Source organism: Saccopteryx bilineata, chromosome 3 (assembly GCF_036850765.1).
Source record: "Saccopteryx bilineata isolate mSacBil1 chromosome 3, mSacBil1_pri_phased_curated, whole genome shotgun sequence".
Taxonomy (NCBI): Eukaryota; Metazoa; Chordata; class Mammalia; order Chiroptera; family Emballonuridae; genus Saccopteryx; species Saccopteryx bilineata.
This window is the reverse complement of record NC_089492.1, coordinates 117,348,124-117,924,839: the sequence shown is the minus strand read 5'-3', so window position 1 is coordinate 117,924,839 and position 576,716 is coordinate 117,348,124. Positions and strand designations below refer to the sequence as shown.

The following is a 576,716-nucleotide window of genomic DNA, read 5'->3' as shown; positions in this document are numbered from 1 at the left end:
GTTCCAGCAGGGGCCAACCTGCCAAATGGACGGCTATAGCCTTCCATCCGGCCACTGAGACTATTTGGATGGACACGGGTACAGGCCAAAGCAGCCAATGGGCAGAATTAAGAGCTGTTTGGCTAGTTGCCCATAATGAATCTTCACCTCTGGTGATCTGTACTGACTGCTGGGCTGTCTATCATGGACTGACCCTTTGGATTGCTACTTGGCACATTAACCAGTGGATGGTAATGTACCATCCACTATGGGGTCAGGCCATGTGGCAGGACTTATGGGAAATAGGACCTCAGAAGCAGGTGACAGTATATCATGTCATGGGGCATGCCCCTCTAGCCCATCCTGGGAATGATGAGGCAGATACGTTGGCAAGGGTGCGATGGTTGGAGACTGCACCTGCAGCTGATATGGCACAGTGGCTCCACCGGCGCCTGCTCCATGCAGGACAGAAAACTATGTGGGCTACAGTTAAGGCTTGGAACTTGCCTGTGTCCTATGCAGAGGTACTTGCAGCCTGTGAGCAATGTGCAGTGTGTTCCAAGGAGCTCCCTCGGAGACCACTGGTGTCACCTGGACAGATCCAGAGGGGTCATGTTCCACTGACACGATGGCAGATAGACATCATTGGACCCTTACCAAAGTCAGAAGGGTATCAGTATGCAGTCACCTATGTAGATACTGCCACTGGTCTTGTTGCTTACCCTGCTCGTAACCCTGACCAGAGGGCAGTCATACAGGCTCTGGACCGCCTGAGTGCTGCATACAGGCGATCACTGGTCCTTGAAAGTGACAATGGTACCCACTTCACTGGTTCAATGGTGAGGCAATGGGCTCAAGAACTGGGGGTGGACTGGAAGTACCATGTTCCCTACCACCCCCAGGCTACTGGTATCACTGAGCGATATAATGGACTCTTAAAGCAGAGACTGCAACAAGAGGGGGGCACTGGCTCCCTTACTGGATGGATACGCCGCTTATGGTAGTCCGGATTTTGAATGAGAGACCTGGACGGGGGAGCCCAGCTCCAGTGGAAGCCCTCCTGCATCGGGAAGCTGCCCCCATTCAGTTGCAGATACGCACCAAGGACATTTTACTTAAGCCAGGTTTCAGACAGCAGGGCAATGTGCTCTTGCCTGCCCCAACAGCCCTTCTTAAAGGCCAACAGCTTCGATGGACTTAGCTCTGGACTGTACAGGCCCCCCATCTGAGATGGGTGGCCTTGTTGGCACCATGGGGAAAGGGGCTAGAGGTGGACCTCCAGTTAACTCCTTGGGCAACCAGCACCTGGTCACCTAAGGTAGAAGTGTAGTATCCCTTGAGTGCTCAGGGGGACAGCATTATGAAGGGCACCTTTGTAATTTCTTTATGGCCAATAATGAGTTCTCCTATTTTACTACACATAGAACCAGCAGATGCTGGAGTATTGCCAATAAGGTTTGGTATGCCCGCTCAGGGCAGCCTCTGGTACCAGCTATGGCACTGTCTGCAGACAAAACTCTGGCCTGTATTCTGCCAGAGGGAAAAGATTTGCCTCTCTTTTTTTTTGTATTTTTCTGAAGCTAGAAACGGGGATAGACAGTCAGACAGACTCCCGCATGCGCCCGACCAGGATCCACCCGGCACGCCCACCAGAGGGCGACGCTCTGCCCACCAGGGGGCGATGCTCTTCCCATCTGGGGCATTGCTCTGTTGCAACCTGGGCCACTCTAGCGCCTGGGGCAGAGGCCAAGGAGCCATCCCCAGCGCCCGGGCCATCTTTGCTCCAATGGAGCCTTGCTGCGGGAGGGGAAGAGAGAGACAGAGAGGAAGGAGAGGGGGAGGGAGTGGAGAAGCAGATGGGCACCTCTCCTGTGTGCCCTGGCTGGGAATCGAACCCAGGACTTCTGCACGCCAGGCCGACGCTCTACCACTGAGCCAACCGGCCAGGGTGATTTGCATCTCTTGATGCCACTGACAGCTCTCTCATTTCACCTATAGCTTTTGATTTGTTAATCCTATTGCTGTAGTTGGTACTGTTTCTGTTTATGCAATGTATCCCACTCCTTGCACAGTGACCATCATGGAAGATACCTGTGGTTTAGACTGTGAAGCGAACAAAAGGGGTGGAATGTTGGTCAACTAAGTTTTTAAATATGATATATATGTTTGCTCGCTTATAGTTTGTATTAGGTGTGGGAACAAGCTGTAAGCAGGCCAGGTTGTTATAACCTAAGGCTTAGTTTGAAGACTAAACTTTTCCCCACACCCTTGACTGATTGCATGATGTGGGTGGTACATTCCCATGAGGAGTCCCATTATGCCACAGATAAGTGACTTTGTATCAAAGACTTCCTTGTTTGTATATTGGATTAAAGGTTTTGATTTCTATACTATAAAGTGGGGCAGCCCAGAGCTTGCTCTCTGGGTTCCTGCTATCACGATTGCAGGAGCCTCCCTGATCCCTTGCCCTTCATGAGAAAAGCTGGTTTTCTGCTTTTTCCTTGTCTTCTCTTGTGGTTTGCCTGTCTTGGTGAGACACCAATAAACAGAATGGCCCACCATCCTCTGACTCTGCCATTTCTTTACCGATTGTCCAAATCCAATGGGAACCTGCATGTGAATGGCCACGATGGCGACTCCTGGCCTTACAGGTACTTTACAACAATACCACATCTAAAGGAGATTGTCCCTGCTTGGTTCTATTCTGCTCACAAAAATTAGAGGATATTCATGACTTCCTATTCATTTTGAAATATCCTCTAATTTTTTTTTTTCAGGGACAGAGAGAGAGTCAGAGATAGGGACAGATACACAGAAATGGAGAGAGATGAGAAGCATCAATCATCAGTTTTTGTTGCAATACCTTAGTGTTCATTGATTGCTTTCTCATATGTGCCTTGACCGTGGGGCTACAGCAGAGCAAGTAACCCCTTGCTCGAGCCAGCAACCTTGGGTCTAAGGTGGTGAGCTTTTTTTGCTCAAGCCAGATGAGCCCGCGCTCAAGCTGGCAACCTCAGGGTCTCAAACCTGGGTCCTCCACATCCCAGTCCAATGCTCTATCCACTGTGCGACCACCTGGTCAGGCTCCTTTAATTTTTGTAAGCAATATATATCATAACCTGTTGGGCAGATAAAATATATTATGCTCACTTTGTTAAAGATGGCACTGCCCACATGGAAGCCATCGCCCAGGTGATATTAATGTGTGTTGGGGGCGGGCTGTGGGCAGGCAGGATCCTTGCAGCCTGGAGCTTGATTTTAGGACTAAGCTTTTCCCACCCTTTTTGATGTGGGGTGGTGCAATCCCATCATGCCTCAGATAAGTGATTTTGTATTAGAAACTTCCCTATTTTGTATATTGGATTAAAGGTTTTGGTTTCTACACTATAAAGTGGGGCAGACCAGGAGCTTACTCTCTAGGTTCCTGAGCATTAGAGAGGAGGCCAGGAGAAGCAGCCAAGATGGTGGAGTGCTGAAGGAAAAGCCAGTTTGTGTGGAGTTTGTGCAGGGAGAAGAAAGGAGATGGGAAACAAAGGTGTATAAGTCTGGTGAGCTAGAAACCTTTGATTCTAGGAAACTCGGATAAGTCAGTAGGTTTGTGAGCACCGAATGAGTGGGTTTTGGAGCCCAGTGTGTGTTTTTACTTGCCTGCCGGGTACAAGCTAGGATTAAAGATGATGGCTCACCAGTTTTTGGCTTCATTGTTTTATTACTGTCTGTCCAAATCCAATGCGAACCTGCATGGGCCTGGCGACTGTGATGGTGGCCATGGATACTGGCTTTACATAGATAAAATATATTATGCTCACTTTGTAAAAGATGGTGCTGCCCATGTGGAAGCCCTTTGCCCAGGTGATAATATTATTTGCCCTTCTTGCTTGGGATGGGTGTGATTATATTAATGTGTGATGGGGGAGGGCTTTCGCACCAAAAGTTTTTTGTTTTTTGTCTTTTTTTATAAAAATTTAAATTCTGCAGCCCAAGCCCGGGCATTCCGGACTGTGAGACACTCGTGGGTGGTACACGGGATGACGGGGCTGGGAGAAGTGACAGGCTGAGGGGCCGCGAACCCGGGAGAGATCCAGAAGACTGTGATTCCTCTTCTGTCTGCATGAAACAGTCCGAGGTGCAGCCACGCCTTCACTGAGAGGCTGAGGATTGTACCTCATTCAGAGAGTCCTTGGAGCCATGGAAGGTTGTGAACAGAGAGGGTCACCGCCTGCATTATGAAGGGTTTTTTTGTTTTTGTTTTTTGTATTTTTCTGAAGTTGGAAACAGGGAGGTAGTCAGACAGACTCCCGCATGCACCCAACCGGGATCCACCCGGCACACCCACCAGGGGACGATGCTCTACCCATCCGGGGCATCGCTCTGTTGTGACCAGAGCCATTCTAGCACCTGAGGCAGAGGCCACAGAGCCATCTTCAGAACCCGGGCCAACTTTGCTCCAATGGAACCTTGGCTGCATGAAGGGAAGAGAGAGACAGAGAGGAAGGAGAGGGGGAGGGGTGGAGAAGCAGATGGGTGCTTCTTCTGTGTGCCCTGGCCGGGAATTGAACCCAGGACTCCTGCACGCCAGGCCAATGCTCTACCAGTGAGCCAACTGGCCAGGGCCCCTAAAGGTTTTAAAAGGAAGAAAGATCACATTGTTCCAGAAGAACAGTGATTACATTCTAGGAAGAGCCCATGGAAGAAGAGCAAAGAAAGGCCACGTGGAAGAGGCCAGGAGAAGCAGCCAAGATGGTGGAGTGCTGAAGGAGAAGCCAGTTTGTGCAGAGTTTCTGCAGGGAGAAAGAGATGGGAAACAGAGGTGAATAAGGCTGGTGAGGTAGAACCTTTGATTCTAGGAAGCTTGGATAAGTCAGTGACTTGGGGAGCCCTGAATGGAAAGGGAAGTGTTTTCCCACTGTGTGTATTATTTGCCCGCTGGGTGCAAGCTAGGATGAAAGCTAATGGTCCACCAGTTCTTGGCTCCATTGTTTCATTACCATCTGTCCAAATCCAATGCAAACCTGCATGGGCCAGGCGGCTGTGATGGTGGCCATGGCTACTGGCTTTACACAACCCTTTGTTTCCTTCATCACAGGTATCACAATTCTTTAAGTTTTAAAAAAATTTTCCAGTGACGTCACGGAAATGGCGCTGTGAGCAGCGCGTCCGACAGATATCCCCAAAATCACAACAAATTTATCAACTAGAAACAGAAAAATTTATCCTCGGAGCATTCCGGAGTTCCACACAAACTGAAAGTGAAAAGACTGTTATCATTTGAATCTGAGAGATGAGGGTGTGGAGGAAGCTAACTACCGCAGGGATGTTCATTCAAGCCGCTGAGGGAGTGCGCCTGTGTGCTATCAACAAGACCACCCTCAGATGCCAATAAGAAAGAGGAAATCGAATATTATGGATACAAAAGAAAGAGAGGTAACACAAATAGATGTGGAAAAATCTATGGAGAAAAGACAACATATTGGAAGCCTTGGAGCTAAATGACAGAGAATTTAAAATAGAAATCTTAAAAATACTCAGAGATATACAAGAAAACACAGAAAGGCAATTTAGGGAGATCAGAAAACAACTCAATGAACACAAAGAATATATTACCAAGGAAATTGAAACTATAAAAACAAATCAAACAGAAATGAAAAACTCAATTCACGAGCTGAAAAAATGAGGTAACAAGCTTAGCTAACAGAACAGCCCAGATAGAAGATAGGATTAGTGAAATAGAAGACAAACAACTTGAGGCACAACAGAGAGAAGAAGAAAGAGACTCAAAAATAATAAAAAACGAGAAAGCCCTACAGGAATTGTCTGACTCCATCAGAAAGAATAACATAAGAATAATAGGTATATCAGAGGGAGAAGAGAAAGAAAATGGAATGGAGAATATACTCAAACAAATAATAGACGAGAACTTCCCAAGCCTGTGGAAAGAACTAAAGCCTCAAATTCAAGAAGCAAACAGAACACCAAGTTTTCTTAACCCCAACAAACCCACTCCAAGGCACATCATAATAAAGATGACACAAACCAATGACAAAGAAAAAATTCTCAAGGCAGCCAGGGAAAAGAAGAGTACAACATATAAAGGAAAGCCTATTAGATTATCATCAGATTTCTCAGCAGAAACTCTACAAGCTAGAAGAGAGTGGACCCCAATATTTAAAGCCCTGAAAGAGAGGAACTTTCAGCCAAGAATACTATACCCATCAAAGCTATCCTTCAAGTACGAAGGAGATATAAAAACATTCACAAATACAGAAAAGATGAGAGAATTTATCAGCAGAAAGCCCCCACTCCAGAAAATACTAAAGGGGGTTTTCCAACCAGATTCAAAGAACAAAAGAAAACAACACCACAAGTAACAGCTCCACCAAGAACACAATAAAACCAAACTTAAACTGTGACAACAAAGGAAAAAAAGGGGGGAGAAGATGGAGATTAACAGTAGCAAAGGACGATGAAGTGCAGAAATACTCATAAGATAGGGTACTACAATGAATATGGTAGGTACCCTTTTCATTACTTAATGGTAACCACCCTTGAAAAAACCACCACAAAAACACTTGACTTAAAAAAGGTAGCAACAGAGGAAAGAAGTATGGAACACAAACAAACAAAAACAAATGATAGAAAAACAAAAGAGAAGAATCAAACTAGATACAAAACTAACAGAAAGCAATTTATAAAATGGCAGTAGGGAACCCACAAGTGTCAATAATTACACTAAATGTAAATGGATTAAACTTACCAATAAAAAGACACAGAGTAGCAGAATGGATTAAAAAAGAAAATCCAACTATATGCTGCCTACAAGAAACACATCTAAGCAACAAGGATAAAAACAAATTCAAAGTGAAAGGCTGGAAAACAATACTCCAAGCAAACAACACCCAAAAAAAAGCAGGTGTAGCAATACTCATATCAAATAATGCTGACTACAAGACAGAAAAAGTACTCAGAGACAAAAATGGTCATTTCATAATGATTAAGGGGAAGTTGAATCAAGAAGACATAACAATCCTTAATATATATGCACCAAACCAAGGAGCACCAAAATATATAAGACAGCTACTTATTGACCTTAAAACAAAAACTAACAAAAATACAATCATACTTGGAGACCTCAATACACCGCTGACGGCTCTAGATCGGTCATCCAAACAGAGAATCAATAAAGATATAGTGGCCTTAAATGAAATACTGGAACACCTGGATATGATAGACATCTACAGGACACTTCATCCCAAAGCGACAGAGTATACATTTTTCTCTAGTGTACATGGAACATTCTCAAGAATTGACCATATGTTGGGCCACAAAGACAATATCAGCAAATTTAGAAAAATTGAAATTGTACCAAGCATATTTTCTGATCATAAAGCCTTGAAACTAGAATTCAACTGCAAAAAAGAGGGGGAAAAACCCACAAAAATGTGGAAACTAAACAACATACTTCTAAAAAATGAATGGGTCAAAGAAGAAATAAGCGCAGAGATCAGAAGATATATACAGACAAATGAAAATGAAAATACGACATATCAGAATCTCTGGGATGCAGCAAAAGCAGTAATAAGAGGAAAGTTCATATCACTTCAGGCCTATATGAACAAACAAGAGAGAGCCGAAGTAAACCACTTAACTTCACACCTTAAGGAACTAGAAAAAGAAGAACAAAGACAACCCAAACCAGCCGAAGAAAGGAGATAATAAAAATCAGAGCAGAAATAAATGAAATAGAGAACAGAAAAACTATAGAAAAAATCAATAAAACAAGGAGCTGGTTCTTTGAAAAGATCAACAAAATTGACAAACCCTTGGCAAGACTCACCAAGGAAAAAAGGCACAGGACTCAAATAAATAAAATCCAAAATGAAAGAGGAGAGATCACCACAGACATCATAGATATACAAAGAATTATTGTAGAATACTATGAAAAATTATATGCCACCAAATACAACAATCTAGAAGAAATGGATAAATTCCTAGAACAATACAACCTTCCTAGACTGAGTCATGAAGAAGCAGAAAGCCTAAACAGACCAATCAGCAGGGAGAAAATAGAAAAAACTATTAAAAACCTCCCCAAAAATAAAAGTCCAGGCCCAGACGGTTATACTAGTGAATTCTATCAAACATTCAAAGAAGACTTGGTTCCTATTCTACTCAAAGTCTTCCAAAACATTGAAGAAGAAGCAATACTTCCAAACACATTTTATGAGGCCAACATAACCCTCATACCAAAACCTGGCAAGGATGGCACAAAGAAAGAAAACTACAGACCAATATCTCTAATGAATACAGATGCTAAAATACTAAACAAAATACTGGCAAACCGAATACAACATATTAAAAAAATAATACATCATGATCAAGTGGGATTCATCCCAGAATCTCAAGGATGGTTCAACATACGCAAAACGGTTAACGTAATACACCATATCAACAAAACAAAGAACAAAAACCACATGATCTTATCAATAGACGCAGAAAAGGCTTTTGATAAAATACAACACAATTTTATGTTTAAGACTCTCAACAAAATGGGTATAGAAGAAAAATATCTCAACATGATAAAGGCCATATATGAAAAACCATCAGCCAACATCATATTAAATGGTATAAAACTGAGGACTTTCTACCTTAAATCAGGAACAAGACAGGGTTGTCCACTCTCTCCACTCTTATTTAACGTGGTGCTAGAAGTTCTGGCCAGAGCAATCAGACAAGACAAAGAAATAAAAGGCATCCATATCGGAAAAGAAGAAGTAAAGGTATCACTTTTTGCTGATGATATGATCCTATACATCGAAAACCCGAAGGACTCCACAAAAAGATTAATAGAAACAATAAACCAATACAGTAAGGTCGCAGGATACAAAATTAACATACAAAAGTCCATAGCCTTTCTATATGCCAACAATGAAATATTAGAAAACGAACTCAAGAAAATAATCCCCTTCACGAGTGCAACAAAAAAAATAAAATACCTAGGAATAAACATAACAAAGAATGTAAAGGACCTATATAACGAAAACTACAAGGCATTATTAAGAGAAATAGAGAAAGACACAATGAGATGGAAAAATATTCCTTGTTCTTGGATAGGAAGAATAAATATAATTAAAATGGCCATATTACCCAAAGCAATATATAAATTTAATGCAATTCCCATCAAAATTCCTATGAGATTTTTTAAAGAAATGGAACAAAAAATCATCAGATTTATATCGAACTATAAAAAACCCCGAATAGAAACAATCCTAAGGAAAAAGAATGAAGCTGGGGGCATTACAATACCTGACTTTAAACTATATTATAGGGCCACGATAATCAAAACAGCATGGTATTGGCAAAAAAATAGACACTCAGACCAATGGAACAGAATAGAAAGCCCAGAAATAAAACCACATATATATGGTCAAATAATCTTTGATAAAGGGGCCAACAACACACAATGGAGCAAAGAAAGCCTCTTCAACAAATGGTGTTGGGAAAACTGGAAAGCCACATGCAAAAGAATGAAACTTGACTACAGCCTGTCCCCATGTACTAAAATTAATTCAAAATGGATCAAAGACCTAAATATAAGACCTGAAACAATAAAGTACATAGAAGAAGACATAGGTACTAAAATCATGGACCTGGGTTTTAAAGAACATTTTATGAACTTGACTCCAATGGCAAGAGAAGTGAAGGCAAAGATAAATGAATGGGACTACATCAGAATAAAAAGTTTTTGCTCAGCAAGAGAAACTGATATCAAAATAAACAGACAGCCAACTAAATGGGAAATGATATTTTCAAACAACAGCTCAGATAAGGGCCTAATATCCAAAATTTACAAAGAACTCATAAAACTCAACAACAAACAAACAAACAATCCAATAAAAAAATGGGAAGAGGACATGAACAGACACTTCTCCCAGGAAGAGATACAAATGGCCAACAGATATATGAAAAGATGCTCAGCTTCATTAGTTATTAGAGAAATGCAAATCAAAACTACAATGAGATACCACCTCACCCCTGTTAGATTAGCTATTATCAACAAGACGGGTAATAGCAAATGTTGGAGAGGCTGCGTAGAAAAGGGAACTCTCATCCACTGTTGGTGGGACTGTAAAGTAGTACAACCATTATGGAGGAAAGTATGATGGTTCCTCAAAAAACTGCAAATAGAACTACCTTATGACCAGCAATCCCTCTACTGGGTATATACCCCAAAACCTCAGAAACATTGATACGTAAAGACACATGTAGCCCCATGTTCATTGCAGCACTGTTCACAGTGGCCAAGACATGGAAACAACCAAAAAGCCCTTCAATAGAAGACTGGATAAAGAAGATGTGGCACATATACACTATGGAATACTACTCAGCCATAAGAAATGATGACATCAGATCATTTACAGCAAAATGGTGGGATCTTGATAACATTATACGGAGTGAAATAAGTAAATCAGAAAAAAACAAGAACTACATGATTCCATACATTGGTGGAATATAAAAACGAGACTAAGAGACATGGACAAGAGTGTGGTGGCTACCAGGGGTGGGGGGAGGGAGGACATGGGAGGGAAGGAGGGAGAGAGTTAGGGGGAGGGGGAGGGGCACAGAGAACTAGATAGAGGGAGGCGGAGGACAATCTGACTTTGGGCGAGGGATATGCAACATAATTTAATGACAAAATAACCTAGACATGTTTTCTTTGAATATATGTACCCTGATTTATTAATGTCATCCCATTATCATTAATAAAAATTTATTTTTAAAAAAAATTTCCATTGATTTGAGAGAGAGAAAGGGAGGAGGGAAGGGTGAGAGAAGCATCAAGTCAATGTTCCACTTAGTTGTTTGATTTAGTTGTGCACTCATTGGTTGCTTCACTTATGTGCCCTGACCGGGATCAAACCCATGACTTCAGTGCCCCAGGACAACACTTTCTCCTCTGAGGCACCCTGTCATGGCTGGTATCATGATTCCTAATTATTATATCTGTTAGTCTTTCAACTTTTCTTTTCTTTGTATCTGCCTTAGCTTGGGAGCTTCACATGGGCAAGCCCTTTTGGTCTTGGTCACAACTGTATCCTCTTCTTCAAGCACCTGGACTCTCACACTGCCTAGCACATAATAGAGGTTTGTTGGTCAAATAAGTTTATAAATATGATATATAGGTGTGCTCGCTTATAGTTTACATTGGGTGTGGGGGACAGGCTGTAAGCAGGCAGGGTTGTTATACCCTAAGTCACTTTCCCACCCTAAGTGACTTTGTATCAGAGACTTCCTTGTTTGTATATTGGATTAAAGGTTTTGATTTCTACACTATGAAATGGGGTAGACTGGGAGCTTGCTCTCTCTTGCTTCCTGAGATTAGCATTAGAGAGGACAGCAGAGAAAGGCCATGTGGAGGAGAGGAGAAGCAGCCAGGATGGTGGAGTGCTGAAGGAGAAGCCAGTTTGTGCAGAGGGAAGAGATGGGGGGCAGAGGTGAATACTGCTGGTGAGGTAGAAACCTTTGATTCTAGGAAACTCGGATAAGTCAGTAGCTTTGGGAGCCCTGAATAGAAAGAAAAGTGTTTTCCCACTGTGTGTATCTCTTGCCCGCTGGGTGCAAGCTAGGATTAAAGCTAATGGCCCACCAGTTCTTGGCTTTGTTGTTTCATTGCTATCTGTCCAAATAAAATGCGAACCTGCATGGGCCAGGCGGCTGTGATGGTGGCCGTGGCTACTGGCTTTACAAGGTTCAATAAATAACCATTAAAAGAGTAAGTTCATAGACTCCCAAACAGGTCATGCATTTCCATTTCTTTTTATCTTTACTCAACCTCCTCTTTCCCCACTACCTCTTTTGTTGCCCAAATCCTACTTATCCTTCAAGGTCCAGTTCAAAGTACAGCTTCCCCAGGGCCCTTCCCTGATGACTTGTTTACTATACATTCCTGTTCCCACCTTCATGCTAGCTGAAAAACTTTCCACATACCTAGTCAGCAATTTTTTCCAGTCCCTGACACAACTATTCTTTTTTTTTTTTTTAAAGAGACAGAAAGAGAGTCAGAGAGAGGGATAGACAGGGACAGACAGACAGGAATGGAGAGATGAGAAGCATCAATCATTAGTTTTTCATTGCGCATTGAGACACCTTAGTTGTTCATTGATTGCTTTCTCATATGTGCCTTGACCGCGGGCCTTCAGCAGACCGAGTAACCCCTTGCTTAAGCCAGCGACCTTGGGTTTAAGCTGGTATGCTTTTGCTCAAACCAGATGAGCCTGCGCTCAAGCTGGCGACCTTGGGGTCTCGAACCTGGGTCCTCAGCATCCCAGTTCAACGCTCTATCCACTGTGCAACCGCCTGGTCAGGTGAGACAACTATTCTTACCTTTCACGAGTCCTTCAGGCTCACAACCCTATCCCCCAAGGGAAGGACTTCTCACCTCACTTAGAGATTAGAGGCCTTGCCTGACCTGTGGTGGCGCAGTGGATAAAGCGTCAACCTGGAATGCTGAGGTCGCCGGTTCGAAACCCTGGGCTTGCCCGGTCAAGGCACATATGGGAGTTGAATCGTCCTGCTCCTCCCCCCTTCTCTCTCTCTCTCTCTCTCTCTCTCTCTCCCCTCTAAAATAAATAAATAAATAAATAAATAAATAAATAAATAAAAATATTAGAGGCCTTAGGGCAAGGTCCTCTGAGTACAGCAGTTTCCTTCCAATATATAAATTTTTAAGTCTCTTCCATTATCAAGACATGCAGGCAAATGCATAAACAAATCCTCTTCCTCAATTCACTTTCCCCTTTTTCATGAGTTATTTACTGCTGTGTGTAAAGCCAGAAGCCAGGGCCAGGGCCACCATCAGAGCAGCCTGGCCCATGCAGGTTCACATTGGATTCGGACAGTCGGTAAAGAAACCATGGAGCCAAAAACTGGTGGGCCATAGCCTTTAATCCTAGCTTGCACCCGGCGGGCAAGTAAAAAATACACACTGGGCTCCAAAACCCAGTCACATTCAGTGCTCACAAAGCCACTGACTTATCCGAGTTTCCTAGAATCAAAGGTTTCTAGTTCACCAGCCTTATTCTCCTCAGTTCCCCATCTCCTTCCTTATCCCATATACAAACTCTGTACAAACTGGCATCTCACTCAGCTCTCCGCCATCTTGGCTGCTTTTCCTGGCCTCCTCCACATGGCCTCCTTCCGCTGCTGGCTCTACTCTCTCTGCTCTCTCATGCTAACCTCAGGAACCAAGAGCCCAAACTCTCGTTCCGCCCCCATTTTATATTGTAGCTTCACAACCTTTAATCCAATATACAAAATAGGGAAGTCTCTACTACAAAGTCACTTCTCTGAGGTATGATTGGATTGTACCGCCCCACAGCAAAAATCCCAAAACCAAGCCTCAGGCTACAATGATTCTCAACACACATTAATATCACCTTTGCAACGGCCTCCTTGTGTTATCTTTAACAAAGTGAGCATAATACATTTTATCTGCCCAACATGTGTAACAAACTACCCCAAATTTCCTTCACTTAAAAACAATTATTTATTTTGCTCACAACTCTGCAATTTATTTATTTATTTATTTATTTATTTTTCCTGAAGTTGGAAACAGGGAGGCAGTCAGACAGACTCCCGTATGCACCCGGCCAGGATCCACCTGGCATGCACAACCAGGGGGCGATGCTCTGCCCATCTGGGCCATTGCTCTGTTGCAACCTGGGCCATTCTAGCACCTGAGGCAGAGGCCATGGAGCCATCCTCAGCGCCCGGGCCAACTTTGCTCCAATGGAGCCTTGGCTGAGGGAGGGGAAGAGAGAGACAGAGAAGAAGGAGAGGGGGAGGGGTGGAGAAGCAAATGGGCACCTCTCCTGTGTGCCCTGGCTGGGAATCAAACCCAGGACTCCTGCACACCAGGCTGACGCTCTACCACTGAGCCAACCAGCCAGGGCTCACAACTCTGCAATTTAGACAGTTCAACAGGGAAGGTCCTTTCTGCTCCCTGTGGCATCAACTAGGCCAGCTCAGCTTGGGGACTGGAGGTTCCACTTCAGGTTGGCAAGTTAATTCTGGCTGTCAGCTGGGGCTAGGAGTTAGCTCAGTTCTCGCCACATAGGCCTCCCCACAGGCTGCTTGGACTTCTTCTCAACATTGTGGTTTCGTTCAAGAGTATCTGAGACAGAAAATAGAAGGTAGCAGTTTCTTAAGGTGTGAGCTCAGAAACTAGTACAACATCATTTCTACTATGTTCTAACAGTTTAAGATGTAAGGGAATGGAATTGTTATAAGGTACCAAAAAGCTGCAAAATTAATGTTGATATTCTAGGAGGAAAAGGTCAGGTTTCCTGTCTTTTCTTTGGAAAATAGAGGGAAAAGAATATAGAAATCTCCTTACAAGGTCGACTAGGGTCATTTGGTTTTAAGTTCTCTGAAAGGATTAAGGTTATCTGAGGAACTCCCTTTTGATTTCAATAAGAGACAAAATTTACATACTCCCCTACACTAATCTTGGCTCTCCCTCCCTTCCTGGAATCCTGAGATTAACATGTACCTCTAGGCAAAGGAGGAGAGATAGATACTAAAAGGATTTGTGAATGTCTTTGATTGTATTACCTTGAAAGTTTTAACGGTTTTTGTAAATCCCCTAGACAGATGTTATAATCTTGTAATAATTGTGTCATGCTGTCATGCCCCCTCAACCTGTATGTAGTCAAAGGGTATATAACCAGCCCCTGAAGTATACTTGGCGTGCATGATTTGGGCCTGCATATGCCCCGTGTCAGCCATATGTGGCCGGCATATTTAACAAATCTCCTCCTTCAATAAAACTCTTCAAACTTATCTGGACTTGGTGTCTCTATATAAACCCGATGAAGTGAGGTACAGTACTTTGCAGAATTTGGGGTGTAGTACTTTACAACAGAATATAATCCTACCTTTTGATGGGCTCTACCAATCAAGGCTCTGCAGGACTTCCAAGTACCTTAACCTTAGGTTTGTATGTCTGTTTCCGAGATCAGACGAAATTGGGCGCGTTCAGGGTGGTATGGCCGTAGACTGTATGTCTGTTAATAACACGAAAGCTAACCCAACAGTGTAACTAGACATCTATCTTATTGATATACAAAACTGTGGGAAAATATGTATCTTTAAGAATATTCATTGCACCTGACCAGGTGGTGACACAATAGATACAGCAGGGGTCAGAAACGTATGGCTCGTGAGCCAGATGTGGCTCTTTTGATGGCTGCATCTGGCTCGCAGACAAATCTTTAATTAAAAAAATAATAACGTTAAAAATATAAAACATTCTCATGTATTAAAATCTATTCATTTCCTACCGCTCATGTTCATGGTTGCAGGTGGCTGGAGCCAATTGCAGCTGTCCTCCAGGACAACAACAAATTTTTTTTTTTTTTAACAACAAATTTTTATTGGATAATATGTAACGTACACGGGTCATTGTGAGGTCAGGAAGTAAACTTCCCTTCTTTTAATCAAGTAGTCAGCTAGCTAATTGCAGAAACCCTTTTCGTTGTGGACCATAAATGGCAAAAAGCCTTTGTAGATTCGAGGCTTAGCAAAAGGCTGAGTTCTCCCCCTCCACCTCCATACTGGCTATGAAGCTGAGTATTTACACCTACTTCACTTGCTTCCTTAAATTGCTGAAAGGAATTTACATGCACTTCCGCTTACTCTTTCTTTGTTTAGATGTTGGTTGATTTCATTTATGTATGGTAGGGGGATTCCTGTTTATGCCTTGGGAGAGTTCCTGCTTTAGCGTCAGATGTGTAACTTTGTAACAAGGACTTCCTTGATTTGCATATGGCTATATAATAAAGCAAACTGGGGCTATGGGGCACTCGGATATTGCCATCAGCATTTGAAGAGTCCTCCTGGTCCCGTTTTTTCTTTTTTTTTTTTTAACTTTATGTTGGGCAGATAAAATATATTATGCTCACTTTGTTAAAGACGGCACTGCCCACGTGAGGCCATCGCCCAGGTGATATTAATGTGTGTTGAGAATCCTTGTAACCTGGGGCTTGGTTTTGGGATTAAGCCTTTCCCTCCCTTTTTGATGTGGGGTGGTACAATCCAATCATGCCTCAGAGAAGTGACTGTATTAGAGACTTCCCTGTTTTGTATATTGGATTAGAGATTGTGAAGCTACAATATAAAATGGGGATGGAACGAGAGTTTGGGCTCTTGGTTCCTGAGATTATCATTAGAAGAGAGAGCAGAGGAGAGCAGAGAAAGGCCACGTGGAGGAGGCCAGGAGAAGCAGCCAAGATGGTGGAGTGCTGAGTGAGATGCCAGTTTGTGTAGAGTTTGTATCTGGGATAAGGAAGGAGATGGGGAACAGAGATGAATAAGTCTGGTGAGCTAGAAACCTTTGATTCTAGGAAACTCAGATAAGTTAGTAGCTTTGTGAGCACTGAATGTGAGTGGGTTTTGGAGCCCAGTGTGTATTTTTACTTGCCCTCTGGGTGCAAGCTAGAATTAAAGACTATGGCCCATCAGTTTTTGGCTCCGCTGTTTCTTTACCGACTGTCCGAATCCAATGCGAACCTGCATGGGCTGGGCTGCTGTGATAGCTGCCCTGGCCGTGGCTTCTGGCTTTACACTTTAAAAAAAAAATTTTTTTTTTACTTTTATTAATTTTTAGAGAGGAGAGAGAGTGAAAGAGAGAGAGAGAGAGAGAGAAGGGGGAGGGAGGAGCAGGAAACATCAACTCCCATGTGTGCCTTGACCAGGCAAGCCCAGGGTTTTGAACCAGTGACCTCAACATTCCAGGTCGACATTTATCCACTGCGCCACCACAGGTCAGGCCCCGTTTTTTCTTAATAAGTGTGTTTCCTTAATTCCACACTGTTATTAGGAGCCATGCTGGTCCACGGCAATTTTGATGAAGAAGATGGCTAAAAGAAAAAAAGATGAGGAGTATCGTACCTTTCAGCAGGAATGAACAGAGAAATTTGCCTTTGTGAATAGAGCAGGTTCCGCAGTGTGTCTAATATGCAATGATAAAATTGCATCAATGAAACGGTCAAATATAAAGCGGCACTTCGACACACGCCATACTACATTTGCATCGAAATATCCAGCGGGGGACAGCAGGAAGAAAGCATGTCAAGAGCTACTGTGCAGAGTGCAAGCTAGTCAGCAGCAACTCCATGTTTGGACCCAACAAGGTGACTGGAATGCGGCTAGCTTTGCTGGTGCTTTAGCAATTGTGAGAAACGGAAAGCCATTCACAGATGGGGAGTATGCCAAAACATTCATGCTTGATGTTTCCGATGAACTTTTTTTTTTGTATTTTTCTGAAGCTGGAAATGGGGAGAGACAGTCAGACAGACTCCCGCTTGCACCCGACCGGGATCCACCAGGCACGCCCACCAGGGGCGACGCTCTGCCCACCAGGGGGCGATGCTCTGCCCCTCCAGGGCGTTGCTGTGTTGCAACCAGAGCCACTCTAGCGCCTGAGGCAGAGGCCAAGGAGCCATCCCCAGCGCCCGGGCCATCTTTGCTCCAATGGAGCCTTGGCTGCGGGAGGGGAAGAGAGAGACAGAGAGGAAGGAGGGGGTGGGGGTTGGAGAAGCAAATGGGCGCTTCTCCTATGTGCCCTGGCCGGGAATCGAACCCGGGTCCCCCGCACGCCAGGCCGACGCTCTACCGCTGAGCCAACCGGCCAGGGCTCGGATGAACTTTTTGACGACTTTTCAGATAAAGACAAGATAATCAAATGAATAAAAGACACGCCTCTGTCTGCAAGAACTGTTCATGATCATACCATCAAGATGGCAAATCAAATTGAGGCAACACAAGTGAAGGACATAAATGCAGCAGCATTCTTTTCTCTCGCTTTGGATGAGTCAACAGACATAAGTCATTTATTCCAGTTCAGCGTGATTGCAAGGTATGCTGTCAGTGACACATTATCACACTATGTGAGGAAAGTCTTGCTGTTTTGCCTATGAAAGAGACAACAAGAGGGGAGGATTTATTCAAGTCTTTCACTGAGTTCGCTAAAGAAAAAAATCTACCGATGGATAAACTTATTTCGGTGTGTACTGATGGTGGGGAAAAACAGAGGATTCCTAGCGCTTCTTCATGAACATGAAAAGAGACCCATCCTAAGTTTTCACTGCATCCTACATCAGGAGGCGCTTTGTGCTCAGTTATGTGGCGAGCAGCTTGGTGAGGTGATGTCGCTGGTCATTCGGGTGGTCAACTTTATTGTTGCCCGAGCTTTAAATGATTGCCAGTTTAAAACACTGCTGGATGAAGTTGGGAATAATTATCCTGGTCTGCTTCTGCACAGCAATGTGCGTTGGTTGTCAAGAGGGAAGGTGCTCAGCCATTTCGCAGCTTGTCTGAGCGAAATCCGGATTTTTTTTTTATTTATTTTTTTGTATTTACAGAGACAGAGAGAGAGTCAGAGAGAGGGACAGAGAGACAGGAATGAAGAGAGATGAGAAGCATCAATCATTAGTTTTTCATTGTGACATCTTAGTTGTTCATTGATTGCTTTCTCATATGCGCCTTGACCGTGGGGCTACAGCAGAGCAAGTAACCCCTTGCTTGAGCCAGCGACCTTGGGTCCAAGCTGGTGAGCTCAGCTCAAACCAGATGAGCCCGCACTCAAGCTGGTGACCTCGGGGTCTCGAACCTGGGTCCTCCACATCCCAGTCCAACACTCTATCCACTGTGCCACCGCCTAGTCAGGCGAAATCCGGACTTTTCTTGAAATGGAAAACATCGAGCATCCTGAGTTAGCTAACACTGAGTGGCTCCTGAAGTTCTACTATCTTGTGGACATGACTGAACATCTGAACCATCTCAATGTGAAAATGCAAGGCGTTGGAAATACAGTCTTATCCCTTCAACAAGCAGTGGTTGCTTTTGAAAACAAGCTGGAACTCTTCATCATGGACATTGAAACAGGTCATTTACCGCACTTGAAAAACTAGGAGAGTTTAAAGATTCATGCACCACAAGTGACCCTGTTTAACATCTCGATCTCCAGCAGCTAGCGTGCTTCACATCTAATCTCCTGCAGTCATTCAAAGTGCACTTTGGAGAATTTCATGAGCGCGCTCGTCTTTTTAAGCTCATCACCCATCCACACGAGTGTGCAGTGGACAGCACCGACCTGAGTTACATCTCCGGGGTCTCTGTCAGAGATTTTGAACTACAAGCTGCTGACCTGAAGGCCTCAGATATGTTGGTGAATGAGTTCAAGTCACTGAATGAAGATTTTGAAAGACTTGCACAACAGCAAGCAGAGTTGGCGAGCAAACACAAGTGGGGAGAAATGAAAAAACTTCAACCCACGGACCAGCTGATTGTCAAAACTTGAAATGTGCCTGACCTGTGGTGGCACAGTGGATAAAGCATCAACCTGGAAACGCTGAGGTTGCTGGTTCAAAACCCTGGGCTTGCCTGGTCAAGGCACATATGGGAGTTGATGCTTCCTGCTCATCCCCCCTTCTCTCTCTCTTTCTCTCTCTCTCCCCCCTCTCTATAATGAATAAATAAAATCTTTTTTAAAAAACAAACTAAAACTTGGAACGCGCTTCCCATCACATACCACACACTATAGCGTGTGAGTATTGCTGTACTGACAATGTTTGGCTCTACATATGCATGTGAGCAGTCTTTCTCACATCTAAAGAACATTAAGACCAACCTACAATCATGTTTAACAGATGGAAGTCTCAATGCCTGCATGAAGCTTAACCTCACCACGTATCAACCAGACTACAAAGCCATCAGCAAAACCGTGCAGCACCAGAAGTCGCATTATTGGTAAGAAGTACTTTATTCATCATTGGTTAGCAACAGCATAACAACGTTATTAAAAAGAATTCAGAGACTTATTGTACTTTAAAAGTGTTGGTCTTACAAAAAATGCACACATTTACTTGTATTTAGTGTTAAACATATTGTATGGCTCTCACAGAATTACATTTTAAAATATGTGGTGTTCATGGCTCTCTCAGCCAAAAATGTTCCTGACCCCTGAGATAGAGCATTGACCTAGAATGCTGAGAACCGAGGTTCAAAACCTCAAGGTCACTGGTTTGAACACAGGCTCACCAGCTTGAGTGCGGGGTTGCCAGGTAGAATGTGGGATCATAGACGTGACCTCATGGTCACTGGCTTAAGCCCAAAGATTGCTGGCTTGAGCCCAAGGGCTCTGGCTTAGCAAGGAGTCACTGGCTCAGCTGGAGTCCCCCGGTCAAGGCACATATGAGAAAGTAATCAATGAACAACTAAAGTGCAGCTTATCCAGCTTGAGTGTGGGCTCACCACTTGAACGTGGGGTCATGAGTTTAGAGCATGGGATCATAAACATGACCTCATGGTCAATGGCTTGAGCCCAAAGGTCGCTGTCTTGAGCAAGGGGCCACTGGCTCAGCTGGAGCCCCCTGGTCAAGGCATGTTTGAGAAAGCAATCAATCAACAATTAAAGTGTGCTGCAACTATGAGTTGAGAGTTTATGCTATTCATCTCTCTCCCTTTCTTTCTGTCTGTTCTTGCCTGCCACCCTAATATATATATATATGTATATATATTATATAAAATATTCATTGCGATATTATTTATATTAACAAAAGATTAGATGCATGTGTTCATCAGAGGGAAACCAGTGAAATAAATTATGTTCCATTATATAATGGAAAATCATGCAGCCTTGAAAAAGGAACAAGAGCCCTGGTCTGGTGGTTCAGTGGATAAAGTGTTGACCCAGCATGCCAGAGGTCATGGGTTGGACCCCAGGGTGGCATACACCAGAAGCAGTCAATAAGTACACAACTAAATGGAACAACTAAGTGAAACAAATTGATACTTCTATCTCTTCGCACCCCTTCCTCCCTCTCTTTCTCTCTCAATCAATGGAAAATTTAAAAAATATTTTTTTAAGTAAAACAAAGTAGTTTATCCTTCTAAGGAAGATTCATAATATATTATAAAGTGAAAAAGGCAAGCAATTTTAAAAACAGGTGGTGAGAGGTTAGGGGATAACAGGAAAGGAGAAGAAAATATATACCTGTTTATTTGTATACTAGTAGACTATCTCTGAAAAGCAACACAAGAAATTTTTAACGTTGGTTGCGTCTGAGATGGAGAACTGTTGGCTGGGGACAGGTGGTGAAGACTTTTATACATTTTGCATTTTGAAGTTTTGTGAACTTAGAAAATTTTAAAAATTAATTTTATTATATACTTATTTATTTATTCAGAGAATTGAGAACTAGTAGAGATCTCAAAAAATTTGGCACCAGATAAATCTGCAACCTTGATATAGTAGTACAATGCTCTAACCAACTGAGCTACCCAACCAGGGCCCTCAACGGCCCTAATTCTTAATCCCTACTCAAATACTAATTTAGTTACTATTCAACTATTGTGGCTTCTCTGTGCTATTCAAATTTTTCTTTAAATGCAGATTTCCAATTAGCTTATGATATTTTTCTTTCTTTCCTTATTTTTTTAATTTATTTTTTATTATTTTGGCTTATGCTATTTTAGGAAGGATCAAACCTATATGGAAGGATTATTGACCAGGTTTTCATATTCCCTTCCATTAACACTTTCCTATGTTAGCTTTTGAAAGAAAATACTCCTTTCTTTCCAGAGAGAGCATGGAATTGAGAAAAGAGAAGCAAGTTTCAAACCAGGAGACTTGACCTTTGAATTTCCACTTTTACCATTTACTGACTGAGTGGTCTTTCATATATTCATCTATTCAAAAAAATATTTGTTGCGCCTACTCTGTACCAGGCACTGTCCTTTGCACTGGGGATAGAATAGTGAGCAAAACAAAGCTCCTACTCTTATGGAGTTTATATTCTGGTTTTTTTGTTTGTTTGTTTTGTGACAGAGACAGAGAGACAGATAGCGACAGACACACAGGAAGAGAGAGAGATGAGAAGCATCAATTCTTTGTTGTGGCTCCTTAGTTGCTCGTTGATTGCTTTCTCATATTTGCCTTGACCAGGGGGATACAGCAGAGCGAGTGACACCTTGCTCAAGCCAGCAACCTTGGGCTTCAAGCCAGTGACTTTTGGGCTCAAGCCAGTGACCATGAAGTCATGTCTATGATCTCACACTCAAGCCAGTGACCCAGCTCTCAAGCTGGTGAGCCTGCACTCAAGCCAGATGAGCCTGTGCTCAAGTCGGCAACCTGGGGGTTTCGAACCTGGGTCCTCTGCATCCCAGTTTGATGCTCTATCCACTGTACCACCACCTGGTCAGGCATGGAGTTTATATTCGAATGGGGAGAGACCATCAATAAACAAAATGAATAAGTATTGTATATGTCATCTTAAATGGTCATAAGTGCTATGGAGAAAAACAAAGAAGGATATGGAGTATGGGAACAGGGGGTACAATTTTATTTTACTATTATTTTTTTATAACCCTACCTCTGCAGCACGCCCAGGTAGCATAATTTTAAATAGAATCAAGAACATCTCTCTTGACAAGGCCACATTGTAACGGTGACAGTTGAGGCAAGACTCTAAGGATATAAGTGAGTAGTTACATGAATTTCTGGGAAAGAGGAAACAGCAAGTGCAAATGCTCTGAGGTGATGAGTGGCCTTGATGAAGAGCAGCCAGGAGCTCGATGGGCTGAAGGGGAGTAAACAGGAGAGCAGAGCAGAGAGTTCAGAGAGGGGAGTAGGTCAGCCAGAGAGAAGGCTGGACAGTGACCTGTGACTGAGTGAATTGATTTCTGACAATTATAACACTAGGTTTAAATAATGTAACATAGATGGAAAGTGCCTGCCAAAAATTATGATCTGAACAGATGGAAGTAAGTTTAATTGTCTGCAAGTCTTTGTGGCTGTTTTTCAGTTAGGGGAATTATTTTTACCTAATGATTTACTCCCTATGATTAGAGAGATGTCTGTTCTGAATCATCTTTACAAAGACAAAAAAACATGTAGCTATTGTCAAGTAAGGTGTTGGCCCATATCCCAGAGTTGATTTTTTTATATCTAAAAGGTATCTGCAGCCTGTCCTGTGGTGGCGCAGTGGATAAAGCATTGACCTGGAATGCTGAGGTCGCTGGTTCGAAACCCTGGGCTTGCCCAGTCAAGGCACATATGGGAGTTGAAGCTTCCTGCTCCTCCCCCCTTCTCTCTCTCTCTCTCTCAATCTCTCTCTCTCTCCTCTAAAATGAATAAATAAATAAATAAAATAAAAATAAATAAAAGGCATCTGCAGATTATAAACTTAGACATCTGTGGCAGAGAGAAGCTGCTGGGACACTCCCCTGTAATAGAAGCTAAAGGTGAAGAGGTGAGAGGAACAGCGGCTGGAGGTCACTGGGGAGTGACACAGACTGATTTAGTTGATTCAGCAGAACATTTAATCAATTTGAACATCTGATAGATTAATTCTCTGCAGCATGGGCTGAACACCTTATCTAAGACCAAAGTTTCCAAACTATAGCATTGCATAGCCAAAACGGGTTTTTCTCTACCAGTCTTCCTATTTATTTACTGAGAGCTATCAGTTTTAGTTCAAGTAAAGGGACTGAGGCAACCTGACCCTTCAGAAGCCAATCAAGAGACATCTGTCTGAGAACAAAGGTGAAAGAAAACCAATGCAGAAGCCTGTTCCCAACTCCAGATTCTAAAGGTCACACCACTGCTTCCAGTTGCTTCCTCCAGAAGCCCTTTTTTCCTGGCTTACAGTAGAGCCTTGCTGTTTGTTCTAGCAACTGATAGAAACCCAGGTGGATTGAATTTATTTTGCTATCATCAATCCATCAATTTCAGGTCTGTTAAATATTAATGCCTCAGTCCAAGATGACCTAAGGTTCTCTAAGAAGTATCCAGGTAACACAATTCAACTACATCAGCAACTAGAACTAACCTAACACACACACACTCACACAGAGCTATACTGACAGAGGATAAACTAAAATTATAGTTGTGTTAGGGTTATGAGATTATTTTATCCTGTTTTTCAAAATATCGCTTTTAAAATTTAAGAAATTCATATGGGGTTTTAGCAAACATGGATTACCAAGAAGTACTGTGTGATTAATTTTTGTTTTCAAACTCCAAAAAACCTATTCTATAAAGGAGATTAATTTTTTTAAAAAATTCAGTGTGTCAACATAATGCAGCCATTAAGATATGTTATTGAAGGCCCTGGGATCAGTTAGTTCAGTTGGTTAGAGTGTCATCCAGAAACAACAAGGTTGCAGGTTCGATCCCGGTCAAGGCACATATGGGAAGTAACCAAAGAATGCACAACTGAGTAGAACATCAAATGAATGATTCCCCCTCTCTCTGTCTCTCTCCTTACCTCTCTGTTTCTATAAAAATCAATCAATTAAGCCTGACCAGGCAGTGGCGCAGTGGATAGAGCGTTGGACTGGGATGCAAAGGACCCAGGTTCGAGACCCTGAGGTCGCCAGCATAAGCGCAGGCTTATCTGGTTTGACCAAACCTCACCAGCTTGAGCCCAAGGTCGCTGGCTTGAGCAAGGGGTTACTTGGTCTGCTGTAGCCCCACGGTCAAGGCACATATGAGAAAGCAATCAATGAACAACTAAGGTGTCGCAATGAAAAACTGATGATTGATGCTTCTCATCTCTCTCCGTTCCTGTCTGTCTGTCCCTCTCTCTGTATCTGTAAAAAAAATAAATAAATAAAATCAATCAATTGAAAAAGAAGAAGAAAAAAAAGATAGGTTTTAGAAGACCAGTGAATAATTGAGAGAATGTTCACGATATAGTATGAAGTAATTTCATGATATAAATGTGAAGTAAAGCCCTGGCCAGATAGGTCGGTTGGTTAAAGCGTCATCCCAAAGCGCAGAAGTTGCCAGTTGAATCCCTAGTCAGGGATCTCTGTCTCTGTCTCTCTCACGCAAAAGAAAAAAAAGAAAAAGAATCAACCAATGAATGCATAAATAAGTGGAACAACAAATCATCAATGTTTCTCTCTCTCCCTTCTCTTCTTTCTAAAATCAGTAAGTAAATTTTAAAAAAATTTTAAATGAGTACTGTACAATGCCATTAAATAAATATTTTTATACATACCAAATATATATGAAAATGACTAACATAGTAACATTATTTATTCTTAGAAGATTAAATTATAGCTGGTTTTAATTTTCTTTGCACTGATTTACATTTACAAAAATTTTTATTTCAATTTTGTATTAATTAAAATTATTTTAATTTTGTATTAATTAAAATTCAGCTGCCTAATATTTCTAAAAATCAAATTAATTTTCCAATTATAAACACAAATAAAGCAAGTGAGCTATCTTCTTTCTCTCCTTCAGAAAATGGCTTGAGAAAAGCACACAACCATGAAGATTTTGTGCCACTGCAATTTAATAATGGTGAGCATTTCCTCTGTGCTATGTACTGTGTCAGTATTTTGCCTGTATCACCTCACCTAATCTGTACAACCCTCTGAGGAAGTTCCCATTAGGGGGCTCATGTTAGAGATGAGGAAACTGAGGAGCAGAGAAGGTAAGTAAACTGACCAAGACCACAAAGTTGGGAAGAGGCACAGACTTGGGCTGTGGGGTTCCAAAACCTGAGGTCTCACTACTATCGGATACCTCACTACTGGTCTCTATATCTGGGCAGCCCTGGTCACCTCCTCATCCATCGCCTTCAGTAGCTGTGGTAAGTTCTCGTTCTATCCTCAAAACTCACTCTTAGCAGCTGACCTGATTTCAGAGAAAAGGAGAACCCTTTCAGCTTCCTGCATCCTTCTTTGACTTATCCACTCTCTCTTAAAAGGAGGAGCCTTATATGATTGCAATATTTGGGATATACTTCTACTAACAAAGTTATTTTTTATCTAAAATTCAAATGTCCTATCTTGGGCATCCTTACTTAGAGAAGACTCTCAGTTATCTTTCATCCTAAGAAAACATACCAAAATAATCATGATTGCTCATCCCTTGCCAACAAGAAATCACCTTGCCGAAGATGCCTATTATGCCTACCTATACTCCCTCCCAAGGAAAACTGTGTGACAACAAGACCTCCATCTGCTGGCCTGGCCTGTGGGGGCGCAGTAAATACAGCACAGACCTTGAACACTGAGGTCACCAGTTTGCAAACCCTGGGCTTGTCTGGTCAAGGCACATAAGACAAAAAAATCAATGAACATCTAAAGTGAAGCAACTGTGAGCCTCTCACCTCCCCTCTCTCTGAAAAACCAATAAATAAAATCATTAGAAAAAATACATCTCCTATTGTCCTTGATTGTTTTTGAACCTGTCAGGATCTGGCCTCCATAGCTGATTGGAGACGGGTCTGTGCAATTACTATAACCTCCACTTCTGACCTCAGAACCTGTCCACAGCCTGACTAGTGATGGTGCAGTGGATAGAGCATCAACCTGGGATGCTAAGGTCCCAGGTATGAAACTCAGAGATTGCTGGCCTGAGAGTGGGCTTACCAACTTATGTGTAGGATCATAGGCATGATCCCGTGGTCACTGGCTTGAGCCCAAGGTGAATGGTTTGAGCAAGGGGTCACTGGCTCAACTGGAGTCCCTCCCCTACCCCCCAGTCAAGGCACCTATGAGAAGCAATCAATGAAAAATTAAAGTGATGCAACTACGAGTTGATGCTTCTCATCTCTCTCCCTCCCTGTCTCTCTCTCTTGCTTAAAAAAAAAAAGAAAAGAAGAAGAAGAAGAAAGAAATAAACTGTTCACTTCTGGAAAGAAACCCAAAACACTAATTCAAAAGAATATATGCTCCCTTATGTTCATTGCAGCATTATTTACAATAGCCAAAATTTGGAACCAGCCCAAGTGCCCATCAGTAGATGAGTGGATAAACAAAAATTGTGGTGAGCCCTGGCCGGTTGGCTCAGTGGTAGAGTGTCGGCCTGGTGTGCAGGAGTCCTGGGTTCAATTTCCGGCCAGGGCACACAGGAGAAGCGCCCATCTGCTTCTCCACCCCTCCCTCTCTCCTCCCTCTCTGTCTCTTTCTTCCCCTCCCATAGCCAAGGCTCCATTGGAGCAAAGCTGGTTTGGGCTCTGGGGATGGCTCTATGGCCTCTGCCTCAGGAGCTAGAATGGCTCTGGTTGCAACAGAGCTACGCCCCAGATGGGCAGAGCATCGCCCCCTGGTGGGCATGCCGGGTGGATCTGGTCAGGCGCATGCAGGAGTCTGTCTGACTGCCTCCCCATTTCCAACTTCAGAAAATACAAAAAAAAAAATTGTGGTGCATTTACCCAATAGAATATTACTCAGCTATCAAAAAGAAGGCATTCTTACCTTGACAGAATGGATGGATCTGAAGATTATTATGCTAAGTGAAATAAACCAGTCAGAGAAAGACAAGTACCATATGATTTCACTCATGTGTGGAATCTACTGAACAAAATAAACTAACAAACAAAATAGAAACACACTCATAGATATAGAGAATAGACTGACAGCTGTTAGGGGGGAGGGGGCTTGAGAGGCTAAATGAGAAAAAATGAAGGGAGTAAGGAAAAGAAAACACCTCAGACACATTCAACAGTATGGTGATTACCAGAGGAAAAAGGGGGGTAGGGGCAGGTAGAAGAGGGTAAAGGTGGATAAATGATGGGGTGGTGAACACACATTATGATACACAGAAAATATAGAATTATACACATAAAACATAATTTTTTTAACCACTATCACCCCAATAAATTCAATTTTTAAAAATTTAAAAAATATTTTAAATCTACAGGTCTCAGGATTTAAGCTCTTATTAAAATTGGCTCAAAAAATAAAATATTTTCCTTTTCAGAGGGCACTATTTTACTATTTGCTCTTATGATACTCATACAGCAATGTAACAGAAACAATATCTATTCAACAGAAAACAAAGGGACCATCTAGCCATGGCCTTGTTGGTTGGAACAATAAAGATGAGAAGCATGTATTTTTATTCCACCAGATAATCCCTCTTGTCTCTTTGCATTTTACATTTATTTATTTATTTAATTTTAGAGAGAGAGGAAGGGAGAGAGAGAAACATCAATTTGCTGTTCCACCCATTTATACATTTATTGGTTGATTCTTTGTATGTTCCCTGATTGGTGATCGAATCCACAACCTTAGCATTTCAGGACAACGCTCTAACCAACTGTGCTACCCAGCCAGGGTGCATTTTATATTTGAATTTAGACTGTACTTAAATGTTAGCCTGATTCAACAACTACAGTCTCATAGATCCATCTGAATCTCTCTCAAGAATATGTTTTTATCACAATCCTTCTTAAAGCTTTGGTGGCTTCTGGCTGCCTAATCCAAATTCCTCAACCCTATGGATTTATATAGCAGCTGATTCCAATCTGTTTTTCTGATTTTATCTTTCAGTAATCTCTTCTACTGTAACTGAATTTGCCTCTGGTATTTTATTCACAGAAATGCTTAATTCAAGCCCTACTTTCTTTGGCAAACTCCTCAGGTCTTTCCTATCAGAAAAGAGTTTTGGATCTCTCCTCCAAATTTCTTTGAATGACATTAACACTCTGCATCTTTCTTTGGCCCTTATCATTTTCTAGCTTGTATTATTAACACCCTTTATGTTTGTGTGCAGAATCAAACCCACAACCTTGGTTTATCTGGACACACTAACCAACTGAGCTACCCAGGTAGAGCCAATAGAGTTGTATCTTATTGGTCACACCACATAAGAAGGTTGTGTCTGATTGGTTAATTCTTGGTATCAGAACTCCTTATGTGCAAGTAGAGGCACCAGATTTTTAAAGAGTCACTTTGGAGTGCTCACTCGGGCCACACATATACTAAAATAGAAATGATACAGAGAAGATTACCATGGACCCGGAGCAAGGATGACATTCAAATCTGTGAAGTGGTCCTTATTTATTTACTTATTTATTTTGAAGCTGTTAGGCAGATAAAATATATTGTGCTCACTTTGTTAAAGATGGCGCTGCCCACGTGGAAGCCCAGGTGATATTAGTTGCCCTTCTTGCTTGAGATGGGCATGATTATATTAATGTGTGTTGGGGGAGGGCTTTCGCGCCAAAAGATTTTAAAAGGAGAGATCACGTTGTTCCGGGGGAAGTCGGATTACTTTCTAGAAGAAGAGCAGAGAGGAGAGCAGATAAAGGCCACGTGGAGGGGAAGAAAGGCAGCCAACATGGCAGAGTGCTGAGGGAGAAGCCAGTTTGTGCAGAGTTTGTGCAGGGAGAAGGAGATGGGGAACAGAGGTGAATAAGGCTGGTGAGCTAGAAACCTTTGATTCTAGGAAACTCGGATAAGTCAGTAGCTTTGTGAGCACTGCATGAGTAGGTTTTGGAGCCCAGTATGTGTTTTTACTTGCCCGCCAGGTGCAAGCTAGGATTAAAGGTAATGGCCCACCAGTTCCTGGCTCCGTTGTTTCATTACCATCTGTCCAAATCTAATGCTAACCTGCATCAGGTGGCTGTGATGGTGGCCATGGCTACTGGTTTTACAGAAGCATTCCATTTTTTTTTTTAAAAAGTCACTTTGGAGGAAAAACAGTAGCTAATTACTATTTTTATTATTGTTGATGTAAGTCTAAATTATACCAGCCTAGCCATATATTGATAGCTCAGTTTGTTAGGGCGTTGTCCGAGGCACAGAAGTTGCCAATTCTGTTCCCTGTCAGGGTACATGCAGGAACAGACCAGTGTTCCTTTGCTCTACCATTCTCTCTCTCTAAAATCAATAAATAAAAATAAAAAATTATAGCTATTTTTGTCAGATCAGCAAAAATTTTTTTTTGCTGTGCTGCAGAATTTTAATGATTAATTTATGTGTGCCATCAGATGAAAAAGGTTGAAAACTGCTGCTCCAAGGGACTGAAATCATGTTAACCAAAAGCTCCCAAGGATGATTTATTTCGCAGTGGGAGTGACCATAGTGTAGGCTGTTTTCCTTCTGATGAAAACTAAATTATGGATGAGAAATTTCTGTCAATGTAAGAAACTCTGAAACCTGTAGAGAATTTTATTAAGAGTTTATTTGAGCCAAACTGATGATATATGTGGGGAACAAGATCTCAAATGCTCCCAAGAATAACAGTTTTACATTTTTTTAAAATATATTTGAAATTAAAGAGCAAATATAAGGAAGATTACATGGAGATGGGAGGAAGTCAGGTGGAGATTGGATAACAGGATAGTTAACAAGATTATGTGCTCTCTTGAGGATGGCTTCTTTCATTCATTCATTTTTTGTTTCTTTATCTTAACTTGAATTTATGGGCTTATTTTACAAGTATGTTAACTTAGATGTCCAGTAACAATAGACAAGGCTTATTAAAAGCCAAAATAAATCTTTTACTAAAGAAGTTATATGTCACCTGACCAGGCAGTGGTGAAGTGGATAGAGCATTGCCCTGGGACACAGAGAACCCAGGCTCGAAACCCCGAGGTCGCCAGCTTGAGCCCTGGTCATCCAGCTTGAGCGTGGGCTCACCAGATTGAGCACGGAGTCGCTGGCTTGAGCATGTGATCATAAACATGATCCCAAGGTTGCTAGCTTGAGCCCAAGGTTGCTGGCTTGAACAAGGGGTCTCTGGCTCAGCTGCAGTCACCCAGTCAAGGCACATATGAGAAAGCAATCAATAAATAACTAAGGTGCCTCAAAGAAGAATTGATGCTTCTCATCTCTCTCCCTTCCTATCTGTCCCTCTCTCTGTCTCACTAAAAAAAAATTAAATTTAAATTTAAAAAAAAGGTCACCCTGTGAGGTTACTTTCCATAGAACCCGTTTTTTTTTTTTTTCATCCACAGTTCCTAGTAAGCAGAAACAAGGGGAAAAAGAGGAGGAAGGGGATGAACTCTATATCCATGTATTCATGTTCTATTGCTGTTATAACACATTACCACAAACTGTGATTAGCAGCAACACAGACTTACTATTTTATAATTCTATAGGTTAGAAATGTGACACAGGACTCACAGGAGGACTAAAACCAAGATGTTGGGTGCATGGTTCAGTAGCACATGTACATACAAAAGAAAGAAAAGAAAAGATGTCGGCAGGGCTCTATTCCCCTTTGGAGACTCTAGGGGAGAATCTGTCTGCCTTTGCTATCTTCTAGAGGTGACTATTTCTGGTGTCCTGGTCCCCTTCTTTCATCTTCAAAGCCAGAAATGTCAGGTTTAATCTCCCTCTCCCACTTTAAAAAATTCTTGTGATTATGTTGAACTCACCCAAATAAATTCAGGATAATCTTCACATCTTGAGGTTCTTAAACACATCTGCAAAGCATTTTTGCCATGTAAATGAACATATCTGCACATGTTGGGATTAGGACATAAAAGCTTTGGGAGGTCATTATTCTCCCTGTCACAATCAAATTTCTGAAAAGATAACATTTGAAACATATATTAGGTGTACATTTTAACATTTGTGTAAAATAGGTAATGGGTTTTTTATTCCCAAATTTTGACTCTCATCAGATTATAATATTGCAGGAATCGAAGGAGGACAAAAAAACACCCAGACAACTTAATGAAGGCAGTGGGACAGGGGTCGGGAAGCTTTTTGGCTGAGAGAGCCATGAACACCACATATTTTAAAATGCAATTCCCTGAGAGCCATACAACGACCTGTGTACCTTATGCATTATCCAATAAAAATTTGCTGTTGAACCAGAGGTCAACTGTGATTGGCTCCAGCCACCCGTAACCATGAACATGAGTGGTAGGAAATGAATGGATTGTGATATATGAGAATGTTTTATATTTTTAACGTTATTATTTTTTTTTAAAGATTTGTCTGTGAGCCTGATGCAGCCATCAAAAGAGCCACATCTGGCTCACGAGCCATAGGTTCCTGACCCCTGCAGTAGGATTTATTAAAGCCAACGGGGCATGTGGGACTTGTAGCTCCAAAACACGGGCTCCCCGAAATTGTTTTTCTTACAGGTTATATCTAAACAATGGGCATGTGATTTCTTTGCTTAAGGTTTCCCAGGACTCAAGGATAGGGGAGGGAAAGTTTCAGTGGAGTCAGCAAGGGGGGAGGAGTTTCTAGATCACTGGCCATAGTTACATACAGATCCTGCTATTCTTGCTTTGTACTGTAACTATGGGATATAGTTAATTTATTGCTGGCTGACTTGGTCACCCCTACTGGCTCCTTTCCCTTGTATTCTTTTTGTTTCTTCCTTCTCAAGTAAGAGGGGTCTGCCCCTCTTTCCTCAATAAAGTGATGGGAAACTAATTAACAATCATTGGTGGCCCTGGCCAGTTGGCTCAGTGGTAGAGCATTGGCCCGGCAGTGGAAGTCCCGGGTTCAATTCCCAGTCAGGGTACACAGGAGAAGTGCCCATCTGCTTCTCCATCTCTTACCCTTCTCTTTCTCACACTCTCTCTCTCTCTCTCTCTCTCTTCCCCTCCTGCTACCATGGCTCAATTTGAGCAAGTTGACCCCAAGCATTGAGGATGGCTTCATGGCCTTGCCTCAGGCACTGAAATAGCTTGGTTGCTGAGCAATGGAGCAGCAGCCCCAGATGGACAGTGCATCACCCTGTAGGGGGCTTGCCAGGTGGGTCCCAGTAGGGGAGCATGCGGGAGTCTATCGTTCTGCCTCCCGGCCTCTAAGTAAAAAAAAGAATAAAAAAAAAACCTTCATGAGGGCGCCTTCTGTGGTACCCATAATATCACAAAAATCTTGTTCTCGGGCCATGTGGCCTCTCCTAATGTACAATGACATTGTGCTCTGTTGGAGTTTGGGCATTTCTGCCCAGGCAGGTCACCTTGGGATCTAGTCACTCTAGATGGCCCAAAACACTCTGAGGTCTTGACCCCTCCCTGGGCTCCCAAATAATTAATAAAGTTCCTGGTACTCCAGAACTCTCCACTGTCTAGGAGTATCTCCACTGTTCCCCACCCTTACTCCATTACTCTCTCAGTCTTCTCTATCTTTCTTCCCTCCTCTAGACTGGGCTTACACTTTCCTCACTTTATTGAGGAAAGAGGGGCAGACCCCTCTTACTTGAGAAGGAAGAAACAAAAAGAATACAACGGAAAGGAGCCAGTAGGGGTGACCAAGTCAGCCAGCAATAAATTAACTATATCCCATAGTTACAGTACAAAGCAAGAATAACAGGATCTGTATGTAACTATGGCCAGTGATCTAGAAACTCCTCCCCCCTTGCTGACTCCACTGAAACTTTCCCTCCCCTATCCTTGAGTCCTGGGAAACCTTAAGCAAAGAGATCACATGCCCATTGTTTAGATATAACCTGAAGAGCATTTGGCTTTAAACTGCTTTTGGCTTTCTCTCTTGCAAAAAATCCCAAGAAAGGAATTACAAAAGACTTCGACACAAAAGACCTGTGTAGTGAACATACTCTCAAAATCACCTGGGCTCATGCTGTGAAATTTTTCCTCTACGAAGTCAAGAACTCTCACATTACCGACTGGCCCTAGGCAGACCAGAGGACCAGGTCCCCTGTCCAGTAACCCAAACATTATTACAATCTAGTTCTAGAACTTCCATCACCCCAAATGAAAGTCCTATAGCCATTATCTATAAAAAGAAGAGTTTATTTGAGCCAAATTGCTGACATGTGCCAGGGAGCAAGAGCTTAAATGCTCCATAAAACAACAGTTTTGCAGGTTTTTTTACACATTTGAAATTAAGGAGGAGAGGCCCTGGCCAGTCTGGGCACATACAGGAAGAGATTGATGTGTCTATCTCTCCCTTCCCCTCTCCCTAAAATCAATAAAATTTTTAAAAAGAAAATTATGGAGAAATAAGGAAGATTTTAGGAATGTAGAAGAAAGTAAGGTGGATTGCACAAAATAGATTATACAGAATAGTCAACAAGATTATGTGCTTTCTTAAAAGTGTCAATGCCTTCTGGGGAGGGGTGTTATTTTTGACATTTCAAAGGTGTTTTAACCTAGATGCAAAAGAACAATGGATAAAGCTGGCTTAAAACCTTTCACTAAAGAATTATAGGCCTGGGACATGACTACCCACCATGAGCTAACCAGTTAGGAATTTATGGTCAGATCACACTGAGAGGTTAATTTCCATAAAATCTTATTTTTTTATTCACATTATTTTTTTCTTTTTATAGTCCACATTATTAAACAGTCACTTTCTACTCCACCTCCCAATCCTTTATTTGTATAGTTTTTATATTAATTTTTTTACTAATATAATGTATTTATAAAAAATTGAAAATACATAAGCAATATAGAAAATATAAAGATAAAAATCTCTTTCCCACTTCATCTTATCTGTTTCTCTGAAGTATTCTTTCAGAATTTCTATACATATAAATAATTTTTTCCTCATTTTTACACAGAATGTACCATTCTATAAATAGTTCTGTCCCTGGCCTTTTTTTTTTATTTATTTTTTATTCATTTTAGAGAGAGAGAAGGGGGGGAGGAGCTGGAAGCATCAACTCCCATATGTGCCTTGACCAGGCAAGCCCAGGGTTTTGAACCAGCGACCTCAGCATTCCAGGTCGACACTTTATCCACTGCGCCACCACAGGTCAGGCCCCTGGCCTTTTTTTTTTAAGTTAAAAATATATCTTTATAAGTCATTGTAGAAACTAATATGTAGGACAGGGGTCCCCAAACTTTTTACACAGGGGGCCAGTTCACTGTCCCTCAGACCGTTGGAGGGCCGGACTATAAAAAAAAAAACTATGAACAAATCCCTATGCACACTGCACATATCTTATTTTAAAGTAAAAAAACAAAACGGGAACAAATACAATATTTAAAATAAAGAACAAGTAAATTTAAGTCAATAAACTGACCAGTATTTCAATGGGAACTATGGGCCTGCTTTTGGCTAATGAGATGGTCAATGTGCTCCTCTCACTGACCACCAATGAAAGAGATGCCCCTTCCTGAAGTGCAGCGGGGGCCGGATAAATGGCCTCAGGGGGCCGCATGCGGCCCACGGGCCGTAGTTTGGGGACCCCTGATGTAGGATAACCATAAATCCTGTTTTGTTTGGGACAGTCCCTGGTATGCCAGGTGTTGGAATGATAACTTGTATCTTCACTCTACTTATCTGGAGTCTATAGCCTATTTACTTATTTATTTATTTATTTACTTATTATTTTTATTTAGAGGAGGGAGTGAGATGAGAATCACCAACTCATAATGTGTCACTTTAGTTGTTCATTGATTGATTCTTTTTATACATACATTGACTTGGGGAGGGCCTCAGGCTGAGCCTGTGACCCCTTGCTCAAACCAGCAACCTTGTGCTTTAAGCCAGTGATTTGGGATCATGTTGATGACCCTGCGCTCATGACAGTGACCCCACACTCATGCCAACGACCTCGAGGTTTCACACCTGGGACCTCAGCATCCCAGGTTGACGCTCCTTCTGCTACACCACCATTGGTCAGGCTGTAGCCCCCTTTTTTTTTTTTTACACAGAGACAGAGAGAGAGGGATAGATAGGGACAGACAGACAGGAACAGAGAGAGATGAGAAGCATCAATCATCAGTTTTTCATGGCGACACCTTAGTTGTTCATTGATTGCTTTCTCATATGTGCCTTGGCCACGGGCCTTCAGCAGACCAAGTAACCTCTTGCTTGAGCCAGAGACCTCGGGTCCAAGCTGGTGAGCTTAAGCTTAAACCAGATGAGCCCACACTCAAGCTGGCAACCTCGGGATCTCGAATCTGGGTCCTCGGCATCCCAGTCCGATGCTCTATCCACTGCACCACCGCCTGGTCAGGTTGTAGCCCACTTTTTACCAAAAAACAAATTATAAACAATTTGAAAGCCAGGTCCACAATTGGCAAGTTAATATACATTTGTTGATTGGTTTACTATGGGTCCTGGGTGATTCCTTTTTTTTTTTTTTTTTTTTTTTTTTCCACTGACTGAATTTTAGAGAGATGGAGAGGGGAAGGGAGAAAAAGGGGAGGAGGAAGGGAAGCATTCATTTGCTGTTCCATTCAGCTGTGCATTGGTTGTTTCCCGTGTGTGCCCTGACTGGGGGGAGCAAACCCTCGACATTGCCGTTTCGTGATGACACTCTACCTGACTGAGCTAACTAGCCAGAGCCTTCGGTGATTCTTAAACAAAACTTTGAAAATGATATTCTTGTGATATATATAAGGTACAAATAAGTGATCTTTAATCTGCCATTAATCTTGAAAATTAACCTATTTATCTACCTCACAGAGGGGCTCAAAACACAACAAATAAATGTTCAATTATATTTGAAGATGCTACTTTGTTTTGGAAACTACACTGATTGTATGTATGACAATATTAAATGTACATACCCTCTAATATTGGAATTCCTCTTCTAGAAAGTTATTGCATATAAATATATATATGTGCAATAATTGAAAACCCTGACAACACCAAATGTTTACAGGGATATGGAGCAACAGGAATGAGAATTCATTGCTGATGGGAATGCAAAAAGGTACAGGTATGTTGGAAGACAATTTGGCAGCTTCTTACAAAAATAAATATAATCTTGCCATACATACCATATATATATACCCAGATATTCAAATACGGTTGTTAGGTAATATTTATTGTAACAGTTAACTGGAAACAATCTACATGCCCATTAAGAGGGAAATGGTTGAATAATTTAAGGTACTTAATGAAATGTTATGCAGCTATTAAAAACAGTGTGGCATCACCAGAGGAGGCAGTGGGGCAGTGGATAGAGAGTCAGCCTGGGACATAGAAGACCCAGGTTCAAAACCCTGAGGACTCTGACTTAAGTGCAGGCTCAACCAGTTTGAGCATGGGCTCACCAGCTGGAGAATGGGTTCACTGGCTTGAGCATGGAATTATGGACATGATTCCATGGTTGCTGGCTTGAGCCCAAGAGTCACTGGCTTGAAGCCCAAGGTTGCTGGTTTGAGTAAGGGATCACTGGCTTAGCTGGAGCCCCCTGGTCAAGGTGCCTCTGGGAAAGCAATCAGTGAACAGTTAGAGTGCCACAACAAAGAATTGATTTTTCTCATCTCTCTCCTTTCCTGTCTGTTTGTCCCTATCTGTCTCTCTCTCTGTGTCTCTCTTGCTAGGAAAAAAAGAAAGAAAGAAAGAAAAAGGGTGTGGCATTGGCCTGACCTGTGGTGGTGCAATGGTTAAGCATCGACCTGGAATGCTGAGATCACCGGTTCAAAGCCCTGGGCTTGCCTGGTCAAGGCACCTATGGGAGTTGATGCTTCCTGCCCCCCCCCATGCTTTCTCTCTCTCCTTTCTCTCTAAAAATGAATAAATAAAATCTAAAATAAAATTGAAAAGAGTGAATTTTTTAAAAAAAGAAAAAAGGGTGTGGCATCAAGGGAATGAGAAGAAAAGCCACAAACTAGGAGAAAATACTTGGCAAAAGTCACATCTAATAAAGGACTGTTATTCAGAATAGACATACATTTCTTAAAATTCAACAATATGAAAATGAACAACCCAATTTAAAAAATAGTCTAAAGACCTGAACAGATACCTAACCAAAGAAGATATATAAAGAAAGAACACACACACACACACACACACAAAGAAGATATACAAATGGCAGGTAAGCATATAAAAAGATAAAAGTGTCATTAGAAAGTTGCAACTAAAACAAAGAGATATCACTATACACCTATTAGAATGGCTGAAATTGAAAACACTGACAACACCAAATGTTTACAGGGATATGGAGCAACAGGAATGAGAATTCATTGCTGATGGGAATGCAAAAAGGTGCAGGCATGTTGGAAGACAATTTGGCAGCTTCTTACAAAAATAAATATACTCTTACCATACATACCATTCAGAAATCACATTGCTTGGTATTTATCCAAATGAGTTGAAAACTGATGTTCACACAAAAACCTGCACATGGATGTTTATAACAGCTTGATTCATAATTGTCAAAACTTGGAAGCAACCAAGATGTAGGTGAAAAGATAAACTGTGGTATATCCAGGCGATGCAATATTATTTAACACTAAAAAGAAATGAGCTATTGTTAGAGTTGCAGTTAAGCAAAGACTCGTGGAGACAAAATACCTCAGCAGGGCAACTTTAATAACTTTGCAGAAGGGTGTGCTGCCACTAGTGAAAGCCAGCCAGCAAGTGCATGGGCAGGGGATTGGGTTCTGTTTTTGTTCCTAACAGGCCCTAGGCTGGGTCTTGCCCCATTGACACTCTGGAAAAGGCAAAAGACAGTAAAAAAGATCTGTGGTAGCCAAAGGTTGGGAGAGGGGTGAGGGATGAATAGGCAGAACTCAGAGAACTTTTAGGGCCGTGAAACTGTTTTGTATTCTATAATTGTGAATACATGGCATTATACATTTGCCCAAACCCATAGAATGTACAACATCAAGAGTGAACCCTAATGTAAATTATTGACTTTGGGTGATAATGGTGTGTTGATACAAGTTCATTGTTTATAACAAATGTACTACCCTGGTTTGGATTTCCTGTGGGAGAGTGTCAGGCAGATAAGTTAGTTTATGCTCAGTCTTATTGTTAAAGATGGCCACTGCTTTCATGCAGTGATGCTCTCACATGATACAGCTAATTGCCCTTCTTGCTTGGGAAGGGGCTTGGTTATGCTGATGTGTACTGAAGGAGGGGTTTTCGCACCAAATGTTTTATTTTTTGTTTTTGTTTTTTTAAAAGACTTTATTCAATTTTCAGAGAGGAGAGAGAGGGAAAGAAGGAGAGAGAGAGAGAGAGAAGGGGGAGGAGCAGGAAGCATCAACTCCCATATGGGTCTTTTTTTTTTTTTTTTTTTTTTTTTTCTTTTTGTATTTTTCTGAAGCTGGAAACGGGGAGAGACAGTCAGACAGACTCCCGCATGCGCCCGACCGGGATCCACCCGGCACGCCCACCATGGGGCGATGCTCTGCCCACCAGGGGGCGATGCTCTGCCCATCCTGGGCGTCGCCATGCTGCGACCAGAGCCACTCTAGCGCCTGGGGCAGAGGCCAAGGAGCCATCCCCAGCGCCCGGGCCATCTTTGCTCCAATGGAGCCTTGGCTGCGGAAGGGGAAGAGAGAGACAGAGAGGAAGGAGGGGGTGGGGGTGGAGAAGCAAATGGGTGCTTCCCCTATGTGCCCTGGCCGGGAATCGAACCCGGGTCCCCCGCACGCCAGGCCGACGCTCTACCGCTGAGCCAACCGGCCAGGGCCCCATATGGGTCTTGACCAGGTAAGCCTGGGGTTTCAAACCAGTGACCTCAGTGTTCCAAATCTATGCTTTATCCACTGCGCCACCACAGGTCAGGCTCACACCAAATGTTTTAAAAAGAGGAACTAGGAGGCCATTTTGCAGAGTAGACCCGCTGTGGTAGGGATTAGGAGCCCATGTTGTAGCAGGGCAGGGAGGCCACATGGAGGAGGCAGCCAAAATACTGGAATGCTGAAGGAGAAGCCAGTTTGTGCAGGAGAAAGAGATGGGGAACAGAGGTGAATAATACTGAGTGAGGCTATTAGACCTTTGATTCTAGGAAAACTAGAAAGATTCTCCTGCTTCCGGAACTGGAGGAATATGTGAGTGGGTTTTGGTGCCCTGTGTGTTTGATTTTTACTTGTTGGCCGGTATAAGTCTAGAATAAAGAAAAATGTCCCACCAGTTTTTGGCTCCACTGTTTCTTTACGATCTGTCCAGATTAAATGTGAACCTGCGTTGGCCAGGCGGCGGTGATGGTGGCCACGGCTACTGGCTTTAAAGAGAGGCTGTGTGCGTATGGGAACAGGGAATATCTGAGACTCTCTGTACTTTCCACTCAATTTTGCTGTGAATCTAAAACTGCTCTATAAAAGAAAGTTTATTAATTTTTAAAAATTGAGTTTGGCATATTTCTAAGAGCTATTTTACTCAAGATATACATAGTTGAGTGACTAAAGGAAGTTCAGAAACATTTTATGATTCTATTTTGCATAGAAAAAAATACGGAGAAGCGGATATGTTTAAATATGCTCAGAACATTAATGGAAAGACATTAAAAAACTTGCTAATGGGTTTCTCTTGGGGAATGGGTTGGGGAATCAGGAATAAGGGACTTTTATTTCCTTCAGTACATAGATTAAAATTTTAATATGAGCATGTAGTTCTTCTGGTTTTTCTATTATTACTTACTTTATTTATGTAATAAGTGGATACGTTTCTCTGCAAAATATTCTAGCAATTCAGATATAATAAAAGTGTTCTTGACCTCCCTCCACACAGTCCCACCCCCTCCCAGGAGATATCCTCTGCTGGCAGTTTATTTGTATCCTTCTTTTATGATTTTAAAGAGTATACGTAAGTCTCTTTGAGCTGCTTGAATATCTTGTTTATTATTAGTTGTAAAAGTCCCCAGTGACCGCAGAAATACTCCTTACTGGGAAAGGGAAGTTTTAAAATAGGAGAGCAGCAGTATTTGTCATAAACTAGCCCAGCAGCAGGGAAAACCCCAGGCCTTTTTTAGATCTCTGAAGGATGGCTTAAGGTGACTGGCCAGAGGCTGGGAGTGGACACAGAAAGGAAGTGGAGAACAATAGGGTCACTCCACCTCTGCCTTTCTGGAGGTGGGGCAACTGCAGTAAGTGTGGAGTCGGCCTAATCTATGTAATTTAGGGATTAGAAAGTCATCAGAGTTAAAATTTTAAGCCATTCCTTTGAATCCTAAAATAGGGTATGGTGAGAAGAGTGGAAAAGTCTGTCGGCAGCTTCTTTGGATCTAAACACCGCACTAGAGTTAGAAAGGGATACAGAAGATGGGGCCACTTAAGTTATTTTGTTGCTTTAAAATTGTTACAGGGATTAAAAACACAAGAGTGTTATAGAATTTTTTTTATTAAAAAAGTTGCTTTCTGTGTCGTTTTGGGGTTAACAAGCTATTTTCCCCAGATAGTAATTCATTTTCCTGATCATTAAAATATGTATAATATATACTGAATTTTAGCCTGTTCAGTCCAGAAGATTTATCTGGAGTGCAGGGAAATTCCTAATCTGATTTAATTGGAAAAGCCCAGGACTGGGACTCAAGTCCTTACTAACTGGAGTCCTTGAGTCCTTACTGTGTGATCTCTCACTTAATTGCTTGGTGCTTCATTTGTTTCATCTGTAAAATGAGACTGTTGGTACAAACAATTTCTATATTCCTATGGCTCAAAAATCTTTTAGTTGAACTCGTCTAGTTAATGTAAGACTGTCAGACTGGATCATACATTTAAAATGAAGTAGAGAGCTGGATCAATTATATGGATCTTTCTGGGGGGAAAAGAAAAGAAACTGGACCTCAATTAGATCTATTTCAGGCCAAATTGTTTATTTTATTTTATTTTTCTGAGACTGTGAAACCAGAATTCTACCTGATGGACAAATGTAACTCACTGGTTCTCAACTCCATTTCACCTAGGTGGGTCCCACAGAGATTCAAATATTTACACTTAAAAATGCCACGCATAGTTTTACTCTATATGTGTTAGAAAAACAAAGAGGTTCTTTCAACCTCGGTGCAAACCGGATCTCACACATAGTGTCTACCATCATTTAGTTAACCAGCCCCTCTCAGACTTTATCTAGTGCCTGAAGTCTAAAGACCTGATCGTCTTTTAAGATGCAGATCCTGATCCAGCAGGGCTAAGTAAGGCTCCTGAATCTGCGTTTCTAACAAGCTCCCAGGCAATGCTGTGCTGCTTGTCTGTGTTCTACTCCTGAACTAGCCAGGAACTGAACCAGACGCCCCTCACTGTCTTTTGCAATCCTTTTCTTTCAAATGCAAGTTATTTTTGATGAAAAATAACTAACTACCTGAAAAAAACGAGTGCTTCTTTCAGATAGTATTTATGACGTAAAGCCAGAATTAAGGTCATTCCTAAAATAAATGAGTTGAGTCTGAATGCATAACACTGCTAATAGGTTAGGAAACTTACAAGTATGTTCCTTTTTCTTTCAATCTATAGATATCTTAGATAGCAGCAAAGACTTATTAACATATAGTATATAAATCCCTTGCTCCCTCCCCCCAAAAAATGATTCAAGGCAGTAGCTTATGTGGATAAATAAAATAATTTATGTGAAAACCATTAGCCTCAAGCATAGTACTTAGAAAATACCTTACCAAAAGATATATTACCAAGTAAGGCAAAAGATACGAAGGAGCATTTCATAGACGGGAAATCTTGAATGGTCAATAAACATTTGAAAAGATGTGCATCCTCATTAGTGATCAGAGAACTGAACATTCATACCACAGTGAGACACCACTTTTTAACCTCCAGAGTAGCAAAAAAGTAAAAAAAAAAAAAATCATATAATAGCACTTGCTGATGAGGATACATTATATGCTGCTTGTAGGATTTCATTTGGTGCAATTACTGGAAAACAATTAGGCATAATTCAAGAAAGTTGAAGGATATGAATATCCTACTACCTAGTAATTCAAATCATAGCAACAAACTCTAGATAAACTCTTGCACAATATACCAGTGAAAGTGCACAAAGAAGCTCATGATATTACTGTTTATAAGAACAAAAAAATGAAAACAATCCAAATGCTTATGCATAGTAGAATGGAAAAGTGGTTCATATGCATGTGATGGAATATTATATAACTAAAATGAATGTACTATAGTCATATCATCATAGATGAATCTTACAAATTTAATGTTGGGAGAAAGAAAAGGGAGAGAATAATACATGTAATATGAAAAATACAATGAAAACAAGATTTATTTAAGAACATATATGCATCAAAAAACTGAAAGAAAATAAGAGAATGACAAGTACAAAAATCAGCATAATTATTACTATGTTGGGTTAAGGTGGGAGACATAACTGAGGTTGGGCACCACAAGGAGTTTTAAATGTACTGACAGTGACAACAGATACAATAGTAAAATTATTATCTACATTCTTTCCTATTGTCCCAAGCTGGGACACATTATATCAGTTTCTTACTTGACCTCTCTTAAGAACGTCCTTAATTCTGTCACCCATATCAGAAATGTGAAGTCATCTTTGGTTTCCCATCTCTGTATCAATTATCAGTACTAATTATCAAGTTCTTTTATCTAACCATTTCTCAGATTTCTACCTTCATTTCCAACCCCATCTCCACTAATATATGTTAATTCTTAAATCTTGGACTATTAGAATCACTTTTAATTTTTCTTCCATCTCTAATCTCTCCCTCCAATCTTTCCCTCTATCCTCTTCTGCAGCCAATAATCTTTCTAAAATGAAATCTCATGTTGTTCCTTCCCTAGACATCTTGAACGGCACCCTGTTATTTTCACGATAAAAAGCACACTCTTTGTCATAGAAGAACCCATTTTAACGTTATAATTAATACCTTTTTTGTTTTTTAAAGAGACAAACAGACACAGGAAGGCAGAGAGATGAGAAGCATCAACTCGTAGTCATGGAACTTTTTCATTGTTTGTTAATTACTTTTCATACATGCCTTGTGTGGGGTGCTTCAGCCAAGCTAACAACCTTGGGCTTCAAGCCAGTGACTTTTGGGCTTAAACCAGCAACCATGGAATCATTTCGATGATCCCGCACTCAAGCCAACGACCTCATGCTCAAGCTGGTGAGCCTGTGCTCAAGCCAGCAACCTCGGGGTTTCAAACCTAGGACCTCAGCATTCTAGGTCAATGCTCTATCCACTGTGTCACCACCCACCAGTCAGGCAATAATTAATACTTTAAAGTAACATTTAGTCAGCACTTACTGCAGGTTAGGCATCATTCAAAATGCTTTACATTTATTAACTTGTCCTCACAACAACCCTATTAGCTGGTGTTATTGTTATGTGTGTGGCCCACAGTGAGTGATCAACAAATGCTGCTGAACAAATGCATTTCTCTTTTACAGATGAGGAAACAAGGCTTAGCATATTAAGTCACCAAGGTTTTCATAGCTAGTCAATGGTAAATTGTATACACAGGGCAGTCTGACTCCAGGGCCTATAAATGTGATCCATTATGCCTCACGTCCCTTTAAAAGTGGGCCCTACCCTACCCTATTTTTCTAGCCTCATTTCTGGATACTTCTTAGTGCTTTTTTCCACCTTATTGACTGTTCTCTGGATTTATGGAGCTGGTTCATACTTGCCCATCTTTATTTAGGCTCTTGGCTCTGGAATGCCTTCCTCTACTCCCCTCTTGGTCAAGGTAGATTCTCAACGTTCAGTATCCAACTTTCTTATGGCTAGGTCTGAGAAGCCCTTCTTTACCCTAAGGCTGAATTACTCTCTCCCTCTCCCTGTGCTCCCACAATACTGTATTCATGCCTTTAATTACAGACACTCTAACACTGTGTTATGATTTATTTATGTGTCAGCATCTTCCTAGGTTGTGTTCTCCTTCAGGGCAGGGATTGGGTTTCATTCATGTTTGTATCCTGGCATGTAATCAGGATTCAATAAATATTTGTTAAGTAAATGAATAAATGGATGTCTTTGATTTGACTTTGCAAAGGATATAGGGAATATTTCTTTGAAAGGACATTTCTTATAATCACCTTTCTATAGAAGCAAAGGGATAAGATTAAATCTTAATTTAGCAAAGGCCCTTGGCAGGAAACTATTTCAGTATCAACAAGGTATCTTGCTTTCTGACACTACTTAATACAAGGGTGTCAAGGAATAGTTTGTTACAAAGACAAATCATAAATGCACTTCAATGGAAGAGGCTGAACAAATAAATATGAAAGGTTTGCTGATACTCACTATCTGGGGAATGAAAACTAAAGAACTTAAAAACCAAAAAAGCCTCAAATATCTTCATTTATCTTTTAATTTTTTTAATTGATTGGTTTTGGAGAGAGAGAAACATTGATTTGTTGTTCCACTTATTTATGCATTCATTGGTTGACTTCTGTATGTGCCCTGACTGGGGATTGAACTTGCAACTTTGGTGTATTGGGACAATGTTCTAACCAACTGAGCTACCTGGCCAGGATGTATCTTTTAAATTTTAGATAGGGGAGTTGGGAATAGAGGGGGAAAAAATCCCAGGAACTCTGTGCTAAGACTGTTTTTATGACTTTTAATCCAAATGCCTTGTCAAAAACGTTAAGGACGTTAGGTCCCTTACTGTGTATTATGAGTCATCTCTTCTTTGTCTGTGAGATGCAGCTAGCAGAAGTTTGGTTTCTGAGACCAGTCATTGGTATGATATTTGGATCTTTGGATCTCTGAAAATTGTTAATTCCTGCCAACCTGTCTCAACAACTACCAGATTCTGAAGAGATGCGTCTGACTCACCAACAGATTCAGAAGTTGGGCCATCCTCTTTATTGTTATCCTGGTTTAATACTTGACAATTATTCCAATATTATTTCCAGTAATTTGGTCCTTTCCACCTTGTCCCTTTTTACCTTTTCCTGTGTAACCAAAAATATCAGTTGAAAAAATTAGGTAAGCTAGAGAAAACAAAATGTTATTAAGAAAACATAAGAGAAAATACATTTATAGTATTTATTGAAAAAAAATCTGCATTTAAGTGGACTTGCTCAGTTCAAAGCCAGGTTGTACAAGGGTCAAGTATATATGCATACAGATTTCATCTAGCTATTTGTCACTACTTCTTTGGAAAATTTAAGCTGCTTGCCAAAATAAGTCAGGATAACAAGAACATTTGGGGTCTATGGGCACAGGAGCATTGCAGAAGTGCCTATAAATAAACAGGAGGAGACTTCATGCTGATTCTATCAAATTGGTGAGTTATAACTGACCAAGTTAAAGACTAGGGAGCCAGAGAGATTCAAGATTCAGAGAAAGAGGATGATTAATAGTGCAGAGCTCTAGAGAACAGGGTGGTGTGTGTGATCCACAACATAGATGGAAAAAATAGACTAAATAGGTGGAAAGGAGGGGTGTTATTTTGGAGGCAGGAAGTCGGGGAGTTCCTTTTAAAGTCTCTATTCTCCTTAAAGAAAGAGGTGAGGTCATTCTTGGAGGGTGAGGTGGGAGGTCAGAGATTTGTGGAGGTTTAAAAAGGCTGTCGTGGCTAATAGTAAACACTTGTTCTAGTCTTGCAGTCCTGTGGGCCCCTTTGCAGGTAGAACTACAGAAAGGCAAAGGAATATGGGGTCAACATAAAGGACCAAGAGTTGCCGGCTACAGAAGGAAGAAATGAACACAGAAGGAACTCAGCCCAAAGTGAGAGAGAGAGAAGAGGTCATAGGACTTGGGTCTGAGGAGGGATTGAGGAAAGGACAGGGTGAGGTGGGGAAAGTGGTCAGAGAATGGGGTTGTCCAAATTATCAATTTAAATATAAAAAACAGTATCAGCTTGAAACAAAATGAAATACACTGCAATTTTGTAATCTTGCACTTGAGCATTGGTTTTATTTGTAGATTGTGATTTTTCAAACTTTTTAAGTGAAAATTTATGTAGACTATGTGGGGAAAGCCGCTGTGTCAGGCTTGCTCGCTGACTTGCTTGCTGCAAGCACTTTGCTTAATTAGTGCATGAGCACGTGGCAATGCCACATGTGAAGAGTCTATGTAAGGCTATTGGTGCTTGCACTCAGGGTGGATTGTGGATGGTGGGTTGTGGATTGCCCGCCTGCCCACCCGCCACTGTGAGGAATCATTTTGCTGTTTGTTTGCCTGCTGCCATGAGAAGAGGTTTTCCCCTGCCTGTTTGCTCATCCACCATTGCAAGAATCTATTAAAAGGTAATAGCTCAATGCTTCCTGACTCCGCAGTTTCTCTACTGTCTGCCAGAATCCAGTGTGGACCTGCCTGGTCTCAGCCACCAGCATTACAACCTACCTGGTTGGATCCAGAGTGGGTGATCCATCTGCCCTCTGCCAGCTTTACACCCCCACCGCAACCCCGGGGGCACTTCATTATACCCCAGGACTCTACAGAACACACATCACTGCTACTCAAGTTTTGAGACTGAAAACAGTTGTATATCCAGTGAACACACTTCTGGCCTTGTTTGATAAGATGCTGGATCACATATTTACTGTCAAAGTCATGATATCATCTCAAGAGCACATTTCTATATTTCCCACATTTTCCATGGTGGACATGGTATTACATTTACAATGTGTTCTAACTGGAGTCACAAATGAATGCAGTTGATCCTGGATTCAGTTTGATAATGCATCAAGAACCACCAAAGGAGCCAGCACTTGAGAAATCCTAAGGACAGATCTCCCCACCTGTAGAAAGAAGCAAGTTTTCTGTACTTTTAGGGCTAAGTTAGTTTTCTGTCCTGTTTGTTTGTTTAACATTTGGTAGAAAATAACATTAGAACTCTACCTCCTAGATTCCAAATGCTGAAATATATTCTGTATAGTGTAAAGATTTAGATATAAAAAGTTACAATATGTACTTAGAAGGAAAAACTCATATAAACTTGTAAAAGAAAGGCAACTTATAAACTTTTATCAGAGAGGGAAAGGCAACTTGGGAAACTCAGAAGCCCAAATTAAAAAGAGTAGACTTCTATGCATACACAAAAAGATAAACAATGGCAATGGAAAGGCATAAAAGCCATAATCAAAATCATGACTGCTAAAAATATCTGCAACACATATGACAGGCCAACAGTTAATATCGTTACAAACTGATGAGAAAAAGACAAGCAAACCAAAAGAGCAAGGAGCGTGAGGACCATGAACAGGCAATCCACAGGAGAAATCCAAGTTGCCAACAAACATATGAAAATAGTAGCCAGGAAAATAAAAATTATAATAATTATCAAATAGCATACTGTGCTGGAAAAAAACTGTACAAATGGGCACTCTCAAATTTATAGTGTATGTGTGTGTGTTACTACAACCTTTTTGAACAATAATGTAGCAACATCTATAGAATTTTTAAAATAAGATTAAAATTTAAGTAAACATGCACTTTACCTTCTAATTTTATATTTAAAAAATTTTCAAATCTATAGCAGAGTTACAAAAATAGTACAATGAACAACCATATATCTTTTACCTAGTCACCAATTGTTGATATTTTATTATATTTACTTTATCTCTTGATATAAAATATATAAATACTTTTTCTATTAAAGAATAAAAATTTTTAAATTATTTATTGATTTTAGAGAGCGGAAGGTGGGAGGAGCAGGAAGCATCAACTCCTAGTAGTAGTTGCTTCTCATATGTGCCTTGACCAGGCAAGCCCGGGGTTATCAACCAGCGACCTCAGCATTCCAGGTCACTGCTTTATCCACTGTGCCACCATAGGTCAGGCTAAAAAAAATTTATGTATTGATTTGAGAGAGAGAGAGAGGAGAAGGGATCCCTGCCCAGGGATCAAACTGGCAACCTCTGTGCATCAGGACAAATAAGTAAAATTTTTTTAAAAAGAGAAAAGTTTAAAAACAACTAAATAAATAAAATTGTAAAGATACAGAAAAAATTAGCATGGCCCCTGCTCAAAGATGACATGCAAATTCATGAAACATCCCATGCTTTTAAAAAAAATGGTAATTGTTCTAAGTTTGTTCATTTATCATTTATTTAGTCATCATTCATTCCCCAAACATTTACTGAGCACAGTTCCATTCCCAGCAAGATATCTGCTGTGCCTCTGAATTAGAACAACAAAGACACAGTAGTGAGGTGGGGAAACAAACAAGTAAACAACTAAAATATTCTGATGAATTTAACATAACTACAAGGTATTATGAACACACAGATGTTGAGAAATTAAACTAGCTTTATCAGTTAGGAAAGGCTACTTAAGGGAGGTAATATTTATGTTGCTCTTTAAGGATGAGTAGAAATTAGGTGAATGGCATTCCAGTAAGAGGAAGCAATAGTCATTCATTTATATTTATTCCAACATTACAGTGCTTCTGGGTGCCAGTCCATAGGCTTTGGAGAGGTAGCAGTGAACAAGATAGGAAAGTCTACGCCCTCCTGTGGGGAGAGATAATAAATACACAAGTAAACAACAACAACAAAAATATATAAATGACAAAAATGATAGAGAATAAGAGAGGGTCTGGGGTGGTGTGTGCCATTTTAGATAAGATAGTCACGGGAACAACCCACAAAGGAGATGATATTTGAGCAGAGACTTGTGTGAAGTAAGGGAGGCACTGTGGAAGGAAGAGTAATAAGTGCAAAGGCCCTGAGGTGGCTAGTAAAGCTAGAACTGAGGGAGTGAGTGAGAGAGCAATGCAGCAGGTTATAAAATCAGAGAGGGATGAGTGGGAGATCATGTAGAGCCTAGCGCTCAGCAGTTTTTGACTTTTGATGTGATCACCAAGGAAATAAAAGGGATTAGAAAAAAAGTCTTACAAGTGAGCTTGGAAATACCAATATTTAGAGGTCTGGAAAAAGATAAAGATCCAGGAAAGGAAATTAAAATAGAAGGAAAACCAGGCATAAACCATGTTCTAGAAGCCTATTGGGTAAATGTTTTAAGATAAAGAAGTTATTTACTATACCAAAATGTAGAGAAGAAAGCCTAGACCAGGGGTCCCCAAACGTTTTACACAGGGGGCCAGTTCACTGCCCCTCAGACAGTTGGAGGGCCAGACTATAAAAAAAAAAACTATAAACAAATCCTTCTGCACACTGCACATATCTTATTTTAAAGTAAAAAAACAAAACGGGAACAAATATAATATTTAAAATAAAGAACAAATAAATTTAAATCAACAAACTGACCAGTATTTCAATGGGAACTATAGGCCAGCTTTTGGCTAATGAGATGGTCAATGGGCTCCTCTCACTGACCACCAATGAAAGAGGTGCCCCTTCCTGAAGTGCAGCAGGGGCCAGATAAATGGCCTCAGGGGGCCTCATGCGGCCCACAGGCCATAATTTGGGGACCCCTGGCCTAGACTGTTATGTAGGGAATAGTAGGTTGATTCAGGATAGAAAGACAGACTCTGGGTAGAGTGATGGCAGGAGAGGATGGTCACAAAGAACTTTTTTAGTTATATAACTTGACAACAATATTGACATGAAGGCCTTAAACATAAAGAGAGGCAATTATAGAACACCTTATCTTTTAAAAATTACTTTCACATACACCAGCTCAGTTGACTCTCTAAGCTAGCAATTTTCAACTGGTGTGCCAGAAGAATTTTTTAAATTAATTAATTTATCTTTAATTGAATTTACTGAGATGACATTGGTTAATAAAATTATATGGCTTTCAAAAAAATCTTTTTAATTATATAGGTTTCAGGGTACCATTCTACTACAAGAATTTTTAAAGATTTTTATTTATTGATTTTAGAGAGAGAAAGGCAGGGGAGAAGAGCAGGAAGCACAAACTCGTAGAAGTTGCTTCTCGTGTGTGCCCTGACCGGGCAAGCCCAGGGTTTCAAACCAGCGACCTCAGCATCCTAAGGTGGACATTTTATCCACTGCACCATCACAGGACAGGCACTGCAAGAATTTTTAAAACATGCAATAATTGACAATTTGGTCATGGACACTGACCTCTTTTCCCTTAGACTGTCAAATAAAAGAAAAAATGACAACAGCCAACACAACAAAATCATCAGGTGTGAATGAATCAAAATTATACTTTTTTTTGGTCAGATCAGCAAAAAATAAATTTTTTGGAGTGCTGCAGAATTTTAGTAGTTTATGTGCACCATGAGATGAAAAAGTTTGAAAATTGCTGCTCTAATCCATCCAGCACAGGACAGCCTTAATTCATTGATAAGGAATCTGGAGCTCAAAGGTGAGGTCATGATTATTTAAAAGACACACACTGACCAATAACACAGTTAGGTCACCCTTTCTCTGACTGCACTTCAAGTGCTTTTTCTAGTACCTCTGCTGCTTTGTCTTCATGTGAGGACAGCTTTCAAACAGGCCTAAACCTGATGAAGAACTTATTATTTTGGGGTTTTTTTTTCTCATAAAAGTTTGCTTTAAAAAACTACAGTTAAGAAATCCAGGCCTGACCTGTGGTGGTGCAGTGGATAAAGTGTCGACCTGGAAATGCTGAGGTCGTCGGTTTGAAACCCTGGGCTTGCCTGGTCAAGGCACATACAGGAGTTGATGCTTCCGGCTCCTCCCCCTTCTCTCTCTCTGTCTCTCTCTCCTCTCTCTCCCTCACTCTCTCTCTCCTCTTTAAAAATGAATAAATAAAATAAAAATAAATAAAAAATAAATAAATAAAAATTAAAAAAAAGAAATCCACCCATAAACTTTCTGATATAGGTAAAAATGAAGGAGATGAATCTGTCACCTCGAGTCCATATTCATAGCAAATAACTAGGATCAAAACCTAACAGATTCAGCAGCTGGAGCTTTCTGTCTCTCTGATGTAATGGAGGTTCAGCATCTTTTTTCAATGGATCTTTTATCATTTACCTTTGCTGATTTATTGAATGTTTTGTCAGTTAGATACTGTTTTTAGAGACTTAAAAAACATGAATTTGATGTTCCTACATATTTCATTTATTAAAAATTCCATTCCACAACTGAATAAATGTTCTAAATATATTTTTTTATTTCAGATTTTAACTAATACCCAAACTCACGCCTGAGATATTTAACAAAACTATGAGTATATTACTGATAGGTTGGAGTTACTATTTCAGCTTTGTAAAATGACTTGCTACATATTCTTATGAGAAACAAGGAATGGCAGGGGTGTGTGATAAATATGTGTAGAAATTTAAAAAAATAAACCAAAATTGCTGATAGACTTTGTTTACTAAAATAGTTTTTATATATAGTTTACTTAAAGTCTAGGTTGACTAGCTTATTCCATTTTTCTTTTTTGACAAACTATTCAATTCTATCAGCTGAACAGCCTGCTGTTTTTAATAATTTTCATACACCTGAGAATTTATATGTACACTGGTCCAAATTATTTTAATTTGTAAGACTTATTTTGTTCATTTTTACTCAGAGTGAAAAGTAGGAGATTAATAATGAAGACAGATAGCATTTTTAAGGAAGGTAGACAGATCATTAATGCCTGAAATGGGAATGAGAAGAAAGAATAGATACTATATTATTTCTACTGGCTAAACAAAGTGAGAAGTAATTTATGCATAACAACACATTTTTAAAAATTAAAAATATCTTATTTGTTCAATTATAAAAGGATTTATAATTATAAAAGACTTCAAACCACACAGAAATGTAGAAAGCAAAGGAAAAGAATTACATGAGAGAGGTTTATGAGATTCTATAGTGGACTTTCAAATATGCATTATTATAGGATATTTGCCTATATTTTATTCTTTTCTTTTTACAAATTGGCAATTAGTTGTCCAAATTACAAATTATTAAGATCACAGGCTCTGGAGCCAAATTGCCTGGTTTTAAGGCCTGCCTGCCATTTTCCAGCTCTATGTATGACCTTAAACAAGTTACTAACACTCCTGTGGCTTAATTTCCTCATCAGTTAAGTAGCATCTATCTCATAGGATTGAAGAAAGGATTAATTAAATTGACATACATACATACATATACATTGCAATAAGTATTAGTTCTTAGTAGAACTATAATATTTTCCACAACTATGTTGTGTGCCTTTTGTTATTACATATCATCTTATTTGCAATTGGGTGTATATCTGCTCTACTGATTCATCTGTTTAATTTTGCATTCATACCATACCGTTTTAATATTATTGTTGCTTTATAATATATCTGAACATCTGTTAGAGTAAAATCTATCCTCATGATTCTCCTTTTTAGAATTAGAATATATGTATATGATTATATCCATGATTTTTTATTTTTATATGTAAACTTTCTCAAATTTAAATTATTTCATCTTGTTTTAATAGCATTAACTTATAAAATAATTTAATAAGTGACTTCTTTCAAATGTGTAATTTCCTAATCTAATAATCTAGACTTGAATAATGTTTTATATATATTTTTCATATAGGATTCTTTCCTTATCAAAATTACTTCTAGATACTTTTTCTATTTATTGTTTTAGAGAGAGAAAAAGGGAGAGAGACAGAGAGCAACATCGATCCATTGTTCCACTTATTATGCCATCACTGGTTGCTTCTTGCATGTCTCTTGACCAGGGATCAAACTGGCAACCTCAGCATTTTGGAACAGCACTCCAACCAACTGAACTACCGGCCTGGGCCTAGGTACTTGATATTTTTTGTAGTTATTATAAACAAAGTCTCATTTTTTTTTATTTTCTTATTCCTAGTATATAGAAGTGGTCTTAATGTGTGTATATTATTATCACATACCTTCTTGTTTGACTCAGCACTATTTTTCATTTCCTTTATCTGGAGGTATTCAATTAACTTTATTAATTTGAATCAATTTTTAAAGTTATCAAGCTATATAACCATGTTCAAATAATGATCATTTGTCTTTGTCTTTTGAATATTTTTATATCATATCTCATACATGTTTTGTTACACTGGCTAGAATTCTAACACAATATTATAGGAAAGGGGCTGCAATTTATATCATAAACAGATTTTACTCCCAAATCAATAAATAAAAACTAAAAAATGTTCAACCTGACTTGTAATGAGAAAAACGCTGTGGTGCTATTTTTCAACCCTTAGATTGGCAAATAACCAGAAGTTAACACCATGTGTTGAGAAGCTATGGGAAAATAGGTGTTCTCATTTACTGCTGGTGGGAATATAAATTGATTTAATCCCTATAGAGAGTGATTTAGCAGTATCTATCTAAATAACAAATGCATATGTCCTCTGATCTAGCAATGCCAATCCTAGGCATTTATTCTTTGGATATACTTGCACACGTGTTAATTGACCCATGTACAAGATTATTCATTGCAGCATTGTTTGTAATAGCAAAAAAGAAAAAGGAAACAATACAAATGTCTATCAATAAGGAACTGATTAAATAAATTGTAATATATCCATGAAATGGAATACTATGCTCTGAAGAAAGAATGATGAACTAATGATACAAAAATATCAAGATAATTATATCACTAACTGAAAAAAACAAGGTACAGAACAGTGCATGGTATAGGTATGCTACCATTTGTAGAGAAAAAAGGGGACAATTAGACATATTTTTACTTGCACATATTCATAAAGAAATTCTGGAATAATGCATAAAGTACTTATAACAGGGATTGCCTGTGGTAGTCCGGGTGTGAGCTAATGGGATATAAGAGTAGGAAAATTTAACAGAACCTGCTTATTTTTATATTTTCCATTTAAATTTTTTCTCATTTATTGATTTTAGAGGGAGAGAGGAAGGAGGAGAGAGAGAAACATTAATTTGTTGTTCCACATATTTATGCATTCATTGGTTGATTCTTAATTTTTTTTTTTTTATGTGCCTTGACCACGGGCCTTCAGCAGACCAAGTAACCCTTTGCTTGAGCCAGCGACGTTGGGCTCAAGCTGGTGAACTTTTTTGCTCAAACCAGGTGAGCCCTCGCTCAAGCTGGCGACCTCGGGGTCTCGAACCTGAGTCTTCCGCATCCCAGTCTGATGATCTATCCACTGCGCCACCGCCTGGTCAAGCTCATTGGTTGATTCTTTTTTTTTTTTTTTTAGAGGCAGAGATAGACAGGGACAGACAGACAGGAACAGAGAGAGATGAGAAGCATCAATCATCAGTTTCTCGTTGCGCCTTGCGACTTCTTAGTTGTTCATTGATTGCTTTCTCACACGTGCCTTGACCACGGGCCTTCAGCAGACCGAGTAACCCCCTGCTGGAGCCAGCGACCTTGGGTCCAAGCTGGCAAGCTCTTTGCTCAAGCCAGATGAGCCCGCGCGCGACCTCTGGGGTCTCGAACCTGGGTACTTCCGCATCCCAGTCCGACGCTCTATCCACTGCGCCACCGCCTGGTCAGGCTCATTGGTTGATTCTTATATGTGCCCTACGCGGGCAGGGATCGAACCCACAACCTTGGTGTATCCAGACTCTGCTCTAACCAAATGAGCTACCCAGTCAAGGCTTCCTGCTTATTTTTTAAATGTTTGAACTGTGAGAAAACAGACTGTGGTTGCAGAGGGAAGGGGCATTGGGAGGGGTGCTGGGTGAAAAAAGTGAAGAGATTAAGAATTATAAATGGGGCCCTGGCCAGTTGGCTCAGTGGTAGAGCGTTGGCCCAGCGTGTGGAAGTCCTAGGTTAGATTCCTGGTCAGGGCACACAGGAGAAGCACCCATCTGCTTCTCCACCCTTTCTGCTCTCCTTCCTCTCTGTCTCTCTCTTCCCCTCCCACAGCCGAGGCTCTGTTGGAGCAAAGTTGGCCTGGGCGCTGAGCATGGCTCCATAGCTTCTGCCTCAGGCGTTAGAATGGCTCTGGTTGCAACAGAACAATGACCCCGATGGGCAGAGCATCACTCCTCTAGTGGGTTTGCCGGATGGATCCTGGTTGGGCACATACAGGAGTTTGTCTCTCTGCCTCTCTGCTTCTCAATTCAGAATAATGCAAAAAAAAAGAAAAAAGAAAAAAAAAGAAAAAAAATTCTAAGTTGGTAGTTATAGAATAGTCATGGGGATGTAAAGTACAGCATAGGGAATATAGTCAATAATATTGTAAGCCCTGGCTGGGTAGTGCAGTTGGTTAGAGTATTGTCCTGATAACATCCTGCAGGTTCAACTGAACCAAAGAATGTATAAATGGAAAAACAAATCAATGTTTTCCTTTATCCTTTCCTCTTTCTCTCTAAAATCTACTTTTAAAAACTAAATTTAAAAAGTTAAAGAAAATTTTAAATAATAGAAAAGTAAGCATTTGGCCTGACCTATGGTGATGGCACAGTGAGTAAAACAGGGACCTGGAATGCTAAGGTTGCTTGTTTGAAACTCTGGGCTTGCCCCAGTCAAGGCACATAAGACAAGCAATCAATGAACAACTATAGTGAAGCAACTACAAGTTGATACTTCTTGTTCCCCCCACCTTTTTCTCTCTCCTCTCTCTGGAAAATCAATAAATAAAATCTTTAAAAAAGAAAGTAAATGTTTGAACTGTGAGAATGCAGTATCTGTTGAAAAAGAAATACAGGGAAAACATGTAAAGAGTTACACACTTAACATTTTAAAATTTTAAATCAATTTTTTTTTTTAATGAGAGGAAGGGAAGCAGAGACAGACTCCCACATGCGCCCAGACCAGGATCCACTGGCAAGTACTCTAGGGGCCAATGCTCTGCCCATCTCCAGCCATTGCTTTGTTGCTCAGCAATGGAGCTATTTTTTTTTATTATTTTTTTAGCGCCTGAGGCAGAGGTAGATTAAGGTCGGCTGAGGCCCTGGGTGCAGAAGAAAATATTGGGCCCCTTAAAAGAAAGAGAGACAGGGAAAATAAAAATACATGTTAATCATATTTTTAAATAAATAAAAAATATTATGTACTATTAATGTTAAAATTGCACATATGAAACCAAACTTGGGGTCATTAGAATAAAGTGTAAAGTTATGGTTTTGTGGAGTCCTTCAGAAGTCAGGGCCCAGGGCACACACCCAGTGCACACGCCATTAAAGCCACCTCTCGTCCAAGGTCATCTCACTCGAACCAATTGAGCCATGCTGTGGGAGGGAAAGAGAAAGAGAGAGGGGAGGGCAACAGGTGGAGAAGCAGATAGTTGCTCTCCTTTGTGCCCTGACCAGGAATCCAACACAGGTCATCCACACGCCAGGCCAATGCTCTCTCTACCAGTAAGCCAACCAGCCAGGGCCTAAAAATTTAAATCAATTTTTAAATTGGCTATTTTGGGCCCCTTTTAAATTGCTAACAGGGCATGGTGAAGTTCACAGGACTCATTGTCTTCAACTGTTGTGTGTACATATATATATGTAGCTTTCTGTTTGGAGCTAGAAGACCTAGACAGGCTAGATTTTGTAACAGGCTGTGGCCTTACCCAAGCTCCTTAACTATCACGTGGAGTGGTCATGTGGACTGAATGAAGGAGATAATGTATAGGTTTTAGTTCAGAGCCTGGCATGTACCAAGTAGAAAAGCTTGTTTTCCTATTTTGAGTGTTGATACTTGCTTCTCCCTCTTCCCAAAGCACATATACCCTCTTTCCTTCAAAGCTGTTATGCTCTGTGGTAGCAGTTTGTTTACAAGTTGGTCCCTTAAAGGCAGACACCATCTTACAGCTGTCTCCCTCATAATGCCCAACATATTGCCTGGCATGTAGACTGTAGTGGACACACAATAAACGTGTGTTCTTTCATTAAACAAAGATATGGAGCACCTACAATTCTGCGAGGTCCTGTGCTTGCTGCTGAGCATTAAAGAGACATGCGGTCCTGTTGACAGTTCCTGGGAAGATATTTGATTGCAGTGGGATAAGTGAGAAGAAGGAAAAGTATCTGAAATACAATGAGACCCTGTAGGGAGGGGCTAATCTGGGAGTCTCCTTTAGGAACTGACTTTCAGATAATTGAAAATAAATTGAATTTGGCCCTGGCTGGTTGACTCAGTGGTAGAGCATTGGCCTGGCGTGCAGAAGTCCTGGGTTCGATTCCCTGCCAGGGCACACAGGAGAAGTGCCCATCTGCTTCTCCACCCTTCCCCCTCTCCTTCCTCTCTGTCTCTCTCCCCCCCCCCCCCCCCCCCCCCCCGCAGCCAAGGCTCCATTGGAGCAAAGATGGCCCAGGAGCTGGGGATGGCTCCTTGGCTTCTGCCCCAGGCGCTAGAATGGCTCTGGTCGCAACAGAGCGACGCCCCGGAGGGGCAGAGCATCGCCCCCTGGTGGGCGTGCCGGGTGGATCCCGGTCGGGTGCATGCGGGAGTCTGTCTGACTGTCTCTCCCTGTTTCCAGCTTCAGAAAAAAAATAAAATAAATAAATAAAAAATAAATTGAATTTGCCAATATTATGAAGAAAACATTTCAGGCAGAAGAAACTGCCTCCCCAAAGAAAGGGTTTTATGCCCTTGGGGGAGCCAAAAGGCGAGCAGGCCTTTGGGGAGTGAGGAGGAGAGAAATCTCCACAGTGGCCCTGAAAGTATTCTTAATAAAACTTAACACTCCTGTGCTTGATACTTGTAAGGGGCTGGCTAAAAAAGGTAAAGGGATTAAGGAGTACAAATTGGCAGTTAGAGAAATAGTCATGGGGATATAAGGTACAGCATAAGGAATATAGTCAATAATATTATAATTATGTTCAAGAGACTCAAATACAAATTTACTTGGTCTGCATATTCCTTTATATTCAACTGAGACTGTATCCTCTTTATTTTTTTTTTGGTGATGGGCTCCTTTATTTATTTATTTACATTTTTATTTTTTGAGAGAGAGAGAGAGAGACAGAAGCATCAAGCTGCTCCAGTATGTGCCCTGACTCGGGAACTAAACCTGCAACCTCTGTGCTCCGGGATGACACTCCAACCAACTGAGCTATTCCTCTTTACTTTAGATCTAGGAATTCGCAGATCTCTTCAAGCTACAGTTTTTACTCATTTTTAGGATGGTTACCCCTACGGATAAGTCCTATGGCCTGCTGGTATAATTTTACTGTAGAGGGAAATAAAATCTTGAAACTATGAGGAGACCTCATCTGCCCCCACATGTGGTAGGCTACACAACCTTCATTCTACCATACCCAACTGCCCAATACCACTCCCTGCTGCCATGTCACACAGTTATTCTACGTAGGAGAAGCTTCAAAGAACTTTCTAAGAAAAATAAGCAAGTGCATAGTTCTGGCAGAGGAGCAAAAGCAAGTATGGAAACTAAAGAATATCAAACAAAGGAAAGCTAGTTTCTATCTAATTTGTGTGATTTTTACAGTAACTCTTTGGCTGCTTTAATCATCTAGAAATCAGTTTAGATAACAGTTCAGAAAGTGTTACTCTTAGAATTGTAGTGTCATTAGGGAGTTTCTAATAGCTATCTAATACAGTGGTCCCCAACCTTTTTTGGGCCACGGACCGGTTTAAGGTCAGAAAATATTTTCACAGACCGGCCTTTAAGGTGGGACGGATAAATGTATCACGTGACTGAGACTAGCGTCAAGAGTGAGTCTTAGACGGATGTAACAGAAGGAATCTGGTCATTTTTAAAAAATAAAACATTGTTCAGACTTAAATATAAATAAAACAGAAATAATGTAAGTTATTTATTCTTTCTCTGCGAACCAGTACCAAATGGCCCACGGACCGGTATGGGTCTGTGGCCCAGGGGTTGGGGATGGACCACTGATCTAGTAAACTTGGCCAAAGCTAATAGAATTCAAACAATGTACCGAAAGATTCTATTTGTCTTATCAAAATAAAAATAACAACATTAATAAACAATTTAAAACTCTAGAATTACCTTTATACTGTTCTTCATCTTGTAAAGAATTTGACATTATTGTTGATACAGGTGCTAAATAATAAAATTCTGAATGTCTGTTTAGAAGATTATGATTTTAGGGGAAAGTGTCTTTTTTTTCTCTTCCTGTGATATTCTACAAAAGTAGGGGGGAGGCACTGTTTGATAATATAATTAACACTGTAGATATCAAATGAGATGCTTCAAGCTGTATGAATCTGAATGAGTAAAAATTCTAAAGACAACAATCAAGATTTTAAATGTCTTATTGAACACATTTTCTCACCAGAGGGTAAGACTGTAAGTACCGTCTGAAAATGAATTTCAGCGCTGGAAAGAATGACTTGATGACTTTGGTAAGCACACTCTGTGACAAAATTATTCTTCGACTCTGAGGCGTAGCTATTTGGTAATTATATAGAAGTTATTATTTTTTTAACCTAGGGAAATACTTTATTTTGATGAAGTAACGAATATTACATCTCATTAATCTATAAAAGCCAATTTGTCATGGTTATAATTTATCAATTGAATAAAAGATGAGTCAAGAGAGCAAGTGTGTCTCTGGAATGCCTGAGAGTGCCTGGTACCATGGACTGAACATAGATTCATAAAACACCTGGTGAGTGATTAGTAATAATGATGATGATCATAATAATATGTATGGAGTGCTTATCATGTAGTAGGGACTTTGAAACGAGCTTTACAAGTATTACATGTATTACTACCAATTCTCACAATGACCCTACGAAATAGGTCCTGTTGTTATCTTCACTTTACAAAGGGGGAGGCTGGATCACAAAGAGGGTGGGGAACTGGAACAAAATCACAGAGCCAGGAAATAGTGGAGCTGGGATTTGAAATCAAAGATCTGCCCCTAGAGTCTTTAATCAATGTTGTTTCTTAAATATAGGATGATGAAAGTTGAGGTTTTCAAGCAACAGGTCATAGCCCATCACTTTAATGGCTCTTTAAAAAATTAAATGGAATAGAATGGAACAGAAAATATCAAAGTGCAGAGCAGTTTAAAAGGTAAATAAAGTTTCATAGAACTACTTTTATGTAGACACATAAACAGTCCATTGCACAGTATCAAATGAAAAAGTATGTTACACAGCCTGATTGTCACATATATAAAAACTAACAGAATAAGTTTTCCAAAAAAGGAAACTATTACAGCTATTTCTTTTTCCTGCATAATTAAACCTTTTTATTAATCAGTTCAACTTTTTTTTCTCTGATGTAAAACAGCACACATTTATCTTAAAGTTTATGTGGGTCAACAGATTAGTCACTTATGTATAGACAAACATATGAGAATTGGGTCACAATGTAATGTGTATTTTTTTAATTTTAGATTTTATTTATTCATTTTTAGAGAGAGAAAGAGGGGGAGAGGAAGCATCAACTCCCATATGTACCTTGACTAGGCAAGCCCAGGGGTTCAAACCAGTGACCTCAGCATTCCAGGTCAACATTTTATCCACTGTGCCACCACAGATCATGCCTGTATTTTTTTTTTTTAAGCTAGAGTAGGGGAGATACAGAGACAGACTCCTGCATGCACCCTACCGGGATCCATGCTGTAACCCCCATCTGGGGCCTCTCGCAATATTTAGAGCCTGAGGCAGAGGTTTGACAGAGCCATCCTTAGTGCCCAGGGCCCCAGAGCTTGAATCAATAGAGCCAAATCTGCAGGAGGGGAAGAAAGAGAAAGAGGAGGAGGAGGAGAAGGAGATGGTCACCTCTCCTGTGTGTCCTGATGGGAGACTTCCTCACACTGGTTGACACTGTACTACTGAGCTAACTGGCCAGGGCCTGAAATGTATTTTTTAAATTAATTTTGATATTGAAACAAATATTTTAAAATGTTTATTGATTTGAGAGAGAGAAAGGGAGAGAGGGAGAGAAAGACAAGAACATCAATCTGTTCCTGTATGTACCATGAGCAGGGATTGAACTGGCAACCTCTGTGCTTCAAAACAATGCTCTAGCCCTGGCCGGTTGGCTCAGCGGTAGAGCGTCGGCCTAGCGTGCCGAGGACCCGGGTTCGATTCCGGCCAGGGCACACAGGAGAAGCGCCCATTTGCTTCTCCACCCCTCCGCCGCGCTTTCCTCTCTGTCTCTCTCCTCCCCTCCCGCAGCCGAGGCTCCATTGGAGCAAAGATGGCCCGGGCGCTGGGGATGGCTCTGTGGCCTCTGCCTCAGGCGCTAGAGTGGCTCTGGTCGCAACATGGCGACGCCCAGGATGGGCAGAGCATCGCCCCCTGGTGGGCAGAGCGTCGCCCCTGGTGGGCGTGCCGGGTGGATCCCGGTCGGGCGCATGCGGGAGTCTGTCTGACTGTCTCTCCCTGTTTCCAGCTTCAGAAAAATGAAAAAAAAAAAAACACAAAACAAAAAAAAAAAACAAAAAAAAAAAACAATGCTCTAACCCAGTGGTACCCAATCTTTTTTGGGCCATGGACTGGTTTAATGTCAGAAAATATTTTCATGGACCGGCCTTTAGGGTGGGAGAGATAAATGTATCACGTGACCGAGACAAGCAGCAAGAGTGAGTCTTAGACAGATGTAACAGAGGGAATCTGGTCATTTTTTAAATGACCAGACTTAAATATAAATAAAACGGAAATAATGTAAGTTATTTATTCTTTCTCTGCGGACAGGTAACAAATGGCTCACGGACCGGTAGCGGTCCATGGCCTGGGGGTTGGGGACCACTGCTCTAACCAGTTGAGCTATCTGGTCAGGGCAAAATGTATTTTTTACTGAGTGAGGTTAAAAATAAGTCTTTGCCAGCCCACTAAGTGCAAATATGGTTGATATGTTTTTTTGTTTGTTTGTTTGTTGTTGTTTTTTGTGGCAGAGACAGAGAGAGTCAGAGAGAGGGACAGACAGACAGGAAGGGAGAGATGAGAAACATCAATTCTTCGTTGTGGCTCCTTAGTTGTTCATTGACTGATTTCTCATATGTGCCTTGACCCGGGGGTGGGGGTCTACAACAGACTGAGTGACCCCTTGCTCGAGCCAGCAACCTTCGGCTCAAGCTGGTGAGCCTTGCTCAAACCAGATGAGCCTGCTCTCAAGCTGGCGACCTCGTTGCCCAGGCACATGTAGTACTTCTCAATAGTGACGCTGGCTACCTTCTTCAAGGACATGGTGCTAACTGGCCCATCTTGGCAGGTCCCTAGTAAAAGAGCTGTTTTCATGTTTTAAAAAATAATCTCTGCATCCCATCCCAGTTTATTATAAAGAGTTATGCAAATAGAAAAGTTGAATCAGCCTTTGTGACACTGTTTTTTATTTGTGTGTATGAGTAATTATGACCTTGTATTAAAATATCTCAAACCTGGGTCTTCTGCGTCCCAATTTGACGCTCTATCCACTGCGCCACCGCCTGGTCAGGCGATATGGTTTTTTTAATTATCAAAAGCAACAACATTGAATTGATTAGTCCTTAAGTTCTCTTTACTAGATAACTATATTGTAAGAATTTTGAGAAAGAGCATTTAAATTTTATCTGTTGTTTAAAAAGTTGACCGACTAAAAGTTGAAGAAAAAAACCTTAGAATTTGAAGTAGACAAAAATTTAAGACCATAAAATTAATAATTTGAGATCACATACAATGAAACATTTATTTTTTCAATTAAAATTTTAACATCATAGTTCAAACTATTCCTGTCTTTGATCCTTTCTTTTTTTTCTTTGCTTTTCAATATTTTCAAGCAAGTAAAGTTGGACTGATGCATTTTAGGTTCAATTTTTCAGGTAAAATAAGATAGGTGTGATATTTTCCCTTTTTGGAAAACTGATCTATTAGTTTCATATCTGTGAATCAGGATTTGTAGTGTGCGGTTATTTTTTAATATTGTGTGGTAGATTGTTTTTTTTTTTAAAAGATTGTTTATGATTTATTGATAATATTACAGCACAGTAGAAAGATTAAAATGGCTCCATGGGGTGTTTTGAAATTCATCCCAATTGTAGGCTGAGTGACGTGCAGTTTGAACAGACTGCCAAAGTCCAACAACTTCAGCATTTCCTTAATGTCAGGATCAACCTCAATGATCTCCTGATGCAGGTCTGAGACCTTAGGAACCTAATTCTCTCTCCGCTCTCTCTCCTCTTCCAGAAGCCTGATAGCGACACCTCTCACAGGGCCTCTCTGAGTCTGCTTCATCAGAGGTGTGACTTAGCGCACTATCCTGTTTTGGAACTTCTTGCTGGGGATAATGGCAATCTCTTCACACACATGCTTGTTGGTGTGGAAGTCGTTGCCCAGGCACATGTAGTACTTCTCAATGGTGACCCTGGCTACCTTCTTCAAGGACGTGGTGCTAACTGGCCCATCTTGGCAGGTCCCTAGTAAAAGAGCTGTTTTCATGTTTTAAAAAAATAATCTCTGCATCCCAGTTTATCATCAAGAGTTATACAAATAGAAAAGTTGAATCAGCCTTTGTGACACTGTTTTTTATTTGTGTGTACGAGTAATTATGACCTTGTTTTAAAATGTCTTTGACAGGATACTGAACTTTGAAATTTAAAGTTTTGTCATCACTTCTTTGATTGTGGAAATAATTAAATAAAGGTTGAAGAATGATTCAAAGCCTTCACTATGTAGACTAAATGTGTTTATTATGTTAACTGTTAAGATTATTGCTGATTTCCAGTAATGGACTATTGATTAACTATAATGACCTTCTTCACCATCTCCACACATCTTTTTGTGGGTTGGTTTGCCTTGTAACTTCATGAATCATAATTCAATATTTTATGAGTTACAAGAAGATTTCCAAAGGGAATCTGACAAGTATACAGGATTTTTTTTTCTTTATGGAAAGCACAGAGAATATTGTTTTTGATATGTCCAGCATTTTACATGACAAGATTTCTCCCAACAGATGTAGCATATAATAGTATACGATATGCTTTTACATTGTTTTGAACAAGAGATCCCTATGTGATATCATTCTAAGTGGCTGGTTGCACAGACTTTTCTCATTGTATAGATTGTGTAAAATTAGATCCTTTTAAGCATTTGCTTTTAGAGTCTCCTTCATTCCAGTAAGAAATTTAAAAATATTTTTAAAATTTTTTTATTTTAGAAAGGAAGAGAAGACCTGGCCGCTTAGCTCAGTGGTAGAGCATCGGCCCAGCGTGTGGAAGTCCCAGGTTTGATTCCCAGTAAGAGCACACAGGAGAAGCACCCATCTGCTTCTCCACCCCTCCCCCTCTCACTTCTCTCTCTCTCTCTCTCTCTCTCTCTCTCCTCTCCTCTCCTCTCCTGCAGCCATGGCTTGATTGGAGCAAGTTGGCTCCAGGCGCTGAGGATGGCTCCCTGGCTTCTGCCTCAGGCACTAAAAAATGAGTCCAGGTGCAACAGAGCAAGAGCCCCAGATGAGCACAGCATCACCCCATAGTGGGCTGGCCGGGTGGATCCCAGTCAGAGCATATTCAGAAGTCTGTCTCTGCCTCCCCTTTTCTCACTAAAAAAAAAAAAAAAAAAAGGATGAAAGAGAGAAAAACATTGAATTGATTTGTTGCTCCACTTATTTATGCATTCATTGGTTGATTGTTATATGTGTCCTGATGGGGATCAAATCTGCGACCTTTGTGTATCAGGACAAAGCTCTAACCAACTGACCTACCCAGCTAGGTCTCTAGTAGGAAATTTTATAAATTGCTTATTTTTGCCTTTTTTGACAATAGGAGCATTCCACCAAGTTATCCTTGGTCTATCCTCTTTCAGACCTAATGTGACTACCTTAAAAAGAGTCTTTTGTGAGTTGAAATTGTGAGTTTGATGTTTGTTTTGTTTTTCTAAGTGAGAGGAGGGGACACAGAAAGACAGACTCCTGCATGCACTCCAATCAGGATCCACCCAGCAACCCCTGTCTAGGGCCGATGCTAGCATCAGCCAAGCTATCCTCAGTGCCCGGGCCACTGCAAGGGGGGAAGAGAAGCAGATGGTTACTTCTCCTGGGTGCCCTGACTGGGAATAGAACCCAGGATGTCCATATGCCAGGTTGATGCTCTATCTACTGAGCCACAGATCAGGGCCTGTATAAGTTCATTATAAATTTTGGATATTAACTCCTTATGAAATATATCATTGGCAAATATGTTCTCTCATTCATTGGGTTATATTTTCATTTTGTTGATGGTTGCCTTTGCTGTGCAAAAACTTTTTAGTTGATGTAGTCTCAGTTGTTTATTTTTTCTTTTGTTTCCCTTACCCAAAGAGATATATCAGAAAAAAATATTGCAATGAGCCTGGCCAGGCAGTGGCTTAGTGGATAGAGCATCAGCCTGGGATATAGAAGACCCAGGTTTGAAACCCTGAGGTCACCAGGTTGGAGAGCAGGCTCACCAGCTTGAGCTTGGGGTCACTGGCTTGAGCATGGGATCATAGACATGACCCTATGATCACTGGCTTGAGCCCAAAGGTCACTGGCTTGAAGCCCAAGGTCACTGACTTGAGCCCAAAGTTGATGGCTTGAGCAAGGAGTCACTGGCTCAGTTGTAACCCCTTGTGCCCTCATCAAGGCACATATGAGAAAGCAGTCAATGAACAACTAAGGTGCTGCAATGAAGAATTGATGCTTCTCATCTCTTTCCCTTCCTGTCTATCCCTCTATCTCTTGCTAAAAAAACAAAAAACAAACAAACAAACAAAAAAACAAAGCAATAAGAAATGTCCGAGATTTTACTGCCTGTGGTTTCAAGTCTAACATTTAAGTCTTTAATCCATTTTGAGTTTATTTTTATTTTATTTTATTTTTTTAATTTTTTTATTTTTTACAGAGACAGAGAGTGGGATAGATAGGGACAGACAGACAGGAACGGAGAGAGATGAGCATCAATCATCAGTTTTTTGTTGTGACACTTTATTTGTTCATTGATTGCTTTCTCATATGTGCCTTGACCATGGGCCTTCAGCAGACCGAGAAACCCCTTGCTGGAGCCAGCTACCTTGGGTCCAAGCTGGTGAGCTTTTTGCTCAAGCCAGATGAGCCCGCGCTCAAGCTGGCGACCTCAGGGTCTCGAACCTGGGTCCTCTGCATCCCAGTTCGATGCTCTATCCACTGCGCGACCGCCTGGTCAGGCAAGTTTATTTTTATATATGGTGTAAGAAGGTGGTCTAGTTTCTTTTCTTTTTTTTTTTTTTTTTTTTTTTGCATATATCTGCTCAATTTTCTGAATAGTCTATCTTTCCCCCATTGCATGTTTTTGCCTCCACTGTCAAGTATTAATTGACCATAAAGGCATGGGCTTATTTCTGGGCTCCCTATTCTGCTCCATTGATCCATATGTCTGTTTTTATGCCAGTACCATGCTGTTTTCATTACTATGGCCTTGTAGCATAATTTGAAATCAGAAAGTGTGCTTCCTCTAATTTTGTTCTTCTTTCTTAAGATTGCTGTGGTGGACCTGGCCGGTTGGCTCGGTGGTAGAGCATTGGCCTGACGTGCGGAAATCCCGGGTTCGATTCCCGACCAGGGCACACAGGAGAGGCGCCCATCTGCTTCTCCACCCCTCCCCCTCTCTTTCCTCTCTGTCTCTCTCTTCCCCTCCTGCTGCCAAGGCTCCACTGGAGCAAAAGATGGCCCAGGCGCTGGGGATGGCTCCTTGGCCTCTGCCCCAGGTGCTAGAGTGGCTCTGGTCGCGTCAGAGCGACGCCCCGGATGGGCAGAGCATCGCCCCCTGGTGGGCATGCCGGGTGGATCCCGGTCGGGTGCATGCGGGAGTCTGTCTGATTGCCTCCCCATTTCCAGCTTCAGAAAAATACAAAAAAAAAAAAAAAAGATTGCTGTGGCTATTTGCGGTCTTTTGTGGTTCCATATAAATTTTTGGAATATTTGTTTTGGTTCTGTGAAGTATGCCATTAGTATCTTGATAGGAATTGCATTGACTCTATAAATTGCTTTGGGTAGTATGGACATTTAAATGATGTTAATTCTTATTAATCATAAACATGGTATATGCTTATTTGTATCTTCTTTAATTTCTTTCTGCAGAATCTTAAAATTTTCTGAGTGCAGGTCATTTACATACTTGATTAAATTTATTTTTAGGTGTGTGTTTTTTAAGCAATTGTAAATGGAATTATTTCTTAGTTTTCTTTAAAATTTATTTTTTAGTTTTCTTTTCTTATAATTTATTACTGGTGTATAAAAATGCAACTGGCCTGATCGGTGGTGGCACAGTGTCTAGAGTGTCAGCCTGGCCTGACCTGTGGTGGCGTAGTGGATAAAGTATCGACCTGGAATCTGGCTGAGATTGCCGGATTTGAAAGCCTACACTTGTCTGGTCAAGGCATATATGGGAGTTGATGCTTCCTGCTCCTCCCTCCTTTCTCTCTCTCTTTCTCTCTCTCATTCTCTCTCCTCTCTAAACTGAATAAATAAATAAATAAAATAGACTGTCAGCCTGGGATGCTGGGGACCCAGGTTCAAAACCCTGAGGTTGCTGGCTTGAGCGTGGGCTCATTGGTCTTGAGCACATGCTTGCCAGCTTGAGTGTGGGATCATCAGAATAATCTCATGGTTGCTGGCTTGAGCCCAAAGGTCCCTGGCTTGAGCCAAAGGTCGCTGGCTTTAACCCAATGTTGCTGGCTTGAGCCTCACCCCTCCCCATGAAGGCACATATGAAAAGCAATCAATGAACAACAAAAGTGAGGCAACTACAAGTTGATGCTTCTCATCTCTCTCCTTTTCTGTCTGTCTGTCTGTCTCTCTCTCTGACACTAAAATAAATGCAACTGATTTATTGATATTTATTAGTATCTTGCTGCTTTGCTGAATTCATTTTATCAGTTCTAGTAGTTTTTTGATAAAATCTTTAGGGTTCTTTATATACAGTATCATGTCATCTGTGAATAATGACAGTTTTATTTCTTCTTTCTAATTCGGATGCCTTTTGCCTGACCTGTGGTGGCGCAGTGGATACAGCGTCGACCTGGAAATGCTGAGGTCGCCGGTTCGAAACCCTGAGCTTGCCCGGTCAAGGCACATATGGGAGTTGATGCTTCCAGCTCCTCCCCCGTCTCTCTCTCCTCTCTCTGTCTCTCTCTCTCCTCTCTAAAATGAATAAATAAAATAAAAATTAAATAATTCAGATGCCTTTTATTTTTCCTTTTTGCCCTATTGTTGTGGCCAGGACTTCTAGTACTATGTTGAATGAGAGTGAGGAAAGCAAACATCCCTGTCTTGTTCCTGATATTAAGGAAAATGCTTTTAGTTTTGCCCATAGAGTATGATGTTGACAGTGGGTTTGGCATTTATGGCCTTTATTACATTGAGGTATGTATCCTCTATCTTTTCTTTGCTGAGAATTTTTATCATAAATGGGTGCTGGATTCTATCAAATACTTTTTCTGAATCTATTGGTATGATTGTGTGATTTTTATTCTTTATTTTGTTTATGTGGTATATCACACTTATTGATTTGTGAATATTATGTCAACCTTGCATCTCTGGAATAAAAGCCACTTGATCATGTGTATGATCTTGTTAATTATTGCCAGATCTCATTTGCTAATATTTTGTTGAGGATTTGAGCATCTATGTTCATCAGGGATGTTGGTCTATAATTTTCTTTCTGTGTATTGTCTTTATTTGATTTTGCAATTAGGTTAATGCTGACTTTATAAAATGAGCTTTGGAGTCTTCCCTCCTCTTGAATTTTTTGGAATAGTTTGAGAAGGATAGGTGTTCATTCTTCTTTGAATGTTTGATACAATTCAACTGTGAAGCCATCTCGTCCAAGACTTGTGTGTTGGGAGTTTTTTTTATTACAGCCTCAAGTTCACTATTTGTAATATTTCAGTTCAGAGTTTCTGATTCTTTCTCATTTAGTTTTGAAAGAGTCTATGTTTCTAGGAATTTGTCCACTTTATCCAGTTTGTCCAATTTGTTGGCATATAGTTGTTCATACTATTTTCTTACAACCCTTTGTATTTCTTTGGTGTCAGTTGTTACTCCTCCTCTTTCATTTCTGATTTTATTTATTTGGGTCGTCTCTCTTTTTTTTTTCTTGATGAGTCTGGTTATAGGTTTATCAATCTTGTTTATCTTTTTTAGAGGACCAGCTCTTGGTTTCATTGATCTTTTATATTTTTTAACACCATATTTCACTTATTTCTGCTTTGATATTTATTTCCTTCCTTCTACTCACTTTGCGTTTGTTGATCTTTTTCTAGTTCCTTTAAGTGTAAAGTTAGATTGTTCATTTGAGATTTTTTCTTATTGCTTGATGTAGGCCTGTAATACTCTGAATTTCCCTCTTAGGACTGCTTTCTTTGTGTCCCATAGATTTGTGGGTTGTGTTCTCATTTTTATTTGTTTCAAAGTATCTTTTGATTTGTTCCTTGATCTCATTGTTAACCCATTTATTGTTTAATAATAATGTTATTTAGCCTCCATGTCTTTCTGTGTTTTTAAGTTTCTTTCTTGTGTTGATTTCTAGTTTCATACCATTATGGTCAGAGAAAATGCTTGATATAATTTCAAACCTCTTAAATTTATTGAGACTTGTTTTGTTTCCTAACATGTGGTCTATCCTAGAAAATGTTCTATGTGCACTTGAAAATAATGTATATTCTGCTGCTTTGGGGTGAAATGTTCTAAAGATAGCAATTAAATCCATGTGACCTAGTGTATCATTTAAGGCCACCATTTCCTTGTTGATTTTCTGTCAGTAAGATCTATCCAGCCTGACCAGTGGTGGTGCAGTGGATAGAGTGTAGGACTGGGATGTAGAGGACCTAGGTTTGAGACCTCAAGGTCGCCAGCTTAAGTGCAGGCTCATCTGGTTTGAGCAAAGCTCACGAGCTTGGACCCAAGGTCGCTGGTTCGAGCATGGGATTACTCGATCTGCTGAAGGCCCACGGTCAAGGCACATATGAGAAAGCAATCAATGAACAATTTAGGTGTTATAACACGCAACAAAAAACTAATGATTGATGCTTCTCATCTTTCTCCGTTCCTGTCTGTCTGTCCCTGTCTATCCCTCTCTCTGACTCTATCTCTGTCTCTGTAAAAAAAAGATCTATCCAATGATGTCAATGGGGTGTGAAAATTCCCTACTATAATTGTATTACTGTCAGCCTCCCCTTTATGTCCATCAAGACTTGCTTTATATATTTAGGTGCTCCTATGTTGGGTGCATAAATGTTTACAAGGGTTATATCCTCTTGTTGGGTTGCTTCCTTTATCATTATTTAGTGTCCTTCTTTGTCTCTTACTATAGTTTTATTTTAAAGTCTGTTTTGTCATATATAAGTATTGCTATCCCAGCTTTTCCTTCCTTTCCATTTGCATGAAATATCTTTTTCCATCCCTTTATTATTAGTCTACGTGTATCTTTTGTTAGGAGATGGATACTTGTAGACAGCATGTATCTTGGTCTTGTTTCCTTATCCATTCAGCTATCCTATGTCTTCTTTATTTTAAAAAAAAGACTATTTATTGATTTTTGCAGGAAAAAGAGAAAGAGGGAGGGAGGGGGAATGAGAAGTTTCAACTCATTGTTGCTTCATTTTAGTTGCTTATTGCTTGTTTTATGTGCCTTAACTGGGCAAGCCCATGGTTTTGAAACCGCAACCTCAGCATTCAGGTTGGCGCTTTATCCACTGTGCCACCACAAGCCAGGCATAAGCTATCCTATATCTTTTGATTGAATCATTTAAAGTGATTATTGATAGTTATGTATTTATTGCCATTTTATTAAGTATGTTCTTCTGTTTTCTTTTGCTTCTACTCTTCTTCTTAAAGAAGATTCTTTAAATTTTCTTGTAGTACTGGTTTGGTAGTAACAAACCTTTTTAGCTTTTTCTTGTCTGGGAAGGTCTTTATTCCTACTTTAATTTTAAATGATAATCTCCTTCAATTTTAAATGATAGGTGTGGGCCTCTTTTGTTTCATCTTGTTTGGGACTCTCTGCAATTCTGGGACTTGTGTGTCATTTCTCTCTTTTTTTTTCTTTTTTAATATGGAATGCTTTATGAATTTGTGTGCTATATTTGCACAGGGGCCATGCTAATCTTCTCTGCATCGTTCTAATTTTAGTTTATGTACTACCAAAGTGAGCAACATGTGTCTTTTTCTTTCACCAGATTAGAGAATTTATCCATCATTATTTCTTCAAATAGGTTCTTGATCCCTTGCTCTCTTTCTCTTGTTTCTGGCACCCTTATGATGTTGTTAAGCTTCATGTTATCTCAAAGGTTCCTTAAACTAACCTCATTCTTTAAAATTATTTTTTATTTTTGCTGCTCTGATTGGGTAATTTTTTCTACTTTGTCTTTCAAATCACCAATTTGATCCTCTGTTTCATCCAATCTACAGTTTATTTCTTCTAATGTATTCATCATTTCAGATATTGTATTCTTCATTTCTGATTCTTTTTTATGGTTTCTATATCCTTTTTCATTCTGTTGAACATCCTTATAACATTACTTTGAACTCTATATCTGATCAATTACTTGCCTCCATTTCATTTAGTTCTTTTTCTGAGGATTCCTCTTATTCTTTCATTTTGGGCATGTTTTTTTGTCTCCCCATTTTGGCTGCCTTTTTGTGTTTGTTTCTATGTATGAAGTAGATCTGCTAAGACTCCCAATCTTTGTGGGGTGACCTTGTATAATAGGTATCCTGTGGGGTTCAGTGGTGCAGTCTCCTTCATCACCTAAGTTGGGTGCTCCAAAAATGTCCCTTGTGCGGGTTATGTAGGCTCATCTCTTGATTGCTTATTGGCCCATTCATGAATGGGATCAACGCTCTGGCTGGCTGACTGTGAGGCTTGACCCTGACGATGACATGTGAGCTGCTGTGCAGGTAATGACCACAAGAAGTGGAATTTACCTCAGCAACTGAGCTACCCAACCAGGGCTTACTCCCTGGTATTTATTTATTTATAAGAGGACGTTTATTTAGAAAGTCCAGAGGTACAAGAAATGGGATTTAGGAAACAAGTTACAGAGGAAAAGAAGGACACTTGGAGCTTAGGAGAAAGAGAAAGGCAAGAAAAACAAGCTGAGTGCCTGACCGGGAGGTGGCGCAGTGGATAGAGCATCGGACTGGGATGCGGAAGACCCAGGTTCAAGACCCCGAAGTCTCCAGCTTGAGCGAGGGCTTATCTGGTTTGAACAAAAGCTCACCAGCTTGAGCCCAAGGTCGCTGTCTGAGCAAGGGGTTACTCCGTCTGCTGAAGGCCCGTGGTCAAGGCACGTATGAGAAGGCAATCAATGAACAATTAAGGTGTTGCAATGCACAACGAAAAACTAATGATTGATGCTTCTCATCTCTCCATCCCTGTCTATCCCTCTCTCTGACTCTCTCTCTGTCTCTGTAAAAAAATAAAATAAAATAAAAAATAAAATAAATTTTAAAAAAATAAAATAAAATAAAAAGAAAAGAAAAACAAGCTGAGTGTAGGGGGGAAGAAAAAGGGAAAGACAAGGAGGGAAAGGCAATGGCTTGCTTCAGGGAAGAACACCACTCCCTAGTATTTTTAAAAAGTCAATAATAGCCCTGGCCAGGTAGTTCAGTTAGTTAAAGCTTTGTCATGACATGCCAAGGTTACAAGTAAAATCCTTAGTCAGGGCACATAAAAGAAGCAACAAATGGATGCATGAATAAGTGGAACAACAAATCTGTTTCTCTCTCTCTTTCTTCTTCTCTCTAAATTTATTTTTTATTTAGTGAGAGAGACAGACAGAAAGGGAGAGAGTTAAGAAGCATCAATTCTTCGTTGCAGTACTTGCCTGACCAGGCGGTGGCACAGTGGATAGAGCATCGGACTGGGATGCGGAAGACCCAGGTTCGAGACCCCAAGGTCACCAGCTTGAGCGCGGGCTCATCTGGTTTGAGCAAAAGCCCACCAGCTTGAACCAAAAGTCGCTGGCTCCAGCAAGGGGTTGCTCAGTCTGCTGAGGGCCCACGGTCAAGGCACATATGAGAAAGCAATCAATGAACAACTAGGGTGTTGCAACGCGCAACGAAAAACTAATGATTGATGCTTCTCATCTCTCTCCGTTCCTGTCTGTCTGTCCCTGTCTATCCCTCTCTCTGTCCCTGTAAAAATAAATAAATAAATAAAATTTGAATTAAAAAAAAAAAGAGCATAAAATAAAAAAAATAAATAAATAATTCTTCATTGCAGTACTTTAGTTGTTCATTGATTGCTCTTCTCATACATGCCTTGACTGGAGAGGGGGGTGGCTCCAGCTGAGCCAGTGACCCCTTGCTCAAGCCAGCCACCTTTGGACTCAAGCCAGTGATCATGGGCTCATGTCTAGGATCCCACGCTCAAGCCAGCAACCCCGCACGTAAGCCGGCAACCTCGGGGCTTTGAACCTGGGTCCCCAGTGTCTCAGGTCGATGCTCTAGCCACTGCACCATGGCCTGGTTAGGCACTCTAAAATCAATTTTTAAATATTTGCTTTGTCCTGGCTTGTGGTGGCACAGTAGATAGCATGTTGACCTGGAATGCCGAGGTCAACAGTTCAAAACCCTGGGCTTGCCCAGTCAAGACACATACAACAAGCAATCAATAAACAACTAAAGTGAAACAAGTATGAGGAGTAACTGATACTTACTCCTTGTTCCCCTGCCCCTCTGTAAAATCAATTAATAAAAATTTTAAAAATTTGCTTTGGGTGGGTAGCTCAGTTGTTTAGAGCATTGTCTAGGTATGCCAAGGTTGCAGGTTCAATACCTGGTCAGGGCACATACAAGAAGCAACTAATGAATGCATAAATAGTGGAATGACAAATAAATGTTTTTCTCTGTCTCTTCCCTTTTCTCTCTCTCTCAAATCAGTAAATAAATAATAAAAAGAAATTAAAGTCAACAATGTAACTAAATTAACCCCCAATTGTTAAAGATAACATATTCAAGCCTGACCTGTGGTGGCACAGTGGATAGTATGTTGACTTGGGGTTTTTTTTGTTTTGTTTTATTTTTTGTATTTTTCTGAACCTGGAAACGGGGAGGCAGTCAGACAGACTCTCGCATGCGCCCGACCGGGATCCACCCGGCATGCCCACCAGGGGGCAATGCTCTGCCCATCTGGGGCATTGCTCTGTTGCAACCAGAGCCATTCTAGCGCCTGAGGCAGAGGCCACAGAGCCATCCTCAGTGCCCGGGCCAACTTTGCTCCAATGGAGCCTTGGCTGCGGCAGGGGAAGAGAGAGACAGAGAGGAAGGAGAGGGGGAGAGGTGGAGAAGCAGATGGGCGCTTCTCCTGTGTGCCCTGGCCGGGAATCAAACCTGGGACTCCTGCACGCCAGGTCGATGCTCTACCACTGAGCCATCCGGCCAGGGCCATATGTTGACTTGGAATGCTGGAGTTGCCAGTTCAACACCCTGGGCTTGCCCAGTCAAAGCACATATGACAAAAAATTAATGAACATCTAAAATTAAGCAACTGTGAGTTAATACTTTTTGTTCCCCCTTCTCTCCATGAAATCAATAAATAAAATCTTTTTAAAAAACATTCAAATTATGAATCTGTGTGATTACTCAGAAACTATTGTAGATCCAACTATAGGAAAAATCACCTCTGAAGAAAATATACTGCTTACAAAAATTAGGGAATATGAAACGATAAAATATCTTCTAATATTTGTGAGCAGTGTGTTTTTATCATTTGGTCTTTTTCTGTCAAGGGAAGTAAAAGATTTTTCTCATCATCGTATCCCCAGCCCAAGTACAGTACATGTCACATGGTGGGACTCAAAGTATTAAATAAATAAATATTTGAATAAATATAGAGGATGCTTTTTTTTTTTTTTTCATTTTTCTGAAGCTGGAAACGGGAAGAGACAGTCAGACAGACTCCCGCAGGCGCCCGACCGGGATCCACCCGGCACGCCCACCAGGGGGCGATGCTCTGCCCACCAGGGGGTGATGCTCTGCCCATCCTGGGCGTCGCCATATTGCGACCAGAGCCACTCTAGCGCCTGAGGCAGAGGCCACAGAGCCATCCCCAGCGCCCGGGCCATCTTTGCTCCAATGGAGCCTTGGCTGCGGGAGGGGAAGAGAGAGACAGAGAGGAAAGCGCGGCGGAGGGGTGGAGAAGCAAATGGGCGCTTCTCCTGTGTGCCCTGGCCGGGAATCGAACCCGGGTCCTCCGCACGCTAGGCCGACGCTCTACCACTGAGCCAACCGGCCAGGGCTTAGAGGATGCTTTCTTAAGGCAAATGTAATGACAAAATCTCTAATAAAAAAAATTTCTGTGCTTCTATTATCTACTCTAATCTTCAAGAACAAAGGAACACACTGAATACTGAAGTTCAGTATTGTCGGAAAGAATCTTAGGAACCCTTTTATTTTATTGATTGCTTTTAGAGAGACAGAGAGAGAAAGGGGGAGAGAGAGAGAAGCATTCATTTGTTGTTCCACTGAATTGTGCCTTAGTTGTGCATTCATTGTTCGCTTCCTGTCTGTGCTCTGACAGGAGATTGAATCCACAACATGGGTGTCCTGGGACAGTGCTCTAACTAACTGAACTGACAGGACGGGGCTTTATTTATATTTTGTTTTATGACTTTTTTTTTAAGGTTTAACTTTTAAGAAATTTATTTAGTGATTTTAGAGAGAGAAAGAAGGGTGGGAGGGTGGGAGGGGGAGAGAGAGAGAGCTTAGGAAGCTCTTTAACAGTTAATCACTTCATAGGTAAAAAAGATCTCTGCTTAAAGGCAAGAATAAGAGGAGGATCCAAATCTCCTGATTTCAGATATTTTTCACTGTCCCATTCTGCAACTTAATTTTTTTAAAAAAAGTAGCAACACTTATAAGAATATTATGTAATTCTATGAAACTCACTTTTTTTGTACAGCTCAAATTATCTCTCTCCACTGCAAAGTTACTACAGAGCCATATCTCCTGTAGAAGCAGAATTTGGAATATAGGTGTGGATTCATAAATGAAGGCGTTTTTGTCCTTCAAGTAAACCTTGTATGTTTTTCTGTATTCCAGTTATTTCCACAGTATAAGTTGTTTGGCAGCAGTCTTCAACAACCAATGAAGTGTATGTTGTACACTAGACCTTGGGGATTTCATGTTCGCTGGGGCCAATGAAAGCAAATTCTCTCATGCCCTCCTACCAAGAACCTCATTATGATATTCTGCCAGATGCCTTCTCAGATCTGCATGAGTTTCTACTTCCCTCTCTAAATTCCAGGACAGGCAAAGTTCATCTTTAAAGCCCCATTTACTTTGTCTTCCCTCACTGGTCCTTTTTCTGTTCTCATTAGGTCCCTTTTGTGGTCCTCTTTTCTTCCCTTAGCCACCCTGATCTCATAAGAAATATGCTGGAGAGTTCTTACTCCCACTAAAACAATAGTGCCTGAAACCATTCTCCCCAACCACCTTCTTCATCTGTGAGAAAAACCAAAAGGGATAAATAACACTTGCCCCTGTCTGCAGTTCTGGGTCTCTAAAAGTGGTGAGCAGGAGGCAATTCTAGGAGTGTCCCAATGGTCTTGGGACTGCCTCCAGTCTTTTGGGTTCTCTCTAAAGAGGCCTTACTAGAAAGGAAAAGGAAACACTGCTCTTCTCTTCTTTGTCCCAGGCTATGGAAGGGAACTCACATCTGCCTTGAGAGTTCAGAGGGTCCAGGTGGCCTGACTGAGCTCCTTAACAGGAGCATTTAAGAGGCTGGGAGCTAAACACACTGCAGCCTACATTCTCAACAAGGTGTGCAGGATAGATGAGCTCCTGATAGAAAGATGGTCAGATGCTGTGTGAACTTCCACCTGTACCCTGGCTTCTCTATTATAGGTTTACTTACTTTGAGAACTATGTTTTGTGGTTTTGTTTTTTTGTTTTGTTTTGTTGTTGTTTTTTTTTTTACAGAGGCAGAGATAGACAGGGACAGACAGACAGGAACAGAGAGAGATGAGAAGCATCAATCATCAGTTTCTCATTGCGCGTTGCGACTTCTTAGTTGTTCATTGATTGCTTTCTCACATGTGCCTTGACCATGGGCCTTCAGCAGACCGAGTAACCCCTTGCTGGAGCCAGCGACCTTGGGTCCAAGCTGGCGAGCTCTTTGCTCAAGCCAGATGAGCCCGCGTGTGACCTCGAAGTCTCGAACCTGGGTACTTCCGCATCCCAGTCCGACGCTCTATCCACTGCGCCACCGCCTGGTCAGGCTGTTTTGTGGTTTTGTATCTTCCTCTAGCACCAGAAATGATGCTACTAAAAGACAAGACTAGACAAATTCCTCTTTTATTATTATTTTTTTATTGTTGTTGATTTGAGGGAGCAAGAGAGGGAGATAGGAGGGAAAGAGAGAGAAACATCAACTTGTTGTTCTACTTAGTTGTTCCATTTAGTTGTGCACTCATTGGTTGCTTCTTATATATGCCCCGACCCAGGATAAACCCATAATCCTTGTGTGCCAGGACAATGCTCTGTTCACTGAGCAACCCTCCACGGAGTTACTCGGCCAGGGTCTGGACAAATTTTGACACAACTGAGTGATGAACTTTATTGACTTGCCTCCAGTCTCTTCTAGCTATGGCAGTGAAAGCATGAACTTAGAAAAACATAGGCCCTGGATTTTGAAAATGCTGTATATAATAGCCACAGGGTCTTGGGGGCTCTCCAAAACCCTTAACTAATCTGTGTGTAGCACAGATTTCTTAGTCTCCTAACCTACTCTCTTTCTAATTAGAAAACTGGAACCTTTGCACAAAATAGGGAGATTTGTATTCTGGTGAGGCAGCAAAAAACTGGAACTGTTTACACTCATCTCATTCACAAGCCCTCCTTTGTCCTTCTCCATACCTTCCTCGGGTTGAATTTATTGGTTTATCATAAAGATGATGCCTCTGTCTGGAAGGGGGTAAATTGCCACCTGGGTAATTATTACAAATCTGTGATTTTCACTATCTCCTACCTCACTGCCTTTGAAGGCCAACCTGACACTGTTTTCTAATTCCTTAGTCTGGCGAGTGGGTGGGCTTGTTTTGACACAGCCTCCTGGATAGCATATGGTTTCTGCTAAACCGGCACCTCCCAGCCTTACGATTACATACCCTAAGCCCCCCGACCAGCTGCTGCGGTGGCCGGTTGTCCAGTGCTGCCACTCTGTTGCAGCCTCAGTTTTGCTGACCCTTGCCCATTTTATTGGCTCACCCTGTGTTCTTCATCTCTTCCCAAATTCACTGCAAAACCCCTAATAGGGAATCCTTTTGTTACCTAGTAATGAAAGATGTTTTTCTTGTCATGATGTAAACACAATCTGGGAAGAAAAGTCTATGTAATGCATTAATGATGAGCACAGAAATTATGTTTAGGTTCTACACAAAACTTTTAGTGGAAGTATCAGGCAAATTACTTTCAGTGTGTCCTTTGGAACATAATTTGACTTATGTAGCAAAGACTTAAATATTTTCAAATACTTCAGCTTTCATAAACAGCAGAATAGGTTAAACTTAAAATGTTGAAACACATTAAAATACTTTTTACAGAGTATGTTCAAAAAGCTGAATATATGATATATTTTTTTAATTTTTAATTAATTTTTTTTTTTATGAGAGGAGGCAGACCCTGCATGTGCCCCAACTGGGATCTACTGGCAACCCTGTCTGGGGCCCATGCCCAAGTACTGAGCTATTTTTAGCTCCTGAGGTTGCCTTGTTCCTACCAACCAAGCTATCCTCAGTGCTCAGGGCCACACTCGGAACAATCGAGCTGCTGCTGTATGTCCTGACGGGGAATCGAACCAGAATATTCATACAACAGGCAGACACTCTATCCACTGAGCCACTGGCCAGGGCCAATAAGCTGAATCATTACAGGCAAAGAAAAGTATTGTGAAATAATTATCTGTATAAATCAGAAACAAAATCATTTTAGTTTGAATTTATATCATCATACATTTTCTGGGTTCATGGTGTTATTTCACTGTATGTAAGAATTTTTTAAATCTTGACTTTTATTTTCTTACACAATCAAAATTTAGAATCTTGAATCTGGTTTGGTTCATTTCTGATTTATTTATGCCTGTCTACATATACAAAACATCTAGCAAATACCCTGACCTGTGATAGTACAGTGAATAAAATGTCGACCTGGGCCCTGGCTAGTGGCTCAGTGGATAGAGCGTTGGCCTGACATCTGGATGTCCTGTGTTTGATTTCCAGTCAGGGAACATAGGAGAAGTGACCATCTGCTTCTCCCCACCCTGCCCCCTTCTCTTCTTCTTCCCCTCCCACAGCCAGTGGCTGGATTGGTTGGAGCATGGCCCTAGGTGCTGAGGATAGCTTGGTTGGTCCAAGCATGTCAGCCTCAGGTGCTAAAAGTAGCTTGGTACCCAGCATCAGCCCCAGACTGGATTGCCAGGTGGATCCCAGTCAGGGCATATGAGGGTGTCTGCCTTACTATCTCCCCTCCTCTCACCTAAAAAAAAAAAAAAAAAGTCAAACTGGAAAGATGAGATTTCTGGTTCAAAACCCTGGGCTTGCCTGGTGAAGGCACATAGGAATAGGAGTTGATGCTTCCCATTCTTCCCTGCCCCCTTTCTCTCTCTCTAAAATCAATAAAATCTTTTTTTTAATCTGGCAAATAGTACATACTGATAAATTTACCAGGCAATTTTCTTACAAACAAATCTACTATTTGATTTCCAGCAGATTAATCCAACTGGAGAAAATGAGTGTCCAAAATTCAGACCTTTGTAATAAAAACCCTTTGCAAATTCCAAGTGTACTAGGGAAATTTGCTTTCTTGTTTTTGTTTTTTAGAAAGTGTTGAATGAGAATTTTCTTTTTCTCTCTTTTTTTTAACTTTTTTTTTTCCTGAAATGAGGAGCGGGGAGGCAGAGAGACAGATTCCCGCATGTGCCCAACCGGGATCCATACGGCAAGCCCACCCAGGCAATGCTCTGCCCATCTGGGACCTGCTCCATTGCAACCAGAGCCATTCTAGCGCCTGAGGTGGAGGCCATGGAGCCATCCTCAGCACCTAGGCCAACCCTGCTCCAATAGAGCCTTGGCTGTGGGAGGGGAAGAGAGAGAGAGGAAGGAGAGAGGCAAGGGTGGAGAAACAGGTGGGCGCTTCTCCTGTGTACCCTGGCCGGGAATCAAAGCCTGCCGAGACTTCCACATATCAGGTAGACAGTCTACCACTGAGCCTGCTGGCCAGGGCCTCTTTTTTTTTTTTTTTTAACTTTTATTAGTATTTATTTTATGCTGAATTTACTCACAGGCCATAAGTTTTTGTTTCTTCAGTTTCTTCTGTGACATCGTTTTTTTCTTTCTGCACAACCTCTTTTTCTGGTTCAGGAACAATCTGCTGTTTTGTTTTGGGTTTTTTTATAAATAAATTTTTATTTTAATGGGGTGACATCAATAAATCAGGGTACATACATTCAAAGAAAACATTTCCAGGTTATCTTGTCATTTAGTTCTGTTGCATACCCATCACCTGAAGAGAGATCATCCTCCTCCACCCTCCATCCAGTTCTCTCTGTACCCCTCCCCCTCCCCCTCTCCCTCCTTCCCTCCCCCCACCCCCATAGCCACCACACTCCTGTCCATGTCTCTTAGTCTCGCTTTTATGTCCCATCAATGTATGGAATCCTGCAGTTCCTGTTTTTTTCTGATTTGCTTATTTCACCCCGCACAATGCTACCAAGACTCCACCATTCCTCTATAAGTGATCCGATGTCACCATTTCTCCTAGCTGAATAATATACCATGGTGTATATGTGCCCCATCTTCTTCATCCAGTCCTCTATTTTTTTTACAGTGATTAAAAGCCTTTAAGCAAACTCTTGGCCAATACAGCAAGAATCCCTAAAAGAGTAGTGTCCTTAACATGTTCCCCAAGTCCAAGTTGGCCAAATCCCTGAAAAATGCAACCCAACCACAGTTCAGTTTGTTAGGAGCTGTCACAGGGAGCAGGAGTCCAGGAAAGTTCCTCACAGGAAAAGTCCGCATGGCACTGGAATTGTTGTCACCATTCTATACTTTGCAGCTCATGTCCAAGTCCCAATGACCGCTGCTTCTAGCTGGTAATGATTCAGGTAGACTGGAAAAGCTCATCTGCAGCATGTATGGAGATGGAGCTTCTGTTCTCCTCTGCCTGGAGAGTTGAGACCAGGTTGCTTTTCCCTGGAGCTCTGCGACTGTGGCCTGGTAAAGAGAACCTTGGGATACACTAAGTTCCCGCCACGCGAGTCTCTCCCTGCTGCCGTTGGCTCCGAGAAGCTGGGCAGCCCTCTCCACGTTTCCGCGTTTCCACTTTTCCTACCAGTCTTTGTGTGGCTTCTTCAGCATTCCTTGATTGAAGAGTCCTTTTAGTTTAGTCCAAAGTTGGTTTTTCCAGCTGATAGTTCATAAAATTAGTTTGTAATCCACTTTGGTTCTGGGAGGTAGATGCTGGTACGTCCGCCTACTCCAGCACCATCTTGTCTGTCCCAATCTGCTGTTTTTGAGTAGAATCATCTCAATGAGATAGGGAGAGTTCTTATATAAGTTATTAATCTGCCAGTGAGACTAAATTCTGTACCACTTCTTGAGAGCTTTGTTCACATAGATGTGCTCAAAGACCAGAGAATCTACATCTAAACCCTTATGTTCAACATTATCCTCTGCAATTTTAAGCATGTGCAGGAAAAATTCAGCCACTGGCCCTATGCCTTGTCTGGCCAGGGCATATCTACCAACTCCACCATTAAGATGATGAAATGGCACACACTGCTTCTGTAAAGTGGTATTCTTCAGATATTTGGTGGGTTTTTGAATACGCATGCCCTTGATGGCCTGGGCAGTTTTATAAGAGTCCTCAAAATAAACACAAAAATTTGAATCTCTTATACTGATTGATTGATTGATTTTAGAGAGAGAGGAAGGGGGAGAGAAACATCAATTTGTTGTTCCACTTATTTATGCATTCATTGGTTAATGCTTAAATGTGCCCTGACCAGGGATTGAACCTGAAAACTTCGTGCATCAAGACGACCGACGCTCTATCCAATGGAGCTACCCCACCAGGACTGAATCTCTTAATTTTCATGATTTTTTTGGAATTTTCTGGGTCAAGTGAATAGTAAACCATTTTCAGAGGTCATCTCAGGCCACTTAAGTTAAGAAAAAGAAGAAATTTTTTATTGGACTTCTTCAATTCCATGAGCAAACCCCCCCTTTTTTTTTACTCCAAACAAAAATTTTAATACTTCTGTGCAATTGACAATTACTATAACAGGAATTTGTAGAAAAGGATTTATGATCTCATGCTTATACATATATATTGCTTTCCACATTTATTTCTTAGGTAAATGGTATAATGCCTCATCTATAAAGGATTAGAATTACTAAAATTATGAGTATAAAGGCCCATGTAATTATTATTATTATTTTTTTTTTTTTTTTGGAGAGAGAGGCAGGAAGGGAGAGAGATGAGAAGCATCAACTCATAGTTGTATCACTTATGTTGTTCATTGATTGTTTTTCATATATGCCTTGGGAGGGGGCAGCTCAAACTAGGCCAGTGACCCCCTTGCTCAAGCAGTGACCTTGGAATCATGTTAATAATCACGTTCTCAAGTCGATGACCCCACACTCGGGCTGGCAACCTCGGGGTTTCAAACCTGGGACCCTAGCATCTCCGGTCTATACTCTATCCACTATGCCATCATCAGTCAGGCTTAAAGGCCCATATAGTTATGTAATATTTACATTGCTTTTCATGTGAAAAATGATTTACATATTATTCACCTGAAAATCTTCAGAGTCTAGTTACATTATAAATAAAGAGTTTTACTGGTAAATCATGCTAGACTATTCCTTTTTTTAATTTTTATTTATTGATTTTAGTGTGAGAGAGAAAGAGAAAGAGAATCAGGAACATTGAACTGTCCCTGTATGTATCCTAACCAGAGATCAACCCAGCAATCTCTGCACTTCAAGCCGATGCTCTAACCCAGTGGTAGTCAACCTGGTCTCTACCACCCACTAGTGAGCATTCCAGCTTTCATGGTGGGCGGTAGCTGAGCAACCAAAGTATAAATAAAAAGATAGATTTAACTATAGTAAGTTGTTTTATAAAGATTTATTCTGCCTGACCAGGTGATGGCGCAGTGGATAGAGTGTCGGACTGGGATGCCGAGGACCCAGGTTCGAGACCCTGAGGTCACCAGCTTGAGCGCAGGCTCATCTAGTTTGAACAAAAGCTCACCAGCTTGGACCCAAGGTCGCTGGCTCCAGCAAGGGGTTACTCGGTCTGCTGAAGGCCCACGGTCAAGGCACATATGAGAAAGCAATCAATGAACAACTAAGGTGTCTCAATGCGCAACGAAAAACTAATGATTGATGCTTCTCATCTCTCCGTTCCTGTCTGTCTGTCCCTATCTATCCCTCTCTCTGACTCTCTCTCTGTCTCTGTAAAAACAAAACAAAACAAAAGATTTATTCTACCAAACTTAGCAAAAATCTGACATAAAGTATTTGGTAAGTAATTATTATTATATGCTTTAACTTGCTGTAACTCTGCTTTATAAATTTTATAAAGTAAAGTTACTTCCCTACTTTATAAATCACCATTACTGTGGAACCAGTGGGCGGTTAGAAAATTTTACTACTAACAGAGATACAAAAGGGGGCAGTAGGTATAAAAAAGTTTGACTACTCTTGCTCTAACCAACTGAATTATTCAGCCAGGGTCAGGCTTTTGTTTTCTTTTTCCTTTTCTTCTTCTTTTTCTTTTTCTTTTTTTAAGTAAGAGGAGTGGAGATAAAGAGACAGACTCCTGCATGCGTCCCTACCGGGATCTACCCGACAACCTCCATTTGGGGTTGATGCTCAAATCAACTGAGCTATCTTTGGTGCCTGGGGCTGATGCTCGGACCAATCGAGCCACTGGTTGTGAGAGTAAGGGGAGTGGGAGGGGAAGAGATAGTTGCTTCTCATGTGTGCCCTGATGGGGGATTGAACCCAGAGCTTCCACATGCCAGGCTGACGCTCCATCCACTGGGATAACTGGCCAGGGCTAACTGGCCAGGGCCTCATACTATTGTAGATCATTCTTAAGAAAATATTTGCTTGATTTGTGATGGCACAGTGGATAAAGCATCAACCTAGAATGATGAGATTGTGCATTGAAAACCTTGGGCTTGCCTGGTCAATCCACATATGAGCAGGAGTTTATGCTTCCCACTCTTCACCCCTTCTGTCTCTGTCTCTCTCTCTCCTCTCTAAAATCAATAAATAAAATCTTTTTTTAAAAGTCCATGAATTGTGGCAACTTTCAAAATGCCTGAGAAAATGTAACTGTTATTAAAATAAATCTTTTGATTTTGGAGTATTTCTCAGGGTAAAGATAATAACTCTTTTTCTTTGGGATTTTGCCTATAGCTCTAAAATACATTTCTTAAAAAGAATACATTTGGGCCTGACCAGGCGGTGGCGCAGTGGATAGAGCGTTGGACTGGGATGCGGAAGACCCAGGTTCGAGACCCGGAGGTCACCAGCTTGAGCGTGAGCTCATCTGGTTTGAGCAAAACTCACCAGCTTGGACCCAAGGTCGCTGGCTCCAGCAAGGGGTTACTCGGTCTGCTGAAGGCCCGCGGTCAAGGCACGTATGAGAAAGCAATCAATGAACAACTAAGGTGTTGCAATGCGCAATGAAAAACTAATGATTGATGCTTCTCATCTCTCCGTTCCTGTCTGTCTGTCTCTGTCTATCCCTCACTCTGACTCCCTCTCTGTCTCTGTAAAAAAATTAATAATAATAAAAAAAAAGAATACATTTGGAAGTTTCTAATTTAGTCAAATTAAAATAAAGCTCTTTTTTTTTTTTTTACAGTGACAGAGAGAAAGAGTCAGAGAGAGGGATAGATAGGGACAGACAGACAGGAATGGAGAGAGATGAGAAGCATCAATCATCAGTTTTTCGTTGTGACATCTTAGTTGTTCATTGATTGCTTTCTCATATGTGCCTTGACCATAGGCCCTCAGCAGACCAAGTAACCCTTTGCTCGAGCCAGCAACCTTGGGTCCAAGCTGGTGAGCTTTGCTCAAACCAGATGAGCCCGCGCTCAAGCTGGCGACCTCAGGGTCTCAAACCTGGGTCCTCCGCATCCCAGTCCAACGCTGTATCCGCTGTGCCACTGCCTGGTCAGGCGAATAAAGCTCTTTTTAAAAAACACTTCATTACCTCTACTTGTTCTAGTCCTTCCAGGTGATAGTATTTCTCTTTCTTTTCTATTACTCAATGTTTTTAAATTTACATCCAAACAGAAAGAAATAAACAACCAAAAAAGTATATTTTTTTCAGGAAATATCATACTTTGCTCATTCATTCACTCTTTCATTTTTTAATGAGGTATACGTGCATACTCTATGCTTATTTTCAAATACCTTAACTTTCTGTTTTCATTTCCCCATTTTAAAATGGCAATAGTAATAATTCCTACCTCATTGGGTTTTTGTGAACATTAAATGAATAAATATCATAAAGTGCTTAGAAAAGTTCCTAGAACATAGTAAATGCTCAACAAATGTTAGACATTATTAAACTTATTTTTATTATTACCTTCACCTTTTGATCTATCTAGGTTTATCATTATCTGCTGTTTCTGACATTCTTAGTAAGTATGTAAAAATCTGTTTGAAATTATTTAAACACAGTACCACTTGATGGCAGGGTGAGATACTTAAAATTTTCTTTTCTTTTTTCATTATTATTAGGTGGGAGGCAGAGAGACAGACTACCACATGCGCCCTGACCAGGATCCATCCTGGCAAGCCCCCTACTGGGTAATGCTCTGCCCATCTGGGGCCATTGCTCTGTTGCTTAACAACTGAGCTATTTTTATCACTTGAGGTAAGGCCATGGAGCCATCCTCAGCATCAGGTCCAACTTGCTCTGAACCAATCAAGCCATAGCTGCAGGAGGGGAAGAGAAAAAAAAAGAGGGGGAGGGGGGAGTGGAGAAGCAGATGGTTGCTTCTCCTGTGGACACTGACCAGGAGATAAACCCTGACTTCCATACGCTAGGTTGATGCTCTACCACCGAGCCAACTAGAAATTGGCTAGAATTTTCTACTAATGTATTTACGATGCTAATCTGATCGCTTTAGAGAAGAATGTTTTCTGCTCTAGAAATACATTTTAAAACTTTTCCTAGAAGGAAAAAAATTGCAAAATAAAGAGTACCTAAAAATAACATTTTTTTATGAGCTTGGTACAAACTTGTACATATCATGTCCCAAACATTATTTTTTGAGCCTTCTCAATACAAATTCTTAAGGAATCCTTGTACCCCAAGAGGCACCACAGTGACATAATCTAGGGCCTTATTACTCAAAGTGCGGCCCATCGACTATCAGATTCAGCATCTCTTAGGAGTTTGTTAGAAATACAGAATTTCAGGCTCTTCTCCAGACCTACTGAAGCAATCTGCAGTTCAATTGGCACCCCAGGTGATTCAAATGTACAGTAAAGTTTGAGAAACACTGGTCTTGTTGAGGTTCAGCTTTTTTTCCTAGTGAGCCTGGATGACTTCAAATATTTTTTAATAGATCAAGTTCCTCAACCTCCACATTATTGATATTTGGAGCTATAATTCTTTGTTGTGGGGGCCTGTCCTAAAAACTGAGAATGTTTAGTAACATCTCTGGCTGCTACCCACTGAATACTAGCTAGTATCCCCAGTTGTGACAACCAACTATGTTTTTGTTATTATTATATTTGTTTTTATTATTACCTTTACCTTCTGATCTACCTGGGCTTATACTGTGTTATGGGGAAAACAGCTGTGTTAGGCTTGCTCACTGGTTTACCAGCTGCAAGCACTTGCCTGAGGAGTGTGTCTGTGTAAGGCTTTCCCTCAGGGGTGATTCTCCCAGATCGTTCTCCTGCCACTGCTAGGTGAGGTTTTCCTGATCCCTTGGCCTTTCACTGCAAAAAGTAGGTTTTCCTTGGTTTATTCCCTGACCAGTCTTTCTGAGCCTCCAATAAACAGGTAATGACCTGCCGCAGTTCCTCTATCGCAGGGGTTGGGAACCTAGGGCTCGCGAGCCAGGTGTGGCTCTTTTGATGGCTGCATCTGGCTCGCAGACAAATCTTTAATAAAAAAAAATAATGTTAAAAATATAAAACATTCTCATGTATTACAATCCATTCATTTCCTACCACTCATGTTCATGGTTGTGGGTGGCTGGAGCCAATCATAGCTGTCCTCTGGGACAACACCAAATTTTTATTGGATAATGCTTAACATACAGGGGTTGTTGTGAGGTCAGGAAGTAAACTTCCCTCCTTTTAATCAAATTGTCAGCTAGCTAATTGCAGAAACCCTTTTGATGAAGAAGATGGCTAAAAGAAAAAAAATGAGGAGTATTGTACTTTTAAGCAGGAATGGACAGAGGAATTTGCCTTTGTGGAGAGAGCAGGTTCAGCAGTGTGTCTAATATGCAACGATAAAATTGCATCAATGAAACGGTCAAACACACGCCATACTACATTTGAATTGAAATATCCAGCGGGGGACAGCAGGAAGAAAGCATGTCAAGAGCTACTGTGCAGAGTGCAAGCTAGTCAGCAGAAACTCTGTGTTTGGACCAAACAAGGTGACTGGAATTTGGCTAGCTTTGCTGGTGCTTTAGCAATTGTGAGAAAGAGAAAGCCATTCACAGATGGGGAGTATAACAAAACATTCATGCTTGATGTTGCCAATGAACTTTTTGACGACTTTTCAGATAAAGACAAGATAATCAAATAAAAGACACGCCTCTGTCGGCAAGAACTGTTCACGATCGTACCATCATGATGGCAAATCAAATTGAGGCGACACAAGTGAAGGACATAAATGAGCACCATTCTTTTCTCTTGCTTTGGATGAGTCAACAGACTAAGCCATTTATCCCAGTTCAGCGTGATTGCAAGGTATGCTGTCAGTGACACATTAGGTGAGGAAAGTCTTGCTGTTTTGCCTATGAAAGAGACAAGAGGGAAGGATTTATTCAAGTCTTTCACTGAGTTCGCTAAAGAAAAAAATCTACCAATGGATAAACTTATATCAGTGTGTACTGATAGTGCTCCGTGCATGGTGGGTAAAAACAGAGGATTCATACGGCTTCTTCGTGAACATGAAAGAGACCCATCCTAAGTTTTCACTGCATTAGGAGGCGCTTTGTGCTCAGATGTGTGGCAAGCAGCTTGGTGAGGTGATATTGCTGGTCATTCGGGTGGTCAACTTTATTGTTGCCTGAGCTTTAAATGATCGCCAGTTTAAAACACTGCTGGATGAAGTTGGGAATAATTATCCTGGTCTGCTTCTGCACAGCAACATTGGTTGTCCAGAGGGAAGGTGCTCAGCCATTTCACGGCTTGTCTGAGCAAAATCCGAACTTTTCTTGAAATGAAAAACATTGAGCATCCTGAGTTAGCTAACACTGAGTGGCTCCTGAAGTTCTGCTATCTTGTGGACATGACTGAACATCTGAACCAGCTCAATGTGAAAATGCACGGCATTGGAAATACAGTCTTATCCCTTCAACAAGCAGTGTTTGCATTTGAAAACAAGCTGGAACTCTTCATCTCGGACATTGAAACGTCATTTACTACACTTTGAAAAACTGGGAGAGTTTAAAGATGCATGTACAGCAAGTGACCCTGCTCAACATCTTAATTTCCAGCAGCTAGCGGACTTCACATCTAATCTCCTGCACGCTTTGGAGAATTTCGTGAGCACACTCGTCTTTTTAAGCTCATCACCCATCCACACGAGTGTGCAGTGGACAGCGCTGATCTGAGTTACATCCCCGGTATCTCTGTCAGAGATTTTGAACTACAAGCTGCTGACCTAAAGGCCTCAGATATGTTGGTGAATAAGTTTAAGTCACTGAATGAAGATTTGGAAAGACTTGCACGACAGCAAGCAGAGTTGGCGAGCAAATACAGGTGGGGAGAAATAGAAAAACTTCAACCCGAGGACCAGCTGATTGTCAAAACTTGGAACACACTTCCCGTCACATACCACACACTGCAGCACGTGAATATTGCTGTACTGACAATGTTTGGCTCTACATATGCATGTGAGCAGTCTTTCTCACATCTAAAGAACCAACCTACGATCATGTTTAATGGATGGAAGTCTCAACGCCTGCATGAAGCTTAACCCCACCACGTACCAACCAGACTACAAAGCCATCAGCAAAACCATGCAGCACCAGAAATTGCATTAATGGTAAAAAGTACTTTATTCATCATTGGTTAGCAACAGCATAACAACGTTATTAAAAAGAATTCAGAGACTTATTGTACTTTAAAAGTGTTGGTCTTGGCCCTGGCCGGTTGGCTCAGCGGTAGAGCGTCGGCCTGGCGTGCAGGAGTCCGGGGTTCGATTCCCGGCCAGGGCACACAGGAGAGGCACCCATTTGCTTCTCCACCCCTCCCCCTCTCCTTCCTCTCTGTCTCTCTCTTCTCCTCCCGCAGCAAGGCTCCATTGGAGCAAAGATGGCCCGGGTGCTGGGGATGGCTCTGTGGCCTCTGCCTCAGGCGCTAGAATGGCTCTGGACGCAACAGAGCAACCCCCCAGATGGGCAAAGCATCGCCCCCTTGTGGGCATGCTGGGTGGATCCCGGTCGGGCTCATGCGGGAGTCTGTCTGACTGCCTCCCCGTTTCCAGCTTCGGAAAAATGAAAAAAAAAAAGTGTTGGTCTTACATAAAATGCACACATTTACTTGTATTTAGTGTTAAACATATTGTATGGCTCTCATAGAATTACATTTTAAAATATTTGGCATTCATGGCTCTCTCAGCCAAAAACGTTCCCGACCCCTGCTCTATCATGCCCAAATTCAATGCAAACTTGCATGGCCTCAAGCACCAACATTACATGTGTTCTGTTTAATTCTGACATTGCTAACAATGTTGTTTTGTGAGAAAATGTTTCATTGCTAAATATCTCCTTGGGTACAAAATTGCCCCTAGTTGAGAATCACTGAAATAGATCCACTAACTTTGCTAGGTTCTTCATTTCTTCTAAAGTAAAAGCATGTGATAAAACATATTTTACTGTTCTTAGAATTTATTTTGTCTAGGTTATTATAAGAGAATAAGGCTTTGAAATATAAATTTGATAAAGTACTTATTCTGTCTGCTTTTAAGTTTTTCGCTAATGGTGATAATACCTGAATCACTTCTTGTGATGAGACAACTAGAATACCAGGCAGGCAGAGCAAAGAGACAGACCTACTAAGGAGTAAAAATTGAAAGAAGTAAAATAGGCCTAGTTTGGAATGGCATATAGTTACTTTTCTCCTTTTGTTCAGAGTCATAGAGTCACAGAATTTCACGTCTTGTACCATCTTTTTATCAATATTGATTTTCAGGACTTCTTTGAATACAAAAGTCAAAAAAGATTAACTTTGTGAATCTAACAAATACTTGTTCTATCTGGCACACCTCTGTACCTCCACACCAACATGGTACTGCCTCAGAGCCTTTATTTTTCCATCTGCCTGGAGAGCTCTTCTCCCTAATAATTACAAAGACTTCTTCCTCCTCCTTCAGGTCTTTTCTTGAATGTTATCTTAGGTGACACTTTCCCTAGACACTCTTATCTAAAATTGTACCACCCCCAACTATTCCAACCTATTCCAATACCATTATTCACTTTTAACCTTAGCACTTATCAAAATACAAAACACCATTTTTTTCTGAGTTATTTACCAGTGTTATCTATTAAACTAAAAACTTAATTAAAGCAGGGATTTTTGTAGGATTTGTTCCTTTTTGAATCCTTAGCACTTAGAACAGTGACCAGCAAATAATAGGCTCTTAAAATAACATTTATTGAATGAATGGATTAGTGTCACCTTTTCACTTCCTTTTACTTTACTCCTTTTTCAATGATCCTTATGCCTAAAAGATAATGGTTTATGTGTGAAAGAAATGGCATATCTTTATAATCTACAGGTATAAATTTTAGCTTTCTTAGCTTGTTCTTTTTTTCTTAGTATGCAGGGTAGGGCAAAAGTAGGTTTACAGCTGTATGTGAAACACGAAGTTTATTCTTGTATTATTATTTAATTATTGTATCACTTTTCGTATGAACAACTGCAAACCTACTTTTGCCCCACTATGTATATGTAGACCTTAAGCCCCTGTTCATTATTTTTATTTTTGGCTTAGAACTACTTCAGCATAATCCTAGTTAGATGGTACTTCATTTCTCACTTCTCCATGAGTAAAAGACCCATTGTTGTAGTTCACCTAAGAGAACTGTATACATTTCTCAGACTGTCAAACTATAACTCCTAGACTTAGCAGCCTCATCAGATGCTTTTTCACTATGCTCTCAAAAAGGCAGTAACTCACTTTCAGATAATTGCTGATTCTAAGGTGACCAATTGTCCTCCTTTAGGGAGGACAGTTTTTCTTCTGTAATTTCCGTCCTCCCTCAAAAAGTGTCCTCCTACATGTCCTCCTTTTTGATATTGAAAGACTAATCTGGGCCCTGGCCAGTTGGCTCAGTGGTAGAGCGTCGACCTGGCGTGCGGGGGACCCGGGTTCGATTCCCGGCCAGGGCACATAGGAGAAGTGCCCATTTGCTTCTCCACCCCCACCCCCTTCTTCCTCTCTGTCTCTCTCTTCCCCTCCCGCAGCCAAGGCTCCATTGGAGCAAAGATGGCCCGGGCGCTGGGGATGGCTCCTTGGCCTCTGCCCCAGGCGCTAGAGTGGCTCTGGTCGCGGCAGAGCGATGCCCCGGAGGGGCAGAGCATCGCCCCCTGGTGGGCAGAGCGTCGCCCCTGGTGGGCGTGCCGGGTGGATCCCGGTCGGGCGCATGCGGGAGTCTGTCTGACTGTCTCTCCCCGTTTCCAGCTTCAGAAAAATACAAAAAAAAAAAAAAAAAAGACTAATCTGTAAATGTCTGTATTCGGTATTCGATCAATGCAGAGTCGATCCATTGTGTGTGATGTGACGTATTTGTATCTAAATGAGTACTTTTTTCTTACAATTATTATTAAAAATTAATAGGCATGTAAGCATAATTACAATATAAAATATTACAAATGTTTTTATTATGCATTTATCATATTATAGTGTATTATTGTTGCAATGAATAAAATGTTTCTTTTATTTACAATATTGTTTTCTTCAATTTATTTTTGTCCTCCTTTTCATTGTAAAAAAGTCACCCTAGCTGATTCTGCTCTTGACTGATGTGAGGTTTCATAGATTCCATATAGATTACTATATACTGAGGTCTTGGACACAGAGGAGTTTAGTTCCATAGATAGAATAGTCATAATTTTCTGTAAACATTCTCAACACTGTAATTCAGGTTGATAGAAATAAATTTGCAACCTGAACTACACATTCTTAGGTCAATTATTTCTTGAAAAGAGTATCTGTAGGGAGCATGCAGGAGTCTGTCACTTAATCTCCCCTCCTCTCACTTATAAAAAAAGTGTATCTGTTCTTTCCCACCTGCATGCCTCAGCATCATAACACAATGTTACTCTTGTCCATTTACACTGGTAATTTTTTTTTTTTTTTACAGAGACAGAGAGAGAGAGTCAGAGAGAGGGATAGACAGACAGGAATGGAGAGAGATGAGAAGCGTCAATCATCAGGTTTTTGTTGTGACACCTTAGTTGTTCATTGATTGCTTTCTCATATGTGCCTTGACCACGGGCCTTCAGCAGACCGAGTAACCCCTTGCTCGAGCCAGCGACCTTGGGCCCAAGCTGGCAAGCCTTTGCTCAAACCAAATGAGCATGCACTCAAGCTGGCGACCTCAGGGTCTCCAACCTGGGTCCTCCGCATCCCAGTCCGACGCTCTATCCACTGCGCCACCGCCTGGTCAGGCTACACCTGTAATATTTTTGAAATCTAAGGATGTGATGTGATGTGATGTAATATACTGTTTTATGGAGCTTTTTTAAAAAGCAAATAGAAAAATAACTTTGTATAAGATATGCACAAAGAAATTCTTCTCCCATTGCTTTCTTTCAAGATTTTCAAAGTCACAAACATGTCCTCAAGATTCACTGGAAGAAAAAGCCCATGGAATTGTGAATTTGTGCTAAATTCATGAATACACCCAGTGAGTCAGATTCATGATATGTTCAGTCCAAGTGCTCATTTTTTATGACTGGTAGGAAGAAGTGCATGTTGGAGGGTCACTGCTGTTGTATCTCTGAGAGCAAAGTGGTATCACTTTTCTCAAAAAAATTGAAATAGGTCCTGGCCGGTTGGCTCAGCGGTAGAGCATTGGCCTGGCGTGCGGGGGACCCGGGTTCAATTCCCGGCCAGGGCACATAGGAGAAGTGCCCATTTGCTTCTCCACCCCCCCCCTTCCTCTCTGTCTCTCTCTTCCCCTCCCGCAGCCAAGGCTCCATTGGAGCAAAGATGGCCCAGGCGCTGGGGATGGCTCCTTGGCCTCTGCCCCAGGCGCTAGAGTGGCTCTGGTCGCGGCAGAGCGACGCCCCTGAGGGGCAGAGCATCGCCCCCTGGTGGGCAGAGCGTCGCCCCTGGTGGGCGTGCCGGGTGGATCCCGGTCGGGCGCATGCAGGAGTCTGTCTGACTGTCTCTTCCCGTTTCCAGCTTCAGAAAAATACAAAAGAAAAAAAAATTGAAATAACCAATTTCATTATTAAAATAATAGATTTATTGTATATCCTTACTTTAAAAATATTTTTTACATTATATAGGCATTAATATTTCTTGAATACCTCAAAGTCAGGGAAGATTGTCTTCAGAGCCAAAAGCTCAAATTAAAATACAAATATTTCTCATTTGATTCTGGTGTGACCTTAATAGCAAATACATATAGCTTTGGTAAGGAACAAACAGGCACTTTTTACATCAGGGGTCCCCAAACGTTTTACACAGGGGGCCAGTTCACTGTCCCTCAGACCGTTGGAGGGCCAGACTATAAAAAAAACTATGAACAAATCCTTCTGCACACTGCACATATCTTATTTTAAAGTAAAAAAACGGGAACAAATACAATATTTAAAATAAAGAACAAGTAAATTTAAATCAACAAACTGACCAGTATTTCAATGGGAACTATGCTCCTCTCACTGACCACCAATGAAAGAGGTGCCCCTTCTGGAAGTGTGGCAGGGGTGGATAAATGGCCTCAGGGGGCCGCATGCAGCCCATGGGCCGTAGTTTGGGGACCCTTGGTTTACAGATTATGGTGGGTAAATTGACATAATCATTGTAGGGGACAGCTTAGCAAAACCTATCACAATAATATGTATGGCCTTTGATGAAGTAATTACAAATATTGATCGACTTACGACCTATGCAACTTACGACCATTCAACTTTCAACCACAATTGCTAGCCACAACTGCTCCACATCTGGTAGCGCAAGCGTTGCCCAGCTGGGCATACAACAGTGCGGACCAGCTTCCGGCAGCACTACCATCTCCGCGTGCATCATTTCAACCGTTATCCCAGACTCAGTACAGCAATTTGTATTCTGTGTCTTGGATATTTTTCATCAAACCCCTCCCAAGATGTCTACCAAGAGGAAATTGTCTTTGCAAATATTAAACCAGTTGTACTGGTAATGCAGTGTTTTACTTAAACCTGACGAATGTAAAAATAAGAAACAAAATGGTGTAGAGATGATACAAATGGCATAAAATGAACAAAGAAAATTATGATAAAATATGACTTAAAGATTTTTATAACATCATTTCACAGTACTGTACATATAGCCTACTCAACTTACAACCAAATTGTGTTACGACAGGTCTATCGGAACCAATCGTGGTCGTAAGTCAAGCACTAGCTGTACACATTTAGGGTGAAATTTAGCAGGCAGACAATAGTTTACTTATATTTCCTTATTCATACCCCACTCCAAGGTTTGAAATCTGATTCCAACAAATGTAGTTAATGAAAAAAGTATTAAGACACATGTCAGACCCGTGTTCTGAATTTGATTCTGATAATTCAGTGATCAAACATAATTATCTGCCCTGTTACTTCTTTTTGCACTTGTTAATAACAAGTTTATAATGAATACTCCATTTTGGCTAATCTAGGCAAGAAAAAGATGGGCTAAATATTTGCATTTGATTCACTATGGTCACACAGATGTGACCTCCTGAGGAATCTGATTTAAAGATGGAATGAAAGAAGTCAAAGAAAAGGACAGCAAACTGAGACTATTTGAATTTTAAAATCTATAAAGTGCTTTATGGATTCCAGCCCCTTCACAACCATTTGATCCTTACCCATATGAGACAGACATAGATGATATCAGCCTCGTTAGGTTATAGTCCTAGGGAAGCCAGGTCTCACTCCTAGTCAGTTTCTATTCCTATTGTCTGTCATCTAAAAAATCAGTGGCCTGGTCAAAGAGCTGAAAATGTGGAGGAAAAACCTTTTTAAAACACAAGACAGGCCTTAACCAGATAGCACAGTTGGTTAGAGCACTGTCCTGATATGCAAAGGTTGCTGGTTTGATCTCTGGTCAGAGCACATGCAGGAACAGATCAATGTTCCTGTCTCTCTCTCTCTCTCTCTCAAAAAAAAAAAAAAAATCAGTGAAATAAAAATAAAACACAGGACAGCCCTAGTTTTTCTGGTAATAGAATGTAAGTATTCCAAATGATCAGTATACAACATATACAACTGCTCACAAAAATTAGGGGATGTTTTGCCTGACCAGGTGATGGCAGTGGCTAAAGTATGGGACTGGGAAGCGGAGGACCCAGGTTCAAAACCCTGAGCTCGTGGGCTTGAGCGCGGGCTCATCTGGTTTGAGCAAGGCTCACCAGCTTGAGCCCAAGGTTGCTGGTTTGAACAAGGGGTCATTGGCTCTGCTGTAGCCCCCTGGTCAAGGCACATATGAGAAAGAAAACAATGGAAAACTAGGGTGCCGAAACAAAGAATAGATGCTTCTCATCTCCCTTCCTGTCTGTCTCTGACACACACACACACACACACACAATTAGGGGATATTTCAAAATGAGTATGAAGCTATAAAATATCCACTAATTTTTGAGCAGTATATTATATATTATGGTTTGTTATTATTTGGTTACGTAAACGAATTAAAATCTTAGGTCTGGAAATTATCCAATATAATTTTAGTAAATCTAGGCATTAATTAAGTTAATTAGGTTTTTCTTCATTGGAAGCTGAGAAAATTAGTTTTAAAAAAATACATATAGGCCCTGGCCAGTTGGCTCAGCGGTAGAGCGTCGGCCTGGCGTGCGGGGGACCCGGGTTCGATTCCCGGCCAGGGCACATAGGAGAAGCGCCCATTTGCTTCTCCACCCCCACCCCCTCCTTCCTCTCTGTCTTTCTCTTCCCCTCCCGCAGCCAAGGCTCCATTGGAGCAAAGATGGCCTGGGTGCTGGGGATGGCTTCTTGGCCTCTGCCCCAGGCGCTGGAGTGGCTCTAGTCGCGGCAGAGCGACGCCCCAGAGGGGCAGAGCATCGCCCCCTGGTGGGCAGAGCATCGCCCCTGGTGGGCGTGCTGGGTGGATCCCGGTGGGGCGCATGCGGGAGTCTGTCTGACTGTCTCTCCCCGTTTCCAGCTTCAGGAAAAAAAAAAAATACATATAGCCTGACCAGGCAGTGGCACAGTGGATAGAGCGTCGGACTGGGATGCAGAGGGCCCAGGTTCGAGACCCCAAGGTCACCAGCTTGAGCGCGGGCTCATCTGGTTTGAGCAAAAGCTCACCAGCTTGGACCCAAGGTCGCTAGCTCGAGCAAGGGGTTACTCGGTCTGCTGAAGGCCCGTGGTCAAGGCACATATGAGAAAGCAATCAATGAACAACTAAGGTGTCGCAACACTCAACAAAAAACTAATGATTGCTTTTCACCTCTCCGTTCCTGTCTGTCCCTGTCTATCCCTCTCTCTCACTGTCTCTGAAAAAATAAATAAAATAAAATACATATATTTAATTTTTAATTGCAATTTATTGGAATGACTGGTTAATAAAATATTTCAGGTGTACATTTTTATAATACATCATTTGTATATTGTATTATGTGTTCACACCAAGTCAAGTCTCCTTCCATCACCATTTATCCCTCTTTACCCACTTTTACCTGTCCCTACCTGAGGGAGTTATTAAGGGTGCTTTGGTGTTAGACATTGTTCCATTTGAGTGAAGATTTGCTGAAGAAAATAGTGATTTAATAAAGCACTTATCAACCTCTTGGTGGCACAATGGGCCCATAAAATTTGGGTGGGCTGCTTGCTGTTTCTTAAGCAAGTTAGTAAAGCCGATTTGGAGGACACTTGGGGACAAACTAGAGGCAACCATGTGAAAGGCCACGTGCGTGGAACTTTCAAAGAAAATACCATTTGGTGATGAAGTACATGGACAGCTATGCTGAAAAGAAAAACTCGGGCCAGATCATGGACACCTGGTGGGAAGCACTTGCTATGCATGCTTACCTAGCAAAAATACGTTATATTACACAGCGATTTCAGTGCTTTAGTTTTGGGGAACGGTTGGTTGTTGAAGTAGCTAAATTCCAGTCTGGGAAGACACTGAGTGAAAATTTTAAAATTTGCCCAAGAACTATTTTAGTATCTTTTCCAGGTATCCGAAACCACAAGACCCCAAGAACTAACGCCCCCTACACCTCACCGCAACTTCCTCCACGGTCACTCTCCCCCTCAACTCCCAGGCCCCAAATCCAGAGCTTTAAAACAGATTAGAGAGGTCTGGGGCCTACAGTTGGCTTAGGCATGTTCTTTTCGCTTTCCCACCTCCTCCCCGATAAAAAAAACAACTGGGTGTGCCCTCCCTTTTCGCAGAGCAGCCCCACTCGAGGGGCGGGTGTTCATCACCGCGGGCTCAGGCCCCGCAAGTTGGCGGGAGCTGCCGAGGGCGGGCCGCCGCGGGTCCGGGTAAGCCAAAAAGATGTTGCGCGCCGCACTCAAACTCGCGCCACCACCAGCTCACGAGCGGCTCCCCACCCTCTCCGTCACCAAAGGCGCCCAGCCAATGAGTGGGTCTGAAAGGCCAAGCCTGCAGGCTAAGCACTGGGAGGGGGAGAGGCGGGAGGGAAACGGGAAGTCGAGGGCGGGCTGTGTTTGATTGACAGCTGTTTGGACCAATCCTCCTTGCGGCTCCTCTTCGCTCTCTTCTCTGCTTGACTCAGCCCTTGTCCCTCCTCCTCCTCCTCCCCCCTCCCCCTTCTCGCTCTTTTTCGACCCGCCTCACTTCCCTTCCCCCACTCTGCGGGCAAATCGCTGCTAGAAAGAGGCGGGGGGCCGAAGCGGCGGGCTCGTGTGGAGACTTGAGGTAGGATTGACGGGCGAACTGGCCAATAAGGGGTTGGATGATGGCGCGGCTGTGGCTGCAACTGGCCAATAGGAGGCCGGGCTGGGGGCGGAGGCCCAGGTTCCAAACGCTCCGCGGCGCCATGGGCTGAAAACTCAACCGAGATGGAATCTCCCAGTCTGAACCGGTTTCAACCGGTTCCGAGTTTGAGGCACTAGGAGGAGGGGGAGAAGCGGCTGCAGCGGCCGCGGCAGGAGCAGCGGGAGCTACAGCATCAGCAAGAGCAACAGTAGCTACAGCCCCGGCGGTGGTGCCTGTTCCAGTCTTTGCTGCAGCAGTCCGTGCAACCATCCAGAGGGGGAGGGGGGAACCACCAGTCGCTGAGGAGCAGGAGAAGGGGGGAAAGTTTAGGCGAGCCGGGGTGGGGGGGGGCCAGCGCCGGAGCCGCGTGAGAGAGGGAGCCGTATTTTGGTAGGGGTAGTCGGACTGCAACTGGCAGCAGAGCGTCCCCCGACCGTGTGGACTCTACACCCCTACTCCTGCCGCTCCTGCTGCCGCCTGTAGCTGGAGGGTCCCCCTGGGGCTGAATCTTTGGGACTTGACCCCGTTCCCCTCCCCCCTTCCCTTACTCCCCAACCAGGCGGGAGCATTTATCCCTCATATTAATTCCCCTTTTTTTGGGGGGGGGCGGGTGTGTGTGTGTGTGTGTCGGGGTGAAGTGTCCGTGAATAGTAAATATTGTTGAGCTTTTTTTCCTTTTTTGCCCTTATCTTTTTTAAATTTCCTATTTTAAGGTGGGAAAACTGTGAAACCCACCTTGATTTCTCCCCCTTTTCCCCTTTCCCCACCTTCCCTTTCCCTAATCCCCCGACAAGGAAGAAAGAAGCAGTTGGTTTAATTTCTGGGTAAGTCGACTGTGTCTTCGGGGCCGGGGACCGGGAGGCGGCGCGGCCGGCCGGGCGGGAGGACGCCAGTGGGGCGCGGCGGGCTGCCGCGGGAAGCGAGCCGGGAGGCGGCGGCGGGCCCACAGCCGAGCCTGCGATTGAATGGAGCCGCTTCTGACACTGGGAGATGAAGGCGGGAGGCGACCGCGGGAGGAGAGCGCTTGCTAGGTCCTTCGCGTGTGCGGATGACGGTGGAGGAAAGCGAGGAGCGTGCTAGTGAAGCAGGGCCCCGGCCCAGGAGTGGAAAGGCTTCCCCAGACCCTTGGATTGGGGAGAAGTTGCGGCGATTTCAGGAACATCTCTGTAAATTATTAGGAGTGGAAGTTTCCAGAAATATTTAGTGCAGCAGCATTGAAACGTCCGCCTGCATCACGTGGTCGCTCGGTGGAGAGCTTGGGATCGGAGAAGGGAGGGGCTGCCGAGTCCCTGGTCCTACTGCAGGGAAATTCAAAAAAGATTTTTATTTTATTTTTTGCAGAGTAGGATTAGAAGTAGGAAAGGTTATTTAATTTTTCAAGGATCTGCAAATGGGGTTTCATGCTGTAGTTTTCCGCGGCTTGAGTGTGTTGTGATCTAATTTTTACTGCTGGTTTTGTATAGTGGATGATGCCCTGACTCTCCTTGATTCCGTTGCCTCTGAGTTTGGCTTGGGAGGGAGGAAGTGGTATAGTAGAGGAAGCTTTAAAGATTTGCCCACCGCGGACCTCCTCTGATCACGCAGAGGCCATGCTGCATTCAGAATGGGGCGGTGAACTTCGGCGTCTGGTTTTGCCTCCTCCGAGTATGGGCGGGGTGAGTGCGTGCTCCTGTATGCTATAGTTAGAAGTGCTGCACATCAGTTCGGGTGGGAAGCGAGGGGAGGGCGGGCCTTAGTGAGGTGTGTTTCGACTGAATGAAACGAGCACTTGCCCACACGCCTAATGTAGCAGTCTGTCGCCCTATAGCGACTTGTTTTTCATTTTTTATTTTCTAACCTACTATGTAGTTATCATTAACCAACGGTTATGCTTTTGTTGTTTTTGGATGGAAGCTGGCAGTAGGTAGCCTGCCTGTTGCGTTTGAAGTGGTGATGAAGGTATTTTCGTAGTTACTTGTAGAGGCACCACAGTGCTGGATAATTCCTTGTGCATGCTATCCAGTGAGTGGATTTTAGGATTGTTTCAAGGAAGAAAAAGCATTTTGTGGTTTCACCTCTCTGGCTATGGCTGTTATCTGCCTGGTGTGTATTGTAAGTGTGTGAAACTGCTGTTAGTGGAAAGAATGTTTTGGAAGCAATTTGATTTGGGGAACTAAGTGTGCTTGGCATTAACAGGAAAGCAGCCATTTCTGTACCATGTTCAAGAGTAGGTAAATTATTACTAGTTCTAAAGACGGCAAACTGAAATATTTAACAAAAGTGTCTATCAAGACCTGATATTTTGTAAGAATTTAGCTTAAAGAACTCAAGACAACGTATTTGACAATGAAAATTGTTAGTGTCACTTTTTTTGTTTTGGCTGTTAAATTATATTGTAATAGGTAGGGCTGAACAGGAAAGTTCATTCAATATTTAACCCCCTAAAAAGTCGAAAACTTGGTATGTGGCTCTTGGTACCTTGTGGACATTACTTAGCCTAAACTTTTGATTATTCTGATCTTTTAAAATTGGCGCTTGGAGGAAATTTACACATATATATGGAATATAATCCCTTTATATTAGTATTTAGGTGAAAGATCTTTTTTATTGTGTATGCCAAGTATTCTGTATTATAGACATTTTTGGTAACCACTATAAAAGATTTTGAAATCTCATCAGTTTTTTTGTCATTAATGGATCAAAAGACTTCCTAGGAATAAAGGAATAAAAATCCTTCAACTCAGTATCTTGATCTTTACATTATGTCTGACTTGACCAACTTATCTTTTGACACTTATTATATAAAACATTTTAGTTCATTGAAGTTGCTGCCATTAAGATCATCTTTAAATGCTACAAAATAGCCAGAAAAATATAACGCCTTTTTCGTATCAAGCTAGTTGTCCAAACATAAGTTGGCCACCTATTTCCTGATCCTGGAAGGTTTTTAAGAGGAGGAGAAGTGGAGATAACCATTGACCTTGTTGGGTCTAAGTAACAGTAAAACCAAGAGTTTCATGCCTGTCTTTCAAAGTGTCCTGAATCTTCAGTAATTGTATACAAACTTGTGAACTTCTTAATTTGGTAAGAGCTATCATGATCTCTCATTGTAAGGCATCTTGACCCAAAAATGTTAAGGAATACTGATAGAGCCAGTCAGACTTGAGTAGTACTAGCTTTGAAGAAGCAGCAGAGGGAAGATTTCTATAATACTAGGCAACAAAAATGGGGATGTGTGCCAGCATCTTGGAGGGGAATCCTCTTAAAAGGATAACATTGCATATGAACCAGTAGGTTTTAGCCAGCATTTTTGTGGTGAAGCACATTTTTCTGTTATGATAGCATTTGTTTTTATTTGGAAAATTGTTGGTAAGCTTTAAAGTTTTTACCTTGCTATTGAATACCTGGAAATTTGGAGGTGTAAAACAGGTTAGGAAAACTTTATGTAAATGTTAGTGGAGAACGTACAATTTTTATGGTGTCTAGAAAAGTTGAATGGACTCTAATAACTAATATGGTTATAGAGTAGCTAAATAACTTCAGCTTTTATTTGCTTTACTATTTCAGTTTTTAGGTGATATCTTTAAATACTCATTAAAATATTTATGTGAACATGGTTGAAGTAAAATAACTTGAGTAGAAAATTTTGACTGGAAATAACAAAGCTTCATAGGCACCTTAAATTTTTTTTCTTTACTTTCAGTAATCTATGCCAGCAATTATGACAATGTTAGCAGACCATGCAGCTCGTCAGCTGCTCGATTTCAGCCAAAAACTGGATATCAACCTTTTAGACAATGTGGTGAATTGCTTATACCATGGAGAAGGAACCCAGGTAAAGTAGTTGATCAAAACTTTTTAACATTATTGCAGTGTAACAGAGTTGTTGGATTTTTGAATAAAGTTTTAAATTACCACCTTTTTAAAAAGTATTCCATAGTTTTTATTACTTGATATGAGATATAAACTAACAAAATGTCTGGAGAAATACTAGATTATATTTTGACATAATATTTTTATACTTATTCTGTTATTCTTAAACATTAGCTCCATTTAATAAAAGAGTGCAATATATGTTTTGTAGATATTAAAGGTTGTATGTACCTTATATATATTTAAAACATTTGGAGTTAATATTCTTTTATCTGAAACATTTAAATGACAAGTACTTCACACATTGAAACTTGTTTTAAAACTTTAACAGTACTAAACATCTTTATGTTGTTTGAATTTTAGCACCTATAAAAGTGGTACTGTTAATGTAGGGAATTATCTTACATATAATCCGTTTTCCCCCCACATAATCTGTTTTTTATTTTTAACACCCAATAGAAAGATAGATGAGGCGAGTTTTTATGTGTGTGTTTCAAGAAACTGGACAATCTTGAAACTTCATCCTGTGAAAGTAATCTCAAGAGTTTTATATGAGTAAAAGTTTCTTTTCTGATGGATAAAAAAATCTTGTTAATACAAGAGAATTTTAAAGGAAAGGAGGTTGTGGAAGTTCTATGAGTGGACAGAAATATTTTGCAGTGATTTTGTAAGCTTGTTAGTCTAGTTTTATACTCCAAGGGGTTATTGATCAGAGTTCTTGTCTCCAAAAGTATCCCTGAAAAAGTTACTCCATCTGTATTTATCACACATGTCATGTAATTGTTTTTCTTGTGCCCTACATTCAACATGGGGCTTTAAGCTTCGTTTCACTTTAAAATATATGTATGTAAAGAAGCTGCTTTTGGGAGAAAGTATGAAAGTACGGTTGAAGTGCATGAAGTTAAAGTTGGGCTAACTTTAAATATATTAGAAGCACAGTCTGTAGCCATTAGGAAGATGAGCATTTAATTTTTTCATGTCATTCAGCTGCTACTGCTGTTTAATCTTTGTTGTTTTTTTAACTTGGTTTACAACATCAAAAAGTATTATGAATAAATGAATAGACCAGTGTTCTAGGCTTATAAGTAAGAATTAGTAATTTTTACCATGAAAAATATGTTGTAATACTGCTTTTAGTAATGTTTAACAGTAGTGAGTTTTAGTGATTTGTTTTAAATTTGACTTCTTAATAAACAATAGGTTTAGAAAAGTATAAATGTTTTCCATTTATAAGAGCAAAATTAACTTTCCCAAAAGTAAGGATTTTACATTTAGATCTCATGTGACAAATCAGTTGCGGAAAGATAATCAGTAAACTGATACTTGTTATACATAAGGAGGCTGAGGTTTAGAGCTTAAAGTCAGTAAAGAAACCCTTTTATTTATTTATTTATTATTCATTAGAGAGGGCGGGGGAGGAGCAAGAAGCATCAACTCCCATATGTGCCTTGACCAGGCAAACCCAGGGTTTTGAACCAGCAAGAAACCCTTTTCTAAAACCATGTCTAAACTTCTAGTTCACTCTATTTTACTTAACCACCTTTCTGGAGGACTTATATTCAGTGAAAGGGGAAAAGATGTAGTGGGAAACATGTTTTTTAGTGTTAGTTGTCCCTAATTTTATCCCAATAAATTTTCTAGTCATTGCTCTAAAGCAGTAGTAGTCAACCTGGTCCCTACTGCCCACTAGTGGGCATTCCAGCTTTCATGGTGGGCGGTAGCTGAGCAGCCAAAGTATAAATAAAAAGATAGATTTAACTATAGTAAGTTGTTTTATAAAGATTTATTCTGCCAAACAGCGAAAATCCGACATAAGGTACTTGGTAAGTAATTATTATACGCTTTAACTTGCTGTAACTCTGCTTTATAAATTTTATAAAGTAAAGTTACTTCCCTACTTTATAAACCACCATTACTGTAGAACCAGTGGGAAGTTAGAAAATTTTACTAACAGATACAAAAGTGGGCAGTAGGTATAAAAAGGTTGACTACCCCTGCTCTAGAGTCTTGTCTTCAAACTTGTTACCTACCTTGCAAGAGATAAGAGATTGGAGGATTTGTTATAATGAGGTTTGTAAAGCACCTGTTATACTGCCGAATACTTAGAAGGAACTCTGGTTAAAGAATACTTGGGAATATGAAGATTTAGCATATCTGATGTAAAGCCATTATTTGAAAATACGGTATATATTTTTTTTCTTAATCTCATAAAATATGTGCTAAAAATGGCAACTAGAAATAATGCTAATTAAACAAATTCAACTGTAGATAGTTTAACTCAGGGGTCCCCAAACTGCGGCCCCCTGAGGCCGTTTATCCGCCCGCACTTCCGGAAGGGCGCCTCTTTCATTGGTGATCAGTGGCGGGTGCATCCTGTGCTCCTGGAGTACTGTGTGTGGTGGCGTCGCTCATGTACAGCACTACTTCTGGTGACACGGGACGCACACGTCAGGGCTCCAGAAGCACGTTATATCACTTGTTACGGCTAGCAGTGACAAATATGGAACGGGACATTGACCATCTCAGCCAAAAGCAAGCCGATAGTTCCCATTGAAATACTGGTCAGTTTGTTGATTTAAATTTACTTGTTCTTTATTTTAAATATTGTATTTGGTCTCGTTTTTTTACTTTAAAATATGTGCAGTGTGCATAGGGATTTGTTCATAGTTTTTTTTATAGTCCAGCCCTCCAATGGTCTGAGGGACAGTAAACTAGCCCCCCTGTGTAAAAAGTTTGGGGACCCCTGGCTTAACTTTTAATAAGGGATGGCATAACTTTGGAGGAGAAGAAATTATTAGAAGGGTGGCTTTTTAAATCTTTAGAAAGAACTGTTCCCTAGATGGGTTGAGTATTATAGGATATTTAGCACTGTAACATTAGGACTACTTTTTATTAAAAAACATTTTTCTATTTTTAGCCAAGTAGGCAGCCAGGGGGAAAAGATATGGAAGAGTTGGGTATTTCCTTCAATATCGTGTTAAGTGTCTTGAGATCTCTTGATATTGCTTAGCAACTAGAATACTTTCACCATTCAGTTAGTAATAACAGGGAGATGCCAGGTTTTCATGTTCTTTAGCTCTTTTGTGTCTTTTTAACCTCTGGAATTTTAAGTTAATAAAAGATATATAAGTATAGTGGGATTAGGACACAAATACTAGAATTAACTTTGGAGAGTAAAATTACAACTATAAGAACAAATAAAGGGAAACATGTTATGCAGAGATTGAAATGAATGGTGACCTTACCCAGGTGGTGTTGTGGTGGATAAGAGTGTAGACCAGGGACACTGAGGACCCAGGTTTGAAACCCCGTGGTCACTGACCTGGAGCATGGGATGGATAATAGACATGACACCATGGTTTGCTGGCTTTAGTAAGGGGTCATTGGGTGAGCTGGAGGCCCTCCCCACCAAGGCAAATATGCGAAAGCCATCAGTGAACAGCTAAGGTGTCGCTACTCTGAGTTGATGCTTCTCATCTCTTTCCCTTCCAATCTGTCTGTCCCTCTTTATCCTTCCCTCTCTCTTGCTCAGGGGCGCTCTCTTGTATTCGCTTAAAAAAAGAAAGAAATGAATGGTGATAGTATGGGAAGTATTCACTTCTATGTAGAATGCTCATTACTTCAAAAGAGCTGACAGTAGTATCTTGACCAAATAACTTTTCCTAGACAGGTTTAAAAAAAGCACCAAGTTAAAGATTACAAGGCATCTGTATCAAGAGATGGTTAAAATAAGAAAGCTTCTCTTGCCTGGCCTGTGGTGGGTCATTGACCTGAAATGTTGAGGTCACCCGTTCCAGACCCCCAGCTTGCCTGGTCAAGACAGGTTAGAAGCAACTATGAGTTGATGCTTCCTGCAGTTCCCGCCTCCCTGCTTTTCTCTCTCTTTCCTGTCTCTAAAAGGTCAATAAATAAAATATTTTTTAAAATAAAAAAAACCTCCAAAAACAATGCTTTGGCCTGACCTGTGATGGCGCAGTGGATAAAGCGTCAACCTGGAACACTGAGGTTGCCAGTTCGAAACCCTGGGCTTCCTGGTCAAGGCACATAGGGGAGTTGATGCTTCCTGCTCCTCTCCCCTTCTCTCTCTCTCTCTCTCTCTCTCTCTTTCTCCTCTTTCTAGAAATGAATAAATAAAATCTAAAAAATATATATATATTAAAAAAAATTTAAAAAAAACTGCTTTGTTGTCCCCTCCCTACTTGTGACTCTTGTTTTCTAATCATAGATTGAAACCCTTGATCAAGTAAATTAGTCTTATAGAAGGATAATTGACAAATTTAAAAACCATCAAACTTTTGGCTGATAGCATTTGATAGAAATAGGTAAAATAATTTGGGAGGATCCAGCTGAGCTACAAACAGCCTTTAAAAGGTACAAAGATTAAACTGCTGGTTGGGAGGGCATTAATAGGATTAACAGACTTGGATCATATATGGAAAAATATAATGGTTTTAAAAAGTAGATAGTGTCAACATGGCTAGATCTTTAAAACTGTCCATTGCAATCATACCTCAGTAAAGCTGAGGGGGGGAGATTATTTCAGATGGAAAGATCAAATTGCAGAAGAATTTCTATATATTGTAATATACTATTTATATAAAATTTAGTAGCTATACAACTATTTTTTATGAAATTCATACACATGCTCTAAAAGTGTGGAAAGGCATGGACAAAATTCATGAAAGTGATTAAAGAAGGAATAAAGAATGGAAATGAGAAATTGATAAAAGGTGACTTCTGTAAGTTTTAGATCTTTTAGTTTATAAAAAAACATTCTAGATAATGGTTACATAGCTTTAATATTATTTCTTGGTTTGCAGTTTTAAAACTCTAAAAAGGAAAAAATTTTAAATAAGCTATACTTTAATATAAACTCAGAACATTCAGAGAATGGAAAAAAGTAAATTTAAGACCATAAAAGTTTTGCAGGTCTTACTGTTCTATATGTATAACTTAAACATAGTTTATACTTCCTGTGTATTACATTTTTATAGATTAATTTTGTTAGAGATATCTTGGTGACTCTTGTAAAGCAGAGTTTATATACTATTATACAATTTCTCAAAGTAGGTAAATTTTTCTATGTTGCTTTTGGTTGATTATAAATGCTGTGAACTTACTTATGTCAGAATAGACCTTTGTTAGCATTGGTTGACTGTAAGTTCAATTTTGAGAATACCAAATAAAGCAAATTACCCCAAAAAAGCTTTTTTGTTCCAAAGGAATAAATATTCCTATTTTTAAAGATTATATTTATTGATTTTACAAAGAGTGGGGTGGAGCGAGAAGTTATCAATTCGCAACTTCACTTCAGTTGTTCAAGGATTGCTTGTTGTAATGTTCCTTGACTGGGTTAGCCGTCCAGGGTTTTGAACCGGCAACTGCACTCAACATTCCAAGTTGTTGTTTTATCCACTGTGCCACCACAATAAGCCTGGCTATATTCCCATTTTTAATTGAAGTTTAAGAGTGATAATGAACATGTTTTTATATCTGTAAAGACTATTTCTTGAGTGTTTCTGAAAGTTGGTAGAATCAGTGTCTTACTAGGATTTATACCTTGCTTAATGCCATTTTAATATGATTTAAAAGAAAAAGTGAGTTTAAAGTTCTTTTGTAATATTTTAGCAAAGAATGGCTCAAGAAGTACTGACACATTTAAAGGAACATCCTGATGCATGGACAAGAGTCGACACAATTTTGGAATTTTCACAGAATATGAACACGAAAGTAAGCAAGTGGTGGTTTTAAAATCCATTTATTTCTTTTCTTCCAGTCATATACTTTGAGGAAGGTATCTCGTTTTTAGTATGGGCATTATCTCAAATCATTTAATATTGTTAACTTACTTCAAAATTTAGTAACATACAATTCTTGCACAGAGTCCTAAGAATTACGAAGCTTTGTGATTGGGACTAGTATGCAAGGTGGCGTTTTTTGTGTTTGTTTTTTGGGGGTGGGGTTTGTTTTGTTTTTCTTTTTAGAATATGTGTACAGATCGAAGTAGAATAAATTCTGAACTTTATTCAGAGATGAAACATCAGGAATTATTCTGGGCAAGTAATCAATATAATAAAGGTTAGGCACCTCCAAAACCAAGTTGTATGGACAGCGTAAAACCCTACTGTGTGTTACCAATGCTTTTAATGGGACAGCACTCAGTTTTTATTTGCAATTGAAAATGTTATAATTTGGGAACTTTTTTCTTAAGTTTGAACAGAAGAGTTGATCAAAATGTGTTTTGACTGTTTTAGGCTTAATGATTCACACTTCTCTTTAAACTGCCTTAACGTAGTAAAATACTGTGCATGGCATTCTGTTTAATATACACAAGGTTTCCATTTGGTATACATTGTGTTAAAACAGAAAATAGCCGTGTTCACATGTTTCTGAAATCAGACCGTGTTAATTAACAGTTTTAAAATATTAGTTTTGACATCTTGTAAATTTTAGGGCAAAAATACAGTTCAGAACTTCCTCAAAGTGCTAACCTTAAGTAACATAACAGTGTTTGCCTGTTTGCTTGCCTGGTAAATTTTGCTTTTTATACTGACAGACATTACTAATGTTTAAGTTGATTTATCAACAGTATTTTTAAAAACTCAAATTTGTCTTGTGAAAAATGAGATGATTAGAGGAACAGAAAGAAAGCAACAGGTAAAGAATTCTTCAATTTACATAAATTACAAATGATTTGGTGCCAAATTTATGCACTATGACATTTGGCTTTTATGCAGTCATTTTTTTTTTCTTTAAAGATGTTAACACTACCTGATATTAATCATAATGTTCCATTATGTTGATTGCTTGTAATAGGAAGAAAAGGGGTGTCTTCCTGTGCAACTGACACAGCTAGGCTTTGACGGCAGGCCTCCACAAGGTCTACCCTTTTGATTCCCTTTAACTGAATTCTGTTCATCAATTGTTTTTGTTTCATTGGGTGGTGGGAGGGGAAAGGGGAATTCAATGCATAAAATAAGTATTTCTAAGGGCTCAGAAATTTCTACCATAGGGATCATTCCATGCATTTATTATTTTCATTTAGTCTTTGCTGTTATCTGTCCCTCTTCTTAACTCAGCAGTGGATTTCTCAAATCCTGAGATGCAAAGCAGAAATGCAATTGTTTAGAATAATTGGATTATTTGTGGATATTTGCAAAGCGGTCATTTATCATGGCCTTCAGATTTGGCTGGTACTTAAGATTTTTGAATCGAAATACTCTTTTTCAGAGGTATGTGAGTTCTCTCCATGTATAGAGTCTTAATGTCTAGGAGAGATTGGGTTTTAGGATATTATGATGGTGATCTTTGTATTTCTTCAACATGACATGTGAAAAGCTTTTTGGGGGCTTCCTGCCTCAGTACCCTTGTCAGGAAATACATATACAAGTTGTATTTTCTGCAAACTTGTGCTACCTTTTTACAGTTAGAGAAATGACTAGAGGTTAGTAAATACGTAATTTAGGTAACAAAGTGTAAACATAAAGGAAGAGGTAAATGTAATAAGGGAAGGGGAGAAAAAGTTTAAGCTGAAAAAGCATTGGCCAGACATGGTAATATTAAAAATTATTACTATTTACTGGTGTATTTATGGTGGGTTTTGTTTCATAATTTTTTAAAGTTCTGTTTAATTAGTTGAAAATTAACAAGAGGATATATTCCACGTAGTAAAAAGTACATTGTTTTGACTTACTAAAACTTGTCAGTCTGATTTCATAGCTATAAAATTAAAGTTTTTAGAGTATTATGTTTTTTAAATTTAACAGCGTTTTGGTCAATCAGAAACTTCCTTTTTTGCTTTTATTTACATTTTCTGAGACCTAGACTGTAAAGAGGTGGAGGTATAAATGAACAGGATAGGAAGTTTCACTATTTACTGCTGATTATGAAACCCTTTACTGGCATCAAATTTATATTTTCAGAATTTTGTTTTGGCCTTGTTTTTATTTTGGAAGTCTTTTTAAGGAATGTTTTGCAAATGTAGGGTTTCAGTGGTAAATTTCCCTGAAAAGTTAAAATGAAAGAGAACAGCAAAAACATTTACTGTTAGAGCACAATGTAGTTTGGGACAGTCTATATTGTGCTTTGGATAAAATGAGCATTCACATGATCCCTTTGGTTGAAATACTAATGCTCCTATTTTATTGTGTGATGACTAACCATTTTAAAGATGAACTCTTATTCTCAGCCAAAACTTGCAATCTGAGGTTATATGTCTATATATGAGTGAGTTTACCTTTCAGGTATTATAGCTGATTCTTCCCTAATTCTACTAGTTCAAACATACCACAACAATTTTGTCCTTTTTCTTCCTCCTGTCTGTCCATACTAACTGGTCATGAAAATAATTTTGGGTATTTAATTCCTGTAGCATTATATATTGTTATGAGCATTCTTGACTATTTAGAGTGCGTAATCAGCAGGAGGAACAAAATGGCTTGAAAGTGGTATCCATTTATTAACTTTTACGTTTTTAGTTATAACTCTTGTTTTTAGGAAGGAATACCTGAAAGGTAGATGCAGATTGCAACATGCATTTGTGTATTATTTTTGACTGTGCACAAAAGTTTATCTTTAAATTAGTAGAAATAGCAACTATAAGGGAGGGTTAAAATTTAAAATTATACCCATGGGTTGTCTTGCTGCTCCTTAAATAACACACCAGTGATGTCTGTAAACACTTTTTATAGAAAATATCTGTGACAATACTTTAATCCTTGACCAAGAGCTTACAACTCCTAGAAGATGGTAGGAAGCTTGAGAGCATCCAAGCTGCTAAATTCTTAGGAGCCTGGTCGTGTTAAAATACGTGATTTTATGAGCAGTCATTTATGCTGTGAATTCATATCTGGCTGCTATTTTTCCTTCTACAGATAAGCCCATTTGGCTGCAAAAGGGCTTTTATTTGGTTCTTCTTCCTGGTGTGAGCATGTATAAACAGCAGGACATTAAATAGAGTAGTAAACAATAAAATGAGGAAAATGCATGAAAACTCAGTATATGGGTGAATAGATCCTTGTTTAATATATGTAATTAAACTTGGTAGCATTGTTTTTGAAACTTTAGATGTAAATGTGTAAATGTCTGTCTGTTTGTGAATCCTGCAAGTTGCTAGTCTTCAGCAATATGTTCACATGCTTCTGTTATCCAATTTTCAGTATTATGGACTACAAATTTTGGAAAATGTGATAAAAACAAGGTGGAAGATTCTTCCGCGGAACCAGTGTGAAGGTAGGAAAATGTTTTTACAAAATTGTAAATTCAGAGAAATTTTATTAATCCTGGCATTTTTATTTACAGTTAAGGATTTGGGTGTCAGGTGTATTGAATCTAGTTAATTATGGAGATAGTTCTGATTTAATCATGTGGCAATGCAGTTAGTTTATGAGGTTCTCTTTTAGGGAAAAGAGGAGACCAAACTGTTCGAACTTTCTGCAGTAGATATTGTGATGAAAAATATGTAACACCTCATAGTTACTCTGAAACTATGACTGAAGTAAATGAAATTTAAATACATGCTCTAATATGTCATTTTAAATTCACTAAATAGTAACTGACCAGTAATGAATATTACAATACATGGAATAATACACAAATTTAAAAGTAAAGGGAAAGGAGAGGAAGAGGGTGGGGGGAGGTAGAGAAGTTAAAGGTTCTCATTACTGAAAGACCATGTAAAGTGACTCCCAGAGAATGTCAGTGAACCATAGATTTAGATACGCAACTAAGCCTGACCTATGGTGGCGCAGTGGATAAAGCATCAACCTGGAATGCTGAGGTCACTGGTTTGAAACCTTGGGCTTGCCCAGTCAAGTTACAGACAGGAAGCAACTATTAGAAGTTGATAATTCCTGCTTCTCTGTCTCTCTCTCTCTCTCTCTTTCTCTCTCTCTCTCTTTCCTCCCCCCAACCCCTCTCTTCCTCTCCCCCTTCTACCTCTCTCTAAAAGTTAATTAAAAAAAAGATTCTCAACCACAACTTTGCATGATGAATTTAATGATTCACATTCTTGTTTAAGGTAATTGCTCTCATTTGTAAACACTGGAAAATAAATTCATATCATATTTATTTCATAATTCTTTTTTTAACAATGTCAGTTTTGGGAGGTTTCTCCAGGCTTAAGATTTTGTGGTTCACTAAATATGCTAACATTTCTGAACGTTAATTTTCCTTCATCTTTAAATAACTTTGGTATTGGGAATGGATGGGTATAACCCCCCAAATACTGTACATTACATTTTCCTTAGCATATATATTTATATATGTGGAGGTATATATATTATTGTATATCTGTTTCATTCAAAACACTGTTAGGAATTAAGATTATACAGTGTGTCCGTAAAGTCATGGTGCACTTTGACCAGTCACAGGAGAGCAACAAAAGATGATAGAAATGTGAAATCTGCACCAAGTAAAAGGAAAACTCTCCCAGTTTCATACCTATTCAGTGCAGTTTGATGTGGGCTCATGCACAGATATTTTAGGGCTCCTTGGGTAGCTATCCCGTATAGCCTCTACAGACTCATCACTGTCTGATGGCCTACCAGAATGGGGTTTCTCCACCAAACTGCTGGTTTTCTTCAACTGCTTATCCCACCAAATAATGTTATTCCTATGTGGTGGCGCTTTGTTATAAACTCGCCGATATTCACATTGCACTTTGGTCACGGATTCGAATTTAACAAGCCACAGAACACATTGAACTTTCCTCTGTACCATCCACATCTCGACTAGCATAGCCATGGGCTGCTTCGCTGTGTACGCGGTGTTACGTCATTGCATGCGCACATGCTGCCACCTCATCCTACGTAAACTGGGAGGGTTTTCCTTTTATGGTGCAGATTTCACATTTCTGTTGTCTTTTGTTGCTTTCCTGTGACCGGTCAAAAGTGCACCATGACTTTATACAGACACACTGTATAAGTATATACACTTACATCCAAGTACTGTGGGCCAGAAGATAAAATATGTATGTAAAAAATGAACACTATGTAGACATTAAGTTAGATACATGTAATGAGTTATAAATGTGCTAAAAGAAAGGAATAATGATTAGGTTAGGCCCTTTAGACAAGCTCATTTACACCAGTTGCAATGCTTCTTGTATTTTAAGGAAGAATAGGTTTAGCTATACAAAGAGCAAGCCAAAATAAATTTTGTACAATTTTTTTTTCAGTCTAGCAATTTTTAAAATCAGATTTTAGGTGATTGTTGTAAGCATGTGTTAATTTTCACATATTCTTTTAGGTAATAGCATTTTAAATTTAGGCCATTTGTCTAAAGCACGTGAAAATCTCTTAAATTCTAGTCTGGGTTAGATGTCTTTTGCTATGAGTTCCCTTCGTATATCCTGAATCAAGTTGATCGCAGAGGAGCAAAAGACACACAGGTAGTAATTACCCAAGTAAGAACATTTTAGAAAACATAGTTAGTCCTGGCCAGTTGCTTCAGTTGGTTGGAGCATTATCCCTATGCCCCAAGGTTGTGGGTTTGATTCCCAATTAGTACACATACAAAAGAAATAACCAATGAATGTACCACCAAGTGGAAGAACAAATCAATGTTTATCCCCGTCCAGTTGCCCAGTTGCCCCACTGCCCCATCAATAAGTAAAAATTTCTTTTTTTTTATTTTATTTTTCTGAAGCTGGAAACGGAGAGACAGTCAGACAGACTCCCGCCTGCGCCCGACCGGGATCTACCCGGCACGCCCACCAGGGGCGATGCTCTGCCCCTCGGGGTGTGGCTCTGCCGCAACCAGAGCCACTCTAGCGCCTGGGGCAGAGGCCAAGGAGCCATCCCCAGCGCCCGGGCCATCTTTGCTCCAATGGAGCCTTGGCTGCGGGAGGGGAAGAGAGAGACAGAGAGGAAGGAGAGGGGAGGGGTGGAGAAGCAGATGGGTGCTTCTCCTATGTGCCCTGGCCGGAAATTGAACCTGGGTCCCCTGCACGCCAGGCCGACGCTCTACCGCTGAGCCAACCGGCCAGGGCCTCAAAAAATTTTTAACAAAATTAAAACATTAGTCTGACCAGACAGTGGCGCAATGGATGGAGCGCCAGACATGGAGGACCCAGGTTCAAAACCCCGAGGTTGCTGGCTTGAGCGCAGCCTCATCTGGTTTGAGCAGGGGTCACAGAAAAGTGCCCATTTGCTTCTCCATCCTTTCCCCTCTCCGTCTCTCTCTTCCCCTCGCACAGCCAAGGCTTCATTGGAGCAAAGTTGGCCCAGGTGCTGAGGATGGCTCCAGTTGTAACGGAGTAAGGCCCCAGATGAGCAGAACATTGCCCCCTATTGGGCATGCCAGCTGTAGCGCCCTGGTCAAGGTACATATGAGAAAGCAATCAATGAATAAGGTGCTGCCACGAAGAAGTAATGTTTCTCATCTCTCTCCCTTCCTCTCTGTCACTGTCAGTCCTTCTGTCTTTCTCTGTCACAAAAAAAAATTTAATTAAAAGACATTTTAATTTTAAATGCTCAAGGAAAATACAATCGTAATAGAACATTTTAATTTAGATTTAGGTAATACAAAATATATTGCATTGATATGGATTTTATCACTTTTTATTTTGGCCAGGAAAAAAAAATACTATTTGTTGGAGGTCTTCTTCTCCCCCGCACACGATAACATCATTTATCACACTTGGCTGTCATTGTTTGTATCACTCATTCCCCAAAATGTTAGCTTAATGATGTCAGGGATTAGCAAATGTCTTGATTGTTTTCTTGCTTGGCATACAGGTGTCAGTATATAATTATTTAATTAACAAATTACATATTATTAAGTTTGTGTTCCCCGATTTACTTTATTCCTCTACTTTAAGTACTTAATAATAGCTTTCCCAGTATTTTTGCTCTTATAAATTATGTGTGTGTGTATAGTTGATGTCTTTGAGGTTAAATTTTGAAGTGAATATTTGCATAGATAAGTTATAAATCAGACTTTTTTTTTTAAGAGTATGTTTATTTTATTTTTTTTTATTTTATTTTATTATTTTTTTTTTTTTTTGGTATTTTTCTGAAGCTGGAAACGGGGAGAGACAGTCAGACTCCCGCATGTGCCCCACCGGGATCCACCCGGCACGCCCACCAGGGGCGATGCTCTGCCGCGACCAGAGCCACTCTAGGGCCTGGGGCAGAGGCCGAGGAGCCATTCCCAGCGCCCGGGCCATCTTTGCTCCAATGGAGCCTTGGCTGCGGGAGGGCAAGAGAGAGACAGAGAGGAAGGAGGGGGTGGGGGTGGAGAAGCAAATGGGCGCTTCTCCTATGTGCCCTGGCTGGGAATCGAACCCGGGTCCCCCGCACGCCAGGCCAACGCTCTACCGCTGAGCCAACCGGCCAAGGCCAAGAGTATGTTTATTAAAGTGAAACAAAGAACGCTAAGGACAGAAGAAGCAACAGGAGGGAGCTTAAGCAGTGGAGAGAGCTTAGGCAGTACTGCTTTTACTCACTGAGAAGTCACAGTGAAAGAAGTGAGCCAAGGCGGGCTACTATTAGTTCAGTAGACAGAGAAAAGGGGGCCTTGCAGACAGGTTCAGGGGTTAGGATGAGCAGCCACTGCCCATTGCTCCCCTGGCTACAAGTTTTGTGATATTCCTTAGAGTCGAGTGAGGTGATGCATGCTGTGGGGAAAGAACAAGGAGAGGGAAAGGTGCAGGTATTCTTCTAGGGAGGTAGAACACCAAAGACTTAAGTATTTTAGACTTACGAAAGGTGAAGGATAAATTTTAATATGTGAAGTACAATGGTTTCTAGATAGAGGGAGTGTTTGCTAGTCACTGATGTAATTAAAGCTAAACTAGGATTTTCAGGGATGTTGAATCTATTATCTTGGCTGCACATCAACTTTTCATTTTAAAAATAATTTTTTGCCTAATTAGTAATGATCTAGAGCTGGGATGCCGAGGACCCAGGTTCAAAACCCCAAGATTGCTGACTTGAACGTGGGATCATAGAGATACGATCCTATGGTTGCAGGCTTGTATTGTCTCTCTCTCAAAAAAAAAAAAAAAAAAATATGTATGGCCTGACCAGGCGGTGACCCAGTGAATAGAGCATCAGACTGGGATGCAGAGGACCCAGGTTTGAGACCCCGAGGTCGCCAGCTTGTGCGCAGGCTCATCTGGTTTGAGCAAAGCTCACCAGCTTGGACCCAAGGTCTCTGGCTCGAGCAAGGGGTTACTCAGTGTGCTGAGGGCCCACGGTCAAGGTACATATGAGAAAGCAATCAATGAACAACTAAGGTGTCGCAGTGAAAAACTAATGATTGATGCTGCTCCTCTCTCTTCATTCCTGTCTCTCTATCCCTGTCTATCCCTCTCCTTGACACACACACACACATTCTCTCTCTCTCTCTCTCTGTAAAAAGAACAAAACAATGTATGTACTGGTTTAGAAATTTTAAACTGTAAAGCAGGAGTCCCCAAACTTTTTACACAGGGGGCCAGTTCATTGTCCCTCGCACCGTTGGAGGGCCGGACTTTAAAAAAAAACTATGTACAAATCCCTATGCACACTGCACACATCTTATTTTAAAGTAAAAAAACAAAACAGAAACAAATACAATATTTAAAATGAAGAACAAGTAAATTTAAATCAACAAACTGACCAGTATTTCAATGGGAACTATGCTCCTCTCACTGACCACCAATGAAAGAGGTGCCCCTTCCGGAAGTGTAGCGGGGGCGAATAAATGGCCTCAGGGGGCCGCAGTTTGGGGACCCCTGCTGTAAAGGGTGGGGTGGGGGAAAGACACTAAAAGACTCCTTTATTCCTCCCTGAAATAATTATATGTATAAATGTATCTGCATTTTTATTTTTTGTATTTTTCTGAAGTGAGAAGCAGGGAGACAGAGACAGACCTTGGCATGAGCTTGACTGGGGTCCACTGGCACATCCACCAGGGGGCAATATTCTGCCCATCTGGGGCCTTACTCCGTTACAACGGGAGCCATTCTAGCACTTGAGGTGGAGGTTATGGAGCCATCCTCAGCACCTGGGCCAACTTTGCTCCAGTGGAGCCTTGGCTTTGGGAAGGGAAGAGAGAGATGGAGAGGGGGAAGGATGGAGAAGCAAATGGGCGCTTTTCCTGTGTACCCTGGCTGGGAATCCATCCCAGGGCTCCTACATGCTGCGCTGACACTACCGCTGAGCTAGCCATCCAGGGCTTGTATCTGCATTTTTTAAAATTTAAACCAAAGGCTTGTTTTTTCTTTTTTGAGAGGTGAGAGAAGTTGAGAGAGATGAGAAGTATTGACACTTAGTTGCATCACTGTAGTTGTGCTTTGATTCCTTCTCATACTTTGTGTGACTAGGGGATTCCAGCTGGGACAGGGACCCCTTGCTCAAGCCAGGAACTTTGGGGTTTCAAACCTATGCCCCCACTGATCAGGCTTTATCTATTGATTTTACAGAGAAGACTGGTGGGGAAGAGAAGTATCAACTCATAGTTACTTCACTTGTTCATTGATTGCTTTGTCCCTTGTGCCGTGACTGGGCAAGCTTAGGGTTTTGAACTGGCGTCTTCAGCTTTCCAGGTTGATGCTCTGTCCAGTGTGTCCCCATAGGCCAGGCTAAAGGCTCATGTTTTAATCTATGAAGGCATATGGATTATAAATGATGTGAAATAGACACAAGTTTGCTGGCATTGAAAGGAGTGATGAATTAATGAAATAAACAGTCCAAAAAAATAAGATCATAATTGGATGTTTTGGAGGTTTGGTCGCTTAAAGATAGTTGGGTAGTTACTGAGTTGTGCAGTTCTGTGTTATAATTCAGGAAGTTGACAGACCAAAGCTAATTACTCAAGGTGTACAATGCTTTCGTTTAGAATTAGGCACATGATAATATCTTTTTGAATCTTGATTATCTTGCAGGGTTATTGGGATATAAGAGGTGTAATGTATGTAAAGCCTTCTGTACTTCTAGGTGCTGATTATGAAAAACACAGCTTGTTTGTTGGGGTCTTTTCTTCCACAAAAATATCTTCATTTCTTTTAGTTTCACTAAATAACCATATAGTAGTCTCAAGTTAACCTTAAAAAAAGTTTCTGCAATAGCTTCCTAATGGGGCTCCTTAATACTCACTTTTGTGTGTTATAATCTAGTCACCACAAAGGATTTGGCATGATATTTTTAAAATAGAACTAATTGGGTCACTCTCATGCTTAAGACTTCCCATTGTGCCTGACCTGGAAAGCTGAGGTCACTGGTTCAAAACCCTTGGCTTGCCTGGTCAAGGCACATATGAGCGTTGATGCTTACTGCTCCTCCCCCTTCTCTCTCTCTCTCTCCCTCCCCCCTCCCCCCTTTCTAAAATGAATAAATTTTTTAAAAGAACTCCTATTGTACTGAAGTTCACAACTTCATTATGTTGCCTTAAGTGATACTGACTTTTAAAAATGATTTGCATTTGATTTTTTCTTTTGTTTTCTTGTGGTATAATTTGGCATACACAATAAACTGTACAATTTGATATGTTTTGATTTATGCCTATACCCGTGGAAGCACCACTCTTCATCTTGTGATTACCATCTTCCCCCCCCCAAATTGCTTTCTATCACCCACTTGATTAACTAGTAGTAGAATGGCTGCATCATATGGTGTTGTATGTTTAATGGCCTATCCAGCTGATTTTCCAAAATGGTTGTATCATTTTACTTTCTCACTAGCAGTATGTAAATATGCTTTACATCCTCACTGAAGCTTGGTATGATGTTTTTGTTCTAACCATTATAGTACATATAATAGCCTCTCCTGGTTTTAATTTGCATTTCCCTAAGGAATAATGCTGTTGAGCATTCATTCATATCATCTGTGTGTATGTGTGTCTGTTACTATAAGTTGATACTGTTATTCTCTGTTGAACACAGATGATGGTTGTTTTCCTTTGTGTGTAATTTGGAGAGAAAATTTAAGTTTTAGAGCTCTTAAGCTCTTGTGTATAAAGCAGATTCATGAGAAATCCCTTTATTTTTTTGTTTCACAGAATGTAATGTTTGAAACATCAGTCTAATCTCAAATTTGACAGATGCAGCTATTTGTTTCTTTTTACCAGTTTTCTACCATGCTGGTATAATAAGAAAATACTGATTAAATATATATATTATATCTTAAAAAACAAGGCAGTATTTTCAAAATGTCCTGTTATATTTCAATATCATATATATTTGACATAAAATAATTTCCTACCACTTCTGTTAAAGTAGCACTTTGTCCTTAAAGTTATGTGTACCTTCTATAAGAAATGTTTACTTCCTTAAGACCTAACAATACCTAATACTTCACTTGTATCCCCATAGCAATAGGAGACTTACACATAGACTTTATTAAAGGAAGATAGATATTAATAAATTTGATTTTTTGTTTTAGAAAAATTAAATCTTTAATAAAATATGTAATAAAATATATATAGCATTTACCATTTTATGTCTGTAATTTAGTGTTGGTAAATTCACAATACAATATTGTGATGTACATTGTCACTGTACATCTCCAGAATTTTTTCATCATCCCAATTTGAAATTACCCATTAATCTTTTTTTTTTTTTTTTGACTGACACTGGTGAACAGAATTATACAGGTTTCACTTGCACAATTTTTCAAATCATCTATATACTAAATTGTGTGTTACCCCGGCAATCACCATAAGTTGTTCATATCAATGAGTTGTTTTGGTTTTTACCCAATGAACGCTAACAATTTCCACTCTTACCTTAGTTTTCTAGTCCTTTTAACCACTATTACACTTTCTGTCTTTATGAGTTTGCCTATTTTAGTCATCAAATATATGTGCAATCATGCCATATTTGGAAAAGGGGGTTCCCTGCCTGAAAGTTGCTTATGGGACATGCTCTGTCACTATGCCAGCCTCTGGCCCCAAAGTCCATCCATGCCTGAAGCCCAGCTCTGGTGGTTGGTATGAGACCAGGGAGACCGATAAAGATGTGCATGGTAGTAAATCACATTACAAAAAGAATACTTAATTTATACATTTATGACTAGATACTCTAGTTTATTACCTTATTTATTTCACTTAGCACGTGTTTCCAAGGTTTCTCTGTGTTTTAACATGTATCAGAATTTTATTCCTTTTTAAGGCCAAATATTCCTGTGTGTGTGTGTGCATGCACACACCACACTGTTTATCCATTCATTTATGTGGATATTTGGGTGGTTTTCACCTTTTGGCTGTTAAAAATGATGTATGAAGCCTGACCTGTGATGGCGCAGTGGATAAAGCATCGACCTGGAAATGCTGAGGTCGCCGGTTTGAAACCCTGGGCTTGCCTGGTCAAGGCACATATGGGAGTTGATGCTTCCAGCTCCTCCCCCTTCTCTCTCTCTGTCTCTCCTCTCTCTCTCTCTGTCTCTCCTTTCTAAAATGAATAAAAATAAAAAAAATAAAAAAAAATGATGTATGAAGTCTATAAAATTTTAATTTCTGCATTATCTTTTAGAGTTCTTGTTCAGTATCTGTTTAAGGCCATAAACCAGTCTGGGGCTCTGATGGTCAAATCAACCAAGCTAACCTCAGTGCCTGAGGCCAACACTGGAACCAGGCAAGCTACTGGTTGCAAGAGTGGGAGAGGAGGGAAAGAGAAGCAGATGGTCAATTCTCATGAGTTCCCTGACTGGGGATCGAACCTGGGATGTCTGCACACTAGGCTGCTGCTGTATCCACTGAGCCAACTGGCCAGGGGTTACTGCATTTTTTCACTATCTTTATTTTATTTATTTATTCTAATTAAGTGATAGGCGGAGAGGCAGAGACAGACTCCTACATATGCGCCCTAACCAGGGTCTGGCCAGTCGGCTCCCTACCAGGCTCTGCTCTGCCCATCTGGGCAGCTACTCTGTTGCTCAGAGACTGAGCTATTTTAAGTACCTGGGACAGGGCTGGGGAGCCATTCTCGGCACCAGGGGCCTGCTTGGCTCAAACAATTTGAACCAAGACTGTGAGAGGGGTGAGGAAGCAGATGGTTGCTTCTCCTGTGTGTCCTGACCAGGAATTGAACCCGGGACTTGCACAGACTGGGCTGATGGGCAACACTCTACCACTGAGCCAGTCAGCCAGGGCAACTGCTTTTTTTAATAACCGTATCATTACCTAGTATTTAAAAGCTGCTATTGGGAAATAAGATTATTAATACGCTTTGTAAACAACTTGCAATATATACAGATTCTAGGTCAAAATGGAATTTACTTAAAACTCACTCTTTTGGGTAGCTGAAGTTGATACTTTCCACTTATTTATATTGACTCTTTGGCATTGCTGTTTTAATTGGAAATGAGACTGTCAATTATTTTTTTCTTGACATAGAGAAAATAGGGTATAGATGATATAGATTCATAAACTCTTAGATTTGGAAAAATTTACATCATATCTGCCTTCTAATGACTAGTTAGGCATTTTTAAAGTAGTCTTTTTGTTTGTTAAAAACCAGCACTTCAATAAATTGATTACTGGTAAGTTTAAAATTTTGGGAGGTTTTGTTTTTTTGTCGGGTTTTTGTTGTTGTTTTGACAGAGGAACTGACAGATAGGGAGAGAGATGAGAAGCATCAGTTCATTGCAGCACCTTAGTTGTTCACTGATTGCTATTTTTAATATGTGCTTTGACTGGGGAAGAGGGGGATGGAATACAGCTAAGCAGCTGACCCCTTGCTCAAGACAGCCACCATGGGGTCATGTCTATGATCCTATGCTCAAGTGGATGAGCCCACGCTTAAGATGGTGACCACGGGTTTTGAACCTGGGTCCTCTGCATCCCAGTCCAATGCTCTTTTCCACCGTGTCACCGCCTGGTCAGGCTCATTGGTTGATTCTTGTATGGGCCAAGACTGGAGATCGAATTTGCAACCTTGGCATATCAGGAAGAGACTCTAACCAACTGTGCTACTGACCAGGGCTAGAGTTGTCTTAATTGAGCTGCTTTTAAAAAATTGCTGGGTAAACTATAGGAAGGAATTTGGGAAGGAGTTAATGATACTTGAGCAAATAAGCTCTGGTATCTTACAGTAGGAGATTCTAGACAGACATTAAAAAGACCAAAATACTTAATCAAAACAATGTTATTTACATATAGTTCCAGTCTATTGAAGGAACAGAATTTCTGATCATGGTAGAGTCACATTAAATTGGGACTTAATTGTTGGTGAGAACTTTCTAGCTTTTTGGGCTATTTTCATCTTTTACCATTTTTTAACTCTACAGAAAATTTTGGAGGCCTCTGAAAAAAGGGAGAATTAATGATTATTCAGTAACAGAAGAGTGGCAGGATCTACTTTATATCCAATCCTGTTTTGTATTCTCTGAGGCTGAGAAAAGCCACAAAATCTTAAATACTCCCAACTAGAGGCAACACTAGTAGTTATGGACATTGTCTTGTTCTTTTTGACAGATTTAAAAGAAAACTACAGAATTTCTTATTTCATGCTATTATTGTCAGTCTTTTAATCAGAACAGGCTGTGTTTTTCTATTTTTAAACTTTTATAACCTGGATTAAGAGGTTTCAGAGAAATGCTTTTTATTTTATTTATTTTAATTGCTCTTTTTTATTTTGGAGGGATTTAATGATAGTAATTTATATGTAAATAGAAAGGTTGATGTCAGAATTATATTTTGACTAGCTCTAGTGGTTATCAAGATCATGTGAGATTGTTGTGTGATACATAAAGATTTTTATTTTAAAAATCATCTTATTAAAACTAGGCCTTATTTTGTTTGCCCACAAAGCCACTTAAGATTTGAAAATAATTTTAGACTGTACAGTGGTACCTTGAGATATGAGCAGACCAACATATGAATTTTTTAAGATACAAGCTGCGACTCGGTTCATATTTTTATTCGAGATCCAAGCGAAATTCCGAGATATGAGTCATGATTCAGGAAGCTGCTGCTAATTGGCGCACGGGTCCAGTATCAGCAGCACAACACCAGCATCTCGTTCTTTCTCACTTGTTACCTGCAGAATCAAGTCGAATCTTGTGCACTGTACTCATTCTTGCATCGTTTTTCACTTTTTACTAACTTTTTTTGTGTGCTAACATGGGGCCGAAGAAAGTGAGCGTAAAGGACAGTGGTGAGAAGAAGAGAATGATGTCCATAGAAGTAAAGCAAGAAATAATAGAAAAAGGTGAGCATGGTGTACAAATGATTGAACTGGCAAGGCTGTACGACTGCAATACATCTACAATAAACAAAAGGATGCCATCAAAAGTGCAAATTGAGCAAAAAGGAACTATAATTCTGTCCCAATTAAGGACAAATATCCATGGAGAAATGGAGAAGCTTCTGCTGGTGTGGGTGAAAAAAAGGCTGGCAGGAGATAACAGTGACGGAGACGGTAATATGCGAAAAGGCACGTATTATTTACAGCAACTTGAAGACAACCATCAACCTCAAAAGAAGCAGCAGAAGATACGTTTAAAGCAAGTCACAGCTGGTTTGAAAATTTCAAGAAGAGATCTGGCATCCACTTGCTGGTGAGCCATGGTAAAGCTGCAAGTGCTGACATTAAGTCAGCAGAGGAATACATCTCACGTTTTGCTGCGCTTATCTTAAAGGAAGGCTACATCCCTCAACAAGTGTTCAGCTATGACAAAACAGGATTGTTTTGGGAAAAAATGTCCCGGAGGACTTTCATCACCTCAGAGGAAGAGAAGCTGCCAGGCCATAAACCCATGAAGGATTGTCTGATCCTTGCATTGTGTGCAAATGCTAGTGGTGACTGTAAAGTAAAGCCACTGCTAGTGTATCATTCCGAAAATCCTTGAGCCTTTAAGACTCACAAGATTCTTAAAGAAAAACTGCAGGTTATGTGGCACCCCAATGCTAAGGCATGGGTTACGTGGCAGTTTTTTATTGAATGGGTAAATCTTGTCTTTGGTACTGCAGTGAAGAAATATCTTCAAGAAAAAGTCCCGATGAAAGCATTACTAATCCTTGATAAGGCTCCAGCCCACCCACCTGGTCTTGAAGATGACATTCTCCAACTTTAAAAAGCTTTACACAAAGCACTTGTTCCGCCCCTGCTTGAGGTGACTGAGAATACAATTCTAACCCTTTTGAGAGTTTTGGAAAAATCACTACAACATCATGATATGTTTACGCATTACTGACTTGGCACAGCAAGAGGTTACAAGAAGAACCTTGAACTTGGCATGGAAAAAGATATGGCATGGTGGTGTTGCAGACAGGGACTTCAAAGGATTTGAACTCTAGAGACCAAGGTAGAAGCGTTGGAGGAGATTGTGTCCCTCAGAAAGTCAATGGGTCTGGAGGTAGATGAGGGTGATGTAAACAAGCTCGTCGAGGAACATGAGGAGGAACTCTCAACTGAGGAGTTGAAGAAGCTACAGATGATGCAACATACGGAGCTTCTGCAAGAGATTAGTAGTGAGGAGGAGGTAGAGTCCGAGGAAGTGATTTCTACAAGTGAAATTAAATACATGCTGGCAATGTGGGAGAAGCTTTCAAGTTTCATTGAAAAGTTTCAGCTGGTCGAGCTTCAGCACTTTTTAATGACACTTGTTTGTCACATTTCCACAACATTTGAAAAGGCAGGCAAAAGCAAACCTCTTTGGATAGATTTTTATTCAAAAGTCCTGCAAGTGAAAGTGCAGCCAAAAAGGCAAAAACAGGTGATGATTAAATGAAAAATATGTAATGTTAGGCTTAGGTTAAGTTTAAAGTTAAGAAAGTGCATTTTTTTACAATTAAGTTTTTGTGGTTTCATTTTAAGTAAAGAAAGTGAAGTTTTAGTTTTCTTTAAAGAAAATGCAGTTTAGTTTATATTTAGTGTTAAGAAAGTGCAGTTTTAGTTTATGTGTCTACAGTGCCTGCATCCCTTCCTCCCTCCACCATTCACCTTCGTGAGCCGCATTCGTCTGTCTCCAAGGTAAGAATACAGTACTTAATAACACTTTTTCTTTTATTTCATATATTTTGTTATACATTTGGAAAGTAGTATACATGTGTGTTTCTTAATTAGAACATGTCTTTTTTTATATAATATAGGATGTTTTGGGGATGTTTCACAGGGCTAGAACGGATTAAATCTATTTCAGTTATTTTAAATGGGAGAAATTTGTTTGATACATGAGTTGACTGACTTACGAGCTCGGTTACAGAACAAATTAAACTCGTATCTCAAGGTACCACTGTATACAAAACAATGCATTCATGCCATATATTAGTTTGCCCTGATAGTAACTATTTATACAATCATAATAAAATGATCAAACCAAAAGTTAACATTGGTTCAGTAGTATTAACTGAGCTATAGACCTTAATTCAAATTTCACAAGTTTTCTCTTTAATGTCCTTTTTCTGGTTCTGTTTTTTGTGACCAAGAGACAGAGAGAAGGACAGACAGGCATGAAGGGAGAGAGATAAGCATCAATTCTTTGTTGGGGCACCTTAATTGTTAATTTGATTGCTTTCTTTGTTCCTTGACCAAAGGGCTATAGCAAAGCAGGTGACCCATTTGCTCAAGCCAGGGACCTATGCTCAAGCTAGGGACCTTGAGGTTTCAAGCCTGGGTCCTCTTGTGTCCCAGTCCAGTGCTCTGTTCACTGTGCCACTGCCTAGTCAGGCTCTTTCTGTTCAACAGTTCATTTGTGGCTGTGTGTCTTAGTCTCTTAATCTGTGACAGTTCTTAATTCTTGATTCTAGGCCTGACACTTGATGAATTCTGGTCAGTTATTTTGTATAGTGTATTTCTGTTTTAGGTTGTTTCAGGATTGTTTTTGTTTTTTGTTTTTAAGCTAGAGTAAGTATCACATGTGATGTCTCCTCTGTCCACCAATTCAGGGGGTACATAATGTCAATCAGTATGTCTAATTCACTAGTTACTAAAATTTATCAGTTGTTTACGGCAGTACCTGCTAGTTTTCTATTTATAAAATTAACAGTTTTTCACTTTGAAAGCAATAAATATCTTGGGAAGATAATTCGAGGCTGTGCAGATATTCCATTTCTCCTGAAGATTTGTGAATTCATTTTAGTGTTATTTGGTGGGTCTTGTCTGCAACGGTTACTATGGTGTCTTTGCATAATGAGGAACGGACTTTAAAATGTAAAGAACATAATTTCCATTACATTGCGTATGTGTGAACTGTTTAAGAAGTTTTCTTAAAAACAGGCAGTATTAGCCCTGGCCGGTTGGCTCAGCGGTAGAGCGTCGGCCTAGCGTGCGGAGGACCCGGGTTCGATTCCCGGCCAGGGCACACAGGAGAAGCGCCCATTTGCTTCTCCACCCCTCCGCTGCGCTTTCCTCTCTGTCTCTCTCTTCCCCTCTGTCTCTCTCTTCCCCTCCCGCAGCCAAGGCTCCACTGGAGCAAAGATGGCCCGGGCGCTGGGGATGGCTCTGTGGCCTCTGCCTCAGGCGCTAGAGTGGCTCTGGTCGCAACATGGCGACGCCCAGGATGGGCAGAGCGTCGCCCCTGGTGGGCGTGCCGGGTGGATCCCGGTCGGGCGCATGCGGGAGTCTGTCTGACTGTCTCTCCCTGTTTCCAGCTTCAGAAAAAAAAAAAAACAGGCAGTATTGGCCCTGGCCTGTTGGCTGAGTGGTAGAGCGTCAGCCTGGCGTGCAAGAGTCCCGGCTTTGGCCTGACCTGTGGTGGCGCAGTGGATAAAGCAAAGCACTGAGGTTGCCGGTTCAAGGCACATATGGGAGTTGATGCTTCCTGCTTCTCCCCCTTCTCTCTCTCTTTCTCTCTCTCTCTCTCTCCTCCCTCTCCTCTCTAAAAAAAATAAATTTAAAAAAAAAAAGTCCCGGCTTTGATTCCCAGCCAGGGCACACAGGAGAAGTGCCCATCTGCTTCACCCCTCCCCCTCTCCTTCCTCTCTGTCTCTCTCTCCCCCTCCCAAAGCCAAGGCTCCATTGGAGCAAAGTTGGCCCGGGTGCTGAGGATGGCTCTGTGGCCTCTGCCTCAGGCACTAGAATGGCTCTGATTGCAACAGAGCGACACCCCGGATGGGCAGAGCATCGCCCCCTGGTTGGCATGCCGGGTGGATCCCGGTCAGGCACATGTGGGAGTCTGTCTGCCTGCCTCCCGGTTTCCAGCTTCAGAAAAATACAAAACACACACACACACACACAAGCAGTATTTTTAAATGTTCTACCATAATGTTGACACTACTTAACATTTTCTGTTTATTCTGCGATATATTTTACTTTATTGTACTAATAAAATTTTCCAACAATTTGGAAAGTTATTTTTATATTCTTTTTTGAAAGTTTTTAATTGGGACGTTAAAGTAAATGGCTAGTTTTGCTATAATTGATAAAAATTATTTTCAGTAAAAGAAGGTATTTTCAAGTACCAATGAAAGGGAGCCATATATAAAACAGTGAATTTAATACTTAAGCTTATGAAGAGCTAGTTTCATAATCATGTAAGAATTTTGTTTTCACTTTGATTATATTTTCTGCTAATTATTATAGGTAAATTCTCAGCAAATTCTTAAAAGAAAATTAGAATCTAGTATTCTAATTTGTTAGATAAGGGTTTGGGCAAGCTGTTTCACCAACTCATCTGTAGTTCCAAAGTTCAGAGAGCTCTGAAATTTGAAAATCTTTGTAAGTAATTTGGCAAGCAAAAACTAAAATAATGTAGTCTTTACATAGTGGGGAAATGAAAATTTTTTCAATTGGGGTTCCTGCCTCAGACACTTCAGGTATGGTATGATAATGTAGTTGTAACACATTATTTTAAAATCTAAAGGAACCTATAGAGAATGCACTGTAAATTCTGAATGATGCAAATTAAAATCGAAAGTATGGAGTCATAACTATTTAAAGAATCTTGGTTTATAGTCTTTTCATTGATTTGAGAGACAGAAGAAGGGGTAAAGAGAGGGAGAGAGTAGTATCAACTTATTTCACTTAGTTCCATTTAGTTGTGCACTCAATGGTTGCTTCTCTTATGTGCCTCTTGAACTCTTTCTATACTGTAGTGGGGGGAAAGTTAAAACTACATTTCCGAGATGAATGTTATAATATGTTGAGAAAGAATAAAAATACCTGACCTTGATTTATGAATATTTTGCATAAACTTCTTTATTGCTTTTAATGATCTTCAGAGTTTTTGCAGTTTTAACCAACCAAAATAAGTTGATGTATTTATTTAAATGAACAATATATATTAATCGTGTATTTTTTTCATTCAAAATCTAAGATGTGGTTGGTGTATTTAACAAGTATATCATTAGAGAATATCTTAGAAGTTAATTGTTACTGTTTATATTTTGTAAAGGTTAACAATGAAACCTAAAAATGTAAAGAAGTGTACACTAAAATGCCAACATGGTGATGGTATTGGGCATGTTATCTGACAGTTCTGCCTTCTTCCTCTAATTTTTTCTTAAGATTTATTAGCGTGCTATAAAAGTATTGGGGTTCTTTCTCCCCGTAGGAATAAAAAAATACGTTGTTGGCCTCATTATCAAGACGTCATCTGACCCAACTTGTGTGGAGGTAAGAGTTTTTTGTTTTGTTTTGTTTTGTTTTAAGATTATTGTGGCAATGTAAAATTACTTAAATATTGAATCTTCAGCCTTAATCCTTCTGTGTCACAGATCTGCAGAGACATGCACAATCATTTTCAATAGTTACACAATTATTTTTCTCTCAGGTTTCCTTTGCTTATGTTCTTTCTATACCTATTTTAGACCCTCTTTTAATTTAAACATTTTTCTTTTTTTAGAAGGAAAAGGTATATATTGGGAAATTGAATATGATTCTTGTTCAGGTAAGCTTTTACTTGATTCACTGTTTTCTCAAGATAAATGCTTCAGTTAGGATGATTACTTGAACAAAATATTTGAACCTACTTTATTAAAAAATGGAACTATGAAACTAACATCTTGCAGAAGTAGTGATGTCTTTATAATGACTATCATTGTTAACCTACTGTCTAGTGTTTGAAATTATTAATTTGCTGTGGTAGAAAACACGCAATACTGTAAACCCATCACTTTTGTGGATCCAGTATGGATTGGACTTGTTTAAAATGTTGTCATTTGCTTTGTACTGTGCATGTTAACTTTTCGTGTCGTTTATGTCACTTAATTCATAAATCATTGCCCTTGAATTTAGCATCCCTTTAATTGATCTCGATATTTAGCTTTTTCAACTTTCTGTATCATCTAACTTTTGAGATTTTATATTTACCTATATTTTGTGTCAAAATTTTTTTCTGAGATTAATTGGTGTATGATAGAGATAAATTTTTCTATTTAATAAAATTTGGAAACTTGTTTTTTTAAAACATTTGTGTTTTCATTAAGTTAAACTGGCTTTTATACTAAGGACTTTTTGTTAGTAGCTTATCTCTGAATGAGGAGAAAGAACAGTGCAAAGAAGATGGTTACTTAACTCTTATAGGTGCTATAACAGAATACCTGGTTGGGAAATCTCTAGTATACAACAGTCTATTAGGCTTTTGTTCAAAGATAATTTCATCCCTAATTGTAATGCCTTCTTTGAAATTGATGTATCCAAACTCCACTATATAACAAGGGCTGATTCCAAGCAAAGTGATTTTCCCCTGCATATCACCTTTTTATTGCTTTGTCTCCTATAATTTGTACCTATCTGGCAAATACTGATATACATACACATTAGAGCCAGATTAGACCAGTTGAGATAATTAAGAAGAATCAATGGGCATTAGACACAGAGGACTTGATCTATATTGTACTTTCTATCCAGTATATTTGGGGGGGCACATTTTCTATTTTAATAAAAGTAGAAAATCGAAAGTGGTTTAATACTTTTAGTGTGACATTTCATTGACAGGTGAAGTGAAATTGGTATTTTTTTACTTATTTTAGATACTGAAACAAGAATGGCCAAAACATTGGCCAACTTTTATCAGTGATATTGTTGGAGCAAGTAGGACCAGTGAAAGTCTCTGTCAGAATAATATGGTGATTCTTAAACTCTTGAGTGAAGAAGTATTTGATTTCTCCAGTGGACAGATAACTCAAGTAAAAGCTAAGCATTTAAAAGACAGGCAAGTATTTTGTATTAGAAGTTTAAGTAATTTCTCAAACTATTTAAAGGAATTTGTAGGTAGATTATAATATGTTAGGTTACTTTTAATCGTTTTTGTGTGCAAACTTACTAATTTTAGAGAGACAGAAAGAAACATCGATTTATTATTTCACTTATGCATTAATTGGGGTGTTTTTTGTTTGTGTTTTGGCGAAAGACAGGAAGGAAGAGAGATGAGAAGTATCAATTCGTAGTTGTGTTGTTTTATTTCTTTAGTTCATTCATTGCTTCTCATATATGCCTTGCATAAGGGGCTCGAATCAGCAACCTCAGGTTTGAACCTGAAACCTCAGCATCACAGGTCACTGCTGTATCCCTTGCGCCACCATTGATCAGGCAGTTGGTTGATTCTTGCATATACCCTTAATAGGGATCGAACTCACAACCTTGGCATTTGGGGACAGTGCTCTAACAAACTGAGCTTACCTGACCAGAGATTTGATTACAAATATAAATAGTCCTACCATGGACCTAATATTCTACATCTAGAGGCTTAAAAAGTACTCGTGGTGTTAAAGATAGGCTATCACACATTCATTGTCACAGAAAGTAACGTCACACATCACATGGGAAAGGATTATAGGTTGAGAGTTCCCAGAAGCCCTTTTGGGGTGGCCAACTACTTATAGATTCCAAGGAAAATGACTTGTGTTCAAATGCCAATGAATGCTAAGCCTGTATCTCATCAGTTCCGTACTGTAAACACTTGGATCATGCCAGAGTTTTATTTTCTTCCTTCTTAGTAGTAAAAATTTATTATTATTAGGGCACAGCAGTATATTACTGCCTTTATAACTATGTAGTCAGACTAGTGTCAGATTTTATAATTCTCATTCTGGTTTGGTGTATAAGCACATTTTAGAATTTGTGACATACAGAAGGGCAAGAAAGTTTACAGTTTTTGGGGAAATAATACAATAATACCAGAATAATCTGACCTGACTAGGTATGTAGCACAGTGGATATATAGCATTGACCTGGGACACTGAGGACCTAGGATTGAAACCCTAAGGTTACTGGCTTGGCTGGAGGGACCTCCCCCCAAAAAAAAACCCCTGGTTCAGGCACATACGAGAAACAACCAAAGAACAACTAAAAGTGTCTCAACTACAACTTGATGCTTCTCATCTCTCCCTTCCTGTTTGTCTCTTGTCTTTCTCGCTTGCTAAAAAATAACAGGAATAATAATCTATTTCATGTACTTACAACTATAAATCTGATAAAAAAAAAAAAAGACTAAACTGATTGATATTAAAATAGAGTAAGGACCAGACCTGAAGAAACACATAGTTTTTAATAACTTTGTAGCTTTTGATGAACTTTTTTTGGTATGTGTTTAAATAGAAGTAATTCAAGTTTTTAATGACCAGATTGCTAAAATTTTTAATATTTGTTAGTATGTATTTACATAAAATAATCACTGTATTTGACTTCTAAATTCTATTTCTCTTCTAAACTGATCGCTTTTTTTTTAGCATGTGCAATGAGTTCTCACAAATCTTTCAGCTGTGTCAGTTTGTGATGGTAAGTGCTTTTGATTTCACTTTTAAAAATAAGTTATAAGAAGATAAAAATAATTTATAGGTATATTTTTGTTGCAGGAAAATTCCCAGAATGCTCCACTTGTACATGCAACATTGGAAACTTTGCTCAGATTTCTTAACTGGATTCCACTGGGATATATTTTTGAGACCAAGTTAATCAGCACATTAATTTATAAGGTAGAATGAATACATTTCAGTTTTTTACCTAATAGTTGAGTATATTATATTATTTTGTATTGCTCTTTCATATAGAACAATTGTTTTGCATTTATAGCCATAAACAACCTTTTTTTCTGAGATAAGGAAACTGCTCAAAAGAACTTTTGCGTAGTTTCGGTTAGTAATTCTTTGAAATATTGTCAAAACCTTACTGCTTTACCTATACCATGTAATTTCACGTTAACTGTAATGAAATTAAATTTGTTTTAAGTAATTATATAGGCCGCAATGAGCTAGGTTAAGGATGGAAAGTATCTTTTTCTGATAATTTAAATGCAGTTCTATATGGTGCATTTATGAGGTTCCATAATTGTTCAAGAGATAACCAGTTACCAGTTGGTTGTATTATATTTTCAAATATTTTTCTTGGTAGTTGTAATAAATAAATGATGTGCATAATTGTGACTTTTTAACAGCAGCCAGTTGTGATTTACATTTTGGGCTTTGTAGTTCAAGTTTTGAGGAGCTAATCTGATAGATGAATTTATAATATTGGAGATATTTATTAATAGATAATTTTCATATAAAGTTGTTTACTGTTGTAAACGGTACTTCTGGTAACATTTTTGATCAAGACATTTATGCTCTTGTCTGAATATTTATTTTGTATGAATTTATATGAGTATCAGGTCAGTAGCCAGGTCTTCTGATGCCTCTTGAATTACAGGCCACAAATGGCATACCATTTTTATACCTTCTCAGCGTAGAATATGAAAGAGCTAGTTTTCCCACACTGTTCATTAATCATAGGTGTGTTGCCCATTTCTTAAAATTCTGAGCAATTATAAAGATTTGGGTTCTTTTTAAACTAAACAGAAAACATGATATCTTTAAAAGTCACATAATAGGTCCTAGGCAGGTTACTAAACAACTTCTTGTTTTTTAGATGGCCAGGGACACATCATCAGAAAGCACAGTTAGCTCCTAAAATATTTATTTTCTATTGGGTGGATAATGAAATTTCCTCAAAATAACATTTGCAAAACAAAGTGTATCACCCATTTATCTCCCTTTTTTTATTTTTTTTATTTTTTTATTTTAAGTGTTGCAGACAATTTAATTTTATGCTTTTTTTTATGGCCGTAGTTCCTGAATGTTCCAATGTTTCGAAATGTCTCTCTGAAGTGCCTCACTGAGATTGCTGGTGTGAGTGTGAGCCAATATGAGGAACAGTTTGTAACACTATTTACACTGACAATGATGCAGTTAAAACAGGTAAATGAACGCCTTTAAGAACAGACTAAATTTCAATGCCATAGAAAAGGTTTGGTTGGCCTAGCCTGTAGTGGTTGAGTGGATAGAGCATCAGCCTGGAATGTTGAGATCTTGGGTTCAAAACTCTGGGCTACATGCAACAAGCAATCAATGAACAACATCTATGAGTTAATACTTCTTGTCCCGTAGCACCCCACCTCCAACCCACTCATAAAATCTTTAAAAGATTAAAATTAAAGAAAAATTTGGGTTGGATTTGAATGGTTCCACCACAGCTTATAATACACCAGCTAAAAATGTAACTGCATAGTTACTACATAAAATTAAGTAGACATATTAAAGAACATCCCCCCCTTTTTTTTCAGAGACAGAGAGACTCAGGGTTAGACAAGGACAGACAGACAGGAACGGAGAGAGATGAGACGCATCAGTCATCAGTTTTTCATTGTAACACCTTAGTTCATTGATTGCTCTCTCATATGTGCCCTGACTGCGGGCCTCAGCAGACCGAGTAACCCCTTGCTCAAACCAGATGAGCCCGCACTCAAGCTGGGCGACCTTGGGGTCTCGAACCTGGGTCTTCGACGCTCCATCCACTGCACCACCGCCTGGTCAGGCTTAAAGAACATTTTTAAAAGGCATTGAAAGCTTGTAAATATGTACTTTTTTTTTTTTTTTTCTTAAGAGCATGAGAGAGAGATGAGAAGCATCAACTCATAGTAGCAGATGCAGCACTTAGTTGTTCATTGATTGCTTTCTCATATGTACCTTGACTGAAGGGGCTCCAGCCAAGCCACTTACCCCTTGTTCAAGCTAGTGACCTTGGGCTTTAAGCCAGAGACCATGCAGGTCATGTCTAGGATCCCTCGTACAAGCCAGTGACCTTGGGGTTTAGAATAAGAAACCTCAGCATCCCAGACCAACGTTCTGTCAGCTGCGCCTCCACCTGATCAGGCAGCAAATCTGTGGTTTTTAATAATCAGTTCTGTTTCTGACCTTGTCTTTGAAATGAATAACTGCCATTCCTAGTTTGATTAAATATGTTATCTAGAAGGTTACTCATAATAATTCATTATTATATTTATGATCTAAATAGATTGATTATTTAACATAAAGAGGAAGACATTTGATACAGGGTAAATCCCAAGTATATTCTGAGGAAATCTTACTTGCAACATTAAAGGGGGGAAAATCGTCCAAGCCGAGGACATAAAGATACAAAAATAGGTGTAATAGACCAAGGAGTTGTGAAAATAAGCTATTTAATTCTCTGAGTAGTACGAATGTTCTTGTACGTCCTCATGCCTCCTGACCATCCAGAGTACGATCATTAAAAATTTTTCATTTTAAATATGTGTAAGGCAACATTTAAAAAAAGGCAAGGTCCTGGCTGGTTGGCTCAGTGGTACAGTGTTGGACCGACGTGTGGAAGTCCCAGGCTGGATTCCCCGCCAGGTCACACAGGAGAAGCACCCATCTGCTTCTCCACCTCTCCCCCTCTCCTTCCTCTCTGTCTCTTGCCCTCCTGCAGCCAAGGCTCCATTGGAGCAAAAAGTGTCCTGGGCACTGAGGCGCTAGAATGGCTCCAGTTGCAATGGAGCAATGGCCCAGATGGGCAGAGCATCACCCCCTAGTGGGCTTGCTAGGTGGATCCCGGTTGGGCACATGCAGGAGTCTGTCTCTCTGCCTCCATACCTCTCACTTAATAAAATTAATTAATTAAAATTTAAAAAGGCAAGTGTATGTTTTTGTTTCTATAAATTGGTTATCAAACAAACATGATTTTAAATAAATAAAAGTAACTGGAACTAATTTTATTTTGGTGGGGGAAGCACTCAATCCCAGGGGTCAATGAGCAAGAATAAAACTAATCAAAGAGTTAACTAATATTGGTATAAAAGGGAGTTGGAATCTTGGGGCTTAACTGTAGTGTCTTTAGTTGGTGGTTTTATATGCAGACTAACGGTCTATTTAAACTTGCAGATGCTTCCTTTAAATACCAATATTCGACTTGCATACTCAAATGGAAAAGATGATGAGCAGAACTTTATTCAAAATCTCAGTTTGTTTCTCTGCACCTTTCTTAAGGAACATGGTCAACTTATAGAAAAAAGACTCAATCTCAGGGAAACACTCATAGAGGTAGGCTTTGTGGAGTCATTGGCTTTTGAAATTCTTTACATAATAATTTTATGACTCTTAAATTACTACAGGGTATACAGACATAATTCCTAAGATGTAGTCTGACAACCTTAAAAATTTAGGTGTATCCAGTTTCAAGTGTACAGTTCATCAGTGCCAACAATATGATGCACCCATTGAAACAGTTAACTCATTCTTTTATTACCCCTATTCCTAACAGCCTTTTTATTTGCTCTTTCTGGAGTGACCTATTTTAAACCTTTTATATAAATGGAATCACAGTGTGTGGTCTTTTGTATTTGGTTGTTTTCACTTAACATGTTTTCAAGGTTTATCCATGTTATAGCATGTCGCAGTACTTGATTCTTTATTATGGTTGAATAATATTCCTTTGTGTGGCTATATCACAGTTGGCGTGCCCGTTCCTCAGTTGATGGACATTTGGATTGTTTACCTTTTTGCTTTTGTTACCAACGAACGCAAGGTTTTGAAGTATTCTAGGACATGTTAGAAGAAAGCAGAATTTGCTCCTAGAAAAAATTTAGTCTACTGCATGAATAAGAAATCCTCAGAGTTGTGTAAAATAAAACATAAATTTTTATTATTTTAATAGTTTTGATCATCTTTGTAGGCCCTTCATTATATGTTGTTGGTGTCAGAAGTGGAAGAGACGGAAATCTTTAAGATTTGTCTTGAGTACTGGAATCATTTGGTAGCTGAACTCTATAGAGAGAGCCCATTCTCTACATCTGCCTCTCCGATACTATCTCTAAGTCAACATTTTGATATTCCTCCTAGGAGACAGCTATATTTGCCCTTGTTATCCAAGGTACAGTAACAGTAAAGTAGGTGGTTAAGTGCTCTAACTGTGGCTTACTGTGATTTTGAGAACTAAGTGCAAGTATTGGTTTTTATTTTTGCCTAATTTATCCAAATAAATGAGGTACAAAAAGAATCCAACTTCTCCATGCATGTTGAAAACCAGAACATGCCTGACCTGTGGTGGCACAGTGGGTAAAGCATCGACCTGGAATGCTGAGGTCGCTGGTTCAAAACCCCGGGCTTGCCTGGTTAAGGCACATAGGGAGTTGATGCTTTCTGCTTCTCTTTCTCTCTCCCTCTCTCCTCTCTCTAAAATGAATAAATAAAATCTAAAGAAAAAGAAAACCAAAACATGAAATGGATTAGTATATAAAGCTGTTTCTGAAAAGTGTCCTTTACAATCAGTGCCAATAGCATCTGTGAGTTTATTACAAATGTGAATTAAGAATCCACCTATCTACTAAATCATCTCTGGATGAGACTGGAAATTTTACAGTAGATTTTTATTCATGAGAAAGTTTGAGAACAAGTTACAGAATTACATTTTAAACATGTCCATTCTTTTATTTATTTATTTTAAGTAAGAGGAAGGGAAATAGACTCCTGCATGCATGCTGACTGGGATCCACCCAGACTGGGCCATTGCTCCAATCAATTCTAATCAACAGAGCTATTTTTAGCAAGCCTGAGGCTGACAATGTTTGGATCATCTGAGTTATTCTCAGCATCCAAGCCAACACTTGAACCAATTAAGCCACTGGCTTCGGGGGGTGGGAGAGAAACACATGGTCACCTCCCATGTGTGCCCCGACCAGGGATTGAACCTGGGACCCCCATATACTGGGCCGATGCTCTGACCACTGTGCCAGCTGCTTTCTTTCTCTCTTCCCCGCTCACAGCCAGTGGCTCAGTTGGTTTGGTTATTGGTCCAGGGCACTGAGGCTAGCTTAGTTGATTCGAGCATTGGCCCCAGACTGGACTTATTTTTGGACCCTGGTCGGGGTGCATGTGGAAGTCTGTCTATCTCTTCTCACTTAAAAAAGTGCATGTACCTTAATTTTTTGTCACTGTATTTGATGTGGTTAATTTCAAAGATTTTTTTCTTACTGTTGAATAGGTTCGTTTATTGATGGTTAGTCGTATGGCTAAACCAGAAGAAGTATTGGTTGTAGAAAATGATCAGGGAGAAGTTGTAAGGGAATTCATGAAGGATACAGATTCCATAAATTTGTATAAAAATATGAGAGAAACATTAGGTAAGTTAATTAATAGCATTTAATTTTTATATTTGTGGTTCTCTATTCTGGGATGGAAATATTTTAGGAAATATACGCTTAGTTTCTGAATCTGTTATGTTAATAGGCAATTTATTATGTGTTGCTCTCTTAGTAAAAATTTTTTTGCCTTTAAGTTTTGCATTTGAAACTTCTGGAACTTTTTTCCTTTGTAGTTTATCTTACTCATCTGGATTATGTAGATACAGAAAGAATAATGACTGAGAAGCTTCACAATCAAGTGAATGGTACAGAGTGGTCGTGGAAAAATTTAAATACATTGTGTTGGGCAATAGGCTCCATTAGTGGAGCAATGCATGAAGAGGATGAAAAACGATTTCTTGTTACTGTTATAAAGGTATGCACGTGATATGTATGGGCTGGAGTCATTGGATACCTGTGTTTTATTGTAAGTTACTGAAATTTGTGTTATTTTACAGGATCTATTAGGATTATGTGAACAGAAAAGAGGCAAAGATAATAAAGCTATCATTGCATCAAATATCATGTACATAGTAGGTCAATATCCAAGATTTTTAAGGGCTCACTGGAAATTTTTGAAGACTGTAGTTAACAAGTTGTTTGAATTCATGCATGGTAAATCCTCTTTATTTAATAAAAATTGTTTATTGTTGTTGAACAAAAAAATTTCTTCAAACTTTAAAATTTTTTGTTTTGGTAGAGACCCATGATGGAGTTCAAGACATGGCTTGTGATACTTTCATTAAAATAGCTCAGAAATGCCGCAGGCATTTTGTTCAGGTTCAGGTTGGAGAAGTAATGCCATTTATTGATGAGATTTTGAACAACATTAACACTATAATTTGTGATCTTCAACCTCAACAGGTATGTGAGATCTCTGTTTTTTCACAAAGTAACTACTGTTTTAGTCAGACTTTATTAATAGGAATAGAAAGAATGCCACTATTACAGTAGTTTCAGTTCAAGTATCTGTGCTTAAGTTTTCATAGTGAAGCAGAAATTCAAACTAAGTTCCTATCTAAAATAAATTATTTTAGACAATAAAATTAGTTTTAGAACATTATGAATTAGTTGTGTGTGGTTTTCCTTATTATGATGCTTAAAAGTAGAATGTCTGCCTTTAACATAGGTCCATACATTTTATGAAGCTGTGGGATACATGATTGGTGCACAAACAGACCAGACAGTACAAGAACATTTGATAGAAAAATACATGCTGCTTCCCAATCAAGTTTGGGATAGCATAATCCAGCAGGCAACCAAAGTAAGTTATATTACTTTTTGTAAAAGTTCTAGTAGAATGTTAGAAGACTATGTTATTTATAAAAGTAGTGAATGACATACCTTTGACACATGTACCTGATTCTTGAGTGCTTTTATCTGTGCTTTTACGTTTGTATTTTTAACGTGAGTGGAGGGGAGATAGACTCCTGCATGCACCCAACCAGGATCTACCCAGCAATCCTGTTTTGGACCAGTGTTTTTTTTAAGTACTGAGCTATTTTTAGCACCTGAGGCTGATGCACTCCAATGGAGAAGCTATCCTCAGCACTCAGGGCTGAGGCTTGAACCAGTCAAGCCAGTGGCTGGGGGAGGGGGGTAGAATGAGAAGTAAATGGTTAAGTCTCCTATGTGCCCTGACCAGGAATTGAACCCAGGATGTCTGTATGCCAAGCTGACGCTCTATCCACTGAGCAACCAGCTAGGGCCAATACTTTTTAAAAATACAGTGTATTTGTATTTTGCTTTGCTGGGAAATTGGGAATATTTCACTCTAATCTTAGTCGTGAGTATTAGTAAGAGTCTTCTGTGTTAAACCATTTGGAAATATAAATGTGATTATGAATTTAGAATAAGGTACTAATGTTTTTTGCTTTAGAAGGATAATTCTCACGTGATAAATGAATGCATTTCCTCTTGCAGAATGTGGATATCCTTAAAGATCCTGAAACAGTCAAGCAGCTTGGTAGCATATTGAAAACAAATGTGAGAGCCTGCAAAGCTGTTGGACACCCCTTTGTAATTCAGCTTGGGAGAATTTACTTAGACATGCTTAATGTATACAAGTGCCTCAGTGAAAATATTTCTGCAGCTATCCAAGCTAATGGTAAGGGATTTTGAGTTCTTATTGAATGTTGTATAGGATCGGTTCCACATTCACTGCCTTAGTGTAAACATTCAGTAGTTCTCAAAGATTTTAAATAAACCTCCTTCCAGTTATCTCTAGACCATGTTTCAATCAGCTGCATGCCTCTTCTCTTATAAAATTAATCTTTTTTTCAATAAACTTAATCATTGGGCTTTTAATGGTAAATAATATTGGAAGCACATGTAATTACCAATATAGAATTTTAGTTGTCAAGTTGGATTCCACTTGATTGTATTTTTTAGGTGAGATGGTTACAAAGCAACCGTTGATTAGAAGTATGCGAACAGTAAAAAGGGAAACTTTAAAGTTAATATCTGGTTGGGTGAGCCGGTCCAATGATCCACAGATGGTAAGTGAGATGTGCTTTTTGTGCTGCATTCTTTGGAGTATGCTTTATTTATGATGTATGCCTTTGACTAACTTAAATGTAACAAGAGTAGAGAGGATTGGGTTATATTTATATTTTCATGTATAGATAGTGTTCAGATGGATTTTTTTTTTCATTTTTCTGAAGCTGGAAACAGGGAGAGACAGTCAGACAGACTCCCGCATGCGCCCGACCGGGATCCACCCGGCACGCCCACCATGGGGCAATGCTCTGCCCATCCTGGGCGTCGCCATATTGCGACCAGAGCCACTCTAGCGCCTGAGGCAGAGGCCACAGAGCCATCCCCAGCGCCCGAGCCATCTTTGCTCCAATGTAGCCTTGGCTGCGGGAGGGGAAGAGAGAGACAGAGAGGAAAGCGCGGCGGAGGGGTGGAGAAGCAAATGGGCGCTTCTCCTGTGTGCCCTGGCCGGGAATCGAACCCGGGTCCTCCGCACGCTAGGCCGACGCTCTACCACCGAGCCAACCGGCCAGGGCCAGATGGAATTTTTGTGTGTGCATCATGTGTTACCATGTTGCCAGTTTGCCTCTTCCGTAAAAGTGCTTTCCCAGTTGAATATTTGAAAGTCTCTTTTATTGCTTTTAGTTTTAAATTATTTCCAGAAAGGAACATAGTGTTCAGAAACTGGAACTTCGTGTATGTACCTCAACTGGCAAAAATGTGAATTATTTTTAGTTACTGTAATACTTTTCCATTATCTTGGTCCTTGGAACATCACAAAAAATCCTATCCTGTTAACATTCCTATGTGGAAATAATGGTTAACAAGTGTGCTTTTATAATTTTGAAATTTCAGTATTGTTCCTATTTGATAAGGAACTGTGTCTTCAGGAAATTTGTTTGGTAAACATTTGTGGAATTCTCAAGGTATAAGATTTAAACATGCATTGTGAGAGAGAACTGTATTTAAACTAGGAAGTATAAAAAGTAGGATGAATTGAAGGAATTGTGTAGGTTATAATTTACAATGGCTTGGGCAAATTTCAAGTGTATCAGTGGTGATAATAACAAAGGTGGCATCGTTTTGTTTTACAGCTAAGATTTAGAAAGATTTGGGGCCATAAATTCAGAGATGCTCTCAAACACTTCATTCAGATTCAGTTTGTAGGGAAATAATTATTTGAATCATTCTCCAGAGTAAAATTGAGAACCTGTTTTGTAGATACCAAGTGGGTAAAATTAGAAAAATAATTTTGTGCGTATCCTTCACATCTTACTAGACCTCTTTGCATAGTAGACGCTACCAACACCAGTAATCTTCAGTTAACAAAACAGATGTATTTATTGTACATGAGTTAATAGAGAACCTTTGAAAACATAGTAATCAAACCTTAATATGACTGTTTATTTAGAGTTAACAAAACACCCCCCACACAGTCTTTCTGGTGCAATTCTATTTCCCTTTATGAGAAGTGATGGCTCTTCTTTTTGTTCATTAAATTGAGTAGATTTCTACATTTGGTTAGGTATAAGTACCTTGGTTTTTCTAGGTGTTACTCATTAAAGAAACTGATACAATCTTGGTTAGGAGGACTTTTCTTTCCTGTAAAGTCACCCATTCTACATATACAGTACCTACAATCCTGATTGTGCCACAGTAACTTGGAGCCAGTCAACTGGTTTGGCACTTTCATTTCCTTAAAAATTTGGATTACACTATGTTCCTGGCCCTTTCCAGCTTATATTGCTTTTTTGTTTCTTTTGATAAATGTTTTAGTGTATAAGAAACCTTTTCAAAGCATTTGGATTTCAGTTTACAGTAGATCAACCTTAACGACAACAGTGCCCTAGCTTTTTTATAACAGTGGCCAAATGCATAGAGGAAAACTTTAAAAGTTTTTTTTTTTTTTCTAAACAGGTAGCTGAAAATTTTGTTCCTCCTCTGTTGGATGCAGTTCTCATTGACTATCAGAGAAATGTACCAGCTGCAAGAGAACCAGAAGTGCTTAGTACAATGGCTATTATTGTCAACAAGTTGGGAGGACATATAACAGCTGAAATACCTCAGATATTTGATGCTGTTTTTGAATGCACATTGAATATGATAAATAAGGTAATGCGATTTACATTTCATTTTTAAAATGGGAAAATCTGTAGGATACTTCTTATAACACTTAAAAGTATAAATCATGCCTGACCAGTTGATGGTGCAGTAGATAGAGCGTTGGACTGGGACACAGAGGACCTAGGTTTGAAACCCGGAGGTCGCTGGCTTGAGCATGGGGTCTCACACTGCTGTAGGGCCTCCCCACCAGTCAAGGCACATAAATAGAAAGCAATCAATGAATAACTGAGGTGCAGCAATGAATAATTGATGCCTCTTATGTCTCTCCCTTCCTGTCTGTCCCTCTCTCTGTCACAAAAAAAAAAAAAAGCATAAATCATCAATGAGTGCAGCATAATTTTTAGTTTCTGAAGTTAAGTGTTTGAACTTTTGGATCACAGAGATGCTTGTTTTTCTTTTTAAATTTCATACAGAAATATCTTAATATCCCTGGTCAGGTAGCTTGATTGAATCTACATCCCATTGCACCATGGTTGTGTGTTCAATCCCTGGTCAGGACACATAAAGAAATCAATCAACGAATTCACGATGAGTAGAACAAAAATTCTCTTTCCTTCCTTCCCTCTCCTTTCTTCTTTTTCTAATATCCATATAATATATATATATTTTTTAAATCTTGCCTGACCTGTGGTAGCACAATGGATGAAACTTGGACCTGGAATGCTGAGGTAACTGGTTCAGGCCCCAGGCTTGCCGGGTTAAGGCACATATGAAAGTTGGTGATTCCTGCGTCTACTCCAACCCCCATATCTATCTATCTAATTCTCTCCCCCCCCCCCTCTCTCTTTCTCTCCTGTTTGAAAAGAATAAATGAATCGAGAGACAAGGACAGACAGGAAGGGAGAGAGATAAACATCAGTTCTTTATTGCGGTGCCTTAGTTATTCATTGATTGCTTTTTCATTTGTGCCTTGACTGGGCTTCAGCTGAGTCAGCAGTGACCCCTTGCTCAAGCCAGTAACCCTGGGCTTCAAGCCAGTAACCATAGGATTATATCTGTGAGCCCACGCTTGCATGAGTGAAAACTTGCGGCTTTTTAGGTGTTAATGATTTAGTTGTATTAATTTGTTTAAATAAAAAGGCAGGTCTACATTTTTATTTATAAAATTATAATACATGCTTATAAAGCATGGGGAAATATGTACATTAATCAAGAAAAATTCTGGTTTAAGTGTACAAATTACATAGTAGCTAACAGTTTTTCTAATCTATATAATAGTCCTCTAAAGTCACTAAAGTGATAGTAATAGTCTCAGTTGCTAGAAAATGTGATGTTCTAGGCCAGGGGTCCCCAAACTACGGCCCGCGGGCTGCATGTGGCCCCCTGAGGCCATTTATCCGGCCCCTGCCGCACTTCTGGAAGGGGCACCTCTTTCATTGGTGGTCAGTGAGAGGAGCACATTGAACATCTCATTAGCCAAAAGCAGGCCCATAGTTCCCATTGAAATACAGGTCAGTTTGTTGATTTAAATTTACTTGTTCTTTATTTTAAATATTGTATTTGTTCCCGTTTTGTTTTTTTACTTTAAAATAAGATATGTGCAGTGTGCATAGGGATTTGTTCATAGTTTTTTTTATAGTCCAGCCCTCCAACAGTCTGAGGAACAGTGAACTGGCCCCCTGTGTAAAAAGTTTGGGGACCCCTATTCTAGGCCCTGGCCACCTGGCTCAGTGGATATAGAGCATTGGCTTGCCACTTGGATATTTCAGGTTTGATCCCCAGTCTGGTTGGGGCACACATGAGAAGTGACCATCTGCTTCTCTTCTCCCTCTCCCCCTTCTCTCTCTCTCTCTTCCCCTCTTGTAGCCAGTGTCTTGATTGGTTTGAGCATCGGCCCAGATGGGGGTTCCTGGGTGGATCCCGGTCAAGGGGCATGTGGGAGTTTGTCTCTATCTCCCCTCCTCTCACTTAAAAAGAAAGAAATAGAAAGATGGGCGTTTTGATGACTTCCTTTATAATGTGACCTTGGATTTCCTCATTTGTATAATTCATTTAATAGTTGTTAATTTTATATTTCATGAAAAGCAAAATTTATTGTCTTTGCATTTGCTTTTTAGGTGGCCATACATCTTATGTTCCATAATTGTATTATGTTCCACTAATACAATTTAAACTTTGTTTTGTTTCCAACATTTATTTTAAGGACTTTGAAGAATATCCTGAACACAGAACAAACTTTTTCTTACTACTTCAGGCTGTCAATTCTCATTGTTTCCCAGCATTTCTGGCTATTCCACCTGCACAATTTAAACTTGTTTTGGATTCCATTATTTGGGCTTTCAAACATACTATGAGGAATGTTGCAGATACAGGTAAATGCATAGAAATGATGTCTTTTATTTCCTTACCAATCTATAAACTGTATATACTTACAGGTTGATGTATAGTTTATAGTTGTGGACAGTTAAGTATTACTTCCCTTGTGTAACGGTATCAATTGCATATATACGTCTGAGGAAGTCCTAAAAGAAGTTGGACAGACATAGTCCATATGCAGGATTAGTTATGGGGAGATGGGAATAAAATTTAAGGTAGGGAGAGCATAACTGTTTATATTTCTGTGACTTGACTTTTTGCCATATGCATTTCCTCTTTGGCACTAAGGGTCCACTGAGGGTAAAACTAAAGAATATTTCTACCAGGAGGATTTTTGAATTGTTGTGTATTAAATAGTGATTGGTATAATAGAAAGATAACGTTGTGCTGTTTTTTGTGTGGCTTTGGAGAGAATAAACCCGTCTTTCTGATGTAGTGGAAATGCAATGGTTATTTTTAAGTATTTAAGAAAGCAAGCATTTCCCTGGCTGGTTGACTCAGTGGTAGAGCGTTGGCCCACCATGTGGAAGTTCTGGGTTCAGTTCCTGGTCAGGACACACAGGAGAAGTGACCATCTGCTTCTCCACTCTCTCTATGCATGCATGCGCTTGTGGCCATGGCTCAAATGGTTCCAACAAGTTGGTCCTGGGCACTGAGGATGGCTTCATGGCCTCGCTTCAGGCACCGAAATAGCTCAGTTGCTGAGCGTCCCAAACAGGGTTTGCCGGATGGATCCCAGTCAGGATGTATACAGGAGTCTGTCTCTGCCTCTGCCTCCCTGACTCTCACTCAGTGTAAAAAAAGGGGGGGGGGCAGGCATTGATTCTAGTTGAACTCCCATTACTGACACGTAATTTAAGCAAGTAGTCATTAGCTAAAAAGAGGGAGAATGGGTTTTGAATCAGAATAATTTATTGGTAAAATGCTATATGAATGCTGTCAGTCTGTAATTTGTCAGTTTTCTGTGTATTTCAGGCTTACAGATCCTTTTTACACTCTTACAAAATGTTGGGCAAGAAGAAGCTGCTGCTCAGAGTTTTTATCAAACATATTTTTGTGATATTCTTCAACATATCTTTTCTGTTGTGACAGACACCTCACATACTGCTGGTAAGAATTTAGAGTTATAAAGATGTTAAGTGTTCTAGTTCTTAAATCTTAGAGTTAATAATGTTCTTTTTATCCAACAGGTTTGACAATGCATGCATCAATACTTGCATATATGTTTAATTTGGTTGAAGAAGGAAAAATAAGTACACCATTAAATCCTGGGAATCCAGTTAACAACCAAATGTTTATTCAGGAATATGTGGCTAATCTCCTTAAGTCTGCATTCCCTCATCTACAAGAGTAAATATATATATACTTTTTAATAAACAAAGTTTTCATTTAAAAAATGTGATTACTAAGTCACTGTTTTGATTTGCAGTGCTCAAGTAAAGCTCTTTGTGACAGGGCTTTTCAGTTTAAATCAAGATATTCCTGCTTTCAAGGAACATCTTAGGGATTTCCTAGTACAAATAAAGGTATGTGTTTTATTTGCTTTTGAAGAAACATTAAAACTAAACATGATTTTTTAAGTGTTGTGCGATATATGTGATAGAATTAATTACTTTATTTGTATTGTAAAGTAAGTGGGCTTTAAAAATGTACATTCTTACTAATTTGATATAGATTACAGACTGAAAAACTAATGACTAGGAAGAGGATAGGTTTGAAATACTGGTTTTGGAAACTTGTTATTAAAGTAATTCATTTTAGATAATTTAATTGTCTATTACAGTAGTGTGATTGACTCCCACAGATATTTTTAAGGAATACAGTGAGGAGAAACATGCTGGCAATTTGTGTTAGGGTTCTATACCCATTTTGTTAAGAGAAGTTTTAGCAAGAACTGTAACTATTAATATAATCACTTCTGTTGCTGTTATACCTTTATTGAACTCTCAGGACAATTTTCCTTGTATCTTCTCATTTCAGAATTAATTAGCCCAAGCTGGTTGGCTCAGGGGTAGAGTGTTGGCCCATTATTTAGATCAGGGGTCCCCAAACTACAGCCCGGGGGCCATTTACCCAGCCCCCATCGCACTTCAGGAAGGGGCACCTCTTTCATTGGTGGTCAGTGAGAGGAGCACATTGAACATCTCATTAGCCAAAAGTAGGCCCATAGTTCCCATTGAAATATACTGGTCAGTTTGTTGATTTAAATTTACTTGTTCTTTATTTTAAATATTGTATTTGTTCCCGTTTCGTTTTTTTACTTTAAAATAAGATACGTGTAGTGTGCACAGGGATTTGTTCGTAGTTTTTTGTTTTGTTTTGTTTTGTTTTTTGTATTTTTCTGAAGCTGGAAACTGGGAGAGACAGTCAGACTGACTCCCGCATGCGCCCGACCAGGATCCACCCGGCACGCCCACCAGGGGGTGATGCTCTGCCATGACCAGAGCCACTCTAGTGCCTGGGGCAGAGGCCAAGGAGCCATCCTCAGCGCTCCGGCCATCTTTGCTCCAATGGAGCCTTGGCTGTGGGAGGGGAAGAGAGAGACAGAGAGGAAGGAGGGGGGGGTGGAGAAGCAAATGGGCGCTTCTCCTATGTTCCCTGGCCGGGAATCGAACCCGGGTCCCCCGCACGCCAGGCCGACGCTCTACCGCTGAGCCAACCGGCCAGGACATAGTTTTTTTTATAGTCCGGCCCTCCTAACGATCTGAGGAACAGCGAACTGGCCCCCTGTGTAAAAAGTTTGGGGACCCCTGATTTAGATGGTCTCGGGTCTGATTCCCGGTCAGGGCACATAGGAGAAGTGTCCATCTGCTTCTCTACCCTTTTCCCTCTCCTCTCTCTCTCTCTCTCTCTCTCTCTCTCTCTCTCTCTCCCTCTCTCTCCACACACGCACACCCCACTCCACCCACCTTCCCGTACCCATAGCTCAATTGAAGTGAGTTGGCCCTGGGCACAGAGGATGGCTCCAGTTGCAATGGAGCAAGGGCCCCATTTGGTCAGAGCATCTCCCCCCAATGGGCTTGTTGGGCTCACTCAGGGCATATGCAAGTGTTTCTCTGCCTCCCCTCCTCTCACTGGATTAAAAATTTTTTAAAGAATTCATTGATCATACCTTGGCTGGGATAGCTCAGTTGGTTAGAACATCATTCCGAGGTGCAAAGTTTGCTGTTTTAATCCCCTCAGGGCACATGCAGGAACAGATGTTCCTATCTCTCTACTTCTCTCTCTTCCTCGCTCTAAAAATAAAATAAACATTTTTTAAAAATAATTAATTGGTCATCAAATATTCAGGGGTTTTTGCCCTCCAAAATACAAGTTGTTTAGACAAAATACCAGCTAAGAGTAAAATGGCTTCATGCCTGCCCTGTGGTGGTACAGTAGATAAAGCATCAATCTTTGGTTTTTAATTCAGCCACATCATACTAAAATTTAAACCCAGTCAGTTGATGGAAACATTATATCCCTGTGTAAACAGGAGTGTTCTTACCTGCACTGTTTTCCTCAAAGACTACTCATTTTTCATAATATTACGTCTACCTTTCAACTATCTGTGTCCACAGGAGTTTGCAGGTGAAGATACATCTGACCTGTTTTTGGAAGAAAGAGAAACAGCCCTTCGACAGGCCCAGGAAGAGAAACATAAACTTCAAGTGTCTGTCCCTGGCATCCTTAATCCACATGAAATTCCAGAAGAAATGTGTGATTAAAATCAGAAGTCATGCTGGGTTTCTTTTCTCTCTCTCTGCAACTATTGTCAGAAGAAAACAGCATCTGGATATTTGTCGACCAAAATGATGCCAATTTGTAAATTAAAATGTCACCTAGTGGCCCTTTTTCTTATGTGTTTTTTGTATAAGAAATTTTCTGTGAAATACCTTCCATTGTTTAAGCTTTTGTTTTGGTCATCTATATTTAGTTTGCATGAAGTTGAAAATTAAGGCATTTTTTAAAAATTCTACTTCATGCCCATTTTGTGGCTGGGTTGGGGGGAGGAGGCAAATTTGATTTGAACATATACTTGTAAATTCTAATGCAAAATTAATACATTTTTTTTCCTGTAAACGATACCAATTTTTAATTAGTGGAGCATTTTCTTTCTAGCCTGTATTTCAGTCTAGAAGAAAAATAATGAGTAAAACAAATTGCATTGTTAAAAGGATTATAGTGCTGCATTGTCTAAAGTTAGCACCTCTTGGACTGAATCGTTTGTCTAGACTATACATGTATTACAAGTCTGTATGGCAAGTTTGCAGCAAGATCATGTGCATATCATCCCATTGTAAAGCGACTTCAAAAAATATGTGAACACAGTTAGTTATTTTTACACAGTTCTTTTTGTTTTTGTGTGTGTGTGCTGTCGCTTGTCGACAACAGCTTTTTGTTTTCCTCAATGAGGAGTGTTGCTCATTTGTGAGCCTTCATTAACTCGAAGTGAAATGGTTAAAAATATTTATCCTGTTAGAATAGACTGCATCTTTTTAACAACTCATTAAAAAACAAACAACAAAACTGGCTTTTGAGATGACTTATACTAATTTACATTGTTTACCAAGCTGTAGTGCTTTAAGAACACTACTTAAAAAAGCAAAATAAACTTGGTTTACATTTATTTTCTCTTTATTGGCTCAAAATTCTTATTAATGAAAGTGGTCATGTGTGTTAAGGTACTAACATTTTTAAATGACGTGAAATCTGTTGACATACAGATATTTCCAAAGTAGCCTGGTCAGGTGGTGGTGCAGTGGATGGAGTGTCTGACTTGATCCTGGCAGGACCCAGGTTCAAAACCCTGAGGTCTTCCGTGCCTCCCTCCCTTCTCTCTCTCTCTCTGTCTCCTCTCTAAAATTAATAAAATCTAAAAACAAAACCCTGATGCCTGACCTGTGGTGGCGCAGTGGATAAAGTGTTGACCTGGAATGCTGAGGTCGCCAGTTCAAAACCCTGGGCTTGCCTGGGCAAGGCATATATGGGAGTTGATACTTCCTGGTTCTCTATCTCTCCCTCTCTAATAAAAAAATAAAATCTTTAAAAAAATAAATAGATTAAAAAAAAATTAAAAAAAAATACCCTGAGGTCACTGGCTTCAGTGCTGTGTCATTGGCTTGAGCAAGGAGTCACTCGCTCTGCTGTAGCCCCCAAACCCCCGCCCCATCAAGACACATGAGAAAGCAGTCAGTGAACAACTAAGATGTTGCAATGAAGAATGAATGCTTCTCACCTCTCCATGTCTCCCTATCCCTCTCAGTCTCTATCACACATGTACTAACAAAAAACAAATTTTTCCAAAGTAACTCAAGTAAAAGCAGTTGGTATAAGCAGGCTTCCCCAAACTGCGGGCCACATGCGGCCCCCTGAGGCCATTTATCCGGCCCCCCACCACACTTCCAGAAGGGGCACCTTTTTCATTGGTGGTCAATGAGAGGAGCACTGCATGTGGCGGCCCTCCAATGGTCTGAGGGACAGTGAACTGGTCCCCTGTGTAAGAAGTTTGGGGACCCCTGGATATTCAGGCCCTGGCCAGTTAGCTAAGTGGTAGAGTGGCAGCCTGGTGTGCAAGAGTCCCAGGTTCGATTCCCAGCCAGGGCACACAGGAGAAGCGCCCATCTGCTTCACCTCTCCCCCTCTCCTTCCTCTCTGTCTCACTTCCCCTCCCGCAGCCAAGGCTCCATTGGAGCAAAGTTGTCCCGGGTGCTGAGGATGGCTCTGTAGCCTCTGCCTCAGGCGCTAGAATGGCCCTGGTTGCAACAGAGCAACACCCCCTGGTGGGTGCATGCGGGAGTCTGCCAGTTTCCAGCTTTGAAAAAATGCAAAAAAAAAAGGTATATTCAGATACATTCTGTTACCAAGAAACATCTTTTATTTGACACATTTTACCTTTTATTTGTGATTAAAGTGTCCTCTTGTTAAGGAGATCAGTGTAACTGATAATCCAGGTATAAGAAGCTACTGTAGATCTTGGTTGAGTTATAAAATGTAACCCTCAGAAAAGTTGGTAGAAGAACCTGACCAGGCGGTGGCGCAGTAGATACAGCGACGGACTGGAATGTGGAAGGACCCAGGTTCAAGACCTCGAGGTCACCAACTTGAGTGCAGGCTAATCTGGTTTGAGCTTGGACCCAAGGTCACCGGCTTGAGCAAGGGGTTACTAGGTCTGCTGTAGCTCCCTGGTCAAGGCACATGAGAAAGCAATCAACGAACAACTAAGCTGCCACAACGAAGAACTGATGCTTCTCATCTCCCTTTCTGTCTGTCCCTCTCTCTGTCAATATTATTTTTTAAAATTTTAAAGTGGTAGAAGAGATGAAATGTGTAGAGAGCTTATAAAACATTGAAAAGAGGTAGAGCAAAGGGAAGAGGAAAATGGAACCAGCTGGATTGGACCAATTTCCACAGGATAAATTAATCTAAAAAGTGGACTAAAGCCTAAGCATTCAAAAGTGCTTCATGATAGTGGAGATTGAGCAATTTTGGATAATTGCTGTATTTATTTCAACAGTGATTGTGGGTAATAATTCTTCCTACAGCAGCATTGGCTTTGATAAATTTGGGATGTTGCAAGAAAAAGAAACTAAGCTGTGGTTTGGGAATGGGGATAGTACACTTTAAATTAGAACTTATTGTCAACTGGGGGTTTGAGCACTGCCAGGAGTTACAACTTAAAACTAAATATAATTATAGCTATGAGCAAAAAGAATCGCTTCAATATTTAAAATGTGTAAATTTGACACATTAAGGCTAATTCATAGATTGAACTAGAAACATTGGATTTAAGTGGTTTTATTTAAAGTGGATCACATCAAAGGTGTATTCTATTCCATAGTTCAATCCCTTGTGTGAAGATTTTGTGGAAACACTGAGCAAAAAGATTTAACCAAAACTAGAGAAAATAGTGACAGCAACTTAGATGGGCAATTTCTTGCTTAATTGAATGTTAGAAGGATAACCATGATTCCTTATTTTATTTTCCAAGTGGCAAATATTGTAACCATATAAGGGAGCTGCTCATAAACTGAAAAAGGTACCAAATGCCAAGCAATGCCAGTTTTATTCATGAAAAATTGATATGTAGAATATTAATTGTATTTCAAACACACAACCAATTCATGCATTTGCAAGACAAGTATGTAGTTAGTTGGCAGTGTTCTCATTTTTAATTTTTACTAAATTTATTGAGGTGACTAGTTAATAAAATTATTCGTATATTGTATAGTGTGTTCACCACTCCAGTTTGGGTCTTCTTCCATCACCATTTATCTCTACTTTACCTTCTACTTACTCCTACCCCCTTTTCCCTCTGGTAATCACCACACTGTTGTCTGTCTGAGGTCTTTGTAAGTTTATTTTGTTCATTACATTCCACATACGAGTGAAATTATATTTTCTTTCTCTCACTGGCTTATTTCATAGCATAATACTCCAGGTCCATCTGTGCTGTTGCAAAAGGCAAGATTTTTCTTTTTTACAGTTTTTTTCATTGTGTAATGGTGCCACAGGTATTTTGGGGTTTGTTTTTTTCTGTTGGTGATAGAGACAAGCAGAGAGTGGGACAGATAAGGGACAGACAGAAAGAGAGAGAGATGAGGATCAATTCTTCATTACAGCACCTTAGTTGTTCATTGATTGCTTTCTCATGTGTGCCTTGACTGGAGGTCTGTAATGGGATCAGTGACACCTTGCTCAAGCAAGCAACCTTGGTTTCAAGCCTGTGACCTTGGGTTTTCAAACCTGGGTCCTCATCCCAGTCTGGTGCTCTATCCACTGCGCCACCTCCTGGTCAGGCTAAATATCAGATTATTAACCCCTTGTAAAATGTATTGGCAAATATATTTCCCATTCAGTGGGTTATCTTTTCATATTTATTGTTTAGTTGACTGTGCAAAACTTTTTTTTTAGATTTTATTTATTCAATTTTACAGAGAGGAGACAGACAAAAGGAGGAGCAGAAAGCACCAACTCCCATATGTGCCTTGACTAGGCAAGCTCAGGGTTTTGAACCAGCAACATCAGCATTCCAAGTCAATGCTTTACCCATTGTGCCACCAAAGGTCAGGCCATGCAAAACATGTTTAGTTTGATGTAGTTCCAGTTTATTTTTTCTTTTGTTTCCTTGTCCAGTGAGATATAATAGAAAAAATATCACTATGAGAAATGTCCAAGATTTTACTGCTTATATTTTCTTCTGGGATTTTTATTGTTTCGAGTCTAACATTTAAGTCTTTAATCAATATTGAGTTTATTGTTGCAATAGTGTATAAAAGTGGTCTAGTTTCATTTTTCAGCCTATATATGCCCAATATTCCCATCACCATTTATTGACCAAGTATGAATTCAGTCTTCACAGGCTGTTCCTTCCCCATTTGAATCTAATCTCTTATTGTAGCCTTACCTAAATGCAGGTATTCCATGGTTTGATGGCAACAGAGATAGGCAAGGCTGGAGTTTAAAAAAAAATACATTATTAAATGTAGAGAATAACTAATTGGTCTGATTTAGTCATTTATGTATTAGATTTTCCTCTCAAGTTAGCAGCAGAATTCATCTTGTAACAATGTAAAGACAAATCTTTATGGGAAAGAGTTTCACAAAAATTGGTTGCATAAGTCTGCACTGACTGCCTCACTCACTTGGTTGGAACATTGTACCAATATCCCAAGGTTGCGGTTTAATCCTTGGTCTGGGCACATACAGGAATCAATGAATGAATGCAGGAGTAAGTAGAACACATTGATGTTTCTCTCAAAAAGAAAAAAAAATTAAATGGTCACGTAAGCTAGTGAACTGGTTTTGGTGCTGGATTTAAGAAGCTCATAGATAAAAGGTCTGGATTATAATTATATAAAATATGTTTAATTCCTATTTATAAATCACTTAGTAATTAAATACTATGGTAAAGTTTCTCACTCTCTTGTGCTTTCCATCTTTGATGATACATTCTAGGTTAATTTGGAAAAATAATTCTGTAATATACCTCATCCATATTGCAGGTTTCCATTTTTGTTTGTTTGTTTGTTTGTTTTGCGACAGAGACAGAGAGTCAGATAGGGACAGACAGACAGGAAGGGAGAGAGATGAGAAGTATCAATTCTTTTTTTTTAATGTATCTTTTTAAAATTATTTTTATTTAGTTATTCATTTTAGAGGAGAGAGAGAGAGAGAAAGGGGGGAGGAGCAGGAAGCATCAACTCTCATATGTACCTTGACTGGGCAAGCCCTGGGTTTAGAACCAGCAACCTCAGCATTCCTGGTTGATGCTTTATCCACTGCGCCACCACAGGTCAGGCGAGAAGTATCAATTCTTCATTGCAGCTCCTTAGTCTCCTTAGTTCATTGATTACTTTCTCATATGTGCCCTTACTGGGGGGCTACAGCAAACTGAGTGACCGTTTGCTTGAGCCAGCGACCTTAGGCTCAAGCTGGTGAGCCTTGCTCAAACCAGATGAGCCTGCCATCAAGCTGGCGACCTCAGGGTCTCAAACCTGAGTCTTCTGCGTCCCAGTCCAACGCTCTATCCACTGCGCCACTGCCTGGTTCAGGCTCCCTAACAGTTTTGGGGGATTTTTTGTTGTTGTTGTTTTACACAGAAAGAGAGAGGGATAGATAGGGACAGACAGGAACGAAGAGATATGAGAAGCATCAATCATTAGTGTCTCGTTGCGACTTTAGTTGTTCATTGATTGCTTTCTCACATGTACCTTGACCGTGGGCCTTCAGCAGACGGAGTAACCCCTTGCTCGAGCCAGCGACTTTGGGTCCAAACTGGTAAGGTTTTTTGCTCAAACCAGATGAGCCCGCGCTCAAGCTGGAGCAGTCAGGGTCTCGAACCTGGGTCCTGCACATCCCAGTCTGACACTCTATCCACTGCACCACCACCTGGTCAAGCTCTCTACAGATTTTTTTTGTTTGTTTTGTTTGTATTTTTCTGAAGCTGGAAACAGGGAAGGGAGGCAGACAGACTCCCGCACACGCCTGACCGGGATCCACCCGGCACATCCACCAGGGGGCGATGCTCTGCCGCAACCAGAGCAACGCCCGGGATGGGCAGAGCATCGCCCCCTGGTGGGCATGCCGGGTGGATCCCGTTCGGGTGCATGCGGGAGTCTGTCTGGCTGCCTTCCTATTTCCAACTTCAGAAAAATACAAAAAAATTTTATTCTGAGCCCTGGCTAGGCTGGTTGGAGTGTCCATCCCAGTACACTAAGCTTGTGGTTTCAATTCCAGGTCAGGGCACATAAAAGGATCAACCCATGAATGCATAAATGAGTGGAACAACTCATGTTTCTCTCCCTCTCTTTCTTTCTCTCTCTCTCTCTCTCTCTCTCCCCCTTCCTCTTTCTTTCTCTGAAGATTCAATGAATTTAAAATGTTTTTATAAATTGGAATTTCATTCTGGGGGCTGCAGGGAATAATAGTATAATAGCTTACAATATGGTTTTATATTTAAGAGAACATTATCAGAAATGAATGTCTTAACATGGTTTTGGCTTCGACTTGGAACGCTGAGATCGCCAGTTTGAAACCCCGGGCTTGTCTGGTCAAGGCACATATGGTAGTTGATGCTTCCTGCTCCTCCCCCTTCTCTCTCTCTAAAATGAATAAATAAAGTCTTAAAAAAAAAAGATAATTTTGGCTTCATGTAACAAACGTAAGAACAGTGACACATATAGTTTATTTTGTGCTCGTTATCAGTGAAGTCAAGAGTTGACAGATACAGAACTTGCAACTTTATGATATCACCAGAGTTATGGCGGTTTAGGAACTTTTTCTATCCCTAGCACCTGGATTCCACTCCAAAGTCAAATATGGCTCCAGGAATTTCAGCCCTACATCTGCATTCTAGACAGCAGGGTGGAAGAAACCTTCCCTTTGTGAGATTTCAAAGTCCCGGAAACTCAGAGCACTGTACTACAGTATTTCTCCATAGCTCCACCCAAAAAGAGAAACTGAAATACAGTTTTAAGACTGGATGCATTACTGCTCTGAATAAAATTGGCGCTCTATTAGGCTGAGAGTGAATTGAAGAAACTGGTAGTCTCTACCTCAATTTCATCAAAAATATGAAGATAAAGGACGAAAGGTAGTTGATGCTAATGAAATTGCTGTGTTAGTGGCAGCAGCCTTTGTCACTGTTCGAGATTCAAAAAAAGAATCTATACAGGGTGACAGACAAGAAACATTTACTCCTGTCTGTGTCACTAATTTCTGTCTATATATAGTTACTTCCAGACAGTAGAACTGGAAATAAAATCTTTCATTTTCTCTTTTTTTAAATTTATTGACTGATTTAAAGAGGTAGTCAAAGAGGGAGGGAGGCTGGGAGGGAGAGAGAGACCGAAATGGATTGGGACGATGCTCTAACGGCCAGCTGAGCTATCTGGCCAGGGTTAATTGCTGTGTGTGTGTGTGTGTGTGTGTGTGTGTGTGTGTCCTTAAAAACTACTTAAATTAGGCCTGATCTGTGGTGGCACAGTGGATAAAGCCTCGACCTGGAAATGCTGAGGTCGTTGGTTTGAAACCCTAGGCTTGCCTGGTCAAGGCACATATGGGAGTTGATGCTTTCAGCTCCTCCCCACCTTCTCTCTCTCTCTCCCTTTCTCTCTCCTCTCTAAAATGAATAAATAAATTTTTTTTAAAAAAAAGGAGAACTGTTAAAAAAAAAACTACTTAAATTAATAACTTAGGGAAAAGTTACAGAGTTTGAGGGGAAAGAGCCAAGACTAATGGTTAGGAAAGTGTATATTTGAAATCTGTTATTTCCATTGTGGGACAAGTCTTGCAAAAATGCGGAATATAAAATCCCAGAGTCAACTGATCTATGTCAGTGCAGTGGATAAGGCATCGACCTGGAACACTGAGGTCGCTGGTTCGAAACCCTGGGCCTCACTGGCCAACACATATGGGGAGCAATTACTACAAGTTGATTCTTCCTGCTTCTCCCCTCTCTTTCTCTCTCTTTCTCTCCTCTCTCTAAAAATCAATAAATAAAGTCTAAAAAAATAAAATTATAAAAAAATTCCAGAGTTCTTTCCTTAATCCACTTTTTTTTTTTTTTTTTTCATTTTTCTGAAGCTGGAAACAGGGAGAGACAGTCAGACAGACTCCCGCATGCGCCCGACCGGGATCCACCCGGCACGCCCACCAGGGGCGGTGCTCTGCCCCCCAGGGGGCGATGCTCTGCCCATCCTGGGCGTCGCCATATTGCGACCAGAGCCACTCTAGCGCCTGAGGCAGAGGCCACAGAGCCATGCCCAGCGCCCGGGCCATCTTTGCTCCAATGGAGCCTTGGCTGCGGGAGGGGAAGAGAGAGACAGAGAGGAAAGCGCGGCGGAGGGGTGGAGAAGCAAATGGGCGCTTCTCCTATGTGCCCTGGCCGGGATCGAACCCGGGTCCTCCGCACGCTAGGCCGACGCTCTACCGCTGAGCCAACCGGCCAGGGCCAATCCACTTTTTTTAATGGGATGACACTAGTTAACATAATTGTAAAGTTTGTGTGTTCACACCCTCAAGCCTCTTGATCCACTTCTAATTGACCTAATACCCAGACAATACCACTGCTAACACTTCTCTGTTAAGACATCCAGAGTAATCCTATCTTTTCCTCAATGTTTGCTGACTAAACTAGGCCTTTTCTAACATATAAGTGTTTACTCCAATTTAAAAATTCTTGGCCTCAATCTGAACCTAATAAGTTGGTGTGTACTTAATTCATAGATATGTTTTACAACCTGGGATACACTATTTTTTATACAGCAAATAGGACATACGAAATCCAGTCTGAACATTAATGGCACTTGCTACCTGAACTGAAGTCCTTGACCCAGAATATCCTTTCCCTACAACAAAAACAGGAAAAGAACCTAGGCACCCGGACACTTTGGGCTCAATATACTAAATGAGGTCAGGCTTATTCAGTATGACCAATCAGTTAAGAGCAAACTTCTTCCATTTCACATTTAATAATTTACCTCACTCTTAGACACAGAAAAAAGAGATGTACTTCCCCACCTTGTTTTCCAGATACTGGTAAACATAAGAAACCCTTTCGTCCATGTAAACACAATAAATGAAAATTAATTTAAAAAGAAACCCTTTTGTTCCTGAGTTCATGTGAAGCCTGGGTCTTCAGCTACATCAGGAGACTTAATGTTCTGAGCTTTGAAGTGGGCTTACTTGCCCTTTCGGTTGCTGTAGTGTTTGTTTTTTTAAAAAAGACTTGTAGAGCCCTGGCCGGTTGGCTCAGCGGTAGAGCGTCGGCCTAGCGTGCGGAGGACCCAGGTTCGATTCCCGGCCAGGGCACACAGGAGAAGCGCCCATTTGCTTCTCCACCCCCCTCCCCTCCTTCCTCTCTGTCTCTCTCTTCCCCTCCCGCAGCCAAGGCTCCATTGGAGCAAAGATGGCCCGGGCGCTGGGGATGGCTCCTTGGCCTCTGCCCCAGGCACTAGAGTGGCTCTGGTCGCAATATGGCGACACCCAGGATGGGCAGAGCATCGCCCCCTGGTGGGCGGAGCGTAGCCCCCGGTGGGTGTGCCGGGTGTATCCCGGTCGGGCGCATGCGGGAGTCTGTCTGACTGTCTCTCCCTGTTTCCAGCTTCAGAAAAATGAAAAAAAATAAAAAAAAATAAAAAAGACTTGTAGAGCAGAAAATATTAGCCCATTATTAGTTCATAAGGAGAAAGTTTTCTGATAGAGTTTGCAACTACTCAGAGTTGTGAAGAAGCTACAATGTTAAAATAGAACAGACCATATAACAACTACTTTGGTTTTATTTTGTTTGTTTTGTTTTGTTTTTAGAGACAGAGAGAGGGATAGATAGAGACAGACAGACAGGAACGGAGAGAGATGAGAAGCATCAATCATTAGTTTTGCGTTGCGACACCTTAGTTCATTGATTGCTTTCTCATATGTGCCTTGACTGTGAGACTACAGCAGACTGAGTAACCCCTTTGCTTGAGCCAGAGACTTTGGTTCCAAACTGGTGAGCTTTGCTCAAACCAGATGAGTCCGCGCCCTAGCTGGTGAACTCGAGGTCTTGAACCTGGGTCCTCCGCATCCCAGTCCGACGCTCTATCCACTGCGCTACCGCCTGGTCAGGCATAACAACTACTTTGAATCATCCATGCATAGCCACCAGAAAATCACCCTGATGAGTTTTAGTAGCTACATTGCTCCTACAGGATACTCCTTTTGGGTTAGTGATTTTTGTTGAGGTTCTGTGCAATAAATTGCCTTTCCTCACAATATTTAGACATTTTGTACCCCATACAGCTTTAGCTAACAATAGTTACATTGCTTGTGGTGAACTGGTCTCTGCTTTGTCTCTTCAATTAAAAATCTTTGTGCTTCCTGACAGCTGAGGTAGAGAAAAAAGACCTCTTGCCTGATTGGTGGTGGCATAGTGTGATGCTGAAGAACCCAAATTTGAAACCCTGAGGATAATGGCTTGAGTGCGGGTTCAAGTGACTTGAGCACAGGGTCACCAGCTTGAGTATAGGATCATCAACATGATCCCATGGTCGCTGGCTTGAGCCCAAAGGTCACTGGCTCAGTTGGAACCCCTCTCCCACGTCCACTCCCAGTCAAAGGATTATGAAAAGAAATCAGTGAACAATTACACTTGATCTTAGCCAAAAGGCCGAGAAGCGATAATCAGTGAACAATTAAAAGTAATGCAGCTGCCTGAAATGTGGTGGCACAGTGGATAACATGTTGACCTGGAACACTGAGGTCTCCAGTTCCAAACCCTGGGCTTGCCTGGTCAAGGCACATATAGGAAGCAACTACTATCTATGAGTTGATGCTTCCTGCTTCTCCCTCCTCTCTCTAAAAAATAATAAATAAAAACAAATTAAAAATAAAGTGATGTGAATACTGAAACTAAGAGACATTGACAAGAGTGTGGTGGTTACGGGGGGGAGGGGGAATGGGAGAGGGATAGGGGGTGGGGAGGGGCACAAAGAAAACAAGATAGAAGGGGACAGAGGACAATCTGACTTTGGGTGGTGGGTATGCAACATAATTGAACGACAAGATAACCTGGACTTGTTATCTTTGAATATATGTATCCTGATTTATTGATGTCACCCCATTAAAAAAATAAAATTATAAAAAAAATAAATAAAAAATAAATAAATAAAGTGATGTGGCCCTGGCCAGTTGGCTCAGTGGTAGAGCATCGGCCTGGCATGTGAAAGTCCCGGGTTCGATTCCCGGCCAGGGCACACAGGAGAAGCGCCCATCTGCTTCTCCACCCCTCCCCCTCTCCTTCCTCTCTGTCTCTCTCTTTCCCTCCCGTAGCCGAGGCTCCATTGGAGCAAAGATTGGCCCGGGCGCTGGGGATGGCTCCTTGGCCTCTGCCCCAGGCGCTAGAGTGGCTCTAGTCGTAACACAGCAAAGCCCAGGAGGGGCAGAGCATCGCCCCCTGGTGGGCAGAGCATCGCCCCTGGTGGGCGTGCCGGGTGGATCCTGGTCGGGCGCATGCGGGAGTGTGTCTGACTGTCTCTCCCCGTTTCCAGCTTCAGAAAAATACAAAAAAATAAATAAATAAATAAATAAATGAAAACCAGAGGGTTCTCTTTTTTATAAGATTTTCTTTAAAAAAATTTTTTTAACTTTATTCATTTTAAGGAGGGGAAAGAGAGAGAGGATACTGGGGAGCAGAAGAGCAGGAAGCATCAGCTCCCATATGTGCTCTGACCAGGCAAGCCCAGGGTTTCAAACTGGTGACATCAGCATTCCAGGTCCATGCTTTATCCACTGCGCCACCACAGGTCAGGCCCACAGGGTTCATTTTTAACTCTTAGCAATGCAAGCTCTTACACCAAAACTTGTACTAGTTTAAAACACAGATTTTGTTTATATGATGGCATGAAATTATTATACATATTCAGGGTAGAAGTTGTATCTGTTAATAGTGACCTAAATTGTAAATTCACTAGTTTGTTTTGTTTACTTCTCTCCTTTTTTTTTAAAAAAAAAAAATTTATTGATTGATTTGAGAGAGAGAAGAGTGGGGAAAGAGCAGAGTGGGAAGTATCAACTCGTAGTAGTGTATGTTTCTTATATGTGCCTTGACCAGGCAAGCCTGGGGTTTTGAACCAGCGACTTCAGCATTCCAGATCGACACTTTATCCACCACACCACCACATGCCAGCCTACTTCTCTCCTTTATTAGTTCTTCAAAGCTAATATATTCAGGGTGACCTCTGATGCAGTTTAATTTTGTTTCCATGAAGTTTACATTAGTTAAAGGAACTTTAATTTCTCTAAATTCAGTCAACACAAAATAAGTGGATTAATAATGAATTTCCTGAACTTAATGGAATCATAACTTTTGAGTAGCTATACAGTTACTTAATAAATGTAAAGTCACAACTTCAGGCTGAATTCATAAATTCTGTTAAGTCTGAACTACCTTTTAAATTTCCCAGGCTGCCTTTGCTAACTACTTTTGAGAATGTGCTTGAATTGTCAGTCATCTGCTCAGTCAAGTTGACTCATTTCAGAAAATCCATGGAATGTTGGAGATAAGAATTTCAGAATGATTTTGAAAAATATGCATTTAAACAGAATAGTCCAGCTGTGGTTCTGTGAAAGCATATTATTTTTCATGAAATAGTTTCCTGATACACTATAGAGTCTTAATTTAGTCATGAGGCTAGTTTGAAAAGTTCTCCTATTGTGGTCCCTGGCCTTCTCACTTCATCTCTCAATCTACTCAGTAGGTCTCATCCATTTTGTTTTTAGAAACAATCTAAATATCTTTTCAAATTAAAAATTCCTGCTCAGACTTCTGTTTTGCATTGCAGACCCATATACCTTAGTATCTTAGGCTCAGACAGAAAATGAACTTTGCCCACCCTGCCCCTATAAAATTTAAAACAACCTTTAATTTAATTTTACTTTTTTACCTTTAATTTAATGTTACTTTTCTCAATGGCACCAAATACCACTTTCAGTTTTCCTGCAATAAATCTGGGAATCATATTTGCCCTCTCCCCTACTCTCACAAATCCAATTACCAAGTTTATTCAAGTCGACATTCAAATAGATCTCAAAAAAACCAAAAAAACAAAAAAATAAAAATAAAATAGATCTCAAATTCATCTATTTATCTCTTCTATTGCTATTAACATAGGCCTAAGCCACTGTCATCATTTCTGGACTTCTGAAATAGCCTTCTAATAAGTCTCATTTATAGCCATTCACATGTTTCCTCAAACCATTCTCTCCCTTGCTACTCCAAGTGTGGTCTGGGGACTACAGTATGCACATCACCTGGGAATTTCAGGCCTTGTCTTAGACCGACTGAATCAGAACCTGTATTTTAACAAATCTCTACATCATTCCTATACACATTTAAGAATTTTTTCTTTTTCCCTTTTTTTAGTGAGAGAGTGGGAGGGAAAGACAGGGACAGACAGACAGGGAGAGAGATGAGTAACATCAACTCATAGTTGCGGCACCTTAGTTGTTTATTGATTGCTTTCTCATATTTGCCTTGACTGGGGGGCTTCAGCTGAGCCAGTGACCCCTTGATCAAACTGGGGACCTCGGGATTTCGAGCCTCGGTCCCAGACCGACGCTGTATCCATTGCGCCACCACCTGGTCAGGCTCAAGAATCTTTTCACGTAGCCTGACCAGGTGGTGGCGCAGTGGATAGAGCGTGGGACTGGGATGCAGAAGATCTTTTCACATGCAAATCTGATTGTGTTACCTCCCTGCTTATAACCTTCTTAATTACACCTTTACACTTATGATAAATATCAAAATCCCTAATCCTCTGCAATAGTGATTTCCCAATGCTTTGCTCAAATTTCCTTGAATATTAAAAAAATTATATACACCTCCTGCAGATTTTAATTTTGTTATCTAACATTTTAACCATAATTTTAATGTAGTAGTTGCATTTTTTGTGTGTGTGTGTGAAAGGAGGGGAGATAGTGAGGCAGACTCCCACATGAACTCTGACCAGGATCCACCAGGCAACGTCCATCTTGGGCCAGCTCACAACTGAGCTATTTTTAGCGCGTGAGGTGAAGGCCATGGGGCCATCTTCAGTGTTCAAGGCCGATGTGCTTGAATCAATTGAACCCTGGTTGAGGGAGAGGGAGCGAGGACCAGGAATCAAAGAGACATTCACACACTGGGCTGATGCTCTACCACTGAGCCAAACGGCCAGGACTTAAGGATATATTTTTAAGCATAATGTATTTGTAGATGTGCTTTATATTTTTGACAAGACTTTGGAAAAGCTACTATATTTCCCCATGTATAAAATGCTCCCATGTATAAGATGCACCTTAATTTAGGGGCCCAAAATTTGAAAAAAAACTGTGTTACATAAAGTTATTGAACTCCTTTTAGTCATTATAAAATTCATACAACTCCTCAATAAGCACGAAAAAGTGGGAAATGCAAGTAAAATGCACCCAGTTTTTAGACCCCAAAATTTTCAAAAAGGTGCGTCTTATACATGGGGAAATACGGTAATTTAGTTCATTAATTTATGGGAAATGTCTACAATGTTACTTACTTACGCCCTGGCCAGGTGGGTCATCATCCCTACATGCCAAGGTTGTGGGTTCTGTCCTTGGTCAGGGCACAAAGAAATGAAATAAAAAGGAAGTTAGTCCTCATTAGCAAATCATTACTGACTCTTAGAAAAAAAATCTGTTTTTAATTTGGATAAAAACATTTCAAATAAACATGCATTCCTCTGACACCACTCTCACCTCTAAATTTGTGTGTGTGTGTGTGTGTGTGTGGCAGGGGTAGAGAGAGTCAGAGAGAGGGACAGATAGGGACAGACAGACAAGAAGGGAGAGAGATGAGAAACATCAATTCTTCGTTGCAGCTCCTTAGTTGTTCTCCAACTAAATCAGTGAGATCACTCTACTGTCTAGTGTGAAAACAAGACCCACTCATGGGCATATTCTTTCAGTTAATTTTTTATTTTTACATGTTAAATATGAATGACAACTATAGATTACAAGGCACCTGAGGGCAGCCTCAATATGAAAGATAAAACAAAGACAAACAGAAAAAGCAACTTTATGAAACGGACCATGCACAGGCAAGAAAACTATCACCAATACCATCAAAGAAGTTAGGAGAAGCTGTTGCAACCAAGAAATAAGAAGAGAATACTCAAGTAAAGATAAATTTAGAGAATCAAAGAGAACTTTTACAAATTAAAGAACAGCAGAAATAAAGAACTTAAGAGATGAAGGATACTTTGACGAAATCTCCCTGAAATAGAGTAAAAAGACAAAAAGATGAAAAGTTTTTAAAAAGTGTAACAAAAATTAAAAGACCACTTCAAAAGTTTTATGAATTCCAGGCCTGACCTGTGGTAGCGCAGTGGATAAAGCATCGACCTGGAAATGCTGAGGTCGCCGGTTCGAAACCCTGGGCTTGCCTGGTCAAGGTACATATGGGAGTTGATGCTTCCAGCTCCTCCCCCCTGTCTCTCTCTCCTCTCTAAAATGAATAAATAAAATAAAAATTAAAAAAAAAAGTTTATGAATTCCAAATAGCATGAACAGAGTACATGCAGGAAAGGGAAAAAAAAATCAAAGAAAGGATTCAAGAAAACTTTCTAGAATGAAAGGACATCAATTTGCTAATTAAAGGGCCCTACCAAATATCCCTCCATATGATGAAAATTACCCCCAACAGCCTGACCAGGTGGTGGTGCAGTGGATAGATTGTTGGCCTGGGATGCTGAGGACCCAGGTTCAAAAACTCAAGCTTGCCATTGTGTGTGGGATCACCAGCTTGAGTGTTTGGTCACAGGCTTGAGTGTAGGATCACAGACATGACCCCATGGTCACTACCTTGAGTCCAAGGTCGCTGGCTCGAGCAAGGTGTCACTGGCTTGGCTGGAGCCCCCTGGTCAAGGCACATATGAGAAAGCAATCAATGAACAACTAAGGTGCCACAACAAAAAACTGATGATTGATGCTTCTCATCTCTCTCCGTTCCTGTCTGTCTGTCCCTCTCTCTGACTCTCTCTGTCCCTGTAAAAAAAAAAAAAAAAAAGTGAGTCTTAGACGGATGTAACAGAGGGAATCTGGTCATTTTTAAAAAATAAAACATCACTCAGACTTAAATATAAATAAAACGGAAATAATGTAAGTTATTTATTCTTTCTCTGCGGACCAGTACCAAATGGCCCATGGACTGGTACTGGTTCTGGGATTTGGGGACCACTGCTCTAACCAACTGTGCTATCCTGTCAAGGATACATGCCTACTGAAGAATGAAAGAACATGTATTAAGATGATAGTACCTTTGATTGGGTATGGGAGAATGATCAGAATTTAGTTTCTTTTCATATTTTTCTGTTGTTTCTACAATAAGCAATATTCCTTTTATAAACAGAAAAGAGGTTACAATGATTGCAAAATACTGGAAGTTGGTAAAAAAGAAACAAAAGGATTGCACAAATATATAGTGACAGAGATTTGGCTTACCAGCAGGACATGTAAAAAAGACCTAAATATTTTAGTTAACTATAGGTGAGAATGGCTAAATATTATGTGGCTACATTAATTGAAGAATGTTGTTCAGAGCTAGAGATAACTGTATGATCTACTCTGTGGTGTCAGACTGTATCTCTAGATACCATATTTTATGAAAATATTCCTATTATCCAGGAAAGGCTTAGTTTCTCAATTAGGACCTGAGACCACATTAACATGAGGAAGAGAGGTAAATGAGCTTTAGATATTTTGGGACAAAGAAAAGTCAGTGACATGGAAACCAGACTTTCTGCTTTCAAATACAGGAAGGAGTATGTTGAAGAAATGAGATTAAATGTTTCTCATATGGTCAGATGAGAACCATCTCCATCAGAATTACCTGAAGTGCTTGTTAAAATAATTGATTTCTGGTCCCACCTCAGGCCTAAAGAATCAGAATCTGGGAAAAAGGTAAGGAATGTGCTTTCTTTTCTTAAAAATAAAACAAAAACTATTCTCATGAGAACCAAAGGTTAAAAATTACTGCAAATAATTTGAGAGTAACTCACCAGACAGCAGAAATTCTGAGGCAATAGTTTTTCTCTTTCAAATAATTCTTAAATTATTATTTTTAGCTAGAGACAGGCAGAAAGGGAGAGAAAAGCATCAATTCTTCATTGAGGCACCTTAGTTGTTCATTGAATTCTTTCTCAGGTGTCTTTTTTTTTTTTTTTTTAAACTGGATTCTTTTTTATTTTTTTATTTTTTATTCATTTTTAGAGAGGAGAGAGAGAGAGAGAAACAGAGAGAGAGAAGGGGGAGGAGCTGGAAGCATCAACTCCCATATGTGCCTTGACCAGGTAAGCCCAGGGTTTTGAACCGGCGACCTCAGCATTTCCAGGTTGACGCTTTATCCACTGCGCCACCACAGGTCAGGCTTTCTCAGGTGTCTTGACCGTGGGGCTCCAGCAGAGCAAGTGATCCCTTGCTCAAGCTAGTGACCTTGTTTTTAGAGAGAGGAGAGAGAAGGAAGAGGGGGAAGGAGTGAGAAGCATCAACTCATAGTAGTTGTTGTTTTATGTGCCGTGATTGGAGAAGCCCAGGGTTTTGAACCAGCAACTTCAGCATGCCAGGTTGACACTCTATTCACTGCACCACCACAGATCAGGCTAATTTCATGTTCCCCACCTTCTCTTTAAGAGTCCAAAGTCTAAAAATAGTTTTCTATTTTAATACTAGTTTCTTCTATAAGTGGTCTTTAGTCTACTGTAATGAGGCTTCAGCGTCCATAATTCCATCTCCCATGACCTCCATGTGCTAAAAAAATAATGTTGTAGATCTTGTTTTAGTTGACTTCCCTTTCCTCTGGCTTAAAATTGTACCAAAAATCCCTCCCCACTCCCTTAAATATTCTTTTTTTCTTCTTCTTCTTTATTCATTTTTAGAGAGGAGAGAGAGAGGGAGAGAGAGAGACAGAGAGAGAGAAGGGGGGAGGAGCTGGAAGCATCAACTCCCATATATGCCTTAACCAGGCAAGCCCAGGGTTTTGAACCGGCGACCTCAGCGTTCCAGGTCGATGCTTTATCCACTGCGCCACCACAGGTCAGGCCCCCTTAAATATTCTTTAAACTCTTTGGCATCTTCCTCTACCCTAAATCTAGATGTTAACAGTCTATCAAGGCTCAGTTTTAGGTCCTTTTCTCTTCATGACTTCATTAACCATTGTGGCAGATACTGTAAATAAACTGACTTAATACCCACTGCCAGCTACCTTTCCTTGATGCTTAACTGTGGTCATGTGATGGAGTTCTGGCAATTGAGATCAAAAGTAAAGTTAGCAGTAAGGCTTTCTGGAAAAGTTTATGCTCTCCTGATGAGAGGATAGTTGAGGGAAGAGGTTCTTTCCTCTTCCTTGTGTGAAACTTGTAATGCTGAATGTGTGGCAGTGATCTCCCCTCCACCCCTCAATACAGCAAAGGGCTAGCACACTAAGGATTGTCTTCATATTTACATTTCCATATGGAACTTTCTTCTGAGCTTTAGATTCAACAACTGCCAGCTCAACAACTCCTTTAGGTTATCTCACAGACACCTCAATTGAGCAAATAACAAATCTGGAGACAACCCCATCTCCCCATACACAAAAACCAAGTCTTATTCTTTTCACCTCTAAGATATTTTTAGATGAATTCTCTTTTTATCTGGACCAATATTAATAACCCTCTCTTGTCTCTACGTCCAACCTGTTCTCTACAGATTAGTCAGACATTTTAAAATACAAATATGATTGTGTTGTTTCCACTCTTTAATTGCTTTAATGATCTAAGCCAAATCTTAGCAAGGTTCATGGTGCTCTGCAAAGTCTGGCATGGGCCTTCTCCAACATGTCCTAGTTACGCTGGCTTTACTTCTGGTCCTAGAAGCAGCCAAGCAATTTTGTGTCTCAGGAATTTTGCATATGCTGTTACCTAGATCTGCATCCTATTCATATTAGTTTTCTATTGCTGCTCTAACAAATTACCACAAATTTAGTGGCTTGAAACTAAATTTCTTTTTGTGTGTGTGTATTTTTCTGAAGTTGGAAACGGGGAGGCAGTCAGACTCCCGCATGCGCCCAACCGGGATCCACCTGGCATGCCCACCAGGGGGCGATGCTCTGCCCATCGGGGGTGTTGCTCTGTTGCAACCAGAGCCATTCTAGCCCCTGAGGCAGAGGCCATAGAGCCATCCCCAGCGCCCGGGGCCAACTTTGCTCCAATGGAGCCTTGGCTGCGGGAGGGGAAGAGAGAGAGAGGAAGGAGAGGGAGAGGGGTGGAGAAGCAGATGGGCGCTTCTCCTGTGTGCCCTGGCTGGGAATCGAACCTGGAATTGATTCAGTAGTAATTGATTCTGTAATTCAGTAGTCTAATATGGCTGCCATGGGGCTAGAGCAAGGTTTTCAGCAGGGCTGGGTTCCTTTCCAGAGACTGAAGGGGAGAATGTTTCCTCATCTTTTATTTATTTATTTATTTATTTACTGATATTTATTTACTTATTTATTTATTTATTTTTTACAGGGGCAGAGAGAGAGTCAGAGAGAGGGATAGTTAGGGAGAGACAGACAGGAAGGGAGAGAGATGAGAAGCATCAATCATCAGTTTTTTGTTGTGACACTTTAGTTGTTCATTGATTGCTTTCTCATATGTTCCTTGACCGCGAGTAACCCCTTGCTGGAATCAGCGACCTTGGGTCCAAGCTGGTGAGCTTTTTGCTCAAGCCAGATGAGCCCTCGCTCAAGCTGGCGACCTCAGGGTCTCGAACCTGGGTCCTCTGCATCCCAGTCCAATGCTCTATCCATTGTGCCACCGCCTGGTCAGGCTATTTACTGATTTTTTTTTTTTACTTTTTTTATCAATTTTTGGAGAGGATAGAGTGAGAGAGAGAGAGAGAGAGAGAGAGAGAGAGAGAGAGAGAGAGAGAGAGAAGGGGGAGGAAGGAGCAGGAAGCATCAACTCCCATATGTGCATTGACCAGGCAAGCCCAGGGTTTTGAACCGGCGACCTCAGCATTCCAGGTTGATGCTTTATCTACTGCGCCACCACAGGTCAGGCCTTACTGATTTTTTTAGAGAGGAAGGGAGAGAGACAGGAACACTGGTCTGTTCCTGTATGTGGCCTGATTAGGGATTGAAATGGCAACCTCTGTGCTTTGGAGCAACACTAACCAACAGAGCTATCTAGCCAGGACTATCTTTTGCAGTTTCTTGAGGCCACCCACATTTCTTGGCTCATGGTCCACTTTCTGTCTTTGTCAGGAACATCGCATCTCTCCGATCATTCTTGTATAGTTTTAGCTCCCTTTTAACAAAGCTGGGAATTGGTTCTCTAATTCTAAAATAATCTCCCCATCTTAAGGTCCATACCTGCAAAGCTCCTTTTGCCATGTAAGGTACCATAGTCAGATTCTGGGTATTAGGACACAGACATCTTTGACGGTGTGGGGAGACATTCTGCCCACCATCTGTTTTCTTAAAAATTGATTTTATTTTTTTTATTTCTGTATTTTTCTGAAGTTGGAAACAGGGAGGCAGTCAGACAGACTCCCGCATGCGCCCAACCGGGATCCACCCAGCATGCCCACCAGGGCACGATGCTCCACCCATCTGGGCTGTTGCTCTGTTGCAACCAGAGCCATTCTAGCGCCTGGGCCAACTTTGCTCCAATGGAGCTTTGGCTGCGGGAGGGGAAGAGAGAGACAGAGAGGAAGGAGAGGGGGAAGGGTAGAGAAGCAGATAGGTGCTTCTCCTGTGTGCCCTGGCCGGGAATCGAACCCAGGACTCCTGCACGCTAGGCCGACACTCTACTACTGAGCCAACCGGCCAGGGCTTAAAAATTGATTTTAATTTATTGTATTTACATAGATTCAGGTGTATTTTTTTTTTTTCTTTAGAGACAAAGAGTCAGAGAGAGGGATATAGATAAGGACAGACAGACAGGAACAGAGAGAGATGAGAAGCATCAATCATCAGTTTTTCATTGCGACACCTTAGTTGTTCATTGATTGCTTTCTCATATGTGCCTTGACTGTGGGCCTTCAGCAGACTGAGTTACTCCTTGCTTGAGCCAGCAACCTTGGGTCCAAGCTGGTGAGCTTTGCCCAAACCAGATGAGCCCGCACTCAAGCTGGCGACCTCGGGGTCTCAAACCTGGGTCTTCCGCATCCCAGTCCGACACTCTATCCACCATGCCACCACCTGGTCAGGCCACCACACTATTTTTAATAACTGCATTGTGCTACAAAAACTCTAATAGTGACTTTAGGGTGTTTTGTTTTGTTTTGTTTTAGATAACCAAATGTCTTATACAACAAGTAGGCAGTTGCTAGCACTGATCTAGCTAGCTGCCTAACAATGCCACCAGGGACCTTAGCCTTTTCTCTTTCCATTCTGCCATCTTTAATACTTTTAACTTTGCCTTTTTTTAAAAAAAGATTTTTAAATTTTCTATTCTAGAGAGAAAAGAGAGAAAGAGAAAGCAGGGAGGGAGCAGGAAGAGAGAGACAGAGGGACAGATAGGGACAGACAAGGGAGAGAGATGAGAAGCATCAATTCCTCATTGCGGCACCTTAGTTGTTCACTGATTGCTTTATCATATGGGCCTAGACTGGGGGGCTACAGCAGAGCAAGTGACCCCTTGCTCAAGCCAGTGAATTTGGGCTCAAGCCAGTGATCTTGAGCTTCAAGCCAGCAACCATGGGGTTATGTCTATGATCCCATGCTCAAGCCAGCGACTCCTGCGCTAAACCGGATGAGCCCATGCTTAAGCCGGTGACCTTGGGGTTTTGAACCTGAGTCCTCTGCATCCCAGTTAGATGCTCTATCCACTGTACCACCACCTGGTCAGGCCATAGTTACTTCTAGGTGTCTTGATCTGGCAAGCCTAGGGTGTCAAACCAGTAACCTCAGCATTCCAGGTGGATGCTTTATCTCAGGGGTCCCCAAACTACGGCCCGCGGGCCGCATGCGGCCCCCTGAGGCCATTTATCCAGCCCCCACTGCACTTCTGGAAGGGGCACCTCTTTCATTGGTGGTCAGTGAGAGGAGCATAGTTCCCATTGAAATACTGGTCAGTTTGTTGATTTAAATTTACTTGTTCTTTATTTTAAATATTGTATTTGTTCCCGTTTTGTTTTTTTACTTTAAAATAAGATATGTGCAGTGTGCATAGGGATTTGTTCATAGTTTTTTTATAGTCTGGCCCTCCAACGGTCTGAGGGACAGTGAACTGGCCCCCTGTGTAAAAAGTTTGGGGGCCCTGGCCGGTTGGCTCAGCGGTAGAGTGTCGGCCTAGCATGCGGAGGACCTGGGTTCGATTCCCGGCCAGGGCACACAGGAGAAGCGCCCATTTGCTTCTCCACCCCTCCGCCGTGCTTTCCTCTCTCTCTCTTCCCCTCCTGCAGCCAAGGCTCCATTGGAGCAAAGATGGCCCGGGCGCTGGGGATGGCTCTGTGGCCTCTGCCTCAGGCGCTAGAATGGCTCTGGTCGCAACATGGCAACACCCAGGATGGGCAGAACATCGCCCCCTGGTGGGCAGAGCTTCGCCCCATGGTGGGCGTGCCGGGTGGATCCCGGTCGGGCGCATGCGGGAGTCTGTCTGACTGTCTCTCCCCGTTTCCAGCTTCAGAAAAATGAAAAAAAAAAAAAAAGGAAAAAAAAAAAAAAGTTTGGGAACCCCTGCTTTATCTAATGAACCACCACGGGTCAGGTTGTTTTTGCTTATAGGCTTATTGTGTCAGGATTGCTGCTACTTCTCCAGATGTAACATATGTTGTCCAAAGCATATAGAAAAGGGAGGGGTGATGTACCATATACCATCAGTGCTCTGCTCCTAGTTTATTATTTTTTTAAATTTTTTGTTTGGGTGAGAGGAGAGGAAATGGTGAGGAAGACCCCCACATGAGCCCCAACAGAGATACACCTGGCAACCCTGACTTTGGCTGATGCTCAAGTATTGAGCTATATTTAGTGCCTGAGGGCCACGATCTTGGACCAACCGAGACATCCTCAGTGTCCTGGGCCATGCTCAAACCAATCGAGTCACTAGCTGCAGGGGAGAAGAGAGAAGGGGGGAAGAAGCAGGTTGCTTCTCCTGTGTGCCCTGACTAGCAATCAAACCTGGGACGTTCATATGCCGGGCCAATGCCCTATACACTGAGCAACCAGCCAGGGTCACTGCTCCTAGTTCTTATCATTTCAGTGCAGTGGAAAGACTTCCAACTGTTAGCATTTCTTTTTTCTATGCCTGAGGGTCTTTTTCTAGCTGCCTGAGAAGCCAGCTTTGCACCTACAATTCCTCCTAGCAACACTCAATGACTAAAGAGAGATGTAAATACCCAGCTTTCTTGTCCCTTGGGTAGGGTGATTTTTTTTTTTTTTTTTTTTTTTTGTATTTTTCTGAAGCTGGAAACAGGGAGAGACAGTCAGACAGACTCCCGCATGCGCCCGACCGGGATCCACCCGGCACGCCCACCATGGGGCGACGCTCTGCCCACCAGGGGGCGATGCTCTGCCCATCCTGGGCGTCGCCATGTTGCGACCAGAGCCACTCCAGCGCCTGAGGCAGAGGCCACAGAGCCATCCCCAGCGCCCAGGCCATCTTTGCTCCAATGGAGCCTTGGCTGCGGGAGGGGAAGAGAGAGACAGAGGGGAAGGCGCGGCGGAGGGGTGGAGAAGCAAATAGGCGCTTCTCCTGTGTGCCCTGGCCGGGAATCGAACCCGGGTCCTCCGCACGCTAGGCCGACGCTCTACCGCTGAGCCAACCGGCCAGGGCCCTGGGTAGGGTGATTTTAAGGCACATGTTTTACAATAGTCTGTAGTTTCCCAGCGGGATTAGGTTCATTACCCTTAAGAATCAAGGGCTTAATAATGAATCATTCATTGGATACCGCTCCCCCCCAATTTCCTGTCTACACTATTCTATCAGTGTTTCTTGGGATAATATAAATAAACTATTTCAACCTGTGTCCTCATCTCTGGACCTGCTTTGGGGAGAAATCCTAACCAAGACAAGCCATCATCCTCTTTTTTCTTTCTTTTCGTCTTTAAAGCAGACAGTTGGTGCTGTAGTGGTTATTTTACAATTAGGAGGTGGCAAGCCAGTATGTGGAGAGTGGAATGGAAAGAAAACCACTAACGCTGGTCCATTTCCTTGGACCACTTGTACTGGCCCTAGACTGTCTACTTCCTGTTGGTCACAAGAGAAAAATAAGCCCTATATGTTTAAGCCACTCTTAATTGAAATTTTTTTTACCTGCAGTCCAATGTGTCACTGACACAAATAGACAAAGAAATAATTAGACTATAGTAAAAGCTATGAAGGAAATAAAGTATTGTGATACCTTTAGGATAAGAGTTTAGCCATTTCAAAATTAGAGAGCATATCCTAGGATGAAACAACATTCTCTAAGACCCAGAGCAGGAAGTTTTTATTTTAGAAATCAGATCAGTGTGGTTGGACTGCAACAAGAGTAATGTTAAAAACTGGAGAGAGGTTGAAGGAAGGCCCATATAAAAGTTTATTTGAAATAAAAAAGGAAATATTGAAGGGGTTTAAGCAGGGAAGTGATATTATTTAAAAAAATAATCACTGTCAATTTAAGATCCAAACAGCAATTTGCTGGGCTGGGTGCTGTGGATAGAAATAGAATAGCGTAACTGCCTTTCTAGTAATGACCCTAAAGTCCACAAAAGTGATGAGTATGGGTGTGAGGAAAAAGAGTAAATTTTGCAGTAATTCTGGCCTGTAATAGTAACACCAGACTTTAACCCCCAAATCCAGAGACAAAAATCCTATGTTCAATAGAAACCAGAATGCTAAAGATGACAAATAATTTCCATAGCAATATTAAATTTTTTTTTTTTGCTATTTTTCTGAAGTTGGAAACGGGGAGCCAGTCAGACAGACTCCCGCATGTGCCCGACTGGGATCCACCCGGCCTGCCCACCAGGGGGTGATGTTCTGCCCCTCTGGGGGGTCGCTCTGTTGCATCCAGAGCCATTCTAGCGCCTGAGGCAGAGGCCACAGAGCCATCCCCAGCGCCCGGGCTATCTTTGCTCCAGTGGAGCCTTGGCTGCGGGAGGGGAAGAGAGAGACAGAGAGGAAGGAGAGGGGGAGGGCTGGAGAAGCAGATGGGTGCTTCTCCTGTGTGCCCTGGCCGGGAATCGAACCCGGGACTCCTGCATGCCAGGTCGACGCTCTACCGCTGAGCCAACTGGCCAGGGCAGGGCAATATTAATTTTTTTGTGAGAGAGGGAAGAAGAGAGACAGAGATAGGAACATCAAGCTTCTGGATGGCACTCAGCAATATTAATTTTGCAAAGTTGTTTATGTTGGACTAGTTTCCAGGGAAGAACTTAGGAATACTACAAATATACTACAAACCTGAGAATTAGAAATTTCATAGATTGTATAATTTTACTCAAAGCAAAATTCTACCACTAGATGGTGACATGTATATAAAATATTTTTAATTATTCATTTTAGAGAGGAGTGAGAGAGAGAGAGAAAGGGGGGAGAAGCAGGAAGCATCAACTCCCATATGTGCCTTGACCGCAAGTGCAGGGTTTTGAACTGGCGACCACAGCGTTCCTGGTCGAAGCTTTATCCACTGCGCCACCACAGGTCAGGCCTATATAAAATATTGAAAACAGTCATCATCATCAATCTTCTTGCTATCAAAGTTGTTTGGTGATTGCTGATTACTGGTTTTAAAATACAGATTTACAAGAATTTAGGGGATATTTTATGAGATTCTGTTCCATTATTCTTTTAGAATGCACACCTTTTGAATACATTAAAAACTCTCTGTTGCCTGACCTATTGTGGTGCAGTGGATAAAGCATTGACTTGTAATGCTGAAGTTACTAGTTGGAAACCCTGGGCTTGCCTGGCCAAGGCATATATGGGAGTTGCTTCCTGTTCCTCCTTTTCTTTTTCTCTCCTCTTTAAAATGAATTAAGTATTAAAAACCCCCACAAAACCTCTCTCTTGACACATATACCAAATTAGCACAGAAGAGAGAAGAATCAGGAGGCTTTAACTACTTCAGTTGCTTGTTAAACTACAACCCATAAGCCAAATATGGCTAGTTAGAGGTTTTTGTGTGGTCTGTGGGCTGAGTAATTTTTAACTTTTTAAGTGGTTATTTTCATTTATAACAAAATACTGTTATAAAAACATATTTTGATATATGAAAATATAAATTTCAAACTTCAGAGTCCATAAATAGTTTTATTGGAGCACAGCCACACATATTCATTGTATATTGTCTATGGCTGCTTTCCTGCTTAGAGTCGAGTAGTTGTGATTAGAAATTTGGATTGAGGCCCTGGCCGGTTGGCTCAGCGGTAGAGCGTCGGCCTGGTGTGCGGGGGACCCGGGTTCGATTTCTGGCCAGGGCAAATAGGAGAAGCACCCATTTGCTTCTCCATCCCCCCACCCCCTCTTTCCTTTCTGTCTCTCTTTTCCCTTCCCGCAGCCAAGGCTCCAATGGAGCAAAGATGGCCCGGGCGCTGGGGATAGCTCCTTGGCCTCTGCCCCAGGCGCTAGAGTGGCTCTGGTCGTGGCAGAGCGACGCCCCGGAGGGGCAGAGCATCGCCCCCTGGTGAGCAGAGCGTTGCCCCTGGTGGGCGTGCCGGGTGGATCCTGGTGGGGCGCATGCGGGAGTCTGTCTGACTGTCTCTCCCCGTTTCCAGCTTTAGAAAAGAAAAAAAAAAAAAGAAAAAAAGAAGAAATTTGGATTGCCAATAAAGCCTAAAATATTTATTATCTGGCCTTTTACAGAAGTTTATTGAGCCCCAAAGAGACGATGGAAAAGCAGTTATCATATGAGAATAATTCTCTAGATTCTCAATTTTATTTTATTTTTTGTGTGGCTGAGACAGAGAGTCAGAGAGAGGGACAGATAGGGACAGACAGGAAGGGAGGGAGATGAGAAACACCAATTCTTCCTTGTGACTCTTTAGTTGTTCATTGATTTCTCATGTGCCTTGACCCCGGGGCTACAGCAGACCGAATGACCCCTTGCTCGCGCACGCGACCTTGGGCTCAAGATGGTGAACCTTGCTTAAACCACGAGTCTGTGCTCAAGCTGGTGACCTTGGGATCTTGAACCTGGGTCTTCCACATCCCAGTCCGACGCTCTATCCACTGCGCCACCGCCTGGTCAGGGTAGATTCTCGATTTTAAACCAAGCATCATTTCACATAAATTTTTTTTTTTTTTAGAGAGAGCAGGCAAGGAACAGACAGGGATAGGCAGACAGGAAGGGAGAGAGATGAAAAGCATCAACTCATAGTTGCAGCACTTTAGTTGTTCACTGATTGCTTTCTCATTGTGTGCCCTTGGGCTTAAAGTCAGTGACCTTTAGGCTCAAGCCAGCAACGATGGGGTAATGTTTATGATTCCATGCTTAAACTGGTGACCCCATGCCCAAGCTGGTGAGCCTGCGCTCAAGCCAGCGACTTTGGGGTTTCGAACTTGGGTCTTTAGTGTCTCAGGCCAATGCTCTATCCACTGTGCCACTTCCCACTCAGGCTTACATTTTTTTAAAGAAAATAAAAAAACCAGGAAGCAACTGATTGTTTAAAGGTCAATATATGTAGTAGTAGTTTTCTAGAACTGTTATGGGTCGTAAAAGCATAGTTGACAGATAAAAATGATCAGTTAGGAATGTGGCTGTAAGTAATGGAAATTAAGAGTGGATTAAGGAAAAGGGATTTTTTTTTTCACATTAGCAAGGGGTCTACAGCTGCTTAAGGATGCATCAGTGACTCACCTACACCTTATTATTCTGTATTATCAATTTCATGGTTGGCATTTATCTTGTGGTTTCCTTGTTAAAAAAATCAAAATGGATGCTACATTACTTTGTGTAGGAAGAGCATGTTTCAGTCAGAAAGAACTAAGGGTTAATTTCCCTTTTGTATTAGGAATGGACACTCTTTTCAAAAGACCCACTCTGCAGATTTGTGTTTACATTTTATGAGCAAGAAGTCAAATAAACGGCCCATACCATGATTGGCTTTAAATCAATAACAAATATTCCTAGGGGCCTTCTCTCCTGAGACCAAGGTCTCTCAGCTGCCACCTGAAAAACAAACAAAACCCATTTGGGTTTGGCAAGTTTCCCTGTTGACAGGGAAGAGTGGTGTTTGGAAATGGATGTTAGAAGGATATCTGCCATAGGACCCAATCCACAGAAACTCAAGTTTTGTGGGAAAGATGGGAGGGAAGATGTCAGAATAGCCCTACAGTTCCTAAGGAACGCCTGCTCGTATGGATTCACTCCAAACAGGATAGGCAGAAAATTTACGGTTATCAACTTCACATAGCAGGAAAAAAAAAAAAAAAAGAAAAAAAAAAGCCCTGCCGGATAGCTTGTTTGGTTGGAGTATTCCAGGGGCACAGAGGTTGCCGGTTCCATCCTCGGTCAGGGCACATACAAAAACAGATCTATGTTCCTCCCTCTCCCTTCCTTTCTCTCTAAAAAACAAACAAAACAAAAAACGGGATGGTGGTCTTGGCATGGCGAGGTTATGGTGTGGCATAACTTCGACAAGACCTATGAAAGAATTACTACTTACTAGCTGCCCGGGTAACAGTTCTAAAAATACTATGCACCCTACCTTTCGGACTTCTTAGTCATATCTCAATATAGTCATGTTGGACAGAAAAATCAGCGAGGAAGGTGTACATGCAGGTGTGATGGAAATTTCTCCAAAGTTAACTAGTTAACACCAAACTTCAGATGAGTGTGTCACCTGTTCTTCTGTCTCCGTTCCCCATCTTAATACATCCTTCATTTTGCTCTTCGCTGAGAAGCCTAATATGCCGTTTGGGGTGAAGAGTTTTAGATGGGCAATTCGTGAAGGGCCCTCTTGTGTAAAACTGGGATGCCAATGTCAGCCTTCACTCCGCCATTTCTAGTGACATCAGGTGTCTTGCTGATCGGAGACGATGAGCCTTACAGCGTTGAGGGTATCGAGGAACACGGACGCAGGTGAAGCCGACGGTGGGCTGTCCCACTCTCACAAAGCCGGGCGGGGAAAGGTCCGTGTGTCCCGCCCAGGGCTGCGGCGCCAGCACGCATCCCCAATAACCCCCCAAAACCCGAGCGCGGCGGAGGCAGACATGGGAGAAAGCCGCACCCGTGCCCATTCGTGGACGCAGAGGAAAAATGGCAAAGCTCAGGGGCGGGGGACGGGGCGGCGCGAGTGACCCGGCGTTCGCTGGGCCTCGGAGCCCGCCGAGTGGGCCACCGTGGGCGACGCCGCGCAATCGCGACCCGGCCCGTGCCTCCGCCATCTTCCTCGACTCACCCGGCCTCCCCCCGCGGCCGCGCTGGCTTCGCGTTTCCCTTCCGGCCGCTGACAGAGATCCGGGCTGGGCGGGGTGGGCGAGCGCGCAGAGGGGGTGGACCGAGGGCGGGGAGGCCGGACGGAAGAGGAAAGGGAGGGCAGCGAGCGGGCCGCGGCGGGGTGTGGAGCGTGTGGCGTGTGTGCGGAGGGAGAGGTGGGAGGGCGGGAGGCGAAGAGAGGGCGGGAGGCGGAGGAATGAGAGCGCGAGGCGCTTCTCTTCGGCTCCTTCGCCCGGACGGAAAGAGCCGAGCGCAGCCCGAACGCTCTATTAAAATGGCGGCGACGTCGGCGGTGGCCGCGGCGTCTGGTCGGTGAAGTGACTCGGCTGCTTCTCTCCCCACCCGCCCCCTCCCTCCCTTTCCCCTCCCCCCGTCCTTCCCCTCCTTCCCTGCCGCCGGCGCCTCCGCGCCCCTCCGGCCTGCGCACCTCCCCTCGCCCCCCTCCTCTCCCCCGCCCGCCCCGGGGACCGCCGGCCCCCTCCCCCATTCTCCTGCTCCCCGCCCCGTCCCCGCCGCCGCCCGCCCTAGTCGCCTCCCCTCCCCTCCCCGCCCCGCCGGCCGGCCGGCCCCCTCCTCCGCCTCTCTCCCCTCCCCCCCGCCGGTCGGGATCAGTCAGTGCGATCCGAAGCGGGGGAGGGGGGGGGCGGCGGCCGAACGATGTGCGAGAACTGCGCAGACCTGGTGGAGGTGTTAAATGAAAGTAAGTAGCCGCAGCGGCCGCCTGTCGGGGTGCGTGGTTTGGGGTCCCCGCGCTGTTTCCCGGCTTCCCCGGGCTGCCGCGGCCTGCGGGAGGCGAGGGCTGAACCGGGCGGCGTGCGGGCCTAGCGCCCGGGAAGGTGCGCGGTGGCGCGGCCGCCGCGCCGCCTCAGGCCCAGCTTGGCCGGGTTACCTGGGCGCCCGTGAGGGGCCGCCGCGGAGCTGTAGCCAGGCCCGGCCGGAGCGGTCCCAGCGCCTGAGAAAGTTTCCTCATTACAGGTGTCAATTAACGAAGGCACTAATGAGCCTTCGTTCCTTTTCCTTCTGGGAAGGTGAGGGGAGGTGGGGTCCGAGGATCAGGCTTTCCTCCGCAGCCCGGACCCTCCGGCCGCCCTCTTTGATTTTCAGCGAGGCTTTCTTACCTGCTAATTTTCATTAAACTCGCTGGGAGAAGGTTGGTCGTTTTCCCCTCCCTTGCGGGAATGTGTGGGTGTATTAAGCCCTTCTGTCAGCTCTTAAATACCTGAAAATGAACTGTGGTACTGATGATTGGAACCTTCATGCCTATTTTTAAAAAATTGATTAATGATGTTTTTTAGTGCACCATTCCTTGTTTTAATGGTAAATTCTGTTATACTAAGGAGAGGAGTGTAGCGCAGATTCCATCCCGGGATAGTCATGGCCTAGCTCCTGGAATAAAAGGCCATATTCCTTATGCTTTTGGTTATTAAGGAGCGTACGTACATATTGATCTTTTATAGCCAGGTAAAATTTTTGTTCCCGACCCTTGTAAGATGGTATTTCAGCCTAAAGAAACAAGATACAGTGCAAGTTAACTATTTCTGGGCCCAAAGGCCTAGTTGGACCAGGTGAATTAGATAAAAGGTTAATATACAGAAACTTGATTGTTAAGGAAATGCTCATTTACCAACAGCTTTGGTTGTGTGTGATATTTGAAAGACTTAAGACTTCCTGTTTTTAATATGATTCTTAAAACAGTTGATTTATAAAATTGATCATCATCTTGTTTGAATTTCACTTTAATGAGCAAACGCAATACTAATAAAAGTGGAAGGGTACTCAGTTTACTACCTGACAGGTGAAATTGGCGTTTTGCTCATATTTAAACTATACTTTTAAATACACTGCTCACAAAAATTATGGGATATTTTATAGCTTCGTATTCATTTTGAAATATCCCCTAATTTTTGTGAGCAGTATATTTGTGCCATTCTAAATTTTCCTGGACTTTTAAGTTTGTATTTATTTTGATGTACTTTTATTTTTGGTGCATATGGTTTGATATGCTGATAAACATAAGTATTTCAGTGAACTGTATTCATATATAAGTTGTGTGATTATGGCTTTGTTATTCTGAAATTGGAAAACGAAGAGCTTTTTTGCTTTTTGATGTATTAGGAAAATCTGCTTTTAATAATTTTGTTGGTGTTTTAAAAAATATTTTAAACTTAATGAGGCAAGTTAATTTTAAAGATAGTATCTAAAGAAACTGGTTAGTTCATCTTTATTATCTTTTGAAAAAAGACATAATGAAGGGTTCTATTGAAGATGAGTTGGGAACCCTCTAGAACTTTGTTTAGAAGCACTCAAAAATGCAAGGATTTATGGAGTTAGAAATAGTATGGAGAATTGAAGTAATACCTTTAAGTAAATATAGTAAGTTGAACCAGGTTCACAAAACCTGGCCATGCAGACCTTCTAAGAAACCTGTCTTAATGAACAAAAATAGAAGGATTTCCTATTTGTGTATAAGCCAATGATCTCTAAAAATACTTAGTTTCTTAGTATTTCCTTTAACTTGAGTTTAAAAATTTGCCTACTAAACACGATCTCACAATAATGCTTCCTTTTTTTTAAATTGCTTAAGCAGTTTTATTTGTAGGTTATACCGAGCTATGACATGTTGCTTTTTATCCCTTGTTGTTGTTTAAAATTTGTTTTTATTTTTCCTTTGTGTATTTCCTGTATCCCCCACTATACTAACATTTATCCATGACTGGGTAGGAGTGTGTAGTTGGAACTTGTTGAATTGAAGTAGGTCCTATATATGTCTTTCTTATAATCTGGTGCATAATAATTTTATTAAGACTACTTTTCCTCCATAGATTGTGCAAAGGTGAGCATCAGTTCATCCTTGATTAGACATTCAGAGTTAAAGTGCCAAAATAATGTACTCAGAATTCATCTCTCAACATAACTCCCCGTAACAGTTTAACCAAGAAAAAAAAATTATATTTTTGGGTGTTATGTTTCAAGTTGATGTTGCAAAGAATTATTATTATTTTTAAATGTTTATTTATTTATTTATTTTTCGTGAGAGAGACAGACCGACAGACAATAAGAGGGAGAGATGAGAGATGAGAAGCACCAACTTATAGTTGTGACAACTTAGGTTTCATTGATTGCTTTCTCATATGTGCCTTGACTGGGGCAGGGTTCCAGCTGAGCCAGTGATCCCTTGCTCAAGCCAGTGACCTTAGACTTCAAGCCAGAGAAGAGATCTTTGGGCTCAAGCCAGTGATCATGACGTCATGTCTACGATCCTATGCTCAAACCGTGAGCCACACTCAAGCTGGTGAGCCCATGCTCAAGCCGGCGACCTTGGGATTTGAACCTGGATCCTCAGCATCCCAGGTCTATGATCTATTCGCTGGGCCACCGCCTGGTAAGGGTGTTTGTTTATTTTTCCAATTGACTTTTATAAAGAGGAAGGGAAAGCCTGACCTGGTGTTGGCACAGTGGATAGAGTGTCAGACTGGGATGCGGAGGACCCAGGTTCGAGACTGCGAGGTCACCAGCTTGAGCTCGGGCTTATCTGGTTTGAGCAAGGCTCACCAGCTTGTACCAAGGTCGCTGGCTTGAGCAAGGGGTTACTTGGTCTGCTGTAGCCCCACGGTCAAGGCACATATGAGAAATCAATCAATGAACAACTAAGGTGCCACAACGAAAAACTGATGATTGATGCTTCTCATCTCTCTCCGTTCCTGTCTGTCCCTATCTATCCCACCCCTATCTCTCTCTGTAAAAAAAAAGAAAAAAAAGAAAAAAAAAAAGAGGAGGAGAGAGACAGGAACATTCCTGTTTGTGCCTGACTGGGAATAGAACCGGCAACTGGGCTTCAGAACAATGCTCTAAGCAACCTAGCTATCTGGCCAGGGTGAAAGAATTCTTTTTTAAAAAATACTAAAAGTCTATTTTTTTTCAAATATAGAATCATCAGACTTAAAGAAGTCTGCCTGGACACACCAGTAAATGTGTAAAACTTTTGTGTTTTTAATGAAAAGGTAGACATAATATGGATAGTATAGTTTTTTATCTGATGTGCAAAAAAAGCTGATAATATAGCCTTTTTTTTGGTAGGGACTTCATATGAATTATTTTAAAATCTGGTAGAATGTAATGTAGTTAAAATAAAAATTGGTAGCAAAAGAATGTAAATAGCTTCCTTTTGTCATCAGTCTTTGATGAGCGTATTAGTACGGTATTACCAGTTACCCCTCTATTCCTGCTGTGAATCTGAAACTGTAAATTCTAACCATGGAATATATACTTGTATATAGACACAATTTTGCCTGTGGTTAAGGAGCCATTAAAACCTGTCTTTGGAACCAGACTAAGGACCCCGTATTAAGGATCCTCTCATCCACTTTTTTAATGTGGTCTTGTTGACAGATATCCTAAAACTTGAAATTATATTTCAAAATAGCATTTGGTTTTAGTGTTAGAAAAAATCTCAAGAATACTAACATTTGAGTTTCCATTTTCTTTTCAGTGCTTTGTTTTTGATAAGGAAGACATTTTAAAAGCTTGAAATGTTTTTAGGTAATTTTGCTGCTATTATCAGTTTGTGGGGTTGCATATAGTTTTGGAGATAATTTTGAGTTTATATTCCTGTAACTTGTTCTGTCGAGTTTGTATGTTTGCTGCTTTTATAGCTATTTTTATGACCCAGTTCACTAAGTCCAGGACATTTCTGGATGTTAATGAAAAGTTGGAGGCCTCAAGTTATGGTTTGGGTCATAACCATAGCTAGCCCAACTAGTAAACTAAGGTCATTGTTTGCCCTCAAAAGGTAAATTTTTGAGGATAGAGTGAAAATAGCTTTAAATGTATATCAGTCTTTTAAACTATGGGTATGTTGTGGATTTTATTCATTGTGTGTATGTCGGGTGAATTATCGTTTACCAGTTGTTTAAAATAGACAATTCATTTGCTCTACCTAACTATCCTTTGAGATAGGTTGGAGCAAGTATTGATGTCTCAACTTTAAAGGTTAAGAAATTGAACCTCAGAAAGGCTGAAGTGGTTTGCTAAAGATCATTTGCTTAGTTAGTAGCCATATCTAAGCTAGAACTCCAGATACTCTCATATCAATATTTGCAGAACAATTGTTTGCATCTTATTTTTAAAGCAGAATATTTTCTTGAGCAGTCTGTGTTGGGTACTTTATTCTTTGAAGTAGGTACGCTATTATCCTTTTCAGATAAGAGAACCAAGAGTTTACGTAACTTGTTTAGATCGCAGGACTAATTCAGTGGAGCCAGGATTTGAACAAGACTTAATCCTAGGTCAGGCTGAAAGCCCACAGTTTTTAACATTTATCCCTTGCTGTATAACTTGATGATCTATTCAAGTGGAGTTTGGCAAAATAAAAAATTACTATTTTTTATGTATTAACAAATTCAGGTGTAATTTCATGGTAGTTATAGTGGCAATTTATGGTAATAAGTGCAGCTGAGTGAGAAGCTGTTAATACTGTTTGTCAGCAATGTTCCCTTTGAAAACTACACGTTTCTAGGGTTTTTATTTATTTTATTTATTAAAAAATTTTTTAAAGATTTTATTTATTTAGTTTAGAGAAGAGAGAGAGAGAAGTGGGGGAGGAGCAGGAAGCATCAACTCCCATATGTGCCTTGACCAGGCAAGCCCAGGGCTTTGAACCAGCGACCAGGCTTTATCCACTGCACTAGCACAGGTTAGGCAAGTTTTTATTTTTTAATTTTTAATTTTTTTTGACAGAAACAGAGAGAGAGAGTCAGAGAGAGGGACAGACAGACAGGAATGGAGAGAGATGAGAAGCATCAATCATTAATTTTTTGTTGCGCATTGCTACACCTTAGTTGTTCATTGATTGCTTTCTCATATGTGCCTTGACCGTGGGCCTTCAGCAGACTGAGTAACCTTTTGCTTGAGCCAGCGACCTTGGGTCCAAGCTGGTGAGTTTTGCTCAAATCAGTTGAGCCTGCGCTCAAGCTGGCGACCTTGGGGTCTCGAACCTGGGTCCTCCGGATCCCAGTCCAATGCTCTATCCACTGCACCACAGCCTGGTCAGGCAAGTTTTAATTTTTTTAAAGAATTTTATTTATTGAGTTTGGAGAGAGGAAGAGATGAGATGGGGGGTGGAGCAGGAAGCATCAACTCGTAGTAACTGCTTCTTGTATGTGCCTTGACCAGGCAAGCCTGGGGTTTGAACTGGCGACCTCAGCATTCCATCCATGTCAATACTTTATCCAGTGCACCACCATAGGTCAGGCTGTAGGGCAGGCGTCTCCAGACTACGGGCCCACAGGCCGCATGCGGCCCCCTGCCTGTACTTCGGGAAGGGGCACCTCTTTCATTGGTGGTCAGTGTATTGGAGTACTGTATGTGGTAGCCCTCCAACAGTCTGAGGGACAGTGAACTGGCCCCCTGTGTAAAAAATTTGGGGACCCTTGCTCTAGGGTCTTTTATTTTTTATTTATTTATTTATTTATTTTGTGACAGAAACAGAGACAGACAGGGACAGACAGGAAGGGAGAGAGATGAGGAATATCAATTAATTCTTTGTTGCAACACCTTAGTTGTTCATTGATTGCTTTCTCATATATGCCTTGACTGGGGGGCTACAGCAGAGCGATTGACCTGTTGCTCAAGCCAGCGACCTTGGGTACAGGCTGGTGAGCCTTGCTCAAACCAGATGAGTTTGTACTCAAGCCAGCGAGCTCGGGATTCAAACTTGGGTCCTCTGCATCTCAGTCCAATGCTTTATCCACTGCGCCACCTCCTGGTCAGGCTCTAGAGTTTTTTAGATAAGTACACAGGCACTAAGTAATCAAATTATTAGTAGTATAACACTTTTTGGTACACATTTAATTCTGAAATTTGAACTTATTCTTACAATTGGAAATTTGATTTCACTATAAAACAAATTTCCAAATTGTGGAACAAAAGTTTTTTTTACCATAGATCTGAGAGGGAGAAAGAGAGAGAAAGGGCAGGGAAAGGAGAGAGAGGGAGAGGGAGGGAACCATCAACTCGTTCCACTTAGTTGTTCCGTTATTAGTTGTGCACTCATTGATTGCTTCTAGGAAATGCCCCATCTGGGGATCTAACTCAGGACTTTTGTGTGCCAGGACAATGCTCTATCCACTGAGCCACTTTACCAGGGCCTAAATTATGGATTTTTTTGGGGTAAAATTAATCTTGCTAGATATATATCTTCTTAAACCAATTAATTCTTTTTAAATTTAATTTTGCTTTTTAGCGAGAGAGACAGACAGGAAGGGAGAGAGATGAGAAACATGAACTTGTAGTTGTGGCATTTTAGTTATTCGTTGATTGCTTTCTCATACTTGCCTTGACGGGGGAGCTCCTCCTGAGCCAGTGACCCCTTGCTCAAGCCAATGACCTTGGGCTTTAAGCCAGCTACCATGGAGTCATGTTTGTGATGTCATGCTCAAGCCGGTGACCCCGTGTTCAAGCCAGTGACCTTGGGGTTTCCAACCTGGGTCCTCAGTGTCCCAGGTTGACACTCTGTCCACTGTGCCACCACCTGGTCAGGCTAAATCAACTAATACTTGAAATAGTTTTTCAAAGACAATAGCATTCACAATTTCAACTCAAATATCTTTATGAAGTAACTTAAAAACCATAAAGCACTACAAACATAGGTTATTAATACTATCTGCATTGTTAGTGACCACTATTGGTGACTAGCTTTAGCACTGTATTCATGAGATGTGTTCATGTTTTTATGTTTAATGATAGTGTATGTAATTATTTTTAAAAATTTTTATTGATTTTTAGACAGAAAGGAAGGGAGGGAGAAGGAAGGAAAAGAACAGAGAAAGAGAAACAAACATTGATTTGTTGTTTTACTTATGTATGCATTACTTGGTTGATTCTATGTTGACTGAGGATCAAACTGGCAATCTTGGTGTATTGGGACGATGCTCTAACCAACTGAGCTACTTGGCCAGGGCATATACAGGTATTTTTTTTTCTTTTTCTGAAGTTGGAAACGGGCAGGCAGTCAGACAGACTCCCGCATGCGCCCAACCAGGATCCACCCGGCATGCCCACCAGGGGGTGATGCTCTGCCCATCTGGGGCTGTCGCTCTGTTGCAACCAGAGCCATTCTAGCGCCTGAGGCAGAGGCCATAGAGCCATTCTCAGCACCCGGGCCAACTTTGCTCCAATGGAGCCTTGGCTGCAGGAGGGGAAGAGAGAGACAGAGAGGAAGGAGAGGGGGAGGGGTGGAGGAAAAGATGGGCGCCTCTCCTGTGTGCCCTGGCCGGGAATTGAACCTGAGACTCCCGCACATTAGGCCGATGCTCTACCACTGAGCAAACCGGCCAGGGCCGTTTGAAATATTTTTTCACCTTACTTTTATTACACATTTACATCAAAATTTTTTTTAATGCTTATTGATTAGAGAGAGGAAGAAAGAGAGAGAGAGAGAGAGAGACAGGAACATTGATCTGTTCCTGTAGAGGCCCTGACTGGGGATCAAACTGACGTCTGCACAGTGGGACGAAGCTCTAACCAACTGAGGTATCAGGCTAGGGCCACATTTACATTTTTAAAGTTAAGAATAAGGTATATGTAGTAATACCTAGCTTATTTCACCTAACATTACATTTGATCATCTCCCTTACTAACTTTTTTCTCCCTCATTAACTTTTGAAAAGTTTTTGTATAGTATTTACATATTGTATACAATTAAATATTTCCCTATTATTGTATGTTTGTTTCCAGTTCTCTCATATTATAAATATGCTGCAAAAGATTATCCTTGGGCCCTGACCGGTTGGCTCAGTGGTAGAGCGTCGGCCTGGCATGCGGGAGTCCCAGGTTCAATTCCCGGCCGGGGCACACAGGAGAAGCACCCATCTGCTTCTCTAGCCCTCCCCCTCTCCTTCCTCTCTGTCTCTCTCTTCCCCTCCTGCAGCCAAGGCTCCATTGGAGCAAAGTTTGCCCGGGCACTGAGGATGGCTCTATGGCTTCTGTCTCAGGTGCTAGAATGGCTCTGATTGCAGCAGAGGGGCAGAGCATCCCCCCATGGTGGGCGTGTGAGTGGATCCCGGTCGGGTAGTCTGTCTGACTGCCTCCCCGTTTCCAACCTCAGAAAAGTACAAAAAAAAAATTATCCTTGTATATAAATTAAAAAAAAAATTCAATCTACTGATTTGAGAGGGAGAGAGATAGAGGAAGAGGAATGGAAACAGAGATCTGTTCTTGTATGTGCCCTGACCAAGGATCAAACCAGCAACCTCTGTGCTTTGGGATGATGCTTTAACCAATTGAGCTATCTAGCCAGGGCTATGTAAATCTTTTAGTGCATCACTATTTTTTGTTTAAGTGAGAGGAGGGGAGATAGATAGACACCTGCATGCACCTCGACCAGGGTCCACCTGGCAACCTGTCTGGGACTGATGCTCAAATCAAGGGAGCAATTTTTAGTGCCTAAGTCTGACACACTGGGACCAACCAAGCTATCCTCAGCGTTTGGGGCCAGAGCTCAAACTGGTGGAACCACTGGCTTTGGGAGGGAAAGAGAGAGAAGAGAGAGGGGGAGAGAAACAGATGGTTGCTTCTCTTGTGTGCCCTGACTGGGAATCGAACCTGGGCTGTCCATACACTAGCTGACTTTCTATCCAGTGAAGCAACTGGCCAGGGCCTGTTTTTTCTTCTTTGTAAACATTTTTGTTTCTTTTTTTTTTTTAATCCTCATCACTGGTTCTTTTAAGATAGATTCTTAGGGCTCCGGGCTGGTTGACTTAGTGGTAGAATGTCGGCCTAGTGTGTGGAAGTCCTGGGTTCGATTCTTGGTCAGGGCACACAGGAGAAGCGCCCATTTGCTTCTCCACCCTTCCCCCTCTCCTTCCTCTCTCTCTCTCTCTCTCTCTCTCTCTCTCTCTCTCTCTCTCTCTTCCCCTCCTGCCCTCCTGCAGCCATAGCTCGTTTAGAGTGAGTTGCCCCTGGGCACTGAGGATGGCTACATGGCCTCCACCTCAGATGCTAAAAAATGGCTTCGGTTGCAGTGGAACAAGGGCCCCACATGGGCAGATCATTGCCCTCTACTGGGCTTGCGGAGTGGATCCGGTCAGGGTGCATGTGGGTGTCTCTCTGCCTCCCATCCTTTCACCAGAAAAATAAAAAGAAAGAAAAAAGATAGATTCTTAGAAGTGATTACTGTGTCACAAATATGAACACATTTTTTATTTATATCTGCCAATTGCTTTCCAGAAAGGATATATTGATTTCCATTTATTCAGTAGTGTCATCATAACTTGGCCACTCTCACATGTGCAGAATATTATCCTTAAAAAAGTGTTATTTTGCCCTGGCCAGTTGCTCAGTGGATAGAGCGTCAGCCCAGTGTGCGGAAGCCCTGGGTTTGATCTCTGATCAGGGCACATATGACTGCTTCTCTTCCTTTCCTTTCTGCCTTCTCTTTTCTCCTCTCACAGTCAGTGGCTTTTTTGGTTTGAGTGTTGGCCACAGACGCTGAGAATAGCTCAGCTGATTCAAGCATCAGTCCCAGACAGTGTTGCTGGGTGGATCCTGATCAGGGTGCATGCAGGAGTCTGTCTCCCTCCTCTTGCTTAAAAAGAAAAATACGTTAATTTGGAAAAACATGTAATAACTAATTACTAGTGAGTTTAAGCACATATTTTTATTGGTATTTGCATTTAGTATTTTATGTATTGCCTGTGTTTTCCTACTTTTTGAGTTTTAATGTTTTGTATGAACTTATAAGAGCTGTTAAGTTATTAAGGATATCAACCGTTGGTCATATTAATCTTGTATTTTTTTTCCTGTTTTCTTTTTTCATTTTGGTATTTTTAATTATTGTTTTTTAAAACGTTTTACATTGTGCATCTCCATTTTTGCTTGTCTGAAACACAATTTATGATTATCATTACTTGCTAACACCATTATAACTTTTTTTTTTAAGATTTTATTTATTTATTATAGAGAAGGGGGGGAGGAGCAGGAAGCATCAACTCCCATATGTGCCTTGACCAGGCAAGCCCAGGGTTTTGAACCGGCAACCTCAGTATTTCCAGGTTGACGCTTTATCCACTGTGCCACCACAGGTCAGGCCATTATAACTCTTTATTGCCTGGAAAATAAAGTCCTAACTTCTTAGCCTGGCACATATATCGTATATAGCACAATTTGGACCAAACTTACCTCACTTTTTTGGTGTGTGTCGGGGGAGGATTTCTTAAATCTTTTTGGACCTATGTTAAAATGACTTATACCCTTTGGTTTAGAATACATACTTATGTAATACCCCATCATCTTTTTTTTTAAAAAGAAATTAATATCAGCTTCCCTTGTAGAATGATGAATTCCTTAAAGTCAGGAGCTATGGTATATTTCTTCTTACCCCAGTCCTAATACAATGCCTTGTAGAGAATAGATGCTTAGTAAACATTTTAGTTAATGAAAGATTGTGGTAGAAGAATGTGATTGTCTAGGTAAGTCATTGTTCTTGGAACTCTAGTCAGTCGTGATTTAGATATGAGAATTTCTGGATGAAGTATGCTGTAGCTGTAGATTATGGTATATCATCTATACTTTTTATTATTCATAAACCAGTAGGTTTTTTTTTTAAGCGAGAGACAAACACACACAGGAAGGGAGATGAGAAGCATCAACTTATAATCGTAGCACTTAAGTTGTTCATAGATTGCTTCTCATAGGTGCCTTGACTGGGGAGGGGGAGGGTCCAGCTGAGCCAGTGACCCCTTACTCAAGCCAGCGACCTTGGGCTCAAGCTGGCACATGTTTAAGCTGGCGACCCTGCACTGAGGCTGGTGAGCCCGAGCTCAAGCTGCATGAATTAGTGCTCAAGCTGGCAACCTTGGTGTTTCGAATGCTCTATCTACTGTGCCACCACTGGTCAGGCCCAGTCAGTATATACTTATAAAAAATAACGACCCTAACCTGGCCGCTGTCGACCTGGAATGCTGAGGTTGCTGGTTTGAAACTCTGGGCTTGACTGGTCAAGGCACTTAAAGAATCAGTGAACAACTAAAGTAAAGGAACTATTGAGTTGATACATTTTGCTCCACCCCCCCTTCTCTGTAAAATCAATAAATAAAATCTTGTAGAAAAGAAATCACTATCCTGACCATTTTAGTTAGTATACAACCAGGAGTTTTGATTTCAATATTTTTCCTTATGAGCTCTTTTCTGTTGGAGATTTGGTGTAATCTTTAGCCATTTTTCATTATAGTCTGGTTTAGGTTTCTAAAACATGTTGGGCATGTGTTGTCTATGGTATTTTGTGGCAGGAGAAAACATAAGAAACCCGTATCATTGGTTATTTACCTCTCTACCAGGGTGTTTAGTCTTTTTCAAAAATTGAAAGTGGCTTTGTTGTTTCTCATTTTTAAAAAGGATGATACCTTCTTTATTTTTTTTAAAAGAAAAACTCAAATAGTACAGGAAATGAAAATAAAATTAAGAGAATCTGAACTCTGTTTACCAAAGAAATAGTTTATGTTATGGTGAATATGTCTTAAGTCATTCTTTTCTCTTTACTCAGACACACCATTTAAAAATTATTTTATTGATTTGGGGGTTAGAGAGAGAGATAGAGAAGTGGGGAGGAGCAGGAAACATCAACTCGTAGTAGTTGCTTCTCATATGTGTCTTGACTGGGTAAGCCCAGGGTGTTGAACTGGCAATCAGCATTCCAAGTTGAATACTGACACTTGATTCTCTGAACCATCATGGGTCAAGTCTCATATACACTCTTTTATGTACATAAACTCATTACAGGTTACTCTATATCTTTTTATTTTTTTATTCATTTCAGTGAGAGAGGAAGGAGGAAGGGAGGGAGAGAGAGACAGAAATATTGAGCTGTTCCTGTATGTGCCTTGATCAGGGATTGAACTGACAACCTCCATGCTTCAGGACGGTTCTCCAACCAACCGAGTCATCTAGCCAGGGCTCTATATAATTTTTATTAATAAGATGTAGAGTCTGACCTGTGGTGGCGCAGTGGATAAAGCGGCGACCTGGAAATGCTGAGGTCGCCGGTTCGAAACCCTGGGCTTGCCTGATCAAGGCACATATGGGAGTTGATGCTTCCAGCTCCTCCCCCTTTCTCTCTCTCTGTCTCTCTCTCCCTTTCTCTCTCCTCTCTAAAAAAAATGAATAAAATAAAAAAATTAAAAAAAAAAAAGATGTAGGCACTTTTATGCTAATATACACTTACATTGTAATTTTTTTTTTTGTATTTTTACAAAGTTAGAAGGGGGGGGTAGGCAGACTCCCACATGTGCCCGACTGGGATCCACCCAGCATGCCCACCAGGGGGTGATGCTTGGCCGTTCTGGGGTGTTGCTTCACTGCAGTTGGAGCCATTCTAGCACCTGAGGCAGAGGCCATGGAGCCATCCTCAGCACTCAGGCCAACTTTGCTCCAATGGAGGTTGTGGGAAGGGAAGAGAGAGATAGAGAGAAAGGAGGAGGGGGAAGGGTGGAGAAGCAGATGGGTGCTTCTCCTATGTGCCCTGGCAGGGAATCGAAACCAGGACTTCCACGTGGCAGGTCGACACTCTACCGCTGAGCCAACCGGCCAGGGCCTACATAGTAATTTTTAATGCCTTGAATATAGTACAGTGGTACCTTGAGATACAAGTTTAATTTGTTCTGTAACCGAGCTCATAAGTCAGTCAACTCATATATCAAACAAATTTCTCCCATTTAAAATAACTGAAATAGATTTAATCTGTTCCAGCCCTGTGAAACATCCCCAAACCATCCTAAATTATGAAAAAAGACATGTTTTAATTAAACACACATGTATACTTTACCAGTGCATAACAAAATATATGAAATAAAAGAAAAAGTGTTATTTAGTACTGTATTCTTACCTTGGAGACAGACGAGTGCAGCTAATGGAGGTGAATGGCGGAGGAGGAGGGAGGGAGGAAGGGATGCAGGCACTGTAGACACGTAAACTAAAATTGCACTTTCTTAACACTAAATGTAAACTAAAACTGCATTTTCTTTAAACAAAACTAAAACTGCACTTTCTTTACTTAAAATGAAACCACAAAAACTTAATTGTAAAAAAAATGCACTTTCTTAACTTTAAACTTAACCTAAGCTGAACATTATGTATTTTTCATTTAATCATCACCTGTTTTTGCTTTTTTTGGCTGCTCTTTTGGCACTTTCACTTGCAGGACTTTTGAATAAAAATCTATCCAAAGAGGTTTGCTTTTGCCTGCCTTTTAAAATGTTACGGAAGTGTGACAAACAAATGTCATTAAAAAGTGCTGAAGCATGACCAGTTGAAACTTTTTCGGGTGTTTCTTTTTTTTTTTTTAATTATTTTTATTTATTCATTTTAGAGGGGAGAGAGAGAGGGAAAGAGAGAGAAAGAGAGAGAGAAGGGGGGGAGGAGCAGGAAGCATCAACTCCCATATGTGCCTTGACCGGCAAGCCCAAGGTTTTTTTTATTTTTTATTTTTTATTTTTATTTTTTTATTTTATTTATTCATTTTAGAGAGGAGAGGGAGAGACAGAGAGAGAGAAGGGGGGAGGAGCTGGAAGCATCAACTCCCATATGTGCCTTGACCAGGCAAGCCCAGGGTTTCGAACCGGCAACCTCAGCATTTCTAGGTTGACTCTATCCACTGCGCCACCACAGGTCAGGCAAGCCCAAGGTTTTGAACCACCGACCTCAGCGTTCCAGGTCGGTACTTGATCCACTGTGCCACCACAGGTCAGGCTCGGGTGTTTCTTTTCAATGAAACTTGAAAGCTTCTCCCACATTGCCAGCATGTCTTTTTTTTTGAAATTTTATTTATTTTTTACAGAGACAGAGAGTGAGTCAGAGAGGGATAGACAGGGACAGACAGACAGGAATGGAGAGAGACGAGAAGCATCAATCATTAGTTTTTCATTGCGCGTTGCAACACCTTAGCTGTTCATTGATTGCTTTCTCATATGTACCTTGACCACGGGCCTTCAGTAGACCGAGTAAACCCTTGCTTGAGCCAGCGACCTTGGGCTCCAGCTGGTGAGCTTTTTGCTCAAGCCAGATGAGCCCGCACTCAAACTGGCGACCTCGGGGTCCCGAACCCAGGTCCTCTGCGTCCCAGTCCAACGCTCTATCTACCACGCCACCGCCTGGTCAGGCCATTTTTGCATTTTTTACTAACTTTTTGCGTGCTATCACGGGGCCAAAGAAAGTGAGTGCAAAGGACAGTGGTGAGAAGAGAATGATGTCCATATAAGTAAAGCAAGAAATAATAGAAAAACATGAGCGTGGTGTACAAGTGATGGTGACCTCGGGGTCTCGAACCTAGGTCCTCTGCCTCCCAGTCCGACGCTCTATCCACTGCGCCACCGCCCAGTTAGGCGCCAGCATGTCTTTAATTTCACTTGTAGAAATCACTTCTTCCGACTCTACCTCCTCCTCACTACTAATCTCTTGCAGAAGCTCCATATGTTGCATCATCTGTAGCTCCTTCCACTCGTCAGTTGAGAGTTCCTCCTCATGTTCCTCGACGAGCTCGTTTACATCACCCTCATCTACCTCCAGACCCATCGACTTTCCAAGGGATACAATCTCCTCCAATGCTTCTACCTTGGTCTCGGTCTTTGGTTCGAATCCTTCGAAGTCTCTGTCTGCAACAACATCAGGCCATAACTTTTTCCATGCCGAATTCAAGGTTCTTCTTAAAACCTCTTGCCATGCCAAGTCAATAATGCGTAAACCTATCACGATGTTGTAGTGATCTTTCCAAAACTCTCGAAGGGTTAGATTTGTATTCTCAAGTCACCTCAGAGCAGCAGCAGAACAAGTGCTTTGTGTAAAGCTTTTTATTTTATTTTTTAATTTTTTGTATTTTTCTGAAGCTAGAAACTGGGAGAGACAGTCAGACTCCCACATGCGCCGACTGGGATCCACCCGGCACGCCCACCAGGGGGCGACGCTCTGCCCACCAGGGGGCGATGCTCTGCCGCCTGGGGCAGCGGCGAAGGAGCCATCCCCAGCGCCTGGGCCATCTTTGCTCCAATGGAGCCTGGGCTGCGGGAGGGGAAGAGAGAGACAGAGAGGAAGGAGAGGGGGAGGGGTGGAGAAGCAGATGGGCACTTCTCCTGTGTGCCCTGGCCGGGAATCGAACCTGGGACTTCTGCACGCCAGGCCGACGCTCTACCACTGAGCCAGCTGGCCAGGGCGTGTAAAGCTTTTTAAAGTTGGAAATGACTTGCTGATCCATAGGTTGCAAGATTGAGGTCATATTGGGTGGGAGGTAGAGGACTTTCACGAATTTGAACTCATCGAGAATGTCATCTTCAAGACCAGGTGGGTGGGCTGGAGCATTATCAAGGATTAGTAATGCTTTCATTGGGACTTTATTTTCTTGAAGATATTTCTTCACTGCAGGACCAAAGTCGAGATTTACCCATTCAATAAAAAACTGCCACATAACCCACACCCTAGCATTGGCGTGCCACATAACCTGCAGTTTTTCTTTAAGAATCTTGAGAGTCTTAAAGGCTCGAGGATTTTCGGAATGATACACTAGCAGTGGCTTTACTTTATAGTCACCGCTAGCATTTGCACACAATGCAAGGGTCAGACAGTCCCTAATGGGTTTATGGCCTGGCAGCTTCTTGTCCTCTGCAGTGATGAAAGTCCTCTGGGGCATTTTTTTCCCAAAACAATCCTGTTTTGTCACAGTTGAACACTTGTTGGGGGATGTAGCCTGCCTTTGCGATAAGCGGGGCAAAATGTGCAATGTACTCCTCAGCTGCCGCAGCACTCGCAGCTTCACCATGCCTCACTGCAGAGTGGATGTCAGATCTTTTCTTGAAAATTTCAAACCAGCCGTGACTTGCCTTAAACGTATCTTCTGCCTCTTTTTTTTTGTGGCAGACACACAGAGAGAGTCAAGTACAGACAGACAGGAAGGGAGGGAGATGAGAAAAATCATTTCTTCGTTGCGGTTCCTTAGTTGTTCATTGACTGATTTCTCATATGTGCCTTGATTGGGGGGGGGGGACTGCAGCAGACTGAGTGACCCCTTGCTCGAGCCAGCAATCTTGGGCTCAAGTGGTGAGCCTCGCTCAAACCAGATGAGCCCGCGCTCAAGCTGGTGACCTCGGGGTCTCGAACCTGGGTCCTCTACATCCCAGTCCAATGCTCTATCTACTGTGCCACCACCTGGTCAGGCACTGCTGCCTTTTTTGAGGTTGATGGTTATTTCTTCTTCAAGTCACCGAAAATAATACGTGCCTTTTCACATATTATAGTCTCCGTCACTGTATCTCCGTCATTGTATCTCCTGCCAGCTCTTTCTCTTCCACCCACACCAGCAGAAGCTTCTCCATTTCTTTATGGATATTTGTCCTTAATTGGGACAGAATTGTAGTTCCTTTTGCTGGATTTGTGCTTTTGATGGCATCCTTTTGTTTAAGGATGGTACAAATTGTAGATGTATTGTGGTGATACAGCCTTGCCAGTTAAATCACTTGTACACCACGCTCATGTTTTTCTATTATTTCTTGCTTTACTTATATGGACATCATTCTCTTCTCACCACTGTCCTTTGCACTCACTTTCTTTGACCCCGTGATAGCACGCAAAAAGTTAGTAAAAAATGCAAAAATGGCCTGACCAGGCGGTGGCGTGGTAGATAGAGCATTGGACTGGGATGCAGAGGACCTGGGTTCGGGACCCCGAGGTCGCCAGCTTGAGTGCGGGCTCATCTGGCTTGAGCAAAAAGCTCACCAGCTGGAGCCCAAGGTCGCTGGCTCAAGCAAGGGTTTACTCGGTCTACTGAAGGCCCGTGGTCAAGGCACATATGAGAAAGCAATCAATGAACAGCTAAGGTGTTGCAACGCGCAATGAAAAACTAATGATTGATGCTTCTCGTCTCTCTCCGTTCCTGTCTGTCTGTCCCTGTCTATCCCTCTTACTGACTCACTCTCTGTCTCTGTAAAAAAAAAAAAAATTAAAAAAACCAAAAATGATGCAAGAACGAGTACAGTGCATGAGATTCGACCTGATTCTGCAGTTAACACCTGAGAAAGAACGAGATGCTGGTGTTGTGCTGCCGATACTGGACCTGTGCACCAACGCGCCAACTAGTGGCAGCTTTCCGAATCATGACTCATATCTCGGAATTTTGCTCAGATCTCGAACAAAAATACGTACCGAGTCGCAGCTCGTATCTTAAAAATTCATATGTTGGTCTGCTCGTATCTCAAGGCACCACTGTATTCCATTATTTGGTAACTTAACCAGTCCTTGACTGTCAGGCAGTTCATTGGAGTATTATATATCTTTCTGTAATTGTCTGAGTATCAGCTTGAATATATTGAAATCAGATTGCTGAGTAGCTCATACAGCATATCTGGGAGGAAATCTGGCAATATGATAAAACTTAAAAAAATGTCTTCTAACATCAGCGTATATGCTTCATAGTCAAAGTGTTTATTTTTATTTTTTTTTAAATTTTATTTATTTTTAGAGAGGAGAGAGAGAGGGAGAGAGACAGAGAGAGAGGAGAGAGAGACAGTTGAGCTGAAAGCATCAACTCCCATATGTGCCTTGACCAGGCAAGCCCAGGGTTTCGAACCGGCGACCTCAGCATTTCTAGGTCGACGCTTTATCCACTGAGCCACCACAGGTCAGGCAAAGTGTTTATTTTGATTCTTAGCTTTGTGGGTCTGAATTAGCAATGTACTGATTCAAAACCACCATAAGACAAAATAGGAGGGTACTTTTTATTCTGGGTAACTTTGCTGCCAGACCAATGAACTGTATTTCGATTATTGAGAAAGGCTTAGTAACCCATGATGAATGTAGAAGTATATGAGTTGTATGTAGTAAGACTACTAGCTCAGAATAAAGTGAGCCTTAAGAAAATGCTTAAGACACTGGCCAGTTGGCTCAGTGGTAGAGCGTCAACCTGGTGTGTGAATGTCCTACATTCAATTCACAATTAGGGCACACAGGAGAAGTGGCCATCTGCTTCTCTACCCCTCTTGTTTCTCTCTTTCTCTCTCTTTTTTCCTCTCTTGCAGCCATGGCTCAATTGGAGCGAGTTGGCCCCGGGTCCTGAGGATGGCTCCATGGCCTCTGTCTCAGGCCCGAAGAGCTTGGTGGCTGAGCAACCAAGTGATGCCCTGTATGGGCTGAGCATAGCCCCTTTGTGGGCTTGCTGGGTGAATCCCAGTCAGAGCGCATGCGGGGGTCTGTCTCTGCTTCCCGTCCTTTCACTAAATAAAAACAAAACAAGGAATGCTTAAGACAATAGGGCTTTTAAAGTTGTGTTCAAAGTAAGAAAATAAGTAATAGGGACAGTGGACGGGAAAGTGGTATAATAGAGTGTGGTGGTCAGCAGAATGTTGTTTTACTCTAATAGTGCTTTGTTTCCTTTCCTATCTAAGGGGTGTCCCCAAACTGGCAAGATAAAACATATTAAGAGGGAATCTTGTCTGACCAGGTGGTGGTGCAGTGGATAGAGTGTCGGACTGGGATGAGGAGGACCCAGGTTCGAAACCCCTAGGTCGCCGGCTTGAGCGCAAGCTCATCTGTCTTGAGCGTGGGCTCACCAGCTTGAGCACGGGCTCACCAGCTTGAGCGCAGGGTTGCTGGTTTGAGCATGGGATCATAGACATGACCTCATGGTTACTGGCTTGAGCCCAAAGGTTGCTGGCTTGAAGCTCAAAGTCGCTGGCTTGAGCAACCAAGGGATCACTCGCTCTGCTGGAGACCTCCCTCCCTGTCAAGGCACATATTGAGAAAGCAATCAATGAACAACATAGGAGCTGAAACAAAGGCCTGATGTTTCTCATCTCTCTCCCTTCCTGTTTGTTCCTATCTGTCCCTTCCTCTGTTTCTCTTCCTGTCTCTGAGACATACACACACGGGAATCTAACTTCCAAATTGTTAGACTAATGAGGAATATTGAGAGCTTTGTTAGTAGTGTTAAGAGTTAAAATCGCCAGGTTTGGGCAGATCCCATCCAGTGAAGCTGATAGAGCTATAGTCTTCTGCTTGTGAAGTTTTAGTTCTTAAGTTTACAGAAGAGCAGAAATTGGCAAGTATTGTCTTAGGTTATTTTTTTCCCTCTCACTTTGAGAACTAGAAGAGAAACTTGTCATTATTAAATAATCGCTTAGTAAAGAGTGAAAGGGTAATAAAAAGTTGGCAAGGCACTAATTAGTAACATATTAAACCAATCTCATATTTTTTCTTTTATCTGGAAACCAGTATCGTAAAACATGGAAATGCCACTGTAGATACGACATATTTTGACTACATTAAGACCCTTGACAGAATCTGATGCTATCCTTGTGAGAAAGATAAGGTGTATTTTTTTGTCAACCTGGAGGGACATGACTGCTAGCAAGCCACAGGCTCTTGGCCTTAATTCTTTGCTCTTTAAGCTTTTCAGTAATGAGCCTTCGTTTATAAACTGGGCATTTGACTGGAATTGGTCCTGTTTCAAGGGAGTGAGGGAGACTTTGGAACCTTTTCCCTTGTTTTAAAATGAAAAGCTCATTTTGGTCTGTTATTAATTGTGGTATAAGGTATTTTTTAGGGAGAAAGGGTATAGCTGCTTTATAAATATGCTTGAAAACCAGAATATTTTGTGGGTGCTCAAAAAGCCAACACAACATGAAACACTCTTCAAGTATACATATAAGCATTATGCCCAGGTGATAGGAGATAGTGTACTGTGCTTGAACAGTTGGGATAGTACTGTGTTACATTATATACTATATATTGATGATAACCTACTTCTGAAGTGATTTGAACACCAGGTAGTTTTACTTTTTTCATTGAACCTCACAAAATTTGTGAGAAATACAATGATTTGGCCAAGGTTACAAAGCTAATAAGTAGTATAGCTAGGACTGGAATTTAGTTCTTATTTGTACTCATTATACTTTTCGTTAATGGTTTTTTGTTTTTTTTTTTTTTTTTTTGGTATTTTTCTGAAGCTGGAAACGGGGAGAGACAGTCAGACAGACTCCCACATGCACCCGACCGGGATCCACCCAGCACGCCCACCAGGGGCGATGCTCTGCCCCTCCGGGGCGTTGCTCTGTCGCTACCAGAGCCACTCTAGCACCTGGGGCAGAGGCCAAGGAGCCATCCCCAGTGCCCGGGCCATCTTTGCTCCAATGGAGCCTTGGCTGCGGGAGGGGAAGAGAGAGACAGAGAGGAAGGAGAGGGGGAAGGGTGGTGAAGCAGATGGGCGCTTCTCCTGTGTGCCCTGGCCGGGAATTGAACCCGGGACTTCTGCACGCCAGGCCGACGCTCTACCACTGAGCCAACTGGCCAGGGCCTGTTAATGATGTTTTATTTTTAATTTATTAATTTGAGAGAGATAAACATCTATTATTTATTTTTAGAGAGAGAGAGATGGACAGACAGGAAGGGAGATGAGACGCTATTTGACCAGGGTGTATTTTTCTTTTCTTTTTTAATGTGTTTTGTTTATTTTAATGTAAAAATAGTTTAACTCAACAAATCAGCTAAAATAAATGCACCCTTTTTTACTGGGGAGTTTCACAGATGGTATCATTTGCTTCCTGATTCTAAATGTTGGTCTCCAATTTTGTAAGAAATTCATTTCAAAGTGTCTCCTGTCATTATGATGAATGCTAAGCCTGGCTTCTCTGACTGAATAGTGTGGCATTTCTGCCCCTGCCACTCTCCTTTTCTGTTCTCCAGACAAAAATTCCACCATTACCTCTTTCAAACTGAAAGGCAAAAAGACCTTTCCCCAAGCTGCGAGGCTGTTACCAAGCGACAACTTGTCACCGTTAAAATGTTGATTAAAAAAAAAAATGATGTTCTTTTCTGCCACTGAACCTTTTATATATGCCTAGAACTTACCACCTTTCTGTGCCTTCAAGTCTTTTTACTTTTCAATTTTATTTGTGTATTGATTTTCGAGAGAGATTATAGAAACATTGATTTGTTTTTCCATTCAGTCGTGCACTATTTCCCATGTGTCCTCTGACTGTGTATCAAACCTGCAACCTTGTTGTTTCAGGACAATGCTTTCAACTGACTAACTGGCCAGGGTATGCAAGCCATATTTAATGTTGCATGTACTGAATTGATTTTTTTTGGTCTTCCTTAAATCTTTATGTTTAAATGTTTTTTTCCAGTGTATAATAAATATATTGAATGTTTGACATGTGTCAAGCATTGTGCAGGACACTGTGGTAGATGCAGTACATTTAGGTGGATATCTTCCACAAAGGAATGTTATAGTCCTATATATATATATATATATATATATATATATATATATAGTCCAATATATATATAGTGATCTCTGGAATCTGACTGACCTGAGTTCAAATCCTGTTCCTGTCATTTATTAGATCTTTGGCCTTGGTTAAGTTTCCTAACCTCTTAGTGCCTTCTTCCTTATTTGAAAATAAGGGTAATAATACCCAAAAGATACACCTGGTAGGGATTTTGTGAAGGATTAAATAAGATAATGCATACTAGCACTTAACAGCACCAGCATAAGAAATATACAAAAAGCTTGACCAGGCAGTGGTGCAGTAAATAGATTGTCAGCTTGGGATGCAGAGGACCCAAGTTCGAAACTCCCAAGATCGCTGGTTTGAGCGCAGGCCCACCAGCTTGAGTGCAGGGTTGCTGGCTTGAGTGTGGGATTATAGACATGACCCCGCATTGTTGCTGGCTTGAGCCCAGAGGTTGCTGGCTTGAAGCCCAAGGTCACTGGCTTGAGCAAGGGGTCACTTGCTCTGCTGGAGTCCCCCAGTCAAGGCACATATAAAAAAGCAATTAATGAAAAACTAAGGTGCCGCAACAAAGAATTGATGCTTCTCATTTCTTTCCCTTCCTGACTGTCCCTATCTGTCTCTGTCTCACTAAAACAAAACAGACACACACACATATTATCTTCTCAACAGCGTGAAAAGAGAATTTTCATAAAATACATGTAGCTGAAGCACATTGGAAGGAATTCAGATTTTGATAAGATTGGAGAAGTCTTCATTGAATTGATAGAATTTAAATTGATCTTTGAGCATTTAAAAAAATGATTGGAATTGGAGAAATGGCTATTTTAGTAAAAATTTTAAAGGAAAAGTAAACATAGTTTGTCTTCAAATTTCACAAAGACCTTTTTTCCCTTCCTCTGGTTTTATTTTCTTCTATTTTCTGTATGATTTTTGCTCTTCAACTCTTTCTTTTTTATTTCACTCCAGAGTTCTCGAGCTTTTGAAATCTGGCTTCTGCTTTTGATTAAGAACTATAGCCTGACCTGTGGTGGCGCATTGGATAAAGCGTCGCCCTGGAAATGCTGAGGTTGCTGGTTCGAAACCCTGGGCTTGCCTGGTCAAGGCACATATGGGAGTTGATGCTTCCAGCTCCTCCCCCCCTTCTCTCTCTCTGTCTCTCCTCTCTCTGTCTCTCCCTCTCCTCTCTAAAATGAATAAATTAAAAATTAAAAAAAAAACAAAACTATAGTATATTATCACAAGTCACCAGTGGCCTCCTGTTTACCAAAGCAAATGGATAGGTTTTCTGTGTAACTTTTCACATAGATGAGTGTTTTCTCTTTCTGTTACACTAAAATTTTTTTTTCATGCTCATGGATATAGTATATATATGTGTAAAAAGCTTTGAAAATACTGACATAAAACATTGGTAATTAATAACATTATTAAAATTTTACATAGTCCCCTTTATCTGCCATTTTGTTTTTTGCTATTTGAAGTACTGGTGGTCAACTGCAGTCCAAAAATATTGAGTGGAAGATTTAAAGAATAAAGAATTTGTAAGTTTTAAGTTGCGGGCTGTCTGAATAGTGTGATAAAATGTTGCACTTCACCTCTCTGTCCTGCTCAGAATGTGAATCTTGCCCAAAACACCAGAGTAATGATGCTGGCAATTTGGAATGTAAAATACAGGCTGTAAAGTGCGTGCATGTATAGGAAAAACATAGGTTCAGTACTGTCTACGGTTTTAGGTATTCTCTGGGGGTTTTAGAATCTATCTCCCACAGATAAGGGAGGACTATTGTATATTATTCTAATATTCAGTGAATATATATTAAAAAATTGAGTTCTTACATAATGTTTGCTTTTTAAATGAACATTTTCTCATATTGTTATTTGTATCTGAGAACAGAATTTAATGGCAGTCTGCTGTTCATTTTTTGTTACTGTTCATATTTGAATGTAACATTTAACTAGTGTTTTTCTGTTAAAAATATAGTTATGAGTCTGACCAGGTGGTGGCGCAGTGAATAGAGCGTTGGACTGGGATGCAGACGACCCAGGTTCGAGACCCTGAGGTTGTCATCTTGAGTGTGGGCTCATCTGGTTTGAGCAAAGCTCACCAGCTTGGACCCAAGATTTTTTTAATTTTTTTATTTTTTTACAGAGACAGAGCGTCAGAGTGAGGGATAGACAGGGACAGACAGACAGGAACAGAGAGATGAAAGCATCAATCATTAGTGTTTCGTTGCACATTGCGACACCTTAGTTGTTCATTGATTGCCCTCTCATATGTGCCTTGACCGTGGGCCTTCAGCAGACCGAGTAACCCTTTGCTTAAGCCAGCGACCTTGGGTCCAAGCTGGTAAATTTTTGCTCAAACCAGATGAGCCCATGCTTAAGCTGGTGACCTCAGGGTCTCGAACCTGGGTCTTCCGCATCCCAGTCCGACGCTCTATCCACTGTGCCACCGCCTGGTCAGGCTAAACATTTTATTGTTTAATTAATTATCTGGTTTTAATTTAGTTGCTCTATGATATATAAGGTCTACTGGAAAGTTCTGTCCGTTTCTATCACAAGTTTCGACACGTAAGCACATGTTTATTTGGCGCATGTGTGCCTTTCTATTTTTATCACTTAATGTATACATACTGACGTAGCAAATTAACTAAAAGTTGATTCATGTTAGTCTTATGTGTGAAGCGATAGTGTACCCATGGCTACTGATAAAGTTCATTTACGCCACTGTAATTTTTACGAATTTCAACAAGGAAGAAATGCTACAGAAGCATGTCTGTCGCATCTACCATATTCCCCGGGCTTAGCACCCTCCGACTATCACTTGTTTTTGTCCTTACAAAATTTTTTAAAAATATTTTTATTTATTTATTTATTTTAGAGAAGGGAGAGGGGGGGAGAAAGAGAGAGAGAGAGAGAGAGAGAGAAGAGAGGAGCAGAAAGCATCAACTCCCATATGTGCCTTGACTAGGCAAGCCCAGGGTTTTGAGTTGGCGACCTCAGTGTTTTCAGGTTGACACTTTATCCACTGCGCTACCACAGGTCAGGCCTTACAAAATTTTTTGAAGGGCAAAATATTCAAAAATGAAGAAGATATTAAACAAGCACTGGTTCAGTTTTTCGCATCAAAAGATAAAACATTTTTCAAAAATGGGATATACAAATTGCCCTCATGCTGGCAAGAAATCAATAATAATGGCAATTATATTATTTAATAAAGTTTATTGATGGTAAGAAAAATTTGTATTTTGTTTTATTCCAAAAACGGAAAGAACTTTCTGGTAGACCGTATATTTATTTTAGTACCTGGCAGTATTAAGTCAAATAGCTACTGAAAAGTTATTACTTGAGATGAAACTTAACTCTCTTGTTTGTTGCATTGCTCTTTTCCATTCTGTTGAAATTAAAATAATTTTTTCCCCATTGATTTGAGAGACAGAGAACGGAATGGAGAGAGATAGAATTGTTCATTTATTTATTTATTTTTTGTCAGAGGGATAGATAGGGACAGACAGACAGGAATGGAGAGAGATGAGAAGCATCAATCACCAGTTTTTCATTGCGACACCTTAGTTGTTCATTGATTGCTTTCTCATATGTGCCTTGACCGCGGGCCTTCAGCAGACCGAGTGAACCCTTGCTTGAGCCAGCAGCCTTGGGTCCAATCTGGTGAGCTTTTTGCTCAAGCCAGATGAGCCCACGCTCAAGCTGGCGACCTTGGGGTCTTGAACCTGGGTCCTTCACATCCCAGTCCGACACTATCCACTGTGCCACCGCCTGGTCAGGCAGAATTGTTCCATTTAGTTGTGCACTCATTGAGTGCTTCTGGTAGGTGCCCTGACTGGGAACTGATCCCGCGACCTCAGCGGGTCAGAACTATCCACTGAACCACACCTGTCCAGGGCTCTATTGGAATTTTTATTGAAATTGCATAATTCATAAGTAGAGTTAATGTCTTACAGTAAACAGCCTAACACTGCATCAAGCCTGGTCACTGGCTTGAGCAAGGTGTTACTCGCTCTGCTGTAGCCCCCTGGTCAAGGCACATATGAGAACGTAATCAGTCAACAGCTAAGGAGCTGCAACGAAGAATTGATGCTTCTCATCTCTCTCCCTTCCTGTCTGTCCCTATCTGTCCCTTTCTCTGACTCACTCTCTGTCATAAATAAATAAAAATCTTGAGAATATATTTAATAAGATGTATATATAATCTATTGAATGGAAAATGATTAAACCAAGAAAAGGAATGAGGTTCTGGTGCATGCTTCAAAATGAATTCTAAAAATGTGCCTCTTTTTTCTCTCTTTGTTTTTATTATGTGGTTTGTAGTCTTGTTTTTTGGTATGAGTGGTAGTTTTTAAACTTCATTATATATTCTTTTTAAGTGAGAGGAAGGATGATAGACTCTCGCAGGCACCCCAACCCACAACTGGTATAGGACCGATGCTCGAGTCAACCAATCTATTTTTAGTGCCTGAGGCTGATGCTTTTGGACCAACTGATCTGTCCTCAGTTCCCAGGGCCAGTATTTGAACCAATTGAGCCACTGGCTGCAGGAGAGGGAGAGGGAAAGAAGGGACAAATGGAGAGGAAGAGAAGCAGATGGTTGCTTCTCTTGTGTGCCCTGACTGGGAGTCAAACCTGGGATGTCCATTTGCTGGGCCAATGCTCTATCCACTGATCCTACCTGCCAGGGCCTATATTTTTAAATGTTTTTAAAGTAAAAGTTTTTTTATTAACTTTATCATAGAAAAATTAGTAAGTGGGAAGGTTCATGGCAGTAATAATTTGTATACTCGTCCGTCACCCAATCAACAAGTTATCAACTCATGGACAAATCTGTTTTATTTGAATCATACTCATTCCCTTTCTTCCACTTAATGGATGATTTTGAAGCAAGTCCAGGTATTGTATATTGCCTGTATTTATTTCAATATAGTTCTCTACAAACAACATTTTTTTTTTTTTTTTGAGTGAGAGACAGAGAGGGGAACAGATAGGGACAGACAGGAAGGGAGAGAGATGAGAAGCATCAGTTCTTTGTTGCAGCTCCTTAGTCTCCTTAGTTGTTCATTGATTTCTTTTCTCATATGTTTCTTTCTTTCTTTTTTTTTTAATTTTATTTATTTATTTATTTTTTACAGAGACAGAGAGTGAGTCAGAGAGAGGGATAGACAGGGAGAGACAGACAGTAACAGAGAGAGATGAGAAGCGTCAATCATTAGTTTTTCATTGCGCGTTGCAACACCTTAGTTGTTCATTGATTGCTTTCTCACATGTGCCTTGACCGCGGGCCTTCAGCAGGCTGAGCAACCCCTTGCTGGAGCCAGCGACCTTGGGTCCAAGCTGGTGAGCCTCGCTCAAACCAGATGAGCCCGCACTCAAGCTGGCGACCTCGGGGTCTCGAACCTGGGTCCTTCCGCATCCCAGTTCGACGCTCTATCCACTGCGCCACCACCAGGTCAGGCTCTCATATGTTTCTTGATCAGGGTGGGGGGGCTACAACATAGCGAGTGACCCCTTGCTTAAGCTAGTGAGTGGCCTTGGGCTCAAGCCAGCGACCTTGGGCTTCAAGCCAGCAACCTTTGGGCTCCAGCCAGCGACCCGGCACTCAAGCCGGTGAGCCCACACTCAAGCCGAATGAGCCTGCACTCAAGGTTTCGAACCTAGGCCCTCTGCGTCCCAGTCCAGCGCTCTATCCACTGAACCATCACCTGGTCAGGCTTACAAGAAACACTTTTGAAGTGCATAAATACAGTATCACCATAGCTAAAAATGAGCACTTTCAAAAAAATTTAATATATACAATTTTTTAACTTATTGATTTGAGAGAGAGAGAGAGAGAGAGAGAGAGGGGAACATATATTCCTGTATGTGCCCTGACCTGGGATCAAATCAGCAACCTCAACACTTCAGGAAGACAGATTCTGACCAACGAAGCCATCCAACCAGGGAATGGTAGAGCACTTTCTTTACTCTTAAAATTTTTACTTATTTATTTTAGGTGAGAGGAGGGTAAATAGTGAGACAGACTCCCGCATGTGCCCCGACCAGGATCCACATGGCAACCCCATCATAGGCCAATGCCTGAATAAACTGAGCTATCCTCAGCACCTGAGGCCGTTGCACTCCAAAGGAGTTATTCTCATTGCCCTGGCCATGTTTGAACCAATGGAGCCACTGGCTGTGCGAGGGAAAGAGGAAGAGGGAGGGAAGCAGATGGTCACTTACTCTGTGTGCCCTGACTGGGAATTGAACCCAGGAATTCCCATACACCGGGCCAACGCTCTTTCCACTGAGCTACTGCCCAGGTCCAAAGAGCTAGCTTGCTTGCTTGCTTTTTTTCTTGCTTGCTTTCTTGCTTTTTTTTTAAGACACAATATTTAAAAAAATATTTTTTTAGATTTTATTTATTCATTTTTAGAGAGAGAGAGAGAAGTGGGGCAGAGCAGGAAGCATCAACTTCCATATGTGCCTTAACTAGGCAAGCCCAAGGTGTCGAACCGACGACCTCAGCGTTCCAGGTGGATGCTTTATTCACTGCACCACCACAGGTCAGGCAAGAGCACTTTCTTTTTTTTCTTTTTTTTTTTTTTTTTGTATTTTTCTGAAGCTGGAAACGGAGAGACAGACAGACTCCTGCATGCACCCGACCGGGATCCACCTGGCACGCCCACCAGGGGGCGACGCTCTGCCCCTCCGGGGCGTCGCTCTGTCGCGACCAGAGCCACTCTAGCGCCTGGGGCAGAGGCCAAGGAGCCATCCCCAGCGCCCGGGCTATCTTTGAAGAGCACTTTCTTAATATAAAATATTTAGTGTCAAATTTCCCTTGCACTCTTAGTTTTAAATTCTATTTATTCTTTTCTTTAAATTTGAATCACCATTCAGATGACGAAGTCTCTCAGAGTTGCTGATTTGCTTCTTTTGAATCTACTTTATTGGTATAGAGTTTACATATAATGAATTGCATCTATTTTAAGTGTATAGTTCATTTTGACAAATATATACACCCCTGTAGCACCACCACAATTAATTATTTTCACCATCTCACTATTCTTATTAACTACTAATGTACTTTATTCATTCCCAGATTTGAGATATAATTGACATATAACATTGTATAAGTTGAAGGTGTACAGTATCATGATTTGATACATGTATGTATAGCAAAATGACTACCACAATAAGGTTATTTAAAACATCTATTCACATAATTACTGCATTTTTTGGAGGTGAGAACATTTAAGACCTTTTTTTTAGAATGTCCATGCATGCGCGCAAGAGAGCTAGAGACAGACAGGAAGGGAGATGAGAAGTATCAACTTGAGGTTGTGTCACTTTAGTTGTTCATTGATTGCTTCTCATACGTGTCTTGATGAGGGTTGGTGGGGGTCTCTAATCAAGCCCTTGACCCCTAACACAAGCCAGTGACCTTTGGGCTCAAGCCAGTGACCATCAGGTCATGTCCATAATCCAACTTTCAAGCTGGTGAGCTTGCGCTCAAGCTGGATGAGCCCACACTCAAGTTGGAGACCTTGGGGTTTTGAACCTGGGACCTCAGTGTCCCAGATCAGCCCTCTATCCACTGCACCACCACCAATCAGGCTTAAGACTTATTCTTGTAACAACTTTCAAGTATATAATCCAGTATTAACAATGGTCATCAAGCTGTACATTAGATCCCAGGAACTTACTCATTTCTTTACTGGGAGTTTGTGCCATTTGAGCAGCAATCTTCCCATTTCCTCCACCCCTCAGCTTCTAGAAACCATCATTCTACTTTTTTCATTAACTTAGTTTTTTTAGAGTGTACATGTATGTGAGATCATACAGTATTTTTCTCTATTTGACTTATTTCATTTGTATAATGCCATCAAGGTCCATCTGTGTTTTTCCAAATGGCAGGGTTTCTATTTTAATGGCTGAGTAATAGTCCATTGTGTGTATGTACATCTTCCTTATTCATTCATCCATCATTGGACACTTAGGTTGCTTCTATACAGTGTGTCCGTAAAGTCATGGTGCACTTTTGACCTGTCACAGGAAAGCAACAAAAAATGATAGAAATGTGAAATCTGCACCAAATAAAAGGAAAACTCTCCCAGTTTCATACCTATTCAGTGCAGTTCGGTGTGGGCTCACGCACAGATTTTTTAAGGCTCCTTAGGTAGCTATCCCGTATAGCCTCTACAGACTCGTCACTGACTGATGGCCTACCAGAACGGGGTTTCTCCACCAAACTGCTGGTTTCCTTCAACTGCTTATCCCACCCAGTAATGTTATTCATATGTGGTGGCGCTTCGTAATAAACGCGCCGATATTCACGTTGCACTTTGGTCACGGATTCAAATTTAGCGAGCCACAGAAACACTGAACTTTCCTCTGTACCGTCCACATCTTGACTGGCATGGCCGTGGGCTGCTCCCCTGTATACACGGTGTTATGTCATCATCTGCGCATGCGCACATGCTGCCACACCATCCTACAGAAACTGGGAGGGTTTTCCTTTTATTTGGTGCAGATTTCACATTTCACATTTCTCTTGTCTTTTGTTGCTTTCCTGTGACTGGTCAAAAGTGCACCATGACTTTACGGACACACTGTGTTTTATATTGTGGCTGTACCAATTTACATTCTTGGCATATAATGTACTAGGGTTCCCCTTTCTCTCTTTTCTCTACCTGCCAACACTTGTTATCACTTTTTTTGTGTGTGTGATAATGGTCATTGTAACAGAGATGAGGTCATATGTCATTATAATTTTTTGTGTGTGTTTGTGACAGAGACAGAAAGAGACAGAGGGACAGATAGGGACAGACAGAAAGGAAGGGAGAGAGAGAAGCATCAGTTCTTTGTTGTGGCACCTTAGTTATTCATTGATTGCTTTTTCATATGTACCTTGATTGGGGGGCTACAGCAGACCGAGTGACCCCTTGCTGAAGCCAGCAACCATGGGTTCAAGCAGGTAAACTTTGCTCAAACCAGATGAGCCAGCGCTCAAGCCGGTGACCTTGGTGTTTTTAACCTGAGTCCTCTGTGTCCCAATCTGATGCTCCATCTACTGCGCCACTGCCTGGTCAGGGTATGTCATTGTAATTTTAATTTATGTTTCTCATTTGATGATTAGCGATATTGAGCATTTTTCATGTATCTGTTGGTCATTTGTTTATTTATTTAAAGATTTTATTTATTCATTATGGGGGGGGGAGCAGGAAGCATCAACTCCCATATGTGCCTTGACCAGGCAAGCCCAGGGTTTTGAACCGGCAGTCTCAGCGTTTCCAAGTTGACGCTTTATCCACTGTGCCACCACAGATCAGGCCTGTTGGTCATTTTTATGTCTTCTTTGGAAGAATGTTTAGGTCCCTTAACCCCCTTTTTCTTGAGAGACAGATAGGAAAGGAGAGAGATGAGAAGCATCAACTTGTAGTTGGCAGCACTTTAATTCATTGATTGCTTCTCATACATGCCTTAATGGGGGTCTCAAGTTGAGCCAGCAACCTTTGGGCTTAAGCCAGTGACCAGGGGATCATGTTAATGATCCCACACTCAAGCTGGCAACCCCACACACCAGCTTGAGCACAAGCTCAAGCCAGATGAGCCTGCACTCAGGCTGGCAATCTTGGGGTTTTGAACCTGGGACCTCAGTGTCCCTGGTTGATGTTCTGTGCTCTATCCACTGCGCCATTACCAGTCAGGCCATTTGCCCATTTTTATATTGTATTATTTGTTTCCTTTCTGTTGAGTTGTATGAATTTCTTGTATTTTGAATATTAACCCTTTATAAGAAAAATGGTTTGCACATATTTTCTCCCATTCTTTTTGTATTTTTCTGAAGTTGGAAATGAGGAGGCAGTCAGACTCCCACATGCACCCAACCGGGATCCACCCAGCATGCCCACCAGGGAGGCGATGCTCTGCCCATCTGGGGCATTGCTCTCTTGCAAACAGAGCCATTCTAGCGCCTGAGGCAGAGGCCATAGAGCCATCCTCAGCGCCCGGGCCAACTTTGCTCCAATGTAGCCTTGGCTGTGGGAGGGGAAGAGAGAGACAAAGAGGAAGGAGAAGGGGAGGGGTGGAGAAGCAGATGGGTACTTCTCCTGTGTGCCCTGGCTGGGAATCGAACCCAGGACTCCTGCACACCAGGCTGATGCTCTACCACTGAGCCAACCGGCCAGGGTCTTTTCTCCCATTCTTTAGGTTGTTTTTTTAACTGCTTGTTTATTTTTGCATTTGTTGCTTATGCCTTTGGTGTCATATCTGAAAAATTGTTGCCAAGACAGGGAGTTCAGTTTCAAGTCTTACATTCAAATCTTTAATCCATTTTATTTATTTTAGATTTTATTCATTTTTACTAGAGAAAGAGATACAGATAGAGAGAGAGAGAGACAGAGAGAGAGAGAAAGAGATAGAACAGGGGGAGGAGCTGGAAGCATCAACTCTCATATATGCCTTGACCAGGCAAGCCTGGGGTTTCGAACCGGTGACCTCAGCATTCCAGGTCAACGCTTTATCCACTATACCACCACAGGTCAGGCTCCATTGTGATTTTTGTATATGGTGCAATAAGGGTCTAGCTTCATTCTTCTGCATGTGCATATCCAGTTTACCCTATACCACGTGTTGAAGACACTATCCTTTCACCACTGAATATATTTGGCTTCCTTGTCAAATAAATACTAGTTGGCCGAATATGCATGGGATTAGTTCTGGATTCTTCATTTTATTCCATTGGTTGGTGTAAAGCCAGTAGCCACGGCCACAATCACAGCCACCTTCCTGGCTTTTGCAGTTTCACATTTTATTCGGGCAGACAAGTAATGAAACTGCAGAGCCAAGAACTGGTGGGCTATTACCTTTATTACTAGCTCGCACTTGGCAAGCGAGTAAACACAAACACACTGGGCTCCAAAACCCACTCATTCAATGCTCACAAAGCTACTGACACATCCGAGTTTTCCTAGAATCAAAGGCCCCTACCAGTCTTATCTCCTCTGGTTCCCCATCTCCCTTCTACTCTCTGCACAAGCTGGCTTCTCCTTCAGCACCTGGCCATCTTGACTGCTCTCTCCAACCACCAAGTGGCCTCCCTCTGCTCTGATACAACATGGTCTCCTCCCCTCTCTGCAAGAACATGGTCTCTGCAAAATGGCCTCCTAGCTCCTCCTTTTAAAACCTATCAGCGTGAAAATCCCTCCTCTGCACACATTAGCATATCCAAGCTCCTTCCCAAGCATGAAAGGCGATTGGCTGTATCACGTGAGAGCATCATCACATTGAGCAGCGGCCATTTTTAACAATAAGAGTGAGCATAAAAGTCACATGAAACTTATTTGCCCAACAGTTGGTATGTCAGTTTTTATGCCAGGACTATACTGTTTTGATTGTTATAACTTTGTAATATGGTTTGAAATTAGGATGTGTGATGCCTCCAGCTTTGTGCTTTCTCAGGATTGGTTTGGCTGTTCAGGATCTTTTGTGGTTTCATGTGAATTTTAGAATTGTTTTTTTTTTTTTTTCTATTTCTGAAAAATGCCATTGGAATTTTGAGATATCACATTGAATTTATAAATGATCTTGAGTAGTATACTAGGTATCATTTCAGGCTTCTTTCACATTTGCTGAGATTTGTTTTGTGGCCCACCATGTGGTCTGTCCTGGAGAATGTTCTCTGTGTACTTGAGGGGAATGTGTGTTCTGCTGTTGTTGGATAGAATGTTTGGTATATGTCTGTTCTCTTTGATCTAAAGTATTGTTGTGGCCTGACCTGTGGTGGCGCAGTGGATAAAGCGTCAACCTGGAACACTGAGGTTGCTGGTTCAAAACACTGGGCTTGCCTGATCAAGGCACATATGGGGGTTGATGCTTCCTGCTCCTCTTGCCTTCTCTCTCTCTCTCTCTCTCTCTCTCTCTCTCTCTCTTTCTCTAAAATGAATAAATAAAAAAAGTTAAAAAAAAAAAAGTATTGTTGAAGTCCAATGTTTTCTTACTGATTTTCTGTGTGATCCGTTGCTGAAAGTGGGATATTAAAGTTTCCTCCTATAATTATAATGTTTGTTTTTCTCTATTCTGATGTATTTGCTTAGTATATTTAGAATCTGTGATGTTAGGCACAGATATATTTATTATTGTTGTATCCTCTTGATTAATTGACCCCTTTATTATTGTGTAATGACCTTATTGGTTTCCTGTTACAGTCTTTGGCCTAAAGTCTTCTTTTTTTCCCCTTGATATAAATGTAGACACACCTTGTTTTCTTTTGTGTTCATTTGCATGGAATATATTTTTCCATTCCTTACATTGAGCCTATATATGTCCTTAAAGTTGTAGTGAGTCTCTTGCAGACAACATCTAGTGGAATATTACTTTTTAAAAATCTGTGCAGTCAGATGATGCCTTTGATTGGATTTATTTCATTTACATATGTAGTAATTATAGGTAAGTACTTAATTACTGCCATGTTACTATTTTCTGGCTGTTTTTAGTTCCCCTTTTATCCTCTTTTTCTGTCTTCTTGTGTGAATTGATGAGTTCCTTAGTGGTATGCTTTGATTCTCTCCTATGTTTTTATTTTTTATTTATTAATTTTAGTGAGAGAGGAAGGAGAAGAGAGAGAACATTGATCTCTTTCTGCATGTGCCCTGATTGGGGATTGAACTGGCAATCTCTGTGTTTTAGGACGATGCTCTAACCAACCAAGGTATTTGGTCAGGGTCCTTCTCTGTCTTTTCTGTATCTACTGTAGGTTTTTGCTTTGTGGTTACCATGAGGCAAGCTTACATAAAACATAGGTAGGACAGTGCTGAAAGCCTATCCATTTAAGGCTGATAACAACTTTGATTACATACAAAAACTCGACCCTTTTACTCTCGTCCCTCCAATGTTTTGTTTTTGATAGAACGATTTACATCTTTTTATTTTGTGTATCTGTTAACAAATTATTACAGCTCTAGTTACTTTTAACAGTTTTGTCCTTTAACCTTTATGTTATGGTTAAGTGATTGACATCACCATACTGTTGAGTAATAGAATATAGTGGTCCCTAGTCTGTTACTGGGGTTAAGTTCCAGAATCCCCCACAATAGGCGAAAATCTGCGAAGTAGTGACCTTATATTTATTTTATTATTTACATATATATATTTAAGGCTTTATTTTGATTTGATGTTTTTAATATGTTTTAATATTTTTTATATTGTTATCAAATTTTTAGGCTAGAAAATGTTTATTTTTACTGCAAAAATAATTAAAATAATAAATATATAAAAATACCTATATGCTGCAAAATCCTGTGATACAGTGAAAAATCCATGATACAAAATTAGATGCATATAATTTAAGAATCTGCAATACAGTGAGACTACAAAAAGTGAACTGCAATATGGTGAGGGATGACTGTATTTGGAATTTGACTATGTACTTTTATCGATGTTTTATATTTCATATGGTAATTAGTGTTCAGCTTTAAATGTTTCTTTTAGCATTTCTTTTAAGACAGAGTTATTGTTGATGAACTCTTTCACCTTTTGTTTGTCTGGGAAGGTCTATTTCTTTTATTTCAGGACAACTTTGCCTGGTAAAATATTCTTGGCTGGAGGTTTTTTCTTTCAGCACTTAACTATATCATCTCATTTTTCTCTGGGCTTTTAAATTTCTGCTGAAAAATCCGCTGATAGCCTTACGGGGATGTCCTTGTATTGTGAGGATTTTGTTTTTCTCTTTTAAATAGTTTTATTATGTGTATTGGAGAGGATTTTTTGAATTGAAATTTTATGAAGTTGAGTATTCAAGTCTCCTGGATTTGGGAAGTTCTCAGCTCTTTCTTTCTTTCCTTCCCTCTCCCCCTCTCCCCCTCTCCCTCTCTTTCTTTCACAGAGACAGAGCAAGAGTCAGAGAGAGGGATAGATAGGGACGGACAGACAGGAACTGAGAGAGATGAGAAACATCAATCATTAGTTTTTCGTTGTAACACCTTAGTTGTTCATTGATTGCTTTCTCATGTGTGCCTTGACCATGGGCCTTCAGCAGACCGAGTAACCCTTTGCTCAAGTCAGTGACCTTGGGTCCAAGCTGGTGAGCTTTGCTCAAACCAGGTGAGCCTGCACTCCAGCTGGCAACCTCGGGGTCTCAAACCTGGGTCTTCTGCATCCCAGTCCGCCGCTCTATCCACTGTGCCACTGCCTGGTCAGGCTATTTTTCATTATTTTTTTATTTTTCATATAAACTGCATTTTCTCCATTATTCTTTCTCATTCTGGCACTCTAATAATGCATAGATTGATTTTCTTGATTGGATCCCCTCATTCCCATAACTTTGTTGACTCTTTTTTTTATTTTTCTTTTCTGACTAGATAACTTTCAGATGTCTTTTACTTCATAGATTCTTCTGTTTGATCAATATGCTGTTGATACTGTCTATTACATTTTCTCTTGTACTCTTCAGCTCTAGATATTTAGTTCTTTTTTATGATAAGTGTCTTTTTAAAAACTCATTTTGTTCATGTGTTGTTTTTTCTGATTTTGTTGAATTTTTTGTTTTTTAAATAGATTGTTGAGCTTCCTTAAAGGGACTATTTTTTAATTCTTTACTGGACAAATTTTAGATCTTTATTTCTTTGGGGCTGTTTACTGGAAAATTATTGTGTTCCTTTAGTGATTTAGTTGCTTTTTCTTTTTTTTTAATGTTTCTTGAGGTTGAGTGGCTGTTTCTCCAGTTGAAGAAGCGGTTACCTTACTGACTATCTTTGGGAGAGACATGCACTTTTCAGCTCTGTTAGGGATTGAGGCTTTCTCAGACTTTTCTATGGATATACCTGCTCCTCATTTCTTATACTCCCTTGGAGAGAATTCTTTTTTTTTTTTTTGAGAATTCTTAAATGTATACTTCCTGGCCTGTAGGTGTTTAGTAGATAGAGTGCCAGCCTGTAATGCTGAAGTTGCCAGTTTGAAACCCTGGCTTGCTCTCAAGGCACATATGACAAGTAACCAATGAACAGCTAGAGTGAAATGACTACTTCGTGCCCCCCCCCCCCCCCCCCCCCCCGCCTCTGTAAAATCAATAAATAAGCCAGAAAAGCCTGACCAGGCGGAGGCACAGTGGATAGAGCGTCAGACTGGGATGTGGAAGACCTAGGTTTGAGACCCCGAGGTCGCTAGCTTGAGTGCGGGCTCATCTGGTTTGAGCAAAAGCTCACCAGCTTGGACCCAAGGTCACTGGCTCGAGCAAGGGGTTACTCGGTCTGCTGAAGGCCCGTGGTCAAGGCACATATGAGAAAGCAGTCAATGAACAACTAAGGTGTTGCAGTGCTCAACAAAAAACTAATGATTGATGCTTCTTATCTCTCCGTTCCTGTCTGTCCGTCCCTATCTATCTCTCTCTCTCTCTCTCTCTCTCTCTCTCTCTCTCTCGCTGTCTCTGTAAAAAAACACACAAAAAGATAAAAAAAAAAAAAAAAACCAGAAAAAAAAGGTAAGCCTCTGGTTTGCTTTTCCTAAGGTGGTGCTTTCTTCCAATTCTGCAGACATGGAACTCCTTTCTGCACACGCTTACTAGCTGTCTGCAAAGGCTTACTCTTAGAGTGCACTCAGGTAGCCAGCCAGGGATGAGAGTTTCTGGGTGAGGTGTATGGAGAGTTAGGGTTACCTGTTTGCCAGTTGGGGGCATCCTCAGACAAAGTGGCTTGTCATTAGGCTTCCTGATGAAGTCTGTTTTGCATTTAGTGGGATCAATGTACCTTTCTGTTCCCCGAGAGTCTGCTCTTTACCCTGCCACTCGCTGCCCGCAGTCATGTAGTACACCTCTGTGTTTGGAAGGGTGAGAACAAAATGGGTTTCTTTGGCAATATCCTGCCCAACTGGGGAAGCTGGGCACTTGTTCACACATTCTCACTTCTAAGAGAAATCTCATTTTTAGGTGAAACCATAGACTAAGATCAGTCTTGGCACTGTTTTGTGCACTTTGGCGAAAGGTTATCACAGGTAATGTGAAACTGTTTCTCTTAACCCTCTTCAGTGTCCAGACTTGGTTTTTGTTGTTATTGTTGTTCCAGTGCTGTGCTGGAACTTCTCTACTAGACTCCCAGACTTCCACAAAGACACGGTTGTCCATATATGATTGTCAAAAATTAATGTTCTTTTGGAGGAAGGTAGTAGAACACTCCTATTTTGCTATTCTGATGTGATCATTCTTTTTTTTAATTTATTTATTCATTTTAGAGAGGAGAGGGAGAGACAGAGAGAGAAGGGGCTGGGGGAGGAGCTGGAAGCATCAACTCCCATATGTGCCTTGACCAGGCAAGCCCAGGGTTTCGAACTGGTGACCTCAGCATTTCCAGGTTGATGCTTTATCCACTGTGCCACCACAGGTCAGGCCGTGATCATTCTTTATTGACGTGCTTTATGTTACTCAAGCTTAGATTTGTCTATATATAATATTAAAATGGAAATAAACTTTACATACTGTTTGTATCTGGCATTTATTTTCACTTAGCATATGGTTATATTTTTTTCCATTCTAATTAATATATCAGTAGTCTGTGGCTTTTTAAAAAATCAACGAATATGCCTGACCAGGCGGTGGCGCAGTGGATGGAGCATCAGACTGGGATGCGGAGGATCCAGGTTCGAGACCTCGAGGTCGCCGGCTTGAGCGTAGGCTCATCTGGTTTGAGCAAAGCTCACCAGCTTGGACCCAAGGTCGCTGGCTTGAGCAATGGGTTACTAGGTCTGCTGGAGGCCCACAGTCAAGGCATATATGAGAAAGCAATCAGTGAACAACTAAGGTGACACAACGCAAAATTGATGATTTATGCTGTTCATCTCTCTTCGTTCCTGTCTGTCTGTCCCTCTCTCTGACTCGCTCTATATTTCTAAAAAAATAAAATAAATTTTTTTTTTTTTTTTTTTTATTTATTCATTTTAGAGAGGAGAGAAAGGGGGAGAGAGAGAGAGGAGAGAGAGATGGGGGGAGGAGCTGGAAGCATCAACTCCCATATGTGCCTTGACCAGGCAAGCCCAGGGTTTCGAACCGGCGACCTCAGCATTTCCAGGTCGAGGCTTTATCCACTGCGCCACCACAGGTCAGGCCCAATAAAAAATTTTTTTTAAAATAAGTCTATCACTTAAAAAAATTACCGAATAGAATTCTGTGTGTTATAATTTTAAAAAAATCAACCTACTCTTTGGACACTTGGCTGGACTTTAGTTTGAGGTTATTTTTTTTTAATCCAGAGAGAGATAGGGACAGATAGACAGGAAGGGAGAGAGATGAGAAGTATCAACTTGTGGTTGTGGCACTTTCGTGCTTTCATTGATTGCTTTCTCATATATGCCTTGACCACAGGGCTCTAGCTGAGACAGTGAACTGTTGCTCAAGCCAGCAGTTTTGGGCTCAAGCCAGCGACCATGGGGTTATGTCTTTGTTTCCTTGCTCAAGCTGGTGAGCCTGTACTCAATCTGGCAACCTCAGGGTTTTGAACCTGGGTCGTCAATATCTGAAATCGAGGCTCTATCCACTGTGCTACTGCCTGGTTAGGCTTTGAGATTCTTTCAGTAAGTTGTTTTTTTCATTTTGCTTTTTGTGTTTTGTTTGTTTGGGTGCCTGTCTGTACTTGTTCTGCAGATTCTGGCTTCCCTGTAGTTTGTGGTCACTGATGTGTTTATTCATTATTTTAAAGAATTAAATATTTAATTCTTTTTATTTGTAAAGATGTCTTTTTAGGGGTCATTAGTATAGCTTGGTGATTTGTTTCTTTCTTTCTTTTTTTTTTTTTCCATTTTTCTGAAGCTGGAAATGGGGAGGCAGTCAGACAGACTCCCGCATGCGCCTGACTGGGATCCACCTGGCATGCCCACCAGGGGGTGATGCTCTGCCCCTCCAGGGCATCGCTTTGTTGCATCCAGAGCCATTCTAGCGCCTGAGGCAGAGGCCACAGAGCCATCCCCAGCGCCCGGACCATCTTTGCTCCAATGGAGCCTCGGCTGCGGGAGGGGAAGAGAGAAACAGAGAGGAAGGAGAGGGGGAGGAGTGGAGAAGCAGATGGGTGCTTCTCCTGTGTGCCCCGGCCGGAAATTGAACCCGGGACTCTTGCACGCCAGGCCGACGCTCTACCGCTGAGCCAATCGGCCAGGGCCGGTTATTTGTTTCTTAAAACTAACTTATTCTTTTTTTTTTTTTTTCAGAGACAGAGACAAAGTCAGAGAGGGATAGATAGGGAAAGACAGACAGGAACGGAGAGAGATGAGAAGCATCAATCATCAGTTTTTTGTTGCGACACCTTAGTTGCTCATTGATTGCTTTCTCATATGTGCCTTGACCACGGGCATTCAGCAGACTGAGTAACCCCTTGCTTGAGCCAGTGACCTTGGGTCCAAGCTGGTGAGCTTTTTGCTCAAGCCAGATGAGCCCGCGCTCAAGCTGGTGACCTTGGGGTCTCAATCCTGGGTCCTCTGCATCCCAGTCCGATGCTCAGGCCAGATTAGATTTTTTGACAGGACTGTTTTATAGGATGTTTTTTCTTCCATCAGACGGCACATGGTGTTATGTTGGTGCCTTTTATATAATGTGGTAGCTATTGCCTAGGTCTTTTATTCTCAATCGCAAAATGGAGATATTCTGATCCTGTCATTTTTTCTTTCTCAGTTGAGCTATCTGGATTAGAAGTCATTTCTTTTTATTTACCTGTTTGTTATTTATTTTGAATTATAGTTAGTACAGGAAGGCAAGACAAGTGTCTGATTTCTTCATTTTATTTACCAGTTTCGAACTGTGACTTCTTTAATTTTAACATTTGACTAATGATCAATTGTTTTTATTTTATTTTGTGAATCATTATGAATTCATGTAATTAAAAATAATGCTTCTGCCATTATTCACTTTTTGTGGATTATTTCATACAAGGTTAAGCATCCTTTTTTTTTTTTTGTATTTTTCTGAAGTGGAAGCGGGGAGGCAGTTAGACCCCTGCATGCACCTAACTAGGATCCACCTGACAAGCCCACCAGGGGGCGATGCTCTGCCCAGCTGGAGCATTGCTCCACTGCAACCGGGGCCATTTTAGTGCCTGAGGTGGAAGCCATGGAGCCATCCTCAGCACCTGGGCCAACTTTGCTCCAATGGAGCCTTGGCTGTGGGAGGGGAAGAGAGACAGAGAGGAAGGAGAGGGGGAAGGGTGGAGAAGCAGATGAGTGCTTCTCCTGTGTGCCCTGGCTGGGAATTGAACTCGGGACTGCCACATGCCAGGCCGACGCTCTTACTACTGAGCCAACCAGCCAGGGCCATCTTTTTTTTTTTTAATGCATAGTTTTTATTGTCAGGATCTATTTAACTTATTTCTATTGAAAGACATTTAGATTATTTTCCATCTTTCATTATTATGAACAATGCTGGAAAGAAGAGGGAGAAATGGGATGCATCAACTTGTAGTAGTTGCTTCCTGTATGTGCCTTGACTAGGCAAGCCCAGTGCTTTGAACCTGCGACCTCAGCATTTCAGGTCACATTTTATCCACTGTGTCACCACAGGTCAGGCCTTTATTTTATTTTTTTAAATGCGAAGCAGGGAGATAATAAGATAGACTCCTGCATGTGCTCCTACCAGAATCCACCCAGCAACCCCTGTTTGAGGCCCCTACTCAAATCAACTGAGCTATCCTCAGTGCCTGAGGTCAACACTTGGACCAGCTGAGCCATCCTCAGAGCCAAGGGCCGACACTCAAACCATTCGAGCCACTGTCTGTGAGAGGGGAAGAGAGAGAGAGAGAGAGAGAAGGGGGAGAGAGCGGGGCAGAGAAGTACATGGTCACCTTTCATGTGTGCCCTGATGGGGGACCAAACTCGGGACATCCACACGGCCAACAGACGGTCTACTCATTAAGCCAACCAACCAGTGCCTAGATTTTTAACTTTGATAAATATTGTTAAGTTGTTTTCAGTGATATATGAAAGTACTTGCTTTTTTTCTATAGTTTAGCAGCAGAGGTGTTACTTAAATGTTTTGCAAACCTGGTAAGAGAAAAATAGCATTTCAGTGGTAGTTTGAAACTACGTATCATTTTTCATTTTTTGATCTTTTTTTCTCTTTTCTTTTACCCCCAATCTCTTTGAACTCAGAGATTACCTTGTTGGAAAGACTGCCTAGTTTTTAGTTTGTTTGAGGTTTACTTCTTTTGTTGTTTTTGTCTACAATTTAATGTTTACCAAACATATCAATTCAGAATACTTTAAGAATGCCAGTCTTGCCTGAACAGGTGGTAGCGTAATGGATAGAGCATTGGACTGAAACGTGGAGGACCCAGGTTCAAAATCCCTAGGTTGCTGGCTTGAGCATGAGCTGATCCGGCTTGAGCACAGGCTCACTAGCTTGAGCCTCAGGGTCACTGGCTTGAGTGTGTGATCATAGACATGACCCCATGGGTCGCTGGCTTGAGCCCAAAGGTCACTGGCTTGAAGCCCAAAGTTGTTGGCTTGAGTAAGGGTCACTCACTCTGCTCAAGCCCCCCAATCAAGGCACATATGAGAAAGCAATCAATGAACAACTAAGGAGACAGAAGAGCCGCAATGAAGAATTGATGCTTCTCATCACTCTCCCTTCCTGTTTGTCCCTGTCTGTCCCTCTCTCTGACTCCGTCTCTGTCAAAAAATTAAAAGAAAAAAAATGCCAGTCTTTATTTCAGCCATTTTCTGTTAATACTGTAGTATATTTTATTTGACTTTAAATGTTCCCAAACTAAGACAATTTTATTTTGTTATTTTTCCACCTATTTAGACTTATCCACATGTTTATTTCCTTCTTTACTATTTTTTATCTTGCTCTTTGCTCCTGGATTTCTCTTTCTTCCACCTCCACTTTTATTTAAGAGGCACCTTGTAGTTGCTCCTCACCCCCATTCCTGGCCTGTAATTGTAAACATATATATCTGTTCAAATTTTTTTTTACCCTTTCTTTTGAAGATTGCCTGGGTATAATATTGGCCATTTTAACGTTTAGAAGATTTTATTGTATTCTTTTAATCAGAAGTTTGCCTCGTAATCTTGATGATTGCTATCCTAGGTAATATCTTTTTTCTCTGAAACTTAGATTTGTTAAACGAAAATTTTTTTATTGATTTTAGAAAGAGAGAGAGGAAATGTGAGAGAAAGAAATATCAATTTGTCATTCCACATATCTATGCATTCATTGGTTGATCCTGTATGTGCCCTGACCCAGGGATTGAACTTGCAACCTTGGCACATAGGGATGATACTCTAACCAACTGAGCTACCTGGCCAGGGCTTGTTTCTTTTTCGGGGTAAGATAAAATGCAGAACTCTAGGCAGTGGGCTGAAACCCTAAGAAAAGGCCCTATATTAAAAAATTGTTACCTATGTATTAATAGCTTTTAAAATTAAGCATCATACATTTTCTATATATCCAAGGAACAGTTCACACCAGGAGTGCTGGCCATTACCTGAAGCTTTTTGTATTTTTTTAGTCATTTCACCCACCTGGGTTAGATGATGATGATGATGATGATGATTTTGCGAGAGAGAAAGGAGGGGAGAGAGATGAGAAGCATCAACTCACAGTTGGGTCACTTTAGGTCAGGGGTCTCAAACTCAACTCAGCATGTGGGCCGCAGAGCAAGATCACAGCCGTTCGGCGGGCCGCACTAGGTCTACAAAAGGCAACTGTTATGCAACACGTTTCTCACTGCAGTTGAAAACAAAAAAAAATCAGTACAACAAGCACAATCGTACATGCAGTTTACTCAGTGTCACAAAACGACCAGAAACTGTAGTTCGCATCACAACTGCTGTTAACTAAGCTAATATCTAGCTAGGATGCTAGAGAAATGAAAAATACAAGTAGGCCCCTAGGCTTACTTAATTTTATCCAAAATATTTTGAACTTCATGGATTAGTCTGCGGGCCGCACAAAATTGTTCGGCGGGCCGCGAGTTTGAGACCCCTGCTTTAGGTTATTCATTGATTGCATCTCACACATGGCTTTGACCAGGAGGCTCCAGCCGAGCCAGTGGATACAATTCTTTTAGTTACTGAATTTCTTTTTCTTCTTTTTGGGAAATGACTTCTCTCCACATATTGCCCAGCATTGATGTTTCCAATTCTACTTTGATTTCTCCTGTTGAACTACGTATTTTTTGGTATTCTTTAGATCAGTGTGACAATTCCCTCATCCTTGCTTAAGCCAGCAACCTTGGGACCACATCAGTGAACTTATACTCAAGTCTGCAGTCCCATGCTCAAGCTGGTGAGTGTGCACTCAAGCCAGATGTGCCTGTACTAAAGCTGGTGATCTCAGGATTTTGAACCTTGGATTTCAGCATTTCAGGTTGATGCTCTGTCCACAGACACAGTGGCTACTCTTGATGCTGGCAAGGCTGTTTTGGTTAGGATCCAGCTTCTTGAAGTTCCTGTTCTTTTGAGACTTTGCTATAAGTACCCTTCTGACTGACTTCTAAGAGTTTGAAGGCAGAAATTATCTGTACCTGAAATATAAGAGGTTATGTTCAGTATTGCTGGCCTGATCAGTGGTCATGCATTTTCTTCTGATGAGTTGTGAGATTGTATTTGAGAATGGTTATTGCTTGCTTGGAGTAAGATCTGAGTCATAGCTAACTAACATAGCTTTCTCACTAGACCTATGAGTTACACTTTCTATCTTTTTTAGGTTTTTTGTTAGGTTTGTGCTTTTTTCCATACTATTTGTTTCTGATCTGGATGTTTTTATGAGCACTTTCTTTGTTTAACCTTCTGGGTGAACCATTTTATTTTCACTTCATTCTTACTTTTCTATACTCATGCATTGTGTCAAGTGGATACAATTCTTTTAGTTACTGATTTTCCCTTTCTTCTTTTTGGGAAATGACTTCTCTGACACATCTCCACATATTGCCCAGCATTGATGTTTCCAATTCTACTTTGATTTCTCCTGTTGAACTACATATTTTTTGGTATTCTTTAGATCAGTGTGGCAATTCCCTCACCTTGTTTGTCCTCATCCCTGTAGAAGTGGTTGACCTTTTAGGATTGGAATACAGTTCTTGCCAGCCTGCTCTCCTTCCCTCTGTCCCTCTGTCCCTCCCTCCCATCTTCCCTTCATTTATTTATTATATTGTAGACTTCCATGTGTCTCTGATGATTTACAAAAATAAGTAGCTTATTTATATATATATTTATTTTTGTGATGGGGGACAGATAGGGACAGACAGACAGGAAGGGAGATGAGAAGCATCTTCTTTGTTGTAGCTCCTTAGTTGTTCATTGATTGCTTTCTCATATTATCTTAACCAGGGGGCTACAGCAGAGCGAGTGACCCCGTTGCTCAAGCCAGTGACGTTGGGCTCAAGCTGGTGAGCCTGAGGTCAAGCCAGTGATCTAGGGGTTTCGAACCTGGGTCCTCTGTGTCCTAGTCCAGTGCTTTATCCACTGTGCTACTGCCTGGTCAGGCTATTTTTTTTTTCTTTAAGATTTTATTTATTGATTGGAGAGAGAGAGAGAGAAAAGGAGGAGTGGAATGGGAAGCATCAGCTCGTAGTAGTTGTATCTTATATATGCCTTGACCAGTCAAGCCTGGGATTTTGAACCAGTGACCTCAGCATTCCAGGTTGTTGCTCTATCCACTGTGCCACCACAGGTCAGGCAAGATAAGTGGCTTTTTAAAAAAAATTGCAGTCATAGCTTCCCTATCTAGTTGGGTTTTTTTTTTTTTTTTTTTTTGTTTTTACAGAGAGAGAGACAGGAACGGAGAGAGATGAGAAGCATCAATCATTAGTTTTTTGTTGCGACACCTTAGTTGTTCATTGATTGCTTTCTCATATGTGCCTTGATCATGGGCCTTCAGCAGATGGAGTAACCCCTTGCTCTAGCCAGCGACTTTGGGTCCAAGCTGGTGAGCTTTGCTCAAACCAGATGAGCCCGCACTCAAGCTGGCGACCTCCGGGTCTTGAACCTGGGTCCTCTGCATCAAAGTCTGATGTTCTATCCACTGCGCCACCGCCTGGTCAAGCCCCTATCTAGTTTTATTTTTTAATTTAAAAGATTAATTGTAAAAAGCATATAAAATTTACCATCTTAACTATTTTAAATGTACAGTGTTAAGAATGTTCATATTGCTGAACAACAGATTTCCAGAACTTTTTCATCTTGAAAATGGAAACTATACTCACTAAACAAGCTCCCCATTTCTCTCCCACTCCAACCCTAACTTATCATTCTACTTTCTGTTCCTGTGAATTTGATTACTTGAGATAACTCATTTAAGTAGGGTCAGGCAGTATTTGTCTCCCCCGCCCCCTGAAGTGAGAAGCAGGGGGAGGCAGACAGACTCCCCAATGTGCCCAACTGAGATCTACCCAGCATGCCCACCAGGGGGCAATGCTCAGCCCCTCTGGGGCGTTGCTACACTGCAATCAGAGCCATTCTAGTGCCTGAGGCTGAGGCCATGGAGCCAACCTCAGCACCCTGGCCAGCTTTGCTCCAGTGGAGCCTTGGCTGCGGGAGGGGAAGAGAGAGAGAGAGTGAAAGGAGAGGGGGAAGGGTAGAGAAGCAGAAGGACGCTTCTCCTGTGTGCCCTGGCCAGGAATCGAACCTGGGACTTCCACACGCTGGGCTGACACTCTACCTCTGAGCTAACCGGCCAGGGCAGTGTTTGTCTTTTTTTTTTTTTTAATTTTTTATTTATTCATTTTAGAGAGGAGGGGGGGAGAGAGAGAGAGAGAGGAGAGAGAGGAGAGAGAGAGAAGGGGGGAGGAGCTGGAAGCATCAACTCCCATATGTGCCTTGACCAGGCAAGCCTAGGGTTTCGAACCGGCGACCTCAACATTTCCAGGTCGACACTTTACCCACTGCGCCACCACAGGTCAGGCAGTATTTGTCTTTTTGACTGGCTTATTTACCTAGCATAATGCCCTCAAAGTTTGACTGTGCCAAGATTTCCTTATTCTTTAAACCTGAATCATAATCTGTTGTATGTATGTATCACTTTTTGTTTGTCCATGGACATTTCGGTTGTTTTTGCCTCTTGCCTATCAAGAATAGTGCTGTTAGGAACATAGGTATACAAATACTTGTTTGAGATTCTGCTTTCAGTGTTTTTAATATATGTGCTTAAATGTAGGATTGCATGATCATTAAGTAATTCTGTTTTTAATTTTTTAAGGCACCTCTGTACTATTCTTCATAGCAGTTATACCATTTTATATTTCCAGCAGCAGGGCACAAGAGTTCCAATTCTCTGTATCATCACCTACACTTGTTATTTAAAATATATGTATGTTTTCAATAGTAGCCATACTGATTGGTGTTAAGTGGTATCTCATTGTGGTTAGTTTGGAAATTATCAAGTGTGAGTTCTTCAACTTTTTTTTTTTTTTTTTACAGAGACGGAGTCAGAGAGAGGGACAGATAGGGACAGAAAGGCAGGAACAAAGAGAGATGAGAAGCATCAATCATCAGTTTTTCGCTGCGACACCTTAGTTTGTTCATTGATTGCTTTCTCATATGTGCCTTGACTACGGGCCTTCAGCAGACTGAGTAACCCCTTGCTCAAGCCAGTGACCTTGAGTCCAAGCTGGTGAGCTTTGCTCAAACCAGATGAGCCCGTGCTCAAACTGGTGACCTCGGGGTCTCGAACCTGGGTCCTCCACATCCCAGTTCGACGCTCTATCCACTGCACCACCTCCCAGCCAGGCGAGTTCTTCAACTTTTGTTTTTTCCAAGGTCATTCAGGATCCTGTGAAATTTCATTAGAGTTTAAGAGTGAAATTTTATTTTTATGCCAAAGCATTGTTGGGATTTTGATAGGGATTGTATTGACTCTGGTAGGGCACTTTGGGTAATGTTGACTTTAACATTATTTTCCTGTTTGTGACTATGATATTTCTGTTTATTTATGTATGATTTCTTTCAGCAGTGTTTTGAAATTTTCAGTGTACAAGTCTTTCACCTTCTTAGTCAAGTTTATTTCTAAGTCTTTTATTCTTATTGATGCTCTTGTAAATGGGATCGTAGTCCTAATTTCTTTTTCAGGTTCATTGTTAATATATATTTATACAAATGCAATGGGTTTTCGTGTGTTGAGTTTGTGTCATGTTACTTTACTGAATTCATTTAATCTAAGTTCTTTTTTTAGGGGGTGGATTCTAGTGTTTTGTTTTGTTTTGTTTTTTTACATATAAGATCATGTCATCTGTGAACACAGGTAATTTACTTCTCCAATTTCTTCTTCTTGCCTAATTGCTCTGGCTAGAACTTCCAATATATGTTTAATTGAAGTTGTGAAAGTAGTTACCTACTTTGTCTTGGTCCTGATCTTTGGAGAAGCTTTCATATTTCTCCATTGAGTGTGGTGTTTGCTGTCTGGAGAGCTCTCTAGTTGTTTAGCCCTGTTAAGATGTCCTCTAACCTTTCTGGCTATGCGTTAGTTATATTTAAAAGAATGAGTTGGGCCCTGGCCGGTTGGCTCAGTGGTAGAGCATCGGCCTGGTGTGCAGGAGTCCCGGGTTTGATTCCCGGCCAGGGCACACAGGAGAAGCGCCCATCTGCTTCTCTACCCCTTCCCCTCTCCTTCCTCTCTGTCTCTCTCTTCCCCTCCCACAGCCAAGGCTCCATTGCAGCAAAAGATGGCCCGGGTGCTGAGGATGGCTCTGTGGCCTCTGCCTCAGGCGCTAGAATGGCTGTGGTTGCAACAGAGCGACGCCCCAGAGGGGCAGAGCATCGCCCCCTGATGGGCATGCCAGGTGGATCCCGGTCGGGCACATGCGGGAGTCTGTCTGACTGCCTCCCCGTTTCCAGCTTCGGAAAAATGCAAAAAAAAAAAAAATGAGTTGGAAAGCTTATGTTGGTGAGCTATTAGGCTGCCAGATTGACATTAGGTGGGGATAATTATCTGACCACACATGTGCTTTTCCCCCAAAAGTATGCCATTTGTGTCTTGTGTTAGAGAAGGATATAATTGTTGCAGCCACTCTGTTGGTCAAGTAAGTTTGTAAATATGATATATATATTTGCTCACTTATAGTTTGCATTGGGTGTGGGGATAGGCTGTAAGCAGGCAGGGTGGTTATTAGCCTAAGGCTTAGTTTTAAGACTAAGCTTTTCCCCACACCCTTGACTGATTGCATGATGGGAGTGGTGCACTCTCATGAGGAATCCCATTATGCCTCAGATATAAGTGACTTTGTATCAGAGACTTCCTTGTTTGTGTATTGGATTAAAGGTTTTGATCTCTATACTATAAAGTAGGGCAGACCGGGAGCTCGCTCTCTTGGTTCCTGAGATTAGCATTAGAGGAGAGAGCGGAAAACGGAGAGCAGAGAAAGGCCACGTGGAGGAGAGGAGAGGCAGCCAAGATGGCAGAATGCTAAAGGAGAAACCAGTTTGTGCAGAGAGAAGGAGATGGGGAACAGAGGTAAATAAGGCTAGTGAGCTAGAAACCTTTGATTCTAGGAACTCAGATAAGTCAGTAGCTTTGTGAGCACTGAATGAGTGGGTTTTGGAGCCCAGTGTGTTTTTACTTGCCTGCTGGATTAAAGGCGTTGGCTCACCAGTTTTTGGCTTCATTGTTTCATTACCCACTGTCCGAATCAAATGAGAATCTGCGTGGGCCAGGCGGCTGTGATGGTGGCCGCTGCTACTGGCCTTACACACTCTGTTCCTTGTGTTTTTTGACTAAGGAAGGAAAACTGTCATTGTGTACTACAGTCTCCTCTTGTAAAATCATATAAACCAAAAGCTTGTTTTTAGTAGCTGCCTTATCTCCTGCTTTATCTTACTTGGTCATGGTTGCTAGGTTTTGTTGTAAGGATCTTTCAGAAGGGCAGTAGTGTCTTTGACTTTTAGGGCCTAAGGTGCTACTATCTTGTTACCCATTTGTTTGGCATATACTTTTGCATAGGGGCAACCTTTGGGTTCAAGCCAGTGACCTTGGGATCATTTTGATGAGTCCATGCCCAAGCTGGCAAGACTGCACTCAAGGTCAGATAAGCTCGTGCTCAAGCCAGGGACCTTGGGAGTTTGAACCTGGGACCTCAACGTTTCAGGTTGATGTCCTACTCACTGAACCACCAGAGGTCAGGCAATCGTAGTTTCTTTTTAACTTAAAAAATTTTATTTATTGCCTGACCTGTGGTGGCGCAGTGGATAAAGCGTCGACCTGGAAATGCTGAGGTCGCCGGTTTGAAACCCTGGGCTTGCCTGGTCAAGGCACATATGGGAGTTGATGCTTCCAGCTCCCCCCCCCTTCTCTCTCTCTCTCTCCCCCTCTCTCTCTCCTTTCTAAAATGAATAAATAAAATTAAAAAAAATTTTTATTTATTTATTTTTAGAGAGAAGAAAGTGGAGAGAGAAAGAGGGAGAGAGACAGGAACATCAATCTGTTTCTGTTGCCCTGACCAGGGATTGAACTGGTAACCTTTGAGCTTTGAGATGACGCTCTAACCAACTGACTTGTCTGGCCAGGGCCATAGTTCTCCCTCCCTCCTTTTCCCCCTCCCCTCTTCCTCTCTCCTTCCCTCACAGAGACAGGGAGAGGGACATCTAGATAGGGACAGACAGACAGGAAAGAGAGAGATGAGAAGCATCAGTTCTTCGTTGTGGCACCTTGATTGCTTGTGTTTATTGATTGCTTTCTCATATGTGCCTTGACCTGGGGGCTACAGCAGAGAGAATGACCCCTTGCTCAAGTCAGCGACCATGGGGTCATGTCTATGATCTCATGCTCAAGCCAGCGACCCCCACGTTCAAGCTGCTGAGCTCCCGCTCCAGCTGGTGACCTTTGGGTTTTGAACCTGCATCCTCAGCATCTCAGGCCATTGCTCTATCCATGTGCGACCAGGCGAGGATTAGTTTCTTTACCCTTGCCGTGCCTTTTCATTTGTTTATGAATTATCATATTTCCCCATGTATAAGACTCTTTTCTGAAAAATTTGGCTTCTAAAAACTGGGTGCGTCTTATACAGTGATTGTAGATTTTTATTTTTTACTTACATTTCCCGCTTTTTCGCACGTTTTTGCGCTCATTGTTGAAGACAGTAATTCTTCATCAGACAGATGAGGACAAGCTAATGGATGGCAGTTTTGACAGTGATGAGAAGTTGTATGAATTTTATGATGAATAAAACTTGAGTTCAATAACTTCAATGCATTTTTTTTCAAATTTCGGGCCCCCAAATTAAGGTGTGTCTTATATATGGGAGTGTCTTATACATGGGGAAATATAGTAGTATTGTATATTTATGTTATTAGGACTATGCAAATATTGTTCACTGCCAAGCCAGGTAGTATACCATAGTTATATTTTTTGACTTGCATGATTTCTTTCATTCTTGTATTTAGTAATTGCAAAGTTTGTGTATGCATGTGTGTTAAGTTTCTGTCTGCATTTATTATAGTTTCTCTAAACGAGTAAAATGCTTTTTTATGTAACATAAATGTAAATATATGTTTAGTTTCCCCATCTCAAACCATCTTACCTAGCGTTCTCTTTTTCTGTTGCTTCTGTCTGAACTAAGTGCTCTTGGGGTCTGTGCACAGTGATCATTCTTGGATCTTTCTTCCCATCATCCTGGGGATTCTCTTTAAACATTAACTTCTTTACCTAGAAGCCTTTTCTTTTCTCTTTTTAATGTCTGAATTCCTAACATTCTAGTCTTTGCTTAACAGTCATCTCTTCAGAGAATTTCTTCTTGACTCCCCATTCTGAGATGGATTATAGTTACTTGGTACACAATTTCCTACTTGGTTTCTTCTTGGCATTTATCACAATATATATCAGTATTCTTTTTTTTTTTTTTTGTATTTTTCTGAAGCTGGAAACGGGGAGAGACAGTCAGACAGACTCCCGCATGCGCCTGACCGGGATCCACCCGGCACGCCCACCAGGGGCGATGCTCTGCCCCTCTGGGGCGTTGCTCTGTTGCGACCAGAGCCACTCTAGCGCCTGGGGCAGAGGCCAAGGAGCCATCCCCAGCGCCCGGGCCATCTTTGCTCCAATGGAGCCTCGGCTTTGGGAGGGGAAGAGAGAGACAGAGAGGAAGGAGAGGGGGAGGGGTGGAGAAGCAAATGGGCGCTTCTCCTGTGTGCCCTGGCCGGGAATCGAACCCGGGACTCTTGCATGCCAGGCCGACGCTCTACCGCTGAGCCAACCGGCCAGGGCTTATATAAGTATTCTTTATGTGTGTGTGTGTGTGTGTGTGTATCACTAGACTAAGTTCTGGAGATGGGGACTGTTGCTATTTTGTTCCCCATTGTCTGTAGCATATGCAGTGCTCAACAGGTATTAAATGATGACTTCTAGACATAGTGAATGAAGATTAAATGCCATGGGTTGTTATCTTGTTGGGCTTAGTCTAACATGAAGTTGGCAAACTATGGGCCAGTGTGCCAAACCTGGCCAGTTAGTCATTTTGTAACATGGCCATTCTCATTTGTTTACATATTGTCTATTACTGCTTTCAGGATACTAGTGGCAGAGCTGCATAGTGTGAAAGAGACTTTATGGCCTGCAGAGTCTATTTCATTATTGACCCTATATAGAAAATTTTGCTGATCCTTGATTTTGTATAGTCAGACATTTTACATTAAAAGACTTATTTCAACCATTAATCAATTATATTTATACAGTTTCTCTTTTGGATTTAACTTTAGGTTTCTTTCATAGTAGTAGTAGTAGTAGTATATATGTATATGAAATGCCAGTATGTTAATCAGGGTTCAGTCAGGGAATTGAGGGAATTTAATAAAGAGAAGTAACTACACAGATGTTGAAGGTTTAAAGTGCAAAGAGGGAACCCAGAGGGATACTCAGAAGATGATGATGACGATGACGATGATAACTGCAGGAAACATCCATTCTCCCCTAAGTCTGGTGAAACAATGGAAAGAGAGTTGTCAGAATATAATCACTTAGAAGCTAGAATTTCAAGGAAAGAATGCTGCCTGGCTAATCCTGGTACCTCTAAGAGAATGATACCATGAAATAGAGCCTGCAATTAGTGCTGCTGCTGAGTGATGCTTTCAGATTCAACAAACTAACAAGTCTTTGGTCTCCTCCTACCTTCCAATCTTTTTCTAGTGTTGTATAGGCACTGTAGGAAGATACTAACAGGAAACCAACTGGAAATAAATATATAGTTTGCAGAGTCCCAGCCCCAGCATTATAAAGCATAGAACAGAAGGGTGGATTTGAAGTTGAGAGACAATACCAGAATAACTGCGTAACGTCTTTTTTCTTTCTACTCAGACTTACATATACTAAAAATCTGTTCTTAAGTTCAGATTAGTCATTAACTAAATAAATCAAGATTTATTTTCTTTGGTGAAAGTGAAGAAAAATAATCACTTGAAACATTTGCATTTGTAAATCTAGGCATTTTTTTGAGGGGCTTAAGTATTGGCTTTAATAGTGGTTTAGCATTACTTATTCATAATTAAAAATTATTTTTTCTACTTTATTTTAGTATCAGATATAGAAGGTGGTGATGGACTGCAGCTCAGAAAGGAACATACTCTCAGAATATTTGCTTATATCAATTCCTGGACACACAGGTATGTATCCTTAAATATTTTGAAGTTACTTTGTGAGTTGTACTTTATTTATTTGTTTGTTTGTTTGTTTGTTTAGTGAGAGGCAGGCAGGCAGACAGATTCTTCTGCATGTGCCCTGACCAGGATCCACCCAACCAGGATCCACCCGGCAGGCCCTCTCTCTATAGGGAGATGCTCTGCCCATCTGAGGCCAGTGCTATGTTGCTTGGACAATTGAGCTATTTTAGCACCTGAGGTGAAGCCATGGAGCCATCCTCAGTTCTTGGGTCCAGCTTGCTTGAATCATTCAAGTCATGGCTGTGGGAGGAGAACTGAAAGAGAGAGACAGGAGGGAGGAGGGGTGGAGAATCAGATGATTGACTTCTCCTGTATGCCCTGACCAGGAATAAAACCCAGGACTTCCACTCACTGGGCTGACGCTCTACTGCTGAGCCAACTGGCCAGGGCCATGAGTTGTATTTTAAATTTGCTTTATCATCAGATTTTTTTTTTTAGGATGTTGGGTTGTATTCATTTAGTCATTAAATGACAGTTTATCAATATTTATTAAATCTCCCTTCTTCCTTACTTATGGGCTATTTATGGTTTTGTTTTTAAAACATAAGAATAAAAATGATTTCTTTAGGCTCTGGCCAGCTGCTCAGCAGTATAGTGTTGGCCCGGTGTGTGGTTGTCCCAGGTTTGATTCCTGGTCAAGGCACACAGGAGAGGCTACCATTTGCTTTTCCACCTCTTCCCCTCTCCCCCCTCTCTTTCTCTCCTGCAGCCATGGCTTCATTGATTTGAGTGCATTAGCCCTGGACACTGAGGATGGCTCTTTGGAACCTCCACCTCAGGTGTTAAAAATAGCTTGGTTGTGAGCATGTCCCCAGAGGGCAGAGCATCAGCCTAAGACAGGTTTGCTGAGTGGATTCTGGTTGCGGCGCATGTGGGAGTCTTATCTCCTATCCATTCACTTGGAAAAAGAAGAAAAAAATTAAAATGGTTTCTTTAGCCCCTTCATTATTGAGAAATATGGATGTGATCAAAATTCTAAAAAGTTATTTTGAGAGAGATGAAAAAATTGTTTTGGTAAAGCTAGAGACGTATAATAAATAAACTTAATCCTTTAAAAAAAAATCACTGTTGTGGTAGAGGACATTTTGACCCTTCTGGAAGCCACTTACTGTTTGTTCCTTTTCCATAACAATTATATATGGTAGATCTATTTAAAAATAATACATATATTGCTTTGGCTAGTTGGCTCAATGATAGAGCATTGGCCCAGCGTGTAGATATCCCGGATTCGATTACCAACCAGGGCACACAGGAGAAGTGCCCATCTGCTTCTCCACCCCCCTCCCCACTTCTCTCTCCTTTTTTCCCTCCCTCCCTCGCTCTCTTTTCCCCTCTCTCCCTCTCTTTCTCTTCTCCTCCCTTCCTGCAGCCAAGGCTCAATTGAAGGAGTTGGCCTGGGCTGCTGAGGATGGCTCCATGCCCTCTGCCTCAGGTGCTAAAAATATTGCTCTAGTTGCAATGGAGCAAGGGCCCCAGATGGGGAGAGCATCACCCCCTAGTGTGCTTGCCAGGTGGATCCCGGTTGGGGCACATGCAGGAGTCTGTCTCTGCCTCCCCTCCTCTCACTTAAAAAAAAGAAAAATACATATATTGAGAACAGAGAGAATAAAACTTTAGGAAATGCAATCATTAATATCACCAAAGTTTGTTTCAAGGTTTTGCAAATTCTTGTTTTTCAATGTGGTTTTAGTTGACATGGCTAAATATTCTTTTCTCTTGTGTGCCTATCTTGTTTTAAGTTATTTTTATCTTATTTATTCATTTTAGAGAGGTGAGGGGGTAAGAGAGAGATAGAGAAGGGCAGGAGGAGGAGCAGAAAGCATCAACTCTCATATGTGCCTTAATCAGGCAAGCCTGGGGTTTCAAACTGGTAACCTCAGTGTTCCAGGTTGACGCTTTATCTACTGTGCCACCATAGGTCAGGCCCATTTAAAGTTTTTAGTCCTTCTAAAATTTTTATGGGTAAAGAAAGTTGGAAGCATAGTGTGCAACAATTAATGAACATGTTAAATGCAGTGATAACATAAACGAACGGCTTGAGGCACACAAGTTGGCTGATGATAGTTTTTCAGAATAGTTTAACTTCAGAAAGCACTTCCTGTGCAATAACATCTCGTTTCCATATATTTCTTCTTTCTGTTTGTAAAGTTGGTACTTAAATTGTTCCAAAAATGATTGTAGATTTTAGTTATTTAAAACTTACGTGTCGTCATTATTGACATCTCTTTGGAGTCTCAATCTAAATTTCTTTTGACCAAGGTTAGTGGTGGCTGTTCCTTTTATTACCAGAAAATAAACAACTGTATATTTTATAATACTAATGTATTAATGATTTAAAATTCATATTAATAGCCTAAAGCAGTGGTCCCCAATGGTTTTTGGGCCATGGACCGGTTTAATATCAGAAAATATTTTCACGGCCTGGCCTTTAGGGTGGGACGGATAAATGTATCACGTGACCGAGACAAGTGTCAAGAGTGAGTCTTAGACGAATGTAACAGAGGGATCTGGTCATTTTTTAAAAATAAAACATCGTTTAGACTTAAATATAAATAAAACGGAAATAATGTAAGTTATTTATTCTCTCTTTGTGGACTGGTACCAAATGGTCCATGGCCCAGGGGTTGGGGACTACTGGCCTAAAGGATTTGCTAAGAAGTGTTAGATTTGAGTCAGAATTTTGAATTTATTGTAACTACAGTTAGATGGCAACATGCTATACTAGGATAAAGTCATACTTTTAATTTCAGGGTTTATAGGTGTGCTAGTAAAGAAAATGAAATTCAGAGAAATGATATTTTGCTAACATCTCACCACAGGTTATTGGTAGAGCTGGGTAGGTTACATTTTCCTATTTTTAGTCCACTTTTATCTTAGATGTACACCCTTATTATTTGTATCAATGTCTGTGGATAGGAATAAAATTATAAAGGAAACTTTGATATGCACAATTTTAGGCAGTAATTTATAGGTTTCATCAGAGTGTGAAAGTGTGTTTGCCCCCAGACTGTTAGAGACGGTCTGCCTTTTATCTCATTCTGTTCCAGGGTGTAGTGGTTAGGAGTATGGCCTTGGAGCCACATAGATGTGTGGATTTCGGTCCTGCTTTATCACTTATGTACTGGATGATTATGACAAATTACTAACTTCAGTAAGCTCTAAGCTCTTACTTCCTCATATGTGAAATGAGAATAATAAAGCTACTACTATCTCAGTGAGGTGGTGAAGAAACCAGGTGCTTAGCATAGTATCTGACAAAAAGAGCTTAATAAACACCTATTTTAATTAAAATTGTTAAAGTTTATTTTAGAAAATGAACTATCTATTCAAGGGTGCATAAGCTAAAGTGTGAAAAGCTGGACTGGAAACACAGTTTGTATCATTTGTAATTCTCATATGTTGATAAGGTATGAATAGTTTTTAGCTGGTAATAAAAAATACAAAAAGTAGACCATTACAGTCTAGCGTGCTGATAGAAGAAAGCTGTGACAATAAAATATCCAGTTGGATCACAGTGCTTGGAATTAAAAATTTTTGCTTGTTCTTCTTGTCCTTATTCCCACTTACATCTCCCATTTCCTTCATGGGCATCAGAAAATATTGTTGCCAATAAAGCATAATCTACAAAAGAGGGTCTTAACTTGGAGGCCCATGAGCATGGAAGTCCATAAATGTACCTAAGTGCACTAGTGAACCCTTGACATTTCATACAAAATGTTCTTTATAGGTTTTCTGGGAGAAAGTGGTAATAGCTTTCATAAAATTATTGATGGTCATGAATAATTTTTCTAATGTATTGACTAGAATATAGGTAAAGGAGAATGTTCACTGGAAAACAGTATGTTGATAAGAATTTAATAATTCAGCCTGACCTGTGGTGGCACAGGGGATAAAGCGTCCACCAGGAATGCTTAGGTTGCTGGTTCAAAACCCTGGCCTTGTCTGGTTAAGGCACATATGGGAGTTAATGCTTCCTGCTCCTCATCCCCTTCTCCCTCTCCCTCTTCTCTCCCTCTCTCTTTCTTTTGCTCTTCTCTCTAAAATGAATAAAATATTTTTAAAAATTTAATAATTCAAACATTCAAATATTTTAAAATTTTTCTTCTGTTTAAATGATACACTTGTAAAAATCTTTGAGAAAATGCAGAGAATCACAGTTTATTTTTTATTTATTTTTTTTTAATTTTTTATTTTTTTCTGAAGCTGGAAACAGGGAGAGACAGTCAGACAGACTCCCGCATGCACCCGACCGGGATCCACCCGGCACGCCCACCAGGGGCGACGCTCTGCCCACCAGGGGGCGATGCTCTGCCCATCCTGGGCGTCGCCATGTTGCGACCAGAGCCACTCTAGCGCCTGAGGCAGAGGCCACAGAGCCATCCCCAGCGCCCAGGCCATCTTTGCTCCAATGGAGCCTTGGCTGCGGGAGGGGAAGAGAGAGACAGAGAGGAAAGCGCGGCGGAGGGGTGGAGAAGCAAATGGGCGCTTCTCCTGTGTGCCCTGGCCGGGAATCGAACCCGGGTCCTCCGCACGCTAGGCCGACGCTCTACCGCTGAGCCAACCGGCCAGGGCCGAGAATCACAGTTTAAAAAACATGCCACCATCCAAAGTAAAAACTAACTTGTCAACCTATGTGTGAGTTGTGAAAGGTTTAAATTTTTACAATATGTGATTTTACTACATGTCTTATGGATAATCTGATTTTTCACATATAGTCTATTGTGATTCAGTTTCTCTCTGTCATCAAACATTATCATTTTAAATTGCTACACAGCAATCATATAATGGCTACTCTCTTGTCTATAAGATCAGGAAAGGTATGTCTGTTGGTTTAACAGATTATCATTTCATTTTATTAATACCATGATTAGGAGTAGAATGGGAGGAAAATCGAGGCAATGGGGAGAACAGGTTATGAGAATAAATTGAAGAATATACATTAGAAAAAGAGCATACAAGAGTCTGGAAGGAATACCATGTTTGTCAAGTGCATGATACCACAAGGAATAATCCTTCATGTTGGAAGTGTTACTAGTTGTTTTTTTAATTTACTTGTTCAAAATTTATTACAGAACAGGCTTAGGTTTATATACTGTAAATTTCATATTTCTTAGGCAGTCAAGGCTCTTTGTTGTCTCCTGCTTACCTACTTTTTTTCCCCTTAAGTAAGAAGTGGGGAGGCAGAGAAACATACTCCCGCATGTGCTCCGACCAGGACTCACCCGGAAAGCCCCCTATGGGGCGATGCTTTCCCCATCTGGGGCCATTGCTCCATTGCTTGGCAACCAAGCTATTTTAGTGTCTGAGGCAAGGCCATGGAGCCATCTTCATTGCCCAGGGCTATATTGCTTGAATCATTTGAGCCAAGGCTTCAGGAGGAGGGGGGATGACTTTCACACACCGGGCTGATGCTCTACTGCTTAGCCAACTGGCCAGGGACACTGGTTTGTTTTTCATTTGCTTAATTTTCTAGGCATGGATCACTAATTTTTCCCAAACTCTCTCCAACCATTCTTTGTTTGTTTGTTTGTTTGTTTGTTTTTTACAGAGACAGAGTCAGAGAAAGGGATAGATAGGGACAGGCAGACAGGAATGGAGAGAGATGAGAAGCATCAATCATTAGTTTTTCGTTGTGACACCTTAGTTGTTCATTGATTGCTTTCTCATATGTGCCTTGACTGGGCCTTCAGCCGACTGAGTAACCCCTTGCTGGAGCCAGAGACCTTGGGTCCAAGCTGGTGAGCTTTGCTCAAACCAGATGAGCCTGCGCTCAAGCTGGCGACCTCAGGGTCGTGAACCTGGGTCCTCCACATCCCAGTCCAATGCTCTATCCACAGCGCCACCTCCCAGTCAGGCTCTCCAACCATTCTTAGCTCTGATTTTTACCTTTTTTATACATCATTAAATTATTTTTATTTTCCTCTTTTCCCTCCTCTACCTAGTCTTCTTTGGCCTTTCTTATTTTGAACTGTATGATTTCTCAATAGGGTTACTAAACAGCTATCTTCAGATCATCATGAAATTGCTTTTGTTCTCTGTTGTGTTTGCTTGATCTCTGGTTTCCTGGATTTCATGTTGTGATCTTTATTGGTTTAACTTTGTTTTGTTAGGATGACGTTTTTTAAGACTTTTTTAAAGTCTAAAAATATCTATTCTACCCTTACTTTTATGAATAACTTGTTGGATATAGAATTCTAGGTGGAAAATTACTTTGTCAGAACTTTGAAAGTATTGCTGCATTGTATTCTTAACTTCCAAAACTGCTTTGCAGAAGAACTTGGCTATTTTTATTACTGAACTCTTTCTTATCATTATTTCACCTTCCCGAAAAGCTTTTAGGATCTTTGTCCCTCCTTGATTTCAGAAATTTTAGGGAGATATGTGTTTTGGTGGTTTTTTTAGTTATGAAATTAAAAAATATAATTTCCTCACCTTTATAGTTTCTACTTTGTCCTCTTGAAAATATTAGTCAGATATGGTACCTACTTTATTGGTGGTTTACTTTTCTTTTCTGTTACCTTTCTTTGTCTACTTACAAAGAGATTTCTTCAGTTTTACCTCCTGAGCCTTTTTTTTTTTTTTTAAAGTGAGCTGCTTTAAAAAAATTTTTTTTTGTGACAGGAGACAGAGGGACAGATAGGGACAGACAGACAGGAAGTGAGAGAGATAAGCACCAATTCTTTGTTGCAGCACCTTAGTTCACTGATTGCTTTCTCATATGTGCCTGACTGGGGGGCTCCACCAGAACGAGTGACCCCTTCCTTGCTCAAGCCAGCGACCTTGGGCTTCAAGCCAGCAACGTTTCAGTTTAAGCCAGCGACCATGGGGGTCATGTCTGTGATCCCACACTCAAGCCAGTGACCCCGTGCTCAAGCTGGTGAGCCTGCGTTCAAGCCAGATGAGCCCACACTCAAGCTGCGACTTGGGGTTTTGAACCTGGGTCCTCTGCATCCTAGTCTGACACTCTATTGACTGTGCTACCATCTAGTTAGGCCCTTCTGAATCTTATATTGAATTTTACAAAGTGCTATAAGTGCTATAATTTTTAAATTTAATTTTAGGTTTTTTTTTAAAAGATTGTATTTATTGATTTTTATTTATTGAAAGAGGAGAGAAAGGGAAAGGGGGGGACGAATGGGAAGCATCAACTCAGGTAGTACTAGTTGCTTCTTTTATGTGCTTTGACTGGGCAAGCCCAGGGTTTCAAACTGGCAGCCTCAGCATTCCAGGTTGACACTGTGCCACCACAGGTCAGACCACATTTGTTTTTAAATTGTGAATAATGTATATGCAAAAACTATATATTATATATTTGTACACATCAAAGGGCTTTATTTTGTAATTCGAATCTATTTGTTAATATTCTTTTGTTTTAGCAATCCATTATCTTTTATGAATCTGAGGATATAAATTAAACTCTTTTCACTTTTTTCTTCATGCATTTTATCTACTTCCTTTGAATTTCTTTTTGCAATTTGTCTTAGTCTTTCTTTGGTGATACAGCTTTTTCTGGAAAATCTTACTATCTTTGTCTATTTTTTCATGGTTAAGAGAGGACACCGAAAGATGGGTTAGAAGTTTTGTATGAAGGGGGCATTTCAGATGTTAGCCTATATTATATGATGGTAAAAATGGTGATTAGGCTTTATTAGTAGGCATAAATGTGCTTTTTTCTTTTTTTTTTTCTTTAAAGCTAGGGATCCTGTTGATCAAATAAGTTTTTATTTATTTATTTATTTTTACAGAGACAGAGTCAGAGAGAGGGACAGATAGGGACAGACAAACAGGAATGGAGAGAGAGAAGCATCAACCATTAGCTTTTCATTGCGACACCTTAGTTGTTCATTGATTGCTCCCCCATATATGCCTTGACCGTGGGGCTACAGTAGACCGAGTAACCCCTTGCTCGAGCCAGCGACCCTGGGTCCAGGCTGGTGAGCTTTGCTAAGTTGGTGATCTCGGGGTCTCGAACCTGGGTCCTCCGCATCCCAGTCCGACGCTCTATCCACTGTGCCACCACCTGGTCAGGCAGCTTTTTCTTAGATTGTTCACATTTTCTTTTATTTTTTTAAGTGAAAGGAGAGGAGATAGTGAGACAGACTCCTACATGCAACTCAACCAGGATCCACCTGGTAACCCCTTCTTGGGCCAATGCTCCAATCATTCTAGCTATTTTTAGTGCCTAAGGCTGATGCTTGGACCAACAGAGCTATCCTCAGTGCCCAGGGTGGATTCTGGAATCAGTCGAACCACTGGCTGTAGGAGGGGAAGTGGATGGGGGAGAAACAGATGGTCATTTCTCCTGTGTGCCCTGACATGGAATCAAACCTGGGACATCCATACATGGGGCTGACGCTCTATCCACTGAGTCAACAGGCCAGGGCCTGTTCACATTTTCTAAGAGAAATATCTTTTAAGTCTTTGGTCTTGATATATGTTAATCTGTTGGGCAGAAAGGGTACTTGGGGAGGGAGGTTCACCATTCATTCATTTCTTATAATTAATTCTCTTGCTACCTTACCTGTGGTGGTGCAGTGGATAAAGCATTGACTTGGAGTGCTGAGGTTGCTGGTTCAAACCTTGGGCTTGCCTGGGTAAGGTATATACGGGCTCTTTTGTCAAAGATAATTTGACCATATTTATATGGTTTTATTTTTGAGCTTTCAGTTCTGTTCCGTTGGTCTGTGTGTCTGTTTTTCTGCCAATATCATGCTGTTTTGATTATTGTAGCTCTGTAGTATAATTTGAAGTCAGGTATTGTAATGCCTCCAGCTTTGTTCTTTTTTCTCAGGATTGCTTTGGCTATTCAAGGTTTTTTATGGTTTCATACAAACCTGCTGATTTATTGTTCCATTTATTTAAAAAGTGATACTGGAATTTTGATGAGAATTGCATTAAATTTAAATTTATATATTGCTTTGGATAATATGGCCATTTTAACTATGTTTATTCTTCCAATCCATGACCATGGAATATTTTTTCCATTTCATTATGTTGTTACTTTATTTTTATTTTATTTTTTATATTTTATGACAGAAAGAGAGACAGAGAGGGAAAGATAGGGACAGACAGACAGGAAGGGAGAGAGATGAAAGAATCAATTCTTCATTGCGGCACCTTAGTTGTTCATTGTTTGCTTTCTCAGATGTGCCTTGACCTGGGGGCTACAGCATAGCAAGTGATCCCTTTCTCAAACCAGATGAGCCTGTGCTCAAGCTGGGACCTTGGGATTTCGAACCTGGGTACTCCGCGTCCCAGTTCGACGCACTGTCCACTGCGCCACCGCCTGGTCAGGCTTATGTTGTTTTCAATTTTCTTTAATAATTCTGTGTAGTTTTCAGTATTTAGGCCCTTTACATTCTTTGTTAAGTTTATTTTCAGGTATTTAATTATTTTTGTTGCAACTGTACAAGGGATTCTTTTATTTTAGTTCATTTTCTAAAGTTTTATTTTTTGCATATATGAAAGCAATAAACTTCTGTATAGTGATTTTGTATCCTGTGACCTTACTGTATTGATTTCTGTTAGTTTTTCTGTGGAGTCTTTGGGGTTTTCTACATATAGGATCATGTCATTCTCAAAAAATGAAACTTTTACTTCGTTTCTGATCTGAATGCCTTTTATTTTATTCTGTCTGATCATTTTGGTTAGAACTTCCAGCACTGTGATGAATGAGAATGGAGAGAGTAGGCAGCCTTGTCTTGTTCCTGATTTTAGAGGAAAGCTTTCAGGTTTTCACCATTTAGTATGATATTAGCTGATGGTTTGTCATATATGGCATTTATTATGTTGATATTTTCCTTCTATACTCATTTTATTGTTTTAAACATAAAAAGATATTGTATTTTATAGAATGCCTTCTCTGTGTCTATTGATAGGATCATATGATTTTTGTTCTTTGTTTTGTTGATATGGTATATAACAATCGATCTATGTATGTTGAACCATCCCTGTGCTCCTGGAATGAATCCTACTTGATCATGATGTATTTTTTTAATGTGTTGTTGTATTTGATTTGCTAATATTTTGTTTAGGATTTTTGCATCTGTATTCATTTGAGATACTATTGGTCTATAGCAGGGGTCCCCAAACTACGGCCCGCGGGCCACATGCGGCCCCCTAATGCCATTTATCTGGCCCCCGCTGCACCTCCGATAGGGGCACCTCTTTCATTGGTGGTCAGTGAGAGGAGCACAGGATCCATCCTCATCCTGTGTTTCTGGAGTACTGTATGTGGCGGTGCCAGAAAGCGCAGCATGGCTCAGGTACAGTACTACTTCCGGTGACGTGGGATGCACGCATCACGGCTCCGGAAGCGCATCATATCACCTGTTACGGCTAGCAGTGACAAATATGGAACCAGACATTGACCATCTCATTAGCCAAAAGCAGGCCCATAGTTCCCATTGAAATACTGGTCAGTTTGTTGATTTAAATTTACTTGTTCTTTATTTTAAATATTGTATTTGTTTGCTTTTTTTTTTTACTTTAAAATAAGATATGTGCAGTGTGCGTAGGGATTTGTTCATAGTTTTTTTTATAGTCCGGCCCTCCAACGGTCTGAGGGAGAGTGAACTGGCCCCCTGTGTAAAAAGTTTGGGGACCCCTGGTCTATAGTTTTCTTTTTTTGTAATGTTCTTGCCAGGTTTTGGTATGAGGGTTATGTTCGCCCCATAAAATGTGTTAGGGAGTATTGTTTCTTCTATTTTTTGGAAGATTTGAGAAGAATCGGAACCATCTCTTCTATGAATGTTTGGTAGAATTCACTAGTGTTGCCATCTGGCCCTGGACTTTTATTTATTTATTTATTATTATTATTATTATTATTATTTTGTATTTTTCTGAAGCTGGAAATGGGGAGAGACAGTCAGACAGACTCCCGCATGCGCCCGACCGGGATCCACCCAGCACGCCCACCAGGGGTGACGCTCTGCCCACCAGGGGGTGATGCTCTGCCCCTCAGGGGCGTCGCTCTGCCGCGACCAGAGCCACTCTAGCGCCTGGGGCAGAGGCCAAGGAGCCATCCCCAGCGCCTGGGCCATCTTTGCTCCAATGGAGCCTTGGCTGCGGGAGGGAAAGAGAGAGAGAGGAAGGAGGCTGAGTGGAGAAGCAAATGGGCGCTTCTCCTATGTGCCCTGGCCGGGAATCGAACCCGGGTCCCCCGCACGCCAGGCCGATGCTCTACCGCTGAGCCAACTAGCCAGGGCCTGGACTTTTATTTTTGATAGTAGTTTCTATTTCCTCCCTGCTTATGGGTCTATTTAGGCTTTCCATTTTTTCGTAACTCGTTCTAGGAAGATTGTATAGTTTTAAGAATTTATTCATTTCTTTTAAATTGTTAAATTTAGTGCCAGATAATTTTTCATAGTATTCTACAATGATCTTTTGTATATCTGGTATCCGTGGTAATTTCTCCTCTTTCATTTCGGATTGTATTTATATGAGTTCTTTCTCTTTTTTTCTTAGTGAGTGTAGCTAGCTGTTTATCAATTTTATTGATCTTTTCAAAGAACCAGCTCTTTGTTGTATTTTTTCTACAGTATTTCTATTCTCTGTTTCATTTATTTCTGCTCTAATTTTTACTATTTCCTCTCTTCTGCTGGTTTGGGTTGCCTTTGTTCTTCTTTGTCTATTTCCTTAAGATACTATGTTAAGCTGTTTATTTGTGATCTGTCTTGTTTCTTGATATAAGCCTGTAATGATATAAACTTTTCTCTTATTACTGGTTTTGCTGCATCCCAGAAATTTTGATTTGTCATATTGTCATTTTCATTAGTCTGTATACATCTTTTGATTTCTGCTTTTATTTTAATGATTTTTTTGTGTGTGTGACAGACAGAGTGGGACATTTAGGGAAAGAGACAGGAACGGAGAGAGATGAGAATCATCAATTCTTCGTTGCGGCACCTTAGTTGTTCATTCATTGCTTTCTCATATGTGCCTTGACTGGGGGGCTATAGCAGAGCAAGTGACCCCTTGTTCAAGCCAGCAGCCTTGGGCTCAAGCCAAAGATCATGGAGTCATGTTTATGATCCCACACTCAAGCAGGATGAGCCTGTGCTCAAGCTGGCGACCTCCGGTTGCAAACCTGGGTCCCCTGCATCCCAGTCTGACACTCTATCCATTGTGCCACCACCTGGTCATCAGGCTGATCTCTGCTTTTATTTCTTCTTTGACTCAGTAATTTTTTAGAAGTATCTTGTTTGGTTTCCACATTTTAATGAGTTTCTTTACTTCTTTTTTGCAATTAAATTCTAATTTTAAAGCCTTATAGTAAGAAAATATGTTTGGTATAATTTCAGTCTTTCTGAATTTGTTAATATTAGTTTTGTGACATAACATATGGTTTATTCTTTTTTTTGTGTGTGTGACAGAGACAGAGAGAAGGACAGATAAGGACAGACAGGGACAGACAGGAAGGGTGAGAGACGAGAAGCATTGATTCTTTGTTGCGGCACCTTAGTTGTTCATTGATTGCTTTCTCATATGGGCCTTGACTGGGGTGCTACAACAGACCAAGTGACCCCTTGCTCTAGCCAGATGAGCCCATGCTGAAGCCGGCAAGCTTGGTATTTTGAACCTGGGTCCTCCACGTCCCAGTCCAACACTATCCACTGCGCCAACGCCTGGTCAGGCCGTTTATTCTTGAGGATGTTTCATGTACACTGGAGAAAAATATGTAGTCTGAAGTCCTGGGATTAAATGCCCTGTAAATGTCTTTTATGTCCATTTGTGTCATTTAAAGCCAATATTTCTTTATTGATTTTCTGTTTGGATGATTGGTTTAGAGCTGTCAATGGTGTATTGAGATCTCCAAGTATAAATATGTTTTTGTCTTTAGATCAGTTAGTGTTGTATTGCTCCCTGATTCCAGTGCTTATATATTTAAGAAGTATTATGTCTTCTTGATACAATGTCCTCTTTATCATTATGAAATGACCATCTTTGTCACTGGTTACTTTTATTGTCTTGAAGTCAGCATTGTCAGATATGAGTATGGCTACACCTGCTTTTCTTTGGATATTATTTTCTTGGAGAATTGTTTTCCAACTTTTCACTTTGAGCCTACTTTTGTCCTTGTAGCTTATATATGTCTCTTGAAGGCAGCATATCATTGGGTTTTGCTTTTTGATCCAAACTGCTACTCTTTCTCTTTATTGGTGAGTTCAGTTCATTTACATTTAGAGTAATTATTGACTCTATAGCCATTCTTTTTTAAATTTTTAAAAAAAATTTAAATTTTTGTATTTTTGTGAAGTGAGAAGCTGGGAGGCAGAGACAGACTCCCGCAAGTGCCCAACTGGGATCCACCTGGCATGCCTACTAGGGGGCGATGCTCTGCCCATCTGGGGCATTGCTTCGTTGCAACTGGAGCCATTCTAGTGCCTGAGGCAGAGGCCATGGAGCCATCCTCAGCGCCCAGGCCAGCTTTGCTCCAATGGAGCCTTGGCTGCAGAGGGGAAGAGAGAGACAGAGAGAAAGGAGAGGGGGAGGGGTAGAGAAGCAGATGGGCACTTCTCCTCTGTGCCCTCACCAAGAATTGAACCTGGGACTTCCACATGCTGGGCTGATGCTCTACCACTGAGCAAACTGGCCAGGGCGTATAGCCATTTTATGTATTTATTTCTGATTGGTCTACATCTTGTTTGGTTTTTCTCTTTTTGTTTTTCTGTCAGTTTTTGTTTGGTGGCGTTCTATACATTATCCTCGTTTCTTTTCTTTTCTTTTTTTTTTATAGAGACGGTGGGATAGATAGGGATAGACAGACAGGAACGGAGAGAGATGAGAAGCATCAATCATCAGTTTTTCGTTGAGACACCTTAGTTGTTAATTGATTGCTTTCTCATATGTGCCTTGACCACGGGGCTACAGCAGACCGAGTAACCCCTTGCTCAAGCCAGTGACTTTTGGGTCCAAGCTGGTGAGCTTTTTGCTCAAACCAGATGAGCCCGTGCTCAAGCTGGCGACCTTGGAGTCTTGAACCTGGGTCCTCTGCATCCCAGTCCGACGCTCTATCCACTGTGCCACTGCCTGGTTAGGCTCTTTTTTTTTTTTTTTAAGGTACATGTTTTAGCCTGACCTGTGGTGGCGCTATGGATGAAAGCATCGACCTGGAATGCTGAGGTTGCCGGTTTGAAACACTGGGCTTGCTTGGTCAAGGCACATATGAGAGGCAACTACTACAAGTTGATGCTTCTCTCTCCTTCCCACTGCTCTCTCTCTCTCTCCTCTCTCTAAAATCAATAAATAAATTAAAAGATACATGTTTTAGTTGTTGCATTTTTGTGGGCGATCACCTTTAGGTTATTTATTTATTTAAAGATAGTTTCATGGTACATTTAAAAAAAATTTATTCATTTTTAGAGAGGAGAGGGAATGAGAGAGAGAAGAGAGAGAAAGTGGGGAGGAGGATCAGGAAGCATTAACTTCCATATGTGCCTTGACCTGGCAAGTGCAGGGTTTCGAACGGTCGATGCTTTATCCCCTGCGCCACCACAGGTCAGGCACTTTTAGGTTATTAAAAGGAAAATTGTCATATTTATAAGAGTTCATTATCATATGAGTGCTTCTGCACTTCATCCTCCTTTGTTACTGCCAGTCTTTATCTTCTCCCCTTTTATGTTATTGTAGTCACCAGTTATCCTTGTTTTTATTGTGATCTTGTTGGAGCTTTTACGTGTAGGTTTTTTGGTTTTTTTTTTGTTGTTGTTCTTTATATCTGGTCAGATAACCCCCTTTAGTTAGTATTTCCTGTAGTGATAAATTCTGTCAGCTTCTGTTTGTCTGCAAAAATTTTTATTTTGCCTTCATATTTGAAGGGTAGCTTTGATGGAAATAGTATTCTTGGCTGGTAATTTCTGTCTTAGTAATTTGAATGTTTGAGTCCACTCTCTTCTGGCTTGTAGAGTTTCTTCTAAGAAATATGATGATAACCTAATGGGCTTTCCCTTATATGTTATATTCTTCTTTCTCCTAGCTGCCTTGAGGATTCTTTCTTTGTTACTGATTTTTGACAATTTCATTATGATATCCCTTGGAATAGGTCTGTTTGGGTTGAGGTAACTCAGTGTTCTCGTTTGCTTTTTGGATTTGAGGCTGTCCACTGGCTTGGTAAGTTCTCATCAATGATTTGTTTAAATAGGTTTTCCATTTCCTTTTTCCTCTACTTCTTCTGATATACTTATTATATTTATAGTGCACTTTCTGATGGAGTCAGACAGTTCTTGTAGAGTGCTCTGAGTTTTGTTTTGTTTTTAACTTGTGAGTCTCTCTCTTCTCTCTGTAGTATCTTTTATTGGCCTTTCTTCAATGTCACTGATTCTCTCCTCTATCTGGCCTGTTCTATTAGTTAAACTTGTTACCTCATTTTTCAGTTCATGTATTGAGTTCTTCATCTCTGTTTGGTTCTTTTTTAAAGTTTCAATCTCCTTGAAGTATTTTTTTTGTTCATTAATTTGTGTTTTGAGCTTATTAAATTGCCTATTAGTGTTTTCTTGCATCTCATTGAGTTCTTTTAGAACTTCAATTTTGAATTCTCTGTCATTTAACTCCAAGGTTTCCATGTAATCGAGTTTTTTTCTGGAGATTTTTCATTATCTATCTGAACTATGTCTCTGTATTTCTGTGATGTATGATTTCTTCTTTCTTGATGGCGTTTGGGAGTGGTATTGTTAAGAACCCTAACAAGAAGCAATTTTTTTTCCATTAGCTGTTGCTATACTACAAGTTTTGGTTCTGAAATTCTTGGGCAGACTTCCGCTGTCCTAGTGATGTAGGCAGGGCTGCAATCGTCTTGGTGGGTGGGGTGTATTGTGGGGCTGCTTTGTGGCTGGTTTTATGGCTTTTAGCAGTGGCAGTTTCCAGTTTCCTGCCATTCTTCCCCAGTTTTAGCAGACCAGGGGGATCATATGTAGAGCACTTTTCACCTCTCAAGGGAGAGAGTAGCCTCAGAGAGTCAGTTGTGGGGTGCCACCACCTCCCCTCTTCATACTGCTTAGAGAGGGAGATGGGACCTGGGAGGCTGGGGCTGTGCACTTTGTTTTCCCTGACACTGCACATAGCATGGCCAGCTGATAGAGTGCCGGCTGTGGACAGTGTGCAGCTCTGTGTGGGCTGATCTTCATGGGTTAAGCACCCAACGATGGAGCTCGCGCCTTGTTGGGAGAGCTGGGCACTTTGGGCTCAGTGTGCATTGTTGGAGGGAGCGCCGCAAGCTGAGCACCGCCCGCACAGGTTGATAGCAAGCCAAGCAATGTGGGCAGTCCTCAGTAACCCTGTGTCTGATTGTGCTGGCCTTAGTTCCGCTCCTTCCCCTCTCACCCCAGCCTCTCTGCCTGTTTTGGCTCAGACTTAAACTCTCTTCCTGAGACTAACAAGGAGAGGGAAAAATTCAGTCCTCTGCTTTCTCTCCTCTCCAGAGCCGACTGCGGATGTTTTATCTTTTACCCTCCTTTTCACCCCTTCGCACCTTCAGTCCATTTCTTGCGCAGATCTTTCAGGCATGTTTGTGAGCCCAGCTCAGGGTTTCTTTGCTGTATTATAGTTCAACTTGTTGAAATTTTAAGGGGAGAGATCAGAAATGTCTCTCATGCCATCATTTCTCTGATGTCACCTCATATAAAAAGTACTAATTTTTTTGTGATGCTATCTGTATAAGTGATTATGATGTTACTTCATCAGGAAGGAGGAAATAAAAACTGGCGAAAATGTATTTTAGCATTTGCTTATTTTTTTTTTATATTACTTGTTAGATATAATTGTTACTTCTCTAGGAAGTATTAATTAATTTTTTTTTTCTTTTATAGGCAATGTCTATGCTGCTTCAAGGAATATAAGCATTTGGAGATTTTTAACCAAGTAGTGTGTGCTCTTATTAACTTAGTGATTGCCCAAGTTCAAGTGCTCCGGGACCAGCTTTGTAAACATTGTACTGCTATTAACGTAGATTCCACGTGGCAAGATGAGTGTAATCAAGTAGAAGAACCACTGAATATAGAAAGAGAGTGTAATGAAGGAACTACCGAAAGACAAAAATCAGTAGAAAAAAAATCGAACTCTACAAGAATCTGTAATCTGACTGAGGAGAGTTCTGATCCTTTTAGTTTATGGAGTACAGATGAGAAGGAAAAACTCTTATTATGTGTGGCAAAAATTTTTCAAATTCAGTTTCCCTTATATACTGCTTACAAGCATAATACTCATCCTACTATAGAGGTATGTAAAATAGGATTTACGAATTTTAAGTATTACCAAGTCATAGTTGGTAGTTTCTCACTTTTGAGTAAATATAGACGGTTTATATTGATGGAAAAATTTGTAAAAATCCTTTTTTCTCTAGCCTCTTCTTGTAGTAGCTTATGTTGAACATTTACTCAGCATAGTTCTATTAAGGAAGAATTTATAAATTGAATTCATAAAAATTGAACTGTCAGTGACCTCAACATTTGTTAATGTAGATCTGTGCCCTACTTATTGTTATTTCAAACAGTAATGACTGAGGAAAAAGAAGCATGTAGACTTTTGAATTTCATTCTTACAGACATGGGTAACAGAATTTGGAATTTTGTCAAAATACTTAAATTATTTGTAACTACTAGTTTAAATATTTCTTTTTGTGAGTCAAGGTGCTTGACTCATTCTATTAGTAATATTTTTTACAAGCCTTTCTAAGACCTTAGTAACCCACCTTAAGTTTATTTAGCCTAACAAATAATCTGTAACTACTAGTTTTTTTACTATTAATTCAAATAAGAGTATCTTTTTTTGTCAGTCAAGGTATTTAACTCATTCTATTAGTAATATTTTTTTGTATTAATGTATCCATTGCCACTAGTGAATAATATGGGAACCTGGAGCCTCTCCTCCCTTCCTTTCTCTCCAGTTTTTCTTTCTCTTCAGTTGCAGTTGATAATATTTTTAAAGATGTAGTAATTAGAAATAGTAATATTCAGATTATAAGTTATTTTGGGGGGAGGGGCAGTTGCAAACTTTAACTAATCCAAAATAATTATATGTAATTCTGTGAAATAAAGTATAAAGTATTGCCTTAGTGATTTCTAAGTAGAGTGAAAAAGAGTATAAAAAATGTAGGAAGAAACCACTGCATTTCTGTTAAATTCACCCTTTTTTAAACTAAAAAAGTTAAGTATTTTTAGTTTGTCCTTTTTTAAAGTATACAATTTAGTATTGCCAAATTTATACAACTATTTTATACTATTTTCTAATTCTAACACTATTAACTCCTCTTTTTTTTTTTTACAGGGACAGAGAGAGAGAGTCAGAGAGAGGGATAGACAGGGACAGACAGACAGGAATGGAGAGATGAGAAGCATCAAGTCATTAATTTTTCGTTGCAACACCTTAGTTGTTCATTGATTGCTTTCTCATACATGCCTTGACCGCGGGCCTTTAGCAGACCGTGTAATCCCTTGCTTGAGCTAAGCGACCTTGGGCTCAAACCGGTGAGCTTTTGCTCAAACCAGATGAGCCCGCGCTCAAGCTGGCGACCTCGGGGTCTCGAACCTGGGTCTTCCACATCCCAGTCTGATGCTCTATCCAGTGTGCCACCGCCTGGTCAGGCTATTGACTGCTTTTTTTTTTTTTTAACAGAGACAGAGAGAGGGATAGGCAGGGACAGACAGACAGGAACGGAGAGATGAGAAGCATCAGTCATTAGTTTTTTGTTGCACGTTGCAACTTCTTAGTTGTTCATTGATTGCTTTCTCATATGTGCCTTGACTGCGGGCTTTCAGCAGACCGAGTAACCCCTTGCTGGAGCCAGCGACCCTGGGTCCAAGCTGGTGAGCTTTTGCTCAAGCCAGATGAGCCCGCGCTCAAGCTGGCGACCTCGGGGTCTCGAACCTGGGTCCTTCCACATCCCAGTGCAACGCTCTATCCACTGTGCCACCACCTGGTCAGGCTATTGACTGCTTTTTAAGTATAAATTTTATTCCTAATCTACAGGTCTTTAATTCTTTATTGTTTGATCATGGAGTAGCTTTTTCTTAATTAAATAAAGAAGTTCTTTCTAGTTATTTATTTGTTTTTTCTTTTAAAGAAATAGGCAAATGCCTGTTTATTTCTAGAAATACAGTGGCATCATCTTATTCACTAAATACTAGATATTGGTATTGAGGAAAAAACAAAAACTTAATTCCTGATAGGTTTCATTTTTTATTATTTATTTATTTATTTTTTACAGAGACAGAGAGAGGGATAGATAGGGACAGACAGACAGGAATGGAGAGAGATAAGAAGAATCAATCATCAGTTTTTCATTGTAGCACTTTAGTTGTTCATTGATTGCTTTCTCATATGTTCCTTGACCAGGGGGCTATAGCAGACAGAGTAACCCCTTGCTCGAGCCAGCGACCTTGGGTCCAAGCTGGTGAGCTTTGCTCAAACCAGATGAGCCCGCGCTCAAGCAGGCAACAACCTCAGGGTCTTGAACCTGGGTCCTCCGCATCCCAGTCTGACACTCTGTCCACTGCACCACCACCTGGTCAGGCCTGATAGGTTTCTTAAGGCCTTTTAAGAGATCATCTAAATTTAGAATTTTTGAAAGAAAAGTTAGGTTGATTTCAGCTTTTAGTGAGACTCCCTAGTGTTGTTACCTATAAATATATGCTAACACTATCTACTAGTAAAATATTACAATAACACCGTAGGATTTTGTCTTCATGTATCCAGAATAGAAATATAAAATGATTAAAACAGTTCTTCTGACTAGCCAAAAATAGTAATCAAGTCCATGAGTAACATTTTGCACATCAGTCCTGTTAAGATTTTCTAGCTGTGTCCATGTTTGGCACTAGGAGTCTTGACTCCAATCTAATATTTCCAGCTTGGTTCGCATGGTTCATGAATCTTTTTAATAATAGCACAGGAGTTCTTATATTCTTGACTTTTTAAAGGTGGTTTGTTGAGAATAAGTTAAAGCTTTAGCTGTGGCTGTGGTAGTAAGAGTGTTGGGAATATAGTCAGGAGATTTATTGCACGTTGACAAGTGTTTTGAGCTCTCCTAGGACAGTTTTTGATTATTTTAAATTTTCAGAGTTTGATGTGATGCTCTCAGCTATTTTGAAACCGTTTCAGCAGGGCAACTTAAATACATAAAACAGGTAATAGCAACAAATGAATGGGTTTCTTTGGCAGCTAATGTTTTTCAGATGAGAACATCTCACTTTCTCTTTATAAAGGTAACATTTTCTGAATGACCAAGAAATATAGAATATAAAAAATAACAGACTTGAAAAAGCCTGAAATACCCTAGCCGGTTGCCTCAATGAATAGAGCATCAGCCCTGCATGCAGACGTTCCACATTTGATTCCCAGTCAGGGTACACATGAGAAGTAACCATCTGCTTCTCTACCCCACATGTTTCTCTTCCCCTCTCACAGCCAGTGAATGACTTTATTGGTTCAATTGTGGTCCTCAGTGTGAAGGATAGTTCAATTGGTCTGAGCATAGGCTTTTGGTACCGAAGATAGCTCAGTTGATTTGACCATCGGCCGCACACTGGTTTGCTGGGTGGATCCTGGTAGTGATGCATGTGGTAGTCTCTTACTATCTCCCATCCTCTCACTGAAAAAAAAAAAGGCATGAATCTCTCCTCTTTCTCCATCCTGTCCAAAAATAAAAAATCATTGTTACGAAATTAAGTTAGATATTTCTAGATGATTATAAAATTGTCATATTAATAAATTTATTTTTAACAAATGTACCATAATGCAAGATGTTATCTATGTATTATCTGTACATATGGATCCACTTTTTTTAAACAGATACTTAAATGTATAATTTAATCATTTTAGTAAATGTAGAGAATTGTGCATCCATTACCACATAGCAGTTATAGAATATTTTCATCATCCCCAAAAGATTGCTCATGCCATTTCACCTGTATTATTTTTAAAGAAGGCTTAAAATTCTGAATGATTACACCATTTATTTAGCTATCTATCCTATTGATATCTGTTTCTAATTTTGTGATGTTATGAATAATTTCAGTCAGCCTCATTATACATACATTTTCCAAAAACTCTTTTATTAGTTGTTTAGGATAAATAACCAGAAGATGAACTGCTGGGTCAAAGGGAATATACATTTTAAATGCTGATGGATTTTGCTAAATGCCCTCCAAAAGGGCCATACCAGCTTATACTCTCACCAGCAATGGGTGAGTGTGCATTTAGGTAGTTTAAATTTTATGTATAGAAACATATTGTGAAACTTCTGAGTATACCTCTAGAAAATTCCTAGTATTTTTATAAAAATTACAGGAAACATTTTATTTAAAAAGGCAAAATAATATGTATGTAATACATAAGTTTAGAGAGATTTCTTTGGAGAAGAGTTAACATATACTTCAGAACTGATTCATATTAGCTTCAGTTAGGAATAGCACATTTCATGATGAAAAGCTTTTGCAAAATCTCTTTTTATAAAATCAGTAGAAAATTGTATTTTTTAAAGGTTGTCATTAAGTAATCTGAACTAATGGTGTTTCCCTTGTTTTTCACTCAGGATATATCAACCCAAGAAAGCAACATATTAGGGGCATTCTGTGATATGAATGTAAGTATTTGCCTTTTTTCGTTGTCAACTTCGAGCAAAATTTTGTTTTCATGGTTCATATATATCTTTTAAGTTTCTTTTTATGTCTGATCAGTATCTTTCCATTATTGATAATAAAAAGTATTTCTGATTATGTTTTAAAATAATTTTTTTCCCCTCAGGATGTAGAAGTACCATTGCATTTGCTTCGTTATGTATGTTTGTTTTGTGGGAAAAATGGCCTTTCTCTCATGAAGGATTGCTTTGAATATGGAACTCCTGAAACTTTGCCATTTCTTATAGCACATGCATTTATTACAGTTGTATCTAATGTAAGTATTTTTTGGAATTTGTTTCAATCTTGAGAACAATGCCTAGTATTTTAATAACATGAATTTTATATACAGAAAAGGCAGGTTTGGTGATTTGCATGTACAATAATATTTTTTCTGGATTATATTTAGAAAAAATTGAGTACAGAATCCTCTTTAAAACCTTTATAATAAAATTGAATTTCTATAAATTAGTGAATTTAAGTTGAATAAGTAAATTTAGCCATTTACCTCTTGTCTGAAATTTAAGATAGGTAGCTATGCACAAAAGTTGATTTTAAATTTCTTTGCCTGAGATTTTTTTTTTTTACTGAAAAAAAATTTTTCCACTGGAAAAGTTTTGACTTATTAGAATTTTGTTTACTTAAATGATGGTTAGTCTGTGGTACTACTGCGGTGTACTTGACTTTTCTCTATATTGCAAGTAAAGACCTAACATTTTATTTGCCTTTATAAAGATAATTCTTTTATAAGTTGTGAATGTCAGTTACTGTCAAGCACAATAAGTATGGAAGCAGAGATAAATACTTTTTACTGCCAGTATATTAAAATTCAGCCCTTAAGAACCTGCTATTCTGATCATCATTTTAAAAAATGGTATAGGATAATCTTACATCTGACTTTACCAAAGCCTGAATTCTTGTGTTAATTGAATTATGTTGTTTTTGTTTGTTTGTTTTTTGAGACAGAGAGAGGGACAGATAGGGACAAACAGACAGGAAGGGAGAGAGATGAGAAGCATCAGTTCTTTATTGCGGCTCCTTAGTTGTTCAAAGATTGCTTTCTCATATATGCCTTGACCGAGAGACTGCAGCAAAACAAGTGATCCCTTGCCCAAGCCAGCAACCTTGGGCTCAAGCCAGTGACCATGCGGTCATGTCTATGGTCCCATGCCAAGCCAGCGACCCCTTGCTCAAGCTGGTGAGCCCGTGCTCAAGGCGGATGAGCTTGTGCTCAAGCCGGCAACCTCAGAATTGGAACCTAGGTCCTCTGCGTCACAGTTTGATGCTCTATCCACCGTGCCACTGCCTGATCAGGCATGTTAAATGTTAACTAATGTGAAATACTTAAAGTATATATATAAAATAAAAATACAGGATGAAAAAGGACTCATACTTTGTTGCACTGTTAATAATATTCTCTTTGCAGTAAAGTAGTACACAGGAAAAGGCACTATCTTTACTTTATTGAGTATCTGGACCTTCGGGTTTCCATATTTGAAATAAATGATTTGTATGAAGATCATTTTTAATCCCCAAATTCTGGTTTTTTGACAGGTTGAATATACTACATGAACTGGCTATATAGCATAGGTTAAGAATGTAGGCTTTGGAGTCAAGTTGCTTTTGAATTTTGAATCTGAGCTTTAATTTTTTAATTTTCGTAGAACGGGAATGCTAAAAGTGGCAGTCTAGCTTAGCAGATTGTTGTAAGGTTTTAAAAGAGATTTTAAACTTTTATTGTAGTACCTGATATATAGTAAGCACTTAGTGACTGGCACCTGCTAAGTTATTTTAGCTATATCATTAAATACTTAGTTGATACTGTTAATTCTAATGACCTTATATGTTTGATAGGAGGTTCTATTCAGTTTGGCTTTTTTGGGGAGAAAGAATAAAATAGAAGCTTCTCAATGAACTAGTAAATTTTATGTCATTGTAATTTTATAACCTGGTAAATTTGAGTAAGGAGTATAACTGAGTGTGAAATCCAAAATTCACAAAACAATTTATCAACGGCTTTCCTTGACTATAAGTACTAACTGAATTAAAATGTATTTCTTCATGATTAAAATTCTATTATATTATGGAAGATTTGTGTGTTTGTGTGTGTGTGTGTGTGTGTGTGTGTGAGACAGACAGAGAAGAAGGATAGATAGGGACAGACAGACAGGGAGGGGAGAGATGAGAAGCATCAAGTCTTCATTGCGGCACCTTAGTTGTTCATTGATTGCTTTCTCATATGTGCCTTGACTGGGGGGCTACAGCAGAGCGAGTGGCCCCTTGCTCAAGCCAGCGATCTTGGGCTCAAGCCGGTGAGCCTTGCTCAAACCAGATGAGCCCATACTCAAGCCAGTGACATTGGGGTTTTGAATCTGGGTCCTCCGCGTCCCAGTTCGACGCTTTATCCACTGTGCCACTGTCTGGTCAGGCTGGAAGATTTCTTAAAGGCTTTAATTTATTACTATATCTTAAAAATTTAGGCCCTGGCCAGTTGGCTCAGTGGTAGAGCGTCGGCCTGGCGTGCAGAAGTCCCAGGTTCAATTCCCGGCCAGGGCACACAGGAGAAGCGCCCATCTGCTTCTCCACCCCTCCCCCTCTCCTTCCTCTCTGTCTCTCTCTTCCCCTCCCACAGCCGAGGCTCCATTGGAGCAAAGATGGCCCGGGCGCTGGGGATGGCTCCTTGGCCTCTGCCCCAGGCGCTAGAGTGGCTCTGGTCGCAACAGAGCGACGCCCCGGATGGGCAGAGCATCGCCCCCTGGTGGGCGTGCCAGGTGGATCCCAGTCGGGCGCATGCGGAAGTCTGACTATCTCTCCCTATTTCCAGCTTCAGAAAAATACAACAACAAAAAAAAATCATCACTCAATATTCTTTCCATCTTTTTCTTTAGCCTTTTTATGATTGCTCATTTGTCAGCTGTTGTCAATTTGCATACTTTAATCTTGTAACTCACCTGAGACCATTAAACTAAAATTAGATTAAAATTAGACATATTACTTATAATGTGTGTTTTCTTCTTGCAAGTATAACATTTGTACTTTTTTTTGTATTTTTCTTAAGTGAGAAGCAGGGAGGCAGAGAGACAGACTCCCGCATGCGCCTGACCAGGATCCACCTGACATACCCACTAGGGGGCATTGCTTTGCCCATCTGGGACTGTTGCTCTGTTGTAATCAGAGCCATTTTAGCTTCTGAGGCGAGGCCATGGAGCCATCCTCAGTGCCTAGGTCAACTTGCTCCAATGGAGGCTTGGCTGTGGGAAGGGAAGAGAGAGAGAAGAGACCGGGGAAGGGTGGAGAAGCAGATGGTCGCTTCTGTGTGCCCTGGCTGGGAATTGAACCCGGGACTTCTGCATGCCAGGCCGACGCTCTACCACTGAGCCAACTGGCCAGGGTCAACATACGTAATCTTTAACTAAATGTTTTGTAACTTGATTGAGTAACTCAGCACCTTTTCTTGATAAAAACCATCTTTTGGCCCTTTTTTTTCTAATTAAAAAAAAAGAATTAATACTTTGGTGGAAATTAATTAGTTAAATTATAGTTTTTGCTGTAATCAAGGTTTCTGTGGTCCTGTAATTTATTTATTTTTTAGTTGTTCATTGATTGATTTCTTATATATGCCTTGACGGGGAGGGGGCGGGACCTTATAGCAGACCGAGTGACTCCTTGCCCAAGCCAGTGATCTTGGGCTCAAGCTGGTGAGCTTTGCTCAAACCAGATGAACACACGCTCAAGCTAGCGACCTTGGAGTCTCGAACCTGGGTCCTCCACATCCCGGTCCGACACTCTATCCACTGTGCCACTGCCTGGTTGGGCAGGAATGTTGTTTTTGAGTATCTGTTTCTCTCGCATTGATTATAGTAAATCACACCTTGAGAAGAAACTTGTTTATATCATTTCCTGGGAACCAAACCATTCTGCTTGTTATCCACGGTGGTTTCCTCACTCTTAATGAGGAAAAGTGACTTTATCAGATAGTGAGTGATAACTCCTAGAAACATGAGCCTACAATTTTGAGCTTACAACATGAGAGAACTTTCTTTGGCCTGGCTCTAAACTATCAGCAAAGACACATAACCTATTTTATCATTTCAAATGTGATAATATTCTCAACTGATACATTTATTTTACTTTCAAAAATTTGCTTCAACCGTTATTAACTGTCTGTTCAGCAGATTTTCTAGTTTTGCACAGATATTACTCTACCATTTTACGGCTCCATTCTTAGTAATAATAGCTTCAGTCATAGGAGAAAAACAACAAATTTCTTTATGTATGTAGTTTTATTACTTTTTGTTGATCTTTAGGTTTTCAGCAGAATCAGCTAGTCAGTATTTATCACAGGTTAGAGAAGTGGAATATAGAGTTCTCCTAAGAGTTTTATTAAAATATCAATGGCATATTTCACAGATCTAGAACAAATATTACAAAAATTTATAAGGAACAAGCCTGACCAAGTGATGGCACAGTGGATAGAGTGTCAGACTGGGACACAGAGCACAGAGGGCCCAGGTTTGAAACCCCAAGGGCCAGCTTGAGCATGGGCTCACCAACCTGAGTGCAGGGTCACTGGCATGAGTGTGGAATCATAGACATGACCCCATGGTTGCTGGCTTGGGTCCAAGGTCACTGGCTTAAGCAAGGGGTCATTCGCTCTGCTGTAGCCCCCTGTTCAAGGCACATGTGAGAAAGTAATCAATGAACAACTAAGGAGACGAAGGAGCCACAACGAAGAATTTATGCTTCTCATCTCTCGCTTCCTTTCTGTCCCTATCTGATCATCTCTCTTTCTGTCACCAAACAAAACAACAACAACCAAAATATATATATGACTATAAAAGACCCTGAATGTCCTCAACAATTTTAAGAAGAAAAAGGTGGCGGTATCACACTACTTGATACCAAACTATGCTGCAAGGCCATTGTAATCAAAATAGCCTGGTACTGGCATAAGAAAGCCCAGAAATAAACCTGTGCCTTTGTGGTCAATTAATATTTGACAAAGGAGGGAACAACGTGCAGTAGAGATAGTCTCTTCAGTAGATGGTATTGGGAAAATTGGACAGGTACATGCAAAAAATGAAGCCATACACAAGAATAAACTCAAAATTGATAAAGGAGTTAAATGTAAATTGTGAAACTAAGAAAATCGTAGGAGAAAACATAGGCAGTAAAATCACAGACATATCTCGGAGCAATATTTTGCCAGTACATCTCCATGGGCAAGGGAAATGGAAAAGAAAATAAATGAGACTACAGGTGGTCCTCGGGTTATGATACAGTTCTGTTCTTGTGACAATGATGTAACCCAAATTTTGGTGTAAGTTGAAACACTTCCTAGCCCAAGTCACTTACCTAACCTGACACAGTTATAAAGTCATTATCTAGAACATAAAAACACAACTAAGCCATGGAAAAAGGAAAAGGACATAAATATACTGTACTGTACACTGTAGTGTATAGTATCAGAAAAAATGACAAAAAAATGAGTGTAAAAAAATTCCTGCCCTGGCCGGTTGGCTCAGCGGTAGAGCGTCGGCCTAGCGTGCGGAGGACCCGGGTTCGATTCCCGGCCAGGGCACACAGGAGAAGCGCCCATTTGCTTCTCCACCCCTCCGCCGCGCTTTCCTCTCTGTCTCTCTCTTCCCCTCCCGCAGCCAAGGCTCCATTGGAGCAAAGATGGCCCGGGCGCTGGGGATGGCTCTGTGGCCTCTGCCCCAGGCGCTAGAGTGGCTCTGGTCGCAACATGGCGACGCCCAGGATGGGCAGAGCATCGCCCCCTGGTGGGCAGAGCGTCGCCCCTGGTGGGCGTGCCAGGTGGATCCCGGTCGGGCGCATGCGGGAGTCTGTCTGACTGTCTCTCCCTGTTTCCAGCTTCAGAAAAATGGAAAAAAAAAAAAAAAATTCTTACCTTTATTTCTAGGGTTGGCTTGCACACTGGAAGGGGCATTGCAAGGTGGGAGAGAATGACCTGTCGGGAGGAGGAAGCTAGAGAGGCAGGAGAACCTGCAGAAGGTGCTGGAGATACTGGGTTAGGTGAATCGGAATTGCCTAAGGAACATGCAGGAGACACTGAAGATGATTCTACCTCTACGACAAGTGTTTCATCTTGAGTAGGGGCTGATGTAGAGGGTACAGGATCTGTTACAGTCTTCTTTATTTTCTTAAAGAATTCTTTTCAGGCTAGTCTGGAAGGTTGATGGCTTGTTCTCTTCCAAAATTTGCCTATAACGTTGCAAGGCATTCGTAACAGCCCCGTAGACCTTACTGAATCTGTCATCGCTGGGGTCTTCATCCTGAAATTTTGCCTACCCATCATCCTTTACCATAGAACAACCTTCTGCCAAACCCTTGCTAGTACATCTCTTGGGTTCTGGGGTTTCTGTCTCTTTCTCTTCGATCAGCTGCTTCTCCAGCTGAATGAGGTCCTCAGCAGGCAGCTCCTCTCCATGTGATGCCAGTAGCTCTGTGACATCTTCAGCTTCCACCTCCAGATGAAGTTGTTAAAGCTGTTGATCTATGGCAAGAACCTTCCCTATTAGAGCCTTCCCTGACTCCTCAAAGCCATGAAAGTCATAAACTGGGGAAACAGTTTTTTTCCACACATCATTTAAGTTTGTTTGGCAGAAGCTGAAACACGCCTCAATTTTTTAAAGTTTTTATGGGAGTGAGCTTTGTAAACTGGAAATGTTGTATGTTGAGACTGTTATAACCTGAGGACCCCCTGTATATTGAACTATAAAGTTTTTGCACAGCAGGCTCATTTGGCTTGAGCATTGGCTCATCTGGCTTGAGTGTGGGCTCACCAGCTTGAGCATGAGGTTGCTGGCCTGAGTGTGGGATCATAAACATGACCCCATGGTCGGTGGCTTGAAGCCCCAGGTTGCTGGTTTGAGCTGGGGGTTGCTGGCTCAGCTGGAGCCCCCTGGTGAAGGCACATATGAGAAAACAATCAGTGAACAACTGAAGTGCTGCAGTAAGAAGTTGGTGCTTTTCATCTTTCTCCCTTCCTGTCTTTTTGTCCCTCTCTCTCAAAATAAATAAACAAACAAATAATTAAATAATGGGCTTGCATTTTGACTCAGCAGTCCCACTTTACGAAATATATCCTAAGAATCCTGAAACACTAATTGGAAAGAATACGTGCAAACCCCCTCCCCATGTTTATTGCAGCATTATTTACAATAGCCAAGATCTGGAAACAGCCCAAATGCCCATCAGTGGGTGAGTGGATAAAAAAGCTATGGCATATTTACAGAATGGAATACTACGTAGCCACAAAAAAGGGAAACCTTACCTTTTGTGACAGCATGCATAGACCTGGAGAGTATTAAGCTAAGTGAAATAAGCCATTCAGAGAAAGACAAATGTCATATAGTCTTCACTTATTTGTGGAATCTAATTATCCCAATAAACTGATGAACAAAATAGAAATAGAAGCAGGGACACAGTAACAAAATAGCTATCAGGGGAGGGATGTGAGGAGACTTGATGAAAGAAGGTGAAGGGATTAGCCAAAAAACATAATACAGAGACACAGATGTCAGTGTAGTGATAGAGGGGAAAAAGGGTAGGAGCTGGGTGGTAGTGGGCAAAATGGGATAATAGGGACAGAAAGACTTTGCTTGGGACAGAATTACATGATGCGGTGTGCATATGGTGTTTTATTTAGTTGTACCACTGAAACCTGTATGGTTTTGCAAACCAGTTATCCCAGTAAATTCAATTAAATGAAAAGAAGTGCAAATGAGGCATAATTAAGAGACATCATGAATATATGCTTTAGAAAACAAATATTACAAATTATTAAATAAGATATAATCAGAGATGTAAACTTACAGATATTACAGCAACATATCAGTGGACACGAGCATTTTTTTTTTTTAACTCTGGCCTAAGACTACTTGTACAAAAACATTAATAAAGACTATTTAATGTTAGAACAGGGATTGGGAACCTTTTTGGCTGAAGAGAGCCATGAACGCCACATATTTTAAAGTGTAATTTAAAATGAGAGCCATACAACGACCCGTGTACCTTATGCATTATCCAATAAAAATTTGGTGTTGTCCTGGAGGACAGCTGTGATTGGCTCCAGCCACCCGCAACCATGAACAGGAGTGGCAGGAAAGGAATGGATTGTAATACATGAGAATGTTTTATATTTTTAACATTTTTTTTTATTAAAGATTTGTCTGCAAGCCAGATGCAGCCATCAAAAGAGCCACATCTGACTCACGAGCCATAGGTTCCTGACCCCTGCGTTAGAACTTAAGCTAGGATTACACATTTTCATGTATCTCCACACTAGACAGAGAGGGTGGATTGACAGTTCTGTGAAGTTTTCATTTCTTCATTTTGTGATAACTAACTTTGTGATGTAGAATACTGTCTGCTGTTCTGACCTGTGGTGACGCAGTGGATAAAGCATCGACCTGGAATGCTGAGGTCGCTGGTTTGAAACCCTGGGCTTGCCTGGTCAAGGCACATGTGGGAGTTGATGGTTCCTGTTCCTCCCCCCTTCTCTTTCTCTCTCTCTCTCTCTCTCTTTCTCTCTCTCACTTTCTCTTTCTCTACCTCCTCTCTAAATTGAATAAATAAAATAAATAAAGTCTTAAAAAAAAGAAATCACATCCAAATTTAGAGAAAAAAAGAATACTATCTACTTTCTCTATTATAAAGGAGCAGTGAACATATGTATAATGTAGTTTTTGTGTGTTTGTGCACATATGTATGTATATTGATTTATTTGTATTAACTTTTTAAGCAGCAATCATGCTAAAATAGTTAATTCTAAAAACATTTATCTGAAATTTATTTTGTATTTTTTACTTACATTTTCATATCATCTCAAATCTTTTTTTTTTTTTAATGTATTTTTCTGAAGTTGGAAACGGGGAGGCAGTCAGACAGACTCCCGCATGCGCCTGACCGGGATCCACCCAGCACGCCCACCAGGGGACGATGCTCTGCCCATCTGGGACGTTACTCTGTTGCAACCAGAGCCATTCTAGTTCCTGAGGCAGAGGCCAGGGAGCCATCCTCAGCGCCCGGGCCAACTTTGCTCCAGTGGAGCCTTGGCATTGGGAGGGGAAGAGAGAGACAGAGAGGAAGGAGAAGGGGAGGAGTGGAGAAGCAGATGGGCGCTTCTCTTGTGTGCCCTGGCCAGGAATCGAACCCAGGACTCCTGCACGCCAGGCCAACACTCTACCACTGAGCCTACCGGCCAGGGCCTGAAATTAATCTTGATTTTAATTCTTCCTTTCTATTCCTGTGCCATATGTTCATTTTATTACCTGTTGCACTCAGTAGGCCTGTCAGATCAAGTTGGATTGCATTTATTAATTTATGTTTTGGTATGAGTCTCAGGGCAAAAAGTTTTTACATTTCACCATTAGTATAGTATTTGCTTTAGGACTTACTTAGATATCTTTAATTAGAGTGAAGCTGTACATTTTCTATTTGCAGATTTGTTTTTAATTTGTATTACTTGTCTGTCAAGGCTTAGTTAGTATCATAGTTTCTTTTTTTTTTAATAATTGAGAGGTGGGAGGCAGAGACAGACTCTAGCATGTACACTAACTCGAATCCATTGGGCAAGCCTCCTACCAGGTGATGCTCTGCACATCTGGGCTGCTGCTCTGTTGCTTGACAACTGAGCTATATTATTTTAGCGCCTGAGGTAAGGCCATGAAACCTTCCTCAGTGCCCAGGGCCAACTTCACTTGGAACTATTTGAGCCATGGCTGTGGGAGGGGGAGAGAGAGAGAGAAAGAGAGAGAGAGGGAATGGGAAGGAGAGGAGAAGCAGATGGATTCTTCATACAAGAATCAACCAATGAATGTGTCAGGGTCTTGACCAGGTATCAATCCCGTAACCTTGGCATATCAGGACAATACTCTAACCAACTAAGCACCTGGGCTGGGCAGTTGTTTATTATAATTTTGTGTGACTATGAAATATATCTGTCTTGCCTGACCAGGCGGTGGTGCAGTAGGATGCCAAGGACCCAGGTTCGAGACCCTGAGGTCGCCAGCTTGAGTGTGGGCTCATCTGGTTTGAGCAAAACCTCACCAGCTTGGACCCAAGGTTGCTGGCTTGAGCAAGGGGTTACTTGGTCTGCTGAAGGCCTGTGGTCAAGGCACATATAAGAAAGCAGTCAATGAACAACTAAGATGTCACAATGTGCAACAAAAAACTAATGATTGATGCTTCTCATCTCTTTGTTCCTGTCTGTCTGTCCCTGTCTATCCCTCTGACTCTCTCTCTGTTTCTGTAAAAAAAATAAAATAAAAAAAAATATTTGTCTTAAATGGATATTGAAGTGATTAGAAATCACAGGTAGGCCCTGGCCGGTTTCTCAGACTGGGATGTGGAGGACTCAGGTTCGAAACCCCAGGGTTGCCGGCTTGAGTGTGACTCATCCAGCTTGAGTGCAGGATCACCAGCTTGTGAGCGGAGTGGCTGGCTGACTGTGAGATCGTAGACATGACCCCATGGTTGCTGGGTTGAGCCCAAGGTGGTTGGCTTGAGTAAAGGGTCACTCGTTCTGCTGTAGCCCTCCCCAACCCCCGTCAAGGCACATATGAGAAAGCAATCAGTGAACAACTAAGGAGACTAAGGAGCCTCAATGAAGAATTGGTGCTTCTCATCTCTCTCACTTCCTGCCTGTCTGTCCCTATTTGTCCCTCTCTCTGTCTCTGACACAATAAAAATCAGAACTAAGATGACTTAGTAAAAAATTAAGGTCCTGGCCTTTTGGCTCGGTGTTAGAGCATCGACCTAGTGTGTGTATATCCTGGGTTTGATTTCTGGTCAGGGCACACAGGAGAAACAACCATCTGCTTTTCCACCCTTCTTGCTCCTCTCTATCTCCTCCCCTCCTGCAGCCATGGCTCCATTGGCCACAGCCCTGAGGATGATTCTGTAGCCCTCACCTCAGGTGCTAAAAAATGGCTCCAGTTGCAACAGAAAAAGCCGCAGATGGTCAGCGCATTGCCTCCTAGAGGGCTTGTCGAGTGGATCCTGTTCAAGGCATATGTGGGAATTTGTCTCTACCTCCTCATCAAAAATTAATTAATTCTCAGCCTTAGCTGTTTGGCTCAGTGGTAGAGCATTGGCCCAGCATGTGGATGTCCCAGGTTCAATTCCTGATCAGGGCACACAGGAGAAGCACCCATCTGCTTCAACCCCCCCCCCTCTTCTGTCTCTCTCTCTCTCTCTCTCTCTCTCTCTCTCTCTCTCTTTCTTCTTCTCTCTCTCTCCCTCCCTCTTCTCCCCATCTGGCAGCCATGGCTCAATTGGAGCGAGTTCACCCCAGACACTAAGGATGGCTCCATGGCCTCTACCTTAGGTGCTAAAAAGAGCTTGGTTGCTGAGCAATAAAGCAATGCCCCAGATGGGCATAGCATCGCCCCCTAGTGGGCTTGCCCGTACAGCCCCGTTCGGGCTCATGTGGAAGTATGTCTCTGCCTCCCCTCCTCTCACTGAATTTTAAAAAAAGGAAAGAAAAAAATATTCTCCCTTTTTAACAAGAAGTTAATATTCTTCAGATTGATTTTATGTTTGTGTGTATATATATAAATGTGGATAGGTATATAGGTTAAATTACTCTCAATATGTATATAATATTTCTTAATTATTCTTTTCAAAATAGATAAAATGTATGTAGTTTTAGAGGCAGCAAAATATTAAATGCTCTTGTATTTAAAGTGAAAGACACATGTATTCACATATTCATTATACCTTAATGTCATCTTTATGTTTTTTTATAGATTAGAATATGGCTACATATTCCTGCTGTCATGCAGCACATTATCCCTTTTAGGACCTATGTTATCAGGTATGTTTATAAAATCTTTTCTGCCTTATCATCAGTATACTATGTTAAACAGTTTATGACATAGTACAGAATTATATATATATATCTTTTAAGATCTTATTTTTTTATATCACAGAGAGAGAGAGACAGTGGGGAAGGAACAGGAAGCATCAACTCATAGTGGTTACTTCTCACAGGTACTTTGACCAGGCAAGCCTGGGGTTTTGAACTGGCCAGTGTTGAGCCAACGACCTCAGCATTCCAGGTCAATGCTTTATCCACTGCACCACCACATATCAGGCTTGAATTATATTGTTTTCAAGTCCGTTGTACTCACATTCTCTAGAGAAAATTGTCATCCATAGTTTGGTGTATAGTATTTTTTATGTATTTGTAAGTTTATATTTAATATTTGCTTTGAAGCCATTTATGTTGAACTTTTTTTTTACAGGACTATATAAAAAGAATTAAAGAGATTAACAATGTTTACATGGTATTTCAGTATATTCATTCAACAAATACATACTATGTATTATGTTCTAAGCCCTGGGGATATAGCAGAGAAAAAAAATTTCTCCTTTTTTGCAGTCTATATATAAAATAAATGAGTGAATGATACAATTCATCAGACAGTGATTAGAATTACAGAGAAAAATAGTAACAAAGGTGGATTGAGAGTTTTATTAGGTGGGTCACAATTTTAAATATAGAGAAGGTCTCATTGAGGAGGTGGTGGCAGTTTTATTTTGTCTCAGCCTAGGAAGGCAACCTATGAAGAGTATAGAGAATATTATTGTATTGATTAGATTTGGAGTATGAACTGTTAAGAGTTCTAAGATTGTATTTCTTGATAATACTTACATTTTTTTCCTTCTTTTTCCAAGTGAGAGGAGGGGAGATAGGATGCAACCTGAATAGGATCCACCCAGCAACCCCATTTGGGGCCAGTGCTCGGCCTATCTAGGGCCATGCTTGCCATCGAGCTATTTTTAGTGTCTGAGGCAGAGGCTCCAAGGAGCCATCTTCAGCACCCAGGGCCCATGTGCTCGATCCAATGGAGTCATAGCTACGGGGTGGGGAGAGAGAGAGAAAAAGTAAGATGGGGAGGGGGAAGGGTAGAGAAGCAAATGGTCACTTCTCCTGTGTGCCCTGATTGGGAATTGAACCTGGGACATTCACATGCCAAGCCGACGCTCTACTGTTGAGCTGACCCAACTGGCTAGGGCATAATTCTTTATTCTTTCTCTCATTTATTTGCAAACATTTGAATGCCTACTAATTTCCCATTACTGTTCGAATTGTTGCGGGAAGCATATGAAATAGAAACAGATAGTAATGAATGTTATGCAGTAAGGTAATAATATCGAGAGGGAATATGAGACGTTTCTTAAAGGTTACATTTTGAAGAATATAAATCAGCTAATCAGATGATAATTAGAAGTACATATTCCAGGTAGAAGGAACATAGATAGGGGCATAGGCTTTGAAGTTGGAAAGAATATGACATTTTAAACTAGAAGCAGACTGGAGTGGAGCATAGCATAAAGGGGGTGTAATTATGATACAACATTGGATAAGAAGGGGCAGATTATTTGGGACCTTCAAGCCATTATAAGGAGTTTGGATTTAATTTTAGCCATAGGAATCTATTGAAGGGTTTTAAACAGATGAGTCATGATGGCTTTTTTTTTTTTAACATTTTTATTTATTGATTTTACAGAGAGGAGGGCAGGGAATGAGAAATGTACTGCTCACAAAAATTATGAGATATTTCAAAATGAATATGAAGTGATAAAGCATTTGATTTTTTTTTTATTAAACATCAGAAAAGCCAACAAGTCAAAGAAAGTTTGATTATGCAAATGAATGCAAAACCAACTTTTATTTCATTGGTGGAAATGCACTATACAAAAGGCTGAAAGTACTGGAGTATTTGCATGTTCTGTGATTCTTTAATTTTTATGAGTAGTTGCTTCACTCTAGCTGTTCATTGCTTGCTTGTCGCATGTGCCTTGACCAGACAGGCCCAGGGTTTCAAACCCGCAGCCTCAGCATTCCAGGTCAGTACTCTATCCACTGCGCCACCAGAGTCCAGGCAGAGTCATGATGGCTTCTAAAAGATCACTTTGAACAAAGACGCCCACTCTCACTCCTCTTATCATCTTAGCATTGTAAATCCTAGCCAAAGAATCAAGCAAGAGAAAGAAATAAAAAGCACTCAGATTGGGAATGAAGATGTAAAAGTGTCACTTTTTGCAGATGACAGGATTCTTTATATAGAAAAACCCTAAAGACTCCAGCAAAAAACTATTAGAAACAAACAACTGTAGTAAAATTGTAGGATACAAAGTCAATGTATAAAAATATACAGTATTCGTTTTACTAACAATAAAATTTCAGAAAAAGAAGTGGAAATAAAAACATTACTTTGCAATTGCAACCAAAAGAATAAAATACCTGGCAATAAACTTAGAAAAGGGTGTGAAAGATCTATATACTGAAAACTACAAAGTGTTATTAAAAGAGATTGAAAAAGACACGATGAAATGGAACAATGTTCATGGATTAGAAGAACTAACATAGTTAACATGTCCATAATACCCAAAGCAATATACAGATTTAATGTGACCCCATCAAAGTCCCAGTGACATTTTAAAAATAGAATGAAAGATCATCAGATTTGTATGCAACCACAAAAGACCTTGAATAGTCAAAAAAGCACAAAGCCAGAAGTATCACACTACCTGACTTCAAATTAGACTACAGAGCAATAATTATCAAAAGAGCATGATATTTGCAGCACAGACACACAGACCAATGGGACAGAATTGAGAGCCCAGAATTAAAATCACATGTATATGGGCAAATAATTTTTAACAGTGGAACCAAAAACATGCAGTGAACAAAAGAAAGCCTCTTTAATAAATGGTGCTGGGAAAAATTGGAAAGCCACATGCAAAAGAATGAAACTAGACTGCAGTTTGTCCCCATGTACAAAAATTAAGTCAAACAAACAAAAACTCATAGACAACAGTATGGTGGACAGAGGAAAGGGGATGGGGGTGGGAAGGAGGGTATAGGGAGCTAAATATATAGTGATGAAAGATGATTTGACTTTAGGTGGTAGTCACACAATGTAATATACAGAGCATATAATAGAAACATACGCTTGAAACCTATTTAATCTTATTAACCAGTGTCACTCTAATAAGTTTAATTAAAAAATTTAAAAAGCTCACTTTGGCCTTTAATTGGATCATATATTAAAGGAAGGTTGAAATAGAAGGTAGGAGATCATTTGCTAGGTTAATGCAGTAGTCCTGGAAAGAAATGATGGTTACTTGTACAAGGATTATTTGTGATGATTTTGAAAATTGAATAGGATATAATTGAAAATGAAATCAACAAGATTGGTGGTTATGGAGTTTAAGGAAAAGGACAATATTATGGGTGACACTTAATAACCCTCAGTTTTTCTTGTGCTGTATTATTAACAGATATTAAAGACTGTAAGAATTTAAAGACTTACTCTCTTGATATGCTTTTGGGACATTTAAGTGTTGCTGGCAAACTGGGAGTATAAGCCAATAATTAAGAACAACATCATTAATTTAGGAGTTGTGAACATAAAGACAGTACTTAGATACCATGAGAGGAAGTGGGGTCATCTGAGGAGAGAATGTAGAAAGAGAATAGAACTGAGGCTAGGATAGAGCCCTGTGTCAATGTGCTTTTGCTGTGTAAGAAAACAGCCCCCAGCTTGACTGGTGGTGTAGTGAATAGAGCACTGACATGGAATGCCAAGGTCCCTGGTTTGAGGTCCCAAAGCCACCAGCTTGAGTGCGGGCTCATCAGCTTGAGCACTGGGTTGCCAGCCTTTAGTGCAGGGTCGCTGGCATGAGTGTGGATTGACATGAGCCCAAGGTTACTACAAGGCACATATGAGAAACATTTAATGAGCAACTAAAGTGAAGCAACTAGGAGTTGATACTTCTCATCTCTCTCCCTTCCTGTCTCTCTCTCTTCATCTATAAATAAATAAGCACCCCCCCCCCCAATTTAATATGTTGAAATAACAGTCACTTATTATTTGTCACAGTCCTCTGGTTAGCTAGTTCTTCTGATCTGAGCTGACTTGGCTGGAACTAAATGCTTTAGAATAGCCTCACTAATATGTTCTGTGGTTGTCTGGGTGATTGGTTTTGGTATGGGAGGGAGTTTCATATATGTCTTGCAGTTGGCTAGATGTCATTTGAGGCATCGATACCATGTTTCTTTCATCCAGCAGGCTAACCTGAGTTACTGTTCTTACTGGTGGAAGAGTTCCCAGGGAAAGAAGGCAAGCTCAGAGGCTTTTCAAGCTTCTGCTTATGTCACATCTCTTAATGCCCCATTGTCCAAAGGAAGTTTTATGGCAGAGCTCAGATTCAAGGGAGTTAGAGAAGTAGATTACACCTGTTGTTGGGAAGAGTGGCAGATTCACATTGTAAAGACATATATAAAGTGATGGGAAGACTTTGGGGCCTTCTGTAATACATTACAAGCTGGAGGATCTCTAATATTGAAAGGTTAGACAGAGGCCTGACGAGGCCGTGGCGCAGTGGATAGAGCATTGGCCTGGGACGCTGAGAACCCAGGTTCAAAACTCCGAAGTTGCTGGGTGAGCATGGGCTCATCCAGCTTGAGCGCAGCATCGCCAGCTTGAGTGTGGGATCATAGACATGACCCCATGGTCGCTGGCTTGAGCCCAAAGGTTGCTGGCTTGAAGCCCAAGGTTTCTGGCTTGAGCAAGGGGTCATTGGCTCTGCTGAAGCCCCCCAGTCAAGGCACATAAAGGAAAGCAATCAATGAACAACTAAGGTTTTGCAACAAATTGATGCTTCTCTTCTCCCTCCTTTCCTGTCTGTCTGTCTGTCTCTTTTCTTTCTCTCTCACACTAAAAAGAAAGAAAAAAAAGATTAGATAGAGAAACCAGCCAAATAGAACAACAGGTAGGGCCTGAAAGGGAAACCAGTACCTTGTGATTTTGGGAAGCCAGAAATCAATGATGTTTAAAATGTATACATTTAAAAGAAGTTTATTCATGTGGGGAAGTAGATATACTGCTTTAAGGCAGTGGTCCCCAATCCCCGGGCCGCGGACTGGTACCGGTCCGTGGGCTATTTGGTACTGGTCCGCAGGGAAAGAATAAATAACTTACATTATTTCTGTTTTATTTATATTTAAGTCTGAACGATGTTTTATTTTTAAAAAAAGACCAGATTCTCTCTGTTACATCCGTCTAAGACTCACTCTTGACACTTGTCTCAGTCACGTGATACATTTATCCGTCCCACCCTAAAGGCTGGTTCGTGAAAATATTTTCTGACATTAAACCGTTCCCTGGCCCAAAAAAGGTTGGGGACCTCTGCTTTAAGGCATCAGCTGAAATTTACTAAAACAGAAGCTGTATACATGACAGGTATTAAAAAATAGTAAGGCTTTACTGTAGGTGCAGAATACTGTGTTAAATGACTTGATTCTTTGGAGTTTCTGATTTAGGTTAACCTCTCAGCATAGGACACAATAGCCATAGGTCTTTATCTTTGAACAGTCACTTTGAAGTAGTTTAAATTGGGAATGTTAGTCCCAGGATGCCAGGTTCTGTTGTACTAAACATTTTGAAAGTATGGAGCAAAGAAATATTATTGAATTATTGAGTGGTCTTTAGAAATATTTTGCAACTTCTTTATATGTTTTATTTTTGAAACATTTCAGGTATTTATGCAAGCTCTCTGATCAGGAGTTAAGACAGAGTGCGGCTCGCAACATGGCTGACTTAATGTGGAGTACAGTGAAAGAACCTTTGGATACAGCATTATGCTTTGATAAAGAAAGTCTAGATCTTGCATTTAAGTATTTTATGTCACCTACTTTGACTATGAGATTGGCTGGACTAAGTCAGATAACGGTACGCTAAATTTGCTTTATTTTTTGGTCATTTTTTACTTACGTTTCAGACTATTATGACTACTGTAATCATACCTACTATTAATGGAGTGGAGCACTTATACTAGGCATTTTGGTGTTTTATATGCTTTACTTTGTATGGTCCTTACAAATAATTTTTGTACTTTCCTTATTTTAAATAAGAGGAGCCTGAGGTTTAGATTTAAAGGTATTTATACTTTAGGTCTTTTGGATTTCAGGCTCCATCTCCTTCACTTTTTTTTTTTTTTTTTTTTTTTTTGTATTTTTCTGAAGCTGGAAACGGGGAGAGACAGTCAGACAGACTCCCGCATGCACCTGACCGGGATCCACCCTGCACGCCCACCAGGGGCGACGCTCTGCCCACCATTAGGCGATGCTCTTCCCCTGCGGGGCACTCTGCCGCGACCAGAGCCACTCTAGCGCCTGGGGCAGAGGCCAAGAAGCCATCCCCAGCGCCCGGGCCATCTTTGCTCCAATGGAGCCTTGGCTGCGGGAGGGGAAGAGAGAGACAGAGAGGAAGGAGGGGGGGGTGGAGAAGCAAATGGGCGCCTCTCCTATGTGCCCTGGCCGGGAATCAAACCCGGGTCCCCCGCACGCCAGGCCGACGCTCTACCGCTGAGCCAACCGGCCAGGGCTGTTTTTCTTTTTAACTCATCAGTTTCTTACATTTAGAATCCGGTGTTTTCAGAGAGGAAAAGAATTAGAGAATATTAGTAAATTCATTAACCATGCAGAAACCACAAATTAATGGACCATAGGCCAAATTTGACTAGCAAAACTGTTTTGTTTGGTTTGCACAGTAGCAAATACCGTTTTAAATAGGGAGAAATCTATATTATTGATTCTCGTGGGATATAGGGTAAGGAGGAAGATCTGATATCCTTGAGTCTGGATTATTTCATGACAACAATTTGCGAGAGCTAAGTAGTTAGCTGCATTCTTTAGAACAGATATGCTTTTTCTGTTTTATTAAAGGTCTTCGTTAGCTTTGCTCCTTTATATTTTCTGCCTGTTTTTGTAATGTAGTTATTCTGAAGTAGCTATATTTTACTTGTGTATTGGACTTCATAAGTATAGAAAATACTTGTTGACATTTTCCTGAATTAAATATTAAATGTGTTTATTTAGCAGGCCTTTCTGAAATTCTATGTCTGTAGTGACACATTATTGCTGCCTTGCATTAGATTTTTGTGATTTTCTCTTATTCAATTTTTTTCCTGTAGGGTACTTAATGGAATAAAAATGCCTATGGAAGGAATTTATGTAATGTTATTTTATTTAATTGAGTGCAGACTTTTATTAATTCAAAAAATTTTTTAAATTTAATTTAATTTTTTAAAATTAAGAGACTGATTCCCACATGTACTCCAACCGGGATGTACCTACAAGCCCCCTATGGGGTGATGTTCTGCCTCTCTGGGGCGTTATTCCATTGCTCTGCATTCAAACTAATTTTAGTACCTGAGGCAGAAGCCATGGAGTGAATCATCTTCAGCACCTGGGGCCAACCTGCTTTACTCAATCGAGCCATGGCTGTGGGAGGAGGGAGAGAGAGAGAAAATGAGGGGAGGGGGTAGGGGGAAGGGTGGAAAAGCAGATAGTTGCTTCTTTTGTGTCCGCTGACCAGGAATTGAACCCAGGACGTCTGCAGACACCCAGCTGATGCTCTGCCACTGAGCAAACTGGCCAGGGCTATTTAATGTTTTAATATGATAAAAGATGTAGCCAGACTAATTGGGAAGTATATGCATTTTATTATCTATTTAAGTTTTACAATTTGTTCTGGTTATTAAAAATGATCTACAAATATCAAACCATGTTTTTTGACAATTGCTAATATACATAAGAATAATTTTGAAACACTTTTATTTTTCTAATTATAGAATCAACTTCACACCTTCAATGATGTGTGCAATAATGAATCATTGGTGTCAGACACAGAAACGTAAGTAGGAACCTTACTGATACATAAGTAATAGCATTTTAATGTGTGTGGTTTACATGGTAAATATAATTGTGTTTATTAGATTTGAAGTGTTTACTAGAAAGTCTATGCCTTTTGGCTTCTTTTGTGTAGTCTTCATTAGATTGCACAACAATATATTGAAACATTTCTCCATGTTTTTAAACAGCATGTATTAACATATAATGTTATTTGCACAACATGCAAAAGGATAGTATTTATATAGGAGAATTTAGTAGTAAAGAATATGGTAGGGATAGTTTTCAGAAAGCATCCTTGATGCAGAAAAGGGAAAGACCTCATTCAGCACCTTTTTATGGGGAAACCAAGTTAATGATGCTCATGGATAAAAAGTAGTTTTTATAGTTTAGGGCTTTTCAAGGTTTTAAAAATAATTTTTTATTTTAATATTTATTTCATTAAGTTGTCCTTCCCTTATAGAAATCAGTTTTTTAATCTTAGATGAAATTCTTAAGTATATGAACATGTCATATTTTTGCTTTACTGTAACTTATGTACATTAATCTTAGTTCTGCCCTAAGGAGTTGATGTTGGTTGAACTGAGACCTTCTTGAATTTGAAAACCAAGAACCATGTGTCTTTAATTTTTTTTTTTTTTGTGACAGAGACAGAGAGAGGGACAGATAGGGACAGACAGACAGGAAGGGAGAGAGATGAGAAGCATCAGTTCTTTCTTGTAGCTCTTTTGTCGCCTTAGTTGTTCATTGATTGTTTCCCCACATGTGCCTTGACGGGGGTGGGAGGCTACAGCAGAGTGAGTGACCCCTTGCTTAATAAGCCAGTGACCTTGGGCTTCAAGCCAGCAACCTTTGGGCTCAAGCCAGTGACCGTGGGGTCATGTGTAGGATCCCATGCTCAGGCCAGCGACCCTGTGCTTAAGCTGGTGAACCCGTGCTCAAGCCAGATGAGTCCTCGCTCAAGCTGATGACCTTGGGGTTTTGAACCTGGGTCCTCTGTGTCCCAGTTCAATGCTCTATCCTCTGTGCTACCACTTGGTCAGGCTCTTTTTTTTTTCTTTTTACAGAGACAGTCAGAGAGAGGATGGATAGGGACAGATAGACAGGAACGGAGAGAGATGAGAAGCATCAATCATCAGTTTTTCATTGCAACACATTAGTTGTTCATTGATTGCTTTCTCTTACGTGCCTTGACCACGGGCATTCAGCAGACCGAGTAACCCCTTGCTCGAGCCGGCAACCTTGGGTCCAAGCTGGTGAGCTTTTTGCTCAAGCCAGATAAGCCTGCGCTCAAGCAGACGACCTCGAGGTCTCAAACCTCGGCCCTTCCGCATCCCAGTCTGATGCTCTATCCACTGAGCCACCACCTGGTCAGGCTGGCACATTTTTTTATATAATAATTTTCCATTCTGTTTCATCTTTGGTGAATTGTTTGTTCACTCTTTTGCCCAGTTTTGGATAACTGGATTGTCTTCTTTTCTGAACCACTAGCCTATGATCTGTACTACAGAATGTTCATGTGTGCTTAAGAAGACTGTTTATTCTATTGCTGTTGTATGGAGTGTTATAGAAATGTCTGTTAGCTTTAATGAGTTTGTAGTACTGTTTGCCTTCTATATTCTTGTAGATTTTTTTACCTAGTTCAGTCCATTATTAAAAGTAGGGTATTGAAGTCTCCAACTACAGTGAGTCCTCACTTTGTGGATTCCGTATTTGTGAGTTTGCCTATTTGCTGCAGTTTATTCATAACCCAAAATTCAGTGCTTGTGGTGCTTTTATTTTCCCTTCAGTTCTGTTCGTTTCTGCTTCATGTATTTTGGGGCTTTTTGTTAGGTTTATTATGCTTATAGTTGTTACAGTTTTGATAATTTTACTTTTATCATTATGAAATATCCCTTTTTTTAATTTTTATTTTTTGAGAGAGAGAGAAAGAAAGAAAGATATGGAGGGACAGACAGGAAGGGAGAGAGATGAGAAGCATCAACTCGTAGTTGCGGCACCTTACTTGTTCATTGATTGCTTTCTTATTGCCTTGACTGGGGTGGGGACTACAGCCGAACCAGTGACCCCTTGCACAAGCCAGCAACCTTGGGCTTCAAGCCAGTGACCATGGCATCATGTCTATGAGCCCACACTCAAACTCCTAAGCTTGTGCTTAAGCTAGATGAGCTCACCCTCATGCCGGCAACCATAGTGTTTCGAACCTAGGTCCTCAGCATCCCAGGCTGACTCTCTAGTCACTTTGCCACCACCTGGTCAGGCCTCTTTGTTCCTGTTAAATAATTTTGGCTTAAGTTTATTTTGCCTGATGTTAGTATAGCCACTGTGACTTATGTTTACTATTTTCATGACATATCTTTTTCTACCCTCTTTCAACTTGTTTGCGTTTTTGGAGCTAAAGTAAGTATGTCTCATGGGGGCAGCATTTAATTGGATTTTTTAAAAATGGAGCCCTACATCCTGACCTGTGGTTGTGCAGTGGATAAAGCAACAACCTGGAATGCTGAGGTTGCTGGTTTGAAACTCCAAGCTTGCCTGATCAAGGCACATATGGGAGTTAAAGCTTCCTGCTTTTTCCCCACTTCTCTCTCTCTCTCCTTTCTCTTTCTCTCTCCTGTCTATCCTCTCTAAAATTAATAAATAAAAATTCTTAAAAACAAAATGAAGCCTTACATTCTCTGTCTTTTGATTGGATTATTCTTTCAGTCTTAATGCTGTTTGTATGATATATTTATGTCTACTGCTTTGCTGTTGGTTTTCTATATTCTCCTGTCTTTTAATTCCATTTAATTTCTTTATGCTTTAAAAATTATTTTCTTAGTCATTACTGAGTGGGCTACAATATGCACCTTAATTTGTTACTGTCTACTTCAGATTTATAACTTAATTTTCATAAAATTATGGGCACATTGCTCCAGTATAGCTCTATTCCTTTGTTTCTGATCAGAAGTCAGTTATTAATTAATCTTATTGTGGTTCCCTTGTGTATGCTTAGTTCTTTTTTTTTTTTTTCAGAGACAGAGAGAGTCGGAGAGAGGGATAGATAGGAACAGACAGACAGGAACGGAGAGAGATGAGAAGCATCAGTCATCAGTTTTTCATTGTAACACCTTAGTTCATTGATTGCTCTCTCATATGTGCCCTGACTGCGGGCCTCAGCAGACCGAGTAACCCCTTGCTCAAGCCAGTGACCTTGGGTCCAAGCTGGTGAGCTTTGCTCAAACCAGATGAGCCCACGCTCAAGCTGGCAACCTCAGGGTCTCAAAATCTGGGTCCTCCGCATCCCAGTTCGATGCTCCATCTGCTGCGCCACCGCCTGGTCAGGCTGCTTAGTTCATTTTCTCTTACTCCTTTTAAGATTTTTTTTTTTGTCTTTGGCTTTTAACAGTTTGAATATGATGTGTCTAGGTTTGGATCTCCTTGTGTTTTATCCTGTTGGATTTGTTGTTATTCTTGAACATATAGATGAATATTTTTAATCAAGTTTGGATGTTTTGCCTCTCATTTCTTCAAATTGTTTTCTCTTCCCCTATTCTTTCTGAGAGTCCTGTTGTATATATGTTTCCAGAGTCCTGAATGGTTGTTATTGATTATGTTGTCCAATTTTATGCTTGATCAGTTACAGTTACAGTTCTCAGATATTACAAAACTTTCTGGGTCACCTTTCACTGTCCTTCAAGTGATTGAAAGAATGAAGTGCATTGTTTAGAATACTTTTAGTTGTTGAGTTGTCATATAAATCAGAGAGTTTAATCATGGATGATGGCTCCTGTAGGTCTACCCAGAAATAGGCAAAATATATCATTAGTAGTTTTATTGTAAAGTTTTACCTTTCGAGGTCCATATACCTAATTTATAACTTAAAAAAAATTTTTTTTATTAAATGTAATTTTTCTATGGACATACAAGAAAAATTATTCAATCTTTGTGTTTTATTGTATAATTTATATAGATGAGGAAAATTTGGGATCTTTTACTGTGCATTTTATTTTGAAACCTATTTTATTCTACCTAAAATATACCTATCACCACTTTTTTTATTAAAATTTTTGTATATAGCCTGACCTGTGGTGGTGCAGTGGATAAAGCGTCGACCTGGAAATGCAGAGGTCGCCGGTTTGAAACCCTGGCCTTGCCTGGTCAAGGCATATATGAGAGTTGATGCTTCTAGCTCCTCCCCCCTTCTCTCTCTCTCTGTCTCTCTCTCCTCTCTCTCCCTCTCTTTCTCTCTCTCTCTCCTCCCTAGAAATGAATAAATAAAATTAAAAAAATTTTTTTGTATAATAGCCATCTAAACATGTTTTAAAGAAATAGAGAATCTGTGTTGGTCTATACATATTTTTTTAAAGAAGAAACAACAATTTATAACCTTCCAAAACAAAGCACCAGGCCCAGGTATGTTTACTTGTCAATTATACCAAATATTTAAAGAAGAAATTACCATCATATTTTCCCATGTATAAGACTCACCCTTTTTCAAAAAATTTGGGATCTAAAAACTAGGTGTGTCCTATACAGTGGTAATAGATTTTTTACTTGTAGTTCCTGCTTTTTTTTTTTTTTTTTTTTTTTTTTTTTTTTTTATTAATTCATTTTAGAGAGGAGAGAGAGTGAGACAGAGAGAAAGAGAGAGAGAGGAAGGGGGGAGGAGCTGGAAGCATCAACTCCCATATGTGCCTTGACCAGGCAAGCCCAGGGAGTTCCTGCTTTTTTGCACTCATTGTTAAGATTTTTTTACTTGAGTTCAATAACTTTACGTAATACCTTTTTTTCCCAAAATTTAAGCTCCAAAATTAAGGTGCATCTTATACATAAGAGCGTTTTATACATGGGGAAATACCTCTGCCTTATTTATTCTTTGAGGCCAGCGCTATTCCAATACTAAAACCTGACAAAGAGTATAAAAAAAGAAAAGTACATACCAGTATTTCTCATGAACATGGGTAGAAAAATCTTCACGAAATATTAGGAAATCAAATCTAACAATGTATAAAAAAGAATTATATACCATGACTAAGTGAGATTTATCTCAGGTATACAAGACTGGTTCAGCATTTCAAAATTAATGTAATTATATCAATAAGCTAAAGAAGAAAAATCACGTAGTCATATGAAGAGTCAGAAAAAACATTTGACAGAATCACTCATTTGTGATTAAAAATTCTTAGTAAACTAGAAATAGAGGGGAACTTCCTCAACTTGGTAAAAAACATCTACAAAACCTAGAGATAACATCATACTTGATGGTGAGAAGCTCAAAGCTCTTCCAGTAAGATAGGAACAAGAAAAGGGTGTCCCTTGTCCGTCTCACCACTGCTTTTCTACATTTTGCTGGTAGTCGTCCCTAATGCAGTGAGGCAAGAAAGGGAAATGAAAGGTACACAGATGAGAAGGAAAAACATAAAACTCTTTGATTGCAGAAAACATGATCATCTGTATTAAAAATTAGAAAGAAAAGGACAAACTCGAGAAGTTAGTGAGCAAGTTATAGTAAGATTGTAGGATATAAGGTTAATGTACACAGTGAATCCTATATAGCAGTTATTAACAAAAGGAATTTGAAATTTAAAATATAGTACAATACCATTTACATTAGTACCACAAAAATGAAATACTTAGGAGTCAATCTAACAAAATATGGACAAGTATTATATAAGTAGAAAATTCTAATGTAAGATACCAAAGAAGAACTAAATAAATGGAAAGATATTCCATGTCAGAAAATAAAAATTTAAAGATACCAGTTCTTTTCAACTTGACCTGTAGATTTAGTGTAACCGCAGTCATAATCCCAGAAAGTTATTTTGAGGACATTTATAAACTGATTCTAAAAAGATAGATTTAACTATAGTAAGTTGTTTTATAAAGATTTAGTCTGCCAAACTTAGCGAAAATCCGACATAAAGTACTTGGCAAGTAATTATTATATGCTTTAACTTGCTGTAACTCTGCTTTATAAATTTTATAAAGTAAAATTACTTCCCTACTTTATAAATCACCATTACTGTGGAACCGGTGAGCGTTTAGAAATTTTACTACTAACATAGATACAAAAGTGGACAGTAGGTATAAAAAGGTTGACTTATCCCTGGCATAGACAGATCAATGGGACGGGATAGAGAGGTCAAAAATAGAACCATTTATAGTCCACTGATCTTTGACAAAGGAGCAAAGGTGGTACAATGAAGCAAAGATAGTCTTTTCAACAAGTGGTACTAAAACAGTTGGCTAACCACAAGTAAAATAATCTAGACACAGACCTTACACTTTCCACAAAAATTAATGCAAGTGGATTACACATTTTTAAACATAAAATGCAGCCAGATCTATGGGGGATGCAGTGGGTAAACCATCAACTTGGAATGCTGAGGTCATCAGTTCAAAACCCTGGGCTTGCCTGGTCAAAGCACATAAAAAGCAACAACTATGAATCGATACTTTCCTCTCATTCTCCACCACTTTTCTCTGTCTTTCTCTGCTTTCTCTAAAATCAGTAAATAAAATAAAAAAAACCCCAAACACCAGAAACATAAAATGCAAAACTATAAAACTCCTAGAAGATAATATAGGAGAAAACCTAGATGGTCTTGGGTATGGTGATGATCTTTTGGAAACAAGACTATGATTCATAAAAGAAAGAATTGATAAGCTTGTCTTTATTAAAATTAAAAGTCCTGCTCTGCTAAAGACAGTGTCAAGAGTATAAGAAGACAAGTCACATACAGGGGAAAATATTTGCAAAAGACACATCTGATTAAGGACTGTTATCCAAAATATACAAAGAACTCTTAAAATTCAACAATTAGAAAACAAACAACCCTATTAAAAATATACCAAAGACTTTAGCAGATCAAAGAAGATGTACATTTGGCAAATAAATATATGTCAAGATATTCCACATCCTCTTCATCAGGGAAATGCAAATTAAAATAACAATGAGATTCCATTATATACCTATTAGAATGTACAAAATCCAGAATACTTATACCAATAAATGCTGACAGGATGTAGATCAACGGGAAATCTCATTCATTGCTGGTAGGAATACAAGAAGGCACAACTACTTTGGAAGACAGATTGGCAGTTTCATACAAAACTCAACATCTCATCATGTGATTAATCAATCATACTTTCTGAAATTTATCCAAAGGAGTGGAAAACTTACCACCACGGAAAAACCCTGTACATGAATATTTATAGCAGCTTTAGTCACAATTGCCAAAACCCTAGGAATCAATGGCTGTTGTAAATGCAAAATAATGGATAAATCTTACATTGAGTAAAAGAAGCCAGATTTAAAAGAGAATACATACTGTATTACTTATTTTCATAAAACTTTAGAAAATGAAAACCATAATAGAAAGCAGGTCACTATCTGGGGATTGGTGGTGTGGGGGCTGGAAAGGGGATGGATTACAAAGGGGGCATAGAGAAACTTTTGGGGTTATATGTTTGTTGTCTTGGTGGTGGTGATGGATTTATAGGTATATGCTTAAGGGTTTTTTTTTTACAGAGACAGAGCGAGAGTCAGAGAGGGATAGATAGGGACAGACAGACAGGAACAGAGAGAGATGAGAAACATCAATCATCAGTTTTTCGTTGTGGCACTTTAGTTCATTACTGCTTTCTCATATGTGCATTGACCGTGAGGCTACAGCAGACCGAGAAACCCATTGCTCAAGCCAGCAACCTTTGGGTCCAAGCTGGTGAGCTTTGCTCAAACCAGATGAGCCCATGCTCAAGCTGGCGACCTCAGGGTCTCGAACCTGGGTCCTCCGCATCGCAGTCCGACGCTCTAGCCACTGCGCCATTGCCCGGTCAGGCTATGCTTAAGTTTTAATTTATTAAACTGCAGTCTTCAAACTGTTCAGTTTATTAGATGTCATGTATATATCAAAGTTGTAAAAGACAACTGATAAACCCACACTACTTTACTGGTAGAACTAACGTAATAGGTTAACTTGTATGCCAGTGAGTTATTACTCTTAAATAGAATTGCTAGATCTAAAAATTAAAGGGTAATCTATCCTGGCTGGATGGTTAGAGCATCATCCCTATGCACACAGGTTGCCGGTTCGGTTCCTGCTCAGTACTCATACAGGAACAGATTGATGTTTCTGTCTCTCCCTCTTTCAAATAAATAAATAAATAAAATTTAAAACATGAAGGGTAAACCATTCTAAAATAGGAACTTTTTTTTTAGATGAATGATGAGATGTTGGTAAATGTAACTAACTTTTGAACGGTCAGTTGACATATTTGGACCATGTTAACGGCATATTCATTAGTATCATGCAGGAGATTTGCAGTTTGACATGGAGATAATTTTTTCACTCTGTTACCTCATCATTTTGGGAAACCTTCTCTGAACACTTTATTGCCTTCAATAGAATTGAAAAGTGGGAAGGCAGAGTTCTTGAGTAGGAAGATACATGGCTTATTAGGTTGTAACACTTTGTGTTCTCACCTGTGTACCTAGTGAGAGTAGTTACCTTAACTTTCCAGGATTTTACTTATTTTTTTGTTTCTTTATAAAATTAAGTAGTATTGCCTGGCCTGTGGTGGTGCAGTGAATAAAGCATCGACTTGGAACGCTGAGGTTGCCAGTTTGAAACCCTGGGCTTGCCTGGTCAAAGCACATGTGGGAGTTGATGCTTCCTGCTCCCCCCTTTCTGTCTTTCTTTCTCTCCTGTCTCTCTAAAAATGAATGAAAATCTTTAAAAAAACAAAGTTAAGTATAATTGTCATGTCTTATTTTGTTATTCTTTGGTTAGTAATCTAAACTGTTAAATGTGTATAATCACTTCTTTATAGTTTTTATGTGAACAAGTACAGTTTTTCAACTGTGTCTGTGTTATAGACATGTAAAAGTGATAGTAATATTTCTTAATGTATTAACTGTTTATCCTTTGATTTTAGATCCATTGCCAAAGAACTTGCAGACTGGCTTATAAGCAACAATGTAGTAGAGCATATATTTGGACCAAATTTACATATTGAGGTTTGTGAATGATTATATGACTTCTCTGCTCAATGAAGACAGAAGAATATTTTTTAAAATTAACTATAATAATTTTTCTTTTCCAGATTATCAAACAGTGCCAAGTGATTTTGAATTTTTTGGCAGCAGAAGGGCGACTGAGTACTCAGCATATTGATTGTATTTGGGCTGCAGCACAGGTAATATTAACAGCTTACATTTATTATGTTCTAAGTGTCTCACTTCTCTATGTGGTAAGTTCTGTTATCCCATTTTATAGCTAAAGAAACTGAGATGTGGGAAAAGTTGGGCATGCAACCTATGAAGTCTGGTTTCTAGAGTATATGTCGTACTACTATATTACTAGTAATATTAAAGGAAGTGAATTAATTAGTTCTTACTGAAGCTATGTTGGTGTATTAAGAAACATTTCCTATTATTTTCATTTGTATACTGAACCCTTTGTGGTATGTTTTTTCTATTGTTTTAGCCTTTTAATTTTTGAATATGCATATGTGCACATGGTTCAAAATCCAAAAACTAAATTTAATTTAAACATTTTCCTCCTTCTGCCCCTGTCTCCCTGGCATGCAGTTCTCTGGTGCCTTACCGGTTTTCTATACAAATAGCTAATTGTAAACATTTTTTTCCCTTGTCTTTCTCTTTTCCACAAATGTTGCATATCAAATGGAATTGGCTTTTTTCACTTAATTTATACCATATCAATACAGCAAGCACTATTTTTTTAAAGACTCCATAATATTTCTTATATATACATGCACTTTAATTTATTTAATCAGTTCTTATTCATAGGCATATTCCCCCCCAATCTTTTCTGTTATACACAATGATACAATAAAAGGTTTCTAACATAGTCAATTTGTCCATGTACATTTATTAAATAGGATTAGTTCCTATATAGAAATAGAATTGTTAGGTTAGAGTATATGTATGGTTTACTTGTGGTAGATATTGGTGTGATGATGGCACTGTTTCCTTATTCTCTTGAAAACATTGTGTTTGAAATTTCTTGATATTTGCTAAACTGCTGGTGATAAAAGGTGATCTTTGATGTTTTAAGTTTGCATTTATTTTATATGAAGCAGGTTGCAAATCTTGTGTTTAAGAGCCATTTTTAGCCCGTGCCAGGTAGCTTAGTGGTAGAGCATTATCCAGGCATGTGAATGTCCCAGGTTCGATTCCCTTTAGGGCACACAGGAGAAGCAACCATCTTCTTCTACACCCCTCCACTCCCCCCTGTTCTTCCTCTCTTTCCCACTTCTTGCTCTTTTCCCTCACCATCTACTGCTCCCATAGCCATGGCTCAATTGGTTTGAGCTCATTGGCCCTGGGCACTGAGTATGGCTCTGTGGAGCCTCCACATCAGGTGCTAAAAATAGCATGTTTGCCAGCATGGCCCCTGATGGGCAGAGCATTGATTGGCCTGACACAGGGATTGTGGGTGGATCCCTGTCGGTAAGCATACGGGAATCTGTTTCTCCATCTCCTCTCCTCTCACTTAGAAAATAAGAAAAACAATCTGTTTTTGTGCTCTTTTCTGGAAATACCTGTTTATAAAAGCTTTGCTGTTTACCAGTTGCTTAACTTGTTTTCTTTTCATAGGAGATCTTACGTACTAATAAAATTGGACTTTTGTTTGTGTTATGGCTCTATTATACTTTGATGTTGTCTTTTGCTTAGCTTAAGGTGTTTGTTTGCTGATCACTTTCAAGTTTGTGGTTTCAAATATGTGGTTGGATATTTTTAAGTCCTGTAGATTTATCCACATGAATTTTAGCATTGACTTAATTCTTTAAAAATTCTGTTTTTAATTTGAGGAGAATTGAAGTTCTGTCTTCCTCTATAAAATATGCTATTCCATTTCTTTGGTATCATTTAGCATTTCAAAATTATTTATATACTGATTTTAGTTCATACTAAGCTTATTCTTAGATTTTAATTTTATTTTTGCTATTATAATAGCCATTTCTCTCATGATACCCATGTTGTCTATTTTATTTCTTTTTGTATTTTTCTGAAGTGAGAAGTGGGGAGGCAGAGAGATAGACTCCCGCATGCGTCCATCCGGGACCCTGGCATGCCCACCAGGGGGCGATGCTCTGCCCATCTGGGTGTTGCTTTGTTGCAACCAGAGCCATTCTAGTGCCTGAGGCAGAGGCCATGGAGCCATACTCAGCACCCGGGCCAACTTTGCTCCAGTGGAGCCTTGGCTGCAGGAGGGAAAGAGAGAGAAAGGAGAGGGGGAAGGGTGGAGAAGCAGATGGGTGCTTCTCCTGTTGTGCTCTGGCCAGGAATTGAACCCAGGACATCCACACACCAGGCCAACACTCTAACGCTAAGCCAACTGGCCAGGACCAATGATAATCTCATTTTGTTAGGCATTCTTTTTCTGTCCTTTCTTTCTTTAGGTTTTTTGAACAAATTTTTAAATTTTTTTGTATTTTTCCTAAGTTAGAAGTGGGGAGACAGTTAGACAGACTCCCGCATGTACCCAACTGGGATCCACCTGGCATGCCCACCAGGTGGCGATGCTCTGCCCATCTGAGGCATTGCTCCATAACAGCTGGAGCCATTCTAGCACTTGAGGCAGAAGCCATGGAGTCACCCTGAGCACCCAGGCCAACTTTGTTCGAATGGAGCCTTGGCTGCGGGAATGGAAGAAAGAGATAAAGAGGAAGGAGAGGGAGGGAAGGGTGGAGAAGCAGACGGGCTCTTCTCCTGTGTGCCCTGACCAGGAATCGAATCCGGGATTCCACATGCCGGGCTGACGCTCTACCGCTGAGCCAACCAGCCAGGGCCCTTTTGAACAATTTTAAGGCAGGTGTTTTAAAATGTTAGTCTAGTACAGGGGTCGGGAACCTATGGCTCGCAAGCTAGATGTGGCTCTTTTGATGGCTGCATCTGGCTCGCAGACAAATCTTTAATAAAAAAAATGTTAAAAATATAAAACATTCTCAATGTATTACAATTTATTTATTTCCTACCACTCCTGTTCATGGTTGCGGTTGACTGGAGCCAATCACAGCTGTCCTCCAGGACAACACCAAATTTTTATTGGATAGTGCATAATGTACATGGGTCATTGTGAGGTCAGGAAGTAAATTTCCCTCCTTTTAATCAAGTAGTTAGCTAGCTAATTGCAGAAACCCTTTTGATGAAAAAGATGGCTAAAAGAAAAAAAAAAGATGAGGAGTATCATACTTTTCAGCAGGAATGGACAGAGGAATTTACCTTTGTGGAGAGAGCAGGTTCTGCAGTGTGTCTAATATGCAATGATAAAATTGCATTGATGAAATGGTCAAATATAAAGCGGCACTTCGACACACGCCATACTGCATTTGCATCGAAATATCCAGCGGGGGACAGCAGGAAGAAAGCATGTCAAGAGCTACTGTGCAGAGTGCAAGCTAGTCAGCAGCAACTCCGTGTTTGGACCCAACAGGTGACTGGAATTCAGCTAGCTTTGCTGGTGCTTTAGCAATTGTGAGAAAGAGAAAGCCATTCACAGATGGGGAGTATGCCAAAACATTCATGCTTGATGTTGCCAATGAACTTTTTGATGACTTTTCGGACAGGATAAGAATAATCAAATGAATAAAAGACATGCCTCTATCGGCAAGAACTGTTCACAATCGTACTATCATGATGGCAAATCAAATTGAGGCAACACAGTGAAGGACATAAATGCAGCACCATTCTTTTCTCTCGCTTTGGATGAGTCAACAGACGGAAGCTATTTATCCCAGTTCAGCGTGATTACAAGATATGCTGTTGATGACACACTACGTTAGGAAAGTCTTGCTGTTTTGCCTATGAAAGAGACAAGAGGGGAGGATTTATTCAAGTCTTTCACTGAGTTCACTAAAGAAAAATATCTACCGATGGATAAACTTATTTCGGTGTGTACTGATGGTGCTCCGTACATGGTGAGGAAAAACAGAGGATTCATAGCATTTCTTTGTGAACATGAAAAGAGACCCATCCTAGGTTTTCACTGCATCCTACATCAGGAGGTGCTTTGTGCTCAGATGTGTGGCGAGCAGCTTGGTGAGGTGATGTCGCTGGTCATTCGGGTGGTTAACAGTATTGTTGCCTGAGCTTTAAATGATCACCAGTTTAAAACACTGCTGGATGAAGTTGGGAATAATTATCCTGGTCTGCTTCTGCACAGCAATGTGCATTGGTTGTCAAGAGGGAAGGTGCTTAGCTGTTTCACCGCTTGTCTGAGCAAAATCCAGACTTTTCTTGAAATTTAAAACATGGAGCATCCTGAGTTAGCTAACACTGAGTGGCTCCTGAAGTTCTATCTCGTGGACATGACTGAACATCTGAACCAGCTCAATGTGAAAATGCACGGCATTGGAAATACAGTCTTATCCCTTCAACATGCAGTGTTTGCGTTTGAAAACAAGGTGGAATTCTTCATTGCCGACATTGAAACAGGTCGTTTACTACACTTTGAAAAACTGGGAGAGTTTAAAGATGCATGCACAGCAAGTGGCCCTGTTCAACATCTTGATCTCCAGCAGCTAGCGGGCTTCACATCTAATCTCCTGCAGTCATTCAAAGCGTGCTTTGGAGAATTTCGTGAGCACACTCGTCTTTTTAAGTTCACCACCCATCCACACGAGTGTGCAGTTACATCCCCGATATCTCTGTCAGAGATTTTGAGGTACAAGCTGCTGACCTGAGGGCCTCAGACATGTGGGTGAATAAGTTCAAGTCACTGAATGAAGATTTGGAAAGACTTGCACGACAGCAAGCAGAGTTGGCGAGCAAACACAGGTGGGAAGAAATGGAAAAACTTTAACCCGTGGACCAGCTGATTGTCAAGACTTGGAAAGTGCTTCCTGTCATATACCACACACTGCAGCGTGTGAATATTGCTGTACTAACAATGTTTGGCTCTACTTATTCATGTGAGCAGTCTTTCACATCTAAAGAACGTTAAGACCAACCTACGATCACGTTTAACGGATGGAAGTCTCAACACCTGCATGAAGCTTAACCTTACTATATATCAACCGGACTACAAAGCTATCAGCAAAACCATGCAGCACCAGAAGTCGCATTAATGGTAAGAAGTACTTTATTCATCATTGGTTAGCAAAAGCATAACAAAGTTATTAAAAAGAATTCAGAGACTTATTGTACTTTAAGAGTGTTGGTCTTACATAAAATGCACACATTTACTTGTATTTAGTGTTAAACATATTGTATGGCTCTCATGGAATTACATTTTAATATGGCATTCATGGCTCTCTCAGCCAAAAAGGTTCCCGACCCTTGGTCTAGTAAATACAGTGGATGGGCTTCCTTGGGTACATACTGTTGAATTATTCACTTAAATGGACCATGTATTCATGTATCTTTTTCTAAATTGTGGCTAGCTTTCTCTTTCTTTCTTTTGGTTGAAAACTGGACATTGGAATTTCGTAATGTGTTAGCTCAGAAATCTGATTGTCCTCTTTTCTCAAAGTGCGCTCTTGTTTTTATTGTTGTTAGAGCATTTTTGTTGTTTATGGTCTTCTCACGTTTTCTGAGCCTGTGTCTTGTCTTTAGAACGTGTAGTGCCTTTCTAAACTCCTACATACACAGTTCATATTGAATGTGCAATAAAACCTATGGCTCTTAAATTTCCTACTAGTCATTCTAACTTATTTTGGGTTGAAATGTTGCCAGCCCGGTTCTGTGCCTGCACCTCACCAATCAGATGTAGGAATCTATAGTCAGAACAGAAAATTGTTATTTGGAGTACAGTATCATTATTGCCTACAGTGACTTCAGCAAACTACATCACAATCATATATTGCTGTTCCCACAGCTGCCTGCCTGAATGGGTTACTGCCATCACACTGGAACTGGCCGATAGTAATTGCAGTTTACTGGCCAAACTTTCCTTTGGAAGCACAAGAGTTCATATTTACTCTAGAGTTTCAGAATAGTTATATCAGTTTCTGTAACTAAAATTGCTGTCTTGGTACAGAGATGGATTTCTGCCACTTCCTGCTCTGCCATTTTCCCTGACATTCTTCTCTCTTTTTTTTTTTTTTTTTGTATTTTTCCGAAGCTGGAAACGGGGAGAGACAGTCAGACAGACTCCCGCATGCCCCCGTCTGGGATCCACCCGGCACGCCCACCAGGGGCGATGCTCTGCCCACCAGGGGGCGATGCTCTGCCCCTCCAGGGCGTCGCTCTGCAGCGACCAGAGCCACTCTAGCGCCTGGGGCAGAGGCCAAGGAGCCATCCCCAGCGCCCGGACCATCTTTGCTCCAATGGAGCCTTGGCTGTGGGAGGGGAAGAGAGAGACAGAGAGGAAGGAGGGGAGGGGGGTGGAGAAGCAAATGGGCGCTTCTCTTATGTGCCCTGGCCGGGAATCGAACCCCGGTTCTCCGCGTGCCAGGCCGACGCTCTACCGCTGAGCCAACCGGCCAGGGCTCTTTTTTTTTTTTTGATAAGTGAAGAAGAGTCTAGCTTCACACTGTTCTTTTTTTTTTTTAATTGGTTTTAGAGAGAGGGAGAAAAGGGGGGGGAGGAGCAGTAAGTGTCAACTCATAGTATTTGCTTCTCAAATGTGCCTTGACTGGGCAAGCCTGGTGTTTTGAACCAACAAACTCAGCATTCCAGGTCAATGCTTTATCCACTGTGCCACCAAAGGTCAGGCTGTCGTCTTTTTTTTTTTTTTAAGATTTAATTATTGATTTTTACAGAGAGAGGAGAGTGGGAGCAAGAAGTATCAACTCATAGTTGCTTCAGTTGAATTGTTCATTGCTTGGCTTCTTGCTTGTTGTTACATGCTTTAACTGAGCAAGCCCAGGATCTTGAACCAGTGACCTCAGTATTATAGGTTAGTGCTCTATCCACTGTGCCACCACAGGTCAGACAACACTGTCATCTTTACTAGGACTCAAGCCATGCAGTCAATATTTTTCCCTGTAGTTTTTGAATTTTTTTTCATAATGTGCACCTACATAAAAGCCTCATGTGATTTTTTGTTTGTTTTGGGTTTTTTTGTCTCCGTGATCAGATTACATAATTATCTTTCAAGGGTCTTGTTACTTAAAGATAAGCAATAAAGTATTTGATCATAAAAACTAAGATTGTGGAAATCCCATTTTATTAATGATTAAATGGGCAGCAAGTCAGAAACTTATGTACTATGTTTTTATCACATTTTAATTACGAAACTTATAATCTAGTATTTACTTGTCAAAAAGCAAGTATAAACTATGTAGTCTATAATACTATATTAAATTGAACATTCTTTGGTAAGATCTATAAAAAGTGGCATGCTTAAAATTGATGATTTACTTCTAAAAAAAAAAATTGATGATTTACTTCTTATAAAATCAAGTGATGTTTTTAGTCTTGAAGTCCTGCAGGTTTTGTTTTTGTTTTTCTTTTTTTAGTGGATAGTCAGTAGTGTTGAATTAAATAGTAGTTATTAAAGTAATTAATGTAGTTTGTAAGAAGTTACCCTGACATAGAGGGATTTCTTCAATGTTACTAATTTCATCTTCTCTTTCAAAATTAAGTTGTGTGTACTTACCTTGAAAGGGGAAACAGAAGAGTTCATATGATTTATTCCTGAAGATAAATTCAAAGCTTTAGAATAGAGAAAGTTACATTTGTTACAGACTTTTTTTCTTAAAGATTTATTTTAGAGAGGAGAAAGAGAGAGAGAGAGAAGGGAACTTCTTTATTATAAGGAAGTTTCCTATTGTGTTGAGCAGGAAGCATCAACTCCCATATGTGTCTTGACTAGGCAAGCCCCAAGTTTGGAACCAGAGATTTCAGTGTTCCAGGTCGACCCTTTATTCACCGTGCCACCACAAGCCAGGCCTCTTACAGACTTTTTACGTATTGAAGATAAATAGCATATTTCAGCTTTTTACCTTTGGAGCCCTCAAATTGAGAATTACTCTTCTAGTCATATTTGTTGCTCTAACTTGATTTAGAAGTTAGCAGATTTGTGGCTATAAAAGATACTTATTTTGTAATATTTAATAGTCATATCTTTGTGACTATAGTTTTTCTCAGAATTACATAATTCTGTGTAATATAACAAAGAAGACTGTCTCCTGGTTTTTTATTATTGAGACTTTTATTATTGAGACCTTTATTATAAGGAAGTTTCTATTGGGTACTCCAATAAAATAAGCATGTTATATAAATACTTATAACCATTTAGTATGAAAAATAAAATGCACTTAAAATAATATTTAATTGGTTTGTCTCCTAATTATTATTTTAGTTGTAACCACCTACATTTTAATTTATTGCTTAAGTTTTTATATTAATGATATGTAAATAAATTTAATTGGAATTTTTTTTATACTTAGAGTCCAGAAACTTATTTATTTAGGGTTTTTCTCTTGTAATTAGAAAATTAAGCTTTGATTTGTTTGGATAAGATCAAGTTCTGCCTAAATGGTATTTTATTTTCACAGTTTTATGTGCTGTCCATTTATTATATTTGGTAATTAGCATTTTACCGGCATGTTAAAAAATATTTGTGTACCAGATGCTTTGGCTTTTAAAACTATATAACTTAACAAACAATAACAGTGTAACTTTTATGCTACCATATTATTTATTTATGTAGCAATTATTTTTCACTATTGTCTCTACGTTTATTTTGTAGTTGAAGCATTGTAGTCGGTATATACATGACTTATTTCCTTCACTCATCAAGAATTTGGATCCAGTACCACTTAGACATCTACTTAATCTGGTCTCTGCTCTTGAGCCAAGTGTTCATACTGAACAGGTAATTTATTCAAAACATGATCATAGTTTTTTTTTTAAGTAATTGAAAATTTGTGATTCAGATAATTTAACTTGTGGCTTGCTACTTTTAGCATTTCAGTTAGTCAAAAGGATATTACAGTTGTGATGTTGCCAAAAACTTCTAATTTTAATTTCTTTCTCTCTTTTTTAAGACATTGTACTTGGCATCGATGTTAATTAAAGCGTTATGGAATAATGCTCTAGCAGCTAAGGCTCAGCTATCTAAACAGAGTTCTTTTGCATCTTTATTAAATACTAATCTTCCCATTGGAAATAAGAAAGGTTAGTAAAGTGTAATTTACTTTATGAAGTAAGTTGTCCAAAGATTATAACACCAATTTGAAGTAGTTTCTGCTAAGTAGTTTCAGTTCAACCTTAATTTCAAAATGAGTTTCAGATGGGCAGTATAGTGTTTGTGAAAGAATGAATAAATTGAGTTTAGTTCATTTTTTTGGTTATCATTTCAGGTGTTTATATGTGCTTTTTTATGTATATAGCATTCTAACACTTTCTAAAACTATAACTTTTACCCCAATTTTTGTCTCCTGACATCATATACTACTATTTTCTTAGGCTTTTCTTTGTAGGTACCCACAACTACTACTGCAGGTGGTGGGGACTTACATTATTGCAGATTTCCCTACCTGTATCTTATTGATTATCTAATAAGAACAACTGATATGCTGTTCCAAAGAAGTTCAGTCATTTAGAATATTTCCCTCCTGTTTTTTCCTTTTCCTTCAGAGGAAGAAGAGCTGAGAAGAGCAGCTCCATCACCTTGTAAGTTGAGTCTTAGAAGTGCATGGCAAGATGACTTATACTTTTATATCGATGGTCATATGTAAATTGATTTTATATATTTGTATCAGAGTTGTAAAGTTCATTTTTAGCACAAGATGTACTGTATGTTTTGCTCCATAAGACGGACCTGACCATAAGACACACCTGGGGTTTTAAGGAGGAAAATAAGAAAAAAAATATTCTGAACCAAATGGTGTGTTAAAATATTTAATAAAATACTGTATTTTTCGCTTTATAAGACACATGGGCATTTTCCCCTCCACTTTTGGGGGGGAAAATGTGTCTTATGGAGTGAAAAATACAGTAAACCCTTAACTAGTTACGCAGCTCACTTACCTTTTTTGTTTAAACTATTAGTATCTTGACTTAATTGAAATAGTGTATATCCTCTTGGTAAATGTTAACATATTTGCAGATTAAATTTTTGACTACTTAGTATGAAGCTTTGATAAATCAAAGAATGAAAAGACAGTGTCATTCTGATAGAGCTATGTTAATATAAATTAGAAGTAAAACAAAAAATCTGTTTAATATAGGGTCACCTGCAGCTAGTCCTCAAAGCAGTGATAACAGTGATACTCATCAAAGTGGAGGCAGTGACATTGAAATGGATGAGCAACTTATTAATAGAACCAAACATGTGCAACAGCGTCTTTCAGACACAGAGGTATGAAAATAGTTCATGTCCCCCGCCCTCCCCTTTAAGTGATTTTTTATTTCTGCCATGTTTATCCTTTGAATTGGGAATATAAACATGATCTATGCTTGGTGTAATTTCTCTTTTAAATGGTATTATTGAGGTCTTTTTCTTTGAGTTTTTAATTCCATTTTGTATTTTTTAAAAGGAATGAGTCAAGACTGGCAGCCTTTTAACAAGTACAGTGTGTTAATGTCAGTTACTCTTTCTTATTAATGTAAATATTTATTTAAATCTATTTGTTTCTAACTATAGGAATCCATGCAGGGAAGTTCTGATGAAACTGCCAACAGCGGTGAAGATGGAAGCAGTGGTCCTGGTAGCAGTAGTGGGCATAGTGATGGATCTAGTAATGAGGTGAATTCTAGCCATGCAAGTCAGTCTGCTGGGAGCCCTGGCAGTGAAGTACAGTCAGAAGACATTGCAGATATTGAAGCCCTTAAAGAAGAAGATGAAGATGATGATCATGGTCAAAATCCTCCTAAAAGCAGTTGTGGTACAGATCTTCGTAACAGAAAGTTAGAAAGTCAAGCAGCCATTTGCTTAGGGGATTCCCAAGGCCCATCAGAAAGAAGTGGGACAAGCAATGGAACAGGAAAGGACCTGGGTTTTAACACTGAGTCACTGCCATCAGTAGATAATCGAATACGTATACTAGATGCCTGTTCACACTCAGAAGACCCAGAACATGATATTCCAGGGGAACTGAATGCTGCTCATATAGCACAAGCATCTCAGGAATCTTGTATTACACGCACTGGGGATTTTCTTGGGGAAACTATTGGGAATGAATTATTTAATTGCCGGCAGTTTATTGGTCCACAGCATCACCACCATCATCATCATCATCACCACCACCACCATGATGGGTAAGTCTACTTAAAGAAAAGAAAGAAAGCCTGAGTAGGCTGTGGCGCAGCGGATAGAGCATTGGACTGGGATGCGGATGACCCAGGTTTGAGACCCTGAGGTCACCAGCTTAAGCGCAGGCTCATCTGGTTTGAGCAAGGGGTTACTCTGTCTGCTGAAGGCCTACGGTCAAGGCACATATGAGAAAGCAATCAATGAACAACTAAGGTGTCGCAATGAAAAACCGATGATTGATGCTTCTCATCTCTCTCCATTCCTGTCTGCCTGTCTGTCCCTATCTATCCCTCTCTCTGACTCTAAAAAAAAAAAAGAGAGAGAAAAGGAAAATAAAAAACAGCTTTATTTCCATTAGGGAAGTAATTATAGCCTATATTTATTCAATTAAAATTGTTCTAGATCAGTGCTGTCCAATAAGTATATAATGTAAACTACAGATGTGTGCCACAAAAATATATTTTTAATTTTCTATTGAGCTGATTTTAAAAAGCAAAATGAGGCCCTTGCTGGCTGGCTCAGTGGTAAAGCATCAATCTGGCATATGGAACTCCTGGGTGTGATTCCTGGTCAGGACACAGAGAAGAAGCGACCATCTGCTTCTCATTTTCCCCCTTCTCTTTCTTTCTTTCATCTCCCACAGCCATAGCTCAATTGATTTGAGCACGTTGGCCTCAGGCTCTAAGTATGGCTCCGTGGAGCCTCTGCCCCAGGTGCTAAAAATAGCTTGATTGTGAGCATGAGCCTCAGGTGGGCAGAGCATTGACCCCAGATGAGGGTTGCTGGGTGGGTACCAGTCAGGGCACATGTGGGAGTCTAACTGCCCTCCTCTCACTTAACTTTAAAACAAAACAAAAGGCAAAATGATCCTGATTGGTGGTGGCACAATGGTTAGAAGAACATTACCATGGGTTGCTGAGGTCCCAGGTTCAATACCCCAGGGTTGCTGATTTGAGCACAGGTTCATCCAGCTGGAGCACGGGGTCCCTGGCTTGAGTGTGGAATCATCAATATGATCTCATGATTGCTGGCTTGAGCCCATAGGTCGCTGACTTGAAGCCCAAGATTTCTGGCTTGAGCCCTGGGTCACTGGCTTGGCTGGAGAACCCCTGGTCAAGTCACATATGAGAAGCAATTAATAAACAACTAGAGTGCCGCAACTACAAATTGATGCTTTTTATCTCTCTCCATTCCCCCCTCCCCCTGCTCTTAGAAAAGAAAGCAAAATGAAACAGGAGAGGTTAATTTTAATTACTGTTATAAATTTATTTTTCAGTAGTAATTTTTAAAATATCAACATGTAACCAGTATAAAAATTAAGATTTTTCTTTTACTTAGTTTTCAGTATTCTGTGTATAGATAGTATTATACTTAAACCTTATCACAGTTTAGACCAGACCCTTAAAATTTTTTAAAATTATGGTTGATATACAATATTAGTTTCAGGTGTACAACCCCATGATTAGATATTTATGTAACTTACAAAGTGATCACCCTGATAAATCTGAAACCCATCCGATACCATCTATAGTTAATACAATATTATTGACTTGATTCCCTATGTTCTACTTGACATCCCATGACTATTCTGTAACTACCAATTTGTACTTCTAAATTCCTTTACTTTTTTCACTCATTTCCCCCAACTCGTCTCCCATTTGGCAAATATCAGAACATTCTCTATATATATGATATATGAATCTGTTTCTGTTGTGCTTATTTGTTTATTTTGTTTTTTAGATTCCACATATAAGTGAAGTAAGCTGGCATTTGTCTTTCACTTCTTTCACTTATTTCACTTAGCATGGGTCCATCAATGTTGTGCAGATGGCAAGATTTCATTCTGTTTCATGGCTGAATTCATTTTATATATGCACCTCTTTCTCTTTATCCATTATCTATTGATGGACACTTAGGTTGCTTCCATATCTTGGCTATTGTAAATGCTGCAACAGACATATGGATGTATATGTCTTTTCAATTTAAGTGTTTTGGGTTTCTTCGGATAAACACCCTGAGAGGAGTTGCTATGTCCTTTGTCTCTTTGTTTTAAAGTTTATTTTGTCTGATTTAAGTATTGTTACTCCAGTTTTTTTGCTCGTTTGTTTCCATTTTCACAAAATCTTTTTTTCCATTTCTATACTTTGAATCTGTGTCTTTAAAACATGAAGTGAGTCTTTTATAGACAGCATATGTAAGGGTCTTGTTTTGTTATCCATTCAGTAATCCTATCTTTTGATTGGAGCATTTAATCCATTTGTATTGAAAGTAATTCTCAGCAGGTATATATTTATTGTCATTTTATTACTCTATTTATGTACAGTATTTATTTTCTGTTTTTTTAAAGAAGACCCTCTAACATTTCTTTTAGTACTGGTTTGGTGGTAATGAACTACTTCAGTTTTTTCTTTTCTGGGAAGATCTTTATCTGTCCAATCGTAAATGATGGCTTTGTTTGAGAGAGTAAGAGTAATCTTGGCTGTAGGTTCTTCTTGCTCTTTACCACTTTTACTGTCTCTTGCCAACACCTTCTGTTCCGCAAAGTTTCTTTGATTTTTTTTCTTTTTCTTTTTATTCAGTGAGAGGAGGGGAGGCAGTGAGACAGACTAGTGCATGTGCCCTGACTGGGATCCACCTGGCAAGCTCTCTAGGGGTCAGTGCTCTGCCCATCTGGAGCTGCTGCTCTGCTGCAGTCAGAGCCATATTTTAGCACCTGAGGCAGAGGCTGTGGAGCCACTGTCAGCACTCGGGGCCAATTCACTCTAGTTGAGCCATGGGTGCAGGAGGGGAAGAGGGAGAGAGAAAGAGAAGGGCAGGGGGATGGGTGGAAAAGCAGATGAGCACTTCTGTTTGCCCTGACCGGGAATCGAACCTAGGACAATGCACACGCGCTGGGCTGATTGATGCTCTACCACGGAGCCAGCCGGCCAGGGCCACAGAGTTTCTATTGACAAATCATCTGACAATCTTAGGAGAGCTCCCTTGTAGATAACTAACTGCCTTTCTCTTGCTGCTTTTAAAATTCTCTTTGTCTTTAACCTTTTGCATTTTAATTATGATGTGTTTTGATTTGGCTTCTTTGGGTTCATCTTTTTTGGGATTGTACTACCTGGATTGGTGTGTCTGTTTTCCTCAGGTTAGGGAAATTTTTCATGATTATGTTTTCAAATAGCTTTTCAATATCTTCCTTTCTCTCTTCTTTTGGCACCCTCATGATTCAAATGTTGGTATGCTTGAAGTTGTCCCAAAAGCTCCTTATACTATCTATCTTCCTTTTTTTTTTTGTCAGCCCTTTCCATAATCTTTACATATGGTGCTACTTGTTAGTCTGTAAATCAATCCTGAACTTTTCTTCTTCATGTTCTTTTTTCATTCTATTTTCCTTACATTCTTAGAGCATCCAGTATGGTATGTTTTAGGGTTTGATTTTTTTAATTCATTTTTAGGTTTTTAAAATTTTTTAATTCATTTTAGAGAGGGGAGGGAAAGAGAGAGAGAAGGGGGGAGGAGCAGGAAGCATCAACTCCCATGTATACCTTGACCAGGCAAGCCCGGGGTTTCAAACCAGCAACCTCAGCATTCCACATCAACGCTTTATCCACTACACCACCACAAGTCAGGCGTATGGTATGTTTTAGAAGTCCCCCAATTAATACTGATCACATTTAGATTGCAGCCTTAAATTGAAATATTTTCTGGTAGTTATCTTGTTTGATCCAGCATTTGTATGAGTAAATGTAAACAAATTTTAAGTTTCATGTTGTGATTTGAATTTCTAAAATAATTATGTAAAATTAAATTTACTGATTTCTGAAGTTATTCTCTTTGAAGTTGTTTTAGTGAAATGTGTTAATGGGGTAGATAACATGTAAGTGTACTGTAAAACATATATAGTTCTGACATTGTGGGCTTTTTAGTTTTTGTAAATCTCTGAACATACTATATTATTTTAAAAAATATAGCTTTGTTCTTGAATGTGTACTTGTTCCACATGTTTTGAGAGATACTTTGGTATTTACATACTGTGTTTCAATAGGTAATTAGTAACTTTTTGCCCTTCTCTGTGTTACAGGCATATGGTTGATGATATGTTAAGTGCAGATGATGTTAGTTGCAGTAGCTCCCAGGTCAGTGCAAAATCAGAAAAAAATATGGCTGATTTTGACGGTGAAGAATCTGGGTGTGAAGAGGAGCTAGTTCAGATTAATTCACATGCAGAGCTAACATCTCATCTCCAACAACATCTTCCCAATTTAGCATCTATTTACCATGAACATCTTAGTCAAGGTAAGATTCTATAGTAAGTAAAAAAGTACCTTGCTTTCTTTAAAATAGGCATAGTTTATATTAATTACATTGTTAAAATGAATCAACTGTTAAGGTTATGATGCTTAATTGTTTTTTACCAAATAAGTTTCATATGATAGTTTTCTTCCCAGGGAAATGAAGTTATTATTTATACTGTGTTATGGTATAGAGTCTTAAGTTCTATCAAGAGATATTTAACTAAAAAAAGAAATATAGAAAATATGTATAAAAAGTATAGCTTTGTATTTTAGAAAATAACTTTATTAGATTTTTATATTCAGTAATTGTAGGACTAAAAAGCAGGATCTTATACAGGATCACATATTATATGATTCCATTTATGTAAAATGTCTAACCTGGATCTAGGCAGGTTTGGGGCAGTAAGAAAAGGGGTAACTGCTTTCATCTGGGATGATAAAATCTTCAAAAATGATGGTTTTAATCAGTAAATTAATTTTAAAAAGTAATAGGACATAACAGATTTGGAGAGGTGGAGGTTAAAAAATAGAACTAAAAGAAGGAAAGAGAAAAATTAAGAGAGAAAAACGGTTTTAGAATTGGCGTTTAAAGGTCTCTATTCAGCTTTGGCCTGGTGCTCAGTGGATAAAGTGTTGCTCCAGTGTGTCAGAGGTCACAGATTTGACCTCCCAGTTAGGGCATGTATGAGAAACAGTCAGTGAATACACAACTAAGTGAAACAGCAATTTGATACTTCTCTCTCTCTCTCTCTCTCTCTCTCTGAAACCAGTTGACAAATAAAATAAGTAAAGATTCAGCACTTGCTAACCTAGGAAATGGGTTTTGAGATGACAGTACATTGCAAACTATATAAACCTGGTCAGTTAGATTTATTCTAAAAGATTATGATCAAAGTTGGAGATAGGACTTGTGGACTATGACTGATTTCAGATGTTACTTGTACATAATCTAGATGTGGTTACCTTTTTTATTGTTACATTATTGTGGTTGTTGAGAAATGAATAGGTTAAGATTCAGGTCATTTGATTTTGAACACTTTTTGAATTTTTACCTTCTATTATCCCATTTTCCTTTTTCTCAGTACTGTACATATTTTTTACTATATGAAGTTAGAATTTTAGCAAAATTATATAATGTATTAATAGTCTGAATCTACCTTGCATTACAATGTATTTAATACTGTAAAGAACTCTTCTAACAAATTAAGACAATTTAGTTTAGAAATGAGCAAAAGATTTGAACGGTTAACTCATAAAAGAAGATATAAAATGGTCAATAAATACACAAAAAGATGCTCAATATCTCTAGTCATCTAGAAAATGCAAATTAACACCAAATGCTACTGCACACCTACTGGAATGGGTAATATTGAGGCTAATGATAACAAATGATGCTAAGGATATAGAGCATCTAGAACTGTCAAATATTGTTGTCAAGAAGTATAAAATACTAGAGTAAAGCTAGTTTGGGAACTGTTTTTTCAGGTTTTTGTTTTTCTTTCTTTTACAGAGACAGAGAGAGAGTCAGAGAGAGGGATAGACAGGGACAGGCAGACAGGAACGGAGAGAGATGAGAAGCATCAATCATTAGTTTTTCATTGCGCATTGCAACACCTTAGTTGTTCATTGATTGCTTCCTCATATGTGCCTTGACCGCGGGCCTTCAGCAGACCAAGTAGTCCCTTGTTGGGGCCAGCGACCTTGGGTCCAAGCTGGTGGGCTTTTGCTCAAACCAGATGAGCCCATGCTCAAGCTGGCGACCTCGGGGTCTCGAACCTGGGTCCTCTGCATCCCAGTCCGACGCTCTTTCCACTGCGCCACCGCCTGGTCAGGCCAGGTTTTTATAGTTAACATGTACCTACCATATGACCTAGCAATTCCTATCCTAGGTATTTATCCAAGAGAGATGAAAACATATTTTCAAAAATATTTTTACATGAATATTCATTCCTGCTTCATTCATAGAGTCTCAGCTGGATTCAACTGGTAGATAACAAATTGTGGTATATTCAAATAGTGGAATACTATACTCATCAATGGAAAGGAAAATGATACAGTGCAACACAATGGATGACTATCAGAAAACATTCCAAGCAAACGATGGTAGAGGGAAGAATACATGCTATATATAATTTATATACATTTCTATAATATTGAAAGTCACAAGGGAACTTTTTGGGTTGATAGAAATGGTCTGTATCTTATATATTTTATAAAATTAATTTAAAAATAAATAAATAAAAAAGACAACCAGAAAGTTAATCCACAGAGTTGAGGAAATATCTCTAATATAAAGGGCTTGTATCCAGAATATAAAAAAATTTTTATAAGTCAGTAGTAAGATAACTTAATTAGAAAGTGAGAAATGATTTATTTCACCAAAGAAGGTATATAAATGGCTAATAAGCAACTCAGTATCACTGATTATTAGGAAAATTCTAATAAAAACCACAATGAGATTCTACTGCACGCCTACTAAAATACCTAAAAAAATTTTTTTTAAGTGAGAGGAGGAGAATAGACTCCCACATGAGCCTTGACTGGGATACACCCGGCATCCCTCATCTGGGGAAGATGCCTAATCAGCTGAGCTATCCTTTGCACCTAAGGCTGACACTTGAACCAACCAAGCTGTGAGGGGAAAAAGGAGAGAAAAGGGAGAGTGAGGGGAAGATAGGCAGATTGTCACTTCTCATGTGTGCCCTGACTGGGGATTGAACCTGGGATGTCCTCATGCCTGGCCAGTGCTCTATTCACTGAGCCAATCTGCCAGGGAAGAATAGCTAAAATTAAAAAGTGTGACCAGAGAGTATTGGAGATGATGTGGAGAAGCAGGAACTTGTACTCTAATATACTGCTGGTGGTAGTGTAAAATGATGGCACAGTCATGTTTGAAAACAGTTTAATAGTTTCTAGTTTCTTTCTGATAAACATACATTTTACATTTTGACCCATTAACTCCTAAGCATTTACACAAGAGAAAGGGAAAGTTAAATATCCATACAAAGACTTGTACACAAATATTTAAGACACTATTACTTATATTAGCCCCAAACTGGAAACTATTCAAATGTTAACTGGTAAATTTTTAACCAAAATGCACTATTTCCACATATAAAGTGTACTATTCTGTAGTTAAAAGGAACACACTCCTGATAAGTGCTTCAACATGTATGAACCTCAGAGAACAAAGTTAGACACAAGACTGTGCATACTATATCATTTCATTTACACAAATTTCTAGAAGAGGCTGATTTATCAGGATAGATTAACAATAGTGCTGGGAATGGGATCAGGGATTAATTGTAATTAGGTATGAGGGAATGAAAGTGTTCTAAATCTGTGGTGTAGTGATGGTTGTACAATCCTCATTTTAACAAAATCAATGTACGTGTACAATCCATTAGGGAAATTTTATGGTAACGCTTTATTTAAAAAGACAAAAACAAGGAAGCTTTTTGCTTAATTATAACAGAACTAGTAACAGTTTGTTTAACCTGGTACTCAGAGAGTCTGAATTATTATAATAGAATATTTGAATTTGAAGTTTTGGGTAAATCTCTAGTTAAAAAATATTTTTAATGTAGGAGTAGAAGACACTATACAGAAGGTCAGTTAGAGGAATGTCCCTTAGCTATATATAGACTTATTACACATGAATTGTCTTCTTTATGCTTAATTTGGGTTTCATGTATTTATGTACCATTCTCTTGACATGTGAAAAAATATCTAATAGTTACACTTATTAGAAATAGTGAAGAATCTATGAAAAGAAAACTCTTTTTTCACTTCAGTCTTATCAAACTTTAAATACTATTCTTTGCCATTCATAAAGCAACTATTATGATGATCTTGTATTTTTATTTTGTTATATAAAGTTATTTATTGTTAAACTTTTGATTTAACATGAATTTTATAGTACACTTCACAATTTTAGTCAGCTGTGTTTTCTCTATAGTATGTTATATTTTGCCCCCTCAGGACCTGCAGTTCATAAACATCAATTCAACAGTAATGCTGTGACAGACATTAATTTGGATAATGTTTGCAAGAAAGGAAACACCCTGTTGTGGGATATAGTTCAAGATGATGATGCAGTAAGTTATTCAATAGAACTAAAAGACTATAATAGTACAGTAAAATGCAATCAGGATTAACAGTAATTTTATGTATTTTTTGTAGGTTAATCTTTCTGAAGGATTAATAAATGAAGCAGAGAAACTTCTCTGTTCCTTAGTATGTTGGTTTACGGATAGACAGATTCGAATGAGATTCATAGAAGGTTGCCTTGAAAATTTAGGAAACAACAGGTAAAGAAGAATTAACATTTTCTATGTAGTAGTCGAAGTTCATTATGTGTATTATTGACTAGGTTTCGTGAATTCATAGCATTTAATGTGCCATTATCAACCTATATTTTTAGTAATTGTGTTCTTTATATTAGGTTTAAAGACTTCCTTTACAGGGTTCATATTTTATCAGCCAGTCTTGCCTTTCTCAGCATTTTTTTTTGACACTCTTGATTAGATTCCCTCCAAGAGAAACAAAGGAATAATAATAATACTTATTTTCTTCTTGACTCTGGGAACATAGTGGTGATTACTCTGTGTTCAAATTGCAGTTAAATAAATGTTCTTGAACTGTATCATATTATATACAAAGAAAGCTAAATAAGGTAAGTGAAGTAAAAAATAAACATTTTTATAATGGCATTGTTCTTTCATTTGGGTGGATCATTTGTGTCTTGTTCTCTGTGGTGTATAAAGAATTAGGTTAATATTTTTTTTCTAGTTTGAGTTCTGCCATATAGTTAGAGTCTTATCAGAGCTCAGATGATTACAAGTTCCTTGATTTCTTTTATTTTTTACTTCTGTTCTATTATATAATTTCATGTTTTCCTTGTCTAATACTGCTTTGACATTGTTTCATTTTCTGGTATAGTGAATTCAATTATTACTTGAATATGTTAATAATATTTCAGCTTACCTTCCCCAGGACTGCTATAAATGTCTAACTTTACTGAATATTTAAGTGCTTCATAATTTTTTTTACCTAATTGAATTAGGAAATGTATGCGCAATATTTTCTACTTTTGGTCTTCAGAGGCTATAATTTAAACAATCACAATAGAAAATTGCTTGTTTAAGTAGGTATGAGAAATTACTAATCTCTTTTAGTGGACAGTTCTCATTTGGCATATGTTGTGTAAAAGGAATGCTTTTAATGGTTGGATATATGTCATCATTTACATAGGTATTATAGCAGTTAATTTTAAAATGTTAATTTTTTAAAAAATTTTTATCCATTGATTTGAGAGGAAGGGGAATGAGAGTGCAAGGGGGAGAGAGCATAAACTTGCTGTTTCACTTATTTGTCCAATTTAGCTATGTACTCAGTGATTGCTTCTCGTATATGCACTGACCAGGAATTGAATCCATGGTGCCTTATCCATTGATCCACCCAGCCAGAGCCTTAATTGTCTTATAAAAGTCTTTGTGAAACCCCTGAACAGCTTTTTAAAATGATTCTATCAATTTTATATTCCTCATATGTGCATGTGTATACCTTGTGACTGTTTGCACTGCTAAGTATGTGCCCTGAGAAATTAATCTGATGGTTACCAAAAGATACATGCAAGAATGTTTATAGCAACTCTATTGAAAATAACTAAATATTTTTTATGTAGCTATCCAAATGCCAAAAAAGAATAAAAAGGAAAATCAAATTTTGGACTCTTGAGTGACATACTATACTATATAGCAGTAACAATCAATGAACTTCATTGTTGGATGATTCTCTCACAAACAGTGTTTAGTGAAAAACATAATGTTTTGTGAAAAAAGCCAGATCTGTCTCTTTACTCCAATTTTATAATGTTTAAAAACAAAAAAATTATATTTAATAGTCAGAATAATGGTTACTCTTGGGTTGTTGGTGACCGGAAAGGGGCACAATAAAAGCTTCTGCTATGCTGGTAATGATTTATTTCTTGTGACTTATTTCTTGGTGTTAGTGCTGGTTGAACAGGTATGTTCATTTCCTAATATTTGAACGGTCACTTAAGATTTATGTATATTTTTGCATGTATGTTATACTCCAGTAGAAGGGAAAAAACTATGTGAAAGATGAAATAGCATGTAGCCTTTCAGAGTCCTTTTTCAAAGACTATGTAATGACATAGGCATGTACTCATAGGCTAATCTGTTACAAAGATTGCAAGCAATATATGATGTAAAATGGTTATTTCCTGTTGGGATTGAGTTATTTTTTCTTTAGGTTTTTCTGTTTTCCATTTTTTCCACCATGAGCATTTATTTCTCTCATAAATAAAAGGGGCAAAAGGAAAAATCTGTATAAAACTAAAACTGTCAATCTGGATTTTTTATTACATTTGAATTTGACCATCTCCAAATTAACTGAGGGTGAAATATAGTATTTTACATTTGCTTGGGGCAATTTCTGTACTCCAGTCAGTTACATAATGATTTTTTGAATAGCTAGTAAACATAACCATTATGTTGAAGTTAATTTTGCCCTAAAACTTTCTGACTCAGAGTTGCTAAATACATCATGCTAGTTTTACTATAAAAGTCATTAGGCATATGTATATGTGACAATAGTTAGAGCATAGCGCCGTTCTTCAGTCTGTGATATATGCAGCAAATACTCTGTATACCACTTGAATTTGGATTGCCCAATAAATTAGTAGTTTTCAGTGGGGTTGATCCCCCCCCCCAGACAGTGTTAAAATCTGGAGGTAGTTTTGATTGTTAAACTAAATTTATGTAGCTTTCTTTGGAACAGTTATATTTGGACTCATTACTTCTCAGAAACAAATCTGAAAAAGAAAATTATAGTCTCCCATAAATCGCTTATAATTTTATTATTTATATGGAATTATTGTAAATACTTTTTAAAAAGTGCCTGACTAGCCTGACCAGGTGGTGGTGCAGCAGATAGAGCATTGACCTGGGACACCAAGGGCTTTGGTTTGAAACCTCAAGGTTGCTCATCTGATATGAGCATGGGCTCACCAACTTGAGTGTGGGGTTGGTGGCTTGAGCATGGGATCATAGACATTACCATATGGTCAATAGGTGAGCCCAAAGGTCGCTGGCTTGAAGCCTAAGTCATTGGCTTAAGCCCAAGGTCACTGACTCAAGCCAATGGTAAAGGCATGTATGAGAAAGCAACCAATGAAGAACTCAAGTGCTGCAACTAAGAATTGGTGCTTTTCATTCCTCTCTTTTCCTGTCTCTTTCTTTCTTGCTTTAAAAAAGATGCATGCATAATCTAACTCTGTGTTATGCAGTGTGTGCCTTGTGCACATTTATCCATTGGCTGATTGGTTTATAAGGCACAAAATAACATTTATGCAATGCATGAAATTTAGAATTACATGCAAAAATACATAGTAGAAGCTGTTTGCAGAATGTTATCATACTGTGAGAGCATGAGGCAGAAAAGTAGCTCCTACAATTAAAAAACTTATTACTTATCAGCTTAATGTTTATATCAAGGATAATTGAGATAAGACTGCTGTCCAGTGAGTAGGGTAGTAATGTTGGAGTTGGTAGTAGCCTCTTTGCTGTTGATGTTTACTAGAAAGGAGGTCTACATCTTGTACCTAGACACCCCTGACATTCTATGGCCTCCCAGAAATTGAATTTATTCCCTGTAGGTACTTGTACCCATGTGTTCAAATTTATTGTCTTTGTGTACAAATGATTTCTTGAGTAAAATGATTGCATATGTCAGGGATCTTGTTTATATGAATAAAGGTTCAGATAATTAAGAAATGGATGGTACTGTATACTTTTTTGGTTATGTTTTTCTGTTTATAATGACTGGATTATTTATAGGATTTTATGTCAACTCTTAGAATATAGAGTTGTTTGTATAGAAAGAGATATACTACAATAATAATTAATAATATAAGAATAAACTGTGTTTCACAATGGTAAAGCTGATTTTGCCCACCCCTATATTATAATTTATAATGACTGAGTAAATAGCACTTTGAAGAGCACATCAGTCTTCTTAAAATTCAGAGTCCAGGATTATGAAAAAATTGCCCAAACATGACTTTGTCAAGATCATCAGCAAATGTATCCATTCTACTAAGGCAACATATAGTTGGATTGGCGATTCTTAAAGGAACACCACACTATTGCCTAGTATAGCGATTTTCATCATTTTTCTTCTCATGGTACACATAAACTAATAACTGAAATTCTCTGGCACATCAAAAATATACTTTTTGCTGACCTGACAGAAAAAATAGGTAAAAATTTGAATCATTTCCACCAGATGGTTTTTGTTCTGTTGGTTGTTGTCAATTTTTATTTGACAATCTAAGAGAAAAGAGGTAAGTGCCCCTAACTAAATTGTCAGAAATTGCATGTTTAAAAATTCTTGAGGGACACAGGTTGAAAATCAGTGGCCCAAACTTCTGGTTACAACAAAAACTTTTAAGAATCAAGCAGAGAACTAGGGCAGTTTAGGGTAATAACTTTTTGTGTTGAGAATAAAATTAGTATCTTGTGACTCTGGATCATTGCCTTTTTGACTTAAACACATTGTCTAAGATTGTGTCTTGGTATTTGAAAGTTTCATGCTTAGAAGAATTTGTGAAATACAAGTTTGAATATGACAGTTCTTTTTATATATTGAGTTTTGGAAGCATTAAGCAATCAAAGCTTGAACATTGAAATACTAATTATTGTCACCAAATAGATAAATTATGTTCCTCATTTTGCATGTTACTGATTTTAATTTTATAACCAGTATGTACATGATATCATTTTTCCTGTTAAATTTACCAGTTTAAATGTTGCAATGGTGGCCCTGGCCGGTTGGCTCAGCGGTAGAGCATCGGCCTGGCGTGCGGGGTACCTGGGTTCGATTCCCGGCCAGGGCACATAGGAGAAGCGCCCATTTGCTTCTCCACCCCCCCCTCCTTCCTCTCTGTCTCTCTCTTCCCCTCCCGCAGCCAAGGCTCCATTGGAGCAAAGATGGCCCGGGTGCTGGGGATGGCTCCTTGGCCTCTGCCCCAGGCGCTAGAGTGGCTCTGGTCGCGTCAGAGCGACGCCCCGGAGGGGCAGAGCATCGTCCCCTGGTGGGGCAGAGCATCGTCCCCTGGTGGGGCAGAGCTTCGCCCCTGGTGGGCGTGCCAGGTGGATCCCGGTCGGGCGCATGCGGGAGTGTGTCTGTCTCTCCCCGTTTCCAGCTTCAGAAAAAATACAAAAAAAAAAAAAAAATGTTGCAATGGTCTGACCAGATGGTGGCGCAGTGGATAGAGCGTCGGACTGGGATGCGGAGGACCCGGATTTGAGACCCTGAGGTCTCCAGCTTGAGCCCAAGGTCACTGGCTCGAGCAAGGGGTCACTCAGTCTGCTATAGTTCCCTCCCTTCCCCGTCAAGGCACGAATGAGAAAGCAATCAATGAGCAACTAAGGTGCCACAACGAAGAACTGATGCTTCTCATCTCTCTCTCTTCCTGTCTGTCCCTATCTGACTCTCTCTTTCTCTGTCTAAAAAAAAAAAAAAGTTGCAATATTTGAAGATCACTTTGAATTTAGATTTAGTAATTTCTTATAAAGTGTTTTTAAATTTATAACACAATGTGTTATAAATGCATCTGTATTCTTGGAAATTTTTTAAAGAGAAAATTAAAATTTTTTTTTGATAATCTTGGGAAAAACATGTTTTAGTCATCTAATATGTAATCATAAACCAATTTAAAAATTGGTTTATTGGTTTTGGACAGAGAGAGAAAGAAGCACTAATTTATTCCATTTAGTTTTTCATTTAGTTGTGCACTCATTGGTTGCTTTTAGTATATGCCCTGACGGGAGATCAAACCTGCATCCTTGACGCACTGGGATGATGCTCTATACACTGAACCATCTGGAAAGGACCTGTCATCATTTCTTGATAATTCAGTGTTTGTATTATAAATTATGGAATAAAGCATTCCTATTAAGGTAGGAATAAAGGGAAGATAAGTCTCATTTCCACATTTCTATTTTGGTTCTGCTTTTACATGAACTACACTATTATCCACTCAGCCAATGTCCATTCAAAGCCCGGCTTCCTATTCTCTAATGTCAAGCATCATATGTTTGCTTCTACATTATATTATATAAAATGAAAAAATGTTTATTTAGAAAATTTGGAGAGTATGTTTAAACAATCTAGGACTGTAAAAGATAAAATAAGATTTTCAGAAAATATACAACTGTTGTATATTATAAGACTTGCCATAGTTTCTTAAAGAAAATAAGAAATGGCATCTCTTTCTAGTCTTTGTTTCTTTGTATTTTAAAACATTGTTGACCCTGACCTGTGGTGGTGCAGTGAATAAAGCATTGACCTGGAATGCTGAGGTTACTGGCTTTGCTGACAACCCCCCCCCCCCCACATATGTCTGTCAAGGCACATATGAGAAAGCAATCAATGAGCAACTAAGGTGCTGCAACGAAGAATTGATGCTTTTCGTCTCTCTCCCTTCCTGCCTTTCTATCCCTGTTTCTCTCTCAGTTTCTGTCTCTCTTGCTAAAAAAGGACAACAGCCATACAACAAAAGTGGTCCAGTGGGAATGAATAAAAATTATACCATTTCCCCCCCTCAGGTTGGCAAAAAATGTATTTTTTGATGTGCTGCAGAATTTTAGCAATTACTTTGTGTGTGCCGCGAGATGAAAAAGGTTGAAAATTGCCGCCTTAGGTCAAATTTATATATGTATGTGTGCAAATCATGTTAAATATATATTGTTCAAGTTTTAAAAGTTTTTAATATTAAGAAAAACTTCACAAATGTTTTTGAAATTTTGACAAAGGTTTTTAGATAAAGTATCTAAAATTCTTCTGATTCTTCATGGTCTGTTTTTCCAGTTACAGTGCAAACTTGTTACAGTGCAAGTTGCTGAATAATATTAAAATTTTTAATATTTAAAAGCATACTTTAAAATGTTAATCTTTTTAAATAATTGAGGAATATTTACTTTGCACTTACTGGATATCAGGCACTGTCTTCTTCACTGTGTACTTCTTAGTCTGTATCAATGTGATTTTGACGCTTTAACATTCTGCTAACATGCTAATTCTTTTGTCATTGGGTAGGTTTTTCTTTTTTTTTTTCATCCTTGTTCCTCATGAGTGTTATATAGCATTTAAATGAGTGTCATTTTCATTCCTTGAAAATCTTGCTTTTAAGGTTTTTGCTGGTTCGTTATTTGTTTAGTATATATTGAGCGTGCACATTTTGCTGAGATTTTTAATAAGATAGTCTTTGCTCTCATTGAGCACATATTAGTGGTAACAACATTAAATAAAAGAATATTCTTTACTTGCTATCCACACAAACATCGTAAGCCAAAGAGTAAGTTGGGATCATAGTACTGGTGTAGTGTTGTCTCATGGACATAATTTCCCAGTGGCCAGCCTCCAAATTCCCACACAGAAAAAAAAAAAAAAAGGAATATTCTTTAGAGGATGATGAAAAAAAATAAATCGGGAAGGAATTGAGGAATAAAGAGGTTCCTGGGGCAATGGAAGCATGTAATTTAATATAGAGTTGTCATGGTCATCTTTTCTGTTGACACTTGAGGAATTGTGAATAAAAATGAGAAGATGCCTGACCAGGCAGTGTTACAGTGGATAGAGCGTCGGACGGGGATGCAGAGGACCCAGGTTCGAGACCCCAAGGTCGCCAGCTTGAGCGTGGGCTCATCTGGTTTGAGCAAGGCTCACCAGCTTGGACCCAAAGTTGCTGGTTTGAGCAAGGGGTTACTCAGTCTGCTGAAGGCCCACGGTCAAGGCACATATAAGAGAGCAGTCGATGAACAACTAAGGTGTTGCAGCGAAAGACAGATGATTGATGCTTCTCATCTCTCTCTGTTCCTATCTGTCCCGCTCTCTGACTCTTTCTCTGTAAAAAAAAAAAAAAAAAAAGAAAAAGAAAAAGAAAAGAGTCCTGTAGATAGATATTTAGGTAAAGAGCATTTCCAAATAGAGGAATGAGCTTGTGTGTGTTGAAGGGATGGCAAAGAGATAGTTTGATGGAAATTAAGTTTGACTGCTGGGAGGAATAAGTACTCATCACAGAGAGTTTTATAGTCAAAATTTAAGTACTTTGGATTTCATTCATAAAGAGGAAGCTTTCTTTTCTAACTTCTACCACTCAGTATTCACCACTGTTGCTTTCCCACTCAACCTTGTATTCTGATATCTCTGATACTCTTTAAGAGTAGCCATTTTGGTGGGACTTACTTGTATACCAGACTTGTGGTAAGGGTGCCAACATTTCTCCTTTTAAAAATTCTTTCAAGAAGCTATATTGGCTTCTGAGCTTAAAAATAGAAATTCTCATTAGAGTTTGTCCTCCTTTCAAGGCTTAGAGCCAGCCTCCTTATCTACTACTACTTCTGGGATTTGTATATCAATAGCTTTCCTATACCCTTTCCTTTTTGGTAAGCGTACTCAGATATACTTGAACTAGAAAGCCCGGCGGTCATACGAAATGACCGCTGTTCTATCAATAGATATTATAAATTGTAATTAAAATGATTTGTGCAAAGGTGTCTGCTAATTCAAACTGAATTACCCAGGGCAGGTAGCGAGGACGCCCCTTTGCTTAGTGCCCCATGGGGTTTCCTGCTTCTACTTGCTTAATTGCTTAAAAGTAGAGTGCAATGAAGTAAACCACTGGCGGTACATTTCTTAAGAGCCACCGCTAGCTCAATAAATAAAGGTGATTTAAATAATAAAATGTTAATTCACATGTCAAAGATCTCTTTGTACACAACATTTCTTGTGTAGATCTTTCCATCATTTTTAAGCTCGTCTTGCAGAGGACCATCAATTATTTTTAATTTTACGTCCGTTCTTTCACGAACTCTTGAACAAGCAACATAAAGTTGACTGTGTCCAAATGCAGGCTCAGGTAAAAAAATGCCAACACGCTTAAGCGTTTGGCCCTGAGACTTATTGATGGTCATAGCAAAGGCAAGTTTTACAGGAAATTGTCTACGTCTCAATTGAAATGGCAACGGTCAAATCGATTAGTTTCTAACTTGAAGTTTAAGGACTGACAGTATTCACATTTAATATTCATGTCACCAGAGGAATGCTCAAAAATTAAAGTTTCTCCGTTTGAAACTGTTTTAATCCTTTTTGCATTTCAGTCAGCATTACTCTGTCGTTTTTTTGCATTTCTCTCCTGCCTTTGTTCAAGGGACTCATTTTGTCGAGACAGGCTTTTTTGTCTTGCATCTGAGGCAAGCCTTGTTTCTCTATGCTCATCAGTCTCATTTTGCCGAGAAAGACGCATTCGCTCTGCAACTGAAGCAAGCCTTGTCTTTCTCTGCTCAGTGGTTTCTTTTTGTCGAGAAAGCCGTTTTTGTGCAGCTTTAGCTCCTTTTCTCTCCTCTTCAGTGCTGTATTTTCTAGGAGGCATTCTTAAAAGAAATTACGTTAAGACATAGTTTTTATGTAAAACAGATGATTGCCAGTGCAAACAAATGTTCACCTTCCCTCTGACCCGCTCAATTTGCGTTCAGCCGTGGCAACTTCACCCCATTGGCTAGTACAGTTACGCAAGCAACCAATAAGCTATCGGCGACAAACAGACACTTAAGCTGCATATAATAAAGATGTGAGCAATTTCCAATCCCTTATTTGCTCCTTCATACTTGAAGTAAATGGTATGTCATTATTATTTATTTATTTATTTATTTATTTATTTTTGTATTTTTCCTAAGTTAGAAACGGGGAGGCAGTCAGACAGACTCCCACATGCACCCGACCGGGATCCACCTGGCACACCCACCAGGGAGTGATGCTCTGCCCGTCTGGGGCGTTGCTCTGTTGCAACCAGAGCCATTCTAGCACCTGAGGCAGAGACCACAGAGCCATCCTCAGCACCTGGGCCAACTTTGCTCCAATGGAGCCTTTGCTGCGGGAGGGGAAGAGAGAGAGAGAGAGAGAGAGGAAAGAGAGGGGGAGGGGTGGAGAAGCAGATGGGCACTTCTTCTGTGTGCCCTGGCTGGGAATCGAACCCGGAACTCTTGCACGCCAGGCTGACGCTCTACCACTGAGACAACCAGCCAGGGCTTGGTGTGTCTTATTATTAACATGGCTCCTGATACAGTGATTCTCAACTTGTATGCAAATCATATAAAATAAGAATTAGGGAGAAAGGGATAAATGGGATAGTTTGGAAAAAACAAAGTTTTCTACATTATTGCTTCTCAGAATGTGGTTCACAAACCAGCAGTTTATCACTGATGATCTCGGTATAAATGCAAAATTTCTGAACTACCTCAGACCTACTGAACCAGAATTTGCATTTTAACAAAATTCCTTTAGGTGAATCAGGTACATGGTAAACTTTTTTTTTTTTTCTTTTCCAGAGACGGAGAGTCAGAGAGAGGGATAGACAGGGACAGACAGACAGGAACGGAGAGATGAGAAGCATCAATCATTAGTTTTTCATTGTGCATTGCGACACCTTAGTTGTTCATTGATTGCTTTCTCATATGTGCCTTGACCGCGGGCTTTCAGCAGACCGAGTAACCCCTTGCTCGAACCAGTGACCTTGGGTCCAAGCTGGTGAGCTTTTGCTCAAACCAGATGAGCCCACACTCAAGCTGGCGACCTTGGAGTCTCGAACCTGGGTCCTCCGCATCCTAGTCCGACGCTCTATCCACTGCGCCACCCACCTGGTCAGGCAGTACACGTTAAACTTTGAGAAGCCCTGCTCTAGATAATTCACCTAAGCTGCTGCTTCCTATTTCTCTTGATTAAGATCTCAGAAGCCCCTATGACTTGTTCAAGAATATGTACTTTCATGAAAAAGAAAACATTTACCTTTAAATGTTCTTTACTTGCTTTTATACTCAGATATTTATAGTGTATTTTACTTTAAATGTCTTGGATTGGAATTTTAAAACTTGATTTCTTGTTCCAATGTATAAAATAAATTTATACTTTAGAAGAAAATTTTTTGTATGTTTTATAAGATATAAAGTTTTATTAAATTCTTTGTCATTTAAGATTTTAAATAGTTTAATTTTTTAAAAAGCCAGAATTACTGATATTATTTAAAATTACTTTGTTCTATGAATACCTGTTTTTGCTATTTCAGATCAGTAGTAATTTCACTTCGGCTTCTTCCAAAACTTTTTGGTACTTTTCAGCAGTTTGGGAGCAGTTATGACACACATTGGATTACAATGTAAGTAAATAAAAGAAATGTATTCAGCTTAAAGATTTTTTTCTAATTTATAGTTATCATACAAGGTTTAGAGTAATTTTGTTGCTGGCTTTTATTCCCTACCGGGAAAATTTGATTTTTGTGTGATTCAAATATTTTCTTAGATTTCTTAGAGTGGTGTATCTTCCACTTAGCTCCATGGAAATTATATCCCTATCAGTAGGAAAATTTGACTTTTGTATTCCTTGTAGTTTGAGAAAAATACTGTAGCAATTAATGCTCTAATTTTTTGGTGGAGATTTTTAGTATATCTGGCCATATTAAAGAACTCCTGAAGAAGATCCACGCTAAAGTAAACACTACAGGATGTCTTTTTTTTGTGTGTTATTAGCAGTTCATTCTAGACATTACATCATATTAGGGATAATCTTGACATCACCCTATTACTTTTTTACCTTTATAGAGAAATTATGATTAATGAAAAAATTCTTTAAGGATAAGTCCTTTGTGAAACTGATCCAGTTTTTAGTAATAGTCTAGAAAAAGTTAGATATCACAAGCACTTTATTAATTTATAAGAATGTGTTACTTTCTTTATTCAAAACAGAGTTTTGGAGAGATTTCAGAGACATTTAAATTTTAGGAAAAATTAGACCTTTTGAAGAATTTGTTTGTGAAGTCAAATAAGATGGCTTTTTATCTAATATCTTCTCAAATCTAAGATTAGATGGTAAGAGCACTTATACTTGCTTGCTTTCAAAATAAATATCATTTTAAAAATTCTTGGAACTCTGCATTGTAGTTTTAAAATAGGATGAAATTAGTTCTTCTGAATTATAGCCCCTGCTTATTTATTCCTCTTTTAAGAAGATTTACTTAATGTGAACCTCAATTATTCTTTTAAAAGCAACTTAGAGAGTCTCTCTTCATTAATATTACAATATGACTCTATCAGTCATACTATTTATGAATGCAGGGAAGGTCCTTGAGATGTTAAAACAGGAATGGAGGAAAATATTTAGCATCCTTAAAAGAATAGCATGAATCCTATTTCATTGACACTTCTCATAGTGTTTAAATGGCTGAATTAACAAAATTCTAAAGTATGAAAGGGATTTACATGGGCAAGTTGGTGACATCATTGTGACATTTCATGTTAAAGAGGAAGAAAGGGTAACACTTTTGTAGAAGAAGCAAACTCTGAATAGTCAGTTACTAATCAAGTACCTGAACCTAAGGATATTGATTTGGAACCCTTTGAGTTTGCTCTTTAAATTAAATGTAGCCTGGCCTGTGGTAACGCAGTGGATAGAGTATTGACCTGGAACACTGAAGTTGCTAGTTCAAAACCCTGTGCTTGCTGGGTCAAGGCACATAAGACAGGCAACAAGCAAACAATGAGCAACTAAAGTGAAGCAACTCTGAGTTGATAACTTCTTGCTAACCCCCTTCTCTCTGTAAAATCAATAAAAATAAAATCTTCAAAAAAAGTAAATAGGCTCAATTAATGACAAATCACAAAGTTTCTAACATGAGACTGATCCCCTAAATCTTATCTAACTCTTCACTTAAAAGAACTTGGAGCTTTTCATTGTTATAGTTGGCATCAGTAATAACAAGAACTTAAACTTACTGCAGATTTGTTAAGTGCAGCAGCACTCACCATTTGGTACATATTATCTCTTAAACTCTTTCATCCCATGTTTTAAAATCAGAATTTATTATTCTTTATTTTTACTATCCATTTAGTAAATTTTCAGGTAACCAGCAAACAGAATTCAAACGGTCAGATTACTTGCCCAAAGCTGTGGAGCAAGTGTGTTAGAACTGGTTTTATACCTAAGTCATGTTTTCTTTTTACCATTTGATCTTCCTTAAATGATTAACAAGGTAAGAGTAACTTATTTTGAAAAGAGAGCTGTAGCAAGAGCATGATGTAAATTACATTAGAAGTTTGGGGATTTTAACCCTTTTACATCTGGACATTTTAGCAGATACAATGTTAGCAAATATTGTGTAAGATAGTTGTGGAAGTTAAGGGCTCTGGAATTTCTGACTGTATTTGTCCTATCTTTTCTTATCCTAGTGTTTCTAAGTTACTTTGGAACTTATATAGCTTTGATATTTAAAAGGATTGAATAAGCAAGTTACATATTGACAGTAAAAAAATTTTGATTTATTAAGTTTATGTGTGCCAGGCACTTGACTGAATTCTGCTTAATAATGACCTATGCACACAAGCCATCCTTATATGAACTGTAGATACTATTTTAAATATTAAATATTCATTTATAATTATGAGTTTTTTTTATAATTAACATTCTACTAGATATTTTATCTCCCTCACAGGGATTGAATATTTTGAGATTAAAAAATGACATTGATACTTTAAATTCATAAAAATTAAGGTGCATTGTTTTGTATCTTTCCACAGTTCAAATATAAATACAACCTGTAAGTTTTAACAATTAAAAGATTTTATATTTAAAGATTTTATAGATACTTAGTTTTTTCATCCTATAATAGATTTAGTCTCTTACCTTATGGCTTTAAAAATTATTTTTTCTTTCAATTGGTTCAGGTGGGCAGAAAAAGAACTGAACATGATGAAGCTTTTCTTTGATAATTTGGTGTACTATATTCAATCTGTAAGAGAAGGAAGGCAAAAACATGCACTGTAAGTATCCCTTAATTAGGTTAGTTATGTTTAAGTGTTGATTGTCCTCTGAAAGAAACTTTTTCAGTGTTTCTACTTTTTTTTAATATAGTAAATCAATATAAAAACTTCTATTGTAAAAATTTAAAGGGAAAGGATTTTTTTAAGTTGAAGAATTTTATAAAAGTTATTTTTTGTAACTCTTAATCTTCTGGAAATGTAGGTTACATAGCTGGGGGTTGATTATTGAGATCTGTTCAAAGTCATTGTTTTTAGGAACTAAATGTAATTTTTTCCCCCAGAAATCATTGATGTTCTTGTCTTAATGTATTAAGGTGTTGACATTGAAATTTTTAAGTGTTTACTTCCAATATATTTAACATATAATGAAATAAGACATTTCTCTTTATTATTATACTTGTGTATTACTATTAAAACGTTTAGGACATGTGTGGAAAGTTTAAAAACAGAACATAACAGGTTAATATTTCACCAAAAATATTCTTTGAATAAGTTGAAGTGGCTTTAGATAAGAAATGGTAGAAATTAATCAGTGGTATAGCTGTGTTTAAAACTTCTTATAGGGAGATGCTTGCTTAGAAGTAACCATCAACTTCAGAAGGTTTCTTCTTGTGAGTCAGTTGGTGGGGACTGATGGCCAAATCAAGGGAACCAGCTCAGTGTCAGTATCAGCATGTTAGTGAATAAATAGCATCATATTTACTGAGAAAATTACAAACATAGACAACTTTCATGTAGATGGAAGTTGAATCAGCTGAAAAAGTGTTCAGAAAAGTCGTAGACCTTTAAGGCATACTTTATCTCCAAAAATGAGTTTACTTATTTTTTTTCCCCGCAAAGCAGTTTGTCTTCAGATTTTAATATGAGTACCATCGTCTTCCCAGTCACCTAAAGCTTGGAGATTTGGACCTTTCTTATATTCTTTTATTTCCAAACATGAATAATGATGATGTAGGTAGTCTCATTTTAATAATGATGAATTAGGTAGTCTCATTTTAAAAATGAGAACATTTAAGCTGTAAGATAAATAACTTGCCCAAGGTCACACAGTTTATAAATAGTGAAGCCCGATTTTTTTATTATTCAATTTATAAACATTTTATGAATAATGAAAGTTTGTTTTCTATAATTCATGTTCTTAAGTGTTACCTTGTACTGTCATCAACCACTAGTTACCTTAATGATAAAATATACCCCATGTCTTTTCACAAATTGACATTCCCAAACACTGTTCCAGTTCTTTTAACCAATTTGTGGGTCAGTCTTCTTGTCACAATCTGCCCTTATGATTGTTAATAATAAGACTAATTCTTTTTCTTTATTAAATTAGGAAGGGTAGTGTGGTTTGTTGGAAAGCACATGGACTTAAGAATGATCCAGACCTGGATTTAGATTATGAATCTATTTTTTGGACCTTATTTCAGTTGTTTACCTCTCTAATATATTTCATTTACTTATCTTATGAATTTTTGTAAGGAATAAATGAAATAATTTAGTGAGTTACATTTGGCACATATAGATTATAAATTATAGTTACTTCACTAAAACAAACTAGAGTATAAAGCAAACAAGAAATTTCCCCCTTTAGCCTGTTTAGATTCTTCACTGCATAAAAAATAACTTCCAGGTTTTTCAGCCTAATATTCTAGGCTCTCTAAAATCAAAACTCAACCAGCCTTTCTTGTTTTATTGTTTAGTGATTTCTTAAGGCATCCTATTCTACAAGCTTGTCTAATTAATTGAGTTATTTCCTTAAATTTATTCCATAGCTTTGCTTACAAAATTACTACTACACAAGATGTATTCTTTAAATTCTATTAAAATTCTGAGTGTTCTTCAGTCTGTGTTATTTAATTATTTTTCTTGATCTATAAAATCAATAAGATCAGCCTGACCAGGCGGTGGCGCAGTGGATAGAGTGTTGGACTGGGATGCAGAGGACCCAGGTTCGAGACCTCGAGGTCACCAGCTTGAGCAAGGGTTCATCTGGTTTGAGCAAAAGCCCACCAGCTTGGACCCAAGGTCACTGGCTCCAGCAAGGGGTCACTCCGTCTGCTGAAGGCCCGCAGTCAAGGCACATATGAGAAAGCAATCAATGAACAACTAAGGTGTTGCAACACGCAATGAAAAACTAACGATTGATGCTTCTCATCTCTCTCTGTTCCTGTCTGTCTGTCCCTGTCTATCCCTCTCTCTGACTCACTGTCTCTGTAAAAAATAAATAAAGTTAAAAATATATATAAAAAAAAATCAATAAGATCAAAAAGGAGCAGAAATTAAACCATAAATGACCCACATCTTCAACATTTTTAGGAAACAGAAAATTCAAGTTACTTGTCAAAAGAGAAATAAATCCTGTTATAAAAGGGCTTCTACCATAGCCACAAGCCTATGGACTTAAAGAGCAGAGATGTAATACTTAAGAGCAGAGATGGAAAACATAGGTGAATCATCCTCAAAAAGAGAAAGTTCCAACGTTAAATACCAAAATATGAACACAGGTCTGAAAGTTGATTGTTTACAGCATTGGCTACAGGGTTGTTCTTTACCTTGTTAATGGAACCAGAGTTAGAACCTCACAGAAGCATTGCTTCTGTGGTAAAAAGGATAAATAGAGTGGTTCTCTTTGGAGATGAGTTTTAAACTTTCCTAGAGTAGACCAGAATATCCTTCTAATCCTCCAATTAACCCTGTTGCCTGGCATCCTAGAAAATAAAACCTTAGAGCAGAGAGATGTTGTCTGATTGTTTTGGTATAACTCCCTTTTTCCTTGAGGCTGTAAAGCTGAGTTGTAAGGCATTCTGAGTTTGTGGCATATTATTTTCCATCTATTCAGTGAGGAACAACAGAGTCCTTCGAAGGGTGGAGCCAATGGTTCTACTGTGGAAGCTGAAGAAGGATGACAAAAGGGCTGGATCCATGCTTTCTAGGGTTATGGGACCCTTATCAGAGATGCAAGTATAGGGGAAGGAAGTTTTCAGGAAATACTGGAACTTTGTAAAGAACAAGATTTTTCCCCTTTTATGCTTGCAACCAGTGTCCTTCAGACTCCTGCTTAGAGAAGTATAGTAACTTACTTGAAATCAAATAACTGATAGATGCTAGAACTCATATTTGAACCTGTTCTCCAGGGCCTCTGCTATAAAATCTGTCCTATTAGAATAGGATGAGAAGTGATATCTGATCTTGAATTTTATCTAGATAGCATTTTAGTCTTTGAGTGGCTTATTATATTCCTCTTCCCTACCCCAGCCACTTTACTACATGTACTTTTCATTTTTTTTTAAGGGCACTGCAAGAGTAATGAGTTCATCTTTATTTTTTAATAAATATATATAATATTAATACAGTACAGTAAAGAGCAGTAAAGGTATGTTCAGCAAACTCAATCTTTAGAAAACCTTAACTTTAAACTTAAACAGTGGACTTAATGTAATGTTTTTGAAACTAATTCTGGGAAAATTAAAAATTTGCACTTATGGACCTGGCCGGTTGGCTCAGTGAATAGAGCATTGGCCCAGCGTATGGATGTCCCAGATTTGATTCTGGTCAGGACACACAGAAGTTACCATCTGCTTCTCTTCCCCTCCTTCTCCCCCTTTACTCCTTCTTTCCCTCCTGCAGCCAATGGCTTGGTTAGTCTGAGTGTAGGCCTCAGGCTCTGAGGATAGCTTGGCTGATTTCAGCATCAGCCCCAGATGGGTTGCTGGTTGGATCCTGGTCAGGGTGCATGCAGGAGTCTGTCTTGCTATCTGCCTTTCTCTCACTTAAAAACATTTTTTTTGCACTCACTTAGAGGTTATTGGAAGTTGAATTAAGAGGCTGTTTGACTTTCTATAACCTGGGTTATGGATCAGGGCTCAGGATGGCTGCTGCCTGTTGTGGGTCAAGTAATTTTGGCAATTTATCCACAACCACCAGCCATTTGATATTTGTAACATAGAGGTAAGAACTCATGATTGACTTAGTTTCATTGACTGTTTCCTAAGATTATTGTGGTATTAGAATATTGTGTTAATACACAATTTAGTATGCAGTTTACAGGGTCGCTAAAGGATCTCTGAAATGAAAACCCGCTCATTTGCTTCCTGTCCTCTCAGCATTGTTCAGTGACTTCCATCCAAGTCAATACTAAGTTCTTTTGACATTCAGGCTGGCCACAATCTGGCCCCTGTTTATAGCTTCAGACCTACCTCTTATATTTTCTCCCCAAACTTTTAAAAAATGCTATTTCTTTGCAAAATGCCTACAAATTGAATTCCCAGAGAACCATGAAAAGTCATCTACTCAACAACTTTAACATGAAACATTGAATTTTTGTGTACATGAATTATAGTTATTTAGATTTGAAAATAACATTAAAAACTTGTCAGTTATGGCCCTGGCTGGTTGGCTCAGCAGTAGAGCGTCGGCCTGGCATGCAGGAGTCCTGGGTTTGATTCCCGGACAGGGCACACAGGAGAGGCGCCCGTTTGCTTCTCCACCCCTCCCCCTCCCCTTCCTCTCTGTCTCTCTCTTCCCCTCCCGCAGCCAAGGCTCCATTGGAGCAAAGATGGCCCAGGCGCTGAGGATGGCTCTGTGGCCTCTGCCTCAGGCGCTAGAATGGCTCTGGACGCAATAGAGCGACGCCCCAGATGGGCAAAGCATCACCCCCTGGTGGGCATGCCGGGTGAATCCCGGTCGGGCGCATGCGGGATTCTGACTGACTGCTTCCCCGTTTCCAGCTTCGGAAAAATGAAAGAAAAAGAATAAAAACTTGTCAGTTGTGTACCAGCTGAATTCTTTATAAACTAGATTTATGGAAATGATATTTTAGTGTTTTTTGTTTAAGAAATAAGTTTATATCCCTGGAGGGATAGTGATCATGAAACATGCAATTTTTAGATAGAGTTTTAGTTTTTTTGTTAACTTATAATTAATGTGCATATTGCATAATTTCAAAGTTTTGTTTTGAAAATTTGTTCCATTGTTGAGTTCTTACGTACTTTCCTAGCATCTAATTTAAAACTGTTTTCTAAGAGTTTGCAGGTTATTTTTTTAAGTGAGAGGAAGGGAGATAGACTCCCACATGTGCCCCAACTAGGATCCATCTGGCAACCCCCATCTGGGGCCAGTGCTCAAATCATTTGAACTATTTTTAGCACCTGAAACGGTCGCAGACCTACCAGCATCCACCTGGCAGCGCCTGTCTGGGGTTGATGCTCCAGTCAACTGAGCTATCCTTAGTTCCCAGGACGGACACTCAAACCAGTTGAGACACTGGCTGCAGAAGGGAAAGAGGGAAAGAAGGGGGAGAGGGAGATGAAGAGAAGCAGGTGGTCACTTCTTTTGTGTGCCCTGACCAGGAATTGAACCTGGATCATCTATACACCAGGCCAACACTCTATCCACTGAGCCAACCGGTAGGGCCAGATTTTTATAATTTATTAAATAACATAAATCATAAACATAACATTTGGCTTTATGACCTTTTTGTGTAACCGAAGTTATATAATTTAATAATTATGAGTTTAGAAAATGGAATTTTACTGTTTTGTTATAATTTAAGATAAAGGACCATTAAGTCTTTAAAAATAATTAAGAAATAGGATCTTTTGCTCAATTATTTAATGACTTTTTATGTACAGGTACAGCCACAGTGTTGAAGTTCAAGTTCGACTTCAGTTCTTGACTTGTGTGTTTTCAACTCTGGGATCACCTGATCATTTCAGTAAGTTTTTTAATCAGTATTTTAATCAGTTTTAAGATCTGTATTGATTCTTGGAGAAGAGTCTAATGTAATATACTCATGTACTTAGATTTTCTTATTTTCTTTGTTCTGCATTTAGACTCTTTAATCATTAAATTATTCTCAGTAATGACTGTCTTCCCAGTGTACATGGCAGGCTGAACATGATCCTGATACATTCTTACTTCAGTCTCTGAAAATTCCACTTTCTCAATGAATAAGTGATTCATTTCAAGAACAGACTATTTGGAATAGAACATAGGTTAGGGCAGCAGTTCTCAACCCCCGCCGGGGTCGCAACCCACAGGTTGAGAACCACTGGGTTAGGGTGATTCCATCTTTTATTACCTTTGGTTATAAATCTTTCTGTCATGTCAGTTGGAAACAGCTACTGTCTACATATTATTATCAGGCTAATCATACCCAAAATTGCTTGGTTTCATAGGTGATAGAAACATTTAGGGACTCTAGTTTTGTTTTTTTTTTCCTCTTTTTTACAGAGACAGAGAGTGAGTCAGAGAGAGGGATAGACAGGGACAGACAGACAAGAATGGAGAGAGATGAGAAGCATCCATCATTAGTTTTTCATTGCATGTTGCAACACCGTAGTTGTTCATTGATTGCTCTCTCATATGTGCCTTGACCGCGGGCCCTCAGCAGACTGAGCAATCCCTTGCTGGAGCCAGCAATCTTGGGTTCAAGCTGGTGGGCTTTTGCTTAAACCAGATGAGCCCATGCTCAAGCTGGCGACCTCGGGGTCTCGAACCTGGGTCCTCTGCATCCCAGTCCGACGCTCCATCCACTGCGCCACCGCCTGGTCAGGCTAGTTTTATTTAATCTAAAACTCAATTTCATTAACAGTTAACCTTTAAAAAATGGAGATTTATCTGTTATATTCAGAATGTGGACCATGTCCAAACCTGCATGCTAAGTGTGTTCAAAAGAGAGTGGGAAGGTTTATTCTTTTGGCCAGAGCTCCTTTTCTCTTACTAGACTGATTGTGTTATCTCTCACTCTCCATACTGTGTGTGTGTTCATGTCAACAAACCTCATTTGTAAGGACATTCTCTTTCTTTAGCCTTGTTAATATAGTCAAACTGAGAGTCTTACTAGCTTGAGAAGTGTCATCACCGTACTAAGTCCATACCTGAGCCAAAGATGCACTATATGTTTATTTTACTGTTGAAGTCTATGATTTTTCCAAGTCATTTGTAACAAATGCCACTAACATTGTGATAACAACAGATTTTAAAATGAAGACACCTGTTTTTGATAGGATACTATTTAGTTTTATGTTACATGTCATTTATCATATCCATTATGATGGATACCATATAGGAAATAAATAAAATGTATAAATCCCCATCTTACTCATGGAGAAGTCAAACCAAAAGAAGTATTATCAGCATAAATAATTTCATATGTTCACTATGTTTCATGTAGACTCTCATTGAAAAATGTTAACCACTCTTCTAAGTATTTGAATAATGAATTGTTTATTTTGCTGCTCTCATCCCAGTAAGCACAGTATATATTCTTTGTGTATTATAGCTACTATCCTGATAGACTCAAGTTGAAAATTTACTTCTCCCAGATCATAATTGTATTACTTTTATTGGCACAGTTTCTGTCAGGTATAATATGGTTACTACAAAGTTATGTATTTGTTAAGTTAATGAATTAATGTTGATTTTTAATATAGCAACAAATATATATATATTTTTGAGAGAGAGCGATAGACAAAGAGAAAGAGATGAGAAGCATCATCTTGTAGTTGCAGCACCTTAGTTGTCCATCAATTGCTTTCTCATGTGCTTTGACCAGGGGGTTACAGCAGAGCGAGTAACCCTTTGCTCAAGCCATTGACCTTGGGATCATGTTAATGATCCTGTGCTCAAGCAGGCGACCTTGGGCTTTTGAACCTGGGACCTCAGCATCTCAGGTCGATGCTCTATTCCCTGTGCCACCACTGGTCAGGCTCAACAAATACATATTTTTTTAAAAACTTAAAATAATAAAGTGTATATGTTGCCTATTGAATATAAATTGATGACTCAGCCATTTATAATACACTTATTTTATCATATAGTTCACTATAATTAACCTGGAGACTTTTAAAATTATTATCTATTTTCTTCACTTATCTTAATTACTTAGTGTGTTTAAGTTATTATATACAGTAAAGGTTGTTTCTATTTTGGGGTTTTTTTGTTTTTTTTTTAAGTGAGAGGAGGGGAGATAGCCAGATGCCTGTATGCACCCCTACCGGCATCCACCTGGCAGCGCCTGTCTGGGGCTGATGCTCGAATCAGCTGAACTGTTTTTAGTGCTCAGTGCTCATGCTTGAACCAACCAAGCCACTGGTTGTAAGAGGAAAGAGAGAGAAAAGAGGGAGCAGGAGGGGAAAACAAATAGACACGCACTTCTCATGCATGCTCTGGCAGGAGATTGAATGCGGGACTTCCACACACTGGGCTGACACTGTATCCACTGAGGCAACCGGCAGGGCCTATTTTTAGTTTTATGTTGACTCCCAGAGGCACAAATTGCTCTGAAAAGTAATCTGTATATTAACTATTTCTTTAAGAAACAGATAGGATGCTATTTTTCTGCTCAAACTGTAGACTGGCATTGCTACTAGGTAAATATATTTTGAGGTGTTTTTCATATTCTGAATCTCATCAACTTTTCCAGAGCAAGAAGTTTCTTATGATTCTGCAATACCTTCACATCTTTTCTTATTCTGGGGAATAACTCTAGGCTTTGGAACTTTTTATAATGTATTTTGTAAATCTCAGTAATGCTTTTATTTCTACCCTTTTAGATCGTCTCATTTACTCATATTCAGACTTGTGATTGCCTTTAATACCTTTTCTTCTCTATAAATGATTCTCTGACTTCTTTTTGTTGCACTATGGAATCATTTGATAATTGGGTCAAAGTACCATTCTCATTACATTGGCTCCCCAGCTATTTGTGTTCCCTGATGTGTTGTTATTCTCTGTTTTAGGTAGTCAGTTTCATTTTGCTTGCTTTTATCACAAGGCCTTTTTTTTTTTACAGTTTATAGAAATAATGCTTATTAGCATATATTATTTACCTCTTGTGTGCATAGAATGAGCTTTGAACATGCATGGTATGATATTCACTCTGTACTTAACCCTTAAACTTTAGAATTGATTTCTCAACTTCTGGGATTACCTTCCCTTAATCATGTATACTGTAATACAATAATATGCTTATTTTTATTTTTATTTTTGGAAGAATGATTTTCCAGACTATATGACTCTTGTAGGATACTATAAGTTTATATATTCTTTGATGATCTATATATGGATTATAGTTAACTATATTTTAAAAGCATGAATTACTTTAAACCTTTTATAAAATAATTTTTATAAATTGCTATAAAATACCTCCTTTATATTTTTGGATATATTGGTGCTTCTAGTACATTAAATTAGAACCTAAACATTATATATACTATGATTCAAAATTTGTAATTTTTATACAGGGTTAAGTCTAGAGCAAGTCGACATTTTGTGGCATTGTTTAGTAGAAGATTCTGAATGTTATGATGATGCACTACATTGGTTTTTAAATCAAGTTCGAAGTAAAGATCAACATGCTATGGGAATGGAAACCTACAAACATCTTTTCCTGGAGAAGGTAATTTTATTTCTTGACAGTTTTATTGTTTATATTGTTTTTTCATATTTCCTTTCTATCACTTAAAATATAAACTCTATAATGTTCTTTTTTTCCTCTATTGACATCTTTTTATAAAAATAGATAAATTGCTGTTTTACTGAGGTCCTTATATAATTGTTGATGCTTAGATTTTGCTTTAATTTTTTTCTACAGCGTTTATATCAAAATGAATACTTAGTGTATATTTACAAACATATTCTGTCTTTTAGGTATAAATTACTTAAACTAACAGTAATTAGCATAACTCTTTAGGCAAACACTAATAAGAAATGTGGGGGATTTTGGCATTTATTTATTAAATAATGAATAACATTGTAGTTAAGTTTTCAGGAGTTCTGCCCATGCCCAATAATGTAGAGCTGTATCGTGTGACTCTTCCTTCTTCATTAAATGGTGTAGGTTCAGCCAGTCTCCTGGCAGATATAAGCCGTCTTCAGATTTTTTGTAGATTCCTGGGAAGATAGTTTTAGGAGTTGCTGTGATGATATTAAAGATACTCTTCTATACAGTTTTTGTTCTCCTTTATCAGATGCAACAATTGGTTCAGGTGTCAATTTTTTTTATAACAGCAGAATAGTAGACTTTTTATTATTTTAATGCTATTTTTGAGATTGTAAAGACTCTCTGCAGACTCTCACATTATCTCTGTGATATGTAAACTAAATCAGTTGAAAGATCCAGAGCCAAAAAAAAAATGATTCAAAGCAAAGTTACAAATAGACCTTCAGGTATTTTAATTTCAACCTGTTACTTCCAAACTATACCTGTAGCAGCTCATCTCATAAATGTGCATGGTCTAGGTATATGATAAATGATCATTTTAAAATTTATTTTCTCTGGGTGTATGTTTAGTATAAAAGTTGAAACATTTCAGTTATTTTAATTATGATCTTGAAAAATTTTTATTCAGTGTTTATTTTAACTTTTCAAATTATCACTGAAAATCTGAGCTGGTACATTTCTTTCTATAATGTTTTCAGTAAAATTAGGTTTAATTTAAATCTAAGTTAAATCCACTAAAATAAAATGTTAACTTAATTACCACACTAAACTAGCTTCAAATTTTGTTTTTTAAGATGCCCCAGCTAAAACCTGAAACTATTAGCATGACTGGCTTAAACCTGTTTCAGCATCTGTGTAACTTGGCTCGATTGGCTACCAGTGCTTATGATGGTGGTTCAAACTCTGAGGTATGGATTTAGACTTGTCATTTTATTAGCTCAGCTATGGAATTTCTGTTGTATTTCTCAAACTAGGTTACTGAATTATCTTATATAGTTTATTAATCATTGACTTTATTAACTATGGAGACTTTTAAAGCCTTTTATTCTTAGGTTTTAAAAAATTTTATAAAGCAAATTTGGTGACTTTTTGTTACAAATGTTAACTTTTATTGTGCTTAATGAACTAATTACACATTCCTTGATTAATAGATAAGAGGCCATCTGAGTGTTCTTTTAGTCCTGTAAAAGCTCCGAGATAGTATAATCAAGTAGTTTTGTCAAACAGAGGCTGATTTGTCTAAAATACGATTTTTTTGCCATTTGTTGAGGCCAAAACTTTTAGTTGCTCTTGAGCAACTCCAGTATTCCTGTTGGTAAGCTTTATTCTAGAATAAAATATAACCTAAATGATCTTTGACCATGAAGTATAGGATTAATTTATTAGCTGAAGACCCTCACAAATTGCGATAGTTTTGATTTATGTATTATTTGTTCACATTTTTCATTAATTTTCTTCAGAAGATGCAATTGTGTTATAATGACAGAAAACTAATGTTAATCTGTGTGGTAAAGAATAATTTTATTTATTTAATTTATTTATTTTACAGAGACAGAGAGTCAGAGAGGGATAAATAGGGACAGACAAAAATGGAGAGAGATGAGAAGCATCAATCATCAGTTTTTCGTTGTGGCACTTTAGTTGTTCATTGATTGCTTTTTCCTAAGTGCCTTGATTGGGAGGCTACAGCAGACTGAGTAACCCCTTGCTCAAACCAGCGACCTTGGGCTTAAGCTGGTGAGCCTTGCTCAAGCTGGCGACCCCGGGGTCTTGAACCTGTATCCTCTGCATCCCGGTCCAATGCTCTATTCACTGCGCCACCGCCTGGTCAGGTGGTAAAGAGTAATTTTCATTGTCTCTAGAATACTTTTTTTTTTTTTTGTATTTTTCTGAAGCTGGAAACGGGGAGAGACAGTCAGACAGACTCCCGCATGCGCCCGACCGGGATCCACCCAGCACGCCCACCAGGGGGCGATGCTCTGCCCCTTTGGGGCGTTGCTCTGCCGCGACCAGAGCCACTCTAGCGCCTGAGGCAGAGGCCAAGGAGCCATCCCCAGCGCCTGGGCCATCTTTGCTCCAATGGAGCCTTGGCTGCGGGAGGGGAAGAGAGAGACAGAGAGGAAGGAGGGGGGGGTGGAGAAGCAAATGGGCGCTTCTCCTATGTGCCCTGGCCGGGAATCGAACCCAGGTCCCCTGCACGCCAGGCCAATGCTCTACCGCTGAGCCAACCGGCCAGGGCCGTCTCTAGAATACTTTTATTTTTACCTAACTTCTTTCCTTGTTTGAATAGTGTTCTTTTGTTGTTTTTTTTAAATTTTTTGGTCCTAAATCTTACTTTGAAATTACTGTTAAAAATTTCAATTTGTAATCTCAGTCAGACATCTGATTTACCTAAGAAGTAGTTATACTCTAATTTTGAGATAACTGCTTTTTATGTATAGACAGGACAGCTGTTTGGTCATTTCAGAAGTGTATCTTGTTTTACCCCACTCAACTTTTAAGAACTTTAATTCTCAACTTTTTTTGTGGTTTTCAGTGAAAACTTTCATCTCATAATTAACATAAATTTAAGTGACAACTTAGTGTAACATAGTTTTTAAAATTTTCTGTGAATACCTGTAAAGCAGTGACTTTATCATAGTATGTTGGAGAAAAGCACTGAAATATTGTTATACTAATAATTATGTGTGTATTTCCATTCCTTTGTAGCATGTTTTGGGGATTTTTAACCACTGTGTAGTTAGAACTTTTTGAGTTATAGAATATTACACATATATTGTCAGCTGCTCTATAAATAAGTATTTTTAGAATTGATGCAGCCATATCTCAGTAATTGAGGAAATTTCCAAGGCTTTTATTTTTTTTATTATGCTCTAATAACTAAGTAATAGGAATTACCTTTTAAATATTTTATAGGATATTAAAACTTTTTGATATTGTATGATTTAAATTTGTTACTTCATACTTGTCATTTGCATTATGACAGATAATAAAATTTGTGGTTGTCACATTTTTTTTTTTAGCTTTGTGGTATGGACCAATTTTGGGGCATTGCTTTACGAGCACAATCTGGTGATGTCAGTCGAGCAGCTATCCAGTATATTAACTCCTATTATATTAATGGTGAGTGATTTGAAATACTGCCTAATAGGTAATTTTTTATGTGTACCTTTTTTGTTTAGCTACTATTCATTTTTTTTTTTACATACAAAATAAGAATATAGGATTGATTCACATGTTTAAACATCTGATTTTCAGGTAAAACTGGTTTGGAGAAGGAACAAGAATTTATTAGTAAATGTATGGAGAGTCTTATGATAGCTTCTAGCAGCCTTGAACAGGAATCACACTCAAGTCTCACTGTTATAGAAAGAGGACTTCTTATGCTGAAGACACATTTGGAAGCATTTAGGAGAAGGTAATTTTTTAATGCCACATTAGAATGAATTTTGGGTTTTTTTTATTGCTGACATGTATTTTAGAGGTTTTGGGGGGGTCAAGGAGAAAGCATAACTTAACAAAAATGAAGTGCTATTATTAGAAGTAATTTTTGTCCATAATATGTACCATTTAGCAGTCAATAGGCAATATAGGTTTATCGTAAATATTGCAGAGCTTTAAACATTGTTAGTCTCTCAGAAGATATGCATGAATAAGAATTTCTAGACAGAATTCCATCACTAAGAAAGTACTGGTATGATTGAAAGGCAGAATACCACTACCAAAATGAGTTTCACTAAAACCCTCATCAAGAACATCAAATATGCTCTCAGAACTGAACCACGTTGAGTTTATTTCATTTGCTTTTTTTTTTCTTCCTGGACTAGGAGACAGTATATTAATTTTGAATTTCCATTTACCATGGAAACATGATAAATTTTGTGTTAATGAATCTGTATAATTAATTTAGACATACTCTGTATAATACAGAAATAAAGCAAATTAACATTTATGAATGTATCGACTGAAGTTAAAGGTGAGTAGTTTTAATTAAGAAATTCTGTTCATTAAAAATCATGAGTAAATGTTCAAATACAAAGAACTGTGTTAAAAAAATTTAAATAACTTCTTTCAACATCAAAGCTTAGCTTGATAATGAAAATGTCATGTACTTCACATTTATTGACACTTTATTTAAAATATCAGGAAATATTGAATAATAAAGATATTCTAGCCTGACCAGGTGGTGGCGCAGTGGATAGAGCGACTGACTGTGGCACAATGGACTCAGGTTTGAAACCCGAGGTTGCCAGCTTGAGCACGGACTCACTGGCTTGATTGTGAGCTCACCAGCTTGAGCGTGGGGTTGCTGGCTTGAGCCCAAAAGTTGCTGGCTTGAAGCCCAACATTGCTGATTTGAGCCCAAGGTTGCTGGCTTGAGCAAGGGGTCAATTACTTTGCTGTAGCTCCCTGGTCAAGGCCTATATAAGAAAGCAATCAATGAACAACTAAGAATCGATGCTTCTCATCTCTCTCCCTTCATGTTTGTCTGCCCTGTCTGTCCCTCTCTCTGTCTCTGTCACAAAATAATAAAATAAAATAAATAAAGATATTCTAGACAATCTTTATAAATAACATGACTCCATGGTCAAAATTTTTTACTTTACGATTGCAAATTGTGAAAATTCTGCTTAATTTCTTCTGTTTTTAAAGAATGTATAAGGGAACTCTAGAGTTTTTTACACAGAAACTTTACACTGCCAGGTAACTTGTACCATTTAAAAAAATATATAAGCAGATATGATATATTCAAATTAATAAAAGATTAAATGCTTATAAAATTTAGATATCCCACTAAAATAATACTGTAGAAAATAAAAATTGATATAATCTATTTTCCTACTGGAAGTTATTAGTCTTTTTTTTTTTTTGTATTTTTCTGAAGCTGGAAACGGGGAGAGACAGTCAGACAGACTCCCGCAGGCGCCCGACCCGACCGGGATCCACCCGGCACACCCACCAGGGGGCGACGCTCTGCCCCTCCAGGGCGTCGCTTTGCTGCGACCAGAGCCACTCTAGCGCCTGGGGCAGAGTCCAAGGAGCCATCTCCAGCGCCCGGGCCATCTTTGCTCCAGTGGAGCCTGGGCTGTGGGAGGGGAAGAGAGAGACAGAGAAGAGAGGAAGGAGAGGGGGAGGGGTGAAGAAGCAGATGGGTGCTTCTCTTGTGTGCCCTGGCTGGGAATCGAACCCGGGACCTCTGCACGCCAGGCCGACGCTCTACCACCGAGCCAATCGGCCAGGGCCAGAAGTTAATAGTCTTAATGATACATACAAGGGTGGGCAAGGTAGATTTATAGTTGTCAGTGTGGAAAACAATAATACAATCATAAATTTTTGTGTATTCACAGCTGTAAACCTACTTTTGCTCATCCCTTCTGAAATTTTCTCTATGTTGCAGGTCTACAAACAACCGATCTAAAAGGGCCTGTGATGTTTGAAACCCTTAGTCCTTAAACAATGTTACCAATGTTTTAAAATAAGTATTCATTTAAAAATTACTTAAAAATAAATTGAGGTTCTTTTTTTAAGATTTTATTAATTCATTTTTAGAAAGAAAGGGGGAGGAGAGAGAGAGAGAAAGGGGGAGGAGCATCAACTCCCATATTTGCTTTGACCAGGCAAACCCAGTGATTCAAACTGGCAACCTCAGTGTTCCAGGTCAACACTTGATCTATTGCAAAATTGAGGTTCTTAGAATTACATGATGCTTTTATAAGTTTAATGACTTTCATTAAAAACAAAACAAAACAAAACAAAACCCAGCCTTTCCTAGATGTACAAATTTTTTTCTGACTCATGAAAAAGTCACCAGATTCTCAATAGAAATCTTTGTATTTTTTCATGTTTTACTCTAAAAGTTAATGTTGGTATTCTTGTGTGTGTGTGTTTTTTTTTTCAGGGACAGAGAGAGAGAGAGAGAGAGGAATAGACAGGGACAGACAGGAACAGAGAGAGATGAAAAGCATCAATCATCAGTTTTTTGTTGCGAGACCTTAGTTGTTCATTGATTGCTTTCTCATATGTGCCTTGTCCGTGAGCTTCAGCAGACCAAGTAACTCCTTGCTCGAGCCAGCGACCTCGGGTCCAAGCTGGTGAGCTTTTGCTCAAACCAGATAAGCTTGCGCTCAAGCTGGCGACCTCAGGGTCTCGAACCTGGGTCCTCTGCATCCCAGTCCGACGCTCTATCCACTGCGCCACTGCCTGGTCAGGCTAATGTTGGTATTAAACAATGTATATAAATACTGATTTTATAGGTGGCTAGTAGAGAAACTAGGAAACAATTGAATAGCTAAAAAACTAAGAGGTAGTTTAATAATTTATCACACAAATCTTTGCACTATTGTCCAGTTTCAAGTGATTAATGTGATTAGTGCTATTACTAATTTAAAATTGACTAACATTTATAAAATAAAAATACAAAGTAATTTTTGTGTATTCCTTATATTAAGAAAATAAATAAAAATGTTTATTAAAGGTTGGTGTATTTTTTGTTTGTTTGTTTGTTTTAAAGATTACTTTATAATCTCAAACAGTGGTTCTTAACCAGAAGCAATTATGTTTCCCAGGGGTCATTAGGTAACTTCTGGAAACATTTTTGATGATCACAACTTAAGGGAGAAGGCGTATTACTGGCATGTAGTGGGTAAAAACCAAGTATGTTGGTTAACATCTTACATGCATGAGATAGTCCTCCTCCCCCCATAACAAAGAACATTGGGCCCAAAATGTTGTCTAAGATCACTCTTTTGCTCAGTAATAGAAGCTGGGCATTGGGTCACTTCTTAGCATTCAAGTCTGTTGTATTCCCTTACTTACCCTCCTTCTGTTCCAGCATTGCTGATTAGCATAAGATACTGATATTTTTTTTCCCTTAACTGAGTTCGGGTACCCTGGATCCTATCTTCAACAACTAAAAATCACTTAGAAAATTGATGAAATTTAGTGTGTCATACTAGATGCCTGTGTCTTTTGAAATATTAGTCTTCATAATTCATTTTGTAATTTTAGCTATTGTGGAATCAGCTTTCAAAATTCTGTTAGAAAAAAAAAATTCTGTTAAACTGGTTTTATTTACCAGAATTTTGGGGGAGGACTGAGGTGGGACAGACAGATAGGAAGGGAGAGAGATGAGAAACATTAATTCTTTGTTGCGGCACCTTAGTTGTCCATTAGTTGCTTTCTCATACGTGTTTTAACTGAGGGGCTCTAGCTGAGCCAGTGACCTCTTGCTCAAGCCAGTGACCCCAATTGGGCTCAAGCCAGAAACCACGGGGTCATGTCTGTGATTCCACACTCAAACCAGTGACCCTGCACTCAAGCCGGATGAGCCTGCACTCAATTCGGCAACCTTGGGGTTTCAAACCTGGGTCCTCTGCATCCCAGGCTGATGCTATATCCACTGCACTACTGTCTGGTCAGGCCAGAAAAAATTTCATCTCTGAAAAATGATTTTCTTTTTTTTTTTTTTTTTTCATTTTTCTGAAGCTGGAAACAGGGAGAGACAGTCAGACAGACTCCCGCATGCACCCGACCGGGATCCACCCGGCACGCCCACCATGGGGCGACGCTCTGCCCACCAGAGCTGGGCGATGCTCTGCCCATCCTGGGCATCGCCATGTTGCGACCAGAGCCACTCTAGCGCCTGAGGCAGAGGCCACAGAGCCATCCCCAGCGCCCGGGCCATCTTTGCTCCCATGGAGCCTCGGCTGCGGGAGGGGAAGAGAGAGACAGAGAGGAAAGTGCGGCGGAGGGGTGGAGAAGCAAATGGGCGCTTCTCCTATGTGCCCTGGCCGGGAATCAAACCCGGTACTCCGCACGCTAGGCCGACGCTCTACCGCTGAGCCAACCGGCCAGGGCCGAAAAATGATTTTCTTATACCTTTTTTTTTCTTAATGTAAAAATGACAGCTTGACATTTCTCTTACTGGATTAGTTTGCTTTAATTCCTCCTGCATCTCTTACTACCACTACTCCTCTGCCCCTCATTAAAAAAATAGTAATGTTCTTAATAGGATTTTTTCTTAAGTAATTTTTTGAAAACTATTTTTTAGAAGTTTTTAGCTATCTTTATTTAGGCATTTAAGATTGATTCAGTGTGATGAATCTAAACTTAGTGCTTTTAATTTGAAAATAAACAGTGCTATAGATTGAGTAAATTGGAATATGTAGAACCTTTTGTGGGCATTTCATTTTATAAAATATAAAAACTTCAGTAACATTAAAATGGTTTAAAATTCTATACTTTCTGTGTGTGTGTGTGTTTGTGTTTGTGTTTTAGGTTTGCATATCATCTCAGACAGTGGCAAATTGAAGGCACTGGTATTAGTAGTCATTTGAAAGCACTGAGTGACAAACAGTCTCTGCCACTAAGGGTTGTATGCCAGCCAGCTGGACTTCCTGACAAGGTAATTACATAGTTGAGTTTCCAGATTGATAACATTTCCTGGTTTAAATATCTGTTCTTTTTGTATTTTTAAATTGGTTGCATCTCATATTTCAGATGACTATTGAAATGTATCCTAGTGACCAGGTTGCAGATCTTAGGGCTGAAGTAACTCATTGGTATGAAAATTTACAGAAAGAACAAATAAATCAACAAGCTCAGCTTCAGGAGTTTGGTCAAAGCAGTCGAAAGGGAGACTTTCCTGGTAAGTCCAGTGGTTACAATTTTCCTATTTTTTAGGTTGTGTTATAATATCAACTTCAAACCTTTAATTCTTTAGAGACTACCAATTATGTCCTATCCACCTTCCCCTACTCTAGGTATAATGCCATTTTTAAAATTTGATTTTGAGAGAGGGAGAGAAAAGAAGCATCAACTCGTATTTTTCACTTCAGTTGTTCATTGATTGCTTTTTGTATGTGCCTTCACTGCAGGGCTCAAGCTGAGCTAGTAACCGTTTGCTTAAGCCAATGACATTGGGATCATGTTGAAAATCCCCGTGCTCAGGCTGCTGAGCCTGCGGTTAAGCCAGCAACCTCAGGATTTTGAAACTGGAACCTCAGAATTCCAGGTTGAAGGTCTATCCACAGTACCACCACTGGTTAGCCAGTGCCATTGATTCTTAAGCAAGAGTTAAGATTTACTTTAGATGTTACTTTTAAACATTTTCCATCATTTTTTTTAACTTTTGGGGGTTATTTGATAAGCACTTTCGGAAATATTAATTTGTTCCTATGTACTACTTAGTATCCAACAAATTTTTTTTTTAATGCTTTTTTTTTTTTTTTTTTTACATTTTACATTTTATTTTTTCATTTATTTTTTATTTATATTTTAATTCATTTTAGAGAAGAGAGAGAAAGGGAGAGAGAGAGACAGAGAGGGAGAGAGAGGAGAGAGAGAGAGAGAGAAGGTGGGGAGGAGCTGGAAGCATCAACTCCCATATGTGCCTTGACCAGGCAAGCCCAGGGTTTCGAACCGGCGACCTCAGAATTTCCAGGTCGACGCTTTATCCACTGCGCCACCACAGGTCAGGCCTCCAACAAATTTTTTTGCCATTTTGATGTATTTTTGTTTTTTTTCCGGAACATACGAAAATAATCCACCCTTAAATTCCACCTATGCATCTCCACTTACCTCCAAAAAAGTATCAAATTAAGGAAGTTTTCATGTGGGACTGAAAGGTATATATGATTCCTGCCTTACTGTTACGACTAATACATTTTTAGTGTCCTTTTATAACACACAAAATATGAGCTAATTGGAGGAATGATCATAAAAGCTGTTACTTTTTCTCATAATATAAGGGTCTGAAACTGTAACAGACCAAATACAGATTTAGGAAAAAAAAAATCTTAAAGTTTTAAAAGCTTGTTATTAGGACTTTTAACCTGCCTGTGTGCAGTTGGAATTCTTTGGCATCTTTTAGTAATGAGCCAACAATTCTTATTACAGCATGCTTAAGGTGAAATCATCTCTTCTGAAGTAGCAGATCTTAAATTTTGTTCTTAAATAATTAATATATTTTCTTGGTAGAAAAGAATAGGTGTTGAGAAGCTGCCTTTCTACCCTAATTTTTAAACCACCCATTTCTCTTCTCGAAGCAAATGTTATTGGTTTCTTACATATCCTTTAAGATACTAAGATATAATGTAAGCATATTTATATAGATATAGATACACACATATATATATATACACACACTTTACCCTAATTTTTAAACCACCCATTTCTCTTCTCTTGAGGCAAATGTTATTGGTTTCTTACATATCCTTTAAGATACTAAGATATAATGTAAGCATATTTATATAGATATAGATACACACATACACACACACACACACACATATATATACACACTTAAAACACAAATGAAGCATTCTATTTATTTCTACCCTTATAGTGCTTAACATTCTTAGAGAACATATACATATAGAAGGTTACCTCATTCTCTTTAAAGTTCTACATAATTTATAAGGTGGTACCATGATATATTTTTACGTATTCTCTATTAATGGACATTTAAGTTGTTTCCATTGTTTTAAAAATAATGCTATTACATATTGGCTAGTTATGGAATTTTCAGGTCATAAGGTATCTGCTATTTTACATTGAAATGTACGTAAAAAGAGAATGTGAAATAAGTAATAATAAATAAAAACCACCCATCTTTCTACTACCAAGATTAAGAACCAGAACATTATTAATCATTACTACTGTATCCCTTTCTAATATCCTTTCCACTTCCCCTTAACACTATTAATTCCTTAATGTATTATTCTTTTGTTGGTGTTTACAGTTTTACCTCTGGTATATATATTCCTAAACAATGTATTAAGTTCTGTGAAACAGATAAGTAAGCACAAACTTGATGTATTAATGAAAAAGGAAGTATGGCTGCTATTAGATGAAGGATCACAGAAGGTCATACGCCTATGATAAATCAGTATAAATCAGGTTATATTAGAGTATAAGCTTATCTCTAGTTTGGGATTTGTCTTTTTTGAGGTCTTACTATCCACTTGAATAACTGGATGTATCTAACATGTCTCTCTAAAAAATATTTTAGAAGTGTCAAAGTAACTTATTTTGTAATATACTCCATCTAAAATCTTAATGAAATTGTTTTATAATTGATGAAATTTACTTCAAACAGTAAATAAACTGAATAAATAAAGCAGTATATGAAATTATGAGATGAAAACCCAACATGATAATAGAAAGGTGAATTTCAGTACTACCTATTAAATGTTTTAAAACTGGCAGTAATATGATTTTGGTGAAGAATTGTTAAGTGAATAATAGATAAAATAGTATTATATTAATATGTGATAGTTTGGGGGCAGAAAGGAAAACCCCATTTCACTATAATATTCAAGTGTTGTGTTTTTTTTTAAACTTTATTTACTCATTTTATAGAGTTTGTGAGAGAGAGAGAGAGAGAGAGAGAGAGAGAGAGAGAAGGGTGGGGGTGGGGGAGCAGGAAGCATCAACTCCCATATGTGCCTTGACCAGGCAAGTCCAGGGTTCGAACTGGCAACCTCTGCATTCCAGGTCGACGCTTTATCCACTGCACCACCACAGGTCAGGCTCTTCAAGTGTTCTTTTTTAAGTATATATATATGTATATATACATACACACACACACACACACACACACACAAAATAAACTACAGGAAAATCGAGAAGAAAGATGATTAAATATGAAACCATTGGGAGAACCATGATTTCTATGCTTAGAAATAATGATAAAGACTTACATATTTCACTTGATAACAATGACCAGTTTTGCTACATAACAGTTGTACTTAGAGAAAATTGCCAAAATGAATCTTGCTGGAGGAACCCATTTTCCTTCTCTGTGTTTGACATATTATCTGATAGATTTTTTTTTTTTTTTTTGTATTTTTCTGAAGCTGGAAACGGGGAGAGACAGTCAGACAGACTCCCACATGTGCCCGACCCGGATCCACCCGGCACGCCCCCAGGGGGTGATGCTCTGCCCACCTGGGGGCGAATCTCTGCCCCTCGGGGGGGGGGGGGGGCGGAGAGCCACTCTAGCGCCTGGGGCAGAGGCCAAGGAGCCATCCCCAGCGCCTGGGCCATCTTTGCTCCAATGGAGCCTTGGCTGCGGGAGGGGAAGACAGAGACAGAGAGGAAGGAGAGGGGGAGGGGTGGAGAAGCAGATGGGTGCTTCTCCTGTGTGCCCTGGCCGGGAATTGAACCCGGTACTTCTGCACGCCAGGCCAGTGAGAACCAGCCAGGGCCTCTGATAGAATTTTTTTATTTGTGTGAAGGGAAAAGGTAATTTAACTTTCTATGTTGTTATGAAAGCAGTAATCCTGTTTCATTCTTTTCTGAAAAATAGCTGTCTATTGTCAGACCAATGGAGTCTTTCTACATTAAGTTAATAAAATTTAACAATATTTATTTCATTTTTATTATTCAATTATTTTATTATTTTACTTAATTTCCCTATTTTTTCTTCTTTTAATTTTTCAATTACAGTTGACATACAATATTAGATTGGTTCCAGGTATTCAACTCAGTGATTAGACATTACATCATTTATTAAGTGATCATCTAATTTAGTTCCAGTCTGACACCATACATATTTATTACAATCTTGACTATATACTCTATGCTCTACTTCTTAAAGCCTTCACCTTTTTCACCCATTCTGCTATCCCCCACTCTCATCTGGCATCCATCAAGATGTTCTCCATATATATGAGTCTGTTCCTTTTCTGCTTGCTGGTTTATTTTATTTTTTTAGACCTATTTTGTCTTGTATAATTTTTTTATTTTTTATTTTTATTTTTTTTACAGAGACAGAGTCAGAGAGAGGGATAGACAGGGACAGACAGACAAGAATGGAGAGATGAGAAGCATCAATCATTAGTTTTTCGTTGCGCATTGTAACAACCTTAGTTGTTCATTGATTGCCTTCTCATACATGCCTTGACCATGGGCCTTCAGCAGACCAAGTAACCCCTTGCTCAAGCCAGTGACCTTGGGCTCAAGTTGGTGAGCTTTTGCTCAAACCAGATGAGCCCGCGCTCAAGCTGGCGACCTGGGGGCCTCGAACCTGGGTTCTCTGCATCCCAGTCCGACACTATCCACTGTGCCACCGCCCGGTCAGGCTGTCTTGTATAAATATTGCTATCCCAGCCTTTACTTTATTTTCATTTTAATGAGAAATATCTTTTTCCATCACTTTAAGTCTGTGAGGGTCTCTTTTTTGTGAAAGAGACAGAGGGAGGGACAGATAGGGACAGACAGAAAGGGAGAGTGATGAGAAGCATCAATTCTTCGTTTTGGCACCTTAGTTGTTCATTGATTTCTTTCTTATATGTGCTTTGACAGGGTGTGGGGGCTACAGCAGAGCGAGTGATCCCTTGCTTGATCCAGTGACCTTAGGCTAAAGCTGGTGAGCCTTGCTCAAACCAGATGAGCTCACCTGGTCAGGCTGTGAGTGTCTCTTGATCTGAAGTAAATCTCTTATAGATAGTATATGGCCTTTTATTTATTTATTTATTTTTATTTTTTACTTAGAGACAGACAGTCTCTTGCATGTGCCCCGATTAGGTTCCACCCAGCAAGCCACCCCCTATAGGGTGATGCTCTGTCCATCTAGGGCCATTGCTTAGTTGCTCAGCAACCAAGCTATTTCAGCACCTGAGGGGAGGCCATGGAGCCATCCTCAGAGCCCGGGGCCAACTTGCTCAAATCGAGCCATGGCTGAAGGAGGAGAGGAGAGAAGGGAGAGTGGTAGAGAAGCAGATGATCACTTCTCCTGTATGCCCTGACTGGTAATCGAACCGGGGACTTCTATACACTGGGCCAATGCTCTACTGCTGAGCCAGCCAGCCCAGGCCAGCATATGTCTTTTGATTAGAGCATTTAATCCATTTGTATTTAAAGTAATTGTTGATAGATGCATATTTATTGCCATTTTATTATTTATATTTTTAAAAGAAGGCCCTTTATCATTTCTTGTAGTACTGGTTGGCTATAATGAGCTTCTTCAGCTTTTTCTTGTCTGGGAAACCCTTTATCTCTCCTTCCATTCTAAAAGACAGCTTTGCTCTGTAGGATGTTCTTAGTTGTAGGTTCTTGCTTTTCGTCACTTTGAGTATTTCTTGCCAATCCCTTCTGGCCTACAAAGTTTCTTTTGGGAAATCAGCTGACAGTGTTACGGGAGCTCCCTTGTAGGTAGGTAACTGCTTTCTTCTTTGTGTTTAACCTTTTGCATTTTAATTATGATGTGTCTTGGTGTGGGTCTTTTGGGGTTCATCTTGTTTGGGACTGTCTTTGCTTCCTGGACTTTAGGTCTATTTTCTTTGCCAGGTTAGGGAAATTTTTCATTATTTTTTCACAAAAGTTTTTAGTTCCTTGCTCTCTCTCTTTACCTTCTGGTAACCCTGTGATGCAAATGTTAGTATGCTTGATGCCCCAGAAGGCTCATTATACTATCCTCATTTTTTTTTTTTTGGATTATTTTTTCTTTTTACTGTTCTGATTGGATGTTTTCTGACTATTTCTTTAAAATCTCTGATTCAATCCTCTGCTTTATCTACTCCACTGTTGATTCCCTATAAGGTATTTTTCATTTTAGTTAATGTATTCTCCTTTTTTTTGGATTTTTCTGAAGCTGGAAACGGGGAGAGATAGTCAGACATACTCCCGCATGCGCCCGACCGGGATCCACCCAGCACACCCACCAGGGGGCGATGCTCTGCCCCTCCGGGGCGTCACTCTGTTGCGACCAGAGCCACTCCAGTGCCTGGGGCAGAGGCCAAGGAGCCATCCCCAGCGCCCGGGCCATCTTTGCTCCAATGGAGCCTCGCTGCGGGAGGGGAAGCGAGAGACAGAGAGGAAGGAGAGGGGGAGGGGTGGAGAAGCAGATGGGTGCTTCTCCTGTGTGCCCTGGCCGGGAATCTAACCCGGGACTTTTATACGCCAGGCCGACGCTCTACCACTGAGCCAACCGGCCAGGGCTGTATTCTCCATTTTAACTGGGTTTTTTTTATGTTGTCTAGTTATATATTTTTTCCTATCTCTTTGTTGAAGTTATTAGTAAGGTCATCTGCTCTTCCCCTGAGTTCACAGAGCATCTTATAACCAGTGTTTTGAACTCTGCATCTAGTAGATTGTTTGTCTCCATTTTATTTAGTTCTTTTTTTGGAGGTTCATTTTATTCTTTCTCATTTGGGACATATTTGTTTTCTTATTTTGGCAATGTCCCCGTGTTTGTTTCTGTTTATTAGGTAGAGTTGCTACATCTACCTGAATTGGTAGTGTGGGCTTACATAGTAGGTGTCCTGTAGGACCCAGTGGCATAGCCTCCTGTATCACATGATCTGGGCACTCCAGGTTCACTACCCTAGAGGCTGTGTATACCCTTCTGTTGTAGTTGAGTCTAGATTGCTGTTGGCACCTCAATGGGAGAGGTTTACCCCAGGCTGATTAGCTGTGAGGAATGGCTGTGATCACTGGAGGACTGGCTGTTCAGGGGCTGACCCTGTGAAGCAGGGCTTACTTCAGTGGGGCTTTGGTGCCTGTTGAATCCATTTTTTGAGTGTGTCTTGTGGAGGATATTTGATGGTGCTTGGACATGGTATGAAGCTGTCCAGCAGGTATAATGGCTCTGGAGCCTCCTTGGAGGTGCAGAACAAGGTCAGCTTCCACCTGTGTCCTACCTGGAACTACCCGGAATGAGCTATGGAGCAATCTGTAAATGACTGCTACTTGTGCTGGGCTTGGAGGTGCCCAGGAAAGGCCAGGTTATGAACCAAGACTGGATGTTGCTAGTGCCAGGCTGGGCACCACTTAGCCAGGAGTATGGTGCATGCCAAAGCCAGATGCTGCTTAATTGAGTGATTTTAGGAAAGTCCAAAGCATTAGCCAAGATAGGCCAGTAGCATGGAAAAGCCACTATGGCTGGGCCCTTAAGTTGGAGAGATTGGGGTCTCAAGGTACCACCGGTGTGCAGCAAATTGTGTTAGCCAGATTGATGGAGAGTCAGATGTGGCACCTGCCTGCTGGCTCTGTGGGTAGGAGGGCTTAGCAAGAATAATGGCTTTTGCCAGCACTTTTGTCTGGGAGAATACTGCCTCTCCAGCTCTTGCTTTGATGCCCTACAATTCAGTTTCTCGTTTTCAAGCTGCAGTCCCAGTGCTGGTGCTCTGCGTGCCTGAGTTACAGTAAGTCCATGCATGGGTCCTTTAAGGTAGTTGTTTTCAACCTTTTTACACTTGGGGACCAGTGAAAATAGGAGAATTATTTCGAGGACCACCAAGGCAAAAATCATAAGTGAATTTTTTTTTTTTTTTTCATTTTTCTGAAGCTGGAAACAGGGAGAGACAGTCAGACAGACTCCCGCATGCGCCCGACCGGGATCCACCCGGCACGCCCACCAGGGGGCGATGCTCTGCCCATCCTGGGCGTCGCCATGTTGCGACCCTCCTGGGTGTCGCCATATTGCGACCAGAGCCACTCTAGCGCCTGGGGCAGAGGCCACAGAGCCATCCCCAGCGCCCGGGCCATCTTTTGCTCCAATGGAGCCTTGGCTGCGGGAGGGGAAGAGAGAGACAGAGAGGAAGGCGCGGCGGAGGGGTGGAGAAGCAAATGGGCGCTTCTCCTATGTGCCCTGGCCGGGAATCGAACCCAGGTCCTCTGCACGCTAGGCCGACGCTCTACCGCTGAGCCAACCGGCCAGGGCCTCATAAGTGAATTTGACTAATATCATTGGGTCTGTAATCTTGATACAACATCTGAGTCGTTTAACTTTTTCACGGACCAGCATGAAATTTCTGCCAGACCACTTGCCAATTTAAAGTCACTGTAAAAGAGGAATTCTTGGGACTCCAGCAACCCTCCTTCTCACTCAGCTACAGTCCTAACTGGTTTTTTACAGGCAGAAGTTATGGGGACTTCTCTATCTGACACTGGAACCTTCTGCCAAGGGGCTTGATCTGATGCTGGGACCTGCTCCTCAGGAGGACCTCTGCGGCTGAGATATCCCTCATGATTTTTATCTGATACACATGAGTGTGGGACCAGCCTGTTTAGCCTATCTCTTCTGCATCTTTATATTCATTGTTGTAGGCTTCCTCTTTATATCCTTAGTTATACGTACTACATTCAGCTAGGTTGCAGATGGTTCTGAATGACATTTGTTCTGTAGTTTAGTTGTAATTTTGATGTGGTTTTGGGAGGATTCGAATACTGCACTTACCTATGCCATCATCATGACTGAAACTCCTTAATTTTTCTATTTTATTTAGCGTCCTTTTTAGAAAACAAAACAAAACATGGAGACCCTGTCTGGGTGGCTAAGTAGATAAAGCGTCCACCCAGTGGGCCTGAGGTTGCAGGTTCAATCCCCAGTCAGGACACACTTGAGAGGCAATCAATGAGCACACACTAAATGGAACAACTAAATGAAAACAAGTTGATGCTTCTTTTTCTCTTCCTCTCTCACTCCCTCCTTCCATCCCTCACTGTCCTTTCCTCTCTCTCTCTCCTTCTAATTGATGGAAAATATTTTTTAAAAATCATGTATTAATGTCAATGCCTGTTATGTTCTCATGCTGGTAATATATCTGTGAACATAACATCTCTGCTTCTGTGGACCTGGGATTTTTTTTTAATGGAGAAACATAAATATATAATGTCAAATACAATTAAGTGCTTTAAAGAAAGGTAAATCAGAGTAAGGGATTAATAGAATTGAGGCTCTTTAGATTGAGTGGTTAAGAGAAAAGCCTTTTAGACCTTATGTTTTAGATATGTGAAGGAAGTAAGGGAATGAGCTGGGTAACTGAAGCATATGCAGGTAGTGATCTAGTGAGAAATGAAGTTGAGGGTGTGGGCAGCAAAAAGCACTTTATGCTTTCTAGAAATAAATTGGCTCAATCTATTAAGTTTGTTGAATTTATCATATTCTGGGATGTTGTAACTGATGTTTTCTTTTCATCTTGGAGCTTTGTTTTTTAATTTTTTTCTGTGTTATAGTTTTTTTTAACTTTGTTTTGTTGGATAATTAGAAGGAAAACTTGATCAATTATAAATAATTGGTGGTTACTTGTGTAATGCATTAATGAATTTGATTCATCTGCATACGTTACTGGGAAAAATGCTTTAGGTTCCTAGAAAGTTCCATAGTGTTTTTTACTTGTAAAATTTTTCATGTTGTTAAGCAGGCAGAAAATCATCTAGTTAAGCTGATGTTAAAAGAGAGTTTTCTTATTATTTTCTGCCTAATGCTAACCTCAGACAACAGAATATAATGTAGGAAACATGCTTAATAATGTCTCCACTTTGCTCGGTAATGATATTTAAGCTTAATGTCCAGTGGAGTTCATTGCTATAACCATATTTTTATGTCAGCAAATAAGTTAACTCTTCTAAAAATGTTCACCTATGTTTTCTCCTCTTTAATTAAAGGAGGGCTTATGGGACCTGTCAGGATGATTTCATCGGGACATGAATTAACAACAGATTATGATGAAAAAGCACTTCATGAGCTTGGTTTTAAAGATATGCAGGTACACATAAATGTGATTTGAGTTTTAATAAGCTGACTTATTGTCAATAGTGGAATATTCGAAGATATAGTTTTAAAAATTCTTACTGCTTTTGTTACATTAAAATCATTTTAAATGAAGTTATTTTATACTTAAGGGACTTACTAAACCAAAACCTTGTTATGCTAATTCTTTCTTTTTCCTATTGCTTCTGTTTTTACAGATGGTTTTTGTATCTTTGGGTGCACCAAGGAGAGAACGGAAAGGGGAAGGTGTTCAGCTGCCAGCATCTTGCCTACCACCCCCTCAGAAGGACAACATTCCAATGCTTTTGCTTTTGCAAGAACCTCATTTAACTACTCTTTTTGATTTGTTAGAGATGCTTGCATCATTTAAACCACCCTCAGGAAAAGTGACAGTGGAAGATAGTGAGGTGATTTTATCATTTCATTTTCACAAAGTTTTGATTTGGCTTTCTGTTGAAAGAAAAATAATATTCTTATTAATTTCTTAAAGAGCAGTGAAACCTAGGAAGCCATTTATTCACTAGAAAGCCCAGCAGTCATACAAAATGACCGCTGTTTTAGATATTATAAATTGTAATTAAAATGATTTGTGCAAAGGTGTCTGCTAATTCAAACTGAATTACCCAGGGAAGGCGGCGAGGATGCCCCTTTGCTTAGTGCCCCATGGGGTTTCCCCCTTCTACTTGCTTAATTGCTTAAAGTAGAGTGCAATGAAGGAAACCACTGGTGGTACATTTCTTAAGAGCCACCGCTAGCTCAATAAATAAAGATGATTTAAATAATAAAATGTTAATTCACATGTCAAAGATCTCTTTGTACACAACATTGAGAAAATCCTTTCTTGCCACAATCAAATCGATTAGTTTCTAACTTGAAGCTTAAGGACTGACAGTATTCACATTTAATATTCATGTCACCAGAGGAATGCTCAAAAATTAAAGTTTCTCCGTTTGAAACTGTTTTAATCCTTTTTGCATTTCAGTCAGCATTACTCTGTCGTTTTTTTGCATTTCTCTCCTGCCTTTGTTCAAGGGACTCATTTTGTCGAGACAGGCTTTTTTGTCTTGCATCTGAGGCAAGCCTTGTTTCTCTATGCTCATCAGTCTCATTTTGCCGAGAAAGACGCATTCGCTCTGCAACTGAAGCAAGCCTTGTCTTTCTCTGCTCAGTGGTTTCTTTTTGTCGAGAAAGCCGTTTTTGTGCAGCTTTAGCTCCTTTTCTCTCCTCTTCAGTGCTGTATTTTCTAGGAGGCATTCTTAAAAGAAATTACGTTAAGACGTAGTTTTTATGTAAAACAGATGATTGCCAATGCAAACAAATGTTCACCTTCCCCCTGACCCGCTCAATTTGCATTCAGCCGTGGCAACTTCACCCCATTGGCTAGTACAGTTACGCAAGCAACCAATAAGCTATTGGCAACAAACAGACACTTAAGCCGCATATAATAAAGATTAGTTGTAAGTATGTAATGTGATCCAAGCATAGTGTTTAAAGCATTGATTTACAAGGATTTAAATAAGTCAGGCTTCACCTTCATTGAATCCAATGGGGAAGACACATAATTGACATAATTTACATGTTGAACAGATAAGTAGTTTTAAATAGTTTTAGGTATACTAACATAAATAATTTAGGTAGAGGTAGGTGCTAAGACTGAGACATGATGTGCCATTATTGGGGCATGGTGAAAGAGATTTATTTATTAAATTTTATTTTTTTATTTTAAAGAGGAGGGAGGAAGGGGGCGGGAAGTATCAACTTATAGTTGCTTCTCATAAGTGCCTTGACCAGGCAAGGTAAGGGTTTCAAACCAGTGACCTCAGCTCTTCCAGGTTGACACTTTATCCACTGCACCACCAAATGGCAGGCAAAAAAGACCCCTTTATATATTATTTGTTCAGGGAAGATTTCTCTGAGGGAGACTCTATGTAATCTGAGGTAGAAGGATGAAAAGGAGCTAGCTAAGTGAAGAAAATGAGTAATTTGGGTAGAATAACCTGATTTCTGAAGCTCTTGATAAAAGGATGTAGGTCTAGGAATTGTTAGAGAACAAGTGAATAGAATGTGGAGGATGGTGGGAGAGTGAAATGAGAGGAATGAGATTGAGCTATCGCAGATGAGCCAAATGAGCTATCGCAAGCCATTTCTATTTTACTCTGAGTAAGGTGGACAGTATTAAAATATCTTAAGCTGAGAAAGACACATGGTCTGATTTTTGTTTTAAAGGTAATATAGGTTTGTTTGGCAAGAATAGAAAAGGTGTAAGAAACTAATATGACAATCCAAGAAAGCATTGATGGTGCCCTGAAATAAGTTGTTGCAGTGGACATAAATTAAGTGGACAGTATGTCAAAATAGCATAACTTGATCGTGAATTGGTTTAAGAGTGGAGTAAGACTTGGGTTCAGGAAGATGGAAAACAGAGATGGCAGCCAAGTTTCTTGCTTGAGTAACTAGATAGATTCCATTTGAGAAGAAGAATGGATGCATGTGGGACATCAGGTGTAGATATCTGCTAAGCCGTTGAATATGAATTTGGAGCTCAGAGAGGATGTTTGCTCTAGAGAACTAAGTTTGTGGGTTATCACTATAAAGATGGTGTTTAAATTCAGGAGTGTGTATGAGGTCACCTAAAGGAATCATTTTCAGTCCACTGACTTTGTTTTCTTAATGCCTTTAAATGGACTTATCATAAGATGTTGTTTATTGATATATCTCATCCAGTGAATCATTATTTTGAGGTTGAGTAGCAATTAATTAATAGTGGTACTTTGATGGCTTGCCTTTGATAGCTGCTTTTCTTTCTTTCCCAAGAATGTTAAGTGACTTTTTTCTGTTTCCAAAACATGTTTGGCCCTGGCCAGTTGGCTCAGTGGTAGAACATTGGCCCAGTGTGTGAATGTCCTGGGTTCGATTCCCAGTCAGGTACACAGGAGAAGTGACCATTTACTTCTCCACCTTCCCCCTCCTCTCTCTTCCTCTCTCTTCTCTCTTCTCTCTTCTCTCCTCCCCTCCTGCAGCCAGGGCTCAATTGGTTCAAGCGCATCAGCCCCAGGTGCTGAGGATGGCTCCATTGAGCCTCCACATCAGGCGCTAAAAATAGCTTGGTTGTAAGCTTGGCCCCAAATGGGCAGAGTATCAGTGCAAGATGGGGGTTGCCAGGTGAATCTCGGTTGGGGTACATGCTAGAGTTATCTATCTCCCTTCCTCTCACTTGGAAAAGTAGAAAAATAAATAAATAAAATACATATGTTTGATCATATAAACAGTGGTAGCCACTGAATTCTCTGTTTCCAGTAGTTTGGTTTCTTTTGTGGTAGCGCATTCCTAAATTCTCAAGAAATTCCCCTCTTGTTCAAGCAGAGTATTTAATAATGTATGCCCATGAACTTCCCATTGCCTTACCTTTTAAGTTTTATTCCATAAGTACGTACTTAATGACCTTTTATTTCATGTCAACACTGTATTGGCAGTTTAAAAGAGAAAGTTAATTACAAGAATTCCCAGGTTCTGGCTGGATAGCTTGGTTGGTTTGAACCTTTTCGTGATGTGCAAAGGTTGCGGGTTTGATCCCTGGTCAGGGCACATACAGGAACAGATTGATGTTTCTGTTTCTCCCTTCCTCTCTAAAATAAAAAAAAATAAAAAATAATTTGCCATTGTTCCAGGAGGGTGCTAGTGTTCTTTCTATGCAGTGTGTTATGGGAACATAAGGGAGGTAAAAAAAAAAAATTGGGGGAAGGATTTTGGAAAAGGGGAGTTTTTAATATTGGGTCCAACTGCTGAATGAAACTGAACAGAAACATTCTAGATTCACAGAAAAGTGAATGGCATGTTTGAAAAATTTAGAAGTGTGAATATAGTATGATACAAATACAAGGACAGAAAGGGAGATTGTAACCAATGCCACAAACAACCATATGAGATTTTTATTCTTTGTAAAATGTTTCCATCATCATGGAAGGTTTTATAGCAACAAAAGGAGATCATTTTCTGGGCTTTTAGAAGCAAAGTTTAGGTGTTAGTGTGGAGAAAACGAAAACCAGAGGTTTAGGATCAGTTAATAGGCCATTAGAATAGTCCACATAAAACCTAAACCAGGAGGGAAGCATTTATTTTTTAGCAGGGGTATTTTAATGAACTTCGTGGTTAAGTATGTCATTGTTGATGTAAAGTTTCTTTGTATAAGACTTGTTTGGCCTGGAAGATAGAAATAAAGGATCTTCATTGTACATGACCCATATTGTAGTGCCTTCTGATCATAACAGAACATAGTCATATGCAAATGAAAATTTTTAATTCCAAATACAATTTCTAAAATTTATTTATTGCGTTGTGGCTAGTTGGCTCAGTGGTAGAGCATTGGTGTGGTGTGTGGAAGTCCCAAGTTTGATTCCAGTCAGGGCACACAGGAGAAGTGCCCATCTGCTTCTCCACCCCTACCTCTCCCCCTTCTCTCTCTCTCTCTCTCTCTCTCTCTCTCTCTCTCTCTCTCTTCCTCTCTTGTAGCCATGGCTCAATTGGTTCGAGTGCATTAGCCCCAGACAGTGAGGATGGCACCCTGGAGCCTCTGCCTCAGGTGCTAAAAGTAGCTTGGTTGTGAGCATGGCTCCAGATAGGCAGAGCTTAGACTTCAGCCAGGAGTTGCTGGGTGGATCCTGGTTGGGCCACATGCAGGAGTCTGTCTCTCTATCCCCATTCCCCTCATTTGGAAAAAGAAGGGGAAAAATTTATTGATTGAATTTAGAGAGAGAGGAGAGTGGGGGAAAGAGTGTGAGAGAGAAGCAAGATTTGGTTTTCAACTTATTTATGCAGTCATTGCTTGATTCTTTTATGTGCCTTGACTGGGGATCCAACTCAACCATGGCACATAAGGATGATGCTCCCACCAACTGAGCTACTTGGCCAAGGCAGATTTTTTTCCTTCAAATCTTTTTTTGAAGTTTTGTCTTTTTTTTTTTTTTTTTAATTCGGTGTTTACAAAGGAATGAGTTTTATTTGACTGAAATACTTTCAATGTCATTTTCCCAACTAAAGCAAAATTATTACTTGGGTTGCTTTCTTTTTCTTTATTGGCATTGTAGAAAACAAAGTTTACCCTGAAACTGTTACCCCTAACATGCCCTTGTCTTCAATGTATACTAGCTTTATACCATTACACAAAAGAACCAAATTACTCTTTATAGATGCATAGAAAATTTCTTTGGCACTTCTTAGGCTTATTACACCCCTGCCCCCCAAAATATGACAGCAGCAATAGTAGAATAATAATATATAAATTCATACTCTGGAAAATTTCAAAACTATAAAGAAGCTTTTGCTGCTTGTTTAACTCTTGGAGTTGTGCTCTAATTAAAACGAAAAAATAAGGAAACTTGCCCACTTCTTATATACTTCCTGAACAATCTTCAACTTATCTATTATCTCAACACCTTGCAGAGTTCAAATTTAACAACTGATATAAATGGATTCTTTAGTAAAAATGATTTACTTTCCTCTTAACTCTGCTTGTCTTGATACTGAAAGATATAAGGTATGGATAGGCAAAGTAATAGGAACAGCTGTACTCTTTTTCCAAATATAAGGTTAAGAATTTAATTCACCACATTTTCATCATTCTTAGAGTACTAACCCTAATAAAAGAAATAGATGTTAGCTTTATTGAAATTTACTTGAATGTCTTTATGAAACATTCTATTCTTTTCACTTCTATTTGAAAAGTTTCCTGAGGAAAAGGGACAGAATTACAGGTCACTTTTCTTTCCAGAAAAATGTTTACAATAATAACAAGTTGAAAGACCATAATGTTGACATAACTCAATTTATTGAATAAATGTATTTATCATGTAAGAAACAGTTTATTTCCCCTGACCAGGCGGTGGCACAGTGGATAGAGCATCAGCCTGGAACACAAAGGACCCAGGTTCAAAACTCCCGCGGTCACCAGCTTGAGCACGGGTTCATCCAGCTTAAGCGTGGGCTTATCTGGCTTGAGCGTGGGATCATAGACATGACCCCATGGTTACTGGCTTGATCCCAAAGGTCATTGGGTTGAGCAAGGGGTCACTTGCTCTGCTGTAGCCCCCCAGTCAAGGCACATATGAAAAAGCAATCAGTGAACAACTAAAATGCAGTGAAGAACTGATGCTTCTCATCTCTCTCCCTTCCTGTCTTTGTCTTGTCTCTGTCTGTCCCTGTCTATCCCTCTCTCTGTCTCTCACTAAAGAAATAATTACTCACTGTTAAAGTAAGACTGTAAAATATTATCAAACTTGGTAATTAGTGATTTTATGCAAAAAAATACTTTAGTTTTTATTTTTAACCGATCCATCTTGATAAGCAAGTTTTCTTATTTAATATAGAGCTTAAGATGTGAAGAACTTCATCTTCATGCAGAAAATCTCTCTAGGCGTGTGTGGGAACTACTGATGCTTCTTCCTACATGTCCTAACATGTTGATGGCATTCCAGAATATCTCAGATGAACAGGTAAGCCCACAGAGTCTCTTTATTCTTCTGAAGGATGATACTAGTTTACATTTCTATTGGTTTTGACCTGTACTTTCAGTAAAATTTTGTTTATTTGATAGATAAAAAGTGTCAGTTCATTTTTTTGTTTATTTTATTGTATTTACATAGATTCAGGTGTCCCACTGAATACATCCCCCCCACCACATGTTCCCCTCAGCATCCCCCTTGCCTCCCTCGCCCCAACACACTCCCTCCTTTCCTCCAGGATTTGCTTTCCTGATCTCTATAACGCTGTGTTATGTGTATATAATTTTACCAATCTCTTTCCCTTCTCTGATCCCATCCTCTCATCCCCTTTCCCTCTGTCCAATTTCCCTCTGGTCCCTTTGATCCTGCCTATGTCTCTATTCCTCTCCTCAGTTCTCATTGTTCATTAGATTCCTCAAATGAGTGAGATCATATGATATTTTTCTTTTTATGCCTGGCTTATTTCACTTAGCATTATAGTTTCCAGGTCCATCCATGTTGTCAAAAAAGGTAAGATTTCCTTCTTTTTTATGACCCCGTAGTATTCCATTGTGTATATGTACCCCTGCTTTTTAATCCACTCGTCCACTGACGGACACTTGGGCTGTTTCCAGATCTTGGCTATTGTAAACAAAGCTGCAATAAACATGGGGGTGCATTTCTTCTTTTGAATCAGTGATTTGGTATTCTTAGGATATATTGCTAAAAGTGGGATAGCTGGGTCTAAAGGCAGTTCCATTTTTAATTTTTTGAGAAATCTCCGTACTGTTTTTCACAGTAGTTGCACCAGTCTGCATTCCCACCAGCAGTGCAGGAGGGTCCCCTTTTCTCCACACCCTCACCGGCACTTATTCTGTGTTGTTTTATTAATGAGTACCATTCTGACAGGTGTGAGGTGATATCTCATTGTGGTTTTAATTTGCATTTCTCTAATGATTATTGATGTTGAACTTTTTTTCATCTGCCTATTGGCCATCTGTATGTCCTCTTTGGAGAAGTGTCTATTCATTTTTTCTGCCCAGTTTTTGATTGGATTGTTTATCTTCCTGGAGTTGAGTTTTACAAGTTCTTTATAAATTTTGGTTATTAACCTCTTATTGGACATATTGTCGAATATATTCTCCCATTGCGAGGTTTGTCTTTTTATTCTGTTCTTATTGTCCTTAGCTGTGCAGAAGCTTTTTAGTTTGATATAGTCCCATTTGTTCATCCTGTCCTTTATTTCACTTGCTCATATAGATAAATCAGCAAATATATTGCTGCAAGAGATGTTGGAGAGCTTACTGCCTATGTTTTCTTCTAAGATGCTTTTGGTTTCACTACTTACATTTAAGTCTTTTATCCATTTTGAGTTTATTTTTGTGAATGGTGTAAGTTGGTGGTCTATTTTCATTTTTTACTGGTAGCTGTCCAATTTTCCTAAACACCATTTTTTAAAGAGACTGTCTTTACTCCATTGTATGCTCTTACCACCTTTGTCAAATATAAATTGTCCATAAAGGTGAGGGTTTATCTCTGGGTTCTCTGTTCTGTTCCATTGATCTGTATACCTGTTTTTATGCCAGTACCAAGCTGTTTTGAGTACAATGGCCTTATAGTATAACTTGATATCAGGAAGTGTGATAACACCCATTTTATTCTTTTTCAAGATTGCTGAGGCTATTCATGATCTTTTTGGTTCCATATGAATTTTGGGAATATTTATTCTATATCTTTGAAGTATGTCATTGGTATTTTAATAGGAATTGCATTGAATTTATAAATTGCGTTGGGTAATATAGACATTTTAATAATGTTTATTTTTTTTATCCATGAACACGGTGTATTCTTCCACTTGTTTGTATCTTCCTTGATTTCTTTTATCAATGTTTTATAATTTTCCAAGTACAAGTCTTTAATCTCCTTGGTAAAATTTACTCCTAGGCACGTTATTTTATTGTTGTTGCAATAGTGAAGGGGATTGATTTCTCAATTTCTCTTTCAGACAGAGAATTGTTGGTGAGTCTTTACAGTTTTCTATGTACAGTATCATATCATCAGCAAATAATGATAGTTTTACTTCTTTCCAATTTTGATGCCTTTTATTTCTTCTTCTTGTCTGACTGCTGTGGCTAGGACTTCCAGAATTATGTTGAATAAGAGTGGTGAAAGGGGGCACCCCTGCCTTGTTCCTGATCTTAAGGGGATTGCTTTTCATTTTTGCCCATTGAGTGTGATGTTGGCTGTGGGTTTGTCATAGATGGCCTTTATCATGTTGAGGTATGTTCCCTGTATTCCCACTTTGCTGAGAGTTTTGATCATGAACTGGTGCTGGATTTTATCAAATGCTTTTTCTGAATCTATTGATATTATCATGTGATTTTTATCCTGCCTTTTGTCTATGTGATAAACCACATTGATTGATTTGCGAATATTGTACCAGCCTTCCCACTTGATCATGATGTATGATTTTTTTCATGTATTGCCAGATCTTGTTTGCTAATATTTTGTTGAGGATTTTAGCATCTAAATTCATCAGGGATATTGGCGTATAATTTTCTTTCTTTGTATTGTCTTTGCCTGGTTTTGGAATCAGAATTATGGTCGCCTCATAAATGGAGTTTGGAAGTCTTCCCTCCTTGAATTTTTTGAAATAGCTTGAGAAGGATAGGAGTTAGTACTTTGAATATTTGGTAGAATTCACCTGTGAAGCCATCTGGCCCATGGCTTATGTTTGTTGGGAGTGTTTTGATAACTATTTCGATCTCGTTTGTTGTAAACTGTCTGTTTAGGTTTTCTGTTTCTTCCATATTGATTTTTTTGAAGATTATATGTTTCAAGGAATTTGTCCATTTCACCTAGGTTGTCTAATTTTTTGGCATACAGTTCTTCATAGTATTTGCTTAAAATCCTTTGTATTTCTACTGTGTCAGTTGTTACTTCTCCACTCTCATTTCTAATTTTATTTCAGTCCTCTCTCTGTTTTTCTTAGTGAGTCTGGTTAAAGGTTCATCAATCTTGTTTACCTTTTTAAAGAACCAGCACTTGGTTTTATTGATCTTCTGTATTGTTTATTTAGCCTCTATGTCATTTATTTCTACTCTGACCTTTATTATTTCCTTCCTTCTACTTACTCTGGGGTTTTACTTGTTATTCTTTTTCTAGTTCTTTCAGATACAGGGTTAAGTTGTATTTAAGTTTTTTCTTGCTTCCTAAGGTATGCCTGTGATGCTATGAACTTCTCTCTCAGGACTGCTTTTGCTGTGTCCCACAAATTTTGAGTTATGTTCATTTTCATTTGTTTCAAGGAAGTTTTTTATTTTTTCCTTGATCTCATTAACCCATTCGTTATTTAGTTTCCAAGTGTTTCAGTGTTTTTCAGTTTTCTATTGCAGTTGATTTCTAGTTTTCATGCCATGTGATCAGAGAATATGCTTGATATGATTTCAGTCTTCTTAAATTTATTGAGACTTGTTTTGTGTCCTAACATGTGGTCTATCCTAGAGAATGTACCATGAGCACTTGAAATGAATGTATATTCTGCTGCTTTAGGGTGAAAGGTTCTGAAGATATCTATTAAATCCAGTTGATCTAGTGTGACCCTTAATTCTGCTGTTTCTTTGTTAATTTTTTTTCTTGAGGATCTATCCAGTGATGTTAGTGGAGTATTGAAATCCCCTACTATTATAGTATTGCTGTTGATCTCGCCCTTTACATCTATCCAAATCTGCTTTATAGTGCTCGCTTCAGCAGCACATATACTAAAATTGGAACGATACAGAGAAGATTAGCATGGCCCCTGCGCAAGGATGACACGCAAATTCGTGAAGCGTTCCATATTTTGTACATTTGCCCAAAGGAGAAACTGAGGCAGAACACCGTGTGTTGCATTGAACTGCAAAACTGCAACTCTTTACTATAAAAAAAAAATCTGCTTTATATATTTGGGTGCACCTATATTAGGTGCATAGATATTTATAATGGTTATATCTTCTTGTTGGATTGCTCCCTTTATTATTATGTAGTGACCTTCTTTATCCCTTACTATAGTCTTTGTTTTAAAGTCTATTTTGTCAGATATGAGTACTGCTACCCCAGCTTTTTTTTCATTTCCATTTGCATTAAATATTTTTTTGCATCCCTTTACTTTCAGTCTATGATTATATTTTCTTTTGGGGTGGATCTCTTTTAGACAGCATATGTACGGGTCCCTTTTTTTTTTTGTGGGAGTGACAGAATCGGAGAGAGGGACAGATAGTGACAGCCAGGAAGGGGGAGAGATGAGAAACATCAGTTCATTTCAGTTCCTTAGTTGTTCATTGATTTCTCATATGTGCCTTGACTGGGGGGCTATAGCAGACTGAGTGACCACTTGTTCGAGCCAGCGACCTTGGGCTCAAGCTGGTGAGCCTTGCTCAAACCAGATGAGCACGCGCTCAAGCTGGCAACCTTGGGGTCTCAAAACCAGGTCCTCCATATCCCAGTCCGATGCTCTATCCACTGCGCCACCACCTTGTCAGGCTGTACGGGTCCTGTTTTATTATCTACGCAGCTTCCCTATGTCTTTTGATTGGGGCATTTAATCCATTTATATTTAAGGTTATTATTGATATGTAGTTGTTTATTGCCATTTTATTCTTTAAATCTACATTTCTCTTTTACTAGATTTTTTCCCTTCATTGTTCTGTTTACAACAGGCCCCTTAACATTTCTTGCAGTATTGATTTGGTTGTAATGAATTCCTTGAGTTTTTTTTGTCTGGAAAGCTTTTTATTTCTCCTATTTTAAATGATAGCCTTGCTCGATAAAGAAGTCTTGGTTGTAGGTTCTTGTTCTGCATTACTTTGAAACTTCTTGCCATTCCCTTCTGGCCTCAAGTGTTTCTGTTGAAAAGTCGGATGTCATCCTTATGGGGTTGCTTTGTGGGTTATTGCTTTTCTCTTGCAGCTTTTAGTATTCTTTCTTTATCTCTTAGCTTTGATAATTTAATTATGATGTGTTTTGGTGTAGGTCTCTTTGGGTTCCTCTTTAATGGGATTTTCTGTGCTGCTTGAACTTGTGTGACTTTCTTTCATCAATTTAGGGAAGTTTTCAGCTATAATTTCTTCAACCAGATTTTATATCCCTTGTTTTTATCTTCTTCAGGAACCCCTGTGATACGGATGTTGTTTCTCTTCATGTTGTCACAGAGCTCTCTTAGAGTTTTCTCATACTTTTTGATCCTCTTTTTTTTTTTTTTTTTTTGCTGTTCTGCTTTTGTGCTTTTGCTTATCTTGTCCTATAAGTTGCTGATTCAGTCCTCAGCTTCATCCAGCCTGCTTTCATTCCTTCTAGGGTAGTCTTCATTTCTTATATTATGTTTGTCATTTCTGTCTGGTTCTTTTTTATGATTTCAATGTCCTTTTTGATGCATACTATGTCTTTGTTTAGGTGCTCATTATGTCCATCTATTGTTGCCCTAAGATCCTTGAGTATCCTAACAATCATTATTCTAACCTCTGCATCTGGTATCTTAGCTATTTCCATCTCATTCAGTTTTTTTTCTGGGGATTTCTCTTGTTGATTCATTTGAATTGCATTCTATCTTCCCATCTTGTCTCTGTATAAACTGCTCCTTTGGATGTGTTGTTTGTGTAGTAGCAGAGTATAGGGTTGGTGTTGTCTACCTCCAGCTTTCAGTTGTGTTGTTTCTAGACCTTGGGTTGGCCTCAGCTGTTACTTGTAGTCAGTCCACTGTAGGCTACTTGTCTGCTGCTACTGCTCTTTTTGCTATTTGTGTCAGCATTTTCTGTGTCTTAGCTGGGTCAGGTGTGAGGAGCCTTTCCTTAAGATACTGCTCTAACTAGGGTTATTTCCTGAGCTGATGCTCTCTGTATCTGCCCACTGGATGTACCAGGCCTGGACCTCCCTGGCCAGAACCTGGTATAGACTAGTGGGGGTCTCTACTTATGACTGGCCCTTAATAACCTTCTTGGAGCTACAGGCGATCCAGAATTTGTGGCTGCCTCTGCTGGGCCCTGATGCCGTTGTAAATATCAGCTACACTCCTAGGCTGGCTTTTATCTATTCTTGGCCAGTGTGTGTGGCCTCTCTATTCCCAAGGTGTGGTCTTTCCATCGGTTCCCAGCTGCCACAGCCTCCTCAGGCACCAACACTGCCAGATGTGTGGCTTGCGGCTGCAGTTTGGGCTGCCCTGCATGTGCTGGGGACTCCTCGCCTTGCCAGGCTCTGCTACCTTGTGGGTGTGCGGGGGCTCCCCTCTGGGCTCTTCCCCTCACTGTCACCATGCGGGCCAGGCTGCCGGGCTCTCCCCCCCACCCCCCTACCCCCGTGGGTGCAAAAGACCCCTCTCCAGTCTCCGCCCCCTCACAGGTGCAGGGACGCCTCCCCCCCACCCGGTTCCACCCTCTGTGGAGCACAGGAGGCCTCTCCAGGTTCCGCTTTTCCCTACTGCTGCTCCCCACCACCACCACATGGTCTGCTTCACTGTGCTCTGCCCTCCACCACTGTGCCAGTTGAGCACCGCAGCCACTGCCGCAGCCAGGCTCTCCTGCCCTTTGGAGGGTACTCAGTAGTATGGGGGAGGGGGCGGGGTATCCCAGACCTCAGCACTCAAAGCCTATGTCCCTGATGTGCCCCCTGCTTCTAAGTGTCTTTTTGCACTGACTAGAGCAGGAGAGCCTCTTGTGGGCGAGGTAATTGTTTCCCTTTGCTGGCTTGGTTCTCCTAGGAAAAATGGGCACTTTAGGCTTTGGAGTAACTTAGTACATGGGTCAGGGTGGCTGTCCCCCACAATCTCTCCCTGTGCCGCCGAGACTACACCCTCCTCTCCTAACTCCAGTCCTCTTAGCGTTCTCCCGCTCCCGGATCACTGGATAAGTGGCTGTGAATTAGGTTTTCTCTGCGGTTCCTTCAAGACGGAGCCTTGGTCTGAGAATTTTGCCTCCCTCCCGCAAACAGAAACCCGATTCTTCTTTCAGCTAAATACTGTCCCTACGCCTCTTCTAGACTATGTGGCTCTAGGCTGGGGTTTTGGTCCTGGGGCTGAGAACCCACAACTCTCACGGCAACCCTCCCTGCTGCAAGAGACCTTCTGAGCTGCCTCTCACCCTTTCCGCGTCTCTGCCCTTCCTACCAGTCTCGGTGTGGCTTCTTCCGTGATGCTTGGTTATAGATTCCTCTTAGTTTAGTCCAGAGTTGGTTTTTTAAGATGGTTATTCCCAAATTAAGTAATCCACTTTGGTTCTGGGACATGGGAGTTGTAACTTCTACCTACTTTGTTGCCATTTTCCTGGCCTCCCTAGTTTGTTTTAATGTTTATTTAAATATTAGTGATGTTGAATGATATAGGCCAAATATAAAACCAAGAATGTTTTACTAAAGTTATCTTTAGAAAATATAGATTTGCCTTTATATTAGCAATTTTTCATATTATTATATGTTCTGAATAGTACTTAGTTTTGACAACAAAAATGTTTTAGAAAAGATACAGTATGATTTGATGACATGCAGCAGTGCTTGTTTTAAATGCTCGTACAGTCAACTGATAAAATTGGGGAGGGGGATGAGGCTAATAAAGCTAATATATATTGTTAATTTTCTACAGGGGCATGACCTCTCACATGTGTGTTAGGTATCATTATAAAGGCATGTGTTAAAATTAGAGATTACGGCCCTGGCTGGTTGGCTCAGCGGTAGAGCATCGGCCTGGCGTGCGGGGGACCCGGGTTCGATTCCCGGCCAGGGCACATAGGAGAGGCACCCATTTGCTTCTCCACCCCCCCCCTCCTTCCTCTTTGTCTCTCTCTTCCCCTCCTGCAGCCAAGGCTCCATTGGAGCAAGGATGGCCCGGGCGCTGGGGATGACTCCTTGGCCTCTGCCCCAGGCGCAAGAGTGGCTCTGGTCGCGGCAGAGCGACGCCCCAGAGGGGCAGAGCATCGCCCCCTGGTGGGCAGAGCGTCGCCCCTGGTGGGCGTGCAGGGTGGATCCCGGTCGGGCGCATGCGGGAGTCTGTCTGACTGTCTCTCTCTGTTTCCAGCTTCAGAAAAATACAAAAAAAAAATAAAATTAGAGATTACTTTTTTTACTTTAAGTGAGAGGATGCGAGATGGTGAGACAGACTCCCGAATGTACCCTGACCAGGATCCACCCAGCAATCCCCATCTGAGTCAGTGTTCAAATCAACAGAGCTATTTTTAGCGCCTGAGGCTAACATGCTTAAGCCAACGGAGCTATCCTCAGTAGCTGGGACTGGCACTTGAACCACTCGAGCCACTGACTGTGGAAAGGGAAGATGGAGAGAAGCAGATGGTTGTTTTTCTTGAGTTCCCTGACTGGGAATCAAACCTGTGATGTCTGTAAACCAGGCTAATGCTCTATCCACTGAGTCAACCTGCCAGAGCAAGATTACTTTTTTAAAGCAGTATAATGGGTTGCTTTCTGGAGATACGAATAGAATACCTAGAGGATGAATGGAAAAACAATGTTTTAATATCATACTAATAGTTACTTATGATTTGGGACTTTGTCATTTGATTTCAGAAGGGCCTATATCTTTAATGACTTAGAAGTGAAGAAGGTAGGCCTGGAAAATGGTGGTTCATGGCTCAGAGTAGCTCTAATAATATTGTTAAAGGTGTACACTAAGTGTGAGTAACAATTTCATAACTGGAGAATAGAAAAGAACAATATTTTTAAATGTATGTATGTGCATATGCTTTTTTTATTTTTTAAAGATTTATTTATTGATTTTTAGGTGAGTGGGTAGAGAGAGAGAGAGGAGGGGAAAGAGTAGGAAGCATCAGCCCACAGTAGTTGCTTGTCATTTGTGCCTTGACCAAGCAAGCTCAGAGTTTCAAACCGGTGACCTCAGCATTCCAGGTCAAGGCTTTATCCACTTTGCCACCACAGGTCAGGCTACCAACCTATTTAAAGGTCACATGCGGCCTTACCTGTGGTGGCGCAGTGAATAAAGTATCGGCCTGGAATGATGAGATCATTTGTTTGAAACCTCAGGCTTGTCCAGTCAGGGCACATATGAGAAGCAATCAGTGAAGAACTACAGTGAAGCTACTATGATCTCTGTAAATCAATTAAATATCTTTAAATGGGCTGGTGGTGGAACTTACAAATATTGAACATAGATTTTACTATGTCTGTATTCTTAAAATTTTACACATTTAGCTAGGCTGCAATGTTTTTTTATTGGTCAGTTGTTAAATATATTCAACTGTTGTGAAAGTTAACAAGATACAATTTTTTTCTATTCTGTTGGTGTATTAATTTTAACAAATTTATTGAATAATGGTGTTTTAAGCATAGCGTTAGTACCAGTTTGTCTTCATATGTTTGAATAAACATCAATATATATGTAATATTTGAGTTTTTATATAGTGTCAATTTTTTTAATTTTGGTGGGTTCCCTTAAGTTGGTGTGAAAAACTTAAAGGTTTCTTTTTATTATTAATTTAAGAATAATGATGGGCTTAATTGGAAAGAACTTCTGAAAATTAAGAGTGCTCACAAGCTATTATATGCCCTGGAAATTATTGAAGCACTGGGAAAACCTAACAGAAGAATAAGAAGAGAGTCAACGGTAATTGCATTTTCATTATTATCATTACGGTAACAAAGGTAACACAATTCTGGAACAAAATTCCAGAATTGTGTTACCTTTTAATGCCAGAATAATTTTTTCTCTTACTATTATTTTTGCCTTTCCCATAGGGAAGTTACAGTGATCTTTATCCAGATTCTGATGATTCAAGTGAGGATCAAGTGGAAAATAGTAAAAATTCCTGGAGTTGCAAGGTTTGATCATGTGTTTTGCAGTATATTGATAAAAATAATTTATTTCTAATTTCCCAAAATTAGGTGTCATAATTATTAATTGGTTTTAAATTAATTTACTCTTAAAGGTTAGCTTAAAAATTAGGTATTATTAGGTATTATTCTCAATCACTGATTATATCAACATTAGTGCCTTGGTTGCTTCTATTTTTAGCACTTAAATGTTTTCTTCATTGGAATACTGTGTTAGGACATTCCAGTATCTGGGATTAAATGGTCAGTGGAATATAAAGAGACAGTGTAGATTTTTGCAGGAATCTTCTTTAAAAATTCTTGAAAGTAGGCTATATGTTATTACTTTGTATATAAGTTATTTTGGTTAAGTGAAAGAAATTTCTTAAATGAAAGATACAATATTTTACTTACAGACATATACACATACCCAGTTACTGAATCAAAAAACAGGTCTTTTTTACATTATGTAGCTGATTTTCTCTTACCATTATGTTCTTAATTACTTACAGTTTGTTGCTGCTGGAGGGCTTCAACAGTTATTAGAAATTTTTAATTCTGGAATTCTGGAGCCTAAAGATCAGGAATCCTGGACTGTGGTAAGTAAAAAATTCACTGTTTTAGCCAATTAACAATAGTTTTTTGGGTTTTTTTGTTGTTGAGAGATGGATAGAGAGACAGACTCCTACATGTGCCCCAACTGGGATCCACCTGGCAAGCCTCAACTTGGGCCAATGCTTGAATTAACCAAGCTATTCTCAGTGCCTGAGGCCAATGTTTAGACCAGCCGAGCCACTGGCTGGGCGAGGGGAAGAGAGAGTGAAGGAGCCTGGGAGGGGAAGAGAAGCAGATGGTTGCTTCTCATATGTACCCTGACCAGAACTTCCACGATGGGCCAACAACACTCTATCTACTGAGCCAACCAGCCAGGGCAATAGTTATTCTATTTTAATTAAGCATTTTCATTTCCTATTAGCAAGTATAAATTTTGCTACATTACTGTAGCAAAGGAGACTATGTAGGATTGTAGAAATAGTTTATTATTTGAGAAGTAATTTAAAATATAGGGTCTGATAAAGTATGCAATGAGTTCTTCATGTCAACTCTGTTAAAAATTTTTCATTGCTAAAATTAATGACACTGAACTATATATCTAGTCATAAACATGTTTTCATTAGGTTGAAAAATTATGTATTGTTTATATAGTCAAACTTTGGATGATTTTTTAAAAACTCAGTGTTATTATGTATTTAAAATTTTTATTTATTGATTTGAGAGAGAGAATGCACACAGGAAAGAAAGAAACATTGTTTTGTTCTAGTAACATATGCATTAATTGGTTGATTCTTGTATGTGCCCTGATCTGGAATCAAACCCACAGCTTTTCATTTTGAGATGATGCACTAACCAGCTGAGCTACTTGGCTGGGGCTGAATTTGAAAACATTTTTTCATTTTGTTTTTACCCTTTTTTTCTTTATAGCAGTACTAAAAATGTCTTGTTGGACCATTTTTTGACTATTCTGCAGTGAAATGGGTATAGAAGTAGAAAGTAAGCCTTTGCAATTTTTATAGCAGTATGACGTTGCTGCTGTATTTTTTTTTTAAGTTTTTTTTTTATTATTATTATTTAGTTTTTCTTTACAGGGACAAAGAGAGAGAGAGGGATAGATAGGGACAGACAGGAACGGAGAGAGATGAGAAGCATCAATCATCAGTTTTTCATTGCGACACTAGTTGTTCATTGATTGCTTTCTCATATGTGCCTTGACCGCAGACCTTCAGCAGACCGAGTAACCAACCCCTTGCTTGAGCCAGCGACCTTGGGTCCAAGCTGGTGAGCATTTTTTATTTTGCTCAAGCCAGATGAGCCCGCGCTCCAGCTGGCGACCTCGGGGTCTCGAACCTGGGTCCTCGGCATCCCAGTCCAACGCTCTATCCACTGCGCCACCGCCTGGTCAGGTGCTGCTGTATTTTTTTTACAGCATTTTACAAGATTGTTGGTCCTGAACAAAATGAAAAATTTAAGAATAGTGCTTTACTACAATTAACTTGAAGAAGCACTGTTCTATATTAGGAAAATCCAATCACTTGTGGAATATTAAAAAATTCATAATGCTGTATTGCACAGTCTGGTTTTAAACCCAATGGAAATGATGCTCCGTCTCCTGACCAACAAAACAGAGTAACATTATCAGACATTCCTTTTCAACATTAATTTCTTAGTACTTGTTTTTTAGAATTACCTTGGAACCTAGGAGTCTGATGTTCTTGACTTGATATCAGTTGCTATTACCTCTAAAAGGTTAATGAGAAAAATACATTTAGAATACATTGTTTTCTTACCACTGGTTTTAATACTTTGCAAAATGCAAAAGTTGACAAGGAATCACATTAAATAATTTTTATGTTTCCTTTGAAATTTTGGATACTTTTATGACATACTCCTTATAAGAAAAATTTATTGCCATATCTCACACATAGCCAGCCTAGCAATGTCTGAAATGCCAACCATGTCTGAGACACAGATTACTTTGAGTCAGCTGATATAGCCTCTATTTATGCATCTCTGTTAATACATTACAAATATAATTAGAATCATTCTTATTTCTTAACCAGTTTTACTTTTTTCTTTAAAACATTTTCTTTTCTCATTGATTTAAGGGGTTAGGGGAAAGGAAAGAGAAAGAGAAGTATGAATTTGTTGTTCTACTTAGTTGTTCCATTTAGTTGTGTACTCATTGGTTGCTTTTCTTGTATGTGCCCTGATTAGGGATGCAACCTGTGACCTCAGCACTCTGGGACGATGCTCTATCCATTGAGTGGCCAGGGCCACTTTTTTCTTTTAAAATGAACCTAGTTGAGGTATACTTTTAAATATATCTTTAATATATTCACAGAGTTGTACAACCATTACCACTAATTCTAGAGCAATTTCATCCTTCCAAAAGAAACCCCATACTTGTTAGCAATCAATCCTCATTTTCCCCCAAATGTTTGTGTCCTGGGCAATCGCTAATATGATCTACTTTATATCTATGGGTTTGCCTGTTGTAGACGTGTTATATAATTGAAACCATTGGATATATATTTGGTTCTTTGTGACTGATTTTTTACATTTAAAATTACATTTTCAGGGTTCATCCTTGGAAGTAGTATGTTATCCAAGGGTCATGATTGATGACTGTGTTTTCTTTAAGAATTTTATAATTTTAGCTCTTAAATTTGATCTGTTTTAAGTTTTATGTCTTATGAAGTTGACGTATACTTTCCACACAGTAAATAATGCACTTATTTACAAATTATTGTTCCGGTTTTGAAAAATGTGTATGCTTGTGTTATCCTCAAACACATTTGAGAGAGAATATTTTTGTTACCTCAGAGGTTTTATCCTGCCCTTTTATAATCAGTTCTTCCCCTTCTCCCAGCCAATCACTGCTCTGCTTTCTGTTGCTATAGATTAGATTTGTATTTTATAGAATTTCATGTAAATAGAGTAATAATGGTATATTCTCTTTTGTATCTGGTTTATTTCACTCAGCATGTATTTTGAGTTTGATAAGCGTTGCATGTATTGGTAGTTTGATTTTTTGTTTTTTTTGTTTGTTTTTAAGTGAGAGGAGGGGAGATAGTGAGACAGACTCCAACATGTGCCCCCACCGTGATCCACCAGCAACTTTGGTCTGGGGCCTATGCTCAAATCAACTGAGCTATTTTTAGTGCCTGAGGCTGACATGCTGAGATCAATCAAGCTATCCTCAGTGTGCCCAGGGCTGATGCTAGAACCAGTTGAGCCACTGGCTGCAGGAGGGGAAGAAGGAGAGAAGGGGGAGAGGGAGAGGTAGAGAAGCGGATGGTTGCTTCTCTTGTGTGCCCTGACCAGGAATCAAACCCTGGGATGTCTGTATGCTGGGCCAATGCTTTACCACTGAGCCAACCCACTAGGGCCAGTATTTTGTGTTTTATTGCTGAGTAAGATGCTCATTGTATTATTTTTATTGCTGAGTAGATGCTACTACTTATTTTTGCATTCATCTATTGATGGACATTCGAGTTAACAATTTTGGGCTAATTTGAATAAAACTGATATATACAGTCATATACAAGTCTTTTTTGGGTATATGTGTTTTTGTTTTTCTTGAGTAAATACAAAGTAAAGAAATTGCAAGTAATATGGTAAGTATAAGATTAACTTTATAAGAAGCTGCCAAACTGTTTCCAGAGGAGTTGTACCGTGCTCCATATGAGATTTCCATTTGTTTCACATTCTCATTGTTACTTGGTATGGTTATTCTTTGTAATTTCAGCCATTCTATTGTGTATGTAGTATTATCTTGAAGTTTTATTTTGCCCTTTTCTAGTGAATAATGATGGTGAGCATCTTTTCATGCGCTTATTTACTGTATTGATTTTTTTTACTAACACACATGAAATTTATCATCTTGACTTTTTAAGTGTATATAGTGCAGTAGTATTAAATATATTCATATTGTTGTGCAACTATCACTAGTATCCATCCTTGAACTGCTTTCACCTTATAAAACTGAGATACTGTATCTATTAAATAGTAACTCCCCATTCCTCCTTCCCTCCAGCCATTTGCAATTCTGTCTCTATGATTTTAACTAGTCTAAGTACTTCATATAAGTGGAATTATACAGTATTTGTCTCTTTGTGTGTGGCATATTTCACTTAATAAAATGTCCTGAAGCATCATTTCTGTGGCACCTTGCGGAATTTCCTTCCATTTTAAGCCAAAGAGTATTCCTTTGTATCTGTGTACCACATTTTGCTTGTCCATTTATCTGTTGATGGACACTTGGGTTTCTTCTGTGTTTCAGCTGTTGTGAATAAAGGCACTAGGATAATGGGTGTACAGATATGTTTTAGATGATGCTTTAAATTTTGGGGGTTATATACCTTAAAGTGGAATTCCTGGGTTATATGGTAATACTATTTTCAATTTTTTGAGGAACTGCTTTTCTGTTTTTTTATAGTGACTGTACCATTTTACATTCCCAATATACATAAGGGTTTCAGTTTCTCCATATCTTAACCAACACTTTCATTTTCTGTTTTTTTAATAGAAGCTATCCTAATGGTTGTGAGATGGTATCTCATTGTAGTTTTTGTTTGCTTGTTTATTTAGAGAGAGGAAGAGAGAGAAGCTGACAGGAAGAGAGAGAAATCAGAAACATCAACTTATAACTGTGTCACTTCAGTTGTTCATTAATTGCTTCTCATATGTTCCTTGATGGCTCCAGCCAAGCCAGTGGCGCCCCCCCCCCCCCCTTGCTCAGGCCAGACCTTGGGCTTCAAGCCAGTAACCATGGGATCATAATGATCCCATGCTCAAGCCAGTGACCCTTTGCTCAAGCTAGTAACCCTGCGTTCAAGCTGGATGATGATCTCAGGGTTTCAAACTTAGTTGGGACTTCAGTGTCCCAGGTCAGTGCTCTCTCCGCTGTGCAATCACTAGTCAGGCTCATTGTAGTTGTAATTTGTGATTCCTTAATGACTAGTGAAGTTAATTATCTCTTAATGTGCTTATTGGCCATTTATATGTCATCATTGAAAAATATCTATTCAAGTCCTTTTCCTATTTTTGAAGGTGGCTGTTTGGTTTTTTTGTTGTTGTTGAGTTTTAGAAGTTCTTTATATATTATGGATAGTAATCCTTTATCAAATATATAATTTTCAAATATTTTCTCCCATTTTGTGCATTGCCTTTTTACTCTAAATAATCTTCTGATGTACAAAATTTTTAAATTTTCATGAACTCTAGTTTGTCTGTTTTTTCTTTTGTTATCTGTGCCTTTGATATTCTGAAAATATTGCCAAATTCAATGTCATAAAGCTTTTATCCTATATTTTCTTCCAGAGTTTTACCTGTTTAGATGTTATATTTAGGACCTTGATTCACTTTGAGTTAATTTTTGTGTATGTGTTAAGTAAGGGTCCCACTTCAATCTTTTTTCATGTTGACATTCAGGTTTCTCAGCATTTCCAGAAAAAGCTTTCCTCATTGAATGGTCTTGGCACCTTTGTCAGAAATCATTGACCATATATGTGAGGGATTATTTCTTTGCTCTCTATTCCATTTTATGAGTCTTTATACCAATAATGTGTTGTGTCGATTACTATAGCTTTGTATCAAGATTTGCTATTGGGAAGTGTAAGTCCTCCAGGTTTTTTCTTTTGTTCCTTTTGGCTATTTGGGATCCTTTAAGTTCTATTTGAATTTTAGGATTTTTTTTTTTTTTTGGTTTCTGCAAAAAACATCAATAGTATAGCCTGATCTGTAGTGGCACAATGAATCAAATGTTGACCTAGAATGCTGGGGTTGCCGGTTTGAAACCCCAGGCTTGCTCTGTCATGGCACATATGAGAAGCAAGTACTATGAATTCATGTTTCTCATTCCTCCCCCACCCCTTTCTCTTTCTCTTCTCTTCTCTTCAAAATCAATCAATAAAATCTTAAGGGGGGAAAAATCAGTACTATTGTTATGAATTGCAATGAATCTGTGGATTACTTTCGGTACTCTTGATTTTTTAATCATATTAATTTTTCCAATGTATGAACACGGAATGTATTTCCATATATTTATACTTTAATTTTTTTTATTTTTATTTTTTTTTTAGTGTGCAAGAGAGAGAGAGAGAGACAGACAGACAGGAAGAGAGAGCAATGAGAATCAATGAGAGCAATCAACTCATAGTTGAAGCATCTTTGTTGTTCATTGCTTTCTTTCTCATATGTGCCTTGACCTGGGAGGCTGCACCTGAGCCAGTGACCCTTTGCTCAAGCCAGCAGCCGTGGGGTCATGTTTATAATTCCACGCTCAAATCTGGCGACCCTGCACTCAAACTGGTGAGCCCTTGCTCAAGCCAGATGAGCCACACTCAAGGCAGCAACCTTGGGGTTTCAGACCTGGGTCTTCAGCATCCCAGGCTGGCACTCCATCCCCTGTGCCATTGCCTTTCATTTCTTTCAGCAATATTTTGTAGTTTTCATTAAAGTCTTTTTCCTCTTTGGTTAATTTCTAAGTATTTGATTCTTTTTTGATACTATTTTAAGTGGAATTGTTTTTATAATTTTTTTATATGTTGTTTATGTATAGAAATACAACTGAATTTTGTGTTGACTTTGTGCCAGCAACTTTGCTTATTCATTTATTAATTTTAAGAGCCTATTTGTGGAGTCTTTAGTGTTTTTTACATAGAAAGTCACATCATTTATAAACAGATTATTTTACTTCCTTTTTTTCCACTTTGGATGTTTTTTATTTCTATTTCTTGCTTAATTGGTTGGGCCAAAACTTTCAATTGGATTGTTAGAAGTGGAGAAAGCAGCCTTATTACTGATCGTAGAGGAAAAGTTTTCAGTCTTTTAACATTGAGTATGATTTACATAATGAGTTTTTCATATATGGCTTTTTTATGTTGAGGTAGTTTGCTTGTATTCCCTATTTTGTTGAGTGTTTTAGAACTAAAAGTTGTTGAATTTTGTCAGTTGTTTTTTCTGCATCAATTAAGATGCTCATGTGGTCTTTTTATTTTGTTGATGTGGTGTATTACATTGATTGGTTTTTGTATTTTGAGTCATTCCAAGAATAAATCCTACTTGATCATGGTGTATAATCCTTTTCATATGTTGCTGAATTCTGTTTGCTAATGTTTTGTTGATTTTTGCATTAATGTTTATAAGGGATTTTGGTCTGGAGTTTTCTCTTTTTGCAGTGTCTCTATGTGCCTTTAATATCAGGGTTATGCTGGACTCTGAATAAGTTAGGAAGCGTTTTCTATTTTTGGAGAAGTTTTGGATTGGTATTAGTTGTTTAATTGTTGGGTAGAATTTACTAGTGAAGCAGTCAGGTCTAGGACTTTTCTTTATTGGGAGATTTTTTTATTGCTGATTCAATCTCCTTACTAGTTATGGATCTGTTCAGTTTTTTATGAATGAGTGTTGGTAGGTTTTGTTTTTCTAGAAATTTGTCCATTTTTTCTAATTTATCCAATTTTTTTTTGAGATTCAGTTCTTCATAGTGCTCTCTTATAATCCTTTTTATTTCTGTAGAATTGATAAAAAATATTCCTACTTTTGTTTCTGAGGTTAGTAACTTTTCTCTTAGTACTTCCAGCAAAAAGTTTGTCAGTTTTGTTCTGTTTGAAGAATCAACTTTTGTTTTTATTGATTTTCTCTATGTTTTTTTCTGTTCTCCTGATTATTTCTGATCTGATCTTTATTTTTTCTGCTAGCTTTAAGTTTAGTTTATTTTTTTTCTAATACCTTAAGTTTTAGATTGTTGATTTGAGATTTCTTGCTTTTTTAGCACAAACATTTATAACTATGAATTTTCCTATTAACACTGCTTTCACTGTATCCCATAAGTTCTGCATTAACTATGCATTTTATCTTCCTTTGTAAAGTTTCTGTTCATATCTTGGACTCTTATTTATATATATATATTTTTTTGTATTTTTCTGAAGCTGGAAACGGGGAGAGACAGTCAGACAGACTCCCGCATGCGCCCCACCGGGATCCACCCGGCATGCCTACCAGGGGCTAGGCTCTGCCCCTCCGGGGCGTAGCTCTGCTGCGACCAGAGCCACTCTAGCACCTGGGACAGAGGCCAAGGAGCCATCCCCAGCGCCCGGGCCATCTCTGCTCCAATGGAGCCTCGGCTGCAGGAGGGGAAGAGAGAGACAGAGAGGAAGGAGGGGGGGGGTGGAGAAGCAGATGGGCGCTTCTCCTATGTGCCCTGGCCGGGAATCGAACCCGGGTCTCCCACACGCCAGGCCGACGCTCTACCGCTGAGCCAACTGGCCAGGGCCTTATTTATATTTTTTGCCCAGTGTATGTGTAATAGTTCCCCCTTATCCACAGGGATATGTTCCAAGATGCCAGAAGATGCTTGAAGCCATGGATAGTGCCAAACCCTATATATACTATGTTTTTTCTTATACATACATACTTACAACTTCTCTTTGGCATTTCTGAATTGGTAGCATTTCTTGCTCAGTGGGGGCTACTGTTAAGCAAAATAAGGGTTTTTGGAACACAAGCGCTGTAATACTGAGATAGTTACTTAGTGATTAATGTTGGGTAGTGTATACAGTATGAACACACTGGACAAAGGGATGATTCACGGACTAAGCCGGACTAAGCAGGATGGAAGGAGATTTTATCACACTATCAGAATGGCACACAATCTGAAACTTATTGTTTATCCTGGACTTTTATATTTAATGTTTTCAGACTTTTGTTGACTGTGGGTAATTGAAACCACTGAAAATGAAATCGTGGAAAAGTGGGAAAATGTTCACTCAGTCTGTGGCTTGCATATATTAACATTGATTGTCTTTTAAGGAGTTTTTAATTTTAAATTTGTATCCTCTATATGAAATCCCTGTTTCAAAATCACAAAGGTTTTCTCTTTTGTCTTTTTCTTTTGTTCCTGTAAGTTTTATAGTTACCTTTCACATTTAGGTTTGTGATAAATTTTGAATTAACTTTTGTATTTATATGTGGAGTGGGGTTGAGGTTGTGTTTCATGTTTTTTATGTGGCTACCCAATTTTTCTAACACTATTAGTTGAAAAGACTATTTTTTCCTTGCTAAAATTTCAGGGTACATTTCTTGAAAACCAGCTACATAGGATTGCTGTGTTCTTGGTATATTGGTATAGATATACCACTTGGCAGTGGGGTTAGGTAAATAGGAAGAAAAAGACTATTGAAGAGAAAGCTCTGGAACTCATCTTATACAAAAGTAATATTAATTTATTTAAAGGAAGTGTTTTGTTTTAAACTTTTTAAGGTAGAGCTTTAAGTCAACAGGAATATCGTACTATAAAATTAATATTTTACCAAAGAAATACTTCTTTTATACATATATAAATGCAATATTTTCAGTTGAATTATTTTCTAGAATTATTGAGAGTTGGTTTGGCCTCAAAATATTTGAGTATATGCATCTTATGTGGAGAAACATCTTGCAATATTTTGTGTCTCAATTCATCTTATTTGTGGGTAAATATCTTTGTTAGCATTTTAATAACTTTTTAGATTTTAGTACATTTTGTGCAGTGTATTTTTTTAAACCCTGTATCTCTTTCTTATATACATTTGTATGACACATTCATGATAGAAATGCAAGTGTCATTTCTATTTCATTCAATATTCTTAGTGTTAGATATAGATTCTTCAATTTTCTAAAATTGGTTTGTTACTAACCATAATAAATAAACAGCAAAATTCTATAGCACGTGGATTAAGTAACTAGCTATAATTATTTTTATTTTCTAGCTTTAATTTCAAGTGGTATAGTAGCCATAATAAATTAATTAAAATAGGGAAATGACATTTTCTTCTCATCCACAGTGGCAGCTAGATTGTCTTGCTTGCTTGCTGAAGTTAATATGCCAGTTTGCAGTAGATCCATCTGATTTGGATTTAGCTTATCATGATGTCTTTGCCTGGTCTGGTATAGCAGAAAGCCATAGGAAAAGAACCTGGCCTGGCAAGTCAAGAAAGGCTGCTGGTGATCATGCCAAGGGTCTTCATATACCACGATTAACAGAGGTAAAGTACAGAAAGTTACCATTAAATTGTAGTAATGAATTCTATTTATGTTTTAAGAGAGCTTGTGTATTTTTGTTTTGACAAAATGGTGAATTATGCTAATGCATAAGAAATGCTATTCTACAATATCACAGTATAACTTACTAACTCGAGTGATGCCTTCATTTCGAAGCAGAAAAACTTAAACAATAGTGCTTCTCAGTTATCCAAAATACAGAAATGAATTACATGCCATTTTAGTGTTATCTAGCTGTAGGATTGGCTTTATTACTCAGACTTCGTATATACTGATTATATTAGGGTCCATTCAGGAAAACAAACACATTAGATATTTCAACGGAGAAAATTTAAAATAGAGAATTAGTTTTACATGTATGTGTTGGAAGGCTGAAAATACAAAAAGGACATGGTAGGGTAACTAAACCTCTCCTAGGGTTTGCAGATCTTATGAAAGAATAGATTGGGGTTTTCAGAAATAAGAAGCTTTTAGGAGGAATACTGTTGAACTAGTGTTTAGTTCTCTGAAGAAAGGGTTCTTTTACTGCTTCTGAAACCAACTGCCTTTTTTGGTAAAATACTTCTATAGTATTACTAATAACAACAACAAAAAAGTAATTTCTAATGTCTCAGGATTGAAGAACCTAATAGGAAACCAGTTGCAAAGGAGACAGTTTATTTATTGTAACCAGTCTTAATTACAGAGCAAGTAAATAAAGTGGTAGATTTAGAGCTGAAGAAATGGCACAATAACCTGAAATAAAATTAAAATTATTTTGACTGGGTTCTGTTTTTCATGTGACCATATATTTGCCCATCCAGTGTCTCCATCAATGAACTCGGGGGGGTGGGGAGAGATGAAGATGAGTTTTTTAATGAAATCTCTTCAGTGGTGGGATTCAAATAATTTAACAACCGGTTCTCTGCCCTAATGACCGTTTTAGGTATAAAAATATATATATACTAAAAGATAGTTTATTATTTCATGCACTTACCATATTTCTCCATTTATAAGATACACTTTTTTTGAAAAATTTGGAGTCTAAAAACTGGGTGCATATTACACAGTGGTTGTAGCTTTTTTTTACTTGCATTTCCTGCTTTTTTGTGCTTGTTTTTACACTCATTGTTGAAGAGTGATTCATCATCAGACACAGATAAGTACAAGCGAATGGATGGGAGTTTTGACAGTGATGAGGAGTTTTATGAATTTTATGATGACTAAAACTTGAGTTTAATAACTTTATGTAATACATATTTTTTTCAAATTTGGGCCTCAAAATTAAGGTGCGTTTTTTTTTTTCTTTCTATTTTTTGTATTTTTCTGAAGCTGGAAACGGGGAGAGACAGTCAGACAGACTTCCGCATGCGCCTGACCGGGATCCACCCGGCACGCCCACCAGGGGCGAGGCTCTGCCCACCAGGGGGCGATGCTATGCCCCTCCGGGGCATCGCTCTGTTGCGACCAGAGCCACTCTAGCGCCTGGGGCAGAGGCCAAGGAGCCATCTCCAGCGTCCAGGCCATCTTTGCTCCAATGGAGCCTTGGCTGCGGGAGGGGAAGAGAGAGACAGAGAGGAAGGAGGGGAGGGGGGTGGAGAAGCAAATGGGCGCTTCTCCTATGTGCCCTGGCCAGGAATCGAACCCGACTCCCCCACATGCCAGGCTGACGCTCTACCACTGAGCCAACCAGCCAGGGCCTTTAAGGTGCGTTTTATACATGGGGAAATACAGTAATAAATAAGAACAATAAAAGAGGTATACAAAACTAGATTATTATAAGGAAGTTTTAAAATATTAATGAAAAATATTAAATAAATACCTGACAAAAAACAATAAAACTGTTATTTAAGATACTTCTGTATTGTTTCTTGATGGAAGTCCTTACTTGCAATTTTTTCACCAATTGACAGAACGAACATTACTACAGACACTTAGTAAAAGGCGAAACACTTATTTGATCTGAACAGAAACCAGAGTATACTACAGGCACTTAGAATACACTGTTGCCACCTTGGCTGGTTGGCTCAGTGGTAGAGAGTTGGCCCAGCATGTGGCTGTCCCGGGTTCCATTCTTAGTCATGGCACACAGCAGAATTGCCCATCTGCTTCTCTACCCCTCCCCCCTGCCCTTCTCTTTCTTTACCTCTCACAGCCATGGCTCAATTGGTTCAAGCACATTGGTCCTGGGCACTGAGGGTGACTCTTGAGCCTCTGCCTCAGGCATTAAAAAATAGGTTGGTTGCAAGCATGACCCCAGATGGGCAGAGCATCGCCCCCTAGTGGGCTTGCCAGAGAGAATCCCAGTTAGGACACTAATTAGGGCACATGTGGGAATTTGCCTCCCCTCCTCTTACTGAATTAAAAATATAAAAAAGAATACGCTGTTGCACAGATGAACGTTAGAAAAGAGTAAGGAATGTAAATTTGTGATTTCCACATTGGGCAGCTGCCCAGGCACCACCTTAGAGAGAACCCTGATTACAAGTGCCGTTTTAACAACTGGCTCACCAAACTCAACAAAAAATTAAGTATCAATTTGACTGAACTGGTGCGAACCAGCTGAATCTCACCACTGAATCTTTTCCTCATTTTGTAATCTTTTGAGAATGGCACCTCACCTCATCTGTGACCAAGAAACACCAGAGTAATGAATTGGTTACTGATAGAGAAATATTGTGGTGATGATTGGTTGAAACTACTGATATAAATGGAAACTCAAAGCAATTTTTTCTTTTGGAATGGTTAGGGCTAAATGGGAAAAATGGTCAATGTTAGTATTCCAGGGTTCAATGGGAAAAATGGTCTATGATAGCTAGCATTTTAGGTTATAATGTAAAAAGCTCAAATTAAATGTGCTCCTTTCCATCACCTCACTAAAGAATTTCAAAGCTTTTGACTCTTATTAGTGATTTCCTCTTCAGATAGTAATAATAAAAATATATGTAAGTGTTAAGTGTATATATAAATATAGATATACATGGAGTTTTAAAAAGATGACCATTACTAGCATTTTTTTTAGTTTTTTTTCCTGTGTATATGTCAGTGTTAAGTTTTTGTAGTTTACAAAAGGTACATACTATATGTATTTTACCACTCATTTATTTATCATAATAATTAGAGATTAGTATGTAAAAATCTGAGCTGTTTAGGAACAAAAATTCTTGTTACACTAATTTCTGGAGACATAGTTATCCAATTTTGGTGTTCTATAGATAGTAATTTAATAATTTACAGTCATTCATTATTTTGTTTTCCTTAATAGCCTTTAAGTAGGTTCAAATTCCAAATTTTCACATTACAGAGTAAACATAGTTTTTCTTGAAGCTTTCCTGATGTTGCCAGGGACAGGATTAGTTGCTTCTCCCTTGTTTTGCACATTTGGCACATTGTATATACTTGTGTTACAGTGCTCTCTAGATGTTATCTGATGTACTTGTCTAGCATCTCCAGGATGAGAACAGTGCCTTATAAAGTAAGTGCCCAGACTAGGTTCTGACCTACAGAAGGGATTTCAGTACTTTAAAAAAAATTAAATTAGCTAATTTTTTTATATGGATGAAGATCTATAATTTAGAAATTAGGTATTTATTAGAATCAGGCAGCTTGAAAATTAGCAAACTCAACATTGAACCTCAGGATTTTTAATCTAAAATTTATGCTTTATATCCCTGGTATACGATACTGCTTTTCTATATTTATATAAGGATGGTTGAAGAATCTGCCATTGTTTGACATGTTTTTTGTTGTTTTAAAAGTAGAAAATGTTTAATTCTTCACCTGTATTCCCCAAATCCATTAATGTGTGATACACAATATTTTTCTCCCTCAATTGGGTGACACGGAAATAGTTTTGCTTTTGTATTTCTGAATTTTGAATATTTTCTTATTAACGTTGCTGTTCCTAAGTTTGGTTACAAAATTCTGATTTTCTGATATTTTATATTTTTACAGTATTTTCAAATGGCCACTCTTAGGTTATTCCTTATTTTGTCATAGATAAAAAATGAAAGTAATTTGGAATCTTGGATTAAAAATGCAGTTTTGTGTTCTAGTGTATTTAAAGATTTTTTAAAAATGTTTTTTGTTTTAAAGGTATTTCTTGTTCTTGTGCAAGGAACCAGTTTGATTCAGCGACTTATGTCTGTTGCTTATACGTATGATAATCTGGCTCCTAGGTATGATGTTTTTTTAACATAATTTATATATATATTGGTGTTTTAAAACTTCATATTGAAAAATTTTAGTACTACACAGAAAAATTGTAGGTTGTTTTACTGAACTCCCTTGCTGCTTATCTAGATTTGCATATTATTAACATTGGCAATTTTATCACATGATCATGAGCATGTATTTTCTCTGTGTGTCTGTACAAACATATATTGTCCTCTTTGAGAGCAAGTCAAACAGTATGACCATTTACCGATAAATACTTTGATATGTATCTCCTAAAGCAAAGGACATTTTCTTAAACACTAGAGTAAAATATTTAAGTTTAGAAAATATTATCTAAGATATAATTGATCTTATTAATATTCTTATAACAGTTTTTTTTTTCTGGTCTAGCATCATGTGCTACTACTGGATTTAGTTGTCATACTTACTTCATTTCCTTTAATCAGAGATACTTTTTTAGCCTTTCTTTAATGATATTGACATTGCTAAATAGTACAGGCCAGTTCTTTCATAATGCACCTTTCCATTTAGGATTCCCTTGTTGTTCCTCATAATTAGATTCAGATTATACATTTTAGTCAGAAAACTACGTAAGTTATGTGTCTTTCCTAATATATCCTGGTGATGTCAGTTTGTCCCATTATTAGTGATACTAATTTTAATCCATTCATCTGGTTTCTCTTCAGTAAGGTTTCTGATTCTTCCTTTCTAATTAAAAGTAACTTGTGGGAAGATATTTTGCAACTGCTTAAATTTCCTGCTTCTAATAAAATTTCATTCATATATATATATATACATATATACATATATATATATATTAGCATTTAGTGATGATTCTTGCCTGAATTAAAAAATATTAGTATGTGTACAAACTGGTGATTTTCTAACTCATATCATTCCTTTTATGTTTATTAGTTGACATTCTGTTGTGAGGAAGTACTTTTTCTTTCTCCTTGTATTTTTTATCAGTTTGGATTGTTTTTATTCAACATGTTTTGATTCATTACTATTACTATTTACTTTGCTCAAATTATGGCCTTGTCAAGCTCGTTCATTTTTTCTTTTGACATATCTTGTTATTTTGTGTGGACGGGAGGAATCCTTTTTTTTCCCATTACTGCAAGATCTTTCAGGCTTGTAGTTTCCCTGCCTTAGTCCTAGAATCAGCCATTTTCTTTAAGTTAGTTCCTATTGGTATGGAACCTGAAAAATGTGGGTGCTTGGTGTACTCATGGTACCAGTGTTTCCTTGCTTCTAGGCCCTCAGTGGACAGAGATGGACATGTGTAAGAATTTAGTACATGATTCCATATATTTGAGCTATGTTGGCCAATTTTTTAAATAATGTATAAAATTTTAATAATATAGAAATTCAGATGTTTGAATTGCTAACTAATACATGGGGATCTGACTATATATATGCCTTAAGTAATCACATATAAAGTGTTTTAAGGAATCTGAAGTTTAGATTGAAGTGTTATAACCTTTCTCTTTGTAATCCACATCTCTTTAATAACTAAATCATGATCACTTTTTGAGGGTTTACTTATTTCAGTAAATATTGGCTTCACTCAGATTTTATTATAGCTGAACTTTCATTTGATGATTGTTATAAGATTTTACCAATGAATTTTAAAATAAAAATTACATAAAAGGTAAAGATCATAGGAAAAAATAAAAGTAGCTTCCTTAAAATCTAATCATTATTGGGGGAAAGTTGTATATACTTTAAAGCAGTGGTCTCCAACCTTTTTTGGCCACGGACCGGTTTAATGTCAGAAAATATTTTCAAAGACTGGCCTTTAGGGTGGGACGGATAAATGTATCACGTGACCTAGACAAGCGTCAAGAGTGAGTCTTAGACGGATGTAACAGAGGGAATCTGGTCATTTTTTTAAAAATAAAATATCATTCAGACTTAAATATAAATAAAACGAAAATAATGTAAGTTATTTATTCTTTCTCTGCGGACCGGTACCAGTCCGCGGCCTGGGGGTTGGGAACCACTGCTTTAAAGGATATGTAGTTATAAACTGAGTTATTTTTAATTCATTGCTGCATTTAATTTGTGGTGGTGATGTGTTTTTACTTTACAGAGTTTTGAAAGCTCAGTCTGATCACAGGTCTAGACATGAAGGTAAGGGTTCAAGAACGTTAATTTTTAATAGGTAAAGATTTGGATAACTAAATAAATTTCTATATAATATCTTTAATGAACATTGTTTTCTTTATAGTACAGTACAAGCTATTATAGTTGTATTTTTTCTAATTTTTCTTTAGTTTCACATTATTCAATGTGGCTCTTGGTGAGCTGGGCTCATTGCTGTTCTTTAGTGAAATCTAGCCTTGCTGATAGTGATCATTTACAAGATTGGCTAAAGAAGTTGACTCTCCTTATTCCTGAGGTAAGATAAAGATTGAAGATTAGTAGTTACTTCGTATTTTTTCTTTTTCTTTCTTTTTTTTCTTTTTTGTAACAGAGACAGAGACAGATAGGGACAGACAAGACAGAAAAGGAGATGAGAAGCATCAATTCTTCATTGTGGCACCTTAGTTTTTCATTGATTGCTTTCTCATATGTGCCTTGACTAGGGTCTACAGCAGACCGAGTGACCCCTTGCTCAAGCCAGTGACCTTGGGCTCAAGCTGGTGAGCCTTGGTCAAACCAGATGAGCCCACGCTCAAGCTGGCAATCTCAAGGTGTTAAACCTGGTTCCTCCTCATCCCAGTCAGATGCTCAATCCACTGTGCCACCACCTAGTCAGGCCATATTTTTTCATATTGATAATAAAAAGAGCTAATAGAAACAAATGGACTTGATTCCATAAATATATCACATTTAAGACCAAAAGTGGTTTTGAACTATATAGTACACTTAAGTGTGAATGTTAAATACTCTATAGCATTCCTATTTGTCTTTTTCTGAAATACTTATTTACAGAGTGGTTATTTTGCTTTTTGTTTTGTTTTAGTTGCTTTTTTCTGGGGCAAGGAGAATTGATCATTTATTTTAGTAATTTATGTTTCTGAGAAGTTCTTTTGGTTTGTTTTTTTCTTTTTATTTAAAGTGTATCCTTAGAAACTAAGTCAGATATAATTTCTTTTGATTCCAATATCAACACTGAGGAGGACAATATAATTTTCACTAACTGTATCTTAATATACCATATTTCTAAGTGAAATAACCGAAACATACTTTCATTTATCTCTTAGCCACAAAAATCACATCCTTTTTAGACAGCACTAAAACTTTAGCTTTGAATTGATGTATACCGGTTATTGTTCTGGCTCTGCCCCAGAGAACCATTGTGACATTTGTGCAAGTTCCTTCGAATATGAAAATGTTCTCATTTAAGCACTTTCTAAAATGCTATTAGTTATGAAAATATTTTATTATCTCAATCTCATAAATTAATTAATACCTTCCTTCAGTCCCTTTTCTTGTCTGTTATTGTGTTCATTAAGTTTTATGGCCATTTTGGGATTTCTAAAATATGATTTTATGTATTACTGTATACTTTGGGGTACTTCAGTTGATCATATATTATTTACATGCATGAGTATGTTGTCAGAATATTGCATTTTAAAATATATTGCTAAAGAAGCCACCTAATGTTATTTCTGTTGACATAATATTAACTTTTTTATACTAACTTAGTTTATGTTTGGAACTTGCTTTTTCATGTAGACTGCAGTCCGTCATGAGTCTTGCAATGGTCTTTATAAGTTATCTCTATCAGGGCTGGATGGAGGAGACTCAATCAATCGCTCTTTTCTTCTGTTGGCTGCTTCAACATTGTTGAAATTTCTTCCTGATGCTCAAGCACTCAGACCTCTCAGGGTAAGGGTTTAATGTGTTCAGGAGCATTCTATTTTTGCAGTTTCCTTTGCCCAATTTTATTTTTGTTATCCTCACATTCATTTTGAGCACTTGTTTATTTTATATAGTTTTAACCAAGATAATAATATTTACATCTTGGTTACATATTATCAGGATCTTGGTTACATATTATCAATAGTTAAATATTATCAAGATGATAATAGTTTAAAGTTATAGCATTGAGACATATTATAATCATTTTATACCTAGGAATGGAATCTGTTTGCTTTGGTTTCAGCTCTAGGGGATCTCTCATGGATATTCTGTTTTGAAAATAGCATTGGCTAGGTTCTGGGGCTTTGTGTTAGTGAGTTAAATGATAAAAACATCATAAATGTAGCTTTCTTCTAATTTTTTTTATTCTTTTTTTTTTGTGTATTTTTCTGAAGCTGGAAACGGGGAGAGACAGTCAGACTCCCGCATGCGCCCCATCGGGATCCACCCAGCACGCCCACCAGGGGCGATGCTCTGCCCACCAGGGGGCGATGCTCTGCCCCTCCGGGGCATCGCTCTGTTGCGACCAGAGCCACTCTAGCACCTGGGGCAGAGGCCAAGAAGCCATCCCCAGCGCTCAGGCCATCTTTGCTCCAATGGAGCCTCAGCTGCGGGAGGGGAAGAGAGAGACAGAGAGGAAGGAGGGGGGGTGGAGAAGCAAATGGGCGCCTCTCCTATGTGCCCTGGCCGGTAATCGAACCCGGGTCCCCCGCACGCCAGGCCAACGCTCTACCGCTGAGCCAACCGGCCAGGGCCTAATTTTTTTTATTCTTATGATATTCTGGTTTTTCAGTTTCCTTCTCTTTCCAATGTATATACTAGCCTACCACAAAATAAATCCAGAGCCCATTAGTAAGTAAATTTTACTAACCCCAGAAATATGTTGCATTGTACGATTTACTTTTCTCCTCCGTATTAACCTATCATCAACTATATAAGAAATATGCGTTATTTTTCATATTTCAAAACTATAATAGACCATTGCATGTGGGTAGATTTATATAGTCATGTTCTATACGTTTTTTTTGTTCCTACTTTTTCATTGAATTCTTAATTTATATCACATTATTTAGCATTATATATTATTCCTTTTTCAAGTAGGTTGTAAGTATACTCACAAATTTTAGGGGGTATTTCAAAAATGAATATGAAACGGTAAAATATTCTCTATTTTTTATGAGCGATATAATTTGATGGTTATGTTTTTCTGAGATTTCTTATATACTCATGTACGTAGTTATTCTAATTTTAAATAGGTGTGTTCTCTTCATTTTTTTGTTAAATTTTGATTACTGTTTAGTTTGTATTGGGGCATAATTTTTTCACAAAGCCTAGTTAAGTCATTTTCCTTTTTAAAATGTTTCACAAAGTTAATTCTTTTTATTAGATAGATGATTATGAAGAAGAACCGATGTTAAAACCTGGATGCAAAGAATATTTTTGGTTGTTGTGCAAATTAGTTGACAACATACATATAAAGGATGCTAGTCAGGTATGTTCAGGAAATGCTACATTATCATGTTAATAGAGATGTACCTGTGTTTTCCTAATATTATAGATACTTATTAAAGGCATTTTAATCAGTAATGAGTTGAAAACATCATAATTTTTACTGTATTTATACCTTTCTGTTCTGCTCTAATCTTTTTTTTCTTTTTACTTTGATATTTTTGAAATGTCTTTATCTGGTATCTATGTATAAGTAGTTTCCTGTCTCTTTAGAGTAAGATTTGTGGATGCAAAGTCTTATTTAGAATGTGAGAGTTCTGAATGTAAAATAAAATTGCAATTCAAACAAATTATTTTAAGCTAAAGAAACACTATCAGCCTGACCAGGCGGTGGCGCAGTGGATAGAGCATCGGACTGGGATGTAGAGGACCCAGGTTCGAGACCCCGAGGTCACCAGCTTGAGCTCAGGCTCATCTGGTTTGAGCAAAAGCCAACCAGCTCGAACCCAAGGTCGCTGGCTCCAGCAAGGGGTTACTCAGTCTGCTGAAGGCCCGCGGTCAAGGAACATATGAGAAAGCAATCAATGAACAACTAAGGTGTTGTAACGCGCAATGAAAAACTAATGATTGATGCTTCTCATCTCTCTCCGCTCCTGTCTATCTGTTCCTGTCTATCCCTCTCTCTGACTCACTCTCTGTCTCTGTAAAAAATAAATAAAAAAATTTAAAAAAACACTCAGTTTTTGACCTCTTAATTTTCTTAAACAAGACTAAAACGATATTTTCATATAAAAAAGGAAGTGTTTAAAACAAGTTGATTTCAAAAACAAACTTGCCACATAAAGTCTTTCTGATTTTTGTCCTTTATAAATTTAGTAAACTAAAATGCATTTAAGTGATCTCAGATAAAATGAACACTTGAAGATACATTTAAATATTTAGGGCCTGACCAGGCAGTGGCACAGTGGATAGAGTGTCGGACTGGGATGCGGAGGACCCAGGTTCGAGACCCTGAGGTCGCCAGCTTGAGCATGAGCTCATCTGGTTTGAGCAGAGCTCACCAGCTTGGACCCAGGGTCGCTGGCTCGAGCAAGGGGTTACTCGGTCTGCTGTGGCCCCACAGTCAAGGCACATGTGAGAAAGTCAATGAACAACTAAGGTGTCACAACGAAAAACTAATGATTGATGCTTCTCATCTCTCTCCGTTCCTGTCTGTCTGCCCCTGTCTATCCCTCTCTCTGACTCTCTCTCTTCTGTCTCTGTAAATTTAAAAAATAATAAATAAATATTTAGGAAACATTTTCTCTCATTTTTTTAAATGTATTCTATCAAAGTGCACTGTATATACTTTACATTTAAAATATTTGGTAGTGGCCTGACCTGTGGTGGCGCAGTGGATCAAATGTTGACCTGGAATGCTGAGGTTGCCGGTTCAAAACCCTGGGCTTGCCGGGTCAAGGCACATATGGGAGTTGACGCTTCCTGCTCCTCCCCTCCTTCTCTCTTTCTCTCTCTTTCTCTCTCTTTCAATCTTCTCTAAAATGAATAAATAAAAATAATTTAAAAAATAAAATATCTGGTAGTGTTTTAAGTTTCTACTATTAAGAAGCAGTTTACATCTGAATTCATAAAGTTTTCTACTTTTTATTTGAGGAATAATGATAAAATTAATATATAACATGTTTTAATTTACTTGATATTAATGCCAGATAAACACTGATTTATTTTAAACCTTGAGTCTGCTATTTTAAAGTAGAAATCTATTATTTCTTGTTTGCCAAAGTTATTTTCCTTCATAGAGACTGAGTTTTTTTCAGAAGCCTCTTAAATTAAGTTCTATTTTTTAAACTTTGTTTTAATTTTTTGCTGTTTTATTGAGAATGAAAGCCTTGAGGTTATTTAACTGTGTATTTGTTTAGTTTTGAAGCCTAGTTTAAAGATGGTATTAAAAATAAACCTTAATGGGTGAGTTGTGCAATATGTGATTACATCTTAGTAAAATTGTTAAAGAAAAAATAAAGCAACATCAAGCTTTAGTGTCTTCTCAGTAAATTACTGTGATGATCATAATTTATTACCAACATTCCATTGTGTCTGTTTTGAAGGGCTTTCAATGTGTGTTCGCAACTATATTTTATTAATTTGACATCACGTATAAGTAATGTTATTTATTATTTAGTAGATATAGTAATTAACTTAGGGGAACAAAATTCTTATTACTTGCAAGGAAAGATTTTTTTATTGTTTAATAATCTGAACTACCAAACATAAAAATTTATATTTGAATTTTGATTTTTTTTTTTTTTTTTGTATTAAGACAACGCTTCTCGACTTAGATGCTTTGGCACGACATTTGGCTGACTGTATTCGAAGGTAAAAGTTGATGTGAAATTGACAATTACATTGTTGAGGAAAGATAAAGGACATAATTATTAACCTAAACTATCTTGTTTTTTTTGTGGGGTTTTTGTTTGTTCGTTTGTTTTTTAGCAGGGAGATCCTTGATCATCAAGATGGTAACATAGAAGATGATGGACTTACAGGACTCCTCAGGCTTGCAACAAGTGTTATTAAACACAAACCACCCTTTAAATTTTCAAGGGAAGGACAGGTAAATATTAAGACATCCAAATGTCTATGTGAAGTGTGGTCAAAACTTTTTTTGTTGTTATGTTGTATGTGAATATGTGAAATTTCCTTAAACAGGCAAATGTCAAGTTTGCTAAAACTTTATGGCTGGCAGGAAAAGTGAACTTTGAATAAAATGAACCCTAAAAATATAAACCTTAGGCTTATTTTTAGAATGCAGAAACAAGACTTAATTTCTATGACTGTATATAGAGTGATAGCCTCTAATAGTATGGTTGTATGGGATTGAATATTTTGAATAGTAATTTATACATTGGAATTAATAACTAGTCATTAGAGTATATATTACTGGTTTTATATTTTACATTTGACATAAAATCTGTTATTGACTATTTAATATGCTTAATGACTTTATACTAACAAATGTCTAATTACTCTTTAGATTAAATTATTCACTCTTCCACTGGCACTCCCCCCCCCCATTTTTCCGAAGCTAGAAACGGGGAGGCAGTCAGACTCCCGCATGCGCCCGACCGGGATCCACCCGGCATGCCCACCAGGGGGCAATGCTCTGCCCCTCTGGGGCATCGCTCTGTTGCATCCAGAGCCATTCTAGCGCCTGAGGCAGAGGCCACAGAGCCATCCCCAGCGCCCGGGCCATCTTTGCTCCAATAGAGCCTTGGCTGTGGGAGGGGAAGAGAGAGACAGAGAGGAAGGAGGGGGGGAGGGGTGGAGGAGCAGATGGGCGCTTCTCCTGTGTGCCCTGGCCGGGACTCCTGCATACCAGGCTGACGCTCTACCGCTGAGCCAACTGGCCAGGGCCTCTTCCACTGGCACTTTTGTCATTGCTTGCATTGAATGAGTTAAGTTATAGTTTGAAGGGTTTTCTTGAGGTTACTGACTGTGTCGGGAAACATGGGATTAGCCAGAAGTATGGAACATTGTTTCTGTGGGCAAGGACTAAGGATTCTTGAGATAACTTTAAGTTGCCAGTCTTACCCCTATTCCATAAAGCTCCTTCTTGTGCTATGTCTTCTAGGTCTTTCATTTTTTTTGCATTATATGCAGTAGGAGTAATTTGATTGATATGTAATGTAATCTTGCTGGTTGAAATCTTATATACAGGGTGGGGCAAAAGTAGATTTACAGTTGTGAGTATGTGAAACAGTTTATTCTTGTATTATTATTTATTAATTATTGTATTTTCTATACAAACAACTGTATACCTACTCTGTTTGTGTATGACAGAGACAGAGAGAGGGACAGATAGGGACAGACAGATAGGAAAGGAGAGAGATGAGAAGCATCAGTTCTGCGTTGCAGCACCTTAGTTATTTATTGATTGCTTTCTCATATGTGCCTTGACATGAGGGCTACAGCAGACTGAGTGACTTTTTACTCAAGCCAAATGAGCCCAAGCTCAAGCCAGTGACCTCAGGATTTCGAACCTGGGTCCTCTGTGTCCCAGTCCGATGCTCTATTCACTGTACCACCACCTGGTCAGGCCTGTATACCTACTTTTGTTTGACCCTGTATAAACCAATCTGTAACTATTATTTTTAAATAGAAATATTGATTTTTCTGATAACATATCATTGTAAAGCAAAAATCATTATAAACAAAATAATTTTAGTACTAAGGGGAGATTCCTAAATATAGTTCAATTTCTTATGATGTTTTAGTGATGGCTTTCTAGGACTTTCTGTGTATAGAGTAAATACACAGGTATATAATTTGTTATGTAAACACTATTCTGTGATCTCCTTTGTTCATTTAAAAATTGAATACATTAAAAAAGAAAATACATTAAAATTTAAATACATAAATAAATAAGAGGGAAATAATGAGTCTTTATTGACATGTTACTAGTTTTAAAAAACAACTGTGCAAGGAATCTTTTTGCACGCCTGTTCTATTACATACTTCCATAAACTCTTAAATGCATTTGATTCATTTTAATCAAAATATATCACTTTACAAAAGGTTATATCATTTTATATTTCCAACCATACTTTATGACAGCTTTTCGACTGGTGTGCCGTAAGAATTATTAAAACATGCCATACCTAACACCAGGGGCACTGTGACCTCTTTTTTCTTAGATTGTCAAATAAAAAAATGACAATAGCCAACACAGCAGTAGTTGTCTGGTGTGAATGAATCAAAATTATACTTTTTTTTTTGTCAGATCAGCAAACAGTCTTGATGCGCCAAAGAATTTTAGTAGTTTATTTTTGCTATGAGATGAAAAAGGTTGAAAATCATTGCTATATGAGAATGTCAGTTTCTCAGACATCCCCACATTCCTTACATGACTTTTTTTTAAAAGATTTTATTTATTGATTTTAGAGAGAAGATAGAGAAAGGTGGGGGTGGTGGGGAGCTGGCAGCATCAACTCTTTTATATGCTTTGACTGGGCAAGCCCTGGGTTTCAAACCAGCATCCTCAGCATTCCAGGTTGACGCTTTATCCAGTGCGCCACCACAGGTCAGGCTCCTTGTATAACTTTTAAGTCTTTCAGTCTCAGTGTTGTTTTAGTTTTACCTACTTACTTATTTACTAGTTATTGTTGAAGATTAGAATCTTTTCATTTATGTATTGTCCATTTCTATTAACTTGTGAATTTTTATACTATATGTATTCTTTGGTCATTTTTCTTTTAAAAATTCTTTATTTTGAAAATATCAACTTTTTCTGTCATATGTACAGGAAATAGTTCTAAAAGTTTTATTGCTCTTTATTCATGCTTTTTAAAGACCACTTGTTTTTCATTCTCTCTTTTTTATTAGTTTATATAAATAATTATCTTAGGCAAAGTGTTTGCGCCTTTATAGTAGATATTGTTATTAGACCCCATTTTGACAGATGGTGAAGGTAAGACATTGAGGCAGCACCTTGCCTCACTGAGGTCACTCAAACTCTTGACTTGACCAAGCTTATAACCACTATTCAATACAATCTGCAGATGTTAAAACCTTAAGCACATTTTTTATAGTTTTTCTTTTCTCACTTACCTTAGAGAGTCTCCATATCAGTATATAGAGAGTTAATTCATTCTTAACAATTGAATAATATTCTTTTTCTGGATATATGTAATATATCTAACTCACTTTCTAAAGATAAACATTGTGTTAAGCTATTACAGCTGATGATTATACATTTATTATTTGGAAAATCTTTAGACCAAAATTCTTGAAGTAAAATTTGTGGTTCACAGATCCTGGCCAAGTAGCTCAGTTGGTTAGAGCATTGTCCCAATACACCAAGGTTATAGGTTCAATTCTGTGTCGGGGGGCTTACAGAAGTCAACCAATGAATGAATAAATAAGTGGAACAACAAAATTGGTATTTCTCTCTCTTCCTTCCTGTATCTTTCTAAAATCAATAAATTAAAAAAAATGTTTTTGCCTTGGCTGGTTGGCTCAGCAGTAGAGCATCAGCCCAGTATGTGGAAGTCCCAGGTTCGATTCCCGGCCAGGGCACACAGGAGAAGCACCTATCTGCTTCTCCACCCTTCCCCCTCTCCTCTTTCTTTCTTTCTCTCTCTCTCTCTCTCTCTCTCTCTCTCTCTCTCTCTCCTGCTCCTGCAGCCAAGGCTCCAGTGGAGCAAAGTTGGCCCAGGTGCTGAGGATGGCTCCATGGCCTCCTTTTCAGGTGCTAGAATGGCTCTGATTGCAGTGGAGCCAACACCTCAGATGGGCCAAGCATCACCCCCTGTATGGCATGCCAGGTGGATTCTGGTCAGGAATCTATCTGTGCCCCCCCCCCCCTTCTCGCTTTGGACAAATACAAAAAAAAGAAAAAGTTTTTAATTGCTGGTTCACAGAGTATGTGTACTTTTAAGATTTTGGTTGATATGTTACCATCTATGGAAGTTGAACCAGTTTATGATTCCACCTACAATGTCTGTTAGCAAGTGCCTAATTCCCCACATTTCTACCAGTCTGATGTATTATCAAATACTTAATTTATACCAGTCTGATAGGTGAAAAAGATTCTCTTAGTTTTATTTTTTGTAATTATGGATAACATTGAGCTTCTTTTCAGGTGTTTGAAAGCCATTTATCTGTGTTATCTTTTCTCTGACCTGTTCAATTTTTTTTCTCATGTTTCTATTATGTATATAATTGATTCTTTTCTTACTAATTTGTAGAATTTTTTATATAAAAGAAATTATCCTTTATAATGTGAGTTGCAGATACTTTTGTTTGTCTTTTGACTGTGGTTTATGGTTTGCATGTTTTTCTAAGCAAAATATTTTTCATTTTTATTTAATCAGATTTACTAGTCTTTTATAGCTTTTGGGTTTTGTGTTATACTTTAAGAACTCATATTGTTTCCTATTTTATTTTTTTACATTTAACTTTGTCTATTAGTAGCTTACTGAGATAAAAGAAATGAAATGGGGAGATTATTTTTAGATACTCAGTTCTAATAACTGGCTAGCTTTTTTTTTTTTTTTTTTGTATTTTTCTGAAGCTGGAAACCTGGAGAGACAGTCAGACAGACTCCCGCATGCGCCCCACCGGGATCCACCCAGCACACCCACCAGAGGGCGATGCTCTGCCCCTCCGGGGCATCACTCTGTTGCGACCAGAGCCACTCTAGCGCCTGGGGCAGAGGCCAAGGAGCCATCACCAGCGCCCGGACCATCTTTGCTCCAATGGAGCCTCGCTGTGGGAAGGGAAGAGAGAAACAGAGAGGAAGGAGAGGGGGAGGGATGGAGAAGCAGATGGGCGCCTCTCCTGTGTGCCCTGGTCGGGAATCAAACCCGGGACTTCTGAACGCCAGGCCGACGCTCTACCACTGAGCCAACTGGCCAGGGCCTGGCTAGCTTATTTTTAAATCACTGATTAGAAATGCCTTTTTTTAAATCATATTCTAAACTGTCATATGTATTTGTATTTATTTCTGGACTTTGTTTTATTTTACTCATCCATTCATTCATCAGTCTGTATACCCTTGTTGCATAGATTTACAGTTAATATCTTGTACAAATGGTTCATCTTCATTATTACTCCTCTGAACTTTTTTTTTTATAAATAAATTTTTATTTTAATGGGGTGACATCAATAAATCAGGGTACATATATTCAAAGAAAACATGTCCAGGTTATCTTGTCATTCAATTCTGTTGCATACCCATCACCCAAAGTCAGATTGTCCTCTGTCACCTTCTATCTAGTTTTCTTTGTGCCCCCCCCCTCCTCTGAACTTTTTAGGCTATTTATTTTTCCACATGAACATTAGAATCATTTTTTCTTGTTCTTTCAAAAATTTTAATTGTGTTCCTTTTTAAAGTTGAGGTTATATATTAAGTGTATGTATATATTGATGTAGAAAAATTGACATTGTATTGGGCCCTGGCTGGTTGGCTCAATGGATAGAGCATTGACCTGGCATGTGGACATCCTGGATTTGATCCCCGGTCAGGGCATAAATCAGAAGCGACCCTCTGCTTTTCTTCCCCTCCCTTTCCCCCTTCTTTCTCTATTCTCTCACAGCCAGTGCCTCAGTTAGTAGTTCAAGTGTTGGCCTCAGGCGCTGAGGATAGCTCAGTTGATTGGAGCATTACTCCCAAAATGAGGGTTGCCAGGTGGATCCCAGGCAGGGTGCTTGCAGAAGTCTGTCTATCTCCCCTCCTCCCACTTAAAAAAAAATTACATTGTATTGAATTTGTCTATACAAGAACAGGATCTGTCTCCTTATTTACACAAGACCAGTCCTTTTGTGTTCTCTAAAGTTTTCATTTAGAGGTGTTCAAGGCAGTTGGTTTTGGTGTAATTTTAAGAAAAGTCTTCTTTATCTTCAGAATATTTAAACTTCCTTTTCTATTTTAATGGTTTTTCTTTTTTAAGAATTTTTAGGAGGGTAGAAGGCAGGGTTAGGTGATGATGGAGGGAAACTTGACTTGGGGTGGTAGACACACAATGCAATCAATATACAGATAATATAGAATTGAACAACTGAAACCTGTATAATTTTATTAACCAGTGTCACTCCAATAAATTCAATTAAGAATTTAAAAGACTAAAAAAAATTAATTTAGGATTTACTTTAGAAGTCAGTCAATGTTTTCTGTAAACAGCCTTGTAATTTTAGGCTTTGAGGCCACACACATGTGGTCTCTTTCACCTTAATCACCACCATCATCATTAATTGCTACTGCTTTGTCTTCCTCTTCTCCTTTCTTCTTCCTTCCTATTCTGCCCCTCCTCCCTTCTAGTTTTCCTTTAAAAATATAAAACCCATTCATATCTCTACTACCCTGTGTGGTGTCTAGAAAATATATACTGAACAAATGGATGACTGACTCCTGATTCTTAAGAATTGACAATCTAATGGTTTTTTTGTTTAGCAGGTAATTATTGAGAAGCCTGCTTTATGTAAAATTTGTATGTATCCTAACAAATAATGGCTGCTCCGAATATTTGTAACTGATGGTAAAAATATAAGCTATTAAAGGGATATTATTAGCCCTGGCCAGCTTGCTCAGTGGATAGAGCATCAGCCCAGCGTAGGGATGTCCTGGGATCGATTCCTGGTCAGGGCACTCAAGGAAAGCAACCATCTGCTTCCTCCCTCCCTCTTATCCTTTTTCCCCCTCTTCTTCTCCTGTAGCTAGTGGCTCAAGTGGTTTGAGCGTTAGCCTCAGGCACTGAGGATAGCTTGGTTGATTCTAGGATCAGCCCCAGATGGGGTTTGCCAGGTGAATTCCAGTCAGGGTATATGCAGGAGTCTGTCTCCCTTCCCCGCACTTTGAAACAAAAGGGATATTATCAGGGATATATGGAAGACAGCATTGAGATGATTAGGAAAGGCTTTGAAGAAGATACAGCTTTTGTAATATAGGATAAAGTTTTCTTAAGTAGAAAAATAAAGAAAACATTTAAATCATAGAAAAGAATATGAGTAAAAATTAAGTCATTAAAAACAACTGCATATATACAGGAAATTCAGTTTATTTTGGCTTGAGTTTGAGGAAGTATAGGGGGTAACTTTGGGAAGCTAGGTGGTTATTATGGTCACAGGAAATTGTTTTTGTGTGTACAATAAAATAAAAACCTCACTTTTGTAATTTTAAAAAAGGGTTTTTGGACCCTGGTTGGTTGGCTCAGTGGATAGAGTGTCAACCCAGCTTATGGATGTCCTGGGTTCAGTTCCTGGTCGGGGCACACATGAGAAGTGACCATCTGCTTCTCTTCTTTAACACTCTCTCTTCTCTCTCACTTCCCCTCCTGTAGCCAGTGGCTCAATTAGTTTGAGTGTTTGGCCCCGGCCACTGATGATAGCTTGGTTGGTCCAAGTTTGTCAGCCTCAGGCACTAAAATAGCTCAGTTGATTCGAGCATTGGCCCAAGACTGAGTTGCTGGGTGGATCTCGGTTTGTCCGCATGCAGGAGTCTGTCTCACTATCCCCTCCTCTCACTTAAAATGAGGGAGGGGCTTTTGAAGTTTCTAATCAGTCAAATAACATAAGGGGTATGCTTTGGCAAAATAAATCTGGTAAGAGTTGAGCGCCAGTATAGTGCAGTGGTCTTTAAATATTTATTGCTCATGTATTCTTAAAAGAATTCTGGAAAATCTAGGTGTCCTCTCACAGATTTTTAAATTTAAAAAATTTTCTTGATTTTTGCCCTGGCCAGATAGCTCAGTTGGTTAGAGCATCATCCCAATACGCAAAGGTTGTGGATTCAATCCTGGGTCAAGAACAAATCGAATATGACCTCTGGTGATGCAATGGATAGACCATCAACCTGGAATGCTGAGGTCACTGGTTTGAAACCTAGGGCTTGCCCGGTCAAGGCACGTATAAGAAGTAACTACTGTAGGTTGATGCTTCCAGTTCTTCCCTGGTTTTCTCTCTGTCTCTTCTCTCTAAAATCAATAAATAACTTCTTTTTTTAATTTTAAAACTTTATTTTAAAGAATATAATTTCCAGGGAATTTTTGAAGTTGATAAAAATATTTATTTCTGTATCTACAGTGTATTCTTGTAAATCTCTTCTGTATTTAGTTATGATTATAGCTCTTTTGTATTTAATTACAATTATATTTATTTGAACATGGACAATCAAAGCAACAATACTTTAAATTTTGCCAAATAAATATGAAACATTAAAAATGAAATTATATGCATTAATAACAAGGATAGGGCTTTTAAATTAATTTGTATGATTTTAGATGAATATTGCTTATTAAGCTAGAATGATCCTGTGTTTATTATCTTTATGGATGTAAATTCTGAGAAATTTTGTTTACATAGTGGAACTGTAAAACCTTGTTCATATACAAAGTTTTGTTTAAATGTTATTTCTTTGAATTTCTTCTCAATTACACACTATGGTCTATCATCAGAAACTATTTTTAATACTCTCTCAGGTAGCAGTTTGAAATTCTTTATCTGGGAAGTATATCAAAATGACTTTATCTTAGAGATTTTAATATACAAATGTTACTATTTCACTTAGAGGAGATACCTTCTTTCCTGATACTCAAGAGTAAGGAAAATAAAAATACTGTATATTTTAGTGTGCTTTTACCAACTTGATATTTATGATAAAATGCTCTTTTATCACAGACTTTAAATACATTTTCTCAAAACTCTGGAGCTATAGATAGTTCATTCAATTTCTAGATCTAAACTGATTGGCAAAGATAATTCATTGTTAAGTTAGTTACTAGCAAATTCCCTTTTTGAGTGAGCTTTATTTTATTTATTTAAAAAAATGTTTATTTATTGACTTTATAAAGGGGGGGGTTGGAGCTAGAAGCATCAACTCATAGTTGCTTTAGTTGCTTCACTTGAGTTGTTCATTAATTGTTCGTCCTATGTACCTTGACTGGGCAAGCCCAGGGTTGGTTTTGAAATGACTTTAGCATTCCAAGTCTCTGCTCTATCCACTGTGCCACCACCTGCCAGGCTGAATGAGCTTGGTTTTATTTTTTAGTACAAGTAAATGTGATATTTTATGTCTAAGACAGTAATCTCACCTCTGAATTCTAAGACAAGATATAATCTGTCAACTAGATGAAATAAGACTTTGCTTACTTTTCACATTCCTTAGCCAAAATTAGGACCTATGTATTTTACTATACTTTCTTTGATAATACTGATATGGAAAAGGTGAGGCCATTAATGGGAAAATATTTAAAATTGTCCTTTATTTGCTACTTATGTCAGAGGTTCTGAAAACGACCCCAGCCTCAGTGATTCACCCCTCAGTCAAGGGGTTCAGCATGTAGTTGTACTCATAGCTAACTAAGCCTTATTACAGCAAAATGGTACAACATGAAAGCATCAAAACAAAAGCATTAAGCCAAGTCTGTTGAAAACCATTCCTGTGCTTCTAAGAGTCTTCTCCCTGTGGAGTTGCACAGAATGTGTTTAATTCCCCCAGCAATGAGTGTTACAACACATTTGTGATGTCTACTAGGGAAGCTCTCTTAAGCTTAGGGTCTAGGATTTTATTGGCATGGGTTGTGTAGGCACATATTACCTGCATAACTGATGAGTCACTGAAATTTCAGACTCCCAGATGGAAAGCAGTTACTTAACATAAACTAAACACAAAAAGGCACAGTGTCGCCTGACCAGGCGGTGGCGCAGTGGATAGAGCGTCGGAATGGGATGCAGAAGACCCAGGTTCGAGACCCCGAGGTCGCCAGCTTGAGCCTAAGGTCACTGGCTCGAGCAAGGGGTTACTCGGTCTGCTGAAGTCCCGCGGTCAAGGCACATATGAGAAAGTAGTCAATGAACATAAGGTGTTGCAGTGCACAACGAAAAACTAATGATTGATGCTTCTCATCTCGCCGTCCCTGTCTATCCCTCTCTCTGACTCTCTCTCTCTCTGTCTCTAAAAAAAAAAAGAAAAAAAGAAGATATATTAAATAGCCCAAAAGAAAAAAAAAAGGCACAGTGTCCCACTTTTATCACTAAGGAAAAGTTTGTATTATAGGAGAGTACTGTTTACTATACAAGTTTTCAAATGATAGCCAAGGGCCAATCATAACAATCCATACTTCTAAGGATAGTAGAGCCTCAGTCTTAACCATGTCACCTCTATTTTGTTTTTTTTAGGTGAGGCGGGGAGATAGTGAGCCAGACTCCTGCATGCGCCCTTACTAGGATCCACCTGGCAACCCTGTATGGGGCCAGTCCTCAAGTACTAAGCTATGTTTAGGGCCTGAGGTTGATGTGCTTGGACCATCTGAGCTATCCTTGAACCAAGTGAACCACTGGCTGAGGGAGGGAAAGAGGGGGAGAAGCGGGGAGAGAAGCAGATGGTCGCTTCTCCTGTGTGCCCTGACAGGGAATCTAACTGGGACATCCATACCCTGGGCCAGTGCTCTATCCTCTGAGTCACCGTCCAGGGCCCTTCTCACCTCATTTCTACGCAGTAACCCAGAAGGTTTTCTACCCCAGAACAATGTACCTTAGTAATATTTGAGATAGGTGAATGTATAATTGGTCCTTTCCTACTTTACCAAAAAAAAAATTAAGAAAAAACACATGGAAAAGGTAAACCTTTCTCAGGGAGATCAAATTTAGTAATAAATACATCTGGAATGTACTTTACATGGTAAAAACCTTGCACCTCAGTTTGAACTTCACTGGTATAGAAGTTAAGAGCTTGGTGGTGTCTTAATTCCTTACTCTGGCACCTGCCTTTTCACTCTAGGCCAAGTTCTTGATGTTTTTTGTTTTGGGGTCTTTGTTTTATTTTTTTATTTTTTTTGTATTTTTCCGAAGTTGGAAACGGGGAGGCAGTCAGACAGATCCTGCATGCGCCCGACGGGGATCCACCGGGCACACCCACCAGGGGCCGATGCTCTGCCCATCTGGGGCGTCGCTCTGTTGCAACCAGAGCCATTCTAGTGCCTGAGGCAGAGGCCACAGAGCCATCCTCAGTGCCCAGGCCAACTTTGCTCCAATGGAGCCTTGGCTGCGGGAGGGGAAGAGAGAGACAGAGAGGAAGGAGAGGGGGAGGGGTGGAGAAGCATATGGGCGCTTCTCCTGTGTGTCCTGGCCAGGAATCGAACCCGGGACTCCTGCACGCCAGGCCGACTCTCTACCACTGAGTCAACAGGCCGGGGCCAGTTGTTTTGGGGTCTTTGAATATCCTCTGACATTTAAAAGTTCTCATTATGAGTAAGTTGCTACTTTGGCTCCTACTGCTATTATTATTAAAATAAAATAAGGATAAACTTAAGCAAATGTAGAGTCAGTCAAGATAGGGAAAATAAGTCCTTAATAAAAACTTTGGTCATTTAATGGAGTGTACAATAATAGCACTGTAGATGGGGATCTGTAAGACTGAGCTGTATGTTAGGTGTCCAGCAGGAGGTAAGAGTGAAGGTGATCCTCACCCATTGTGTTTTCTCTAAGAGAAGTAAACATTGGGAAGACTCTCATATAATGGTATATGTTGGCGCTCTAAACTTTTATTTATTTATTTATTTATTTTTAAAGTTCACTCTTTTCTATTTTATTTTTTCATTTTTGGGGAAAAAGGAGAGAGAGGGTGTGTGTGAGAGAAGAGAGGAGGAGCAGGAAGCATCAACTCCCATATGTACCTTGACCAGGCAAGCCCAGGGCTTTGAACCAGCAACCTAGCGTTCCAGTTCAACACTTTATCCACTGTGCCACTATAGGCCAGGCAGTTCTTTAAGTTTTTAAACAGTGTTTTAGAAAATTGTAGATTGTCATATAATTTAGTTTATGTAAGATTCTCATTATATTTGGAATATAATTACATTTAAGTTTAGATAATGTACTTGGTCTTTCTCTGTTTTCCAGGAATTCTTAAAAGATATCTTCAATCTCCTGTTTTTGTTGCCTAGTCTAAAAGACAGACAACAGCCAAAGTGCAAGTCACATTCTTCAAGAGCTGCTGCTTATGATTTGTTAGTAGAAATGGTAAAGGGATCTGTTGAGAACTACAGACTAATACACAACTGGGTTATGGCACAACACATGCAATGTAAGCATTCTTCTTTTTCTTTAATCTTTCTAAATTTTATATGCAGAAATGAGATTTTTGGAAGGCACTTTTTAAAGTAATTCATTGTTCACACACTTTAACATTTATAAATGATAGTTACTAGGATGTTACTAAAGTTAAAAAGTAAAAGTTTTTTTAATGTAATGAAGGACATTTTATAGGTAGCTGAAGTACTTAAGCATTTTTTGGTTAAATATTATAATTTCGTTCTAAATAAAATAAAGTTGTGATACTCCTTTGAATTTTTTGAGAATGTGTTAGTTTAACTGTACTTCCTACTAATTTTAAAAATGTTCATATGTAGTGTTTTATATATATTAACTAAATACATAATGGAGGTAGGGGTTGTTAATAAAAACAGAATACATTTTGTTTAATAGTTTGTTTGGGGGACGTCTGTTCCTGCCTCTTTTTTCAGCAGCCCATGCACCTTATAAATGGGACTACTGGCCTCATGAGGATGTCCGTGCTGAGTGTAGATTTGTTGGCCTGACTAACCTTGGAGCTACTTGTTATTTGGCTTCCACTATTCAGCAACTTTATATGATACCTGAGGCAAGACAGGCTGTCTTCACTGCTAAGGTACAGTTTTCTCACTTTAAAAATTAAAACTATAAAACAAAATTTAAAAATTTTCTGGATAAAACTTGATTTTTTTAAATTTTCTAAAATATTGTTTGAGAAAGTAATTTATGAATTTTTTAAAATGACAACTTGATTACATAACTAGCTAACTGATGTATGTTTTAATTATTTTTACATTTCAGTAGATTACTACTAACATTGTAGTGTAATTTCTCAAAGGAAAGCACAGTTGTGGAATATACACATGCAGTGTATACAGTGAACCATGGTATTTTCAATAAAAATAAATATGAATTTTAAAATGGTGATGAACAGAGACTTGGGGGGTGAACACATAATATAGAAGATGTGTTGTAAAACCTGTATAACTTTGTTAACCAGTGTCACCCCAATAAATTCAATTAAAAAAGTGAGTAAAGTCTAAAAAAGAGTAGGTAGATATACCAGAATCATTGATCTTGTTTCTTCAATATTTATTTCAAAGTAAATTTGATTTTGGACCTTATTTGTTTCGGTAAGCTCTGCTTTGTTTTTAAACTTATTATTTCTAGTTTTTCTTTTTACTACAGACTATTGTTAGTTTTCATTCTGCACTGCTTTTAAATTTTCTTGGCAAACTTTTTTTATGTTTACTTTTTGATTTCCTCATCATGTCATCTTGATATCCTGGCTCCTCTTCTGCCTTACCCCCAAAGTATTGCAATTCTTTATATATCTTCGGTTTTTATATATCTTTAATATGTTTGTTATGTTTTAATGTCTCCAATTTACAGTATATTCATGTAGGTTTGTTTTTTGGCTTTATGTATATTGATGTGTTCAAGTTTTTCATGAAGCAGATTATGAGTAGACATAATGCTAAATGAATAATTGATTTTATTTAGCATAAGGAATTTTTTGTGACTAAATTTGGTGGCCCCATCTGCATAATTCTATAGAACCAGTTAATTAAAGAATCATGTTTTCAGTAATCTTTTTTCTAGCCGGTGACTTAGCCATATTTCTTGTTTTTTCTTCTTTATATTAATGATCACCTTTATTTAATCCATTAGCACTGTGTGGAATTAGTATGTAGCGACAGAAAGAACAATTAGCTGTGTTAATTGTGTGTCTCAAATATGGTAGTTTTAGAACTATATTTAGACTTGTCTCCACATTAAAAATAATCTTACATAACAATATCTGATATGACATTGGATAGTACTCTTTAGTCATATATGGGTAATTGATTATTTCCATGAAAATATTAGTGATTTTTTTATTCCTTTTTCTGATGTCCTCAAGATTATATAAAATTACCATACATGTATTTTAATTGTGGTAAAATATATACAACATAAAGTATATCATTAACTATAAGTGTACAGTTCTGTGGTATTAAGTATATTCATATTGCATTCATCACTACCATCAGTCTCCAGAATTTTTTCACCTTCCTCAACAGAAAATCTGTACCCATTAAATACTTAGCTTGCCATTCTGTCTTCCCCTAAGCTCTCCAACTACTACTCTACTTCAAGTCCCAGTGAACTTGAAGACTCTTGATACCTCATACAAGTGGAATTATTCAATATTAGTGCTTTTGTGACTGGCTTATTTCACTTAATGTCTTCAAGGTTCATCTACTTTGTAGCATATATTAGGATTTCATTCCCTGTAAAGGCTGAATAATATTTCATTGTATATATACACCACATTTGTTCATTCATCTGTCAGTGGACACTTTTAGGTTTATACCTTTGGATATTATGAATAATGCTATGAATATGAGTGTACAAATACCCACTTGAACTCTTCTTTCACAACTTTTATGTATATGCTCAGAAGTGTAATTGTTGGATCATATGGTAATTTTGTATTTATTTTTTTGAGAAATCACTGTGTTTATCCACAGTGGCTGTCCTATTTTATATTTCTACTGTCAATGCAAAAGGTGCCCAGTTTCTTTACATTCTTGCCAACAATTGTCTTTTTCTGTGTTGTTGTTGTTGTTGTTTTTAACAGTCTCCTAATGGGTGTGACATGCATTCTTTTAAGTAGTAAATACATATATATGTAGGGTATGTAGTCATTTAGAAATTGCACATTAAGTAAAATATCTTTGTTTTAACTTGATTTTAAAGAACTCACTCACTTCTGTTCTGCAACCAACTTAATCTTTATTCTCCAATAATGAAACTAGAAATCCAGGTCTTTCCTGGTCATTTTTGTATTCTGAGTTATTAACAATTTGCATGTATTAGATCTGATATATATTGGAAAATGTCATTTTATGTGAATGTTCTCATAATCCCATGGAATATTAAACCCCACATATCAGTAATGTACTGTTTATTTTCTGCTAATTTTGTTGATTGCTTTTATTTAATTCTTACTACAATTGATATAATTTTAAAGTAATTTGTATGCTGAAATGTTGAACAAATTTTTTTTTAAGCAAGTGAGAGAGAGAGACTGGCAGACAAGAAGGAAGAGAGATGAGAAGCATCAACTTGTAGCTGTGTCACTATTTTTTTGTTTGTTTTTAGTTCATTGATTGCTTCTCATAAGTCCCTTGACAGGGAGCTCAAGCTGAGGCAGTGGCTAGTGAGACTTTGCTCATGCCAACGACCTTGGGCTTCAAGCCAGTGACCATTAGGCTCAAGTCGGCGACCATGGGATCATATTCCACACTCAAGCTGGTGAATTTGGGGTTTGGAACCTGGGACCTCAGCATCCCAGGTCGACACTATCCACTGCGCCACCACCAGCCAGGCTATGTTGAACAGATTTTAATTTTAACATCTCTATCTTATGTCCTCAGTTGAATATAATCTCCTAGAAAACAACCTTATTGCACTTAACGCAAATAACTAGTGTATGCTCTGGCATGTGGAAGGCTTATTATTCTATGAGACTATCAGGTCTTCAGAATAATGACATAGTCATAATTCTGTAATTCTGCAATTTTATAATGAAGATAGTATTTCATAGGTTTATTTTAATATTTGAATGAGATAGAGTATATCTATACGTGCTTAGCATGAATGTGGGGCTGTCCTCTAAGGTTGATGTTGCACACCTAAGATGTTTTCTGTTAGAAAATCCCAATATATAAATCAGTATTGTACCAAATAAATGTTAATTTAGAAATTGACTTTTTAAAGTTGTCCTTATCCACTTTTCTTACATAACATTGATGGCTATATTTATATAATGTACAAAATACTCTTAATTGTTAAATGCTAGAATTGCTTAAGGAAGAATAAACTGTCTTTGTTTTTTTCTACAACTAGCTTTAAAGGATGAAAGTGGATAGCGTTAAACACATAATACTTTCTTTGCTAGACTGTCTATAATTTACTGCCATCCGTATATTTTAATGAAGTTTTATTTTAATTTTCAGTATTCAGAAGATATGAAGCACAAAACCACTCTTCTGGAGCTTCAAAAAATGTTTACATATTTAATGGTATGTTTGAGAATCATGTATAAATATGAATTAGATGCTCCCTCTGATCAAAGCTGAAAACATTAAAGTTCATTTGTATTGATTTTTGTTCTGACTATGTACTCTTAACTTTCAAATTTAATTTGTCACTTACTGATATTCTTTTTTTTTTTTTGTATTTTTCTGAAGCTGGAAACGGGGAGAGACAGACAGACTCCCGCATGCACCCGACAGGGATCCACCCGGCACACCCACCAGGGGCAATGCTCTGCCCACCAGGGGGTGATGCTCTGCCCCTCCAGGGCTTCGCTCGGTTGCGACCAGAGCCACTCCAGTGCCTGGGGCAGAGGCGAAGGAGCCATCCCCAGTGCCCGGGCCATCTTTGCTCCAATGGAGCCTTGCTGCGGGAGGGGAAGAGAGAGACAGAGAGGAAGGAGAGGGGGAGGGGTGGAGAAGCAGATGGGCCTTCTCCTGTGTGCCCTGGCTGGGAATCGAACCCGGGACTTTTGCACGCCAGGTCGACGCTCTACCACTGAGCCAACTGGCCAGGGCCCTTTTTTTTTTTTTAATACAGAGAGTCAGAGAGAGGGATAGACAGACCAGAACAGAGAGATGAGAAGCATCAATCATTAGTTTTTCGTTGCGTGTTGCAACACCTTAGTTGTTCATTGATTGCTTTCTCATATGTGCCTTGACCGCGGGCGTTCAGCAGACCGAGTAACCCCTTGCTCAAGCCAGTGACATTGGGTTGAAGCTGGTGAGCTTTTGCTCAAACCAGATGAGCCTGCGCTCAAGCTGGTGACCTCGGGGTCTCGAATCTGGGTCCTTGGCATCCCAGTCTGACGCTCTATCCACTGCGCCACCGCCTGGTCATGCCTTACTGCTATTCTTAATAGCCATATCTCAGTTATTTACATCTGTTACTTATTCTTTGAAAAATCCCTTTTCTAGGCCCTGGCCAGTTGGTAGAGTGTCAGCCTACCATGTGGATGTCCTGACTTTGCTTCCTGGGCAGGGCACACAGGAGAAGCAACAATCTGCTTTTCTACCCCTCCTTCCCCCCCTCCCCTTCTCTCTTTTTCTTTCTCTCCCCCTCTCTTCCCCTCTCTCCTCCTCTTTCCCTCTCTGGCAGCCATAACTCGATTGGTTTGAGCAAGTTGGCCTCAGTCACTGAGGATGGCTCTGTGACCTCCACCTCAGTCACTAAAAATAGCTCGGTTGCAAGCATGGCCCCAGATGCACAGAGCATTGCCCCTTAGTGGGCTTGCCTGGTGGATCCTGGTTGGTGTGCATGCAGGAGTCTATATGTTCACCTCCTCTCCTCTCACTAAAATAAAATTTAAAAAATTAAAGAATTCCTTTTCTTGTCACAGGGTTATCCCTAGGCTTAGAGTCTGCCCTCTTAATTCTTCCAAAATTATAAAAGTAATCAATCCTTTTATGCCTGACCAGGCAGTGGCACAATGGATAGAGTGTTGGACTGGGTTGCAGAGGACCTAGGTTCGAGACCCCAAGGTTGCCAGTTTGGGAGCGTGGGCTATCTGGTTTGAGCAAGACTCAACAGCTTGAGCCCAAGGTCGCTGGCTCGAGCAAGGGTTCACTCGGTCTGCTGTAGCCCCACGGTCAAGGCACATATGAGAAAGCAATCAATGAACAACTTAGGTGCCTCAATGAAGAACTGATGCTTCTCATCTCTCTTCCTTCCTGTCTGTTCCTCTCTCTGACTCTCTCTGTCACAAAATAAATAAATAAATAAAAATTTAAGTAATCAGTCCTTTTAAAAGTAGCAAAATTTACAATATTACTTCCCTTCTTAAAACAGTGGTTCTTTATAATGAACAGAGTAGTGTCTTGATTCATCAGCATAGCAAAGATCTTGTGTCATTTTGCTTCTTCCCTTCAATTTTCTCTCTTATCCCTTCCCATATTTAGCTTCACTATAATTATGTAAGCCCTTTGAAGTCCATCATCCTGTTGATTCATTACTTGTATAGTTATGCTATTCCTTCTGCCTTTTGCATTCTTCCTTTAGCACTCTTCTTCATATCCTTCAAGAATCAACATAATTTTCACTTCCTCTAATAGACCAAAGAGTCCACAAAGTATCGTTGAGTCACCAGTAACTCTGTTGTACCTACCACTTGTATTGAAAGTTACTTGAATCACCTGTTAGAATCTTGAGGACAGCAATTATATTATTTATTTTTGTATTTTTCAGCTTCTGATACTAATAAGGACTCAATAAGTGAGATTCTTCACAAAATTAAAAGATTTACTAGTCAATTCTTGATTTCATTTTTAATTTCCATTCAACAGAGCTGGAACATGCCATCTGAACTGACAAAAGAGAAAACTTTTAAATTAAAAAACAAAAGTTCAATCTGTATTAAAACTTATTCAGCCTGCAAAGACTTTGTATTTTCTGCTGTACAATTCAAATCTGTGTACCTGGAGTTTCAAAACACTTCCTAGAAATTCCTAGACTTAAAAATTACAGAATTTCTTGGCCCTGTCTGGTTGGCTCAGTGGTAGAGCTTTGGCCTGGCATGTAGAAGTACTGGGTTCAATTTCTGGCCAGGGCACACAGAAGCATCCATCTGCTTCTCCACCCCTCCCCCTCTCCTTCTCTCTTTCTCTCTCTTCTCCTCCAGCAGCCAGAGCTCCATTGGAGCAAAGCTGGCCCTGGGCACTGAGGATGGCTCCATGGCCTCTGCCTCAGGCACCAGTATGGCTCTCTTTGCAACAGAGCAACAACCCACATGGGTAGAGCATCGCGCCCTAGTGGACATGTTTGGCTGATCTTGGTTGGGCACATGTGGGAGACTGTCTCTCTTCCCCGCTTCTCACTTAGGAAAAATACAAAAACAAAACAACATAGAATTTCTTAATTTATGATAATTTAAGCATCTTCTGGCACCAAGACTATAAACTGAAAATGCTATGCAGAATTAAAAAAATGAAAAAAACATTTTAAACCTTTATGGATTTTACTACCTGTTTTGTTGTTGCTTTGATGTTTATTCATGAACCTTGTAATAATTTTATTTTTATTTGAGACTTATATTTGTGTTTTTGATTATATCATATTCTTTCCCCCACCACACCACCCCCACTTTTTCTTTAAAGGAGAGTGAATGCAAAGCATATAATCCTAGACCCTTCTGTAAAACATATACCATGGATAAGCAGCCTCTGAATACTGGGGAGCAGAAAGATATGACAGAGTTTTTTACTGATCTAATTACCAAAATTGAAGAGATGTCTCCAGAATTGGTTAGTACTGGAATACTAAAGTTTCTTTGAATTTGTAGAGATTTACACAACTTTAATTACTTACTTTTTTTTTGTATTTGTTTTAAAGAAAAATACTGTCAAAAGTCTGTTTGGAGGTGTAATTACAAATAATGTTGTGTCCTTGGTAAGTATTCTACCTATTCTTTGCTTTTTGGAAGTCTTAATGTATTATAGCTTACTATAATAAATTACTAATATTTTACTGTTGATTGACTAGGATTGTGAACATGTTAGTCAGACTGCTGAAGAGTTTTATACTGTGAGGTGCCAGGTGGCTGATATGAAGAACATTTATGTAAGTACAATATATATATATACACACACACACACACACACACACACACATATATATATATAGAGAGAGAGACTTGTTTCTGCTTTTAAATATTTGTATGTAGCAGGTTTATGTTTCTCATCTTGAAAGTTTCATATTTTCATCTCTTCATACTATGCTACTTAGATAAGAACTAAAGGTAGACAACAAAGCTGATTTTTCCCCCAAAGTGTAAATACTTCACTTTTGAAAAATTAGAAAGATTCAACGAGCATTTTTTTAATATGAGGAGAAAACAGTTTTTTTACTGAAATTAAAACTTCACTTTAAAAAATAAATTATTTTCCTCTATGTATTCTGTCAGAATTATAATGACTATTTTTTGTATTTTTGCATGCCATAAACAGTAATATGAAACTTTTATCTGTGGCTTTATACACAGGAATCTCTTGATGAAGTCACTATTAAAGATACTTTAGAAGGTGACAACATGTATACTTGTTCTCATTGTGGGAAGAAAGTACGAGCTGAAAAAAGGTACGTTTTTGAAATGTAATGTTTATCACATTGATAAATCATTAAGTGAAAGTAAAGCACAAACTTAGTATATAAATTAAAATTATCTGCTCTGGCCTATTTGCTGGGTGGATAGAGCATCAGCATGGCATATGGACATCCCGGGTTCAATTCCCAGTTAGGGCACAAAAGAGAAGCAGCCATCTGCTTCTTTTCTCCTTTTCCCCATCTCTGTCTTCCCCTCCCGCAGCCAGTGGCTCAATTGGTTCAAGTGTTGGCCCTGGGCGCTGAGGATAACTCTGTTGGTCTGGGGGCGGGGGAGATGACAGTGAGTAAGTAAAAAGCACTGCATTTTGTTTCAAAAAGGTGCATTGTATGTTTTGTCAGGTTGGAGCAATAAAAGCAGAGTTGTCAGGGAACATGATACCAAGTATAGAGCTTTCATTTTAGAAGTTTGACAGTGAAAAACAGCAAGGAAGATGGAATCTAGAAGAAGCTTTGGAATCAAACAGTAGTTTTCTAGATGAAACAGATCAGAGCATGTTTTTAGCAGAGAGTGAAAAGCCATTGCCTCAGATTGTTTAATAGAAGATATTTTTTTCCAGATTAATATGCATTTGAAAGGAATGATATTTTTTTCCTTAATCTCCAGAAAGTCAGTGGTTGCAAAAGAGAAAGGTTGTAAGTATACATATTTAAATGAATGCAGGCAGTTATAGGAAGAAAAACTCATCTGACAAGATTTGAACTGGGTAAGAGTAAAGGACTCACAGAATGGCTCACAGAATGGCATCAGTGTTTTACTGTGGAGGAATATAATGGAGTAAAAAGATAATTGAAAGAGGAAGTCATGTTGTTTGGAGAATCTTCTTTTAGTTAGAATAAACAAACTTGTTGAATATATCTGTCATTATTGATAATAAGCTTCTTGAAACATTTCCTTTTTTTGGCTAATACTATTGTATTGTTTGTATGGGTTTTTTTGTTGTTCTTTTATTTTATTTTTATTTATTCATTTTAGAGAGGAGAGGTAGAGACAGAGAGAGAGACCGGGGGGGGGGGGGGGGGGGAGACAGAGAGAGAGAGAAGGAGAAGAGGAGCTGGAAGCATCAACTCCCATATGTGCTTTGACCAGACAAGCCCAGGGTTTTGAACCGGCAACCTCAGCATTTCCAGGTCAACGCTTTATCCACTGTGCCACCACAGGTCAGGCTGTTTGTATGTTTTTGAAACACTATCTCATTTCTCCCAGGCAAAGTGTTATTCAGTCTTTTATACTTTTAACCATACTTTTAAATGTGTGTAATACAGTAAAATGGTCAACAGAAAGGGGCTGAGGATCATATTCTGCTCTGCTCTTTTTCTTTTCTTTTTTTCCAAGTGAGAGGAGGGGAGATAGGCTCCTGCTTGTGTTCCAATCAGTATCCACCCAGCAACCCCCATCTGGGTCGATGCTCTTCCCATCTTGGAACAAGTTTGCAAATGAACTATTTTTAGCATCTGAGGCAGAGGCTCCAAGGAAGCCATTCTCAGCACCCAGGGTTGACATGCTCGAACCAATCTAGCCAGAACTGTGGCAGAGGAAGAGAGAGAGAGAGAAGAGTGAGCGGAAAGGGTGGAGAAGAAGATGATTGCTTCTCTGGGCCCCAACCAGGAATTGAATCCAAGACATTCACATGCTGGGCTGACGCTCTACCACTGGGTCAACCGGCCAGGGCTTGCTCTGCTCTATTTTTAAATCTCTGGTTTACTCAGTTTATTCTTTCCTGAATAATTTTATCTATCACCATAACATTAATCTCTGCTGACATGCTAATGATTCTCAAATTATTTTACCTAATTCAGAATGCTATGCTGTGCTGTGCTCTTCCAACTGTCTTGTGTGTCTCACACATTTAATAGGTCTTTAACATAAGTTCTCATCTTTTCAGATGTTTGTCTTTTTTTGTTTTATTTTGTTTTTTGTTTTTTTTTCTTTTTGACAGAAAAAGGGACGAATAGGGACAGACAGGCAGGAAGAGAGAGAGATGAGAAGCATCAATTCTTCATTGTGGCTCCTTAGTCTCCTTCGTTGTTCAATGATTGCTTTCTCATATGTGCCTTGACCAGGGGGTGGGGGTGGGAGGGTGGGGGTACAGCAGAGTGAGTGACCTCTTGCTCAAGCCAGTGACCTTGGCATCAAGCCAGCAACCATGGGGTCATGTCTATAATCTCAAGCCAGCGACCCCACTCTCAAACTGGTGAGCTGTCGCTCAAGCCAGTGACCTTGGGGTTTCGAACTTGTGTCCTCTGTGTCCCAGTTCAATGTTCTCTGTCCACTGTGCCACCACCTGGTCAGGCCAGATGTTTATGTCTTTTATTCTCTAACCCAATGCATAGTTTATTGCCCATCACAAGTCATTTAGTGACTCTTAGCTTTCAGGATAAAGTTCATACTATAACATTATACACAAGGCCCTTTATCATATAACTTTTTTTTTTTTTTTTTTGGTGGCAGAGATAGAGTCAGAGAGAGGGACAGACAGAGAGGAAGGGAGAGAGATGAGAAACATCAATTCTTCATTGCGGTTCCGTAGTTGTTAATTGATTGATTTTTCATATGTGCCTTGACCCGGGGGGCTACAGCAGACCGAGTGACCCCTTGCTCGAGCCAGCTACCTTGGGCTCAAGCTTTTGATCTGTGCTCAAACCAGATAAGCCCGCGTTCAAGCTGGCGACCTCAGGGTCTCAAACCTGGGTCCTCTGTGTCCCAGTCCGACGCTCTATCCACTGCATTACTACCTGGTCAGGCTATCATTTAACTCTTTTAGACTTCTGTAACCTTATCATTTGCTAGTTCCAGATAATCAGTAATGATGAACTTTTAGACTTCTTATTCCCTTTGCTTGTGACATCTTTGCCAGCCTCCCTTATCTTCCTAAATTCCTTTAAAAAAGAAGCAACTAAGTTCTTTGTTTAAATAAATTCTCTTGAATCCTGTATACAGTGAAGTGTATTATTCCCTGAAATTCATAGACAGTATTTTATAAATCCAAATTTATATAAATATTTTGTTTAAACTGAAATTTTGGTGTTTTAAACTTAAACCAGTAATATGTCAACCATTAGATTTGACTTGCTTTTGCTGCTGCTACGATTGCTATAGTATCAGGCAACGCATATTGCAAATGGTATTTGCCAGGCAGCATTCTAAAAGTTGTACCAGGCATCCCCAAAGTACGGCCCGCAGGCTGAGGGCCTGCATGCAGCCCTCTGAGGCCATTAATCCGGCCCCTGCCGCATTTCCGGAAGGGGCACCTCTTTCATTGGTGGTCAATGAGAGGAGCACTGTATGTGGCGGCCCTCCAACGGTCTGAGGGACAGTGAACTGGCCCCCTGTGTAAAAAGTTTGGGGACCCTTGGTAGACACTTTTTTCTTTTCTTTTTTCTTTTTTTTTTTAGCAAGAGAAGACAGGGACAGACAGGAAGGGAGAAAGATGAGAAGCATCAATTCTTTTTGCAGCACCACCTTAGTTGTTCATTGATGACTTTCTCATGTGTGCCTTGAGCGGGGGGCTCCAGCAGAGCCAGGAGCCCCACACTCAAGCTGGTGACTTTAGGGTTTCAAACTTGGGTCCTCAACATTTCAGGACAGTATTCTATCTACTGCTCCATCACTTGGGCAGGCAGGAGTAGATACTTCAATCTCTATTTTACAAATCAGGATTTAAGCTCAGAGAGTTTAAGTAACTTGTTTAAGGTCATACATTTAGTAAATGATAGAGAGACTTTACAATTCTAGTGTACATGAACCCCTATTATTTAAGGTGGAAAAGAAACCTAAGACCTCTTTGCCTTTAAATTATGTGACTCTTTTCTACATTTCCATTGCATATTTACTACATATCTTCATCATGGTATTTACCACAGTCTACTGTAATGTTTTGTTTTTGTTTTTTTTTATCTAGACACAGGAAAGCCCTTTCAGAATGAAAAAAGGCATGTAAATAATTGAACTAATTTTGAAAGAAAATTTTAACAAAAGTTTTAAAATGGTTTTTTTCCTGTCTTTCAGAGCATGTTTTAAGAAATTGCCTCGCATTCTGAGTTTTAATACTATGAGGTATACATTTAATATGGTCACAATGATGAAAGAGAAAGTGAACACACACTTTTCCTTCCCATTACGTTTGGATATGACACCCTATACAGAAGATTTTCTTATGGGAAAGAGTGACAGGAAAGAAGGTAATATTTTATCTTTTTTCTTATTGTAAGTCTCTATAATAACATAGTCACAATTTTAAAGTTGTAGTCAGCTACATATTTAACAAAATTAAATTGAATCTTAGAAGAATGTTTTTAAAGACAATATGGCATGTTCAGTCAATTACCCTGTAAATACTTAATATCTACTAGGACTGGGTTCTAGGCACTTTTCTAGGAATTGAGAACATTGTAGTAAACAAGATCAGTGTGGTTTCTGCCCTTGTAGAACTTATGTCTAGTGCACAAGTACTAATATTGAATGAGAAATTATGAACATAGTGTGTTGTCAGATAGGATAGTGAATGTGTAACAGAGCTGGGGGAATCAGGGAGAGCTTTTATAAGAAGATGACATTTAAAGCAGAGCCTGAGTTAGAGCTAGATTGAGAAGAATGGATAAGCTCTTTGGTGGGCGGGCAGTGGGGTTGATGAGATGGACAAAAGGCTCTGATCAGATTATATTTTTGTAGGTTATGTTAATAATTTTGATCTTTATTCAGTGTGAAACCATTGGAAGATTTTAAGCAGAGAACTGAGATGGGAACCAGGTGGGATCTGGAAAAGGTTAACCTGACTACAGCAATTGAAATAGATTAGAAGATGATGAAATGGATGTGGGGAGTCCATTCTGGTAAACTATAGAGATGGTAACTTAGATGAGAGAGCATACCAGTAAGGTTAGAGAAGTGTATGGAGTTACAGTTAACAGAACTTGATGATTGAATGAATATATTCAACAAATTTATGGAACATGTTTCTACTATGTAATTTGCTATTCTTGTAGTAATAGGAATATAATGACAACAAAGGAAAAGGTATCTGCCCCCTTTTTTTTTTAATATGTTTTTTTTTGTTTGTTTTTAGTTTATTCATTTTAGAGAGGAGAGAGAGAGAGACAGAGAGAGAGAGGAGAGACAGAGAGAGAGAAGGGGGAGAGGAGCTGGAAGCATCAATTCCCATATGTGCCTTGACCAGGCAAGCCCAGGGTTTCAAACTGGCGACCTCAGCATTTCCAGGTCGACGCTTTACCCACTGCGCCACCACAGGTCAGGCATCTGCCCCCTTTGAAGCTTACATTTTAGTTTGTCTGCTACCAGAGTGAGGAGGAAAAGTCAGAATCAACTCAGGTTTCTGGTTGGATCAACTAGGTGAATAAGGAGGTCAGTATTTCAGGACTTCAAGAAAGAAGGAATGTGGTCAGAATTATTGAATGCTAAAGAAAAGGAATAGTTTCATTAAGAACATAATGGAACATAATCTGTCATGTAGAAGATTTTTGGTTATCTTTATCAGTGATTTCATTTGTGTGTTGCAAAAGGAAGGCAAATTGCAGTGAGTCAAAGATGGCTCTTGGTTCATAAGTAGTTACCTCCCAGTGATTTTCAAACTTCTGTTTATGTGCCTGAAGGACCACAGAGGTGAGGAATGGAAATAGGTAAGAGAAAAAAGCAGAACAGGTTTAGCACTTGCCTTTTCCATTCTTCTTTAGCCAGAGAAGTTCCATTTTACATAATAAGGATCCTGGCAAGTTTTCTTAGTTCTACTGATTTAAAATTTCAAGAAGTCTGAAGAAGCTACTATGAGATTTAGTGGGAAAAAAATGTTTTGATCTTTCTACTATGTTGCCTGGCACTTACTGAGCATTCAATAACTGTTTTACCCTCACTAAATGAGAGATGAGAGAGGTGTGAACAACAGGTTTAGGATATTCTTTCACAAGAAGAACATTCTCAAAAAAAATAAGTGAGCAGAACCTTTTCTTTAAAGAGGAGAGAGAAGATGGTGACTGTATCTCTGAAGGAATATGGAGTTACGGGGAGGGAATTTTTAAAGTTAGAATTTGAGTATGTTTAGCCTGACCAGGCGGTGGCGCAGTGGATAGAGCATCAGACTGGGACCCAGGTTCGAGACCCCGAGGTCGCCAGCTTGAGCGCAGGATCATCTGGTTTGACCAAAGCTCACCAGCTTGAACCCAAGGTCGCTGGCTCGAGCAAGGGGTTACTCGGTCTACTGAAGGCCCACAGTCAAGGCACATATGAGAAAGCAATCAATGAACAACTAAGGTGTCGCAATGCGCAACAAAAAACTAATGATTGATGCTTCTCATCTCTCCTTTCCTGTCTTTCTGTCTGTCTGTTCCTGTCTATCCTTCTCTCTGACTCTTCTCTGTCTCTCTAAACAAACAAACAAAAAAGACCCTGGCCGGTTGGCTCAGTGGTAAAGCATTGGCCTGGCGTGCAGGAGTCCCGGGTTCAATTTCCGGCCAGGGCACACAGGAGAAGCGCCCATCTGCTTCTCCACCCCCCTCCCTCTCCTTCCTCTTCCTCTTTGTCTCTCTCTCTCCTCCGGCAGCCAAGGCTCCATTGGAGCAAAGTTGGCCCCAGGCGCTGAGGATGGCTCTATGGCCTCTGCCTCAGGCGCTAGAATGGCTCTGGTTGCAACACAGCAACGCCCCGGATGGGCAGAGCATCGCCCCCTGGTGGGCATGCCGGGTGGATTCCGGTCGGGCGCATGCGGGAGTCTAGGAAATTAGCCAGTAGAGATGATAAATTAAAAATAAAAATACAGGTGAAGTTAAGTGGGCCTTTCATATATACATCCTACTTTTTAGAACTCTTTTCAAACCATTTATAATACGATAATAAGACTGCACAGAACTGTGCTTCATTGTATTTTTCATGATGCTTCCATGGATGGAAGTAGCAGAAATTTGTGTCAAGATAAAGGAACTTGTTAGGCCCCACATCATGCATTCAGAGTCAAACCCTAGCATATCCAACTTCTCAGCTACTGCTTTGACACTGTCAATCAGTTTTTTTCCTCTTGACATACTTGTCACTTCACTTTCCACTTTTAGACTGTACCCTCAAAACCAAATCTGCTCTCACTTACTTGCTTTTGATTATACTTTTGTAACTTTGGTATCATCACAGAATTGGTCCAAGAGCCCCATAGATACCAAAATCCATGGATGTTCCAAGTTCTTTAAAATGGCATAGAACAATGCATACAGTTGGCCCTTGACATCCACAGATTGCCAACTGCAGAGGCCCAACTGTGGATTCAAATTACTGTTTTCTATCTGCCTTTAATAGAATCTGTGAATGTAAAACCTGCAGATATAGAGGACCTACTTTACTTTTTCTTTTCTATATGATGATGGGAATACAGATCGTAAATCATATATCATCTTTAAACTTATTAGACTGTTCTGAAGGGTTTTTTTCCTTAGTATTTTTAATACCTTTCCATTTTAAATCTTTATAGGTGGGAAATATCTTTTATTTTGTTTCTGTCTACGTAAATTTCTAATACAGAGTGTTTCCTATTAACTGAAAGACACTTGGATGCTTGCTCCCAGTAGAGTGCTCCCATTTTGCTTAACATGAGACTAAAAGACATAAATATGTTAATACCCTTTCAGATCTTGTGTTTACCTGCTCATAATACAAAATGCTTTTTTCATGTTTATATATTTCAAAAGAAATAACTAGATTAAACAAAAAGAGCATATTTTATATTTATATATTATATTGAATTTGTCTATAGTTATATACTAATACATGGTAGTTTTTCTAATGGTCTGAATAAATGTTCCTTAAAATTTTAGGCTATGGATGGTGATTAACTAGTAAATACAGTTATTTTGTACCTATTTTAATATATAAAATATCTGTACCTATTTCTGTGCATAAAATATATAAAGCAATTCTAAGATGTTACTCTGCAGTTTTCAAAATTATTGCTATGATTTTATGTGAATAATTTCAGGTTTTAAGGAAGTCAGTGGTCATTCAAAAGATACGGAGAGCTATGAATATGACTTGATAGGAGTGACTGTGCACACAGGAACAGCAGATGGTGGTCACTATTATAGCTTCATCAGAGATATAGTCAATCCACATGCTTATAAAAACAATAAATGGTGAGTTTTAAATATTTTGTTGGGTTTTTTAAATCTTTTAAAAGTGTAAGCTATGAGAATTTTCAGATTATGTTTTCTGATTTTAGTTTTTCTAAAAACGATAAATATAAATGAAAGTGACTTTCAAAAGACAGTATAGCCTGACCTGTGGTGGCGCGGTGGATAAAGCATTGACTTGGAATGCTGAGGTTGCTGGTTCAAAGCCCTGGGCTTGCCCAGTCAAGGCACATACAACAAGCAATCAATGAACAACTAAAGTGAAGCACCTATGTCTTGTTCTCTCCCCTCCTCTCTCTGTAAAATCAATAAATAAAATTTTAAAAAAAAGACAGTATAAATGAATTATTCTTAAATTTTATGGATCTCCAGACTCTTAAGAATTTGATAAATACTTCTCAGTGAAAAATGAAAACAAAGTTTTACACACAACTTTATTTTCATAAGAAATACTGCACCCTCCAAGTCTTACCTAGCTGTGTCACTCATTCAAGAGCTATTTACTGAATGCCTTGTATACGGTGACCACAAAGTTCTTATTCGAGTTACAAGTTAACCTTCATGCTCCACTCTTTTCACCTTTTTCTCTTCAACACACACATTCTTTTTTATCAATCTTTTTATCAAATTAATGGTCAAAAATTATTAAATCAGTTCTTTAAATAACTTTTTTTTTTAGTCTTCACAGTCTTCAGATGTTGAGTCTCTTGTATAGAGAGACTATTATCTGTGTATTGTTCTAAGTGTTGCTGATTAGCAGGGGTCTCAAACTCAACTCAGCATGTGGGCCGCAGAGCAAGATCACAGCCGTTCGGCGGGCCGCACTAGGTCTATAAAAGGCAACTGTTACTCAACACTTTTCTCACTGCAGTTGAAAACAAAAAAAAATCAGTACAACAAGCACAATCGTACATGCAGTTTACTTAGTGTCACAAAACGACCAGAAACTGTAGTTCGCATCACAACTGCTGTTAACTAAGCTAATATCTAGCTAGGATGCTAGAGAAATGAAAAATACAAGTAGGCCCCTAGGCTTACTTAATTTTATCCAAAATATTTTGAACTTTGTGGATTAGTCTGCGGGCCGCATGCGGCCCGCGGGCCCCGAGTTTGAGACCCCTGGTGATTAGCTTTGAGCATTTACATTGGTACATTGATTGATCTGCAGTTAGCAGAATAGTTTTGTTCAACTGTTTTTTCATCTTTATGGCTTTAAATTTTTTGTGTATATTTGAATATATTTATGTAAAATATTTTGAATCTTTTTTATCATAAATTTTAAAATGGCATCTTTATCTTTGGAAGTTCTCCCATCTCTTAATTTTTTTTCTGTCTAGTAGCTTTACATGTTATTATAGTTAGGGAAAATTTTTATTATTTTTATGTACTCTTGTTGCTTCTAGGTTATAAATGGATCTGTCAAATTTTAAGGTAGTTATGACTGTTATAAAATTATATTCACAATTTCTAGTGGGTTACAGTTGTTGAAATAAGAACTTAGTTAAAATACACCTCATATTAATAATAGTTTGATACATATATATCAGTACATAACCTAATTATTTTTAAAATAGGCCTAATACACAAACACTCAATACTATGTGCTCTATTTTAGGTATCTTTTTAATGATGCTGAGGTAAAACCTTTTGATTCTGCTCAACTTGCCTCTGAATGTTTTGGTGGAGAAATGACAGTAAGTTTTATTCAGAAATTATAAATGGTCTGTGACTTTACAATGCTTTGCAGTATCATAAAATCCAATAGTACCAGAGTAACTTAATTCTTCATCGCTATAATTAAATCTTAATTTTATTCAGCTGGTATTTATTGGAAGTTTAGTATGTTTGGAATATATAATACATGCTAGGAAATATTTTTAAAATTACTATTTTGCCTTCAACTGATTAAAAAGATTAAGACTTGCATTTGAAAATTAAATAATTGTATAGGGAATTGAAATCTGTTGCCGTGACATTATTATTATTATTTTTTCTGAAGTTGGAAACAGTGAGGCAGTCAGACAGACTCCCGCATGCACCCTACCAGGATCCACTCGGCATGCCCACCAGGGGGCAATACTGTGCCCATCTGGGGCGTTGCTCTGTTGCAACCAGAGCCATTCTAGCACCTGAGGCAGAGGCCACAGAGCCATCCTCAGCACCCGGGCCAACTTTGCTCCAATGGAGCCTTGGCTGTGGAAGAGAAAGAGAGAGACAGAGAGGAAGGAGAGGGGGAGGGGTGGAGAAGCAGATGGGCGCTTCTCCTGTGTGCCCTGGCCGGGAATCGAACCCGGGACTCCTGCACGCCAGGCCGACTCTCTACCACTGAGCCAACCGGCCAGGGCTTGACATTATTTTTGAATAACTTGTTTTCTTGGATGTATTGGGATTAGAGCTGGAAGAAATTCACTTTATTGACTTAATTGGAACACTTTGACAAGGAAGGTGAATTGAGTTTAATTTTAAATAATTGTTTTTTTAATGCCTTTTATAAAGCAGCAGCAACCTGTTTATTACAAGTGACAGGATAGAAAAAGAAAAGCTTATCTGTTACATAATTAGCAATAAGACAATAAGAAAAGACAATTAGATTGGAGTAGTATTGTTATAATTTCACTCTTCATAGGCAGTTTATCCTAGTACTAATTTTAAAAAGAATTTTAAATACCTCATTGATTCTCACAAGTCAGGTATTTAATAGTCTTTTCTATTTCACAGATAAACCAATTTTTCACTTTAATAGCCATATTTATTGTGGATTTGCATTTTGAATTTTAGTGAAGGAATTTTTTGTTTCTTCATTGCTCTTTGGTGTTCTTATGTACTATTCTGAATAAAAAGGAGCAGTATGAATATTGCTTAACATTTTGGAAATGGGTAGAAGAAGGAAGTAAAAGTGAGTTACCACTGAAGCCATCATTAAACTGATTGCTTCTCTAGATAGTATTCCTAGGACATTTCCTCCAAAAAAAAAAAGTAAACTTTGTAAAGCTCTTCTCTTAAACTATAGTTTTTTAAATTGCAAGTCTATTTTATTTTCTTATGCTTTATATATTTTATGGTAAAGTGCCTTAAAATATGTTTTGGATCTTTACTTTTTTAGTATTCTTCACTAAAAACTTCTGTCAAGGATTTTTATGAGTATAATGCTATTTGAAAACTGTTTCTGAAGTTACTACACAGTATTAAGTAGCTTTCTGGGGGGAAATATTATATATGTAGATACAGCCAAGTATACCTGCTTTCTAAAGAAAGAAACTTATTTTTTAAAACAGACCAAGACCTATGATTCTGTTACAGACAAATTTATGGATTTCTCTTTTGAAAAGGTAACCATTTCTTTCATATATAATTTTATATCTTTTTTTGTTTTTTCATGTTACCTACTTTTATAGTTACATTTTGTCAAAATGAAAATACAGTTTTTTTTCCTCTTAAAAGACACACAGTGCATATATGCTGTTTTACAAACGCATGGAACCAGAAGAAGAAAATGGGAAAGAATACAAATTTGATGTTTCATCAGAATTGCTAGAGGTATGAGTTAATTTAACTTTAGTAGCAATTTGAAACTGTGTGTGTGTGATGGAGAAACAGAGAGAGGGACAGACAGACAGAAAGGGAGAGAGATGAGAAGCATCAATTCTTTGTGGCACCTTAGTTCATTGATGCTTTCTCATTTGTGCCTTGACCTGGGTGGCTACAGCAGTGCAAGTGCCCCCTTGCTCAAGCCAGCAACCTTGGGCTTCAAGCCATTGACCTTTGGCTCAGCCAGTGACCTCAGGGTTTCAAACCTGGCTCCTCTACATCCCAGTTCAATGTTCTATCCATTGCGCCACTGCCTGATCAGGCTTGAAAGCATATTTCAAGTAGTAATAGTACTATGCAAGTAGTAATAGTACTATGATATAAAAATAGGCTATGACAACATTAGGACCTATAATCCAAGGTAGACCGTAAAAGTATATACAAATACTGTTGGTAATACTGACATATAACAGGTGAATATTAAGTGAATGAGATTAAAGGGAGTAGAAAATTATTAGTAACACTGAAGAAAAATAAAGATAAAATGGCTGATGGGATTATGGCAGACTCACAAATAACTTGAATGGTTGGTAATGCTCTTATTGGTAATAGGATTGCAAGTGTTCTCTTTACTCTTCATGTTACACACAAGTGTATCATGTGTGTGTTTGAAATGCATTTTAAGTATGTATTTTTTATATTAAGTGTGTCTCATTTATAATAATGAGGCTTTCTTTATTTCACAATGTGGTAATAGTAATGTTACTTTAATATCTTAAGATTTATAAAAAGTACTTATCACTCAATTGTGTGTTGTCATTGTTATAAATTCAGTCATATAAAAGTACAAAAAGTAAATTCCCAGAAACGTATAACTGAAAAAAATTTCTTTCATCTAGACAATTCAGCTTTTACTATCTGATTGATTGGTTGATATTTGCACTTTGTGGACAAGCTTTAAAACTGAGTGAATTTTTTCCCCCCAAACTCTAAACTGGTATCATGCCTACCCATAATGTTACTGATAAAAAGCCAAGGATACTGTCTTTTTAAATATTTGGATTGGATTTATGATAAAAATTAGATACTTCACTAGATTTCAGGCCATTAAACTTACCTGCTTGCCTGACCAGATGGTGGCGCAGTGGATAGAGCATCGTACTGGGATGTAGAAGACCCAGGTTCGAGACCTCAAGGTTGCCAGCTTGAGCGTGGGCTCATCTGGTTTGAGGAAAAGCTCACCAGCTTGAGCCCAAGGTCGCTGGCTCGAGCAAGGGGTTACTCGATCTGCTAAAGGCCCGCGGTCAAGGCACATATGAGAAAGCAATCAATGAACAACTAAGGTGTTGCTACGCCCAACGAAAAACTAATGATTGATGCGTCTCATCTCTCTGTTCTTGTCTGTCCCTGTCTATCCCTCTCTCTAACTCTCTCTATGTCTCTGTAAAAAGATAAAAAATAAATAAATAAATAAATAAATAAACTCACCTGCTTATGCAATAAATTCAGTCACCATCATAATTAAAGTTAAATAGGTTAGAATTACCATTATGTGCAAGACTTGATGCTCACAAGGTATTCAGACAAATCTAGACCTTATTCTAGATGAGGACTTCATAGTTTTGTTTTTTTTACTTGATAGTATTCAATGACAGCCAGTCTACTTGCAAAATGAAATTTTAAATAAAACTTTAGTGATATATATGTATTTTATCAGTGGTCAAATGCCTTTATATTGTTAAAAATTATTGAGACCCTTAAGAGCTTTTTAAACTATTACTTTTAATGTAATTATATCAATATTTACCATATTAGAAATAAAATATTTTAACTTTTGTTTTTATTGATTCTTGAGCGAGAGAGAGAAAGAGACACACAGACACACACACATCAGTTTGTTTTCTACTTACTCATTTATTGATTAATTCTGTATGTGCCCTGACGAGGAATTGAATCCTCAACTTTAGTGTGTTGGGTTGACCCCCTAAACAACTGAGTGAGCTAGCCAGGGCTAAAACAGATTTTTAAATTTTGTATTCATTTTAAAAGAACAAAAATACCTGGCATGTTAATATAAATTAAATGAGATTAAAGTGGGAAAACATTATTAGTAATATTGAAGAAAAATAAAAGTGGTTGATGGAATTAGGGCAAGCTAATTTTTGTGAAAAAATATTTTTCAGAATCTATTGTTCATTGAGAAAAGTGGCCCTGTTTTACATTTTTGAAAATATCTTTAATATCTAATTTAATACAAGACAGCTCATAAGGGCTACTGTATTTTGTCTGTTGTGATCTTATCATTTTGCCTCTGGAAACACTCCATTGTATGTTTAGGAGAGAATGAGAGTAAATTGTTTTGACCTTATAGACACCCTAAAAATGTTATGGGAGCACTCATAGCTCTCTGACCATTCCTTGGGAAGCACTGATTTACATTGTGACAAAAGGGAATTTAGACCTTTGCTTTTTATAGTAATGTAGTAATAACAAGAACAAGAAAAACAAACTAAACTACGTTAGAATATTCTTGATTACAGACCTAAACTATGTTTCAGCTTATTAATTTAAAATGATTGCCTGCACATACATTTTATTAAAAAATTAAGTAAAAATAGAATAATATTAACATTAATATAGATTTTAGATATAAACTGGAATCTAGTCCTTTAGATTTGTACAGTTAAAATATAGCTAGTAGCAGGTTTTCCTAGAAGGTAAATAGAAAATTTTAGAACCATAAAATATATTAAGTAAACAAACATTATAAATTGTAGTAGACTGATATGGATAAAACAGAGTGCCTCAGATAGGGTAGTTGAATCAGGAATAATGGGGAAGGTGATCAGGAAATGTGACCTTCATCTTTGACTAGAAAGTTATTGAGGGGAAGAGTTCTACAGGCAAAGAGAACATTATGTACAGTCTCCTGAGGAAAGATGGAGCTTATTCGGCATGTTTTAGATGCTGAAAGGGAACCTCTGTGGCTTTGATGATTAATAATTGCTAGGAAGAGTGATCTAAAATGAAGTTGGATGACTATATAGAAAGCACTTAGGAAAGTTCTTATCAGTATAGTGCATTAGTTTCACACTTAGACACACTCATTTGACTCCACATACGTTGTATTGATAAAGGACAATCAAAAAACAAGATGAATATTTCTGTAGAACAGAAATAGAATGGAATTAAAAGCACTAAGTCTGGTGCAAATCATGGAACTTACTAGGCTTGAGGTCCAAAGCAGATAACCTTGGTGGCCAAAGGTTTAACTCTTGCAGGGTAAAGGAGACAGATAGTTCCTAGCTACAATCAAGAAGCTTAGAATAGGGTTTCATTGTTATGAAAAGGCGCTGAATTAGGATGGGTGAATGCTGTCAAACTCTACTTGTAGCTACAGCTTTATAGAAAGCTATATGCCTAGAAATGCTTAAAGGACCAAGAACTCTGAAGCAAGGCCATTCAATGACTAGGTCTGTGATTTTCTAAATATATTGTAGAGCAGGATCCCTAATATGTGATTGTAAAACCTGATTTTGGACTAGTAGGGGACTGGGAAGGTAAGTAGAGGTAGTTGAACATCTTTAGGGGATAAAGACAACCAGTAATATCTAAAATCAAAAAATAAATACAGTGTGTCCGTAAAGTCATGGTGCACTTTTGACTGGTCACAGGAAAGCAACAAAAGACGATAGAAATGTGAAATCTGCACCAAATAAAAGGAAAACCCTCAAAAAAAAAAAAAGGAAAACCCTCCCAGTTTCTGTAGGATGGTGTGGCAGCATGTGCGCATGCACAGATGATGATGTAACACCGTGTATGCAGCGGAGCAGCCCACAGCCATGTCAGTCAAGATGTGGCCGGTACAGAGGAAAGTTCAGTGTGTTCTGTGGCTCACTAAATTCGAATCTGTGACCAAAGTGTAACGTGAATATCGGCGCATTTATAACGAAGCGCCACCACATAGGAATAACATTACTCGATGGGATAAGCAGTTGAAGGAAACCGACAGTTTGGTGGAGAAACCCCGTTCTGGTAGGCCATCAGTCAGTGACGGGTCTGTAGAGGCTATACAGGATAGCTACCTAAGGAGCCCTAAAAAATCTGTGTGAGAGCCCACATCGAACTGCACTGAATAGGTATGAAACTGGGAGAGTTTTCCTTTTATTTGGTGCAGATTTCACATTTCTATTTTGTTGCTTTCCTGTGACCGGTCAAAAGTGCACCATGACTTTACGGACACACTGTATATTCCAGGCCTGATCTGTGGTGGCGCAGTGGGTAAAGCGTTGACCCGGAGTGCTGAGGTAGCCGGTTCAAAACCCCAGGCTTGCCTAGTCAAGGCACATATGGGAGTTGATGCTTTCTTCTCCTTCCCCCTTCTCTCTCTTTCTCTCTCTCTAAAATGAATAAAAATCTAAAAAAATAAAAAGTATATATATATTATATATATATTCCAGATAAAAATATGGAACTGTGTGACAGTGACTTACAGCATGTTTAGGGTATTCAAAGAGATGAAGGAACATAAAAGCTAAAGACAACAGAGCTATTCTACAGAACTAATGACAGAAATAATCATTTTTTATGATTTTTATAAACAGGGAAATCACCTTTCATAGGTCTGCCAACCTGAATTAAAATTTTTGTATTGATAGTTTTTAAACATAAATCTTTTTCTCAAAACCTAGTCTTATCAAAGAATAATATGACATAGTTTTATTCATTTATATATTTATTCTTCAAATGGGATTTCAGATTTTTTCAAAATGTTTATGAATACAGTTTTTAAAAATTTACAACCCCTTGAGGTAGCCAGATATTGGAGTGGGTTTAGTAACTTAAAGTACTTTCATGTTTTATATTTATATTCCTGGGAAAAAATCAACATGAATTTTAAGCACATGTATTTTTGGGGCTTTGTTTCTTTTAGAGCAAGTCTTTTTTGTCTAATAAAAATATTGATACAGTGTAATAAGCAAATGGTTTCTAATATCTAACATTACCTTTTTTTCCCCAGTGGATTTGGCATGATAACATGCAATTTCTTCAAGACAAAAACATTTTTGAACATACATATTTTGGGTAAGTTTGGTAAATTTAGTAATTTTTTTAAATTTTGTTGTATTTATTGAGGTAACATTGGTTGATAAAATTATATAGAATTCAGGTATACAATTCTGTAATACATCATCTGTATATTGTATTGTGTGTTCACCACCCAAAGTCAAGTTTCCTTTTGTCACCATTTATTCCCCCTTTACCCTCTTCTATCTATCCTAAGTAACAGATTTTGTTATATGTTTAATTTTTTTTTCTGTAAGAATTTCAATATATTACTTTTAAATTCTAGGTTTATGTGGCAGTTGTGTAGTTGTATTCCCAGTACATTACCAGATCCTAAAGCTGTATCCCTAATGACTGCAAAGGTAATATATAAGCCTTAGATAATTTTTTCAAAATTGACTTCTTTAAAAAAATTAAATATTTTTTGCTTAATTTCATCTTCTTTTACAGTTAAGCACTTCCTTTGTCCTAGAGACATTTATTCATTCAAAAGAAAAGGTATGTGTTTTATTTTGTGCATTTTTGAGATTTGATATCTTTTGGTTTTCATTATCTTTAGCTGAGAAGTCCTTATGCCTTCAGTGACTTCTTTCTTTTTCTTTTTTAGCCCACAATGCTTCAGTGGATTGAATTGTTGACCAAACAGTTTAATAATAGTCAAGCAGCTTGTGAGGTGAGGTGAATAGTTCAATCAACAATACATAACTTAAGATTCACTTTTCTGTTATGTTTTAACTTAGATGCTACAGCAAAATTGTTTTATCTGTCAAATCATAGGAAGCTCACTGTGAGTTGTTCCTAAAATCATTTGATAGCTGAAAGTTATAATTTATGTATCAATTCTATTCTAATCAATTCTGATTAAATAATTGATTTTTAAGTTATTTAAAAGTCCTTTGGTTTCCTACCATGTATTAGAAGGAAAATGTATAGAAAATTTAAAGGACTACTAGATATTTCTTAACTACTTTGAATATTATCAGAAAATACTTATCTTCCACCTACCCTGAAAAAAAAAATGCATGTATCCCACTAGATCAGTTTATGTCCAGTTTTATCTCCTTCTGTGAGGCAGCCCTAAGAATAATTGCTCACAGATAATGATCACTTAACCATATTGTCATCTTAATATATCATTTTTTACTAGCTTCCAAAGTGGTATAAACCTTCTTGGGAATGCAAGTCATAAATTTCTAAGAGTTGGGAAATAGGAGCATAATATGCAATACATTAAAGTAGTTGAGCCTTGCTTTGACCAGTGGTGGCAAAGTGGATAGAGTGTTGACCTAGGAACCTGAGGACCCAGGTTCAAAACCCTGAGGTTGCCAACTTGAGCGTGGGTTCACTGGCTTCAGCGTGGGATCATAGATATGATCCCATGGTTGCTGGCTTGAGCCTGAAGGTTCCTTGAAGCCTTGAGCAAGGGGTCACTGGCTCTACTGGAACCCCCTCCCAGTCAAAGTACATATGAGAAGTAATAAATGGACAACTGAAGTGAGGCAACTATGAGTTGATGCTTCTCATCTCTCTCCCTTCCTGTCTGTCTTGTCTGTCTTATCTGTCTCTCACAAAAAAAGGTTTTTTTGTATAGAAGGTCAATTACGCCTTATAGCAATGAAATAGGAAAATCTGATTATTTTAAATTTCAATCACAATGGCTTAATTTTTTGAACTTTATAATGAACATTTCAAAACATGTACAAAAGTAAAAAAGATGTTACCTATTACCCAACTTCAACAAAAGGTAACATTCTTTTATTTTCATTTATTTCTGCCCCCCCCCATGGCTTTTCTCAGCTGAAGTATCTTAAAGCAGACCAAGATATTATATATCATATCATAAATGCTCAGATGTAACATGATTGCATTCACTTCTAGTAAAATTAGAAGCAATTCCTTAACATCAGATACCTATTCCATGCTTAGTTTTCTCTAATTGTCTAAAAAATGTTCTTCATAGTTGGTTTGTTTAAATTAGTATTCAAACAAGGTTTACATTTGCTTTTGTCTCTTAAATCTTCTTTCATCTTTTAAAAGTTACTCTTTTTTCTCCTCGCCATTCTGTCATTTTTTGTGCAAGATTTTCTACATGTTAGCTTTGACTACATGTAGCATCCTTCTGGTTTCTCTATTCCCATTCCAGTTGACAATTTTTAAACTATTTCATAGATCTAGAGGGTTTGTTGATTATATCATAATTAGTTTTGTTATTATTTTTTAATAAAAGTTTTACTTTAGTTTTTCACTTGATTTACAAGTATTGGTTAAATGTTAAAATCAAACTATTTTCTTACAGTGGTTTTTGGACCGCATGGCTGATGATGACTGGTGGCCAATGCAGATATTAATTAAGTGCCCTAATCAAATTGTGAGACAGGTAAGAAAAAATTTATTTGAAAAAGAAATGGCTTTCAGGTTAATTCTAAATTTTCTTGAGAATATGTTTTAACCCAGATTGCATAGTACTTTGGAAAGATTGACCTCTTACTTTAAAAGTTATTTTCCTTTGCCTGACCAGGTGGTAACGCAGTGGATAGAACGTCAGACTGGGGCACAGACGACCCAGGTTCGAAACACCAAGGTCGCTGGCTTGAGCGCAGGCTCATCTGGTTTGAGCACAGCTCACCAGCTTGAACTTAAAGTCGCTGGCTTCAGCAAGGGGTCACTCAGTCTGCTGTAGTCCCTGGTCAAGGCACATATGAAAAAGCAATCAATGAACAACTAAGGTGCCTCAAGGAAGAGTTGATGCTTCTCATCTCTGTCCCTTCCTGTCTTTCCCTATCTGTCCCTCTCTGTCTCTGTCACACACACAAAATGTTGTTCTGCTTTTGTTTTCACCAGCCTTTTCTTTTCTATTTTTTTTTTTGCAAATTAAATATTTTATCAATTAAGTGATTTGAATCATTCACATGTCTGGTAATAGGAAGATAGCTATAACCACGTATTCTCTTAGATTCCACTCTGGCTGCTTTTTTAAGTAGTACTGAGTTTTTTTCAGAGCCTTAGATATTCTAACTATGAGGACTGAAATGACCTTGAGAGTTAAAATACTTCATAACTCTTTCTGATAAGTCCTGAGCTATCACATGAATATTTGTTTTTATAATTAGAAAATTTAGACAAGGAACATGTATATATTACTATATATTTATTTATTACACAAAGCCAAACATTTGATCTGATATATGTCACTTTTCAGTTATTATTGAGATGTAATTCTTTCAAATTGTAAACTTTAATGGTTTTTAATGTTTCTAAACTTGTGCTGCCATTGTCTAACTTTATAACACTCCTAAAAGAAACTTCATGCCTATTAGCATTCAATTCTTATTGTATCCTGTCTCTTCTCCCCAGCCCCAGATAACCACTACTCTACTTTCTGTCTCTATAGATTTGCCTATTCTGGCCATTTCATATAAATGGAATCATACAGTTTGTGGTCTTTTGTGATTGGCTTCTTTGTTTTAACAATGCTTTCAATATTTATTCATGTTGTATCATGTATCTTTACTTCATTTCTTTTTATTGCCAAATAATGTTCCATTATATGACTATTCCAGATTTTCTTTATTCATTCAGCAATTGATGAACATTTGGGACATTTCCATTTTTTAGCTATTTTGAATAATGTTATGAATATTTGTGTACAGATATTTGTTTGGACATAATGTTTTCAATATTTTTTGATATGTACCTAGGAGTGGAATTGTTGGGTCAAATGGTCACATTATGTTTTAGGAACTACCAAACTTTTTTATTCTCATCAATCTATGAGGGTTCCAGTTTCACTAGATCTTCTTCAGCATTTTTTTATTGTTGTTGAGAGAGAAAGATGAGACGCATCAAGTTGCATCACTTTTTTTTTTATTCAGTGAGAGGAGAGGCAGAGAGAAAGACTCCCACATGCACCCTGACCAGGATCTACCTGGCAAGCCCACTAGGGGTGATGCTCTGCCCATCTGGGGCACTGCTCCATTGCTCAGCAACTGAGCTCTTCCTAGCACCCGAGGCAGAGGCCATGAAGCTATCCTCAGTGCCCAGGCCAACTTGCTCCAATTAAGCCATGACTGCAGAAGGGGTGGGGGAGAGGTGGAGAAGCAGATGGGTGCTTCTCCTGTGTGCCCTGACAGGAAATGGAACCTGGGACACCCACACGTCAGGCCAACACTCTTATTACTGAGACAGCGGCCAGGGCCATAGTTGTATTACTTTATTTCACTAATTGCTACTATGTACCTTGACTGGAGGGGGCTCCAGCCAAGCCAGTGACCTTTGGGCTCAAGCCAGTGACTATGGGATCACATCGATGATTCCACGCTCGGGCCGGCAACCCAGAATTCAAGCTGGCAACCGTGGGGTTTCAAATCTGGGACCTCAGTGTCCCAGGTTGATGCTCTGTCTATTGCACTACCACTGGTCAGGTATTCTGCATTTTTGTTTTTTATTTTAGCCAGTTTAATGAGTATGAAGTAATGTCTCATTGTGGTTTTTGGTTTGTATTTCTCTAATTATTAATGATATTGAACATCTTTTATATGCTTATTGGCCATTAGTATATCTTATTTAGAGACTCCACTAATTGAGAGGTTTGTGAAGCTTTGTTTTTTGGTAATCGCTATTACCGAAACTTACCGTTTTTGTTCGTTTTTTCCTTACTTTAAAATTAAATATTGTTTTTGAAGCTAACTTTACCTTATATCTTCAGTCTGTAGTTTAGACTCTGGGAAGCTTTAGAATGTCAAAAAAATTAATCTTTAGGCAAAATACAAATGGATGGTGGAGAATTTGAGGGTATTTTAAATTTAAATTTAAATTTTTATCCATTTTATTTAATTAAGGTGACACTGGTTAACAAAATTATACAAGGTTCAGGTGCACAGTTCTATAACACGTATTCTGTACACTATATTGTATTTCACCACCCCAAGTCAAGTGCCCATCCATCACCATTTATTCCCCCACACCCTCCTTCACCTCCCCTCAGAGAATTTTGAATCATGTTAATTTTTCAGTATTTTTGTTACCTTATATGAGTTGGCTCTTGGGATCTTAATATCTTTTCTTTTATAGATGTTTCAGCGTCTGTGTATCCATGTGATTCAGAGACTTAGACCTGTACACGCTCATCTCTATCTACAGCCAGGAATGGAAGATGGGTAAGATTCTAGTATCTTTTGAACATTTTATTTTTATTTTATTATTATTATTTTTTTAGTGTCAAAGATTGAAAGACAGAAAAGGAGGGAGATGAGAAGCATTAACTCGGAGTTGCTCACTTTAGTTGTTCATTGATCGCTTCTTATACATGCCTTGACTGAGGGTCTCCAACTGCACCAGAGACCCTTCGCTCAAGCCAGTGACCATGGGGTCATGTCTGTGATCCTGTGCTCAAGCCAGATGAGCCCACACTCAAGCCAGCCACATAGGGGTTTTGAACCTGGGTCCTCAGCATTTCAGGTCAACGCTCTATCTACTGTACCACCACCTGGTCAGGCTAATTTTAAACTTTTTTATGATCAATCTACAAAATATTTTTAAATATCCACAGTAAAATATTTTAGGTTCTTCTATTTAAAAATAATCCATAATATAAATCAGGAAGATAAATTTTTTGTTTCATTTTCATTTTGATTAAGTGCATCTTCAAAATTCTCTACAAATAAATTTGTAACTTTGTCTTTTGTCTGAATTGATTTAGCCAGACACAATAACTGGAATCCAACTACTTATATTGTTATTAATGGTATTTATTATTACAAAAATGAAAGAGATAAATTCAGGTTTTTAAAAATACTTTCCTCCCAGAGTTTTTATCTCCAGACTTCATATTTTCTCTAAGATGTATCAAATTGTGTTTTCAGGTCAGATGATATGGATGCCTCAGTAGAAGATATTGGTGGTCGTTCATGCGTCACTCGATTTGTGAGGACTCTGTTATTAATTATGGAACACGGTGTAAAACCTCATAGTAAACATCTTACAGAGTATTTTGCCTTCCTTTATGAATTTGCCAAAATGGGTGAAGAAGAGGTGAGGCTATATTTTGTTTATCTCTGGTATTATGTGACTCTTTTCAGTATTTAAAACTTGTTTTTATATTCTATTTTAAAATTGATATTTTTATTTTTAGAGCCAATTTTTGCTTTCATTGCAAGCCATATCCACAATGGTACATTTTTACATGGGAACCAAAGGGCCTGAAAATGTAAGTACTGTTCTGTCTTATGTTGGGAATTTAGATGCTGTTTCTACAAATTTACATCATGGAAAGTCATTAGATACTAGAACCCTTTAAATTCCCTTCTGGCCCTCATATTAGAAAATTTTAAGGGTCTAAGTTTGATATTTTTAATGGATATAGCAAGAGAAGAAGTAATAAATTTCACTGCTAAGGCCCTGGAAAAAAGCAAATAAATTTCAAGAAAATAGCTACCACCTACTTTGGGGTTCTATCATTAGCATGTTGTTTTAGTGAACATTTTTGTTAGCCGTATTTTTTAAGTTCTTTGATAATAAGTTTGTCAGAGTTTTCCAAAAATTTAAGTAGCTATTCATATATTAAAGCATTATATGAATTTTGTGTTGTCTGAAATGACCACATTGGATTGAATATTCTATTTGCACTATCTTATTTAATCTTTTTTCTACCCTAAGAGGCAAGTACTTTTGTTATCTTCATTTCACAGATGAGGAACTTGAGACATAAAGACATTAACTTTTTAGATTACAGTGAATTGGGCTTTGATCCCTGGTCAAACTCCTGACCTAAACCATTAATGACTGCTATAATTAAAGCTTCTCAGAATTTGGACAGTTATTATATAATTCTACCCTATATGGCTACTTGTTTAGACTGCTTTTCTTTTGCTTTATTAGATCATTAACCTTTTTAGTCTCTTGAATTTCAAAGCCCAAGTGAGTATCTTTGAAATACCTATTTGGATTATTTGGCGACTTCAAATAAAGATGCCTTAATTTGTATAACTGGCAGTTTTATTAAGTAGGAACTACTGCTTTATCATTCTCGTAAATTTTGGTTCTGATTTATTTTCCAAGGGGCTTGCCTATAAGAACAAAAAAGTTATTAAAGGATTTATTCCTCTAGGTAAGGTTAAATATTTACAATATTGAGAATCACTGCTATTTACAGTTCTGCCTATTAGGTCTGAAACTGTCCTGAATGTGGTTTAGACTTTTACAGGTAGGGTTAGACCTTTGAGTAGTTGTTTTTCATGATCCATACTTCTGCCACTCTGCCACTGTCTACTCTGGATAGTTATAGAAAATGATCAAGTTATGTGCTCTCAATAAGATGTTGAAACTGTCTGACCAGGCATTGGTGCAGTGGGTAGAGCATTGGACTAGAATGTAGAGGACCCAGGTTCGAAACCCCGAGGTCGCCAGCTTGAGCACAGGCTCATCCGGCTTAAGCATGGGCTCACCACCTTGAGCAGGTTGCTAGCTTGAGCATGGGATTTTGACCCCATGGTCGCTGGCTTGAGCCCCAAGGTTGCTCGCTTGAAGCCCAAGGTCACTGGCTTGAGCGAGAGGTCACTCACTCTGCTGTAGCTCCCCAGTCAAAGCACAAATGAGAAAGCAATCAACAAACAGCTAAGGAGACAGAAGAGTCACAATGAAGAATTGATACTTCTCATCTTTCTCCCTTCCTGTCTGTCTGTCCCTATCTGTCCCTCTCTCTGTCTCTCTGTCACACACACAAAAAAATGTTGAAACTAATAGTATATTAAAATTGGATTTTTTTCTGCTGTAGCCTCAAGTAGAAGTGTTGTCAGAGGAAGAAGGAGAAGAAGAGGAGGAGGAAGAAGATATCCTCTCTCTGGCAGAAGAAAAATACAGGCCAGCTGCCCTTGAAAAAATGATAGCTTTAGTTGCTCTTTTGGTTGAACAGTCTCGCTCAGAAAGGTGAAACGTTTCAGCATTCAAAATGCTTAAAGCATGTTTGATTTTATTCTTTATATATGATTGTTTTACTGCTGTTAACTCAGTAGCTGTTGTTATTTAACTCCTTTTAAATAACATCACAGTTTACCAGCTCTTACAGTTGAAGTATTTCAGTCCTTTGTGTGAAACTCATACTTTACCTGAGTCGTGTTAGAAATATATATTAAAGCAATTATACAGTGAAATATATAGCAAAATTATATGTGCATTCATCCTTTAATTTAACAGCCCCACCTCTAAGAATCTGTTCCTCAAATATAAAAAGATGTATGTGCAGTACTATTTATTGCGGAACTGTTTGTAATGAAAAGACTGGAGGAGACTAGTTGAAAAAATGGCATCCACTCAGTAGAGTGCTCTGTAGTTGAAAAGAGAAAGAATGGAATACTGTGTATCTGTACTACCTTGAAGAAATCTTTAGGATAAGTATTACTATGTGAAAAAAGCAAGGTAGAGAAAAGTGTATATAAGTATGCTACTTTTTAAGATAAAAGAGGCTATGAGAAAGGGAGAGTGTGTGTATGTGTGTCCTCATAGATCTGTTTGTAAATTTGCCTACTTGCTAAAATTTTTTGTAGTCCCAAAATCAGTACTCCAGGAGCTTTTATAGTCATTTATAGACTACAGAAAGTACATGTGCAGAATGGCCACAAACAAAAATTTTTTTTAGTGACTATTGTCTACTTTCTCAGCTGAAGTCAAATATGGTGACACTACACCTTCAGTTTTCATATTGTAAACAAGTGTTTTTTTTATGGTATATGTCATATTTTTCATATTTCTGATTTCTGCTTTTTGCTGGTGAGTTGGCTGGTTAAAATGGCCCCCAAGCATAATGCTGAGTGCTGTCTACTATTCCTCAGTTCGAGAAGGCTGTAATATGCCTTAGGGAGAAAATACACATGTTAGGAAAGCTTCATTCAGGTATGAATTACAGTGCTGTTTGCTGTGAGTTCAGTGCTAATTAGTCAACAATATGTTTTAAATAAAGTATCTTTCAATAGAAACACACTATAAAAAAGGTAAAATATTTATTGATTGACAGAAATGTTGTGACCAGAGGCTCACAGGAACCTTAATCCTGTATTTTCCCTACATGCAATACTTGAATATTCACTGTTTTGGTGTTTGCAGCATTTTGTGGAACATAAGTATTACAGATAACAAGAATTGACTGTATTTTTTAAAATTAAAGACTGAAGATAAAAAGTATTTTCCTATGATTGGGGTAGGGAAAAACGGGCTGGAGGGGAGAGGAATGAAAGCTAGACTTCTTTGAATATACACTATTTTGTTTTTTTAATTTTAACTTTGGAATCATGTAAATGTTGAATATCATTATTAATTAATAAAGTGCAATCCCAAGAAATCAAAATCAGACTGAAATAAATAAACCTAACTATGTATTGAGCTAGTGGCATAGCCACAGAGAGGCGTTAATTAAAGTAACTTTAGAGCAATGTTTTTCAACTGCCAGTCTGAAAAATGGTGCCGGTCCACAAAAGAGTTAACCACCCTGATGTTGTATGAGGAGACCAGCACGAAATTTCTGGTGGACCAGTAGTTGAAAAACACTGCTTTAGAGCATATTAACTGTAAATTGCTAGTAGGAGGTACCTGGAGGACAAAAAAATTGTAAAGTTAACTTAAATTGTTTTGAAATTATCATTCTGAAACTTTTTATATTCTACAATAAAGCAAGTAATTGGTAATGTCATTAGAAACCAGTATTTTTAGCAAAAGAAAAAACAAATATAAAATAATAGAGATCTTACATAACTTTAAAAACTGAATTTAGACCTATCAATAGGATTCATGGTGTATTTTTGACCTAAGCAAACAAAAAATGCTGTGTACCTCCATTTTCTGAAAAAGTCTAGAAATCCTATTTAGCCTAGAATCAGTGAGTGCCTCTAGCATCTATGGTGTAGTTTCTAGATACCATTTTCCTCTGAAAAAATCATGGTTCCTCGAAAATATGGCTAATTCTAGGTCTTGGACAAGAAATGAATGGGAAGCTGGAAATGTTTTGTCACCTTGGAAAACAAAGAGGCTGTCAAAGCCTTCAGAGGTCATGTTAGAAGAATTCAAGAACCAACTTGAAAAGGTTTATGCTGGTGATAGATTGGATACCCTATGCATCAATAATAATAACTACAAGTGGACTAAAACATTATAGGTGTTTAAATCCATGAGTTCATAATGACACCTAAAAACAAAATTTTAAAAAACTTATTGACAACCTTTGGAGTATATTACGAAACCAAATCATAATTTTGGAAACTTAATAAAGGATATTATTAAGTATTTATCTTTATTTGAAAGAATTATACCTCATGGCACCCAAGTGGTAAGAGAAAGTTTGTCATCAATGATGTATTTGAGCCAATAAATAAGGAAGTTAGCTGAAATTAGAGTATCAATATTTTGCATCCCAAATGAAATACTGGGTCTACAAATGATCATTGTTGGCTGAAAACATTCCAAAAAAAGGACAACTTTTGCCCTGGCCAGTTGGCTCAGCAGTAGAGCATCAGCCTGGTGCATGGCAGTCCCAGGTTCAATTCCTGGTCAGGGCACACAGGAGAAGCAACCATCTGTTTCTCTACCCCTCCCTCCTCTTTATGTCCCCCCCCCTTCCCCGGTCAGCCATGGCTCAAATGGTTTGGGCAAAGTTGACCCTGGGCACTGAGGATGGCTTCATTGTCTGCCTCAGGCTCTAAAATAGCTTGGTTGCTAAGCAACAGAGCAGCAGCCCAGCCAGCCGGAGCATCATCTGGTAGGGGTCTTGCTGGGTGGATCCCAGTCAGGGCGCATGTGGGAGTCTATCTCTGCCTACCGCCTCTCACTTAAAAAAAAAAAAAGACAACTTTTAATTATGTGCCTCCTGATAAAAATCCATACCACCACTATAGTATTCTTGATAAAGAGTCAAACCTAGCCTGACCAGATGGTGGCACAGTGGATAAAATGTCAGCTTGGGACGCTGAAGACCCAGGTTAGAAACCCCGAGGTCACTGGCTTGAGCAAGGGCTCACCAGCTGGAACACAGGGTTGCCAGCTTCATCATGGGATCATAGACACGACCCCAAGGTCGCCTGCTCAGCTGGAGACCCCCAGTGAAGGCACTATGAGAAAGTAATCAATGAACAACTAAGATGCGGCAACTTAAATCGATGCTTCTCATCTCTCTTCTTTCCTGTCTCTGTCTCTTTCTTAAAAAACAAAAGTGAAACCTAGATTTGATCAAGTCTCCAGATCTAACTACCTCTTTACAGGAAATATGGGGAGAAGAGGAATGTGTTAAAACATCAGCACAGGGTGCAATCAGCAAAATGGAAATGTGGGAAACTATAAACAAACCACCTGCTTTCTTTAGCAGATAAATAGCAAGATAAAAGAAAAATCAGAGGAAAACTAGTAGTCTAAAAGAGATTTGAAAGACAGTTTCAACCAATTAAAACAGGATTTTACTATTTGGATCCTGATTCAAACAAATTAAGCATAAATTATTAATATTCTTTTTAGAAACTGGAGGAAATTGTACACTGGATATTGAATAATAAAAGGAATTGTTTATTTTGGGTATGAAGAATGGAAGTATGGTTATATATTTAAAATTTTTGTTATCAATATGCATTGAGATTTATGGATTAAATGATAAAACATCTAGAATTGCTTTGGAATACTCCATATTGAGTGAGTAGTAAGTAAAGATGCAACCAGACTGGCCATGTATTAGTAATTTGAAACTGAGTGATGGATAGTTATACTATTCTTTTTATTTTTTCTATAATGAGTTTAAAAGAAATGCAATAAATTTAAACTGGGAAGTGAAACTTTCTAGTATTATAAATTCATTTTATTTTGAAGATTCTCATTTCAGATAAAGCTACCTAAATTAGATCTATTCTAGTGTTATAATACAACAACTTATATAAATTAAATGGCCTGGCTTGTGGTGGTGCTGTGTATAAAGCATCGACCTGGAATGCTGAGATCGCTGGTTCAAAACCCTGGGCTTGCCCAGTCAAAGCACATAGAACAAACAATGTGTAACTGAAGTGAAGCAACTATGAGTCGATACTTCTCACTTTCTGTCCTTCCCTCTTTCTCCTCTCCATGTAAAATCAATCAATAAAATCTTTTTTAAAATTAAGTAAATGAAAATAAATTTGATTTGTGATTTTATATTCCAATTTTAGAATCTTAAAAAATTATCTACAATATATATATAGCAAGCTTGTCTAGCTAGCAGTAGTTCAGAATCATTTCATGGTGGTTGCCTGGTGTAGTTATCATTGATTTGGCAATTTTGATGGGTGTCATGATGCAAGTAACTATAAAGTAGTACAAAGGGAGAAAAAACTTATTTTTACTGTTTTCTTTCAGACATTTGACATTATCACAGACTGACATGGCAGCATTAACAGGAGGAAAGGTAATACCTGGTCTATATTAGACTCTAATAATCACAAAAGTAGTAGCAGCTCTTAACTAAACAACTTTTGTTTTTATCAGGGATTTCCTTTTTTGTTTCAACATATTCGTGATGGCATCAATATAAGACAGACTTGTAATCTGATTTTCAGCCTTTGTCGATACAATAATCGACTTGCAGAACATGTAAGTACTAAGAAAGAGTCTTAAAGTTTTTTGATAATTTTGAAAAGAATATCCTGAAATTCTCCTTTTTTTGTTTTAGATTGTATCTATGCTTTTCACATCAATAGCAAAATTGACTCCTGAGGTATGTGGGAATTTATTCGTGTTATTAAAACTACTACCAGTCTTCACAGTGCTTTCAAATGAGTCTTAGTAATTGTTCTTGAAAAAAATTTACGAGTTTCCCCATAACATCACTTAAGTATGCAACTTGAATAAACTGAGCTAGCTCTTCATGTCTTATCACAAATGTAATTTTCTCAATTAAATATAAATTTACATATAAGTTCAACATACCAGAATCCCACCTAGATATTAAACTTTAATGTTGTTTGGGTTTAAGCATATAATTGTGTGCAAGAAAAAAATAGACTAACCAGAATACTGAAAAGGTAGGAAGTACATAAAAAAAATAGAATACAGTATACAAAAATATTTTTATAAAAATGGAAATGTTATAGCTACTTTATAATACATGTCAAATATTAATACAAATTATATTTGAGATCAAAGGTTGCTACAGGAAACTTTTTTTTTCCTTTTTCCAAGTAAGAGGAGGGGAGATAGAGACACAGACTCCTGCATGAGCCCTGACCAGGATCCACCTGCAACCCCAATCAGGGGCTGATACTCTGCCCATTTCAGGCCATGCTTACAATCAAGCTACTTTTAGTGCCTCCACAGAGCCATCCTCAGCGCCTGGGGCCAGTGTGCTCAAACCAATGTAGCTATGGCTGCAGGAGGAAAGGGGGAGGAGGAGGGATGGAGAAGTAGATGGGTGCTTCTCCTGTGTGCCCTGACCAGGAATCAAACCTGGGACATCGACATGCAGGGCCAACATTCCACCACTGAGCCAACTGGCCAAGGGCCGCTACAGGAAACTTAATTTAAATTTTTCTTTAAATGTTATCTCATTAACAAGAGTATTGATTTTTTTTTTCTGGATGTTAACTTTGGGGGAAAAATATTTGTTTTCTGTTACATGTGGCTCCTATGCAATTGACTGTTATATTCCCATTGGATCCTGTTAGTTTTGACAGTTAAGTTCATAGCAGGAGTACCAAACTCTGCAAATATAACATGGCAGATTTAAATGTGATATATATAAGAATTTTATGTGTTTATTTTCTGCTGATAGAGATGGGTTGAAATAACTCTAAATACACAGTCTTGTATGGCTATTACAGGCAGCCAATCCTTTCTTTAAATTGTTGACTATGCTAATGGAGTTTGCTGGTGGACCTCCAGGAATGCCTCCCTTTGCATCTTACATTCTACAGAGGATATGGGAGGTAAGTCTTGCAGCAGATGTTTTAGTATTTATTTTTCCTAGGATTTTATTTGTCTAATACCGTCACTACCATATTAAGTACCAGTTTCCTTACTTTGAGTAACCCAAAATGGAAGAGATGCTTTAGTCAGAAGGTCGGGGGAGGGGGGTAGTTTTTTGGTTAGTCTCTCTGATGTTTAAAGATTTTTCTCCTAGAGTTCTGAGCAGCTGATCAGCCAATCCAAGGTTCTCATTCCTCTATCTTTAAAAAAAAAAAAAAGGAAAAGGGGAGGTGGGAGGGAGGAAGGAAGAGGGAAGGAAGGAAGATAGAAGCCCTAGAAATACAAACCAAGTGTTTTAGCAGTTGACAGAAATGGTAGAGGAATCACCACTTCCTTTCTTCAGTGTTACTGCTGAGGTCACACCATTTCTCCCTAGTGTTAGAAAAGTCTACTCTCTACACTAGGGGTCAACAAACTTTTTCTTTAACTGCCAGATAGTACTTTAGGCTCTGTTGAAACCATTCAGCTGCCGTTTTAGCAAAAACCAGTCATGGGCAATATATAAATGAGTAGGTATGTCTGCGTTCCAATTAAAACTTAACAAAAACAGGCAAACCACAGAATTTGGCTTATGAGTTTTCTAACTTCTACTCTAGATTTCTAAGGTTCCATTTTCCCATGACAAAAGTCTCCCCAGTGGAACAGTGAGCTAAATTTTATTCTCACTTATAGTTACAGATTGGGCGAACAATAAGAAAAGTAAAGATAAAAAACTTGAATTTTAAATTAATTGCAAACTTAAGACCTAAAAAGTCATTGGATTCTTTTACTGGTCTTATGTTAAAGTCCTTGGTTATTTTAATTTTATTTTGTAAACTAATGACAAAGTTTCTGAATATTTCCTATAGAAAAAAGGTAAATAACTTTAAAAGTGGGGAAAACATAGTTGAAAATCTTTTTAGGCTCTAGTTTTCAAAAAACTATTTTGGCTTTAAGTGTTTAATGGCATATACCAACAGTAAGTTAAAAAGTAATAGCTCATTCAGTTGGCCTTTATATTCTGTTCTTGTCTATTTTATTTGTAGGTAATTGAATACAATCCTTCTCAGTGTCTGGATTGGTTGGCAGTACAGACACCCCGAAATAAACTGGCACACAGCTGGGTTCTACAGAATATGGAAAACTGGGTCGAGCGGTTTCTTTTGGCTCACAATTATCCTAGAGTCAGGACTTGTAAGTCAAATATTCAGAATTAACAAACAATTTGTTGTTTAAGTTTTATTTCTGTTTTGTTTTTAAGGTTACTATAATATGCCTTTAGAGATATTGTTTTTAAAAGCCAAGTTATATTAGTATTTGGAAACCTGTAGCAATGTTTTATAAATACCTACATTCATTTTTGTTTCTTAGTCTTTCTTGGGTGACATCACCACCATTATCATTTTTGTTTCTTTGCTTGATAGAGTGACAAAGCATGATTAGCATTAAAAAAGAGAGTGCAGGAAATTCTATCTTAAAAGTAATTTGAGAAAACTAAAAGTAAAGTAGTAATAAAAACATAAAACAAGTTGAGAAAATATTCACTGAAATTAGCATAAATGAAAAATCTTTACTATACACATGGTGGAGGAAAATAAAGATCTTAGAAGATAAATGAACAAGTATAAAATACAGATATTTCACAGAATAGAAAATTTCTTGTAAATAAACAATATGTTCTCTCTTGATAGTATTCAAAAAAATAAAAAAGTATTTCATATTTAATTTTTTAATTATTAAATTCATATTTTCTATCTTTCTACTGAGAGGGTCCAGAATCATCAACAAGCACATCAAAAACCCAGATCTCTTTTTCTAAAGACCATTCTTCAATGAAATGAATCAACTCCTTGCAGAAATAGCTGATTCTAGGACTGTGGCAGGGAATATTTAAGATGAATCTGGAGCATCTTGTAGACCTAAAGTAAAGAAGTATTCAGAAACCAAAATGATAGGGGTATATTAAAGGGACATAGAACCAAACTGAAAGATCTCTCAGTGGTCAAATGTAGAACAATTTGAGTAAAAAAATAAATAACATAGCACTGGATTGTAACCCAAAGTATAAAATAAATCATGGGTCCATAGCAGTATACATAAATGGTTGAATAAATAGATGAAGAAGAGACACATCTCCCATATAGAAGAATTTCAATTCTTTTTTTTTTTTTTACAGAGACAGAGAAAGAGTCAGAGAGAGGGATAGACAGGGACAGACAGACAGACAGGAACGGAGAGAGATGAGAAGCATCAATATTAGTTTTTCATTGCGACACCTTAGTTGTTCATTGATTGCTTTCTCATATGTGCCTTGACCGTGGAGCTATAGCAGACCGAATAACCCCTTGCTCGAGCCAGCGACCTTGAGTCCAAGCTAGTGAGCTTGTGAGCTTTTGCTAGAACCAGATGAGCCCGCGCTCAAGCTGGCAACTTCGGGGTCTCGAACCTGGATCCTCGGCATCCCAGTCCAATGTTCTATCCACTGTGCCACCACCTGGTCAGGCAAGAGATAACTTTAATTGAAGAAAATTGGCAAACATTAACTGAGCCACGTGATTGAGGTTAACATCATCACTGAAGTCATATTTATATGGCGTGTATCTCTGATATAATGTGATGCAAAGTATACCTGTGTGTCTTCCTCCCAAAAACCCATAACCTGAGTCTAACTGGGATAAACATCGAACAAACCCAATTTGAGGGACATTCTACAAAAATACCTGACCTCAAAAATGCAAGGAAAGTTAGAGTAATTGTCACAGCCGCAAGGAGCTTAAAAGAGACGTGATTACTAAATGTAATGTGTCCTAGAACCATAAAAAAAGAAATTTAGGCCTGACCTGTGGTGGAACAGTGGATAAAGTGTCGATCTGGAACACCGAGGTTGCCGGTTCAAAACCCTGGGCTTGCCTGGTAAAGGCACATACAGAAGTTGATGCTTCCTGCTCCTCTCCCCTTCTCTCTCTCTGTCTTTCTTTCTCTCTCTCTTTCTCTCTCTCTCTCTTTCTCTCTATCTCTCTCTCCCCCTCCCCTCTAAAATAAAGTCTTTAAAAATTAAAAAAAAAATTAAGCTTGATGTTCAGTTAGGAAATAAATTTTTATAATAATGCATCACTTCTGAATTATAGTGGAAACTATAAAAATATCACAAAGTCTTTTTGATATAATGTAACTTGAAAAAAGAGCCCAAATTTTTAATAGATGCATAACTATATAGAATAAGAACATGTATAGAAGAAAAATTACAGAGAACTACTTTTAAATTAAGGAATGACTGAGAATGTTAAAAGAAAATTTGAGACATGATGAGTGTCTTAAAATAGTTGGAGTTGTCGTACAGAAATGGAAGGGGATTTGTTCTGAGTTCAACTGAGTAAGATTTTTAAAATCTTGAATGACTTTTCTCAATTGCAGTTTTTTACAAAAAGGATGATACTTACATGTCAACTTTTTATATTTGAAACTCTTATCAAATTGAGCCGTCCTGAAAATAGGCTACCAAAGCAAATATAGGTGAAGAAATAATGTAGAAATGGAGTATTGTACAGAAATAAAGTTTAATTTATAAATCTGTAAACTAGATTAAAGTTAACTGTAGAAACACTGACTTTATTTGCTTTGGTGATACAATGGAAATTATGGAATTATAGGTAGATTAATGGAAGACAGAATTAGTAGGTGTATTGGAGAGTTAAATTAAGTCATTAGAGGCCTTGAGGATGCTGTCTAGTGAGTGTAGGAATATTAGTTCATGAGCCTATCTGGGTTTGAATTCCAGTTGTGCCTCTAGCTGTGTGATATGGGGTGATCTTGCTGTTTTAAATCTGAGTGAAAGTGTGGATATAAAAGGTAGTGCCTACTATTTAAAATTATGATGCTAAATAGTAAAAACATTAATAAATGTTAGCAGTTTTTGTTGGTATTAATGATGTTATAGTTTTACTACTATCATCATTGTTGTCATCATCATCATTTCCCAAAGCTGAATATGGGCTCCAGCTGTTTATCTGTTTGACCTTGGTCTTTGCTTCTCCAAGATTCATATTTCCCAATGTAATTTATCACCCACCTCCAGGATGATTGTGAGGATGAAATGAGATAATATATATAAAGTATATATTTAGCTCAGTGTTTTGCTTATAGTGACTGCTTTTACAGATGGACTCAACTAATGAGTCATTAACCTCAGAATTATAGTACAGGCTTAATAAGATTTTTCAGGTGTGTTGAAAGAGAGATTCTTTGTGTGCAAGATTAGTTGAAATTTTAAAGATTTTCCAAAGTTAATGTTCTGTAATTGGCATATATATACTTACATATTGCAAAGGACTTTTAGCTAGATCTTATTCTATCTTAATAATGTAAGAAAAATTTACCATTATTTGTAAATTATAAATATTGTAGATTATATTGTAAAGAAGAAGAAAACTAAACCCATCAAACATTGAATAATTTGACATGTCCTTATATAGGTCTTCTGGCTCCAAATACTGTGTTCTTCCTGTGAAACCATATTGTTTCCTGAGAAGAAATGAAATAAAATAAGTGGGCAAATTCTATATCTTGGGAAAGCTAAACAAAAGAGGTTTAAAGCTGTTTGTTCTATGTAATTGTTGTTTCCACTTAAAAAGTAACAGTGACAGAATGGAAGATACTTGTTTTCATCATTTCTTGGGATCTTTTTGTAGAGCTAAAGGTAGAGCAAAGAGATATTAAAAGAGATGTTCAAATCCCTTAAATTTTATTCATCTTAATTTTTAAAGGGAAGAGTGGCTTTGTGTTTAATGACTGCTCTTCAGTCTAATTTATATCTTATGAGGATCTGACAGTTTTGTTTTACATTTTATAGCTGCAGCTTATCTTCTGGTGTCCCTTATACCAAGCAATTCATTCCGCCAGATGTTCCGGTCAACAAGGTCTTTGCACATCCCAACCCGTGACCTTCCACTCAGTCCAGACACAACAGTAGTCCTACATCAGGTCTACAACGTGCTCCTTGGTTTGCTCTCAAGAGCCAAACTTTATGTTGATGCTGCTGTTCATGGCACTACAAAGCTAGTGCCCTATTTTAGCTTTATGACTTACTGTTTAATTTCCAAAACCGAGAAGCTGATGTTTTCCACATATTTCATGGATTTGTGGAACCTTTTCCAGCCTAAACTTTCTGAGCCAGCAATAGCTACAAATCACAATAAACAAGCTTTGCTTTCATTTTGGTACAATGTATGTGCTGACTGTCCAGAGAATATCCGCCTTATTGTTCAGAACCCAGTGGTAACCAAGAACATTGCCTTCAATTACATCCTTGCTGACCATGACGATCAGGATGTGGTGCTTTTTAACCGCGGGATGCTGCCTGCCTACTACGGCATTCTGAGGCTCTGCTGTGAGCAGTCTCCTGCATTTACACGACAACTGGCTTCTCACCAGAACATCCAGTGGGCCTTTAAGAATCTCACACCACATGCCAGCCAATACCCTGGAGTGAGTAAAATTGATAATTCTTATATCTGTATCCTCAAATTGATTGGAAATACCTGTTTTTCCCCTTGTTGAGAAGTGGTGACAAAATATGAGTAGTATAGTCTATTTTTTCTTAAAGATTTAATGTGTACTTGTTTTCTTAAAAAAGCATAAAATGCTATATGGTTGTAAAATTAATAAGTATATGGATAGTTTTTCTTAGGTTGATGTTGAAATTTTCTTTCTAATGAAACTTAAATATTTTAATTTGTAGTTTTATAAATATGTCTTTCATATGTACATAATGAAAAAAGTCAACTCTGTGGTACAGTTTTAAGGAATTATTTACTATTTTGATATTTATTATCATGATCTATATGCTGTGCTAAGTTGTGACCTAGACAGTATTTTTATCTTTGCTGTGGTGTTGCGTAGTATTTTTTTCTCACACTGCATTCAAGTGAATGAAATGGTTAAGGCTGCTATCAGAATATAAATAATACATGCAGTCTATGTCTGATCCTTTTTTCTCTGCAGACTATTTGTAGGTTTTATATTAAATTCCCCCCAATATAAGGATATATAACCTTTTATCCATTCTTGGATAATTCTTTTCACTGTCATCTCTGCTGTCAATAGGAAATTATACCAAGAGGATGTAAATCTGGGAAGGAGATTGGAAGGAGAGTGCAGAACCCTTTTTAAAACTTGTGAACCCAAAGGCCATAAGAGACGTTGTTTGCCAAGAAGTAGGAGATGGTGAGAGTGGAGAGTAGGAAGAGCTTTTTCAAGACACTCAACATTTAAGAGTTTTGATTGCATTTTGATTGGAAAAGAATACAGTAAAGGGTGTTTTAAGGATTGGTATCCTTGAATTGTATATTGTATTTCCTTTTCCTGTTGAAATAAAGGACCTTCCTGTTCTTTAGATATAATGTAATAAATTGTTTAGATTTTCTCACCCTGAGAGAAGAACCTAATTTCCAGTGAAGAAATTTAGAACGTCTTTACTAAAGAAAAGAAAATGATTGTATTAAGTACCAAAATACATTTAAAAAACAAGGATATATAAGGAAAAGAATGAGAAAGTCTGATTTAGGAGTCAGAACAGGATTTATTAAGATTTAGTGGATTTGTTTCTATCACATTCACATAAATATTTTACTTACTTACTAAACATGTCCATAGTTAAATATACCTTTGAAGAGTGCTGATTGAGAAAAACCCCTAATGTTGTTTCTTTCTCTTGACATCAATGAAATGTAACAGCTTTTATTATAGACTTATCTATTAGAGATTTTAATTAAAATGGTGCTTGAGTCAATTTTTGCAAGGTAACTGGAACTGACTATTCATCAATAAAGAGTGTTCCAAATGTTGGCACCACCAATTTTATCAGAAACAGTCATAATTGAGGGTGTAAAATTTTTGTGACAAAGTAATGATTTCTCATTTATTAAAGAAAAGGTGGCAACAGATTGTTGTAGCATGACTCTGGATGCATATCTGAAGTTATAAAACTTAGTCTTTGAACAACATTAAGACTAAAAATGAACTGTATTAATTTGTATTTTTCATCTTCCTGAAATTCTATTTTGGGATTTTAATTAATTATATATGAAATTTTAAAAATAGAATTTATTGCTAATTTTCTAACTATACTTGAATGGTAAAAGCTAACTCGTGTCATTTTTAAAATGTTTATTTATTGGTTTTTAGAGAGAGGAGGAGGGAGAGAAAAAGAGGAAAGAAGCTTCGATTTATCATTCTACTTGTTTATGCATTCACTGGTTATTTCCTGTATGTGCCCTGACCTGGCAGTGAACCTACAGCTGCGGCATATCAGGACGACACTGTAGCCAACTGAGCAAGCTGGCCAGTCTGTTTGTGTAATTTAAAGAACTGGCTAATGAGTAAAACATTCAGAATGAGATGCAGATGTTTAAAATGTTGTAGGGTTAAAATATCACTGTATTACTTATTTGCCCTTTAGGCAGTGGAAGAACTATTTAACCTGATGCAGCTGTTTATAGCTCAGAGACCAGAAATGAGAGATGAAGAATTAGAAGATATTAAACAGTTTAAGAAAACAACCATAAGTTGTTATTTACGTTGCTTAGATGGCCGCTCTTGCTGGACTACTTTAATAAGGTAAAAAGGTATTTTGTGGTATTTTTTTAGTTTATTTTGTTTTTCCAAGTGAGAGGATGGGGACCATACTTTCATTACTTTATTTTCCTTTTTATTGAATTTATTGGGGAGGCCCTAGTTAACAAATTTCTATAGGCTTCAGGTGCCCAATTCTACAATATATCATCTGTACACTGTATTATATGTTCACCACCCCAAGTCAGGTCTCCATCCATCACCATTTATTCCCCCAAATACTCTCCTCCACCCCTCCCCAGCTCCTCTACCCATGGCAATCACCACACTCTTGTCATGTCCATGAGTTTTTTTTCTGCTTTTCCTTTTTGTTCAATCCCTCCAACACACCCAACCCCCAGCTATCAGCCTGCTCTCTATCCATGAGTCTGTCTCTGTTTTGCTTGTTAGTTCATTTTATCCATTAGGTTCCAATATGAGTGAAATTATATGGTACTTGTCTTTCTCTGACTGGCTTATTTCACTTAGCATAATTCTCTCCAGGTCCATTCATGCAGTCAAAAAGGGTAAGAATTTCTTCTTTTTTTTATAGCCGAGTAGTATTTCATCATGTAAGTGTCTCACAGTTCTTTTATCTACTCATCTACTGATGGACACTTGGGTGGCTTCCAGACTTGGCTATTGTAAAGAATGCTGCAGTGAACATAGGGTTGCATATATTCTTTGGAATTAGTTTTTCGTTTTGGTTTTTTTTGTTTGTTTGTTTTAATGAGAGAAGACAAACTCCCACATGCAACCTGACTGGGATCCTGGCAGCCCCTGTCTGGGGCCAGTGCTCAAATTAGTCAAGCTACTTTTAGCACCTGGTGCTGATGCAGAGTAACTGAACTATCCTCAGTGCCTGGGGCCAGTGCTAGAACCAATAGAGCCACTGGCTGCAGAACGGGAAAAGGGAAAGAAGCAGATGGTCACTTCTCATGTGTGCCCTGACCAGGAATAGAACCCAGGACGTCTATATGCTGGGTCAGCACTCTATCCACTGAGCCAGCTGGCTGGTCCCTTCAGGTTTCTTTACATAAAGTCCCAGAAATGGAATCACTGGCTCCGACATTTATAAAGAACACCAAATAAAAGAATCTAATTAACTGTGGGCAAAAAATTTGAATAAATACTTCACTAATTATCAGAGAAATGCAAATTAAAACTAATTATCAGAGAAATGCAAATTAAAACCAAAGTGAGATAGCACCTCACATCTGTAAGAATGGCTTTCATCAATAAATCAACAAACAACAAGTGCAAGTGCGAGTGAGAATGTGGAGGAAAGGGAATCCTCATGCACTATTGGTGGGAATGCATATTGCTACAGCCACTGTAGAAAGCAGTATTGGAGTTACCTCAAAAATTAAAAATTGACACTTGCCTGACCAGGCAGTGGCAGAGTGGATAGAGCCTCAAACTGGGACACAGAGGACCCAGGTTCGAAACCCCAAGGTCATCAGCTTGAGCGCGGGCTCATCTAGTTTGAGCACAGCTCACCAGCTTGAGCCCAAGGTTGCTGGCTTGAGCAAGGGATCACTTGGTTTGCTGTAGCCCCCCCCCCCACCAGTCAAGGCACATGTGAGAAATCAACCAATGAACAACTAAGGTGCCACAACGAGGAATTGATGCTTCTCATCTCTCCCTTCCTGTCTGTCTGTCCCTATCTGTCTCTGCTCTCTCTGCCTCTCTCTCTCTCTCTCTCTCTCACATACACACACACACACACACAAAATTGACACTCATTTTAAATTATTTATAACAAAGTTTAGCAATTCTGTATGGTTATTAGGGAAGCATTTATACGTTTAGTCACCTTGGAAGAATTTATATTTTGAAAGTAAATGAGTTACTTTGAACAGGTTTTATTTTTTTGGTTTTGGATTGTGTTAGAATTATAGACTTACGGTTGGAAGCAACCTTAATATATAATCATCTACCTAATAAAGCTTGTCACTTCTTTTTTCTATGACAGTCATCCAAATATATGCTTGAACAGTTCAGTCCTAGAGGCCTCCAAAAACAACTTTCTTCATCTTTGGATGAGTTTTTATGTTAATATGTTTTTCATTCTATTTAGCCCAGATCTGTCTATCTTCTTTAAGTATAGGAATTAAGCAAAGTAACAAATCATGATCTTTACATTTAATTGTTTAGAGCAAATTAAAATCCAGATTAATTTCTTAGAATATTTGTATATATTACATCTAAGACTAGGAGTTGATGTCCTTTAGTAGGCACGCATTTCTTGGCAGTACTTTCTTGAACTGTGTATTACAGTAACAAATATTTTTAATTAAATTTATTGGGGTAACTGGTTAATACATAAATTTCAGGTGTACAACTTTATAATACAACATATGTATACTTATTGTGTACTCATCACCCATTCCAGTCTCCTTCTGTTATCATGCATTCGACCCACTGTACCCTCTTCATCCTCCTCCTGTTCCTCTTATCTCTAGTAGCCACCACTCTGCTGTCTGTATCTGAGTTCGTTTTTTCATTTGTTCATGTAGTGTTGACTAGTATCTTAAGCTATTCAACCCCAAGATAAAAGTTATTTCAGATTATCTTCTTCATTCAGAAAACTTAATTTTGAATCTCTACCAGGGCTCTTTAAAGTAATTTAAAAAAATATTTGGCATTTTTAATATATTGCTTTCTCAAGATTTACTACTTAAAGTTTATTTTCAAAAAAAGGATTTGGAGTTTTTTTTAACTCTTTTTATTGAAAAACGAAAAAGGCCCTGGCCCATTGGCTCAGTGGATAGAGCCTTGGCCTGGCATGTGTATGTCCCAGGTTCAATTCCCAATCATGGCTCACAGCTTCTCTCACCCTCCCTATTCTCCTCCTCCTCCCACAGCCAGTGGCTCAATTGGTTTGAGCATTAACTCCAGGTGCTAAGGGTGATTCTTTGGTCTTAGTGTCAGCCTCAGGTACTAAAAATAGATGGGTTGATTACAGCATCAGGCCCAGGCGGGGGCTGCTGGGTAAAAACCAGTCGGGGCACATGTAGGAGTCTGTCACTTTATATCCATTCCTTTCACTTTAAAAAAAAAAGGGAAGAAAACATTTATTGAAGTGGAGGGATTTCCAGTCATACTATATATATCTTTTTTTTTCCTTTGCATTTTTCTGAAGCTGGAAACGGGGAGAGACAGTCAGACAGACTCCCGACCAGGATCCACCCGGCACGCCCACCAGGGGGCGACGCTCTGCCCACCAGGGGGCGATGCTCTGCCCATCCTGGGCATCGCTATGTTGTGACCAGAGCCACTCTAGCGCCTGAGACAGAGGCCACAGAGCCATCCCCAGCTCCCAGGCCATCTTTGCTCCAATGGAGCCTTAGCTGCGGGAGGGGAAGAGAGAGACAGAGAGGAAGGAGAAGGGGAGGGGTGGAGAAGCAGATGGGCGCCTCTCCTGTGTGCCCTGGCCGGAAATCGAACCCAGGACTTCTGCACGCCAGGCCGACGCTCCACCACTGAGCCAACCGGCCAGGGCCTCCAGTCATACTATATAATAGCAGTTTCTAGTACCTAATAAAGAAATGAGGTATATTGATAAGAATAACTATTTTTGATTATTGTAATCTATGTTATTTACAAGGCTACCATATGTATTTTTGTTTGAGTGAAAGAGAGATGCATCAAGTCATTGTGCCATTGACTGCTTCTCATATGTGCCCTGACCAGGGCTTGAACCAGTGATCCCAGCACTCCAGGGTGACCCACCAGGGTGCCACCATATGTTTTTAATGTTTTCCCCTCATGTTCCTCTTTCTTTCTCCAGTAACCACCTATTGAATGCTTTGATAATACAACTATATTTTATTAATACCCAGACCTTAGCATAATTAAAAGATAAACCTATTATAAAAATAAACATAATTTATCCTGAAACTTTCAAGATATTCCTATTATACCTCCCTTCCATTGCATGGATAATTAAGAGTTGACTAGATACTATTAGACATAAGTTTTCTTTAAGTTACTTAGGGAGTTTCTTATTTAATACTCTCTCCCTTTACTAAGAAATAGATGTAGTAGTCTCTTCTCAGAAGCTAGAGAAGTAGAGTGCCTAAATGACAATATACTTCTGGTTTTATTTGTTTGCTTGCTTGTTTGTTTTTATCAGCAAAGTGTTCTGTTCTGATTCAGATATCTCAAATTATGATTTATGTATTCTTCTAGTGCCTTCAGAATACTGTTAGAATCTGATGAAGACAGACTGCTTGTTGTGTTTAATCGAGGGTTGATTCTGATGACTGAGGTAAGTATTTTGTTGTAGGTTTATTTTAATTTTCTCACCAAGACTACTGATTTTGTGGATATTTAGAGTTTATTGTAGGCTATTTTACAGGTATCTGGATTTTAATTATACAGATCAGTAAATGCTAATTTATATTTGAAGACTAATTAGGTCAGTTTTTAGGGTGCTGTTTCCTTTCACATAGTAATGCCTTACTTTCCCCTTATTTTGTATTTAGAACAACTACTTGAAATAAACTGGTTTTATTTTGTTTGTAAGGATAGAAACAGAAGAAATTCATATGATTTAATCAAGGACACAGTCTCTCAAGAGTTCACTTTGATAGAGTTATATATACTAAGGTTATACCTAACTCTCTCAAAAAAACCCTGAAAAGTTAAAGTAGTTACCTATACTCCTTAATTTTCCTTTTGTGGCCCACTGCTTTATAATCTGTAAGGCTTTGCAGTCTTAGAGCAAACACTAACAAAAAGAAGAAAAATCTGATTAAATTATTCCTTTAGACTAAAATGTATACACAAAATATCAGAGCTCTGAAATGTGAGGACTGTTCAGTATTTTAAAAGAGCTGAATGAGAGGATAGTCTCTCTGGAAATGTGTCTGGAGGATGAGCCCTACAATTTCATGGCTAGATAAATTAAAAATGAAATGAAGTTTTTCATTTTTTAAAATCACTTACAGTCTTTCAACACACTGCACATGATGTATCACGAAGCCACAGCTTGCCATGTGACTGGAGACTTAGTAGAACTTCTGTCAATATTCCTTTCTGTATTGAAGTCTACGCGCCCATATCTTCAGAGAAAAGGTTTGGTCATTTTTTATTTTTGTTAATTCAACTATTAAGAGCAAAATAAGGTGTTTAAACTTCATGCTTCAGAGAATTTGTTTTTATCTCCAGTTTATATATAGGAGGAGATGGGGCTGATGCTAATCATGAGGAAATGTTTCTCATAATTTCCTGATATAAGACTGGAATTTTCTTATTTGTTTTTAATGCCTAACCAAAACACAGTCAAGCATGCTACAAGTGTCAAGATTTAGGAGACTGGAAAACATTTCCAGCCCAGTAACACTGGTTATTTTGTGAAGGTTCTCCAACTGGAAACTTCATGGCTTAGATTAGATCATTTTTCGTTTCAAGAGAAATAACTACAAACATATCTCTTTTGTGTCCCTGTAAGATAGTGTGAACTCTGAACTTCATATAAATTACTAAAAAATAAGATATAGTCATCACTAAAATAGGTACTTTAAGAAATCTAGCAGGTTTATGTTCGAAGTAAGCTATTGTTAACCACCAACAGATTTCCTGGCTGGGTTTGCAAATGGTTTTGTTTTTTTTTCGTTGTTAATTGGGATGTCCTGTGCATGAGAAGCACTATACCCAAGATTAATAGTGTTCCATGCACAATGAAGCACCTAAACACTGCTTGATATTATAAATTTAAAACAGGTGGTTTTGTGCGGCACTACAGTTATGTCAATCAAGTTTATTTAGAGCACAATATATCCTAAAGTATCACATAGTAAAATTATTCAGTCAATGAGGACTTGGGAGGGAATGTCAGTGAACTGGCTTGAATGTTCTGTGGCAAGCCACAGGCCAGCCAAATATTGAAATAGAAATTTAGGTTATAATTTGCCTTGTGATGTTTGGAAATCATTGTTTATACTTTAAAGGTTATATTAGGCTATTTGGGATTTGCTGTTGGAAGGATCACTAGACTTATGGAGGAATTAGTCACAGATGACTTGTAGAAAATACTGTCATATATAGTTCATTTCATCATTTTCTGTTGCAGGAAGCCACTCCACCACAGAATGCTAATATGCCAGTGGTACCCAGTACCTCTTGTATATAGGTTATTGCAAATAATGTTCTGAAATGCTTAACTTCAGAATTACATTTTTTTAAAGTAAATAATTGTTTTAAATCTATTTTGTAAAGATATAAAGTACAATAGAATTTCTGGAGTACAGATTAAACTATTTGCACTAACACACGTGATGTGCATGATTTAATAAAATAACTTTACTCTCCCTAAAAAAAAAAAAATCTAGCAGGTTTAACAGTAGTAGCCATCTCATGAAAACAGACACAGCTTTTGCCCAAGATGTTTACGTAATTAATTTGAATTAAGTTAGTATTCTGTAGTTTACAGTAGAAAGTAATTGTGATGAGGTTTGATCTCAAATGGCATTTTTATGTATGCTTTTGTATTTGCAGATGTGAAACAAGCACTAATCCAGTGGCAAGAGCGAATTGAATTTGCCCATAAACTGTTAACTCTTCTTAATTCCTATAGCCCTCCAGAACTTAGAAATGCCTGTATTGGTAAGTTACTAAGAAAATATACCTGTGTAAAAAAACTAGTGAAAGAACATTTTGGGGGATTATTTTTTTGTGAGGTGTGATTAGTTCTGAGGGTCTGGACAACATTTGTACTTTTTATGTGTAATTTTCATTGGTCAGTAGGTCCTTAAAGATCAAATTTCATTTCTTAACAATGCAGTAATTACCCATGTGATCATGGGCCAGTCACTTACTATATCTGGGCTCTTGGACCTTAGGTCATCTCTAGATGTCTTGCTCTAAAATCTTCTGAACCTATATAAACAAGGTAGAATCATACAAATGTTTTCAAAGTAGAATTGAAGTTGTAAAGGATTGTAGTGATTATTTCACTGTGAGTTCTTTTGCTTAAAGATATTTCTTAGCCCTGGCTGGTTGGCTCAGTGGTAGAGCATCGGCCTGGTGTGCAGGAGTCCCAGGTTCAATTCCCGGCCAGGGCACGCAGGAGAAGCGCCCATCTGCTTCTCCACCCCTCCCCCTCTCCTTCCTCTCTGTCTCTCTCTTCCCCTCCAGCAGCCAAGGCTCCATTGGAGCAAAGTTGGCCCGGGCGCTGGGGATGACTCCTTGGCCTCTGCCCCAGGCGCTAGAGTGGCTCTGGTCACAACAGAGCGACACCCCGGAGGGGCAGAGCATCGCCCCCTGGTGGGCATGCCGGTTGGATCCCAGTTGGGTGCATGAGGGGGTCTGACTGCCTCCCTGTTTCCAGCTTCAGAAAAATACAAGATATTTCTTAGTAGATTTTCATAGACACCTAGGTATTTTACCTTTTTATTGATTGCATATTTATAATAAAATGACCATTCATGCCTGTTAAAGGACCCCCTTATTTTAAATTTATATTGCATTTTTTACTACCTTAGAAACCACTTTAAAATCATATTTAGAGACTCTTAACTGCTTATTTACAGTTTCTTAAGATGACATGAAAAAAAAAGATGACATGAATGACTGGCTGTCATGTGTAAGCAGTCAGTCTTGGCAGGCATTGGCCTGATATTCTGTGGAATTACTGGCCTAGGCTTCTCCAGCAAGAGGGGAGAGGTGCAAGGTGGTAATCTCTGATTGCTAGACTCTCTGCCAGTTGCCTGTCACCATGAGCTTTACACTTGTGTGATTAGAGGATGAGAATTAGTCCAGCTAATATCAGGAAACATTAAAAGTAGATTAAGGATTATCCCTTTGATCTGAAGAACTTTGAACCTTAGATTTCTTTATATGCTGTTTCAGGTGATTTTATGAAGACACATAATATGCACTATTTCCCTTGGTGTACTTCTCCATGATTCTTTTCTTGGATAAATAATATACAAATAGTTTTAAACTTTAGTTTCAGAATGATAGCTCTGTTGTCCCGTTAGTAACTCAGCTGAATTCAGATTGATTGTCATCAGACAAAATTTCTCCCAGTGTCAGGAGCTAAAACAGTTTTAGACTCATTTTAACTTTTCTAGCTGCCATACTGCAACTATTCACTCCATAAGGGTTTGTGAGTTTGAAAGTGACAGGTAGATAAACTCCAATTTTTTAATACCTAAATTGTGCTTTTATTTTCAGATGTACTCAAGGAACTTGTGCTTTTGAGTCCCCATGACTTTCTTCATACTCTGGTTCCATTTCTGCAACACAACCATTGTACCTACCATCACAGTAATATACCAAGTATGTATTCATCTAGCCCAGTACTTGAGTGTGGTTGGCATTTAATCTTTCTGCACACTGAAACATGGAGATTTATTTTTTCCCGTTTATTCTTATTGTACACTTTTAATGTCTTAGTGTCTCTTGGACCTTATTTCCCTTGTCGAGAAAATATCAAGCTAATAGGAGGGAAAAGCAATATTCGGCCTCCGCGCCCTGAACTCAATATGTGCCTCTTGCCCACAATGGTGGAAACCAGTAAGGTATGTTGGGATGCTAGGAAAGCCATGTTTCTGTAGTACACAGTAATTTGAAATTTTCCCTCTGGCAGTTATGAGTAGATTAGACATAAATAACCATTTTGTGGATCCTAAAACGATTAGACTCATTTGGACTTTTTCCTTTTAGTGCTCTGAAATGTTGGTTTAATATTTGCAAAATCAACAATAAGCACAAGTAGTAAGTTCTTTCCCCTCAAAAAATACCCTTATAGAAAGCCTTATCAGTATATGTTACTAGGCTAAATTATAACTGGGTCATATATCTAAACCTGAAAAATCAAGTTAGGTAGGTACTTAATGATTGTTTAAATTTGGCCATATTAATTACTTTTTTTACTGCCTTTTAATTATAATCCTTTATATATATCACAATTGATAAATTTATCATCATTTGTCTGATTTTTGTCCTCTAACATTTTATTCTAAAATAATACTAATTCTAAATTACAGAGAGAAGGTACAGGATAATTTATTTTAGTCTCAACATTTTTTAAACAATTTTTCCCCTTTATCTTTCTTCACCCCACTTCATTCGCACTCTCCCTTGCCCACAATCTTTGTATCTTAAATATTCTTAAGTTTTTACAAGATAAACAATTAAAAATAATTAACACTGTAGTAACCATTACAGAAATAATTTAGTCTATTTCAAAAATCAAATTTAATTTATTCTTCTTGATTATATGTCTGTAGAGCTGAAATGTCACATTTTAAACTCTTAATAGTAATTTTTATTAAAGTATGTAGAAATAATGGGTAATTTTAATTGACAGCATTTGCACACTGAGAATAAACTTGTGACAATTAAGAGCTTAATAACATTACCAGATACTTGGAAATTAAAATTAATTTCTTATGGAATTTAAATATTTAATCAGCTTTTTAGTTAAACTTATTACATTTGCACAAAATATGCTCTTTAATTTATTATACAATTTAAGTGCAACCATTTTATCATCTTTAACCTTCAGGGCAAAGATGACGTTTATGATCGTATGCTGCTAGACTACTTCTTTTCTTATCATCAATTCATCCATCTATTATGCCGAGTTGCAATCAACTGTGAAAAATTTACTGAAACATTAGTTAAGCTGAGTAAGTATAAAAGATGAGCAGTAAATTCCACTGAATTATTTTAAGTCCCTAGCCATTCAGGAAGGGGAGGAAAAAAATGAGACAATCCTTTTATTATTTTTTAAAGTAAATGTTAAAAAATAGTAATTACTCTTGGGAACATTTTTATTTTTATTAAGAAAACACCAACTTACTGGTTTCCATTGGCTAGTTCTGCCCAGAGTTTCAGCTGGCCTATAAAGGAGTGTGGAGTGGGGCTGGTCACTTTTGTACATAGAAGCCCAAGTCCTCCTCCATCTGCCCAGCAGAATTTAAAAACAAAAACTGCTCTGCTTAGGGAGACAGGCTTAGATGGACTTTCCGAGCCCTGATCTTGAGGGTAAGTTGAGATCTATAATGCCAGCTGTGCTTTGGAGCTGGTAACACCAAGAGCAAGCTGAGTGGGCTTAGCTAGGGTGAAGCAGAGGTGCATATATGAGTAAATTAGGAGGTAAGTCCAACAAAATAGAGAGGTGAGTAAGAAGGGAAATTTGAAAAGGAGTATTCGAGAAATAGAATTATACAGGGGAAAGAAAACTCGAATTACTTAATAAGTATTATGTCCCTCCAAGGAGGTGCCTGAGAGCTGTTAGAGTATACTCCCTTTGGGTGATTTTCTTTTTTAAGCTGATAAGTATTTGGAAGACATATAGCCCTCCTGCAGATGTCCCCCATCTCAGGACCTCCAGAGTTCCCAGGCTCTGTCTGTCTTGCTTCTTGAGGAATGGCCGAGGATTCTCTCCAATGTTCTGTAGCTTTATTTCAGAGTATGAAAGTAAAGTACTCATGGAATTACCACCCAGGTCAAGAAATAGAATATTACCGTAACACTGTAGATCAGTGGTCCCCATCCATTATTGGGCCACGGACTGGTTTAATGTCAGAAAATATTTTCACGGACCGGCCTTTAGGGTGGGACGGATAAATGTATCACGTGACCGAGACAAGCGTCAAGAGTGAGTCTTAGAAGGACGTAACAGAGGAAATCTGGTCATTTTTTAAAAATAAAACATTGTTCAGACTTAAATATAAATAAAACAAATAATGTAAGTTATTTATTCTTTCTCTGTGGACCGGTGCCAAATGGTCCACGGACCAGTACCAGTCCGCGGCCCGGGAGTTGGGGACCACTGCTCTAGATGACCCCTTTTGCTCCTTCTCAGTCACAGCCGCTTCCTTCCCATGGAAAAGGTTTTGAGCCATTATTGATAGGGCAAAAGATGTGAACCTACCTTAGGTTTCATTATCCAAAAAGAAGAAAGTGGTAACTGCTGTCAGGGATAATTTCTCTTCAGAAAAACCATCTTCTTGGCAAGTGATTAGAGCATCTTCAAATTTGAAAGGTTGTTCCTTTCACCTGTTATCATTAGCTGGTTATATACATATGTGTGGCTGAAGTGCCAGTATTGGTCGTGGGAGTGGTGAGGATATGTTCAGATTGGCCATTTTATAATTACACAGTTGGGTTGTAGCACTTGATAGAAGCTAAAACCTAGCAGTGGCAATGATCAAATGTGAGAGAATATGCAGGAGTTCTAGTAACATATCCTTGCTCCTGAATAAGAAGGGGAACTTAGAAAGATGCTGACCTTAACGAGTTGTTTTTGGTAATTAGATTCATATGATTTTTGCCAAAAATTATTTGAGAAACTATTTTAGCTACTTGAACAGCTCTTACCAAAATAATGAATGTTCTGCCCTGTTTGGAACTGTCTTCCTTATCAACACAAATACACAATTTCAGGGAAGTTAAACATGGAGGGAGGAGGAGGGAGGAAAAGGACAACACACTTAAGTCACATCAGCTGAATTAACTTTCATATATTTTATACTCTCATCACTCTTATCTATGAAACACTGTTGATGCTGCCTCATGGTGTTCAGTTCTCTACATAAGAACTGGACTGTTCTATAGAACATTCTAGAAGGATGAAAATATTCTCCAATTGCATCACCATCCATAATATAATAGCCACTAACCATATGTGAATGTTGAGAACTTGAAGTTTGAGTAAGAAACTGAATTTTTATTTTCTTTTAACCACATTAAATTTGAAGAGCTAGATGTGATGTTGGCTACTGTAATAAGTAGCACAACACTATATAGAAACCAAAACCTTTACAAATAGAGCAGGACAGAAATTTTTTATGGTTTATCTCAGTTAATGCAGAAAATGAGATATAAATATTGCAAAGACATAAAAACCTTGCTTTCCTTTTGTTTCTTATAAATGAAGAGATTATGCCTCAGTATTTAAAGTTAACTCCTCCTTCCAGCTGAAATGATTACTTCTAGGGAGAGGCACCTAAGAAAGGGATTGAGCCAAGCCAAGCCCACTTTAATGACTATAATGGGAAGCAGAGAGTTGATAGGGAGTTTTAATTTGTATAATTTCTTCAGGAAATTATCTTTGGCAACAAAGAAAGGAAAGGGTAAATTTAAATTGTTTATGTTCTTAATCATTTGAGTCTTGAGGTTAGATGGTCCAAGGGCCAAAATACCAACCATAGATGAGATTGTCTCAAGACCTGTATCAGATTGCAAATCATTTTCAGTTTTGAAGAAAAGTCTTTGTGGTAATTCTTATATGGGTAGATTTTAAGATTGTTAGGGAGGCCTGACCTGTGGTGGCACAGTGGATAAAGCATCGAACTGGAACGCTGAGGTTGCTGGTTCGAAACCCTGGGCTTGCCTGGTCAAGTCACATATGGGAGTTGATGTTTCCTGCTCCTCCCTTTCTCTCTCTCTCTCGCTCTCTTTCTCTCTAAAATGAATTAAATAAAAATTAAAAAAAGATTTTAGGGAATAAAAAAGAAGTATATAATGGTTGTAGATTAGAATTGCAGGGGATCGAGTTCCAAGCACTAAATAGTAAACAAAGGGAGAGAGGAAGTGTTTTTGAGGTGATGTCAGGCATGGGGTTAGTAGGGAAGACAGAAGTGGGAAGAGAATTCAGGAAGGGTGAACAAAGCTATTGACTACCATGTGAAATAACAGTGTGTCTGAAACCACAGTATTTTGGTATTTTAAAATAGTTTAGCCAGAAAAGTTCTGAAAAAGAATAATAAGAGGAACTGACACTGTTAGTTTCTAAAATCCTTACTAAAGATTCAGTAATTTTTGTGGGTTTTTTTAGTATTTAATATACAGGTAGTCCATATGTTGCAAACAAGATAGGTTGTATAGGTTTAAAATGTTTAAGTATTTATATGTACAGAAAGGTAAAAATAATTACTATGTTGAGACAAACATCTAAGTTGCATTTGATAGGTAAATGTACCTGTTCCAACTTTACATACAAATTCAGCTTAAAAACAAACCTACAGCCCTGGCCGGTTGGCTCAGTGGTAGAGCGTCGGCCTGGCATGCAGAAGTCCCAGGTTCGATTCCCGCCAGGGCACACAGGAGAAGCGCCCATCTGCTTCTCCACCCCTCCCCCTCTCCTTCCTCTTTGTCTCTCTCTTCCCCTCCCGCATCCGAGGCTCCATTGGAGCAAAGATGGCCCAGGCGCTGGGGATGGCTCTTTGGCCTCTGCCCCAGGCGCTAGAGTGGCTCTGGTCGTGACAGAGCGACACCCCAGAGGGGCAGAGCATTGCCCCCTGGTGAGCAGAGCGTTGCCCCCTGGTGGGCGTGCCGGGTGGATCCCGGTCGGGTGCATGCGGGAGTCTGTCTTACTGTTTCTCCCCGTTTCCAGCTTCAGAGAAATACTAAAAAAAAAAACAAAAAAAAAAACCTACAGAACCTATCTCATTTGTTCCTGGGACTGCCTGTATATATAGTTCACAATTTAAAACAATATCAAAAAGGTACACAAAATGTCACTCACAGACTCACTCCCTACCACTTTTATTTTTTTGTTTACCTTTATTTGCAAAAATACAAATACAGGTGTATTTTCCCCCCTTTTTTACATAAAAGTACACTTATAATTAAAAACCATGTGATGCAGATACAGAAATGCATAGGCAGAACGGTAGACAAAGCGCCACAAACATGTAAGGCTATGCGAGGACACATCAGATCCGTGGTGAATGGGTGGTGTTGAGATCATTGGTTAGCTATCTGGGGAGAGGGAGGAACCTTTAATACCTGCTCCAAATACCAAATACATACCAGGAGAATAAAGATTTACTTTGTGAAAAGTAAAATCGTAGAAATATTCGAGAAAAACATAGGATTATATGGCTACAATCTTGAGATTTGAAAGACCATGGTAAGCAGGAAACAAAACCTAGAAACAATAAGAAATTGTCTATGCTGAAGTTGAAATGTTTGTCTACATAAAGATTTAAAATACTTTGTTTAAAAATGCTATAAATTGAATGAAAATACAAACAACTAGTGAAAAAAATATTTGCATTCTTAGCCAATAAATGTCTAGTATTACCAAATAACAAAGAATTTTTAGGATTCAGTATGATGGTCAAGAATATAAAGTAGCCTGACCAGGCGGTGGCGCAGTGGATAGAGCATTGGACCAGGATATGGAGGACCCAGGTTCGAGACCCCAAGCTCACCAGCTTGGACCCAAGGTCGCTGGCTTGAGTAAGGGGTTACTCGGTCTGCTGAAGCCCCGCAGTCAAGGCACATATGAGAAAGCAATCAATGAACAACTAAGGTGTCGTAACGAAAAACTGATGATTGATGCTTCTCATCTCTCTTCGTTCCTGTCTGTCTGTCCCTATCTATCCCTCTCTCTGACTCTCACTCTGTCTCTGTAAAAAAAAAAAGAAAAAGAAAAAAATATAAAGTAAAATAAGCACAGGCCATGAACAGGCAGTACTCATGTGCCCACGTTTACATAGACGAATACAGTTGGTAACCGTATGGAAAGTTGCCCAACTTTACTAAATAAAGCAAATGACAGTTTCTCTTTTTTAAACTATGAGTTAAAGTTTAGATGCATGTTTGAAAAAAGAAGAGATCTTATACTGGAGTCAATTTGGGGAGAAAATATGGCATTATCAACTTAGATTGTTATACCCTTTGATCCAGCAATACTAGATCTAGAAATCAACCCTACTCTACTCATAAGCAGTATACTTAGGATGTTTATTTTCACTTGGTTTGTATTTTGGAAACACCCAGTATCCAGTAACAGAAGCTTAGTTAAGTAAACCAAAGTTTATCTAGTCTTTTACATAATAAGGTGGGAATTGACTGTGGATAATGTGGGTGGAAAATGGAAAACTGATGAGTATGATTGCACGTTTTTTTAAAGGAGACACTCAGCATATGCAAAAAATAATTATAGGGTGCTTTGATTTTTCTAGGTTAGATAGCTGTAAGGTTTAAATTACTTGTAGTGGTCATATATAGGTACTACATTTGGGAAACGAAGTAAAGTACTACAGAAAACTGGTAGTACAAATTCTAATACCATGTACTATGTAGGTCATGCAGAATTAAGAATATGCTGAAGTAAAATTAACTTAATAACAAATCCCTAGATTTTATCTTTTAGTTAAGTTTCATTTTCAGAGGCAAACAAGGATCTCTATCACCTTTATTATTTAACATTGTTTTTGAAAGTTTCCTTAAAGCATTAATAACCGAAAGTGAAAAGAAATAGGTTTTTTTGCAAGGAACATTATGGATTTGCATAGAAAAACCACAATCTTCAAATCTCTAGAGGTTAAAAAATTAGTATAGTTGGTAAGAGTAAACATAGAAGTTTCAAGTTATAAAAAGCACAGTTCTGGGCCTGACCTGTGGTGGTGCAGTGGATAAACCGTCGACCTGGAAATGCTGAGGTCGCCGGTTCGAAACCCTGGGCTTGCCTGGTCAAGGCACATATGGGAGTTGGTGCTTCCAGCTCCTCCCCCTGTCTTTCTCTCGTCTCTGTCTCTCTCTCTCTCTCTCTCTCTCTCTCTCTCTCTAAAATGAATAAATAAAAATTAAAAAAAAAAAACAAAAAACACAGTTCTGGTTCATGCTTTACCTTTTTGTGATGTCAAGGTGGTACTGATTGGAGAAACAGCTGACTAGCTGTTTCCATAAAGGCTTCTTCAGGTGAATATACTTCAGACCAGGGCCAGTCCTTTAGTGCAGATCAGAAGTCAGCTTTTACCAGTCTACAAAGGCAAATCCATTTAACCTAGGTTAATACGTGGTAATTATGTTTAATAGACATATTTATTCTATTATTATGCCAGTTTGTTAATTTACATCAAAAAAGAACTGGCACAGGAATCTGAATATTCTATGGTAGGACCAGCAAATTTTTTTCCAGTTACCTAAGTGGGCAGCTGAATAGCTTTCTTGGTATGAAGTCAAAACAAAGGGGACTAGGAAGCATCAAATGTGTGATAGTCTTAGGCTAATATATCTTGATGATTCAGTCTCATCGTGGAGCATTAGTAGTGGGCCTTTCATCCATTGGCTAAAGCGATCACTTTCTGTGGATAATGCTTGGATTATGATACACACTCCTGTAGAAAGCTAGACAAAGAATCATAACACAATTCAGATAGGAGAAACCCTAACTAGTCAATATACATATAAAATATTTCATCCTCACAGCATTCATTTGAACAACCATTTTACCTACAAAAGCTGTTTTTAAAAGATTTTTCTTTTAATAACACACCCAGCAGCTTCTATGACATAAGGTATTACTAATAAAGAAAAGATGTTGCCTGACCTGTGGTGGCGCTGTGGATAAAGCATCAACCTGGAAATGCTGAGGTCCCCAGTTCAAAACCCTGGGCTTGCCTGGTCAAGGCACATATGGGAGTTGATGCTTCCAGCTCCTCCCCCCTTTCTCTCTCTGTCTCCTCTCTCTCTCTCTCTCTCTCTCTGTCTCTCCCTCTCCTCTCTAAAATGAATAAATAAATAAATTTTTTTTTAAAAAAAGAAAAGATGTTTATAACAGTTTTTGATTATCATATATTAATTTCTTCGTGAGTGGTTATGAAGAAAAGTTTAAGTCTGCCCGTCCTGTTTAACTGAGACAAGACTTGGATGTGTGCCTGAGAACTTTGTTGATTGCATCTGCCTGTGCTGTCCACCCAGTACAGTGAGACTCCACAAAAGGTGTTGGAGGAGGAGTGTGTGAAATACGATAGCACTTGAGTCCTAGAGCTAAGATTTGCGTGATCCTCAATGTTCTGTGGATTTGTAGAAAGAAACAAACTGTGCTTTGCATGGATGCTTTCCTTCCAAAAGAGGTGCTGCTTGAAGAGAGAATAGGTAGAACTTTGTATAAAAGAGATCTCTTTAGTTTACCGTGGGTGTGTTTTCCAGAGTGTGGTGTACAAGATGTTCCGGGGAAAAAAATTTTATATTAATATGTATGGATCTTACTGTATTATAAAAATACATAACTACTACATCACACCCATGATGTATAATCAGATAAATCTAGGGTAATTGCAGGTATACCGCTCACTGGCTTTTGAGATGAACCTGAGATTACATAACCTCTCTAAGCATAATTTTCTCATCCAAAAAGGCCAAAATGAGGATAACGCCTACCAAATTGATGAGAAAAGTAAATGTGATGATCTGACATACCTAGTACAATAGATGCCAATACATGTTTATTTCCCTCTTCACTTGTAAAGATATTTGTATCAGAATACCACTTGAAAGTGATCTAGGTTATAGAAAGCCTCCATGGGATTTCTTTGTTTATTGTGGTAGTGCTGCTTTTTGGTAGTTATTAAAAGTAAAAAATTACTTTGAGGAATAGTTGGAGAAAAAAGAATAAAGACTGGACAAATATAAATTGCGGTATACAGTCTGCTTTCCATAAGAGGGTTCATGTCAGAGCAGCCTTTAGTTCAGGACTTGGCAAACTTTCTGCAAACTGCTGGATATTAAATACTTTAGATTTGTGGGCCTTATATAGTCTCTGTCACTTATTCTTTGGCTGTTTGTTTTTTACAATCCTTTAAAAACATGGAAACTCATTTTAGCTGAAATGGCCATACAAAAACAGGTGTAGGCCAGAGTTTGCCAGCCCCTGCTCTACTTTTACAGGTAATTATGATGCAGGGACATGGGGGTATAGAATACTCTATTCTTAGTAACCAACAGTTTTGATGACATGCCCTTGTTTGCTTATGTATATAGGATAAAGAGGGATGATAGTGTTCCCTTGGATCTTTTGGGGTTTTTTATTATTATTGATTTTAGAGACAGAAGAAGGGGGGGAGAGAGGGAGTTCCACTTATTAATGCATTCACTGGTTAATTCTTCCATGTGCCCTGTGCAGGAATCAAACCCATAATCTTGGCATATCAGGACGATTCTCTAACTAATTGAACTACCTAGGCAGGCTTCTCCTTAGATCTTTACAAAGAGATTAATCGTGACAGGAAAATAAATAAATAGGCTTTCCCACAAAAGGGAGTCCAGGCATCATTGGATGACTAAATTGGGGGGCTGATTTAATTTCCCTTTGGAAGATTTTGATATTCTCAAATCCTTGGTTTAACCCAAGAGGTTGGCAAACAGGAACCTGCATGCTCTTGTTTTTGTATAATCAGTGAGCTACCCACAAGTTTAGAAGGGTTTTTACTTTTTAGGTGGGTAAAAAAGAACTAGATTATTTTAAGTACTTTGTGACACATGAAAATCACATGAGATTTAAATTTCAGGGGTTCTTAAAGTTTTATTGAAATACAGCCACACGCATTAATTTAATGTTGTCTGTGACTGCTTTCACACTGCTTCTGCAGTGGTGAGTAGTTATAGCAGATCATGCAGGCTGCAGAGACTAAAATAGTTACTGTTTGGTTCTTTACAGAAGAGTTTGCTGACTCCAGGTCTAATTAAAAGTGGAGATGGCTTTTCTTGTATTTCTCCTTCTCTATGATTATACTTTCCCTGGGATTAGGAGTGTGGAGGATGGGAAATTGACTGGTATCGCAATTTCTGTGCTTTGAGAGGTGGGAGGGCAGAAGGAACAAATGCCTTGAAGACATATGACATCTGGAACCATCAAGAAGAGGAAAGGTTAAAGCAGTAGAGGTTCCATATAGGTCTCTGACATAAGGCTAAGTATGATCTACTCAAAAGATCCTGGGGACAAGGCCAGAAGCTATTAGACTCAAGCATTGCTTACCTAAATCTAACATGAAGATAATTCTCCCTATCTTTAGAGAAATAAAGTAATAAAGAAAGTAATGATATGTTATTTAATTCTCCACATCCTCTTTTTAACCTTAGGAAAGTGTGTACACGCACACACCCCACCTTACAGTTTAGCTATTGCACGAAAATTCTCTAGTAGACAGAGTGGTACCTTAATCCATGAAAGCTTTGGAACCTCTCAGCAGTAACCTTTATTGTCCCAAATAAAGTTCCAGTACTCAAAGAGCAAAATTGGTTTAAATTGCCTCCGATCCTTCTGGGAATGAGGTGTGGGATATAAATAAATTCAAAGTTTACTGCATTCTAAATTTAAATAACTGGGTAAAACATTGGAGTGAATTCTTCCTTTTAAGTATTTTACGTATTTTTGAAATATGTAGAAAATATGCATAGTTATGACTAGAAATAACTACTTTATTGTACCTGCGGTTTAATAACTCGGTAGTGCAACCTATAACCTATTCTGATTTCTTTTCAAATACTAGGTATCCTAGTTGCCTATGAAGGTTTGCCACTTCATCTTGCACTGTTCCCCAAACTTTGGACTGAGCTATGCCAGACTCAGGTAAAGAAAATGAGTTTTAGATAATTTGGTCTTTAATCTCATCTGACCCATGTGGTCATTAATTTTAGGAACAATGGGTTGGAAACGGGATATTTTAGAATCTTGGTAGGTAAAATAGGATTAATGGAAATAATAACTATTAAGCATTGGGTAACTAGTTGCCCTTCGAAGGTTTTTACTTTCATAGATTTGTATCAAAGGATATTTCAGATGATCTGTTTATACTTGAAGTCAATATTAATAGCTGTGGTAAAAATCCAAAGCAGGAAGATATTAAGGGAAGAAGACATATGCCACTTCTTTCTCTTCTTGCCCTGCTCCTGTCTCGGGCTCCCCTCCTCCAGTCCTCCTCTCCCCACACCTGCTCCCCTCCCACTATTCCAAAAGCTCTAGTATAAACTATTTCAGCAGTCCTTTTACTTCTTATCTATTACCTCCGACTATTTTTTTCAAGTCTGATGCACTTGTTTTCTTACCAACAATATCATTGAGAACAGGCAACACTGTACCCCTCCAAACTTAAGTATCTAAAAGCCAGCTCCTTAAAGTAAAGGGGGCACCTAAATATCATAATGCTTAAATTCTGGAGGGAAAGGAGGGAGAAACTAGATTGGTTGGACTCATTTCTTAGATCAGGCATAAAGGATCCCCACTCTCTTTAGATCCTAAAAAAAGTATTGCTTACCTGCCTGGTTATATCTGCTCATGTCCAGAGAAAGAGACAAGTTTGTTAACTTTTCTTTGGCATAAACCTTTACCCACATAGGATTTGAATTACTTTGGGTCTGGTTCAGCCTCCTGCCGGTAGTACTCTGTATGTTTTCCTAATGGATGTGTGTCACTTGGTACTGCAATACTTGTTTCTCTATCTCCTTGTCCCAAACTAAGCTCCTCAAGCATAGAGGCTTTGTCTGAGTCATCTGTTCCCTGAAGAAATGTTGTTCTGTTCTCTACAGTAGGAATCTTTGAAAGGCTAGATACATTGATGAGATGGTTTAGTACTTAGTAGACATTCAGAAAATGACTTACTGGTTACTTTTTTTTAAAAGCTGAATGGTCTTGCCCTGCCCAGTTGGCTCAGCGGTAGAGCGTCGGCCTGGCGTGCGGGGGACCCGGGTTCGATTCCCGGCCAGGGCACATAGGAGAAGCGCCCATTTGCTTCTCCACCCCGCCCCCCTCCTTCCTCTCTGTCTCTCTCTTCCCCTCTCGCAGCCGAGGCTCCATTGGCCCGGGCGCTGGGGATGGCTCCTTGGCCTCTGCCCCAGGCGCTGGAGTGGCTCTGGTCGCAAAAGAGCGACGCCCCAGAGGGGCAGAGCATCGCCCCTGGTGGGCGTGCCGGGTGGATCCTGGTCGGGCACATGCGGGAGTCTGTCTGACTCTCTCCGTTTCCAGCTTCAGAAAAATACAAAAAAAAAAAAGCTGAATGGTCTATTCAGTAAATAGAAGCAGACCCTGCTTTTTCCTTGTCTGTTGTCGCTCTTGATTTGGGTAGTTGCTTTATTTGGGGGGGAGGGCTCTATACTCTGCCACCAGCTACTGCTTTCCCTATTGCTCTGAACTACACAGAATTTACCATCCCCCTAACTTCCCTTAAAACAAAGCCAAGCTGGCCCTGGCCGGTTGGCTCAGCGGTAGAGCATCGGCCTAGCGTGCGGAGGACCCGGGTTCGATTCCCGGCCAGGGCACACAGGAGAAGCGCCCATTTGCTTCTCCACCACTCCGCCGCGCTTTCCTCTCTCTTTCTTCCCCTCCCGCAGCCAAGGCTCCATTGGAGCAAAGATGGCCCTGGCGCTGGGGATGGCTCTGTGGCCTCTGCCTCAGGCACTAGAGTGGCTCTGGTCGCAACATGGCGACGCCCAGGATGAGCAGAGCGTGGCCCCTGGTGGGCGTGCCGGGTGGATCCCTGTCGGGCGCATGCGGGAGTCTGTCTGACTGTCTCTCCCTGTTTCCAGCTTCAGAAAAATGAAAAATGAAAAAAAAAAAAAAAAAAAAGCCAAGCCAACCCAACTAAGGCTTCCCAAGGCCCTGCCTGCAATCCTGCCCAAGAACATAGGCAGTAGCCAGAGGCTGTGACTGGTAGAATAGGCAGTATATTCTACCAGTATGTAATGTACATATCATCAATACTTTTATCCTACTTTTAAGTCTGTTTTGTCTCCCATGTAAATGATCTATTATTAAAACATATAATCTAGGTAATATATCTACTTAAAGACATACTACTTGTGTTTAAGAGCCATGACCATTTGAAAACAGGAAAACCAAATGCTAGTAAAATTTCCATATATTGGGACCCACTAATTCTCTGTGTGAGCCAATTAGGAAGAGGTTTGCTGTTTACTTCTGCAATATTTATAGTGGAGGGGTTAACAGATTACTGCTGCTAATGAGATTATACAGGAAAAATTTTAATTCATTTTAGAGGATTCTTAAAATTTTTTGTGTGCTTTGGTTACCTATTAACTATCCATTAAGTGGGCCCCTAAAAGCATTCTATTTGTCCAGTCCCTTAATTCTCTTAATGCTAGATAATAAAGCTGTATATTTTTTAAAGGAAATATTTGTTCAGTTTGGCCATTCAGACTTTATAAGTCTCTTCCTCTAGCACTCACCCATATAGTCCAATTAATACTTTAATTGATGGGGAGGACAGTTGCTATAACTACAGGTTTAATAGACTGAATTAGAAGTGGGATTCGCAGACTGGATATGCATCATAAGCAGTATGGCTAAGGTTTGTGGTGATCAGTACTTCCTTCTTCCCACTTTAGTCCGCTCTGTCAAAAAATTGCATCAAGCTTTTGTGTGAAGATCCTGTTTTTGCAGAATATATAAAGTGTATCCTAATGGATGAAAGAACTTTCCTAAACAACAACATTGTCTACACATTCATGACTCACTTTCTTCTGAAGGTATGTTGTACTTTGAAACTCAGTGTATTACTCCCAGTTAATTAATGGTTGTATTTTCGTTATGTTGGTCTTTTGGAGATTGTTTTTTAATCTTTTTTCCAGGTTCAAGGTCAAGTGTTTTCTGAAGCAAACTGTGCCAATTTGATTAGCACACTTATTACAAACTTGATAAATCAGTATCAGAACTTGCAGTCTGATTTCACCAACCGAATTGAAATGTCCAAAGCAAGTGCTTCATTAAATGGGGTAAGAACTGTGGAAGGGAATAGTCATGTACTGCAAAGTTTTTCTTAAATCTACTCTTTAAGTTCGGTCTTAGTATGATTTTATCATCATAGCAATAACGTATTCAAACTCAGTAAGTCAAATATGAAACCACTTAATTTTTAAAAATCTGTCCACTGTGCCTTTTATGTATATAGCATACACTTTCTATTACCTTAGAAGACGAGCTAATATCATTACCCTGGGAGAAGACATTCCCTTTACATTTTTTGAAACAATTACTCGTGATGTTACTGTTATTACCTATGGCTCGTAAGTAACTAAACTATCAGATTAATGATCTGCCTATTATAAAGCCAGTTAAGACTAGGGAATTAGTAAATTGCCTTGTACCAACTCTCAAATAGCTATATCATAGAATAACAAACACTTGTATACATGCGCTCACAGATGTTCAGCAGCAGCCTCCCAAGTAACAATGCTTAGATGCCAGGACAGATTACAGAGATACGTGAGGAAGACCTTATTGATTTCCACATCCACCCAAAGTTAGCATACTTGAGAAATTGATTTCTAGATTAATAAGGCCTACCTTTCTCATGGATCATTCTGGGTTTTTTAAATTCCTGTTTAAGGTCTGTTACTGATTCTTTTTTTCCATTTTCAGAAAACACTATTTGAGTCTTTAGTCTGACATTTTTTTAATGGTGTGGTACATAAAATAATGTTATTAGTGACTTAGAACCAATGAGATATAGTATCATAGCATTGGCTTTCTAGTTTCAGCATTCTTTTAAAAATGCTGAGGTAGAGGAGCCAAGGTAGAGTCCTGGGAAAGTAACTACGTGCATTGAACTATTAACAAAGTGTGTCAGATGTTGACTGTAGAATTTGAAATATTCATATCTGGGTTTTTGTAGGACCTACGGGCACTTGCTTTGCTCCTGTCGGTACACACTCCCAAACAGTTAAACCCAGCTCTAATTCCAACTCTGCAAGAGCTTTTAAGCAAATGCAGGACTTGTCTGCAGCAGAGAAACTCACTCCAAGAGCAAGAAGCCAAAGAAAGAAAAACTAAAGGTTAGCTTTACGGATGAGTATTACCTTTAGGGTGGGAGAAGGGAATGCACTTGGTGTAACTGACTGTATAATAGCTGTGAAGGAAATTTTCCACAAACATCCCCTCCCCGTTTCACAGAAGTTTGTCTTGATATCTTCACAGATGATGAAGGGGCGACTCCTGTTAAAAGAAGGCGTGTTAGCAGTGATGAGGAGCACACCGCAGACAGCTGCATCAGTGACATGAAAACAGAAACCAGGGAGGTCATGACCCCAACTAGCACTTCAGATAATGAGACAAGAGACTCCTCAATTATTGATCCAGGAACTGAGCAAGATCTTCCTTCCCCTGAAAATAGTTCTGTAAAAGAATACCGAATGGAAGTTCCATCTTCGTTTTCAGAAGACATGTCAAATATCAGGTCACAGCATTCAGAAGAACAGTCCAACAGTGGTAGATTTGAAGATTGTAAAGAATTTAAAGACCTCCACTGTTCCAAGGATTCTAACCTAGCTGAGGAAGAATCCGAGTTCCCTTCTACTTCTATCTCTGCAGTTCTGTCTGACTTAGCTGACTTGAGAAGCTGTGATGGTCAAGCGTTGCCCTCCCAGGACCCTGAGGCTGCTTTATCACTCAGTTGTGGCCATTCCAGAGGACTCTTCAGTCACATGCAGCAACACGACATTTTAGATACCCTGTGCAGAACCATTGAATCTACAATCCATGTGGTCACAAGGATATCTGGCAAAGGAAACCAAGCTGCTTCTTGACATTAGATGTAGCATGTCTACTTTGAAGGCCTCCCTTCCCCCCAATGCTGTTTGTATAAGTTTTGCTTATTTCTGTTTTTGTGCTTCAGTTTGTCCAGTGCTCTCTGCTTGAATGGCAAGATAGATTTATAGGCTTAATTCTCGGTCAGGCAGAACTCCAGATGAAAAAAATTTGCATCTTCAGTATACTTTCTAAAGGGCAATCAGATAATGGGTATGTTTTATGTAATTAAGAGTTCACTGTAGTGGCTTTCATTTAATATGGCTGTCTGGGAGGAGCAGGGTTCCCTGGCCCTGTACAATGTAATTTAAACTTAACGCATTTTTACTGTGTATAATACGGTGTCCTCTGTGCCAGTTTTGTACCTTATAATAGAGGCAGATTGCCTCCAATCGCTGTGGTTCTTATTATCAAAATTAAGTTTACTTGTACACGGAACAACCACAAGAAATTTGATTCTGTAAAGAATCCTCTTTAGCTGTGGCCTGGCAGTATATAAATGGTGCTTTATTTAACAGAATACCTGTGGAGGAAATAAAGCACACTTGATGTAAAAATGATTGTTTTATTTTTATTGACATGACTGATTGCTATTCTGTGCACTTAATTAAACTGATTGTGATGACTTTTCATTTGTTTACATACGTTGCTTCAGTCTTCTCAGGTGAAAGCAATGAGAAAACTGAATAGGGAGCACAGTTACCCATTATACTCTATTTCATTAGAAGTGTTGGTGGCAGTCCAAAAATTAACTTATTCCCATAGGCTTCAATCCTTTCCATCCCAAAATGCTTAACTGATACAGGGAGAAGCATAACAACACAACCAGCTCGCCCTCACTTCAGCATGCTTGAGTGCATCATGCCACTGTTGCACTAAGAGCTACCCACCTTGAAAACCCTGACTAAATAAAGGAATGATACCAGCATGCCACTTATTTTTGTCTTCCTGACCTAAAACTACAGTTGAAAGGAAGCTTGCCACAAGGACAAACTTCAACTATCTGTACTCAGGGATTCGATCTGTTCCCAGAAGAGTATCTAGGAGAGGTAAGGTTAAATACATCATTTCAGGTTGCTTGCTACTTCTAATTCAATGCAGATGTCTAATTGTAGTGAAGAGTCAAATGCTTTAAGTCTGTAAAAGTTCATGGATTTCATCCAGTATAAATTAAGAGCTTTGTTTTCTTTTGTAAAAGAAATAATAAGGAAGACATAAACATTTTTTCTGCTTACAAAAAGTAATACCCTTATAAAATCCAGTTCAGCCATTTAGAGTGATTAGCTGCAGTAAAACTTTTATTTCTTCAAAATGTTGCTTCTGCCAACAGTATTTCATGTTCTCTTCTTTACAGATTGGAACTCCTTTACCATCCAATTGTAATTCAGTTTGCCCTGGAGTAGGCACAAAATTCAGTACGACTGTTGTGGAAGTGTTCTGGAAGAAAAATAAACATCATGAAGAGAAAAATTTGTAAGTACTAGCACCTGCTTCTCATAGGAGGAAAAACAGCTTGAATGTTTTTGGACTCTTGTAACAAAAGGTACAAATAGCCTGACCTGTGGTGGCGCAGTGGATAAAGCGTCGACCTGGAAATGCTGAGGTCGCCGGTTCAAAACCCTGGGCTTGCCTGGTCAAGGCACATATGGGAGTTGATGCTTCCAGCTCCTCCCCTCTTCTCTCTCTCTGTCTCTCCCTCTCCTCTCTAAAATGAATAAATAAATAAAAATTTAAAAAGGTACGAATAACATACCTTCTGGCCAGTTCCTACATCTCCATTTCATGACGATCTTTTGTTAACTGAAAACAAAGAGGAAACTCTGAGAACATCTTTAAAATGTTCCTACTGTACTATACAGAAAGCCATCAAAGCCTTTTATTAAGACTCCTATGTACTAAAAGTAATCAGTGCACAACATATAGTCCCATCTTACAGCTTGCATACCAGCACCACTGAGAAGTCATTGTCCCTAGCGCCATCAAGAACAGAAGTACAGTGACATGGGAACCAGAACAGAGCTGGTGTCAAGGGTGAGGCAGCTCTGGCCTTGCAGACCCTAGTGATTTAGGTGGCAGGAGGCTGAACGTTCTACACCAAGAGTTGGGAGAATTATACTTGTTTCTTCTAAAGTCAAGCATTTGCACAAATACTGTGAAACCAAGGCTTAAACTTTTCTCATTATATATAATATTTTTATTTGCTCTATATCCAACTATATTGCTCAAGTTTCTGTGAGCTTAGAAGAAAACCCAAAACAAGTTAAAAACATTATTAATTTAAAAAGCAGTATTAGAGAGAAGAGTTGGGCCCCAGCTTGCTTTTCTTTAGTCAAAATGTTGCTTACCAGTTCTACGTATTCACCAGTGATGTTCCCATCAAACATTTGGAACTTCCCACAATTTTCAGCTTCTAATATAGCAAGAGTTTTAGAAAATTTTTGTATCAACTAACCAAGAAAAACATAGCACAACATATCATACTATCAACTTTTTAATGTAAAATATTAACAACAATTACTGTGGTTTGAGGGGTTTTTTTTGTGTCCTGACTACATAACTTGTAAGCTTTTTCTTTCTCATTCTCTTTTGCAGAGGGAGAAAACTAAATTAATGTATCCCCTAATTCAGGGGTCTCAAACTCGCGGCCCGCTGAACAATTTTGTGCGGCCTGCAGACTAATCCACGAAGTTCAAAATATTTTGGATAAAATTAAGTAAGCCTAGGGGCCTACTTGTAGTTTTCATTTCTCTAGCATCCTAGCTAGATATTAGCTTAGTTAACAGCAGTTGTGATGCAAACTACAGTTTCTGGTCGTTTTGTGACACTGAGTAAACTGCATGTACGATTGTGCTTGTTGTACTGATTTTTTTTTGTTTTCAACTGCATGAGAAAAGTGTTGCGTAACAGTTGCCTTTTGTAGACCTAGTGCGGCCCGCCGAACGGCTGTGATCTTGCTCTGCGGCCCACATGCTGAGTTGAGTTTGAGACCCCTGTTTTAGAGTGAAGATACTGTACAGCTGCTCTACAGCTGTGTCAAACAGTTCCGTCATATGCAGCGCCACCATGGGAATCCTCACACCCAGTGGCGCCTGAGTCTTGAGAAGAGGTTCCCAAGGATAATTAGCATGCCAAGAAATAAAACTGCTTATATCTAAAACACCAGTCTTAATAAAACACCAGAATGTCCCAAATTCCATGCTACCCATTTCAGAAACATGAAAATAGCATGAAAAGGCTTTTTAGCACCACCAGTCCTAGCCTTTATTTTGGAAAAGAGTGCTCTTTAGTGCTGTTCTACTCCCCAAATCCTACCTGGACATGTATATATGGCCCCAAAGGTCACAAAAATAAGCAGATGAAGGAGATATAACAGCACATGAGGACAAAGTATCAATTCTCCACCATTAGACTCTTAAGAACAGGATCTAAAACATCCCAATCCAAAAATTTAAAGAGAAGGTTGCTCCATTGTGGTAGGTGAACTTCAAAGTCACCTGGTTTTGTAATCTGTTGTCTACCAAAGACCAGTGCCTTTAGAAGAGTCTGGAATGAAATTCAACATTTATCCCACAGAAAGGTGTTTATACATTTCCTTCCATCTGGGATGAAAGTCTCAACATTTCCCCCCAAAAATGGCAAAGGATGTAAGTGGGGATTTACTGACCCTTCTCACTAGCCTTTACAGTCCATCGTTAAAAGGCTGTTGAGAGTTCTGAAGAATTCCCCCTAAGCACTTCCTTTCCCCTTCCCTACATATTGGCCACCAGAGCTCATACCTGCAAGGTTTGAGCTGTTTCCCTTTAAAAGTCAATTCCTGGGTTGGTGTAGCTTTCGTTGGTAAGATCATTCCCACTGTAAATTCTACAAAGTGACATGGGACATAGTTCTAATAAGGAACATTTTCTTTTCAGCACAAAGAGGCAGAAAACCCAAAACAGCATATAAGAAAATAAAAACTGATACTTACAAAAAATACTAAATCATTTTGTGAATTTCAAGACCATTCCACATTTTTATAAATAAAACTAAACATGAGTTACACAGCAACAGATGCCTTTTATTTTTTTCAAATGCCTCACTTTTTATCTAGTTCTTGATAAAATTGCAAAAATTTTACATATTCTTTTCCAAAAAGCTCAGTTTTATACAACTACTAGCTTTATGGCCTTCAATCCACTGTCAAAACCAGACATTTTCCCATTGCTTCACCACAGCCTCACACAGCTTGGCCTCATGGTATTCAAGCCTGTGGGCCAGCCACATGTGTGTGGTCTCATGGGAAAAGTGACAATCTCAAACCCACATGCCAAGACCATAGACACAGCAGAATCCAAAGATGATGTGCAGATGTACAGGCCCTGTTGGCCGTTTTGCCTGTCAAGTAACTTGTCTAATTTAGGGAGAAAACAATAACCTCATTTCCACAAGACATAGGGGTTCTCTAGGTAAATCTCAACTATATCTGTACTACTTACAGTCACATTCATTCATTCACTCATCAGAGATTTATTAAGCACCTACTATGTGCCAGGCATTGTGCTAGATGGAGATACAGCAGTGAACAAGACACACCTTCCATCCCCCCATGAAGCTTATGCACTAGCAGGAAAGACAGTAAGTAATTATACAAATAACTGATTAAATCATCATTTCAGAATACTAACAATTCTGTAGGCAAACTGGTTCACACTGCACAATACTGATATTCACTAATTATGACTTTACTCATAACCAGCTCTCATAACCAGACTACAATTTATCCTGCAGCATAAAGAGTTGTTTCTGGAGCCTTAGCAGCCTAACCTGGGAATGCAAACCACAATGCAGAGCATAACTTGGGTAAATAGAAAAGGGACCCCCAACTTCACAAGGGATGCCTTCTTTACCCGTCTTAAGTGCCTTCAGGTAGTCTCCAAGGGCCTCCCTGACCTTGGCGGTGCCTGCAGTTTTCATAAGGTCCTTCAATATATCCCCATCTCCTTTCTTTTTACTCACGTTCACCTACAAATCAGAAAAATACAAACCTAAGAAAACTCTGGTTTGATGTATTCTTACAACATTGGGACATGTGGGTGAGAGAACTGACTCGGAGGGAAGGGGAAGAAGTGGCTATAAAAGAAATGTGGCGCAGTGGATAAAGCGTCGGACTGGGATGCGGAGGACCCAGGTTCAAGACCCCGAGGTCACCAGCTTGAGCATGGGTTCATCTGGTTTGAGCAAGGCTCACCAGCTTGAACCCAAGGTTGCTGGCTCAAGTAAGGGGTCACTCGGTCTGCTGTAGGCCCCCCCCCCCCCCCGTCAAGGCACATGAGAAATCAATCAATGAACAACTAAGGAACAGCAATGAAGAACTGATGTTTCTCATCTCTCTCCCTTCCTGTCTGTCCCTCTCTCTGACTATCTCTGCCACACACACACACACACAAAGAAATGTGACTGGATTCTTACTATAGTTGGAGAAGATAAGGGTTTTTTTAATCAAGGCTCCATTGACTGGGTGGGCCAAATCTTTACTGGCCTACTTAAAATGTGAGCCCCTTAATTTGCATACAAGATGTTATATGTATTACATTGTTGATAGAGCCCATGGCTTTTATCGGTCTAGAGATGTGCTGTCCAAGTAGGGTAGCCACTAGCTGCATGTGGCTATTGAGCACTCGAAATATGGCTGGTCTGATTTGAGATGTGTATAAGTTTAAAGTAATACAGACTTGGAAGACTTAGCACAAAAATATATAAAAACAATCTAATAATTTTGATATTAATATGTTAAAATGGTACCTATTATATACTGGGTTAAATAAAAATATTAAAGTTAATTTCACCTGTTTCTTTTAACTTTTTTAACATGCTACTAGAAAATCTTAAATTCTATATGTGGCTTGCATCATGTTTCTCCTGAACAGCGCTGGTCTAGAACCCCAAAGCCAGTATAATTAGGAGAAATAAGTTCCCACATAACGTGGCCTTTAAGCACAGTTTTGGCAGGGAAGAGAGCTGGAAAGGGAGAGGAAAAAGAAAAGGGACGGAAGGTGAGGGGAGACAGAGAGGAGCCGTCAAAATGCTCTGGGGATGCCTCTGTAGTAGTCTCAGAATGAAGAGGTGTTGGTTAAAAATCATTTAATGTCCCTGTGCTTCAGTTGACCTGGACCTGTCTCAGGTCCCACCTAAAGAGTTGGTTCTATAATGTTCCAAGGACAATCTAAAAAGGCCAGTTTAACATGCTGATGACAAAACTTCTCAGCTGATGAGACTGCCTATAGGAAAGTGAAATCACAGACCCTGAGTACAGCAACTGCATGTCTGAATGCCACTTTTCTGGCATTTTATAACCTTTAATAAAAGCAAGTCGTAGACATGCTGCTTACTATGATTTAGGTTTTATATCTTTGAAAGCCTTCACACTGAATAATTTCACAAATCAAAAAAGACCTTCTGTGAACTATTTGGTTTGGAAAATATAGCTGCTCTACAAATGGTTGCTCCCCCAGACCAAACTTTCAGCTTACAGAAGGCACTGAGTGAACACCAAGGTCAGGAGTCACACAGGCTCCATCTCCCAGAAGACCTAGGAGAGCCAATCAAAAGCAATACATACTAACTAGTTTATGAAAAAACATACGATTTAACCAAGGGAGGTCACAGCTAAAAGCTGAGAATAGTCACCATTAAAGAGAAACAGCAAAGATGCAGGGGAAGAGAAACAAAATCCTCACGAAACTGCATGCTGCCTGAGAAAACTACAGCATATCCACTGTCACATTCATCTGATAACATCCCTGAAAGATGAATAACCCCACTGCACAGATGAGGAGGCCACAAAGGGTGCGGCCGTCTGTCCAGGCCCCACACCTGGTCCGTGGGATAATCTAGGGCTTCTCGGCATACTCTTCCCTGTACCACTGCACTGCAGTCCTCGTGCTGCCCCCAGAGTGGGCAGTCCTCAGCGAACGAGCCCTCCACAATTCAAAACTACAGCACAGGAATCAGTCTGATGAACAGTTTTCCAAATCCTCAACATCCATAGCAGAAGCTTGATTAAAAGAAAAAAATCCGATACTTCACCTCAGTGTCATCTACTTCATTTTCTTCAGAAAGGTGGAGTATTTCGATCAATCCCTTGTGCTTCGCACCAGATTCTTTAATTATACCTAAAATGACCAAAATGGGTTCTTCCATTATAAAGTTAACAACTGGTTTATGCAAAACTCCCCTGTGTAACTGAGTAGTCCACCCTCCTCAGATGGTGCCACTACAGCTGGTGACAAGGCAGGCTCAAGATTTATCACCACACAGGTACCAAAATTGACCCTGTTCTCCTGGCCCACATTACAGGTAAGCAGCCAAGAACAGTGCGGGCAGAACCTGGCCAGTGAATGTGCACACAGAATGAGGGGCAGGGGGAAACATGGGGTTGGAGTAAATGATTCTGTAACCAATGTTTCTTTTCAAAGCAGGATGAAGGGGCACCTTGAGGAGGAGTCACAGAAGAGATCGAAGAACAGACAATGAGTTTTGATCATGGAGTGAGGGGAGGGAGGTTATGGCTCAGGGAAGGTCTATGTGGAGTCCATGCAGCTGGGTTTTTCCAACACCAGAATGTTGATTTCATTGACAACATCAAGATGGCAAAATAGGTTTATTCCTGAGTCCAGAGCCCCTCACAAATAACTAACTACCAGCTATCCATAGACAATACGCCACTGTGAAAACCCCAGAGTGTGGCTGAAACACCCTCCTGGATGGCGGAGAAGGACGGCACTAGGCTAAGAGGAGTCGTAACATTCTGTCCAACTCTCTCCCCCAGGCCAGCATAGAGCCGCACTGAGAGGGTCCCACTGTGGTTTTCCTAGTGGGAAAAAAGAGCACAAGGTGGACGTCCAGGTCTCCCAGAATCGTGGAATGTTTCCTGGGAGGCTGCTGCGTGGGACTTGCCTCATGGGGACCACTGGGAATCTGAGGAGCAGGGAGCTGGGCTTTCAGCAACCAGTGCTAAAATCTTTTTTGGCCCTGGCCAGTTGGTTCAGTGGTAGAGCATCTGCCTGGTGTGTAGATGTCCTGGGTTCAATTCCCAGTCAGGGCACACAGGAGAAGCACCCATCTGCTTCTCCACCCCTCCAATTTTTGCTTCTCTCTCTCTCTCTCTCTTCTCCTGCAGTCATGGCTTGATTGGAGCAAGTTTTGCCCCTGTTGCTGAGAAGGGCTCCATGGCCTCCACCTGAGGCACTAAGAAGAACTCAGTTGCTGAGCAATGGAGCAAAGCCCTAGCGGGCTTGCTGGCTGCATCCCTGTCAGGGCACATGTGGGAGTATTTCTCTACCTCCCCTCCTCTCACTGAAAAAAAAGGTTTTTTTTTAAATTTTCCAATTACAGTTTATATTCAATATTGTTTTGTATTAGTTTCAGGTGTGCAGCAGAGTGGTTAGACAACTATATACTTTTCAGCACTCCAATCCTGGTGGACCACATTCCTGCCTGCAGTAGTGCATGAGTAGAGACCCCAGTCACTGACAGCCCACCTGACCTGTCCAGGGACCTTGTTGAGCAATTCCGCCTGATTTGGGTCCCCAGTCAATGAGTCAAAGCCAGCTGTGGAGCTCATTCTACTGCCCCGCCCATGCAGGGAAGCAAATGTGCAGCCCTCCTCAACTACTGAGCATAGTTTCTAATCCCAACCATCCAGGAAGTCTGCCCAGGGAACCTGGGAAGCCATGGAACCTATCCTACAGCCCCACTCAGGCAAGGAGCCAAACCAGCAGCCCTGTCCAACTGTTTAGCATAGTCTCTGGCCCCGCATAACTAGAGAGCTGGGACAGGGACCTTAAGCAGCCTCAGAGCCCAGCCTACAGCCTAATCCCAATGCAAAACAGAGTTTGAGGCCTCATCCAGACAGGAAGCCCAGACAGTGACCCCACCCAACTGCAGAGCAGGGTCTCTAGCCCCACCCAACTGCTGGAGGCACCTCCTGATTGAGAGCCCAGCTAGTAACTTTGCTCAATAGTGGAGCATAGCCTAACCCTACCTCATCACAAAAGCAAGCCAGCAGACCTGGGAGGCATAATCTGTGTGCCCACCGGATTACAGAGCACAGCCTGAGGCCAGGTCCAACCGCAAAGCCCTGTCTGCATAAGAATTTAGCCAATGGCACCATCTGGTCAGGGAACACAATGAGACCCCGCCCACTCAGGAGCAATTGTGGAGCCCAGCCCACAGACCTCCCCAAACACAGAGTCCAACCAGTGGCACAGTAACACAGCCAGTGACCCCACCTTACTAGAAGTAACTGGAGAGCCTAGCTAGTGGTCAACATGACCATAGAACACAGCTAGCAGCTCTGCCAAGTCAAGGTGCCCATCTGGTGGCCCTGCCTGAACTTGGAGCTCAGCTATCAGCAACCAACTCCCTAAACGAAAAGCCCATGCAATAGCCTCACCCAACAAAAGACCCTAACAAACCCCACCAGACCATGGACACCACTGACTCGCTGGCCCAGTACCCATGCTGAGCAGAATGATGATGGTCTTCTGCTGAAACCTGAGTCTGGAAGAGGAGACCACTTATTTATAAGTGTAGCTGCCAATGCAAGGAATCGAGGCTCGTAAGAATCAAGTAATCATGACAACACCAAAGGAAATGACTTTGGAGAAATGGAGATCTATAAACTATGTGACCAGGAATTCAGAGTAAACTTCTTTAAGAAGCTTAGTGAACTACAAGAACACACAGGGAACTAACTCGTTAGGAAAACAATGCATGAAGAAAATGAGAAGTTGACCAAGAAAAGAGAAACCATTAAGAATAGCCTAACTTGTGGTGGTGCAGTGGATAAAGCATCAACCTGGAATGCTGAGGTCACCGGTTCAAAACCCTGGGCTTGCCTGGTCAAGGCACATTTGGGAGTTGATGCTTCCTGCTCCTCTCTTTTCTCTCTCTCTCTTTCTCGCTCTCCCTCTGTCTCTTCTCTCTCTCTCTCTCTCTCTCTCTCTAAAAATGAATAAATAAAATCTAAAACAATAAGTTTAAAAAAATAAATAATAAATGTAAAAAAACCAGAAATCCTAAAGCTGTAGAATACAATGACTGAACCCAATATTTAAAATAGAATTTCAACAGCTAACTTAAGCAAGTATAAGAATTAGTGAACTAGGAAATAAGTTATTTAAAATTATCTAAAGGAACAAAAAGAAAAAAGATGAATAGGTAAAGAAAGCCTACAGGACTTGTGGGATGCTATCAAAAGAAACAATGGGAATTTCAGAGGAGAAGAGACTTACTTAAAGCAATAATAGTCAAAAACTTCCCAAACCTGGTAAGAGAAATGAACATCCAGATTCATGAGGCCCAAAAGACCCCCCAAATAGGTTGAACCTAAAAAGGGCTATACCAAGACACATTTAATTAAGTTGTCAAAAGTCATACAAGGGTAATGCAACAAAAAGCTGACAGACCAGGAGTCAGACTAAATATTCAAAATACTGAAAGAAAAGACTGTTGGGGCTTCTGGTCAAGATGGCAGCGTAGCCAAACGCAGTATTCAAATCCTCCCACAACCACATCAAAATTACCACTAAACTACAGAACACCCCATCCAGAACCACCAGAAAACTAGTGGAATGGAAGTCCCACAACTAGGGAATTAAAGAAGAGGGACATTGAGACTGGTAGGAGGGAGACAGACTCGGAACAGACTGGCCCCACACCCATGTGTGGCAGATAAAAATCAGGAGGAATCTCTCGGCTTTGGAGGCCCCTCCCCCTGCCCTTGAGGAGCAAAGAGCCCCAGCTCAGGCCCCCCAGCCCAGGGTTCCAGTGCCAGGAAAATAAGTCCCCATAACTTCTGACAGTAGAAGCCAAGAGGGACTGTGGCTGAGTGACACAGAGGGCTGCTGGAGCTCCAGACAGGGCCAGCACTCAGACTCAACTTGCTTTGAGCTCCAGTGCTGGAGCAGCAGCTCAAAAGACACCAGGGACATATGGGGAGGAGGTAAATTCTCCAACATCCAGGTGAGAGTTGGAGGGGCGGCTTTCTATAAGACAGAAGTGATGGCAGAGGTCACCCCCCAACAGAGCTGGCGGCACCATATCAAAGTCTCCATCAACCCAGCTCATATAGTTACAGAAAAGTCATGGAAATGTAAAGTATAGCATAGGGAATCTAGTCAATAATATTCTAATTACTTTGTATGGTGTCTGATGGGTACGAGATTTATCAGAATGATCACTTGGTAACTTATATAATGTTTAATCACTGGATTGTACACCTGAAACTATTGTATGTCAACTAAGTAATTGAAAGATAAAAACTTATTTAAAGTCCAAAAATGAATACTGTCAAGCAGGAATACCAAAGCCAGCAGAGCTGTCCTTCAGAAATGAGGGCAAGACAAACAGAAGCTTGAAATGTTCACCACCACTGAACCTGCCTATAAGAAATGCTAAAGGGCCTTCTTCAAGCTGAAATAAAAGGATGTTAATTAGCATCATAAATACATACAAATATGTAAAACTCACTCATAATTATAAATATATAGTCAAAGTCAGATTATCTAATATTGCAATGGTGGTGAATAATTCACTTACAACTCTAATAGTTAAATATCAAATGTATTTAAAATAACCGTAACCGGCCCTGGCCAGTTGGCTCATTGGTAAGAGCATTGGCCTGGCATGTGGATATCCCAGGTTCAATTCCAGGTCAGGGGACATAGGAGAAGCGACCATCTGCTTCTCTACCCCGCCCCCTTCATACCTTTTCTCTCTCTCTTTCTTTCTCTTTGCCTCCCACAGCCATGACTCAAATGGTTCAAGCAAAGCTGGCCCCAGGCGCTGAGGATGGCTCCATGGCCTCACCTCAGGCGCTAAAATAGCTTGGTTGCCAAGCAATGGAGCAGTGACAGCAAAAGGGCAGAACATTGCCTGTTAAGAGGCTTGCTGGGTGGATCTTGGTAGGGCACATGTGGGAATCTGTCTCTGCCTCCCCACCTCTCACTTAATAAATAAATAAATTAATTAATTAATTTTTAAAAACTCCATAACTTATATGCATACTAACCTATGGTTATTTCTTTTTCTTTTTTGTATTTTTTCTGAAGCTGGAAACGGGGAGGCAGTCAGACAGACTCCCGCATATGCCCGGCTGGGATCAACTCGGCACGCCCACCAGGGGGCGATGCTCTGCCCATCCGGGGCGTTGCTCTGTCGCGACCAGAGCCACTCCAGCGCCTGGGGCAGAGGCCAAGGAGCCATCCCCAGCGCCCGGACCATCTTTTGCTCCAATGGAGCCTCGGCTGCAGGAGGGGAAGAGAGAGACAGAGAGGAAGGAGAGGGGAAGGAGTGGAGAAGCAGATGGGCGCTTCTCCTGTGTGCCCTGGCCGGGAATCGAACCCGGGACTTCCGCACGCCAGGTTAACGCTCTACCACTGAGCTAACCGGCCAGGGCCCCTAAGGGTTTTTTTTTCCCCTTTTGTATTTTTCTGAAGCTGGAAACGGGGAGAGACAGTCAGACAGACTCCCGCATGCGCCCGACTGGGATCCACCCGGCACGCCCACCAGGGAGCGATGCTCTGCCCCTCCAGGCGTCGCTCCGCCACGACCAGAGCCACTCCAGCGCCTGGGGTAGAGGCCAAGGAGCCATCCCCAGTGCCCGGGCCATCTTTGCTCCAATGGAGCATCGGCTGCGGGAGGGGAAGAGAGAGACAGAGAGGAAGGAGAGGGGGCGGGGTGGAGAAGCAGATGGGCGCTTCTCCTGTGTGCCCTGGCCGGGAATCGAACCCAGGACTTCTGTATGCCAGGCCAACGCTCTACCACTGAGCCAACCGGCCAGGGCTATGGTTATTTTTAATACTGTTTTTTTAGGTGGGAGGAGGGGAGAGAGTGAGGCAGACCCCTCATGTGCCCCAACCAGGATCCACACAGCAACCTCGTCTGGGGCCAATACTCAAGTACTGAACTATTTTTAGCACCTGAGGCTGCCATACTCCAATGGAGCTATCCTTAGTGCCCAGGACTATGCTTGAACCAATTGAGAGCCACTGGCTGTGAGAGAGGGAAGAGGGAGAGAAGGAGTGGGGAAGAAGCAGATGGTTGCTTCTCCTGTGTGCCCTGACTGGAGATAGAACTTGGGATGTCTATATGCCAGGCTGATGCTCTAACCACTGTACTACCAGCCTGGGCCTATTTTTAACATTTTAAAAGATTTAAAGTAAATTATAAGCCTGACCACGTGGTGGCACAGTGGATAGAGCAACCAACTGGGACATAGAGGACCCAGGTTCAAAATCCCAAGGTTTCCAGCTTGGGTGTGGGCTCATCCGGCTTGAGGATGGGCTCACCAGCTTGAGGGGTTGCTGGCTTGAGCATGGGATCATAGACATGACCCCATGGCCACTGGCTTGAGCCCAAAGGTTGCTGGCTTGAAGCCCAAGGTTTCTGGCTTGAGCAAGAGGTTACTCACTCTGCTTAGGCACCCCCACCACCTCCATCAAGGCACATATGAGAAAGCAATCACTGAACAACTAAGGAGCTGCAATGAAGAATTGATGCTTCTCATCTCTTTCCCTTCCTGTCTGTCTATCCCTATCTGTCCCTCTCTCTGACTCACTCTCTGTCAAAAAAAAAAAAAAATTATAACATAAATTATATCTGTTAAAATACACTAAAGTGAATTCTAACATTTAAAGTAAGTTGTGCCCTGGCTGGTTGGCTCAGTGGTAGAGCATCTTCCCAGCGTGTAGATGTCCTGGGTTTGATTCCCAGTCAGGGCACACAGGAGAAGCACATCTGCTTCTCTACCCCTCCCCCTCTCACTTCTATCTCTCTCTCTCTCTTCTACTCTCCTCCTGCAGCCATAGCTCAATTAGAGCGAGTTGGCCCTGGGCACTGAGGATGGCTCCATAGCCTCTACCTCAGGCACTAAAAAATGGCTTTGTTTGCAAGCCCAAGATGGGCAAAGCATCGCCCCCTAGTGTGCTTGCCGGGAGGATCCCAGTTGGGGTGCATGCAGGAATCTGTCTCTGCCTTCCCTCCTCTCACTAAAAAGTAAAATAAAAATTAAATAAAGTAAGTTGTAACATCAATAAACTAAAATATGAGAAAGAAAAGTATAATTTTTTTTAAAGAGAGACACAAAATGGGAGAGAGAGGGAGGAGAGAGATGAGAAGCATCAACTCATAGTTGCTTCACTTTAATTGTTTATTGATTGCTTTCTCATATGTGCCTTGACTGGGAGGCTCAAGCTGAGCCAGTGGCCCTTGTTCAAGCCAGTGACCTTGGGCTCAAGCCAGCGACCTTGGACTTCAGGCCGGTGACCTTTGGGCTCTAGCCAGAAACTATGAGATCATGTTGATGATCCGGCACTCAAATCAGCAACCCTATTCTCAAGCCAATGAGCCTGCACTCTAGTCAATGACCTCAGGATTAAATTCTCCAACAAAAGACATATCATGGCTGAATGGATTAAAAAATACCAAGATCCAACAATATGTTGTCTGTAAGAGGCTCACTTTAGCTTTAAGGACATACTTGAACTAAGAATGAAAGGATAGAAAAGATATTTCAAACAAATATTAACAAAACTAAAAGGAGAAATAAATATCAATACAATAATAATTAGGGACTTTACTACCCAACTCTTAACAAAGGATTTGAGCAACACTGTATAATAAATGGATCCAACAGACATATAAAGTACGGTCTATCAAATAGCAACAGAATACACATTCTTTTTTTTTTTTTTTTTTCTGAAGCTGGAAACAGGGAGGCAGTCAGACAGACTCCCGCATGTGCCCGACCGGGATCCACCCGGCACGCCCACCAGGGGGCGATGCTCTGCCCATCCGGGGCGTCGCTCTGTCGCGACCAGAGCCACTCTAGCGCCTGGGGCAGAGGCCAAGGAGCCATCCCCAGTGCCCGGGCCATCTTTTGCTCCAATGGAGCCTCGGCTGTGGGAGGGGAAGAGAGAGAAGAGAGGAAGGAAAAGGGGAGGGGTGGAGAAGCAGATGGGCGCCTCTCCTGTGTGCCCTGGCCGGGAATTGAACCCAGAACTTCCGCACGCCAGGCCAACACTCTACCACTGAGCAAACCGGCCAGGGCAGAATACACATTCTTATCAAGCACCCATGGAATATTTTCTAGGATAAATCATGTTAGGCCACAAAACAAGTCTCAACAAGTTAAAAAAGATAGAGATAATAACTATCTTTCCAACCACAATGGTATGAAACTAGAAATCAACAATAGGAGGAAAGCTGGAAAATTCACCAACGGCTCAAAGAAATCAAAAGGAAATTTTTATTTTTTGTATTTTTCTGAAGTGAGAAGCTGAGAGGCAGTGAGACAGACTGCCGCACATGCCCAACCAGGATCCACCCAGCATGCCCAGCAGGGGGCGATGCTCTGCCCATCTGGGGTGTGGTTGGTTGAAACCAGAGCCATTTTTTAGCACCTGAGGCAGAGGCCATGGAGCCATCCTCAGAGCCCAGGACAACTTTGCTCCAATGGAGCCTTGGCTGCGGGAGGGGAAGAGAGAGACAGAGAGGAAGGAGAGGGGGAGAGGTGGAAAAGCAGATGGGCACTTCTCCTGTGTGCCCTGGCCGGGAATCGAACCCGGGACTCCCACACGCTGTCTGACGCTCTACCATTGAGCCAACCGGCTAGGGCTTAAAAGGAAATTTAAAAAAAAATACCTCGGCCCTGGCACACAGGAGAGGCACCCATCTGCTTCTCCACCCCTCCCCCTCTCCTTCCTCTCTGTCTCTCTCTTCCCCTCCCGCAGCCAAGGCTCCATTGGAGCAAAGTTTGCCCGGGCGCTGAGGATGGCTCCATGGCCTCTGCCTCAGGCGCTAGAATGGCTCTGGTTGCAATAGAGCAGCGCCCCAGATTGGCAGAGCATCACCCCCTGGTGGGCATGCCGGGTGGATCCCGGTCGGGTGCATGCAGGAGTCTGTCTGACTGCCTCCCGATTCCAACTTCAGAAAAATACAAAAACAAACAAACAAAAAAACCTCAAGACAAATGAAAATGGAAACACAATACAGTAAAACTTAGAGAATGCAGCAAAAGCAATTCTAAGAGGGAAGTTTGTAGCAATGAATGCATACATCAAGAAAAAAATGAAGGCCCCGGCTGGCTCAGCAGTAGAGCATTGGCCTGGTGTGTGGATGTCTCAGGTTCAATTCTCAGTCAGGGCACACAGGAGAAGTGCCCATCTGCTTCTCCACCTCTCCTCCTCTCAATTCTCTCTCTCTCTCTTTCTCTCTCTCTCTCTCCTTCTCTCTCTCCTCCCCTCCTGCAGCCAAGGCTTGATTAGAGCAAGTTAGTCCTAGATGCTGAGGATGGTTCAAAGGCCTCTGCCTCAGCGCTAAAAAATGGCTCTGGTTTCAACCGACAACGCTCCAGATGGGCAGAGCATCGCCCCCTAGTGGGCTTGCCAGGATCTCAGGGCGCATGAGGAGTCTCTCTCTGCCGACCCTCCTCTCACTAAAAAAAAAAAAAATTAAAAGAAAAAAGGAAGATTTCAAATAAAAAACCTAACTTTATTCCTCAAGGAACTAGAAATATAAGAACAAGCAAGCCCACAGTTTGCACAGAAAAAGAAAATAAAAAGCAATTTACAGAGATTCAATGCAATCCCTATCAAAATTCAAATGAGATTTTTTACAGAAGTAGCACAAACAATCATAAAATATGTATGGAACTTCAAAAGACCCCAAAGAGCCAAAGAAGTCTTGAGAAAGACCAAAGCTGGAGACATCACACTTCCTGATGTTAAACTACCATATTTTTTGCTCCATAAGACTCACCTGACCATAAGACACACCTAGGGTTTTAAAGAGGAAAATAAGAAAAAAAATATTCTGAACCAAATGATGTGTTAAAATATTTAATAAAATACCGTATTTTTTGCTCCATAAGACGCACAGGCATTTCCCCCTCCACTTGTGGGGGGGAGTGCATCTTATGGAGCAAAAAATACGGTATATTACAAGCTATAGTAATAAAAACAGTACAGTATTGCCTGGCCTGTGGTGGCGCAGTGGATAGAGCACCAACCTGGAACACTGAGTTCGCCCGTTCGAAACTGGGCTTGCCTGGTCAAGGCACATATGACAAGCAACCAACAAACAGCTAGAGTAAAACAACTACCTCTTGTTTGCCACCCCCTCCTCTCTCTCTGTAAAATCAATAAATAAAGTCTTAAATAAACACAGTATGTTATTGGTCTAAAAACAGACAGACCGGTCAGTGGAATAGAGAGCCCAGAAATAAAACCATGCACATAAGGCCAATTATCCTACAACAGAAGAGTATATAGTAGGGAGAGTTTCTTCAATAATAGGGACAACTGAGCAATGAAAACAAAAGAAACTGGATCACTATCTTCTACCATATACAAAAGTTAACTGAACATGAAATAAAGATATGAAGATAAGACCTGAAACCACAAAACTCCTAGAAGAAAACACAGGCAATAAATTCATTTATTTTGACAGGGGGCAATGGGGAGAGAGAAGCATCATTCATTGTTCCACTCAGTTGTGTACCCATCGATTGCTTCTCATACATGCTCTGAGGCTTGAACCAGTGCCGACAGGATCTAGCCAGCAACCCCAGATGGAGTCAGTGACCGTGGCACTCTGGGACAATGCTCTATCCACTGCGCCACTGGCCAGGGCAGCAATGAGCTCTTTGACATGGGGCTTGGCAGTTATTTTGGAATTTGACATCAAAAGCAAAGGCAACAAAAGCAAAACTAAACAAGTGGGAACACAGCAAACTAAAAAGCTTCTGCCAGCAAAAGAAACCATCAACAAAATGAAAGGACAACCCAACCTACAGAATAGGAAAAAATATCTGTAAGTCTTATCTGATAAGAAGTTCATGTCCAAAAATACATAAGAAACTCTTACAATAGCAAAAAAAAAAAAAAAAAAAAGCCTGTTTAAAAATGGTCAAAAAAACCTAAACAGACATTTACTGTATTTTTCACTCCACAAGATGCACTTCCCCCCCCAAAAAAAATAGAGGGGAAAATGCCTGTGCATCTTACGGAGTGAAAAAGACGGTATTTTATTAAATATTTTAACACACCATTTGGTTCAGAATATTTTTTTTTCTTATTTTCCTCCTTAAAACCCTGGGTGCGTCTTATGATCAGATGTGTCTTATGGAGCAAAAAATATGGTAGGTAAAGAAGATATTCAAATGATAGCCAACAGGTACATGTTTTAACATCACTAATCCTCAGGCAAAGTAAATCAAAACCACAATGAGATATCACCTCATACCTGTTAGAATGGCTGCTGTCAAAAAAAGAACAAGTGTTAGCAAGGATGTGGACAAAAGGGAACCCTTGTGCACTGCTGGTGGGAATGCAGACTGGTGCACCACAGTAAAAAATAAAATGAAGTTTCCTCAAAATATTAAAAATAGAACTACCATATAACCCAGCAGTTCCACTTCTGGGTTTATATCCAAAGGATATGAAATCACTATCTTAAAGAGATAGCTGCACCCCAGGTTTACTGAAGCATTATATACAATAGCCAAGACATGGAAACAACATTAAGGGTCCATCGATGGATGAATGGATAAAGAAAATGAGATGCGCGTGCACACACACACACACTGAAACATTATTTAGCCATAAAAAAGGAAGTCCTGCTATTTGCATCAACAGAGATGAACCTTAAGGGCATTATGCTACATGAAATAAGTCAGAGAAGAACAAATACTGTATGACCTCATTTATACATGTAATGTAGAAAAATCAAACTCAGAAAGAGGGAGAGAGTGGACTGGTGGTTGTCAGGGGGTGGGGAATGAAGATGGTCAAAGGACACAAAGGTACAAACTTCCAGAATAAGTTCTGGGGATGTAATGTACAGCAGGGTGACCAAAGTTAACAATAATGTACTACAGTGTGTCCGTAAAGTCATGGTGCACTTTTGACTGGTCACAGGAAAGCAACAAAAGACAATAGAAATGTGAAATCTGGGCCCTGACCGGTTGGCTCAGTGGTAGAGCATCGGCCTGGTGTGCAGGAGCCCCGGTTTGATTCCTGGCCAGGGCACACAGGGGAAGCGCCCATCTGCTTCTCCACCCTTCCCCCTCTCCTTCCTCTCTGTCTCTCTCTTCCCCTCCTGCAGCCAAGGCTCCATTGGAGCAAAGTTGGCCTGGGTGCTGAGGATGGCTCCATGGCCTCTGCCTCAGGCTCTAGAATGGCCCTGGTTGCAATAGAGCAACGCCCCAGATGGGCAGAGCATCGCCCCCTGGTGGGCATGCCGGGTGGATCCCGGTCGGGCACATGCAGGAGTCTGTCTGCCTCCCCGTTTCCAACTTCAGAAAAATACAAAAAAAAAAAAAAAAAAAGGAAAGAAAGAAATGTGAAATCTGCACCAAATAAAAGGAAAACCCTCCCAGTTTCTGTAGGATGATGTGGCAGCATGTGCGCATGCGCAGATGATGAGGTAACACTGTGTATACAGTGGAGCAGCCCACGGCCATGCCAGTCGAGATGTGGACGGTACAGAGGAAAGTTCAGTGTGTTCTATGGCTCGCTAAATTCGAATCCGTGACCAAAGTGCAACGTGAATATCAGCGCATTTATAATGAAGCGCCATGACATTAATCACTTAATACAGAGAATGATAGACGTTATTCACTCTGTTACACCAGACGTCCTTACCCGCGTGTGGCAAGAACTTCACTATCATTTGGATGTATGTAGGGCAACAAATGGAGCCCACATCGAACTGCACTGAATAGGTATGAAACTGGGAGAGTTTTCCTTTTATTTGGTGCAGATTTCACATTTCTATTGTCTTTTGTTGCTTTCCTGTGACTGGTCAAAAGTGCACCATGACTTTACGAACACACTGTATATATTTGAAAGCTGCTAAGACAGTAAAACTTAAAAGTTCTCAACATACATATAAAAAGTGTATAACCTTGTGAAGTGATGGATGTGTTTAACCCTATGTGGTAATCATTTCACAGTTTATACATAAATCAAAGCATCCCATCGTACACCTTAAACTCATACACTGTTGCAAGTCAATTATACTTCAGTAAAGCTGGGTGGGGATTAGATTAAAAACTTAATTAAAAAAAAAGAAAACACAAGACCAGAGTGTTGCCTCCTCCACAGCAGGCCTCACTTGCCACCTCTGGGACTCACTGCTAGAGGGGATGCACCAGGGTCAGGGCAAGCCCTGTTCAGCCTGCCCTCTGGCTGCTGCCTGGGAGTGGCTGGGTCTTATTCTGCAAAGAAGCTGGTTGTTACCTTGAGCTAAGGCAGATGGAAAGAACACAGGCCATGAGAGCTTCCTGTGGACCCTCAGAGCCCTGTCTTGGCAAAGAGGGGGTGGGAGGACCACCTGGTGTAAGGAGCCACGCCTTGCTGTGCTCTACCCAGCAGCAGCCACTGAAGGAGTAGCTGACAGAAACAGAAGGTTCCCAGGCAGGAGTGGGACTACTTCTGATGCTGACTGACAGTCTCTCTGGGCTCAGGCCTGGCTTGAGCTAACGAGGTGGTCACCAGGGCAGAGGCTCAAGGACAGTTTACTGGGTGGCTCTCTAACCCAAACTCTCAAGAAAGAAGCTGACTGTGGGAAGATGGAATAGATGAAACATATTGACAAAATATGGATAATAGAAAGCAGAAGAGTTGAAATGGCTTAACGGAGAGGAGAAAGCTGAAACCTAGTGCCTTAAAGTGATCCCACCAATAAAAATAAAACACTTGCAAATCAGAAGTCCTGGACAGTCTCAGAACTTGGAGGCATCCCTCAAGGTACGGAGTGGACTGCAATCAGGAAGACTGCCTGCGAGCGAGATCCCCATATCATTTTCCCCAAAAGAAAGGTTTATAAGTTGGGCACCAGCCAAAGTTTTTTGAAATCATGGGAAGAGTAAAGGTGGGCACACTGAATGGTGAGAATTCCCTTAGCCCCTTCTGGTCACATTCCTCACACTGGCAACCCAACTCACATCTTCCGGCAGAAGGTCTGACACTGGCTGGCCTCAAGGCAACAGCTACAGGTGCAGATATTGAAATGACCTTCTAATCAAATTTACAAGGGTTGGAACAGGGGAAGTGTGTGAGTACCATGGGGCAGAAGTGATTTTAACAGAATTATATCATCTTCTTCCAAAGTAAAAAGTCAGTAGTCTCTTTAAAAAGAAAAGAGAAAAATAGAGCAGTTCAAGTGTGTTATTTACAAATATGGATATCTTGAGTACTATCAAAGACAATAGAAAGAAAGAGAAAAAAAAAGAAAGAGGCTGACTCCAACCTGACCTGTGGGGGCTCAGTGAACAGAGCACCGACCTGGAATGCTGAGGTTGCTGGTTCAAAACCCCGGACTTGCCCTGTCAAGGCACATACAAGGAACAACTACTATAAATTGATGCTTCCTGCTCCTTCCGTTCCCCCTTTGAAGAAGAAGAAGCTGACTCCCAGGCTAAGGCTAAGCTTTAACACAGTACAATCTTCTCAGATCAGATTTCTCCCTCTCTCCCCCTCCCCTCTTCCTTTCCCCTTGGTCTTCACATCCATGGTGATTTCAACAAGTATTTACTGAGCACAGACTGTCTACCCAGCCAGGAGCTAGGCACCACAGGAGAAATTTCTTCATTCAACAAACACAACATTCCTGACAATGATCTGGGCCTGAAATAAAACCAATCAATTCCTGATCAAAAGACCCCAAACAACCAAATGACCAGTAACTCGTGAGCAGATGAACAAAACATGCTATACCTATACAAAAGAATATCATTCAACCATAAAAAAGAAGGAGCCATGCTACATACAACAGGAATAAACTTTGATAACACTACATTAGATGAAAAACAATCACAAAGACCACATACAGCCTGACCTGTGGTGGCACAGTGGATGAAGCATCGACCTGGAACGCTGAGGTCACCAGTTCTAAACCTCCAGGCTTGCTTGGTCAAGATACACATGAGGCCTGACCGGGCGGTGGCGCAGTGGATAGAGAGTCGGACTGGGATGTGAAAGACCCAGGTTCGAGACCGCGAGGTCACCAGCTTGAGCGCAGGCTCATCTGGTTTGAGCAAAAGCTCACCAGCTTGGACCCAAGGTCGCTGGCTTGAGCAAGGGGTTACTGGGTCTGCTGAAGACCTGCAGTCAAGGCACAAAGCAATCAATGAACAACTAAGGTGTTGCAACATGCAAAGAAAAACTCATAATTGATGCTTCTCATCTCTCCATTCCTGTCTGTCTGTCCCTGTCTGTCCCTCTCTCTGACTCTCTCTCTCTGTAAAAAAAAAACAAAAAACAAAAAACAAAAAAAGATACACAAGAAGCAACTATGAGTTAATGCTTTCTGCTTGTCCCCTCCCCTTCCCCTCCCTCTCTCTCACTCTCCTCTCTCAAATCAGTAAATAAAATCGTAAAACATACACACACATTCTGTATGATTCCATTAATATGAAATGTCTACAAGAGGCAAATCCAGAGATGGAAAATAGATTAGTGGTTGCAGAGTGGTTGGAGCAATGACTGCTAATGGGGACAGGGTTTCGGGGGAGTGATGGAAATTTTCTAAACTGATTGTAGTGATAGCTGCACAACTCTGAATGTACGGAACACCACTGGATGGTACGCAGGTGGGAGAACTATAGGGTATGTGAATTATATCTCAATAAAGCTGACACTTTTTTTAATCCCTGCCTTGAATTGGGAGAGGGGGTGGTGGGAACCAGAACAACCAACAAAATATTTCAGTAACCATATAGAGTACACCAAGTATCAACACTTTGGGGTAAGAAGAGCAGGGAAGGGGGGCAGTACAAGGATGACATCTGCCATTTTTACAGGATGAAGACCGGAAGGGCCCGCCCACCAGCAGACAGCTATCTTGGGGAAGAGTGCCCCAGGCAGCAGCTTCAGGAAATTCTAGCACTCCCAGGGGCCTGGCAGACAGGGGTCCAGCTGAAAGCAAAGACTATAAGCAGCTCTGAGTGCTGAGAGAAAGGAAAGCCCCCAGTTTGTCAGACAAGGACCTCCATGTGTGGGAAGCTGTATCTGGAACTACAAACACCAATTCAGGGGCCAGTCAGTGCAGGCTCCACAGCAGTTCTAAAAATATCTGCCAAATGGCTCAGTGGTAGAGCGTCGGCCTGGCGTGCAGAAGTCCTGGGTTCGATTCCCGGCCAGGGCACACAGGAGAAGCACCCATCTGCTTCTCCACCCCTCCCCCTCTCCTTCCTCTCTGTCTCTCTCTTCCCCTCCCGCAGCCGCAGCCGAGGCTCCATTGGAGCAAAGATGGCCCGGGGGCTGGGGATGGCTCCTTGGCCTCTGCCCCAGGCACTAGAGTGGCTCTGGTCACGACAGAGTGAAGCCCCGGAGGGGCAGAGCATCACCCCCTGGTGGGCAGAGCATCACCCCTGGTGGGCGTGCCGGTGGATCCCGGTCAGGCGCATGCGGGAGTCTGTCTGTCTCTCCCTGTTTCCAGCTTCAGAAAAATACAAAAAAAAAAAAAAAATCTGCCAAATGAGTGAATAATGAATAAACAGAGTCTGCCCCCAGGCTGCCCCAAGCCCTGCCTGATCTCTGAGCCCGTTACCTTTCCAGCCCAGTTTGATGTTCCACTCATAGAAGAAAATCAGCTTCCCTTTGCAGCTGCTGCAGGAAGCCTCGCCTCCACCTGCTTCAGCTCACTGATCTGGCAGCGACCGGCCTCATTCTCCACGATGACGCCCACCAGGAACTTATGGAAGGTGGACCAGTTGGTGGCATCCCGCTCTGTCCTGCCAAGGAACAGAAAAAGAAAGCCAAGACTGGAAGGCCCAGGTGGTATCACCTGCTTAGCCAAGATTCCTCTCAAGAAGTCTTGAGAGAACTGCTACTCTCAGACTTACAAACATGCCTCTCAAACCAACTCTATTAAACGGGAATGGCCCTACACTTTCTGGCTCCGCAGTGCCTCTACTGTCTGCCCAAATCCAATGTAGACCCGCCTCGGCCACCAGCATGACATCCGGCATAGTGGGCAGGATTCGGATCAGATTGGTATAGAGCCACCAACCCCCTTGAAGGTTGGGCTAGACTTTCCACCATGAAGGTATCACCCTTCCCAGTGGCTCTCCTGTTAGGGGCCATGGGCTGGGTGTCTTTTACAGCCCTGCGAGCAGAAACTGAAAGCTCTCTGCGAGAGGATGCACGAGGTCAAAAGCTCCAGGATGAACACTGACAGCAGCAGAAACTGTAACAGTTGCTGGAGAAGGAGCCCAACCATTTTTGAGAGCTGCAGTGTGAGATGCAGGCTGAACACTAACAGCACCTGGAACTGGAATGGCTGCTGGAGAAGGAATCACAGATTCAAAAGCTTTCATTTACCCTAGAAGCTGAACATTGGCAGCAATAGTTGTTAGAGAAACAACCGAGGGTTAAAGAGCTCGAGCCTCAGCTGCAGGCTGAGAGCCAGCAGCCACAAGAGCTGAAGAGGTTGCTGAAGAAGGAGCTGGATCCGTGCCGGCAAGGTGGCTCTGAGTTGGTGGTAATAGTCATCTCCAACTCTTCTGAGAAGGGGGAGGTTTGGGATGAAACTGCTGTCTGCAACTCAGACCCCAGCCAGTGGTTGCCCAGAAGGTAAAAACCCAACAGCCAAGAGCACCTCAGGGGCAGGTACAACCCCCTCTGCAGGTGGTGGAGCACCCTGGGGTCTGACCCTACACCCAGACAGAGCTGATGGAGTTGGGGGCAAAATTCAGGCAGAAACCCACTGAGCCCCTGGCAGCCTGGTTGATGAGGTTGTGGGACATAGGGGATGGATGGCATCATGCTCTCTGGAACAGAGATGGGAAGATTAGCCATCATTACCACTCACTCCTCCTTGAGGCAGCATCTTCAGAACTGCCATGACAACTCAGGAAACTATAGCCTATTATAATGGGTGATGGCTGCCATACGGGCAGTCTGGCAGAATGCTGGGGACACTGAGTCAATGGCAGTCATATACTGAGCTGCAGCAGGTCCTCCAGGAACTGGGTATGAAGAATGCTGCTTTCAACCTGAGGTCTAGGGGCCAGATAAGGAAGTGTTTACAGAAAGGATGAGGGACCTTATTCTCTGTAGCACCCCATTAGCCCTTTCTGGGTCACTAGTGGCCATCTTGAGCTCCTATGTGGGGCAGCCCATCAACACGGTTACAGTAGCAGATTTGGGGTGGGGGGTGGTGGAAGCAGCATGAAATGTGCAGGCTGCTGCCCATGCTGCCCCCCCCCCCCAATTAACAAGAGAAACAGGCCTGTAAAGATTACCTGAACAGAGATGTAGGTAGATTTGATTGTGGCTGGTGCAGATAGGGAGAAATTAGATGGCAGGTCCTGTTAGAGTTGGCAGTAGCTTAAGTGGGAGCAGAGGTTCCAGCCACTGCAAAAGTGGGAGAAGCAGGCGGCCCCAGCAACTGCCAAGAAAATGGCTGGTGTTTGGGTTGCATGGTTGCAGGATTACTTGTTGGAGACAACTTGTGGAGAGGAGGATCCCCAAGACCTGCTGTTCCAGTTTGAATAGGGGGAAGGCCTAGAGGCCCATCTAATGAAGACAAGTGGGGGGCCAGAAGCCCCATGTGAAATTGGCAATCCACTGGTCTCCTAATGTGCAGCAGTTGTTGGCATTAGAAGATACCAGGTGCTTCTTTGCTACAACAGCAGCTGAGAGAACGGGCAAGGCGGCACAGGTTTTGAAGGTGTTGGACCCCACCAAGCCCTGTGAGCTTGCTGATGGGTTTGGATGGAGCTTGTGGCAATAGACAGAATGCTTATGAAAAGGTGCTGAGGTCTGATATCAAAGGGCTGGGTGGCTAATTGCCTATAGTGGACCTTTACCTTGGTAATTTGTACAGATAGCTGAGCTGTCATTTATCATGAACTGATCACTGGGCGGTGTAACAGACTCTTGGACTGTGACCAGAGGGGGGCACCAGCTCCCTTGCTTGATGGACACACTGCTTGTGGACAGTACTACAACACACCTTGATGGGGGGGGGGGCTGTGGCACCTGTGGAGGCCCTCTTGCACCGGGAAGCTGCTCCCATCCAGTTGCAGAGACACACGAAGGATACTTTATGGTTTCAATGGGCATAGCCCTGGATTATACAGGGCCACCCATCTACTGTGGGGTAGAGGGCTAGAGGTGGGCCTCCAGTTAACTCCCTAGTCAGAGTGCCCAGGGAGACATTATGAAGGATACCTCTGTAATTGCCATTTTTGGTATAGCTTACGCCTTTGTAATTTGGTTGCTGAAATCTGTACTGTTTCTGATTATGTAATGTCCTCACTCCTTGCACAGGGACCATTGCATAGATTGTGAGGTGAGCAACCCTAAAGGGGTGGATTGTTGGGAAAACAGCTATATTTGGCTTGCTCACTTGTACTTTGCCTGATTAGTGCATGAGCACATGGCAGCACCACATGTGTATAGTCTGTGTAAGGATACAGGTGCTTGCCCTCCAGGTGGATTGCAGATTGTCTGCCTGCCACTGAGAGGGGCCACCTGCTGCTGTGAGAAACAGTCTCCCCCTGCTGGTTTGCTTGTCCACCATTGCAAGACTCTAATAAGTGGGAATGGCTCAAAGCTTTCTAGCTCTGCAGTTCCTTTACCCTCTGCCCGAATCCAATGTGGACCAGCCTGGCCTTGATAGCATCATAGTGATAACAACTGAAATAATTCTAATCATAACAACACAAATTACCAAGTGTGTTCACATGTATTATTTCATGCAATCTCCCTGAATAAGGTTCCCATTTTAGGGAGCAGACATGAGCTGCGAGAAGTTCACGATGTGTCCATGGTGACAGGGCTAGGGAAGGAGAGGTCAGCTCCTCCCAGTCCCCAGCCAGAGCTCCCCCAGGAAATGTTCCCGTCTCAGACAGAGGACTTTGCTCGGCTCTGGACCTGCCTCAGCGTCACCTTGATGGCCTTGAGGTACCATAGCACTCACAGGAGCCCCACAGAGAGCATCACTTCCTGAAGCTCTGGAGGAGAGAGGGAGGCAGAAGTAAAACAGTGTTCCAGGTAAGGTACAAAAAAGATGGGTAACTTGTTCAAACTCCTGGAAGGCAGGGCTCACACCAGAGGCCCACCAAGTTAGATGCAGAGTTGAGATTCAAATTCCTGTTCTTTCCACTAAGCCGCCAATTGTCAACCAGTGTGCCGAAACATGCATCATCTGAGTTTTAGTCAGGGACACTGACCTCTTTTCCCTTAGATTGTCAAATTAAAAAAAAAAAAAAAAAAAAAAAAGATAATAGCCAACACACTAGTCATGGTGTGGATGAATAAAAATTATACCTATATTTTTTGTCATATCAGCAAAAATACACTTTTTTGGTGTGCCGCAGAATTTTAGAAATTAGTTTATGTGTGCCATGAGATGAAAAAGGTTGAAAATCCCTGCCTTTGCACAAACCAAAACACACCCATGTTCCCCCACATACACTTTCTAGCTTCATTTTAAGTTCCAGAAACATCAAGAGGCTCAGGTGCGGGAGGGGTAAAGAAAAGGAAGCACTTAATTAAGAGTACAGACTGTCAAAGTTGAAGAGGTAAAACAAAAGCTATTCTGGGAGCTCAACCCAACTTTCAAAAGGAGGAAACGAGTCCCAGAAGCAGCGCACTTAGGACTCAGGTCCCCAGACTCAGAGGGCTCTCCCAGCCCAGAGGCTACAGACAGCTAGAGAGCCGCCCTTGAAGCGCTGGGGGAGGGGACAGGAACCCTCTGCACCTGTGCAAGCCCCGGCCCCTCGGAGGCGCCCTGAGACCCTGCGTCCCCCCCCCCTCCACCGCCCCAGTGCTCGCAGAGGGGCCCCACCGGCCCGCCCGGGGCTCCGAAGGAAGGAGGCCCGGCCGCCGCAGCCCCGCCCCCCGCCTGGCCGCACCAGTGCCAGTTGTTCACGTTGGTCCCGTCCTCCCGCTCCTCCACGATCCAGCGCGGGTCCCCCTGGCCCCACTCAGCCATGTCTGCGCTGGCGGCGCGCCCTCGGCGAAGAACAAGGCAGGCCGGCGGCGCAGCGGCGGCGGCTCGGTCGCTGACGTTCCGGCCGCCTCGGGCACCGGAGCAGAGCGTTCGCGGCGCCCACGAAGTACCAGAGACCCCGCCCCTGCGCCGCGCCGCCCCGCCCACCGCCCGCCGGCGCGCGGGGCCGCGGAGCGAGGGGAGAGCCGGCCGGTCGGGCCTGCGGGACCCGGGTCCCGGGGTGCTGTGGGGGGCGTCTGGGCCCGGGAGGCCGCGAGTGAGGGCCCAGGAGAGGTCCGGCCCAAGAGTGGATGGCGGGGGAGGTGCGGGGAAGGTCGAGGGGGATGTCGGGGCCCAGGGGGCGCACGGAGGTAGGGGTGATGGGGAGAGGGGAGGTGTCCCAGTACTCGGGGCCAGTGGGGGCGATCCAGCAGACGCCGGCGCGGTCCTGGAGGCTGGGTTGTAGGGGGTTGGGAAGACCCGGGGCCCGCGGGCGGGCTCTCAAGTGCAGGGCCAGGAAGGGGGAACCTGGGCCGTCTCCTCTAAAGGCCGAGACAGCTCCCCTGAAGGGCTCATTATTACTGCAGTGATTAGTTTCAGTACTAGCAAGGGGGCGGTGAGTAAAGGGCGCCTGAATGCTGTATTGGGGATACAGATCAGAAGCTATCCAAGCACTTCATCACCCTGTTTGCGGCACGACCAACTTCTTACGGCGAGCGCACCCACGGTGTGAGTACCCCCCACTGTGCACCTGCTCTTCACACCATATTCATGTTTTGTCTGAAAGTTCCAGCAGAGTTGATGTCCTATGGTTCTCCCCTGGTGTCTTTCCAACACCTGTCCAGTAGCACAAACTACCAAGTTCCCAGTGACTTCAGGAATGTTTACATTTTATGCATGTAATAATCCTTTACAGATGACAAAAGAACATGATTGCAAGAGCTTATTATTGCAGCTTGATGCAATTTTTTTTTTTTTTTTCATTTTTCTGAAGCTGGAAACAGGGAGAGACAGTCAGACAGACTCCCGCATGCGCCCGACCGGGATCCACCCGGCACGCCCACCAGGGGCGACGCTCTGCCCACCAGGGGGCGATGCTCTGCCCATCCTGGGCGTCGCCATGTTGCGACCAGAGCCACTCTAGCGCCTGGGGCAGAGGCCACAGAGCCATTCCCAGTGCCCGGGCCATCTTTGCTCCAATGGAGCCTTGGCTGCGGGAGGGGAAGAGAGAGACAGAGAGGAAAGCGCAGCAGAGGGGTGGAGAAGCAAATGTGCGCTTCTCCTGTGTGCCCTGGCCGGGAATCGAACCCGGGTCCTCCGCATGCTAGGCCGACGCTCTACCGCTGAGCCAACCGGCCAGGGCGCTTGATGCAATTTTACAATAATTAAGTGAATATTCATGATTCCTTTAAGCCAGGGGTCGGGAACCTTTTTGGCTGAGAGAGCCATGAATGCCACATATTTTAAAATGTAATTCCGTAAGAGCCATACGATATGTTTAACACTAAATACAAGTAAATGTGTGCATTTTATGTAAGACCAACACTCTTAAAGTACAATAAGTCTCTGAATTCTTCTTAATAACGTTATGCTGTTGCTAACCAATGATGAATAAAGTACTTCTTACCATTAATGCGACTTCTGGTGCTGCATGGTTTTGCTGATGGCTTTGTAGTCTGGTTGATACGTGGTGAGGTTAAGCTTCATGCAGGCGTTGAGACTTCCATCCGTTAAACGTGATCATAGGTTGGTCTTAACGTCCTTTAGATGTGAGAAAGACCGCTCACATGCATACGTAGAGCCAAACATTGTCAGTACAGCAATACTCACGTGCTGCAGTGTGTGGTATGTAATGGGAAGAGCATTCCAAGTTTTGACAATCAGCTGGTCTGCGGGTTGAAGTTTTTTCATTTCTCCCCACTTGCATTTGCTTGCCAATTCTGCTTGCTGTTGTGCAAGTCTTTCCAAATCTACATTCAGTGACTTGAACTTATTCACCCACATGTCTGAGGCCTTCAGGTCAGCAGCTTGTAGCTCAAAATATCTGATGGAGACACCGGGGATGTAACTCAGGTCGGCACTGTCCACTGCACACTCTTGTGGATGGGTGATGAACTTGAAAAGATGACTGCGCTCACAAAATTCTCCAAAGCACGCTTTGAATGACTGCAGGAGATTAGATGTGAAGCCCGCTAGCTGCTGGAGATCCAGATGTTGAGCAGGGGCCCTGGCTGGTTGGCTCAGCGGTAGAGCGTCGGCCTAGCGTGCGGAGGACCCGGGTTCGATTCCCGGCCAGGGCACACAGGAGAAGTGCCCATTTGCTTCTCCACCCCTCCGCCGCACTTTCCCTCTCTGTCTCTCTCTTCCCCTCCCGCAGCCAAGGCTCCATTGGAGCAAAGATGGCCCGGGCACTGGGGATGGCTCTGTGGCCTCTGCCCCAGGCGCTAGAGTGGCTCTGGTCGCAACATGGCGACGCCCAGGATGGGCAGAGCATCACCCCCTGGTGGGCAGAGCGTCGCCCCTGGTGGGCGTGCCGGGTGGATCCCGGTCGGGCGCATGCGGGAGTCTGTCTGACTGTCTCTCCCTGTTTCCAGCTTCAGAAAAATGGAAAAAAAAAAAAAAAAAAAGATGTTGAGCAGGGTCACTTGCTGTGCATGCATCTTTAAAGTCTCCCAGTTTTCAAAGTGTAGTAAACGACCTGTTTCAATGTCAGCGATGAAGAGTTCCAGCTTGTTCTCAAATGCAAACACTGCTCGTTGAGGGGATAAGACTGTATTTCCAATGCCTTGCATTTTCACATTGAGCTGGTTCAAATGTTCAGTCATGTCCATGAGATAGTAGAACTTCAGGAGCCTCTCAGTGTTAGCTAAATCAGGATGCTTGATGTTTTTCATTTCAAGAAAAGTCCAGGTTTCACTCAGACAAGCCGCTAAACGGCTAAGCACCTTTCTTCTTGACAACCAACGCACATTGCTGTGCAGAAGCAGACCAGGATAATTATTCCCAACTTTATGCAGCAGTGTTTTAAACTGGTGATCATTTAAAGCTCAGGCAACAATAAAGTTGACCACCCGAATGACCAGCGACATCACCTCACCAAGCTGCTCGCCACACATCTGAGCACAAAGCGCCTCCTGATGTAGGATGCAGTGAAAACTTAGGATGGGTCTCTTTTCATGTTCACGAAGAAGCACTACGAATCCTGTTTTTCCCCCACCATGCATGGAGCAGCATCAGTACACACTGAAATAAGTTTATCCATTGGTAGATTTTTTTTCTTTAGAGAACTCAGTGAAAGACTTGAATAAATCCTCCCCTCTTGTTGTCTCTTTCATAGGCAAAACAGCAAGACTTTCCTCACATAGTATGTCACTGACAGCATATCTTGCAATCACGCTGAACTGGGATAAATGGCTTACGTCTGTTGACTCATCCAAAGTGAGAGAAAAGAATGGTGCTGCATTTATGTCCTTCACTTGTGTTGCCTCAATTTGATTTGCCATCATGATGGTATGATCAGTGAACAGTTCTTGTCGACAGAGGCATGTCTTTTATTTGTTTGATTATTTTGTCTTTATCTGAAAAGTCATCAAAATTTCACTGGCAACATCAAGCATGAATGTTTTGGCATACTCTCCATCTGTGAATGGCTTTCTGTTTCTCACAATTGCTAAAGCACCAGCAAAGCTAGCTGAATTCCAGTCACCTTGTTGGGTCCGAACACGGAGTTGCTGCTGACTATCTTGCACTCTGCACAGTAGCTCTTGACATGCTTTCTTCCTGCTGTCCCCTGCTGCATATTTCGATGCAAATATAGTATGGCATGTGTCGAAGTGCGCTTTATATTTGACCATTTCATCAATGCAATTTTATCATTGCATATTAGACACACTGCAGAACCTGCTTTCTCCACAAAGGCGAATTCCTCTGTCCATTCCTGCTAAAAAGTATGATTCTCCTCATCTTTTTTTCTTTTAGCCATCTTCTTCATCAAAAGGATTTCTGCAATTTGCTAGCTGACTACTTGATTAAAAGAAGGAAAGTTTACTTCCTGACCTCACAACGACCCCTGTATGTTAAGCATTATCCAATAAAAATTTGGTGTTGTCCTGGAGGACAGCTGTGATTGGCTCCAGCCACCCACAACCATGAACATGAGCGGTAGGAAATGAATGGATTGTAATGCATGAGAATGTTTTATATTTTTAACATTTTTTTATTAAAGATTTGTCTGCAAGTCCGATGCAGCCATCAAAAGAGCCACATCTGGCTTGCGAGCCATAGGTTCTCGACCCCTGCATTAAGCAATCTTCACCTTCCAGCAAAAACTTTGTACCAATTATTTGGAAGATGTTACTAAGGGTCTGTGAATATTTATTTAGTATGGAAAATGGGTATGACAATGGAAGGATGAAGTACCTGACTGTTCCATACTGGTGGTTGGCCTGTGGTCTGTGTTTATCAATGAGATAAACTAACTGGTGGGTAACATTTTTCTCCTTACTGGAGCTACTACATTCCGATATCATTTTCCAAAAAGCTACAACAGTTATATAAACAGATTGCTTCAAAGTGTTTTGGCCCCGGAACATTTAGATTTCACCTTTTACACTTTACTTCACCAAAGGCATGAACAGCTAACATAGGCTGTCACCTATAAAATTTCAATGGTAATGCTAGTGGACACAGTTTTCTTGTGCATTAGCTGTACATCTTTTATTCAATTCATAAAGGATATGGATGATAGACCATTTACATGGTGAAATTTAGCTATGGATAATTAAAACCTGGGGGAGGGGGGGGGTAAGACTTACCAGAAAACTTATGAAAGCAGAAGCTATAATCACTAAAATTTATGTGGACAAAAAAATTATATAAAAATATCTATACATTCGATTCCCGGCCAGGGCATACAGGAGAAGCACCCATTTGCTTCTCCACCCCTCCGCCACGCCTTCCTCTCTGTCTCTCTCTTCCCCTCCCGCAGCCAAGGCTCCATTGGAGCAAGGATGGCCCGGGCGCTGGGGATGGCTCTGTGGCCTCTGCCCCAGGCGCTAGAGTGGCTCTGGTCGCAACATGGCGACGCCCAGGATGGGCAGAGTGTCGCCCCTGGTGGGCGTGCCGGGTGGATCCCGGTCGGGCGCATGCGGGAGTCTGTCTGACTGTCTCTCCCTGTTTCCAGCTTCAGAAAAATGAAAAAAAAAAAATCTATACAAAAAGAACTTGTCCAATGGAAAATAATTAATTAAAATGTAAACAGAAAAGGCATTCTACTGATCAAGAATTAAATTGGCCTAAAATAATTTGCTTCAAAAAGTAATTCACAAAGAAATTCTGCAGAATTTATATGAAAATATTTGTTTTTTAAAAACTAAGTCAAAAGTCTCAAAGAGATATTTGTATACCCATGACCATAGCAGCATTATTCACAACATGGAAGCCACCCAAGTGTCCATTGATGGGTGAATGAATAAGCAAAATGTGGTGCATACACACAATGGAATATTATTTATCCTTTAAAGGAAGGAAATTCTGACACACGCTACAACATGGATGAACCTCGAGGTTCGCATTATGCTATTAATGTGAACTTAACATACAAGCATTAAGTGAAATACGACAAATACTGCATGATTTCATTTATATGAAGTATTTAGACTAGTAAAATTATATAGAGAGAAGAATGGTGGCTGCTGGGGTGAGGAGAGGATGATGGGGAGGTACTGTTTCTAGGTAGAGAGTTCCAGTTTCACACGATGAAGAGTGCTCTGGAGATGGACAGTGGGGATGGATGCACAACACTGTGGTTGTATTTAATGCCACTGAACTGTACACTTAATGAGTAAGATGGTAAATTTTATTTTTACCACGATAAAAAAATGGTGGGAAAACCTAAATTAGTGAGTAAAAGATTGTTGGGCAAGAGGACATTTATGCAGTATGCAGATATATCACACACACACACACACCTACCCGTTTACTTACTAATTACGAAAGGGAAAAGTGATCTTTACAAGGGCAACTGACTACCTTTAACCAAATGATTAAACTTGCACCCAAATGATGAATGTTCCATCACCACAAATGGAACAAACTTACATAGATACACCATCCCCTACGTAGTGTTCCTGTCAAAAAATGCTTAATCTGAATCTAATAATGAAGAAACCATGAGAAGGCCAAATTAAAGGAAATTCTGCAAAATGTATTTAGCTTAGATCCTTCAAAAATAAAAATTTCATGAACATCAAAAGAAAACTAAAGAGATGTGGCAACTAAATGCAATGCATGATCCTAAATTAATACCTGAGTCCCAAACAGTTTTGTAAGGCCAGGAGCCGCCATCGTGACCATTCACATGCAGGTTCCCATTGGATTCGGGCAGACGATAAAGAAATGGCGGAGTCAAAGGATGGGGGGCCATCCTATTTATTGGTGTCTCACCAAGACAGGCAAACCACAAAAGAAGACAAGGGAAAAGCAGAAAACCAGCTCTTCCCATGAAGGGCAAGGGATCAGGGGAGCCCCTGCAATTGTGATAGCAGGAACTGTGTGTCCGAGCTCCTGGTCTGTCCCACTTTATAGTGTAGAAAACCAAAATCCCTTAATCCAATATACAAGCAAGGAAGTCTCTGATACAAAGTCACTTATCCAAGGCATAATTGGATTCCTCATGAGAGTGCACCACCCAGATCATACAATCAGTCAAGGGTGTGGGGAAAAGCTTAGTCCCAAAACCAAACCTCAGGCTACAACAACCTGACCTGCTTATAGCCTGTCCCCCACACCCATTATAAGTCACAAGCGAGCAAACATATATATCATGTTTACAAACTTATTTGACCAACATTCCACCCCTTTTGCTCGCTTTACAATCTAAACCACAGGCATCTTCCATGATGGTCACTGTGCAAGGAGTAGGATACATTGCATAAACAGAAATAGTACCAACTACAGCAATAGGATTAACAGATCAAAAACTATGGGCAAAATGAGAGAGCTGTCAGTGGCACCAAGAGAGGCAAATCCTTTCCCTCTGGCAGAATACAGGCCAAAGTTTTGTCTGCAGACAGCACTGTAGCTGGCACCAGAGGCCGCCCTGAGCGGGCATACCAAACCTTATTGGCCAATACACCAGCATCTGCTGGTTCTATGTGTAGTAAAATAGGGGAACTCATTATTGGCCATAAAGAAATTACAAAGGTGCCCTTCAAAATGCTGTCCCCTTGAGCACTCAAGGGATAATACACTTCTACCTTAGGTGGCCAGGTGCTGGTTGCCCAAGGAGTTAACTGGAGGTCCACCTCTAACCCCTTTCCCCATGGTGCCAACAAGGCCACCCGTCTCAGATGGGGGGCCTGTACAGTCCAGGGCCAAGTCCATTGAAGCCATTGTCCTTTAAGAAGGGCTGTTGGAGCAGGCAAGAGCACGTTGCCCTGCTGTCCGAAACCTGGCTTGAGTAAAATGTCCTTGGTGCATATCTGCAACTGAATAGGGGCAGCTGTCCGATGCAGGAGGGTCTCTACTGGAGCTGGGCTTCCCCGTCGAGGTCGCTCATTCAAAATCCGAAGTACTGTCCATAAGCGGCGTGTCCATCCAGTAAGAGAGCCGGTGCCCCCCTCCTGTTGTAGTCCCTGCTTTAAGAGTCCATTATAACGCTCAATGATGCCAGCAGCCTGGGGGTGGTAGGGAACATGGTACTTCCAGTCCTCCCCCAGCTTTTGAGCCCATTGCCTCACCGTTGAACCAGTGAAGTGGGTACCATTGTCACTTTCAAGGACCAGCGGTCGCCCGTATGCAGCACTCAGGCGGTCCAGAGCCTGTATGACTGCCCTCTGGTCAGGGTTACGAGTGGGGTAAGCAGCAAGCAGTCCGGTGGCAGTATCTACACAAGTGACTGCATACTGGTACCCTTCTGACTTTGGTAAGGGTCCAATGATGTCTATCTGCCATCGTGTCAGTGGGACATGACCCCTCTGGATCTGTCCAGGTGACACCAATGGTCTCCGAGGGTGTTCCTTGGAACATACTGCACATTGCTCACAGGCTGCAAGTACCTCTGCATAGGACACAGGCAAGTTCCAAGCCTTAACCGTAGCCCACATAGTTTTCTGTCCTGCATGGAGCAGGCGCCGGTGGAGCCACTGTGCCACATCACCTGCAGGTGCAGTCTCCAACCATCGCACTCTTGCCAACGTATCTGCCTCATCATTCCCAGGATGGGCTAGAGGGGCATGCCCTGTGACATGATATACTGTCACCTGCTTCTGGTGTCCTATTTCCCATAAGTCCTGCCACATGGCCTGACCCCATAATGGACGGTGCATTACCATCCACTGGTTAATGTGCCAAGTAGCAATCCAAAGGGTCAATCCACGATAGACAGCCCAACTGTCAGTACAGATCACCAGAGGTGAAGGTTCATTATGGGCAACTAGCCAAACAGCTCTTAATTCTGCCCATTGGCTGCTTTGGCCTGTACCCGTGTCCATCCAAATAGTCTCAGTGGCCGGATGGAAGGCGATAGCCGTCCATTTGGCAGGTTGGCCCCTGCTGGAACCATCAGTATACCAGGCATCTTCGGGGATGGGCACCTGCCCCTCCTGGTAGGGACTGACCTCAGGTTCTGCCTCCTGAGCCCCAGTTGCACCTGACTCTAAGGTCGCATAGGTGACTGGACCCAAGACTTCCTGCAGTTCTGCCCTCAATGGGCTGGTGCTAAGAGCACAGCGTTGTTGCAGATAGGCACCCCACTTGGCCAGGGTAGACATTTGGGCCATACCACTACGTGGTTTAGTTGCCCAATCTCTCACCCATCCAGCTATAGGATATGTTGTTTTGACTGTAACTGGTGTTGTGGTTGTAATACTCTCAGTTGCCAGGAGGGCAGCATACACAGCTGCCAGCTGCTTCTCTACTAATGAGTAACGAACTTCAGCACCTTTCCACAATTGGGACCAAAATCCAATAGGTTGCCGTAGGCGCTCTGTCCGCTGCCACAAGCCCCATCCAAACCCCTCTGAGGTTACATGAACATCCAGCTCACAGGGCCTGGCAGGATCAAACACATTCAAGGCCTGTGCCACCTTGACAGCTCTCTTAGCAGCTGCAAATGAACCTTGCGCCTGCTCAGTCCAATCCCAGCGAACCCCTTTTCAAATAAGGTTGTACAAGGGGCGTAGTAACTGAGCCAAATGCGGTATAAATGCTCGCCAATACCCCAACAAATCTAAGAATTCCTGTAACTGTTTTACCGTAGTGGGCACGGGGTATGCTTGAATCTTATCTATAACTGCGTCAGGGATAACTTTTGTCTTACCCGACCAGACAACTCCCAAGAATTTAACAGATAACCCAGGTCCTTGTAATTTGTTCTCGTTAACTGCCCAGCCACATGCTTTCAAATGGGATAGCAGGGTAGGTACTGCTTGCTCCAATTCTGAAAGAGAATCACTAGTTAGCATAATATCATCAATATAATGGTACATGCGGACTACCTCTGGCTGTTTCCATTTAGCCAGGTCAGCAGCCACCAGCCCATGGCACAAGGTGGGGCTATGCAAATAGCCCTGGGGTAACACTGTAAAGGTCCATTGTCTCCCTTCCCAACTGAAGGCAAATTAGTCTTGACTCTCTGCAGCTATATCAATAGAGAAAAAAGCATTGGCCAAGTCTGCCACAAAGTGGTATGTCCCCAACTCATGGCTTAGCCGATCCATCATGTTAGCTATCGAGGGAACAGCAACGTGCAAAGGGGGAACAACTTTATTAAGTTCCCTGTAATCTACTGTCATTCTCCAGGTTCCATCTGCTTTGCACACAGGCCATACTGGGGAGTTGTAAGGACTGTGTGCTGGCCGGATGATCCCCACCTTTTCTAGTTCAAGGATTGTCCCTGTGACTTCTTCATAACCACCTGGCAGGCGGTACTGCTTGGTGTTAGTCACACGCCGAGGGATGGGTAATTGCAAAGGGGAATGTGATGCATGTCCCCACAATACTGCCTTCACAACCCTGATCCGCAGCCGGAACTCCCCAGCTGTAGTTTCCAACCACAGTCCTTGCAAGACATCTACCCCCAAAATATATTCAGGAATAGGAGATACATACACCTTATATGGCTTAGGAGGCAGTCTCCCTATCCCCAATGGAATAGTTTCATTCTGGCTTCACTTGAACAGTTTGGCCCCCATAACCGTCAATGGCCACTGGGGTCCCAGCAAACCGCTCTGGGTTTCCATAGAGAAGGGAACATTCTGCACCTGTATCCACCAAGGCCAACACCTGTTGTACGTTGGAAGGGGACCAGTGGATAGCCAGTTCCACATGTGGCCTCCGGTCCCCGCCCATCCCCGTTAGACGGTCCCTTGGCCTTTTTCCTATTCAAACTGGTACAATGGGTCTTGGGAGTTCCCCTCTCCCTCGGCTGTCTCTATCATATAATCTTGTAACCGAGCTGTGCGCGCACCAAACGTTTTATTGGTAGCTGCTGGGGCCTTTCGTCTCAGTGGCTGGAACTTCTGTTCTGGTTTAAGCTGCCGCCAAAGCTCCAAAAGAATTTTATTAGACTGGCCATCCAATTTCCCCTTATCTGCTCCAGCCGCAATCAAGTCTACCCACATCTGCGTTCGGGTAACCTTTACAGGCCCGTTTCCCTTGTTAGTTGGGGGGGGAAACATAGGCAGCAGCCCTCACGGCTTTATGATCCCGAGCGGCCTCCAGCTCTCCCAAATCTGCTACCATCTGTGTAACTGCATTGATGGGCTGCCCCACATAGGGGCCCAAGATAGCCACAAGTGACCCAAAAAGGGCTGACGGGGCGCTAGCAAGGACAAATTCCCTCATTTTGGCCGTAAACACTTCCTCGTCTGGCCCACGAGACCCAGGGTTGAAAACAGCATTCTTCATACCTAGTTCTCGAAGGACCTTTACTAACTCACTGTAGCACTGCCACCGACTCATTGCCCCCGGCAGTTCTCCAGCATTCTGCCAGACCATACGAATGGCAGCCATCACCCATTCTAATAGGGTATGGTCTCCTGGGTTGCCATGGCAGTTCTGAAGACGCTGCCTCAAGGAAGAGTGTGTGGTAATGGCGGCCAATTTATCCATCTCTGTTCCGGAGAGCATGATGCCATCCACCCCTATATCCCATAATCGTAGTAACCAGGCTACCAGGGATTCAGTAGGTTTCTGCCTAAATTGTGCCCCCAACTCCATCAGCTCTGCCTGGGTATAGGGCCGGACCACAGAGTGTTCCATTACCTGGGCAGGAGGCTGTGGCTGCCCCTGAGGGACTCTTTGTTGCTGGGTTTTTACCTTCTTGGCAACAACTGGTCGGGCTCTCAGTGTGCGTATGGCAGCTTCAGCCTGAGCCTTCTCATCCTCAGAAGAGGAGTTGCAAGCGCCTGCTCCCGCTGACTCAAAGCCAATCCACCGGCACGGATGCTGCTGCTCCTTTGGTGACCGTTTAGGCTCCTGTGGCTGCTGGCTTTTGGCCAGAAGCTGAGACTCGAGCTCTTGAATCCGCAGTTGTTTCTCCAACAACTGCCAGTGAAGACGTTCAGCTTCCAGGGTAAACTGCAACTCTCGAACCCGTAATTCCTTCTCCAGTGCTCGCTCCAATTCCAGCCTTTTCTGCCGTTCTGTTTGCAATTCATGCTGAAGCTTTTGATCTCGGGCAGTTTCCTCTTGAGTAAAAAACATGTAGCCCATGGCCCCTAAAAGGACAGCCATGGGGAGCCAGAGCAGCAACCAGTACTCTATCCCACCCATCAAGGGTGGTGGCTCCATACCAATCTCTGAATCCTGCCGGAAACTACACCAGTTGTAAGGCCAGGAGCCGCCATCGTGACCATTCACATGCAGGTTCCCATTGGATTCGGGCAGACGATAAAGAAATGGCGGAGTCAGAGGATGGGGGCCATCCTATTTATTGGTGTCTCACCAAGACAGGCAAACCACAAAAGAAGACAAGGGAAAAGCAGAAAACCAGCTCTTCCCATGAAGGGCAAGGGATCAGGGGAGCCCCTGCAATTGTGATAGCAGGAACTGTGTGTCCGAGCTCCTGGTCTGTCCCACTTTATAGTGTAGAAAACCAAAATCCCTTAATCCAATATACAAGCAAGGAAGTCTCTGATACAAAGTCACTTATCCAAGGCATAATTGGATTCCTCATGAGAGTGCACCACCCAGATCATACAATCAGTCAAGGGTGTGGGGAAAAGCTTAGTCCCAAAACCAAACCTCAGGCTACAACAACCTGACCTGCTTATAGCCTGTCCCCCACACCCATTATAAGTCACAAGCGAGCAAACATATATATCATGTTTACAAACTTATTTGACCAACAAGTTTAAAGTGACATAATTGGGGAGATTTAGAATGCATTTCAGACTCCATGTGTATTAGAAAATGTTGGGAGAAGGAAGATGGCAGCGGAGTAGGCGGACGCACAGACGCCCAGCTCTCACCACCAAACTGGAATACAAATCAATTTAGGAAAAATCAGCATGAAAAACCAACTCTGAACTGCAAGAACAGCTCTCAAGAACCAAGGAGCAAAGAAGTTACAATCCTGGTAGGGAGCGCCTGAATCTCCTCTACTTACAGGAACGGAGGGGGGGGGTGAGGCTGAGAGCCCAGAGAGGACCTCACATAGGGAAAAGAGCAGAAACTACTGCTCACAGCCAACTACCTGGTGACCAGGGAGCGAGGTGTGTTGAAAAGACCAGCTTATCTCCCAAGTGGAAAGGACAGGGAGAGGGACAGACTGTGAGGGGCTAAGGAATGCAGGAAACGAACTAAAAAAGCTGACTCATTCGTGCTGGAGGCGGCCATAGCTGGGGGAGGGACTGAACCTTTCACAAAACAGAGCTAAATTGCTTCCAGATCAGAGATCTCCGGACATCTATCCAGCTCCAATCAACGCAACAAGACACAGCTGAAAACAAGAAGTGGGGAGGAGGGGCAGTAACTCAGGTCTCCATGGAGATCTGAGATACACCTCCCCCTACTGAAGCTGAGAAAACACCCTGCCCCCAGTGAGATTAGCTGGCTAAAGAGGCCTTCAGAGTCTCAGGTTACACCCATTGCATTCCTGGATACAGTTTCAAGGAAGCCCCCTGCTGAGATCAGTAAACAAGACTATCACCTATTAAGAAAACAAACAAATCAAGACTTCAAAGCTGCCCAAATCCAAAAGTGGATTACAGATAACAGCTGATACCAACCCAAAAAGACCTAGAAATAACACAACTGAAAACTGGAGGCAGACAACACCAAGCCTAGACTCAACCAACTCTACAAATAAAACACCCAAACACCATGAGAAGACAAAAAAGTGCAATCCAAATGAAACCACAAGTGACACCTTCAGGAGATGAACTGAGTGATATGGAAATAATCAAACTTCCAGATGTGGAGTTCAAAATGATGATTGTAAGGATGCTTAGGGATCTTAGAACAACAATGGATGGTCACTATGAACACCTAAATAAAGAAATAGCAAGTATAAAAATGAATCAGTCGGAGATGACAAATACAATATCAGAAATAAAGACCACAATGGAAGGAATTAAAAACAGGATAGATAGAGCAGAGGATCGAATCAGCGAATTAGAGGACAACTGGAATGAAGGCATGAAAACAGAGAAGAAAAGAGAAAAGAGACTCAAAAAGTCAGAGGAAACTCTTAGAGAGCTCTGTGACAACATGAAGAGAAATAACATCTGCATCATAGGGGTTCCTGAAGAAGAAGAAAAAGAACAAGGAATAGAGATGTTGTTCAATCATATCATAGCTGAAAACTTCCCTAAATTAATGCAAGAGAAACTCTCATAAGTCCAAGAAGCACAGAGGACTCCACTAAAGAGAAACCCAAAGAAACCTACACCAAGACACATCGTAATTAAAATACCAAAGCTAAGCGATAAAGAGAAAATATTAAAAGCTGCAAGAGAAAAAAAAAGTTATCACCTACATAGGAGCCCCCATAAGGATGACATCTGACTTCTCAACAGAAACACTTGAGGCCAGAAGGGAATGGCAAGAAATATTCAAAGTAATGCAGAACAAGAACCTACAACCAAGACTACTTTATCCAGCAAGGCTATCGCTTAAAATCGAAGGAGAAATAAAAAGCTTCCCAGACAAAAAACAACTCAAGGAATTCATTACAACCAAACCAATGCTGCAGGAAATGTTAAGGGGCCTGTTGTAAACAGATCAAAGTGGGAAAAGAATATAGCAAAAAAGGAATACACCTTTAAAGAAGAAAATGGCAATAAACAATTACATATCAATAATAACCTTATATGTAAATGGATGAAATGATCCAATCAAAAGACATAGGGTAGCTGCATGGATAAGAAAACAGGACCCATACATATGTTGTCTACAAGAGACACACCTTAGAACAAAAGACACACATAGATTGAAGGTAAAAGGATGGAAAAAAACATTTCATGCAAACAGAAATGAAAAAAAAGCTGGGGTAGCAATACTTATATCAGACAAATTGGACTTTAAAACAAAGGATATAGTAAGAGATAAAGAAGGCCACTACATAATGATAAAGGGAGTAATCCAACAGGAAGATATAACTATTATAAATATCTATGCACCTAATATAGGAGCACCCAAATATATAAAGCAGACTTTGATGGATTTAAAGGGCGAGATCAACAGCAATACTATAATAGTAGGGGATTTCAATACCCCACTAACATCACTTGATAGATCCTCAAGAAAGAAAATTAACAAAGAAACAGCAGACTTATTGGAAACACTAGATCAACTCAATTTAATAGATATCTTCAGAACCTTTCACCCTAAAGCAGCAGAATATACATTCTTTTCAAGTGCTCATGGTACATTCTCTAGGATAGACCACATGTTAGGGCACAAAAGTGCTCTCAACAAATTTAAGAAGACTGAAATCATATCAAGCACTTTCTCCGATCACAACGGCATGAAACTAGAAATGAATCACAACAGAAAAGCTCAAAAATTCTCAAACACATGGAAACTAAATAGCAGGGTGTTAAATAATGAATGGATTAAGAGTGAGATCAAAGAAGAAATAAAAAAATTCCTAGAAATGAATGAAAATGAGCATACAACAACTCAAAATTTATGGGACACGGCAAAAGCAGTGCTGAGAGGGAAGTTCATAGCACTACAGGCACACTTTCAGAAGCTAGAAAAAGCTCAAATAAACAACTTAACCCTGCATCTAAAAGAATTAGAAAAAGAACAGCAAGTAAAGCCCAAATGTAGTAGAAGAAAAGAAATAATAAAGATCAGAGCAGAAATAAATGACATAGAGGCTAAAGAAACAATACAGAGGATCAATGAAACTAGGAGCTGGTTCTTTGAAAAGGTAAACAAGATTGATGAACCTTTAAGTAGACTCACCAAGAAAAAGAGAGAGAGGACTCAAATAAATAAAATTAGAAATGAGAGAGGAGAAATAACAACTGACACAACAGAAATACAAAATATTGTAAGAAAATACTATGAAGAACTGTATACCAAAAAACTAGACAACCTAGATGAAATGGACAAATTCCTTGAAGCATACAATCTTCCAAAAATCAATCTGGAAGAATCAGAAAACCTAAACAGACCAATTACAACAAATGAGATCGAAACAGTTATCAAAAAACTCCCAACAAAGAAAAGTCTGGGGCCCGATGGCTTCACAATGGAATTCTACCAAATATTCAAAGAAGAACTAACTCCTATCCTTCTCAAACTATTTCAAAAAATTCAAGAGGAAGGAAGACTCCCAAGCTCCTTTTATGAGGCGAGCATAATTCTGATTCCAAAACCAGGCAAAGACAACACAAAGAAAGAAAATTATAGGCCAATATCTCTGATGAATATAGATGCAAAAATCCTCAACAAAATATTAGCAAACCGGATCCAACAATAGATGGAAAAAATCATACACCATGATCAAGTGGGATTTATTCTGGGGAGGCAAGGCTGGTACAATATTCATAAATCAATCAATGTGATTCATCACATAAACAAAAAGAAGGAGAAAAACCATATGATAATTTCAATAGATGCAGAAAAAGCATTTGATAAAGTCCAGCACCCATTCATGATCAAAACTCTCAGCAAAGTGGGAATACAGGGAACATACCTCAACATGATAAAACCCATCTATGAGAAACCCACAGCCAACATCATACTCAATGGGCAAAAATTAAAAGCAATCCCCTTAAGATCAGGAACAAGGCAGGGGTGCCCCCTTTCACCACTCTTATTTAACATGGTCCTGGAAGTCCTAGCAACAGCAATCAGACAAGAAGAAGAAATAAAAGGCATTCAAGTTGGAAAAGAAGAAGTAAAACTATCATTATTTGCAGATGATATGATATTGTATATAGAAAACCCTAAAGTCTCAGTCAAAAAGCTACTGGACCTGATAAATGAATTCAGCAAAGTGGCAGGATATAAAATCAATAGTCAGAAATCAGAGGCATTTTTATACACCAACAATGAACAGTCAGAAATAGAAATTAAGGAAACAATCCCCTTCACAATTACAACCAAAAAAATAGAGTACCTAGGAATAAACTTAACCAAGGAGACTAAAAATTTGTACTCGGAAAATTAAAAGCATTGATAAAAGAAATCAAGGAAGATACAAACAAGTGGAAGCATATACCGTGCTCATGTTTAGAAAGAAGAAACATCATTAAAATGTCTATATTACCCAAAGCAACCTATAAATTCAATGCAATACCAATTAAAATACCAATGACATACTTCAAAGATATAGACCACATATTCCAAAAATTTATATGGAACCAAAAGAGGACACGAATAGCCTCAGCAATCCTAAAAAAGAAGAATACAGTGGGAGGTATCACACTTCCTGATATCAAGTTATACTACAAGGCCGTTGTACTCAAAACAGCCTGGTACTGGCATAAGAACAGGCATATAGATCAATGGAACAGAACAGAGAACCCAGAAATAAACCCACAGTTTTATGGACAACTGATATTTGACAAAGGAGGTAAGGAAATACAATGGAGTAAAGACAGCCTCTTTAACAAATGGTGTTGGGAAAATTGGACAGCTACCTGCAAAAAAATGAAACTAGATCACCAGCGTACACCACTCACAAAAATAAACTCAAAATGGATAAAAGACTTAAATGTAGGCCGTGAAACCATAAGCATCTTAGAAGAAAACATAGGCAGTAAGCTCTCGGACATCTCTCGGAGCAATATATTTGCTGATTTATCTCCACGGGGAAGTGAAATAAAAGACAGGATAAACAAATGGGACTATATCAAACTAAAAAGCTTTTGCACAGCTAAAGACAACAAGAACAGAATAAAAAGACAAACTGCATAATGGGAGAACATATTTGACAATACGTCTGATAAGGGGTTAATAACCAAAATTTATAAAGAACTTGTAAAACTCAACACCAGGAAGACAAACAACCCAATCCAAAAATGGGCAAAAGAGATAAATAGACACTTCTCCAAAGAGGACATACAGATGGCCAATAGGCATATGAAAAAATGCTCAACATCACTAATCATTAGAAAAATGCAAATTAAAACCACAATGAGATATCACCTCACACCAGTCAGAATGGCGCTTATCAACAAAACAACACAGAGTAAGTGCTGGCGAGGATGTGGAGGAAAGGGAACCCTCCTGCACTGCTGGTGGGAATGCAGACTGGTGCAGCCACTGTGGAAAACAGTATGGAGATTCCTCAAAAAACTAAAAATCGAACTGCCTTTTGACCCAGCTATCCCATTTTTAGGAATATACCCCAAGGACACCATAGAACGGCTCCAAAAGGAGAAATGCACCCCCATGTTTGTGGCAGCATTGTTCACAATAGCAAAGATCTGGAAACAGCCCAAGTGTCCATCAGAGGACGAGTGGATTAAAAAGCTTTGGTACATATATACTATGGAATACTACTCAGCCATAAGAAATGATGACATCGGATCATTTACAATAACATGGATGGACCTTGATAACATTATACGGAGTGAAATAAGTAAATCAGAAAAAAAACTAAGAACTATATGAATCCATACATAGAAGGGACATAAAAATGAGACTCAGAGACATGAACAAGAATGTGATGGCAACAGGGGTGGGGGGTGGGGGGAGGGGGGAGGGGGTGAAGAAGGAGACAGGGGTTGGGGGAGGGGAGGGGCACAAAGAAAACCAGATAGAAGGTGACAGAAGACAATTTAACTTTGGGGGAAAGGTATACAGCACAATCAAATGTCAAAATAATCAAGAGATGTTTTCTCTCAACATATGTACCCTGATTTATAAATGTCACTGCATTAAATTTAATAAATAAATAAAAAAAGAAAATGTTGCACAAGTGTTAAATTTTCTGAATATTTAATTTTTAAAATTCTTTCTTTCCTTTTTTTATAAATTTTATTTTATTTTATTTTATTTTATTTTATTTTATTTTTTACAGAGACAGAGAGTGACTCAGAGAGAGGGATAGATAGGGACAGACAGACAGGAATGGAGAGAGATGAGAAGCATCAATCATTAGTTTTTCACTGCGCATTGCAACACCTTAGTTGTTCATTGATTGCTTCCTCATATGTGCCTTGACCATGGGCGGGCCTTCAGCAGACCGAGTAGCCCCTTGCTGGAGCTAGCGATGTTGGGTTCAAGCTGGTGGGCTTTTGCTCAAACCAGATGAGCCCACGCTCAAGCTGGTGAGCTCGGAGTCTCGAACCTGGGTCCTCTGCATACCAGTCTGACGTTCTATCCACTGCGCCACTGCCTGGTCAGGCTAAAATTCTTTCTTAAAAGAGATTTTTAGAGTGGGGAGAGAGAGGAACATCAATTTGTTGGTTCACCTATACATTCATTGGTTGATTCCTGTCTGTGCCCTGACCGGGGACCAAACCTGCAACCTTGGCCTATCGGGACTATACTTTAACCAGCTGACTACCCAGCCAAAGCTGAGCATTGAATTTTGGTTACAAAGAAGAACATTTTGTATTTTGGAGAGACATGCTGAAATATTTATGTGTAAATATGGTGTCTGCAATTAACACAATTAGAAGGAAAAATAGATAAAAGCAAACGGCAAAATGTTGACAACCTGTGTAACTCTAGTTGAAGAGTATCTTGAAGATACCTTGTACTATTCTTGCAACTCCTCTGTAAATTTGAAGTTATTTCAAAATTAAAATTGGGTGGAAAAATTGAGTCAAAGCATCTTCAGAGTCAAAGCCTGAATTCAGTCCTTTGTAACCATCAATTACTGTGGTGTGTCCAGGATTCAAAAACAGCCAAAGTAAAGCCATGAATCACTGAAGCAGTACTTGGTAAAATTGTATTGTGCACACACCAAAAAGACAGTTTGCAAACTAGAGACACTCAAACTAAAGCCTGGAATGATGCTCAGAGATATATGTTACAGAGCAGGTTCTGTGGTGAGAAAGCAGCTTCGTCACAGTGATGGGTAATTATGCTAAATTAATGATTTAGCTGTTTTTTTCTGCTCAGGGAAACTGGTCTGTTTGCTTTTGATTTTCACAGGTGAGAAAACATTACATTATGACTTGACTGAGCACCTACTGCTTGTCTAAGTCCGCTCTGTGCTGGAGTGACTCTAGAAATGAGTAGACACAGGGCTGAGGTGCTAGTGGAGGACACCAGTGGGAATTCATCGTCAGGACTCACATAGTATTTTTTCTTGGAGGAGGTCTGAAGAGTGAGTAGGACTCTTGTCTTTGACAGAGGAAAGAAAGGGGACACCAGGCAGAGAAAGCAGCAGGTGCCCAGGCATGGAGGAGCACAGTGCACCAAAGTGGCTGTAATGAGGTGTAAGGGTGCCACAGGAGATGAGGCTGCAAGGAGGCAAACTGACCCACTGTGAAGACCCTGGTTTACCTGCTGAGGAGCTTGGACTTGGTTCTGTAGACAATGGGAAACCACTGAGGTGATCTAAATCAGTGGTTCTCAACCACCAGCCCATGGACCGGTGCCAGTCTGCCAGAAATTTTTGTGCTGGTCCGCAAAAGAGTGAACCACTATGATGTGGTATGAAGATTATAGGCCCAATGATTACAGACTCCGTAATCTTCACACCACATCGCGGTGGTTCACTCTTTTGTGAACCAGCCCGATTTTTCCGGCAGATCTGCATGGCTCACGGACCAGTGGTTGAAAATCATTAATCTAAATGGAGAAAGGAGGTGGGCTGGCTTGTGTTTTAGGAAAACCACCCATAAAAATTTGAACAAGGGACAGGAGTGGGATAAATAGTGGAAGGAAGGAGATTTGTCAATGTAGACAGGAAGCGACAGATATGAGAGGTATTTGGAAGCAGAATGGTGAGCAGATCAGACACTGAGGTATAGTAGAGGAAGTGTTTTTCAGCGATGGAGACTTTCAGTGTGATTAGTCAACATCACCAGAGAGACTAGAATGAAAAGAGACTGAGAGGGCTTAGGCTATAATTCTGGAGGTCAGCATTTAAGGGGTGGGCAGAAAAGATGGAACCTGAAAAGGAAGGCCTAAGAAAGGGGAGAAAATGAAGAAGGCGCTTCAGCACGGAAGCCAAGGTCCACGATGGAGAGAATGGTCAGTGGTGTTGGGTATAGAAAAGTGCAAGAAGGATAATAAATTGTTCTCTGGATTTTACAACAAGAGGGCCATTGGGCCTTTGGCAAAGAGCAGTTTCAGTAAACACTGTGGACAGAAGCCATGCCACAGTCAACAGAAGAATGAATGGGAGGTAAGAAGGTGAAGATCGTGCTTTTAAATTGTTTGATAAGGATGAGTAAGAGAAATGGACAGTAGCTAGATGCGGATATGGGATGGAAGTAGACTTCACCATTTCCCTTTGATATTTTCATATGCTATTTGGAACTAGTTGGTGAAAAGAGGGATGGACAGGTGGTAGAACAAGGCCCTAGAAGTAATGGGAAGAGATGAGACCAAAGGCAGGTAGGCATAGGACAACCCAAGGAGGAAGGATAAGGATGGATGTTTCCATACCAAGCTTGGTTTCCATCGGTTTGAAACACAGCTACATCACACTTCATGGCTAGAGAAAGAAGTTGAAAAGTATATATACAGAATGGACTCTTATTAGCAATGCACTAGAGAATCAAGACTCTGATTCAAGTTTAATATCACAATAGATCTGCAAGCTACTAAGATTTTGCTTTTGAGGAACTCACTATTTATTCTATTTTTATAATTCTGATGCCTATACTTCAATTTGATTTAATTCCATTAATATTTATTGAGATACAAAAATGCACAGCTGCCCCAAGTCTACTATAACTCGTAGCACACAGTGTGCAAATTCTGTTATCTTTCCTGGCTTGCTGGCCTTGTAGAAAGAGCTCTTCCTCCTCTCTGTCCCTGTGTCTGAGCTGTGCCCAGAGCACAGGAGGCTCCAGGAAACGTGTACTTGGATAACAGAATGAAAAAGGAATGAATATTTCTCGAACCTGTATGCACCAACCTATTAATAGGCTGTAAAATCAATTTAATAGGCAGCATCCACCATTATTTTTATCTTAATGATATAGAATGAAGTTTAAGTAATCAGAGTAATTACATGTGGTAAAGGTAAACATTGTTTCTTAAGTCATTGTGTGTGTGGTATGTTATGATTATGGTTACTTTTTTTTTTTTTTTAAGTTGAAAGCCACTGCTGAAGCAAACACAAAGTACAATAGCTCGCAGGGAACTGTTGATCAGTTTTGCACATAGTAGAATTCCCAGTGCCTATCACACATATCTCAGTAAATATCAGTGAAATGAATCAATTCATAGGAGTGAAACAAGACACTGGTTGAAGAGATATTGAAAGGAAAGAACTGGGCTTTGAGGACAGATGATGGTAGAGATGGGAGCAAAGAAGAAAAGCATTTAGCAAAGCTGTGAAAGTCAGGAGAGTAATGGGGGGCGGAGGGGTGGCAAGATGGGCACAGAGTGGAATTGGCAACAAGACTATAATGAGCACATTTTGAGGAAAGCCAGTGTGAAGAGTCTTCTTACACCAACAGTAAAAGAAATGTATGCTGAGTTGTGTCTCCACAGCAGTGTCTGACTGTGAAGGCCGGCTCTGAAGCCCGCTGACTGGATCCAGGTCTCGGCTCGGCTACGTACTATTGTAGCTGCGTGACCTTAATCGAATTCCCTGGGATCTTTGTACTTCATCATCTGTAAACTGGGGGTCATATCACAACCTTCTAGACTGCAATTAGATGCAACTGCGAGTAACAAAGTCGCATTAACAGAAGGCTAAACCAGACAACCTGAGCGGGAGGTGCTCCTCCTCGGTGACTCCGTCCCAGCCTCACCTTCCCAGCTCCCAGCTGCGCAGCTCAAGGGCGCGGTCCGCACTGTAGTCCCCATTTCCCACCGTGGGTAAGGCAGCCTCGTCTGTCAAATCCATCTTCTTGAATCATTTTTCTTCATTCTCACCCGTCCTGTTTTGCTCTGGGTCTTCACCTTTTTGCTTGAATCTTTACAAGGACTCCCCTAATGGCCCCCCTTAATCCCCCCAGTCTCTTCTTTCCAATCCATCCTCTACAGCCCCCACAGCAATTTTTCTAACAAAGCCATTACATAATTGCGCTACTTTATATTCTTGAATGGCTCCCCACATCCACCCGCTAAGCAAGGCTCGCTCCAGGTCTGGCCTGGCCCGCCGCTCCTGCCTCTCACCTTGAGTTGTCCTGTCACCTGCACGGCAGCCAAACTGCAGTGCTCCCCAGCACGTCCATGTCGGGACTCTGCCTGGTGGGCCCTTTCCACCCTCGCCTCCTTCACCAAGACTTCGCACTAATGTTTTTTCATCTGCAAAACTTCCCTTGGTGTCTCCTTCACTTCTCAGACAGTCACATGCTACTCTGCCGGTACATTATATCATAGCATCAGCACATAGCATACATTTTCATAGCTCTGAAACCAGAGGGTGTCTGCAATCGGCAGTGTCTTACTACCGCTCTGGACCTCTACTGGAATCAAGCCCTCCCAGAGAGGATTTATTTTTGCTTTCTCCAGGCAGTACTGTGGGGTAGGCAGCCTCTATGACCCCCAGTGATCTCTGCCTCTTGGTATTCCTGTCCTTGTGTATCCCCTCCCCTTGAGCATGGGCTGGGCCTAGTGTCTTGCTTCCAATGAACAGAATACAGCAAATATGACAGGATGTCAGGTCCGGGATTAGGCTGCCACAAGACTGCCCATCTCCCTGGTCACTCTCCCCCTCTCTCAGAACTCACTCCAAAGGAAGCAACTGTATACATTAGTCAAGATATATATATATATGTGTGTGTGTGTGTGTGTGTGTGTGTATCATAAATTCAAGGCAGTAGGTAGCTGTGCTAGGTCAAAAGGACTTGTACACTTTTAATTTTTATAAAAACTGTGCAATTATCTTGCAGAAAACTTTGCCACCTTATATCTCTACCTATGATTTTGTCCCATCTCTTTCCCAGTATCATCGATCAAGTACTTGACTATCTGACCGATTTAAAAAGTCATATATTACATTTTAATTTGAATTTCTTTAATTATGAAGTTGGGGGAGCACATAATTTTTTGGCCATTAATTTTTTGCCTGTACTACATACTGTCTTTGCCCATTTCAAAACTAAGTAATTCATAATTAGTATTCCTATTTGTAAAATAACTCACGAAGTATTTGGATGATCTTAATAATTTCTTTATTGAAAAGAAATCATCCTTTTGTCATGTGTTTTCAAAAAAATAGATGTTTTTCCAAACTTACTCATCTTTAATAAAGAAAATGCAACCAGATCTGTTTTTTCAAACTTATTCATTTTTTTTTATTTATTCATTTTTAGAGAGGAGAGAGAGAGAGAGAGAGAGACAGAAAGGGAGAGAGAGGAGAGAGAGAAGGGAGGAGGAGCTGGAAGCATCAACTCCCATATGTGCCTTGACCAGGCAAGCCCAGGGTTTCGAACCGGTGACCTCAGCATTTCCAGGTCAACGCTTTATCCACTGCGCCACCACAGGTCAGGCTTATTCATTTTTAATGAAAGAAAAATGAAGTAAAAAAACAGGCTTTCTCATCATCTGAAATCGGTGGTGCCAGAGAGAGGGGCACCTGGCCTTGTGTTTGTGGAATCGGGTTTCAGGGAACTGAGCAAACACGGGAATGTCTTTCAGTTAAACACCATGGAAACCAGGTTTCTCACTACTGGCAAAGGGAGTTGTGGGGCTAGCAGAGCTCGAATAAACCCTTTGGGATTGGAATTGCAAGTATTGATATGAGCCCATGGTCTTTTATAAGGATATAGCTATAGAAATGGACACTGTGGTGGTTTTAAGGTAGGCTCACAGTTGTTCTTTTTGTTTGTTTTTGTCTTCTATACATTCTCCTTCAAAAGAGGTAGAGTATAATCCTCCTTGTCCTTGAATATGGGTTGGACTTAGTGACTATGTGACTTTCAAAAGGCAGGACCATAAAAGGATACAGCATCCACCTTGTTCTCTTCCCCTTTCCCCCCTCCCACTTGCCGTGGAACCCAGCCACCAATGTGTGAGGAAGCCCAGGCCACAAGGGCAGGCCATGTGTTCCAGTGACAGCTCCTAAGCTGACAGCCCACAGCAACCACCACGTATGTGAGTGAACATGACTCTGGATGGTTCCAGCCCAGCGTTTTAGTCTTCCAGCCTTGAGGACCCAAGCATAATGGGAGTAGACATGAGGCATCTGCACTGTACAGAGTGTGAATTCCTGGCCCACATAAACTACGTGAGATAATATAGCATTATTAATTATTTAAGTCACTAAGTTTGGGACTATTTGTTATGTAGCAATAGATAATACATATATATGTCTGCATATATATAAGTATTATGTGTTCATACATACATTTCCTACCTCTGTTCACCGAGTCTAGAAACAATGAGAACCCAAGAGTAATGAACACACCTAGGATGCAGGTCTTGGTTTCAGAATACCAGACTCTCCTAAAGAGGGGTGGGGCAGAAACAGTGCAAGATGAGCTTGGAGCACCTTGTATAGAAAAGGAAGAAAATGCTCAAGGAACACTGGACGTGTGTCTAAAAGGACGAAAGAGTCGACTTAAGGAGGCCATATCTGGGATCAATTGAACATCCAAATAAATAATGATTGTAAAGAATTATAACCCACTGCATGAAACAGGCATCTAAGTGTCCATATTCAGATATTAAATGAATGAATGAATGAATAAGACAGAAGAGAAAGCCCCTCAGTAGCATGTCAGCTACCATTGCTTATTCATCAAGAAAGACTACTTATTAACTACACAGTGAAGAAATTGGATCGATGCCATTTAACCAAGTGATAGCAATTAAAATTACATCAATGTTTTTTTTATTTTTATTTTTTTATTTTTTTTCATTTTTCTAAAGCTGGAAACAGGGAGAGACAGTCAGACAGACTCCCGCATGCGCCCGACCGGGATCCACCCGGCACGCCCACCAGGGGCGACGCTCTGCCCACCAGGGGGCGATGCTCTGCCCATCCTGGGCGACGCCATGTTGCGACCAGAGCCACTCTAGTGCCTGAGGCAGAGGCCACAGAGCCATCCCCAGCGCCCGGGCCATCTTTGCTCCAATGGAGCCTTGGCTGCGGGAGGGGAAGAGAGAGACAGAGAGGAAGGCGCGGCGGAGGGGTGAAGAAGCAAATGTGCGCTTCTCCTGTGTGCCCTGGCCGGGAATCGAACCCGGGTCCTCCGCACGCTAGGCCAATGCTCTACCGCTGAGCCAACTGGCCAGGGCTACATCAATGTTTATGGGACAAATTGACAGCACATAATTCCTAATATGATGCAATGAGATCACAGGATCACTTCTGGAATATTCCTGCCAAAGACACATGACCTTAACTTAATCATGAAGAAACACCAGGCAAACACAACAGTGAGAGACATGCTTCACAGTGACTGGTCTGTATTCTTCAAAAGTGTCAAGGTCAGAAAAGGCAAAGAGAATCTGAAAAACTGGTCCAAATTGAAGGAGACTAGAGAGACATGACAACTAAATGTAAAGCATTATCCTGAAGTGGATCCTGGACTTCTATATAAAGAATTAAATTGGGACAACTTCAAATATTGGATGAGGTCCATGGGTCAGATGGCAATAATGGACCAATGCTAATGGATGGGTGACCTGTGGTTATGTGGGAGAATGTCCCAGTTTTAAGGAAATCTGTGCTGGAGTACTAAAGTTGAATGGTAGAGCATGGTTGCATCTTACTCTCAAATGCTTAAACAATATGAATATGTATATATGGAGGGAGAACAAGAGAACAAATGTGGCAAACTGTTAGCTGGGGAATCAAAAAGGCACCCAGTTTGGCAACTTTTCTGTAAATTTGAAATTATTTTGGTATAAAACATTAAAAAACAACAACAGGCCTTCCCAGTTTGTTGATGTTCGACGTTATGTTTTTTTTTTTTGCTAAAGAGAAGTTTTTAAAAGAGAGTCCAGTTTATCATGCTTGTCCCTTTTGGCTTTTGGGTGATGTGTCCTGCTTGAGGTAATCATTTGAAGAACATCCCCGGGTCAACAGCTAATTAAAGAGGAAAAGTGGCAAGTTGTATCTCACGTTTGCAAGAGAAACACCAATGGCCACTGAGAAAGACTGGCTCAATTTTTCACTGGGTCCGTAACTTAGATCCTGCAGCTCGACTGCTCACTGAGTATCTTCATTTGAATTTCTGGCAAACACCTCAAATTTAACAGAACTAAAACCCAGACAATCTTTTTCCTCAAATGAGTCACAACTCTGGGCTCTCCCATTTCTAACAGGCTCAAGTATCCAAACTCAAGGGTTATATTTGCATCCTCCTCTCATTCCTCCCATATCTAACCCAGAAATTGACATTTTCTTACTTTCTTCATATTCTGTGTTCTGTCACCTCCCTATTCCAGATCCTCATCCCTCAAATCCGAACTGTGACTGTAGCCATCTCCATTTATCTTCTGGCTACTACTTTTCAATAACCTAATCCTAGAAGAAGGTTCTCACAGATCCCTCCCCTACTATTATTACCTTAAATTCTCTATTATATATGTGTTCCTTAAAAATACGTATAAACATAAAACTAGATATTAACTCAATATCCTTAGAACTCACGTTTGACTCTAAAACCAAAACAAATGTACAAATCAAATACAAACAAAAGTGTGAAACCAATAAAATTATGTTACCCTTCAGTGTTGGACGCCGCTCTGTTGACTGTTCTGCTGCTCGCCCATCACTGTGGCACCAGGGGCCTCTGGAATCCCGCGTGCCTGCAGCATCGTGAGCACTGATGGCCAGTTTTCTACTCTTGGAACTTCTGTGAAATCTTGGTTAATATAATCAGTCACCAGGAATCCTGGCCTTCACTTTGACATAGATGCATCGTGTACGTATTCGTTCTTCCTCTACTCTTTTCTACTCAGCTTGTGACAAAGGAACTTGGTTCCATATACAGGTGCAGACATGGGCAATGAAACCATGACATCATATGGGAATACACATGTATAATCTAGACACCTAGATAGTCTGAGCTTTCTTAGATTAACATATTATCATAGCAGCATTATTCACAAAACAGAGAAGGTAAGAAACAAACCAAGGCTCATCAGCAGATGAATGGATAAACAAAATGTGGAATATACATACAAATGGAATATTATTCAGGCTAAAAAGGAAGAAATTCTTGACACGTGGATAAACCTTGAGAACATTATGCTAAGTGAAAGAAGCCAGTTACAAAAGGACAAGTACTGTGATTCCACTTATGTGAGTTACTTAAAGCAAATTCAGAGACAGAAACAGAGTGGTGGTTACTAAGGGCAGGGGTGGGTGGGTGGGGGGAGTTTGTATTTAATCAATAGAGTTATAGTCTTACAAGATGAAAAGACTTTTGAGGGTGGATGTGATGTTTATACAATGTGAATATACTTACTACTAAATTATGCACTTACAAATGGGCAAGATGGTGTTATATGGATTTTACCACAATTAAAAAAATTTTTAGCCCTGGCCGGTTGGCTCAGCGGTAGAGCGTCGGCCTGGCGTGTGGGGGACCTGGGTTCGATTCCCGGCCAGGGCACATAGGAGAAGCGCCTATTTGCTTCTCCACCCCCTCCCCCTCCTTCCTCTCTGTCTCTCTCTTCCCCTCCCGCAGCCAAGGCTCCATTGGAGCAAAGATGGCCCGGGCGCTGGGGATGGCTCCTTGGCCTCTGCCCCAGGCGCTAGAGTGGCTCTGGTCTCGGCAGAGCGACGTCCCGGAGGGGCAGAGCATCGCCCCCTGGTGGGCGTGCCGGGTGAATCCCAGTCGGGCGCATGTGGGAGTCTGTCTGAATGTCTCTCCCCGTTTCCAGCTTCAGAAAAATACAAAAAAAAAAAATTTATATTCTTATCAAATGAAAGACCAAACTTTTTAAATGCTTATAGAGAGCTCATGGACTCTGAGTGAATGTTTTTGTAGACACCCCCCCACACACACACACACACCCTGAAGTCTACACTGCTTTAATCCAGTCTCCACCCTCAAGCTCTAGCCTGGGATCCTAAGAGTGACCTTACTCTGACACAGTCACCTCTCAGCTCTACTCAACACCGACCTGCAGCTGCAGCAAACTGGTTGTCCACCATACTCAGCTTATATTCTCAGAACCTCTTTGCCTTGGCTTGTACCTTTTCCTGTCTGAAATACACACTTTCCTCTGCCTGTATTAGCCAATCCTCCCATTTGATGAAGTCCCTTCTTCTCACCATGGGATGGTCCCAGGCCACAGGGACTTCTCCCAATCAAAGTGTGTCAATATTCTCCCTTTAGAATTAGATATTTTTTTTATCACTTATGCTTTCGATCACTCAACACTCATTTATTGAGCATATGCCGTATTAATGACAATGTGTGAGACCCTTGAATCAAATGCTATGTTTTCTGCTTTTTCTCTCTCTCATAGCCCTTGGCACACATCACAAATTTTACTGCAGTGGTTTGTATGATGTTGTACTAGTCAGTACTGTCATGTCCCATATATGGGCAGCAAATTTTAAACTGCTGAAATAAGGACTTGCCTAACATGACAGGATATTTTGTTGGTAATGGGAGTTCTTTTGTGTCAATCTTAGAAAGCAGTTGTCAGTACAAGAAAAGTTCCAGGACCAAGTTCAACAGGGATTGTGTGGTAGGGGCCCTAGTCCTGGTTATTGGCAGTTTCCATGAAGATAGTAGTCATGGTATTTGGTCCTGGATGCCTGTGATCAGACCACCAGGGACACATGTTGCCTCCACAGTTCACTCGGATATCACTACCTAACAGACATCTGCACAAACACAAACAACTTTATTCACATGTTGGACAGTGTTTAAGTAGACTGAGTTTCAAGGACACAATACAATCAATTTCTTGAACTCAGATTTGAGTTTAAATAAAACTATATTCAAGCTCTGGGCATTTTACTTACAGAATTTTGTGTGTAGCCCACTTCTTTCTGCACACAGATAAAATACTATTTGTATTTGCTTAATTACCCATTATTTTGCTGTTTCAACATGATTTTGCACCCCCAGTCATCTCATTGTCAGTCTAAAGTTACATTTCTTTCAAACTCAGCCTTTTCTGAGCTTCATTTTCTCTCTCTACGTTCATGGATATGGCTTTGACGGGTAGGGTATTCTTTTCCAATATCCACAACAATGACTTCCCTAGAAAATGTCACTCCTTTTAAAGGTTTTTTGCTGTTATCCATAACTGAAGGGGTTCCAGTGACAGGTATGTGTGGTTTCTGCAGATCATCATTCTGCAAGAGAATTGGACAAACAGTGTCAATGATCAGTTTATGAATACAACAAGCCCTGCTGTTAGAAATATAGATTATGTCAATATATATATGGGTTACATGTGCATTGTTAGTGAGAAACAGGAAAAGTATTACTGAGTGATATAGAAAAGTACTGACAACCCATCATTTTCATGTCTGCGTTTATAAAGGTATACACTGACACGGTCAAATAGCATGTGGTAGTGTGTTATTCTCTCTAGGTAGCAGTCAAACCCAAGGACAACCCGGGTTTGTCTCCAGCTGGGCAGGGGTCTTATGTTGGGAAGGCATGTGAGTTGTTCTTATTAGGGAGCCCTGAACACGGAGCTCAAGAAGGCCCTGGCAATGTTTGTGTGCTGTTGTAGAAGGAGCCTAGAACTTGAGATGGGGCACAGGGCCGGGCCCTGAGCTCAGCCACTGTCATCTCCTTTGCTGGATCCCTAGATGATCTCCAAGCCCCCCTCCACTCTGAGACTCTAGAATTCTGAGAAAGCAGCAAAATAAAGGGAAATTGTTAAGAAAAACACAAATATAGGAATGAAGAATAGATGTCTAGGCTTGGCATATGTAAACGGTTTAATAGCATGAACCAACAAAGCAAAGAAGAATGGTTGAAATGATTGTGGACATTGCACCCTTTCCACGTACAAGCCTCAGTTACAGGCAAGGCCACCCCGTATGATACCTCGCCAAGGAATCTACCTCCTTTCATTCAAACAAATTCTAAACTGCCCTAGAGAAGTGAAAAGCTCACCACCTCTTGATGATTTTCTTGAGCCTTCTCAGGATCTTCCTTCTCTTCTGTTTTGTCCTCCACTTTGTCCTCTATGTCCTCTTCGTTGTTTAAGGGTGTGGCCACCATTTCTTTACTCTGTCTATGGACAAGAATGCCAGGCCTTATGATTTGCCTCATGGGAGTCCTGAAAAAAATCAGTGAGCAGGGATTTTTAAATTTGTGCATATTAGCCACTGTTATCACACACAAAAATAGATTTCTACGACATACTATCAGACTTACCTTTCTTGGTCTTCTAAATTGCTTGTCTCCATATTTGCACCTAAACAATCTTCACAGAGATCTTTTTCTGTCTCATCACTTTCCTTGTTTTGGAAACTGAAAACAAATGAGCAAGAAAAAAATCAGAAAAAGGAAGAATGGTCTTGATTTTAAGACTGGCATGGAATGTCACTTTTAAAGAGGAGGACAGCATTTCTAGGTTCTCTCGAGGCCGAATGGCCCATATTCTTCTAATCCCACATCAATGGACAAATAGCTACAGTATTATTACTATTTGCTCTAGGTTAGATTATTTTATATTATTTCTAGATACATTTTCTAGTGTGACTAAATCTGATTCCAGGATATCAGCATGGATTTATACCATTTATGTACGACCACCATCAGTAAAAGGAAGATACAAATGAAGCAAATGATTAGGACGAAGAAAGGAACTGCTGCGGTCGCAAAGCTCATAGGCTTAGTTAGGAGACTCATCCACTCTCGCAATCACAGTTGGTCCAAGTATTTTTTCCAGCTCAGTTGGAATATAGATCTCTTGTTCTTTAAGTTTTCTAGAAACAAGAATAAAAGGCTGTTTTCATCGTCATTCTTTTGATCAGCTTTGTAAAAGATGCTTTGCTTCTTTCGGCAGAGTGGACTCACACAGGCTAATTTTTCTCCATAAATGTGGGTGGGGCTGAGATGGCGAGAGGGGAGACTGAGCTGGGACACTTGCGGTCACTCAGCTCACCTCCCCTCATCCCAAAAACTATCAGAACCCGAAGGAGAGAGGAAGTGGAGCGTCTGGACCTGAGCCCAGCTCCCCATTCTTCTCACTTCAGTGACATCATAGAATCATGGAACCACTGAGATAGAGGGGCTAGAGTGCCAGCCCAACCCCACCCGTCTCCTGGAATCAGCTAAGCCATGAAACTCTCCTCTGGACTGTTGTCTGTCTGTCCTCTCCTGTGAGACAGTGTGGTAGAGGTCACATGGCACCACCTTGGCCACATTTTGGACAAGGATTTTCTTCCTACTCTCAGAACACCAGCCTTCCTTTTTTAACCTGAGCCTGCTTAATGTGCTGCTTTTTTCACAGACCACTTCCTTCTTATTATAAAATCCTTCTCTATACCCCTGAGGCCTGTCATCAACTCACCTCCTAACGGTGTTCTCTCCAGGCCTAGTAGCCCATACTCTTCTAATCCCACATCAATCGACCCACTTCCTGGACACACAAACAAGAAAGCTGGCAGCTCTAGAGGCCATGGCTGAGGAAGCTGGAGCAGAACAAGATGATCAAAGATGACCCTAGCCCACTCGAACTGCAGGTGAGTGCGTGATGCCCAAGACAGGGTGAGGTAAGGCAGAGCTAGCATTTTCTAAGAAAGGAGGGTACAAAGCAGTATGGCAGCTGCTGCCAATCACATTTAGCAAAGCCATAAGGTCAGCTGTGGCATTCTTTGGGCTGCAGCAGTACAGGCTCCCTTCCAGAAAGTCAGGGACTATGCTTTCTTTATCTTTGGATATGCCACCAAGTCAGGAGCTGAAAATTCCATAATGTTGAATTAATGCGTGTGCGCACGCACAAGTAGAGTTTGCTGGAGGGCTCAGGCCAAGGCTAATTTTGCAAAATATGTGAACTTCTGAGCTGCTCCTGACAGTCAGCAGAATTCCTGTGTGAAGCTTTCTCCAGATGAACTCTCAGATATACTGCTGTCAGACAGAGCCTTTAAGAGTCCAAATCTTCTCATGTCTCATGTACACAGAGAATTTTCTGGGAGATCGAGATATTTTATATCTATCCTCTGTGGTTAAACAGGTTTAGATATATGTGAACACCTATTTAACTTTGTACTCAATTTTTTCCAGTTTCTCAGCCATTATATATAATATATATATATATATATATATATATATATATATATATATATATATATAAATATATAAAAAAAATTTTTTAAAGAGAGAAAGGGAGGAAGGAGCAGGAAGCATCAACTCATAGTAGTTGCTTCTCATATGTGCCTTGACCCAGCAAGCCTGGGGTTTTGAGCTGGCGACCTCAGCATTCCAGGTTGACTTGTGTACTTAATATTAGCACCCTTCATGCCCCCACTGGGTGGATATCATACCTAAATAAAAAAGGAAGAAAGGGCCCCATCTTCATACCTGAATTTAAGTGTGTCCGATGCAAAGAGGAATGCCGGACAAGAGGGCGCTACTGCTAGTTGGTCCTGCTCCAGGATTGTGCGCCACACACACTCTGAGGCCAGAGACCGTTAGCAAGGACACAGTAGTCGCAGCAAGTGAGGGCTGAATACAACGGTATCTAAGGGCTTTCTTTCACTGAATGTGGCTTGGGAATCAATATCTTATATTTATATATATTTACTGTTAATATAATACAATATAGTGGAGGGTTATTCAACTTTGGTCTAAATCACATTTATTTATTTATTTATTTATTTATTTTTATTGATTGATTTTAGTGAGAGAGGAATGGCGGGAGTCAGAAAGATGAGAACATTGATCTGTTCCTGTTTGTGCCCTGGTTGGGGATTGAAGTGGCAGCCTGTGGGCTTCAAAACAATGCTCTAACCCAGTGGTAGTCAACCTGGTCCCTACCGCCCACTAGTGGGCGTTCCAGCTTTCTTGGTGGGCGGCAGTGGAGCAACCAAAGTATAAATAAAAAGATAGATTTAACTATAGTAAGTTGTTTTATAAAGATTTATTCTGCCAAATTTAGTGAAAATCCGACATAAAGTACTTGGTAAGCAATTATTATTATACGCTTTAACTTGCTGTAAGTTACTTCCCTACTTTATAAATCACCATTACTGTGGAACCGGTGGGTGGTTAGAAAATTTTACTACTAACAGAGATACAAAAGTGGGCGGTAGGTATAAAAAGGTTGAATACCCCTATAACCAATTGAGCTATCTGGCCAGGAATCTAAATCACGTTTTAAATGCACTGTAACTTTATGATGCTATGGGGTTTTACTTGTAGATGAGTCTCTTGGGGCCTAACACTATGTGCCTGGCACACAGAAGGTATGTATTCAAAAATTATTTGTGATGGGACATTACTATCAATTCTACAGAAATAAAAAATATTCTGCAAGTACCATGAACAATTGTATTCTAACAAACTGGATAACCTAAATGAACGAAAAAATTGCTAGAACCTGATCAGCGGTGGCACAGTGGACAGAGTGTTGACCTGGGATGCTGAGGACCCAGTTCAAAATCCCTAGCTCGACAGCTTGAGTGCAGGTTCATCAGCTTGAGCATGGAGTTGCTGACTTGAGTGGGGGACCCCAAGGTCGCTGGCTCTGCTTGTGCCTCACCCCGCCCCGTCAAGGCACGCATGAAAAGCAATCAATGAACAAGGCAAGCGAGGCAACTATGAGTTGATGTTTCTCATGTCTCTCCCTTCCTGTCTCCTTTTCTCTCTAAGAAAAAAAATTAAGTTAAATAAAGAAAAAATGCTGGAAACACAAAAACAACCAAGACTAAGTCACCAATAAGTAGAAAATTTGAGCAAAACTATAATGAGACTTAATCAATAGTCAAATAAGCAGTGCAGTAGGCAGACATACAAACTGCCACCTCACGGGGCCAAACTGGATTACAAATTAATTTAAGAACAATCATCGTGAAAAACCAAGTTTGGACTAAAAGAATAGAACTTGAAAACCAAGGAACACAATAGTCAAATATCTCCCAACAAAGAAAAGTCCTGGACCAGATGGTCTCACTGGGGAATTCAAACATTTAAAGAGCTAATACCGACTGTTCTCAAATGCTTCCCCAAAACTTGCCAATATCTTTTATGAATATTGAAGCAAACATCCTCAAGAAAGTACTAGCAAACTGATCTTAGTAGCATATTAAAAGGAATGTTATTTAGCCTTAAAAAAAGAACAAAATCTTATTAATGTGAACCTTGAAGGCATTATGCTAGGTGAAGTAAGGCAGACACAAAGGGACACATACTATATGATTCCACTTATATCAGAGACCCGGAACAGTCAAATTCATCAACTCAGAAAGCAGAACAGAGGATAGCAGGTTCTGGGTTGAGGGAAAAATGAAGAAGTGCTGGAGATGGATGGGGTGCTGGTTGCACAACAGCATGAATGTACTTAACGACACTAAAATGTATACTTAGAAATGGTTAAAATGGTCGATTTGGTGTTGTATGTGTTTTATCACAATTAAAAAACAATATTTATGGCAGAAAGGAAAGGGAACCCATCTATAAAGTGGCCTGATAGATGGCGGACACTGGAAAAATAAAACCAGCACAAAGAGATTTTGTTTCAATCTCCATCCATTTGCTCATTTTGTTTCCCCGCTGTGAATGTCTCGCCCCTCCCCCATCCCTTCACCTGTCCCTGCCTCTAAATCCTCCAAGGCTTGGTCCTGGACTGCTCTTCCATGATGCTGTCACTGCCAATTGGGCTTCCTTTCTTCCTTGCTTTCTCTACGCTGTCACTGCAGCTCAGTGACACAACATATCACCTGCCTGCTTCCCAAACCCTTGCCTTGTCCAGGCCCAGCTGTAGGCATGCTGGGAAGTGGAAGAGTCTTTCACATTCTTTGTCACTGCTCTCCTCCCACCGCATTTATTCCTTGACCTTGGCCTCCCAGAACCCTGCAAATTTCATTGTTATCAAAACCAGTTTTCCAGTTCTTCACCCTAAGAATTCCTGAATTTAAAGTGTTCACACTCTCAAGGACATTTGTACTTTAAACAAGGGTTTAGCCTGATTAGGTGGTGGCACAGTGGATATAACATCAGCCTGGGATGCAGAGGACCCAGGTTCAAAACTTCGAGGTCACCGGCTTGAGCGCGGGCTCATCTGGCTTGAGCCCAAAGGTTGCTCGCTTGAGCAAGGGGGTCACTCCATCTGCCATAGCCCCCCAGTCAAGGCACATGTGAGAGAGCAATCAATGAACAACTAAAATGCTGCAACAAGAATTGATGCTTCTCATCTCTCTGCCCCTTCCTGTCTCTCTGTTTGTCTCTCTCTCACAATGAATGAATGAATGAATGAATGAATGAATGAATGAATGAATGAAACAAGGGTTTAAAGCAGAAGCAAGGCAGTTAGGGTAGAATTTAGGCATCAGACAGCAGATAGGGAGTTCTCTTTGGAGCCTGGAGGACTTTTTTGGTGCTCAAGGCATCTGCCACAATGAGGTCAGACACGGACTCCTCCTAGGTGGCGAGTTCTGCCCTGCTCCCCCTCCTGCCTTCAGGCTCCTTTGGGGTATTTGCCAGATGATGTAGACTCCTGGTGACAGGGTCTGCAGCATCTTTTGCTCCAGGCAGGTCCAGGGTGCATGTGACTCCCCAATGATGCCATGTGGGGGAAATGGCTGTGTTAGGCTTGCTCACGGATTTACTGGCCGCATGCACTTTGCCAGATTGGTGCGTGGGGGCGTGGCAGCAGCACCTGTGTGTGGTTTGTGTGAAGCTCCGGGTGCTTTCCCTGGGCGGCAGTTCTCCCAGATCGCTCTCCCGCCACCGTGAGGTGTGGTTTTCCCTGCTCCCTTGCCCTTACTGTGAATAGCAGATTTTCCTTTTATTGTTTATTCGCTCGCCTTTCTTTGCCAGCTTCCAATAAACAGGAATGGCCCATTGTTTTCCGACTCCACAGTTACTCGACCGTCTGCCTGAATTCACTGGGAACCTGCCTGGCCTCAATCACCAGCATTATACACCCTAAACCCTTAATCCATGTGATCTGGTGAGATCCTTAGACAAAAGCATAATCCCTGAATTTCAGGATTGAAATGAGGACACTGAGAGGGCCTCACAGGTCACAGCTGCCTCAACTTGAAAAACAAGGTTGATTGAGCACAGCAGTCCTGACCAATCAGAACATTCTGCAGTTCAGAAGTAAACGTGTGATCTGAATCATCGCAGTTGGTCTCAGTGTCAAGATATTTGCAGAAACTACCAGCACAGAAGAGAGCAGGTGTAGACTGGAAGCTGAACTTTCAGTTGTGTGAGCCAAAGCCTCTCCTTTCTTGCATTAAGTGATTTTGAGTGAGGTTAATATCTCTTGCAATTTAAGATTTCTGATCAACACAAGTTGTAACCAACGTCATACTGCCTCCCTTTCTGAGCCCCTGCTTCCCAACGTGAGAGTCCTGCATGCCTCACATGAGAGCCGTTGAGCCAGTTCACTACCTCGCTGGACATCGCCCAGGCTCACTCTAGCCTCCCATGACAAGTGAAATGAAATGATTGCCTTTCTCTTTGATCAGATTAGCGCAGCCGTTTTCCCAACCAGAGCTACTGGGGTTGCTTGGAGGTCTCTTAGATTTTAGAAGGCTAAATGGAAGTTACTGAAACTCATCAACATCAAATGATGATATTTAACAGGGCACTGTACTGAAGTAGTTCTTCTACATTAATGGCCACAACCTGTCAGTTTTTATTAGAGGAAAAAAGGAAAAAAAAAATGACAGCAAATGCCAAGATAAATGCCTAATATTTCAGTAGATATAATTTCCACACAAGAGGAAGGATGTTCCATTGAAAAGCCTTCGTTATTTATGATTCATGGTTAACCTTTTCATGCAGAAGCCATTTAAAACCTCAGAAAGTCATTACAGCTTGATAAGGTTGTTGGCAACACATTCATCACCCAGTGGTTTCTCATGGAACAAGTGACACTGACCTACAACAGGAAACACAGCGGGGTATGACTTCAAGACAGCACTTCTCTCAGTAAGAAAAAGAGCCTCCATCCCCAAATGCCACATCTGGGGAAACAGATGTTCAATGGGAGGAAGATATTTGGAAAGCAGTAGGTGCTGAAGGTGACCTGGGAAATACTGAACTGCAAATCAGATATGGGTTTAATTGTGTCAGGCTAACAGAAATTGGTAAGGAAATCATACACTCTATGTTCCACAGTCCCAAATGAGAGAAGAAAGCCTTTTGCTAACCAAGAAAAAGTCTGCTTACCCTACACCAAACCCCAAATGCCACAGTTCAGCAGAAGAGCCTGCACATTCACTGCAAAAGATGTGGCAAGCCTTTAGAGCTAATATCTATTCATCTGGAATCGAACCATTCTTGAGAAAGAAAGTGTCAGGAGCAGCATACTATTCATAGTACATTATAACCACCCATAAGTGGATAAGTACATCCCTGACTTCAACCACAACGGCCACAACACCTGTGCACTCCTCCATCCCAGGGTACACTGAAAAGTCCCTCTGTCTTATGCTCCACTACAGACTTCACGGGGATGGGAAGATATGGAGCTGAGGATTCCACCACGACTTACTGAGCCAACATTCCACTGGTCCCGTTCCACCCTGCTGGTTTGTGAAAGGCATATGGAAACTGTAAGCAGAGAATGTTCTTGCCACATATTTGAGCATCTCTGCCTCGCTCCACACATGTTGAGGATCAAATTCCAAGGACTTTGAAAGACAGAGCAGTCTCTGACTCCACAGCTTCCCGAGATGTCTTGGAAATGTATTAAATAAAGCTGACCTGATTCATCCACTCCTGGGAGACTTCCTGACCTTGTGATTCCAACACAAGGAAGAGGTGATACCACATTCAGCTCCGCTGTCCCAGCTAACTAACTCATAATGGCTCTCACGTAGCGTTAAGGTCAAGAAGGCACCTTTGAGAACTAGGGTTCTCACGAACAGGAGTTTATGTAGTAATGTCAGCTATGCTCTTCTTGGAGGTGCTGTCAATATGTTCGGAACCACAATGGGTAACTAAAACCCCTCCGGAATCTAAAAGAAAATACAAGCCTCATGTATTTCCATCTCAAGGGTCGTGGCTCTCTCGGAGCACAGAACTTTGTCAGAAGAATGTGGCTAAGTCTTAGTGGTTTTTCACTCCTGGCCATACCCTAAAGGCAGAACTAAGAAGATCGCAAAGGACACCTTCCTCAGCCTCAGCATGATCTGCGATTTGCTGTAGTGTCCTTCCGCCAGCCACCCTGGGATCCTCGTGGATTGTACAGTCCAACCTCATCTCCTACCTACGCCCCAAAGCATGTCTCCTCCAGTTCTGGCCCAAGGAAGGGTAGACTCGAAGCCTCTTCACCCACCGACGTATCCGCCTTTGTGAAAATTAACCTAGAGTCCCCGCCCCCCGTTTTGGGCTGCCCCATTGAAAAGCCTCAGCCCTGGAGAGCGGACTTGCCTTGAAAGACCACAGGCCTCTACCACCAGGAACCAGTGGCACGTGTTTACTTTGGACCAGGGAAGCCTCTCCGGTGCTGAGGTACCTGGACTAGAATTTGATTTTTCTTTTTCTAGCTCTGGAGGAACCCCCGGAGTCATACTTTCATAGAAACCCCAGGCAGCTGCGGGATTATGTCACAAGCAATGGGCCATGGGAGGCATTACTACAGCACCCAGGACCATGGGCCTAGGACGGGATCCAGCTGTGGCCCAGAGACACCCACCTTCCTACATGTTGGTTAAGTTCCTTCCTACCCCAGAGAGAACCACAGTCATCCCTCCACGAACCTTGTCTTTTCTTTACTTCTAGATTTTATTTATTCTTTTTTTTTTTTTTTTCTGAAGCTGGAAACGGGGAGAGACAGTCAGACAGACTCCCGCATGCGCCCGACCGGGATCCACCCGGCACGCCCAACAGGGGCACCGCTCTGCCCACCAGGGTGCGATGCTCTGCCCCTCCGGGGCGTCGCTCTGCCGTGACCAGAGCCACTCTAGCACCTGGGGCAGAGGCCAAGGAGCCATCCCCAGCGCCCGGGCCATCTTTGCTCCAATGGAGCCTTGCTGCGGGAGGGGAAGAGAGAGACAGAGAGGAAGGAGAGGGGGAGGGGTGGAGAAGCAGATGGGCGCTTCTCCTGTGTGCCCTGGCCGGGAATCGAACCCGGGTCCCCCGCACGCCAGGCCGACGCTCTACTGCTGAGCCACCTGGCCAGGGCCTATTTATTCATTTTTGAGACAGGAGAGAGAGAGAGAGAAAGGGGGAGGAGCAGGAAGCACCAATTCTCATATGTGCCTTGACCAGGCAAGCCCAGGGTTTTGGACCGGTGACCTCAGTGTTCCACTGTGCCACCACAGGTCAGGCTCGTGCCATTTTTACAGAATCAGAGAGAGAGATAGATAGGGACAGACAGGAACGGAGAGAGATGAGAAGCATGAATTATCAGTTTTTTGTTGCGACACCTTGTTCATTGATTGCTTTCTCATATGTGCCTTGACTGTGGGCCTTCAGCAGACCGAGTAACCCCTTGCTCGAGCCAGCGACCTTGGGTCCAAGTTGGTGAGCTTTGCTCAAACCAGATGAGCCCACGCTCAAGCTGGCGACCTCGGGGTCTTGAACCTGGGTCCTCCGCAGCCCAGTCCGACACTCTATCCACTGCGCCACTGCCTGGTCAGGCTGTGTCATTTTTTTTTTCCTGTATTTTTCTGAAGCCGGAAATGGGAAGAGACAGTCAGACAGACTCCCGCATGCGTCCGACTGGGATCCACCCGGCACGCCCACCAGGGGGCGACACTCTGCCCACCAGGGGGCGATGCTCTGCCCCTCCAGGCGTCACTCTGATGCGACCAGAGCCACTCTAGCACCTGGGGCAGAGGCCGAGGAGCCATCCCCAGCGCCCGGGCCATCTTTGCTCCAATGGAGCCTTTGCTGCGGGAGGGGAAGAGAGAGACAGAGAGGAAGGAGGGGGGGTGGAGAAGCAAATGGGCGCTTCTCCTATGTGCCCTGGCCGGGAATCAAACCCGGGACTTCTGCACGCCAGGCCGATGCTCTACCACTGAGCCAACCGGCCAGGGCTTGTGTCATTTTTAAATACAGATCCAGGTGCTTGTCTAAAAATTGAAGGGAGGACATTTTTTGTTTGTTTGTTTTACACAGGGGTGCCCAATAGAACAAGGGTTTTGGTTAGAGACATATCTGAGGCAATGTTTGCCAGTCACACCTGCTCTTAAAGCCCATTTGTGCTCGAGTCAGCCCCAGGAGGCTGGGGGCTGAAAAAAAGCAAGACTGACTTTGGGAGACTTTTTTTTTTTGGAAGGGGGTGGACTTCTTTCTGAATTAAAAAAAAACTTGGATGAAATATATATTAATTATTAAAAATACATATTTTATAAAGGTAAAAAAGTTGCCCTTAATTCCATCACCTAGAAATAGCTGCTGTTGGTACAGTTATCTGTCCTGATGTTTTACACCTGTGTAAGGAGAGAGCTCGGTGCTGACACGCAGAGGCTTGACCTCACCAGAGGGAGAATGAGTCTGTCCACTGGCCTCCTCCTTACAGAGGAGGGGGTGGGAGAGGAAGTCCTGCAGGAGAGAAGTGCACGCTCAGGATCAGGATGTGAGCTCTGCTCGCCCCTGACCACCTGTGTGACCTTCAACAAATTACCTCAGTGCCTTATTGTCCTCATATCACAGTGGGGATAACATCTACTCCTGCGGGACTGCTATGAGTTTTAACGTATCTGTTTAGGGTAGTGTCTGGCACATGGCAAGTGCTCGATCATGTTATTGCTATTAAGAACTTAATCCGGCCTGACCTGTGGTGGCGCAGTGGATAAAGCGTCGACCTGGAAATGCTGAGGTCACCAGTTCGAAACCCTGGGCTTGCCTGGTCAAGGCACATATGGGAGTTGATGCTTCCAGCTCCTCCCCCCTTCTCTTTCCCTGTCTCTCCTCTCTCTCTCCTTCTCTGTCTCTCCCTCTCCTCTCTAAAAAATGAATAAACAAAAAAAACAAAAACAAAAAAAAGAACTTAATCTGGCCTGACCATGCAGTGGCGCAGTGGATAGAGCATCAGACTGGGACACGGAGGACCAAGGTTCGAGACCCTGAGGTCGCCAGCTTGAGCGCGGGCTCATCTGGTTTGAGCAAGGCTTACCAGCTTGAGCCCAAGGTTGCTGGCTTGAACAAGGGGTCACTTGGTCCGCTGTAGCCCGCTGGTCAAGGCATATATGAGAAAGCAATCAATGAACAACTAAGGAATCACAATGAAGAATTGATGTTTCTCGAGGAGAGACAAGATGGCGCTGGAGTAGGCGGACGTACCAGCATCTACATCCCAGAACCAAAGTGGATTACAAACTAATTTTATGAACTATCATCTGGAAAAACCAACTTTGGACTAAACTAAGAGGACTCTTCAACCAAGGAACACTGAAGAAGCCACACAGAGACTGGTAGGAAAAGCGGAAACGGGGAAATGCGGAGAGGGCTGCCCAGCTCCCCAGAGCGAACAGCAGCAGGGAGAGACTTGCGTGGCGGGAAGTGAGTTTAGCAGAGGGGGAAGGGTCCTGAGCCCCAGGAACAAAGCCCCAGCCTGCAGCCCCAGAGCCCAGAAGAGGCGCAAGGACAGTATTTAGCTGGAAACAAGTCAGGATACTGTTTGTGAGAGAGTCTGATTTCTCAGACCCAGGATCCTTCTTAAAGGGACCGCGCAGAACATCTCTCTCAAAAACAATCACCTGGGGCTCCTGGGGACGGGGGGGGGGGGGGAGAAGAGAGGACCACAGTAACAGGAAGAGAGTGTAATCTAGGAGGCATAGGGAGAAACATTTTGGGAGATAGCCACCCTAACCCCCGGGACGAGTCACTCCCCAAAGCTGAAGTGAATATTTCCCCCGGAAACATCAATACCAGCAAAGGGAAGCAGGAGAGCAGCCAAACAAGCTACCCCGCGGCATTCAGAGCAGAGTCGCATAGAAGGAGGGAGCTTTCGGGTCTACAGTAGTGAGTCTTAGGGTCCAAGCTCCAACGCCCCCACCCACGCAGCTGAGGGCGCACTGGAGAGCGGGCGGCAGAGGGAGACAAAAGCGCAGTTCTACTGGCAGGGGCGGAAGCCAGCTGGCCACCACTGGGCTCAGGTGTGAGCTCAATCTTGCCCAGCTGAGGAGAAGGGGGCGTGCAAAAGCAGTCAAGCTCAGCTGCTGGCAGCCTGTAATCCAGCCTCCGGGAGAAGGGTGGGAACCCCGGAAAGGGTGGAGACCAGCCCCGGAGCAAGGGCAGAGGAGCACAGCCCTGCCCCGCCCGTGCAACCCAGGCTTGTGGTCTGCCTTGGTAGCTGGCTCCTCCCACGGGGGTGGAGCCAAAAGACCAGAAGAGGCGGAGTTCCGCTACGGAGCTGAGCTTGGGCACACAGCCCTGCCCGGCAGTAAAGCCAAGGCTAGCAGCTGTTCCTTGAGTGGGATCCTCCTGCAAGGGCAGGGCGAAAGCTCGGAAACAGGCGGAGACCTGCAGCGGAGCAAAGGTGCTTGCCAGTGCCCTCAGGACTGAGCATAACATCACACACAGGGGCGGGGCAAAGGCCAAGGCCACCAACCCTTGTGCACCCGAGCACGTGATCACAGCCACTCCCATGAAGAGAAAATGCGGAGGCAGAGAAATACAACACAAATAAACCAAGAGAAATCCCCAGAAAAGGACCTAAGTGAATCAGATATAACCAAATTACCAGATGCAGAGTTTAAAATAACGATTGTTAGGATGCTCAAAGATATTAGAACAACCATAGATGGCCATTACGAAAACCTAAATAAAGAGATAACAAATATAAAAAAAGGACATTAAAATAATAAAAAAGAATCAGTCAGAAATGACAAATACAATATCTGAAATAAAGAATACAATGGAAGGAATTAAAAGCAGGATGGATGAAGCAGAGAATCGAATCAGTGAGTTAGAGGACACAATAAATAAAGGCACGGAAGCAGAGCAGAAAAAAGAAAAGAGACTCAAAAAGTCTGAGGAAACTCTAAGAGAGCTCTGCGACAACATGAAGAGAAATAACATCCGCATCATAGGGGTTCCTGAAGAAGAAGAGAAAGAACAAGGGATAGAGATTTTGTTCAAACATATTATAGCGGAAAACTTCCCCCAATTAAGGCAGTAAAACATTTCACATGTTCAGGAAGCACAGAGAACTCCATTAAGGGGAAACCCAAAGAAACCAACACCAAGACACATCATAATTAAAATACCAAAGCTAAATGATAAAGAGAAAATATTAAAAGCTGCTAGTGAAAAAAAGACTATCACCTACAAAGGAGCCCCCATAAGGATGACTTCTGACTTCTCAACAGAAACACTTGAGGCCAGAAGGGAATGGCAAGAAATATTCAAAGTAATGCAGAACAAGAACCTACAACCAAGACTACTTTATCCAGCAAGGCTATCATTTAAAATTGAAGGAGAAATAAAAAGCTTTACAGACAAAAAAAAACTCAAGGATTTCACTGCAATCAAACCAAGGCTGCAAGAAATGCTAAGGAACCTGTTGTAAACAGATCAAAGGAAAAAAAGAATATAGCAAAAGAGAAATACAGTTTTAAAGAAAAAAATGGCAATAAACAATTACATATCAATAATAACCTTAAATGTTAATGGATTAAATGATCCAATCAAGAGACATAGGGTAGCTGCATGGATAAGAAAACAGGACCCATACATATGCTGTCTACAAGAGACACACCTTAAATCAAAAGATGCACACAGACTGAAGATAAAAGGATGGAAAAAAAATATTTCATGCAAATGGAAATGAAAAAAAAGCTGGGGTAGCAATACTTATATCAGACAAAATGGACTTTAAAACAAAGACCATAGTTAGAGATAAAGAAGGTCACTACATAATGATGAAGGGAGCAATCCAAAAGGAAGATATAACCATTATAAATATCTACACACCTAATATAGGAGCACCTAAATATATAAAGCAGACTTTGATGGACTTAAAGGGTGAGATCAACAGCAATACTATAATAGTAGGGGATTTCAATACCCCATTAACATCATTAGATAGATCCTCGAGAAAGGAAATTAACAAAGAAACAGCAGACTTAAAGGACATATTAGATCAACTCGATTTAATAGATATCTTCAGAACCTTTCACCCTAAAACAGCAGAATATACATTCTTTTCAAGTGCTCATGGTACATTCTCTAGAATAGACCACATGTTAGGGCACAAAAGCGGGCTCAACAAATTTAAGAAGATTGAAATCATATCGAGCACTTTCTCTGATCACAATGGCATTAAACTAGAAATCAACCACAATAGAAAAATGGAAAAACATTCAAACACTTGGAAACTAAATAGCACATTATTAAACAATGAATGGGTTAACATTGAGATCAAAGAAGAAATTTAAAAATTCCTAGAAACAAATGATAATGAGCATACCTCAACTCAAAATTTATGGGACACAGCAAAAGCAGTCCTGAGAGGGAAGTTTATAGCATTACAGGAATACCTCAAGAAGCTAGAAAAAGCTCAAATAAACAACTTAACCCTGCATCTAAAAGAACTAGAAAAAGAACAGCAAGTAAAGCCCAGAGCTAGTAGAAGGAAGGAAATAATAAAGATCAGAGCAGAAATAAATGACATAGAGGCTAAAGAAACAATACAGAAGATCAATGAAACCAGAAGCTGGTTCTTTGAAAAGATAAACAAGATTGATGAACCTTTAACCAGACTCACCAAGAAAAAAAGAGAGAGGACTCAAATAAATAAAATTAGAAATGAGAGTGGAGAAATAACAACTGGCACAACAGAAATACAAAATATTGTAAGAAAATACTATGAAGAACTGTATGTCAAAAAACTAGACAATCTAGATGAAATGGACAAATTCCTTGAATCATATAATCTTCCAAAAATCAATCTGGAAGAATCAGAAAACTTAAACAGACCAATTACAACAAATGAGATTGAAACAGCTATCAAAAAACTCCCAAAAAAGAAAAGTCCTGGGCCTAATGGCTTCACAAGTGAATTCTACCAAATATTCAAAGAAGAACTAACTCCTATCCTTCTCAAGCTATTTCAAAAAATTCAAGAGGAAGGAAGACTTCCAAACTCCTTTTATGAGGCGAGCATAATTCTGATTCCAAAACCAGGCAAAGACAACACAAAAAAAGAAAATTATAGGCCAATATCCCTGATGAACTTAGATGCAAAAATCCTCAACAAAATATTAGCAAACCGGATCCAGCAATATATGGAAAAAATCATACACCATGATCAAGTAGGATTTATTCTTGGGAGGCAAGGCCGGTACAATATTCGCAAATCAATCAATGTGATTCATCACATAAACAAAAGAAAGGAGAAAAACCACATGATAATTTCAATAGGTGCAGAAAAAGCATTTGATAAAGTCCAGCACCCATTCATGATCAAAACTCTCAGCAAAGTGGGAATACAGGGAACATACCTCAACATGATAAAGGCCATCTATGACAAACCCACAGCTAACATCATACTCAATGGGCAAAAATTAAAAGCAATCCCCCTAAGATCAGGAACAAGGCAGGGGTGCCCCCTTTCACCACTCTTATTCAACATAGTTCTGGAAGTCCTAGCCACAGCAATCAGACAAGAAAAAGAAATAAAAGGCATCCAAATTGGAAAAGAAGAAGTAAAACTATCACTATTTGCAGATGACATGATATTGTATATAGAAAACCCTAAAGTCTCAGTCAAAAAACTACTAGACCTGATAAATGAATTTTTCAAGGTGGCAGGATATAAAATCAATACTCAGAAATCAGAGGCATTTTTATACACTAATAATGAACTGTCAGAAAGAGAAATCAAGGAATCAATCCCCTCTACCATTGCAACCAAAAAAATAAAGTACCTAGGAATAAATCTAACCAAGGAGATTAAAGACTTGTACTCAGAAAATTATAAAACATTGATAAAAGAAATCAGAGAAGATACAAATAAGTAGAGGCATATACCGTGCTCGTGGTTAGGAAGAATAAACATCATTAAAATGTCTATATTACCCAAAGCAATTTATAAATTCAATGCAATACCGATTAAAATACCAATGACATACTTCAAAGACATAGAACACATATTCCAAAAATTTATATGGAACCAAAAAAGAACACGAATAGCCTCAGCAATCTTGAAAAGGAAGAAAAAAGCGGGAGGTATCACACTTCCAGATATCAAGTTATATTATAAGGCCATTGTACTCAAAACAGCATGGTACTGGCATAAGAACAGGCACAGAGATCAATGGAACAGAACAGAGAACCCAGAAATAAACCCACAGCTCTATGGACAACTGATATTTGACAAAGGAGGTAAGACAATACAATGGAGTAAAGACAGCCTCTTCAACAAATGGTGTTGGGAAAACTGGACAGCTACCTGCAAAAAAATGAAACTAGACCACCAACTTACACCACTCACAAAAATAAACTCAAAATGGATAAAAGACTTGAATGTAAGCCATGAAACCATAAGCATCTTAGAAGGAAACATAGGCAGTAAGCTCTCTGACATCTCTCGCAGCAATATATTGGCTGATTTGTCTCCACAGGCAAGTGAAATAACAGACAGGATAAACAAATGGGACTTTATCAAACTAAAAAGCTTCTGCACAGCTAAAGACAATAAGAACAGAATAAAAAGACAAACTACACAATGGGAGAACATATTTGACAATACATCTGATAAGGGGTTAATAACCAAAATTTATAAAGAACTTGTAAAACTCAACACCAGGAAGACAAACAATCCAATCCAAAAATGGGCAAAAGAAATGAATAGACACTTCTCCAAAGAGGACACACAGATGGCCAACAGGCACATGAAAAAATGTTCAACATCACTAATGATTAGAGAAATGCAAATTAAAACCACAATGAGATATCACCTCACCCTAGTCAGAATGGCGCTCATCAATAAAACAACACAGAACTCCCTCCTGCACTGCTGGTGGGAATGCAGACTGGTGCAGCCACTGTGGAAAACAGTATGGAGATTCCTCAAGAAATTAAATATCGAACTGCCTTTTGACCCAGCTATACCACTGTTAGGAATATACCCCAAGAACACCATAGCACTATTTGAAAAGAAGAAATGCACCCCCATGTTTATGGCAGCATTGTTCACAATAGCAAAGATCTGGAAACAGCCCAAGTGTCCATCAGAGGACAAGTGGATTAAAAAGCTTTGGTACATATATACTATAGAATACTACTCAGCCATAAGAAATGATGACATAGGATCTTTTACAACAACATGGATGGGCCTTGATAACATTATACTGAGTGAAAGAAGTAAATCAGAAAAAACTAAGAAGTATATGATTCCATACATAGGTGGGACATAAAGATGAGACTCAGAGACATGAACAACAGTGTTGGGGTTACAGGGTGGGGGGGGAGAGGAAGGGGGTTGGGGGACGGGAGGGGCACAAAGATCATGGCTTTTCGGCATTTGCCATATTCCCCCCTTAATCTATAGACAGACAGCAAATATTTACGTATGGTGTTCCCACTATAAAGACTGCTGTCTTAGGGACAAATGCTGATAAACTATTTCAGCAGTTCCTCCTTCTTCAAAGACTTATATGTCAACATAGAGCTCCATGTTTCATAGGACATACTCAAGCTCACTCCATGCTCCCTGGAGCTTTAGCACAAGGGAATGCCCCCCCCTTTTTTTTGTAGTATTTTTTCTTTTATTTATTTATTTTTTGTATTTTTCTGAGGATGGAGATGGGGAGGCAGTCAGACAGACTCCTGCATGCGCCTGACTGGGATCCACCTGGCATGCCTACTAGGGGGGAATGCTCTGCCCATCTGGGGTGTTGCTCTGTTACAACCAGAGCCATTATAGCGACTGGGGCGGAGGCCATGGGGCCATCCTTAGTGCCCGGGGTGGCTTTGCTCCAGTGGAGCCTTGGCTGCGGGCAGGAGGAGAGAGACAAAGAGGAAGGAGAGGGGGAGGGGTGGAGAGGTAGATGGGCGCTTCTCCTGTATGCTCTGGCCAGGAATCGAACCCGGGAATCCTGCACACCAGGCCAATGACTCCGACGGGTCTACCATATCACGCTTTTTACTTAAAAAAAAAAAATTTACATTTCTTTTGAATGCTGATGAACAGGAGACACCAAATCTTTTTCACCTGCAAACTACTACCTTCTTTATTAGATCTAGCTAATAACACTGTTTTGTCTTTTTCCAAATAGCTACAGATATATGGAAAAGATTTATATAGGTGAATGGGGATCCTCAAACCCCTCAGCGAGGTCTTCTGAGAATGGCTTTTAAGATACCTAGAGGCAGAAAAAGCCCAATAGAGATCAGGGGAACTACCAGCTTTTAGGATACACCCTTAAAGGCTCCAATGCCCCAAAGGGGTCTCATAGGATGCCATCTGGGGCCTGCTTCAATAGTGGAAAGGAAGGTCATTGAGCTAAAGCCTGCCAGGCTTACACACCTCTGCTGTGAGGAAACAGGGACACTGGAAGGTGGGCTTCCCCCTCGCTCCTCTAAGGAAGGGTTCAGTCTCTTCCAGCCCTGCTCCAGTCACCTATGACCTAACCTTGCCCAGAATGCTAGGGTTTGCCACTGAAGGCTGAAGGTGCCCAGGGCCGTCGGCCCCATCTACGACACTGTGGACGAGCCTAGGGTATTTCTTCCAAGAAGCAGGTAAACTGATCTCATTTGCACAAAGGCCACTTAACTATGTTTTGCCTGAATAGTCAGGTTTTTTATTCTTCCCTCAAAGATCTCTGTTGTGGGTGTTGATAGTCCTATTTTCTGCTGCTTTGCTTAATATATAGTGTTTCGTTTATCCCTCCTACTTCAATGCCCCACTCATATTTCAGGCTGGGACCTACTCCTAATTTAGAGCTCTCTTTCCTCCTTTTGCCAACTTGTATTATGAATTTACCTTTGCCACGCAGCTTAGTGTATCCTAAGGTTCTCTTTACCATGCTACAGTCACAGAGCTCCAGGGAAAAGCAATCTGGTCTCAACTCTCCAGGCAGAGGAGAACAGAAGCTCCATATCCACGCATGCTGCAAATGGCTTTTTCCAGTCTACCTGAATTATCACCAGCTAGAAGCAGTGGCCATTGGGACTTGGACATGAGCTGCAAAGTATAGAATTGTGACAACAATTCCAGTGCCATGCGGACTTTTCCTGTGGGGAACTTTCCTAGACTCCTGCTCCCTGTGACAGCTCCTAACAGACTGAACTGTGGTTGGGTTGCATTTTTCAGGGATTTGGCATGGTGATGGGGCCAACTTGGACTTGGTGAACATGTTAAGGACACTACTCTTTTATGGATTCTGGCTGTATTGGCCAAGAGTTTGCTTAAAGGCTTTTAATCACTGTAAAAAAAAATAGAGGCCTGGATGAAGAAGATGGGGCACATATACACCATGGTATACTATTCAGCTAGGAGAAATGATGACATCGGATCACGTACAGTGGAATGGTGGAGTCTTGGTAGCATTGTGCGGGGTGAAATAAGCGAATCAGAAAAAAACAGGAACTGCAGGATTCCATACATTGGTGGGACATAAAAACGAGACTAAGAGGCATGGACAGGAGTGTGGTGGTTACGGGGGGGTGGGGGGAGGGTAGGAGGGAGAGGGGGAGGGGGAGGGGTACAGAGAGAACTGGATGGAGGGTGGTGGAGGACGATCTCTCTTCGGGTGATGGTTATGCAACAGAACTAAATGACAAGATAACCTGGAAATGTTTTCTTTGAATGTATGTACCCTGATTTATTGATGTCACCCCATTAAAATAAAAATTTATTTATAAAAAAAAAAAGAATTGATGTTTCTCATTCTCTCCTTTCCTGTCTGTCTGTCCCTACCTGTCCCTCTCTCTCTGACTCTGTCTCTCCTTCAAAAAAACAAAAACAACCCCCCCCCATAAAAAAACACCACTTGGCCTGACCTGTGGTGGTGCAGTGGATAAAGTGTTGACCTGGAATACTGAGGTCGCCGGTTCAAAACCCTGGGCTTGCCCAGTCAAGGCACATATGGGAGTTGATGCTTGCTGCTCCTCCCCCCTTCTCTCTCTGTCTGTTTCTCTCTCAGTCTCTCTTCTCTAAAAAATGAATAAATAAATAAAAATAATTCAAAAAAAACAACACACCACTTAATCTGGCCTAAAATGGTAAAAGAAGATGTAGGCAGGCATCTGGGCACATGTGTGCATGGATGCATGTGCGTGTGCGTGTGCGTGCGTGTGTGAAGATGTGCACTGGGAAAGACTAAAGGAGGAGTGCTTTCGTTGAAGAGAGGGAGTGAAGGGTGGATTTCAAGACAAGAAAGCAGGACTAGGACTCCCGTAGAGTAGTTGTGTTTTTTCCTTTCCATGGTTATTTGAAACCAATCACATTTAGTATCCAGTTGTAGGGTCCCCCCGTGTATTCCCTCTAGTTGTCCCCCAGCCTTCAGAAAAACCTTTCACAAGTTCTCTGTTAGAGGAACTGAAGGTGGGCAGCAGGGCCCGCTCCCGCGCTCCCTGCCCCGAGCCTCCGACGTGGGGGAGGGCAGCGTCACCGACCAGGCAACCAGTTCTTTGAGCCAAGTCGGCAGTTTGTGCAAGATTCAATCTAGCTGGTTAAAAAACACACCAGGCCTGATAGAAAAGAATTTCAGATTGCCATGGCAACAGCAACAGTGTTTGCTATCATGGGGTTCATCGGCCTTTTTGTGTGAAATTGATCCATATCCCTATTAATAAACATCGTTATTGGTGGCTGAATACTTTTTGGAGGAGGGTTTTTTATCTTGAGGTTTGGTGAAGAACTGAGGATCTGAGAAACTCATGGAGTAAAAAAAATCTGCCTACATGTTTTTTGTTTGTTTTAGCAAGTGACAGACAGGAAGGGAGAGATGGGAAGCATCAACTTGTAGTTGATGCTAAAATGATAAAAGAAGATGTAGGCACCTGAGTTGTTCATTGATTGCTTTTCATATATGCCTTGCCTGGGGGCGGGGGGCTCCAGCCAAGCCAGTGACCACGGGGTCATGTCTATGATCCCACGCTCAAGCCAGCGACTCCACGCTCAAATTGGTGAGCCCGTGCTCAAGCTGGTGACCTCGGGGTTTTGAATCTGGGTCCTCAGCATCCCAGGTTGATGCCATCACTGGTCAGACTGCTTTGTGTTCTTTAATTTTTTCCCCCAAGATGTTTTCTATTTCTAAATTAAAATAATATTTTAAAAACGGTTGGGATAGCCTGACCAGGCAGTGGAGCAGTGGATAGAGCGTCGGACTGGGATGCTGAGGACCCAGGTTCGAGACCTCAAGGTCCCCAGCTTGAGCACGGGCTCATCTGGTTTGAGCAAAGCTCACCAGCTTGAACCCAAGGTCGCTGGCTCCAGCAAGGGGTTACTCGGTCTGCTGAAGGCCGGTGGTCAAGGCACATATGAGAAAGCAATCAATGAACAACTAAGGTGTCACAATGCGCAATGAGAAACTGATTATTGACTGCTTCTCATCTCTCCATTCCTGTCTGTCTGTCCCTGTCTATCCCTCTCTCTGACTCTCTCCCTGTCTCTGTAAACAAACAAACAAACAAAACAAAAAAACCCAAAAACGGTTGGGATAGGAAAGGGGCACATATGCAGCTTCCTGGACTCCCATCCTCCCTTCCCATGTTTCTGCCATGCTCCTGGGAAGGCTCCCTCCCTATGGTCTTATGACAACACACCAAGAACATCTGCCAGACTTTGAACTCCATTCTCTATGCTTCAAGGGAAACAACATTGCTAAATCTTTCTTTCTGAAACTCTAGCTCTCCCTCCCTTCTTTCTCCAACTTCCTTTCTCTTAAGCATAAAATTCTTTAAAAATGACTTCTAACCTTTTTACCCTTATTGTTACCAAGGTTGGTTTGTTTCTTAAATGGCATTTTGTTCATCTTTTTAAAATTTTTATTTTATTTTATTCATTTTTAGAGAGGAGAGGGAGAGACAGAGAGAGAGAGAGAGAGAGAGAGGAGAGACAGAGAGAGAGAAGAGGGGGAAAGCAAATATTTGCCATGGGGATAAAGTACAGCATAGGGAATATAGGCAATAATATTATAACTATGTGCAGAGCCAGGTGGGCACTGGAAACAAAGTTTTTGAAGTTGGGGCGCATTTAAAATCCTACAAATAATTGTAGGCACACTATAAACAAGTTTCTCAGAAATATAAGTCAAATATTAAAGAAAAAAATAAATATAAAGTTCAAGCTTGCTTTTATGGTAATTAAACAAAATAAACACGACAAAATTAAATTTATTCTGACATTAAAAAACATTTTTTTTTTTTTTACATAGAGAGAGTCAGAGAGAGGGATATACAGGGACAGACAGACAGGAATGGAGAGATGAGAAGCACCAATCATTAGTTTTTCGTTGCGCGTTGCAACACCTTAGTTGTTCATTGATTGCTTTCTTATATGTGCCTTGACCGCGGACCTTCAGCAGACCCCTTCCTTGAGCCAGCAACCTTGGGTCCAAGCTGGTGAGCTTTGCTCAAACCAGATGAGCCCAGGCTCAAGCTGGCGACCTCAGGGTCTCAAACCTGGGTCCTCTGCATCCCAGTTCGATGCTCTATCCACTGCGCCACCGCCTGGTCAGGCTAAAAAACATTTTTATGTAAAATTTTTGAGTTATGCTTTTTAGAATTCATAAAAAGATGGGTTAAGAAATAGAAAAATGACTAAAAAGTTATATATATATATACATATATATATATATGTATATATATATATATATAGAGAGAGAGAGAGAGAGATACATTCTTAGTAAGATTTAGTAAATTTGCAAGTCCCGGCGCGAATGTGTTTTTTCATTCTTGTGTTTATGAGAAACATGAGCCTGATGTGTCCTAGCGATTTCTTCAATGTTTGGGCATATATTTGAAAGGCAAACTCTCATTTCCTCATCAATACATTGAAGAATTACTCTCTTTACTCTCAATTGTTTTGAGGGTAGAAAATCCTAATACACATTAAATAGGATATTCAAAATTGTAGTAAAATGTTTAAAGCTTTTTTAGATATTGCCACATATTCTTCTTTTATAGAAATCCAAAAGGCTTCAAGAGACAATTCCTTATGTTTAATCATCAATCCACGATCAGTGGATATAGCTGCCAGTTCTTCTTCCTCTGTTAATGTTAAACCAAAATCACTTGAAGCTTCCATAAATGGGTTTTCAATTCAATCGTATTGTTCAGTGTTAAGTGATGGAAAATGCTATAAATTAAATTCTGCCTGTCAGTATTCAAGTCCTATTTTATTTACACTTAACTTCTGCTCACTTCCAGAATCGGATTCTTTAATATCACACTTCTTTTTGAGAAATCTATCCATTTTATTTGGGTATATTTGTCTAAAAATAATATAATGATGTGTTAATAATAAATATAATAATGATGTTTTAACAAAAAGAGTGTTATTTCCATAGTGAAATGGTATAATAGAGTAACTATATTTATTTTTATATCTGGGCACATGCCATAAACCGGTGCAGCTAGTAATTCCAGGTCCCAAGTGGGAGTAGTGCAGAATTAAGAAAATATGCAAAATCAAGAAAATATGGGGTCCGGAGGTCCCTGTAATTGCTGCTGGCAAGAACAGAGCGTGCCCAAAAACCGCATCTTGCTTTATTTATAGGGCAAAGTGAGGCCATTAGCAAATCAATGGTCTCTGATCACATTTCCAAGGCAACCCAAGAATTTTACCAAGTGCAGAAAACCCCCACCATACATATCATCTTAACTTTACACCAAACAAAGGATAGAAGAAACTTGTCTCCAGTCTTTCTGGGGAACAGGGGGGTAGTGTAAACAATCCAGCACCACAGCTTAACAGCCTTTTGCGACCTAATCAGGCAAGTGAGGTGGGGGGTTGGGCAGACTGTCAGCTTACAGCCAATTCCCCACACCTCTGTCTCTCAAAAATCTGAACTCCAAAAACCCTGTTGGTTTTTTGGTCCCCAACAGGCACATATTTCTCTGGAATACCATAGGACACCTAGAAATCTTCTAGGGTGCACCAGTGCACCCTGGTGCACACTTTGAGAACCACTGCCTAAAACTAATACAAACTATTACTGAATGTAAACTCTAATTGAAAATAAAATTTAAAAATATGAGCTATGGGATCAGCCAGGGAAAAAAGAAGTTGTATCCCCTACTCTTCTCCCTGTGGTAGAGTATGTGCAAGGATGACCACCAACAATCGCTCCCATCCCTGTGCTCGCATGCCCTGCCTCCTATCAGAAGGGGAAGTCATTCCTCCTGCCCTTGAATCTGAGCTGGCTCATGACTTGCTTTGACCAGTAGAACCTAACAGAAGAAATGCTGTGCTAATTCAGTCCTAGCCCTTAACAGGCCTCGCAGCCTCAGGGAGCCTTTAGGTATCAGGTAAGAAGTCTGACCTTGCAGCCAGTGAGAGAGCTATGAGGCACCAAACTGGAAAATAAGTTATCCTGGAAATTCCAGCCCCAAATGAGTGGGCTGCTACAACAGAAGTACCATAGACTGGATGGCTTAAAAACAACACTCATTCCTAACAGTTCTGGAGGCTAGGAAGTCCAAGATCATGCACTGGCAGATTTGCTTGTCCTAAAGTTGTCTACAACTGGGTACGAGCGCTTTGACCAAGACAAGTTCTGTCTGCAGAAGAGTCATTTATCACGAAGAATAAAAAGGTTTTGTAGTCAATTTGGTTCTAATCTAGCTAATTCTATTTATTATCAAGGACAATGGGACAAATTCAGTCAGCCCTAGCAGAGTTGCCTGACCGGTGGTGGTACAGTGGATTGAGCATTGGCCAGGGACGTTGAAGACCCGGGTTAAAAACCCTGAAGTCACCTGCTTGAGCATGTAGTTGCCAGCTTGAGCACTGGGTTATTGCCATGACCCCAAGGTAGCTGGCTTGAGTACAAGATTGTTGGCTTGAGTCTGGGGTCATTGGCTCAGCTTCAGCCCCCTGGTCAAGGCACATATGAGAAAGCAATCAATTAAAAAAAAACAACTAAAGTAAAGCAACTACAAGTTGATGTCTCTCATCTCCCCCCACTTCCTAGCTCGCTCTCTCTACAACACAAAACAAAACAACAACAAAAAACAGTACTTGCAGAGTATCCAAACCAGATTAGGTGAGACATATAATATTTCCTATTAATATATCCATTAATAATTTGACATTTGAATATACTTTTTTTTAGACTATTTGAGCTTTCTTTCTTTCTTTCTTTCTTTCTTTCTTTCTTTTTCTTTTTGAGACAGACAGAGAAAGGGACAGACAGACAGACAGGAAGGGAGAGAGATGAGAAGCATCAATTCTTCATGTAGCACCTTAGTTGTTCATTGATTGCTTCCTCATATGTGCCTTGACTGGGGTGGGGGCCAGCAACCTAGGCCACAGTGGTTGGCAAACTCATTGGTCAACAGAGCCAAACATCGACAGTTTGAAATTTCTTTTGAGAGCTAAATTTTTTAAACTTAAACTATATAGGTAGGTACATTCCTTATTGAGATAGCGCCTGCACGTAGTATTTTGTGGAAGAGCCACACTCAAGGGGCCAAAGAGCCACATGTGGCTAGTGAGTCATGGTTTGCCGACCACTGACCTTGGGCTTCAAGTCAGTGACCTTTGGGCTCAAATCAGTGACCATGGGGTCATGTCTATGATCCCACACTCAAACTGGTGACCTTGGGGTTTTGAACCTGGGTCCTCTGTGTCCCAGTCCAACACTCTATCCACTGTGCCACTGCCTGGTCAGGCTATTTGAGCTTTCAATGGTTAAAACTTTTAGTAAACATTCAAATAAAAAATATCAGTTTTCCCAATAATAGTTCCATATGTCATATTTCATGACTGTCAGGAAAAAGAAGAAAAGGTTGGAAAACCAACAATACATGCCTGTGTGATAGATCTATTTGGAAATAGGATTCTACTAGATAACCAATTTTTAAAAAATAAAGATATATTCAATTGAATAAAGTTCAATTTTTTTAATATAGAAAGATTTTTCTCATCACAGGGAAAATATTAGTAACTGTGTGGTGATGGATACTAACTAGACTTACTGTGATGATGATTTTACAATATATACAAATACTGGATCCTTATGTTGTACACCTGAAAGTAATATTCTGTGGAACGAGCTGGATTCTACAGGTACAAATAGAAAACAGCTTTCCTCTTTCCTGTCTCTCCCAGATAAACTCCCTCTGTTGATTAGTGTTTTCTCAACCCCTGCCTCTTAGATAAAAGTGGATAAATAGATGCTGCCTTTGTTCTGATTTTAAAAAATCCTAGCCCAGTGAAATGAACAGACCTTCAAACGTCTTTTAATTTAAACTCACTCCCTTCTCCAGCCTGGTCTGACAAAGGCTTGACCAGTAAGTGAATCACTGCTCTCCCTTCCCACTCCACACTTCCGTTCTTTCACTTCACACTCCATGTTGGGTGGCATCAGAATGGTTTCAGCGATTTTAAAATCTGGGGCAGCTGAACTGGGGATATATTCAGTTTGAGTTCAATGGGATACATTTATATGATTTCCAGTGACCTCCGTGCATGGTGAAATCATTGCTAGCTGTCCTGGCATAGGAATGGCTTCCAGGAATACTCTCCCTGCCACTCACAGGGCTAACTCACCCTGTATCATGAAACAAAGGTGCATGGCCAGAGGTGGATAACAATATGGAAGTGTTCTATAGCACCTGGTGCTGAATGAGAAACAGGCTTGAAAGGTACAGAGCTAGCACTTGTCTACAGTCTGAATTATCTTCATTTCTAAATGGATTAATTTGCTCTGAGATTGACAGTGCTCCTAGCTATCTGTAAGAAGCAAACATGCATTCTCTCTGGAGAAAAAGAGCATTATTTTAGGTTTCAAGTTACCACTATACTTTTTCATATACAATGCCCACTTTTCAAAAGAAAATAGGCATGCAAGGAGACAAATTGATGTATTTAAAAATCCAGGGGGGAAAGAAACCAACTCAACAGGCCCCCAAATAAATCAGCTAGTGGAATTGTTTAAAATGGCAATTCTTGGCCCTGGTCAGCTAACTCATTTGGTAGATCATCAGCCTGATACACCAAGGTTGTGGGTTTGACCCCCAGTCAGGGCACATATAAGAACCAACCAATGAATGCATAAGTGGAACAACAAATATTAATGTTTCTCTCTCCCCCCTTCCTCTCTCTATGAAATAAAAAAATAATTTTAAAAATAGCAATTCTTAATATAAATATATTCAAGAAAAAAAGACAACTTTAGCAAAGCATTGGAAACTATAATAAAGAAATAAAGGGGCCTGGCCTGAGATGATGCAGTGGATAGAGTGTTGACCTGGAACACTAAGTCACAGGTTCAAAATCCTGGGCTTGCTGGGTCAAGGCACATACAAAAGCAATCAATGAACAACTACAGTGAAAGCAACTCTGAGTTGACATTTCTTGCTCTCTCTCCCCTCTCACTCTTCTCTCTCTGTAAAATCAATAAATAAAATCTTAACAAAAAAGAAAAATGGAAATTCTAGCATTGGAAAATACAGTAACACAAATTAAGAACTCGATAAATAGATATAACAAGCCCTGGCCGGTTGGCTCAGCGGTAGAGCATCGGCCTGGCGTGCAGGGGACCCGGGTTCGATTCCCGGCCAGGGCACATAGGAGAAGTGCCCATTTGCTGCTCCAACCCCCTCCCCTTCCTCTCTGTCTCTCTCTTCCCCTCCCACAGCCAAAGCTCCATTGGAGCAAAGATGGCCTGGGCGCTGGGGATGGCTCCTTGGCCTCTGCCCCAGGTGCTAGAGTGGCTTTGGTCACAGCAGAGCGATGACCGGAAGGGCAGAGCATCGCCCCCTGGTGGGCAGAGCGTCGCCCCTGGTGGGCGTGCCGGGTGGATCCCGGTCGGGCGCATGCGGGAGTCTGTCTGACTGTCTCTCCCCGTTTCCAGCTTCAGAAAAATACAAAAAAAAAAAAAAAAAAGATTTAACAAGGACCAGAGAAAAAGCACTAGCCATTAAAAACCTTAATAATTCGACCACATTGAAATATAGGTCTTCTGTTTATCAAAACATATTATTAAAGTGAAAACCCAGGCCCTGGCCGGTTGGCTCAGTGGTACAGCTTTGGCTTGGCGTGTGGGAGTCCTGGGTTCAATTCCCGGCCAGGGCATACAGGAGAAGCGCCCATCTGCTTCTCCACCCCTTCCCCTCTCCTTCCTCTCTGTCTCTCTCTTCCCCTCCTGCGGCCAAGGCTCCATTGGAGCAAAGTTGGCCCGGGCACTGAGGATGGCTCTATGGTCTCTGCCTCAGGCGCTAGAATGGCTCTGGTTGCAACAGAGCAACACCCCAGGTGGGCAGAGCATCGCCCCCTGGTGGGCATGCTGGGTGGATCCCGGTCGGGCACATGCGGGAGTCTGTCTGACTGCTTCCCTGTTTCCAACTTTAGAAAAATACAAAAAAAAAAAAAAGTGAAAACCCACGCCAAAGAGTATTTGTATACAAAGGACATATATTAAGAATTTATAAAGAACTGCTGTAAATCAATAAGTAAAAGACAACCCAATAGGAAATGGACAAAAGACTAGAATGGGCACTTCACACAAGGAATATCCAAATGACTAATACATGTAAGTGGCAAATAAATTTTAAAATATAATATCAACAGACCTAGTGCTTTTGGTTTGAAAAGAAAGCTTTTCTCTATATTTCTGAAACATTTGAATAACAAACATCCTAATTAAATATTTCAAAATACTCCCAATATGAAAGCAAGTAAAATGTTGTAAGAACATATACTTAATTGCTATTCATTTTTATTGCACATTTCTGAATTTTAAAAAGTTACTGTAGTTTTATTTATATTTCTTTCTTTCTTTTTTTTTTTTTAGAGAGGAGAGAGAGAGACAGAGAGAGAGAAGGGGGGAGGAGCTGGAAGTCTCAACTCTCATATGTGCCTTGACCAGGCAAGCCCAGGGTTTCGAACCGGCGACCTCAGCATTTCCAGGTCGACACTTTATCCACTGTGCCACCACAGGTCAGGCCTATATTTCTTTTTGACAGATAACATTCACATGGTTCAAAAAGCAATAGATTATAATGTATATGTTGAGAAATATCCCATTTATGTCTACCCCTCCATCCATAGAAAATCATGATTATTAGTTTCTTGTGTATGTTCTCCCAGTTTACATGGAAACAAGAAAGAGTCATACAATCTTATTCTCCTTTTCTAACACAAAAGGAGTATCTTTTTTCTTTTTTTTCTTTCTTTCTTTTTCTGAAGTTGGAAACGAGGAGGTAGTCAGACAGACTCCCGCATGCGCCCAACCAGGATCCACCCGGCAGGCCCACCAGGGGGCGATGCTCTGCCCATCCGGGGCGTCGCTCTGTTGCGACCAGAGCCACTCTAGCGCCTGAAGCAGAGGCCATGAAGCCATCCTCAGCGCCTGGGCCATCTTTGCTCTAATGGAGCCTCAGCTGCAGGAGGGGAAGAGAGAGACAGAGAGGAAGGAGAGGGGGAGGGGTAGAGAAGCAGATGGGTGCCTCTCCTGTGTGCCCTGGCCGGGAATCGAACCCGGGACTCCCGCACGCCAGGCCGATGCTCTACCACTGAGCCAACTGGCCAGGGTCCAAAAGGAGTATCTTATTCATTGTTCTGCACCAGGGCTTTTTTCACTTAGCAAGATACTCTGGAGAAAGCCCTGGCCCGTTGGCTCAGTGGTAGAGCGTCGGCCTGGCGTGCAGAAGTCCCGGGTTCGATTCCCGGCCAGGGCACACAGGAGAGGCACCCATCTGCTTCTCCACCCCTTCCCCTCTCCTTCCTCTCTGTCTCTCTCTTCCCCTCCTGCAGCTGAGGCTCCATTGGAGCAAAGATGGCCCGGGTGCTGGGGATGGCTCCTTGGCCTCTGCCCCAGGCGCTAGAGTGGCTCTGGTCGCAACAGAGCGACACCCCGGAGGGGCAGAGCATCGCCCCCTGGTGGGCAGAGCTGGCGACCTCGGGGTCTCGAACCTGGGTCTTCCACATCCCAGTCCGATGCTCTATCCACTGCGTCATGGCATAATATTTTTGTGATTCATTCCAATTATTAAATGTTCAAGACATTTTAAATTTATTTTTAATGCAAATAGTCTTTTTATACTGGATCATTTTTTATTACCACCATTCAAATATTAAGGTTAAATAACTAATGTCTTGATTTTACATAGAATCTGTTTATTAGCAAAGAAAAGGGTCCTATGCTATTTGTTTTTAGAATCAATTGATTTTACAAGTGAGAACATAATGGCCAATTTATTGTAAAAATACTATCAGAGCAAGGCAGTAGGAATAACTCCATTGCAGCAGGTAATGGCAACTTACTGTGAGGACAGCATTGGACAGGGTGGCAGGGGAAGCCTGGTGGGGTCAGAAGACTGAGTCATAAAGAGGATTCAACAAACAAGTAAATATGTTTCAGATAATGGTAGCCAGATCTATCAATGACTGAGAAGGAAGATACAAAAATAAACAGGGACAAAATTAGAACAAAACCTTCAGTATTCAACTGGATCTGAAATTATCAATGTGAATTAATAGTTCACAAAATAGATGGATAGTTACAGAAGTAAATACAGAAATAAAGGTATATATTTATACTTCCTAGCTTGTCCTTTGAGTGGGAAGCAGACTCATCCCAGTAGAATTGAGCATATCTAGCACCCAGATGTTGGTTTCTAAATACCAATCTTCACTGAAAAGAACCAGTGTTCCTTGACTACATAGCCAACTCCAGAGGGGAACAGGGAAAATACTAGTTGAGTTTGGAATATCTCTTTGTGCCAGGAAGTATGGAAATGCTCAAAGAAAGTGACAGAAACATGTCAAAAGGACAATAAGCTCTAGCTTGTAGGAATTCCCACTGGTCAAGTCTGGTGTCAGGGTCCTGGAGCCCCTTGGGAGGTGAGGCACTGAGGTCAAAGAATGCACGTGGACTCAACATAGGGGAGAGAAGATTACAGAAGCTGTTACGCACTTTATTTTCCAAGGCCAGTTTTATACAGTGCAGAAGGATTCGCGAATGCGCCTCCTCCTCCTGCTAGTAGACAACAGCTTATATAACTGTGGGAGCAAAGTGCATGCACTCCCACTTCTGGATCATGTCCTTTGGCATAGCTACTGCACAAGCACCCCGGGCTCTAGCTCACAGCTGGGCCCTCACATCTGGGATAATTTGAACATCAAAATAATTATATTTGCCTGACCAGGTAGTGGCACAGTGGGTAGAGCACTGACCTGGGACTCTGAGGATCTGGGCTTGAAACTCCGAGTTCACCGGCTTGAGCATGGGCTCTTCAGGCTTGGGTGCAGGTTCACCACCTTGAGTTTAGGGCTGCCAGCTTGAGCGTGGGATCATAGACATGACCCATTGTCACTGGCTTCAGCCCAAGATCTCTGTCTTGAACAAGGGGTTACTGGCTCAGCTGGAGCCTTCTGGTCAAGGCACATATTAGAAAGCAATCAATGAATAACTAAGGTGCCACAACTAGGAGTTGATGCTTCTCATCTCTCTCCCTGTCTAACTGTCCCTCTCTCTCACTCTCTTGCTAATAATAATAATTATTATTATATTTATACATTATAACTGAATTACATAGAATCCATGATATAGACAAATAAATAAAATATGGGTGAAGGACAGTTTCTTCATATGGAAGAGCAAAATTAGAAAAACACCATTTGGCAACTATTATATATATATAGTAGTATAGTAGTTCCCCTCATCTGTGGGGGATACATCATTCCAAAACCCCCAGGAAATGTCTAACATCACAGATAGTACCAAACCCTATACACTGTATATACTATTTTTTCCCTATACATAAATACCTGTGATAAAGTTTAATTTATAAATCAGGCAGTCAAGATAAGTGACAATAACTAGTAATAAAATAGAAGTTATAACAATATACTGTAATAAAAGTTAAATGGTTTTTCTCTCTCAAAATATTGTGCTGGCCCTGGCTGGCTGGCTCAGTGGTAGAGTGTCAGCCTGGCGTGTGGAAGTCCCAGGTTCAATTCCAGGCCAGGACACACAGGAGAAGCGCCCATCTGCTTCTTCATCTTTCCCCCTCTCCTTCCTCTTTGTCTTTCCTCCCCTCCCGCAGCCAAGGCTCCATTGGAGTGAAATTGGCCTGGGCACTGAGGATGGCTCCATGGCCTCTGCCTCAGGCTTAAAATGGCTCCAGTTGCAACGGAGCAACGCCACACATGGGCAGAGCATTGCCCCCTGGTGGGCATGCCAGATGGATCCCAGTTGGGTGCATGCAGGAGTCTGTCTCTCTGCCTCCCAGCTTCTCACTTTAGAAAAATACAAAAAAAAAAAAAAAAACCCAAAATGTATATATTGTGCTGTACTCATCCTCCTTCTTGTGATGATGTGGGATGATACAATGCCTACGTGATGAGATGAAGTGGTGTACTCAGAATGGTGTGCAACTTAAAACTTATGCACTGTTTATTTCTGGAATTTTTCCATTTATATTTCCAGATCATGGTTGTCGGCAGGTAACAAATCACAGAAAGCAAAATGTAAATAATGGGTATTCCTGTAATTGATTTAAGAAAGACTACCAGTGAATAACTAGACATTTGTATAATTTCAAAGTATCTCCACATAAAATATTAATTTCAAAGAAGAAAAGTAAATTCACCATGAATGAAATTAGAAGACATCATCCACCCTGGCCAGATAGTTTGATTGGTTAGAGCATCACCCTGAAGCTCAGAGGTTGCTGGTTCAACCCTTGGTCAGGGCACATACAGGAATAGATCTTCCTGTCTCCTTCCTGCTGTCTCCCTTACCTTCTCTAAAAATCAATAAAATCAACATTTTAAAAAAATTTAGAGAGAGAGAGAGATGGCAGCAGAGTAGGCAGATTCACAGACTCCCAGGTCCACCATCAAACTAGATTACAAATTAATTTAGGAACAATCATCATGAAAAAAACCAACTTTGGACTAAAAGAACAGGTCTCAGAAACCAAGAAGGGCTCTCATTACAAGAAGAGAGACCCTGAGAGACAGGGGCCGTCAGTCTCAGAACCGGAGACCCAGCCTAGAAATCCAGGGACTGGAGGAGACAGAAGGAAAGCATTGAGAGGGGAGAAGAGCAAAATTTTGTGTATGGGAAGTGGTGAGGGTGCCTTAAAGGGAGAGAGAAGAAAATATCACTCACAACTACTTGCCTGGGGCCCTGGAGCAAGGAGGGCTGAGAGGACTGGCTTGTCTTCCAAAGAAAAAGTGGGGAGAGCAAGACAGACAGTGATGGGCAGAGGAATGCCTGGGATGACCTGAGAAGCTGACTCATCCAGTGTGGAGGCGGTCATAGCTGGGGGAAGGGTTGATCCTTCCACCCAGCACAAGCCTAAGTGGTTCCAGGTGACCCACCTCCAGAAAGCACTCCAGCTCCAATCAGCACAAAAGACACAGTTGAAAGCAGGAAGTGGGGTGGAGGGGCAGTAACTCAGGTCTCCAGGGAGATCTGAGATACACCTCCCCCTACTGAAGCTGAGAAAGTGCCCCACCCCCAGAGAGCAGCTGGCAGAACCTGCCTTCAGATTCTCAGAGGTCATACCCATGGCATTCCTGGATATAGTTTCTAATAAACCCCCTGCTGAGATCAGTAAACAAGCCTACCACTGTGTTAAGTAAACTGAAAACAAACAAATCAAGACTTCAAAGTGGCTCTACTAGGTAAGGAGACCACAACTGGAACAAGCCTGCAAGCTACACAAAGAAATAATGGGAAGACAGAGAAACAAGTCCTATGCTTCAACAAGACAAATCCTCAGAAAAAGACCTGGGTGAAACAGAAGAAATCAAATTACTGGATGCAGAGTATAAAATAATGATTGTTAGGATGCTTAAGGACCTCAAAGCAACAATGGATGGACTTAATGAACACCTCAATAAAGAAACTGTAAGCATCAAAAAGGACACAGAAATCATAGAGAAGAACCAGACAGAAATGACAAACACAATATCAGAAATGAAGACTAGAAGGAATTAAAAGCAGGCTGGATGAAGCAGAGGATCAAATCAACAACTTAGAGGACAAGATAAGTGAAAGCATGGAAGCAGAACACCAAAAAGAAAAGAGGATCAAAAAGTCTGAGGAAACGCTAAGAGAGCTCTGACAATAAGAAGAAAAACAATATCTGCATAATAGGGGTCCCTGAAGGAGAAGAGAAAGAAAAAAAAATAGAGAATCTGTTTGAAGAAATTATAGCTGAAAATTTCTCTAAATTGATGCAGGAAAGAATCACATAGGTTCAAGAAGCAGAAAGAACCCCATTAAAAAAGAACCCAAAGAGACCGACACTAAGACACATCATAATCAAAATACCAAAGCTAAGAGATAAAGAAAGAATACTAAAAACTGTAAGAGAAAAACAGTCAATCACCTACAAAGGAACCCCCATAAAGATGACATCTGACTTTTCAACAGAAACACTTGAAGCCAGAAGGGAATGGCAAGAAATATTCAAAGTAATGCAGAACAAGAACCTACAATCAAGACTTCTTTATCCAGCAAGACTATCATTTAAAATTGAGGGAGAAATAAAAAGCTTCCCAGACAAAAAACAACAACAACAACAAAAAAAAAAACACAAAAAACCCTAAAAAAAAAACCTCAAGGAATTCATCACAACCAAAGCAATGAAGAAATGTTAAGAGGCCTGCTGTAGACAGAACAAAGTGGGGGAAAGAAATCTAGTAAAAGAGGAATGTAGATTTAAAGAAAAAAATGGCAATAAACAACTACATATCAATAATAATCTTAAATGTAAATGGATTAAATGCTCCAATAAAAAGACATAGGGTGGCCTGACCTGTGGTGGCGCAATGGATAATGTCAACCTGGAAATGCTGAGGTTGCTGGTTCGAAACCCTGGGCTTGCCTGGTCAAGGGAGTTGATGCTTCCAGCTCCTCCCCCTTCTCTCTCTGTCTCTCTCTCCTCTGTCTCTCTCCTCTCTAAAAATAAATAAATAAAATTAAAAAAATTAAAAAAAAGACATAGGATAGCTGAATGGATAAGAAAACAGGACCCATACATATGCTGTCTACAAGAGACCAACCTCAAAACAAAAGATACATATAGACTGAAAGTAAAAGAATGGAAAAAAGTATTTCATGGAAATAAAAAAAAAAGCTAGGGTAGCAATACTTATATCTGACAAAATAGACTTTAAAACAAAGACTATTGTAAAGAATAAAGAAGGTCACTACATAATGACAAAGGGAGCAATTCAACAGGAAGAGATAACCATTATAAATATCTATGCACCTAATATAGAAGCACCTAAATATATAAAGCAGACATTGATGGACATAAAGGGCGAGATCAACAGCAATACTATAATAGTAGGGGATTTCAATGCCCCACTAACATCACTGGATAGAAAGAAAATTAACAAAGAAAACACACTTTAAGGACACATCAGATAAACTGGATTTAATAGATATCTTCAGAACCTTTCAATCTAAAGCAGAAATATATACATTCTTTTCAAGTGCTCATGGTACATTCTCTAGGATAGACCACATATTGGGGCATAAAACAAGTCTTAACAAATTTAAGAAGATTAAAATCATATCAAGCATCTTCTCTGACAACAATGGCAAGAAACTAGAAATCAACTACAATAGAAAAACTGAAAAACACTCAAACACTTGGAAACTAAACAGCATGTTATTAAATAACAAATGGGTCAACAATGAGATCAAGGAAAAAATAAAAAATTTCCTTGAAACAAATGAAAATTAGCATACAACAACTCAAAATCTATGGGACACAGCAAAAGCAGTCCTGATAGGGAAGTTCATAAAATTACAGGCATACCTTAAGAAGCTAGAAAAAGCTCAAATAAACAACTTAACCCTGCATCTAAAAGAACTAGAAAAAGAACAGCAAGTGAAGCCTGGAGGAAGTAGAAGGAAGGAAATAATAAAGATCAGAGTGGAAATAAATGACACAGAGACTAAAAAACAATACAGAGGATCAATGAAACTAAGAGCTGGTTCTTTGAAAAGGTAAACAAGATCAATGAACCCTTAGCCAGACTCACCAAGAAAAAAAGAAAGAGGACTCAAATAAATAAAATTAGAAATGAGAGTGGAGAAATAACAACTGGCACAACAGAAATACAAAGGATTGTAAGAAAATACTATGAAGAACTGTATGCCAAAAAATTAGACAACCTATGAAACGGACAAATTCCTTGAAAAATATAATCTTTCAAAAATCAATCAGGAAGAATCAGAAAAGCTAAATAGACCGATTACAACAAATAAGATCAAAACAGTTATCAAAAAACTCCCAACAAACAAAAGCCCTCAGCCAGATGGCTTCACAGGCTAATTCTACCAAACATTCAAAGAAGAACTCCTATCCTTCTCAAGCTATTAGCAAACTGGATCCAACAATATATGAAAAAAAATCATACATCATGATCAAGTGGGATTTATTCTGGGGAGGCAAGGCTGGTACAACATTTGCAAATCAATCAATGTGATTCATCACATAAACAAAAGGAAGGACAAAAACCACATGTAATATCAACAGATGCAGAAAAAGCATTTCATAAAATCCAGCACCCATTTATGATCAAAACTCTCAGCAGAGTGGGAATCCAGGGCACATACCTCAACATGATAAAGGCCATCTATGACAGACCTACAGTCAACATCATACTCAATGGTAAAAAATTAAAAGCAATCCCCTTAAGATCAGGAACAAGGCAGGGGTGCCCCTTTTCATCACTCTTATGCAACATAGTTCTGAAAGTTCTAGCCACAGCAATCAGACAAGAAGAAGAAATAGAAGGCATCCAAACTGGAAAAAAAGAAGTAAAACTATCATTTGCTGATGATATGATACTGTACATAGAAAACCCTGAAGTTGCAGTAAAAAAACTACTGGACTTGTGCCTGACCAGGCGGTGGCGCAGTGGATAGAGCATCGGACTGGGATGCCAAGGACCCGGGTTCAAGACCCCGAGGTCGCCAGCTTGAGTGCGGGCTCATCTGGTTTGAGGAAAAAGCCCATCAGCTTGAACCCAAGGTTGCTGGCTCCAGCAAGGGGTTACTTGGTCTGCTGAAGGCCCGCGGTCAAGGCACATATGAGAAAGCAATCAATGAACAACTAAGGTGTTGCAATGCGCAATGAAAATCTAATGATTGATGCTTCTCATCTCTCCATTCCTGTCTGTCTGTCCCTGTCTATCCCTCTCTCTGACTCGCTCTCTGTCTCTGTAAAAAATAAATAAATAAAAAAAAAAAAAAAAAAAAAAAAAACTACTGGACTTGTTAAATGAATTCAACAAGGTGGCAGAATATAAAATTAATACTCAGAAATCAGAGGCATTTTTATACAACAACAATGATCTGTCTAAAAGAGAAATTAAGAAAACAATCCTCTTCATTATTGCAACAACAAAAAAATAAAGTACCTAGGAGTAAATTTAAACAAGGAGGTTAGCCTGACCAGGTGGTGGCGCAGTAGATAGACCATCCGACTGGGATGTGGAGGACCCAGGTTTGATACTCCAGGGTCACCAGCTTGAGCGTGGGCTCATCTGGTTTAAGCAAGGCTCACCAGCCTGAGCCCAAGGTTGCTGGCTCAAGTGAGGAGTCACTCGGTCTGCTGTAACCACCCCTCCCCCCCGGTCAAGGCACATGAGAAATCAATCAGTGAACAACTAAGGAGCTGCAACAAAGAATTGATGTTTTTCATCTCTCTCCCTTCCTGTGTGTCTGTCCCTGTCTTTCCCTCTCTCTGACTCTCTCACAAAAAACATAAATAGCCTGACCAGGCAGTGGTGCAGTGCGTAGAGCATTGGACTGGGATGCCGAAGACCCAGGTTCGGGACCCCGAGGTCATCAGCTTGAGCACAGGCTCATCTGGTTTGAGCAAAAGCTCACCAGCTTGGACCCAAGGTCGCTGGCTTGAGCAAGGGGTTACTTGGTCTGCTAAAGGCCTGCGGTCAAGGCACATATGAGAAAGCAATCAATGAACAACTAAGGTGTTGCGCAATGAAAAGCTAATGATTGATGCTTCTCATCTCTTCGTTCCTGTCTGTCTGCCCCTGTCTATCCCTCTCTCTGTCTCTGTAAAAAATACAAAATAAAATAAAATAAAATAAACAAGGAGGTTAAAGACTTGTACTTGAAAATTATAAAACATTGATAAAAGAAATCAAGGAAGATACAAACAAGTAGAAGCATATACTGTGTTCATGGTTAGGAAGAATAAACATCATTAAATTGTCCATATTACCCAAAGCAATTTATAAATTCAATGCAATTCTTATTAAAATACCAATGTATTCAAAGATATAGAACAAATATTCCCAAAATTTATATGGAACCAAAAAAGAACACGAATAGCCTCAGCAATCTTGAAAAAGAAGAATAAAGTGGTTGGTATCACACTTCCTGATATCAAGTTATATTACAAGGCCATTGTACTCAAAACAGCTAGGTACTGGCATAAGAACAGGCATATAGATCAATGGAACAGAACAGAGAACCCAGAAATAAACTCGCACCTTTATGGACAATTGATATTTGACAAAGGTGGCAAGAGCATACAATGGAGTAAAGACAGTCTCTTTAACAAATGGTGTTGGGAAAATTGGACAGCTACCTGCAAAGAAATGAAACTAGACCACCAACTTACATCATTCACAAAAATAAACTCAAAACGGATAAAAGACTTAAATGTTAGTTGTGAACCATAAGCATCCTAGAGGAAAACATAGGCAGTAAGCTCTCCGACATCACTCACAGCAATGTATTTGCTGATTTATCTCCACGGGCAAGGAAAATAAAGGACAGGATAAATAAATGGGACTATATCAAACTAAAAAGCTTTTGCACAGCTAAAGACAATATGAACAAAATAAAAAGGCAAACCACACAATGGGAGAACATATTCGACAAAACATCTGATAAGGGGTTAATAACCAAAATTTATAAAGAATTTGTAAAACTCAACTCCAGGAAGATAAACAATCCAATCAAAAACTGGGCAGAAGAAATGAATAGACACTTCTCCCAAGAGGACATACAGATGGCCAATAGGCAGATGAAAAAATGTTCAACACCACTAATCATTTAGAAATGCAAATTAAAACCACAATGAGATATCACCTCACATTAGTCAGAATGGTGCTTATTAACAAAACAACACAGAATAAATGCTGGTGAGGATGTGGAGAAAAGGGAACCCTCCTGCACTGCTGGTGGGAAGGCAGATTGGTGCAGCCACTGTGGAAAAATGTATGGAGATAGCTCAAAAAATTAAAAATGGAACTGCCTTTTCACCCAGCTATCCCACTTTTAGGAATATGTCCCAAGAACACCACATCAATTATTCAAAAGGAGAAATGCACCCCTATGTTTATTGCAGCATTGTTCACAATAGCCAAGATCTGGAAACAGCCCAAGTGTCCATCAGTGGACAATGGATTAAAAAGCAGTGGTACATATATACAATGGAATACTATGGGGCCATGAAAAAGAAAGAAATCTTACCTTTTGCAACAACATGGATGTACCTGGAAACTATTATGTTAAGTGAAATAAGCCAGGCAGAGAAACAAAAATACCATATGACTTCACTCATTTGAGGAATCCAATGAACAATACAAACTGAGAAATGAATAGAGACAGAGGCGGGATCAAAGGTCCAGAGAGAAAACGGACAGAGGGAAACGTGATGACAGGATGGGATGAGAGCAGAAAAGCAAACCTGGGGGGAGGGCATTGCAGGGAGGAGGGCAAAGGGGCTGTGATGGGGAACACGGGGGAGGGGGAGGTATTCGGGGGCACATTAGAATCTATGTACACCCAATAAATTAAAATTAAATTAAATTAAAAAAATAAAAAGAGATAAAGCAGTAAGGAATATTAATTAGAATAAAAAGATTCCCGGCCTGACCTGTGGTGGCACAGTGGATAAAGCATCGACCTGGAAATGCTGAGGTCACCAGTTTGAAACCCTGGGCTTGCCTGGTCAGGGCACATATGGGAGTTGATGCTTCCTGCTCCTCCCCCTTCTCTCTCTCTGTCTCTCTCTCCTCTTCCTCTCTTTCTCCTTTCTAAAATGAATAAATTTAAAATAATAATAAAAAAAAAAAGATTCTCTAAATGGAGAGATAGGGTGGTCACGTGATTGAGTTCAAAGCAACTGAATGTGAGGACAAGTGATGAGCATCACTATCAGGCCTGTCTGTATGTCACCAGTAATCCTCTACTCTTTCCTGTCCTCTGACATGTGATAGATAAGTGTGGCTACTTAGAAGCCATGTTTTGAAGAGAGTGGAACCAGAAGACAAGAGCCTGGGTCCTTAAATTACCAATTAAAGAAGCTATCTGCACCCTGGCCGGTTGGCTCAGTGGTAGATCATTGGCCTGGTGTGTGGAAGTCCTGGGTTCAATTCCTGGCCAGGGCACACAGGAGAAGCGCCTACCTGCTTCTCCACCCCTCCCCCTCTCCTTCTTCTCTCTCTCTCTTCCCCTTCCTTAGCCAAGGCTCCATTGGAGCAAAGTTGTCCCGGGCGCTGAGGATGGCTCCATAGCTTCTGCCTCAGGTGCTAGAATGGCTCCGGCTGCAATGGAGCAATGCCCAGATGAGCAGAGTGCCGCCCCCTTGTGGGCATGCCAGGTGAATCCCGGTTGGATGCATGCGGTAATCTGACTGCCTCCCTGCTTCTGACTTCAGAAAAATACCAAAAAAAAGGAAAAAAAAAAAGCTATCTGCTAGTGAGGAACACCTATCTGGATTTTATTCATATGAAAGGTAAAATTCTATTGTGTTTGTGCCATTTGGGGTTTGCAGTTAGCATTACTTTAAAACATAATTTAGTATGTAATAAATTTAGATCACAAACTAGTACAGGAAAGAATTCTATTTAATAGATGTGTTGATTGACACCATGGATAACTCATCAGCCATCTGAAAAAAAATTAAGTTGGATCTATACTTCATAATTATACCACCAACACTTTCTTTTTTTCTTTTTTTTAAAAAATATTTATTGATTTTTTTTATTTATTCATTTTTATTAGAGAGAGAGAGGAAAGAGATAGAGAGAACAGAAGGAGGAGCAGGAAGCATCAACTCCCATATGTGCCTTGACCAGGCAAGCCCGGGGTTTCGAACCAGCAACCTTAGCATTCCAGGTCAATGCTTTACCCAGTGTGCCACCACAGGTCAGGCCCACCAACACTTTCAAATGAATCAAATACTTAAATGGGAAAAATAAAATCATGTGAGTTCTATAAGAAAACATGAGAGAATTTCTTTATGGCCATTAATTCTTCATAGCCTTTATATGTGAAAGGCCTTTCTAAATGTGATTCAAACTCTATAGTCATAGACGATCAGATTGGTACATCTGACTAGCTAAACCTAAAAACTCTCTGAATAGCCAAAAGATACCATTTACCAAGTAAAACATAAATGATAAAAAGGAAAATTATTTGCTATTCATATTCATAACCAGGCAAAAAAGCTAGTATATCTACTATATAAAGAATTCAGAAATTGATGAGAAAATACTGACAATCCAATATATAAATGGATAGTGATTGATAAGAAATTCATCTTAAATTTATAAAAGATGCTCAATTTATATAAAAGAAATGCAAATCAAAATTAATACTGATACAATTCTTTACCCATTAGTTAGCCACAAATCCAAGTTTGACAACAGTCTTGTGTTTATGAGGCTGTCAGAAACAGGCACTTTAATGTATTACTGGTGAAATTGTTAGATGTACATAAGAAAGGTCATTTGGGAACAGCAAAGTAACAAACCTTTGACCCAGAAATTCTACTTTGAGGAATTTATACTGCAAATGTACTTGTATAAGAACAAACTGATATATATTCACTGTATATTATTTGCAACAAGGGATTGAAAACCACCCAAACATACATCAATGGGGGGCTGGTTAATGAATTATGGTCCATTCAATGGATGTTATACAACTGTTAAAAAAAAATGTCGGTTGTGAGTATGGCCCCAGATGGGTAGAGCATCAGCCCCAGACAGGGGGTGCCAGGTTGATCCTAGTAGGGAAATATGTGGGAGTCTATGTTCCCTCCTCTCACTTGGAAAAAAAGAAAAAAAATGAAGTTCTCTATTAACTCTTATGTAAATATTGATATGTCCAAGGTATTTATGCTAAATGCAGTGTATATATGTTAGCTTTTGTGTTAAAAAAGGAAAAGTCCATATTTATATTTCATTGTATATGTATGGAGAAATGATTTAAAAAATACATAAGAAAATAACAAGAGTGGGGTGGGGTTAGGACTGGGAACTGGACAGGTGGGAAATGAAGATGAAAGGGAGACTTTTACTCTGTTCCTGCTGGTTATGAAGCGATTGCTTCTCAGCTGCCGGTCACGCTCCTGCAGTCTGCTTTGTGACTTGGGGACTGGGACACCACATTTCTCCTTTCCCAGCTGGCTCTCTCCAGGGAGTAGGGCGCATGGGGGAGTCTGTCTCTGCCTCCCCTCCTCTCACTACATGAAAGAAAAGAAAAGAAAAGAAAAGAAAAGAAAAGAAAAGAAAAGAAAAGAAAAGAAAAGAAAAGAAAAGAAAAAGCAAACCGTGAGACTTCTGAAAGTAAGTATTGGGGTAAATACCAAGAGAGGAAAGGATTTCTTAAATAAGACAAAAAAAGTACTAACAGTAAAGGAAAAACTGGCAAATATGATTACATCAAAATTAATTTTCATGAACAAAGGGGCCTTAAACAGAGTGATAAGAAATTCCACAGTCTGAAAGAAGATGTTTATAATGGATATACCCAATAAAGGATTAGTATCTAGAATATAAAGAAATACTACAAAATCAATTTTAAAAAACTCAATAGAGCCTGACCAGGCAGTTGCACAGTGCATAGAGTGTCGGACTGGGACATGGATGACCCAGGTTCGAAACCCTGAGGTCGCCTGCTTGAGCATGGATTCATCTGGCTTGAGCGCGGGCTCACCAGCTTGAGCGAGGGGTCGCTGGCTTGAGCCCAAAGGTTGCTGGCTTAAAGCCCAAGGTTGCTGGCTTGAGCAAGGGATCACTAGCTCTGCTGCAGCCTCCCTCTCCCCTGTCAAGGCAATCAATCACTGAACAATCACTGAACAACTAAGGAGCTGCAAAAAAGAATTGATGCTTCTCATCTCTCTCCCTTCATGCCTGTCTAATCCCTATCTGTCCCTCTCTCTGTCTCTGTCACACACAAAAAAAACACACAAAAAATCAAAGCTCAATAGGAAAATGGGCAAAGGATATAAACAGCCAATTTCCAAAAGAGAAAACACAAATGGCCAACAAATGTGTGAATATATGCTCAACCTAAGTAACAATCAGGAACATATAAATAAAAATAACAAGACACCATTTCATACTCGATGGACTAGTGAAAACTAAAGTACTAGGGTAACCATTCAGACCCTACAGGTAGGAATGGGAATTCTTTGAAGCTAGATGTGGTCACATAACTTGTTTTGGCCAGTTAAATGTGAACAAAAGTACACAGCATTTCTGTGCAGAAACTGTAACAACCAGAGTGCAAGCCCTTTAGCTGTTGCTCCCAGCCTCCCAGCAGCACGGGTCCCTGGAGTCTCCTACAGACCAGGGCCCCGAGTGAGTAGGATGGAACACCTCACTGCTAACCCGTACTGCACTTGCAGCATGAGTGAGAATTAAGCCACTGAGATTTTTGTGATTGTTGGTTATTATGGCATAATTTACTTGTTGTGACTGATACAACCTTAATTGTTGGTGAAGAAGCAGAACAACAGGAACTCTCCTACATTGCTGGTGGGAGACTAAGCTGATTCAACACTGGAGAAAAGTTTGGAAACGTTTAGTCAGACTGACGATGTGCATACCCTTCAATCCATGTATGTGCAGGATAATGATCAAAAGTTTTTACTGCAGTGTTATTTTAAGAATAAAACTGAAAATAACCTCAATGTCCATAGACAGAAAATGGGTATATACATTTTGGTACATTCATAGGATAGATTACAGTAGAGGAGGTAAACTAAATCAACTTAAGTTATCTGTCTTAAATATGTAAATCTCAAAAACATAATTTACAGTAAAAAATCATATAAGAAGACTACAGTATGAGCTCATTAACGTTTAAATAGTGTATTATGTTGTGGATACATAATATGTGTAGTAAATGTAGAACAGGCACGGACATAATAAACAACATCAACATCAGGGAAGTGTTTACTTCCAGGAAAGGAGGTTGGAAGAAGAATCATCTACAATAGGGTGAAGGTATTTGGAATGCGTTGTTTCTTATAAAAAATGTCTATCATGCTATATGTCAAAATACTGAGGGGTGAGCATCTGGATGCTTGTTGTATTATCATCTGTACTTTTTTGTTGACTTAAAATATTAATTAAAAAGAAAATATAGGCAAACAAAAATGAAAAGAGCATCCGTAATTGTATCTTGCCTGCCCCATTTCTGGAATAACCTCTGTCAATATATTGGTATAAATCTGTCCAATGTTTTCCTGTGTCTCTGTGTGTCTCCCATGTGAGCAGGGAGGAGCAGAGCAACAGCTCTTCATATAACTCCAGCGAGGACAGTGCACAGAACGTAGCAGGCTAGGTAATCTGCTAAACCTCAGTAATAAATTACTCCTCTAAAGGATGTACTTTTACCAAGTAAAATATTTACAAAAAAGAAATATTTCATTATTTAATATTTAAAAATCTACATTAATTCACTTCCCATCAATTATTTTGTTTTATTCAGACTATTTAAACATTTTTTCCCACCTAAGTTTTTTTTTATTAGACTTCTAAATGCTTATAACACCTAGAGAATAAATATACAAAAGCATGGTTTAGGAAAACGGGCAATTTGGTCATTGAAGGATATGAAATCTAAACGTCATGGTATGTGGTGTTCCTTGTTCCTTTTCTACTTTTGTTCTTTTTTATTTGCCTTCTAGACTTGCTTGGGTATTTTAGCTATAATTTCTTTTACCAGAACTTTTCTCAATATTTCATTTTCTTCTACAAGTAATACATATATATATATATATATATATATATATATATATATATATATATGCACACTTGCTAAGGAAGACTAAGCATAAATTGTGTGATTTTTTTAAACTATGGGTTTCCTTGCACTTTAGCACCACCTTATGGTAACATTCTGGTATCAGAATCGATGCATTCTTTGTGTTTTTTTTTAAGGCTCCTGAACCTTTCTGGCTGAAGTTTGCCATTAGTCATGTAAAAATACCATGTCACACAGCAGTATGGTTCTTAACCTGTCTATACAATAGAGTAACGTGGTAACCTTTAAAAAATACTAATATTAGACTGCGCTCCAGGACCACTGTCAGAAAGTCTTCAACTTGATTCATTAGACAAAACTAGATGTCATTTAACAAATGTTCATCTCCCTTACTTCCTGGGGAGTCAGCTTTCTCCCCAATTATATGACTACATACACTCACAGTCTCATGAGTACTTACGTCAATGCACGTTAGAGATCCCCTCAAGTATTTGTACCTGATGGAACATAATTGCAACAGTTGCCTACATGTCTTGCTGAAGCTTTACTTCCTCCTAATTTTTTAAACAAGTTCTCCTTCTTTTAATGGTCAATAGCTTCTGGTTGGCTTATTTTTTTTTAATTTGGAAAAATATATTAACCACAGACAAGCACAGAGTCTAAAACTAACCTACCACTCAAAGTTAAAAAATATGAAGACTGTCATGTTTGTTTTAAATATTTATATATATATATATTATACACTTGACCCTTGAACAATACAGATGTGAACTGCTTGGGTCCACTTATATACAATTTTTTCAATAAGTACAATAAATATATTTTCTTTTATGATTTTCTTAGTTTTTTATAGCTCACTTTTTTGAAGAATACAGTATAAACATTAAGTATATATTAATCTTTATATTAATTGCAAAGGCTTCTGGTCAACAGTAGGCTATTAGTAGTTACGTTTTGGAGGCAGTCAAAAGTTATATGTGGATTTTTGACTGTGCAGGGGCTTGGCACCCCTAACTCCCACATTGGTCAAGGGTCATTTACATAAAAAATATTAGTAGTAGAGCTTAAGACAGGGGTCCCCAAACTTTTTTTTTTTTAATAAATTTTTATTAACAGTAATGGGATGACATTAATAAATCAGGGTACATATATTCAAAGAAAACATGTCTAGGTTATTTTGTCATCAAATTATGTTGCAAACCCCTTGCCCAAAGTCAGATTGTCCTCCGTCACCCTCTATCTAGTTCTCTGTGCCCCTCCCCCTCCCCCTAACTCTCTCCCTCCCTCCCTCCCATGTCCTCCCTCCCCCCCCCCCCACCCTTGGTAACCACCACACTCTTGTCCATGTCTCTTAGTCTCATTTTTATGTTCCACCAATGTATGGAATCAAGTAGTTCTTGTTTTTTTCTGATTTGCTTATTTCACTCCTAATAATGTTATCAAGATCCCACCATTTTGCTGTAAATGATCTGATGTCATCATTTCTTATGGCTGAGTAGTATTCCATAGTGTATATGTGCCACATCTTCTTTATCCAGTCTTCTATTGAAGGGCTTTTTGGTTGTTTCCATGTCTTGGCCACTGTGAACAGTGCTGCAATGAACATGGGGCTACATGTGTCTTCACGTATCAATGTTTCTGAGGTTTTGGGGTATATACCCAGTAGAGGGATTGCTGGGTCATAAGGTAGTTCTATTTGCAGTTTTTTGAGGAACCACCATACTTTCCTCCATAATGGTTGTACTACTTTACAGTCCCACCAACAGTGAATGAGGGTTCCTTTTTCTCCACAGCCTCTTCAACATTTGCTATTACCCGTCTTGTTGATAATAGCTAATCTAACAGGAGTGAGGTGGTATCTCATTGTAGTTTTGATTTGCATTTCTCTAATAACTAATGAAGCTGAGCATCTTTTCATATATCTGTTGGCCATTTGTATCTCTTCCTGGGAGAAGTGTCTGTTCATGTCCTCTTCCCATTTTTTAATTGGATTGTTTGTTTGTTTGTTGTTGAGTTTTATGAGTTCTTTGTAAATTTTGGATATTAGGCCCTTATCTGAGCTGTCGTTTGAAAATATCAGTTCCCATATAGTTGGCTGTCTGTTTATTTTGATATCAGTTTCTCTTGCAGAGCAAAAACTTTTAATTCTGATGTAGTCCCATTCATTTATCTTTGCCTTCACTTCTCTTGCCATTGGAGTCAAGTTCATAAAATGTTCTTTAAAACCCAGGTCCATGATTTTAGTACCTATGTCTTCTTCTATGTACTTTATTGTTTCAGGTCTTATATTTAGGTCTTTGATCCATTTTGAATTAATTTTAGTACATGAGGACAGGCTGTAGTCGAGTTTCATTCTTTTGCATGTGACTTTCCAGTTTTCCCAACACCATTTGTTGAAGAGGCTTTCTTTTCTCCATTGTGTGTTGTTGGCCCCTTTATCAAAGATTATTTGACCATATATATGTGGTTTTATTTCTGGGCTTTCTATTCTGTTCCATTGGTCTGAGTGTCTATTTTTTTGCCAATACCATGCTGTTTTGATTATCGTGGCCCTATAATATAGTTTAAAGTCAGGTATTGTAATGCCCCCAGCTTCATTCTTTTTCCTTAGGATTGTTTTGGCTATTCGGGGTTTTTTATAGTTCCATATAAATCTGATGATTTTTTGTTCCATTTCTTTAAAAAATCTCATAGGGATTTTGATGGGAATTGCATTAAATTTGTATATTGCTTTGGGTAATATGGCCATTTTGATTATATTTATTCTTCCTATCCAAGAACAAGGAATATTTTTCCATCTCATTGTATCTTTTTCGATTTCCCTTAACAATGCTTTGTAATTTTCATTATATAGGTCCTTTACGTTCTTTGTTATGTTTATTCCTAGGTATTTTATTTTTTTTGTTGCAATCGTGAAGGGGATTATTCTTTTGAGTTCGTTTTCTAATATTTCATTGTTGGCATATAGAAAGGCTATGGACTTTTGTATGTTAATTTTGTATCCTGCGACCTTACTGTATTGGTTTATTGTTTCTAATAATCTTTTTGTGGAGTCCTTCGGGTTCTCGATGTATAGGATCATATCATCAGCAAAAAGTGATAGCTTTACTTCTTCTTTTCCGATATGGATGCCTTTTATTTCTTTGTCTTGTCTGATTGCTCTGGCCAGAACTTCTAGCACCACGATGAATAAGAGTGGAGAGAGTGGACAACCCTGTCTTGTTCCTGATTTAAGGTAGAAAGTCCTCAGTTTTATGCCGTTTAATAGGATGTTGGCTGATGGTTTATCATATATGGCCTTTATCATGTTGAGATATTTTCCTTCTATACCCATTTTGTTGAGAGTCTTAAACATAAAATTGTGTTGTATTTTATCAAAAGCCTTTTCTGCATCTATTGATAAGATCATGTGGTTTTTGTTCTTTGTTTTGTTGATATGGTGTATTACGTTAACCGTTTTGCGTATGTTGAACCATCCTTGAGATTCTGGGATGAATCCCACTTGATCATGATGTATTATTTTTTTAATATGTTGTTGTATTCGGTTTGCCAGTATTTTGTTTAGTATTTTAGCATCTGTATTCATTAGAGATATTGGTCTGTAGTTTTCTTTCTTTGTGCCATCCTTGCCAGGTTTTGGTATGAGGGTTATGTTGGCCTCATAAAATGTGTTTGGAAGTGTTGTTTCTTCTTCAATTTTTTGGAAGACTTTGAGTAGAATAGGAACCAAGTCTTCTTTGAATGTTTGATAGAATTCACTAGTATAACCGTCTGGGCCTGGACTTTTATTTTTGGGGAGATTTTTAATAGTTTTTTCTATTTCCTCCCTGCTGATTGGTCTGTTTAGGCTTTCTGCTTCTTCATGACTCAGTCTAGGAAGGTTGTATTGTTCTAGGAATTTATCCATCTCTTCTAGATTGTTGTATTTGGTGGCATATAATTTTTCATAGTATTCTACAATAATTCTTTGTATTTCTATGATGTCTGTGGTGATCTCTCCTCTTTCATTTTGGATTTTATTTATTTGAGTCCTGTGTCTTTTTTCCTTGGTGAGTCTTGCCAAGGGTTTGTCAATTTTGTTGATCTTTTCAAAGAACCAGCTCCTTGTTTTATTGATTTTTTCTATAGTTTTTCTGTTCTCTATTTCATTTATTTCTGCTCTGATTTTTATTATCTCCTTTCTTCGGCTGGTTTTGGGTTGTCTTTGTTCTTCTTTTTCTAGTTCCTTAAGGTGTGAAGTTAAGTGGTTTACTTCGGCTCTCTCTTGTTTGTTCATATAGGCCTGAAGTGATATGAACTTTCCTCTTATTACTGCTTTTGCTGCATCCCAGAGATTCTGATATGTCGTATTTTCATTTTCATTTGTCTGTATATATCTTTTGATTTCTGCGCTTATTTCTTCTTTGACCCATTCATTTTTTAGAAGTATGTTGTTTAGTTTCCACATTTTTGTGGGTTTTTCCCCCTCTTTTTTGCAGTTGAATTCTAGTTTCAAGGCTTTATGATCAGAAAATATGCTTGGTACAATTTCAATTTTTCTAAATTTGCTGATATTGTCTTTGTGGCCCAACATATGGTCAATTCTTGAGAATGTTCCATGTACACTAGAGAAAAATGTATACTCTGTCGCTTTGGGATGAAGTGTCCTGTAGATGTCTATCATATCCAGGTGTTCTAGTATTTCTTTTAAGGCCACTATATCTTTATTGATTCTCTGTTTGGATGACCGATCTAGAGCCGTCAGCAGTGTATTGAGGTCTCCAAGTATGATTGTATTTTTGTTAGTTTTTGTTTTAAGGTCAATAAGTAGCTGTCTTATATATTTTGGTGCTCCTTGGTTTGGTGCATATATATTAAGGATTGTTATGTCTTCTTGATTCAACTTCCCCTTAATCATTATGAAATGACCATTTTTGTCTCTGAGTACTTTTTCTGTCTTGTAGTCAGCATTATTAGATATGAGTATTGCTACACCTGCTTTTTTTTGGGTGTTGTTTGCTTGGAGTATTGTTTTCCAGCCTTTCACTTTGAATTTGTTTTTATCCTTGTTGCTTAGATGTGTTTCTTGTAGGCAGCATATAGTTGGATTTTCTTTTTTAATCCATTCTGCTACTCTGTGTCTTTTTATTGGTAAGTTTAATCCATTTACATTTAGTGTAATTATTGACACTTGTGGGTTCCCTACTGCCATTTTATAAATTGCTTTCTGTTAGTTTTGTATCTAGTTTGATTCTTCTCTTTTGTTTTTCTATCATTTGTTTTTGTTTGTTTGTGTTCCATACTTCTTTCCTCTGTTGCTACCTTTTTTAAGTCAAGTGTTTTTGTGGTGGTTTTTTTAAGGGTGGTTACCATTAAGTAATGAAAAGGATACCTACCATATTCATTGTAGTACCCTATCTTATAAGTATTTCTGCACTTCATCATCCTTTGCTACTGTTAATCTCCATCCTCTCCCCCCTTTTTTTCCTTTGTTGTCACAGTTTAAGTTTGGTTTTATTGTGTTCTTGGTGGAGCTGTTACTTGTGGTGTTGTTTTCTTTTGTTCTTTAAATCTGGTTGGAAAACCTCCCTTAGTATTTCCTGGAGTGGGGGCTTTCTGTTGATAAATTCTCTCATCTTTTCTGTATTTGTGAATGTTTTTATATCTCCTTCATACTTGAAGGATAGCTTTGATGGGTATAGTATTCTTGGCTGAAAGTTCCTCTCTTTCAGGGCTTTAAATATTGGGGTCCACTCTCTTCTAGCTTGTAGAGTTTCTGCTGAGAAATCTGATGATAATCTAATAGGCCTTCCTTTATATGTTGTACTCTTCTTTTCCCTGGCTGCCTTGAGAATTTTTTCTTTGTCATTGGTTTGTGTCATCTTTATTATGATGTGCCTTGGAGTGGGTTTGTTGGGGTTAAGAAAACTTGGTGTTCTGTTTGCTTCTTGAATTTGAGGCTTTAGTTCCTTCCACAGGCTTGGGAAGTTCTCGTCTATTATTTGTTTGAGTATATTCTCCATTCCATTTTCTTTCTCTTCTCCCTCTGATATACCTATTATTCTTATGTTATTCTTTCTGATGGAATCAGACAATTCCTGTAGGGCTTTCTCATTTTTTATTATTTTTGAGTCTCTTTCTTCTTCTCTCTGTTGTGCCTCAAGTTGTTTGTCTTCTATTTCACTAATCCTATCTTCAATCTGGGCTGTTCTGTTAGCTAAGCTTGTTACCTCGTTTTTCAGCTCGTGAATTGAGTTTTTCATTTCTGTTTGATTTGTTTTTATAGTTTCAATTTCCTTGGTAATATATTCTTTGTGTTCATTGAGTTGTTTTCTGATCTCCCTATATTGCCTTTCTGTGTTTTCTTGTATATCTCTGAGTATTTTTAAGATTTCTATTTTAAATTCTCTGTCATTTAGCTCCAAGGCTTCCAATATGTGAAGTCTTTTCTCCATAGATTTTTCCACATCTATTTGTGTTACCTCTCTTTCTTTTGTATCCATAATATTCGATTTCCTCTTTCTTATCGGCATCTGAGGGTGGTCTTATTGATAGCACGCAGGCGCACTCCCTCGCGGCTTGAATGAGCGTCGCTGCTGCGGTAGCTTCCTCCACACCCTCGTCTCTCAGATTCAAGTGATAACAGTCCTTTTGCTTTCAGTTTGTGTGGAACTCCGGAATGCTCCGAGGATAAATTTTTCTGTTTCTAGTTGATAAATTTGTTGTGATTTAGGGAGAGCTGTCGGACGCGCTTCTCACGGCGCCATTTCCGTGACGTCACTCCAACAATAAATCGGTCCCCAAACTTTTTACACTGGGGGCCAGTTCACTGTCCCTCAGACTGTTGGAGGGCCAGACTATAAAAAAAATTATGAACAAATCCCTATGCACACTGCACATACTTTATTTTAAAGTAAAAAAAAACATGAACAAATACAATATTTAAAATAAAGAACAAGTAAATTTAAATCAACAAACTGACCAGTGTTTTAATGGGAACTATGCTCCTCTCACTGACCACCAATGAAAGAGGTGCCCCTTCCAGAAGTGCAGTGGGGGCCGGATAAATGGCCTCAGGGGGCCACATGTGGCCCGCGGGCCATAGTTTGGGAATCCCTGGCTTAAGAGTTGGTTAGGAAGGAGAAAGACAAGATGGCACTGAAGTAGGTGGACATACCAACATCTACCTCCCAGAACCAAAGTGGATTAAAAACTAATTTTAAGAACTATCATCTGGAAAAACCAACTTTGGACTAAACTAAGAGGACTCTTCAACCAAGGAACACTGAAGAAGCCACACCGAGACTAGTAGGAAAAGCGGAAACGCGGAGAGGGCTGCCCAGCTCCCCGGAGCGAATGGCAGCCGGGACAGACTCATGTGGCGGGAAGCTGGGACCTACTCCTAATTTGGAGCTCTCTTTCCCCCTTTTGCCAACTTCTATTATGAATCTACCTTTGCCACCCAGCTTAGTGTATCCCAAGGTTCTCTTTACCAAGCCACAGTCGCAGAGCTCCACGGAAAAGCAACCTGGTCTCATCTCTCCAGGCAGAGGAGAACAGAAGCTCCATATCCATGCATGCTGCAAATGGCTTTTCCAGTCTACCTGAATCATTACCAGCTAGAAGCAGCGGTCATTGGGACTTGGATGTGAGTTGCAAAGTATAGAATTGTGACAATTCCAGTGCCATGCGGACTTTTCCTGTATGTGGACTTTTCCTGGACTCCTGCTCCTTGTGACAGCTCCTAACAGACTGAACTGGGGTTGGGTTGCATTTTTTCAGGGATTTGGCATGGTGTTGGGGCCA

General features: G+C 40.0%; 4 protein-coding genes, 5 non-coding genes and 1 pseudogene across 12 annotated transcripts; 6 read left to right on the top strand and 4 right to left on the bottom strand.

The window, feature by feature from the left end:
- Positions 1–28,739: 28,739 nt before the first annotated feature.
- Positions 28,740–28,846, top strand: LOC136332713 (U6 spliceosomal RNA). Its single transcript, XR_010730873.1, has one exon. It is a non-coding gene; the product is annotated as a U6 spliceosomal RNA (small nuclear RNA).
- Positions 28,847–48,244: 19,398 nt separating this feature from the next.
- Positions 48,245–48,349, top strand: LOC136332712 (U6 spliceosomal RNA). Its single transcript, XR_010730872.1, has one exon. It is a non-coding gene; the product is annotated as a U6 spliceosomal RNA (small nuclear RNA).
- Positions 48,350–63,000: 14,651 nt separating this feature from the next.
- LOC136329849 (small ribosomal subunit protein eS17-like) lies at positions 63,001–63,480 on the bottom strand (annotated as a pseudogene).
- A 7,601-nt stretch (positions 63,481–71,081) lies between these two features.
- On the bottom strand, positions 71,082–71,188 carry LOC136332728 (U6 spliceosomal RNA). Its single transcript, XR_010730885.1, has one exon. It is a non-coding gene; the product is annotated as a U6 spliceosomal RNA (small nuclear RNA).
- Positions 71,189–98,453: 27,265 nt separating this feature from the next.
- XPO1 (exportin 1) lies at positions 98,454–149,050 on the top strand. 3 transcript variants are annotated; one of them, XM_066267206.1, is made up of 26 exons: positions 98,454–99,240; positions 102,099–102,230; positions 107,897–107,998; positions 109,348–109,500; positions 111,427–111,499; positions 128,686–128,747; positions 128,977–129,021; positions 130,106–130,287; positions 131,804–131,852; positions 131,930–132,049; positions 133,178–133,306; positions 135,290–135,448; positions 136,080–136,277; positions 137,388–137,526; positions 137,721–137,902; positions 137,985–138,141; positions 138,227–138,390; positions 138,656–138,790; positions 139,450–139,633; positions 139,918–140,024; positions 141,919–142,113; positions 144,269–144,437; positions 145,417–145,551; positions 145,632–145,791; positions 145,871–145,967; positions 148,002–149,050. In XM_066267206.1, exons 2-26 carry the CDS (start codon positions 102,105–102,107, stop codon positions 148,146–148,148), a joined length of 3,369 nt encoding a protein of 1,122 aa, XP_066123303.1. In that variant the 5' UTR covers positions 98,454–99,240; positions 102,099–102,104; the 3' UTR covers positions 148,149–149,050. The 3 variants fall into 3 exon arrangements, with proteins under 3 accessions (XP_066123303.1, XP_066123305.1, XP_066123304.1); XM_066267207.1 differs by lacking the exon at positions 98,454–99,240 and adding an exon at positions 99,730–100,071; XM_066267208.1 differs by lacking the exon at positions 109,348–109,500.
- A 29,303-nt stretch (positions 149,051–178,353) lies between these two features.
- Positions 178,354–465,356, top strand: USP34 (ubiquitin specific peptidase 34). 2 transcript variants are annotated; one of them, XM_066267204.1, is made up of 80 exons: positions 178,354–178,495; positions 231,512–231,599; positions 248,462–248,870; positions 253,183–253,233; positions 253,395–253,544; positions 265,042–265,109; positions 270,846–271,038; positions 272,942–273,003; positions 281,919–282,000; positions 282,087–282,179; positions 290,645–290,770; positions 290,943–291,072; positions 291,535–291,570; positions 292,128–292,258; positions 292,544–293,157; positions 297,225–297,439; positions 301,420–301,535; positions 301,621–301,748; positions 312,587–312,676; positions 315,237–315,332; positions 320,960–321,042; positions 324,575–324,729; positions 325,848–325,961; positions 328,077–328,176; positions 328,312–328,471; positions 333,331–333,457; positions 333,553–333,700; positions 343,447–343,547; positions 343,750–343,959; positions 349,915–350,040; positions 359,501–359,623; positions 359,755–359,838; positions 360,342–360,428; positions 370,212–370,412; positions 374,503–374,585; positions 376,679–376,719; positions 376,863–376,987; positions 378,271–378,423; positions 379,844–379,948; positions 382,223–382,278; positions 382,396–382,516; positions 394,294–394,477; positions 394,920–395,080; positions 398,469–398,534; positions 401,640–401,786; positions 401,875–401,931; positions 402,025–402,102; positions 402,524–402,618; positions 406,652–406,824; positions 410,616–410,769; positions 412,382–412,460; positions 414,042–414,095; positions 414,208–414,303; positions 419,315–419,379; positions 419,648–419,723; positions 419,812–419,859; positions 419,969–420,034; positions 421,658–421,738; positions 424,432–424,517; positions 425,223–425,391; positions 425,492–425,566; positions 427,133–427,284; positions 431,716–431,764; positions 431,845–431,949; positions 432,029–432,073; positions 433,176–433,280; positions 434,346–434,493; positions 438,149–438,783; positions 440,756–440,913; positions 445,102–445,180; positions 445,863–445,989; positions 447,412–447,519; positions 449,092–449,196; positions 449,314–449,438; positions 450,428–450,551; positions 460,155–460,234; positions 463,006–463,146; positions 463,249–463,392; positions 464,292–464,451; positions 464,594–465,356. In XM_066267204.1, the coding sequence occupies exons 1-80, from the start codon at positions 178,453–178,455 to the stop codon at positions 465,199–465,201; spliced, it is 10,632 nt and encodes a 3,543-aa protein (XP_066123301.1). In that variant the 5' UTR covers positions 178,354–178,452; the 3' UTR covers positions 465,202–465,356. The 2 variants fall into 2 exon arrangements, with proteins under 2 accessions (XP_066123301.1, XP_066123300.1); XM_066267203.1 differs by having other exon boundaries at positions 394,917–395,080.
- On the top strand, positions 308,725–308,904 carry LOC136332836 (small nucleolar RNA SNORA23). The gene has a single exon (XR_010730968.1). It is a non-coding gene; the product is annotated as a small nucleolar RNA SNORA23 (small nucleolar RNA).
- On the top strand, positions 353,766–353,872 carry LOC136332641 (U6 spliceosomal RNA). Its single transcript, XR_010730807.1, has one exon. It is a non-coding gene; the product is annotated as a U6 spliceosomal RNA (small nuclear RNA).
- A 1,103-nt stretch (positions 465,357–466,459) lies between the features above and the next one.
- LOC136330414 (activator of 90 kDa heat shock protein ATPase homolog 2-like) lies at positions 466,460–493,217 on the bottom strand. Its single transcript, XM_066267205.1, is given in 11 exon segments — positions 466,460–466,630; positions 466,632–466,639; positions 466,956–466,998; positions 467,539–467,651; positions 468,195–468,314; positions 468,992–469,063; positions 470,089–470,203; positions 472,268–472,353; positions 488,798–488,875; positions 488,878–488,981; positions 493,113–493,217. Coding segments are annotated over 11 exon segments (984 nt in total). The 5' UTR covers positions 493,193–493,217; the 3' UTR covers positions 466,460–466,465.
- A 29,616-nt stretch (positions 493,218–522,833) lies between these two features.
- C3H2orf74 (chromosome 3 C2orf74 homolog) lies at positions 522,834–524,502 on the bottom strand. Its single transcript, XM_066264756.1, has 4 exons — positions 524,411–524,502; positions 524,047–524,142; positions 523,786–523,948; positions 522,834–523,007 (listed from the first exon to the last, which is right to left on the bottom strand). The coding sequence occupies exons 1-4, from the start codon at positions 524,500–524,502 to the stop codon at positions 522,834–522,836; spliced, it is 525 nt and encodes a 174-aa protein (XP_066120853.1).
- Between the last annotated feature and the right edge of the window lie 52,214 nt (positions 524,503–576,716).

What these genes read in the sequence shown, in the direction of transcription:
- XPO1 (XM_066267206.1), top strand. Translation starts at nt 102,105, where the DNA reads ATGCCAGCAATTATGACAATGTTAGCAGACCATGCAGCTCGTCAGCTG. An exon ending in CACAGAATATGAACACGAAA is followed by an intron (nt 107,999 to 109,347) that starts GTAAGCAAGTGG and finishes TTCTTAACTCAG; the next exon opens with CAGTGGATTTCTCAAATCCT. An exon ending in GCTAAGCATTTAAAAGACAG is followed by an intron (nt 130,288 to 131,803) that starts GCAAGTATTTTG and finishes CTTTTTTTTTAG; the next exon opens with CATGTGCAATGAGTTCTCAC.
- USP34 (XM_066267203.1), top strand. Translation starts at nt 178,453, where the DNA reads ATGTGCGAGAACTGCGCAGACCTGGTGGAGGTGTTAAATGAAA. An exon ending in TTTAGGACCTATGTTATCAG is followed by an intron (nt 265,110 to 270,845) that starts GTATGTTTATAA and finishes GAAACATTTCAG; the next exon opens with GTATTTATGCAAGCTCTCTG. An exon ending in ATGCCAGCCAATACCCTGGA is followed by an intron (nt 438,784 to 440,755) that starts GTGAGTAAAATT and finishes TTTGCCCTTTAG; the next exon opens with GCAGTGGAAGAACTATTTAA.
- C3H2orf74 (XM_066264756.1), bottom strand. Translation starts at nt 524,502, where the DNA reads ATGAGCTTTGCGACCGCAGCAGTTCCTTTCTTCGTCCTAATCATTTGC. An exon ending in AATTTAGAAGACCAAGAAAG is followed by an intron (nt 523,949 to 524,046) that starts GTAAGTCTGATA and finishes GATTTTTTTCAG; the next exon opens with GACTCCCATGAGGCAAATCA. An exon ending in CTCAAGAAAATCATCAAGAG is followed by an intron (nt 523,008 to 523,785) that starts GTGGTGAGCTTT and finishes ATTCTCTTGCAG; the next exon opens with AATGATGATCTGCAGAAACC.